This window comes from Aotus nancymaae, unplaced genomic scaffold, assembly GCF_030222135.1.
Source record: "Aotus nancymaae isolate 86718 unplaced genomic scaffold, 86718_ANA_hifiasm-v0.15.2.pri h1tg000077l, whole genome shotgun sequence".
Lineage (NCBI taxonomy): Eukaryota > Metazoa > Chordata > Mammalia > Primates > Aotidae > Aotus > Aotus nancymaae.
In genome coordinates, this window is record NW_026988492.1 from 978,230 (window position 1) to 1,477,680 (window position 499,451).

A 499,451-nucleotide genomic window follows, 5' to 3' on the forward strand; every position below is an offset into this window, starting at 1 on the left:
TAGAGGAGGAGGACACATCCAGGTGAAGAGGGGCAGAGCAGAGGCCCCACAGTGCATGAGCCTGGCTAGGCCGCAGACTCTGGAGAAGGCCAGGGAGGCCTGAGTCATCAGAGCTCTTCAGTTAATCACAAGCTGAGGTAGTGACGATGTCCTGGGTCAAGTGACAAATGCACAGGGTGGTGGACATGGGTGGGGAAAGAGCAGGGAGCTGGGAGATTTGGGAAGTGGGAGGGGCATCAGGAAAGCGAGTGAGACCAGATAATCCTGTAGAACACACTTGGCAAGCACTGGCCACCTGCAGCCTCTATCCCCACCTCTCCTTATACAACTAATGTCCCATCCTCCAAACCACCTTTCACTTCGGGACCATATGCCCATTTTTCTCATGAGGATATTGAAATTTAAAGAAAACAACTAACAACTACAGCCATACAGCTAGTAAGTATAATAGAAATCAGGGAAAAAATCCAGGGACTTAAGCCATTACTACATGTGGCTCTTACCGAGCGCCTGGCCTCCTAACTGCTTCCACCACTGAGTCATCAGTTTCCGGGGTCAAACGGATTTTTCAGCAATCACTCTAAATAGTTGAATAATTTATATTTTTAAACAGATCTAAAATAAAAGTTTAAAATAACAAAAATAGTCAGAAATCTAAGTGGTATTGGAAGTATCTTTATTACAGTGCCATAAACACTAATCCGTGATGAGACATATACACACTTCTTTAAAACACGTTATCACAACCAGTTTAAATCAGACTAAGCACATAATCACAGACGTGCCTAAGGATATAACACAGACATTTCCCCACAGCATTGTTTGCAATGGTCAACAAACGGAGAAGAACCCAAATGCCTAACAACATGGTCCTCGTTCAATAAATTACAGGGGACTTTGCAGAAATAAAATTATTTCCATGATATGGAAGAATACATAACAATGTGGGAAGATGGTCACCATATAGTAATCGGATATACCAGATTATAAAAAAAATAGGTGCTATGTAATCCAGTCTTTGTTAATGGCCGGTTAGATTCATGCACATGTACAGATATACGTGGATGGATGGCCAGGTGGCTGGGAGTCCAGCCTAAATGGAATAAAGGTTATCTCTGAGTGGCTAGATTATGGATGACTGTGGGGTGTGTGTGTGTGTGTGTGTGTGTGTAAATAAAGATATATATATATTTATATTTATCAACATTGTGTAATGTTATATATGAATGCTTATAAATATTCTATAAAGAATAGATATTTTAGTCTATAAGAATAAATAAAAATAAGCGTTCTAAAAATACATCATGATTTTACCCTAGATTACATATAAAGAAACAAAGCTCTTCGGAAGCTCAAAGCCTGCAAGTTTGAGGTTGCAGGGAGCCATGGTCGTGCCGCTGCACTCCAGCCTGGGCAACAGAGCGAGACCCAACCCGGAAAAAAAAGATACACAAAGTTACATAGCAACATGAGCAAAAGACATCAGGATTGAAATCTTTGGTATCAAAACCTCTAGTCGGACCCTTAGCCACAAATGCAAAGTGCGATACTCCTTAACTCTCTGGAAAATTAAAAATGGGTTGAGTCTGTGTAAACAGGATGAGCTGCACCGTCAGCAAAGACTCTTTCCCTCCCTCGTACGTAGTTAAGACAATTCACATGAAACAGAGAAAATGTTAAAAGCTTTTCTTACTGTCAGAGTAACACAAATGTACACAATGTAAAGAGCCCTCGGTTGGTTTAATCTAAACAACAAAAAAAATATTAAGCATTCAGCCTTGCTGTACTCTTTTTCCCAGAAGACAGACTCTTCATTAAACTTTTCACCTTTCTAAATTACTAACTCTGCATCCTGCACAGTGGGTGGTTTTCTTTCCAGACGTTCTGACGTGGATCCGTGTAGAACGCAGGCGTCCCTGAATGGAATTCACAGCTAAATTTCACCAGGCGTATTTTAATAAGATTAGCATATCTTTGTCTTTCAACACTAAGTACCTTACAATTAACTGAATTCAGGCAGCATATTGTTTCATCAGAAGTGAGATTTGAAGCCTTCATTTCCATATTTATTGATGTGGTATGTAAAAGGAGGTCTAAGTAAAAATTTCTGCATCTGGCCTGGGGAGATTTCAAGAACGAGGATGTGTTCACCTTTGCAGGAAGCTCCTGTAGACACAAAATCTCGCCTCCTCCACACTGACTTCTAGACAAAGTCACCATGGCTTCTGCCGGGGGAGGGGGATAGAAGAATTAATTGGTGAGGAAGGCCTCTGTGCTCAACTCTGGGTACTCCGTCCAGACAGCAGGAAACTCAAAGGGCTTGGGTGGTGTCATCACTTAGGGGCTGCTAAGACCAGTCCCTCCAGAAATGCCCATGAAAGACCATTTTCACAACCTCTGGTCTTCCTTGTTCCAATCAGGTGATGTCTATGAAAGACCATTTTCACAACCTCTGGTCTTCCTTGTTCCAATCAGGTGACCAGATGAACACTCTCAGAGCTAAACAAATCAAGACGTCGTGTTTTGGATGAATGCAAAATTAGCCAAAGATCTTAAAAAACGTTTCCATGATGTAACCACAAAAAAACGATTTTAAATAAACTACAAAAATCAGCCACAAGGGGTAGGAAAGAGGGCCCCTTTCCATCTTCAACTGTGTCCATCCTGGAAAGCATGTTTTAAAGAATCCAGTTAAGAGTCCATCTACACAGGCATTACCCACCGAGAGCTAACTTGAAGGGAAGAAAATTAACTTGGCAAATTGCTCAACTCCTCGCTAAAAGCTGTGAACTCGGCAGTTGGTCACGGAAGGGGCAGGCTGTGTTTACTGAAGGTAATGAGCAGAAGAGGAAGCTCTTCCCAGGTATGAGGACCATCTCTTCATGGGTCTGCAACCAAGGGGATATGGAGAAATCTCCCTCCCCAATCCCGGAAGCTAATTAACAGCAGCGCTGCATGTAAATAAACCCAGGAGGAGGTAAATAGAAGTGAGGGGAATTAGAGAAGCTGGACGTCATCACACACGAGTAGCTGTGTGTCAGTAATACGATATATATGTCGATATCGTATTATTGATGACATATATGACATATATTGTATATATTGATAACGAAAGGGGTTCCAAGAAGAAAAACAGGTCAATATTCCCTACCTGTACGAGGCATACTCTTTTAACACCATATTATTAGATAAAACAGGCTTTAAGTATAAAACCAGTGTCTCCCAAAATCAAGCAGATAATCATCTTTGCTGAATGAAAAACTGTGCCCTTTTGGAATAAATACTCTCTCAGAAACTAACATGTCACAATTAATTGAAACTTTGAGAGGTAGAGTTGACATAAACATTAAACCACATTCATTTATTTGGATTTAAAACGTGCCTATGGAATAATCTCATTCACTTTTAGGAAAATTGGGTGAACCCAAAGCTAAATATTTATAGAAGTCTCACTAGAACATCCAAATATTTAACAATAAATGAATTTGTTAATAAGAAGAGTTTTGTGTATGTATTAATGTTTCACTGACATATGGGAAACATTTTGACAAATTATACTGTCCTGATTTTACTTGCCCTGGATGGTTTCTGTCAGACCAGTTGTTTTGCTTTCAACTCCTGCCAGTAAGTAATAGTCATCTTGTAATTAATTTGTGAAATGCTTTAACAGTTTCTCTGACTTATAACAAGTTATTTTACCTGGTGTACTCTATTGCCCACTATGATGAAAAGTTTAAATGTTAACCAAAAAATATTTTGCACCTGCGTTTGTTACAGTATGATTTCACCCAGGTAGTACAGCAACACTCACGAAGGACATAAGATGTTCTAAAAATTATCATCTAAATAGGACCTCTCCCCAACACACACATCCCTGAATCAAGAAACGTTATGAAGATCACTCACGTGCCTGCAGCCATTACTTATGTAGTCCTATGTCAAGACTTAGTGATCTCAAAATTCATAGGTAAACCCATATCCAGTTACTACCATTGGTTCTGTAAGGCTAGTCGCCTCGCCGGGAGCTTGGACACCCCCTCCTTTTTTTCTCCAAGAGCTCGGACACGTCCACCCCCTCGCACAGCCTAGCCTTCCCTTAAAGAACCCCGCCAAGATGCAAACAAAGTCTTGTAACTCTAGCCAATAGCAGTCAAGTCTTGTATGCAAACGAAGTCTTGTAACTCTAGCCAATAGCAGTCGAGTCCTGTATGCAAACAGTCTTGTAACCCTACCGAATAGCAGTCTTGCCTTGCCCACACCCTGCTCTCCCACAACCAATCGAACGCCTCCACTCCCTATCGAACGCCTCCACTCCCTACAAAACCTCACGTCTGAGAGGAGTCTGTGCGACTTCTCCGGCCCCTCCTGTCGGACCGCAGAACCTCACCCAGGAGCCGAATAAATTCACGTTGGATCTTCTTGTGCTGGCCTCAGTTTCTTCTTTTTAAACTCAGCAAGAACCTAACAACCCTTACAGGTTCCATGATTTCAAACTAAAAAATTAAGAGGCGAACATTTCCTCAGAGAGGGGTAGTGCCTCCAAATAAATGTAAAATGATGATACAAGTATAAAAGCGCAGGGCACACCTGTCTCATCCTTGTGGGAAAGTGGTCCTCCTCCTTAGGAATTTGATTAATAATGGGGGGTGTGTGTGTGCGTGTGTGTGTGTGTGTGTTTGTGTGTGTGTTCTAGAGTAAAACTGTACATATATTAGACATGGTAAAAAAAAAACAGAGCAGACAAGGAGAAGAGCAAATTTCTAAAGTCTGCAAGTTGACAAACTTTCACAAAAAGCTACATTTTCATAAGTTTCAAAAGTTTTGTTTTTTTTTTGAGACAGCGTCTTGCTCTGGTGCCCAGGCCACAGTGCAGAGGTGCCATCATGGCTCACTGCAGTCTCAACCTCCTGGGCTCCAGGGATCCTCCTGTCTCAGTCTCCTGAGTAACTTGGACCACAGGAAGGCACCACCAGGCCCAACTAATTTGTTTTTTAATTATTTTTGGAAAGACAAGGTCTCACTGTCTCACTATGTTGCCCATGCAGGTCTCGAATTCCTGGGCTCAAATGATCCTCCTGCCTCAGCCTTCCCTAAGTGCTGAGACTGCAGGCATGAGCCACCACACCTAGCCCAGGTTTCAAAAGTTAAAACTTATTTTATCATGATCATTTTACATTTTCCCTTCCAAGAAACGAATCAATATTTTATTCAAGCATATTATCAGGCACAGCTATAAAGAGCTAATACGAGAAAATAGCATCACGTAATTATCACTAATATTCCGTGGTTTCTTAAATAACTAGTTTATAACTGTTACAAGTTGTTATCATTCTTATTTCTGTTTGTTTCTATTCTAATTGGTCAATAAAAAGAATCAGGTCTTGCTCTGCTTTCTGTAAGTTATGTGGGCATGCCAAAGAGATAACTTTGGTATTTGGTCTGGCATCATTCCTTTCCCACAGAACCACAAAACATTGGAATAGACAGAGAGACAACAATTAAATGGCCAGTCAGTCCCTGCAGACAGTGGACTAGCGTATATACCACACTGTAGAAACATCCAAAAGTTTACAAAGTAAAGATATTGACTAGAATAAACAGGAAAGGCAAAAATTTAATCTGCATTTGTGTCAGCCTCAAAATTACAATTCACTAGATTCTGAATGCCTCACGATAGAGCAATTACCAACTAACTTTAGACTATGTTGAAATTATTTAGGAAAAATGATACCATAACATTTTGCATGGTATTTGCAGAGAGACCTTGAAACTACACAAACAGGAATTAATGCCAGTTGGCCCTTTGGGCACCATAATGACTAGGATAAGTGTTGTATTTTCATGAGGATAGATTCCAGAAGTTTATCCTTACTTGGATCTAGTTTACTAGGCTTGAAACATTCCAACTAAGCGGCACACGTGACTGAGGAAGGAGCACAGCGAGAGAAGGTCTCAGTCACAAACACAATGCCACAAACGCAATGAATCAAAGGCAAGGACCCCAGTGCATGAGAATCATACCAAGTTCTTCCTTTTTGTCAGTTTCAAATTAAATGTCATTCATTTTGAAATAAACAATATATAAATGCACTCATTTTTCTTAAAAATATAAATGATGGGGCCGGGCGCAGAGGCTCACACCTGTAATTCCAGCACTTTGGGAAGCCGAGGCGGGTGGATCACGAGGTCAAGAGATCGAGACCATCCTGGTCAACATGGTGAAACCCCGTCTCCACTAAAAATACAAAAAATTAGCTGGGCATGGTGGCGCATGCCTGTAATCCCAGCTACTCGGGAGGCTGAGGCAGGAGAATTGCTTGAACCCAGGAGGCGGAGGTTGCGGTGAGCCGAGATTGTGCCATTGCACTCCAGCCTGGGTAACAAGAGCGAAACTCCGTCTCAAAAAATATAATATATATATAAATGATATCTCAAAATTGAAACAAAATCTCCTATTAACCATCACTCGATCACACTCCCTCTACATAGGTAACTGTTGCTATCAGTCTAGTGTGTATCCTTCTGAACATTTTGTTATGAACATGCATGACATAATTTACATGTATCTGTAGGAATTTAGTTTTCTCATGTGTACTGGAAGGTATAAGGTGTGTGTGGTTCAGTAATTGGCACATTTTTGCTGAAGACGTGTCTTTTTGGGACCATATACATGAATCTTCCATCTCTTTAACCGCCTTATGGCCTGCAACAGCACACATTTTTTTGTTACCTCTATCCAATTAATGTACACCACAGTGTGTTAGCCCATTTTCACTCTGCGATAAAACTACCTGAGACTGGGTAATTTATAAAGAAAAGAGGTTTAATTGGCTCACAGTTCCATAGGCTTTACAGGAAGCATGACTGTGAGGCTTCAGGAAACTTACAATCATGGCAGAAAGAGGAGAACAAGCACGTCTCCACAAGGCGACAGGAGAGAGACAGAGAGCGATGGGGAACTGCCACACACTTTTAAACCATCAGACCCTGTGGGAGTTCACTCACTATCACGAGAACGGCGTCGGGAAAATCTGCCCCCATCATCCGGTCACCTCCCACCAACCTACTCTCCCAACATGTGGGGATTACAATTTGAGATGATATTTGGGTGGAGACAGAGTCAAAACATGTCACATAGTTCCCAATTTTCTTCTATTGTAAAAAAACAAACCTGAAATAAACATCCTTGTATATGTCTAATATACAGTGTCACATGCACAAGAGACCCTCTAACACAGACATCAAAAAAAAAAAAGAAAACAGAATGTGGGAGATGACAATGGCCAAAAAATTGTCTCCATCTCTACGTGCACACTATTTGCAATGTGACTTTCATGTCCTCCCAACAAGAAATGTAGTCTTCTGCATTTGGCCATGTGACTTGCTTTGGCGCATGGGACATGAACAAACATACCACAAGCAGAAGCATCTTGCTGGTCTTTGGAAGGCTGAGATCACTGTGCAGAAGCCTGGGCTGGCCGGCTGGATGGTGAGAGCCACGTGGAGCAGAGCCAAGGCGTCCCAGCTGAGACTCACCCAAACCAACCAGCCTGCCAAGCTCCCAGACCAGTGAATGAAGCCGTCCTATACCATCCAGATTCAGTTATGCTAGCAAAGACCAGAAAGCATGCAAGAAGGTGTTCTGTCTTCTTTCTACATAATGATTGGCTATCTGCTCTTCCCCATCACCTTATCTTCTCCAGCCTAACTGAATCCACAAACGAGCAGCTTGGAGAAGTGCGTTGGCAGGCATATCAGCTACCCTGGGAGGTGACCACCCAGTGCCTACCATGCAGGTAACGTCTGATACCTCAGGTATGGATCTGCCAAAGGCTGGCAACCCTCACCAGGAGACTGCCGTCTAGAGTTTATTCCATTCACTCTAGGTCTGAGGTCTCATGCCTGAGCAATCACGTAACTATGGATTTCAAAGCCAAATAATAGAACAGGGGCTTAAAACCTGTATTTTGCAGAAAGCCAAGGTTTCATGAAACCAGAAGGTGGAAAAAAATAAACACACAAATTTCACTTTGTGGCCAGGTGTGGTGGCTCACACCTGTAATCCCAGCACTATGGGAGGCCGAGGCAAATGGATCACCTGAGGTCAAGAGTTCAAGGTCAGCCTGGCGAACGTGGTGAAACCCCATCTGTACTGAAAAATATAAAAATTAGCCAGCTGTGGTGGTGCATGCCTGTAATCCCAGCTACTCGGAAGGCTGAGCCAGGAGAACCACTTGAACCCAGAAGGCAGAGGTTGCAGTGAGCCGAAATTGCAACACTGCACTCCAGCCTGGGTGACAAGTGAGACTCTTCCTCAAAAAAAAAAAAAAAATTCACTTCTTTTTTTTTTTTTTTTTTGAGACGGAGTTTTGCTCTTGTTACCCAGTCTGGAGTGCAATGGCGCGATCTCGGCTCACCGCAACCTCCGCCTCCTGGGTTCAAGCAATTCTCCTGCCTCAGCCTCCTGAGTAGCTGGGATTACAGACGTGCGCCACCATGCCCAGCTAATTTTTTGTATTTTTGGTAGAGACGGGGTTTCACCGTGTTGACCAGGATGGTCTCGATCTCATGACCTGGTGATCCACCCACCTCGGCCTCCCAAAGTGCTGGGATTACAGGCGTGAGCCACCACGCCCGGCCAAAAATTCACTTCTTAATGTAGTCTTAACTATTTTAAATATACATTGTGAAAAGAAAAAAAAATGCAGTGTTCTCAGAAGATCCATAGAGAGACAGACTCAGCTGATGATGCAAAAACATTCCTGCCCCAAAACACCTAAAAATGCAAGATAAAAATGTAATGCAAACCTGAACTCAGAAGATAGAGAAATCCCCAACAGCAAGCAAGAGAGAGGGGCCCGACTGACAAGCAGAGGGTTGAACAGTGATGGACAAGGAAACGGGCCAGTTACACTGGTCAGGTGGGACTGACACGTGGAATTAAGCAGAACCATGGAGAGGCTTCGATCTCAGTGAACAGGGAATGAGAAAATCCCTGCCTCCTAACCTGATCAGGAAATAACAATAGTTAGCTTATTTTCAAAACCAAGGATATGGGCAGGTTTAGAACCTGATTTATGCTGCACGTTTGGTATCAGAAACCATGTAGCCTGCCCCCACCCCCCTCCTGCAAAACGTCTGTATCCATTGAAGCTATCATTTACGAGAGAGGGCATCACACAGGCATTTTCAGGCTAAAAGATGTATCTCAGGAAGAAGGGAAGTGAAAGTGAACTCAGAAGAATGAAGTGAAATATACAAAGCAAAGTTAAGAAAACATTCTTGGCCGGGCGCGGTGGCTCACGCCTGTAATCCCAGCACTTTGGGAGGCCGAGGCGGGTGGATCACGAGGTCAAGAGATCGAGACCATCCTGGTCAACATGGTGAAACCCCGTCTCTACTAAAAATACAAAAAATTAGCTGGGCATGGTGGCGCGTGACTGTAATCCCAGCTACTCAGGAGGCTGAGGCAGGAGAATTGCCTGAACCCAGGAGGCGGAGGTTGCGGTGAGCCGAGATTGCGCCATTGCACTCCAGCCTGGGTAACAAGAGCGAAACTCCGTCTCAAAAAAAAAAAAAAAGAAAGAAAGAAAGAACATTCTTGGACACATGGGTAAATCTGAGTAAGTATTGATCATAAAAGAATCCGAACAATAATAAGAATGATGACCAACTTGGATGATGAAAAACAAGTTGCAACTATGATATCAGAAAACAAAAATATGTAAGATGAGGAGGGAGTAGAGTCAAAAATCAATCTGGTGAATTATTAAAGAGGCCAATAGAGATATTGATTAGATTTGTCAAGTCAAATATGGAGGTTAAAAATGTAAAGGTCACTGAAAAAGGAATAAAAATAAAATGAGTAACTTCCGGTCTAGTCTCCAGTAAAGGAGACTAAAGAAAACTGAAAATCTACTTAAAGGCAGGAAAGGACAAAGAAATAGTGCAGAAAGAAGGTCTGTCCAAGGGAGAGCAGGAGAAGGCATAAAAATACCATTTTTTTTTTTTTACGTAAAGTATTATCATATTTCATCAATTCTGAGGTGTAAATTTGTTCACATCCTAACATTTCTGGAATCAGAATGTGTATTTCAATTGATGGTATATCAAAATTGCTGTTAGCGCTTGTGGAATGGATGTCAGGGACGATGTACATATGAACATCAAAAGCGCCAGCATCAGAACCTGTATAATGGGTGTTGGCATCTCAGAAGCAAATCCTGAAAACAATAGTTGGGCCGGGCGCGGTGGCTCACGCCTGTAATCCCAGCACTTTGGGAGGCCGAGGCGGGTGGATCACGAGGTCAAGAGATCGAGACCATCCTGGTCAACATGGTGAAACCCCGTCTCTACTAAAAATACAAAAAATTAGCTGGGCATTGTGGCACGTGCTGTAATCCCAGCTACTCAGGAGGCTGAGGCAGGAGAATTGCCTGAACCCAGGAGGCGGAGGTTGTGGTGAGCCGAGATCGCGCCATTGCACTCCAGCCTGGGTAACAAGAGCGAAACTCCGTCTCAGAAAAAAAAAAAAAAAAAAAAAAAACAATAGCTAAGCAGTATTTTAACTCTTAAGCGCCAAGCAGTGGTGGGAGGGAGGGAGGGAGAAAATGATGAATCAAACAGGTTTAACAACATTCCCAAAGCTGCACTCAAAAAGAGGTTTGTTCTGCATAATTTCAAAGCTGGCTTAAGAGCCAATTCTAATGGCTTTCAATTCTTTTGAGAAATGCTGCATTCCCAATGGTCTTGATAGTGCAGAAAGTGCTAGAGCCAGGAAAAGCACAAGCATTGGTGACCTTGAGTCAAAACCTAATTCAAAGAGTTAGACTCCAAATTTAACAGTTTTCAGTAATAACTTTGTTAATCTATTTCATGTATATGTATGCATGAGATCAACAGATGATTTTTCTACATTTGTAATTAATCCTGAAAGATCCCTTTTAAAAAGTTCAACGCAAGCATTATGTCACCCTTTAATTACAAATTATTTTCATTCTTAGTGGTACCTAAAATGATGCTGCATCTTAAAATCAATGATATCTAGATTTGATGAAATACAATATAAGGTAATCATAATCAATGTAAAGAAACTAGACTTCCCCAATAAAATACAGATACTTACAAACGGTATTTTGAAAATACAGCTTTGGTGCATGCCTGTAGTCCCAGCTGCTGAGGAGGCTGAGGAGAGATGATTGCTTGAGCCCAAGAGCTTGAGGCTGTAGTGAGCTATGGTCATGCCATTGCACTCCAGCCTGTGTAGCAAAGCAAGACCCCAACTCTAAAACAAAACAAAACGAACAAACAGAAAAAAAAAAAAAAAAAAAAAAAAAAAACAGAAAAAAGTTAAAAAGTGGCGGAAATATCTGAAAAATACTAACAATCACAACAGCAAAATTGAACATAAACATCTAACCACCAAGAACATTCACTTTAAGTGGTAAAAGGGAGGAATTATTAGGCACAAAAAGGGTTGTTGCCTATAATGAAAGGGACAATTCACCAGGAAGATAGAATAACTTTGAACCTTTATGCACCTAGCAACATAGCCTCAAAACAACAGCAACAACAAAGAGTTGGTTTACGGGAAAGAACCCAGAAATCCACAATTTTAGTAAGGATTTTAACTTACGTTTCTCAATCTCAATAATTGATTCAGTGGTCACACATACAACATACAGTAGTTAGAAATGTCGCATTCTATTTTTTTTTTTTTTTGAGATGGAGTTTCGCTCTTGTTGCCCAGGCTGGAGTGCAATGGCATGATCTAGGCTCACCGCAACCTCTGCCTCCCAGGTTCAAGAGAGTCTCCTGCCTCAGCCTCCCAAGTAGCTGGGATTACAGCTAATTTTGTATATTTAGTAGAGATGGGGTTTCTCCATGTTGGTCAGGCTGGTCTCAAGCATCGGACCTCAGGTGATCCGTCCACCTTAGCCTCCCAAAGTGCTGGGATTACAGGTGTGAGCCACTGCGCCCGGCCAGAAAAGTCATATTCTTTTCAATCACACATAGAACATGTACAAAATTCATAATGGGCAAAGCCACAGAACAAGTCTCAAAAACATCTACATCATACAGAACATGTTATCTGACCAAAATGTGATAAAAATTAGGATTCAAAAACACTTCTAAATAATCCATGGCTCAAAAAAGAAATTATAAAAATTGCAAAGATTCAACAAAACCCAAAAACATATTTCTTGAAAAGTCTAATAAAATGGACAGACTTCCAGCAAGATAACTGAAGAGAAATATTCAAATAGTACAAATTAGGAATAATGAGGAAACGAAGCCATACATACCACAGGGTTGTCACAGACCTTGTGACAAAGTGGTCCTCAAATTCCTGGAGGGGAAATGAATAAGAATAACCAAGATAGTTATTCTCGGAGGAAGAGGAAGATCAAGGTGTCCTAACTTATCAGAAACTAAGACTTATAAAATCTTAGTCATTAAAATATGTAGTATTAGTTCAGAAATAGCAAATAAATCCATGTATCTGAATGGAACCTGGGAATAAGCTACATGTAAGATCTTGGTATCTGCTGGAGGTGACGTAACAAATTAAGAGAAAGAATGAACTATTCAATGGCTGAGCTGCTATCTTAACTGGCAACACACATGGGACAAAATGAAATTAGATACCTGTTTCACACAATGACAAAAATAAATTCCATGTGGATTAAAACCTAAATATGACAAGGAAAGCCTCAAACTTTTAGAAAAAATAAATTTCAAAATTACTTTATAACACATTAAGAGAGAATTTCATAAACAAGACCAAAAAAAAAACTCACAAAGGAAAAGACTGATAAATCTGAGCAGATTAATAATTTAAAGATTTCTTACTAACAATATAATAAAATAAGAAGATAAGCCATAGACTAAAAGAAGACATTTCCTCTTTTTTTTTTTTTTTTTTTTTTTTTTTGAGACAGGATCTGTCATCTAGGCTGGAATGCAGTGTCACGAACGTGGCTCACTGCAACCTCCACCTCCCAGGTTCAAGTGATTCTCCTGCCTCAGCCTCTCGAGTAGCTGGGATTACAGGCCTGCACTGCCATCCTGCCTGGCTAATTTTTGTATTTTTAGTAGAGACAAGGTTTCAAGTTGTTGGCCGGGCTGGTCTTGAACTCCTAACCTCAGGTGATCCACCTGCCTCGGCCTCCCACAGTGCTGGGATTACAGCCATGAGCTACTGCGCCTGGCCGAGAGTCATTTCCAAAGCAAATGGATGAAAATCCAAGATATTTTTAGGACTTTCCCAAGTCGAAACAAAATAAGCAAAAGGAGAAAAAAAAATGGACAAAGGATAAGAACAGGTAACTGATGGAAAAGGTAACTCAGCTGTCAAAAATCATATAAAAACGTGGTCATTGTCATTAGTAATCAGAAACACAGATGAAAACACTACACTTCCTTCAATTACGCATCAGATCGGGAGAGTCTAATCTCCTGTTAGTGAGGATGTGATAAATCAGAAATCGCTGCACGTTTTCTGTGGACACGTAACTTGGTCAACCACTCTGAAGAGCAATTAGGAATAGTTAGTAAATTTGGAAGGTAAGTGTGCCCTAGGCATCACCATTCAATTTCTAGATATTAGGTTGGTACAAACCTAATTGCGGTTTTTGCCATTACTTTTAATTGCAAATACCACAGTTAGGTTTGCACCAATCTATATATACTTTCAAGAAACTCCTGAACATGTCTACGAGAGGATATAATAAAAATTATTCAGCACTGGGTATACTCCTGAAAATGTGGAACCTATCACACTATTCATCAGTAGTGGAGTAGATTATATAAAGTGTGGCTTATTCTTACAATGGAATACTATAATCAGTTAAAAATTTTCAACCAGATCAATATTAAGCAAACGTCTGAGTTTATAAAGCTATTTATAATCAGAACTTAGGCTGGGCGCAGTGGCTCACGCCTGTAATCCCAGCACTTTGGGAGGCCGAGGCAGGTGGATCACAAGGTCAGGAGATCGAGACCATCCTGACCGACATGGTTAAAATCCCGTCTGTCATAAAATACAAAAAATTAGCCAGGCGCGGTGGCACACGCCTGTAATCCCAGCTACTCGGGAGGCTGAGGCAGGAGAATCGCTTGAACCCAGGAGGCTGAGGTTGCAGTGAGCCAAGATAGCACCACTGCACTCCAGCCTGGCAACAGAGCAAGACTCTGTCTCAAAACAAACAAAAACAAAAAAACAAACAAAAATAATCAGAACTTAAACCCAGATATTTTATGTGCTTCTATGTTATAGTTTTATGCTAGACTTTGCTTGGAAGAGAGGGTTCCACTTTTCTACAATGTTGAAAAATTGCGATATAATAAGTGGTTGTGGAATGAGCTTCATCTATAAAACATGACCCTTAAAACATATCCTGCACATCTGTCGTAAGGCTTAGACACTGTAAATACATAGAGATGGAGACAGTTAGCGAGGTGGATGCACTGACACATCCACCTCGGGGCAGATTGTCGTGGTCCACCCAAATTCACCTCCGCTTCCCTTCTTTTCTTTTTTCTTTTATTTCTTTTATTTATTTATTTATTTTTAGATAAGGTGTTGCTCTGCTGCCCAGGCTGGAGTGCAATGGCACAATCACAACTCACTGCAGCCTTAAACTCCTGAACTCGGGGGATCCTCCTGCCTCAGCCTCCTGAGCAGCTGGGACTAGACATGCACCACCACGCCTGGCTAATTATTTTTACTTTTTGCAGAGAGAAGGTCTCATTATGTTGCCCAGGCTAGTCCCAAACTCTTGGCCTCAAGCGATCCTCCTGCTTCAGCCTCCCAAAGCACTAGGACTGCAGGGGTGAGTCACCACAACTGGCCCCTTTTTTATTTCTTATAACTCTTAATTCTATCCAGGTATTCACTCTCCTCCACATGGTCGAGTACTTCAGAGAAAGATGAACTAATTCCCAGCTCCAAGCCTGGTGTAACCTGACTTCTTTAAGCCCGTTGTGGTCATCCCATTCTTCTTGCCCGTGATTAGTTTAGGGATGAGAACAACGTGATTCCACCAATGAAACCTGCCAGGAGACTTCTGGGAAGAGGCCAAAATCCTGCCACTGTCTTGTGACTCTGAGGTCACCATGGGTGATGCCCCTGAGGGGAACAGAGCAGAGAAACAGAAGGAACCCGAATCGTTGATGACATTTTTGAAAATCTGTATCTACCAACCTGGAAAACTGCCTACTTTTGTATTCCTTGTTTTGTAAGATGACGATTTCCATTCTGCATGAGCCAGTTTGAGTCGGATGAACTGTTATTTGTTGCTGAAATACCCTAAATTACTTAAAAATAAAGAAAAAGAAAAGAAATGGGAGCAGGGGGCCAGCCCAGAGCCTAGCGCATGAAAGACCTGCTGTCTGTCCACGGCAGCTGAGATTATTATTCTATTCCACCTCACTCATCCAGGCTCCTCTCTCGCCATCCTCCAATACATGAACAATGGAACTCAGATCAAACTACTTTCCATCCTTATTCTGGTCACTCTTATTCTTAAGTAAAGCAACTATTCCCTATAGTTACCATTAGCATAAATCCTAACTTCATTTTTTCTAAGTACAGTTTTCATTGCTCACTTGGGGTATTTAGGAACAAGGCTGATATTCACCAGTCTGCAATTATGAATTATAGGTTAGGATTCACTCTGTTTAGTTATACCTACATTTTCTCCTCTAATCAAAAAAAAAAAAAATCAGGATGTTTAATTCCGATAGATTACCTTCCAGCAGAAACCTTGGGTATTTTGTTACCACAAGACAACCAAACTCCAATAGAATCCTAATAGAAATGAATCCTTTCCAATTTTTGACAGGTAAAACATCAGGTGAAGTTTTCTGTTCTGTTTATTTTCAGATTGGAGGACAAGTTCAAGGAGTTAACAAAATTAAGAGACAATGCCACAATCCATAGAGATAGACATCTTTTTCTGAAATAGGAATCCAGAGACCACATGGATCCCAATGGAAAACATAAAGAAGCCAGTGTAGAGGCTCACGCCTGTAATCCCAATATTTAAGAGGCCAAGGCGGGTGGATCACTTCAGGCTGAGAGTTCCAGAACAGCCTGGGCAACATAGCGAGACCCTGTCTCTAAAAAAAAAAAAAAAAAAAAACTAATTACTCGGGTTTGGTGGCATGTTACCTGTAGTCCCAGCTACTCAAGAGGCTAAAGTGGGAGGATCTCTGAGCCCAAAGTTTGAGGCTACAGTGAACTATGACTGCACTGCTGCACTTCAGCCTGAGCAACAGAGCAAGAACATGAAGAACCTGTCTATTAAAAAAAGATCCTTCACCATGAGCAATGCTGTTTGCTAAGGCAGAGACTCTCAAATGAAGGTGAAAGCCGGAGTGGACTTGTAGGGCTGGGCACCGTGGCTCATGCCCGTAATATCAGCACTTAGGGAGGCCGAAGTAGGCGGATCACCTGAGGTCAGGAGTTTGAGACCAGACTGGCCAACATGGCAAAACCCTGTCTCTACTAAATATACAAAAATTAGCCGGGAGTGGTGCCAGCTACTCGGGAGGCTGAGGCATGAGAATCACTTGAACCCAGGAAGCGAAGGTTGCAGTGAGCCGAGATCGCACCACTGCACTCCAGCCTGGGTGACAGAGCGAGACTCCATCTTGAAAATAAATAAATCAATAGCCACGTAGGTGAATCTGGTTCAGCTTGGGCAGCACAGGGGAATCCCCTGGTAGAAACTCCTGTAGTAACAAGTCCAGCAAGCACATTCTACTAAAAGCTTGCAGGGAAGATTTAGTAAGCCAAGGGCCTCCCGAACAAGCAACTACCAAAATAAAGACAATCACCATGATAAAACAGAAACCATGCTTGAAAAAAGGCTCCACATGCCACCAATATCTTCCTGAGAACACTGAATGATCCAAAAACAGAAAGTAGGATGGCTGACCAGGCACGGTGGCTCACGCCTGTAATCCCAGCACTTTGGGAGGCCGAGGCGGGTGGATCATGAGGTCAAGAGATCGAGACCATCCTGGTCAACATGGTGAAACCCCGTCTCTACTAAAAATACAAAAAATTAGCTGGGCATGGTGGCGCGTGCCTGTAATCCCAGCTACTCAGGAGGCTGAGGCAGGAGAGTTGCCTGAACCCAGGAGGCGGAGGTTGCGGTGAGCCGAGATCGCGCCATTGCACTCCAGCCTGGGTAATAAGAGCGAAACTCCGTCTAAGAAAAAAAAAAAAAAAAGAAAGAAAGTAGGATGGCTACATGCTAGAGGAAATATAAAGAACGAATAAACTGTAGCACTTTCATGAGGGCATAGTTCTTTAGAAACTGATTTGTTTAGGGGCATTAGCTGCAAAGAACTGGATATACCCCCAGACTGAAACACCACCTGGTCCTCCTGAATACTGTGTTCTCTGTAGGTTCTTAGAAGCTGTTATTCCTCAACCCTATGAGGTTCTGGAAAACACAGGTGAGAAATAAATTTTCATCTCTGTCAGTCCTTATGCTTCCTAGCTGTTTAGTAAGGTGTTCCTGCAAGTAATTACCCCACAGGGAGTTTGCGGAGAGACAGGGTCATAAGCAAACATACAAACCACCAGCTCTTTCTGCTAGATAGAGTCATTCTTCAGCATGGCCTCGCTTAGAGGCCCTGAAGGCAATTGGATTTCTTAAAGCAGGAAAGTACTCGTAAGCAAAGCAAGTTGCTCCAGTGAAATAAATAACTGGAATCTTATTAGCAGATCCCACCTGCATGAAATTTATTGGGAAAAGAGGAGGAGAAAGGACTTAGGTTTTGCTGTTAATTTATTAACACACGAAGAGCATATGAATCTGCTTCAACGACCACTAGGCTGTAAAGCATTTGACCTCGGACCACGGAAGTTAGACACAAAGAGATAGGGGCCTCTTGCCATGTGATGCCTCAGTCCCTAGGGTTTGGGACATACACCCTTGGTGATCTCTACAGAGCAAGTCCACTACCCATCTTCCTTACTAGCAAAACCCTGATTCTGTCCAAGTGACCCCTCACAGCCAGGTCAGGCTCAGTGATGTGACTTGTCACCCAATTCTGAACCATGAGAAATGAGAGAAAATCAGTTCGGGAAAGTCTTCTTGGCACTGAAAACGAGGCACAAGGAGAAGAATGTTCCTCTTTCTGCCTCTGAACGCTGGCATGTGAAGATGTGAGCTTCAGTCTGTAACCACTCTGTGATTATCAGGGCAACAAACCAACATACCAGGCTGATGGAGAAAAAGATGGAAAGAGCCCATCTTGACAATGTGTGGAGTCAGAGAATTAGCCAACTTTGAAGCCAGCCCACCTCCAGATCTCAGGGAACGTCAGGTAAATATCTTTTCAGGCTTCCTGTTACTCCAGGTTGAAGACTGTAATAGATACTGAGCTCTATAGACTCCAGATGTAACCTATATAAAGGTATGAACTATCTGACCAGATTGAATACAAATGAAAATATTTCTGTCTCAGAAATATTCTTGCTGTTGTATTAATAGCAAAGGCAGAGGTGATTTCTTGCCATTGTGATTTGTCAGTGCTTTCTCGTGTGCCTAGAATTCTGCTCCTCTTCTCAAATAAACTCCTGATCCTTCTTCAAAATTCCTGTGAAGTCCTTTCCCAGCTCTGTTAGTGACATTCACATGTCCCCTAATGCTATTTCTGTGTACTATGTAAATATCTACTGAACAGCATTGTACTTGTTCACCTGTGGCTCTCCCATGTGAATTTCCTATAAAAGACATAATGTCTGATTCAGCGTCACACCCTCACACTTAACACAGGGCCTGGGACTTAGTTGGTGGGGCAGTTTTTAAATATGACCCCCAAATATTTGGCATGTCTTCCATTTTACAGTAGGTCCACGTCCCTGCCATTATGTGCTCTACCATCAGAGTGGGGTGGAAGTGATGCTGTGTGATTCTGAGGAGATGTCATAAAAAGGGGCATGCAGTATTCAGCTGGTTCTCTTAGGATGCTCACTCTGGGGAGCCCACCGCCCCCTACCCTGCTGCCACGTAAGGAATCCAACTACTCTGAAGCTGCCATGCTGGAAAGGTCACGTGGGTCACTCCAGTGGAGAGTCCGCCATGCTGGAAAGGTCACGTGGGTCACTCCAGTGGAGAGTCGGCCATGCTGGAAAGGTCACGTGGGTCACTCCAGTGGCGAGTCAGCATCAACAGGCTGCCACGGGAGGTCTCAGCTTGGTTGTTTAGCCTCCTCAAGCCTTCAAATGACCCCAGTCCTGTGGACAATTGAGTTCAACTACAGAACAGGCACCGAGAAACACCTGCCGGCCAAGCCTTTCCTAAATTCCTGACCCTTAAAATTAGGAGCAAAATAAAATGGTTGCCTTAAGCCACCAAGTTCTGGGATCACTGCTGTACAGTAACGGGAACCAGAACAGTTGGTACTAAGTAAATATTTATTGACTTATTTTGAATGCATTCTAAATTAGAATTTTTCAAACTGTACCTCGACAGACAGTGTTTTAAGAAAGCAGGCCCAGAGTTCATTACACTGTGATATTATTTCAATAAGCTGAACATATTAATGCATCATTTTTTTCTTTTATCTATATGTTATTATTTTACTACAAATTATACTTCCGTATACTATAAAGGTAACCCCACAGAAGTACATTTGTTTCCAAGAGCAACCAAGACTCACACCAAAAAAATAATAATAAAATGCTGTCACCTCTAGGAAAAAAAAAAAATGCTGTTTACCTGGATCTAGTCAAAGACAGAAATAAAATAGAAAGAAATGTCATTGTCATCCCACCGTCTCCATGTTCTGAGTGCCCTAATAATTATTATTTGCATTACTGATGGCAAATCTATTAGTTTCAGACTACCCTTTAAAATGGATCATTGTTACCAGATATAAACTCTTGCCTGGAACAATTTTTTGATACAAAGTTTCCTGCACGTTCATAAGCAATTCAGAATTGGAATTCAAAAATTTTCCTTGTATTACATTTAATTTTGTTAATGCAAAAAAAAAAAGGTTATTCAGAGCATGATGTAGGTTTATTTTAAAAATAATAAAAATGAAAACAGGCCAGGCATGGTGGCTCACACCTGTAATCCCATCAATTTTGGAGGCCGAGGCACATAGATCACTTGAAGTCAGGAGCTCCAGACCAGCCTGGCCAACATGGTGAAACCCTGTCTCTACTAAAAATGCAAAAATTAGATGGCCATGGTGGTGGGCACCTGTAATCCCAGCTACTCGGGAGGCTGACACAGGAAAATTGCTTGAACCCAGGAGGTGAAGGTTGCAGTGAGCCAAGATCGCACCACTGCACTCCAGCCTGGGTGACAAAGTGAGACTCCGTCCAGAAAAAAAAAAAAAAAGTTACATGGATAGGCTTAAAAGAAACACAGAAACTAAAACTCCAGAATTGCATCAATTTTTTGGTTCATTTCTTTGTTTGTTTGTTTATTGGATTGTTTGTTTGTTTTTGAGACAGAGTCTCACTCTTGTCGCCCAGGCTCGAGAGCAATGGCGTGATCTCTGCTCACTGCAATCTCCACCTCCCAGGTTTAAGAGATTCTCCTACCTCAGCCTCCCATGTAGCTGTGATTACAGGCACCCACCACCATGCCCAGCTAATTTACTGATATGTTGAGATGTCCCTCTTGGCTAAGCCCCTTCTACTCAGGAGGTCTTTACTGGACCTGAAAGCTCCCAAACTCATGCGCAATGCATCCCATAATAAGAGCATAAAAATCTGGCAAATACTCCCATGTGAATGAGAAAAAAATCAATTATTGATTTTTTTTTTCTGGAAAGGGAGTCTAACTCTGTCGCTGGGCTAGAGTGCAATGGCGCAGTCTCGGCTCACTGCAACCTCCGCCTCCAGGGTTCAAGAGATGCTCCTGCCTCAGCCTCCCAAGTAGCTGGGACTACATGCGTTGCGCCACCATGTCCGGCTAATTTTTGTATTTTTAGTAGAGACAGGGTTTCACCATATTGGCCAGACTGGTCTCGATCTCTTGACCTCGTGATCCGCCCACCTAGGTCTCTCAAAGTGCTGGGATTACAGGCGTGAGCCACCGGGCCCAGCCCAATTATTGACTTTTAAAACAAATTTTAGAATAATTATCAAGTTGAATAATGGCAGTGCGGTCGCCGTATTCCAAAGCAGCAGCCGCATGTACGGTGAGCGTGGGCCTGCCCGCCAGCAGCACAGACCGGCCTGTTACCTCCTCTCACGCGCACCTTGGCCTGGTGACAGCAGACACAGCAAGGAGTATCTCCTTCCAACAGGATCTCTTTCCTGGCAGTGGAGAGGACAGACACAGCAGCACTTCAATCAAGTTTCATGTTCATAAGGAAGAATATAAAAATAATCTCACCCATTTAAATCTAGCAGAGATTGACGAGGCCAGTTCACCTCTACCTCGCCTTTTATTTATGGAGTGAGAGACTCGAGACATAACCCTTTGAAAGACGGATTTTTAAAACACCAAGATGCCCCAGTATTACCATTAGAGGGAAGTTTTTGTTGTGCGTTTTGTTTGTGTGTCTTTTTGTTGAGACGGGGTCTCATTCTGCCACCTAAGCTGGAGTGCAGGCATTATCACGGCTCATTACAGTCTCAAAGTCCTGGACTCAAGTGATCCTCCCACCTCAGCCCCTCGAGTAGCTGGGACTGCAGGTATATGCTACAGACCCAAGTAATTTTTTTTTTTTTTTGAGACAGAGTCTTGCTCTGTTGCCTAGGTTGGAGTGCAGTGGTGCAACCTCAGCTTACTGCAACCTCCGCCTCCCAGATTCAAGCGATTCTCCAGCCTCTCCCCAGTAGCTGGGATTACAGGTGCCCACCACCATGTCCAGCTAATTTTTGTATTTTTAATAGAGATAAGGATTCACCATGTTAGCCAAGCTGGTCTTGGACTCCTGACCTCTACTGATCAGCCCACCTCTCTTCCCAAAGTGCTGGGATTACAGGCGTTGAGCCACTGCACCCGGTCTTTTTGTAGCGTCGGGGTCTTGCTATGTTGCTCAGACTGCTCTCCAACTCTTGGCCTCAAGCAATCCTTCCACCTCGGCCTCCCAAAGCACTAGGACGAGTGAGAGCCACTGAGCCCAGCCAGTTGTAAGAGTTTTATATTCTCTAATAATAAACTACCTGTTTTCTTGAGCAAAAATAAGCTTTAAGAATAAATATTTGGCCTTTATTTATTTATTTAGAGACAAGATCTCACTCTGTTGCCCAGGCCAGAGTGCAGGGAGGCAATCACAGCTCACTGCAGCCCCAGCCTCCAAAACTCAAGTGATCCTCCCACCTCAGCCTCCGGGGTAGTGGGACTATAGGCACACACCACCACACCTGACTAATTTTTATATTTTCTGTAGAGAAAATACATGGTCTGTCCTCTCCACTTGCCATGTTGCCCAGGCTGGTCTCAAACTCCTAGGCTCAACTGCACCTGCCTCAGCCTCCCAAAGTGCTGGGATTACAGGCATGAGTCACCGTATCCGGCCAATATTTGGCATTTTATAACACCTGAGAAATTGTTATTAGTTACTAAAGAGTTCTTCATTTAATCTTTGGAACGTACCATTCTGTTAGTATCTCCTAGGCCCTCTTTTCCACCCATTTTCTTATATTGTATTTTTAGATGGTAAGCCACTGGAACATGATTTCCCCAAAGTTTCTTAAATTTGTTACAGACAGTATTGATAGTCTCCTATCTAACTTGGTAGCCAACATTTGTAAAACCTTCCGTCCTCTGAGGTAGATTCCTGATTCCAAATATTTATATTATTTGCTTGCAGGCCATTCAGTAACAAGACATGTGTTCAGAAATCCCTTTAGAAACTTCCCTACATTACTTATGTCACTACTAAAGCTATTTTCCGTCCCCTAAAAAGCAGCTGCTTTACATACAATGAAAACATCATTATTTAGCCATCGTAGTTGATTTATGTCCTGGTTTCTTCTAGGTAAAACCCATCATTGACTTTCACACACTAATTGGCTATGGAAGTCTTTCCCTTCTCCTCTAAAAGACTGTCAAGTAACTATTTAACTTAATAGTAATTGCAAAATGCTATTCTTATGTTCTCTCAATTAAAAGAACATTTGTCATGATTTTTATGTAACTGATTTTAACCTCACAAATCAGTAAGATCTCCCAAATAGCTGATATGATTTTTGAAAGTCTGAACTTCAGTCTGCTTTTCTCATGCAAACTTAATATACTTACCCCAAATTTCCACATTCCACATCATCAAATCTTTCATCTTGTCTCAAAAGAAAAAAGAAAAAAAAATTTAAAGCCAATTAAGAGCCAAAATCAACCATTTTCAGCCTCAATTTTGAAATGTCAGTTTGTTTTTACCCAATTCTAGCAAATTTATATAGTGTAATTCTAAACTTCACTATTTGACATTTCCCCGTGGAAGAAAAGCAACAGGAGCTTTTCACCATCTGTGTTGCTCTTGGAAACCAGCCCCTCCCATGTGCGGTGCGGGCAGTGCAGCAGCCTGGCTGGTCTTTGGGGCTCTGCCTGCTCCGCCGCGCTCTGCTCAGCACTGGAACTCCGGCAGTTACCTGCAGCTGAAGCGCTCTGGAGGCTCGAGTTCTGGAAACAAGGTGCCAACGGCAGAGATAGTGACTTTCTACATTCATCGTACAAGTGGGAATTCCGATTTCCAGGAGGTGGGAAAGGAAAAACAGATTTTTTAATCAAGTAAAGGTCGAGTCTGCATTTTTGAATAGCCCATTTTCTGCTGAATCAGCTAATATTTCTGAAGCCTTTGAATTCCAAATTCCTACGGACTTTGGTTTTTCCAAAACAAAAGTGGGAAGGAAGTGTTTTTCGGTATAGAGAGGTTCAACTAGACTAAAATTAAAAAAATAAAAAAGATACTGAGGTGTAAGTATCGCCTGGTGGATATGCCTAGGAGGGCGAAAACACAAAACTTGCCAAAAACGGGGCGCTGGGGGGTGCAGTCTGACAGTCTACTTGTAAATATGTTTCATAATGAGGTTGCTGAGCTACAGAGAGCAAGAGGAGGAAGACACAGATCCCATCAGCTCAAGGAATCTGCAAATACTGCTGGTTATTTTTGTTTCATGACAAGAGTTGTTTTTGAACGAACAACCACCAGCTACCACCACCAGCAGCAGCGCCCCGAAAACCGAAACTGGCCTCAACTGTACCTTTAATTCTTTTGCTCTGTCCCCACGCCCTCTGCAACTTTTGCCCTCCGGCTGTACTTGTTCCGGTATGAAACCTGGCAAATGGCAAAAATCTTGAAACAAGAAGAGTGAGAGAGAGCGGAGAGAAAAGGGGAGGAGGGAAGAGGGAGAGGACGGCGGAGAGAAAGAGGCGGGAGAGGTAAAGGGGGGGGGAGAGTAGAGAGGGAGAGAGGGAGAGGGAAAGGAGGGGGGAGAGAGGAGAGAGGGAGAGGGAAAGGAGGGGGGGAGAGGGAAAGGAGGGGGGAGAGAGGAGAGAGGGAGAGGGAAAGGAGGGGGGGAGAGGGAAAGGAGGGGGGAGAGAGGAGAGAGGGAAGAAGGACGATGAGAGGGAGGCAGGAAGAGGGAGAGAGGGAGAAGGAGATGGGAGGAGGAAGGAGAGGGAAAGAGAGCCTGAGAGCGAGAGCGGGGTGGGGGGCGGTGAGAGTGAGAGAGAGAGAGGACACATTCTGCCACCCTCCTGGCTAACTGAAATGCTTGTTCCCGAGATTACAGTAATTACAGCCCCAGCATGAGTTCCATACAAGCGCTAAATGAAACAGCACATCAATTAAAAAATAAACACTCCATTCCAGGAAAAAGACAGCCCCCTGGGACGCCCTAACAAGCGTAGATGAACCTGCCGGGCGCGGGCCCGGGCCGCCCGCAGCCCCCCTCCCGGCCCGTCTTAAGGTGGCCGCGGAGCCGGCGGGGGCAGCGTGGGCTGGCGGGGGCCCAAGCGGCTGCTAAAAGCAGCTCGGGTCCGGCTCCGGCCTCGTGCAGAGCGCGGATACGTGTCCCGGAGTCCGCGCCAGGGCGCAGCGCCGCCTCCCACCAAAGAAAAGGAGGCTCTGGCAAAAACATGTGAACTTGGGATGGATGAATAGACGTCCCGAGAGCCCAAGCGCAGGCAGGGAATCCAGCCCCGGAGTTTCCAGTCTGTCCTATTTATAAGTTTTAGGGTTTGTTTTGATTTTTAAAAAGAAATGGAATGATTTGTCCTAAGAAAGCACGGCGTCCCGGGGCTTTCTATATTTAATCTCACCTAATTATCAAAACCCTCTTGGAGATTGTTGCTACGATCACCCAACTCTCCAGGTGGGGAAACTGACGCTCCCCCGGGTCACGCAGCGGAGGCGGGAGGAGAGTCTCAGGCGGGCATTTGTCCCCTGCGCCCCCCGCGCCCCCAAGGCTGGGATCCCGGGCATCTTACCCGGGCCGTCCCTGGTCCAGCCCCAGTTTAGAATGACTCGACTCCCCCCACAACTCCAAGTCTCACAAACCATCGTTCTGAGAACCCCAAGGAGGACACCTTTCCCCAGGTCCTCTGCAGCGTCGAGCCCCTGCAGGGCCCCCAGCACTCGTCTGCTGCGGGACCTCTGCGCCGCCCCGAAGAGCGCGAGACCCCCGCCGCCCGCAGGTGACCCGCATTAGCGGAGGGTGCCAGCAGGGGCTTGGCTGGTTTGAAATGCGCCAGGGAGGCGCACGCTGCACCAAACCCCGTCCCTGTCCCCAAGGGCAGACTCGGGGAAAGGCGACCAAGACCTCAGACGCACTCAGCGCCGTGGGGACAGCCGTGGCCAACGCTCTGTCTCTGCGGTCAATCCCAAGGTTACCAAAACTGTCCATCCGCAGAGAGTGCGCACAGCGGTGCGGACACTCGGGGACTGCCTTAAGGAAGGCTGAGCCCTGGGAGCGCGTGGACTCCGCCCCGCTGCCCGGTGATTGGCGCGCGGGGCTGGAGGCGGAGACCGAGTCCGCGCTGTATAAATATTCATGAGCCGGCCGCGCGGCGCGAGCGGGGCCGGAGCCGGGAAGTTGGGCGAAGGGCGCTGCTCCCGCCGAGGAGGAGGCGGCGGCTGGGCGCGAGCCGCGCCACTCAGGTGTCCGCTCCGCCTTCCGGTCTGGATTTGCTCCTGTGTGTCCAGCAGGAAGGGGACTGCGTGCACCTCGCCCGACTGCGGCCCGAGCGCGGCGCGGACTTTTCCCGGCGGCGGGGGTCCGTCTGTCCCCGCGGCGGGCGGACGAAGGACGGACGCCAGAGAAAGAGGGCGGCGGCCTGGGCCGAGGCGGGTCCCCAACTCCGGCGGCGGCGGCGCGGCCTTGGGGGCGGGCATGAGCCCCTGGGGGCCGAGCGGGGGCCGCCAGGGCTGACCCGGCGCGGCGAGCGGCCCGGCCCAGCCATCTTGACTGCGCACCGCGGCCCGAGAGGAAACTTGCTGCGCCGCCGCCCTCTGTGCCCGGCGGAGTCACTGCCGCCCGGCGCGGCGCGGAGAAGCGGTCGGGCGGAGAGGAGGCGAGCGAGCGCGGGACGATGAGCCGAGGGCCGGCCGCTCTGCGCCGCGAAGACTGAGCGCGCCCCGGGGCGAGCAGAGCGGACCCTCTGGGACTGTGGCGCACGCCTACGGCCACCTCCAAACCCCCGGAGCGGCGGAAAGGAGTACGGAAGGGCCCTGCCCAGGCTGCGGACCGCGCCGCTGCGTTCGTGCCCCGAGAAGGGGCTAGATTATCGGCAGACCACCCCCCTCCCTGGCGAAGCAGAAGGGAGACCCCAGATCACCCGCTTTGCCTGTCTCCGGCTCTCTCGCGGGGCCCCTGGCACCAGTCTGCGCGCCGCCTGGAGGGCGAGGGCACCGGGCCGAGGCGCGCAGCATGGAGTGGGGTTACCTGTTGGAAGTGGCCTCCCTGCTGGCTGCCTTGGCGCTGCTGCAGCGCTCTAGCGGCGCTGCGGCCGCCTCGGCCAAGGAGCTGACGTGCCAAGAGATCACCGTGCCGCTGTGCAAGGGCATCGGCTACAACTACACCTACATGCCCAACCAGTTCAACCACGACACGCAGGACGAGGCGGGCCTGGAGGTGCACCAGTTCTGGCCGCTGGTGGAGATCCAGTGCTCGCCCGACCTCAAGTTCTTCCTGTGCAGCATGTACACGCCCATCTGCCTGGAGGACTACAAGAAGCCGCTGCCGCCCTGCCGCTCGGTGTGCGAGCGCGCCAAGGCCGGCTGCGCGCCGCTCATGCGCCAGTACGGCTTCGCCTGGCCCGACCGCATGCGCTGCGAGCGGCTGCCCGAGCAGGGCAACCCCGACACGCTGTGCATGGACTACAACCGCACCGACCTCACCACGGCCGCGCCCAGCCCGCCGCGCCGCCTGCCGCCGCCGCCGCCCGGCGAGCAGCCGCCCTCGGGCAGCGGCCACGGCCGCCCGCCGGGGGCCAGGCCCCCGCACCGCGGCGGCGGCAGGGGCGGTGGCGGCGGGGACGCGGCGGCGCCCCCAGCTCGCGGCGGCGGCGGCGGGAGGGTGCGGCCCCCTGGCGGCGGCGCGGCTCCCTGCGAGCCCGGGTGCCAGTGCCGCGCGCCCATGGTGAGCGTGTCCAGCGAGCGCCACCCGCTCTACAACCGCGTCAAGACAGGCCAGATCGCCAACTGCGCGCTGCCGTGCCACAACCCCTTTTTCAGCCAGGATGAGCGCGCCTTCACCGTCTTCTGGATCGGCCTGTGGTCGGTGCTCTGCTTCGTGTCCACCTTCGCCACCGTCTCCACCTTCCTCATCGACATGGAGCGCTTCAAGTACCCGGAGCGGCCCATCATCTTCCTCTCGGCCTGCTACCTGTTCGTGTCGGTGGGCTACCTGGTGCGCCTGGTGGCGGGCCACGAGAAGGTGGCGTGCAGCGGCGGCGCGCCGGGCGCGGGGGGCCCGGGGGGCGCGGGCGGCGCGGCGGCGGGAGCGGGCGCGGCGGGCGCGGGCGCGGGCGGCCCGGGCGGGCGCGGCGAGTACGAGGAGCTGGGCGCGGTGGAGCAGCACGTGCGCTACGAGACCACGGGCCCCGCGCTGTGCACCGTGGTCTTCCTGCTGGTCTACTTCTTCGGCATGGCCAGCTCCATCTGGTGGGTGATCCTGTCGCTCACGTGGTTCCTGGCGGCCGGCATGAAGTGGGGCAACGAAGCCATCGCCGGCTACTCGCAGTACTTCCACCTGGCCGCGTGGCTCGTGCCCAGCGTCAAGTCCATCGCGGTGCTGGCGCTCAGCTCGGTGGACGGCGACCCGGTGGCAGGCATCTGCTATGTGGGCAACCAGAGCCTGGACAACCTGCGCGGCTTCGTGCTGGCGCCGCTGGTCATCTACCTCTTCATCGGCACCATGTTCCTGCTGGCCGGCTTCGTGTCGCTCTTCCGTATCCGCTCGGTCATCAAGCAGCAGGACGGCCCCACCAAGACGCACAAGCTGGAGAAGCTAATGATCCGCCTGGGCCTGTTCACCGTGCTCTACACCGTGCCCGCCGCGGTGGTGGTCGCCTGCCTCTTCTACGAGCAGCACAACCGCCCGCGCTGGGAGGCCACGCACAACTGCCCGTGCCTGCGGGATCTGCAGCCCGACCAGGCGCGCAGGCCCGACTACGCCGTCTTCATGCTCAAGTACTTCATGTGCCTGGTGGTGGGCATCACCTCGGGCGTGTGGGTCTGGTCCGGCAAGACGCTGGAGTCCTGGCGCTCGCTGTGCACCCGCTGCTGCTGGGCCAGCAAGGGCGCCGCGGGGGGCGGGGGCGGGGGCGCGGGCGCCACGGCAGCGGGGGGCGGCGGCGGGCCGGGGGGGGGCGGCGGCGGCGGGGGTCCCGGCGGGGGCGGGGGCTCCCTCTACAGCGACGTCAGCACCGGCCTGACGTGGCGGTCTGGCACGGCCAGCTCCGTGTCTTATCCAAAGCAGATGCCATTGTCCCAGGTCTGAGCGGAGGGGTGGGGGCGCCCAGGAGGGGTGGGGAAGGGGGCGAGGAGACCAGTGCAGCGAAGGGACACTTGACGGGCTGAGGTTCCCACCCCTTCACAGTGTTGATTGCTATTAGCATGATAATGAACTCTTAATGGTATCCATTAGCTGGGACTTAAAAGACTCACTTAGAACAAAGTACCTGGCATTGAAGCCTCCCAGACCCAGCCCCTTTTCCTCATTGATGTGCGGGGAGCTCCTCCCGCCACGCGTTAATTTCTGTTGGCTGAGGAGGGTGGACTCTGCGGCGTTTCCAGAACCCGAGGCTTGGAGCCCTCCCTGGCTGCACTTGGCTGGGTTTGCAGTCAGATACACAGATTTCACCTGGGAGTACCTTTTTCTCCCTCGACTCTCCTACGTAAACCCCTAACTTACCTTGGAGGAGGGGTGACCGCGACCTGACGGGATTGCACGGTTTGGGTATTCTTAATGACCAGGCAGATGCCTTAAGTAAACAAACAAGAAATGTCTTAATTATACACCCCAAGTAAATACGGGTTTCTTACATTAGACGATGTATTTATATAATTATTTGTTAAATTGTACAAAATGTGTAAAATTTGTATATATCCAAAGATATACAGCGTGTACATTTTTTTGTAAAAAGTTTAGAGGCTTACCCCTGTAAGAACAGATATAAGTATTCTATTTTGTCAATAAAATGACTTTTGATAAATGATTTAACCATTGCCCTCTCCCCCGCCTCTTCTGAGCTGTCACCTTTAAAGTGCTTGCTAAGGACGCATGGGGAAAATGGACATTTTCTGGCTTGTCATTCTGTACATGACCTCAGGCATGGAGAAAATTACTTGTTAATCTCTAGTTCTTTAAGTTGTTAGCCAAGTAAATACCATTGTTGAACTGAAATCAAAATCGAGTTTTTGCACCTTCCCCAAAGACGGTGTTTTTCATGGGAGCGCTGTTCTGATCCACGGATAACAACTCTCACCTTAGTGGATGTAAATGGAACTTCTCCAAGGCAGTCATTCCCCTTAGGCCTTGTTATTTATCCTGTATGGTATCACTAAAGGTTTCAAAACCCTGCATTCATTTCTGGAGTCCGTGATTTTGAAGGCACCTGGTGTTCCAGAGACGGAACGCATGGCTGAGGTGTAGAGGTTAATGTTTTAAACCATAGCTCACCCTTTACAGTAGAAGTCACTTGACAATCTGGTAGGGGAGCAGGTGCTCTTTAATGGATTAAACTAACGGGTTAACATCTTAATAACCTCCAATGCTTGTGTATACCAAATGTGCTGCTTTTCCTAGAAAAAAAAAGCTATTGTTCCTCTGTCAAGACTAAGCTAATTTATTTGAGCAGAAGGCTGTTGAATTAGCAGAAGAATGCTCCAGCAATTGTTGAACTTTTTACCTGTCTGCCCAGTGGCTCAGCACATCATTCCTTTAAGAGGAGCTAAATGAATAGGGTTAATCTGTAGGGAACTTGGTCTTTTGAGTTTGAAAAACTTTGATCTTTTCTCCTCTGCAAATGTGCTGTATAGTCTGAAGTTTCTTTCCCTGCTGCCCATCTCCTCTTAGTGCAGACCAATTGGCCACCGCGGAGCCTTAAAGTTCTTCCATTAAAGGGATGTGGGACTTTTACTTTAAAAAGGAGAGAGAGCGCGGGAGAGGAAGACTTGTAACAGTTAGTGAAGACCGGAGGCACAAGTGCTCAGCCTTTTAAACAGCTTTTCCCGGCATTGTTAGCCAGCCTGCAGGCAGCTAGGCATGGGTTGAAGCTTTATAGAAAAGGGCTCTGAATGCCCCACAGGTGGTCTGCGCACATAATCCCCCAATTTAAAGCGTTTTCCTTTGCTGGACAATTGCATTACAAAACTCCCTTCTTTTTCGCTCCTAATTGAACCAATGAACTATTATAAACTACAAGTTTTTCTTTAAAAAAAAAAAAAATCGCCAGTGCCTAAATTCTATTGACTAAATTCTAGCAAGTTTTCCAAACTGAACCTTTTAAGGCACCGGAAGTAAAAGCTGCTTCATCAGACGTTATCTGTTTTGCGGATATTTTTATTCCTTATGCTTGTTATTTTCTGACAGATTAGCAATAATTTAAAAGTAATTGGTAAGGTTGTGTGTTAGTACTGAAAAGATAGCCCCAGGTCCCTTATTAAGCTGTCAATCAAGATAAGAAATGGGCAGCTACCCTGCTAATGATGGGGCATCAATCATTATGGGATGGGAGGGGCTTTGTTCTGCCCATCCTGCTAAAATGTTTGTTCTTACTTTACCTTGTAGGAATCATTAGTGGTTAAAAACATTTTTAATAGGCTAGACACTACTTCCTTGACCCATCTTACTCATGTAAGAGGCTTTGCAGAAGAGTTCCATGGAGGTAACATTGTGCAGATCCTTTTCAGAGTCAGTCTGGCTGTTAGATTAGATATGCAATTAGAACCCTGCTTCAGCTATGGTGCCCATCTTATTTTTTAAAGCCAGAGACATTGTAAAAATGTTCACCTCTCCAATAGTTTGGCTTATTAAAGAACTACTGTTTGTAACTTAGGTACCTCTCAGTGGCCTACATCTAACCTACTTGGTAACTCATGTACTGCTGTGTACATGCGCCAACTGTACACTTTAGATATTCAGTTACAAAGTGGAGTTTTCAGGGCAGGTCCCAAAGTCATTACCACATATGTAGGATGGGGAGAAAGCCACAAGTCACCAGTTAGCATGTTGGCTTTCTCGGGTAGCAGTATTCTCATGACTGACACATTTTCAACCGTATGACACAGCGGGAGAATGTCCAACTTTGAAGCTTTTTACCTTATTCTTTACGATATCATTATAAAATGCTATATTTGATAACTCAAGATGGCTCTCAGTGTGTTGAATCTAAGCGAGCTATTTGACGAACCCAATTTGAATTCGGAGGACAGTTTTCAGTGAAAAGACCTGCATCTATAATCACTAGACACTGATCTTAGAGAATGGTGTTAAGACATTAAGTGCTGGTTGTTTGCCTCTGAAGCTATAACTTGAGTTGCGTATTTGCCAATAGGGAAGAGAACCCCAAGATTGATTTTAAGGTGGAAGAAAGAAGAGTATATGGCTAATTGCTTTAAACCAATGAATACCCGTGTGTGCTACACAGGTGTGTCTTTAATAACTACATAAAACAAGTGTTCATTTTTGAAAATCTTGTCAAATTATTGGGAGTTGGGTTGAGGTGGTTGTGGTGTGGCTAAAAGGTCAAGGTCAAATCTAACATGATTAAAACCATTAGTAAAGCCAAAGCTTGTTAAAATTGCTTGTGGGAGAAGTTATGCGAAACACTTTCTTTTTGCTTTATAATAAATGCAATTGGAAAGCACCATGAAACAGAAGGGGAAAAAGTTTATAAGAAAAGTGTACGGAGCAAACGATGCCGCATGACAGTTCCTTCACCTGCGCTGACCTCATGGCAAGTGCTTGTGATTCTTCAGAGTTTGGGCAAAGGGAATGAGATTGTCTTGCCAAAAGAAAGCCAGGAGTTTGCAGAGCACACGATGCAATTTAAAGCGTAGGTGCAAACGTTCTGTTGAGATGGGCAAAAAGCAAATCAGTGCGTCAGTCGCTTTCCGTGTTTGATACTATACTGCCATCTCGTGGTAACACAGGGTCCCAGAACCAGGAAGCTAAGGAGGTTCCTTCATTCAATTCATTCGTTCAAAAATAGCACACAGTGCGCTAGCCCAGGCACGTGCACGGCCTCCGCCCAGAGGACCTGCAAACATTTTGTACTCATAAATTTGAATCTTTTCTCTGAAGCGCTCCAAAATTGCATCAGTGCGCACTGAAGTTTAAGAGCCCACAAGACATCCCACCACGCAGTAAGATTACTTTTATCAACTTCAATTGCATTAAGTCCTCCATAAAACTTTCATGGAAGAAAGAATGAATAATAAAGAGTATTTGAGGTGGGATGTGGTTGGCTTGCTTAATTAAATGCCGCTTTACAATTTCTCACGTAGATGTCAACCTCTGAGTCCAGGGGATGCTCGTGAGTACTGTACATGGGTGCTGTTAGGGTGAGCAAGACCAGGCTGTCCCTCATTTTACCTAGCCAGGTGTTCACGGAAACACACCAAGAAGAAAAAACTTCACTGGAAAACAAGGTCGGCCAGAGGGAGGAAAGGGGAGCATCTGCATTGGAACACTGGAGCCCTCGGGGAGGAAGATGACACAGCACTGAGGTGTGGAAGGAGCAGGCTCTTAAAGAAGGATGAGCGGGACACGGCGTGGTGGCTCACGCCTATAATCCCAGCACTTTGGGAGGCCGAAGCAGGCAGATCACCTGAGGTCAGGAGTTCGAGACCAGCCCGGCCAACATGGTGAAACCCTGTCTCTACTAAAAATACAAAAATTAGCCGTGCATGATGCCGGGCACCTGTAACCCAAGCTACTTGAGAGGCTGAGGCAGGAATTGCTGGAACCAGGAGGCAGAGGCTGCACTGAGCCAAGATCACGCCACTGCCCTCCAGCCTGGGTTACAGAGCAAAACTCTGCCTCAAAAAAAAAAAAAAAAAAAAAAAAAGGGTGAGGAGAGAAACAAGGTTTCTGAGGACCGGAATGTCTAGTGGGGGTGGGAGGGAAGGAGGATACCAGTGGTCAAGAACCACATGAGATCTTCGAGGACTTCTAGAGTTGAGAGACCCCAGGGGCAAGAATCTTGCTGCCCACGGACAGGGAGCAGAGGCAAAACCCTGTGGCGTTATGGAAATGTGGAATCTCAGGTCTCTCTTACTGAATCAGAAGCTGCATTTTAACAAGACCCCCAAGCTTCACATGCGCACTGAAGGGTAGGAAGGGCTAGCACACAGTCCCGCATTTCACTGGTTAGAAAACAAGCCCGTAACAACTGTGCTTACCAAACATCACACAGTCACGAGCACAGCTGGGCCTAGAAGCCACCAAGCCTACTTGTCACTCCTGTCTCTAGATCTTTCCTGGCTGTCCCGCTCTTTTGTGTAAACCTCTGAGGCCACCAAAAGGTACATTCAGGCTGGGCATGGTGGCTCACACCTGTAATACCAACACTCTGGGAGGCTGAGATAGGAGGACCACTGGAGGCCAGGAGTTGAAGACAAGCTTGGGTAATATAATGAAACTCCATCCCTATAAAAAATAAAAAGCCAGGTGTGGTGATGCATGCCTGTAGTCCCTCGGGAGGCTGAGGCAGGAGGATCACTTGAGCCCAAGAGTTCAAGGCTGCAGTAAGCTATGAATGTGCTACTGTACTCTAGCATAAGCAATAGAGGAAGAGCGTATCTCAAAATGTATTCATAGCTGATACAGCAAGTTACCAGGGCTGTGTTCAGCTGGTTACAGAATCATTGCAGAGTCTCCCCACGTTTGGTGGTCACGACACGGGTCATGTGAATGCCCAGCCTCAGAGGTGAGAGGAGCACTGTGGAAAGGCTTGCCTTTTGGGCCCCTGGCCAACTTAGGTCAGCTCACCTGCGTTTTGGTGTCTACGGCCACAGTACTCCAATAGATTCCATATTTAAGAGTCTGCGTTCTGGCTTAGTGAGAAGGCACAGTGACTGGGTTCTGTGTCCCACCCTAACCTGGTTTTGAATCGTAATCCCATGTCAAGGGAGGGACCCAGCGGGAGATGACTGGATCATGGGGGCGGATTTCCCCCTTGATGTTCCGACAGTGAGTGAGTTTTCAAGTGATCTTGTTTGAGAATGTCTGGCACTTTCCACCTCCCTCCCTCCCTCCCTCCTTCTCTCTCTGTCTCTCTCTATCTGTCTCTCTCTGTCTCTCTCTCTCTCTCTGTCTGTCTCTCTCTCTCTCTCTCTCGCCCTCCTGTGACCCTGTAAGACGTCCTGCTTCCCCTTCGCCTTCCACCATGGTTGTAAGTTTCCTGAGGTCTCCACAGCAGTGCAGAGCTGTGAGTCAATTACACCTCTTTCCTTTATCAATGACCCAGCCTCAGGGAGTATCTTTTTAGCAGTGTAAGAACAGACTAATAGAGGGAGGGAGGGGGGACGGGCTTCTGTTACTGATGGAGTTCACATGGGGATAGGAACCAGATGCGAAATGTGTTGACCCTGGCCGGCAGAGGCCTGAGGGCCCTTCAGGGAGAGCCTGGCCTGGGTCAGGGAGGAGGAGAAACAGCAGAACCACTATGCAGCGAAGGTCAGCGCAGGGATCAGGGAGAGTGAAGGGCTTAGAGAACGCAGGAGAGCATCCCAGAAATGTCGGCAATTGACGGAGCAACCAAGGAAGAGCTTGGCTGGCCCAGTGGACTCATGCCACAGGCTGTGCCCGGGAGGGGCTAAGAGCATGAGTGGCACCTGAAAACCTCAGTCAGTAGCCAGAGAAAGGCGGAAGGAAAGAATTGCCCAGGGCAAAGGGCAAAGTTAGGATCAACGTTAGCGAAACAACCCAATTTGGATGGCTTTCGAAGTCTGGGGCACAGTCATTCTTCACAGGGGACAAACACACACATTTATATCGCCACGTTTGTCACTCAGGTGAATCAGACACTGATTTAAATGAGAAAAGCAATTTCCAACATCTTCCCCTCCTGACAAGCCCGTTTTTAACTAACCAGCGCTCCAGCAGTGGTTCTCACTCCACTTGCATGTTAGAAGCACTTGGGGTGTTCTTTTTATCATTACCAATGCCCATGCTGCACCCCACACCAATAGAATCAGAATTTTGGGGGGTCCAGCTGAGAGTTCAAAGTTTTCTAAAACTCTCCCAGGCAATCCTCATGTGCAGCCAGAGTTGAAAACCAGTGGATGTAATTGAATGTGGTATTATCATCTAAAGTGAAATATAGATATAGATATTTTATAGATATATAGACAGACATATATCTATAAATGTATCTATATAGATATATATGTTTATATATCTGTGTCTTGATATATATATAGACATACATATCTATATAGATGTTTATATATCTATATCTACATTGATATGAAGATTATAGACAAATATATCTATATTTATATACAGATATATAGACATGTATAAACATATATCTCTATATAGATGCACGGAAATAGAAATTAGCTAAGCAAAGTAGCTGCTGTCATCTAACTTGACTACTCTAAACAAAAGCAGTGATTTTTTTCTTTTTGTCACCCTGAGAGGTATTTGAGAGATGACAGGAGTGCCCTCACCTGGTCCAGAGAAGGAACTTCTCACTACACAGTTTTCGATAAGTGCTTTTTCACCTATAAGGAAATAACAAAGAATTGTGTGCACATAGGGTATTATTCTATTAAATCAGAAATTAAACCTAACCTGTGAAGTTAGGAGGAACCAATCAGGTCAATGTGTTAGTAAAGATATTAAAATATTATCTTCCTGCCGGGCGCGGTGGCTCACGCCTGTAATCCCAGCACTTTGGAAGGCCGAGGCAGGTAGATCACGAGGTCAAGAGATCGAGACCATCCTGGTCAACAAGGTGAAACCCCGTCTCTACTAAAAATACAAAAAATTAGCTGGGCACGGTGGCACGTGCCTGTAATCCCAGATACTCAGGAGACTGAGGCAGGAGAATTGCCTGAACGCAGGAGGCGGAGGTTGCGGTAAGCCGAGATCGCACCATTGCACTCCAGCCTGGGTAACAAGAGCAAAACTCCGTCTCAAAAAAAAAAAAAAAAAAATTATCTTCCTACCAAAAAGGCACCTGCACTCACATGCGTATTGCAGTGCTCTTCACAATAGCAGAGACAGAGAATCAATGTAGGTGCCCATCAACAGTGGATTGGATTTTTAAAACGTGATTTGCTATACACCATGGAATACTATGCAGCCATAAAAAAGAAGTCCCTTGCAGCAACATGGATGCAGCCAGAGGCCATTATCCTAAGTGAATTAACACAAGAACAGAAAACCAAACACCAGGTGTTCTCACCTCTAAGGGGGAACTACACATTGGCTACACATGGACATAAAGGTGGGAATTACAGACACCGGGGACTCCAAAAGGTGGGAGGGAAAATGGAGGGCAAGGCGAAAAGCTTTCTACTGGGAATATGTTCACTATTTGGGTAATGGGTTCAGTAGAAGCTTAAACATCAGTATCACACAATATGTCCACGTAACAAGCCGGCACATGTATTCCCCGAATCTGAAAATTAAAATGAAACATTCTCTTTTTATTCAGTGGATGTTTACCCATTGAGACCAACTCAGCTGGAAATGAAAGCTCAGTCTGTAGTGACCAAAGACAGGCCTGACTTTCTTTTTTCTTTTTGAGACGGAGTTTCGCTCTTGTTACCCAGGCTGGAGTGCAATGGCGCAATCTCGGCTCACCGCAACTTCTGCCTTCTGGGTTCCAGCAATTCTCCTGCCTCAGCCTCCTGAGTAGCTGGGATTACAGGCATGTGCCACCGTGCCCAGCTAATTTTTTGTATTTTTAGTAGAGACGGGGTTTCACCATGTTGACCAGGATGGTCTCGATCTCTTGACCTCGTGATCCACCCGCCTCGGCCTCCCAAAGTGCTGGGATTACAGGCGTGAGCCACCGCACCCGGCCCATGCCTGACTTTCTAAGACTGGGCGCAGGGTCGTGTTGCAGCCCAGGAAGCAAGGGTCAAGCCGACAGTGGTTCAGGGGAATCCCGAACGCGTGTCCACACGTGCATCTTCACCTCACCTCTTCCAAAGAAACCTGATAGTGCCTTACCTCATGCTGGAACACTGTTCAAGTTGTAGAATTATAGGATGGCATTCATTTGGTCCAGAAACCCACTCTGTCTCTGGGCACCATGCAAGAAGTTGAGTCCTTAACAAAGCCCCAGAAAATGAGATCCAGTTTCCCAAGTAAGTGAATAGGTTTTCCTGATTCTGGGTGATGCGTATGATTTTAGAACGTCACCGCTACATTCATCATTATTCTGTGAGAAAAAGCCTAAGCTGAGGGTCACAGGTTAAACCCACAACAGGGATGCAAACTCCGTGCAATCCCACCAAAAAAGCACCTCTCGGCCATACTCAGTGTGAACCAAAAAGAAGCTAGGAACTTAATCATTCTGGAAAATATCTCTTCATAAGCACCATATTAACTTAATTAACTTAGAAAATCTCTAGCAAGTTGCAGAAAGCCAGTAAAAATGAGGGGTTAAGAGAGCAGACTCAGCCCCACTGCCTGGCTCCTTTAGTGAATGAGTTACTCAGCCTCTGTCTTCCTCAGTTTCCTCCTCTGTAAAATGGGAATAAGAACAGTAACTATTTTATAGGATTGTTGTAAGGATTAACTTCCGGTACAGATAGAATGCAAAGAACAGTGCCTGCCTGGATAAGTAAGTGCCGGGTGTGATCAATAAAGAGTTTGTTTTATTGGGCCAGGCACGGTGGCTCACGCTTGTAATCCCAGCACTTTGAAAGGTCAAGGCGGGTGGATCACTTAAGGCCAGGAGTTCAAGACCAGTCTGGCCAATATGGCGAAACCCTGTCTCCACTAAAAAAAAAAAAAAAAAAAAAAAATTAGCCAGGCGTGGTGGTGCATGCCTGTAATCCCACCTACTCGGGAAGGTGAGGCAGGAGAATTGCTTGAACCTGGGAGGCAGAGGTTTCAGTGAACTGAGATGGTGCCACTGCATTCCAGCCTGGGCAACAGAGTGAGACTCATCTCAAAAAAGAAAAAAATGTTTTATTGTATTAAGTAAAAATGTTTCCATGTGCGTTTTTGTTTTGTTTATTTAATTTTTATTGTGGTCAAAAAAAAAAACCTTACTATCTTACCCATTTGTAAGCATGTAGTTCTGTAGCACCAAGTGTACTGACACTGTGGTGAAACAGAGCACCAGAACGTTTTCATCTGGCAAAACTGAAACTCCATACCCATTAAACGACTCCCTTCCCCTCATCCCCCAACTCTTTTTTGTTTTGTTTTGTTGTTTGTTTGTTTGTTTGTTTGTTTGTTTGTTTGTTTGTTTTGAGACGGAGTTTCGCTCCTGTTACCCAGGCTGGAGTGCAATGGCGCGATCTCAGCTCACCGCAGCCTCCACCTCCTGGGTTCAGGCAATTCTCCTGCCTCAGCCTCCTGAGTAGCTGGGATTACAGGTGCGCGCCACCATGCTCAGCTAATTTTTTGTATTTTTAGTAGAGACGGGGCCTCACCATGTTGACCAAGATGGTCTGGATCTCTTGACCTCGTGATCCACCTGCCTCAGCCTCCCAAAGTGCATCCCCCAACTCTTGAAACCCCCATTCTGCTTCCTGTCTATGAATTTGACTATAGCAGATACCTCGTGTAAGTGGAATCAGACGGTTTTTGTCTTTTTGTGACCAGTTTATTTCACTTGGCATAATTTGCTCAAGGTTCATCTGTGCTGCAGCATGGGTCAGAACTTCCTTCCTTCTTAAGGCTGAGCGATGTTCCATTGTGTGTGCATACCGCATGTTACTCATCCTGTCATCACAGATGAACATTCGAGTTCTTTCCAGCTCTTGGCCATTGCAAATAGTGCTGCCGCAAACATGGCTGTGCAAATCTCTCTTCAAAGACCCTGCTTTCAATTCTTTTGGCTGTATACCCAGAAGTGGGATTGCTGGATCATAGGATAGTTTCATTTTTAACTTTTTGATGAATCTCCTGCTGCTAATTATCATGTGGGTCCATCCACCCATTGAGCCGTGCGTTCTTTACCCACTCATGCTCCCTAATTTCTATATTAATCAGAATAAGTTGGGTTTTGCTGCAATAACAAACAACCCCAAAATCTCAGAGGCTTAACACAACAAGAATAATTTATGACAACGCATGTCCAGCATGTGTCAATGAAGAGATTCTCTGCACCGTGGGCACTCAGAGATCCAATTTGACTGAAGTTTAATCTTGGCGTGTGTTTCCATACTCCTCGCATCAGTGGGGAAAGAATGTGTCAATTTGTGCACTGAATCTTAAAGCATCTGCCTGGAAAAGGCACGCGTCATACCTACGTGTGTCATTGGTCAAAACCCTACATATGTCATTGCCAAAGGAAGTCGGATAGGCATGTGGCACCCCCAGTGGCGCAGGAAGGTAATCCTACCACTTGCCCAGAAAAAGAAAAACTGTTTAAGTCTTTGTTAAGTGGCAATAATGGCTTCCATAGCTCTCCACACGAATACAGTCACGTGTCCCCCTCTCTCTGCCATAGCTACCTCCGCTTTCTACTGAAGGTAGTTAAGTAAAATATGAAAAGAACTAACAAGGGTCAGACTGCCGCGCTCTTGCCCTTGTGTTTTATAACCTGAAATCTTGTTAACTTTTCTTCGTCTGTGAAATGAGGCTAATAATTATTGGTCTGCCCTTCTCACGAATCTTCTAAGAAAAAAATAACACGATTGAAATAAAAATAGTACATTTTAAACCTCTAGTTATAGGCCAAGCATGATGGCTCACACCTGGAATCCCAGCACTTTGGGAAACTGAGGCGGGCGGATCACTTGAGCCCAGGAGTTTGACACCAGCCCAGGCAACATGGCAAAACCCAATCTCTAAAAAAAAAAAAAAAAAAAAAAAAATAGAAGAAGAAGAAGATTAGCTTGTCATCACGGTGCACGCCTTAGTCCCAACTACTTGGGAGGATGAGGTGGGAGGATCACCTGAGTCTGGGAGGTCAAGGAGCCGATATCACATCAGACTGCACTCCAGCCTCTGTGACAGAGCGAGATCCTGTCTCAAAAAATAAATAGATAAATCTCTAGTTACAAAAAAAAAAGGCAATTCAAAATACTATACTGTTCAATGAGATGTTTGTGACTTCCAAAGTAGTCAGAATGATTAAATATAAGTGCTTTAACCTACTCAAAAAAGAAAATTTGTACTGCCTTTAAATTTGCGCTGTTCAAAAACTCATCCATTAAATACATGTTTGTTGAGCAACTACTTTGCCCGAAGACCTGGGAATTACTTTCAGTGTCTCCAATGACTACCATAATGTGGGTGGGGGAACTTTAGGAGGACACTGCTCAGCTATAGACACTTTCTTTCTGTGAAACTAACTGATCCGTGGAGAAAATGAGCATACATAAAACTGAACGGTGAAAACAGAGAAACAAGAAAGAATAAAGAAAGATTATGAGAAGAAAACTTCAGGTCAGACACTGTGGGAGGCCAAGGCAGGAGGATTGCTTGAGCCCAGGAGTTTGAGACCAGCCTGGGCAACAAAGGGAGACCCCCATCTCTATAAAAAGAAATAAAAAAAATAATAGCCAGGTGTAGTGGTGGGTGCCTGTGGTCCCAGCTACTCAGGAGGCTGAGGTGGGAGGATTGCTTGAGCCCGAGAGGTGGAGGCTGCAGTGAGCTGAGATCGCACCACTGGAGTCAATCTGGGTCAAGAACAAGACCCTGTATCAAAGCAAAGAGAAACGTTCAGATGAAGTAAAAAATATTTTTTAAATCAGAATCACAACAAAATTCTGCAGCCACATTAGCAATATTTCATCCATACACAGCTTTCGTAGTTTAGGCTTGTAATTCCACATGCTGGAAAACTTCATACTTCATAATTTTTATGCTGGAAAGTTGGATTTCATATGAAGGGAATGACTAAATCTGAAGTACTCGAGATGTAAAATGACTCACGTATTCTTAAGATTAACAGAATCTTACACTGTGTTATGATTTTGTGTATTTGCATTTCAAAATTCCCAAAGGATTTAGCAGTCTGAGACCGAAGATTGGATTTTTTTCAAATCACACAGAAGCTTTTAAATCCAAGTTTAGTCTAATTAAAGGATGAATGTGGCGAATTCCGCTGAATTTTCCAACACCATCGTGTTGCGCCAACTCGAAGGGTCGGTGCACGACTCCCACAGATGTTTCCAACTTCAATAAAGGAAGGGTGGGTCTGAAGTGAGTCCGTAACTCAGTTTTCTAGGCCCCTAAAATTACCGATTGAACTTAAGCTGTTCATTAGCTTGTGCGAGAAGTGTCACGTTAATGACAAAAGGTGTTAATTCCATTTGGATTATCAGCGGTGTTATTTCTCTGGCACAATCAAGACTTTATCAAAATAATTGGATGCCATTCCACTCTGTATTTCAGATTTCCAGATCTAAATTTGGCCTCTAAATCTACCATAATTGCTTCTAAATCTACTCTTGGAGACAGCCTGCGGAACTTGGGCTGGGAACCGATTTGAGAAGCAGGTGAAGTATGTCACTGGAGAACCCCCAGGCTTCCTTCCGTGACCTCCTCTTAGGTGACTTCCGTATTTCTCTCTCAGGTGCTGAGCACTATTCTGTATCCTTTATTTACTAAGAAATGTGCTATTCATCTCTTTGCTAACCCATCTCATCAAGACTTCAAGAAAAGGGAAACAAGGAAACACATCCTGTCCACACCAGGATTCCTGTGAGGTATAAAAAATGATTTGTGATCAAACACTGCCTAATAAGTAAAAATTTATTAAGAAATGTTGGTGTTAGGCCGGGCAGCAGTGGCTCATGCCTGTAATCCCGAGGCAGGCGAATCACCTGAGGTCAGGAGTTCGAGACCAGCCTGGCCAACATGGTGAAACCTCCATCTCTACTAAAAATACAAAAATTAGCCGGACATTGTGGCACACACCTGTAATCCCAGCTACTCAGGAGGCAGAGGCAGGAGAACTGTTTGAACCTGGGAGGCGGTGAGCTGAGATCTAACCACTGCACTCCAGCCTCAGCCACAGAGTGACACTCGTCTTAAAACAAAAAGAAACGTTGGTGTTAGACAAATCAACAAGGAAGAAAAAAAATCCCACTGAAAACTGGGAAAATGACATGAACAGACATTTGTCAAATCAAGACATACAGGCAACCTACAAGCATGTGAAAAAACGTTCAACATCACTAATCATTAGGGAAATGTAAATCAAAGCCACAGTGAGATACCGTCTCATGCCAGTCCGAGTCACTATTTTTTTTTTATTTTTGAAGACGGAGTTTCGCTCTTGTTACCCAGGCTGGAGTGCAATGGCGTGATCTCGGCTCACTGCAACCTCCGCCTCCTGGGTTCAGGCAATTCTCCTGCCTCAGCCTCCTGAGTAGCTGGGATTACAGGCACGCGCCACCTTGCCCAGCTAATTTTTTGTATTTTTAGTAGAGACGGGGTTCCACCATGTTGACCAGGATGGTCTCGATCTCTTGACCTCGTGATCCCCCCGCCACAGCTTCCCCTGAATCACTATTATTAAAAAGTCAAAAAAAAAAAATAGATGCTGGCGAGGTTGCAGAGAAAAGAGAATGCTTCTACACTGCTGGTGGGGAGGTGAATGAGTTCAGCTGCTGTGGAAAGCAGTGTGGAGATTTCTTAAAGAACTTAATATAGAACCATACCATTTGACCCAGCAATCTCATTAATGAGATTTATCCAGAGGAAAAAAGTCATCCTACCATAAACACACAGGCACATGCATGTTCATTGCAGCACTAATCACAGTAGCAAAGACATGGAATCAACCTAGATGGCCATCAACAGTGGATGAGATAAAGAAATGTAGGCGGGGCACTTTGGGATGTAATCCCAGCACTCTGGGAGGCTGAGGCGGGTGAATCACAAGGTCAGGAGATTGAGACCATCCTGGCCAACATGGTGAAATCCCATTTCTACTAAAATACAAAAAATTCACTGAGCGTGGTGGCAGTCACCTGCAGTCCCAGCTACTCGGAAGGCTGAGCAGGAGAAACACTTGAACCCAGGAGGCAGAGGTTGCAGTGAGCCGAGATAGCGCCACCACACTCCAGCCTGGCGACAGAGCGAGACTCTATCTCAAAAAACAAAAAAAGGAAAAAAAACTGTAAGCGTACACACTACAAAATACTAAGCAGCCATCGAAAAGAAAGAAACTGTGTCCTTTGCAGTAACATGGTTAGAGCTGGAGACCATTAATAATACATAAACAGAAACCAAATTACACACGTTCTCACTTACAAGTGGGAGCTGAATACTGAGTTCACATGGACACAAAGAGAGAAATAAGACCCCAAAGTGCTGGGATTACAGGTATGAGCCACAGCACCCGTCTTTGGTGGGTAATTTCAAATACCAACTGTAGCAGGGTCCCACCCAACTAGAAAACGTTCCAAGAGTTACGGAAGTGTCATTTCACATCTCTGTCTGAATGGCTCGCTGGGGGAGGCTTCACTTTCGGTATTTAAGTTCTATAAAAAGACAATGATATAGTTTGGATGTTTGCCCCTGCCAAAACTCATGTTGAAATGGGGTCCCCAGTGTTGGAGGTGGGGCCTGGTGGGAGGTGTCTGGGTCATGGGGGTGGATCCTTCTTGAATGCCGTGGTGCCCATTCCATGGTAGTGAGTGAGTTCTCGCTCTGCTTGTTGGCGCTAAAGCTGGTTGTTTAAAGGACCCTGGCATCTCTTGCCCTCTCTCCTGCCATGTAATGCGCCTTGCACGTTCTGTCTTTCATCTTCCGCCAGGCATGGAAGCCTCCCGTCTTTCCCAAAAGCAAATGCTAGCACCATGCTTCCCATGCAGCTTGTAGAATCATGAGCCAAATAAACCTTTTCTCCTTATAAACTACCCAACTTCAAGTGTTCCTTTATGGTAACACAAATGAACTAATACATGTAATCAACAAGGTTTAGGTTACTGACGCCCAGAGCAGATTTGGGGCATGCTAGCCATCTGATAAAATGACAAAGTGCATACCAACTTCTACACACCTGAGAGGAGCACAGAAGCCCTGCATGCGTCATCAGCTTGCAAATCCTCTTCTGATTACCAAATCAGAAGCTGGCAAAGGTTAAGCCATAAGCATCCTCTCTCTGTTCTTGGATCAGAAAAAACGTGATAAAAACACCTTGGGTTGATTAAGATGTGGGAAGGGTTTCTCTCCTGTCATGAGCCAAAAGCTCGCAAGAGGCAGTGGCGTGTGGAGAAAGAACACAGGGGGTTTTTTGTTGTTTTTTTTGTTGGTGGTGGTGGTGATTTTTGGTTTTGTTTTACGATAGAGTCTCGCTCTGTCACCCAGGCTGGAGTGCAATGGAGCAATCTCAGCTCACTGCAACCTCCACCTCCCAGGTTCAAACGATTCTCCTGCCTCAGTCTCCCAGGTAGCTTGAATTACAGGCTCATACCACCACACCCAGCTAATTTTTGTATTTTTAGTGGAGACAGGGTTTCACCATGTTGCCCAGGCTGGTCTCAAACTCCTGACCTCAAGTGATCCACCTCCCTTGGCCTCTCAAAGCGCTGGGATGACAGGTGTGCGCCCCTGCGTCTGGCTGAGAACACAAGTTTTCAAAGTCAGAGCTGGATCCTGACCCCAGTTTCCTCCTATGTGTGGGCCTGAGAAAATTACCAACGAGCCTCAGTTTCCTCATCTGCAAAATAGAGCTCATGGGGCTAATGAGAGGATCAAATCGCCGGACCTGTGCTCTCAGCATGCTGCTCTCAGCATGCTGGAGACACTCAGTGAACACCCTCCTCCTCTAGCCACGGGAGACCAGGTGATTTTTTGCGTGTTCCTGGTCAGCTTCCCTCCCTGGTCCTTACAGCAGCTATTGGAATAGCTGAGCTGACTCTTTCCAAGCTGCCATTCTTGGTGTCTCAACCCTCTCCCCTACCACACTGGCTCCTAAAAGCCCCTCATCCTGCAACAAACATCCTCGTTTGCTCCCATCCTTTCCCCTTTCCTCTGGTCTGCAAAGGAGTCTTCTCCCTTCTGCTCAAAGCCAATCCCCGACCTGCGTTCTCCGTTGGACCCTCTGTTAACTCACATGACTGTTCTGTTATGGCTTCCGGCTTTATCTTACGCCTGCAAACCTTCCCTGCGTGCTCCCTCTGCCCCACAGGCTCTGCATTTCTCCTACATCAAAATTAATTCAGGCTGGGCATGATGTCTCACTCCCTTAGTGCCAACACTTTGGGAGGCCAGGGCAGGAGGATCACTTGAGGCCAGGAGTTCAAGACCAGCCTGGGCAACCTAGCAAGACTCTGTCTGTACAAAAGTTTTAAAATTTTTAAAAATTAGCTGGGCATGGTAGCGTGCACCTGTAGTCCCAGCTACTCAGGAGGTTGAGGTGGGAGGATCACCTCATTGTATTCCAGCCCGGGAGACAGAGCCAGACCCTGTCTCGAAAAAATAACAAAACAGAGATGCATTCTATCTGTCCCCTGAGCCCTCTGTTAATTTGCTAATGCTCCTAGAAAGCTTACATGTTAAGCTATTGTGAGCAGTAATCCCTTCTAACCAACGACCTTCAGGAAGGCAACTTGGAGCAATAGAATTCTAGAGCCAGAACCAGCTGGGGGTGAGAAGGTTTCGCCACCAGCTGTCCAGATTATTTTACGCAAGTTACATTGCCTTCCTGGACCTTCGTCTTTTCAGCTGTGAGATAAGCTAGTCAGAGTCAAGTCACCAACGTCCCTGGCAGGTCGAGGATGCCATGATGGGCTCAGAGGGTTCCTGAGGGGCACAGTCTGGATGAGGGGCCATGGTTACAGGCCGTGAGGGGGCAGCGCCTGAGGGAGGGGCATCCCAGGGAGTCGGGGTCACCGGAGGGTGTAGGAGGGTAACATCAAAGCCCAGCTTCTCCCATGCCCCTGCGGAGCGATGCAGGCAGCGCCCCCATTCCTTCACTTGATGCGAGAAGCTCTGCTGTCTGACTCAATGTTGGCTGACTATAAAAAATAAAAATTTGAATATTCAAGTCTGAGCCATGAAATTGCATTTTGTCTCATATGCTGCCTTCATTTAGTCCCCGTGTATTTCTTGGAAAGAGATCCTGAAATGTAAGCATGGTCTTTCCTCATCACTGTCTTGCCCCTCATCCCATGCCTTGCACAACCACCAGACGCATCAAAGATGCTCAGGAAATCCCCCGTGTGGACACTTATCTTCCTTCCAAAGGGGTAAAAAACCCCTTAACCCACATTCCGACAGGAAATATCATTTCATAGTTCTAGGTAGAAGGGATGAAATCCTTGTCTTATAGATGAGAAATAAAGGTACACAGAGAAAAGCTAATGAGATGATGGAAATATTTCCTTGTCCTTTGAGTGCAAGTCTTTTTTTTTTTTTTTTTTTTTTTTTTTCAGAGACAAGCTCTCACTCTGTCACCCAGGCTGGAATGCAGTGGCATAATCGTAACTCACTGCAGCCTCGAACTCCTGGGCTTGAGCAATCCTCATACCTCAGCCTCCTGTGTAGCTAGGACGTATTAATTTTGTTTTGTGTAGAGACAGGGTCTCGCTATGTTGCCCAGGTTGGTCCTGACCTCCTGGCCTCAGTTAAATCCCAAACTTCAGCTTCCCAAAGTTCCAAAGTGGTAGGATGACAGATGTGAGTCCAACACCCTGGCCCCATTGAGTGACGTCTTTTTTTTTTTTTTTTTTTCTGGAGACAGGGTATTACTCTGCACTCCAGAGTGCACTCCAGGCTGAAGTACAGTGATATAACCACGGCTCACTGCAGCCTCAACCTTCCTGGGCTCAGGTGATCCTCCCTCCTCAGCCTCCCGAGTAGCTGGGAACACAGGTGTGCATCGTCAGGCCCAGCTGCTTTTTGCAGTAATTTTTGTAGAGATGAGGTCTTACTATGTTGCCCAGACTGGTCCTGAACTCCTGACCTCAGGCACTCTTCCTGCCTCAGCCTCCCAAAGTGTTGCTCTGACAATTGTGAGCCGCCGCCCCCAGCCCCATTGAATGCACTTCTCGACCATTCTCTTCTCTCTGAAGAACCATTTTAGGCACACAGCAGAGTTTGATGAACTTGCTCTAGTGTAAGACTTTTAAAACTGTTCCTTAAAATGGCCAGTCCTACAAACTACATCTATAAATTACTGAATTTTCATTTCCAAAGGAAACAGCACTAGATATGCTTAGTTTAAATTTTAATAACACTTGAGGCTTTTTTTTCCAGATCAAATATCCCAGGTGAGGAAGACCAGTTGATAAACATTTAACTGCTTCTCAAATCTCATTTCTAAGATCAAAGGTGCTTTAACTTTCTTTTTTTTTGAGACAGAGTCACATTCTGTTGCCCAGGCTGGAGTCCAGTGGTGCAATCTCAGCTCACTGCAACCTGCACTTCCTGGGTTCAAGCGATTCTCCTGCCTCAGCCTCCGAAGTAGATGGGATTACAAGTGCCCACCACTACACCCAGCTAATTTTTATATTTTTAGTAGAGACGGGGTTTCACTATGTTGGCCGGGCTGGTCTCGAACTCCTGACCTCAGGTGATCCACCTGCCACAGCCTCCCAAAGAGCTGGGATTATAGCCGTGAGCCACCGCAGCCGGCCAAAAGCACTTGAACTTTCTAAAGCAACAAGAACGGGGGGGAATTTTCTTAAATGTAAAATAACACATCATTTCATAAGCCGAGGGGGAAAGCCATGTACACTTTACAGGGACTTTGTCTGACAAGTTACAGCCAAGAGGGAGTTTTTGTAGCTGTTCAGTAAACAGCTGGAAGGAGGAATCTGAAATGAGGAAGAGAGGATATTTGTGCTCTGTTGGCAGGCCTGCTAGTCAGCCTTCGGAGTAGTCACACCGGGCCGTGTACCAGATCTGCCATTGCCACCACTGCCTCTCCCAGCTGTCATCTTTTATGACAGATCCACGTCGCAAGCCGCCCGTTTGCAGCTTCCAGCCTGATCATATGCAAAGCCAGGGAAAAGGACAACCCAACACTTGTGGGCAAAAATAAAGAAAGGAATTCGAATTAAAGGGCTGCCTCTGAATCCCAAAAGGATAAATCATTGTCTCGTTCAATGAGCCCCTTCCCAGGAAGCCAGCTTGCCCGCAATTTCTCTGTTATCCCCAACTTTCTCACCCCCTCTGCTATTCAAAGTCACCTACTGAAATTCCCAGATCCACTGCTGAGAATTCTTAGATCCTGCTTTTTTTCTGGCCAGAGGAAAATAAGAATCAGCTCGTGAATGTGGTCAAGGGTACTACCAGAATTAATTCACATTTTATTTTGGAGCTTATAAATAGTGCATCTGAAATATGGTCCGAGAGAGGCCTCTGCTGGTAAGACAGGGTGCGGGAAGGAGGTTGGGGTGTCCTAGGTCTGCGAACATCCTTCTCCCCCAAGCAAGTGTTGAAGGTCACACATTCCCAGAGAGAATCATTTGCAGTGATGTCCAAGCATGGAGATTTTGCAGCCTAGAAAGCATCTACGGTGACACACGGCTATGTGCCTCTCAGGGGCTTCGACATCCACCATCTCATCTGAACCTCCCAGCCAGCCCCCGAAATAAGGCAGCTGTGATCTGCCCATCTCAGCACTGAGAAGATTCAGGTTCACAGGAGATGGGGCAGTCAGTCAGAACCAGAACGATGACCTCTTCCCACCACAGGTGGCTGGTCGCTCATGTGACGAGTCAATATTTTTTTCTTTTTTGAGACAGGGTCTCATTCTGTCACCCAGGCTGGAGTGTGGTGGCATGATTGTAGCTTCAGCCTCAAGCTAAGCTGCAGTGGTCCTGCTGCCTTAGCCTCGTGAGTAGCTGAGACCGCAGGTGTATGCCACCTAAGCCTGGCTAAGTGTTGTTTTGTTTTGTTTTGTTTGGAGATGGGTCCTGGCTGTGTTGCCAGGCTGGTCTTGATCTCCTGGGCTCAAGCAATCTCCCACCTCGGCCTCCCTAAGTGCTGGGATTATAGGCATGAGCCAGTGCGCCTGGCAGGTTGATTTTATTTTCAGCTTCATAGGAAAAAAAGAAGAAGAAGAAAAAGATTAACTTCTAGGTGCAGGGTCATGCCAGAGGGGCACACTCTTTAAAATGCCTTGATCTTTTAAACGTGTTATGCACTTCTCTCTTTCACCCACCTGGTGTGGGGAGGAAACTCTTTTTACCTAAATCTAGTTTTTCCATTGACTTTTAATTTCCTGGATTCTCCATGAAACACCTTCCATGCGGGTTCAGCTTATCAGAACATGTGGTCCCTTCTTTTGCCTCTGCGTCCGCCCCTCCCATCTGTCCCTCTCAGGTCGCAGAGATGGAGCTCACTAGAAACTTCCCCAAGAGGCTGGGTGCGGTGGCTCACACCTGAAACAAGAGAGAAACTTTGTCTCAAAAAGAAAGAAAGAAAGAGAGAAAGAAAGAAAGAAAGAGAAAGAAAAAGAGAGAGAGAAAGAGAGAAAGAAAGAAAGGGAAGGAAGGAAGGAAAGAAATTTCCCTGAGAAAGAGGTTTGCACGATGATGGACAGGAGGGAGCGAATAGGTCGATGCATGCATTTCAAATGGCGGCGGCGGGGGAAGCTGTCTGTTTCGTCTGTAGTAAACATTTGTCCCACAGCACAGCCAAAATACAGCTGGTGAGATTCACCAGACTCTGCTGCTGGGCCCACTCCTGGAGTTGGAGTGTTGGGGTCCACGGTGGGAGGTGTGTACATCGTAGGGGATCTTCAGCAAATCTGTGGCCGAGAAATCCAATGTTCCCTCTCCTCATCTACAAAGCAACCCCCTCCTCAGCATTTCTTACCTGAAACCAAAATTACACTCAGAAAATTCAAAATAGGTTCCTTCTGCAGATTGCAACACCCTACCAAAACAGTGTCCCGTCTGTTAATCCCATAAATGCTGTTCTCGGCTAAGCATAAACTGCTTATAAGCATGGTCTCACTGATCTTCATAATCTTTCATTTGTGTCTCTGCAGGTAGCCAGCTGCACGTGTCAAGTCAGAGTTTGAATTGCCTGTTAGAATCCACCTGCCGATGGCCCTGGGCGGAGATTTCGGAATTAAAGTCCCTGGGAAGTTAGATGCCGATTATCTCATGAGCCTTCTGTGCTGTGCAAAGACCAACGAGCGCAACTAAAACCCACACGTGCACACACTTAAACCAATTACGATCCCTTTTTATTTAAAATGATTGTGATTAAGAGGACAGTCCCTCAGTATGAGAGATTCGGGTTCTGTGCCTGATTCAGTCAGTCGTCTTCGTCCCTGTCATCTCCCTTCTATCCTCTCCACCACCATCTGAGGACCTGAGCCAATGGCCCTGCTTAGCTTTCCCGAGACACCAACCAATTCGTTGGTCACTAGGATTTTTTTTTTTTTTTTTTGAGACGGAGTTTCACTCTTGTTATCCAGGCTGGAGTGCAATGGCACGATCTCGGCTCACCGCAACCTCCGCCTCCTGGGTTCAGGCAATTCTCCTGCCTCAACCTCCTGAGTAGCTAGGATTACAGGCACACGCCACTATGCCCAGCTAATTTTTTGTATTTTTAGTAGAGACGAGGTTTCACCATGTTGACCAGGATGGTCTCGATCTCTTGACCTCGTGATCCACCCACCTCGACCTCCCAAAGTGCTGGGATTACAGGTTTGAGCCACCGCACCCAGCCTGGTCACTAGGATTTATTAAATGCCTCTTACGGGGCAGGTGTCCAGAAAATAGTTGCTGCCTTAGGCAAGCATTGGCTACCTGTTCACCCCAACTTTTCCTCCTTCTTTCTGGGTGCATAGCTAAGTCACCTTTCGTAGCTTCCCTCACACTGGGACTAAGTTCTGGTTAGATAACATGTCAGTGCCATCTAACTGGCGAGGCCTAGGGAGCCCCTCTTGTCCACCCCACAAGCAATCAGTGATGTGGGCAGGAGATGTTGGAGCCACAGGATGGAGGGGCCCCGAGTCACCACCTGGAGCAGAGCTGCTCACGTCAGGAACAGACACTTTGTACCTAATGAGGCTTCTTCTGCATTTAGTGGCTAAAATTGGGGGTTGCCTGTTACTGCAGCTGCAATTACGTTAACTTGCACACTGTCTCTGCCCGAGGCCATAGGATCCTCCTTAACCGTCCGTGGGAGGCATGCAGACCTGCGAGCCATCTTTCAGTCAGCCAGTGTGCCAGATGCAAAGATACAGATTGGAGTCTGGAAAGGAAGATGGAAGCCACATGATTTTCTACTTCTTTTCAACCTTTTGAATATAGTCTTAGATTTGCTTCCCTCTCCCTTTAAAGGACTGGAAAAGCATTTTTGTTTTTTTTGTTTTTTAAGATAGAGTCACACTCTGTGGCCCAGGCTGGAGTACAATGGCGCCATCTCAGCTCACTGCAACCTCTGCCTCTCAGGTTCAAGCAATTCTCCTGCCTCAGCCTTCTGAGTAGCTGGAATTACAGGCACCCATCACCACACCCAGCTAATTTTTGTATTTTTAGTAAAGATGGGGTTTCAGCATGTTGGCCAGGCTGGTCTCGAACCCCTGGCTTCAAGTGATCCGTCCTCCTGGCCTCCCAAAGTGATGAAATTACAGATGTGAGCCACCACACCCGGCCATGGACTGGAAAAACTCTTTAAGGCTTCACAACCTAAGTTACAAAACCAGGAGAGATCTTCAGAGCCCAGTGTGACAGCAAAGACAAGAGAAAGAGGGACGCCTGTATCGGCTCGTTCCACAATGAGTCACCGTCACACGAGCAAGGCCAACCCAGTTCTCGGACAGGCGATGCCTCTTCTGCCACCTTGCTCATCACAGGACAGGGTCCCATCAGATGTCCCCCATGGCCCCCAGCTCTGTCCACTCAGCTCAGCCATCACTCAGTAGAGTATGAAGCTGAGGACTTGGCCTTGGACCATCTGCCCCCACTTTGCACAGGCTCTGTCTCTCTTCCATATCAGCTGTTCTTTTTTTAAAATTTATTTTCATTGAGGTAAGACAGACATACGTAATCTACCATCTTTATCACTGTTACGTGTTGGCGGTAATAAGTGCATTTGTATTCTTTCTTTTTCCCTTCAGGTCCCCTCACCGTCCCCTTCTCTGGTGACCCCCATTCTCCTCTCTTCCTCCTCCACGAGACCCAGTTCTTCAGCCCCCACATAGGAGTGAGAATCTGTGACATTTGTCTTTCTGTGCCTGGCTCATTTCACATAAAATAATGTCCTCCAGGTCCGACCACGTTGCTGCCGACAACAAGATTTCATCCTTTTTATGTCTGGATAACACTCCGTTCTGCATCTAAACCACGTTTTCTTTAGCCGTTCATCCACCGATGGGCCCCGACGTTGCTTCCTGATCTTCGTTATTGTGACCGGTGTTGCAGCAAACGTGGTGTGCAGCTCTGTCTTTGAGACGCTGGCTTCTTTTCTCTGGGGTACATGCCCAGCAGTGGGATTGCTGGATCCTCTATCTCTATTTTCACTTTAGTTGTTTTGCTTTGTTTTGTTTCGGAGCTGGGTTCTGGCTGTGTTGCCCGGGCGGGTCTTGATCTCCTGGGCTCAAGCAATCCTCCATGCTGTTCTCCATAGTGGTTATACTAATTTACAGTCCCACCAAGAGTGCACGAGGGAGAACAAGGGTCCCCTTTTCTCCACATCCTCGCCATGGCAGCGCCCCTTAGGACACGCAGGTTCTTGCCATTTTCATCTGATCAAAACCTGCATGCAGGCAGGTAGCAGGACGGGCCTCATAAATGCTAAGATGACTGACAGCTGCACCTCTCACTGGCAGAGTCGGACCCCCACAGAGCACTGAGGAATCCCCTGGTCAGGGCCCCTTGTCGTGCAGAGGAGAAAACAAAGGCCTGGGGAGAGGGACCGACTTAGCAACCTGGCGAGCAATGGCGGGCATGAGGCCAGAGCCTGGACCTCTTCCCCTGGGCCCCTTACCCTCCCTTTCCCAGAGGGAGCTCATGCAGCGAACTATGGTCATGCCACTGCACTCCAGCCTGGGTGACAGAGCAAGTTCCTGCTTCAAACATAGAAGGAAGATCAGAAGAAAAGAAAGAGACAAACAGGAAAGAAAAGAAAGAGAGAGAGAGAGAGAGAGAGAAAGGAAGGAAGGAAGAAAGGAAGGAAGGAAGAAAAAGAAAGAACGAAAGAACGAAAGAAGAAAGGAAGGAAGGAAGAAAAGAAATCCTGTATCTCTATAAGGCTGTACTCAGCCTTGGGAAGTCCACCAGATTTTACACAACAAGGCACAAGATTTACCCCTAACTGTTTCAGGAATATCAGATGAAAAAAACCACACACACACACATTCCTTGAGCAGCCACTATGTGCCAGACATTGATCTAAATATTGAAGACAGGGGTCAGAGGCAGGGCTCACAGCTTTCAGTGGCTTAAGGAGCAAAAGTGAGAGAAAGGAGAGAGAGGAAGAGAGAGAATATATTAAAATAGGCACATTCATTCAAATAGCTTTATGCCAAAAACCAATTTGGGATTTTTGTTAAATGTTTGAACCAATTGCCTTGACATGCTGCAGATACATCAGGCAGGCTGGTGTTCTCCGTGCTTGAGGACACTTCATTGTCAAGGTCTTCTTTAGAACCGTCAAAGTGCCCATCGTTTTGATGAGGAACTGGTTCACCTTTTCTGTTGTTTGCTGGAGCGAAGGGTGGTGCCTCTTCCCGGCCCTTCCCTATCTGGAAACCAGGGGGTAGTCATCAGTTTTTTAACTACACCCAGGTGCCTCTTTCCCCTCTTGATGAGGGTGAGCCGGTTCATCCTGTCCCATAGCAAACTTCCGCTCTACTGTATCCTCCCACCTGCCCGTTTCCGGCCAACACTAACCTTGGATATCACACCTGAACTTGGGCATCACCTAGATGAAAGCCAGAATGATGCTGAGCGGTGCAGAAAGGCCTGGATCGGAAGCCCAGCCCCAGACCTGGGGGAGTTACCTGTTGCTACACAAAAATCCTAAACGTACACTGTGCATGCCGCAATGCCCGCAGGTTTTCTCACCTTCTCCACTGAAACGTGAAAATTCTCGGGGAAGTCTGAACTGTGTGGCTCTCCGAAGGGCACACACAAAGCCTCAACTAAAAAGCTTGTGACAAATCCTCCCTCTACACGGCGAGGACAGCCACCCAGCATACACACACGGGGACAACTCACCCTACATCTGTGCCCCTTACACCCACATACTGGAATACTGTGATGCCCCCGAAACCAACTGTTTATTAGCCGTATTTTCTGTATTTGTCATTTCCCCTCTAACACAGTGATGTATGAAGTGTGATATTATAATGCAATCAGCATTAATTTTTGCTGTGGTTTGGCTGTGTCTCCACCCAAATCTCATCTTGAATTATAGCTCCCATAATCGTGGGAGGGACTCAGTGGAGGTAATTGAATCACAGGGGCGGGTCTTTCCCGTGCTGCTCTTGTGATGGTGAGTAAGTCTCAGCAGATCTGATGGTTTTATAAAGGGCAGTTCCTCTGCACACACTCTTGCCTGCTGCCATGGAAGGCGTGCCTCTGCTCCTCCTTCACCTTCTGCCGTGATTGTGAGGCCTCCCCAGCCACGTGCAACTGTGAGTCCATTAAACCTTTATTTCTTTATAAATTACCCAGTCTCCGGTATTTCTCTATAGCAGTATGAAAATCAACTAATACAATTGTATTCAGGAGTTTGGAAAAGTTTAATGTCTGTCTATTTATGACATGCATAACAGATGTTTCTTGCATCTAAAGCAGAAAAACAAAACAAAAAACCTCATGATAATTCACTAGAAAATATTAAACATGAATAAACTAGACTAATGGAAGCAAACATGTCTTGCATGAAACACATGGCAAAGAATTTGGTACTAGAACTGGGGAGTGGAGCGGGCAGAGCCAGCTCACCATCATCAGAAAGCTGACTCCATCACTTTAGTTTTGCTGGGGCATTTGAATGTCATGTGCTTTTTTTAAAATAAAAAAGTGTTATCTAAATTAAATCTGTACTGAGAATATATCAGAGTCTCCTGTGAGGTCCATGTGCCCCCAGGCCAGCTTGTGCTTCTGCCTGAGGACCTTCATTGAGTGATGAGATTTTACAGGTGCCAAAGTGAATGTTCATAGGCACGGGCATTCCGTGTGTGAAGGACAGCAGGGCTCTCAGCTCTGCTTGGTGCTTTTTTTTTTTTTTTTTTTTTTTTTGAGACAGGGTCTCATGCTATTGCCCAGGCTCCAGTGCAGTAGGAAGATCTTGGCTCACTGCAGCCTCCACTTCCCAGGCTCAAATGGTCCTCCCGCCTCAGCCTCCCAAGTAGCTGGGACTATAGGCGGGAGCCACTGTGCCTAGCTAATGCTTAGTTATTTTGTAGAGACGAGGGGTTCACTATGTTGCCCAGGCTGGTCTCGAACTCGTGGACTCAAGCGATCCTCCTGCCTGGGCCTCCCAAAGTGTTGGGATTACAGGCGTGAGCCCCGGGGCACGGCCGGGTGCTGTTTATTTCACACCCACTCAGACTTCCTGGCTCTCAGGTGGGGAGCAGCGCCGGAGCCGGCAGGCGTGTCGGGGGACTGCAGGCTGCTGCAGGAGGGGTGCGCGGCCAGGCGGCTGGGGGCTGCTGCGGGCTGCTCCTCCGATCCTGAGCCCCTGGGGTCCTGGGCGGCCTCTCGGTGGGGCCTGCCCCGGGGCTCTCGGCCCAGCTTTTCGCTGGCGGAGGACGTCACCTCGCTCTCATCTTCATCCGGAATCCCCGTGCGCCCTGACCCCCTGGATGCACCCCTGGGGCCGCCCTCCCCTGCGGCGCGTGCACCCGGGCGCGCGGGCCCCCCGTCTTCCTCCCACCCACCCTCCTCCGCGTGGCCGGGGGCTCCGCTCTGCTTCCCGGGGGCGGCGCTCGGGGTCTCCCCGCGGGGCCCCGGCCTCCCGCGCATCCGCCGCCGCAGGCTGCACACCAGGTCCGCGAGGCCCAGCAGGAAGGACAGCGCGCTGACCGCCCAGAGGAACAGCATCAGCAGGGACTTCTCCGTGGGCCGCGACACGTAGCAGTCCACCACGCCGGAGCACGGGGGGCGCGTGCACGGGAAGCTCTCCGGGGCCCGGAATCCGAAGAGCAGGTAGTGCAGGGCCGCGAACGCGGCCTCCAGCAGCGTCCGCAGGAGGAGGTGCGCGATGTAGCCGGCCGAGAAGTCGGGCACCCGGAGCGCGCCGCGCTCCCTGCAGGCCCGGGGGCAGCGCCTCTGCCCGGGGGCCGGCGCCCCGGGTTCGGGGCCGCGGCGGGGGCCCAGCGCGGCGAGCGCGGCTCCTCGGTGCAGGACGTAGACGCTGAAGACGGCGGAGGGGAGCAGGACGCACACGGCCTGGATCAGCCAGAACCGCAGCGGGGACACGGGGGAGAACACGTCGTAGCAAACGTTGGCGCATCCCGGCTGCAGCGTGTTGCACACAAACCTCTCCTGCTCGTCCTGGAAGACGGGGCACCCCGCCAAGACGATCACCAGCATCCGCAGCAGCAGCGTGAGGACCAGCCAGAGCTTTCCTGGAAGAGAGGAAGCAGGCACGGCCTCGTCACCCCCAGTACACCGCCTTGAGCAACAGTTTTGGAGTTTCTATTGGGGCTGAGATTGCGGAACTGAGAAGCCAGTAAGCATGTCGCTAGTGTTCAGTTCGTTTGTGTTGTTGTTACACACAGCGTCGTGCTATGTTGCCCAGGCTGGCCTTGAACTCCTAACCTCAAGTGCTCCCGCCGCCTTGGCCTCCTGAGTAGCTGGGATTACAGGCATGAGCCGCCACACCTGGCAGCGTCTCTACTCACAGCAAGAGTATCAGGTAGGTAGTTCATCCGACAAATATTTATTGAGCACAGAACATTCTTGTTTGTAAGATGCTTCCAGATGGGCAGATTTTTAAATAGCATTATATTGAAAATGTTTTAATCTGACTGCTGATTCACACTTTTGGTAATGTCTCCTGGACTGACAGTTCCAGAGAGAAAGTTTGGCTGAGCAAATTAATAATTTAAATAAGATTTAAATTATCTTCTTTGGAGAATAAGCCTCTTAAAAGAGGCTGGCATATTCCTAAAACTGTGTGTAGCCAATTCGAGCTGCTGATTCCAGTAAATCCTCTTGACTTAGAACAACAGTCCAGGAATCTCTAGTTAATCACAGCGCTTGTATTTAATGTTAGTCTATGGCCCTTGAAATTGAATTTCTTTAAGAACGTTCCATTTTTCAGATTTTTCAACAATTCAGAATTTCTCTTCCCCTTTTCCAGTTACTAAGAATGAATGAGGCTGGTCTCTCTTCAGGTTTTCAGGAATGAGTGAGACCGAGCTAGAAAAACGAAAATAACTACCAAGCCCTATTTTCGTGCCGTGGGCCAGCTGTTTGGAAACGTTTAATACTCAGCTAAAATAACGTGAATATTCTGTTTTGTGATGAGATAGAGAAACATTGCGTGACGTCAGAAAAACAAAACTCTATTATAAATAAAGACAATCAGACAAAGAATAATATCATTATGTGATGAAGTCACTGAGTTGAACTTTTAACATCAAGTTGATTTTGTCTAAATCTACAAAATAAATGAGCAAGAATAGTATCAGCTGCATCTCTGGCCTCTGTTCAACCTTTTCTGACCCCCATACCTCTCTGAAAATGTGAGTCATCTGCATTAAACAAAAATCTATTCTTTTCTTTGTTTAAAAAACAACTAAACTTGGGATTTGATTTAAAGAGCACAAGAGAAATGGCTACTCCTTAAAAATTAAGCTGGCCGGGCGCGGTGGCTCAAGCCTGTAATCCCAGCATTTTGGGAGGCCGAGGCGGGCGGATCACAAGGTCAGGAGTTCGAGACCAGCCTGGCCAAGATGGTGAAACCCTGTCTCTACTAAAATACAAAAATTAGCTGGTCGTGGTGGCAGGCACCTACAATCCCAGCTACTCGGGAGGCTGAGGCAGGAGAATCGCTTGAACCCAGGAGGCGGAGGTTGCAGTGAGCCGAGATCGTGCCACTTCACTCCAGCCTGGGCTACAGAGCGCGACTCTGTCTCAAAGAAAAAAAAAATTAAGCTTCCAGTATAAAGCCTAAAGGCATCACTTTCTCATTACCATGTGCTATTCTGCCCCTTTTCCTGGTAACATAGCCATGCCAGGGTTGCACAGAAACCCCCCTCCATCTGCTTTAGTGTTCAGACTTAGCTCCCGGGTGTCAGCACAGGAGGCCTCTGAGAGAACAATGTCACACCCAAGGCTCCCTTTCGTGACGGAGGAACCACGGAATCATTCGAAGAAACTAGAAGCCTCAGCTCTCTTTCCTCCAGAAAGGCACAAGCCCTTTCTTTTGGGAGTGGGTGGACTTTCAGTTTGGTGCCTGCACACTGAAAATGAGGAAATACCTGGACCCTTTAAGAAGACTCAGTTTGACCGTGGCAAGGGAAACAGAAAGAGCAGGAGTTTGGAGACGGTCCCATACTCACCCACCACGGTCACGTTGCAGTTTAACGTGACGATGAGAAACCCTAGCACGTCCACGCCTTCCATGCTTCCAGAATGTCACAAGCTCGAGGCTGCAGGAGACGCTGGAGGACTGTGTTCTCCAAGGAGGTGGAACAATCCTTGCCCGGATAAATGTCCTTTAACTCCAAAGACTTCAAGGTGTGAGCTGCAGATGGAAAGCAAAGGTTTGAACCAGGAATAGCAGGTGGGTTTTTCTGTCTCCAAGCTGAGACGGCCCTCAGCCGTTTGCCTCTGAGGCAGAACATTCCTGACAACTGCGGTGACCAGCAGAGCAAACAGCAGTCATCTCTTATTATGGGCTATTCTTACCCCCCTGGGATATTCCAGGCCTGTGGCAGCGCTCATATGTCCCCACCAGGACAGCCAGACGCTTCAGGATATAATAGCAGCAACTACTTTTAACCCAAGAAAGAAACCTGCTAACTAGCCAAGTCAATTTCTCTATTAAAAAGGCATTTGCTCCTTGAAAACATTTCCACAACCACTTCACTTGTGCAAGAAGCCCTTACAGTGTCTATGCTTTGTCTTCTCAATCACGCATGAGTCACCATGCCACCGTCACACGAACCCATAGGATCTCGCGTTTATTCTGAATTCTGTCTGGTGTAGGCAGAAATCTGGATCTCAGCCAGGTGTCCCAACTTGAGACTGTGGCTTGATTATTCTCCTGCTGCTTCCTGTGCAGTGAGTGACAGCTCTTCATCTGGAGGCAAAAGCCTGTGTGCAAAGCCCGGGGCCGCCCCTGTTCACTGGGGAAGTCGCTGGGTTTTCCCAGACAGCCTCATCTTACGGTAAGGAGAATCATGCCATTCCACTTGGCATGTGTGGGAGGCTTCCGGGAAATGATGGCGTGAAATGAGAGCAGCTGGCATGAAGTAGGCACACAACAACCTGTATCTGTGGATCTCAATGCCTAACTGGCCTCTGCAACCTTCACGGATTACATCTTCCCATTGTATCTCCCTGCCCTATCTAGCCTGGAGCTGTTCCCATTGAATCTACTTAATAAACGTCTGTTAAATTTGTCATGAAATATCACGGTCTGGACCTGCTGACATCAATCACAGTTGCATCAAAATCCCGTCCCTGCAGCCACCTTCATATCTGGGAAGAACCCATCGTGCAGGGTTGGGGATGTATGATCAGGGTGGAAATTGGACACTTTAAAAGGAACGATTTCGATTTTCCATGAAAGCTCTTCTTTACATCCCCATCTTTTCTTCATTTCTGATCTATTCTTGACTTTAGTAATATCCCTAGAAAGATTCCCAGAAGAGTGCAACAAAGATACTTTCATCTTTACTCACATGACACGCTCCTGTCCACTGAAAACGATTTGACCCCCTTGAAAGGAACAGGCGTTTTGCTGTATTTTAGTCAGATGCTTCGACATGAGCAATAAAATTCGAGAAATTGTAGTTAAGCAAAAATACTGAAATAGTCATCGGGTGTAAGTGTAAAATAAAGGAGAATTTCTTTGTCTCCTAATAGACTGCTCATGGTATTGGCTTTAAAAAATGAAATATCAGGAAAGCAATAACTGAATCTTGCTGTGTGATGGAAATAGCCTGTCCCAAATGCGGAATAAGTTAGCACTGCCTGACCATAAGCAAATCACTGGAGCTTTTCATGCTTCGGTTTTCTCATCAGTGAAGCAGAAAAAAAGAATGTGTTCTTCACCCACGCACAGTGACTGTGACACGCACAATATGACGGGAGATGTGAAAATGCTTTTGAAATGTAAGGAATGACCCAGTGTCAGTGACACGCACATCTCAGGGCCGGCTCCTCTGGTCCCACCCTTCGGGGCATCTTCTGAGCAGCCCACACCTCCCCCTCGCCGCCCCCTCCCTTCCCATCCTGGCCACCTTTGCTCTTCCTCCTGGAAGTCTACCCCGTCCCCATTCCTTTTTTCTCTTTCTGGTTTTTTTTTTTTCTCTCTCTACTGCTAGGTGACATTTTGCTTTATTTGAAAATCCTAACTCCGGGCAGGCGCGGTGGCTCATGCCTGTAAATCCCAGCACTTTGGGAGGCCAAGGCAGGTGGATCACCTGAGGTCAGGAGTTCGAGACCAGCCTGGCCAACATGGTGAAACCCCGTCTCTACTAAAAATGCAAAAAATAGCCAGGCGTGGTGGCAGGCACCTATAGTCCCAGCTACTCGGGAAGCTGAGTTGGGAGAATCGCTTGAATCCGAGAGGCGGAGGTTGCCGTGAGCCCAGATGGCGCCACTGCACTCCAGCCTGGGTGACAGAGCAAGACTCCATCTCAAAAAAAAAAAAAAAAAAGAGAGAGAGGGAGAGAAAAGAAATCCTAACTCCAATGGCTACCTGAAGCTAGCTGGAGGTAAGGGAAGAAGAGAAGGTGGAGGTGTCTGGGCATCGGCTCCTGGCTGTCTGTAACCATCCCAACGCTGACGGGAAGTTTTCTGTAAGTGTCTGTAGAGTAGAGAGATGTGGAGACAACTGTGTTCATGGCCAAAGAAACCAGCTGGGAGTCAGGGGCTCAAATATACAAGATGCCAAACTGGGATAGTCCAGTAACCACAAGTGGTCAGCACCGGGCCTGTGGCTCACATCCGTAATCCCAGCACTTTGAGAGGCTGAGGACGGAGGATCACTTGAGGCCGGAAGTTCAACACCAGCCTGGGCAACACAGAGAGGCCTCATCTCTACAAAAGTCTGTTTAATTAGCCAGTAATGAGCCATGACCATGCCACTGCACTCCACCTTGGGCACTGTATCTAGAAAAAAGAAAAAAGAAAGCATTAGCAGAAAGGAAACAGAACAATGTGCCACGTGGCACTCAGTGGCACTCACCTCTCTCTAGTGTAGTGACTTCGGCAAATTATTTAGGACTCGGTTTTACCATCTATAAACTGGGGTAATGATACTAAACATACGGGGTTGAGAAGTGGGGTTCATTTAAATAAGGTTCTAGCACATTATCTGCCAGAGAAGAAGCTCTCAAACAAGGATGAGTTCAGTCAGTTCTCATTATTCATAGCAGTTATGTTTTACAGAGTTACCACCAACACCGTGATGGTGAATACTACGGTTTCCTTGGGGAAATGCATGGTTAGGTGACAACGCTTTCACCGGCCAGTTAGCACACTGCCTTACCTTGTGTGTTTCTGTTCAAATACACCTTATTTAATATATATTAATCCATTCAAATGAAATCATGGCCCACAACACTATCACTCACGTATGAATGAAACCCAGCTAACACAGGTACTTTCTCTGCAAGCCCTGGCACAGCCCTCCTGCACTGATGAGAACCAGCTAGCACTCGTGCTTGGGGCCATTTTATTTTATTATTAAAAAAAAAATGTTAGAGACAGGGTCTTGCTCTGTCACCCCAGCTGGAGTGCAGTGACATGATCATAGCTCACTGCAGCCTGGAACTACTCGGCTCAAGCCATCCTCCTGCCTCAGCCTCCCGAGTAGCTGGGACTGCAGGGTTGCATCACCCTGCCTGGCTAATTTTTTAGTTTTTGTACAGATGGGGGTCTTGCTACATTGCCCAGTCTGGCCTCAAACTCCTGGCCTCAGGCAATCCTCCTGCCTCAGCTTCCTAAAGTGCTGAGGCCACAGGTGTTTGCCACTAAACCCATTGGGGACCACTTTAAATGGCAAAATCACCAACCAAAACACAAAAATGCAAACAACATGGCACTAACAAGACGTTGGGAGAAAGCACTCACTGACCCTGTGACAGCAGAAACAAACGCAGGGCAGCCCCTGCTTCCCCCCAGCTGAGCACGCGTGTGTCGGCCACGGACACTTCCCACTGCTCTGCGTGTGTCCAGAATGGCGGAGAAAGCCCACTGAGTATTGGTTTGGGGATTTTGAATAAATTTTAGCAAGTAGATGAATTCGAAAATCTGTGACTATGAGGACTGACTGCACTTAATAGAAGGATCAACCAGCGAGAAGAGCAGCTGAATCCCAGGAAGGGCCACTTCAGAAGAGACACGGGTCCCCAGGCACCCAGGACTCAGAGTCACAAAAACTGAAGGAGGGTCCGACTCCTGCTTCGATGAGAACACCACTGCTGCTATCTGTGTTGTCTTTTATGCTTTGGCCAAGACTCCCCTTGGATAAAGGATTCTGCATCTAAAAAAGGAATGTTAGAAAAGAGATGGTCTCCATTAGAATTACTGTGGGAGGCAGCTTGATATCAAGGTGAAGGACACAGGCTCTGCAGTCGGCCCATCTGGATTAAAACTCCAGCTTCTTGACTGTGTGATTGTGGGGCAGTCACTTAACTCAGCATCTTCACTGTAAAATCACGGTTCCCTACCCCTAGAATGATGGCAAGGAATACATGGGAAGATGCCTAAAGCATAGAGAACGGTGCCCTCCAATAACGTGTACCCAGTCACTGGCTTTTCACTTTTTTTACCTGCCAAGAATGGTATACCAGGGAATATGCAGGAGGCTTGGAGCGGCTTGTTCTCGACGATGGGTGCTCCAGGGCTCTCATCTTCTAGCCCAGAAACCTGATGGGAAAACGGCTTCCAGGGAGATTGAGTTCACTTTTGGGAGGATTACGAAATGATGGCATCTGTTTTGTTTTGCTGTGTGTGTGTGTGTGTGTGTGTGTGTGTTTAAGGAATCATTTATCTGATTTGAGAAATGCATGTTTTGGTTGTTGTCAAGATGTAAATGACTTTTCCAGCACTAGACAGAAAGCAAATATTTAGCAGCTGCACCAACGAAGCAATTTAATCATGCCTATAGTTGCATCTCATCTGCATATGCAAATCAAACCAAAAATAGATTATACTGCGTTCCTGTCAGTCTAGTTTCCCACTGGCACAGGTCTGTAGGGTGAACCAGGTCAGTGCTGTTCCACCCCTAGCCTCACCCACAGACTCCCCTTCCCGCAAGATTTACAGCTAAAAAATCAAACACGGATACAAGGAGGAAATTGTCTATTTTCTTCAGCTGAGCCTTTCCTTGCTCTTTAAGTCCCCAAACTGTCATTCTTGGACTGCATTTTCTTTTTCTTTCTTTTTTGAGATGGAGTCTTGCTCTGTCACCAAGGCTGGAGTGCAGTGGTGCAATCTCGGCTCACTGCAACCTCTGCCTCCCAGATTCAAGCAATTCTCCTGCCTCAGCCTCCTGAGTAGCTGGGACTACAGGCACCTGCCACCACGCCCAGCTAGTTCTTGTATTTTTAGTGGAGATGGGGTTTTATCACGTTGGCCAGGATGGTCTCGATCTCTTGACCTCGTGATCTGCCCACCTTGTCCTCTCAAAGTGCTGGGGTTACAGTTGTGAGCCACTGCATCCGGCCTGGACTGCATTTTCAACTCCAGTCTAACTCAATTGTACAGCTTCCCAATGTCTTCTCTTGACCAGGACAGCATTCACGTGCCCCCTGGAACTTGTTTTTGAGGCAGTTAGGCCGAGTCTTCTATGCAGAGAGCTGTAGCTTCCCTCCCAAGGGAGGAAAAGAACTTCCAGGCACTGTTCCCACCTCTCATAGGTCTAGGGAAGATCTTCCAATAGACACTAAAGGAACACAGATTCGTCCTGTCAATCATACCAAAATGAGGCCTCTTCCCCAAGCCACAGAAGAGCATGCTGGCCAAAGACCCCAAAGGAAAGAGCTGAACTAAACAACAGCCTGTTGATGCAAGCTGGTCAGATGAGGCTGCGGGTTAACAGACATCTCACTTGTGAGGATCTTCATCAATGCACTAAATCACATTCCCCAAAGCAGCCAAGACGGGCCCGAGTGGGGAATGCACAGACCCCCAAAATTCCACTCTCTACAGACTCGCAGACCCAGGCATCTTTGGAAATAGAAGTCACCTTAAAATCTACTTCACCTTCCCAACTTTCAAGTGAATTTAAGATGTGGCCAAGACCATCCAGCCTTATTACAGCGCTTAAATATTTGTTATCCAGGTCTTTTGATCCGTAACACATCAAAAGCACAAAAAAAAAATTCAAATGTCCTGAATGTTAAGAAATACAAGTATCTGGATAGCCTAATGTTAGCCCTTCAAGTGTTTGAAATTGTACTATTTTAACTTTTCCGTGGAAATCTTTCTAAGGCACTCTTCAGAAACTCAGCAGAGGCTGGGTGCAGTGGCTCACGCCTGCAATCCCAGCACTTTGGGAAGCCGAGGTGGGTGGATTGCTTGAGCCCAGGAGTTCTAGACCAGCCTGGCCAACATGGAGAAACCGCGTCTCTACTAAAAATAGTAAAATTAGCCAGGCGTGGTGGTGTGCACCTGTAGTCCCAGCTACTTGGGAGGCTGGGGTGGGAGGATCGCTTGAGCCTGGGAGGCAGAGGTTGCATCAAGCTGAGATCACACCAGGCCACTGCAGTCTAGCCTGGGCCACAGAGCAAGAGAGAGAAAGGAAGGAAGGAAGGGAGGGAGGGAGGGAGAAAACTGAGCAGAAAAATCATACAGGCAGGAAGGGGAACAAGGCACCCAGCAGCCACTGGGAATTGAGTTTTCTTTGTGAAGAAAGCAAAGCTTTCTTTTCGCTCACAGGTCCTGAGCAATATGGCAGGACACCCTTCATGTGATATCAGCTGCAATCAAATCCAACGCATGTTCTCACCCTCCAAGCATCATCCTCTTCCTTGTCATGTTTCTACCGGTGCCCTTCGACGTACTGATGACTTTCAAGCCATTCCCGAGAGTATCATGTACACAGTTAACACCATAGATGTTCCCTGAGCACCTGCCGTGTCTTCCACACTGTTCTTGGCACTAGGGAAGTGGCAGAGAACGAAGCATACGAAGCATAAGCATTCCTGCCCTCACTGAACTTACACCCTAGAGAGAAGAACTGACAAAGAACAAATATCTTCAGCAAAATTGACTGTTGGACAGCAGTAAGTTCTAAGGAGCCCAGTGGATGCCAAGGTTGAATGGGTAGCCAGTGTCCTAAGAAGGACGCATTTGAGTAAAGACAGAAGCCAGTGAAGGGGCAGCCATGTGGATGTGATGTCCTCCCTGATGAATTCCTGCTCTCTTTTCTAATTCACTTGAACCTGTGGCTGCGTGGCACATTTTGAAAATTACTAAAATGTCTTAAAATTCTGGACAGTGTATGCACATGGACCAGTTTACCTCCTGCAGCCTCTCTAACTCCTGTCACCTGTCGCAGGCTGAAGTCACACTGCCTGGCAGGGACCTGGTGGAAGCATTCCCAGGCATTGTTTTCTCTCCAACACACAAGAGTCCAGCAGGGGTCGCTGCACGGGCCATAAACACACCAGTTCCTTTCACGGATGGGAATTTTCATTTTTAGAGTCAAATCAACAAAAAATTACTCATCAAGTGATCACTGGTAGTCAAATAAGTAATTAGAAGGAAAATAGCACAAAGTTCAAGGGTAGAGGACCTGGGTTCAGTTCTGGCTCCAATCGCTGACCAGTGTTTGGCCTTGAGCACATGTTAGGTTGGTACAAAAGTAATGGCGGTTTTTGCCATTAATCGTGATATTGCCCAGGCTGGTCTTGAACCTGTGGCCTCAAAGGATCCTCCTGCTTCAGTCTCCCAAAGCACTGAGATTCCAGGTGTGAGCCACCTCGCCCGGCCACAAGGTTCTCTCTCTAGGTGAGTGACACCAAGATCCATCTCACCCAAGCAGAAAATCGGTACTCAATCTGCTCGAAGCATATTTTAAAAGTTCACTGTTTAACGGTCTTCAGTGGTTCTCCACTGACAGTGCCCAGCAGAGCTCGTCCGGCTCTACAAGCCCACGCCGCTTGCCTCTCGGGCCTTCTCCTTCGCTCCCCGTGACCTTGCAACGGCACTGACCTTGCACGGCCTCTGATCTCGGCTGCCTCTGAGACCTGCTGCAGCCCTTTCCTCTCTCTGACGGGCTCCCAGGAATTTTTGTCTCCTTTGTCCAAGACTGGGATGTGACCTCCTCTTGCGGTGCTCATTATGACAGGAAGCACAAGCATTGTCAGAGCCATGCCTCCCTGTCCAGCCTCTCTGCCCTGCCACCCCCGACCCAAGACCACGTGAGGTCCTCCTCCCTGGCCGAGATCTGCCTTTACACTCACTGCCCCTCTGCTGGGAGCCAGCTCCGTTTCATCAGAGGAGAGAGAATACGCTGGGAAGACGCGGGGTCAGTCTCAGCGCCCCACGGATCCTGAGTCTTTTTCACTCCGTTGTGAAACAGGGATCATCAGAGCGCCTACTTCTCAGGGTTGGAAGAGAACGCAATGAACTGACAGGTGTAAACTGCCCGGCGCAGCAGAAATATCTGGCACACGGCAGGAAGACGGCGGTCCGCTTCCTGTCTTTGTCACTTCTTTCTCAGGGTCCGGTTTTTGCGTACAGGGCTGGCCTTCTTCGGCGTGGCCAACGGACTGCAATGGTTCTCCGCTCAGTGCATGAAGCAGTCACAGCACGCCAGGGGTTCTCTCCCACGTCTCAAGCCCTTCCTGACTCAACATTCCCTGGGACGGGACGTTCACAGTCAATCGTTCTGTCCCCACCTCTCTGTGACCACAGCCCCTTCCAAACCCTAGGGCTCCGGATGGCCAGACGTTTGTCCAAATCTTAATCATCTGCAAGAGTGAGAGTGTGTTGCACGATTTCTCTGATGGAACAGATCCCGTGACCACTGGGGCCTTCCGAGAGCACAGCTCCCCGGCGATCGTGGCAGCGCCCCTGAACGGCGGGGGCTTGTCCCGTGAGCGCTGACACCCGCAGCAGAGCACTGCCAGCCGGAGTTCGCCTGCGCTTCGCAACCAGCGCTTCACAAACGGCGGCGCTGCGCGCGCAGGGAGGTCCTCCGCTTGGAAGCGGCTCGGGCTTTGCTTTTGCGGACATTGTCGGTTACGTTTTTTTTCTCGCTTTGCTGTGTCCCATTACAGAAGTTAATCTTTTTAAATCGACACATGATAATTGTGCACAGTTATGGGTACAGTGTGATGTTCTAACGCACGTATAGACTGTAACGAGAGAATTGGGGTAATTAGCATATCCGTCATCTCAAATAGTTATCATTTTTTTGTGATGGGAACATTCAAAGTCCTCTCCTCTAGCTGTTTGGAAACATAGAACACATTATTGTTAACTATGTCACCCCTCATGCAACAGCGCACCAGGGCTTATTAAGAAAGCTTGTTTTTACACTATCTTTTTCTAAGTAATAAAAGTAGATGGAGGAGGCCGGGCGCAGTGGCTCACACCTGTAATCCCAGCACTTTGGGAGGCCGAGGCAGGTGGATCACCTGAGGTCAGGAGTTCGAGACCAGCCTGGCCAACATGGTGAAACCCCATCTCTACAAAAAATACAAAAATTAGCAGGGTGCGGTGGTGCATGCTTGTAATCCCAGCTACTCAGGAGGCTGAGGCAGGAGAATCTTCTGAACCTGGGAGGCAGAGGTTGCAGTGAGCCAAGATCGCACCACTGCACTCCAGCTTGGGTGACAGTGAGACTGTCTCAAAAAAAAGTAAATCATTGTTTTCTTTCCCTTCTGGATAACAGGCAGGCAGCTTAGGGCCCCTGGGTAGGACCTCCTGCCTCAACACACCTATAACTGAGGTCCTCTGGCTTTTAAGGATGATAAAAATGAAAATCTCTCTGGGAAAGGCAACTCACTATGGCTTATCAGTCATCTTCACTATAGTGAGTCAGAAACACCACTCCTGGGAGCAGGCCTTTCTGTGAAGGTAAGGGCCTCGGATGGGGAAGGGGCCAATGGGATGTCACAGACGCTTTCCCATACTTCAGGGCTCCAGCTGCCACTCAGAGCAAGGCCAAATTCAGGGTGAGTCAGTCCTCATATCACCTCCTGTTCAATTTTATGTTTTAGACACTAACTGAAAGAGGAAAGAAAGAGAAAAAGAGAAAGGAAGGGAAGAAGGGAAGGGAAGGGAGGGGAGGGGAGGGGAGGAGAAGGGGAAAGGGGGGGAGGGGAGGGGAGGGGGAGCAGGGGAGGGGGAGGAGGGAGGGGAGGGGGAGCAGGGGAGGGGGGGAGGACGGCGGGGAGGTGGGGAGGGAGGGGAGGGGAGGGAAAGGAAGGGAAGGGGGGGAAGGGAGGAGAGGGGAAGGGAGGGGAAGGGGAAGGGGAAGGGGGGAGGGGAGGGGAGGGAAAGGAAGGGAAGGGAGGGGAAGGGAGGAGAGGGAAGGGGAAGGGGAAGGGGAGGGGAGGGGAAGGGAAGGGAGGGGAGGGGAGGGGAGGGGAGGGGGTGGGGGGGAGGGGAGGGGGTGGGGGGGGAGGGAAGGGAAGGGAAGAGAAAGGAGAAGGAAACAGAAGAGAGGAAGAAAGAGAAGAGAGGAAGGGAGGGTGGGGACAGAGATACAGGCAGCTGTGATCGTGGTGACTTCAGCATTGGATGAATGAGTCTTGTTAAGACAGAGGAGCCAGTCCACGTTCTCCCTCTGTGCGTTCTCTTTGTTCTCTGCCATGAAATATTAGAAGAGGGAATGAAGGAATTCGATCTATTTTAAAACCCACAACTGTTAGATGCCAACCCTCCAAACAGTCACAGCCACTTTAATTAAGGACAAGTTTGTTCCAAATGCGGATATATTCAGGAGGGCCAGACAGGGGTGTCTTGAAACATAGGCGACAGCTAATTTCTCTCTGAGCTGATGTCCCACCCTATGGGACAAATTGTTTTGTTTTGCTTTTTAGAGACAGGGTCTTCCTCTGTCACCTACCATCACTCAGGCTGGAATGCAGTAGCCCCATCACAGCTCACTGCAGCCTCGAGCTCCCGGGCTGAAGCAATCTGCCTGCCTTAGCCTGAATAGCTGGGACCACAGGCACACACCACCATGCCCTGCTCATTTAGTTACTTATCTTTGTAGAAACGGGTGTGGTCTACGTTATCCAGGCTGGTCATGAACTCCTGGCCTCAAGCAATCCTCCTTTCTTGGCCTCCCACAGTGCTGGGATTACAGGCGTGAGTCACGGTGCCCCGCTGCACCAGGAATTTGAAGGACAGGTGATCCCGGGAGGTCTTTTTAATCCAAATTTGCTCCTACGGAACACAAATGCAAGGAAGGTAGGAAACGCTCCATTTTGTTTGTTGCAGTGCGGTGGCTACAGCCCGGATCTCCACAGAAACCAGCGATGCAATGACCAAGCTCCGTTTCCACTTGAAAGCAAAGCAACAAAGCAGGAAAATAAAGTATGAAAAAAATGGACAAGAAGCGCTTGCAATCGAGTGAGTGGCGGGGCAGAGGCGGGTCTGGGGGCATCACCTGTAGGGTCGCCTTCACAACCACGACTGTGGTCTGGGTCCCCCATGAGCCACAACACTGGTGGGTGCACACGCACTTCACTTCTGTATTCGAGGGGTCAAAGCCACCCAGCCGGTGACGGGGGAGCTGGGCCTGACATGGGCGCTCCTCCCCGCTGTGCCCCAGAAGCGTGACGGCCTCAGCCTAAGGCGGACCCGTTCCGGACGGAGCTACAGGAGAGAACGGAAGGAGCCCTTTGCTTCTGCTTTTTTATCGTTCTGGTTTTCAATTCCCTAAATAAGGGAAAGGAGAGTTTATGATTGTTTCTGAGACGGAGTGCGAGTGTCCTTCAACAATAACACACCGAGCATCTGCTGCGTGCCTGACGACGTGTCGGGACTGAGAACGGGTCAGACGCAGCGTTTGCCACGTGTGAAGGCGAGTCAGGGAAGTGTGAACGGAGACCAGCCTCCCAGGCCCCCAGAGCGGAAGACCTGGCGCGTAACAATAGTGAATAGTGGCCGGGCGCGGTGGCTCACGCCTGTAATCCCAGCACTTTGGGAGGCCGAGGCGGGTGGATCACGAGGTCAAGAGATCGAGACCATCCTGGTCAACATGGTGAAACCCCGTCTCTACTAAAAATACAAAAAATTAGCTGGGCATGGTGGCGCGTGCCTGTAATCCCAGCTACTCAGGAGGCTGAGGCAGGAGAATTGCCTGAACCCAGGAGGCGGAGGTTGCGGTGAGCCGAGATCGCGCCATTGCACTCCAGCCTGGGTAACAAGAGCGAAACTCCGTCTCAAAAATAAAAATAAACATAAATAAATGAAATAAAACAATAGTGAATAGTAAGATGTATGATCCAACACGATCACAACACAAGTGAACGTAAGGCGTATGATCCAGCATGGCCGTTTTCCATCTTGCAGTATCAGCACTCAGCCCCGCAGAGGCTGAGGGAACCGCCTGGTCACCCTGCTGGTCCCGGCGTCTACACGCCCCCGCGCCTAGGGTCCGCCAGAACCCGTGGACTCAGAAACCTAATGGAGACCCACTGTTAACATTACAGAACACAAGGGAACTAGAGATCCCCTTTGGGGTTCCAGTTAGCCTTGTCCTGCCGTGGCCACCCCGCTTTCTACCCCTTCTCCAAGCAAGGGGTGAGCTGCGAGCGCACTCACGCTATGAAGAAGGGTATTTGCATTACACACCCACACCCCTGTGTGAGGTAGGTTAGAGAGAAGTAAGTCTCTGTGAGGTTTCACAGCCGCCTACGACCACACAGACTGTATGCGACACAGCTGGGATTCTATCCCAACTGATTTCACTCTGACGTCCATATTTTTTCCATTTGACACAAAGGTGGAAGTCCCCGGGAGAACCAGCGAACGCTTCATGGAGAAGTTCTTATTGTCAGGCAAGACTAGAAGAGACATATGTTTGAGAAGATGCTCCTCCTTTCTGGAACAAGCTAAGATCTACAGCAGGTGTGCTGGCAAGCAGCTTCAGTCTTTCTTGGAAAGAGCTGGCATAAGAAAACTCAAAGGGGCCGGGCGCGGTGACTCACACCTGTAATCCCAGCACTTTGGGAAGCCGAGGCGTGTGGATCACAAGGTCAGGAGTTCGAGACCAGCCTGGCCAAGATGTTGAAAGTCCATCTCTACTAAAAATACAAAAATTAGCTGGTCGCGGTGGCAGGCACCTACAATCCCAGCTACTCAGGAGGCTGAGGCAGGAGAGTTGCTTGGACCTGGGAGGCGGAGGTTGCAGTGAGCCAAGATTGCACCATTGCACTCCAGCCTGGGTGACAGAGTGAGACTCTGTCTCAAAAAAAAAAAAAAGAAAGAAAGAAAACTCAAGGGGTGATTAAAAGGCAAAAGGCAACACAGAGCCCTTCTCGTTAGCTGAGCTTGCGTTTATGGAAAGGCTCTGTTGGGGTGATCCGTTCTAATCCCAATACTACCTCCAGGCAGTCTCCTTGGGAAATGGGACTGAATTTTAAGAGATTAAATGTGTGTATATAAAGCAGATAAATAAATGATTTTCCCAAGGGGTGGCTCCTGTCTCATCCTAAGTGGGGCTTTCCTGGCTTAATTCGCCATAATGAGTGTGAATCACCCCGAGCTGTAATCCTTTTCCTCTTTCACGATGTTTTCTTCACAGCGCGAGTGCACTCACAGCTCACTGCTTGCTTGAAGAACGGGTAGGAAGTGGGGTGGTAGCCGCGGTATAAGCCTAACTGGAACCCCCGAGGCGATCTCTGGCTCCATGTCTTCTGTAATGTTAATGATGAGTCTCCACCCGACTTCCGATCCTGTGGGCTCTAGCAGACCCTAGGACGGGGCGTCGTATAGACACGTGGACACAGCAGGATGACTAAGCCGCTCCCTCAGCCTTTGTAAGGCTGGTACTTCGAGAGAGAAAACAGCCAACAAGAGCTTAATTTATTGGATTCATAAACGGAGAGGCAAAGATTTAAGGAAAATGCAACATGACACGTATCTTTTTCTTTTATTATTTTACTTTAGGTTCTGGGGTACATGTGCAGGTCATGCGGGGTTGTTGCATAGGTGCGTACATAACCAGGTGGTTTGCTGCCTCTATTCCCCCTTCATCTATATCCGGCATTTCTCCCCACGTTATCCCTCCCCACCCTCCGCTGTCCCTCCCCTAGCCCCCCACAAAGGCCCCCACTGTGTGATGCTCCTCTCCCTGAGTCCACGTGTTCTCATCGTTCAACACCCGCCTATGAGTGAGAACATGCAGTGTTTGGTTTTCTGTTCTTGAACATGACACGTATCTTTTAATCTCTGTGTGTGTCTTCTGTATTTCAACCCTATTTGAGCTTCCTAAGACCAGTGTCAAATCTGTTAAAGTGTTTTCCTGTCACCTGGGTTAATGCCCAAGGATAGTGTACTTCATAAATCTATGTTGATAAAGATGACCTTGAAAATACCTGTGTCTTTTTTTTTTTTTTTTAATTCAAAACACCAGGTATAGCTATATACCTGATTGGCTGGTTTTATGTATTTTGAAGTTTTGTTTTCAGGTATGGACATATTAAAATGTGCATGTCTTCTTGATGAATTGCCCTTTTATCATTATGAAATGTCCCTCTTCATCTCTAGTAATATTTCTTATCCTGAAGTATATTTTTCTTATGTCAATGTAATGATTCTACTCATTATATTTGTTTTCTTTTAAATCCTTGACCATATTTACTGTAACTGGTCTAAAGGTCCTCATCTGTAAACTCCATCATCTGGACCTATTATTTCTGAATTTATTTATACTGATTGATTTCTTTCCTTATCATGGGTCACTTTTCTTGTTTCTTCATCAGTCTAGTTATTTCTGTTGGATGCTGGACATTATATGTGTTATGTTGTTGAATGTCTTGATTTTATCTTCCTTTAAACACTGTTAAATGTTGGTTTGGCAGGCAGTTAAGTTGTTCGTGTATTAGCTTGGTCTTTCTGAGGCTAATTTTACGCTTTGTTAAAATGGATCTAATTTAGCCCTACTACTAAGTAGGTTTTATAGTTCTTGAGTCTTGACTGAATTTCTCAGGTGTTTAACAAGATCTCCCAACTGTAGCTGGTCAGAACTTAAATGTCTCCTTCCCCTGTGTGAGACTTAGAAATTTGTTCAGCTTAAAGCTTCCCCGCAAAGCTGTTCATTTCCTGACCTTAGAAAGTTCCGTGCTTTGCATGCACAGTTTAATATTCAGCCCAAGACTCAGGAGGACTTCGATGTAGATTTCCGGAGTTCTGCAAAGCCTCCTCCCCTCTGTGCCTTGCCCCACACAGCTCACCTGTGCCAGCCTCCCTAATCTCTGGTCTCTGGCTTCTCAACTCAATGAAACCTCCATTCCCTACCTGGATGCTTCCTGGGTGCCATTCAAAAAGTGCCTTCAGATAAAACTCAAACTACCATAGGACTCGCTTTATTTCTTTCAATTCTGTCAGAGAACGTGGTCCTTTGCTGCCTGTTTTCAACAGATGAACATTATTGCTTCCCACATTTTGTCTAGTTTCTTATTTACAATGGGAGGTCTAGTCCAGTATTATGTATTCCGTCCTGGCCATGAGCAGAAACCTCTGCCTGATCATCTGCATCACTCTTAATCCGAATTTCCCTTTACCCTGGAGATGCAGAGAAAGAGAAAGATACTTCCTCTCATGAATCTGTAATCTGGCTTTGCTATATGAAGATGTTTGCTTGCCTGTCTGCAAGAAACCTGAAATATAATATTCTAATCAGGCCGTGAAAATCATAACGTCAACCTGGGCCTGATCGTGTATGGGGCAGACTGTGTACCCTTAGGAAAGAAACAAAAATAAAAAGCAAGAGAAAGGAAGAGCTGGAAAAGCAAGGAGAAGAGAATAAAGAAGAAAAAAAAATCACAAAAAGAAGAATGCCATGGTCTGAATGTTTATATGCTCCCCAAATTCATATGTTGAAATCCTAACCCCCAAGGTGATATGATATGAGAAGGGGGGAAGCTTTGGGAGGTGGTCAGGTCATAAGGGTGGGGCCCTTAGGAATGGGATTGGTGCCCTTATCAAAGAAGGCCTGGAGAGCTGCTCTGCCTCGTCTACCTCGTGAGCACACAGCAAGAAGGTGCTTGTCTACGAACCGTGAAGCACACTCACCAGTCTCCAACTCTGCTAACGCCGTGACCTTGGACTTCCCAGCCTCCAGAACTGTGAGAAGTAAACTTCTGCTGCTTACAAGTCACCCAGTTCCTGCTATTTATTTAATAGCAGCCTGAATGAACTACGACAAAGAACAGATGTGGAAAATGAACTAGAATTTTAACTCTCCATGACTTAAGTTTCACAAAAGAGTAAGACTCTGCTTCCAGCCCTGTAGCTCCCCAGAAATGCTGTGAGCATTGAGGCATGGATTAGAAAAAGAGACTAAAATATTTCTGTTTTCATTCATTGCGTTTTCTCCCATTTGCAAGGAACACCATGCTTGTGATAAGAAATCTTTATAAGACAGTTACTAGTAAGACTAAAATATTCTTTTCTCAGTGACAAAGGTGGTTTTATTTTATTATTTTTTTAACCTCACATGCCATACTGTTTATTACCTCCCATTATTCAATTATTTTTTTTTTTTTGAGACAGGGTCTTGCTCTGTCACCCAGGCTGGAGTGCCATGGCTAACCGTGGCTCACTGCAGCCCCAGTCTCTTGGGCTCAAGCAATCCTCTTGCCTCAGCCTCCTGAGTAGCTGGGGCCATAGGCATGTGCCACCATGCCTGGCTAATTTTTAAAATTTATGTAGAAATGGGGTCTTGCTATGTTGCCCAAGCTGGTCTCAAACTCCTGGGCTCAAGTAATCCTCCCGCCTCAGCCTCCCAAAGTGCTGGGATTACAGGCATGAGCCACCACACCCAGCCTGCCTTCTATTTTTCAATAAATAAACTATAAACTTGAGGCTCTCAACCTTTACAGGTGTGGAAACGTCTTGGTAATTCAACCCCTAATTCTCATTCTCCCCCGTATCTGAAATTCCTCTCACAATGCAGGCATTACACCCCTGCCTCTGAGAGATGCCAGGAGGCATAGAGGATGACACCCCTGGCCACGCCTCCATAACGATGGTAACGTATATCCATTTCTTTATAAAGAATCCCATCTTCTCAGATTGCAAATCAAAACTTGATGGCCTCCTGTGATTGTGAAAATATTTTAACTTAACAACTAAAACAAATGCAAACTTCTCAAAGGAAGCAGTGAATTTTGGCATTGGAGTGGAAGTCGGTGTACAGTGCTGGAGAGTCCAAAGGGTGGCCTGTTTCTAAAGCTGGGCCAGGCGCGGTGACTCATACCTTTAATCCCAATCCTTTGGGAGGCTGAGGCTGGAGGATCACTTGAGCCCAGGAGTTTGACACCAGCCTGCGCAACATGGCATAGCTTCATCTCTACAAAAAATACAAAATAAAAAAAATCAGCTGATAGGGTGGGACATGGTTGTCATCCCAGCTACTCAGGAGGCTGAGGTGGGAGGATCACTTGAGCCCAGGAGGTCGAGGCTGCAGTGAGCCAAGATAATATCATTGCATCCCAGCCTGGGTGACACAGCAAGACTGCCTCAAACAACAAACTAAAAACCAGAAAACAGCACCAACAACAGAAATAAAGTATTCAATCTGGGCTGATAACAGCTGCTGCAGTGTATCCCCGTTAGCTTCTGCAGCAAAATGCCCTCCTCTGTGCAGTTTATGACATCAACAAATAATTGATCATAAAAGCAACAGGTGTGGAGTTCTTCTATTTCTAACTTCTTACTTAGCTGTTAAAAAACAAAACCCACACTGTTGCCAGAGTGATCAAAAACAGAAGGTCTTCTTCTGACAAAAGACAGATGGGCTGAGATTAAATGCGCCTTTGTTTATGTCGGTTTGGTTTTGGCTCAGTCGGCTGGTTTTTTTTAAGCCCTTATTCGATAAAAACCTTAGCGATGAACTGAAACACAATGGAAATTGCAAGGATTTTCCACCATTTCTCAGGAATGACCAAACTCTAAAAGCAGTCATTTTGTGTTTCTCACTCTTTTCTGTTAAATTGGATACCACGGCAGACCAGGGGCTGAAGATCTCCAAAAGTCTCTCAATGTGGCCATTGGGAGCCATTATTTAAGGGACCAGGGACAGGATATGCCAGAGCTTCTGACAGTAGCTATGCAGATGTGCTTCCTCTCTTTGGAGCTGAGAGGAGAAAAGGACCATTTCGGGTCAGAATGCCTTTCAGTCCCCACAGGAGGTCAGTTTCTGTTCCTGGGTTTCCAGCTCCAGCCACCATTTTCCTTAGCGTAAGTGGGGGCAGCTCAGAAGGAGTTAACAGCAACTTGGGAAGCTGAAGCAGGAGGATCGCTGGAGCCTGGAGTTCAAAACCAGCCTGGGCAACAAGCAAGACCCCCATCTCTATGAAAACATAGAAAAACAAGTTACCCGGGTGTGGTGGCACATGCCTGTACTCCCAGCTACTCAGGAGGTGGAGGCAGGAGGATTGCTTGAGCCCACAGGTTCGAGGCTGCAGTGAGCGATGACCAAGCCACTGCACTCCAGTCTGGGCAACAGAGGGAGACCTCATCTCTTAAAAAAAAAAAAAAAGGAAAGAAAAAAGGTAGCACTTACTGATTCTGAGCTAAGGATGGGGCTGTTAGCAGATACAGGAGCCAGTTGAGACCTGCAGGGCGGGGTGTGTTTCCTGAGCCACGTGCTCACAGTGAGGATGCATCCAGAGCCAGGCTGGGCTGCTGCCTCCCATTGGGTGGAGCCCTAACTAGGGATGGTCCCTAACCAGGGAGCCCCGCACGCCGAGCCACAGTGTACTGTGCACCATCTCCTTCATGCGAGCCTTACCTTCCTTCCGCTCCCTGACTGCCACTCTGTGCAAACTAGAGAGAGGGACAACCCAGATGACCTTAGCTGTGACAACACCAGTAGCCGACAGTGATGGAGAGGGTGGGGCTTCTCTTCTGATGGAGAAAGGAAACCACATGGCTGGCTGGGCGCGGTGGCTCACGCTTGTAATCACAGCACTTTGGGAGGCCTAGGTAGGCAGATGACTTGAGGTCAGGAGTTTGAGACCAGCCTGGCCAACATGGTGAAACGCTGTCTCTACTAAAAATACAAAAAATTAGCTGGGTGTGGCAAGCACCTATAATCCCAGTTGCTCTGGAGGCTGGGGCAGGAGAATCGCTTGAACCCAGGAGGTAGACGTTGCGGTGAGCCGAGATCATGCCATTGTACTCCAGCCTGGGCGACAGAGCAAGACTCCGTTTCAAAAAAGAAAAAGAAAACCACATGGCCACAGCCACCTAAGTATTTGTAGTTGAGAGAGAAAGAGAGAGAGGACTCTCAGTACTGACTGATTCAGAAGGTACCTCAAAAATCACTGGCTCGACTCCTTCAGATATCAAGAGCAAAAATGAAGCTGAGAAAACTGCTGTGGGCTGAACATGTCACCCCAAAATTCGTCCGTTAACATCGTAACATCGTTTTCTGGTTTCTTTAAGCTGTTATTCAATGAAAAGCCTTCGCGATGGACTGAAACAAGATGGAAATTGCAGGGATTTTCTACCATTTCTCAGGAACAGCCAAACAATTTGGAGACAGGGCCTTTGAAGAAGTGATGAGTTAAAATGGGCCCATCAGGGTGAGCCCTAATGCAATGTGTCCTAAGAAGAAAAGATGAGGACCAGACAGTCCCCACAGGAGGTCGGTTTCTGTTCCTGGGTTTCCAGCTCAATCCATCATTTTCCTTAGCGTAAGTGGGGGCAGCTCAGAAGGAGTCAACAGCAACTTGGGAAGCTGAAGCAGGAGGATCGCTGGAGCCCGGAGTTCAAGACCAGCCTGGGCAACAGCAAGGTAAGGCGTGTGCACAGGGAAGACGCTGTGGGCACCAGGAGAAGCCGGCCCTCTGCAAGCCAAGGAAAGAGGCCTCCGGAGAGGCCCACTGCACCCACACTTTCGTCCCGGCTTTCTGGTCTCAGGACAGAGAGAGGGTGTATCTGCTGCAGAAGCCGCCCAGTCTCTGAGGGATTTTGTTCCTGCAGCCCTGGCAGAAAGTGAGGGAATTTGCCCAGGATCACAGAAGAATCTGGGCTCACAGCCGCCTCTTCCAGGACCGTGGTCTTTCCATTTAACCCAGAGCTGACCATACACACACACAGAATCACACACACATACACACTCTCTCACACACACATACACACACACATATACTCACACACACTCTCACGCACACACACAATCACACTCACAAACTCACACGCACACACACATACCCTCATATACACACATGTGTGCGCTCACACACGTGCGCACACACATACACACACACACTCTCTCACACACGTAGGCACAAGCAGGAGGCTCACACTTCCAGAGGGTGTTTTCTGTAGAGTCCCCTGAAGGCACAGAGGCCTCTGATGGGGGGAAATTGCGTGCAATTCAAGCAATATTTACGGTGGCCACGGAAACCTGACCCCGGACACTCAGATCAGAAGCAACTGGCAGTGCAGTGAACACCCTAATTCTCATCTCTTGGGGTACAGGCATTTTACGTAGGGGTGTTGGGGGGCATGTGTGACAGAGAGCGAGAGGGAGAGGGAGGGAGGGAGGGCGAGCACACAGCACGGGGAAGCTGAACCCACGGAGGCTGGGGTGAGCTGCAGGCTGTCACATCTCTGCCAGCTGTTTCCAGGCTGTTCTAGAGGGCAAGTGCCTTTGCTGTCACCACCCAACACGGCCAGGCTGAGAGCAAATGCTTGTGTGTTCCTGCCGTGCCTGAGAGCTTAGATCAAAGCTATTTTTGAAGCACTTTGCACAAAGGAAGAAGAAATAAGTCCAGCTTACCTCCAAGCTACTCGGAGGCCAACTCCCTGTCTTTGGGTGTTCATCCAATGCAGAACTTCCGCAGGGCGCGCACACCCTTCACCTTCGGTCCAGTTCTCCACACCCCACCCTTCCGTCTCTTTACGCAGCATCAGGTCCCAGATCAGCCTGCCATGAAGCATTTCCAGCCCAGTTTCTCAGGACCGTCATTTCCCTTGAAGTCAGGTTGGCTGATGTATTTCCACCTCTGGAAATTTACACAGTGGCTATTTACAGAGTGTTTCCACCCGCAAAGACCCACCTGTGTTCCCAGGGGGCGGGGCTGGGCGCTGGGCATTCCTGGAAACCACCTTCCGCTCAGCCACTTCCAATCTCTTGTGGCCACTTACTCGTGATCGAAGAGTCAAAATGCAACCTTTTTGAGGCGAGATGTCTTCACAGTATGTCTGCGACCAGAGCATGTGTGTGGGAAGTAAAAAGGTCCTCTCTAAAAGTTTCCTTTCTTGTTGAAGAATAAATCCTGTGTGCTAATAACTCCTTACTAAGCCCTATCCTATGTAGCTGTTAGACATGCCGTGCTTACAGGCACGTAGTGCATTTCTGTGTCCTTGTACTGTAACCAAAATATCTGTGCTGGATGCACGTCCCAGCTCTCCATCGCTTTTACCTACTTAGACAAGTTTTAAGTTGTTAACCAATCGGGTTTTAGTTTAGATTGTGAGGTCTGGCTCCAGCCAATGGAGATCAGACCCAGCAGTAAGGACAACCCCAAATGCGTAAGGAATAAATGTGCCTGCTTTCCTTTGTTCATTGTACTCTCACGGCAAGATGGCTACTGAGGGTACCCTTCCTGTGGTCCAGGAAGTAAAAATTGCGTTGCTGAGAGATCCTTTGTCTCAGTGCTGATTTTTCTTTGCGGCACCCAGCATCTGTTTCCAACAATGTGACATGTTCGCATGTTCAAATTTTATTAAGTTGCTAGTTTTAATTCAGTGAGTGGCATATGTGGGCATGGTGCTTGGCACCAGGGATATTACTACGGGGCCAAGCCTCTGCCCAGGGGTCACCACGTGGAGTGGGATGCGGGAAGGTACCTGCAGGTCAGTAGTGCAGCAGGGCACAGTGTCGGGTGGGGAGCAAGGTGAGGGTGGAAGCAGGGTCCTGTGTGGCCCTGGGACCACGTGCGTTCTACCCCATCAACAACGGAAAGTCACGGAAGGTCTCCAATAGAGGTCACACAATCAGATCTGCATTCGACGAAGATGGCATCACCCGCTACCCACTGTGAGGAGGAGTCAGAAGGCGGCAGCGGTGGAGGTGAGTGCCCCCCAGGCTGCCCGGGATGGAACCCGAGGGCTCTGAGGAGGCCAAGTCCAGTGCGGTGGGCGTGCGTGAGGGTAGAGAGAACCCGAGGGGAGGAAGCCTCCTGGCCCAGGCACCCGGGCAGATGGGGTGCCCCTCATTGAGAAGGGACAGGTGGGGCACACAGGGCTGGGGAGAGGGAAGAAGGGTGGCCTCCATCAAGTAGAGGTGTCTGTGATGGCGGAATGTGAGGAGGACCTGAGCTGGGGACAAAGAAATGCTGTTTAATGACCTGCCCACTGGAGGCATTTCGTGGTTCCTCAACGGCCAGCTTCCATCTCTACCACTCGTATCACAGGCTCGCACCAAACGCAACTTGCCTTCTTCCAGATGCACAGGGGACCCCGATTTCAGCACGAGGCGCCAGCCTGTTTCTGGAAGGTCCCGTTGAAGTGGAGACGTCCGCTCACCTAACCTACTGCAACATACCGTTCCCACACCCCACCTCGCCCCTCGATCCTCTTCCATCCTCTCCTCTCCAAATGCGGCTGCCCTGTTCGCACCCTCAGCTATTTAAGTCCTTTCCAAACGAGCAGGACGGCAGCCAGGCGGGCTGCTGCACCTGCTCTTGTAATCACGCCCTTTCTGCCAGCGCTGGCCACAGGAAGCTGGAGCGATCCAGTCTTCGGGCTGGGCCCTCCGGGGGTTGGGTGAAGAGCCGTGCTCGGTGGGTGGCAATGGTTTGCCTGGACTGGCCTCCTCCAGGAAAAGCCGGAGGGCTGGAATCGTTCAGACCTCCCGAATCCACAGCGAGTTGACCCTCACAAATCAGCACGCTCTTCTGGTAAAGCGCCCTCATCTGTGCCGTTCTACCATCTCCCTCAGCCCCCGAGGACCGTGGTCCTGAGCGCCCCGCCCGGGGCTTGGGCTCTAAACCATAAACTGCAGTGCTGGACAGTCCCGCGCTCTGCCCAGCTGCTCTGGTTATTTCAGGGCGTTTTCCCACTCACGGGCGGGCCTGGTTGCCAGAGCGCTTCCGTAGGGGTGCCCGGCTGTCCGTCGATTCAACTTGTTTACTGACAAGCTTCATATGCTGGGAGAATGTGGTTGGGAAAGACGTCCTCATGGCGTTTAATACTGGAACTCTTCTTATTTTTATAACAGTACACAGAGAGCAAGCTGCATAGGCATATGAATATATTATTCAAAAATCAGAGAGATTTCAGCAGGTAGAGGCATTCAGATTTCCCCGGGATTTGGTTCAAAGAGATTGATCGCTGACGTCCAGGGGAAGCTGCAGAAAGGCCATCCCCGATCGGGGAAAGAAGCACAATGAGTTTAGCGCTGCGCCGAGTGAGGCTGATTGGGTACCGTGGGTGTAAGTTTCCCGTGTGGCAAATCTGTGTTCTCTGTAAGGCAAAAAGAACAGGCCGGGGAGATGAAGATGGTGGGGGGAAGGATTTAGAGCCTGCCTTGCCTTGTTCACATAAATGCTTTTTCTATTGTAGCAAAGTCCTTGGAGCTTATATTTGTGACACAATTACAGCATTACAACAGTTTCAGGAAGGGATAAGTCACGCATTTTGCAAAAGTAAAGGTCCTGTAGCGGACGTAATAAAATGCAGGACTTGAGTATGCTTGCTTGTGAGCAATTTCTGCTGCTGCCTAGTGAGTGAAACGATAAAATGCTGTAATTGGATCTAAAAACTTCGAGCACCGGCCAGGCATGGTGGCTCATGTCTGCAATCCCAGCACTTTGGGAGGCCGAGGTGGGAGGATCGCTTGAGCTCAGGAGTTCAAGACCAGCCTCCGACATAGTAAGACCCTGTCTCTACTAAAATTCAAAAACATTAGCCAGGCGTGGTGGCGCAGGCCTGTAGTCCCAGCTATTTGGGTGGCTGGGGAGGGAGGATGGCTCCAGCCCGGGAAGTCAGGGCTGCAGTGAGCCCTGCTCTCCAGCCTGGGTGACAGAGAGAGACCCTGTCTCAACAAACAAACGTGACAACAAAACCCCTCAAGCACCCACAAATGTACAATTTCATGTGCCAGACGCCTCGTCCACTACCAACCGGTGGGCCTTTCAAAGTCCCCAGTTATCGGAGCATGATGTTAAGGATGAAGAAGGCACTGTGGATTAACAAACCGGACACCCAATGGGGCCATGGGTGGGAAAATCCTTTTATGCGTCCTCAGTTCCTTTCAAGCAATGAATTTGCACTCAAAAGATTTTTTTAAAGCAGTATTTTCTTTTCTTTTCTTTTCTTTTTTTTTGAGACAGAGTCACTCTGTCGCCCAGACCAGAGTGCAGTGGTGTGGTCTTGGCTCACTGCAACCTCTGCCTCCCGGGTTCAAGCCATTCTCCTGCCTCAGCCTCCCTGGTAGCTGGGATTACAGGTGCCCGCCACTGTGCCATGCTAACTTTTGTGTTTTCAGTAGAGACGGGGTTTCACCATGTTGGCCAGGCTGGTCTCGAACTCCTGACCTCAAGTGATCCGCCCACCTCAGCCTCCCGAAGTGCTGGGATTACAGGCGTGAGCCACCGTGCCCGGTCCATTAGGTTGTTTTATTCACTCATCCGGTATGGGGATTTCTCTAAGCTCACGTATGCAGGGATGAGTTAAGACAGAAGATCCTTGATTTAGCGGCGCGTATGCACTCTTGCAGAGCTCCAGGGATACGAAGCTTCTATTGTCCTAGGAAAGGCTGGTTGTTATTTGGCCACAGCAACAAGTGACCATCAGAACCAGTTTAAAACCCATTCGTCTTGCTCAACAAGGACTGCGCATCAGTAGCCAGGGCCAGGTAATCCGCAAGAAGTGACCACGCTGATGCAGGCAAATGCCAACCAACCCCTAAGTGCTCCGGGCACTGAAATCCCTGAACTTCGTGCTTTCTAAGGCCCTGTGGGAGATCACCTCTCGCTTTTGCTCAGAGATTGTCCCCTGCTTAGCAAGCAAGGAAGTCAGCGGTCTGTTCCAGATGGGGAAGGCTCTGCCTTTGACCAGAAGCACGCAACTTAGATTGTAAGGAAGAAGCAGGTACCACCAGAAAATGACATGCTGCCCAAGAAGTCCAATCAGGAGGGCTGACAGTGAGCGATGGCGTGAGGCAGAGGGACTGCTGCCGCCCAGAAAGGGCCACTGAAGACACAACTTTTGAGATAAGATACGAACAATGAGGAAATCCATACCGAGGCATTCAATCAAAGTCACGGGCTGGGCAGGTTTTGAGCTGGAAAAAGCACTTCGAACCTCAAAATGAGAAACTGTAAGCTCAGAAAAATGAAACTGCAGTCCAGCAGAACCACACCTGCTAAAGCAGGGCCACGGCCTCAGAGAGGGGACAGGTGGTGACTCTGCATGAAATCCCTGGGTTTCCAGATTCTCTAAAGCTCTTAAACCAAGACCTGATGGGAAGGGGACGTCACTTGGGGGCCAGGGAGCCATTCTGAAATAGTAACTCACAGATTTCTGCACAATGCCATTAACCAGCCAGACTTTCCATCTGTGCGGGTTCTATATCCAGCAGCCATAAAAATAACAGGATCCCCAGACAGCATTCTTGCTTATAGGTGCATTATTTGCTAAGTACTCTTTTAAGCTGAAAGGTTGCAGCTGTCTCTTCTCCAAAGACGACGGGCATGGAGATTCATGGGACAGGTGTGGCCTGCCACGCTCTGTGGGTTAGAGGCAGCTGGAGATTAACAGCAAGTCCTGCTTGGTAGCTGATGATGTGACCTTTGCCAAGTCACTTAGCCTTTCTGCACTTCAGCTCTATCTGAAAAGCGATGGGGATAGAACGTCTATGCTACCTACATCAGGGAGTTACAGACGAGATGAAGAAGAAAGCTTTGAAAATTGGAAGGACCTCAAAATATGAGATCAGTACTGTGTTTCCGGGAAAATGTTAGGTTTAAGGCACACATTTGGGGACTGAATGACACTGTTCACACTTCCTTCACTGACTGCCAGTGTCCCGTATTTGCGACTCACATCTCACTCAGCAATGCACGGGGTGCACTCCGGACTCTTGGTTCATGCGCTTTCTGCTGGAATTCCTTTCCTTTCTACGTATCCAGAATCCACAACACACCCAGCTCAAGCTCTGCGTCTTTCCTGAAGCCGCCTCATAGCTCGACTTCTCATTTGTAATTGACAAACAATTGTATATATTTACGGGGTATGATACGTTCTGATTCGTGTTTTACATTGTGGGATGATTACATCAAACTATTGAACAAATCCATCACTTCACATTTTGTTTTTGTGTGTGGTGGAAATCTGAAATGTACAATGTTGGAATATACAATGGAGTTATCATGGTAGCTGTTCGCGCAGTAGATCACTAGAGCTTTCTCTTCCTAACTGAAATTCTGTACCCTTTGTCCATCCTCCTCCTTTCCTATCCTCTGGTAATCATCACTCTACTCTCTACTCGAGTTCGGCTTTTTTTAGATTCCAGGTGTAAGTGAAATGATTGGCCATTTGTTTCTGTGCCTGGCTTATTTCACACAGTGATGGACGCCTAGGTTGCCTCCCTGTCTGGGCGACTGTGAACGGTGCTTTAATGATGTGGGAGTGCAGCTGTCTCTCCAGCACACTGACCTCGATTCCTCTGGATATACAGCCAGAAGTGGGGTTGCTGGACCATATGGCAGTTCAATGTGTAGTTTCAGGAGACTCCCTGTTGTCTTCCAGAATGGCTGTGATCATTCACCTTCGCGGCTGCAGTGCACCGGGACCCCCTTTGCTCCATGCCATTCTCACGGGTGTGATGCGTTCTGGCAGTGAATGGCTGTGATCATTCACCTTCGCGGCTGCAGTGCACTGGGACCCCCTTTGCTCCATGCCATTCTCACGGGTGTGATGCGTTCCGATAGTTTTCCAGTTGTTTCTCCTAGGTTTTCCTGGTAGCAATCGCACTAGCTTCAAGGTATAAAAAATGCTGAACACGAGATAAATGACTATAGAACCCATGAGTGCCTGCAGGAGGAAATGATGTTCAAGAGTCACTTCAGGCCGGGCACGGTGGCTCACGCCTGTAATCCCAGCACTTTGGGAGGCCGAGGCGGGTGGATCACGAGGTCAAGAGATCGAGACCATCCTGGTCAACATGGTGAAACCCCGTCTCTACTAAAAATACAAAAAATTAGCTGGGCACAGTGGTGCGTGCCTGTAATCCCAGCTACTCAGGAGGCTGAGGCAGGAGAATTGCCTGAACCCGGGAGGCAGAGGTTGCGGTGAGCCGAGATTGCGCCATTGCACTCCAGCCTGGGTAACAAGAGCGAAACTCCGTCTCAAAAAAAAAAAAAAGTCACTTTATCGACATTTCTACACACCTCCAGCTTTGCTCCAGATTTTTTGACCGTGGCTCGACTTCTGTCCTGATCTTCTGGACCTGTGTGTTACCCCTCCACTCACCCACTGCACAGGGCCTGGCATGTATTGAGTCCTGGGATTCGGCAGGGAACGAGTCATACAAGGCTCCTGCCTCCTGAGTCAGCGTCTAGGGGCTGGAGGGCTTGCACGCTCTGTGGTTCCGAGGGCAGCAGTAGGGTAACTGCAAATCCTGTTTGGTTGCTGACGATGCGACCTCGCCGAGTCACTTAGCCTTTCTGCACCTCAGCCCTACTGAAAAGCGATGGGAATGTAACATCTGTTCTACCTACATCAGGGAGTTGCAGAAGCAAGCTTTGAAAATTGGAAGCACCTCCAACTATGAGATCAGTGCTTTGTTCCTGGAAAAATGCCACACCCAACAATAATCAAGTGACAAGAAATACAGCAGACGGTGAGGAGGGGCAGGCGAGGCTTGCAGGTGGGCAATACAAGAGCAACAAGGAGGATCCCTTCCCCGGGGGAGGACGAGGCATTGAAGCAGATGTCTGAGTGAGAAGGGTGCGCAGTGCGGGTGTCCGGGGGGACGCAGGGCAGACAGAAACAGCAGCACAGAGACAGGTCCTGAATCGGGACGGAACTCGGTGTACTTAGAGAGCACACACGGACAAAAGGGAGAGTGGGAACGAGAGACGTGACGTGTTGGTCCTGCGACTTCCCACTCAGGAACACGGCACCGTCTCTTTCGTTCAGGTCTTCTGTGATGACTGCCGGCAAAGATTGGAATTTTATTCAGGAACTACACCTGTGTCGGTTCTCTAGGGCTGGAAATAGCAAATTTCCATACACCAGATGGCTCCCAACAACAGAAATTTACTGTCGCTGTTTTGGAGGCTGAAGTCTGAAATCAAGGTGCCAGCAGGGCCACACACTCTGGAAACTCCAGGGAAGGATTCTTCCTGGCCTCTTCCAGCTCCTGCTGGCGCTGGCCAACCTTGGCGTCCTTGGCTTGTGACCGCATCATTCCAATCTCTGCCTTCACCTGCACAGCGTGTCGTCCCTGTGTCTGCTCACTGCCCTCTCCTTATGGAGGACACCGATAGTGGGATTTAGGCCCACCCTAGTCCAATAAGACCTACTCTTTTTTTTTTTTTTTTTTTTTTTTTGAGACAGAGTTTCGCTCTTGTTACCCAGGCTGGAGTGCAATGGCGCGATCTCGGCTCACCGCAACCTCCGCCTCCTGGGTTCAGGCAATTCTCCTGCCTCAGCCTCATGAGTAGCTGGGATTACAGGCATGCACCACTGTGCCCAGCTAATTTTTTGTATTTTTAGTAGAGATGGGGTTTCACCATGTTGACCAGGATGGTCTCGATCTCTTGACCTCGTGATCCACCCGCCTCGGCCTCCCAAAGTGCTGGGATTATAGGCGTGAGCCACCGCGCCCGGCCAGGACCTACTGTTAACTAATTACGCCTGCAAAGACCTTATTTCCAAATAAGGTCATATCTGTACATTTCAGGTTGGCATGAATTTTCAGAGGACACTCCTCAATCCAGCATAGCATGTTTCTAGATGGGTTTCTCCCTAATCGGTGGCAGTGAAAGGCCACATAGCATAGTGATGACAAATACGTTCTGGGTGGGACAAGTGCAGGGGCTCACGCCTGTAATCCCAGGCTTTTGGGAGGCCGAGGCAGGAGGATCACTTGAGTCTAGGAGTTCAAGACCAGCCTGGGCAACATAGTGAGATCCTGCCTCTAAAAAACAAACAAACAAAACTCTGGAATCAGGCTTTCTGGCTCTATCGCTTACTGACCAGGTTTTCACCTCTCCAAGCCTAATAAGCGCCCTCATCCCAGAATAATAGCAGCTACCTCATGAAATCGTAATGGGGATTAAATGAATTAACAAATGCTGAGTTCTTAAACCATGCAGGACACACTATAAATGTTTGATAAATGTGTTCGTTCTTGGATATAATTTGTTGCTATTTTGTTGTTTTTTCCTAGGAGACAAGGTCTTGCTCTGTCACCCACGCTGGAGTGCAGTGACGCCATCACGGCTCTTTGCAGTCTCGAACTCCCGGGCTCAAGTGATCCTCCTGCCTCAGCCTCCCGAGTAGCTGAGACTACAGGCGTATGTGGCAAAATGCAACAATTTTTTGCTACTTTGAATGGCATCTTCTCTCTGTTATATTCGGTTACTGCTGGAGAATCGGAAAACTGTCCATTTTTGCGTACTGATCTTGGAACCATCATCTTACTGAATTCTCGTAATTTTCCAGGTGTTTCTCCTAGATTTTCTTGGTAGCACTCACATTAGCTTCAAGGCACTGAAAAAAAGATACTGAACACGAGATAAGTCACTATAGAACCCATGAGTGCCTGCAGGAGGAAATGATGTTCAAGAACCACTTTCTCTGTACTTTTATTACCAAAGACAGGTGCAGAGGTTCCACCGCACGCCCATGCTAGGATGACAACGTGTTTAGGATGAAAATGTGTCTGTGTTCATTGACCCAGCCCAAACACAGCTTTTGAGAGCAGCAGCCTGGGTTTTTCGTCTTGACTCAGTCCCGCGGCGTCTGAGGCAGGCAGATGGTGGGTACTCGGGGTTTGGACCAGCCTCAGGAACATTCATCTGTAACAACTTACCGATGGTTCACCCCAGAGGTGTGGCAGGAACTGTCTTGTGACAGTGCTGGTCTTTCTCTTCCTACGTGTAACCGATGAAGCGGACATAGCCCTTCTCTGCAGCTTGTGGCCGTCGAGGCGGGAACCGTGCTGCCTGTCACACCCTCTCGTCGAGCACCAGAACCGCGCCTGGCGCGGCGCAGTCTAACTAAACTCTGCGGCAGCTTCCCATTGGCCTTCAAATCTGTGTTTCTCACCAATGCCTGCGAGGCCTGGGCTAATCTCCAACCATCTGCCCTTCTCCCCATCTCTGCCACGGAGACGTCCAGTCAAAAGGTCACGTCCACCAAGCTGCCAGCTCCTAGTTACTATCATAACCACTCCGTTTCCCTCCTGACACTTTCCACGATCCTTTTTACATGCTAACTTGACCATCTGCTCCACCAGAGCATCCCCCAAGAAAGCCAAGATCTCGTCTATTTCCGCCGTCTCCATCCCCAACACAAAGCAGACAGTGTCCAGCTCAGTATTTGCTGAAGGAAGGAATTGCATCAGTACAAAACGAGTACACACGTTTTCTAGATAATATTCTAGAGCAGGAACTTTGTCTCGAGTTTTGCTGATGTGTAAGCGGCCACGGCTCAGCACAGGATGCTGCACAAGCAGGGGAGGAGCTACCTCACTCTCCATCTTTCTACATTCTGTATTTGTTGTTTTTCACAGATCGCAGGGGGGACTATGATTAGTCTCAAGGCTGCTCCTAGAAAACCCAGCGTAACCATAATGGAATATTAGGAGTGGAAAGGCTCTGGGGAGTCACACATTTCTTTTGTTTTAAAGATGAAGTAACTCAGGATCCAGCAAAGCCATGGGGCTTGCCAGACCACGTGCCCGCTGCATTGCACCACGGCCTGGCCCTGGGGGCGGGTGTCCCACCCCTGTAGAGTCATCATTGCCACGCGCTGTGCCCCAATGCTGCTGTCTGCACAGGAGGAGGTGCAAAATCCTTCTCTTCCAAGGTTGGCTTCCTGAGCTTCAGTCAGAAGGTCTAAGGAAGCATTGCTGGAGCTCACAGAGATGACGCGGCATCCTCTTCAGGACAGATGCACTTGGCGGTGAATTCACACACCTATCTCCACTGTTTGGATTTCCAGGATCCACCAGTGTGGACAAGAACTCACAAACCAAGTCCAGGAACGACCAAGCAGAGGCCACGCTGAGCGTTCAGCTGTATCGGGAAGAGGTGGGGAAGGAGGGACAGCAGCGGGAAACGGGCACCCCGCTTCTGAGACCTGCTGCTTCTACCCACCGCCACCCTTCTCTAGGAGAGCGCCTGGAAAACACAACCGACTTCCCCTGGTCCCGGGTGATCCGTCCCGTTACGCGTGCACTTGGCTTTTACTACGCCCAGCCTTGCGACATCTAGAGAAGCGTCCAACAATTGTGCCTGAATGGCTGAGCAGAGTGCTGAGAAACAAAGGGGATGAAAACAAGTCTCCCTCACAGCCAAGGTCACCGAGAGGCCCAGAGAGGTCATTTGTCCAAGGTCACAGAGCAAGATAATTTTTTGATCCGAGACTAAAATCCAAGGTTCCATGACCACACAGATCAATACCAATGTTAACACGTTATGCATAAATTCTCGTTACATTTAATATTTCTATCCCAAACTCTATTTTGTAATGCTGTTCTTTTATCGTGTATTTGAAATAACTTCTTCATATAAACAAAAATTCTTCAAAGGAAAGCCCCCGACTGAAAGCAAGTCACTTAAAGGCGACAGAGAAGTCTGTGGAGACCTGCAGAATCGGAACATCATGAAGTCAGATGTGATGTCTGAATTCGCTTCTTACTGTAACAGGTTCTGCAGAACTCTTTTTCACAGAGACCCAGGGAGGACAGATACAGTTGCCAGGACGTCCTCACCTGGGTGCTGTGTCCAGCCCGGACCTGCCACAGTGCACACGGACAGCAGCCACCAAAGAGTCTCTCATCTGACAGATCAAGAAGCTCATTTCGGGGTTATCACTGCTGAGGACAGTGACAGACAGGACCTTTAGCCCCTTCACATATGCAAACCTAGTAAGAAAAGCTAACAGGAAAACCAGGCAGGGAGCCCGCTGACTTAAGAGGCTCAAACTCCAGTTCCACCACGGCAACTGCAAACACTCCGGGGCAGTCCCCCAGCCCTGCTTGGGTGCAGCAGCTCTAGCAGACTTTGTTTGCTGTTTGCAGACCTTGCCTTGAAGCCCATGCAGCTCAGGACATAACACCCTGGGAGGGTGAGGCAAGAGAAGCGCTTGAAGCCAGGGGTTTGACCAGCGTGGGCAACGAAGCAAGACCCCCCTTTCTACAGAAAATTTAAAATTAGCTTGGCCAGGGCGGTGGCTCACACCTGTAATCCCAGCACTTTGGGAGGCAGAGGCAGGTGGATCGCTAGAGGTCAGGAGTTCGAGGCCAGCCTGGCCAACATGGTGAAACCTCATCTCTACTAAAAATACAAAAATGAGCCAGGTGTGGTGGCGGGGGCCTATAGTTCCAGCTACTCGGGAGGCTGAGGCAGGAGAATCACTTGAACCTGGGAGGTGGAGGTTGCAGTGAGCTGAGATTGCACCACTGCACTCCAGGCTGGGTGACAGAGCGAGACTTCATCTCAAAAAAAAAAATGAAAAATTAATTAGCTGGGCACGGTGGCACATGCCCATCATCCCAGGGAGGCTGAGGCAGGAGGATCACTTGAGCCCAGAGTTCGAGGCTACAGTGAGCTGGAATTGTGCCACCGCACATCAGGCAGGGTGACAAAGTGAGACTCTGTTTCAAAAAAAAAAAATCTAAAACCCAAGTTATGTATCGTTTTTCAGTCTCAGCGCAAGGGCAGGTATCTTGTTTCCTTCACTTTCTCAACAAGGGTGGGGCCTCATTATGGCTGACTTTTCAGATGATTAATGTCTTTCAGACCCACTCAAGACGCTGACGCCAATGACATCCAGGGAGAGAAAGTGATTTCAGACAAAATACAGCATCCATATGAAGGTGCCAAGCTCTACTGGGTCTCTACTGTGCAACCTCGCAATTGCTGGAGTAGGTCTCATACTTCCGTGAGTCGATCAAGAACACAGGGCCAGTATCACTTTCTGCCGCTGCCCTTGCAAAGAACTGGTTCAATGAGCATCCATAAACCTCTTGAATTTTATCTCAATATAATAACTCAAAAAATGCAGCAGGAAGGCAGGAACTATTTTGTTCTATATATGTATTTATTCAACATTTATTAAATGCCTACAATAACCAGGAATCATGTTTTATTTTTTAAAAATTTCAAATCTGGGCTGGGCATGGTGGCTCATACCTGCAATCCTAGTACTTTGGGAGGCTGAGGTGGGCAGATCACTTGAGGTCAAGTTCGACGCCAGCCTGGCCAATATGGTGAAATCCCATCTCTACTAAAACTGCAAAAATCAGCCAGGTGTGGTGGCAGGTGCCTGTAATCCCAGCTACTCGGGAGGCTGAGGCAGGAGAAGTGCTTGAACCCTGGAGGCGGAGGTTACAGTGAGCCCAGATCATGCTACTGCTCTCCAGCCTGGGCAACAGAGCGAGACTCTGTCTCAAAAATAAATAAATAATAAAAAAATTTCAAATCTGTAAAATATGGCCCCAGGTGAGAAGTTATCATAAGCAGCAGGACAAGTTAAAATCATTCACTCTCCAAATGCTGCTTTGCAGCTTAAAGGAAACCCAAGATGGAGATGCCCTGCCCAAGCCCGAGAGAAGGCAGGCAGAGAGCCAGCCCAGAAGAGGGGGCAGGATGGGTGCCAATGCCTCCGGCCTCACCTCGTGCATGAAGGCACATTCTGATCTTGACAGGATTTCTCATCTGCCCTCCAATTTGGTTTTAAACACCTGACTTCTTTCCCTTTTTCTAAGTTAAAAAAAAAAAAAAAGTAAAACAAACCAAGAAGATTCATCAGGATATTTAGTGTCCCAATGACTTTGTTGTTTAAATCAAATCTAAAATTAAAGCCAATAAACTGTGTGGTTTCCTTCATCCTTCATTAATGACAAAAACTCTCCATTCAAAAACTACACTAAGACAATGTGTTCCTCAATAGTAATCCAGCTTTAATGGTAGAGCATTAATTTGCCTTACAAACAAATTACAGTCACTATGATTTATCAATAGGTACTGTACTGGTTTTTTTTCTTTTGGCAAACTTTGCACAAATCAGAGAAGAAAACATAACTATTCATCATCATGTAGAAAAAGAAAAGAAAATGAACCTCAAGTATCTACCTGTCAAGTGATTCATCCTGCCAGTAAAACTAAAATCTACACTTACAGCAGAGTTTTAAACATCCCGAGTGCAAGAAACATAACCAATTCATACAGATCAATACTAATTAATGAATATGGAAAATTTTCCTATACAGAGGTAGAGTCCAGGGCACAGGCTAAAACAGTATTCAGTAGTCTAAACAAGACTGAGTCAGGTTTTATGGAATCCACTTTAAATTTTAGGTATCAGACTGTATGTACATACATACAATAAATAGACTATACAATTTTTAAAGTAGTTTAATAAACTCCACAAAATAATAGCAGATGCATTGAAATATTTACATAATTTGCTTTTCAAATCTCTCATTCAAATAAAAGGGATAAAAATAAAATTTCTGCTATTAAGGCAGCAGAACCTCTTTCCTGAAATGGATCGGTAAAATAAGAGACTTTACTTGAGAGGAACTAATTTATGTTTAAGAGGTATTCATATTCAGCTAAGAAAATACATCCCTTTTTCAGCTATATAGATTAGGGAATATAAAATGATATTTTCTACATTTTTAGACCTGTATTTAAAGTTCTAAATTCAACTCTGACTTGAAGAGAGAAGCTGATTTTGGTACCCATACGGAGTAGATCATCACAATTACAATGGAAAGATAATTAACATTTTATCTTCTGTTTGCTTGCTTTTGAAAGTTTGGGTCAGAAAGGCTGTGATAATAATTCTGGCCCAAACAGGTATGCTTGTACCTGACACAAATTTCACCAAAACCTGACACTTTGGCTTGGTGTTCTCGGGATTTTGACTTTCTGAGTCCCTTCCATTTCCAAATCGTGTTTCATTGAGAGCAGGCAATGTCTGGGTATCAGGTGTATGAATCAAGACTAATTAAGATGCCAAAGTTTTCCAAGCTCACATGGGAAGAAGGTGAAACACTGACCTGCTGCTGCCACTGGCCTCCCAGAGACTTGAAAAGGGAAACAACTCAGAAACCCATCACTGAGACCTAAGAAAATATGCAAAAACCCAAAGCATCATAGATGCAAGTGACTCACACTCTCAGACTTTAGATCAAATTCGCTATTTCATATTCTACCGTTACCTCTTTTTCTTTACATAAAAGATTCTTATTGAGCCCGTAAGGGAATCAGGGATCATCAGAAAATGAAAAAGAACGGTCATAATTAATGAAGCATTAACCTTCACAGTTTGAATTTTGTAGAACTTCTCTAAGCACCCACAATGAAAATGCAAGTTGAGTTTTTTTATTCAATCATTCTGTGAAAAATACTTCAGTAAATAGTAACATTTTTCCCTTCAATGATCTTCCCACTGGAATATCCAACCCATCCTCGTTTTTATTTTTTATTTTAGATTTTTAAAAAATTTTATACAAATAGACTAACTTCGATTTAAAGTAAACATATAAAAATTGAGAAGAATATTGCTTGCAACAATGGACTTGTAAGGAGAGGAATGAATCAGGCAGGGGTACAAAGAAATGGCTCCTACTCGGTAGCTTCGGGCCACGCCCAGCACTCTGGAGAAGGCTCCCGGGACACCCTCTGCTGCACAGCGTCCTTCAGCCCACAAAGTCTGACTGATTTTGTAATGACAACTTCAGGCCAGGAAAAATACAAATGCAAGAAAATCGGAAGGCACAAGCACCCATGTGATCTAGAATGTTCTTGGGGTGAGTAGTAAGGAGGGAACGGGGTACTTTTGGTTCAGCACTATAGTCAAGTTACTTTCGCCATTGTTGAAGAAAAACGGTATAAAATAAGGGTGTACAGAAATGGAACGAGCACAGCCCACTGGTGAGGAAGAAAGCTCAGAAGACAGCGCGCAGAAATAGTACGGAGAGAAATGACCAGGACTGTTTATTTGGAAGTCTGCGCCATGGTGGGTACAAACTACATACCCTGCTCTGTGGGACCAAAACCAAAACAGGGCAAAAACAAATGAACAAAAATCCCCCATCCCCAAAAAGCAGCAGCAGGAATGCAAGAAGTCTTACAGGACACACCGGCCCAGCCCCGGGTGCAGCCAGCTCTGCACCCACCGCGGCGCTCGCCAACTTCAACTACCGCCCCCACGGGGACGCCAGAGGGCCGGGCGCTCAACCATTTTCCCTGCCTCTCCACGACTTTGTCCTCCTCCAGGATTCGAGTCCGCTTCCTCCACGAGGGAAGCGCCGCTGCTGACAGTGGGGAGAGCGAGCCGGGATCTCCAGGGCACTGACGCTTCCTCCAAGCCTTGCTGCGCGGGCGCTCATCCAGGCAGCCGACGGAGCTATGCGTTAAAAAAGGAAAGAAAAAACAAAAAACAAACCCACCCCAAGTCTGTCTTTTCTCAAACTAAAGGAGAAAGTAAGGGATGGTGTGGCCTCCGGCGGGCCTCCACGGTTAGGAGATGATGGCCGGGGACCACCGGGGCAGAGTCAGGTTGTCCGCACTGGCTGAGCGCTTCCTCGCGGATCTTCTCAGGTCCTTGTACTTGTCCTCGCAGAGGCGAGAGATGGCCTGAGGGGCAAGAGAGACAGTGGGGGTCAGGACGGGCCACATCCGGACCCGTCGCTCACTCGTCCTGGACGCCGAGGGCCCTGCATGACGGACAGGCAGAGTCCCTGCCCCTGCGGAGCTCCGGTCCACAGCCCAGCTCTCTGCTGGCCGCAGGGAGATATGAGGGGAGTGTAGACTCCGCTCGTTTCCCAAGAGCTCCCAGGCTGAGAAAAGACTCTTCAGAATGCGAAATAACAGGACAGCGTCGCCCCACAGGCGGCCCGACTGGGGTCAACGCTCTCCCCACCTAGGGGTGTTGGACTGGCCCTGCCCACACGCTCGCTGTTTCCAGTCCTTGGCGTCCTCACCTACAAGCAGGGCAAGAACGGCAGGGCTGGCATGAAGCACAGGCGCTTGGAGCTGAGCCCCACAGGGAGGAGAGCTTGCCCCCGGCGCCGAGGGCAGCTGCAGACCACCAGCTAGAGACTCAGCAGAAAAGGATGGAGGACCTGAGTCACCTCTAGAGGTTGCCAAAAGAGGGACCCAGGGTGGATTGATCACAAAAACATAAGAGGTGGAGATAATGGACTTTGTTGATGAGGAGGCGGGGCGTGGTACCCTGGCGACAACTCTCCCAGAGCTGCCACTGGGTATGGCTAGAACTGGCTGATGGCAAAGGCTGAGCCCGCTTGTCCCTGGAGGGGATGGTCTGGGTCGTGGGAAGGTTTTGATTATTTGGAGAAGAGAAAGAGCAGCCTTGTCAGGACATGACTGGCCTTTTCTCCTGCCCTGGTGAACCCGTAGGGCCTGTGGCCCGGCAGCCCCAGAAGCAAGAGAGAGGGAACAGCAGGCACTGACTCCACCAACCTCGGCCTGTGCTCTCAGGGCAGCTGACCCAGAGCCTCAGATATTCTTCAGCAGAGAACACAGACCCACTTCCCTGCAGGGCTGCGTAGCTGCCAGGAGCTCTGGCTTGTGTCGCCGGCACTGGAGCAGCCGCTGGGGCCATAGCTGCACACAAAGGGGACCAGGGACTACAGCACAGGCTGAGGGGGGCTCACGCTCTCCGGGAAAGCCGGATTCTATCTCACAGCCGTGCTCACCAAGGTTTCGCCGTATTTGCCTTGCAGCAAATCCTGCACAGGGAGGGTTTTCCATTTGTCCTCTCGAATAGATGAGAACTGGGGGACGGGACGGGCTTTCCATTCTAAAGGCCAGCACGCAATCACAGAGGCATGGCCGAGTTCTGAAACTCTCACTGGATTCTTAGTTCTAATCCAGTGCTATGCATTCAGTCTTTTCTATGGTTTACTAAGTTTACTTCTGGGGATTAACATATTACTTTTAAAATTTTTATTTAATGTTTTTCTTTCGTAAGCATGTAATCCATAAGAGCTCTCTTCCCCCAGCTCTAGCCCACGGTGTGGCCAGGCCATCATGCTGCCACACCAACCCTGCACTGAGTGATGACATCCCATCTGGGAAGGACAGTGAGTGGGCGGCACAGGGACCTCTGTGTCTCATGAGCCGGGGACATTGTGCCTCCACTACTCAGAAAGGCTCTGTGGGATGAGACCAAGGCAGGATTGGGAGCAAGGTGCAGAGGGGAAAGGCTGGGGCACACTCTCTCTGGAGGAGGGGTCTCTCCCCAAGGATCCTGCTTAATTACCACCCCACCCCTTCTCCTGCCAAAAGCTCAGGTGGGAAGAGCCTGGTGAACATATGAGGAGGAAGAGCCACATACAAATATGCTGTGAGGAGACCCAAAATTACACAGCTCAACAATGACGGCCTGAAAACCAGACCAAGACCAGCCGGGCACGGTGGCTCATGCCTGTCATCCCAGCACCTTGGAAAGCCAAGGCTGGTGGATCATGAGGTCAGGAGTTCGAGACCAGTCTAGCCAACATAGTGAAACCACGTCTCAACTAAAAATACAAAAAATTAGCCAGGCGTGGTGGCATGCGCCTGTAATCCCAGCTACTCAGGAGGCTGAGGCAGGAGAATCATGTGAACCTGGGAGGCAAAGGCTGCAGTGAGCAAGAGTGTGCCACTGCACTCCAGCCCAGGTGACGGTAAAAGACTCCATCTTAAAAAAAAAAAAGAAGAAGAAGAAAACCAGACCAAGACCGATAGTGCTGCCCACAGCTCTAACTGGACGATGGAAAAAGTAGATTGAAAAAAAAAAAAAATCAAAAGCAGAATCAAACCTCTTTGGATTCCCGATTGTTAATATCATCTGGCAGCTTTTTCCTATAAAGGCATGTGCTGGGAAATACCTTTTTGTGGGGATTATATTGTGGAAAATGCTTTTTAGGGGGGCTTATGTTTTTTTTAAACCTATCTGTAAAGATAAGGGTCTTAAAAAATATTTAATTTCAAAACAGAACTGCAACGGTTCACACTGGTAATCCCAGCACTTTGGGAGGCTGAGGCGGGCAGATCATGAGGTCAGGAGTTCAAGACCAGCCTGGCCAACCACGATGAAACTCCATAAATACAAAAATTAGCTCGGCATGGTAGCATGCGCCTGTAGTCCCAGCTACTTGGGAGGCTGAGGCAGGAGAATCACTTGAACCTGGGAGGAGGAGGTTGTGGTGAGCTGAGATGGCGCCACTGCACTCCAGCCTGGCCAACAGAGCGAGACTCTGTCTAAAACTAATAAGAATCCATGCTTATTAAGTATAAAATGATATTAAAGGGGTTATTAAAAATATGAAGCGGTTGGCAGGGCATGGTGGCTCACGTCTGTAATCCCAGCACTTTGGGAGGCCAAGGCAGGTGGATCACCTGAGGTCAGGAGTTCGAGACCAGCCCGGTCAACATGGTGAAACCCTGTCGCTACTAAAAATACAAAATTAGCTGGGAGTGGTGGCACATGCCTGTAATCCCAGCTACTCAGGAGGTTGAAGCATAAGAATCACTTGAACCCGGGAGGCAGAGGCTGCAGTGAGCCGAGATTGTGCAACTGTACTCCAGCCTGGGTGACAGAGTGAGACTCTGCCTCAAAAAAAAAAGCAGAAAATACTATAATGAACTGCCCAGCTGTATGTCCTAGTTGCTCATCTTTATTTTACATCATGTCGTGGGGGAAATGATCAATATGACCATATGTCCCTGGCCCTCCGATGATGCATCTGCAACAGCACACCAAGAAACGCTGTTTTAAAGCATCTTACCTCAAGCTTGTGAGCCCTCTCCCTGCTCAGGGGCTCCAAGGGAAAGCTCAGGTTGTTTGCTTCTGCCAGAGAACGAAGATCGAAATAATACTTGGCATAGACACTGGAAGGAACATTGATGTTGAACTGCAGCAATTCAAGAAACTGTCGCTCTAGCTCGTTCCTGCAAAGCAAAGACAAAAATAGCCTGTGCTTAGCCACACACCAGGCCGCATGGCCTGCCAAGGCAAGTTGCTAGAGACCAGCCTCCAGAAAACTGCATCCTCCAGGGAGACTAGTGATCTAATCAAATGCCTGGTTGGACACCAGAGTTGCAGTCTAACCACCACATTGGGATTAAAAGCCGAATCCACTTGATCTGGTGCCCAGATGGATGAGGACTGATTAATTGGGATGATCACCAGGAAGGCTTCCAGGGTGAGTCACTTCGCTGAGATCTAACACACACAGCAGGTTCTGGCTGCACGCCTCCGAGAGAAAAGGCTGCTAACACAGGGCAGACGGAGCAGCCAAGAGCTGCCATGTGAGTCCAGTGAGGGCCCTAGTCAGGTGCCCAGAGCAAACACTCAGCCTCTGCAGACCTGGCTTCCTCGGTGGCCCCTCCCTGCCTCCAGGGAGAAAAGAGGGGAGGAACAGTGTAGGGGATTTCTTAGGCAAAAGGTAGGGATTGGGGGAGGAGGGTGTCTAGTCTCTGCCTCAGTCTCTTAAATAGAGAACTCACAAGCCGGGAAGAGTGGAAGCAGTAGTTCCCATCACCTGGTGGGCTTGTTAGAATAGACATGAGGATCCACCCTCACACTGTGGGGATCAGTAGGTCTGGGGTGGGGCCTGGGAATGTGCATTTCTAAGGAGCTCCCAGGTGATGGTGAGGCTGAGGCCGTTGCCCCAGCCCCATACTCTGAGAACCACTCGACTAAAAAGGTACGACAGGAGAGGAGGTGCTAAGATCCCCCCTGCCTTTGCCAGCCCGTCTACATGTTGATGGGTTGCTGGAAAAAACTTAAAAACTACTTTGAGAACTTGTCATGTCAGTTATCTTTCAAATTAGGTTTCTTTCTAGACAGTTCCTCTGGGTAGGGGGAACCTTCTCAGTGAGGGAACTATTTGTGGAGCACGGGTCCTAGGTCAGGCCCTCAGATTCAGCACACTGTCCCCAGGAAGCCCCACGGGTGCCCACCCACTGCACACTGTCCAGGCACCTCCTGTCCCTGCTCACACTGTGCAGCCTGGGCTGTTGGCCTCGGCCTCTCCGGCTGGTCTCCTCATAGCCGGGAACGGCAGCATCTGCTTTTCTGTTCCTAGCCCCCAGTATGGAACCTGTCAGAAGGCTTCCCACAGCAGTGAGAGCTGAACTGAGGTGAGGGAAGCATGGAGCTCTGGTGGAGAGGATCCAGGGCTGGGGAGCGGGTGTTTCCAGCAGAGTGGGTCCCCTCCAACCACGTGCACCTGCTGCAGGTGGCCAGGATACACCATCACCATTGCCTGTGAGTGAAGCTCAGGTCCTAGTGCAGGGCCTCCGCCCTCCCGACCCTGATCCCAGCCTTGGCATTCTGTGTTATGTCCCACCAACTCCGCTGAATGCTGAGGGTCTGGGTCTGGGCCCCACATGCAGGCACCATCCTGTCCCGAGTGGTGTCCCCAAGACCCCTATGGCTGTTCCCGGTGAATCACAGCACTCAGCTATGAGGGACTGAGGAGGGCTCCATGCCAGTTCACGCTGCTGTGACAAAGGACAGGAGCAGTAAGGAGGTGGGCAGGGAGGCTGGGGCTGAGCAAGGCCGGTGGATCTGGGGAGACAGAAGTTGCTGGGAAAGGAACACTGGGACCCGTGGGCAGGCGGCTAGGAGGGAGGCCCGAGGAGGGCCCGTTCTGGTCTTTTCATCAGATGGAGAGCGTCACTGCTTGTTTCCATACAGTCTTGTGAAAGGAGCTGTAACAAGCTCCAAATGTATCTACTGTACTACATTTTATAGTTTTTAAGAATTTAGGCCGGGCGTGATGGTTCACGCCTGTAATCCCAGCACTTTGGGAGGCTGAGATGGGTGGATCACCTGAGGTTAGGAGTTTGAAACCAGCATGGTCAACATCGTGAAACCTCATCTCTACTACAAATATGAAAATTAGCCAGGCGTGGTGGCAGGGGCCTGTAATCCCAGCTACTTGGGAGGCCGAGGCAGGAGAATCGCTTGAACCAGGAGGCGGAGGATGCAGTGACCCGAGGTCACCCCATTGCACTCCAGCCTGAGCAATAGAGCGAGACTCTGTCTCAAAAAAAAAAAAAAATGTTTCATTTAAATGAGATTTAATAAGAGATCATCCTGTGAAATACTGGAACCCAGGTAAGATTTCAATGAAACGAAAGTGTCAGAAGCACCGCTAAGGCCAGAAGTGCCAACATAAACCAAGGAGCAAATGCCAGGTGAACCTGGGAGCTATCTGCGGACACACCGCCGTCTGGTGGCCAACAGGCGTCACTGCAAAGCGTATTCTCTCAATGCTAAGAAGGGCTTACTATTCTAAGAGAACAGCCTGATAATCCTGCCCGAAATGATAAACAGACACCATGGTTCCAGATGGAGGCAGACACTATGAGCAAAGACAAGAGGAAGCTGCTTTTCAACGAGGTGGCATTTTCCCAGCGTTCCCTGGAAAACAGAACAACCTTTCTCCAAGCTTAAGTTTCTGGGTAAGTTTTCGGGAAATAAGAGATTTTAGAGCTGTTGTGTTTTCAAACAATAAAATTTTTTCTAAAAATTTTGAAAATAATTTTTTCTAAAGATTTAGAAAATAAAAATAATTTCCCAAACTTGAATTTCCAAACTGCAGCAGCATTATCTGTTACAGGGAGACTGACAGCTTGCTATGTGATAAATCATCATAAAACGAATGTGATGCCAAGAATGGGCCTTACGGATTCACGATCTGCATTTAGATAACTAGGAAGAAACAGTTTTGCTGTAAAACGTTGTAAGAAATATATTTAAGTCAATCAACAAAAAGCACATTTCAGAATTATTTGTTACACTAGATCAACAGTGTATTCAGCAACTTGAAAACAGAATTCTAAAATGTTATAAAAAGAGTTGTTTTAATCATCTAATATGCCGCCTACTTTTCTAGAAACTAGGGTCACTTCTCAAAAGAACTAGAAGCAGAGTCTTGAAGAGGTATCTTCACAGCCATGTTCACAGCCTCCATTCCTAGTAGCGTAATGTGGAAGCAACCCACGTGTCCATGGATGAATAAATGGATAAACAAAACAGGGCACATACCCCCAATGAAATATTACACAGCCCTAAAAAAAAAAGGAAATTGAGACACATGCTATACAACATGGACGAACACTGAGGACATTACGGCAAGTGAAACACGCCGGACACGGAAGGACACAGACTGTATGATCCCACTTGTGTCAGGTCCCTAGAGAAGTCAAGTTCACGGAGACAAAAAGTGAACAGTGATGACCACGAGCCGGAGGATGGAGGAATGGCAAGTTAGTGTTTAATGGGAGCAGAGTCTGAGTTTGCAAAAATGAAGGGTTCTAGAGATGGATGGTGGTAATGGTTGTGCAACAATATGAATGTACTTAATGCTACAGAAATGTACACTTAAAAATAGCTACAATATTTTTGTAGCTACAATATAAATGTAGCTACAATTTATGCTACATACATTTTACAACTTAAAAACAAAATAATGCCAGACACAGAGGAACTGAGGTTCTTTCTCTGGGACCTTCTGTGCCATGCAACACTTGGACAAGTCACTTGATTTCTCCTTATTCGGATTTGCCTACACATGAAAATGACGCAGGAACACGGCAAAACAAAAACAAGAAACAGACAAACCTCAAGGTGTAATTCTTTTTTACAGCATTTTTGCCTACAGAACTCTGCGCAGGGAAATTTCATTGTCCTTTCCCCATCCACAGCAGTTGCCACTTCTTGCTCTAAGCTGGCCTGTGATGCCATGACCACTGATTGCTGGCAAGAGGGGGAGCTCTGGCTGGCCCTCAGACTCATCTTCTCACACGAGGTCTGCCTGAAGCTAACGTCTGACTGGCGCTGGTGACTATCCACATGACCTGGTGCCCTGACTGTTCTGCCTGCAAGTCCCAGTGACACTCGTCGTATGGTGCTCTGCAGCCTCCACCCACAGACGCACAACCACACGGTCAGCTGCCTTCCAAGCCACAACCCTGCTGTCCAAAGGTACATGGGGGGACGCAAGTTCTCACTGCTGGATGATTCTCGAGCAGGACATTAGCCTATGGTCAAAAATACCAGGAAGGTCCCTTTAGGAAGCTGGGACACAGAGAAGGCAGGAAGAAGGGTACCTGGAAAAACAAGCACTTCCAAAAACCCCATTTGAAAAGCTCTCCATCTGAAACCTGTGAACCCTCTCCCTGCTCAGGAGCTCCAAGGGAAAGCTCGGTTGTTTGCCCCTGCCGGGAAACCGAGGGCTCTGCAAGGAAAGCAGAGGAGCACAGGGCGCCTGAGCCGCATCTCCCCAGGATCCGTTCTCCAGCCTGGCAGAGGGCAGTGGAACAAGGCGGCACTCTGGAGTTTCTTCAGGAGAACTATTTACGGTCAGACCTTTTAGAAACATAACGTCTTCCTGAATGCCTCCTTCCTCTGCCCAGTTCCAGGCATGTGGGACACTGATCAAATGCTGCATGAGTCGCTAAGGTTCAGCCAGTGGTTCAAATGCGGATGGGGTAGACTGGGCACCAGTGGCTTTCAAAAAAGACAAAAAACATGCTAAAAAATTATCAATTTTCTTTGGACAAAATATGGAACAGAATTTTAGCATCAATCCTATTTTACTAACCATAGTGCTGATTCTTTCCAATTCTTAATGAGTAAAGCAGCAGTTTCACTCAATATAGTAACTATTACTATTTTGCACTTGAAAAAAATCCAACCTTATTATAATTGCTTAAGGTACTGACTGCCCAACAAAAGAAGAGATATTAAGGCTATCATTATCGAAACAATTCTTGATAATAAGTTAATTTCAGCTGAATGAACCCTGGTCAATTGTTTTAACTTCTCTGTGTAGAAAAAGAGTTGACTTACAAAATAATAGGTTTTTTTAAAAGTAAGTATTAGATAAATGAAACAACTGTAGCTCCTACTGCTTAGAAGAGAAGAAACATACACTTTGACTGACTTACTAATCCAGTGATTGGGTGGGCATCTTACTTAATTCTCAGTGCCTCATTTTCATCTGTAAAAAGGGAATAATAATAGTACCGCCTCATCGATAAACGTGAGATGTGAATTAACACAGAAAAGTCTTCTTCTTTTTTTTTTTTTAGCTAGGAAGTACTCAATATATGATAGCTGCTGTTGTTGTTGTTACTGCGATTATAAATATTCCTGGTAATTGTCTGGTTTTTAATGACTTGAATTTAAACCTTCAATGAACAGAAACTGAGTACCTAGAAGTCCAAATTACCTGTTACTTTACCCTCCCACCTTTTTATTTAAGGAGAGTAGGAAAAATTAAAAATGAATGTTTCAGGCCCTTAGTTAAAACATCTCCCTAACTGAGGACCAGTAAACATCATTTCCATTTGACCACTGTCTAATGAATGGTCCCTGGGATCAAGAAAGGTGAGCCTTTCCTAATCAGGTGGGGATACACTTCCCCACTTGCTTACTGTGTTGCAGCATTACTTAACCTCTCTAGGTCTCAGTATCCAGATCTGTAACAGGGACATCAGTGCACATGTCACAGGGTTGCTGAGAGGATTCAACTGACACATGCATGATCTGGGCCATGTGTGTCTCCTGACAAATACTTTATAAACATTTCCTCAAAAGTTTTAAATTAAGGATTATCCGTAGAGCCTAAGTTTCCACGACAATTCAGTTTGCTAGCATTTTGGTTAATTAAACCTGGTGGGTTAAGCATAAAAGTACAAAAGGCATCTCCTCCACACCTCTGACGTTCTTCACTGGTCATTTTTCTGTTCTCTTTTATTTTCATGCTTCTGTGGTAATTTGCATTTGTCTCTCACTTCCTGTTGGAAATATAGCTAGGATATAAATAAAAATATTTAAGACTAAGTCTAATTTCATCAGGCATTCTGACTTTAACTGGGAACACCTAGTCATAGTGGGGGTCCTCTGTGCTCTCACAGAACCTGGGTACCACCTAACAGGAGGGGACAGCCAGAAAGTCATCACGTGACGTGTGCAGTTCAGTGTCAAACAATACCAAGGAGCTGAGGAAAGAATAATCCTTTTTTTTTTTTTTTTTTTTTTTTTTGAGGCGGAGTTTCGCTCGTTACCCAGGCTGGAGTGCAATGGCGCGATCACGGCTCACCACAACCTCCGCCTCCTGGGTTCAGGCAATTCTCCTGCCTCAGCCTCCTGAGTAGCTGGGATTACAGGCACGCGCCACCATGCCCAGCTAATTTTTTGTATTAGTAGAGACGGGGTTTCACCATGTTGACCAGAACGGTCTCGATCTCTTGACCTCGTGATCCACCCGTCTCGGCCTCCCAAAGTGCTGGGATTACAGGCTTGAGCCACCGCGCCCGGCCAAGAATAATCCTTAATAAAGCAAACAGGCCAGAATTTCTTATACCTTGCACCCAAATGTCCATCTCCTTTATGATCTGAATGACAACTATTTTAGTAGCTGTTTTCACCATGAAATATAATCAAGAATTTTATTTTTCTTACTATATAGTTCTGATTTTAAAAACATTCTTTATGCTTTTCTTACTTTATGTAATAAAGAACTACAAACACAGGATGAAATTTTATGGTCTGCAGCAGAAACAGGCTCTGCAACAAATGCCCTGACAACATAAGCAAGCACACTTCAAAGGGCACCACAACAATGGGTGCGCAGGGAGTCAGTAACCAGAGGCAAGGAGGGTCCTAGGCTGCTGTGGAATCTGGAACCCGCATGCCCACAAGTCTGCAGCCCAGAGATGCCCCTGCAGTGGTAGTTGTCACAGGCACTGAGAAGCTCCTGCATCCGAGGATTACTGGGTATAGGGGCATGAGTGTAGACTGGGACCAAGCCTCCTCGAGGAGGTTTGCCAAACAAAAAGTATGAGAAAAGTTTTAGCTACAATAATGTCAGAAGTGACTATAAACCATAAGGAACTGTAAGTCAAGTAGGGCTATCTGATTGCTTTCCACAGTTCCTTCTTCCCCAAGGGTTCTGAACTCAGTTCCTGGATTCCCAGTCCCTAGAGGCCCCCCAGACAATAAAATGCAAGTGTCCTACCAATAATTCTCACCTAAATTGAAGACTGGTCCATCTGAGAAACCTGTCACTGCCTGGAAAGCTAGGGGAGTGGACAGCTCTCAGTCCCCACAACCCCCACGGCCGATGCCCCTCCCCGAACCCTGCTCCTGCTGCACTTGGGAGCCCCAGGGACACAAGGCTGACCTGAAGCAACTGAACTTGCAAAACATGACAAAGCAGTGGATGTTTTCTCTGTCAAACTAAACAAAAACGTAAAATATTTTAGCTTTTGTGCTTTCTGGATTGGCTTATTGCCCACAAAGGACTGTATGGGGGCATTACCTCTTTGTGAACAGTCTGCAGTAAGATACGAAGCCCAAATACAGACCATCACAGGCTGCTACCTGTGCTCGGCCACACCTTTCTAATTAAAGTAAAGGAGTGTTTGCCTATACTACAGTTTCCGTAAACCAGTTTCACAAAACCAGGAGGTGTCACCAGTACCTGTTCATGATCCACATGATGAGAAATGCAGGTTTTCATATACAATATTGCACAACCATGCCCCTGTTGTTCCAACTCACAACAGACATTCAGTCAAATGCATTCATTCTGTACCATATGGATCATTAAAAATGCAGGCAGCTTTGTTCCCAAACAGTCTGGCTGAGACTCCCACAAGCCCCGCCACTCACATGTCCTCCACCGTGATGTCTTTCAGGATCTGGCAGTAATCCACATTCCATACAGCCTGGTCATCCCACACCTTGGAGGCCAGCAGGATCGCCCCCAGAACAATCCGCTTCCAGTTGGCCGGACAGATATCTATCTCTGCGTATGTTAAGAGTCTTTCAAGGTACACCTGGGAAGACAAGACAATGCCAGAGCTAAGTGATTTGTTTTCTCTTAAACACCAGCGTTCCTAAAAAAAATGCTAAAATCATGTACTACACCCACCTTTAAATGAGAATTTACTTTCCGATCATATATATTTTTAAAAGGCCAAAGGGCTCAATAGTCTAATGAAACACAGGCTAAAGGTCCCACTGCATCAGTGGACAGTGTGGGTGCAGCTGGATCTTGAACAGACTCTGCAGAGGAACCAATCCCAGGAGTCACAGGCGCACTTCTCAGTCTATCGACTGTGATATCTACACACACTAATGAATGCTCCAACAGAAAAGACAAAGAATGTAGAGAAAACACATTCTATATTACTTGGTTTTATTTTTCAATCATTTTAATGATTTTTAAATCACTGGAAAATAAAAACAAGTAATATAGGATTTCTAAATTGATAGAATTTAGTGTGAAGACAGAGATCAGAAATACCTACAACGCCCACTGTTTACGCTGGGCCATGAGGTAAGAATGACTTTTTTAGTTTCCCATAGTAAAACTCTGTTTATTATGAAAGTATGTCTTGCACTTCTCTGAACTATGAAATTATTACTACAGTTTTTATCAAATGCATTTGCAAAGTGAAAATGTATCAGAAAAAAACAAAATTAGACACCATCCATGCTTTTTTTAAGAACCTGCAGATAAAACTCATTAATTTGTTATAATTATTCATAGTATATAATGTCCATAAAGTCTTAAATATTACAAAATGCAAAAAAGGCATGTGTGGAAAATGTTTATACATAAAAAAAAATACAGATTCTTTTCAGTTAAATGATACCAACACTCCCAAATGGAATGGGAAAGGTTTTTTTAAAAAAAATAAATAAAAGGGAGAATTCACACCTGTTACCTCATTAGGGTATCTGTGAGGAGGAGGCTAAACTTTAAGAAGTTCTTGAGAAAAAGGGTAATTAACACTGATTGGGAGAGGTCTCTTTCAGGATGCCAATACACAAGGCCTGTGAAGGGGCCCCACAACCACGGAAGGTGGGCTGCTCTGGAAGACCCCCAGCTCCCCGCTTGCACAGCTAGGTAGGCGCTATTCTTCCTCCCCAGGGTACACTGGGGAGGAAGAGGTTGGTAAAAGATCACAGGTCTGACTCTGGACGCTGTCTTGAAATGTCTCAGAAGTTGCCACATAGCAGTGAACATGCAGGTCTGGAGCTCCAAGAAGACAGCACTGGGGAGCCACTTTGAGAGTCTGCGACAGGCCCACAAAGCAAAGCCAGGGGCACGGGACCTGGAGGAGGCGTAAGAATGGAGAAAAGGAGGGGCTGGGCCTGAGAGTGAAGGGCCCCTCCCATTTTAAGGGCTGGAGACAGGATGAAGAGGCAGCAAAGGAGAGGGAGTAAAATCTGGTATGCGGTGCTCTTGTAATAGTTTGGAAAAGAACTTCTAAGGCAAAGCTGTGTTTGCAAGTGCCTAAACTAGGCTTGCAATATCATACGGGGCACAGGAGAAGGAAAATGAAGTGGTCTCTTGCGCAATAGAAAATTAAACTGGAGCAGCAAGGACTCTTCAGGCAGTGACTATGCAGGTGGAGGGGCAGGAGAGGAAGCAGTCATGGGGGATTCAGGGGGGAGGAGGCCAGGGAGAGAAGGGCAGAGAGACAGACAGTGGGAGGGAAGACAGAGAGGGTGGGAGAGAGAGGGGGAGGAATAATCCTTAATGGAAGCAAAACTCTGGGCAGATTAAGGATCAAAAGACCATCAGTGAGCTGCACAGGGTCATGAGCAGGGTAGGGTCACAAGCAGCATAAGGTCACACGGCTTGCCCAGCTCCTCTGCAGAGCCCCCCACCCCTCATCCCTAAACCACAGACAGAGTGAGAGGGTCTAACGTTTCCTCAAAGCAACCAGAAGCTTCCTTGTGGCTTATTTTGCCAAGTGCAGTTGTGAAGACCCTGAGAAGTCGGTGGGGTGGGGAGAGGCAGGTCAGACTCTTCTCTGCCTCTTCGGGAGAAATGGTGGCTCTGCCATGATGAGTGGCAAGGGGGATGGCACCCAGCTGTCTGCTGAACAAAAACATCCATGACTAATGGTTCTCTTGCTTAAAAAGATTATTGTTCTGTTTTCAGTGCTTTACTAATGAAACAGCAGTGTTTTAAATCTTAAAAACTTGGACTTTTATGGCTTATTTGTCAGATGTTCTTTAGAATGGATCGGGGCACAGTACAGAAGACAAAGTGAAAATCCTTAAAAGAAAGTACGGTTGACCCCTCAACAACACAGGTTCGAGCTGTGTGGATCCAGTAATGTGCAGATTTTTTCGGTAACGGTTACACCGAATGCGCCTGCCTCTCCGGCCTCCCTTCTGCCTTCTCCAGCTCTTCTGCCTCCACCGCCCTGGAGGCAGCAAGACCGACCCCTCCCCTCCTCAATGCAAAAACGACCAGGATGATGACCTTTATGATGACCCACTTATACTTAATGAAAGGCAAATATATTTCTTGTTCTTATTAACATTTTCTTTTCTCTAGCTTACTTCATTGTAAGAATACAGCACAGCATACATACAATATGGAAAATAGATCGTAATCAAATATTTATGTTATAGGTAAGGCTTTCAGTCAACAGCAAGCTATTAGTTAAGTTTTGTAGGGTCAAAAGTTATACGCAGATTTTCAACTGTGCAGGGTTCTACGCCTCTAACCCTGGAGTTGTTCATGGGTCAGGTGGAGTAACGTGTTTCAAATCCCAAAGGCAAAACAGCCAATAAACTGCGATAAGAGGTTCTACGTGCACTGACGATAAAATGGAAAACCATTATAGAGAAAGTCCACCTTGACCTTCCTAAATTAGCTGGGGTGACCGTCGCCTTGCTCCCAGAGCTGCATTTATCTCAGTGCAGTGCAAGAGCCTCTTCCCTGTGTTTCCCCTAGGAAGCCTGGCTAAGGCCCTCATCTCATCCACAGTGTGCGTGACATCTAGCACAGGGGCCGGCAGAGCATGCTCTCTGAATGCTTAATGGATGCATGGTCCTGCAGGGTCGACAAGGGGCCGCATCCACGCAGGGCTCTGGCAGGCTCCTGAAAGAGCTATAGGAAGGGCAGATTTACAGCACAAGGGAAGTCGGTGGGACTACATACAGGAGAGTCCTCTAGTAAAACGACCACAAATAATGGCATTCAGGAAAGAGAACTGCATCGTGTCGACAAAGGTGTAGTGAATTAAGGGAAACTGAGTCCTTAGCTTGTGAGAAAGGTGCCGTAGTGAAAAATAAAGTTCAGAGGCGGCAGCTCCAGGCAGAAAGAGTCTACTCTGCTACGGGCACACAGGAAGCAGAGCGACCTTCACATAAGGCACAGAAGTCATGAAGCACAGCATTCTAACTGCACTGGAAGGGCCTTTGTTCCAAGTGTCCTTTACTGAACAATAATAGCAGTAATAGTTGTCACACTATTGGTGGAAAAAAGTAGGTCACTCAATAGAACTCAATAACCTTATCAATTTTTGGAGATTTTCATCTTTAATAGCATTTATTATATTAAGTTTGAAGAGAAAGAACAAGCTAATCTTTTAGATCTTAATTTTCCTCTGCGTGAACATCATAACTCTCCAGGTAAAGATCTAGGTGAGGCTCAGTGGAATTCCAGCTGGCACTGACCTCAGGGCCCCAGGCTGCACATTTTACAAAGGCTGACGACAAACTCCTCTCACTCTCCAACAAAGAGAACCAGAAAATGTGCAATACCACTGTGTTGAGAGCAGCAAACAGGGACTAGAAATAAGTAAACCTCCAGATCATTAAAGCAGCAGAAAAAGAAGACTGTAAAGCAATTTTCACCCAGATCCGGGACACTCCACTCCTGTACAGACATGTGCTGCTCAAATCTCCCACGCTCTCCACAGAGGTCGGTGCTCACTGGCTCAGTACTAAAGCTGACTACGTTTTCTTCTGACTTTGTAATTTATCTTAGTTGATGAATATTGGTAACTCATATTAGGTAATATTAAGGTAATACTTAATGTTTGGGGAAAAAACCAAACAGTCATGAACCAGGTTATGATATATTCCACTACGGCTAACTGAAGGAATCAGACAATAAGATACATCCTGTAACAGGGAGAGCAGTTGCTATACTGGGAGATAAGGCATTCACAGTAAGCTCGACTTAAAAGTACGTCATTTAGCAAAACTGGCCAATAAAACTATAGTCAAGGGTCAGCTGCAACTTCTTTTGTAAACTCCCACTTGGATATTTTAACTCTCTGCCAAGTAAAATAATACACAATTGGTTTTTCTAAACAATATCCCACGACCATTGCTAATAGGTCACTCTTGCTCAACTAAGCTTTCAGATTTAATTTACAAGAACGACTATCCTGAGAAGTCTCTCGAAACCACAGATTAATGAGCAACTACGGAGCTACAAAGAGGCATCAGCTGACTGCACATCACAAAGCTGTTCAGAGGCATTTGGAGGGGATGAAACCAAACTCGCAGAATTGAGGATAGACGCAAACGAGATCCCAATGATGCTGGAATTATTCCCATCCAATTTTAAAGAGTAATACTAGGCCAGTTAATTGTCTGAGTCTGTACCAGATATAATTTCCTTCTGGGTTTTAATTCTGCTGCCTTTCAGCTGTTTGGTTTGGATGATTAGAGCATGTTCCAATAAGGCTGAGGTCGAGACCATCCATACGGGCCAAGGCTTCATGAGGTGAGTCAGCAGCTTCACTCCATTCTCAACTACATTCTGATTCCAGAGTGCTGTCTCATAACTACACTATTTTGGGGGAATTGGGGTAGCTACCCAAACTCCCTGTATTCAGCAGTGCTCTATATACTGCCACTTTTGTGGCCAACAAAAATTATTTTAAAGTAATAATTATTATTATCTGTTTACAAAATTTCTGCCAGTTTCACATTTGGATTCTTTTTGTAACTGATGCTGTAAGATTTTCCAATAGCCTCAACTATACACTTATATTATGGATATAGGTTAATAAATTAATATAAAGTATAATCTTTACCCTAAACTACAGCCAAAACCTCCTTACTGGTATCCCTGGAGAGATCTTAATAAAATGCATGCATGATTCTGTGGGTATCCCGTGGATATGGGTGACACTGTGTCCCCTCTTCCAAAATGCATATGTTGAAGTCCTAACCCCCAGTGCCTCAGAATGGGCCGTATTTGGAGACAAGGCCTTACAGAGATAGTGGAGTTGAAGGAGGTCATTAGGGCAGGACCTAATATAAAATGACTGGGTCCCTTACATGAAGGGGAAACTTGGAGACAGTCATGCACACAGGAGAAGGCCACATGAGCATGAGGCTGGGCACCCACACACCGCAGAGACAGGCTGGAGCAGAACCTTCCCTCACGGCCTTGGAACCAACCTGGCCAGTGCCCTGATGGCCTCCAGAACTGGGTGACAATGAAGTTCTGGTGTTGAAGCCACCCAGTGTGTAGCACATTGTTTGGCAGCCCTAGGGAACTAACAGAATATCTGTCTAAAGACCATGATGGCTCACTCCCACCTGAAGCAAAGCTGGCTGTCCACAGGCTGGGGTAGCTCAGACAGGTTTTGCTTTACTTGGAGATTCTTTTAAAAATCCCAGCACAGGGAACATTAAAAAATATGTCTGGGTTTCTAGCTTCTCTTTGAACACTGGAAGGCCCCAGCCCCTCATTTCTACACGGCAAGGATTAGTCATGTTGATTCTCAAATGTTACTGAGTGACATGCATGCACACACATGAACACATGCTTATTCAGCATCTGCCATCAGTAACAACCCCCTCTGCCCTCTAAAAGGAGGCCTTTGCAACCCGGGAAATGATCCTGATCATCTACCTAAAAATGTATAAGCAGAAGAGAAAGAACAGAACAGCACAGTAAGCAGCCAACAATGAACAAAGCAAGCCTGAGACTGCCATGCTCAGAAAGGGCTGCTTCCAGGGCTGGCCTCAGCTGGCATCTGAGAGCGTCCATTTCAGGAGGGCTCCCAGCATTCCCAGGATATGTAAGAGCAGCTCACTATGCACACAAGGTGTACAAACAAGGTGGTGTATGCTGAGCCTGCTTTCCTTCTGGGACTCTGGAATTTTGGTATCTGCTAACAGAGGATGTGTGCATGACCAACACTCAATACAAACCTTGGGTGTTGAGTCTCTAATGGGCTTTGCTGACAACATCTTAGAAGTATGGTCATATGTCCTTTCACAATGGGTACATTCTGAAAAATGCTTTATTAGGCAATTCAGTCCTTGTGAGGATACCATAGAGTGCACTTGCACAAAAACAGGTGCTATAGCCTACTACACACACAGGCTGTGTGGTATGACCTATTGCTTCAAGGCTGCAAACCTGTACAGCATGTGACCACACTGAATACTGCAGGCAAATGGAACACAATGGTGAGTATTTGTGTATATAAATATATCTAAACAAAGAAAAAGTACCGTAAAAATATGGTATTGAAGATAAAAGCGGTACACCTGTATCGGGCACTTAGAGTAAATGGAGCTCGCAGGACTGGAAGTTGCTCTGGATAAGTCAGTGAGTGGTGAGTGAATGTGAAGACCTAGGGCATCACTGTACACTACTCTACTATGGACTTGATAAATGCTGTACATTTAGGCTATATTAAATTTATGAAAAAGATTTTATGTAGTAATAAATTAACCTTAGCTTACTATAACTTTATAAACTTTAAAAAATTTTTAAACTTTTGACTCCTGTAATAACACTTAGCTAAAAACACACATTATACAGCTGTTCAAAAATATTTTCTCTCTTTATATCCTTATTCTACATGCTATTTTATATTTCTTATTTTTTTACTTTTTGAACTTTGTTAAAAACTAAGACATAAACACACATTTGCCTAGACCTACACAGAGTGAGGATTATCAATACTGCTAATTTCCACCTCCATATCTGTCCCACTGCCAGGTTTTCAGGAGCAATAATACACAAAGCAGTGGTCTCTTGCCTGCTTCCGGAACACCTCCTGAAGGACCTGCCTGAGGCTGTTTCTCGGTTAACTTTTTTTTTAATAAGTAGAAGGAGTACATTCTAAAGTAACAATAAAAAGAATAGTAAACACATAAGCCAGCAACAGAGTTTTTATTATCATGTACCGTGCACAATGGCACGTGCTAGACTTTTACATGTCTGACAGCGCATCACCACCAACACCTAAGGCACAGGATGCACTAGGATGTTACTACGTCACTAGGCAATGGGAATTTCTGAACTCCACTATCATCTTCCAGACAGATGTCATCTATGTGGTCCATCGTTGACTGAAATGTCATTATGTGGCACATGACTGTACTGTAACAACTCACTGCTGGATCAAGTATGTCCTTTATGACTCCACTGGAGAGAAGAGGACTCTTGTTCTGCCAGACTTTGCCCCACGTGCCCTCCTCTCTTTGCTGATTTTGCATTATACCCTGACACTGTAATAAGTTATAGCTGTAGAACTGTATGCTGAGTCCTGTGAGTCCTCGTAGTGGCTAACTCAAACCTGGGGTGGTCTTGGGGACTCCCAACACACAGTATTTTACAAAGGGCAGGCTGCACCCGATTAGTGGGTTTTTAAACAAATATACAGGATCATGAACAGCATTCTTTTACTAAAATTTTAAAAAAATGAAACAGAAAAGAGTAGATATAGCAGGTTGAGGATTTTGTTTATGAAATCTTGGCAGTGGTGTGCACTAAGATGAACGTAATTTGTATTGCATTTGCCTTTAACTTTACTGAATTTGTATAAGCATGGCAACTCTTAGATGCCCTGCTACTAAGTTTAGATAACCAGTGACTTGACCACCACTGAATAGATGCCACCTGAATAACAGCTTTTGACTTCCTCAGAAACTATTAAAAGTGACCCATAAGGAAGTCTTTCAGGGTCAGACTCAATTGATTCTAGTCATTTGACCATCAGAGCACCAGACTCTGAGAAGGGGTTTAGAGGCTGCAGTTGAGGGCTTCAATGACAGGCACTGAGAGCCATGCAGCAATGAATGGGCCCTGCCAAGGCCTCCCCAGGCTGAGACCCAACCCCATTTGGCATGACCAGTGTTCCTGACAGACTGATTATGACAAGTACTCTTCTTAGAATGCATCACCTAGGGAGGTGGAGCACAACTGCCTTCTTAAGTGTGGGTTGCACAGAGTGACCTCATTCCAAGGATACACAGTACAGAAATGGAGAAAAAGAGTGACTACACAGCAGAGAAACCTAACAAACACAACCTCAGCCAGGGATACAGGTTATCATCAACAGTCGTAAGTCATGTTGACCACATGTACCTTTGATGTGATATGATAAAAATGGTGCTTTACCTTTCTTATTTTCCTCCAAAAAACACAGAATCCCAGTCTAATCATGAGAAAAACATCAAACAAATCTCAAGTTAGAATTCTACAAGAAAACTAGCCAGCTCTCCTCAAAACTGTCAGGATCATCAAAAACAAGGAAAGTCTGAGAAGCTATCACAACCAAGAGCTGCCTAGGGAGACACAACAACTAGATATAATACGGTGTCCTAGATGGGTCCTAGAGACAAAAAGGGATGCTGGGTAAAACTAAGTAAATCGGAGTTAAAAATGAACTTCAGTTAATAATAATATATGGGCAGGCATCACGGCTCACACCTGTAACCCTAGCACTCTGGGAGGTCAAGGAGGAAGAGTCACTTGAGGACAGGAGTTCAAGACCAGCCTGAGCAACAGAGCAAGACCCAGTCTCTACAAAACATTTTTAAAAATTAAGCAGGCATGGGGGTGCACGGCTGTGGTTCCAGCTACTCAGGAGGCTGCAGTGGCAGGACTGCTTGAGCACAGAAGTTTCAGACTGCAGTGAGCTATGAACAGTGCCAGTGCCCTCCAGCCAGGGTGACAGAATTAGATCCGTCTCAAAAATAATAGTTAGAATAATAATATACCAGCATCAGTTCATTAAGTGTAACAAACAGATCACACTAAGATATTAAATTATATACATTATATCATATAATTTTGTAATAGTATAGATGTTAAAAACAAATTGGATGTGGGGTTTATGGGAACTCTGCTTTCTTCACAATTTTTATGTAAATCTAAAACTATCTAAAACAATAAGTTTATTTAAAAAAATACATCTATGGAAATGAAAGCATAACCCAGCAAAACTTATTCAATGTAATGAAAGCTTCAAAATTCCTAACTGTAGATGCCTGTATTAAAAAAGTTATCAAATCAATAACCTAACTTTCCACATTAAGCAACTAGAAGAAGAGCAAACTGAAACTAAAGAAAGTAGAAGGAAATAATAGAGAAAGTAGAAAGAAATGAAATAGAAATATTAAAACGAATGAAAATCAGTAAAACCAAAAGTTGATTCCTTGGGAGGAAAAAAAAATGGAAAAACCGGAAGGCAGACCAACCAAGAAAAAGAGAGATGGCTCAAATGAGTAAAATCAGAAACAAAAGGGAGGACATTATAGACTTTACAGAAATAATAAGAATCATAAAGGAATACTGTGGGATGACTGCATGACAACAAATTGGGTAACTGATGAAATGGGACAAATTCCTAGAAAAACACAAACTACTCAAGAAATTGACTGAAGAAAAGATGACCTGAATAGACCTAAAGAAACTGAAATTGATTCAAGAAAAGATGGCCTGAACAGACCTATAAGAAACAAGCAAAGAGACTGAATTAGTAATGTAGAAACTTCCAATAAAGAAAAACCCTGGCCAACATGGCTTCAGTGATAAATTCTATCAAACATTTAAATAAGAATACCAACCCTTCACAAACTTAAAAAAAAAAGTAGAAGGAGTATTTCTCAATTCGTTCTATGAGGCTAGTATTACCTTGATACCAAAACCAAAGATATCACAAGAAAACCACAGACAAAATTCCTTACAAATATGTATGCAATTATCAATAAAGACTAGCAAACTGAGTCCAGCAACACATAAAAAGAATTATACACCGTGACCAGCTGGGAACTATCCCAGGAATGCGGAGTTGATTTAACATATTATAGAACAAAAGACAAAAACTACATGATCAATCACAATAGACACAAAAAAAGCATTAAACAGAATCTAATGCCCTTTCAAAATAAAAAACGCTACACAAATTAAGAACAGAAGGAAACTTCCTCAATCTGATACAGGACATCTATGAAAAACTCACAGCACAGAGCACATTTAATGGAGAAAAATGGAAAGCTTCACACCTCATATCAATAGCAAGACAAGGATGTGCACTCATGAGACTTCTATTCAACACTGTTCTAGAAGTACTAACTGTGGTAACTAGGCAAAAATAAATAAATAAAAGGCATCCATACTGAAAAGGAAGAAGTAAAACTATCTCTATCTGCAGACGATCTTTCCATGTTACTAGAATTCTAAAGAATCTACCAAAAAGATTATTAGAATAAATGAATTCAGCAATATGGCAGGATACAAGATCTACAAAAATCAACTGTGTTCCTATAGTCTAGCAATAAACCACCAAAAATGAAATTAAGGAAACAATTCAATTTATAACAGCATGAAAAAGAGTTAAATACCTAGGAATAAATTTAACAAAAGAAGTATAAGATGTGTATACTGAAAACTATAGAAAAGTGTTGACAAAATGAAAGAAAATCTAAATAAATAGAAAGACATTCCATGTTAGAAGAGATTCGAAGACTTATCGCTAAGACTGCAACACTCTCCAAACTTATCTATATATTCAATGCAATTCCTAATAAAATCTCACAACTTTTTGCGGGGAGAGAATGCTGACTGAAATTGATAAGCTAATTCTAATATTCACAGGGAAAAGCAAGGATCATGGATGGAATGGCCAAAACAACACTGAGAGAGAAAAACAAAGCTGGAGACTCATACTTTCTGATTTCAACTTCAAATCTATGGTAATCAAGACAGTGTAGTACTCATACAAGGATATACACAACTAAAAATCCAGAAATAAACCTTCATGTTTATGGTCAAGTGATTTTTGACAAGAGTGATACGGTAGTTCAATGGGGAAAGAATAATTTCATCAACAAATGGCACTGGGACAAATGGATATCCACACGCCCAAGAAGAAACGTGGACCCCTAACTCACAAAAATTAGCTCAGAATGAATGGTAGACCTAAACGAAGAGCTAAAATTAAAAAACTCCTAAAGGAAGATATAGGGGTAAATCATCATGACCGTGGATTATGCAACGATTCTTAGATAAGCACAAATGACAAAAGAAATAAACTGGGCTTCATGAAAATGAAAACCTAAGTTGCAAAATGATACCGTTAAAAAAAGAAATGACACAACAGAGACGAGAAAATGTCTGTGAAGCATATACCTGGACAAAGGACTTGTATCCAGAACATATAAAGAACTCTTGCAATTCAACAACCAAAAGGCAACCCATTTTTAAAATGGGCAAAGAATGTGAATAGATACTTCTCCAAAGAAAACATACAAATGGTCAGTAAACACATGGAAGATGCTCAACCATCTTTAATCCTCAAGGAAATGCAAATAAAAACAATGAGATAACCCTTCAAACCCACTAGAATGGCTAACATGAGAAAGACAGACACTAACTAGCATTGATGAAGATGTGATGTGGAGAAATTGAAAATCTCGTAATGTTGCCAAAGGAAATCTGAAATTGTGCAGTCACTTTGAAAAACAGTCAATCTGCTGTTCCTCAAAACAGAGTTACCATGTGACCCAGCAATTCCATTTCTAGATATATAGCAAGAGAAATGAAGACATATGCAAACTGTATCAGTCCATTTTCATGCTGCTGATAAAGACATATCCGAGACTGGGCAATCTACAAAAGAAAGGTTTAACTGAACTCACAGTTCCACGTGGCTGGGGAAGCCTCACAGTCATGGCAGAATGGAAGGAGGAGCGAGTCACATCTTACATGGATGGCAGCAGGCAAAGAGAGAATGAGAGCCAAGCAAAAGGGGTTTATCCTTATAAACCATCAGATCTCCTGAGACTTACTGACTACCACAAGAACAGTATGGGGAAACCAGTGCCATTATTCAATTATCTCCCACATCAATAGGAATTATGGGAGATACAATTCAAGATGAGATCTGGGTGAGGACACAGCCAAACTGTATCATTCCACACCTGACCCTCCCAAATCTCATGTCCTCACATTTCAAAACCAATCATGCCTTACCCCAAAGTCTTAACTCATTTCAGCATTAACTAAAAAATCCACAGTCCAAAGTCTCATCTGAGACAAGGCAAGTCCCTTCTACCTATGAGCCTGAAAAACCAAAAGCAAGCTAGTTCCTTCCTAGATACAATGGAGGAATAGGTATTGAGTAAACAGCTGTTCTAAAGGGAAGAAATTGGCCAAAATAAAGGGGTTGCAGGGCACATGCAAGCCCAAGATCCAGCAGTGCAGTCTGATTTTAAAGCTCTAAAATGATCTTTGACTCCAGGTCATGCTGATGTAAGAGATGGGTTCCCATGGTCTTGGCAGCTCCGCCCCTGTGGCTTTGCAAGGAATAGCCCCCCTCCTGGCTGCTTTCACAGGCTGGCATTGAGTGTCTGCGGCTTTTCCAGGCACACCGTGCAAGCTGCCAGTGGATCTGCCATTTCGGGGTCTGGAGGATGGTGTGTGGAGGCTCTGACCCCACATTTCCCTTCCACACTCTCCTAGCAGAGGTTCTTCATGAAGGCCCCGTCCCTGAAGCAAACTTTTGCCTGGGCATCCAGGCACTTCCACACATCCTCTAAAATCTATGCAGAGGTTCCTGAACCTCAATTCTTGACTTGTGGAGACTTGCAGGCTCAACACCACATGGAAGCTGCCAAGGCTTTAGGGCTTCCACCCTCTGAAGCCACAGCCCAACCTGTGGCTTGGTCCCTTTTGGTCATGACTGAAGTGGCTAGGATGCAGGGCACCAAGTACCTAGACTGTACACAGCACAGGAACCCTGGGCCCAGCCAACGAAACCATTTTCTCCTAGGCCTCCAGGCCTGTGATGGGAGGGGTTGCCAGGAAGACCTCTGACATGCCCTGGAGACATTTTCCCCATTGTGTTGAGGATTAACATTCTCTCCTGCAAATTTCTGCAGCTGGCTTGAATTTCTCCTCAGAAAATGGGTTTTTCTTTTCTATCAAATCGTCAGGCTGCAAATTTTTGAACTTTTATGCCCTGCTTTCCTTATAAAACTGAATGCTTTTAACAGCACCCAAGTCATATCTTGACCGTTTTGCTGCTTAGAAACTGTTTCCACCAGATACCCTAAATCATCTCTCTCAACTTCAAAGTTCCACAAATCTCTAGGGCAGGGGCAAAATGCCACCAGTTTCTTTGCTATAACATAACAAGAGTCACCTTTGCTCCAGTTCCCAACAAGTTCCTCATCTCAATCTGAGGCCACCTCAGCCTGGGCCTTATTGTCCATATCATTATCAGCATTTTGGACAAAGCCATTCAACAAGTCTCTACGAAGTTCCAAATTTCCCCACATTTTCCTGTGTTCTTCCAAGCCTTTCAAACTGTTCCAATCTCTGCCTGTTCCCCAGTTCTAACGTCGCTTCCATACCTTTGGGTATCTTTTCCGCAGCGCCGCACTCTACTAGTATCAATTTATTGTATTAGTCTGTTTTCACACTGATGATAAAGACATGCCTGACACTGGAAAGAAAAAGAGGTTTAATTGGAGTTACAGCTCCACATGGCTGGGGAGGCCTCAGAATCATGGCGGGAGGTGAAAGGCACTTCTTACATGGTGGCAGCAAGAAAAAACAAGGAGGATGCAAAAACAGAAACCCCTAATAAACGCATCAGGTCTCGTGATACTTATTCACTTCCACAAGAACAGTATGGGGGAAACCGCTGCCATGTTTCAATTATCTCCCACCAGGTCTCTCCCACAACAATGGGAGTTATGAGACATACAATTCAAGATGAGATTTGGGTGGGGACACAGCCAAATTACATCACAAACTTATACAAATCTTATCACAAAGTTAGGTTCACAGCAGCAGTATTCATAATAGCCAGAAAGTAGAAACAACTTAAATGTCCACCAACTCATGAATGGGTAAACAAAATGAAGTACAGCATCCCTCAATAACTGTGGAGATTGGCCTTAGAGCCCCCTGTGGATACTAAAATCTGAGGATGGAGAGTCCCTGATATAAAATGGCATAGTCAGTTTTGTATAACCTGTGCAGATCACCTTATATACTTACTTATAATACCTCATACAATGTAAATGCCATGTAAGTAGCTGTTATACTGTTTTGTTTAGGGAATAACAAGAAGAAGAAAAAGTCTGTACATGCTCAGCACAGAGGCAACCATCACAGGCCTAAGCACATTTTCAACTTGCAGTTGGTTGAATCTTCAGATGCAAAACCCTTATACAAGGAGGGACAACACTCACTCACTCTCTCTCATGTATGTATGTATGTATGTATGTATGTATCTACATTCAATGGAATATTATTTGCAATAAAAAAGAAAATATTACACATGCTACAATGTGGATGAACCCTGAAAACATATGCTAAGAAAAAGAAGCCAGTCATAAATGGTCATATATGATACTATTTATACGAAATGTTCAGAACAGGCAAATGAGACAGAAATTTGATTAGTGGTTTCCAGGACTGAGAATGAGGAGTGAATGCTAAAGGGTAAGGGGTTTCTCTATGGGATGATGGGAATATTCTGAAATTAGGTTTCAGTGATGGTTGTACAATGTACTAAAACCCACTGAAATGCTCACTTTAAATGGCTGAATTTTATGGTATATAAAATATGTCTCAATAAAGCTATTAAAAAATAGATAATAAAAAAGGGGACCACACCCCCTATTGACTGGTCAGCTGTACTTTGCCACCTCCATCTCCTCTTGGTCCCCTTCCTTTATGTCTGAATCCCTCCATCAATTACCAACTTCCTCTTTCTCCCTCTTCTATCTCTGCGGCTCTGCAGACAGAACCAACCTCACACAGAATGCTCAATCAAGGTTCAGCTGAGTAATGTCCCTGAAGTTGAAGAGTTTGCCACTGTCCCTTCAGAAAACGTAAGCAGGGCCAGGTGCAGTGACATACGCCTGTAATCCCAGCACTTTGGGAGGCAGAGGTGTGCAGATCACTTGAGGTCAGGAGTTCAAGACCAAGCTGGCCAATGTAATGAAACCCCATCTCTACTAAAAATACAAAAAAATTAGCAGGGCATGGTGGTGCATGCCTGTAATCCCAGCTACTTGGAAGGTTGAGGCAGGAGAATCATTTGAACCTGGGAGGTGGAGGGTGCAATGAGCCGAGATTGTGCCACTGCACTCCAGCCTGAGCAACAAAGTGAGACTCTGTCTCAAAAAAAAAAAATAAAAGCCTAAGCAATGAAATGACAGAATATGTGTCTGATGTTCTAAAACTAGTGGGACAGGGGAAGCTAATGAATAGGTATTAAATGCTTCTTACGTTTCAGGCACATCACCAGCACGTAGTTCAGCCAGTAGGCACTTACTACTGCTCACTACATGTTCAATGAATACTTATTGAGCATTTATTATGAGCTGGGCTGCGTTCCAGATGTTGGTCATATTGTAGTGAACCAAATAGACAAAAAGAGAAAACATCTCCTACTCATGGAGCTTACTGACAAAACAATAAAATTAATGACTTCGACCTAAAAAATGCTGACAGGTGTTAAGCATGCAGAGAAAAAGCAGGAAGTGATGAGCAGGGAGCATGGTGCAGGAGGGAGGCTGCAACTTCAGACATGGTGGCCAGTGCCCTTTGAGCAAAGATGAGGTGGAGGAGGGCAGGATGCATCTCAAGCACGCCCGCGACAGAGGGGCTGTGTGCAGAAGTCTTGGGGCAGGTGGCGGAGGCAGCTGGGCAGAGATGAAAGGAAGCTTCATCTTGCTGGGCCCCATCAGTCATGTCAGGGCTTTGGGTTTTCCTCTGAGGAAGATGGGGAACTACTACAGGTTCTGAACAGAGGAGAGGGCAAAGTGAGAATAATAACAGCGCAGGACCCAAGTCCCTTCAGCTCTGGGTCATGACTGATTTTTTTCTACAGATGAACATCTGACCCCAAAGGAACTGGGCCAGTCAAAACCTCCCCTCTCCAAAATCGAAAGAGGAGATGGGGTTAGAGAGTGTGGGGTCTTAAACGGAGAAGCGATGAAGACAGAGTGGAGAAAGCTATTAACAGTTCCCTGCCACCTCCCATCCAAAGCAAGAAAGCTGACCTGCATATTAAGGCCCTAGAGCCACAGGGGCACAAAGGCGACAGGCGGCAGCCCAAAGAGAAACCTGCGGTGGGCCTCATTCTACAGCCTGATGTCCTTCCACACCTACAGGAGAAGGGATATGTGGGACCTGCCTGGACCTTCCAATATATCCCCTTCTGCCTTGGCCTCTGGCTCTCTCATCCTTCCAACAGAAGATTCCAGTTCAGACAGGCGGTGAGCTTTCGGTGTTGTCAAAGTACCACATGGGACTAAAGTGGGTGCCGCGCATGGTTCTCAGGATCAGTCAGCTTAAGTAACTCCTGAGGGAAGGGCAGGGCCTTGTGGAGGCCTTTCCACCCACCTCACTGCAGGCCTGGCTTCCCCCAGCTGCTTCAGGAACACCACAAAGGCATCTACACAACTCAGCAAGGTGCAAATCAATTACCTCACTCCCTTTTGAATTTCCTCATGTGGTGGTATCTGCAGGAGAGCTTTCAGCATATTGCTAAAAAATATACTTAGTGATTCTAAGTTACTCTTTTTTAAAAAGTTCATTAAGCTGAGAAATATTTGCTTTGGGTGAGTAGGTTTGGGTGTTTGAAGGGCCTGCAGGCTCTGTCCATAGCAGGCTGCAGTCCTGCTCCGTGTGGGAAGCAGGGCCAGGGCTCACTGCTATTCCTCCCCCATTGCCTCCTGAGCAGCATACCAAGATGCCAAACACCTGTCCAGGAGGAAAGCAGGAGTTAATGAATGCACCTCTGTCAACTCTAGGCCAGACCTGTCCTGAATGACTGCTTCTAACTCTAGGGGACACAAGGAGGGAATAATAATCCTACAAGAGTCTCACTCGAAGCACGATCTCTATACCCTCTGCCCACAAGCATGCAGTTGGGCTGAGCCTCGGCAGGCAGCACTGACCAGAGGATGGGCTGCGGGCTACACCCACCATGAAGGCCTCCAAGCCTGCTCCTTTCCAGCTGCAAACAACCAAGACCCCCATGCAAACTGGTATCCTGCTCAACGCCAGTTTATTTCATAGGATGAATGAAGATTTCAACAGTTATAATTATTCACAAGAAAAGTGCCACTCCTACACTATTCCAAAGACATGAACTCATCAGTCCTGTCACCTTTGGTGAGTGACACAGAGGGCAGCGAGGGAGGCCTGTTAGATGTTCTCTCAAAGTAGACACTGGTGAGCTGTGGGGTTTAAATGCTGGCCCTGTCCTCCACAGGACACAAACCTCCTTCATGCTGAATAATAACCCTGAACAAGAAGGCTCTACCATTCATAACCAGGTCATATTTTTCTTAGGAATTAAAGGTGTAAAAACTCCCCACCACCTTCCATCTACGGCAGCTTCAAAATAAATCCTTCCTCATGGCATGTGTTTCAGTACTAACTTCATCTACGGTTTCCTCTGCTTTTCTTACTCTTCTTTTCCCTTCACCCAATTTCCCTACATAAAAATGTCAACCCTGTTGCCCTGTTGTGTGTTTATGTTAGAACTTGAAATCCCTTTGAGGAACAAAGCTGGGCAATACAAACATTTTTCAATTATGACTTAGGAACCTGTAATCATTCCAAATCATCTAATGATTACTTGACTGACTGTTCTATTATCCTTCAGGCTGCGAGTTCAATGAGAAGAAATGAACAAATGGATGAGCAGATGAATGAATGAGCAAACAAGCAAATAAGGATCCTGTTCAGTTAGCCTCAGAGCACACAGCTCTTCGTGTGGCAGAGACAAGAGTCCTTCGGTGCCGGTAAAGCTTCTACTAGACAATTGCCTCTTCTCAGAAACTACAGAGAATGGTATTCTGATCTCCAAGACAGCTCATGCACAGGCAAAGCTCATTTCTCATCTAAGTTACACACAATGTAAAAGGTCAGTGACAAAAAGGGTTCCACTGTTAAATCTATTTCCCAAGTGAGATTGGACCTAAATAGTGCATAACATTTTAAGAATCCAACTAAGAATTTTTTTCTTCTTTTCAGACAGGGTCTCCCTCTGCCCCTCAGGCTTGAGTGCAGTGGCATGATTATGGCTCACTGCAGCCTTGACCTCCTCGGCTTAAGTGATCCTTCCACCTCAGCCTCCCAAGTAGCTGGGACCACAGGCATGTGCCACCACGCCTGGCTGATTTCTTAATTTTGTAGAGTCAGGGGTTTCACCATGTTGTCCAGACTGGTCTCAAATTCCTGGGCTTAAGCGAATTTATCCTCCCGCCTTAGCCTCCCAAACTGCTGAAATTACTGGCATGAGCCATGGAGCCCAGCCATTAGAATAAATTTTTATTTATTTTTTCTTGAGTCTTAAAATATAAATTACTTCCCTACTATCTCTGAATATCCTGCAGACACATCTAGTCAAAAGTCACAAAACAGAAGCTAAGAATATACACACTCCTTCCTGGATAACTGTTCACACAAAAGTACTCATCATATCTTACTCATGTCACTGCAGTCTTTGTAGGGAACCAACAACAGGAAACCTGGATGTTTACAGGGAGTACCGTGGCCATTCTGACCACTCCCTTACCCCTACTGCTTTACTTACCTGCATTTTTAATTTCGGCATTTATTGAATTTGAACGTGATTTCACAAATGACTTTAGGTGGGGGCTGTGGAACAATCTTTACACCCTCTTCTAGGATATCTATCCTCTACTCTGCGAGGAGAACGGCAACACTGAAGCTTATGCCACAGTGTCCCCAGGTCACCTGGTGAGGACCCCCTGCTCGAAGTCCACTCCACTGATAGACAGGAACAAGCCCTGGACCACCCAGGCTGGGGATGGGTGTGGCCATCCTGACAACACTCACCAGGGTGACAATGGCACATTCAGCTGTCAGCTGAGCAGCACTGAACAGCGTCCGAACGAACCGGTAAATCTGCTTCTGCTCTGGGTTGTGTTTGTCATAGTCTGGTGGCACTTCGGATTTCTGAGGAGGAAAATATTTTCAGATGACTGTTCTCCCCAGAGGAGCAAAAAAGAAATAATTAAATCATCTCACGAAACACAAAGAGGAGATTACCGAAAGAGGGTGAAGGTTTTCATCAAAAATATCTAAGAGCATCCTTCCATCTGGATCCCTGGTAGGGAAAATAATAGAAAACGAAACTTACTTTCTGCAAGAATGTCATTCAAATAAAAATGACAAACAAAATACATTTTAATTCAATGACTCTTTTTTTTTTGATATGGAGTCTCACTCTGTTACCCAGGCTGGAGTGCAGCAGTGCCATCTCAGCTCACTGCAATCTCCACCTCCCAGGTTTAAGAGATTCTCCTGCCTCAGCCTTCTGAGTAGCTGGGATTACAGGCATGCGCCACCATGTCTGGCTAATTTTTTTATTTTTTATTTTTAGTAGAGACGAGGTTTTACCATGTTAGCCAGGCTGGTCTCAAATTCCTGACCTCAAGGGATCAACCTGCTTTGGCCTCCCAAAGTGCTGGGATTATAGGCGTGAGCCACAGCACCTAGCCAATTCTACTATTTCAAGAAACACAAGTCAGTGCCAAATGGTTATCCATGAATAATGATTTGTTTTTCTTGAGTACAATATTTAATCACTTTTGTTTGAATAGCCCAAGGAAATTAAGATTCTAAACCACACTTAGCTAAATTAAGTAAAAATTTAATTTTAATTTTCTGAGTTTTCAAATGAACCGAATCTAAGCAAATGACTTAAATTTGACATCTTATTTCCCAGCAAAGGTTGATGGATCTGCTTAAACATCACCATACTGTGGCTGACAGAAAAGAAGTGCCAGGGTAAGAATGAATACTCAATAAATCCTAGAGATCAGCCTGATTATTCACAACATGCAACGTCAGTACTTCATTAAGTTTCAAAATTTTATACTGAAAAACAAGCAATGACAGGTAAAAAGTCTTTAGTCAATAACCTGTAAGTGAATAGTTGGCTATTACCAGGCAGGTACATGCACAGAACCACTTAACGAGGTAGCTTTCACTGTGAACCCAGTGCTGTGGGCCACTGGGCTCCATGGGGACCCTCCATACCTCACCAGTGACAGCTCTACTTTCATCTGTTTTATGAAATTTGAGTTTTGCCTAAAAATTTTTCTTTAAACAACCAAACTTGGAAGCCATAGCTTTTGGCTAACTGCATGTAATTTCCATAGTCTGTGCTTCCGTGCCAGGCTTCAGAACTTCAGAAGGCTACAGACCTGTCCCTAATACATACTCATCATGGCGAACATTACAATTTCTGCTTTACAAATTTACCATCTGTGTAAAAAGAGAAAGAAAAAGCTTAACAGCTCAATTTTCCTTCCTGTATCTGCACAACAGCAATTATTTTTAAAGCTCTGAGCATTTACATCTCTGCTCACTTATGCTTGCCTGCATGATCACAGGCAGCAGAGACACAGATAAACCCAAGTGAAAGAAAGGTTCAACCCAGCAGGGAGTCTGTGAGCAGAAAGCAGCTTCTGGGTGTGCGTGGTTACACTCTGATACCGAACCTGGCTACAAAGAATCAGCGGATTCCCTCACCTTATTTACTGAGTTTTCAAATGAACCAAATCTTGAATCTCTGTGAAGCACTGTGCTGCATGAGAGATAGAGCCTGGCCATTCCTTGGTAGTTGAGCCCCATTCAATTTTCCTGAAGAACGAGAGCCCCACTCTAGAGAAACACTCACCTGAAGTAACTTTAAAAATGAGAACAGAGGCTAAAAATACAAATGAGGATTAAGAGCTGAAGCTAAGAAGACTCTGGAAAGGGGATTTTGGAGAATCCTCTGAGAAGCAGACTGTTTCCTTCCTTCCACTAAAAGCTGTGTGTCCCAGCTGAACAGCACCACACCACCTCTATCAAGCTAACAGGTCTATCATCAGCACCAAAAGCCAACTAGCATGACTCAGAGAGGAGAAGGTGTGCAGATGGGCATGCCTCCTCGAACCTAGAGACCTGCAGGTGGCAATCTGTACGTTAATCATGCTTGTTTACAAATGCTCAATTTTTCACTGGACTTTCTCTTCTTCCACTCACTCACTTTTGGCGCAATTCATCACCATTAATCAAGGAGAGCACTATGATTAAACATCTGGGTGGTAGACTGCATTCGTTTCCCAATTCCCCAGTTTACTAGTTGTATCATCTTAGTCAAATTAATCTCTCTGTGCCTCAATTTCTTTATCTGTAAAATGAAGACACCAGCATCATCTTAAGGAGTTGTTATTAAGCATGTAAAGAACTGACCAGAGCAGTCAGAGTAGGCACTTCACAAAGCTGACTCTTACTATTATGGCTCTGGCTGCATTCACTTCAGGGTCCATCACAGTCTAAGTACTGAGAAATATCTTAGAGATTCTAATGAAAAACTGTCTTGAAAGCACAATGAGTTTCATCGATGTGATTATACTGTTTTCTTAAGCCTTACAGATTTAAAAAGTTTAAACTAGTATAGAAACAGGCAACAAGACAAAATCTCCATTTTCACTGATATAATATTCTAATTCAAGATTTGGAGTTCCAAAGTTGTACTGTTTTGTAATTTCTTAAACCCAAAATTCTCAAGTGCCATAAAGAACCATGAATCACAATTACAGTATGGAAACAGGTGATCACAGAGAATCCCTTTCTAGGTGTCTGCTTCTGGTTATTCGTGTTTTCTCCAATACTGGCCATTAGAAGCTGTCATCCAACCTCCCCTGCACTAACCATGCTTTGTAAACACACACAGGTGTGGGACTCCCAGTGGCTGAGCTTGCATTTACCATGTGGTGGCTCTGCTTGTTCCCAAACTAGCTCACATCAGCTGTGCGTAGTAGACTCACAGAACATATATGAATGTCACATTATGCATGAAATATGACTACCATGAGAGTGGCTCTGTCCTCATGAAAACTAAGGAGGACGCTTTGGAAAGATTTGATAAAAGAAAATCACTAAAAATAAATTTGCTGTAGGTTAGGTGTGGTCAAAACTGGAAAGATTTTACACTCATCTGTTATGCAAATGTCCTCAAGCTTTCTCACTATTGAGAAAAAAACCAACTTGGAAAGGATGAATTAATTATAGCTGTGGCTTATGAAATATGTTTTGGTTCTCCAATCAATGTCCTGTGCTTGAAGCAAATGTCTTGAAGCTGCATTTAAAAAATTGGCAAATGAATGTATTCTTACATGTTTTACATTGAAATAAAATGGATAAGGTAGATTTTTTTTTCATTCCGTTTTAACTGACTTTTAAAATTAACCAACTATTGCCAGATACACTTACATCAGAGAGGGCTTCTACATTAAAATAGTTTATGCCTAACTTTGTAACAAAATTGCCTCTACTGAATTCAAACTATACATTAAATGTTTTTCATGTTAAAGCTGCACCCAGTAAACTTTTAAAATGACAGTTTACGAAAGACAGAATGTTTAAACAAATTTTACAGAAAATGAAGAAAAAGGAAGCCAAACATCATTGAGAAGCTTGGTCTTTTTGCTGGTTTCAACCATGTTCATTTGGTTTCCTCTGATTCGAAAGTAGTTCAGGACTTACCTGGGAAGTTTTAGTAAATTATTCTACCTTCAGAAATACTATGAAAATATGATTTAAGAACGTATAATTCAAAGGTTGAGGCAACTAGAATAGGAGAAAAATAGGAGCAACATAACAGAAGACAATGTATGATGTTTTTAGTACACAACCATCCACATACCTGTTTTTGATGTGATAATATATTGCAAGAGCGACACTGTAAAATAAAATGCAGAGGGATTCAGTGTCCATGAGCATACTCGAGACCTCACACGTTTCCTGGCCACAGTCTGAACGTAAATATTTAAACAGAAGTAAAAGCCTAACAATCCTTCTAAACAGTCCCATATTCAAAATACTGATCAGGAAAATGTCCTCTTCTGAGTAAATCAATCTGGTACCCATACCCAGGAATTATTAAATCTCTTCTAGAAACAAAAGAACTTCAAGTGATATTTAGAAACAAACTTGCTCTTTCTATTCAGAAATTTTCAGCTTTACTCGCTTAAAAAAAAAAAAGCAGGACTATGTAAAAAAATAGGTAGTGCAAAGAAAATACCTTCGGAAATCTCCAACTCATTCTCTGCTAGTTCAGAAAATTTGTGGTTTCTTTATAACTACCAGAAAAATGTGAGTATCACCCAAGAAGTTTGCTATTTTTTCTCTTAATAACCTCTTGGCAATCTGCCCAAGTTATTCATTCACTTGCTGAAATGGTACTCTTGTTTTATTTGTAGCACCATCTTAAAATTTTATTTTACATTTTAAAAGGTCTGAATTTAATGAACAATTACATTCCCTTTCCCTGAACTGTTTCTTTTCTAAAATAATTTTTTTCTGACCAGAAAATATATTCATTGCAGAAATTTTAGAGAATATATTTAGGAAGTATAAAGAAAAATCTTCTGCCCAAATATAACTATTAGCTTAAGATATATAGCTTTCTATAAATTATGTGTATAAGCAGACAGGTCTGTATCCTAGTTTTACCCCAATCATGTTAAAATTTTTTATCATTAAAAACACGATTTTAAATGGCTGACCATATTCCTTCATATGGTTGTCGAATAATTTACTTTTCTCCTACTACTGAATGTTTAGGTTGTTTCTAATATTTTGCAATTATAATTAACACCATAATGAACATACCAATATTAGTGCAATCTACGACTGTATTATTTCCATAAGGATACACCTTATAACTGGAATTACTTGACCTAAAGTCAGTAACAATGGCAAGGCTCTCAATACATACTGCCAAACATCTTTGCAGAAAGTCTACCCAGCGTCTCCCAGCGTCTGTATCAATTCACACTCACTGACACTGACCTCAATATTTCGACCAAGTGTTCTCCAACTGGACCAAAAAAAAAAAAGTGTGCCTTTTTCAATTTGAGCTTCTTTAGTCTCCTATCAAGTTGGCAGGGTTATTCATGTTCTGACCAATTTTTAAAAATCTTTCTCTGAAATTTCAAAAACTGTCTAGATACTTCCACTATGTTTGGTTTACATTAAAATTAATTGAGGCCAAAAATTATTTTTTAACCTTCTAAGAACATAGCTCACTGGCTGCAGCAGCCTGTGTTCTGATATTCTCAGGGTACCCACTCAGCCCAAACATTTCCGCTTACTCAGCCGCGTCAGCTTAGAGACAGGAGCATGCACCTTGGATTCCAAAGCACTCAGATGTTTCCCTGTGACTTCACATGACAGTAGCTAAACTCATTATCTTATATTCTTCCAAATCTCTCTCTTTCCAGAAATATTCATTCAAATGACTTCAGCCTAGTGTTGGAAGTACTCATGAGCAAGTAAGTGCTAATACATCCTTTTTCTCCTAATATCTTGAAAAGCATGTAAGCTTATGAAGAAATTATAACTGGAAGAACTGCAGAATTTATAAAAAGTAATAAGGTTTTCAAAGTGTTTTCACATACATTAACAGTCCTGTAAGAAAAAAAAATAGCAGATGTTACTGATTCTATTTTATAAATGGGAAAACTCGGGTTCAGGCGGTAGCTGCCAGGATTCCTGGCTTGTATAAGGCTGTGTGCCCTTCTGTTTGGCCTTATCGCCTCTGGGAAAGGGAGGAATTAGTTTCATTCATTTACTAGTCATGCAGTGATGACCGCTCTTCTAATCTAATGTCACATTTCAATGGAATGTTTCATGTGATTGGGGTTAGTGCCATGATTGCTATAATGTCTTTGAGAAAGATGTTCCTGCTTCCCCTGTGAGGGAGCATAAAGCAGCAGAAATATCACTAGACTGAAGTCACATCAACCTGGGTTCTGAACCGGGCTCCTTCCTCTTTATTAGTGCTAATTCACCTCTCGGAGCTTTTATTTCCTCAATTATAAAATTTATTTTCTCATTTTATAAAATTCCTTTTATTTCCTCATTTATAAAACAACACGACCCACATCATGGAGTTGTAATTATGATCAAACAAAACAAAATACATAAAAGCATAATCTCACAATATTAACTTTTAAAAGAAAAGTCCCTATTATTGTTATTCCCCTAATAAGAGGTCCTCTGACTTCTACAGACTGGGTGAAAATCTTCAGGGTCCCAAGGTCACTATCTCCCAAGCAAAAGGCAAGACTGGATATTATCATGGCCTAAGACCTCCAGGAAAAGTAGAGCCACTCTGTAGGCCAATTTCCACTCAAGGTTCTATCCCAGGAAGGGAGACTACCAGGCCGAGGATTCAGGCACAGTACAGCTCCGTGGACTAGCTCAGCAGTCGTCTTGAAGGAGGTGACTGCTGGGAAGGAAAGAGGCTGTCAGCTGACAACTGAATCAGGCCCAAGTTTGCAGCTTCACTCTACATACAGCCTCTCTTGTCCAACCTGAGGCTGGAATCCCCCCAAAAATGAATCTCTGCCCCAGTATGCCCCCTTTTAATTAGGCAGTACAATGGCCTGAGACAGTGGGGCAAGTAGAAATGAAGGTCCTTTCATATCCTAGGGGTTCTACAAAGGTCTGCGATATTTTAACTGTTTGCAGCTGTGTTTTGTCAAATACGGCTGTTGGAAAAACCAGCCTTACCCTAGACTATATCCAGGACTTTTATGGTGTGCCCTGGTTCTTGGACTTTCTGTTGGTTGACAACCCATCCTCTGGGAGTTGTAGGTATTTTAGAACGTTTTGGGTAGCCTTTTTAAAACGTCTCAGACCTGTGTAAGTCGGTGACATATTATCTACACAATGTTTTAGGTGATATGCAAGGCATTCACCCAAACAGCCAGGTCTCTGGCCATCAAGCCAGGACAGCGGTGGGGCTCTGTGAGCACTCCTGGAAGAGCACCTGAAGGGTCCACTGGGAGCCCCTCTGGTGAAGGCAAACATGTCCTGGGACTCTGGGTCTAAGGGTATGTTCAGGAAAGTTTTGTTATAGGACAGTCTATCATGTTCCTACACAACCAGTTAATCTTTTGGGACTAACATTTGGGACTGCAGCATCCAAGAGTCACCTTAGGTTTTGGTAATCAACCATCATCCTTCAGGTGCCGTTAGGTTTTGCATCGGCCACACAGAGCTGCTGTATGGGTTCTATGTAGGACGCATGATCCTCACCCTCTTTTTAGCCGCTGTTATCTTTCTGAGTCTTCCTGGGAGATGTGAATCTATAGAATCTGTCTTGGGTGGGGTCATATACTGGCTCTCATTTGACCCCCTCAAAGGCTCTTATTGCCCTTGCCCAGAGAGAGAATTTGTCTGGGTTACTCTAAAGGCAGCTCCCAGGAGAGTGTCTCTCCCCAAAATGTGTTTTGGGATTGGCGAGATGTAGACCCACAGTGGGGTGAGTGGAGAATGTCTACTTTGTAACAGGAAGCATGCTCACCTCAAACAGGGGGGCGGATGGCTCTCTGGATCCATATGGGTAAGTCAGGGGCCCAGAAACCATGAGGATCAGCAGGCAATGGGAGAACGCTCAGCCCTGGAGGCACCAGAGTCAAAACTCTTGGTTTTGCAGGAACCAATGAATGGTACCACACTGAGGAGAACTTTGCTTTCTTGTCAGTGTAGAGGTTGCGATGCTCACCACCTTCTGTCCTTGGGTTTTTTCCTAGAGGCAGTGCCCAGGGTTTAGGATTAACCCTAGTGGTGAACTGCTGCTATGGCTTTAGGGCTTTTTAAAGTCTAAGGAGAACTGTATTGGGCTGCCTATTTTGTTTTCAGATCTGTCCTTAGAAGATCTTGTCAAATTTGACTTTTGACACCCGTTTTGTTGGCTCTCCCCTTCTCTCTGGTCTCTTTTCAGGTTCCTCTGTTTTTGCAGTACTTCTCACCTAAGCTGTGCCAGTCATTGATTCTACTTCCCCTATTTCATCTACGAAGCCCCGTCCAAGGGACCGAAGGTAGGAAGCAGTGTCCTTCCATCCAGGTGGAGCAGCCTTGAGGGGCTTACTACGCATGTTGGCAATGAGCAGGGTGCCATCCAGTCCCTGGAAAGCAGGGGGACAGACAGCCAACCACAATGGCAATCTGTGCAACAAAGCCTGTGCCTTGTTTATAAGCTTCCAAGGTGAAGGACCCCAGGTATCTCCCCTTCACAGGGCCAGGATGATCCCGTCTCTCAGGGAACAGTCTGAGAGGAGTGCTGTGACATTGCTAATCTTTTCTGCCTCACCTCCAGAAAGAACCACCCATTGGTGTCTACCCTATAATCTTACCAGACAAGTACCTAAGGCCTCCTTTAGTTTCTGCCCAGAGTGGCTAACCAGATCAACTAACCCTGGCGAGCCACAGAGTTAACTGGCTCTTACCACCCTTACCTAACCCAAGTTTACCAGGCCAGAGAGTGGTAAAGGCACTCTGACTTTTGGTTAGGACACAGAAAGAACTCAGGGGACCTGGGGGTCCGGACCCTACACTCCAAGTGCCCAGCTTCAGAGGCTTGGCCAGCTCTGCCACGTCCTCAGAAAATGGTGTGGTTTTACCAAGGAAGGGCAGGAGCCTTACCAGAGAACAGAACATTTGGACAAAAGGGTTTGCTCAGTGGCTTTTGCCACATAGCTGGGGAAGAAGTAAATGCTATCTTCTTGCACAAGAAAACAAAATGGATTTGTGATTTTTGGCACTGCATTTGTCTTACTTCTTACCTACAGCTAAATTAGCAACGTATATGACAATCCTAAAACCTTCAAAGAGCAAGAGGGGTTGGGTTCCAGTAGTAGAGAGGGGCTGAGCCACAGACAAGGCTGTGATGGGCATTAGCTGTTTCCTGGTCCTGGAGGACAAGGACCCTGATGGTATGCCCCAGTGTGCAATGAGGCTCCCCACCACCCTCCGCTCTTTTCTTTGATCATCGTCTTCTACTTGTTAGAGGATTTTGTGGGGAGGGGTTGGCTGCAGAGGCACAAAGTGTGGTTGACAAACTCTAAATTCATACCACAGCTGCTGGCATTTAGGGGAAAAATGGGAAAATCAAGTTCTCAAAATAAAAAATTATGTCTACAGAAAGAGTGAGTACTGAATGAGTACCCAGCCTTTTATAGCTTTTCTTTCACTGTTAGATTAGCACTCAACCCTCTACCCCATCCCCAACTAGAATCTACAAATATGTTTATTTCTGGCAATCTCCAATTTACAGGGGAAATTGTCTTCCAAAAATCAGCTTGTAAATCGCTGTTTAGAACCTAGGGCATTCTCTCACAGTTACAACCTTGTAACTGGATTTCAGGGAGTAACTCTGGCCCACAAATGCTCACTTATGCCCACAATGAAGCTGAACTACAATATGAATGATTCTGTTATCAGTTCTAATGCCTGGAGTAGGGGGCAAGAGGACCTGGATTAATTGGAGGCAGAGAAAGCAAAGAAGAAAACAGGAGTTTCCTTTGACAGTAGTAGGGCAAGATTTAGGAAAATTTTTAGAATGGGACGGCATGTGGATTTCACAACTTCTTATCTTTTTCATTCTTCTTCCTTCTGAGTATCCCTTTCCTCTCCTATTGTCAACACCCCTGGCTGCAGAACTCAACTGGACCCGCTAATGTCTCTCAATGTGTTTGACTCTTTAGCTACACCAGGTATGAGATGCTGGTATTTCCAGGGAAGGAGTCTGATGGCACTGCTTCACTTGGGACCCACCCTGCCCAGCTCCTGGAGCACATTTTAAAAAGAGGGTATTTTTGGTTGAGCACAGTGGCTCATGCCTATAATCCCAGCACTTTGGGAGGCCAAGGTGAGTGGATTGCTTGAGCCCAGGAATTCAAAACCAGCCTGGACAACACGGTGAAACCCCATCTCTACAAAAAAAAAAAAATACAAAAATTGGCTGGGCATGGTAGTGTGTGCCTGTAATCCCAGCTACTCGGGAGGCTAGGGCGGGAGGATCTCTTGAGCCTGGGAGGTGGAGGTTACAGTGAGCTGTGATCACGCCACTGCACTCTAGCCTGGAGACAGAGATCCTGTCTCAAAAAAGAAAAAAAAAGAAAAGAAAAAGAAGATACTTGTAAAAGCAACCAAATTATAGACTGAAAGAGTTTCAAATGTGTAGTGCAGAGACCATGTCTTTGTGTCAGGGAAGCCCAGTATCTACACTGAAGTTGCAAGCTAGCTAGCTTGTTCCTGCTCTTCAGCTTCTCTGTTTTCTACATTCTAACCCACAGTTCACTTGAAAGTGGCAAGGGGACACTGGTGGGGGAGGGGAGGGCAGCTGTCCACTTCCATCTGGGGTCCTCAACCCTTGACTGCCTGTGAGACTCTCCTGGGGAGGTTTAAAAATCCAGATACCCAGAGTACACCTCAGCCAGATTCAATCAATCATGATCTGTTAAAAATCCAGATACCCACAGTACGCCTCAGCCAGATTCAATCAATCAACATCTGTTAAAACTCCAGATACCCACAGTACACCTCAGCCAGATTCAATCAATCAACATCTGTTAAAAATCCAGATACCCACAGTATCCCTCCACTAGATTCAATCAATCAGCCAGATTCAATCAATCAAGATCTGTTAAAAATCCAGATACCCACAGTACACCTCAGCCAGATGCAATCAATCAACATCTGCTAAAAATCCAGATACCCAAGTACACCTCAACCAGATTCAATCAATCAACATCTGTTAAAAATCCAGATACCCACAGTACACCTCGGCCAGGTTCAATCAATCAAGATCTGTTAAAAATCCAGATACCCACAGTACACCTTGGCCAGATTCAATCAATCAACATCTGTTAAAACTCCAGATACCCACAGTACACCTCAGTCAGATTTAATCAATCAAGATCTGGAGTCCCAGGTCTTGAACTAGAACACAGGATTCTCGTTTTATTTAGAAGGTAAAAAGTTAGCAGAGTTATGCCAGGATTGCTTCAATAAACAGTGCAAGCGTAGAAAGTATAAACAAAAATCCAAAATGCATTTTAAGTAATCTACATTTAAAATACTTTAAAATTCTGGTCTTTTAATGTAAATAGTAATATGTAAAAATAATTTGAATACCCCATATTTAACTACCAAAATCACTTTTAAAAAAGATTTCCTGAATTATCAGTGCTACCCCCACCCTAACTCACCCAATCTCACTACTTCCAGACCCCACAACCAACCAGCTTAGCCGTCAGGTTAAAGAACAGAAAAAGCATTCAGTTAAGTAAAAATAAATAAATAAATCCATATACCCACCATTTAATTGTATACTTGAGGTTTGGTTGACTGACTGTGCTATCATCTAGGAAAATGGTAGAGCAGGAGCTGTACTTCCTTGCTATTTGTCCTGGAGGATGCTAGAAGACAATAGCAACAAGATTACAACAATTACACAGGGTTCAGAATTCTCCCAAGAAACATCACCCCCTTAACTTGAGATAAGACCACAGAGGAAAAATGTCTTAGCAAGAAATGTCAACATTACCACCAAGAACAATACAAAAACTTTATTCATAAAATGAACTTCCTCGCTCTTTCATATATAAAAGTCACCACGACCACACCTAGTCCCTAACTTTCTGCAACAGGATTACAGCAAACTCTTGCAATCAAGCATCAAAAAGTATGTTTCAGAGTCCACAAAAATCACCTGCCCCACGGCTTGCGTTAAACGTGGGATTTACTGGCTCACTACACTAACAAAAGCCTGCAATTTAGGTGGTGGCCTGGTTTCATGCACTAAGATCAAGACAAGTGTCCACTGTACCCATTTTCCTTACTCTTGAAATACAGTTGATTTAGGGGCCATAGAAAATGCAGCCAACGTTAATTTAGAATCTCCTGGTTCATCTGCTTGAATTTCAGCAGGTAAAGTTATTAAAAAAAAAAAACTTATTCCCTTGTTAAGGACAAAATAACTTTTAAAGGGGAAGATTATCTGACACTTTTGAAAATACAACCAATGAATCACCTTTAAGTAGTTGCTTGTGTGCCCTTATGACTAGTTCTTTCATAACTGTACAAGTTTTGAGCTCTTTGGAGAACATTAGAATAGAATTACTTCTAGAAGGTACTGGCAAAGTAAACAGAATCTATATTACACACTGATGACAGCTAGTTGAACACTAAGTAGACTTCTGGCAACCCAGTAGGACAATACGATTAGTACACATCAATCTGGATAGCTCTTGATCAAAAGCAAACTAGAAAAAAAATTAAACTATGCAAATAAGCTTCCACTTACCTGATGCTATGCTGAATATCTAAGTGTCATTTTTCAGCAACAAAAAAACCAATCCCTTGGGGATTACAAAATCGTCTGCCTGACCTGCCTGCCTGCAACACACCCTGGGTATACACAGTTCACGAATTTAGTAAGGAAGCCTCAAGGTTAGAGACCAAATGCCCTGTTCAATATCTGACAACGTATTTCCCATTTAATAAGGTTTCCTCGTAATAAAGTAAGGAAAATGTGAAGCAGCCTGAGAAATATGTAAACAATGTTGTAAACAGAATCTCTTCTCAATACTAGATAACAAATGATACTAGTTACTTCTTTGGGGATCCAATTTGTATAATCACAGCTAGGGGACACTGTGCTGCTGAAGCATCCTGACCTCGGCGCCCTGATCTCACAACAGCAGCAGCACAAGGGGTCAGAAGGAAAGAACCACAACCAGGAAATCCAGTAGGTAAGGCCTTTCCCCAGAGGTCTCTCCTTAGGCTCACACTCTTAAGTGCCTGTGCGGGGACAGGACATAGAAAATGCTTGTGAAATTTAAGTCACAAGTCAAATGTCAGTTTTCGCATGGCATTTAACATCTATCAAATGAATCAAAACATTCCATTAAGACAATCCAGACATTAAAAATAAGTCTCTTCCCCTTTTTAAGCTCTTGTAGCAATCACATGTAAGTCATAAAAGACATACTAAGGCCTCAGACTCTGAGAAAAGCTATTACTATAGGTGGTAAACTAATAATGCTTAGGAAATTTTCCCTACAGATGTAAAATCTACAAACAAAAATCTACGTTTAAAACAGATCTTATATTTAACATTAAAAACCAGGAATTAATCAAATTTTTTCCAGTGTTAATTTTTAGAGCTATGGGATAACTTTAGAAATCCCAACAATGAAGGAAAAAGACAGTAATAGTTCATTTTTGTTTCTTGTGGGGTTTCAATTGTTTCCTCTGATGCAAACTCCTTCCAGATTAAAATGTAATGGGACTTGGAAAGAATAAATGGTTTCCCTGAGAAAATATAAGCCATGAAGTCAGAAAAAGAAGAGTGATGCACATGGGTGAGGATACAGACAATGTCCCCTCATAATCTAGGAAGTGACCTTTGTGAGCTGATGTGCCCGACATCCCTGTGTGTGCACCATCCCTAAGGCTCAGAGGGTTAACTCAAAGCCAGCTACAGGAAGGGACCCTGTCCTGGCCTGAGAACTGCCCCAGCTGCAGGTCTGAGCACCCCAGAACTAAGGGCTGATCTGCCAAAGCCCTCGATCCCAGGGGAATGCCAACTCAGCTTTCAAACTATTTAACAACTTTGAAACTGAATAAAAATCCCAAGTATCAAGTTACGAAGATTTTGGTTTCAGAGTATCTCAACATTCCACATACCATTTAGGCCCTAAGTCATCTGTTGACTGTCAGGACTACAAGACTCACAGAGTGTGAACTTCTCTTGATCTGAACCCCACATCTAAAAAGCTGAAATAACTGTAATCCTTCCACCAGAAACACTCTTGACCCCAGGGCTGTCTCTGTTTTTTGTTGTGAACTGGTCTTCTCAGGGTGTGGCGGAGGAAAGACGCAACACCTGCTGTGCGGCACCATCCAGCAATTGACTGATGCCAGGCCCCTGGAAGCAGCAGGGGAGCATCCCTCACAGAACAGAGCGTGCTAATTCGACGGTTTTAATAAGCACGTGTGTCAGATACTTCTCAGTGTTACTCAAAATGTCTCGTTAATGTATTGCTCCACGAGTCTGAAAAATTGGTATGCTTGTATGTGTGCATGCCTGCACACACACAGACCCTCCCACTTAGGTTCCCGTCTTTGCCAGTAAATGACACAGCAATGTGATGCGATGGAGAAACAGCAGGGCACGACTGGTAGTTAACCTGACTTGGACATGACTAGCTGTGTGGCCTGGGCAAGTTACCTGGTCTCCCTCTCTGCCCCTCAGTTTACTTAGCTGTAAAACAGAGATGAAAATGACAGCCCATCCCTCAAGGGGCCATCACAGGAGTGCCTGAGTTAGTATTTGTAAAGCACATTCAGCAGGGCGAGTGTGTGGGAAGCACCTGTAATAATCGTTCAGTAGAAACTGCATTAAACAGGTCAACAAAGCAATAGGGATGTTTTTTATGCCTAATGCCTACAACATTTTGGAAAAATATAAAAGGAAATGTCTAAGGCAATGTTTTACCTGCAAAGGATGGGCATCACCCTCTAGACAACTCAGAAAGATTGTCCCAAAAGTGTGTCGGTGAGAGCACAGATACTACAGAGTCAACCATGAACTGCTTAGAAGGGGAGCCTGATGAGTGAGAAGCCCAATTACAAATTATTCTAAAGAAATAAAATTTATATCTTTGAAATAACATGAACCTTACAGATTATGTTATGAATATGTAGAATAAAAGAATTTTAGAGCTCTACTGAAGCAAGGTCATTTAGTCCACCTACTCACAAAATGTCTGTAGTATAAAATATGATTCACATCAAGGTCCACTAATATACAAAAATTGTTGAATGATTTATGTAAGAAGACTTTACTCAAGAATTATCATGTGTCCCAAATAATGAGATTATCCACTTAGGTAATTCCAACACTGATGTCTGTCAGATACAAAGGTACATGGTACACACATGTACACGCACAAACACACGATCAAAGCGCAGGATGAGGACGAGGAGGAGGCAGGGTAACTTTCACTGGACCTTCCACAACGACCCCCAATTTTTCTCCCAACTATTTCAACTTTTCCCACTCACGACACCCCCTCAAATCTTCCACCCATGGTCATGCTGAGCTCCCCACAGGGAGTTCAAGTCACAGAACCCAGAGGTCACCGGGCAGCACCCCTTCACGTGAGCTTCTTGCTGCTGCTTCTTGGCAAATCTGTCGTACCTTCCCCTACCTGGAGTAGAAGCCTTAACTCTCTCAAGGCCAGAACTAATTAGTCCCTCTGCTTCTTCAAAATATCTTTCTGAATTGGCTCACCCTCCACACTTCCTCCCAATTCACAAAAACCTCTAAGCTCACTATGCAGATGGGTCCCCTGCAGTCCTCCTACTAATGTGATATTTGAATGGAAGCTTTTTCTTTCTGGGATTTCCTCCCAGCTTTCCCCCATCTTTCTGGCTACTCAGTCCCAGTCCCTTTGTGAACTCGGCTTCTCTGATTTTCACTGGATGTGACGGTCTTTTCTCCTTCATCTAAATACTTTCCAGGGGACCCTTACCCACTCTCACTAATTCAACTTCCTTCACTCTCTGATGAGTCCCAAATCCCTCCTCTCTGGCCCCAACATCTCCTGAGCTCACTACTGCCTGGTCGACCCCTCCATCTCCATGTTTTTCATGGGTACCTCAAATGCCAAACTAATTTGTTCCTCTAATCTGTAATGGCTTAAAACTAGAAATCCACAAAATATTCTTGAATCTTATTTTCCTTTCTGTTGATCTCCTTGTATCAAGTGCTATCGATCCTACTCCTAGTACATTTCCACATCTTCCTCCTCCCTGCACCCCTCTGGCCACTATCTGGCATATGAACACCACGTGGACTTTCACCTGTATCACTGCAGTAACCACCTTGCCTCCTCCAGGCTCGCTCCTCTTCAAACCATTCTTCTTCAAGTGCCACTGTCACCTTAATGCAAAGCAAATCAGATCATGTCACCTCTCTGCCTAAATGGTTCCAAGGTGCTCCACTGCGGAGAGGCACATGAGTCAACTCTCCACCCCTCCAGGTTCACTGTTCACTTCCTCCTTCCCCGCACACCACACTCAGACATAATTCAAAGATGAAATGAACAACGGCCACTTTTATTTAACGGCCATCAAGCATGAGCCCACAGTGTTCTCGGTTACTTTACATGTATTCATTTAGAGCTCACAAGCATTTAGAGCCCTGCAATGCAGGTAGAATTCCCATTTTACAGATAAGGAAATCAGAGAAACAAAGCAGCATTTCCAACACCAAATCTAAGACACCAGAGCTTAAAACCATGTTTGTCTGACTCCCAAGTCCGTGCCTTCCTCCCTGGGGTTCTGCAGCTCTTCCCTTGGGCTGTTCTCTCCTAACCCTTCTCGTACCTTAAAGGCCTTTTCCCTCCCTGACTCCACTCATCCTTGAGCACTCTGCTGACAGCGCTTCCTCTACATGCCGTCCCACCACCGGACCACGTGGGCTGGGAACCGCTCTGTGTGTTCTATGTCCATGCTTGCCCTCCACAGCACCAGTAACTCTCCACTGTCATTTCCAGCTCACTTGTCTATGCCGTCTCTAGGATCTATACTGCAGGTGTCTTGGAGGTAGAGACTGGATAATTACTTGAATCAGCAAATGAAGAACAGCTCCATCCTGGGACTAGAGTGCTCACCAACCCCAACTGTGGGAAGTCATCTGCCTCCGTGATGGCACAGGGTCCTCTGTGAGGGACACACAGCAGTTATGTTACGGCAGAAAGGGGCGCGCCGTGTGGTGATGAGCTGGCAGCAGGAGTCTGCGCCGTTAGGCAGTGAAATGCTGACATATGCAGACATATGAAGTGGGGCATGGCAGGAAGAACAAGGAGCCAAGTTCTCATGAATGAGATGCTCCAGACAGGTGGGGCAGGAGCACCGTGGAGTCAGAAAGCCCAGTGGTCTCCTGCAGCTCCACCACTGACGAGCTGTGTAAATGTGGCCAAGTTACCTACACAGGATAATCACACATCCTGGCTTGCTCAGCAAAGCCCAAGTTTGTCCCTGTTGTTCTAGAATAACCAATAACAGTACCCCTTTTCATAAACAATTAAAATGTATAAGCCTATCACCTTAGGCTTAGCCTCCCCAAGCTTCAAGGTCTTCATCTATAAAATTCAGATACAGAGCCTGTCCTTCGTTGTGGTGCCATGAGGACTATATGGAATAACACCTGTAAAATGCTTAGCACGTAGATGAGCTCAATAAATATTAAGTCACTTAACACTTGAGTCTCTAGGTTTTAACTTCCCATTTTCAATTACTGTCTTATTTCTTCTTAGAAAGGTTAGAATTTTAAAAAAGTAATAAATAATTTAAGGGCCAGACATGGTAGCTCCTGCCTATAAACCCAGCACTTTGGGAACCCAAAGCAGGAGAATCAATGGAGCCTAGGAGTTTAAGACCAATCTGAGCCACACAGCAAGACCTCATCTCTACAAAAAATAGAAATAAATTAGCCACGTGTGGTGACGTGTGCCTATGGTCCCAGCTATTCAGGAGGCTGAGGCAGGAGGATCTGTTGAGCCCAAGAAGTCAAGACTGCAGTAAGCCATGATTGTGCCACTACACTCTACCCTGAGTGACAGAGTGAAACCTTGTCTCATAAATAAAATGAGGTAATATTATTAGAGGAAAAGAAGTAGTAAAGGTTTGTGAAAGAAAGTGATATAAATGAAATCTCTAAATATGAAAGCTCCATAATTTTTTTTTTTAATCTTTGGAATGGCAAACTATGACCTTTGATAGAGGCGGCGGGTTTCTGTATGCAGCCTCCTCAGGCCACAGAGAAAGGACATTTGTACTGGCACTCCTTGACTAGGAATGAATGAAATGCCTGCTGGAGCGCAGAAGCAGAGGGGAGGCTGGGTTGTGCGATCACAGCTGCTGAATGCCCAGCTCACAGTCTCCACAAAACCATAAAGGACACTTACTTGCAGAAGTGTCTTTGCCTTATTCACACAGCTAATACAGGGTGGAGTGGTAGTCAGAAACTATGTGCGGAATTCTGAAGCCTGTGAAACCCAGAGCACTGATCAGCAAAAACAAGGGTGCTCACAGGTGGATGCTCACGTGTGGAAGCCAGGCTGGGAGAGAGGAGATTACCATCAGCACTTTTCCAAGACCACCCGGGGCCAAAGAGAGGCAAAGACAAAAAGCAAAACTAAGAAAAAATCTTCCTCTCTTACCTCAATGTGTTCACAAACTAATGTTCCATAGAAAGAAAAAGAAGGTGCAGGTTAGGCATGGTGGCTCATTCCCGTAATCCCAGCACTTTGGGAGGCTGAGGCGGATGGATCACCTGAGGTCAAGAGTTCGAGACCAGCCTGGCCAACATGGTGAAACCCATCTCTACTAAAAATACAAAAATTAGCCGGGCGTGGTAGTGCATGCCTGTAGTACCAGCTACTGGGGAGACTGAGGCAAGATAATCGCTTGAACCTGGGAGGAGGAGGTTGCAGTGAGCTGAGATCACACCACTGCACTCCAGCTTGGGTGACAGAGGAAGACTCTGTCTGTACCCGCCTTCCAAGAAAGGGTACAGCTTTCAGGAGGATCAATTTTTTTTTACAGCAAGACTAAAGTAGAAGGCAAACAGCCACCATGGAGTTAAGAACAAGGTGAACCAAATCATTCTCTATGAAAGCAGGAAAATAAACCAGCTATGGATCTCAGAACACACACAGGGAAAATGCCACCTTTATGGTAGAATTCTACTCTGTAGAATGTATTTGGCCATAAAAAGAAATGAAGCTCTGAGATACATGGTACAACATGGATGACCCTTAAGAACATTATGCTAAGTAAAATAAGCCACTCACAGAAGGCCATGTATTATATGATTACATTTATGTAAAATACCTAAAACAGACAAATCTATGGAGACAAAAAGTAGACTAGTAGGGAAGGGGAAGGAGTAGGAATGACTGCTAATGGGCACGGGGTTTCTTTTGGGGGTGATGAGTGTGTTCTAAAATTGACTGGGATGATGGTTGCACACCTCTGTGGTTATACGAAAAACCACTGAACTGTACGTTTAAAAAGCTGAATTTTACATGTGAATTGTATAGCAATAAAACTTACTTTAAAAAATAAGTTCTTCATTAGAAATTAAAAAGTCAAAGACCAAGGTCAAGAAAAAAAACCCATGGGATAGACTGGAATTGGAAACTTAAAGTAACAGTATGAATTCATGATTTCTGAAATGTCTGTTTCCTAACTACATCTGCTAACTGGGCCTAAAAGCAGTAACACCCCAGCAGCAACGAGCACACATGGTGTCCAGATCTCGGTTCTAATACTGTCTGCCATTAAAAGGAATCCGGACTCCCTGGCTATCCAGGACTGACGCAGAGGAGGTAGATGAGCCTGGAATATCTCATTGTGCCAAAGAAAAATGGAGTTCTCAAAACAAAACAAAACAAAACAAAAGGATAGGGCATATCACGAGAACACAAAACCAGTCTTAAAAGACTGCCACTACCCAAATCTAGGACAATGTGAGCATCAAAATATTTAAGCACAGTCATGAACTAGCTATCACTGAAAAAGCAGAAATCCAAGAGTCTGTACCAAAGATGGATAGATGGATGGACAGACAGATGGACAGATAGGAACAGAAGGCTCTGCCTTGAAGCAGAACACCTACTGACAAACGGAGAGGAAGTGTGGTAGAAAGTGTGGCTGGAAAACCACCATTTTGTAAACAAAATAACAAAGACTTGTTCAGGCAAGCCTGATCAACAGAGCTAAATCTGGGGGTGGGGATAAGCTGCAGGATATCTACATGGTCTTAAGGTGCCTGCCCATGGACTGCTTGTTAGTTGCACAAAGGGGAAGTGAGTAAACAGACAGTGGGGAATCCAGACAGCACCTTGCCAGGTGATCAAAATCAACACCACAACAAGAGTCAGGCAATGCCTGCCTCCGGATTCGATGCCCTGAAAAGGGCAAGGGAACATTCCACGTAGTACTCTGGCTGTAAATGCTTAACTGAGTCAGGCAAATGCAAAATGAGCAACATTATGTTGTTATTATAAAAAACAAACAAACAAACAGAACAAACTGGCCCTGTATTCTTCAACAGTGTCAATGTTCCGAAAGACTGAGAAAGGCTGAGGATCTGCTGCAGATTAAAGGGCATCGAGGATGCATGCCAACTAAATGCCATGTGTCAGCCTAGACTGAAACCCGTGCCACAGAAAAACACGCTGTAGCAGACATTACGGAGCCACTTAACAAAGCTGGAATAGAGTCAGTTAATTAGAAGAAACAAATCAATATTAAATTATTTATTTTGACAATATTGTGGTTACACAGAGAATAGCCTTGGTCTTAGGAAATACACAGCAGAGTACTGGGGGAAAAGGCAGAATGGAACAATCTATTTCCAAACAATTCAGAAAAAATAAAAGACAATGATCAAGGATATGAAGAACATGAGAGAACACTGTTTAAAACTGGTGAATCTGAGTAAAGGGTAGATGATAGTTTTCTGTATTATTATTACAATTATTCTGTAAGTTTGAAATAAAAGTTAAAATATATATAGGTATACACACATACATGCACATATACACACACACGCACATATATATAGGTATATATAAAGTCAAAGAACAGATTATAACACAAAGCTAAGGGAAACAGAATCTGCTTCTTCAAGGGCTTTTCTGACAAAGCCCCTGCTTCAAACAGAATGCTCCTTCACAGAGCTCACTTTATTCCTTTCTTCTCTCTACTCGAGAAGTCCCTGAGCAAGATGATGATGTTGAAAACTGAGGCGGTTAGGAGAGCAATGAAGTGACAAACAGAATGGTACAGTGAAGAGGCCCTCAGTCCCTGCCCAGCTAGCAGGACTGGCTATGCTTCCTCTACCCCTAAGAATGGCAGCAATGGACAAGAGTCAGTGACTGACTAAAAGGAGAACAGCTCCTTCCCCACACGCAGCAGCGTCTGAGCAATGTGAAAACCAGGCAGCTGTGGTCAAGAACTTGTGCTGGCTAGTTAAGGGATGAGATTTTAACACTATATACAAAAACTCAGGGCTTCTAACTACAACTTCCATGGAGAACACACAATTTCCTAGGTGAGTTCCTAGGATAAATCATAACATCAGCTCAGCGGCCCCTTCACCTGGGTGTCTTAACAAGGCATGGGAGCTTTCAAAGTGACCTTCCACAAAGGCACTAGGGAAGCAATTCCACTTGACAGCTGCCCTGTATTTGAACAGACCATTATACTTTAAAAGCGCCACTTCCTTTGTGCCTCATAACAAGAGTGCCAGGATGAAGGAGGGGAAGAAGGGGTGAAGAAGAAACAGAGGTAAGAAAAAAAGAACATCCTCCACAAACATAACCAACACATTCAAGGATGGCTTACACAAATTCTCAACAGTACCAGTATTTCCATGTGTGCAACATTATCATTTCTAGACATTCTGCAAAAAGAAGAAAAAACAAAGAAGAGAGAAAATAACAAAACATCTACCCCATTTCAACATCCATGGGTCAAGCAGAACAGGTGGTCTGAGAACCAGAGCATCTAAGGTTCCTTCAGTGACGTGAAAATCCTGTACTCTCCATTATTGCTGCTACTATTCTATAAATTTGAAAATACTTCCAAGTAAAATCTGGATTTCTTCAATCTTACTGGATTTTTAAATTTTTTACTGATATTAAAACTGAGTCTTCTTTCGCATCCTCCAAGCATATGGCATTGATGCTAACATAGCAGCTGCTCAATAAACTCTCATACTATTAAGAGCAAATCTTCCAGAGGCAAAAGCAAGATTCTGAATGTTTTAAATTTCAATTCCTAGATGTAGCTCACTGCATTACTTGACTTTTATGACTTACAGATGAAGCCTATAACCAGAATAGACACCATTTTACAAGAAATCCTATTCCTACCTCACTCAAAGCTAAAAGGCAGAAATCAATTTGGAACTGAACTACGTTAAGAGGAGCAAACTATTCAAATCAGTATTCCCAAAGGAGCCGAACAGAATATACTCCTCCCGGAAAATCCTGGTCTTAGTGATTATGAAAAAACTATATCCATACTCTAAACAGCAGCAAGACTTTCATTAGTTTTCATACTGAACCTGGAAAACTAAATCAAATTTACCTAAACTTCAATGGGCAATAATCATAATACAATATATGAATATGGTGTTATAATTAGGCTGCAAATCATTACCTCCTTTGAGTCAAGTAGGTCTGGAATTATGACTCATCCTAGGAGATAAGAGAACTGAGACTTCAAGATGTTTCCAAGATTGCCCAATTAACAGGTGGCAGAATGAGGGCTTGAACAAAGTTTCTTGTGGCTCTGATTTCTGCTAACGATGTGACTCTTGCTTCGCTGCAACTGTCCCTAGTTTCTTTACTTCCTCACAAAATTTCCTGAACTATCACCAGACTCAGTGTTGAGACAAATGCTTTGGATTTTTTGAGGATGACACTACACAGAAACCCCAGTCGTTTCAAAGTGCACCTATGGCAAACAAGACAAAGGAAGCTGGCTATTCAACTCCTTATTCATTCTGTTTTCATATCCTCTTTTAGCTTCTTAGAATAATCCATTATTCTATTATTATCACCAGGTGGCAGGAAGATACCATAGAAAAATTAGGCTAAGGTAAAAGGCCTGCATTCTCTCTGAGTTTCAGGAGTGATTTTTTTTTTCAGAGTGATTCTTAACTCCAGCCACCTACAACGTCACCCACAATCTACAATCAGAGATTTTTACACTTTAATTAAAAGATTCATTAAAATAGTTAACCTTTTTCCTTAAAAAAAGGCAAAGTCAAAACGTCAGAAAACTTTAAATAAAGTATAAACTTTAAATAAAGCCCTTTCACAGCCTTTTAAAAATACGTGTATCTTCCATATGTATTGAATTTTCCCAGCTGGGCGCAGTTGCTCATGCCTGTAATCCCAGCACTTTGGGAAGCTAAGGTGGGTGGATCACCTGAGGTCGGGAGTTCGAGACCAGCCTGGCCAACATGGTGAAACCCCATCTCTACTAAAAATACAAAAATTAGCTGGGTGTGGTGGTGCATGCTTGTAATCCCAGCTACTCAGGAGGCTGAGGCAGGAGAACTGCTTGAACCCAGGACAGGGAGGTTGAAGTGAGCCAAGATTGCCCTAATGCACTCCAGCCTGGGCGACAGAGTGAGACTCTGTCTCCAAACAAAAACAAAAAACAAACAAAAAAACCAAAAAACTTCCTCTAACTGTTCACTTTAATTACATCTAAAACATAGGCGCTGATTAGGATATTAATCTTTATAATATATTCACCCTGACTGAACTTGGTGTCAAAACATCCAAAGTAGTTTATTTTCAAATGGTTTCAAGCTTTAAAACCTGTAATAATTCCTTGAAATGTCATCTCTTTTCACTTAATCCTCTGAGTCTCTCTTGGCTGTTCTGAGCCAGTTAAAGGCCCCTCTCATTTTCCAGCCTGGGGTTCCATTCTCTACTGCCCCATTTCCTGAAGAATGTCCTGGGTCTAAGTCCACTTTTTTCACTTGCTCACGTGTGTTGTTTGCTGGAAGCCAGAAAAACCTTACTGTTCTCCACCTGCAGGAGGTTATTTCCCCTGCAGTTATCATGGTCCTGGGAGTAGAGGTGAACACCCCCCTTATCTTGGATGGCTTACCTACACATCTGCATTCATTTCTCTTAAATAGTAGCCTCTTTGTAGGTTATCTCAGCAACATGTACTAAGTGGGTTCTTCAGGAACTTGAAATAAATTAAAGAAACAACATCCCTCATAATAAAGCAGATAAAAAAATGAAATGGTATAATAAGGGCAAAGAATAACTGTCATTCTCGAGTTCGGAAACAGACTAAATGATGAATTTTAGTTGAGATCCATGTTCAGAAGTGAACCCTAGAGACTGTCCCATACAAATTTAATTATAAATGTTATCTCTAACTTCAGATAAGCAAGCTAAACCACCTCTGTCACGTGGGAACTAGTGTTATTATCTGAGGCGCACAGAGGGTTTGAGCTAAGTGGGGCACAGAAGCCAGACCACCTGGGACTCGACCCGGGCTCCACTGTCTACCTGGCTAACTTCCCTGTGCCTTGGTCTCCTCATCTGTAAAACAGTAATACTAAATTGTACCTACCTAGCATGGCCATTGTGCTAACTAAATAAGTCCATTAAACCAATTACAGCAGAGCTTGGCAAACACACTTTAAATCACTCAGCAGATGGTACTGATGATGATGATTATTATTGCTCGTCCTTTCTCCGCTGTTCTAACTTACTATTCCCAAGTTTCAAAACCTGAAAAGTACAGCTGCTTTATTAACCTAATTGAATCTGTAGGTAAATTCACTCAAATGATATTTCGGCTGGTTGGACTGGCACACTCCCACAGCTTTTCCCAGCATGGCAGGACTGATGACATTCATTTGCGGCAAGGTCTGTTCACAGTTTGGAGGGTCATGCTGCTTGTTACAGGGTCATATGTTACATAAGAAACTTAGCACCCAGATTTCTTTTCTATAGGAACCAGTGCATTTGCAGAGATCTCAACAACTGTGTGATTTCACTCTGTGTCAGCAGATGCAATTTTACAGAGGTTTGAAGGCTGGGCTGGGTTTCAGAAGATACTGTGAGAATGCATGGCCTCCCATTCTAATCCATGGGCTGGGTGCAGCACATGTGTACTCAAGTGTGTGGCAGGTGCCAGGACTGTGCAGGACACTAAATGGCAAGGTTAAGTGTGTGCCCGGCGCGGGGGGGGTAGGGGGGTGCTAAAGCAGGTATGCAGATTAGAACTGTGGGAGCATATCTCTGTATCATCAGTTACAATGAGAACAGAGCAGCACAGACAACCAAACTCCTAGCCTACTCTTTCTTCAACGCACCTTCCATGGAGCTGCAGTGAACAAGAAAGATGGCCTGGATGCTGTCCCAGTTCTTCTCTTTCCCTTGCAAGCTCCTTGGCAGACATGCTAATGAGTGTAATGAGTGGGAAAGCATTCAAGTGCACCCAGCAGGCAAAGAAATGGAAGCAAGGATTTAGAGAATTCATTCCAATCACTCGAATTTTTATATCCAGGTATATACTGCTTTCAGAAAGGAAAAAAAAAAGCATGGCAATTTTCACATTTTCCTCATGACACAGATTGCAATTTCACAGATGCTTTACACGAATGCTTTCAAATTTAAGAAGCGGTCATGGACTGCTTTAAGAGTCTGCTAAAAACTGTAAGCCCTCCGACCCCTAGAAAACTGTATATGCGCATATATATAAACACTACTACACAGAAGTCATCAGTCTCTAAGGCGCAGCATCATGTCCCTTGAGTGCATGGGCCCAGCTTATGAATTTCTTTCCAAATGCATTTTGTCCATATTTTCAAAGGGCAGATAATACAATATTATGGCTCAAGTCTCTTTAATACACAGCTTTAGGGTCACGTATTTCAAGATCTGCAAACACATATATGCAGACAGTCTAAAAATCCTGAGAAAGACCCTTGTGTGGTTCTGTTTTTAGAATGAGGACTTACAGCATACTTATTTTGATAATTTACACTTCTTTCATCATTCCATACCTCTTGGGGAGCTTTCTTTCCTAAAGGGGCATATTTCTTTCTTTCTTTTTTTTTTTTTGAGACAGAGTCTTGCTCTTGTTGCCCAGGCTGGAGTACAATGGCACGAACTCAGCTCGGCTCACCGCAACCTCCCTCTCCCAGGTTCAAGCAATTCTCCTGCCTCAGCCTCCCGAGTAGCTGGGATTACAGGCATGTGCCACCATGCCCAGCTAATTTTTGTATTTTTAGTAGAGACAGGGTCTCACCATGTTGGTCAGGCTGGTCTTGAACTCCTGACCTTAGGCGATCCACCTGCCTCAGCCTCCCAAGTGCTGGGATTACAGTCGTGAGCCACTGAGCCCAGCCTAAAGGGGCATATTTCTAAGGAGACAAAGGGGTGGTTAGGACTTACCCAGTCCATAGGGTGTGGGATAAGGGCTGGAGCCAGCCAGCTACACCTCTGCTCAAGGAAGAGGGATAAAGTATCAACAGGGCACCTGCATCTGGCCACCAGGGGAGGGAGACGTGGCTAAGAATGGCCAAAAGACTACAGCCAAATGTTTGAAAATCTTTTTTAGTGTTATCAAGTTTATGCTCCTTCTTGGAGCATCAGAAGAACATGCAGACTCTACTGGACCCACAAACAACCAATGGGAAAGTAGAGTGTGAAGACAGAGAGCCTCATGGAAAACAATTATGTGTTTATTCGAACGGAACTAAGCTACAAGAGAAAAAGAGTAATTTGGGGGTGAGCATAGAGGAAGATAAGGATTCAAAATTGAAATTAAGTGGCTTTCACTTGGACTTGCTGAGTGTTGTTCACACACATCATCCCATGAACAACAGTGGTCTAGGGCTTCTGGAAAAACATTTGGGACGGTGGACAAACACTGGGTGATGCTTGTCCAATTACACATCAAACTAAGCATAAGTACACTGCAGCATTCTTCCAAGTATCTACAAAGCACATGAGCCATTTTCATCCATTACAGACACAGTTATTTCAGCTCTTTACACTGTACAGTCATTATGAAAAACACAGGGAGACAGCTTCACTTACATGGTTAATGAAGAGACTCTTGCGTTTTTCTCTCACTGTGAAAACAAAAGATGCAACAGAAATGTTATATGCCTGCATGCCAACCCCTCACAGGTGGCTGAGGACTGGGCCTCTTTGTCATGGTCCCATCCTTCCACCAACCAACATACCCACTTGGCTCATTTATCAAACATAAAAATATGGGACGTGCACAAATGCAGATCTGAATGAACCTGGCTCACAGAGGGAAATATACATCCATTTAAACAATAACACCCTAACAAAATAAGTGCAGCTCAAATCGATTAAGGAGTAACACATTTCCATTAACTGAATAAAAAAGTAATTAGTAAATCTCATAAAACTCATATGCATCTATTAGTTTAACACAATTAACAAATAATAGAACTATTTGTTCCCAACCCTACCAGACCCATAAAGCTCCACAGTATATACGGGAAATATAAATAACAAGATCTAGAAAGCATCGACATCCAGGAAGATGATGTACATCAGCAGCGTTACTTATCATGGAAACCCATTACTCTCCATGCTTGCTGCTGGGGAATCCAGCTGGGTTTCTGTCTGGGAGGCCCCTAGAGCTCCTTGTGGCACCCACTCCCAACCCCATGAGGCTGACAGAGGGCGCCATAATCGATACTGCTCTAACAAGGTGGCTCTCACCCTGCTGTCTGTACGCATGGCCTGTGCTGAGCAGCTCAGCCTCCAGTGTTCCCAGACCTCAGTGTTTCTCAGAATGGGAGCCCGCAGCCCCAGGGAGGTAGAAAGGTCAGTGACAGAGAATGAGAAGAGCTTATAATAATCTAGTATCACTAAATTTTGCATTTTCTTTTCTGAAAGCTCATTTTGTGGGTACAGATGAATCCATCAACACAATTACTGGTTACTGCAAAAGACACGAAGAATAGGTTTCCTTCAAGGAGATAACATCCTAGGTCCCCAGGAATCAACAATGCTATTCTGTATCCTAAAACAACAGTGTTCAAAAGACAGAAGAAAGTTATCTCCTTACAGTCCATGCCCCCTGCAAAGCAGATTCACTACTGTTTTCAAAAGCCTTCTTGCTGATCGATTGGAGGGGCTAAGGAACTGTTTTTCTATCACTCATACACTGTTCTTAGACTCACAAAAAAAACACTTCTCTTTTCCTTAGAAGTTTTGTCCATTCTGGAATGAATGCTGCCCTCTACCCTCGATATCTCAAAGATGACAAAAGTAAAAATGCAAAAGCAAAAATTAGTCTGAGGATACTGCTGGGTATTTTAAAAAGAGAGACTGACACACAGAAGGTAGCTCCATCAAGCCATCAGATGGACCCATGTACAGGGTCCATCTGATCAGCCCCCTGCTGTCGTAGGAGAGGACAGGGCACCGTGGCAATGCCTGAGGCCAGACTAGCACACACAGAGCATGAGTGCACAGAGAGCAGTGACAAACTGGTCTGCTATGCACAGCATGGAGGCAGAGGGATTACTGTTTACCTGACTCCAAGGAAGCATCCACATGTGAACCATAGCAAAATAAACATGAGGGTCTGGCTGGAAGCTCTGGGTTTTAACTTCCTGGCACAGACAGACGAAAGAAAGAAAGAAAGAGAGAAAGAAAGAAAGAAAGAGAGAAAGAAAGAAAGAAAGAGAGAAAGAGAGAAAGAAAGAGAGAAAGAAAGAAAAGAAAGAAAGAAAAGAAAGAAGGAAAGAAGGAAGGAAAGAAGGAAAGAAAGAAAGAGAGAGAGAAAGAAAGAAAGAGAGAGAGAAAGAAAGAGTGCATGCACATGTGTGTGTTTCCTTTCATTCATACTAAACTATTATGCATGTAGCCAAGGGTGGGGTTATGACGGCAATTTCCCACTGACTGAAGGGATCTGGAAACCCTTTCTACTTGGGCCACAGAACTGACAGGGTTCCCACTATATTCCGAGGTGACACTCAGCCCTTCTCAGAGCATCCCAGAGATAGGTTTGTGCAAAAGAGACATGTGTCTCCCAACTGTGGGAACCACTGCCCATACTAAGGTCACCTCAACACCCTACATCAGCCCCTGCCTTCAGCAAATAAAAGAGACCCATGCTTCAGGAAATGCAAGCACTTCCTATATGGGTACTATTGAGACAATCAGGAATTATTCACACATAGAAGTCATGGCTGAGATGCATAGCCTTCAACAGTTCTGACTAAAAGTCTAACCAAGAAAGCTGATATGGTTTGGCTGTGTCCCCACTCAAATCTCATCTTGAATTCCCACATGTTGTGGGAGGGACCTGGTGCAAGGTAATTCAATCACAGGGGCAGGTGTTTCCCATGCTGTTCTCATGACAGTGAATAAGTCTCATGAGATCTGATGACCATAAAAAGGGGAGCTTCTCTGCCCGAGCCCTCTTCTCTTGTCTGCCACGATGTGAGATGTGCCTGAGATACGTTCCACCATGATAGTGAGGCCTCCCCAGAGACTTGGAACTGTAAGTCCACTAAACTCTTTCTTCCGTAAACTGCCCAGTCTGGGGTATGTCTTTATCAGCAGCATGAAAACAGATTAATATAAAAGCTTTCAAACAAACAAAAACTACAGCAGACACAGAAGAATATTATAAATATGTATGCCATTCTTGTCCACCACCTACAAGGATCAATCTCAGGGAGGAATCGGGCCGTTTTCAAGAACTCCAACTGGCTGCAATCAGAATGGTGAAGAAAAACAAAAGTTCACTGAGACTATTAGAGAACACCTAAGGATAAGCTATCTGAATCTATTACAGAATCTCTTAGGCATTCACTGCGTCTATGCACATGAACACCTACACACTACCCTATTTCCTCAGAGCAACCCAGGGCTCCTGGGGCCTCAGTCAGGCACCTCTTTCCTGTATGGCTTTGTAATGCTCCTCCCAAGAGGGCCTTTGCAAGATAAAGTCTGTACAGTTTCTGAGAGGATTTTCCACACACGCATCCCTATGGCTGACTTGCTTTTGGAGTGTCTTCTGAGCCCCCAAACAAACCATCTGTCCATAGGAAGATTTCCTGATATCCATGCTGGAACAGGTGACCCATTTCTCTGACCATCCTGCCTGGATCAGGGGGACACTCCACCCTCTCTGGGCTAACTCCTTCTCCTGGGAATCTGGAGTTGGGACATACTCGAAGGGCTCTGCTCAACCTTAACTGAAGGTATGGTGTGTAAACTTCAGACTGGGGTGGGGCTCATCTCCCACTGTGCAGGAAAGAGTGAAGCAGCAGATCTGACTACGGAAGGGTCTGTCTGCTTGCAAGGCTGGCCCTTGGCTGGTATCTGAGAACTTCGATTTGGGAGGGTTCCTTCCCATCATTACCTAACTGGTAAGAGTGGCTCACTGCGCCTAAGCTATCTGCACAAACAGCATGCTCTATGCCACACAAAGTATGGTTTATTTCCTTTTGAGAGTCTGGAATTTTGATATTTAACAAGCAGAGCCTTCTTACATGAGCAGTCCTCCATAAAAATGTGGGTGCTGGGTCTACCCAGGAGCTTCCCTGGCTGAAAACATTCCACGGTGTTTTCACAACTCATTTGTGAATGGTGGGGATGAAGCGCAACCGGTGCAGCCCCATGGGAGAAGACTCGCCCCACGCACCTCTTCCCTGTACTGAGTTGGCCTCATGTGCTTGCATTGTAATAAGTTACAGTCATGAGTGTGACTGTATTTTGCGTCTTATGAGTCCTGGACCTCCACACAGCTGCCATGCAGAGAAGCACGGTGGGGGCAGGGGGAGTGGAGATGGGTAGAAGGCAGGTGCTGCCTTAGTCCTAATGGCTTTTAGTACCCAGTTCCACTGATTCCTGAGCCTTCTGAGATACCCTCAGTGCCCTTAAAATTAACTGCTCCTTTTCACCTAAGCTGGCTGGAGCAGGACCAAGACAAGACCTTTTTTTGTTTTGTTTTGTTTTTGAGATGGAGTCTCGTTCTGTCATTCAGGCTGGAGGGCAGTGGTGCAATCTCAGCTCACTCCACCTCCTAGGTTCAAGCAATTCTCCTGCCTCAGCCTCCCAAGTAGCTGGGAGTACAGGCACGCACCACCACACTCAGCTCATTTTTTCTATTTAGTAGAGACAGGATTTAGCCATGTTGGCCAGGCTGGTCTCGAACTCCTGATCTCAGGTGATCCACCTGCCTCGGCCTCCCACAGTACTGCGATTACAGGTGTGGGCCTCCATGGCCAGCGATAAGCAGAATCTTTTATAGTAGTGTATCACCTGAAAAGATTGACAGAATTACCCAAATATAAATCTGTCTTCAAAATAAATAAATTTGAAACCACTGAGGCTAATGTGGGTACAGCTCTGAAATTCAAAATGCTTCAGCTATTGTGTTTTATGTAATGGTATAAGCAATATGCCAACTCATTCCTAATAGCTGGTTTCAGTCATCTTTAAAACTTCAGTATTTTTGGTTACTGTAACATATCAATCAAAATATCTGGAGTTTTCTGAGTTAATGTCTAACTGAATTAATATTCATGTTTTGCTTAAGGAAAACAGGCAATAAATTGATATGGATCATAAATTTCATCTTTCCTGGGAGAGGAATGACAGCCATCTCCTGTGACACAATCTATGATAGTTAAGAGGATTTTTAATTGGCTACAGTGACAGTCCATAACGACATCAACAGAGAATGTACCAGAGGCTTTAAAAATAAGCCATCTAAAATCAGCAAAAACATGACAGTTGGCATTAAAAGTCTTCTCCAGATAAAATGTGGACTGAAGAGAGTAAAAGGCACTGTTTGCAATCTGAGGGACCAACAAATTCCACTTAAATTGCTATGGGACACTCTCTTGCCACAATGTCACCAAAGTAAAGTTTCTTTTTTTTTTTTTTTGAGACGGAGTTTCGCTCTTGTTATCCAGGCTGGAGTGCAATGGCGCGATCTCGGCTCACCGCAACCTCCGCTTCCTGGGTTCAGGCAATTCTCCTGCCTCAGCCTTCTGGTAAAGTTTCTTTACTCTAAAATATAACTTTCAAACTAGTGCCTAATTATTAAATGAGGATTTTTTAACACTCTAAGTACAATTTCACCTGATTCCTGTCATAGGTAGGCATTTAAAAGATTATCTTGTTTTCTCCTCTTCCATTTCCAATTTTTTTTTTTATATATATATACAGATGAGATCTCAGTATGTTGCCCAGGCTGTTATTGAACTCCTGGGCTCAAGCAATCCTCCATCTCAGCCCCCACAAATTTCTGGGATTACAGGTGTAAGCCACCGCACGTGGCTCTCCTCTCCCATTTCTAAAATAGACCGACCTTCCAATGGCAAGTGTCAGTTACCACTAAGCCATAGGATGCCAGTACTAAAAAGGTTCCTAAGATACTTTTTCTTTGGAAAATGACAGAAGAGCCCAAGCAGGCCGAGGAAGGGAGGAACCAGGGCTCCTTCCTCTCTACACCCGCCCTCCAACAGCAGCATCACTGGTGTGCACGGGCACCCATGGCTTCTGCAAAAAACAAGTCCCATTTAAAAACAGAATGACAACCAGGCATGAACAGAGCTGTGCTATTCTAAAAGGAAAATTTACTTAACCAATTAACTACTCTGGATGGGAAGGACTGGCAGACCACACAAGAGGCAGGCTTCAACGACAACATAAAGAATGATAGAATTTTCTTTGGAGATATGAAGCTGATTGCTGAGAGCGCTCCAATGCAGATTACAAAGATCTGGTTAAAAAGAAAAGATTTCATTTCCCTTTCCTTTTTCCTGGGGGTAGCATAGATCAGGCTTTGAACAATAAAATTAAAATTTCACTATTAATTTTTCTTACAGTAAGTTTGAGATTACCACACAGTTCCTACAGTTTTCAATTCAATGAATTCACTCACTCACTCAATTCAAAACAACTGTTGAGCCCCTGTTTGGAGTACACATGGAGGCTCCCGCCCTGCTGAGCTCCTGACATGACAGGGAGGTAGTCAGGAACACAAACGTCCAGGACACAAAGTGCACTGTGGCAGGAACATGACTCACATTACAGAGCCCAGAACAAAGCATCCTGGTATGGCCATTTCCCCCCCAAGACACACCTCCTGTGCTGCAGGAAGGGAGCTTCCAATTAGACCTCTGGCCTGCTCTGAACTGTCCGGGACCTGCGCTTATTTCTAAATCTGGGCACAGAGGAATATGACATTCTGAGCATTCAAACTGAAATCTAAACAAACAAGGCAGATAAAACGAAAATTAAAAGACACGAAAACATTTCTAAGATGTTGAGGGCAGAGCCAGTCATCGAGAGGAGAAAATTCCAGGGAAGAGAATAATAGGAGGCAGATGAAGGAAGAACATAAGGAGAAAACTATTCAAAGAACAAATATCCATCTAAGCTGCCAACTCCCTTGAGAGGTTTTCTGTCTCCCATAGAGAATACCTAAGGCCAAAGGATTTCCTCAGAAGCACAGAAACTTCAACTAAGTGGCATCAGTTTAAAACCCTCTGCTAATTAGAAAAGAAATGCAAGCTTATTGCAGAAAATTTAGAAAATACAGAGGGGTATAAAGAAGAAAATGCAACTGCAAATAAAAATTAAACCTTGCTTGGAAAACGCAGAGACAGATAAAACATACACACACACAGACTGAGTATCCCTTATCACCCTTTATCTGAAAGGTGTGGGTCCAGAAGTATTGTGAATTTAGGATTTTATCAGATTTGAAAATTTTGCATTATTTGAGCATCTAAAAATCCAAAAATCTGAATCCAAAATGTTCCAATGAGTATTTTCCCTGAACATCAGGTTGGTGCTCAGTAAGTTACAGAAATTAATATATAAAGGCATTATTAATCCTTTCTCCTATATATTGTGATATTTCCATTATTGATGATTTCATTGTTAGGATGCATTTTGACATGAGTTTCCATTTTTAGGCAATTTCCTCCACTGTTTCTACAAACTTACAAGCCCCTTCTCCATTCTGACACTAAATATTCATGTATACTGTTTCTAGATGCTTATGACTGTGTTTGTTACATCTACCACTAGTCAATCCATCAGAATTCTATCCTGATACATGGTGGGGTGATGTTATTATTTTATTTTTTAAGTGAGACTCAAAGTGCTGTGTATTCTATTATATGGGCTGCTATCAAATGCTGGCTGATATCATTTTAGACCTGGCCTCTTCCTAGTTTGCTTCTAAAGTGTGTGGAAGCAACTTTTCTTTTTTTTCCTAGATATTTATTTTTTGTGGAAATGGGGGGGTCTCACTATGCTGCCCAGGCTAGTCTTGAACTCCTGGGCTCAAGTGATCCTCCGTCTTAGCCTCCCAAAGTGCTGGGATTACAGGACTGAGCCACTGTGCCTGGCTTGAAAGCAATTCTAAAATGTGGGGGTTCAAGAGCTATCTTTATCAAGGAAACACAGAAAAAGATGGGCCTGGGCACAGCAGTGCACAGAAGCCACCCTCCACTCTTGCCCTGGTATCCATCCCTTCTCCTCCTGGTCAGGTCCAGTGTTCTGATGCAAGGTGTCACAGTCAGCACACAGGAGCTGCCAGAACAGACAAGCTAGAAGATGGCACAGACCCAAGTCAGGGAAGAAACTCAATCCAACTGAGCAAATGAGAACGTACACTCCAGAGTAAGGATTATATTTATTGAGAACTTATGCTGTCTCATGTACAGGGCTCGGTGCTTTAATGGATTATGCATTTAATCCTCCTGACAACCTCACAAAGAGTTTGTATAAACTCCACTTTACAATGACAAAATTGAGGCTCAGGGAAATCATGTGGATGGATCATATGCACCAAGATTATGCAGAGAGTGCTGCATCTAAGCCTCCAGCTCAGGCAGTCTGATTCCAGAGGACCGCTATCTTCAGGCAATCATTCCAAGGCATTAACTATTTTTACCTGGTGACTACGTCAAATTGTCATGAAATCCAGCTGCCTCCCTAGATGTTACAGGGCAGCCAGCCAAAAACATAAACCACGTAAGGTAGGCTATAAACATGGTAAGCTATGAAAAGTACTTACAAGGTTATCAGTCTGTGCCAAATGAAGCGGAAATGCAGGTCTTCAGAGTTTTTAAAAAGAGAGTTGAAAAGTAAGAGTTTCAGGCGCTGTCTAACAGTAGGACAAAGCTGTGGTAGACAGGACATCAAACTACCCCAGCCTGGGGGAATTATCCCTGCTAACCTCTATTCTGGATCTGTGCTCACTGAGCAATGTTCTGACTGGGAACAGGGCAGGTCAGGAAAGAGGATATGGTAAAAGGCAAACTGAGAAAACTGACATTCTGGGTCTAAATGATTTCATCTGAGTTTGTACTAGGTAGGCAGCTTTCTCCATACTGGAAAGCCCAAGAGACAAAACACTGGAGTCGTGTGATACTCCCACGAAAAGTGAGCCACGGCACCCAAAGAGCGCCTCTCTGGTACATCTGACTTACTGGGTGGGGCCTGGCCAAGAGACCGGACACCTGCCCTCCCCTCCCCCATGCACCTCAAGAGACAACTGCAGAGGGGTAAGGAGGGGAGGCTGGCCTGAGGGTGGCACGGTCATGCTGAGCTCTGACCCGGAAGAGGAAAGCCCAAATACACCACCTGAGGCTAAAAACAGCTGCATCCTCCTACCCCTAAATAATGTATGTGCCATTTTCTAGCAAAGCTAGGGAAAGTAGGAGAAGGTAAGTTGCAACACAAAACAGAAAGCCACTAGTCAGGGAAGACTGCCACTGTTCCCAGGTAAGTCTGCCCAGGCTGGGTCAACGATGCCCGGCCTTCATTCCTTCATTCTCCCGTCTTTGTGTCTTCAATGTGCTAGCCGCTGCAGAGACTGCGGAATGTGGAAGGCACAGTTCCTATCCACAAGAAAGATGCAATCCAGCAGATAAACAGACACACTATTTCTTTATTTCTATACCATAAAAATAATCACCTCCACACAGAGGAATATGCAAACTGCACTGAACATAATGCCACTGATTTTCTGGTACACCATTATTCTATGTGTCACTAAGAAAGAAAAAAAAATGCTGCCAATTAAATTTTGGCAAGTCACTGACTGTCCTGATTTCAGAGGTGTTCCAGTAGACAATTTGTCTACTGGAATCAATGGAATGAAGGGAAATGGGAGCATCACCTATGAGGCAGCCACTGGGCTGGAGGGGACAGAGGACAAAGAATGCCACAGGTGATGGCCTCTCATGCCTGCAGGGAAGGGGACCCCCAGGAAGGGTGAAAAGGGCCGTGTGTGTGTCCTGGCGTCTCAGTGTCCCTGTGGTGAGGAGAAAGATGGCCAGGCAGGGAGGGGCCTAAGAGAAGCTCCACTTGCAGGCAGGTGGAGGAAAGGTGAGAAGGGACATGTTGGCAGCAGGAGGCTGAGAACGGGCCTCGCCACAGACCAGGAGGGGAGGGAGGAGAGGAGAGTCTGGGAAGAAAGGGGAAGATGGGAGAGATTCAGGGCACAGGTGCAGCTTAGACGCTGACTACGGGACTCTGGGGGTGTCTGTTAAGACCCAGACAAGCAATAGGTTTATTCTTAAAAACTAGGTAACAACTGGGAGAGGAAGCTGGCAGGAGAGGAAAGATGCTGACTCATGATTCGGACATACCAACCCCAAGAGTGTGGGCTATTTCCAGACAGGCTGTCTACCAGGTGGTAGGAAACGCCCCTGGAACACATGCTTACAGTGCCAGGGGTCCTGGAAGAGCTTCACTCAAGGGATCCCCAGTGAGGATCTCAAAGTACCTGTTACATCACAGGTAATCAGCAGACACTGCTGAGGGCTCGCTGTGTGCCCAGGACTCACCCCACTGCTTTAGGACAGCAAGCTTTGGAGGAGACAGGTGGGCCCACTGCCAATTTATAGGAAGTTATGACCCAAGAGATTAGGTGACAGTAAATCCAACTAATGGCAGACAAGGGGCTGAGGCAGAGCTGGATGCTAGAGCCCTGCCTAACTGGAGACCAGAGGCTGATTCCCTGCCACTGGGATGACCACAGGCTAGCGAGGGCAAGAGCCAGCACGCAGAAACAGACCTGTCTGCACTCTTGACTACTCATGGCTTTTGAGTACCCACCCTCCTCCACACACCCCAAACTAGAGGGAAAGACAGGTCAGGTGGTAGTTTGTGCAATTCTTTTATTGAAATGGTCTGTCACAAATAACTTAGGGCTGGACTAGAGCAAAGGTCCTCAAACCAAGTATCCAAAGAGACCCTTAAAAGGGCTGAGGTGTGACGCAGAAGCCCCCACCACCTTCCTCCTTCACAACTTCACAGAGGAAGGCAGGCACAAGCAAGCTAAGACCTGCACCGACCTGGCGTGCAAACCTCCAGGGGCTCCAGGGGAGCGGTGAGGGCAGCAGACCAGGAGAGCACAGGGTTGGGCAGGAAGGTGCAGCGGACCACAGGCTGCTGGCCAGGCGTGCACTTCCCTGCACCTGTCTGGCCATTTACGATCAGAAGCGCAATGGCAGCCACAGGCATGCACATTATCATGTTCCGTGAATTGGAAAAATAAAATCAGACCAAGACTGATTCTAAGAAACAGGTATGAGAGGCAAAAATAAAAATAAATAAATATGTAATTAAAAAGCAAGTAAGACTGATTTGACTGATTGGATTGACTATGATGCCTGGCTTTGCCAACAAAGTCCAGAGGAAAAGAACAGCTGGGGTTCCTCCATCCAACATATATTTGAGCTCCTTCTATGGGCCTGGCATTGTGAATGGCAGAGAGACATAAACGTGAAGACCTGGAATAAATCACGACACAGTGAAGATCTCTGCTGCAACAGAGGGTCAGGCAGACGGCAGTGGAGCAGCAGTCAGGGAAGGCAGTCTGAGATGAAGTCTAGATTTATTTTCCCAATGCTCCCGAGGGTATCAGGTTAAACTAGGTGCCACCAAATGTAAAAGAGTAGATTTAATTAAAAGTCACGTGTTACATTTGGTAAACCTTTTGTGATATACTTCCTAGAAACTACAAAAATGAGAGACTCCTCTGAGTAACTGTTTTGCAAATCAAATAGATTCCAATTCTCTACTGTCAGTAAAATTGAAGGGGAACAAAATTAAACTGCAGTCGATTATCAGGAATTATTTTGGTTGACAAATCCCTTGGATTTTTTTATATATGTCGACATATAAACTGCATGGAGTAGAAAGAATTCAGTGATATGGCTATAATAAAACTCCTTCTATTTCCATCTATTTATATAAACAAAGTTCCTCAGCACTTACATCTATAAAAACAAAGTCTTTGATGATAAATACTGCCTCATTTCAGTAATAAGTAATATGTAACCACAGAGGCATCTCACCAAGAAATGTTTTTCCAAAAAATATTTCCCTTTTCTGTTTACTAATTATCCATTAAAACGTAAATATATTTGTATTACTTTGATCAACAGAGGACTAATGGTAATAATGATTTCTCAATCAAGAGTTTATGTTTAGTATTTTGAGCCTTAGAGTTATCAGAAATAGAATTACATTTAGGTCATATTTTTACAGAAAAGAATATGACGGTGTGATAACTAACTTTCTGAAATCAAAATGTATTACACTAGTATAAAATCTTATGGAGAAAATAGAACGGAAATACAAATTCAAGATGATAAAGGAGTGACATGAAATTTCCAACTGTTAGGACCATGTTCATACATTTTAAAGGACTGATGGTGGGTATTTAAATCAAAAGAGAAACTGAAAACATTTGTTTTCATGTATTGTGGTATGAAAATTTCATCTGAAATATTTTTTAAAGAAGGACAGTTTATTTTAAAATATCAGTGTTTACAATACATCAGAAATTATATGCTTTGATAGGGTAAAAAAATTTTAAGGTTAACATAAAAATGCTTGAGGGAGTTCAGTTTTTCAAAATTCTTTTCCATGGTATGTAACCAAAGGAACACAGTATGAAAATCACTGGTATAAGCTTAGGTCTTCCCTATGGCACCTGACATGCCCTGGGGAGACTCACCGAGCAACTGACGGCAGCTAGAGAGAGGGGCACCTCAGCACCCAGCACACATGAAGGAGCTGAAGACAGCTGGGAATGCAAGTGAGGTGAGGACGGCAAGGCCACGGCAGCACGTGGAGGGAAGCGATCCGGAGGGGCAATGGGGAGCCGCTCCTAAATGCCAGGTAAGAGGAGGACAAGAAGGGCGGGCGTCTCACCACACAAAAGTTCAACTGCCCAGGACCAAAGCACAGCCCCAACGAGGACAGCCACTCAAGGGACGGATGGTTTTCATTCCTTTAATTATTTCAAGGGACTCCTCAGAAACACAGATCTCGCACACTTGGGGTTTTATTTTTCTTCAAATTCTGTGTTAAGACAATGAACCTCTAAAAATCATACTAATTAAAAGGAAGATGATGTGACTTGGCTGCTTTCTCATATTATTTAAGAATATTAAGCTCTCACATCTTTGAAAATGATGAACCAAAATAAGTACAGAAAAAGAAAGGACACCAGGAACTACAATTCCTCCCCACAAGTAACAACAGTAGCACGAAAAACCACGGCAGATCTCACAACCTAACTTCTCTCTGGCCTGGCAAACTTGTCTACCCCCATGAGGAGCTCTTGGTCCCTTCTTTGCTGAATGGCTCCTGCACAAAGTCTGCAATGCCATCCTCTTTGTGAGAAGAAAGAAAGCTGTCACTCTGGCTTTGGATAAAATACCCCTACCTTCAGCCTCTGGAGGGGCCTGATGAGCAGGCTACTTACTCAGTTTTGTTGGAGTTTCCAGTCTCCTGCTTGGAACAAGAAAAAAATTCCATGTCCAGCCTAAATCTCTTGGCTATCCAAAGGAAAAGGAATTCCGCAATCAAGGAACTCTGATGACACCATGCACGTACCATCTAAATCAGACTAGTGAACAGCTGGGAGGTGGGAGGCATGGCTGACAACTTGTTTGTCGGATCATAAAGTGCTGAGGGGGAAAGAGAATGTGGGGTCTGCAGAAACACAGAGCTGCAAAGACCCAGGAGCTGCAAGTCTGTGGGTCAAGCAGCAGGAAGCATGCCCTAACACGACTGCCACCATCCTAACCACAGCCTCCTAGCTACAAACCTAATCTAAACTACCTTCAAAGTACATCGACCTGAATGAAGGAAGGAGGAGAGATCACCAGACTCAGAACAAAGCACTCTAACACAAACTCTGCCTTACTGTCTCAGACTACATTTCTTCCAATCAGAACAAAATTAGGGTAGAAGACCCACAACTGTGGTCTTGTGATGGAAATATAAGTTTATCCAAGTGACGAATTATCACATCAAATCAATAATGTTTCCTGGTTTTCTTGTTTTCCTTCTTTCACCAGTCAGGCTGGCACAAAGAATACTGAATCTGGTGTCACATGATCCTTTTCTTCCAGGAGCTAGCGGGTGGCAAAAACAAAAAGGTCGTTTTAGATTCCACAGTATGGTTCAGACAATGAAGAAAGATCCACAGGCTACGACTACAGGAGCTCACCAAAGGCCCACTCAACCCAGCCTATGGGGTCAAGGAAACCCTCAAGAAGGAAGTGGCCGCAGGAGAAGCCTGGAGAACAGAAGAAGTCAGCTGTGTGAAAAAGGTGGCCGACTTGAGGAAGAGAGCGATTCAGTATGGCGGAAGCACAGAAGTACACGAGGAAGAGAGGAAGTTGGCTGGGAAGGAAGGCAGAGGCTGGATCATGATGAGCCTCGTATTCCATGCTAAGATGTTTGAAATTTAACTCTAAAGCAACTGGGAAGCCCTTGAGAAAGGTTAAGGAAGCCAGTGGCACAATCATATCTGATTCATGGGAAGTCCTGTCAGCTAGCAGAAGCAGCACAGACCTGGGACTAGAGAGGGATGAGGCCAAGGGCAGGGAGCCCAGTCTAGAGGCTGCTGCAGTAACACAGGTGGGGAACTCTGAGTCTGAACTAAAGCAGCAGCAACTGCAATGGGAAGGAGTGGTCAGGTTCAAGGCTGGGTAAGAGGGAAAAGTGAGTACACCTTGGAATGTCTGGATGTGATGGTGTGCTAGTAAATGTTTAACATTCATCTGTTTTTAAAATGCTCTGATTTGCAGCATTTGCCAATTTCCATGGTGTAAATACTCCCACTATGGCTATTTCAAGCTGCCAATATGATGTCACTGAACCTGAAGCTGGGAAGAAATGTTATCTCCAGCACCATTGCCCATCTGTGAGAAGAGGAAAGAGTCTAGGCAAATCCAAAGCCCTCCCTGGCTTAGGGACCTAGGCAGGGTAGAAAATGCAGAACATTAACTGGAATTCTTAAGTTCTGTCTGAGACATACTGAGTCAGGGGAACCCATAGCCTTCACTGGAAAGATGTCCAGCAGACAGCTGAATACATGAGCTTTGAATAGTACAGAGAAAAATATGGTAAGATATGAGAGTTGGCATAAATGCCCTGAGGAACTGTGTACAAACCAAGAAGATATGACGGTAAAGGAGACACCCTGAGAAATACTACACTGGAGCGACAAATAGAAGTTTATAAAGATGTCTGAGAAGGAGCTTTCAGAAGGGCAGGATTTCTCAGGACCAATTTGCCAAAAACCAATTCACCAAGTAGCCAATTCTCTGATTATCATTTCACCAAAGAATTAATTCATTAAAGTTACCAATCTATCTACTTTTTAAATTGATTTTTTTCTAAATATTTATAAAGCAATTGTTCATTAGAGGCACTTATTTTCAGCACATTGCTCGTTTGAAAATAGAAGGCCAAAGAGTTTTTGAAAAGCATGGAATTCTTGGTGACAGCAAGTGCCACATACAAGGGCAATAGCCCAAGAAGGGAAATCTCCTTAGGTCACTCTACTGTGATGCTCCTCAGAATGGCTGGGTAGGAGGAAGATCCCAATGGGAGAGCGAACAGGGAGAGAGGCAGAAATGCCGTAGAAGTTTTCTCCTGGAGAGAGGTATTGGTTATTTTCCCTTTTTCTATGAGACTCATATATGTTTACATGTTGAGTAGAATGATCTAGCATTCAAAGATAAACTGAAGCAATAAATGGAGGGGTCAGAGTAACTGATGCCATGATGTTCCAAAAGAGGAAAGGGAATGATATCTAGGGCAAAGATGAAGGGGAAGATAGAGTTCTCTAAGCTAACTCTGGAGCAACCCTGACTTGGGTCAAGTTTCCTTCTGCCAGGATAACCAAGGTATGGGAAATCCACTTAGAGGTTCTAACGCAATTTCATGAGAATCTTGTTATGACATCTTCTGAATGAAGTTGGGCTGCACTGAGTTCACAAGAAGCAAGAGGAAAACCTGAAAGTAAGTCAACTTTGTTTCTTGTTTTTATAGCACTATCAGTAAGTGTCTGTAAAACTTGGTTTTGACCCTCATTTTTCATGGTTCCAAATATCCATCTTGACTGCCACTCTCCTTTCCTTTGTATTATCTCACCCCTCCCAATGGCTTCCTGATTCACCAGGGGAAAAAAAATGTTTCTTTTGTATCTAGCACACTGAAAACTTACTTCAGTTTTGCCATTGCTTTTAATGGCAAAAACTGCAATTACTTTTGCACCAACCTAAATATTTGATGCCTATACTAATTTATTCTTGGAAACATTAACTTTTCATAAACACATCAAACTCTTTCAAATCAAGTCAGTGGCCTGCTTAACTAAAGATTCCCAATAATATTAAATCAGCACTATACCTTGCCAAAATTGTTACTTAATTGTTACTGAAGTGCTATCAATTCTCATAAATTAACTTACCATCTTAAACGTGTTTGGAGGTGGAAAGGCTAGGGGAGGGATAGCAGGGGGTGGGGGGATTGGGGAAGGATAACATTAGGATAAATAACTAATGTAGAAGACGGGGGAATGAATACAGTAAACCACCATGGCATGTGCATATCTATGTCACAATCTGCACATGTACTCCAGAACTAAAGTATAATAATATTTTTTTAAAAAAAGACGTGTTTCATTATTTTCTAGTCCATTTAGGATATTCTCTGAATTAAAGCTTAGCAATTGCCCAAAAAGTCAGGGATAGAATCATATAGGACTCCAGCATCTTAAAATAACATTCTAGTTATCATTTAAAAAGTCTCTTCTGCCATTCTTTTCTATAGGAATCCAATGAAGATGTGTGTTTGCTGTATTATGTAGATTTTATCTATCTCTCCTTTGCAGCCAAGGGCCAGGGAAGAGGCTGAAAAAAGAGAAAACCTCTAGCAGAAATCCCACACACACCTGGGATGAACCACAAAGATGGTGCAATCTATAAGAATAAAGTTAGATATGGTTATTATAGAGGTGGCAAAAAAAAGAAAACGTCTGCACTTAGTGTATGGGTTCCATTCAGCTCTCAACAAAGCCAGGCAGTGGTGCTTTTATTTAAGATTATATTTGGCTTTCTTTTACAAACTGTCTAAATTAACAAATACTTCTGATCTTATGAGAAGTTATGCAAATATCAATTCTAAAAGGAAAATTTCTGACTCTTAGGGTAGAAACTCCTACCACACAATGTATGTAAAAATAATACAGCTGCCTGACAAAATGAGGATATTTGCTTCAAATAGGAAATTCTAAAAACATAACACTGCAAAAGCCAAAAATCCCAAGAGAACTATCATTAAACAATATATGTGTGGGTCACTAAAGGGACTCTATTTCATCTTGAAAATTAAGTCTACTGGGAAACCAATACTAGGCGAATCACCAACATGAGCCTTTTTTAAAAAAAGAAACATAAATTAAGGACCTACCGTCTGTCTGAGATTTACTGAGGAATATTGTGCTGGCCCGAGGATGATCTGAAGGATTGAATTCCATGTTCAAATCTTTAAAGAAAGAAAAAGAAATTATATGAATAAACCATCTGATAACTAAGGGGAACCAAGATTGACTCAATTCTTTTTCAGCTTTGAATTGCTAATACATTCAAGGATTCTGGAAACCTATAGCTATTATGTTAATAGATTCCTTTGGTTCAATTCAGAACACTGCTATTTAGAAATCTGAAAATCATACATAAAAATTAGTTGGCTGGAGATCTATTGGCCTAAAAAAAAAAAAACCTCCACTTTCTTTGGAAAAAGTTCTGCTCTGCACCCAGTATACTACAAAATAGCAGAACAGCGTTACGGCATGCCTTTTTTTTTTTTTTTTTTTGAGACGGAGTTTCGCTCTTGATACCCAGGCTGGAGTGCAATGGCGCGATCTTGGCTCACCGCAACCTCCGCCTCCTGGGTTCAGGCAATTCTCCTGCCTCAGCCTCCTGAGTAGCTGGGATTACAGACACGAGCCACCGTGCCCAGCTAATTTTTTGTATTAGTAGAGACGGGGTTTCACCATGTTGACCAGATGGTCTCGATCTCTTGACCGCGTGATCCACCCGCCTCGGCCTCCCAAAGTGCTGGGATTACAGGCTTGAGCCACCGCGCCCGGCCGGCATGCCTTTAAAGAGAGTTATGTGCTACAACAGATTCATCAAAACCTTACAGTCAAGTACATGGTAGTTCCTTATTCAAGGTGATTAAAATAGGACTATCTCAACTCCTTAGGGCAAATCAGCATCCACATACTCTGCTTAATTAAGAACATTTTCTGAAAAGGCAAAACTTACCCCCCCTTAGAGCAAAAGCTGAAAATCAGCCACTGTGGGCCTAATCTGGGCCACAGACATGTTTTCTTTGATCCCTACTTTTTAAGAAACATTTAAGACAACATATAAAAATCAGGAGATTTCAAACACATAACACATACACACACTCCCCTATTTCCAGCTTCCCTTGAGAAGTCAGATCGTTTGGCAACACTGAGCCCTACCCAAATGGTGACAACAGGCTAAAGACAAGCAGCTGTGGCCCCTTCACAGTGGCTGTGCCCCTTATGGGACACAAGACTCCAGGCTCCCCAGTGACCACCCTCTCTCTGCTTTTCTGACACTCACTGGCAGGTCCTCACAAGCATTTGATTTTGCAATCTCAGAACAATCTCCAAGGGCTACGACTTGTCAGTATGGTATAAACGACTTAGAATGCCATCACAGAAGAGTTTTTCCAGTTTTTTAAAAAAACAATTCCATAGAAAATAAGCAAAACACAACAATTAAGTTAGGGGAGGAAAGAGAGATCAAAATTACTGGTAAGCCAGAATAGTCTTCAAATCAACTTAGAGCGTCAGAATAAAACTTTTTGGGTTCAATTATTTCAATAAATTTGCAGAGAAACCTAATCAACACTAATAAAAATAGATAGGACTATCCTAGCATCAACAGCTAATCAATCAAAAGATAAAGTAAAAGAAAGACAAGGATGGTCAAATAAATATGCACTGGAGGTAACATGTAATCACTTATCCACACGGAGATTTATCCTCAGCAAACTTCTGAAGTGTGGCGGTTTCTTCCTGTGTCAGCCAATGGCTAACTGGGCCAGTTTCTAACTTCTCCCTGGGTACTTGATTAAAGAAACATCTATTGAATCTTAAACAGATGCTACTTGAATTATCTGGTGCTTCTTGTGTTATATAACTTCTGTTAACATTATACAATAGTTTCACAGTTAAAGGTATTAAGGGGTTTTGATGGAAGGAGAAAGATGGGTGAAACAGACCCTGAATTTTTCAAACTTGTTTCAATTTGAACTACAGTTAGAGAAATTTCACGGTGAAAATGACTCTACAAGGAGGTTTCCTATTCAACTAGGATATAAAAGGGGTTAAATAGTAAATGTGCTACTCAATGTTTTGACGGCTTCTGCTATCAAAATGAGGGCAAATATAAAATCCTAACCATGGCTTTTAGCGTCCAAAAACCTTAACACATAGTTCCCTAGAAAAGCATCAGTGGAAGCATAACATGCATGCAGTTCCTGCATGCCAGCAAGGTGACACAAGAAAAGCAATCCTTGGCCTTAGAGAGCATCTGGACTAGAAATTTCTACCTTATTCCCTTAAAGCCTGAAACTCACCTACCAGACCAGTTTTCTTTAAGACCCATTTTTATTATTAAAATACATCAGCAGGGGTTTATGGAACACCATGATCAAAAAAATGTAAAGCTTTCCTGTTTGGAACCAAAATAACACAAGTCTGTCATTTCTCAGGGAATTGAGAACCTGTTCTTAAAGTTCAAGAATGTCCTGGAGGACAATCCCTGATTGCCTGAAGATTAGGGTTCTATACTGTTATGTTCACAGACCCTCAAAGTTGCAAAGTTGCTAAGGGATGTCACAGACTCTAAGGGACGGCTTCCAATAATGGCGCATTTTTATCTTTATTTTTATTTTTTATTTTGCGATGGATTCTTGCTCTGTCACCCAGGCTGGAGTGCAGTGGCATGATTTTGGCTCACTGCAACCTCCGCCTCCCGGGTTCAAGCAATTCTCCTGCCTCAGCCTCCCGAGTAGCTGGGATTACAAGCACGTGCCACCACACCGGCTAATTTTGTATTTTTAGTAGAGACAAGGTTTCTCCATGTTGGTCAGGCTGGTCTCGAACTCCTGACCTCAGGTGATCCACCCACCTCGGCCTCCTAAAGTACTGGGATTACAGGTGTGAGCCACCGCACCTGACCCTAATAAGGCATTTTTAATAGTAAATAATAGTACTATCATTTGTATGGTGAAATGCTATCATACCATCTAAAAATCACATGAAGAATATTTTATTGGCATGGAAACCAATGTACCATATGTCATTAGGAGATGAAAGCAGTATAATACCCTTTTGGGGGAAAATATGTGTAGGCAAAGAAAATATATTAAGAGAATATATATCAGTATTTGGTTATCATCTTTGAATAATTTGATTGTTTTCTGAGTTTTATGCATTGTAAACACTTGTTGGTTTGTTTTCGTTTTTGAGACATGATCTTGCTCTGTCACCCAGGCTGGAGTGCAGTAGTGCAAAGCATGGCTGACTGCAGCCTCAATTTCTTGGATGCAAGTGATCCTCCTACTTCAGCCTCCTGAAGAGGTGAGACTAAAGGCATGTAGCACAAGCCAGGCTAATTTTTTTATTTTTTTGTAGAGACAGAGTCTTAGTATTTTGCCCAGGCTGGTCTCAAACTCTGGGCTCAAGTGATCCTCCTCCTTCAGCCTCCCAAAGTGCTGGGGGATTACAGGCGTGTGCCACTGCACCTGGCCTATTGGTTTGCTTTTTTTAAACTTTTGTTAAAAAACTGCTTGTGAAAACTGATTTGGCCCTTTATTGCCCTCTGAGTGGTTGGACTGCCTCTCCAACACAAAGTGGTGTTCCCAGGAGATGCCCTGAAGCTCTCCCTGAAGTCAGAGGAGATTCACAGAGTCACCAAGATGAGTCTCCCCTCAACACAGTCCACTGTCACAGAAGCCCCGGGTGAAAACTGACTGGCTCAGAGGTACTCCTGAGCGAAGGCGCCCTCACCCTCCACCAGCAGCCCCTGTGCTCGCCACTCCTCCTCAAGAGGGCTACAGCGAGGAAAGGCGTAATGACCACTTGTTCTGTGGGGAAGCTGAGCAGCAGGTCTAACACTCTCCCTATGAAAGGTCAGCACCAAGTGGGAGGTGAAGAAAAGCCTATCATGTTTCCTTCACGGCCAAGATATAACTCTAAGTCTGATGAGAATGCTCCCTGGGCCAGAGGTGGTCCTTAATGGTGACAGACCAGGTGTCATCTCTCCCCAGTGTAGGGACACACAGCAAGTGACTTGCAGACTTCAGAGACTTCAAGACCAGTGTCTGACGTGAAATTCACAGACGAGGTGAGTACAGCCCAGATCTTGAAGAAAATTATGGTAATTACAGTATGTGTTCTGTCATGAGAACTCCACCTCTTTGGGAAACCAAAAAAAGGGAAAGCCACCTTTCTCACAAGCCAAGCAAAATGAACCTGCTTATCACCCTAACTTCACACCGAAGCCAAGCACGACAAACAGTGCAATTTTAGCCACAAAGGAAAAATCCCCTCACTGCAAAGAGTCAGGAAAAATGATATTCCCAATGTTTACAATGAGGGAGAACACATTTGGAAGAGCATAGTGGTTTCAGTTCACCTCTATGATGCTTTTCAGTGATAAAAGTTAAAAGGAAGAAATTCATGGAATACTAACAATTAGAGATTATAGATGAAATACGCCTCACTGCTAAAGTATGCTGACCACTTTGCTGAAGTCAGCTCTAACAGTTGATACTCAATTTTAGAGTAATAATCTAAACATTAATTGTTCACATGATCTTCCCTCAATCCACCCCCAAATTACATATCCTTCACCCCTCGCAAAGCCCCTCTTGGAAACTCACACAGCTGGGCCTCCCTTAGACCCGCCTTCCCAGCATGCAGAGAGCTCCACTCTTCCCACTTTCTCCTATCAAGCTCTTGAAGTACCTCATGTGCTAACTCGCCCAAAAGAAGAAAAACTTTAAAAATTTAAATAGCTACTCTACTGGGTGTCGTTTTAGCAGAAATCACTGCCTTACTGAAAGAGTGAAGCCCCACCAGAGCATTTCCATTCCTGAAAAAAGACAGTACCACACAGAAGCTGAGAGCTCTGCCCCAAGGCAGGTGGGCATGTGGCCGGCCTCTGGGAGAGGCAGAGATGTGTATGGCCTGGTCTATTCTACACGAACATAGAACAGATTCAGGGAGACAAGATGAAGTACACGACACATCAGAGTGTAGAACCAGCTAGTGAACAATGAAGAATAAAATATATGACCAAATCCTAGGAGATACAGAATAGCATGCTTACAACAGAATAGCTTAAACAAAGCACTGGACCATTAGAGTCAAAAATAAATATCGTGCTTTTTTTTTCCTAGCAAGGCTATTCAGTTGAATTCAGTTAAATGGACCAACATCCACTGAATTTCCACTATATGCTAGGTATTGTGTTCAATCCTGTTCATATCAAAACACTACTTTGGAGTAGTGACCACTTGTGTCATTAACTTTCCTATTCTACATGACCTATTTCATGGTTATAAGAAGGATTCTTGGTTTTCAAAGGGCTGCAGTCGATTAATGGTAAGACAAAACATGTATTTAGCTGACTTCAAAATGCATCATATGACATTTCTATCACCTTTACCTTCACAATTATACTGTGATAGGATAAATCAGCATTTCATTAGATGTCACGAGCAAATACTAAGAGGTTGTCAGGGCCCGTCCATTCTGTCATGGTTTTCATTAATTCATCCATTCATTCAACAAATAATCACTGGGCATCTACTAGGTGCTAGGTACTGCTGAGTTACAGGTACTGAGGATACAGAAGTAACGAAAGAGATCAAGTCCCAGCCCTACCAAGAGCATCCTTCTAAGCTGAAGTATAAAGTACTAGAGGAGAAAACAAAAAGAATGAAAAACCCATCAAGATTGACTCTACAACCCACATTAAGAAAGCTGAAATTAGACTCTCCAGGAGTTCTGGGAATCATTCATTCCCCAAAGAGAAGCTCAAACAGTAGAAAAAAGAATTACACATTTTATAATGTAAAAGATCCAGATTTGAATTCATTTTGCTAGCTCTATGGCCTTGGGCAAATTGTGATACTATTCTGATCTCATTTTCCTTATCTACAAAGTGGGCTAATAATACTTTGCTTCGAGGACTGCTGTGAAGATTAGGAGTATGTACTAGCACAATGGGCAAGATGTCTGCCAGCCACACAACAGGGGCTCCAGAAATAATGGGTATTAAAAACATTAAGCCACAACACTTAGATCAGGGCTAAAGAAAAAAAAAACCTCAATACATAAATGTTAGGCTTACAGACACTAAAGACTGTTAAATTTCATTATACAATTTCTGTCCTCTAAGGAGTGCTGGCTTGAAATTGATATTTAAAACTTTGGTGTTGCAGCCGGATGTGGTGGCTCACGCCAGCAATCCCAGCACTTTGGGAGGCCAAGGCAAGAGGATAGCCTGAGGTCAGGAGTTCAAGACCAGTGTGGTCAAGATGGTGAAACCCCGTCTCTACTAAAAAATGCAAAAATATTAGCCAGGTGTGGTGGCATGCACCTGTAATCCCAGCTACTTGGGACTGAGGCAGGGCAACTGCTTGAGCCACGGAGGTGGAGTTTGCAGTGAGCCGAGATCACGCCACTGCACTCCAGCCTGAGCAACAGAGCAAAACTCTGTCTCAAAAAAAAAAAGAAAAAGAAAAAGAAAAAAAACAACTTTGCTGTTGTATACTCCTGAGAATCTCCTACTTCCTAAAAGAATGGTAAGATAATCCATAAATTAACCTCTGAGGAAGCAATGCTTTAGAGAAGGCAATTTTAAGGTATGTCATGGGATCCCTTGAGTTGACTTCAATCTAACATTTAGGAAGCAGAGTTTTAGCCTATTTTTTCTTTATGATGTTGATACCTATTAAGACACACAGCTGCATTAAAATATTCATAGAATGGTTTTTCTAAGGGCCTCCTGCCAGACTTTTAAGTGACAACTGCATGTTCGGTCACACTGCTTTCAGTCCATGTTTCAGCTGAGCACTCAATAAAATACAATGCCTTTACTCAAAACTAAAGATAAATGAAACAGCATGTGGCACGGCTGAATTCCGCAGTATTCTCCTATGCCGGGCAACCTCATTTTCTTCAGCCTTTTCCACAGACAGCACGATAACAGTGATCCACAACTGCTCATCTCGCCTTTTAAACCAGCACCAGGTTTACTTTCCAGTGTTAAAAGGATCCAGGTAATAAGATAGCGGCTAAGAGAAGCAGGCGTCATTAGTTATCATCACCGATCTGAAAAACTAGTAAAAAGTGAAGTGGAAAAGCACAGCAAGGCCTAAACAGCACTGGATGGAGAGGAGGCACCACGGCAAGCCTGCCAAGTCAAACCGCCCCCCACCTTGCATCCCCCTTTCTCTGCATTTGCCATGCCCCAAACTGATAATCACTCCAATAAATCATCTCCAAAAGATGGGCTGTCCACTTAGGACCGGACAGTGTTAGTGAGCAGAGTCCAAAGGAGTCAAGAGTTCTGCGATTCCTTGATAGGTTCTGGAGCTTCAAGATACACAGAAAGTGAGCTTCAACTGGGAGGTCAGCTGTGGTACAGCCCTGCAGTTACCCTTCCAAGACATCACTAGTTCTATTTCCTGTCGTTCGAGCAGTATTTGATGTGGTTAAAATCTCAAACCCCTAATTTCAATTTCAGGTAGTCACATTTCCAGATCTGGCTATGATGTGGGTGGCAATTATGAAGTCAACAAAGTCTGTCAATTTTAAATCAGATTGTTTCTTTTGTTGTTACTACTGTCCCTGTCACTGCCTCAAAATTGGTGGTGATCTCCACTTGCTAGTGTCAAGGGCATGACATCAGGGGCTGACCTGGCTGGTTTGCTCCAGGAAGCTGTTGCCAGGCAAGCCTGAGCCCAGAAGCCTGCATCAGCATCCCATGACAGCAACCGCTGCTGCTGTGGCTGCCACGGCCAAGTGCTGCTACTGCAGTTCCGGTTAATTCTACCTAAAAAGCCATCTTTTCTACTTCCACTGACTTTAATAATTTTATTTTCTAATAAAATTAAATATAACACACTTAGATTCGGCTGTCTCCATTTTCACTCTCTTTTAGCTGCTGGTGTCCCTGTTGGTGATCTCCCTGCATATCTTTTCAAGTGTGTGTCTCTGTGTCCGCACATCTACACGTGTGGGCCTCCAGGTCAGTCTCTCCAGGAGTGGGTTGCTGTCTGAATGGATGTGACTCTGTGCAGCTCTCTGTGCACACACATCCAGCCCGCACTCATTTGCGCTGTTTGTCTGTCTGTCCCTCCAGCTCCCTGTCCATCTCTCCATCTCCCCGTCTCTCCATCTTCCCTCTTTCCAGCCCATCTCTCGGTCTCTCTTCCACTCCCTCTCTTTTCTTCCCTGTAACTGTTTCCTTTTCCTCTTCCTCTCTCCCCAGTTTTTCTCTGCTGTCCTATTTCTAATTTTCTATCTTAATGTATCTAATATTCTATCTCAAGATTAACCAAGGAGATAAAGATGCTAATGTTAAAAGTAAAGACAGATTATTCTTCCAACACACAGACCAAATAACCTAAAAGCTCTTATGCTACATGCACTTCAAAATGTGATTTAAAATATAATAAAGCCTTTTAAATGCCTATAAGAGTATGGCAAGAAAGCAAGGCAAATGGCCTAAGGCCGAATAGAGAGAATTGAAGTCTGCGGCAGGGCAGGGGCTATCCAGCTGTGTGAGCTGGTCTTGGGTTTTGACTAAGGTGACACACATGCTGGTTCACACCTGTGATCTGGCATAATTAAGAATTCTAACTCCCTTTACTCTCAGAAGTGTCTTGGTTTGAAGACACTATTATTTTAACGTTCCTGCAGGACAGGATATAACACAGGAGTTGGAACGGACACTTTTACATACAGCTAGAACCCTCAGAGAGCTATGATCTTAGCAAAAACCTGAATTAAGAAAAAGTATCTATGAACCCAAATGAAAAGGAGGCTGGGCTCTGCAGAGGGAAAGCTTTGCCCAATCTCCCAGCAACTGGTAACTATCAGTCTGTCTGTATCTTGAATGTGGTTTTTGACATTCTATTTTATACGCGCAGCCCAGGAAACTCCTAGAGAAAAAGTTCACACCAAACTGGCCAAATTATAAACCACTCTGAAGCAGGCTGTCTCCCAGAATTCCATCAGATCATGTCCTCTAATGACAGGCTCACATTCTAAAATGGCAAGACACAGGAGGAAGAAATGTCTCTTGCCTCTTGAGCAAGATTCAAGAAACTCAACAAATACCAAGGTCAGACCCTCGAAAACTTGAGACAATAAAACTAAATAAAGACCGTAAGGGGGAAAAGATACTCTGAAAAAATAAAAAGGAGTTTTAAAAAAGAACCATGTTTGTAGTATTCATATATAGACACACACATATATATACACACATCTATACACACATGCAAACACAATCACTACAGACCAAAATTCATATGCTAAATCCCAGTCCCCAGTGAGACAGCATTTGGAGGTGGGACCTCTGGGAGGGGCTTTGCCCTCATGAATAGGATTAGCACCCCTATGAAAGAGGCCCCAGAGAGCTTCCTTGCCCCTTCTGCCATGTGAGGTTACACCAAAAAGAAGATGGTCGTCTATGAACCAGGAAGCAGATCCTTACCAGATACCAAGTCTGCCAGCACCTTGATCTTGAACCTATCAGCTTCCTGAACTGTAAGGAATACATTTCTAAGGCTTATAAGCTACTCAGTCTATAATATTTTGTATATAGCAGCCCAAATGACTAAGCTGGTCAATGAAAGCTAAAATTCAATAGATGAGTTAAACTGCAGTTAGATATTCTTGAATATAGAATTGGTGACCTGAAAAACAGATCTGAGGAAATCACTTAGAATGGGGCACAGAGAAACAGAGTTACATTGTATAGAATGAACTAAGTCCAACTAACAGGGGATCTACATTCCATAACCACTCAGGATAAAAACTCTTAGCAAACCTCCTTAATCTGATAAAGGCTCTCTGCCAAAAACTTAAGCAATCTGCATACTTAACGGTGAAACATCAGACACATTCTCAAGTCAGGAATGAAACTGGGATCCACCTACCGTCAACATTGTACAGGGGGGCCCAGTCAATGCGACAGGACAAGAAAACATAACATACAAGGAATTTATTGAAATGGAAAGAAACAAAATTGTTATTTGCATATAATCCTCTACACAAAAAATATAAGTTGGTTTAAAAATCTATTGGTGCTAGACACAAACTGACATACAGAAATCAATTTCATTCCTTTATCTCAGCAATAGTGCTCAACTAAAGGAGCAATGCCATCCTCTTCACCCTAGGAGTGTTCAGCAATGTGTGGAGTTGTCACATGTCAAGTAGCTGCTACTTGTTCACACCACTGTCCCACACAATAGAAACTGTACCTCCCGAGGCCAACTGGGTATGCACTGAGAAACACTATGGCCCAGAGCAATTAAAAAAAAAAACAAAAACAAATGTATAATGACAACAAAAAATATTCCATTTACTAAGTAATACAAACAAAATGTCATTAAATTTAACAAAAGATGTGGAAAGACCTTATATAGAAAATTATAAAATTTTATAAATAGGCCAAAATATATCTATACATGTATAGAAATATATTCTACTCACATATATACTCATCTGTACATACAATTATTCACACCTATACATACCCTGCCCTGTGTCAAGCCATGGGCTGCATGCTGAACTAGCCACACAGCAGTGAACACAACAGGTATGGCCCCTGTTCACAGAATTATCAATCCTGTTGCAAAGTTTAAAGATTATCACTCTGTCTGGTCACAGTTCATATTACAAACTACTTGCCTTTATTTTAAAACTTAAAATTCTATTAGCAGGGTATGCTACTGCAGGCCTCTAGTCCCAGCTACTAGAGAGGCTGGGGCAGGAGGATCGCTTAAGCCCACGAGTTCAAGGCTGCAGTTGGCTATGACTGTGCCAGTACATTCCAGCCTGGGTGACAGAATGAGACCCTGTCTCTACTTAAAAAACACAACAAAATAAAACCTTAAAATTTAGGTGCAGCTTTGCCAGAAACCTCGCTTCACCCTAACACTGCTCCCTTTTGAGCATTTGACTGCTTACTGCCACATTTACCAGAGATCAGGTGAGGAAAACCATAAAGAGGGTTATGAAAAGTCCACGTGAGGGTAGGAGACAGCAGGAGCAACAGGATAAATGCTAATGCCTGTTCCCTTCTGTGTGAGGCTTGACAGAAGCATGGGCACAGGCGGACACACCCAAGCACTCTCTCTGACTCAGACTCACAAGCTCTCGCTAGTTTCCAAGCCTGATCATCACCCCTACAGAGCTAGCCTGCTCCTCCAGTCTGGCCTTGTTTCCCATATCTCTTAACTGCACCTTTCTACTCCAGCAACTTTGTCACCACACAATCTTCTTTCAGTTTTTCTCAGGCTTGATCAGGCCATCCCCTCTGCCCTGAATATCCTCTCTAGTGGGGGCCATCTGGTCTGCTCCTGCTCCCACCTCAAGTGTCAAGCAAACTCCTAAGCCCTGGAAGCCTTCCTGATCTTCCTAGGCTCACTCCCACCAAGCCTAGTACATGCCTGTGTACTTCCTATGTCCCTATAACCACTGGTTTGAATGAGTGTCCCCCACACCCCCAAAATGAGTGCTGACTACAGAAAGGAGCCAGTAAATTAGTTCAAATGTCTTCCATATATCACCAAGGAATGGAACTGAATGGACTGCAGAGAGATATTTCAGATCCAGTCCTCACTCTCAAGGAGCTTCTTTCCACAGCAAACACTCTCATTACCCTCTCTCTCCCTCTCTCTCCCTCTCTCTCCCCTCCCCGCCCCCACCCCCACCCCCACCCCCACCCCTGCCCAGCAAAGTCATCCTGAGGAAAGGCAGAATGCAGTAAGGATCACACAGACAGCAATGATGGGCAGTGCTGGCAGTGCTCCAAGTCTGACTGGTGGAGGAGAGATGACTGCACAGAACAGGCAAGAGAGATTTCAGCAGGCCTCACACAGAGCTGGATTTTTATTTCTATTTGGAGGACTGCTCAGAGAGAATGCATCTCAGCTAGAAGGAAGAGGACAGTCCAAGGCACATAACAGACAGAGAAAAGCTTATCAGCGGACAGCCAGTAGACATGCAAAGCGAGAGAGTCGAGGAAGAAATGCTGTGGGTAGGAAAGCAGGCAAGGGGGATTCAGGCCAGACTGTGGAAAGCCCTGGGTGTCAGAACAAGAAGTTGTACTTTTCCTGAGGACAGAGGGACAAGTCACTGATGACATTTCACCAGTTCAAAGTTTGACTGCTGGTGTTTATGTTTAGAAGGACATTCATTAAAAGAAAATGTGAAGGTGAAGTGACAAGTTTAAATTCAGAGAAAGGAGAAGAGAAAAATCATGTATCAGAGAAATAAACATGCCGACCTCACTGAGTCCTAGGAGGATCAGAGCGACAATACCAGTTAAAGCCAGCAGCATTTAGACTCCAAAAACAAAAGCCTGGGGCGGGGGGGGGCATCAGTCAGTGGAATCAGGACCACATTATGACACAGGCAGTACTGGCCCTACCATGCATAAAGTCCAAACGTTCAACAGTAATTAGCAAATAAGCTGAATAACAAAAGGAACATAAAATAATGATCAAATGAAATACTTCTCAACAATTTAAGGAGAGAGAAGGAAAAGCTGGCAAGGACCAACTATTAACTCAAATGCAGATGAACTCAGAGAAAGAATCTCCTAGCAACCAGCCTCTCCTGAAAGGCATGAATTAGTGCTATCATTGGAACAGGAAAAATACCACTTGGATTGCTGATATTTTAATACCCAGCAAATGACTAGGTCTTTTAACTATGGGGCAACATTGATGAAATCTGCTGTTAAAGACAGCTGAAAAGTATATGAAATGACACCCTGAAAGCTAGAAAAGAGGCAGTTGAGTCCACTATCATTACTCCATTAAACACTCAACAAATTATTTATGGAGAATCAACTTGGTTTAGGTGTTGCATGAGAAACAGGATAGTGAGGCCCTGTGGACCCCAGGGTTAAAGGCTCGGGGTGGGGGCATGAAACAGACAAGTCAGAGGCTTTTGCTCCGGGCAGGTACTTCCAGGAAGAATGGGTTAGTTACCCAGGCTAACAGGGAGCAAGGGAAGGATATGAGAGGCAGAGTATACCAAAGATACAACGGTTAATTTAAAAAAAAAAAAAAAAAAGCATAGAATCTGGATTTTATCCCCCAGGGAACCAGTTACTGAAGGAGTGGAGTGACCGGGCCAAATACACACTTTAAAAAGACCATTATGACCTCATGCTGGTGATAAAATGAGCCCAAGGAGGAAAAGTTGTCAGTTGGGAGCTGTGGCCATCAGCCAGGTGGGAAGGGGGTTGGAAAAAGTAGATGGATTTGAAGATCTAGAGAAGACAGGATGCACTTGGTAAGTAATGAAAGCTGGACCACGAGGACAAGGAAGCAGGCAGATGAGGGTGACAAGCAGTGGATGACAATGGGGCCATGCGCCAGGCTAAGGCACAGAGGAGGGAGCTGGGAAGACCCAGTTCGGGGGAGGATATGCTGCTGGGTTTAACCTGTCTGTGGGAAAACCACAGCCTGTCAATCCAGTTAAGCCCTACCCACTGACGGCTGTGCCAAACGCCTGACACTGCTCCTCTTTCCCATTTCCTAGAGCCTTTTCCTCCAGGCTCGAGGAAAAGGTAAAGACAGCCTGTTACCATCTCCAGCTCTAGAGGCAGCAGCTTCCTGTGCCTTCTCTGCCCACTGTTTACTCTGAAGCTTTAATGCTGGTGGCCAGGAAGGACTTTCCACAATGTAGCCCCCCTGTTGATGAGTAGGGAGGAGGTCAATGTCACAAACTTACTTCCCAAATCCAGTTAACAAGTGGTTACTTTCAAGCAAATGATGGTGTAAATTTCAAGCTCTGGAAGTATTTATCATTTGCCTACATCCATAAATTACTGTCAGAGCCTTTGATTCCTTTGCCTCTTCCTTTCTCTCCAAGTTGAGGATGTGCTGCCAAATTTAATGAGTTTTAAAACAATTTCCACAAATCTTTTTTTAAAGTTCTGCCTGACAGTTGTTTCCTGAGGTGTTGGTATATGATGTCATTTGTCATCAAGTTGTAATTTCCTAGCTTCATTAACTCTTTTTTCCTTTTAAACCTGGTGCTTCCAGGGTTTCCCTATTTATTACCTTCAACAAGCTTATGCTGCTTTAGAGTTCAGTCACCAAAACATCCTTGACTCTTCCTTCTGTAAGATTCAGTGACTTACATACCTATATGCACACACTCTGCAATCTCCATATACTCCTGATCACCCAAGTCAGCATATTTTATGTCCATTGTTACTGAGGCAACAGATGCTTTCTGAAAGTTAACTGTATGGGTAACCAAGAGCACAAGGAAGAAACTAATGTTTACTAAGCATCTACCATGCGCCAGGCATGAGACGTTTATTTAATCCTCACAGACACTCTCTGAAATAGACGTTACAAACCCTATTTTTCAGATGAATAAAGAGAACCAGATAACATAAATCATACAAAGTCAGATTCTAGCACATATGGTTCCACATTGATAATGTCTGATCTGCCAAAAGGCAGTGCGCCAAGGAGACACACCTTCACTTTCAGCGTACAGAACCCCCATTTACCGCAGGTTATACATTCCAAAAGTGCTGCTGCAATCATTACCCCAAATATCTCAAAGCCCTAATGCAGCTGCTACACAATACAATGCTGGGGATGCCCAGATGCCACTGTCCTCTGCTCTGCCTTTCTCATGGCACAGCACTGTGTTCTGCAGAGGTGCTCAATGGAAGGAGCCCTCCTGACAGGGGCAGCACCCACACCAAGATCTGGGACATGACTTTTGCAGGCTGCAGGTAGAGGGACGGCTGGTGTTTCTGACCTGGTGTGGTGGGCAGCTTTCCAATTCAGCACCAGCTCTTCTGCTCCAGAATGACCCCTCCACCCGCACACTCTGAGAAGCTGTCACAGAGAGCAGCTACAGCAGCAGTGAGTGCAAATAAGCCAGGTTGTGGCAGAGAGGACCTCGTCCTCTGTGTTTCTGAAAGTTCCTCTGCTTCCTGTTAGGTTCAGAGTCAGGCTCTTGGTTCCAGCCTCAGCATGGTCTCACCGTCTAGCTAGTTCACTGTGGTTTCCTGATTTTCAGAGAGGATCTTCTCAGATCATAATGGCGAAGCAATAGCAGAAGAATGAGATGAGGGTGGAGATGCAGAGATGCTAAGTGCTAGAAATCTCAAGGAGCAAAACACGGGAGACATGGAGCGGGCACACTGTCCAGTTGCGAGACTGGGGTCCTTCTGCCACTGGTGAGCCAGCACTCCTGCCAGTCCTAAAGAGGCATCAAAATGAGCTCCACCTAACTCGACTGCTTTGAAGAAACACTCTTTCTCTGGATGCAAAGGTGTCACAGTGTTATTTTAGTGAAAAACATCCATTTTATTACATTGTGGTAATATTCACATTTAATCATCAAAACTCCTATTTAATTCACTTCCAGAGGTTTATGGCTGAGATGTAAAGACTTGATTTTCTAGAGTTAGGATCAAACTTCAGTACTGAACTGAGTGCCTTAGAATGCGGCCACCACTGAAGCAAATGCCTGGAGATGGGGGGAGCCTGGAAGCCTGGAATGTAACTATACTAAGGGGAGGGGCAAAGAGTGGGATGTGCTGGGTAGGGAGAGAGACAGAAAATCCAGTCCACAGAAAATCCACAGAGATGTACCTACACACTTATGTATGCAGGCTGGATTGAATAACGTCAGGGACAAGAGAAGATGCTAACATTGGGATATCTCAGGAACAAATCAGACATTTCACTTTAAAACCACTCAGAGATCAAGCGTCCATACTTCGCCATGAATAATACACAGAGAAGCCATGAACACTAGAAAAAGGGCAGCAAAAGAGACCTAGGGTTCAAACTCTCATCAGGTGGTCCCAAGTACCCTGGAAAAAGATCCCCAAGATGCTGGGGGATAACTCTAAAGAAAGCCTTTGTTTAACCAAGCTTCAGTCAGGCTCTGAACCTTCTCCTGGACCCATCAATGCACTTCCTTATAAACTCCACTTTTAGCAAAGAACCCTGCTAAGTCAGATTAGCAAGAACCCCTGACCCTCAGCGTCTAATCAAGCTCCTTGTCCTCGACCACCCTCGACAGATGACCCTTCCGGCCCGCCTTCAGCAAGAATCCTGTCGAGTCGGTTTAGCCGGAATTCTCCTTACGCCTGATGTTTCCTCTTAGTAATTTTCCATTCACTGACCATATCCCTTGCTCCTTTGCTATAAATTCCCACTTGTCCATGCTGTATTCAGACTTGAACCTAATCTCTTTCCCCTATCACAAAACCCCATGGCTGCAGTCCTTCTACCCATCAAGATGGTCCTTAGTTAAGTTTGCCTTACTGTGCTTTAATGAAGAGTCATGGAATAATTTTTTCTTTAACACAACCAAGCCTCAGGCACAGGATATAGAAAGTGTTATCCTTCTGGTAGGCCTGGGAGCTGTCCACGCCATCGTCTCCTATTTCAGGCCGGCTCAGTCCCTCCCACTCCTGCCCACGGCTCCCCACTCCCCACATCCCTTCCTCAGTTTATGGTAAGTGGATGCCCGAGCCCAACCTCCAGGTACAAGTTCCTTTGATTACAAATACTTTATCCTGTTCATCTCAGACACAGTACAGTGCACGGCATGGAGCATCACTTATCATGCCTGCTCTATAAATAACTAACAAATAAAACAAGAGAATCTGAGCTAGTGCAAGGAAGAAATAACTGAGTGAGGAGTATTAAGATACTGTGCTATGTCCTAGGTACTGTGCTGCCACATTCAGGACACTTTAGAAAACCTTATGCAACAGAATGGATAACACATTAAATATGTTCCACAAACGTTTCATGCTGATTATTTCCTCCAAGCTCCTGCTAAATGTATTATCTTTTTTCTCTTCCATTTGTTCAAATCATATTTATAATAACAGTAGCTTGATGGTTACCAAGTGAATGTTAGGTGCCAGGCACTGTATCTAGGCATTTCACCTACATGAATTCCAATTTCCCACAAAACCTTGAAATTTCTAATAATTATCCTTAGTACGTGTGTGTGTGTGTGTGTGTGTGTGTGTACACATACAATTCTTCTTCTTCCAATGTGGCCCAGGGAAGCCAAAAGACTGGATACTCCTGGTGTAGATGAATGAAGTAATGCTTTGTCCTAGGTAAGATGACACTGTTTCAATAAGGTGGGACGCTGGGGGGCATGGGGCATGCAATGCCTACACTGAGTTGATTCTTAATAAACTATATTGATATATACTAGATAGACAAAGAGAGATATTTTTTAAGAGGCTCAGAAATATTGAAGAACATTCCTAAGTTCAAGTGGCAGGGAGACGCTAAGCCAGGGATATCAAGGAGCTATACCTGAAACAAAGGCTATTCTTTCCCATAACACAATGCTACCTCACCCAGGAAATCATCTCTGGCATCCACAGATGCTGTTAACATCCTTTGCTGTTCCACTGGCATGCAATGGAGGTCTTCATAGCTTTTGTATCTTATTTTCAGGCTGTCAGATGTTGTTTTAGGCCGCATTTATATCTACCTTGGCCAGTAATCCTTTTCTTTTCTTTTTTTTTTTCTTCCTTTTAATTAACCAGACTGGCAGACTGGAAGATCAATTAACTATACTTGTTAATCCTGGTGTAAAGTATTCCCTCCAAGTACCCAATACAAGGAGAGCACCAAGCAGGTGCTCATCCCATGCACATCTGATTAAGTAACAGGTATATTAATTATGTACCCATTCCTCAACCTCCAAGTAAGTCATGACGGTGTGATGAGAGCGTGCTCTATCGGGGCTGAGCTGGTGCAGGAGTTCTAGCCTGGGAGGAGTTCTGAGAAACTCTGCATCCTCTACCGTATTACTTCCTTTGCTTATACCCTTATAAAACAGGGTCCCACCTTGTCAAAACACGGTGCAGCCCTGTCAAAACAGTGTCATCACACCTGGAAAGAAGCGTCACTTCGTTCGTCTACATAAGGGGTATCCAACCTTTTGGTTTCTCTGGGCCACACTGGAAGAAAAAGAATTGTCTTGGACCACACATAAAATACAATAACACAAACAATAGTTGATAAGCAAAACAAAACAAAACAAAACAAAGACAAAAAACGCCAAAAAAGGTCGTAATGTTTTAAGAAGGTTTACAAATCTGTGTTGGGCTGCACTCTTGGGACACACGTGGCCCACAGGCTGCAGGTTGGACAAGCTTGGTCTACACCTGGAAGAGATTCCGTGGCTTCTCAGCAGCACTGCCCGGGAGCCTTCTGACTCTCAGCTCTGCCTCTCACGATGCATCTGCATCACTCCAGATTCAACTACGAAACTTCATCTGAACAGACTGCCATCTATTTTTACCCTCTTCTGAACTAAAACTTCATTTTAATAATTAGTTAGAATAAGCTTTTTTACAAAATATGACGGGTTTCCCTCCACGTGCTAAGCAGAATTTGTTTTCTGTGGCTGAGCCTTGAGGTCCTCAGGTTGATGGAAGTAGCTTCTGCTTCTCAGGTTTGGTCTTTCTGTCCCCTGCCTATCTGCCCCTCACTACTCTCCCTTCCATTTTCTGCTCTGAATCAACTAAGGGCAGAGAAAGGATGCTCTCTCGTTCTTTAGAAACAAATGCAAAGAGGAGCCTGAAGGATCCACCGCAGTAAAGAAAGAGCCTTGGTTCCCTGACGGGGGAAAGACTCGGTAAAAAAGACACATGGCCAGGCCTGGGAGCACTGGTCAAGAGTCGCAGTGCACACAATTAAGGACGGGCTTGGCTCACAACCTCACATGTCCCTGGCATTCTACACAGCTGAGGCTACAGACACAGAAGGTAAGATTACAGTACTTATTTTGCTTGTCTTCTGTCCCTTCCCTCCTCCCACACTGGAACGTAATTTCTGAAGAAAGGGATCATCTTTCTTGTTCACTGCAGAATCCTCAGTGCCTAAGAGAAAACCCTCGTCAGAAGCTAACCCAGAACAGGAATACTAAGGTGCTGCCCCAACCCCACAACTGGATTCTCAATAAATGTTTGCTGAATGAAGAATTAATGAATAACATCATTTCTAATTAAAATTCCTCTCCTATAAACATTATCCTCAGTTCAGAATCTTTACAAATTCTATATGGTCTGGAACAAATAAACTGAGAAAAGATAATTCCAACAAACTGCAAATGCAGGGAGAAAGCTGAGATTCTTCCCACCCTTTGAAGAGGGAAAGGGCCGTGTCATCATAGCAACACGCTACAGCTGTGCTGCCTTAGGGATCAGCACCTCTGAGGAGCGATGGGTGGTGGGGACACTGACATACCCGCAAAGCCCACTTCCTCTACAATGCTAAAGCACAAGCACGCAGAAACGGCCTTGTAGGAAAACACAAAACACCACTTTTTCCCCCATTAGGGAGGAAGATACTGCTTCCAATTTTCTTTTAAACCAAGAACTTACACATAGCTCCACATCTTCCCCAACTCAAAAACACAGAAAAAGAGAAACCAAAGAGAGGAATAGTTAAAACAGGAGTAAAAAAAATTAGAAAGAATCCAACTCATATTTCTGCATTCATGATTTCCCCATAAGAGAGTTTAAAAATACAAGTATGAATTTGGGTTACAGTAGAGTGTGCAGGATCCAACATGGAGATTAAATATACAGATCTGTTTTACAGTAAAATTACAACTAATTTCAAGCACGGTACAGCTTCTGTCCAGACACAGGAAACACGGGGGGCCAAGGCCTCCCTGGGCTGAGTTCTGCCCATCCAGCAAGAAAGAATGGGCAGGTGTATGCACGAGAGAGACATGTGGACAACATGACCACAAGTGAGAACGGCAGCACTAGGCTGAGACGGGACTGAAGCAAGGCAGCCATCTGCAGAGACTTTAATGAGGCCACCATCCTCACTACAGAGGGAGCTTTAGATTGAAAAGAATCAACACTGAAATCATGGCTACATAATCAGAAATTATCTCAGAGAGTATGACAAGGAGAAAGCACACAAAGAAACTAAGATTTTCAAAGGTTATACATCAAACATGAAAAAGAAAGAACATGTAATTCAGGACAAATACAGTGGAACCAATCTGTAAGAAAACCTTGACTGGATGGCTAAACCGAAACGTGAATACTAAGGTAGCTCCCCCCACATTTTCAGAGAAGAGCAAAGAACTGGTTCACTACTTGAATCACATTGCATAATATTAACAGGTGACAGAGAAGGTAGAACAAATTCAACCTCTTTTTACAGTCATGTACATCCCACTTACTCTAAGCGTTATTTTTTTGACCTGTGAATGCTGTTCTAGGCCATGTCTATGATTCCGGATGGCCAAGTTCACAGGCACATCTGCAAGTGAGATAATCACCTACAATATATTCCTCACTTACAGATCTGATATATATTTTAAGGGAGAAAAAAATCTAAAATGTATTTCCCACTTCATTCTATAACTACAGACTGCCTTTCAAACATTCTGGTTCTTGAGAAAGTAGAAAGGCAATACTGTGGCCTCTGAGAGTCACCCCAGACATAAGAAAATGTGCTGCATAGCTGATGATAAAACCTGAGATGCCACTATCAAGGCAGAGCAGTTCTGAATTTAATCAAGTCTGTTGAGCTTTGGAAGGATGGATAATGGGCAACCAGATGGACAAGATTTACATTCAGAAAAACTACCCTGGAAGATACAAATGAAGTGCCTCTAAATCCTGTGCAATCAATGATCTGCTGCCCAGCTTAATAAAACTTGAAATAAAACAATCACAAAACCAAAAATGTTTAAACAATCCATTTCACTTATACAGCTGAATCAATAATAAGGCAATTAGCCTAGCACAACAGAAGCTCCGTTCTCTTTCTTTTTTGTTCCATGTGAGTGCTCAAGAAGCACACCGCTGCCACATCCAGCTCTGGTCCCGGCTGCACTCAGGGAGACAGAGACGAAGATGCAGTGGGAGCAAGAAGACAGGAAGTGTCTCTCCGTAACACTGGTGAATGCAACTTAACCTTGAACACATGTGTGAGTGCAATTACACACACACTGGTACACACAACTGTCACTCCTCCACAAAACCTGAGCCATGGAGACATGGGGAAAAACATGAGCAGAAAAATACTGGGCTGTGATACTGCAGCAAGGTACTTAAAGTTGACCATTTTAAGTCATCATGACTATAAAAGAAAAATATGGGTGCGGTGGCGCACGCCTGTAATCCCAACACTCTGGGATGCTAAGGTGGGAAGACTGCTTGAGCCAAGGATTTCGAGGCTGCAGTGAGCTATGATTGTGCCATTACACTCCAGTTTGGGCAACACAGGGAGACCCTGTCTTTAAAAAAAAAAAAAAATAGCAGCCCTTGGGGCCATCATTGAGATTTCCTGGTCTGTTAACCTCGTAAATAGTGTACAATAAAATATGCCAAGAGCCATGAGCTTGGCACCACGGTCCTGGTTCATGTCCTCTCAAGACCTAGAGAGAAAAGGCAACAGGAAGGGAGGAGGAGCCAGTGAGCACCGAGCCTTACCATGTCAAGATCCTGAAGCTCTCAAGGCCCTACTGTGCACTTCAGGAAACTGAAACTCAGAGAGGGTCACTTGCCCCAGGTCCCAAGGCCATTGCAAAGGAGCTGGGATTCAGAACCACTGCCTCCCACCAAGCCAGTTCACCTGCTGAGCCTCCCTGTGCTGGCTCAGTTAACAGTGACCTCATGGAGAGCATTTTCTTCCCTCGTTTGATGGAAGTGGAGGCAGGGCCCTCTAGTAGATTCCCTGTGCTAGAGAACAGGAGGAGGAAAATCTACATTTATTCTGTTGTTTTCCTACTGTTTGTTGTTTGCCAAGTTTGGTAAAATTTGATTTTAAAGGCAGTATTTTTTTCAGCATTCAAAGAAATCCAAGATCAACAATATACTCTTACTATTTTTAAGCTCCAATCAATGTAAGTATGTTGGAAATGGGAAATGCTGCAATGACATAATGAACCTGCTCTTTGAGAACCGAGTGTTGCCTGCTATTAGCTTTGATTTCAGTGATGGTTTCACCTGGTGAGGGGAGGCAGTATTTTCTTCCATAATTAGAAATGTCCATGTGAGTTAATTAAGATGTCCCTTCAATGGTTATTGTATGGAATGGAAGGGTACACTGCATTCAGGCAAGGTTTTCAGGTCATCAGTCCTCTTGAAAACCCTCTAGGCAAAATCTCTTTCCATTTGGTATTTGCAGCTGGTCACATCATCCTTCTGAGAAGTCAGAGTGTGGCAAGTTTTGCTGGAAGTTACTGCCAGCTTCCTTCACAAGCACTCACTAGCCCTTCTCTAATTCTGGCAGAAGCATCTTGGTAAGGATGACAATTCCAGGAGGAAGGCTGCTGCCAGAGAGCACACCCGCCTCCAGGCATACGAGGGATGCTGTGCACACACCAGCTCCCCACACCCCTCATGCAGGGCCCCACTGGTGGGTTAAAGGCAAAGGGCAGGGAAGCAGCTGAGGATCGGACTGACACTTTTAACTGATCCTTCTAGCAGCTATGGAAGATTCTCCTCTGCTGATAGAAAACTTGCTTTCCACCCCAACTCTACCAGGCTCCAGGTTTTCAAGGGGCATATGTCAGAGTGCAAAGCCGAATTTCACCCTGGTGGACTTCCGCTTGTGCCACAGTTCTGTTCCATTCACGGGGGGTTCACGGTCCATTCCAGGTGAACAGTCTTTTGGTGAACCTGTGCTGAACCACTGGGATAGAGTCTTTCCTGTGGATCACGTGCCTCTCCTCCAGATGGCTTTGTGTCCTCCAGGACAACAGAAGCTGGAATGGCTTCTATGCTGCTGGGCTGTGAGACCCTGGATCTGGGGGCCACCCAGGAGTGGCCATATCCAAGCTTGACCACTGGTAGTTGCGTGCCGTTGGACAGGGTACTGAGCTTCCTTATGTCTCACTCAGGTACTGCCAGGATAAAGAGTACAAGATTCCCACCCACATGCAGGAAAAGTAAGGGCAGTCAGGGAAACAAGGCATGTGCTCCACTGAATTCACTGCCTGTCACAGTACAGTACAATGCTTTTAAAACTATGAGTTGGAACCTCTAGGAGATTATGAAATTAATTTAGAGGATCATGGCTCATCTTTTTAAAAAAAATGGAATGAAAAAGAAAAGTTCAGAATATAACAATATGGAATGCATAAAGACAAATATTATTTCATGTGTTATATCAATATGAAACAAATTTGGATTCAAATGCAAAAAACATTTTTACTATAGGTCTTAGTTTAAAAATTGGCAAATCACGTGGAGCAGCAAAACATCAGTATGGTTACTAAAAATATTGCCCAGCTATATAAATATACAAAGAGCCTTAAATATGCGCCAGATTTTCTTTCATCTACTGATTAAGATTCTTTAAAGTTTCTAATCACTTGAAAGAATTTAAAAGAATAAAAAATAAGCCTACCAAACGCTGCCCAACTCAGACATCCAATAAGCAGCTTTTGCTAATGCAAATATCAGTATCATCTATTAATACCTTGTCATACAGTAATTTTGTAGACTGCACCAAAAACTTTAGAGTCATTAGAATGCCTGCTGGGATTCTACCTTGCTGAGATGATCTGATGTGCAGAGAAGGGCTGAGGCACAAAGACGCCCATTACCATGTTGTTTATAAAGGAAAAAGAAAACAACAACCCGAATGTCTAGTAATGAAGGACTGAATAAGTGGCAACTTTCCCACATGAAAAATTATGGAGTGATCAAAAATAATAATGGCCTTTATAAATAGTTTAATACATTTGTAACTGGAGAAACACTTCTGTTTATCATGCTAAGTGAAAAAGAAGACATAAATTTTATATCGGGACTAGCCATAATGGCTCACACAAGACTAGCCATGATGACTCACACCTGTAATCCCAGCACTTTGGGAGACAGCGGTGGAAAGATTCCTTGAGCCCAAGAGTTTGAGACCAGCCTAGGCAACAAAGTGTGACCCTGTCTCCACGAAAAAATTAGTTGGACATTGTGGCTGAGGCAAGACAATTGCTTGAGCCCAAGAGTTTCAGATTACAGTGAACTATGATTGTGTCACTGCACTCCAGCCTGGGCAAAAGAGCAAGACTCCATCTCTAAAAATAAATAATATTTTAAAAAGAAATAAAATGTTATAGATGATGTCACCACAATTATATGTCATATAAATTTGGAGGGTTTGGGTTTTGTTGACAGTGGTTTTAGACAAACCCAGCTTTTAAAAACCACAAGAAATGAGACATGAAAGGTTCACAGTAGTTCCTTCTGTATGAGACAAGCACGATAACTTTCTTCTATTTTTCTTTACTTTTCTATAATTTCCAAATTCTTTAACAGGTAAATTTTACATCCAAAATGAAGAGAATGATATAAAAACCTTTCCTTTTAAGTATACTGACACATAGAGTTTTTCAATTTTATCATTAAATTTCCAAAGAATTTTACTCTGAAATAGTGAGAACTCCAGCAGTCACTCAGAGGGAAAGGAAAAGGGGCTAGTATGAACACCATGAAATGGTAAAACAAACATTAAAAATTACATGAGTAAAGGTTAAATCTATTTACCTCTGAATAGGAATACTGTTTCATTCTAAGATAAGCAGGATTATGCTTGATTTAAGAAAGACCAAACCCAGTATTATTACTGATCTGACAGGAACTAAGAAGCTGTTTTGACATCTGAGTAGGAGTAAAAAAGTCTGTAGTTCATTTCTCATTTCTGCAGCATTTAATGACCTGAAAGCATATGCAGAGACCAACAAACAGTCTTAGTCATACAACAAACTAGTAATTACAGAAATCAGTCCAATCACTGAGCCCCCAGTACAGAACGCAGTACAAACTGCTGTCTGAGGACATCTTCAACATCACAGCCAACAACTGCATCTTCAATACGTCAATCATTATTTACTGTCTGTTCTCTGGTACTCAACAGCACAAATGCCAGCACTTGCTCCCATATAAATTAATTCATGTAGGAACAAAAAGAAAATTATTAAGCTAGTAAAGAAAATATTAGTCTGACCTGAGCATACATTACAATTTAAACTGTTAAACAATAAAAAGGAATGACAGTGTCGTACTAAATACTTCACTATAACAGAGTTGAAATGAAATTATGAGTGAAGGAGACTGGCAGAGGACACTGCCAGGCCCGAAGTCACTGTCATTCAAGCCACCATGGAATGTGGGCAGGTGTGCTGGAGGGCACTGCCTGCGGCTGGCCTGGGTGACAGCAGCAGGACAGGTGTGCCCTGACCACTCTCCCTGCCCAGGCCATGCTGGGAGGGGAGGTGGCAATGACCTGCTGGGCCACACTGTAGTAGAAGGTAAAAGACATGAACCCCGAGCCTGCCCTGGTCAGCAGGCCCAGCCCGTGGGGCCCAGGCACTGTGGGGGACTGGCCTTGTGAGTGTCCGTTCTCCACCTGCCTAGTAACACTGTATTTCTCGAGCCTAACCAGCTCTGTCTAGTGCCATACAGAACTGGCCCTCACAAGAGCACCAACAAAAGAGGAAGCAAAGCAACCAAAACCTGCTCGGAAAAGTGCTCTGGGTTTCCCTCACTCAGCACAACCTTCGGGCCAAACTCAGGTGTCAAAATCAGTCTGTGTTCATCACCAACTTTGCAGTCATTATAAGATGACATGGAAAATGACCCACTCATTCTGGTCTGAGGCACCTGGTAACATTCACAACCACGCAAGTACACATGAAGAAAGCTACAGACGACACAGCAAGCTCTGCTCCCCAAGCAAAACTACACCCAGTAGCAGTCCATGATGGTCCAAATCCCATTTCTTCTTTCCTTCTCTGACTCCTAACTTATTTTTGTAAAAAAGGGGGAAGAGGTGGGAGAAGATTATTTCACAATTTTTATAAACACACATGGTAATTCTGGGTCTTTTTGAAGTCCTTATCAGTAGTCCCTTCTCTGATGGGAAACAAATTTATTCTGCCTCTTCGAAAAATACTAATTTACATGAAGGACAAAATGTATTTGGTTTAAAAGTACAATGAATAAAGTTTGAAAAACCAAAGAAGTCTTGAGCTCATAGGCACAAAAAAATGCTTCATAAACCAATAAAATACAGTTTAATTCTAAAGCCAAAGGATCTTAGAGCTGAGCCCCCCACTCCTTCTTTCAAACAGTCCCAGAGGAAGGAGCTGCTCCAAAGTCACAGGTGCTAGTGGCAAGAAGGCTCCCAGCCCACTGCTCCATCACAGTGTCATTATCCAAAACAGAAGACAGAGAGAAAGGGAAAAAATTATGTCAAAAATATCTCCTGCTGAATTTAAATAAACAGGCATTTCTTATTAAGAAATACTGATACACAAAATGTAAAAAAAAAAAAAAATCTCCTGGTAATACTGGCTTCCCCAAGTGCCCCATGTCTAACATTCAGAAATAGAGATGCAGCTCCACAATCATGAGTACCCACAAGGTACCCTTCCCAACGCGCCAGCAGCCTCAGGACCACAACCTTTCCATCAGAAGAAACTATCCCCACTCAGCTGTCAGCTCAAGAAGCTGACAACTCCCAGGCTGTCCCTTAGCATCCAAGCTCTCAGCCTGGAAAGCTCCAAACAGCCTCTAACGCCATCTCCCAACTTCCCTTGTGAGTCACCAAAAGGACTCCCTGCTGCTCTCAAAGTCGTGCCTCTCTGACCTTCATCTCCTACCTTCCCAACTTACTCCCTCTAATGTCCCAACCCCATCAATTCTTCCACCTACCAAGACCTCAGACCCTGATTTCTCCACCTCTCTACCGCCCTTCCCCTGCCACATACTCACTGCCTTCTCCACCCGACTCAGAGCCACGGCTCATAGTCATGTCAGCTCCCTGGTGCTCTCATGTGCCACCACACTCCTCTGCCCTCCTAAGAACTTTCTGGCAAATCCCAGAGCTGGTTAAATCTAACTCCCCACCCCCCCTGCCCCAAGCAGCTGTACACAGCTAGAAGAGATGCAGAATCCTGCTGACTGGTACCACTGTAAATTCTTGACAACACACTCAGGTGGGCCCTGGGTGGTGCCAGTTAGTATCACTGGAAAGGACCTTTTTGTCTCTCCCCAACCTCCAACACTCCCTGGCACTCTCAACTTACTGTCCATCCAGCTGAGAAGACAGAGGCCAGGAGAAGCACTACAGCCCTCTTGCCTTCACTCTGCCCACCCTGCCGTCTCTGCCGCCTGCACCTCTCTGCCCTGTGGTCCCTACAGACACCTCCCTGGAGTCAGCCCCCCTACTCGGCAATGGATCCGTGCCCCTCCCACCTCTCTCTCCTACATCATGCATTTCCCATCAGCACAGGCACACTTAGTAATTACCCTCATTCCAGAACCAAACTATAACTCTCAACCAGCCTCCCCTCTTTTGCCTCCCCTTTATTTCTCTGCTCCTATCCAGCCAGGCTCTGGCGTGTTCTAGTTCCTCCTCCCTGTTCTCTCTGGAACCCTGCCTAGTAGGACCACTGCTCCCACCCCCCACTTGGCCAGCTCTTACCAAGGCCACTGCTAACCCAATGGCCACATCCCAGTCCTTATCTTACTGGAGTTGCCCACTTCCTCCTCAAAATGTCTCTCTTGCTGACTCCCAAAACCATCTCTCTCTCTTTTTACCCCCCTCCTTTCTCCTATCTCTGCCCTCCCTAGCTCCTTCTCACACACACCTCTGCTGCTTCCCTGTCCTTCCCTCCCCCTGCTTGGTGACCTCAGCCACAAGACTGTAATTAATAACCTCAGCATGCTAATGGCTCCCATGCTATTATCTCCAGCACTGACTCCACTGCCCATTCAGCTCTCCCACTGTCTAATACATAAATCAAAATCATCAGGTTCAAGACCTGCTCCTTCCAGTCTACATCAGTCACATGAGAGCAACTCCACCTTTCAAGCCCTGCACTCATCCTCCACCCTTGCTATTCCCACCCAATCCAGCCCACCAGCAAATCCCCTGACCTTGCCCCTTGACACGCCCCAGGGCCTAACCCCTCTACTGCACCCCCTGAGGACTACTCCATTACCCATTCTCTCCACCACAGCCCAAAGAATCCTGCCAAAATTGCATTAGGAGCACATCTGCTCAAACTCCACAGTGATCCCCATTCCAGAGTGCAAAGTGGCCACTCACAGCGGCCGCAGGACTGGACATGCCCTGCCCTGCTGACTCTCTGACCTCTCCCCCCCATCCCCCACAGCTCCTCTGTCCCTCAAACCCACCAGGCACATTCCCACTCTGCTGGGAAGGCTCCTTCCCCAAGGATCCACACGGCTCAGCCCTCACATCCTTCAGGTCTCTGAAGGATGTCACCTTACACAAGAATAACACCATGACATCCCTTTATATAAGCACTGTTCTAATACCTAACACACAGCAGTTACATGGCAGCCACTGTTCTAAGAATTTTACATATGCCAATTTATTTATTACAACTCATGTAATCCATAATATTACCCTCATTTTACCTACTAGGAAACAGACATGGAGAAGTTAAAGGGCTTGCCAAAGTCACAGGGCCAGTAAGCAATGGAAATTTGCATTCCAACTCAGGCAGCCTGGCTCCAAATTTCTGCTACACCCACCCTACCCACGTCCCGACCCTTAACTTCCTGCTTTGTTTTCTCTCGTGTGCTTTATTCGTGACTGCCCTAGAGCCCCAGATGGTGTCCAACAGAGAGCGGGTATTTGGCCATTACTTGTTAAATTAAGTTAAGGAACAATTCACTCACACAGAGCCACCTGTTTCCCCTCCAAGGCTGTCGTCAATCTGCTGCTGTACAGGAGTCAGCAGATCACAATGAAAATGAGGGCCGCTGGTTCCCACAGTGAAGGTGCTCTCCTTCACCGGCTAGAGGATGGGACAGTGACCTGGTGCGAGCTGAGCCAAGGAGCACCAGAACAAGTGGCCTTTCTGAAAACGAATGAGCAGCTACGCCATGAACTGTGAAGCACAGTCTCAAACACCTTCATCACGGAAAATGCCAGGGGCAGGCCTACATTTTTTGGTTAAAAGTGTATCTTTTGTTTTCCTGCCAGCTATGCCTTTATCAAACTATCTGTGGTTTACAGTCACATGTTCCAAATTCCAGACCAAGCACAAACATACAACCTTTGCCAAAGAGAAAGAGCAAGCCAGAGAACAGAAATCACAGGAAGCCTAGAAACTCCCCCCAAGTGTCAGACATGCTCATTATTTCTGGCATTTCATGAGAAATGAGAGAAATGCTACCCTTGGGTTATTACTTAGAAATATTTCAAACTACTGCAATGACATTGCTACTAAACAAGACCTCAACCCTCTTGAAATCTTAGAAATTCAGATTGTATTTATATCATTTTGGAGTTTAGCGGATCTTTCTTAAGAAATGGAAATGTGTAGGTAAAATCCAGAAGTGTGAAAAAAGACAGAGACGATGGTGATGATGGCCATCATCATCCCACTGTCTGAAGACCACAGTGGTGTTTCCCATCACTGGCCCCTAAATATAAATAAAAATTGCTCTCTGGTTTACCACGTTATCACTAGTAAAGCTTCCCGTCTTTCCGAAACATGATTACATTTAAAAGCTCTGATTACAAAGCCATGTGTTATTTTAAACTATGATTTTTCTAGAATTCAAACTAAACCACCTTTCTTTAACGTAAGTGATAACTGTATGTTTTCCAAAATCTGTGTAATTAATGTATCTAAAAATTACATTAGAAACTAGGAGACACTACTTTTTAAATCTAGAACTTATCTCGACACGCAATTTTGAAGTTGTCAGGAATGAAGAGACAAACTGCTTATTACACTTCCGCTGGAGAACAATGAACAGCCCTGGCATGGTACCCAGAGGGCCATCAGCCCCACAGATCCTACGAGGAGCAGGAGGAACAACCCAGCACTGCCAGTCTCTCTCCCATCCAGGATCCAGCGAGCCAGTGACAAGGGAGGGTTGGTAACAAGAAGACCACCACTAACCACAAAGACCCTGGCAAAGAAGGGAAGCTGCTCATCAAACACAAACTAGACATGACAGCCTATTACAATTCCTGTCCATGAGTTCATGTCCAAATCTACACTATCCATGGCAAATCTACACTACCACACTTTTACTAAAAGCAGGGAAAGGACAAAGGAACAACTTCCTGCACACAAATGTGTCTTGGAGGTCAGCTAATTTAGAACAATTAAGTACTATTTAAATAAAAGAAAATCTGTATTTAGTTGGGGGGGAACCCCAGATTTTCCACTGAGCATGTTTGTCCAGTACCTTCATCAAGGAGAATATTTTAGGGGTTTGACATGTAAGTATTTTGAAGAGATTTTTGAACCTCACTGACCTGCTACCTTACTTCTCAGATGATAAAGTATTGTACTGCAGAATCAAACACTTAGTACTATTTTTTTAAAAGCTGAAATAGCCATCATTTCCTTCCACCTTTTCTGTTGATCGGCAAACAATCAACAGAGACGAAAATCTAAAAGAACAATATTTCAGAAGTCTCTAGTACAGTCCAGGTCCCAAATTTCCTGTTTAATCCTCCCGTGAGACAAATAACCACAAAATGTTTAAGGAGGCAGACGGAGTACTCTGGTCATTTTTAACAGATCTGCCCAACGACTATTCTTATGAGAGTAAAGCATGCTAAGCAAAGCCCAAAAACCATGAAATATTTAGAAGTAAAAGCACCTACTTACTGTCTGCAACTTATTCTCAAATGGTTCAGAAAAAAAAGGAGTAAGAAAGAAAAACGATAAAGCAAATGTGGCACCATGTTAACACTGGTGATTACAGGTCTACCCTAACTTTAAGTTTGAAATTGTTTCAAAACAAAATGTTAAAGAACACGTATCAGCAGGATTATTACATAAAAAGATTATTTAAGAGCTGAACTACTTCCTACACCTACACACATGTTCCACCCCTCCTTCCTTCTGGTTTCCAAACAACCTTCGTCATTTCCTAGTCAAGATCCTAGGAAAAGTAGTCTCTCACCTCCTACTCCTGGCTCCAAATAGCCTCAAAACATGGCTTCTGTCTCCCTTTCTCAATTGAAACTGTTCTTAACAGAGTCATCAATGACTTCCCACTTCCCAAATCCATCAGCACATTCCAGCTCAAGTCTTCACCCTTCCTGGCAGGAATATGGACTCCACTCAGTCTCTCCATGCAGTCTCTTCCTCTGATCCTTATATTTTGCTGCTGCATCTTAGATTTTGCCCCAGCTCCTGTCAGCTCTCCAGTGCACTGCCTTGAGAAGATTCTAAGGATCCCATAGGCTCAGTGAGAAACAGCAGTGATAGTTTGGTGATGTCTGCCTGGGTGGAGACTGGGAGGCAGGAGAGCAGAGCGGCAGCATGGCTCTCCCTGGAACCTGACTTCCTTCTCTAAACACTCTCCCCTTCAGTAAACTCATCTCCTCCTTTAATTCCAACTATTTCTAATACCCACCAAAATCTACCTCTTAAGGAACACTCCTCCGTTGACTTCCAGACCCACAGTGCCAGACCTACAGGCAGCTCCATTTACTGTTCCACAGACTTGAACTCTTCTGCCACCAAAACATATTCTTTTTTTCATAATCCCAAACTGAATTAATAGCATCACTGATCACCCTGAGGCCAAACCACAAATACTAAAACTTTCCCTGATCTCTACTGTTCCTCATCCCTTATATCCACATCTATCTGGAAGCTTCCTCTCACTTCCATCACTGCTTCCACCACCTTAAGTCCTTATCATCTGCTGCCCGGACTATTTAATATCCTAACATCGCTACCTTGAGCCTCCTCCACCCCCAAATCCATTCTCCATACTGCTTTATTAGGATTATCTTTTCAAAATACAAATCTAATTTCATTTGTAAAAACTTTTAAAACAAAAATACCATCATGCACTGTGTAACAACATTTTGGTCAACAACAGACTGCATCAATGACAGCAGTCCCTCAACCCTATGATGGAGCTGAAAAATTCCTACCACCCAGTGACATCATAACGGAGTACAATGCATCACTCCTGTGTTTGTGATCATGCTGGTGGAAACAAACCTACTGTGCTGCCAGTCATATAAACGTCTAGCACATACAATTATGCACAGTGCATAACACTTGACAATAAATGATTATTTTACTGGTTTGTGTATGCTTTTTATTGTTGAGTATACTACACACTTCTACTTATTAAAAAAACAGTTATAGCCAGGCGCGGTGGCTCTCGCCTGTAATCCTCGAACTTTGGGAAGCCAAGGTGGGTGGATCACTTGAGGTCAGGAGTTCGACACCAGTCTGACTAACATGATGAAACCCTGTATGTACTAAAAATACAAAAATTAGCTGGGCATGGTGGCGCATGCCTGTAATTCCAGCTACTTGGGAGGCTGAGGCAGGAGAATCGCTTGAACACAGAGGCAGGGAGCCGAGATCACACTGCACTCCAGCCTGGGCGGCCGAATGAGACTTCATCTCAAAAAATATATATTTTTTTTTTTAAAAAAACAGCCAAATATGAAACAGCCTCAGGCAGGGCCTGCAGGAGGTACTGGAAGAAGGCCTTGCTATCATCGGAGATGGCAGCTCCACATGTGCTGTTGCCTCCAAAGCCCTCAGAGTGGGACAGAGGTGCTGGTGGAAGACAATGATACTGATGACCCCGACCTGTGTAGGCCTTACTAATGTGTGTGTGTGTGTGTTGTGTCTTATTTGCAACAAAAAAGTTTAAAGAAAAAGACAATTAAATGTTTAAATAGAAAACAGCATACAGAATACAGATATAAAAAGAAAAAATATTTTGGTACAGCTATCCAATGTGGTTGTGTTACAAGTGTTATTTCAAAAGTCAAAAAGTCTTAAAAATTTAAAGTTTATAAGGTAAAAAAGTTACAGTAAGCTAATATTAAATTATTGAAGACAAATATTTTTCATCAATTTAGCGTGGCCTAGGTGTCCAGTGTTCACAAAGTCTCTGGTGTTTTGTTGGGAGTTTAGGGTGTTCTACCTATAGGACTTGATATACAGGAATGTTCTAGGCCTTCAGAGTCACTCTCCACTCACTTGTTAACTCACCCAGAGCAACTTCCAGTCCTATAAGCTCCACTCGTGGAGATGGCAAACAGGCGTACATTTTTTATCTTCTATACTGTATTTTTACTGTACCTTTTCCATGTTTAGGGATGTTTAGATATACAAGTACTTACCCACTGTGTTCAAACTGCCTACAGCATTCGGTCCAATCATATGCTGTACAAATTTGTAGCCTAGGAGCAATGGGCTAGCCTATGCAGCCTACATGTGTAGTAGGCTAGACCATCTAAGGTTTGCGTCTAGGTACACTCTCTCATGTTCACACAATGACGAAACTGTCTAATGAGACATTTTTCAGGACACATTGCTTAGAACGTATCCCTTTCATTAAGCGACACATGACTACATATGAAGTAAAAGGGGAAAACAGCACACACCACATCAATAGCCCATCCGTAGCCATCTGGTAGTTTCTTTACTCATACTCCCAAATTCATTACTCATACTCTATATGTTCCAAACATGACAATGTCTTCTACTCCCCAAATACATCATGACATTTCATAACTCTGCATTTCAAATAGTTTTCCCTTGACTAAAAAGTTCTTATCCTACAAACTCCTACTTGTTTTTAAAAACTATTTTTGAATATCAAGTCCTATAGGTAGACCACCCTACACCTCCAACAAAGCACCTCCTTATCCAGGCAGTTTGTATGAGTCTCTGGTCTCATTTTTATTTCACTACCTTTCAATTATAAAGCCATCTCTCCCACCACACCATGAGCCTGAGGTGCAGCAGATCGCTAATAAACTGTGAGTTAATTTTATGTCCTTTTAATGACTCACATTGCTTCTGCTTCAAAGTTCTAAGCTTAGCATTCAAGGGTACCTAATTTTCCCTCATTCAGTTCTCTTTCTCCAACCACCACCATAAGCCCTTGGAGGACAACCAGCCCTGCCTCAGAGATCTGCATCGCTCTAATGCAGGCGCATGGCCCTATACACCAAGAGTGATGGCAACACTCTGTGGGCCGTGCAGGCTAAGTGACACTTCTAGCCAGCCTATGTATTACAACTGGGTACAGTTTCACTACTGCTTTACTAGGACTTTTAAACTATTATTCAAAATGCAACAATGAATCCAAGTTCTTTAAAAGTATTGCCATTGTTTTAACTAAAACTATAAATAAGAAGTTTTCCTTTCGTACAGACTTCATAACAATGGGTATTCTCTTAAGTATGATCATTTTAAAACATACAACCAAATTTGTTTTCCAGAGAAACACATTTTTATTTTACAAGTAAATAGGTAATTAACTTAATTTACTGAAATGAACTTTATTAAAGACAACTACACCTTAAAACAAGATACACCAGCAGGAACTCTTATCAAGTTTATGCTAATAACCTACTGCTTTTTCTTTTCTTTTTCCATACAGGGTCTCACTCTGTCATCCAGGCTGGACTGCAGTGGCATGATCTCAGCTCATGCAACCTCTGTCTCCCAGGCTCAAGCAATCCTCCTACCTCAGCCGCCCAAGTAGGTAGGACTATAGCCACCATGCCTAGCTATTTCCTTTTTTTTTTTTTTAAGTTGAGACAAGGTTTCGCCCTGTTGCCCAGGCCAGTCTCGAACTCCTTAGCTCAAGTGATCCTCCTGCCTCAGCCTCCCAAAGTGCTAGGATTACAGGTGTGGGCCACCAAGCCCAGCCTCCTACTGCTTTTTCCATTTAAAAGCCCAATTGCTAAGCTAAAGCATCATAATAATAATGGGGCCCTAAAATTAAGAAAACAAGAAGCATATACAATGCGGATACACAGGCAACTCCGTACCACTCTCTAAGATCACAAACACTTAACATCTGGGAAAGCTCTTATTCATCTTGTCGCTGTTCCTTCCAAAGTGAAAGTCATTTCAAAGAAGACTGCTTCTGCTTCTTGCTAACAATAGTTTAAAGGCCAATTTGTTCTTGGCTTACAATGGCTCCATTCTGCAACATGGTAAAAACAAGGCGGTATTCAGAAGAAAGAGGCCAAAACACCTGTCAGTGCTGCAGACTCTCCCCCATCCTCACACCACATGGGGCCCCATTCTAGCTCCTTATAGGACTCTTCCTTTCTGTTCAGGCAAATAGGGTCTTACAAGCGGTGCTAATAATACAGAATGAATTCTGGATTGGCAATTGCAATCTTCTTTCATCTAGAGAAAAATCCAAAGCAATATAGAAGAAATAAGAGCATCCATCCTTAAACAACTTCACAGGAACACTTGTTAAAACAAAATGATGTGTGAAAAGAGGTGTCTCAAAATAGCAATGACACGTGACAATCTAGACATATTTCAGCTTAGTTTACGAGTTAAGACTACCTCTCTCGCAGCATGATTAACAAATGTGCGTAATGACTCTCAGAAGTAAAGATAAGCAGAGGCTGGAGTCCCACGTGTCCAATGACACTTCATTCTACTTTGGAAACTGCTCTAGGCTCCACCCTTTCTGCTGCCCAGAATCTCTCTTTCTAGGAGCTGACTGTGAAATTCTCTTCCACAGGTGATCACCACTACAGGGCTGTGCCCCGGACAGGGTCTACAACAGCAGAATACACTACACTCAAGAAAACGCGAAGCTTATTCTAAGAGTCAGCTCTAAGAGGGGTGGGAAGCAAGGGTCTACAGCGAGGTAGGCAGATCCAGGCCAGGCTGCTCTTATAAGCAAAGCTGAAATGGAGCAGCCCAGCCTGTCCTTTTACATCTCGTCTATGCTTGCTTCTGAGGTACAACAGCAGAGTTGAGCCGTTCAGACAGAGACCATTTGGCCCTTCCCAGAGAACTTCTGCCAACCTCTGCTCCAGAGTGGCCAGGGACACAAGGACAAGAGGAACAGCACAGGGGTGAGTTCTCTGAGTTTCCTTTTTGCCTCACATATCTCAAATGAAAGCTGAAGAAGAAGGCAATCTGCAAACATGAAGGGTGCAGATGAAAAGAACACCTGCTCTCTCTGTCTGAAGGAATAGAAAGGGGCCTGTCTGGCAAGACAGAACATTTTTAGATAACAACCACTTTACTCCAGACAGGTCCCCAAAAAACAGCTGTGGCTCCAGTCCCATCCACACCAGCAAGGCTGAGTGTGAGGCCTAAACTTTTGCCATTGTGAAGTGGTAACGAGATCCTCCAACACCTCTAGGTCCAAGGGTGGGGTCCAAGAAGGCCAAGTAGGGGGCCAGGACTTTCATCCTCCACTGGCAGTCATGACCAGACCCCGACAATACTGCACTATCAATGAAAACAACATGGAGGGGTGAGACTCCCACCAACTATAACAAAGAGCTCCAGCCACACCCCCTCAGTGCCAACAGTGGCTAAATAAAATCTGAACTTCTGTCTCCACCTGGCAGTAACAAGGCAGTGGCCCACCATCCCCTGCTAGAGCAATGCCATAAGTCAACTAAAATGGAAGGGTTAAATAAGATCCAAACTGTCCAGATTTCAATTAAAAAAGAAAATCACTCGTCCTACCAAGAAGCTAGATCTCAAGCTGCACAGCATGAAGAAAATACAGGCCAGCACTAACAGAACAGAGACGTTCAAGTCACCTGACAGATTTTAAAGCAGCCATAATAAAACTCTTCAATTAACAAGAGCACACACGCTTGAAACAAACAAGACAGAGAAAGAGGCAGAAAAGAAAAAAAAGCTCAGCTCAGGAAAGAAAAGCTACAGGAAGTAACAAATGGAAATTTTAGAACTGAAAAATATGACAACAGAAGTAAAAAGCTCAGTAGATGTGCTCAACAGCAGAAAAGAAGGAAGAAAGAATCAGTGAAATGAAAGGTGGAAGAAAAAAAATTACCCAAACTTAACAAGAGAGAGAAATCGAGAAACAGACCAGAATGAAAAAAAATTAATAGAGCCACAGGGACTTGTGAGACTGTGAAAAAAGAACTATCATTCTCATCATCAGAGTTCCAAGGAAGCAAAGACAGAGAGCAGGGCTTGGAAAGTACATGAAGAAATAATAGCTGAAAAGTTCTCAAATTTGACAAGAAACAGAAACCCAAGATTCAAAAAGCTAGTTAAACCTTGAAAAACTGAAGACAGAAAAATTTTTGAAAGCAGCCAAAGAAAGATGACATGACACCTACCTATAAGGAAAAAAACAATTTCAATGATAGCTGATTGTTCGTCGGAAAACACGAAAAGCCAGAAGAAAGTGGCACAATGCTTGTTAGAGGTTGAAAGAAAAGAAATGACAACCCAGAATCCTATGTCAGCAAAAATACCATTCAGGAATAAAGAGGAAATCAAGATATTTTCATGAAACTAAGAGAAACTGTCACCAGCAGACCTACCCTGAAAGAATGGCTACACGAAGTTCTCTAAATGAAGAGGAAATCAAACTAATCAACCTTGGAACATCAGGAAGGAAGAAAGAGGGTGTGTAAAAACATAAGTGCAAAAGGCTTTCCTCCTCTTGAATTTTCCAAATTACATTTGACAATTGAAGCAAACAGTGTAACAGTGTCTAATGTGGTTCTAAATGTATGTAGGAGAAATATTTAAGACATTTACATAGCTCCCACATGTGTCAAATAACCTATTATAAACAAAAATGTTCAATGAATAACAGTGAAAGATTATAAACAAATGTCCATTAAGAGAGGGCTGCTTAAGTAAATAATGATACAGCCATACAGCAGAGTATTATGCAACTATTAAAAAGACAGTTAGGCCAAGCACTGTGGCTCACACCTGTAACCCAAACACCTTGGAAGGCTGAAGCAGGAGGATCACTTGAGCCCAAGAGTTCAAAACTAGCCTGGGAAATGTAGTGACATCTCATCTCTAAAAAAAAAATTTTTTTTTAAATTAGTCAGCCATGGTGTTGTGCACCTGTAATCCCAGGTACTTTGGAGGCTGAGGTAGGAAGACAGCTTTAGCCCAGGAGGCTGAGGCTGCAATGAGTTGTGATTGTACCACTGCACTCCAGCCTGATCTTGTCCAGAACAAGACCTTGTCTCAAAAAAAAAAAAAAGGAACTCTGAAGATATGCTATTATGGACAGTAAGCAGGGCCACAGCAGTGTGTCCTGGATGCTATCATTTGTATGAAGATAAATACACGGGCAGAGACTCTCTCTCTGGAGAGACACACAGAAGCTGGTAAGAGTATTTGCTGCCAAGCAGAGAACTGGCATCTAGGGATCAGAGTAGGCTGTGGGGGGAAGGGACAAGTTTCCCTGTTTACTATTTTCATTCCTTTCCAGTGTATTGTCTATTTAGTATAATCTAATTTTAGAAACTTTTAAAAGAAAGTGAATAATTCCCAACCTGAAGGCAAGATTTAGAAGGATTCAGCTAAAGCTAAGGGGAAATGATAAAACAGTGCTTCCATGATGGCTAGGTGTTTACATGTATTTAAACATGACTACAGATTTTATGACATCCTGGAAAAAAAACCTATTCTCACTCTATTCATACTAGCTCCATCGAAAAGGAATTTTTTTTTTTTTTTTGAGACTTCAGAGTCTGGCTCTGTTGCCCAGGCTGGAGTGCTGGAGTATAGTTGTGTGATCTCGGCTCACTGCAACCTCTGCCTCCCCAGCTCAAGCAATCCTCCCAACTCAGCCTCCTGAGTAGCTGGGACTAAAGGCATGTGCCACTATGCCTGGTTAATTTTTGTATTTTTTGTAGAGACAGGTTTTTGCCATGTTGCCCAACTGATCTTGAACTCCTGGGCTTAAGTGATCCTCCCCGCTCCACCTCCCAAAGTGCTGGTATTACAGGTGTGAGCCACTGCACCCAGCCTGAAAAGGATACTTTTGACAGTCAAATAATAATTTACTGAAAAGTCTTCTATGAATGTTGATCCTAAGGCCACAGCTAGGGAACAATCTGATTTCAAATCATTAGGACTTTGCCTGAAGACACAGCAAACGTGACCTCAGACCCTCAAGAATCCTGGCATTGCAAACCCAGCTTGGTCAAGTGACATTGATATGGTCTGGCTCTGCATCCCCACCCAAATTTCACCTCGAACTGTAATAATCCTGGGTGTCACTGGCAGGGCCAGGTGGAGAAAACTGAATCATGGGGGTGGTTTCTCCCATACTGTTCTCATGGCAGTGAGTTCTCATAAGATCTGATGGTTTTATAAGAATCTGGCATTTCCCCTGCTGTCATTTCTTCTCTGGCCTGCTGCCATGTAAGACGTGTCTTCCGCCTTCCACCATTATTGTGAGGCCTCCCCAGCCATGTGGAAATGTGAGTCTATATAACCTCTTTTTCTTTATAAATTACCCAGTCTCAGGTATATCTTTATTAGCAGCATGAGAACAAACTAATACAGATGCCAAATATAAAACTTAAAACTGAATATTATAGATCATAAACCTGTAAATCAAATCACCAACAGAGAAGGGCGGGGGGGGGGGGGCAGGAAAAAATTAACTCATTTTAAGCTTTTTGAAGGTTTCACTTTCATCCAATGTACAGAAATCAAAGCCAGCATCAGTTGTAAAAAGATAACACAATTAAAGATCTCCAAGTCAAGGAGGAAAAGAGCAACATGTGGGTAAGAGCAACATGTGGGTAAGAGCAAGAACTTCCACGAAGTTCTGCCACGTGTCATGAGATCCACGACCCCAGAAACATCATGCCCTCCACAACAAGGCCCCTGGAGCAAGGCCCCAAGCTCAGGTGATACCAGCTCCTGCACAGTTACCCTCCAGAGACTAACTGGAAACCCTTCAACCAACTGCAGGGTAAAGCCAGCAGCAGCAGAAAACCCAACCCTGAGAGCCAGGAGCAAGAGCTTCTGACAAAGGGGAGGGTGGAGGTGACTTTATGCCCAAGATAATCTTCCTAGATACCTGCTGAGGGGTGGGGGAACCAAGAGGATCAGCACACCAGGAAACTGTTACCATGTGAACACTGCATCCCACCACCACACACACCTTTCTAAAGTCCTGCCTTTTCAAAAGCTGATGTCCAAATCCCTGCTTGGCACAAGTAACTCAGGGGCTTCCCTGCTGGCCCTGCCCAGTCCCCATGTCACACATCCCCATGGCCCAGCTGCTGCTGCTGCCTCACCCCCGCCTGCCTCTCCAGCTCCTGTATCTGGGCTTTCTCTCCATCTGAAACAGCCTCTTGTCCACTATCTAAATTTCATCCCTCTTTCATAACCAAATTTCCTTACTTTCTGGAACTTCTGCTGACCACCTCCCACCCAGAATTAACTTCCTCCTTCCAAACTACAGGAGGGACTATCCATCATCACTACTATCATCATAGTAGGAAGAGGAACTTAGTCATTATCTGTGCCAGATGTTCCCTCATTTAATTCTCACCAAAACCTAGCATTTGGTTCCTACAGGAGAGAGGAGAAACCTGAGGCCCAAAGAGATTTAAAACCTCTGACTGTACCAACAGCTCTCAAGGTTAGTGACTGAAATCGTCTAATAGACAAAAGTGTGTAAGTAAGTAACCCAGAAAGAGCACAGAGATGTAACGGCAGCTTGTCTGTGTCATGTTTTATCTTTAAAATAAAGGTTATTCTATTGTACAAGACAATGTGTATATGTGTGTGATTATTTTAGTATTGAAATCATCTTTCACATTACTTATCCTCAGGTAGAACCAGTCCTTCATGCAGATGGGCCACATGAGCCTATGAGACAGCCCAATATGACCCACTAGGCCACACTGCTCCCTACGGGTGTGGGGCAGCTTTATTCTACACATTGGACTTCATCCCTTACAAGGGGCCTTTATATCACATCATCCTATCTTCTTTCACCTTCACAATGGGCCTGTCCACTGGTAGAATGGATAGTTATTTCCATTATCTCACAGACCAGGAAACTGATTACCAGGGAAAGTAGAAGTGCCTTACCCTATAGCTACTGAAGGCCCTGGCAGAGATGGGCACCTGGAGCTTCTGACTCCTAGGCTTGTAATCCGTGTTTCCAACCATCCTCTTCTGTTTATCAGCCCTCAATAGACCCTGCTCCCGGCCATCTCTCAGACCCATGAAATCCAAATACTGATGTCTCAACTCATTGCCCCAGTCCAGGTGCAGCCTCTGCAAGGCAGGGGGGCTCTGGGTTTCCTCAGTTGCCTCTTCGGCCCCTGCCTGCTTCACCAGTCTATCATCCCACAGTGCTCCGCACAGATCATTCTGTTCACTGACATTCTCAAATAAAGTAACAAGGAGTTAAGAAGCAGAAGATACATTAAGTAGAAAGAAAGTGTAAGGGGCACAATGTGAGGAAAAGGGAAAAAACAGAAGCAATAAACAACTGAGAGAGCAGAAAAGAGTCTTATCCAAGCAGCAGCCCCAGCTGAGAAGGGCAAACGTGCCTAGACATGGATCAAAAAATAGTCATTCTCAGAACCGTGATACGAAGAAGGCAAACAGGAAAAGTCATTCTGAAAACACCTACTTATCGGTTTCATTCAAAGCACCCCTCTGAACAGACAATAATACTTCATAAGTGGAAAGGAGAGTTTTGCTCCTAAATGTTTTGCAAAAAGTGTTTAACAAAGGATCATGTTAAGGGCAAAGCATAAATATACCAAGAAAAACAGAGTTCAAAATTAAATCACTTCCAATTTGAAAACTTTTTAAAATACCATTTGTCAAACAGTACAAGTCTCTAAAATCGTTAAATCATATATGAGTAGGATTAGTCCCAAAAGTAAGAGCAGGACAAAACTTTCCCATCCACAGCCAGGCTCCATCCCTGAGGATGAGCCGCTCCACAGTGCGCTCAGCTGGGTACTCCCTCAGGGTCATAACTCGTGTTGGTGGAGAGATTACACAGACATCACTTTTCCCTGAATCCGTCACACCCAAATCCCCATTTCAGACAGAGGGAGACAACATAATAACTCATGGCAGTGGGCCAGTCTTATCCAGACTTATAGGCTTTCTGGGTAAAAACCAAGGCCACAATGAGAGTCCACATCAACATCACATTAGCAACGCAGGCCTCGCCCACCTTCATGCTACGTGTCACTGTTTTTTAATACCCTAAAGAGAATAAATTAATAGAAGATTATTTTCCAGCAAAGACAATTCACAGGCAGGCTCTTGCTCCCCTTCCCGCTCTGTCACTCACAAGTGTGTAAATACGACTGATGAAATTTGTAGCACTCAAGTCCACATACAAGGCAATACCACCAATACTAGTCAAATTCCTGTGGTAGCATGCACCACTTTTAGAAACAACTATTTCTTAGCTGGGTGAGGTGACTCATGCCTGTAATCCCAGCACTTTGGCGAGGCCAAGGCAGAAGGATCACCTGAGATCAGGAGTTCCAGATCAGCCTGGCCAATGTGGTGAAAGACCGTCTCTATTAAAAATACAAAAAATTAGCCAGGCGTGGTGGCATGTGTCTGTGGTCCTCACTACTGCGGAGGCTGAGGCAGGAGAATCTCTTGAACCCAGGAGGTGGAGGTTGCAGTGAGCTGAGATCGCACCACTGCACTCCAGCCTGGGTGATAAGAGTGAAACTTCATCTAAAAAAACGACTATTTCTTAAGATGGTAGAACCAAGACTAATATATGTATCATACACGGGAAAATCTGTGTTTTTATCTTTTTATCCATATAGCTAACATATCTGTTTAATTTTTCTACTTTGGAATACTGAACATCATTTTCCAGACCTTTTCTTTGACAACAGTTGTGTTATACTATTTGACAAGAACCTGTCAAATAATTATCCTGAGATCTTCTTATAGTACTGAAGGTATGAAAAGAAATACCAGAAAGAGGTTTTATTAAATAAATAAAAATAAAGCTGAAAAAAGTAAATTTAAAAGCTGAGAAGAGAGTGCAAAGGAAAAAAGTATTTTATTTCATTCAAAAGGTTTTACAATAGGAAGAGGGAGATAATCAAGAAAAAAACCCCACCTTAGTTTACAGGTAGTATCTTTTTATTATTTTTTTGTAGAGACAGGGGTCTCACTATGTTGCCCAGGCTGGTCTTAACTCTGGGTTCAAGGGATCCTCCCGCCTTAGCCTCCCAAAGTGCTGGGATTACAGGCATGAGCCACTGTGCCCAGCCTACGGGTAGTATCTTACAGATATGTTAACCTCACGTGCACATCAAGAATCTGAATATTCACTCAGCTGGTAAAAGCAAGGCGGTAACGCTAATAGCACGTTAGTCTAGTTCAAAATATTGTTTAGTATCTTAACCATATTCCAGACACCTTAAAGATCAAATAAAATGCTGGCAAAAAAGACCAAAGGAACACACTGAGCCTGGAGCACCTCTGCCCCCAGGACAGCACTCAAGTGAGACCCTAGAAGCATCTAGACTGGGCTCTGCCACTAACCAGCCATAACCTCTCTGAGCACCAGACTCCTCAGCTGTGAAGCTGCAGGGTTAAACTTGTCCTCTTAAGGCAACCTTCCCGCTTTAAAATTACACATGGTAAAGAAACTACTCACGAAGAGGAAGGAGATAAAATGTATTGGGGTGCCTGCCCATTCTTAGGCTGTATAATTAAAAGATTTGCTTTGTCTCTCACATTCTAATAATGGATTTTTCTTAGGGAGAACAGAAAAGTTACTTTTCAGAAAACATTTTAATTTCTAAACTTAATCATAATTAAATTTATGACACCCAAAATGTGAACTTGTTTTTGTTTTCATATTAAGGAAATTTTATCTGTGATCACAAGCTTTCAGTGAAAGGAATAGATTGCCTCTCTCAATAAGATGACTGGTGGATGGATATGTATGCTCTACCAGACAGCTTATTAGAAAGAAGTACTTGAATATTACAAAACACATAAAAGTATCATAGTCTTATGCCCAAAGCACACTGTCATCTGTTCAGTTGTTAAGTGTCACGAAAATTATATGAAGGTCTCACTAAAAAGTTCAGTTTGTCAAGGTAAGCAGTTTGACAGAAATATTGGTCATTTACTCACAAAACCTAGAGAATTCCCATTTATTAGGGCTTAGTGTATTAGCACTCTTAGGTTCTTTCATGTCATCTCATTTAATCATCTCAACAGTCCTCTGAGATAGCTATCATTCTTCTCATTTTACAGATCAGACACTGAAGCGGAGAGAAATTAAAATGCCTTCCCAAAACAGAACAGCAAATCATGGAGCCAAGATTCCAACACAGCACTTCCAACTCAAATCCAAGGATCCTTACCCTACCCTTAGACAATCTGGGTTAGCTTATACCAATAAAAATATGCCACATGTCTCAACTATTTAAGTTACTGATATATCAAGATGATTCTCACACTAACATTCTCGCCATAATATGACCTCCCTATCTGTGCTGGTGCCATTCCTTGACAAGAGAAAATGCACCATATTTTCTCAGACACAGCACTGAATACCTAATACACTTCCAAACCAACACAAATCCATGATGTCCTTATTTTACAGATGTAAAAACAGAGGATCACAATAGGAAGCTAATCCCTGGTGGTTCAGAGGCTAGGAGAAAAAACAACAAAAAACTAGGAGGCTAAGTAACCACCTAAGGCACACCCTGTAAGCAGTGGAACCGAGGTCTAACGTAGCCTCTGAGGCTCCAAGTCTGAGCCTGGGGCCTGACGCTTAAGGTGCTTCTTTTTCCTCAACAAAACCAGCATGGCTTTACTGGATTCTACAGGAAGAATGCATATCAAAACTCAAAGGAGTAACAGTTCAGCCAATGAAACTGAAATTTAAAATACAGTATTTGTTTCTAAAGCATTTGCCAGATCAGACAGAATTCAAAGGTTAGAGCAATGACTGCTTGTGCTACAACCTCAAGGATTGTTTCTCTCTCTCCCCCACTCCACCACAAACACACACACACACACACACACACACAGAGTGGTATGGGGAAGGGATGAGAGGAAGGGAGAGAGAGAAGGAAGGGATGAGAGGCAGGGAAGGGATGGAGGGAGGGAGGGAAGGGATATAAGGGATGAGAGGGAGGGAGAGGATGAGAGGTATGAGAGGGAGGGAGGGAGAGAGGAAATGAGAGGAAGGGAGGGAATGAGGGGGATGAGAGGGAGGGAGAGAATGAGAGGGAAGGAAGGAAAGAGGGAAGAAAGGATGCTTCCAAGTATGAGCAATTGCACTTCCAAGATCAAGCATGGCTAGAAAACATGTAAATAACAGTAACAGAGTAATTCAAATTATGCTCCTCTGCAATTAGCAGGCTTAGTTTATAAACACATTCACCAGAAAGGTTTATGACCAAAGATTAATGTATTAAATTTTTAAAAATTCTATACACATAACATTTTTTGAAATATCTCTACTATATAAAATTATGCCCACCTACATAGTTATGCTAGTGATACACAGGTAAGCAAAGAAATCCTTTTTCTTATTAAATTCTGTTAAATTTCAAATAACCATTATCCTCAATTCCAATGGACACTCAAATAACAGTTAAACTTCCAACCTCAATACTCTTTTGTTAAGTAGTGAATACTCTACACTACAGTTGCTATTACGTCTTTAATCTATTTCCAAAGTGAAAAATGCCTGTGAAATTCAAATGGTATCTCCTAATTTATCCATTTGATAACCTGACTGGGAGTCACAAGATAATTACATTCTCCCTGTTTCCTTTCCCACTCTTCCCTTCACCTATGTCTTTTAAAAAATTACCATGAAATTCACTATGGATGAATGTGAAAACTATGGCAGCAGTTCAACATCTCATCACTTCTGTTTTTTAAATGATGAAACAGAGATAAGGAGGGACTCAGGAACAGGACAAATGGGACAAATGGGCAAAGTCTTCTATGTTCCAAAGCTGTTCTTGCATTTTATGCTAAAACTGCTACTAACAAAGCCAGTCACTACTGATCTGCAAGTCAAGTAATCAAGGTTAGCTGCTGAATAATCAAAAATTATTTCAGATAATCAAACTCTCTAGAAATTTTCCAATTCACTTGTTTAAAAGGCTTTGATTAAATACCTGTTCTAGCAACAACAGAAATTTCTTTCATAATTCATGGCCACATACCTAGAACAGTTTGCAGTGTAGTTGAAATGACCCAATAATAACAACCACAAATGCAGCTACCAATTTACCAGTTACTACATACCAGGAACTGAACTGGTACATTACAGTACAGTACCTGCATACTCACAGCAACCCCATTTCTCCCTGTTTTACTGATATGTAAACTGAGGTTAAGAGTTTAAACAACTTGCCTACTATCACAAACCCTGGGATGAACTACATCAGCTATTCCAAACTCATTTGTCTCAGGATTTCTTTATAACTCAAAATTACTGAAGACCCCAAAAGGCTATGGTTTATATGGGTTCTATCTTTTGAAATTTATCAAATTGGAAATTAAAACTGAGAAATTTTAATTTTTCTTTATTCATTTTAAAATAGCAAAAGTTCATTTATGTTATAATAAAACCTACTTCTACAAAAATAACTTTCTCAAAACAAAAACTGATGAGATGATGCTGTTTTGCATTTTTGAAAACCTAATGTCTGGCTTAAGAGAAAACAACTAGGTTCCCGTATCTGCTTCAGCATTCAATCTGTTTCAATATGTTGCTTTGGCTGAAATGCAAGAATATGAAGAAAATCACAAAGTCAAAGAACACAATTCACTACCTAGACCCGTTAGACTGCTAGCACCTGGTAAGATTCTGGTAGAAGGTGACACATTATTTTTTAGCTCAAAATGAATTTTTAAAATACCCAACCAAAACAAATATAATAGGAAAAAATTATTACAACTAAATATAATGTGGTTGCTCCTTAAATTGTTTAGTTAGAATACTTGTGCCTTGCCCTGAGTAAGGGGCCCAAGGGCTTGCTGCCCTAGAGGGGGTTCAGGGTACTTTCCCAACTCGGTCTTCCTCCACTGCTTCCTGAAATGCATGCAACCGTCATCCCATTGCACAAACCAGAACACAGCACCCAACACATCTCTAAACCACGTCCTGTCAATGCCACCACTTAAATCTCTCTCAAACACATCCCTTCTCTTCACTTCCACCATCTTCCACCTAGAACACACCTCCTCCCCACATATCCAACCTCGGTCATTCTGATTCACTCTCTGGAGGAGCCTGCCAGCTCTGTCTCTCTCCCTCTCTCCCTCCACCCTTACCCCTTGCTTAAGCCCCTTCAATGGCTTCTTACTGCTCTTAGTAAAAACACCAGAATTATTACTATAGCCTACACAGTCATGTTTAGTCTGCTCCTGCCTACCTCTCAGGGCTCACTCACCCTCGTCACACACATGCACGTGCTCTCTCTCGTTTCAGCCAGACTAGCCTTCCTGCAGTTCCTGGATGGCAACAACACTCAGGCCTTCCTTCTACTCAAAACACCCCCTATCCCAACCACCCTTCAGGTCTCAGCTCAACCACAAGTGTCTTCAGCAAAACCTTTCCAAAGCCCCAGTTGGGATCAAGTTCTCTCTGTTTTAGGCTCTCAAGGAACGCACCTGCCACTCATCAGGTGGCTTGATCTGGGTTATGAATGTCCATTTCTCCCATAAGACTGTAAACAACACAAGAGCAGTGACGGCATCTGCTTTGTTCCACATTTTAACTCAAGGCCTGTAAATGAATAAATACGTAATATCCATGAAATGAATGAAAGGACAGCATAAATCTGACAGAATATACACACATATGCATAGAAAAGAACAAGTCAATTGAGATAGTCAGTCCAATTTACTTTCCTTCATCTTCACCACTAGGTAATAGCTGGTATTTAACAGAAGGAAGGGGAGGAGCGGGACGTCCTGGCTAAGTGGCACCTACCAAGAGCCACCGCCAGGCCCAGGTGGGGCTTGGATCAGAACAAAACCGGAGCAGCTAAGATCTTCTCAACCGCTGGCAACTGTCAGCACTTGTTTTGCTGCTCTTCCCTACGGGGATGGTTTAACTTCGCTCTGCTTTACCAAGAACTCTGACAGGCTCCAGCTGACATTGTACTTTATATTTTGGAAAATCTCTGAAGCTGGTTTCAACTTCCTTGTGACCTATGTTATTTACTTACATATATGACCCTGTGGGTCACAGTAAACTTTCCTTCTACTATATATAACATATAAGTATGTGTGTGTATCTTAATAAATATTATCACACTGAAATGCATACTCATTCACATTTATGGTGCACTTACATGCCACATGCATTCTTCCAGTTAATTCTTACAAGCTTTGACGAAACCGAGAGTTAGAGGGCATATGTAACTTAAGTGCCCAGGGCCACAAGCCAGCAGGTGGCAGAGCCACCACTCAACCTGGCTGCACATTAGACTCACCTAGGAAGCTTAACAAAATGGCAACGTCTGGGGGCTTCCAGAGGACTGGGATGGGCTCAGACAGGGCAGACTGTAAAGCCGCGAGGGGCATGGATCCCGTGGGTGCCGAACCCGGCCAAGCGGCATCTTCTCTAGCGCCTGCCCAGTTCTTCACTCCAACATTCTCCTGCCTCAGTCCATCCAGCTACCAACACTGCTCGACTGACAAGACTCAACTCTGTCCAAGCACTCCGGAGCAGCTGGTGCTGCAGCTGATGTGGCAGGTTTTTCAAAGATGTTTAATAAATTTGTGATAGGTTCTATGGCATTTAATTACTACTTTAAAGCCCCCAAATGTTAAAAGGATTTCATTTCTGCTCTGTATCAGACACAAATATACTTTTAAAAAGTGTACAAATGTGTCTTAGAAATTTTTTTCTGGAACAGTGGTTCCAACCCAGTGGGCCAAGACAGGGAGTCCAGAGGCACAATGGCTTCTCCTCATTATAATCCAATCTAATAACAATGAATGAACCACAAGGCCTACTGTGATATGCAGGCTGTGGAAATTTCACTCCTTCCTCAGAACAAAACCAAGAGGTCCTTTCTGTCAGTGTTTGCCCATACTAACTCAGAACACCGCACCAGCGGGGAAGGGTTTCTGAAACACTTCTGGCCTGAAGTTAGTATTTTGTGTTTTGGACAAAGGGTCCCAGGAATACAGATATTGGCTTTAAAGTCATCATTGGTTCAGCATCAGAGAATCTGCAGATAACTGCCACTTTAATGTACCACACTGTCAAAGCAATTTTAATAACATTTTTAAAATGTCTTACACACAATCCTGCTTTCCTAAACACAGCATTTTAAGCAGTATTTTGCTTCTTGTTGATGCCCACCCAAAGTCATTGTCCTAAACCCCAGGGACTGTATTGATGTGACGCAGCAGCTGCTGCCTGCAATGAACTATGTGCATCAACACTAAATGGAGTTGCAACTGTGGGGTTTTCTGGGGTGTCAGCTTATGTTCCTATAGTTTTTGTCTCCTTCTTCACTACCAGGCCTTCTTAATAACCTGTTGCCAGCTGGAAAACTGGACAACACAGCATGTTTGCAGAAAAGGTTTGAGAACAAAGACCTAATTGCCACTGTGTGTGTATGTGTCTCTTTGTGTATGAGAACGGGCATGTATGCCTGTGAGTGGATTGTGAGAATGAGTCATGTGCCTGTGTGTGAATGAGCATGTGCATGTGTGTGTGCGTGTGTGTGTGTGTGTGAATGAGAGCATGTGTGCATGTGTGTGTGAATGAGAGCCTGTGCGTGTGTGTGTGTGAATGAGCAGGTGTGTGAGCGTGTGTGTGAATATGCATGTGAATGAGTGTGCCTGTGTGTGCATGAGAACGTGTGTGCGTGTGAATGAGCATGTGTGAAACAGCATGTGTGTGTGTACGTGTGAATGAGAGCACATGTGTCCATGTGTGCGTATGAAAGTGTGTGTGCATGCACGTGTGTGAATGAGTGTGTGTGGGGGGGGGAGGGGAGAAGAGGAGCCAGGGTTTGATTTGGAAAAAAGCCCAGATGGCATAAGACCGAGTTGGCTCCTTGGTACTGCTGGCTATGGCCAGGGTTGAGTCTCCCCCAGGGTGAGCAGGAAGCTGCAGTCCTCTCCTGAAGCCTCTCAGCAGCATAAATATGGAGAAACTGCCCTCTCAGAAAAGAACTGGGGTCAGAGTTGGACACTAAGGGCACTGGATGACTCACTGACAAGGGTAAGTTTTTATTCTTTAGTTTGTAGTTTTTCTGATGGCAAAAGCAATACATGTAACTAAACATTTACACCACAGAGAGATGTAAAAGTTATAAAGTAAAAAGTCCTCCATAGCAAGCTTACACTCCCTCCACCAGGTTCACTCCTGCTCCCAACTATTACAAACACATTTTTCCAGATCAAATCATTCATTTCTCCCTCAGAGTTCCTGCACTACATATACTATAAACAAACACTGGTTCATTCTTACAATACTGTTCTTTCTTATATATTTTGCATACCTTTCCATATTTACATTTACAAAATTCATTTCAAGCCATATATAAAGTCCCACTCTATGAATGTACCAACACTCAACTAATCTTCTATTAAGGAGTTATAATAAACAATGCTATGATTAATCCCTACCTTTGCAAACACGTATGAGTATTCCTGGGATAAATTCTGTAAAGTAGAAATTCCTAAATCAAAGCACATGAATAAATTTAAACAGCTGCCTTCCAATCAGGAAGTATCAGTTTACAAGACCCAATTTTTTAATCTAATACAATTTCAATGCAATAATCTTCACACCTATCCAAGGCTCCTGATCAAAACAGAAGAAAACAACAAAGAGTAACTCAAATAAATGAATAGTTATCACAAAGTACTATGGGAAATGGAACTGCAAACCCGAAGCCAGTCCTGTTTGGAGCGCGGCGGCTCCCACATCAGCCTGGCAGTTTCTGGGGCAGAGGAACAGTGTGTGTCTCCTGCGCATCCAGGAGGTATGACTACACATGCACACAGCGCAAGTGGAATCTCCATGGCCACTCCTGGAAATGAAGCACACAGCAGCAGGACCTCTTCAGCACCAGAAGAAAACCCCAGCCATTGTACTGAGATGGGAGCAAGTTCTCAGAGGCAGAAACCATGGTTCTGTTTTTGTTTTTAAAACCAGTGCCACCCCTTACATCTTCACTTAGACTCCCCAGTCTGGTGTGGCTGGGGGACAGTGTGGATTAGGCATTTCCCTAACACAAACAGGTTCTTGGCAAAGACTTGAGGGACTTTCTAAAGAACATACTGTAACCAAGTTTTAAAGCACTGACTTTAAACCTTTATGTGCCTGCCTAGGCACATTTCGGAACATGCCTTGGTTCTCAGCTAGACTTAAGAGTTGCAAGATTAGACTCTGGTCATGCCACGTGAGAGCTGGGGAGACCCTGGCAAGCACTTAATAGTATCAGACACACCTACGCCCCTGAAAAGATTCTGTGATCATCAAATGAGATGAGTAAGAAAACACGGTAAGCCACGAGGCACTGCAGAAATGGTGAGAGGGCTGTTTACTACAATTATTAGGAAATAACATTTGAGAACTTATACGGGGCTGGGTGCTGTCTGAATGCTCTAAGGTATGCTGTGCTGATTCATTCAATCCTCACAACTACTCATTAGGAGCTATAATTACTAACTTCTCCCTCCTGACAGATGAGAAATGAGGCTCTGAGAGTCCACACAACTTAGTCAAGTCCCCGGAGCCCCAGGCAGTGTGGCCACAGAGCCAGGCTCTCACCCTCTCTGCTCTACCACCTTGTTACTGGCATGGAAATTACCTCCCCCAAACCCAGCCTAAGTTTCCTCATTTCCATGTTGAGGGGATCTTCTCAGATACCATCTGAAAAACTCTTCTCTAACCCCAATCTTCTTATAATTTCTTGTTTTTTTTTTTTTTTTTTGAGACGGAGTTTCGCTCTTGTTACCCAGGCTGGAGTGCAATGGCATGATCTCGGCTCACCACAACCTCCGCCTCCTGGGTTCAAGCAATTCTCCTGCCTCAGCTTCCCAAGTAGCTGGGACTACAGGCATGCACCACCATGCCCAGCTAATTTTTGTATTTTTTAGTAGAGATGGGGTTTCACCATGTTGACCAGGATGGTCTCAATCTCTTGACCTCGTGATCCACCTGCCTCAGCCTCCCAAAGTGCTGGGATTATAGGCGTGAGCCACCACGCCCGGCCTTATAATTTCAATTAGGTGAAAAGTAAGTGATCTTTGGATAATTGTAGGCTTACAGGAGTTCATAATAAGCAAATTTGAGAATTTTCAAAGGCTTATGTCTACAAAGAGTTCTGCTATATTTAATCACTTACCTAATCTGGTCGTGGCCAGCAACCCAGGACTAAAGAAGGTCAAAGTTCTTCTTGGACAAAAGGTTTCTTTGCATGGGTCTCCAAAGGATTCACTTATGGAAACCAAACTGAGACAGCCGCCACCATTCAGCAAACCCAGGAGGAAAAGTCCCTTAATAAAATGTACAGTGTACCAAAATAATCTGCTGCTTATAACAAACACCCTCAATGCACGTCTCCCCTCCACGCCAAAAAACCAAAAAACAAAAACAAACAAACAAACAAAAACCCTCTTTAAGTAGAATTTTTTTTTTTTTAAAGACAGGGTCTCCCTCTGTCGCCCAGGCTGGAGTGCATTGGCATAATCATGGTTCACTGTACCCTCAACCTCCCCAGGCTTGGATAATCCTAGGACCTCCGCCTCCCAAGCAGTTAAGACCACAAGTACGCGTCACCATGCCTGGTTGATTTTTCTATGTTTTGTAGAGATAGGGCTTTGCCATGTTGCCCAGCCTGGTCTCGGACACTTAGGTTCAAAGCAATCCAACTGCCTCAGCCTCTGAAGTGTTGACATTACAGGTGTGAGCTATGCCACCTGGCCGAAATTTTTTAAATAAATGAAAAAAGACTGTAAAAAGTGGAAATGAATTAAAGGCAAACATCACACAGACTAACACCACAAAAGGACAACCAGTCATTTTACTTTAGAAGACTGGGGGAGGTGGAGCGTTCGGCATACAGAACACTTAAAACAGATTCACAAATCAAGTGATTTTTCGGTCCTATTAACTAAAGTAGTAACTGTGCTGATTCAGTATCACCTAACAAAATGTAAAGTCAGTTACAAAGACAGCACTTAAATAAAAGCAAATACTATTGTTTTCAGAGAAAATTTTTATAAAGTCCTTTACTAGCTAGACAATTAAATGAGTCCATGTTTTTCAGACATAAAACAAAAAAATCGCTAAGGATAAACAGATAACATGTAACTAATGTTAAAAAGATTTCATTTGAATAGCAAAATTCTCTCTATTCCTTTAACTCTTAAATGACAAAAAATAAGCAAAATATAAATAATTCAATCCCTAACTGAATGCTGATTAAGAGACCTCTCTCTTCTTGGCCCCCATCAATTATAAACCAGAATTAACTGACTAAATGTAAACATAAAACAGCATATTTTGTAAGTTTATAACAACTTTCAACCTTTTAAATTACAAGCATAACTGCGTTTTCTGATTGCCTTTATGTGCCAAGTACCTTGCTACTTACTTACATTTAATCTTCTCAAATGCCCGAGTTAGCTCATACCACAAGACAGGGAAATGGAGGTCAGAGAGGTTACAGAGCTTAGACAAGGCCACACAATCAGTCATACATTGCAGCCAGGACCTCAGATCTAATGGTAAGTCCAATGCTTTTTTCAAAACACAACCGCCTATATAGAATTATAGCTGAATATCTTATGAAAAGGCTAATTCATCCTGGGAGCAAGGGAGGCCACATAGAAGATTCAGAGAGCAGAGGTGCCATGAACCAGTAAGAATATAGAATAGTGTTCTATTGACAACGGTAGGTTTTAAATTTAAATTTTTAAAAATGCTTAAGGAATAAAAGGTATAAAATTAAATGGGAAAAATGAGTCAAAAATATAGAACACAAAATAAGTCAAAAAATGTTTTTAAAAGAATATAGAATAGCATTTAAGAGTGCAGGCTCAGAAGCCAGGTTTTCTGAGTTCACTCTGACTCCCCCACTTTGCACCCTGATGACTGTGGGGCACTGACTTACCTTCTCTGTGCCTCAGTTTCCCCTCTGCTAAATGGCGATGAGTATCCACCTCATAAGATTGTTATAGAGATTGAATTAAAACTCACCCAAGACTGAGAACCATATCTTGCCCACAGAAATTACTGTATTTATGTTTACTGGCAAGAGAAACCTCTGAAGAGAATGCAGAATGACTTGATTCAGATCTAACAGGACTGGTTATAAGAGTAAGGGCAGAAAACAGGAAAGTAACTGAAAACAAGGAGGATGAGCTGTAGGGAACAGCATCCTAGAGGACAACAAGTGACTCAGCTCAAGAAAACCAGGAGTCCATCACAGACTCCAGTCAGCAGGACCAGCCAGGAGAGCACCGGGAAAAGTGGACAAAAGCCAGAGGGGCATGAAACTGTGTCCCTGACAAAAGCCACCTGACGCTTCTAAATACCAAGTGGAGGCAAAAGAAAATTAACTTGGCCTTAAACTGGAGGTGAAAAAATGAAGGCAGACCAGCAAGCTCTGTGTTCCCTGGGTTGGAGGTTCTAGAATAACACAGAAACAGAGCACCTGCACCAGACTAGAAGGCACTGGTCCAGTGAACCTGCGTCAAGCTGAGTATCAGGAGACTGGAGGTGGGATCCACACAATTAGAAAGAGAGTGGTGCCAAGCATCCATGATAAACCATGCCTCTGAACCACCTGCAGCACAGAAACAGGAGCTCGTGGGGAGGAGAAAAGTAACAAAAGGGCCCCGAAACCAGGAATGAATTTAACAAAGAAATTCCCTCTCCTTTTACACTTGTCCTAGAAAGGTGACCCAGGATGAACACCTGAGTGGGCTTCTCCAGAAGCGGCCTGTCCAACCAGTGTGGCCGTCCTCACCAGGTCCTTTGAACCTTTGTCCCTACCCAAGATCCAGCCCCAAAACAGAGCTGGCACTAGCACAGGGGCACATAGCCTGACTTCAAACAGGCCTATCCACTCAGTTGGCTGTGTAACTAAGAAATAAATGTAAGTATGAAAATTTACACTTGACTATGACTTGCTTAAATTTGGCTTAAAATACTGCAGGGCATGATTCTGAATCAGTAAACAACAATACATTTTTCACCTCAGTCAACCAAACAGAGTTCAAGTAAGATTTTGAAATTAGAATTCAGACTCATTTCCATCTAGGCTCTGAAACAACAGTTAAAAATTAGTCTTTTCAAGATCACAATGTGCTCCCCTTGGTAGGGCTGCTGGTTCACACCAGCAACTCTAACAAAAAAAAAAAGAAAAAAGAAAAAAATTAGTCTCCGTTTACATTCAGCTTAGGTTTGATGAGAAAAACTACCAAAAGAAAGCATCTGTTTTGCAGTTTGAAAGCATATTACTTTAAAAAAAAGTTTACTTCACATTCAGTCTCTATTTCTTTTTGTTTGTTTGTTTTTTTGAGACAGTCTCACTCTGTCACCAGGCTGGAGTGCAGCAATGCAATCTCGGCTCACGGCAACCTCCACCTCCCAAGTTCAAGCGATTCTCCTGCCTCAGCCTCCCGGGTAGCTGGGACTACAGGCGCCTGCCACCACATCCAGCTAATTTTTGTATTTTTAGTAGAGACGGGGTTTCACCATGCAGGCTGGTCTCAAACTCCTGACCTCAGGGGATCCGCCCACCGCAGCCTCCCAACACGCTGGGAATACAGGCGTGAGCCACTGTTTGTTTTCCAGTGAGATTCTGGAATAAGACAGCATTTCCTCATGAATCGGTCATCAAGAACTGGGTAAGGTGAACTCTCCAGAATCCCCATTAGATGCTGAGTTGCACAACAAGCATGTTCATGTCAAACTCAAGATATGCAGAAAGAGTAGTTGCAAAGTCACTGAAAAGCTACTGTGCCAAGTCAGAGGCCTCAAAATACCACAGCAGCTTCACATCTTCACAAGAAATGAGGAGACGAGTGAGAAAAAGCCAGGAAAACCCAGGTGGGCCTGGTTTGTAGGGCTCCCCGCTTTAGAGCCACTGGGGTCAGATCCACTCCACCTCCACTGCTCACCAAACCAAACAACATCAACTTCACCAAACATTCCTCTTGCCACAAAGCAAGACACGATTCCTTCAGTATCACTATATCCTCCTACATACAAAGGATGCAGCAAGATGCAGCTTTCTTTAGGAAATTAGCAGCTTAAGTGAAAAGTTCTTGCACTTACATACAAGGTGATTCTCCCACTATTTTACCTATAAAAGATAGTCACAGGAAAAATCAGGCAAGCATAGATACAGGACCTAAATTAAGAATAAAAAATTAAGAACAGAAGTCAGCAAGGCTTTTCATGTAGAGAAAAATAAAACTAGGTAAGAAAGAAACCATCTGCAGGACCAAAGGACACCATTTATTTTGAACTGTGCTAAAAAAAAAAAAAAAAAAAGTCACAGCCATAACTATTTCTTCTTTTAATTAGAAAGTTTGCCTAGAAATTATTAGTCTGTCAACCTATTTCTAATTTTAGCAGAGTAGACAGTCACACTGCTGTATGAATTACCTAAAAGTATGGAAACCTAAATTATATACACACACATACATACATACATACATAGGTGCGTGTGGAAAGATACATACACACACATACATAGGAGTATGTAGAGAGAGAGATATGTATCTCATACACACACACACACATATTTATGTAAATGTATATAAAGAAAGAGAAACAGGACATAAAGTAGTTAAGATCAATTTGTAGGACTAATTGATTTGTATATCAAATGAGTTGATATGCATCTAAATGAGCAGTATATCTAAGGAGGTTTAGTTCTGAATAATCTCCAGATTCTCTCTCCAATAATTCCCTCAAACCTGTAATTTAGCACCCTAAAAAAACTCCAAATTGCAAAAAAAAAAAAAGCAATGGTCTACTGCAACCCATCCTTCCCCTCACGGTCCATGGCCACCACCCTAGCACATGTGCCAGGTGGCACGCCCTGGACCATACCTGGATTACCTTCTGTCAGCCTTCCTATCACTTTCCTATTTCTACCTCAGATCCAACCTGTGCCATTCTGCCAGGGCTGCAATATTTCTAACACACTTCCTTCATACCATTTCTTTGCTTAAAATTTTTAATGCTCAAAGGATAAGTCCAAATTCCTTCATATCACACCACATTAGAGATGCTTCACAATCAACCTCAACCTACTTTTTAATTAACTGTTCAAGAATTCCCGACTAATAGTAATACAATTGAGCACTCACAGTATGTCAAAATAGTATCCTACTTCACATGCATTAATTCACAAGAATATTAGCACATAAATACTATTATATCCCTATTCTACAGATGAAGAAACTGAGCACAGCACAGTGAAAGAAGCCGCCTACGTCGTATCTCACATGAGCAAGAAACAGGGCCAGGGTTCTCGCCAAGCATTCAGGCTCCAGAGCCACACTGGGAACTGCTAGGCTGTGCTCTCTCTACCTCCACTGTCCCCACACAGCCCCCAAACTTGAGCGCCTTCTACTCTGAGCTCCTGCTTATCCCATTTGTTATCATTGTTATGGAGGATCATGACCACACCACCAGAGGGCACCACAGGGGCCCTGCGGACAAGAGGCCCCATGTCTAAATCTGTCCATAGGACATGGCTACCAGTGCTTCATAGATGAAAACTGACCAATTTCTCTGTAGGCTCAAGCAAGGGCATGTATTTTTCTATCTTGTTCTCTCCATCTTCTCTCTCCTAGTGGAAGAAAGCTTTGCAGCACCGTAGGTTTCCTTGAGAATGTGTGATGATCAAGCTGGGGGGGATAGGGGTTCCCCAACCTTTTCATTCCTTCACCCCAGGCTACAGGCAGACATAGCTACATATTTGGTGTAGAACAAGCTCATTAAACCTCCATCCAGGCCATGAAGAAAGTTTCCTATTTCCCTGCTCCGTGCTGTTGATGTTCACCAAGTCCTGATATAAAAGAGAGCACTTAGGCAGTTTTGTTACATAAACTCTAAGCCCTTCACTAAAATTGAAGCTAAATGATTCAGTTTCTACTTTGCAGCATAAACCCCATTTTATACTCAACAGTCTCAGCCTCAAGCTTTACTGATGATTTTTCCTAAAGGAGACATATTCCAAAAGGCCTGGGCTTAAAGTTTTTTTAGACTTACTGGAAATGGTACCAGCTGAATATCACACAGCATTTTGCTGAAGGCTTTTGGAAACAGCTGATGAAAAAAGAGAACAGATTGCTGGAGAGGTGAACTATTCCTGGCAGCTTCCTCTTCACTCTCCCAATTCTGTCAACCCAGAGACATGATTAGAGACCCCTAAAGAATGTAGTGAAATATCTTACAATTCTCTGGAGCACAGCAGATTTGGCTCTGATAGACGGCTTGTTCATTATTACTAGACTGAATATTAAAATAAATTAATGCCATTCAAAGACACAGGTCTGATTCCTTCAAACACCTAAAAGAAGCCACAAAAGGGAAACCCCCTAGAATTAAAACTACATGACCAAAAGCTCTACAAAGCTCTTGAGGAGTTTTGCTTTAACCTTCCCCTTTATTAACACAAAGAAAAACATGCTCAAACATTTTAGCTAAAACTGACCATCATCAACTTCTCTTTCCCTCATAGATAAAACTATGAAAGTCACAATCATTTCACATTTTTAACAGTCCTATTAGTGATCCCATTTTACAGATGGTGACATTAAGGCAGAAAGTTAAATGATCTGCTCAAAGTCACATGGTAAGTGGTGGGTCAAGAGCTCAGACTCAGATGCCAGAGCCCCTGCTCTGGGCCGCTCTGCTCCACAGCTAATGGGATCAGCTTGTCCTCTTACTCCCTGAAAGGCACTGTGGAATGAGAACACCTCTTTGCAATCCACAAAGATGACTGATTCTAAATACCTCCTTGACAGAAGAGCTGCCCTGAGAGCTCAAAGCAAAGACTGGCGTTCCATGTGGTTCCCTGCATTTCCTGGTCATCCCTGCAATCAGCTAGGGTCACAATGGAGCCTAAGAAGTAATGTGTCTCACTTCCACAGCAAGGCAGTAAGTATGCCTCTCCTGTCTCCCTGTTCCCGCTGAAGAAGGTAGCCACAGGATGGAGAAGGGTTAATCTGCATGGCTTTTTTTAAGCAAGAAATACACTTTTGTTGTTCGATGGGTTATGAAAGCTAGTATTAATGACTCTATACTTCAGTTTCTTTCCTGCTATACTCAGACTGGGCTTTTTCTTCCCTGGTTTCCTTTAGCCTAGAGTTTAGTCCCGCTGCCATCAGCGGAAGAGTTGAATTTGCTCCCAGAGGCCATCCACAGTAATGGCTAGAGTGATCTCCAGGGCAACGAGGCCATGTAAGCAGGTGGTCCGCAGCCCTCCTTCCAACTGGGCCCCATTCCAACCAACTGTTAAAGGCTGCCGGTGTTCAGAACCGGACACTAACAAGCAAATAAAGCATGCCACGTCGTTGCAGATAATTAAAAAAAAGCCCAGAAGGCAACAGGGAATCTTGCTTTTGTTCTGTGGTATCTTCACCACCATTTACTCAATTAAGTCCAACTTCGAAATTCAAGAGATAACTGAGTAACTACATGGCATGGTGCTTCCCCAAACTCATGACTTATTTTATGACCCTTTCCAAAATTAGATTCTAATTTCTCCCCAATCAAAAGGATTTCTCATTTTATTTTATTTTATTTTTAAAGATAGTGTCCCACTATGTTGCCCAGGCTGGTCTCAAACTCCTGGGTGCAAAGAATTCTCCTGTTTCAACCTCCCAAAGTGCAAGGATTACAGGCATAAGCCACCATGCCTGGCCCTCCATTTTAAATAAAGAGTGTTGCATACCTGGCTAAAGAGCACATCTGCAGAAACCCTCCAATGTCAGCATCATCAAAGTAACTGGTAGGTAGCCAAGGACAGAAGTAACACCTTGCAAGGCCACACACACACGTACCACAAGTTTCCCGGTCAGGTCACATGGCACTGAACAGCACCCCGTAGGTACCAGTGTCATAACCTGCCAAAAATGCCGGTTTTTTTCTTTGATCATTTTTGAAGATCAGCTGCCAAAAACACTGTATAAAGCTGGTCTTTCAAGAATGATGGGGAAAAAAGAGCAACTACTTCTTCCTGACATCCAGTATACCAATTCTATACTTTTTAGTATAGAAGAAAAGATGTCTTTTTAAAAATCACTGGTTTTTATGTATGAAACTCTCTGTCTTGATCTGTGTAGTCAGAGCAGGCACTGCCACCTGCTTCACCCACAAGATGGCTGAGCGCACATGTGAAAGGTACGGCAGGAAGGAGCTGGCCTACAGCCCAATACCTGAGTGGGGCCACACATTCCCAACTTCTCCCGAAACCTCAGCCCGACCCAGGCTTCTCAGCATGCGACAGAAGCTGGGAAACTGGTGTCAGCAGCTCTGACTTCTCTGCTCGCATCCTTTCTGCCTCCTGCCAACAGCACAGGAGGCAGATGTGAGCAACAAACACCTTCCCAAGCAGTCTCCGCTGGAGCCTGAGAAAAGGAGGCCAAAACTAATCACACTATTACCCAGGCTAAAAGCCCTTCTGCACTCAGGACCCGGCTCCTTCTCCTCTCAGAGCCCACAAAGCCCTTCTGCCTTCAGGTGGTTTCCATCTTCTCAAGGCCCAAAAAGCCTCTCTGCCCTGAGAATCCGGCTCCATCTCCCTGAGGGCCAACAAAGCCCTTCTACCCTCAGGGCTAGGCTCCATCTTCCCAAGGCCCACAAAGCCCATCTGCCCTCGGGACCAACCAGGCTCCATCTCCTCTGAGGAACACAGCCTTCCTGCCCTCAGAACAGGACTTCCACCTTCTCAAGGCCCCAAAAGTCTTTCTGCCCTGAGGACTGGGCTCCATCTCCTCTGAGGGCCAACAAAGCCCATCTGCCCTTAGGACCAGGCTCCATCTCCTCTAAGTGCATGGCCTGCCCCCATGCCACCCTCCTGGCTTTATTCTCCCTCCTGGCCTTTTACGTGCCTTAAAATCCATCCTCAGGAAACTACTCATCTTCCCCCCAAAATACATCAAGCTTTGCCAAGTTCCAGCATCTCTGCTCCTGCTGTTCCTTCCACCTAGAATGATCCACTTCATCCTGGGTCCTTGTCTCTTCTTTATGGACCTAAGTCTTTGCATCCTTCAGAGCAAGGTCACTCTCAAGGCACAGCTTGACGAGGCTTCAGCTCAATTGCTCGAGCTACCCCAAATATGCTGCATTTGTGATGCACCCCGCTTCCAACCAGACTGTTACCCTAACCTCCTTTTATGTGTGGCAATTCTGGAGCTCACTTCAAAAACCAGTTCACGTCTCACCTTCACTGTGAAAATCTCATCTGGCAGTGAAGCAAATCGCTCCCTTCCACCATGGCCCCCAAGGTGCTGAAGGCATGCTACAGAAGTCTCACAATTAGGAGATGTACCATGGAGTCCTACTCTGAGGCGGGCAGGTCTAAGATTCTCACCCACCCAATAATTCCTGCCTCCTGGTACTCATACTCTAATGTAATCCCCTCTTCTAAGTGCAGGTGGGGCCTGTGACTTGCTGATAATCAACGGAATAGCGCACAGGTGATGTCACCTCTGTGCTAAGCCAGCACGAGACAATGACTTCCCCTTGGATGTTGTCTCTCTCTGGCTGGCTTTGACCATGGTAGAAAAAGCCACATGACACAGAACTCAGGGCAGTCTCCAGCCAGCAGCCAGCAAGGAACTGTGACCCTCAGTCCCGTAACTTGAAAGAAACAGAATCCTTCCAACATGCAGGTTCTGTGAGGGAACCTGGAAGGGGATCCTCCCCAGGCAAGTCTTCAGATGAGACCCTAGCCACAGCAGTACCTTGACTGCAGCCTCGTCAGACTGGGAAGCACAGGACCCAGTCAAGCCATGCTCCGACTTATGCCCCACAGAAACTGTGATAGAGTCAATATGTGTCGTCTTAAGCTGCTACATTTCTGGTGATTTGTTACACAGCAAGGAAACTAACAGAGAAAAAATAGGCCTAGAAAACCTTGGGCTAAAAAACAGATCTTCATTTGCAAATCCAAACTCTCGATGGCAGCTCGACCACAGCAGGGAACTGGTGAAGTCCAGGTCAGCCTCCATGGCTTTGCTTCTCCTCCCTTTGTGAAGGAGGGTGAGAGCAACATGCCTGCTGCGTATCAGAACTCCTCTCTCTATCCTTTACTTCTCGGTCAAGTTCTGAAAAGGCAAGCCTCCGAGTCTCTACCACATTTCCCGCTTGAGTGCCACTGGAGCCTTTTTCTTCTCAGCTCCTGACATTCCCACGGCCACGGTGCTGGGCCCTCAGCTTGCCTGCCCTGCAGTTAGTGGCAGTCAGCCACTCTCCTGCTGAACGCTCTCCTCCAACAGGACATCACCTTCCCTGACTGTCCTCTCACTGTCAGAATACTCCCTCGACATCTTCAAACAGCTTCCACCCCTGCCCATTCCTACACTGTGTGTCCCAGAGCGTCTGTCCCACGCACTTCCAAGTTTTACACAGTCTTGCTCTGCAATTCCATCCCTTCTAATGATAAAGCTCAAATATGCATTCTTAGGGCAGAATCACATATATCCAGTGACTCACTGCACATCCTCACCTCCGTGTCTCACAGCAGCCTCAAACTCTAAACGTAACAAGATAAATCATCTTCTCTTTCGCAACTTTTGTTGTCTACTGTATTTCCAGCAGTGGTGATTTCAGTCACCAATACCCACTGACTCAACACCTAATTCACCCCACATTCCTTCCTCTTTAAACTCCCCATATCCAACCACCCCGAGTCCAACCAATTCCACCCCTAAATGTGTCTGAAATCTGTCTCACCTTTTCCTACCTTCCTTCGGACCTTCACCACTTCCCTCTTTCAACTCATCTCCCGATTCTAGTCTTCTCTTCTTCTAATCTAGCTCCCAAGTGTCCCATGAAAATGGCATACAAATTACCTCTTGGTGTCTTCCTTTCTTGGTTCCTTCCTTCTTATCCCTCCAACAAAATGCCAAGACTCAACCCACCATTCATTCCCCAGGCACTGTTCTGGACACTGGAGATACAGCAGCAAGCAAAACATGGTCCCCAGGAAGCAGCCAGTGTTTCCAGCCTCCAGCTGCAACTACACCATCCCCGACCCAGAGCCTGACCTCCATCCTCTTACTCACCATGCAAATTATTTTTTTTGAGATGGAGTCTCACTCTGTTGCCCAGAATGGAGTGCAGTGGTGTAATCTGGGCTCACTGCAAGCTCCACCTCCTGGGTTCAAGCAATTCTCCTGCCTTAGCCTCCCAAGTAGCTGGGACTACAGGCACATGTCACCACGCCCAGCTAATTTTTTGTGTGTGTTTTAGTCAAGACGGGATTTCACTGTGTTGCCTAGGCTGGTCTTGAACTCCTGAGCTCAGGCAATCCACCCGCCTCAGCCTTCCAAAGTGCTGAGACTACAGGTGTGAGCCACCGTGCCCGACCGCAAATTCTTAATTAAATCCTCAACACTTAGGCTGATGTCCCCTCCTCTGAGAATACTGCCTTCATACTTCCCTACCATCGACCCTTCCCTCCCTCTTCTCTGCAGCCTCTGGACTTGGGAATGCCATGATTTTTCTGTCAAGTGGTATAGCAATTTATTTGAATATATCTCCCTGTCCTTCTATACTCAGTTCCTCCAGGGTTTCTATTGATCTCTGAATCCTCCATGCCTTAGCACAATGCCTAATTTTTTGAGGGCAATCAATAACTGTTAAGGTAACTGAATCTCCATCTGCTGCAGATTGGATTACTGTTTCCAACTGCCCACTCCCTCCCTGTGATGAGGTTACAACTCCCCCACCACTACGCAGCCACAGGCTGTGCTCTTGCACGCAGTGGGAGATCACTTCTCTCCCTCCCTGACCGTGGCACCCTTAGCCAATGGGATGGAAGCAAACATGGCATCTTCCCCACCTTGCTCACCTGCCCTTTCCCATGAGAACAGCATGTCTCAGACCCAGACAGGAGCTGCTTCTTTGGTCTGGGTCCCGAAGGAAGACACTTGGAACCAAGCAAAGCCCTGCAGAGCCACACTTCACCTGCAAACTTCCCACGATATGAGCAAGAAATTAAGGCTTATTAGGGAAAGCCAGTGAGACAGTGGTGCTGTTATCACAGCAAGTCCATTCCAGATTTAAACACCTTGGTCTCTTCCTTCAATACGCTATCAAATTTTGTCAAAATCTTAAAATGTGGTCCTAGAACTGCACTAAATACAATAGATATGGCCTGACCATGGAAGAAATCTCTTAGTAGAATATAAAGCCGAGCGCAGTGGTGGGTGCCTGGAATCCCAGCTACTCAGGAGGCTGAGGCAGGAGAATCGCTTGAACCCGGGAGGCGGAGGTTGCAGTGAGCCGAGATCGGGCCGCTGCACTCCACCCCGGCAACAGAGTGAGACTCTGTCTCCAAAAAAAAAAAAAATTGTCTTGGATTCCTGTGTTCTTTCCCAGGTATGGGTGAGAAGCAGGTTGTCAGATGGAAGAGACAGTCTACCTTAACCTTGTCTCAAACAATACTGAGGTCAACCCAAATTCCTAGGCCTTTATACCAGAAGGTAATATAGAGCCTCCTGTAACTAACTACAGCCACTTTACATTTATCACTACTAAGTCTTTTTTTTTTTTTTGAGACAGAGTCTCGCTCTGTCCCCGCTGGTTGCAGTGCAGTGGCACGATCTCGGCTCACTGCAACCTCCGCCGTCTGGGTTCAAGCGATTCTCCTGCCTCAGGAGAATCCCCAAGTAGCTGGGATTACAGGCGCGCGCCACTACGCCTGGCTAATTTTTGTATTTTTAGTAGAGATGGGGTTTTGCCATGTAGGCCAGGCTGATCTCAAACTCCTGACCTCAGGTGATCCTCCTACCTTGGCCTACACCAAAGTGCTGGGATTACAGACATGAGCCACCATGCCCGGCCTATCACTGCTAAATCTAACACACCAAGATCATGTAAACCCTCAACCATTCAACATTATTAACCTTCCTAATCTTTCTGTTTCAGATTTAAGAAAACAGTCCTTTTTGTCATCTAAGTCCCTGATGAAATTACTTAACAGATGAGGGTCAAGGTCAGAGTATTCTGACAAAAGACTAAAGAAAACTGTCCAAGTTAAAATAATGACAATGAAGTTATGCATTGTTTAACCAGTCAGAAGCCCCCACCTTCATATACCACCATTAATATTCCCAAGTAATTTCTCAATATTCTACAAATGTTACAAGTCTTCCCCAAATCCAACAACACTAAATACACCAGCAGTTCTCTAGACCAGTGGCATCAGCGTCACCTGGAACTCTAGAAATGCAAATTCCTGCCCTACTCCAGACCTACTGTCTCACAGCCCAGCCCTCCGGTGACACTGACGCAACTATGGTTTGCGAAGCAGAGCTCTAGCGCATTTGCCTGCCCTTGGAGTAACCCTCTTAAAATTGAAGGTGGTAGGTGTGCACGGATTTCTTCTTCTTGCACTTGAGCTTGCTTTTAGTTAGCTATTATTTGTTTTCCAAATGTCTAGAAACTATTTAATCAACCTTTCTATCACCTTTGCCTGGAAGCAAAGTCAAGCCCACCAATCCACAGTGCACAGAAACTCTTTCCTCCCTTTTTGGAAAATCAGGGCCCTATTTGCCTTATCTTGGGACATTTCTTTCCCGTTGTTAACAATTTCTTAAAATGTATCTGCAGTGTTTCCGTGGTCACATGTGTTAGTTCTCTTAGCCTCTGGTACATCATAATTTTTAAAAGAAAGAAAATCTCTCTTAGAAAGTTCTCTCCTCATCTGGGTTTCACGCTGGCATGCCAACAGAGCAGGCACTGGGAAGAAGGCTGGAGAAAACCAAATTGTTCAGTTGATACCCTCTTCCACCTACTGAGCATGTCTCTTTCCTGGTCCTGTGTGAAATGTAAAACTCTTTCCTGTTTTGTGTTGTCTTCAGCATTTGCGTAAGGCTCAACTTATTCCAAGCTTTAACACTGTTCAAAGTCCATGCTTACTATGTGTCTGTCTCTGGTTCCCTCCTCCTAGGTGACAGGACAAGGTTGATATTTTTCCTTCCTGTGCTTTTCTGTACTGTCTACGTTGTATGGAACAATCATGGCATGATGGTTCATGCCTATAAATCCAGCACTTTGGGAGGCTGAGGTGGGAGGATCACTGGAGCCCAGAAGTTCAAGATCAGCTTGGACAACATAGCAAGACCCTGTCTCTACAAAAAATAAATTAGCCAAGCATAGTAAAACATGTCTGTGGTCCCAGCTACTCAAGGTGGGAGGACTGCTTGAGCCCAGGAGCTCATGTCTGCAGTAAGCCATGATAATGCTACCACATTCCAGCCTGGGAAACAAAGCAAGTTACTGTCTCAACAAAATAAAACGAAACAATCACAGATTACTTTTTCACATAGGGGCAGGAAATCTTTACATTTTTACTTATTTTTATTTTAATGGAAGCTCTTTGGAGTGTTTCCTATACTGTTTTCATACTTGGGAATTACTGTAAATCATGGTTTAAATTAAGATTTTTTTTTTTTTAATTTTAGAACTGTATCTTTCTTTTCCCTCTCTGTTCCTCAGCCTCTCATCACTATGGCGAGGCCTCCAGTCCTTTTTCTGTTCACAGCTGTTATTTCCCAGCTGCCTACAGTCACTTCACAATGACTCACACTTCTTGGAGGATGGGCCCTAATACAGATGCCAGACAGCAGCTGCAGTGGTAGCACACCCTCACCACAGCCAGCGCCCACGCCCGACTTAGTTTGAGAGACTCTCCCGAGAAGAGGATCTGAAAAAAGGCAGCGAAGGCTTTTAAGCTGTCATTGATCTGACCTGGGTGCACCCCAGCAAGCTCACTGGCATGCAACTTTATTCCAGTGGGATGACAGCTGCAGATGCGGGACCTGCCTGGCAAGGCAGCTGGCCACACTGTACCACAGCCCCCAGCCTGGATAGGATCAGGAGCTCGACAACTCCTGTGTGCAATACACAGCCTCACAGCCACTGGAAGAAAAAAAGGCCTACATTTCTTTGCCCAGTAATAAGCTATTTCATAGGGTAAATCTGATTTCTGCTTTTATCTCTGCATCTGGGTCAAGACAAAATAACTCTTTTTGTTTTTCTTCATGACTAGAATTAAAAAAAAGAATTAAACAGGGTAATGAAAGGAAAGAATAGCGGCATTTATGATAAAATAATATAATTTGCTTGAATCCATTTCGAGTCTAAACCTCTGCTTACCCCATCTTCAACATTCTCCAGTAAAACTAGAAACTTTTTTGTTCTTTTTCTCTTCTGACAAATTTCGTTCAACCCATCATATTACTATTGCCAATTTTGAGGGGGGAAAAATTTTTTTTTTCTCAAAGGAGAGGGAGAGGGAGAGAGAGAAGAGTTAAGTTATTTGGGAAATTTAGAACTGATCTTTCTCCTGGCAAAACAAATTTTTGTTCTAGTTGTTTGAGGAGGCGACTGGCAGATAATCAGAACTGGAAGACAAAGTGCCCTGTGATCCTCTTGCAGATTCCAGGGTTTCAGTATCGCCTCCAGCCATGCTGATTTAACCAGACAGACAGCACCATCACCAACAAGCACACTTGCAGCTTCCTTTCCTGGTAAGCAAACAGTCCTCTACACAGTCCTCTGCACTCATCTGTGCCCCTCTGCTCCCTATTCTATTCCTATTAAACCTGAGAAGGAACTACCGCAAGGCAGGAACTATCACCAAGAATTCTAAGCACACAGAGCTCAATATAAAATTCTGCAAAAAAACAGGAAATGCTGCTGCTGGACACGGCTGAAACCCAGCTGCCACCTGGGTCAGGATCGGCCAGTCGCTGGGCCTCCACCCTAGGTGCTGCTGCATGCCCTTCAGAGCACAGTTACTTCAGTAAACTATTCCACAAAGTGTACACTCGAAAGTCTCTTCTCTACCACCTTCTCCTTCTCTCAAAAAAATAAATAAATGAAGTGCAATTAAGATAACAGTTCAATGCCACAGTGTGCCTACTATTAAAAAACACACAACAGTCTGGAAAGTCATGCTAGAGTTTCCACAGCAACTGCACCATGGCTCCACTTGTACCAGCAACCATTCCATTCCAAAATGCTTTAAAAGACTCTACAAAGGAGAGAGAGATGTTACCATCCTGGGGGAGGAGAAAACACACCCTTGTTTTCATGTGCTTGAATTCTCCCCATCAAAAACACTGTTTAAAGTACATATTGCACCATTAATAAATATTCCTGCCCCTAATCATCTAACAAACAGTAGATAACTCTGGAAATAGCTACTGATATTTCTTTTAGTTGGGAAGTTGGAGAGGATGTTAGTCAGAAAAAACTATTAATATTTTAAAACAGAAATATGCTTTCTAAACTAAGCATATTCTTAAACCAAGCATAACAGGTAAGTTCAGGTAATCCCATCAAGTCAGCAATTACAAGGCTCCATTCCACATGTGAAACATCTTCTCCCTCTTTGAATTGGCTAACTCAAAGAGACCAACTTAAATGCCCTGGTCATTCATTCCCAAGGTGAGGGGATGGGGAAGACAGGGAGGGAAGCAACCCCACCCCACCACCCCCCACCACCCCTGCTACCCCCTGCACTGTGCCAGGGAGATTCTAAACAGAATGCCTTTTCATCAAACCACTAGAAAGCATTTTTTAGTACTTCACAAAGTCCAAAAGAATTCCTCTATACAACTGCCCACATCAAATAGATGGTGCTGGAAGAAAATCCAAATATAAACAACAGCTATCCACAGGGTCAAAATCAGACAGGGGAGATCTAGCATGGGAAGGGGGCAGGTGTCAGAAGGGACCCATGGCATGTCCCTTCTCTGAGACTCCAGTTCCACATATTTTCTGAGTCCCCATCTCAACTGGAGGACATACCTAGCCTTCCATGTCAACAGAACTTTACCTCTACTACCCATGTATCTTATTCCAAAAACAAAAGCACCAGTTTGGATGCTGATCCTGTGTTCAGCCAGAACATCTCCAATCTACAGAAGGAAGTCTTCTCAGGGTTCTCCACATAACAGAATTTTCTCCTCCACATGGCACTGAAGGGAGCATATTATTGGGATCTGCAAAGGGGGAATCCAGTTATGTATTTCCCTGTCAGTACTCAGCACATAAAAACAAAAGATCTATTGCAGAAGAGAGATGATCCCATTTCATTTATGTTTATTTTTGTAGAGATGTGGAGTCTCGCTATGTTGCCCAGGCTGTTCTTGAACTCCCAGACTCAAGCAAACCTCCCGCCTTGGCCTCTCAAGTGCTGGGATTAGCAGCATGAACCACCGCACCCATCCTGCTCCTTTTCAATTGAGGGAAACAGAATAGCCTGTGCCTCCTTTCACACCCTGAATTAAACAGTGTGCGTCCTGGGTCGGCCACCTGGCAGGCAGGCTGGTCTGTATGTAGGTCATGTCACTTCATCACTTCACACACTAGTATCCAAATTCTGTGGTGGAGTAAAAAAAACTTCCAGAAAAGCAGAGTAGACACCCAAGACACCAGTCCCCAAGAAGGACCCTCAAGCATGGATAAACATCCTGGCCATGGAGAAGGACCCCTGGGCAGTCAAGCCAAGAGTCAGCGGCCAGATGTTCAGTCCACAGTCTCCACGGCACAGCAGAAAGCTAGGACCTCACCATGCTCGAGAGGAATATCCAAACTGCCACCCTCACTTTCAAAGCACCTTCAGATGTCTTACCATCAAACACACACAGTTAAAAATCAGGAACTTTATAAAATGTGGAAAGAAAACATGTGAGAAACCCAGTCAGCTCACGATTTCTAGTGAGTTGGGTTCTCAAAGCTCATTTGTATAACATTTGCTTGGCACTTAAAATGCATTTCTGCGGAGAGTTTGCTACAAGCCTACGCTACGAAGGACTGAAGGACAAGGCTGAAAGACCAAGAACGCAAGCACAGGGTATGTCTGATTCTCCGCAGGGGCAGCTCCGTCGGGCAAGGCAGGCCTTACCCCTTCCCAGGCCTCACCAGTTCTCAGGCTAAAGCCCCTCACTGAATAGCCTGGGAATATCTTACCCTCAGAAACGTGGTCCAGTTACACGACACAATAAAAACTGAGCATATTTTCAGTGATATTAAAGGAAGACATTTACATGTAAGGGTATTTTATCTGCAAATGTACTTAACTGGTCCCTTTGTTTTGCTTTTTTAGACAAAAACGACTGTGCATTTTGTAAAATGCAAGGAGAGCCCCACTTCAAGAGCAGTTAGCAGAATTTATGGCCTCAGGAGTTTGAATTGCACAATGACATCTAGAGAGCCATATGGCAAATGATTTCTACCACTGGGAACTTGGCAATGCCCTCATCACACACAGCTGCTGGTCCCAGCAGTCAAAACACAGGAACTAACTGGATCAGCCAGACACATAAATGACTCCAAGTAGTGACCAAATCATGGGGCTCCACGGCCACAACAAAAGGACCCGAGAGGATGAGCACAGACTGCAATTCTGAATCTCCACCATGCAAAAGGACATGTGCTGGTAACTTCCAAGGAATACACCTTTATCTACATCATGTCCACCCAGGACCTTGCTGGCTTTTGAGCCACCTCTATTTCTCTGCAAAATGCATCAGTCCTCTGAAGGGATCACAATCACATCTGTCCCCGTACTCACTGCAGAGAATGGAGGGCCACCTCTGCCCCCAGCTGGGGCCCTGGACTCCAGGAGGTACTCTCATGCAGCAGAGGGGACCTCCACTGGTCTTCTGGTCATGTTCCTTGATCATGTGGCTTTGCTCTCAGCCTCCACAGGCCCCAGGAAGCCCAGCTTCTACCTTCTCTGCTGCCTCCACCCACACCCACTCCACATGGATGAGGGTGTTTCTCCCTCATGAGCACTGCTCAGAGAACAGAGTCTGGTCTCACTGCACCTCCCCTTCCCTCTGCCCTGGAAGCACGGACACCACCAGAGGGGGAAGTCCTGCCTACAATGCGCCATCACTCCTCTGGGAATCTTAACTCAAGGTTAGCAACTGGCAGTTTAAGGTCCTCTCTTTAACCCACATAAGGATCCAAATGAGAAGCTGGAAGGACAGCGGAGAGAAAGAACACACATGCATCCAGGCGGGAGGGACGGAGCAGCCCACACACAGCTGGGGCCATTTCTGATAGAGCTCCATAAATCCAGAATCTCCTGGGATAGTTCAGACATAACTCAAGCACTGCCAGCACTGCTGCTCCCGGCCCGAGTTCTCAATCTTTGGTCCTAGGGACAGGGCTCATTTGGTGCCCTGCATACAAGGCTGACCTGACCCTAGAAGAAGTGTTATTTCCTCCCACCACCAATGTTGTCTCTCCCCTATCCCCTAGAACGCCTCCTCCCCAGTCCAGGGCCAAAGAGGCAAATGGTGCCCCCATCAATGGCTAATTCTGCCTCCAAAATATCTGAGTACCTCTAAGTTAGGATCTGTGACAAGCTACCTCCCAGAGATAAGGGGGGAAGGAAGCAAGAGCTAGCTCCTCAGGATCCCAAAGGTACAACATTTCACCTGAATAATTATAAAGCTTAGGGAACTTAGTAGCAGGATTTCAGGGACTGCGCTAAATCCAATGACGTAGGGTAGGTAGATGTGAAGGGGGAACCACTGGAGACACCACTGCTGCCTGCACAGGGCCCACCGCCAGAACAACTTCCCAGACACTTACACTTTGTTTCCATTTTTCTTCTGAATACAAAGGTTTCCTACTAGCTCCAAGTTTGTCTTATGTGTGAGTTTCACACTAAAGCCCAAGCAGCAGTGGCAGAGGGACCCCAGCCCTGGGAAGGAACAGGACAGTGTGGTAAAGTGTGGGGTCCAAGGGGTACCTGGAGCATTACTGAGAACCTGCTCCCTCTGAGCCAGCCCCCAGAATTCTAACAGGCAGAAAAATTAATCTGACTCCAGTGCTAAGAATTTTCCTTACACAACTGGAAGTGGGATTACAGCCCTTTGTAACTAGAATCCTAGAAACTGAGAGCTTAGAGGAATCCTGCAAGCCAGAAGAGGCTGCCTGAACAGTCTGGGGGCTCCAGATCCTGCTGCGGGAGTCTCACAGGGAGAGCAGGAAGAGGACTGCAGGGGCACTGGGACACAGCACACAGCAACTCAAGCACCTCCAGTGACTGCTCCCATGCTGCAGGTTAGGAGTGCCCCGCCCAGCAGGAATCCTCTTGTCTCATGGGAAGTGTCCCTGGAGCCTAGGTGAAACTGTCTGGACCTCCTCCCCAGCCCCGGGGGCAAGGCTGGAGTGCTCTCTCCCCACCCTAGCCTTGCTAGATGCAAGGGAACTGCAATAGAGTAAATGGTTCATTTCAGGGTACATCAGGGCACCCTGGCCCATTAATAGTACCAGATGAGGCAGCATAACGTTCAATTACTCAGGGCCAAGAAGGAGGGTTCATTCTCCAATCTGCAGATACCCAGGCTGGCTGCTCCCCCACACTCCCGGTCCTCCCCCTTCACAGCACCTGCCTCTTACAACTCAGCTGCAGGGTGGGGAGCAGAGCAAATGGGGAAGTGAAACTCCAGTTGGCCTGTCTGGTGAGTGCTTTGGGAAGGTGTGAGAATGAAATGACCTGTTAAGAGAAAGCTTTTAAAATAATTATAGCTTTCCATATTCCAGGCTCTCTCCACTAGTTTCTATACTGTGATCCCCTGATTGCACCACCATGATTATAAAGAAGTGAACCCAATTTTCACAAACGACCTTCACTGCTTCACATGCGACATATATCAAGCACCTGCTATGTGCAAAATGCCGTGCTGGGGGCGAGAGGATGAAAGAGCCAGTCAGGATCCCAGCCCTCTGGAGCCCACCATTCACAAAGGCGAACAGAGGGAGCCATCGTAGCATAACACAGCAAAACACACACTGAGACAGACCCAAAGCCTCTCTCAGGGGCCCTATGCACCCCACAACACCCACACACTGGGCCGGCTGGGGGTACTGTAAAATTTCTGCAAAGGGTGAGTGCTGCCCTCATCCCCAGGAGCTACTGGAGAGGCCTGGCCCTAAACCCAGCCTTGGAGACACACCCAGGACAGCTGAACGTGAGGGTCTGTCCTTTCAACTAGTGCACAGGACCTAAAAATAACACACAACCAGGCGTTCACAGCGTCTCTCTCCGACCAAACTTTAGTCGCCCTGCTCCAAAGCCTCTTCCAAAATGGAACTCCACTTTTGGCCTTCCATATCCTTCATTGCCTGATTTTGCCTGACTCTGGCGAGAGCCCTACTAAGTCACTTTAGCCCAGACGCCACCTCCTCAACATGTGATGTTGAGGCTCTGAAATGAACCGTTTCCTCTATTGCAGTTCCGAATCTAGCAAGGCTAGGGTGGGGAGAGAGCACTCCAGCCTTGCCCCCAGGGCTGGTGAGGAGGTCCAGACAGTTTCACCTAGGCTCCAGGGACACTTCCCATGAGAAAAGAGGATTCCTGCTGGGCTGGGCGGGGCACTCCTACCCTACCCTCAATATCTGATGTGTTCCTCGTCCTCCACTGTCCCCCACCACTCCCCAGGTGACATCCGATTCTCCTGGCCTGTCCTCAACAAGAATCCTTGTTGGGTCATTTGAGCCAGAATCCCCCTGACCGCTGACGTTTCCTCTAGTAATTTCCATCCAATGGCCCCTGCTCTGCTTTTGGCTATGAATTCCCAGCGGCCCATGCTGCATGCACTTGGTATTGAGCCTGGTTTTATGTTGGGATCTGTCCTCCCTTCACCTGTCTGAATCACTTTTAGGGGAGCACACTAAACAGGAAAGTAAGGAGGATAAAACAGATTACTTTATTAAAGCAAACAAAGCTGCTTCACAGTACTTCTAGCTTTCTTCTTCAACACCAAATTCTTAATTTCTATCTGAGGGGCAGGAAGTACATGTGGAGAACGGATGTGAAGTTTCCAGAGAGAAGCCCTCAGTGAGTTTTACAATACTCCCGTTTAATTTCCCAAGGCACAGACTCACAGTGTTCAGAAGGAGAGGGCCCGGGATGGAACATTTTCTCCTCTGCTTTCAGCCACTGGGGTCTCCTAAACAGGAGAATACGGTGTGGTCACCAAGGCCCTTCAAAACTGAGGCTAAGTCAGGAATGAAAAACTTGCCCTAAAAACAAACAAAAATCCCAGACTAAGAGGCACAAGAGATCAGAGATACTTTAAATTTTAACAAATGTCTATGCAACAGCGTATCAAAAGACTGGTCTGGCTGACAACCAACTCAGTGTGAAAGCCATGAGGTACACCCTGCACCCCTGACCGGTCCAAACAATGCCCTGGGGCCCTGTGACCCACACACTTCAACTTCAGATTAGATCCTAAGCCAATCAACCTAACCCCCCGCCCCTCATCTTTTACATAAATGTGAGTCATTCAAGTCTGCAATCAAATGAACACTTTTATTAAACAATTTAAATCACAATTACTAGCTTTTCACAGCATGAAATTCTTTTAAAGACATACAAAAAATGCAAATGTTAATTGAATCAAGGCAGTTTGGGCAGTTCTTGTATTTCAGCATTCCCACCATTAACCTATCCTTTATAAGTCATCCCCACCAGGCCTCTCAAAGTGGAGGGAATTAACTAAAGCTTTAAGTTGGAGTGGAGAAATCAGAAAACTGATTTCCATCCAAGCAGAGGGTCTCTATGAGGAAGAGCTGGGCATTACCACAACCACGAGGCCATTTCCAGCCACAGCTCCATACCTTCCGGAGAAGCCTGTTTCCCAGCATTGGTTACAGGAGGGGAAACACAAGGTGCACGGAGCACTGGAGAGTGAAGAACAGGTCACTGAACCAAACATTGGCAAAGAAGGGCTCACCTCACTCCTGCTGTCCAGAGTCACACTCCTGTCTCTGGACAAACTGAATTCTTTTTTGTTGTTTCATTTTCTTTTTCTTTTATACAGACTAAAAGCCTAGCTTTGTAAACTTTTTTGTTTCTTTAGAGACAGGGTCTCACTATGTTGCCAGGTTGCTCTCGAACTCCTGGCTCCAAGCAATCAACTGGAGTGGCTGGAACTACAGGTGCACGCCACTGTGCCCACACACTGCTCTCTCTAACAGTCCACACAGACATCCGCCCTTTCCCTCCTGATGATACTCATCCAATGAAGCCTTCAAAAATGGCTTGTAAATCTACTGAATGCAAACAAGCTCTAAAGCCACAGCTCACCTGGTGAGTTGCCGCTTCACAGAGAATGGCTAGAAGCCAGAGAAGGGACAAGATGTTAGAAAAACAACACAAGGGAGGCAAAACGAGCTGCAGGAGGCCTTCAGCTCAACACCAGCCTTTACACAGTCTCCAGGAACAACCTGTGAGCAAGGCAGGTGTCCCTAGGACAGGGTACAGAGAAAGTGGAAGGTGAATTTAAAAAGGAAACGCAGGGGTACTAAACGCCACCAATTTGCACTGCTTCACAGACACGCCTCCCCAAATAGTAACCAGGCCACGATTTCTGAGTCAATAAAAGGCACGGGACACTACTCAGGACAATGCCAACAAAAAGCCCAGGCAGCAAGGTTTGAGAAAACACTGCTTTCTGATTGCCTAATCTTTCCTCCACAAGTCAATTCAATTCATCATATACTTACAGGAGCATCTCTTTACTACATCTGTGTAAAAGAAAAAAATTATTCTGACGCGTATTAAAATGGTGAGGAAGACTTTCCCAGGACTACTGTAATAGATGCCAAGACTATCCTAATAGGGGAAGGAGACGGAGTTCAACTCAGAAAACACAAGACAACTGGGGACTCCGCCAATGCGCAGAGTGAGTGGGGTCAGCGGATGGAAAACTACTCACGGGAGACAGCAGGGAAGGGGGATTCTTGCTGAAGGCAGGCCAGGGGAGGAGAGCTCAAGGGTGGGGGTTTGTAGCTAAACTGACTTAGCAGAGCTATGCAAGCTGAAGACAGGACCCAAGAAAGAGGCCTGGTCAAAAAGAGGACTCAGAGAAGCCTGAGTAGCATCTGGTCAAGGAGATAGTCATTGTCACCTGGGCTAGGCTCTGTAATGGCCACAACTACAGTCCTCCTGGCCGCTCTGTCTCAAACCTTCCCACAAGTACTGTCACCTGGTCATGTCAATTCTCCACTCCCAACTCTGCCGTGACTGTACAGCTCTGAGAACTGTCCTGGCATTCGAGGCCCAGCTCCCCAGGCAGCCCTCCTGTTTTTAGCCCGTGGAGTCACCTAAACACATCTGGCACTTCACTTCCCCACCACTAGAATGTTCTCAGTGCCATTTGGCCATCTGTCAAAATCCTTATTCCTGTCAAGATCTGGTTCTAATCCCAATGCCACTGAAGTTTTCTCGGATACCCCAGCAGGACTTGACCTCCTCATCCTTAATGAATCCACAGGACATTCTCTCTGTACCAGTAACTAGATTTTTTTTTTTTTAACAGCATTTAGTCCTATTTGAACTATGAGCACCAGAAGGACAGGAAACCTGGCCTGTGCTCTGGTCTTTATGTTCTCTCTTCATGGGAGGCATTTTTTCCTCCTTTGCCATAAAAACCAAAATTTCTTTCAGATGAGCAAATAAAACACCACAGACTTAAAATTAATAGTTTATCTATCAGAAATATTAAGTATGAAATGAGTGAGTCCCACGATATTTACACAGCAGGAAAAAAATATAAAAAAAGTTCCAATCTTAAAGATCTTGTATATTTTCTCCTAGGCTTATATATTTCTTCTAAGTTTTCTGCAATAAACAAATATTCCTTTTACAAACATACGTTCCTTTTATAATGACATAAAATGTCATTTTGAAAACATTTTAATGGAACAAATAATAAATGTTATAGGAATTTAGAGAAGGCTACAATTCCTAATGAGACAGTCATGGGAGAAGTGAGCCCAGAACTAGCCAGGCCATGAAGGGTGGCAGATAAAAACAAGAGGAAGAGGGGAGGAGAGGAGGAAGACGGGGAAGGGGGACAACAGAAAGAGGGAAGAGGGGCAGGGAGAAGAATCACAAAGCTACAGTTATGGCTACCACTGACTGAGAACCTGCCTGATCCCAGCCTCTTCCCAAGACAAGCTCGTCTATCCTTGCTGCCATCCAGTAAGGCAGTTACTATCATTCCCATGTTAAAGATGAGAAAACTAAAAACTAGGGTAACTTGCCCAAAGTCACACATCTCATCTATCTAGTAAGTGGTGGAGTCTGTGCTCTTTCCACTCTAAGAATATTTCGACTAGGGTCTGTGTTCCCAGAGGGATTCCTGGATACTTGACCTCAGATCCCAGCTCAGCAGGGCTCTGGGTTCCCATTCATCTTCAACCTCAGCAGTTCCGCTTTAATTCATTTTATGTATCTTGACTATTTGCATGTCATTAAAAGTAATGTTTTTTAATGGAGTTCCAGTACTTCCAAAACTAAACAACTGTTTGAAAACCACTGTTCTATGTCATATTGCCAACTACAAAGGCATACTTGGTGGTAGGTGTGCTGAACTGGGGGTTACTGAGGGAGGAAGACTCCTGCCCTGCACAGGCTGGGAAGCAGAGGGAAATGAGACTGAAACTCTAAGGCCTAGGAAGTTCAGAGGCACTGAAGTAAGTGAGAGGTAAGGGATCCCTTTTATTAGTTGACAACTGTCAGTCATTGGTTCACACCAAAACCAAACCTGTAGGCACATCCTCAAAGCAGCCAGTATTTAAATAAAAACTTAAGAAAATCTGTTGTTTTTCTAAGGGCTAACTTTGAGATAAAAAATTTCAAATACCAAAATAAACACAACAGATACGCAGCTCTATTTTAAAACCACCTGAATGTGTGCCAATCTTGCAAAAGAACATGGGTTTCCTCAGCATCCTGCTCCTGGGGTGGAGACACTGTCTGCTGGCACACCAAGCATCCTGGGCAGCTATTTGAGGGTGTTTTGTCGTCCTAAGTTTGCCTCCTACTAATTAATCATGGCAAGACATTTAGACAAGGTCAAAATTAATTGACAAGAATTTATCTATACTCAGCCACAAGTGCATGGGATAAAGCAAGATCAAATTTATGCTACTGTGCTGATTTAATTTGTATGCTATATTTTGTACAATCTGATAGTTCTCACATGATGAAAGTATAATCCTTAAAAGCAAGCCAATGAATGCTTGGTATGAGATTTTCCTCATTTTCCATTTACTAAACACTGGGCTGATTTATGACTAAGTGATATTCTGTTTAGAGGAGAGCAGTTTTCAGACACACAGGCAGTAATTCACTTTGTTCACTTTGTTCTCTGCTTATGACCAATATCAGATGATGTCTTTATGAGAGAAGGAAGGCAACAACAGCACATTCTTATTGCATTCCCAAGTTTTCTTCCAAGCACAGAAGAATTGAGCTTGGCATTTCACAGTTTTATGGAAGTCAAGATAAAAGGGGTTTTGAGTTCTCACTATTTTGCTTTAAGAGAGTCGCAATTCTCGGCCGAGTGCGGTGACTCACGCTTGTAATCCCAGCACTTTGTGGGGGCCAATGTGGGCGGGTCACAAGGTCAGGAGTTTGAGTCCAGCCTGGCCAACACAGTGAAACCCCGTCTCTACTAAAAATACAAAAATTAGCTGGGTGTAGTGGTAAGCGCCTGTAATCCCAGCTACTTGGGAGGCTGAGGCAGGAGAATTGCTTGAACCCGGGAGGTGGAGGTTTCAATGAGCTAAGATCATACCACTGTACTCCAGCCTGGGCAACAACAGCAAAACTCCATTTAAAAAAAAAAAAAATTCACAATTCTCTGTGTCTTAGTTTGCTCATAAGTAAAACCAGAAAGCTGAAAGATTCCCTTTAGCTCAGCAAACACTTGCTAAGCACCATGTACGTACACCAAGGGCTGTGACAATGCCAGGATTCAACGATGAAACGGACAGCGCCTGACCTTGAGAAGTCTGTAAAATGTAGTAGTAGTAGCAGCAGCAGTAGTAGTAAAATATATGTAAATAAGCAACTTCTAATAAAACGTGATACAGATGAGGGTTTAAGGAAACACAGAAAAAGAGCCAGTGGTAGGCAGAATAACGTCCCGAAAGATGTTCGTGTCCTAATCTCTGTAACCTGCAACCTTACATGGCAAAGGGGAATTAAGGTTGCAGACAGAATTAAAGTTGCTAATCCACTGAATTTAAAACAGATGTTCCTGGAATTATCTGAGTGAGCCTAATGTAATCCCCTTAAAAGTGGAAGCAGCAGCAGAAGAGAAAGGGATGTGCTGACTGAAGTACACACGGACGTGCTGGGCCACTGGCTTTGGAAACAGAGGGCCATGAACCAAGCACGCAGGCAACCTCTAGACACCGGAAAAGGCAAGGAAACAGATTCTCCCTGACAGCCTCCAGAGGAACTCAGCTCTAACAGCCCTTTGATTTTAGTCTAGTGACACCCAGTCAGACTTCTAAACTAGAGAAGTGTAAGATAACGTATTTGCATTGTTTTAAGCCAGAAAGTGTGTAGTAATTTGTTGTGGCAGCAACAGAAAATGAACACAGAGCCTTTCCATTGGAAAATGCAATTATTCATATGTCAAAAGAGAATACTCATTCCTAATGCTTCCATCAGCCACACCCAACAAGGAGAGGAAGCTCATTAAACCTAAAGCTTGGTGCAAAAATGCAAATGTCAAGCGGTATATACCCATCACGTGACACTAAGTCTCCAGTACCTGCTCCCAGAACATCTTTCGTAGACTTGCCAGCCAACAGAGCTGTGATGTGGGAGACAAACTACTCGCCAATACAAGGCCATAACTATTCGTACAGAAACTGCAGTGCCACCCAGCACTTTTGTGCCACATACACGAGTGTTCATCTGGGCTTTCTGAGATGTCTGCTCTCAGACAATCTATTTTGCTTCAGCCTTTGTCAACCAAGACTCTACAAATACAGCCTACTATGGAGCACAACATTTAAATGTGATACCAGGAAAAGCTGCAGAAGGCAGCCTACCCCTGGACTGGGGCCAGAGCATCTCATTCTCTACAATTGCTCTCCAGGAGTCAAAAATAGCCCCACAGTTACCGGTCAGGCCACATTCTGAAATGGTAAAGGAACATAAAAACACACAAAGGGGCTGCTTCCTCCTGGACACTGGCCCAGCATTTGTTCACTTTCTTGAGATGACTTCAGAGGAACACAGCCTCAGCAGGACTAAGGCCAGAGGGGAAGGACCACACCTAAGTTGGCTATTTTCAGGAAAGCTGTGCTTCATTGTGGAATCCTACAACTGTATTCAGAATCCAGCAATGATCTGTGACTTTATTCTTATGTGCATCCTGGCAGTGAGTTAACTTAGGAAGAAAATCCTTAATTCTACATGCTATATATTAACTACTAAACTTATTTACACAAAACCCAAACGTGTTAGAAAACTGCCCACAGTAAGTTTTTAAATAACAACCAAACTGTATGTGCATGAGCTCTTTTCAAAATACACGCACACCTGCACTTCCCTCCTCCCTTTTGTGGATTCCTTTCCTTTCTTTACCCACCTCTTCTCAGCACTATCCCCTGGCATCCTCCCTTACACATCTGATCAATCGACAGTTTGGAAGTCATTCTTCCCACCATCCTTCTCCCACGCAGAAGACGGAGCAGGTAGTCTGATGGCGGCCCAGAGCTCACTGGTGTCCAGCTGTGGAGCAGCCTCCTCTGCATTTCTATCGAGATGGGGCAGAACCCTCAAGCCTCAGAAACACCATCACCAGGCATTCCTACGGGAGCTCCCCCAACCCCTCAGCAAGCTACTTGGAGAAGGAACTCAGCATCCTGAGGAGAAAAAGGACTATCTCACTGACAGTAACTTTTTTAAAGCACTCAATCATAAGTTTGGTGTTTTCCTTTGTTCATAAGTTAATCAAAGAGGAGTGGGAGATTTTTTGTGTGTATTTTTTAAGTCAATCTCATTTCTCTCCCATAAAAGTTCAGAACAGATTTACCTCTAGAATAAAAGGACAGTGGAATTGCTCTCAGTAGCATAGCATGTTGGCAGCTCAGGGGGAGCATAAAACGGTATTAGCTATGTTTGGCCCAACAGCAGGAAATCACTGAAGAATGTGAACATATGCAAATGCAGCACTGCAGTTTGGGCCACTGCCAGCTTTTCACTCTCAACGTTTTCAGAGAACTACACACCCCCACCCTTCCATAAAAACCAAACAACAAACAAAAAAACAAGTTTTACTAAAGATGTTTGTTATTAAAAATCAATGGAGGGATCTTGACATATCTAAAGAATACATGTTCCACACAGAATCAATCCTACAAAAGTAACAATATACTCTAAATGCTTCATTTGAAGATTAGTTACTAAAAACCTCCAGGTTTCCTTCAACTCTGTCAATATTGAAAGGCTGTACATTGCAAGATGTGCTCAGGCAAGTCAGCACCACATCCACTGAAGTCATCGGTTTAGCAAGACCTGCATTCTCACGTTGTAAAGGTCAATAATAAAAAGTATTATATTTTTATGATGAAAACTGACACAATGGGATACTGCTTATATACAATAAACTTTAAAGCTCCAAACCATGAATACTCCCCTAGACTCAGTCACAACCAAAGAACAATCAAGTCTAACTTTGGACATCAGAGGTCCCTTCCTCACCTGTCATCTTCTAAGAACCAGGATGCATAGCTCTCTTAAGAGAGACCTGCAGGACGAGAAAAGCTGCCATGCTTTACCGGGAAATCCCTTTCCACTCCGGACCTGCCTTTTCTCTAGCACCAAGGTTAACGGGAGCTAGAGATAAAACAGGTTCCACAGACTCTGACATGATACAAAGATTTAAAAAAGATAAATTCACAGAATGTAGTGTGTGACTTCTCAACCAGCCAGCCACAAGTTAAGCATCCCCAGGTCACTAGCTCTCTTCTACAGGAATGTGACACAAATTTTGGGCTATATCTAATGGAATTACATATCCAGAGGTCCAAAGGCACACCCAATTCCTATCCCTGTTTCCCATTTCAATCAGATTGCTGGGAAAAAAAACCAGAAAGACAAAGGAGCAAGACACTTAAAAATCATGAGAAATGCTAGGATAGATAAGCAGTGACATTCAGAGCTCACATATGCTTATGGTAAATTCTGTGTTTGTGCTCAATGAAATCGGTAGGGTGATGCTGACCAGAGGCAGAGCAAAAGGCCAGTACCACTCTCTACCAAAATAACTAAACATCTCATTTGTGGAAGGGGAGACCACAAAGGTCTCATTTATGGAGGGCACCCCAAGACTGGACCATTCTGATGACGCGCACTGCAAAGTGCAACTGGGTTTTAAAACTTTCTTATCTATTATTAGGAAGATCACAGTGAAACTCATTTTCACGTTTTAAAGAAATAACAGGTATTGGTAAGAATATGGGGCAACTGGAATATTCTCACCTTTGCTACTGGGAGTATACACTGGCACAACCACTTTAGAAAACTGTGGACAAAAAATACCATGTGTAAACTAAAATTTGCAGGTGCCAAACAATATTATGCCTCAGGTTGTTGTAGTTTTTAATTTTAAACACAAGTAAAAACTAAAGCGGTCACACAGAATGACAGGATCACAATCACTGAGCTAACTTCATTTATCCGAATCACCCATTTCATACAGGAGTACCACAGGAGTTGGAAATACAAGGATGCACAAACAATCCTTGGGAAAAGGAGGGAGACCATTCCCGTCTCCGTGCTCTGAGCTAATCACTTTCTGCAAATTAGGGCTAAAAAGGATAAACAAGAAGAGCATGCTGATTTGAATTCACATATTGCTATACTTCAGATTTAATAGTATCAAACTATAATAACGGAAGATACAAGTAACCAGATTATGAGTCACTAAACAGTCAACAGCTGTTATGTACCTGGATCTCTGCTACTATTTTTCTGTCACAATCACTATAAAATGCAGATAAGCTCAATCTATATGGCGGGAACAAAGGCTATGGATCCAACATTGTGCATTAATCTCAGTGAGTTCCTAGAGATGACTGCCTTTAGCGGAAGTGGTGCCCTAAAGGAATTCATCAGTCATCTGAGCACCGCAGGAACTTCCTGAGACAAACATGGGTGTGGACCTATGGGAGAAATTAGATAACCCCACCAAGGCATCACTTGAGGAGCCAACAGAACTCGCAGAAGGCAGGCCTCCTGCCTCAGAAGCCCACAGAAGCACTTTTTGAGAAAAGCTCTTCCGGCAAACTTAAACTGAAAAGGTCCCTGGGGGAAGAGAACAGGCAAACCATGTGCCCAGGACTGGCCTGGAGTCATCTCCATACATGAGCGTGCAGACCCAGAGGCACTCACCCCATGTGAGTCGCGATCGCACCTACCCTGCTCCTCCACTGCAGGGCCACTGGAAAGCCAAGTCGCTGTGAAAGGAAAACAAAAACCCGGGACTCCAATTCGCTATGTCAAAAGTAAAAATATTAAGCTGAAAGATGAGTCACACAAGATGCTGCCTTTCCTTTTGTTCCTAAGCAGCTAGCTACAGATAAAAAGTCAAAAATCTCCACAGGTAGCCACTCTATGTTCACCCTATCTTATGTAGTGTTGATTTATTGAGCTCCAGAGGAATAGGTAATTGATTATTCCCCTAGCTGCTCCTTTTCTCTTGCAACATATGGATTCAGTAACACCCTACCCTCTTTCCCCCTCAGCCTGCTTTTCTCCTTCAAATACTGAAGCCCTCAAAATCACCTTTGAAGAAAAGTACAGACTATAAACTGTTTGTGGCGCCATGTATGGCGCATACAGTATCTTTTTTCTGTCTTCTTTTTTTTTTTTTTTGAGACCCAGTCTCACTCTGTCACCCAGGCTGGAGTGCAGTGGTGTGATCTCAACTCGCCGTAATCTCCGCCTCCTGTGTTCAAGCAATTCTCCTGTCTCAGTTGCCCCCAACCCTCCGCCCGAGTAGCTGGGATTACAGGTGCGCTCCACCACGTCTCGATAATTTTGTATTTTTCGCAGAGATAGATAGGTTTTCACCATGTTGGCTAGGCTGGTCTCAAACTCCTGACCTCAGGAGATCCGCCCGCCTCGGCCTCCCAAAGTGCTGGGATTACAGGTGTGAGCCAAGGCGCCCAGCCTACAGTATCTATTAAAGGCTAAGTACTCAAGAAGTACTCATTTGAAGCTTACATATATATTATTAAAACTCAATAAAGCAATTATTTAGAAGACATACCAACAAAAGATTTTGGGGAAAGAATATCACTGACAATGTTTAGAATTGCAGGCAAAATTCTACACATTTAGACTTTACAGGCAAACTTTGGATGCTTTAATTACTGTTATTAAATCATCCACAGACAATGCACCCCTCATCACCTGCACTGGAGCAGACCACTCCCACCACCCCAGCCTTGGGATGCCGCCGTCTGCATATCAGAGTTAAAATGGTACTCAGAAGCTTCAAGCTCAGAAAGTCAGTTGCAAAAGAATAAGAGAAAGAGAAAAGCCACAGAAATTCACGATGAAAGAAACGATGAAGGAGTGAGATCTCTTCGTTCCACTTCTAGGCTGACCTCAGCTGACCGTATATGTCAGGCAAACATTAAAACTTCTCCAGACAGTGCAGCAGAGAGGGTGAAGTCACAGGTTGTGAAGACTGGCTGTGAACTGGGTGACCCCAGGCAAAGTTCCCAATCTCTCTGGGCCTGTCAGTTTTCTTATCTTCAAGCGGGGAAATATATTTGTATCTACCCCAAGAGGCTGCTGGGAGGTGATAAAAGTAACGCATGTGAAGTGCTCTATATGTGACAGTTGTGCCTGGGCAGTATCTTAAAATTTTTAAATCTGGGTAACATATAGAGACTCATTGTACTATTTTCTTTAATTTCATATCGTTTTGAAACTTTTTGAAACAAATGTTTGAAGTTAGTTACTATCAGGTTCCTTAAACATAACACACAAGAGAAATAATCACCTCTAAGGTCTCTTTGGGCTCCAAAGTTCTCTTATATATTCCAGACTGGAAAGAGGAGATTCCCAGGGGGAGATCAGGAGTGGGAGAGAAAGGGAAAGACGTTACATTAATAAGCTATGACCATAAGTCACTTCCTCAAGTGATCACTACATAATCGATGTTTCATACATAAATGCTTCAATGATTGGACACTGAGCTGACTCCAAGCATTCATTACAAAATATGAACCAAAATGGGACCAGCATTTCTAGACCCAAGCCCTCAGGGATCTAAGACTGGTGCCTGGCAGCCTCCTTAACACAGTATCTGTTAGAGTTCAAGTCCTACTCGCTTCCAAAACATCTTCCAAGTGTAACCCAACCAACATCTGGGACAGTGTTACAAGTCCAAACGTTCCAGTCACAAAGCAGTCCTCCCATACAAACTAGTGACTCGTTCACATTTTTTCACTGCACTGTGTTGCCTGCTTCATATGACAGCCTGGGACTAATGAGAGCTAAAATTCCTGGAGAAGATGGTTCTATTTCTCCTCCTTCTGAAGCAAAATGGGATTTCAAAGTTTCCAACAGATAGCTCCATCATCTGTCGACCCAGCTAAGTTTCCTCCCAAGGACTCTCAGGGTAAAAGGAAAGAGGGGGTTGGGAGGGGCAGATAAAGGCAGCAGCAAGCAAGAGAGAATTCTCAGTAAATGAAACCAACATCCCTGCATTCAGGGCCTTCCTGCACCACGTCATCTTCTTTTCCCACAAGCTTCACTTTGTTCCCAATAGGCCAACATTCTAAATCAGCTGAAAAGCAACACTTGGTCGAGGAGGAAATGTGGAGTTTCAGGATATGCAGGGCTATGATCAAGCAGACTTTGGCTAAGTCTACAAGTTCTGCCAGTAGCTTACTCAATCACTCCCCTTGCTGGTTCTAAGTCTTGAACTTAGAATCAAATTGCTACTTGCTAAGTCCCTTGAGAAAAGATGTCATTTTCTGTAATACAGAATCTGGCTCCATTTCTGACATTTGACTGCTGGCAGTTTTCAGGCCCCACCACTTCCATCTGGGCAAGCTGGTAAGAAAGGCTGGGGCCCCCTCCTTTGGCACTTGCAGGAAGTTCAAACCACCCAAGTCCAGAGGCAGGGCAGGGAAGGAAGCCCTCAACCAGCCCCAGCCCCAACCCCTAATCACGTAAAAGCTAAACCAGTCTCCTTTCCCTGCTCTCTCAAGACACTTTTGGATACAAGACCTGCCTGCTCTCCCCCAAAAAGCTTCACTATGTGAATAAGTAGCCTTTTCTTACTCTCTGGGTGCATTGTGAGGTCTCATCAGGCTGACACGTGAACCAAACTCTGGGTGGGTTCATCCCACCTCTGTAGAGTGGCCACAGTACTTTCCGAAGTGAAAGATCCTGCAAACTCCTTTCAGCCTTCATCCAAAGATGCATCGGTGTATCAACCCCACCAATATCTCCCTTGACTCTGGCCAGGAGAAACCTCTGTCTCGCCTTCTCACCAATAAAAGCAAGCCTAGTGCAGTTGCAAACAACCCAGCATGAGATAGGAAGCAGAGGCTTAGGACAGGTGCCTGTTCCACCCCTGACTAACCAGATGACTCTAGACAATTCCACTGCTATTTCTGAGTCTCATTTTCCTCACCTATTAAAGAAGTGTAACAGTATATCCTGTGTCTAACTAGTAAGATCATGGTGAGGACTGAACGGGGTAGCATGTGGAACAGCACTCCGTAAGCCATCCTGACCCACACATGTTCTAACTTCCTCAACACATCCTGGGCTCCATCTCCCTCGCCCAACACTCAGCTCTGCTCTTCTACTATCCTCCTAGCTCCTTGCCCAAACAGAAAAATCCTCCTAGCTTTTCTCAATACCCATACACCCTATCCTAGCCAGAGGCAACCACAGAGGACTCTGGTAACCCCTTCTAGGAAGTCACTCATATAGACAACTTAGCACCTGCACTCTATTCTCACAAACTCTCCCAAAAAATCCTTTCTTCTTTTATATTGTAAAATATTCAAGATCACATCCACCCAAGCTAACCAGAAAGACACTGAGGCTTCCATCACACAGAAGTCAGAATTCTGGAAAACTTGTGTCTGCCACCATGAACTTGAAAGCTTCCCAACAATTAAGACTTTTCTAATGAGGTCAGGAATTATATTAGCAAATGTGATTTTAGACAGACTGAATAACGAAATTAGTCAATATTTGGAAGATGTGCATAAGTTGTTTGCAATTGCACTAGGCCTGCTTTACTGGTGAGAAGCTGAGACAGAGGTTTCTCCTGGCCTCAGAGTCAAGGGAGACATTGGTGGGGTTGATGCACCAGTGCATCTTTGGATGAAGGTTGAAAGGAGTTTGCAGGATCTTTCACTTCGGGAAATGCTGTGGCCACTCTACAGAGGTGGTCTCTGTGGCTACATGTGAACCCAGAGTTTGGTTCACATGTCAGCCTTATGAGACCTCACAATGCACCCAGAGTGTAAGAAAAGGCTAATTATTCATATAGTAAACCAATACTTTTCCAAATGATGAAGCATGAAGACACAAAATCTTGCATATGGTAAAAGATCCATTCAAAGTACAAGACAGATCAATAAACTTTAACATAAATGGTTTCAGATTCCACAGTGCAGCTAACCTTTAATAAACTACCATTTGTCACATTTTGAGGTACTGTCAAAAAATATACATATTATCTAAAAAGTCTATAAAACAATACTCTTTCCTTTCCCAATCACATCTGTGTAAGGCTGAATTTTCTTCATATACTTTCACAAAGCAATATAGCACAAAAGACTGACACAGAAGCACATATGAGGTTCTAGCTTCCTATTACCCAGATATTAAAGACATAATAAAAACACAAAGCAATGCTACTGCTCTCACTTAATTTTTTGTTTTGAAGATTTTTAAAAATAAAAATGTAGGCCAGGCGTGGTGGCTCACGCCTATAATCCCAGCACTTTGGAAGGCCGAGGCGGATGGATCACCAGTTCAAGAGATCGAGACTATCCTGGTCAACATAGTGAAACCCCATCTCTACAAAAATAAAAATAAAAATAAATAAATAAAAATGTATGTTAACATATAATGGTTATAATGTTATCTTAAAAATTAGTATGTTTTAATTATAAGTTTTAATTTCTAATATAAATATCTACAGATACAAAAAATCTTCTCTACAATTTCTGTTACTGAAATGTAATTCACACACCATAAAATTCACCACTTAAATAAGTATAGTCATACGTGTTCATACTTAAATAAGTATAGTCATACATACCTGTATGTTCTCAGAACATACAGGGATATGTTCTGAGAAAGGTATTGTTAATTTTGTTGCTATGCAAATGTCATAAAGAGTGTACTTAGATAGTCATAGCCTACTTCACACTTGGTTATATGGGACAGCCTGTTGTTCCTAGGCTACAAATCTGTACAACATGTTAATGATCTGAATATTCTAAACATAGAAGGGTACATTAAAAATATGGTATAAAAGATTAAAACCGGTATGCCTGCATAGGGTACCAATCGTGTACGGAGCTTCAGGACTGGAAGTTGCTCTGGGTCAGTCAGCGAGTGAGTGGTGAGTCAAGGTGAAGGCCGAGGACACCACTGCATACTACTATCAACTGCATAAACACTATACACTTAGGCTACAATAAATATGTGATGATACTATGACATTACGGTGGCACTCAGCGATAGAAAATTTTCAGTTCCATTATTATCTTATGGGATCACCATTGCATTGCAGTCAATCCTGACCAAAACATCATTTATGTGGTATCTAACTGTACAAGTTAGTGGTTTTTAGTACATTTACAAAGTTGTACAATCATCACTGCTATGTAATTCCAAAACATTTTCATTACCCAAAAAAGAAACCCCAAACCCTTTAGCAGTCACTCTCATCCTCTTCTCCCCCAATCCCTGGCAACCATTAACCTACTTCCTGTCCCTATTAGATTTCCCTGTTCTGGACATTTCATATAAGTGAAATCGTAATATACTTACCATAATGTTTTGAAGGTTCACCAATGTTGTATCAGCTATCACTACTTCTCTCCTTTTAATGGCTAAACATACAGGTTGATCATCCCTCATCTGAGATGCTTAGAACCAGAAGTGCTCTGGATTCAAAGTTTTTTTGGATTTGGGAACATGTGCAGTGTATGTTTATCAGCTGGCCATCACTAATACAAAAATCCAAAATCTGAAATGCTCTAATGAGCCTTTACTTTGAGCATCATGTTGGCAATCAAAAGTTTTAAATTTTGGAGCATTTCTGATTTTGGATTTTCAGGTTAGGAATGCTCAACCCCATATCCCATTGTACAAATACAGCACATTTTGTTTCTCCCTTCATCCACTGATGGGCATTTGAGCTATCTTCACCTTCTGGCTATCACAAATATTGCTGTGTACACTTGTGTATACATTTTTGTATGAACATGTTTTCAGTTATCTGTGGCATATACCAAGAAGTGGCACTGCTGGGTCATATGGTAACTTCATGGATAACATTTTGACAAACTATCAACTGTTTTCCTCAGTGGCTGCACCATTTTATATCAGCAATGTATGAGAGTTTCAGTAAATTTTAACACCATACATGGGGTCCTATGACCAAAATGTTTGATAACCTTGTGCCAGGCTGAGGGATACTGAGATAAAAGTGCCCCTTCCCTGTAAGGTCATCATGTGCTACAAGAGCTCAGGCTTAGAGACAGAAAATCTGAGCCACGAACCCTCAGAGCTTCCGAGGCACAGTATAGGGAGTGGTTTTCCAGCACCCAGCCCACCCTAGGTATGAGCAGTCCTCCTTTCAGGGTCTTCCACTGGTGCCTGGGGCTCTCAAGCCACAATGCCACCACTCTATTCTCACCCTCTTTAACTTTCCACCTCAGTGTGTCTTCTCTTCCTCTTGCTTCTGCTGAGCTCCTTTCCACACACCTGTCAGGTCATCACGCCTTCACCTCCTCTCCCTTCCTGATGCTAAGAACCTGCTTCATCTAGAGACACAATTTCTCTCAATTCCTGGCAGGTTTTGTGCTGCTCCAGAATCCCAGGGTAGACCCTCAGTAAGTGAGGTTGGCAATACTTATTACATCTGTGAAGCAGCAAAAACTAAGACTTGCCTATACTGAAAGCAAGCCTTAGATGACTCCCGGAAAGAATAGTTTCCCTGAACTTCAGTACCCTACAAAACTCAAACAAGATGACTCAATACTTAGAACATGTCCCCATAACCTGTGAATATGTTACCTCAAATAGCACATGGGAATTAGAGCTGCAGATGGAATTAAAGCTGCTAATCTGCTGGCTTCAAGGTAGAGAGATGAGCCCAGATTTCCCAGGTGAACCCAACATAATCACAGGGATCCTAAAAAGGAAGGCAGAAGAGCCAGAGACAGGAGATGTGAGAAGAACTCCATCTACCACTGCTGGCTTTAGAGAGGGAGGAAGGGCCTGAAGCCAAGGAATGTGAGCAACTTCTAGAAGTAAGGAAAAGGCAAGAAAACAGACTCTCCCTCAGAGCCTGTAACAGGACACTCAGTCTACTGAAAGCTTGATTTCTGCCCACTGAGTGCTGTGTCGGATCTCCAACCTACAGCACTATACAATAATAAATGTGTGTTGTTTAAGCCACTGACTCTGTGGTAATTTGTTAGGGCATCAATAGAAAATTAACACGGTATAAGTCCTTCTTTAAAAAAAAAAAATTTACTTTAAAGAATTGCCCCCTCCCCAGTCTCATACCCCAACTCATTTCATAAGATAGAGGCCCTGACCTGGCCACACCTTTTCCCCTTGAGATTGTCAACTTCCTTTCTTACAGTTTGAGAATCCTTACTCTTAAACCCTTTTTTCCATCAAATGACAAGCATCCGAGTACCTGCTTAGTATCACTGAGTGACCAGTGTTGACAATTTGCTTCTGTCTTCTCTGCACCCTTAACAATCCAAAATTCCTTCCATGACCAATTACTTCATTTTCCACCCCCTTTTTTTGCCACTATCTTTAATATATTTACCTACTTTTCAGAGATACATATATTAGAACCTCTAGTATGATATAAACATAAAATGATCCAGAGTTTATATTCATAAACATGGACACACCTGACAAACCAAGAAACAGTTCACAAAGATCACCTCACCATTCAATGGAATACATTTAACTGACTCAACGAGGAAACCACATCCCACCTGCAAAACATCTCCATACAATCTCCTAATTCAAAATGTCACTTGTCACTAGTCTCTACAACAAAAAAGACGTATTTTATAGCACTAAAAGTTAATATGCACTCATTTATCACAAAGATGGATGAGAGATAAAACCCCTGTGACTGGCCATGGCAATCAACAGGGCACTCTGGAAACATTTACACTGGTTTGTCAAGTTCTCCTAAAGCAAGCTTCTTTTCCTGTTTTCTATTAGGAGATATCTGTGTTCCAACTGAGAAACTGGAAGGATCAGCTACCTGGAAACAATGTCAAATGCATTAAAAATTAATTTAAAAAATTAACCCCATAGTATCATTCCATCTCTGGCTTCATAAACTTCATAATATGTACACTTCGCCCAACTGCTGTACTAAAACTTCTAGGCCTCACCATTTGTTCTACAAAGGAAAGAACCAAAAAATAAATAATTTAATATGTCCAGAGTTCTGTGGGCAAAAACGATGCAAAGGGGCTTTAATTGGGAAAACTAATGCTATACCCAGCACTTCTTGCTATAAATGTTACAAACATCTTATGTGTCATTTCCAAACAGTTGCCAATTTTTTAAAAACTGTACAAAATGATATTTCCTTCTATGCAATTAACATGAAAAAAAGTTATTTGCATAGGGCACTTTAGAAAACAAGTTAATACAGTTGACCTTTGAACAATGCAGGGGTTCGGAGAACCAACCCCTTCATGGAGGGGCTGAAAATCTGTGTATAATTTTTGACTCCCCCAAAAACATAACTAATAGCCTACTGTTGACTGCACGTCTTACCTATAACATAAACAGTAGATTAATACATATTTTGTGTATATATATATATATATATATACACACACACACACACACACACACACACACACACACACACTATATTTATACAACAAAGTAAGCTATTGAAAAGAAACTGTTGCTGGGTGCAATGGCTCACGCCCGTAATCCCAGCACTTTGGGAGGCTGAGGCGGGTGGATCACCCGAGGTCAGGAGTTTGAGACCAGTCTGGCCAACATGGTAAAACCCCATCTCTACTAAAAATACAAAAATTAGCCGGGTGTGGTGGCAGGCGCCTGTAATCCCAGCTACTTGGGAGGCTGAAGCAAAGAATTGCTTAACCTGGGAGGCAGAGGTTGCAGTGAGCAGAGATCATGCCACTGCACTCCAGCCTGGGCAACAGAACAAGACTCCATCTCAAAAAAAAAAAAAAGAAAGAAAGAAAAGAAATCGCTATTAAGGAAAATGATAAGGAAGGGAAAATAGCGAAAGTGGATCATCATAAAGGTCTTCATCCTCAAGTTGAAGGCAGGTGAGGAAGAGGAGGAGTTGGTTTTGCTGTCTCCGGAGGAGCAGAGACAGAAGAAAATCCATGTATAAGTGGACCCGCTTGTAAAAGGTATGCCGTTCCTCTTCACTAACTATATAGACTCATGTTAGAAATACAAAGTAAAATACACCATCCTTGCCCTCAACATAACTGGGGTGGGAAGTGAGCACACTCCTCCACCACTCACCATCCATCCAGGTGCTCAACCCAACACTGCTGGGTGGCAAGGAATCCATTGCTGACCGCTGCAGCAAGGTCTACTAAGCCCCTACGATGGTCCAGGCCTAGGCCAAATGCTTTACAGGATTCGTCTCATTTATTCTCCTAACAGCCCTAAGAAGGTTTCATTATCCCCACTCCATAAATTAAGTGAAAAAAGACACAGGATGCAATCACTCAAAACTGTACCCAGGAAGAAGCAGGGCCAGGATTCAATGTCAAGTCTGCCTGACTCAGGCTTGTCTTCTGATATTTTATGTAAGTTTTCTTACCACATTTTATTACATTTAAAATTATCCCTGGATTTTAAAATGCTTTCAGTTTACCATCTAGCAGAGGAAATAAGAGCATGAATAGAAATGACCACAACTGGCTGGGCACTGTGGCTCGTGCCTGTAATCCCAGCACTTTAGGAGGCCAAGGCAGGTGGATCACCCGAGGTCAGGAGTTTGAGACCAGCATGGCCAACATGGTGAAACCAAAATACAAAAATTAGGCAGGCGTGGTGGCAGGCGCCTGTAATCTCAAGTACTCAGGAGGCTAAGGCAGGAAAATTGCTTGAACCCAGAAGGCGGAGGTTGCAAAGAGCCAAGATCGCGCCACTGCACTCCATCCAGCCTGGGCAAGAGCAAAACTCCATCTCAAAAATAAATAAAAATGACCCCAACTGTAAGCAGTAGTTCTCTAGGAGCTGAGATACACAGTTAACTGACACAGGATGGACACAAAGGAGGAAGGTGGGGAAGGAAGGGCTGATGCCCAGCAAAAGCACAAGCCAGAGTGAGCAAAGGCACGTCATCGGCAAACAATCTAGGGAGTGCTCAGAGAGCAAGTGGAACAGAGCATCTGAGAGGGCCACGGTCTCAAGGCCAGAGCTGGCTGAGCCACACTTCAGGCATGACCTCCACATATCCTGGAAGGCCCTGCGCTGATCCCAGGGACTCAGAGTGAATCATCTAAGGCTTGTGAACACAGGACTAAGACCACACAAGACTGACTTTTGAAAAAGTAATCTTTGCAGAAACAATTCAGGCTGGCCCATGCACACTGCTAACACGTGGAATTCCTCTCCTAATTGAAAAAAATAAAGCCACCTGAATGCAGCCACTCCTCCCTGCTGTCCCCTCCTCTCCTTCCTCACTGTCAGGGTTAATGGAAGCCCTGGATTACCCCCATCCTTTCCTTCCTTCTCCAGGTGACTCCTTTCATTATTTTGAATCTCTCCCTCTAACCTAGTTCCATCCTCTGGGCCTTCAAAGCACACATGCACCTGCCAGTTGGGGGAAAATGTAAATATAAAACACAGTACCTGCCTTTTCACACCCCAGTCTCACACATAAGTGGTCTGCCCTCATTGCTGCACCCTTTGTAATCCTGAATGTCAGCAATTCAGCTTCTGTTCCCATTGAAATCTTTCAGAAACGCATCAGACTGCCATCAATCACTCATCAAATGCAATGAAACTTGCTCAGACTTCAAGGACTTGCCTGAGAACTCAGAATTGCTGATCATCCTCCTCATCTTGAAGTTCTTTCCTCTTCTGACTTCTGTGGCTGCTTCTCCTGGTTCCAGCCCTAGCTCTGACCACCCTTCTTGGTTTTCGCTTCTCCCCATGCCTCACAGACACAAGAGTCACATGGCCCACGCCCTCCAACCTTAGCTCCAGCTGTCCATGCCATGGGAACAGTTACAGCATCTTTACTGTGCCCCAGTCTTCCTCCCAAGCTGAGGCCTCAGGTTTCAAACTGTGGGGAGGATGAAAGCACCTGTCACCAACAGCCAGACTTGGTTGGAAAGGTCAGTATGAGAGAGTCCAAGTTAAATAACAAAGCAGCAGCAGCTGATACAATGTCCAGGTCACCTCTCCTCAGTCCGTCACTAAACAGGTATCAAGTTCCTTCTGTATGCTAGCACTGGGCTGAGTGGTGGTACCACCAACACGATCCATCTGCAGTCCCTGCTTTGAAGGGACACACAGGCCACCTGGAGAAGTCAGGAAAAGAAATCCAGTCCTTTTAAAACAATTTCATAGAACAGTAAGTAAAACAACCTAACAGACAACCAATAATCAACAGGTTGTAAGAGTTTTATCCAAGATCAGATAGTTAACTAAAGGAAGAAAAGTAGTGACAGGGAAAATATGAGGCACTTTACACTACCTGGCCCAGTCTCTGGAATAACTGGACACAATAAAAACAGAGCCAGAGAGGAGTCCTAGTCATTATCATCTAAGGTCTATAATTGGCTAAATTTATAATGACAATGTTCAATCAGGCTTCAAACCTCTCCTCTTTCCAGGCACAGCGCAAGTATACATAAGCACCAAAAGAATATGGATGAGGGATACATAGATATGTCTAAAAAACAGAATTTACTGCATATATATATGCTTGAAGGTACTCTCAAGCATATACCCTCACCGTGAAACTCTGGGGTTACGGTGAAGTCTGTATGAACTAAAGTAGTCAGTGATTCTCAAACTTTAGGGCTTACTAAAAAGTGCATGTCCTCCCATCTGATCCCTGAAAATTTAAATAGTCACCCAGGTAATTAATTCTGATGCAGACAATAAACAGGTCACCTTTGTAAATGTTCTTAAAAGTGATTTGCAAAATTTGGAGTTACATGAGTCTGCATTCAAATGCGCTTTATTATTTAGTCACCTGTAATAAAAATATTGATTAGAAATTAAAATTTATGAAGTTCAATTTAAAAAATACATATATTTAGAAAATGTGCAGAATAAGAAACATTAAGCAGCACATTGGTAGGCTTAATCTCAGAAATTTTTCAATTGCAAATTTATATGCATCTTCAGCTCACATAAGTGGTTGGCTCAGCACACTAATAAAAATCCTATGATAATCTCAGGCAAGATAAACTTAAATAGGGAACAGCCTCAATGGAGTAGTTTTCTCAAAAAGGATATATTAAGCCAAGAATGTATTATCTTAATTTATATTTTCATGACTCTTTCCCATAAAAAAATTGATTGGAATTTCTTCTCTGTCTTCTGAAAGCAAGAATCCAAGTTCTCAGGGATTAGAAAAACAGTTGTTTAAGTTTTCCCTGAGACCACAACTTCCCTATGCTGTGTGGATCTTTGCTAATATGATAACAAATCCATCTCTGAAACCAAACAATGTCCATGCCCTTAACAGTTTGGCAGATGCCTCTGGCAGGAGGAAGTATGGTCCGAGGTCACAGCAGGACCTCAAGCCTCACCGTCCTGCTCTGTTCTTGTCCCGCTGATGCCCACATTGGAGTGGAAATCAAGATGGACATGGTCACCAGCATGTCACATACTTGTAAGAAATGTTGTCCACAGTCCACTGCAAGGCCATTTCACCTGAATATTTATCAGTCCGTACTGCTTTTTGTTTGTTTGACCCTGGACTACTTCCACAGAGCAAGCAGGACAGATCTCCATGATGTAAATCACCAGGAAGATCCTCAGGGTACTAGGCAGTCCATGAGATGTGGGCCCATGTTATTTCACAAGAAATAACCTTTACCTAGCAATATTATTAATAACTAATATTTATTGAGCACATTTACTTTGTACCAAAGACCTTTATCTTGTTATATCATTTTATACCCAAAACCACTAATATGAGGTAGACATTTTTTTACTGTTCCATTTTACAGAGAAGGAAGACAGGCGCCAGGCCCACGGCTCCCAGCTAGTGCATGGTGGAACAGGGGTTCTAGCCCACCCTGGGACTGAAGAGATTCAGCCCTGATCCTTTTATTGGTAACTTGCACAAGGGTAACAACAGCCAACAACACTGGGAGGTGTCCCTATTTCCAGACAGAAATTCTGGTTTCCCTGCTTTTAGCCTCCCTTCTTCCCACATAGCCTACTCATTCGTACCCAATAAATCATCTTGAAACTCCAACTTCATCACATCACTGCCTTGCTGAGAAATCTTACTCCCCACCTCAAGAGTAAAGCTCAAATGCCCCAGCCACCATGTGGCCTCGGCCAATGTCTTCAGTCTTCTCTCTTCATCTGAGGCAAACCTTTCTCAGAGTCCTCTCTGTGCCTAAAAGGTACACCCTTTCCTTTTCATCAAAATTAATGAGGTTCCCAGGCTCAGCTTGAGTGCTGCCCCTCCCACCAATTCTGCCCATGGACGTGGGTCGAGCAACCTGCATCACTCCAGGACACTCTTCATGGCTGCCCAGACATACCTCTACCACCCTACTGAACTCAGCAATGCACACAGAGCACGGCACAGGGCCAGAACCCAACAGGTCCGCAATACATGTTAATCCATTTGCCTCTTCTGCCTTCTATCATTACAAAGATTTCTTGTTTTGTGACTTTTCATTGTACATCTTACTTCTCACATAAACTCTCTATTCCCTGCTAAGCAAGCACTGTTATTCCCATCTTCATAAGCTCTGCATTTTGCACATGTCCAGTACTTGTTGAAAGAGAAAATCTTTTCACCATCAATTCTAAAGCCTGGGGATTTTGTCTCCTTGCCAGTAGCCAGCCATACACTGCCCCAGATTAACATGTTGGTACAGATCTGTTCCCACAGTTTTAAAATTACTTTTTAAAAAATGCAAGCCACTTTTTCAAGAAACCTCTGAACTTGAAACCTTTCTCAAAACTAAGATAAGACAGCATCCTAACAAAAGTGTGAAAGAACAAAGGCCACCTTTGGTCCCAAATTTAAAATAAGCACCTATCTTCAAGGCCAGCCTGGAACTCGGCTTAATCCAGCAGGTCAGCCCAGCCTCACGAAAAATACACCACTGTGCTCAGACGGGGCTGTCACTATCCGAAAGGGCAGCAGCGCTGCCACACAGGTAGAAAACACAAGGGCCCCTCCCTCTTCTGTACTTGGTTTAGAGAGAGCTGAAAGGGCCCAGACCTACTATTCCAGGGACAGAGTTTCTCTGCTAAGCCACACAAAAGGCAGCATGAAGCAGAACTGCAGGCAGAGGGAGTGCTGGTGGGACCTCCCAGGAGCCCTGCCTGATAGGCCTCAACCCCACACATGCAGGCCCCTTCTGGACCACCACCAGCCCCTGCCAACCCAAAGAAGCTAAATATCAAATACACCACATTCAAAGCCACTTGATTTTTGCCCTGAACAGAGCAGAAAGGACAGACAGACAAGTGTGAGATGCTGCCTTAAAGCAGCCTTTGTGTGAACACACAACCCTTCAAGTGTTTCTCACTCTGATTAACAATCTGTCACAAACACCAATTTAGAGGGTAAAATGGTACAAACTGGTGGGGGAGGGTGCTTGGCAGCAGTGGGGCACTTTTGGAGTGTGCATTAAACAAACCACCACTACAAAACCCTAAATATATCCCTACCCTTTGACTTGGCTATTTGAGTCCTAGGAATTTCCTAAGTCACAAAACAAAGATATCTTCTTGAATTTGTAGGTAACATAAAAACTTTGAAAAAGGATAAATAGAGGATAAGTAAATGACTGCACATCAATAAAACAGAATACTACCAGTCATTAAAAACAAGACAGAAGCATGTTTACTGACATGAAAAAACTTATGTAAAAGAAAAGCAGGTTTTAAAGTGATACGCAAACAGTACCTCTCAGAAAAGGCAACCCAAAAGCAAGGAGTCAACAAAGTAACATCATTTCCACACCCATCAATTAAAACACTTATGAAGGGAATTTCATACGAGAACAGACAACTTAGTTATACTATAAATGTCTGTGTCCATTCTCTCCTTTCACACTTAAATTGGCATTCCAGGTAGCCCCTTCAAGGAATTAGCAATGGCAGCCCTCAATCCGTGCTGCCTAATACAGGAGCCTCTAGCCACATGTGGCAATCTAAATTTCTTCTTTAAAATTAAGTAAAGTTGTTCAGTCACACTAGCTATGTTTCAAGTGCCCGACAGCCACATGTGGCCAGTGACTGCTACATTGGACGGTGCAGACATACATTTCCATCAGCATAGAAAGCTCTAAAAACAGTGCTGCCCCAGTACAAGAAGAGTGGGTTCAAAGAGGGTAAAATGGGGTGGAACTAGTGAAGACTGGAAATGCAGCCCAATGTCCAGGTCAATGTCCACACTTAGCTAGAGCATGGGCCCAGGGAAAGCAACTGCTGAAAAACCTTGAAGTCTTCCATCTCTCTGTTAATACAGATGGCACTAATCACTTACAACAAACATAAATGAAGTACACAAATAAGTCATATCCTTTAAAGTTGAAATCCACAAATATTAGACTTAGTCCAGTGATGCAGGAACCACACAAAGATCTGTGCTATTCTTTGGAAATAAATTCAGAGCCAGTTCACTTATTTTTTTAAAAACTCATTTCTTAAATTTAGATTCAACTCAGTATTAAAAATTCTGATCGCTCAACTTACCCATGAAGCCCCAAATCACATGCTGGTGTTTCCAAAATAAAAGAATCTAATTTATTCTCAAAAGGCAAATGATTGCTGCCATCTCATCAAGAAAACAAATGTGTAACAAGTTAAAATGAAATTCTGTGATATTTTTAAAAAGCCAATCACCTCATTTAGAAGAACATACTGCATGTATACATGCAAATTGGTATCTGTCGTGTATTTATGCACATAGAGATGCATAATACAGAAAAAGAAGTCTGCATTTACTAAACATACTCTAACAGCATCTTCATCCTCGTAAGATACAGCATCAACTCCCAATTTTTCAGGTCAATGAAAATGAACAAGGATTTCAACCATCCAAATAGAAGAGAATCTGTCCATTCTCTACCACACAAATCACTTCTCTCTGGTTTTGCAATACATTAATAACTTTGTAGCTGTTGAGTTAGGCTAATCATTTTTTAGCTTATTTTGAAATAATTTTCAGATAACAGAAGAACTGTAGCAATAGTTCAGTTCCCCCATACCCTTTACCCAGCTTCCTATAAGGTTAATATCTTACATAGCCATAGTATAATTTTCTAAACTAAAAAATTAACATTGGTACAATACTATCAACTAAAGATTTTATTTATATTTCTAACCATTTTCTTTTCACCTAATATTATACTAAACTGGCAGTTTCTAAGCATACAAAGACTAAATAGAAGTAAAAGAGAAGTGGCAATCTCAAAATCCAGCAAAGTTAATCAAAAACATCCCAATTTGTACTAGGTAATCCAGTAGCAGGTAATCTTGACAATAACATGCAAATGAAGAAGAACTTTAGCTCTTACTGTTTATTTTTCTGCCATTTTTCATTTTTGATATTCTACAGAGACCAGCTCGGTCGTGGAGACCCCTACCCACGCAGTGCTGAAGGAATTAAGAAACAGACACACAGACAGAGTGCAAAGTGAGACTATCAGGGAACTAGCAGCCTTCCGAGCTGAGAGCCTCACTGTAACCCACGCAGTTCCTCTATCTGAACAGGTGATTATTATTAACAAACAGGCGTTCTGTGTTTTCTCATAGAGCCAAGATAAACTAGGCAGGCAGCTGATGCCTGCTTACCACTGATTAAACACAAACTAGCAAGCATTCTCCCGGAGGGAGCCATGGGGGAAGGATCACATATCCCATGTTTAAAGAATTAGTTTAACTGGTGTATGATATACATAAATTGTTTACTACTTTAGAATGCCCCAAGCAGTTTTCTGCTTGGGGGTCGGCTTGGTTTTCCTTGCCATCGTTCTCAGCAACAATATAATTTATCATACATGTTAGGAATTAACCCACAATATTTAACATTTATTTCAATTAGTAATAGGAAGCACAGAAATAAATGTCTCCTCATTTTGAACTTGGAAAACAAAGAAGAAATAAATGTAGGTATTCGCTTTAAGATATTAACACTGTAGCAAAAACAGCTTAGATTTTGGTTACTTAGATTTTTGGTTACTAGGTTTTTTCTTTTAATTTTTTTAAAAACTCATACATAAGAATATTTCGTTTGCATGTCTGTGAGGACATTTCCTTATTTCTAAAAGTCAATTTTTTGAGACAAAGATATGAAATTTTTGATACTTATTGAGAAGGCAGGAACTTAAAAACTAATGAATGTTATTTTTGGGGTATAAGTGGGTAACTTTTACTCACATACGCCCGAAAAGTTTTTTAAAAATCACTTTTTCAAAGACACAAAGCAAGTCTTTATATCATGAGGACAAATTAAATATAAATACATCTTCTCCTCTAGCTGAGTATCAAATTTATGTGACTCTTGCTTTCTCTCAATTTCAAAAGTCCTCCAGTGAAGATAACCAATGTCCTACAGAAAAGATAGCCTATCTCATTTATACTCCATAAACATCACCAGCTCAGTAAACATTACCAGATTAAATCTGGACAGGACTGACTGTGAAGTACGTAGCCCAGGGACAGAAGTCTTTCACCTGCATTTGGAATTTTCCACCTTCCAAAGTCCTAAGTCCAAATTCCAACACAATGCAAATACATTTATTTAAGCCTACTGATAGTTAAACATGCCCTAATTGGCTCATTTCAGAAGCATATATATGGCGAGCTTGGACTTAAACCAGCACTAGGAAAATGGACAATAGGAAATTTCCACATTGCGAGAAGGGCTCAATTCTCACTCAGAACCATTCCCCAATCAGATTTATACAGCTTTTGCTTTGGTGAAGACCTCAGTTTGTAAAACATGGTTTTTAAAATTGCAATAATTATAAGAATGAGCTACTAGGCTAATCCATAAATAACAAACTTCTGAAAAAACACTAAAAGAGTAGCTGGAAAAAATGAAGTATAAAAACACACAATTCACAAAAGTGAACTGTGTAATAAATATATTAATGTAGGTGATGTTCCTATTGAAGCTGGCTTTCACAGAAGGCTTCAAAACTCTTTAGAAATAACTACGTCATCTCAATATTTTACACTGCTATGAACATCCTCAAAGAGCATCCTACTGGCATATGTGCCCCACCACAACACTATTTTTAAATTAAACACGTAACATTATTTTAAACTAATTTAAAAACATACATCTGATAGTCAGCAGTCCTTCAATGTATCTAATGACAGGTGGGACAAACAGCATGTAAAATTCAGTTAACTTTCTGTTACTGGCGTTAATGTAGACCAACGCTACCTTGAAAAAGGTAAGAATAACCAAAAAGAAGCTTTTGTTAAATCTACACATTTGAATTCCAGTCCTGCATGCTCCTTCTATGGTTTAGATGGATGGTGAATAGAAGTGAAAGGGCTAAATGACCAGAAGTCACGTGAGAAATGAGACCTAAAGATCCCAAACCACCAAGAACTGCTGTAAATACACATTCTCATCAAGTAAAGTTAACTAGAAATCCAGATCCTTCCATCATCTCTTTGACATCACTTTGGAGATCAGAACACTCAGATCTTTTTGCATTACTGGAATTAGAAAATTATATTCTCAACAGTAATATATTAAAATAAAGTTTGTAAACACCAATATCCCTTACATAGAACAAGACTGTATAAAACCATTTAAACCCAAAATTCTTAACTTATCCCTCCTCAGAGCCAATCTTCCTCTTCTCTTCACCAATATCCATACACTAGAAAGCATGTTTATTCAGTCATCCTGCCTCCAAAGACTCAGCATCAACTCTGAATCCTCCCTCTCTGCACCTTCAGGCACAAAATTATATTGCTGGTTCACTCACTCTTTCAACAATGATTTCAGAGCTACTGGGTACCAGGTAGGCAGGGAATACAAAGAGCTTTAAAAGCTTTTCCTCTGACTGACAGTGTCAGCATGTTCAAAACCATCTCAGGGAGGTAGTGGGGTGGGGGTGACAGCACCAGACTTGCTTCTACAACTCCCGTTCCAATTCAATATGCCACACACAGAACCAACACAGCTGATCTCACAGACCCAGTCTGTTCCCACTCCCATTTAGTTCCAACATCTCCAACATATTAATCTTCCAGGGCCACTCTGATCAGGTGAGGCTACCACCACAAAATCTGCTACCCCCCAGCTTGGCATTCAGGTCCCTACACAACACAGACCCCTTAGGCTGCAACTGGCTCAAGCCTTGACTGGACTAGCCTCCCCGTCTTCTCTGAGCAAATTCATTTGCGAAGACCCAAATAAATCCTGTCCTTTTTCACCTCCAGGCCTTTCCCACTGCCTTCCCTACTGCCAGAAATGTTCTTCTATTTCAAGAACCACCCAACCAACAAACCCAGTCCCCAATATCTCTCTCCATCAAACTGTCCCAGCACCCAGGCCAAAGTCGCCTCTTCCACCTTGTACATTTTATTGCATACTCTTTTTTATTTGATTTCAGCAGCTAGTTCTGTAAAACTAACATAGTATGTATCACATGCTGCCTTAAATGATAATGCATATACGGGATGAGTGTCCTTTATCCAAAATGCTTGGTACCAGAAGTGTTTTGGATTTCGAATTTTCTTGAATTTTGGAAGATTTGCTCAGACACACACTTGGGGATGGGGCCCCAGTATAAAAACGAAATTCATTTATGTTTCACATACACCTTATGTAATTATTTTGTGCACGAAACAAATGTGTGTACAGTGAACCATCAGAAAGCAAAAGTGTCAGGTGTGGAATTTTCCACTTGTGGCATCATGTTGGCAGTCAAAAGGTTTCAGATTTTGGGTGCTGGCGTGTTTGTGTGTTGGGGGGCAAACATTTTTAAAAAGTTTCAGATTTTGGAGTATTTCTGATTTCAGATTTTCAGATCAGGGATGCTCAACCCATACTCCTCATTTTCAAAACCACAATTTAGCAACCCACAAATCAGAGGCCATGTCTTATATATCTTTGTAATATCTACATAATATAATATGGTTCTCAGTAGATGTTTAATATTTTCTTTTTTGTTTTCTTTGAGACGGAGTCTCGCACTGTCGCCCAGGCTGTAGTACAGTGGCTCGATCTCGGCTCACTGCCGTCTCTGCCTCCTAGGTTCGAGCAATTCTCCCATCCTCAGCCTCCCGAGTAGCTGGGACAACAGGCGTGCGCCACCACGCCCAGCTAATTTTTTTGTATTTTTAGTAGAGACGGGGTTTCACCATGTTGGCCAGGATGGTCTCGATCTCCTGACCTCGTGATCCGCCTGCCTCAGCCTGCCAAAGTGCTGGATTACAGGCGTGAGCCACCAAGCCAAGCCAATGCTTAACATTTTCCTAGAGATTTAGTGAAGACAGTGAGCAAGAATGCCAATTCTCAGACCCATATTAAAAGTTACTCACGTACACCAAAAAAATAACATTCAATAGTTTTAAATTCCTGCCTTCTCAATAAGTATCAAAAGCTTCATTTGTGTCAAAAAATTGACTTTTAGAAATAAGGAAATGCCCCCACAGACATGCAAACAAAATATTGTTATATATGGGTTAAAAAAAAATTAAAAGAAAAAAACTAAATAACCAAAATCTAAATCTAACCACTGAATTAATGCTAGTATAATTAGTACTGTCATGATTAAATAAATTGTGGAATTGATGTACCTTCTAAGTATTACCTGTGGTAACTAACAATCATGTCGTTTGGGGCAATACTTGTATAATAAGACAAAAAAATTATAAAGTCATATTTACAGCATGGTCCCAATTGTGAAAGAAATATACAACCACCTGTATATAAGTAAATACAGGTAACATATCTGAGAGAAAACGAAACAATAAGTAAATGGATGAATAAATACCTGCACTTTGTTAAACTCTCACCACAGAAGCTTGATTAATGTATCTGACCCAGAGACATATTTATTACCAAATTTTCTTTAAGTTATAAATTGTATATAATCATATACAGATAAACCATTAGAGTATTATTTATGTTCATTTAACATTACAATACTAATGTAAAATTTTAAAAACAAGCATTGCTCTGTGTGGTAGGATTACAGGTTATTTTTTCTATATACTTTTTTAAATTTTCCACAATGAACATATTGCTTCTATAATATGTTCATTGTAGAAAATAAACTTTTTTACTGTTATTTAAAAAAACTGCTTTTAAATAACAAAATTTAGGCTGACTGCAGTGGCTCACACCTGTAATCCCAGCACTTTGGGAGGCCAAGGCAGGAAGAGTGCTGGAGCCCAGGAGCTCAAGACCAGCCTGAGCAGCGTGGCAAGACCCCATAGCTACAAAAAAAAAAAAAAAAAAATTAGTTGGGCACAGTGGTGCAGGCCTGTAGTCCCAGCTACTCGGGAGGCTGAGACAGGAGGATCACTTGAGCCCAGGAGATTAAGGCTGCAGTGAGCCATAATCACACCACTACACTCCAGCTTGGGTGACAGAGTGAGACCCTATTTAAAAAACAAAGAAGAGGGGAAGGAAAGGGGAGGGGGAGAGGGGAAGGTGAGAAGGGGAAGGGGAAGGAAAGAGAAGGAAGATTTAATTTTAAAATTCCAATCATCCATTTGGCCTCATAAGGCCCATTAACATGGTAATCCAGCTATTAACATTAAGTAACAATACAAAAATCACCAAAAACTAAGATTTCAAAACACAGCAGTCCTTCCAGCAACTCCACTTCTGAGTACATACTCAAAAGAACTGAAAGCAAGAACTGAAATGTTTTCAACCCTCTTGCTCCTAGCAGCATTATTCACAATCGCCAAAAGGCAAAAGCAACCCAACCGTCCTTCAACAGATGAACAGGTAAACAAAACGTGACAAAGTCATACACTAACATTATTCAGCCTGAAAAAGGGAGGAAATTTTCATACATGCAACAACATGGATATACCTTGAGGACATTACCTTAAGTGAAATAAGCCAGTCACAAGAAGGCAAATATTGTAGAGTCCACTTATATGAGGTCCAAATTCAGGCACCAAAAGAATGGTGGGCACCAGGATCTGGGGGGATTGAGGAAGCAAGGACTTAGGGTTTTTAATAACTTAGCACAGAGTTTCAGTTTGGGAAGAAGAAGTTCTGGAGATGGATGGTGGTGATGGTTGCACAGCAGTGTGAATGTGCCTAATGCTACTGCGCTGTACACTTAGAAATGGCTAAAATGGGTGTGGTGGCTCACACCTGTAATCCCTGCACTTTAGGAGGCCGACGCAGGCAGACAGTTTCAGCTCAAAAGTTTAGGATCAGCCTGGGCAACATAGTAAAACCCCGTCTCTACAAAAAGTAAAATCATAAAAAAGAAAAAAATAGCTAAAATGGTAAATTTGACGTGTACATTATACCACAGATTTGTTTTTGTTTTTGATTTTTTTGAGATGGAGTCGCTCTGTCACCCAGGCTGGAGAACAGTGGTATGATCTAGGCTTACTGCAACCTCCGCCTCCTGAGTTCAAGAAATTCTCCTGCCTCAGCCTCCTGAGTAGCTGGGATTACAGGTGTGTGCCACCACGCCCAGCTAAAATTTGTATTTTCAATGGAAACGGGGTTTCACCACATTGGTCAGGCTGGTCTCAAACTCCTGACCTCGTGATCTGCCCACTTCGGCCTCCCAAAGTGCTGGGATTACAGGTGTGAGCCACTGCACCCAGCCCACAAACTTGTTTTTTAAAGAAACAAACAAAAAACACAGCCATCTACAAACAATGAGGGAGTATCTGCTGTAGTCCAGTGGCTCTAAATATGTACAGGGAGAGCCTGACCCAGGATTCTCAAACCAATGCCAGCCATGTTCACATGTCAGATACTAAGAGAAAGCAGACAGGAAACAGGCCCCAAGAACAGCCTGATTCACACAACGGCACCTGTCCACAGAGGGGGCAGGACAGGGGGAGGCAAAACAGCTGGGGAGTAGCACTGAGAGGTGTTGTGATTACCTGTATGTGGAGACATCAGTCACACTACAAGTCCAAAGAAGCACAGGGGAACAGCTCTGCCACAGTTCCCTGGCAGCCCCACACTTACCTAATAAGCCACGTAGGCAGAGCCTGAAGCGCAGCTGCTTTGTCTGTCTGGGAAGAACACCTTATGACCCTCCGGGAACACAAGAAGCAGGGGGATGCTATGTCAGCGCCCACTCACTTCCCTACTTTCCTGGTGGCTGTCGGGAGACAGGTCCTCATTGCCTCCTGGGCTCTGGTGAAGCATGGGGCCTTCTGGGCATCCCTCCATCTGGCCTCAAATAAGGGTCCAGAACATAAACCCACTTATCTGCCATCTGGATCTAGCTCCGCGGCAGCCGTAATCCTTTGACTCACAGTCAACAGTCTTCTGTCAGTGTCATTCTTGGTGTGCTGGACAAGGACTGCAGGAAGCTGCTATCTTTACTTCCTTCTCCTTTTCTCTGTCTGTATAAATAACTAACCACCTAAATCTCCAAGTGGCCTGTTGTATCTTTACAGGTCAGGTCTTCTTAGCCCTTGACTTGTCTCATGTGTGAGCTCGACAAGAAGTGATCACAAATGGCACAGAGTTTTCAAGACTAACTACTGCTACAGATTAAATGGTAATCTTTACGCATAAGCAGGATAAAGAAGACTGTTGATTGTGAAAATTAACTTTTCAACTTCCTTTGTTCCCATGTGCAGTACAGTCTTGTCTTTCTCCACTGAATACTGCCATCCTTGAGAGCAGAGACATGCTCTCTTCTGCTCTCTTTAGTGATTCTCTCCAGCTCCAGGTGGAATGCTTCATACACTGGCAGTATTCAATAAATACTGTGAACCATCTCACACAATGCTATTCTGTCCCTGAGCTACACAGACAAGCTGCTACTCTTTGATTTCACAGAAACAGCAAGATAAATCATGTGAGTTTAAAAATAAATAAACAAATAAATGAGACTTAAGGTCACATTTTTGGGTATAATGACTGACTACAGATGTTTCGGTGATGTTCTGTAAAGGGAAGTATTACATCCATACTTCTTGCTAGGGCGGGGGGAGGCAAAAAAGTGCTCTTTTTCCAAACAAAGAGAAAAATGATTTCTAAAAAGCAAATATCCTGCCAGAAATTAAGGAAGCACTCAAGTAATGATGAGGACACAGCAAAAGAACACAGCTTGAAGAGAAACCAATTTGAAGAGGCTCCCACCAGTCAAATTTTGGACAACTAAAGCAACAAAAATAATAAAATAATAGATTAAAACTCCCTGAATAAGAATCCATGACCCATACTGATCAATACATAAACGATGAGAAGGGAGAGCTTTTCCTTACAAGAGAATGCCTGCTAATAGATACAGAAGGACCTAAAAAACCATCCATGAATACTAAAACTTGTAAGTGAAAGTTTGATAAGAAATTGAGTATTTACAAAGTCTCAATCTCCCCACAAGTTACTTATTAATTACAAAGAGAAAAGCAGCAATAGCACACTGGAGAAACCTAGAATATACCACACATTCATAAAGTGATCAAAGTTCACATCCCCAACGCTGGGATAAACAGACATGTGCCTCCTGACCGAAGCACTGCTTCTGCCAAAAATGCGTCATCTGAATCTAACCCAGAGGAAACATCAGACAAAGTCAAATTGAGGGATATTTTACAGCTAACTGACCAGTGCTTTTTAAAAATGCCAAGATCTAGAAACACACACACACAAAATGTTTGCTATGTGTTAAATGAATGCAGCACTTCTATTCATTCGAGTATTTCCTGAGAACTACTATGTGCTAAGTTCTGTGTTAGGTGATGGAGACATCGTGGTGGGCAAGACATGTTCAATCCTCATGGAGTTTCTACTCTGGGAGTGGGGGAAACACAAGCAATAGGCAAATAAGATAATCTCAGACTGTGGTAAACATTACCTCATACAGGTAAAAGTGACTGAGCATAATGGGGCTGGGGCTGGGGCTGAGGCTGGGGCTGAGCTGGGGCAGGGGCAGGGGCAGGGGCTGAGGCAGGGGCAGGGGCAGGGGCAGGGGCAGGGGCAGGGGCAGGGGCTGCTCTCTCTGAATTGTGTTCTTAGGAAAACCCCTGCAGAGGTGATGCAGGATGCCTGGAAGCCAGCCAGGTGACGAGATTTGGGAAGAGCATGCGGGGCAGAAGGAAGAACACGTACACAGACACTGAGATAGACAAAGTGGGAAGCTTGAAAAACACCAGGAGGCCTTTGTGGCTGGAGTCACCACCAGAAAGGAGGTTTACGTGGCAGGGAGGGGACAGACACCAATGACTGTGAGCCACAGAGAGGAGTGTGTATTTTACTCTAACCACAACAGAAGCCACTCAGGGGTTGTGAGCAGGGCAGTTGGCATGATCAACTCCACATCTGTTAAGAAGAGAGAGAGATTATAAGAAAGAATAGTTTTAAGAGAATGGATCACAGGAAACAATAGTAAGATGCTAGAAAAACTTGCTGCATCTTCCCAGCAATGGCTGCAACTACAAAGCCCAGTCTTTTTTCCCTATTAGGTTCTGACTGTAAACAGCAGCACTACTGCCAAACCTAAACCCACAACAGCGGAGTATGAGTAAAACATGAAGCGGTTAAGGAGTGGGTGCAGATTTTTCTGAAGGAGCACCAACCAGCAAACGGTGCTAGGCTCTGTGGACCCTCCCCATCTGACACACGCTTCCCGCTGCCACATCCACCTCCCCAAACAGGCGCTACACCACCAGCTTCCCCAATGCAAGTCACGAGGAGTGGGGGGCTGGGACAGAGCTGTTTACCACGTGGTAATTCCCAAAACCACTGCACCAGTCTCAACTTTTAAAATCGGGTTTTGGCCAACAAAGCAACATCTTAAGGTGTACAAACCTAAGTATTTACCACACATTAGCATGCTTTAATTGCTGCTACTGCTGAACTGCTCAAATCCAACTCCAAGAACAAAAATGACACTACCCAACTATGCAACTGGTAGACTGTCTTTAGGTTTTACAGATCCTTCTGACTTACCTACAAAGCAGAAAGAAAAACACCTCCAGAAAAAGCTTTTGGTTTCTATCTTTGTGATACAAGATTTCTTGCAGCTAAGTCAGAGCGTGCATCATTTTAAAGTGCTGTGGAAGTGAACAAGCATACAAAAATGAAAATAAAAACCTTTTCTGCATCTTTGTAATTTATTGAAATCAACAACTGAAGCCAAACACACTAAATGGACAGTTTTAGAATAAAAGTGGTAATTTCATTCCAAGTTATATAAGCTGCTAAAAATAAATTTAACATAGGAAAGCTGACAGATGTTCACAGCATAAAAACATTTTTAAAAGTGGATAAACCTGGAATTTGTAAGGGGCAACTAAAGAGAGAGAGAGAGAACTAGTACTTATGATAATCGGTAAGTTTTCCAGGTTAATACTAGTCTCAGAGACATTTTTAAAATAATTAATATAGAAAACTTTGCTTTTCCACTAAGGTTCCTTTTTTTTGGGTGGGGGGGGGCGGACAGAGTCTCACTCTGTTGCCCAGGTTGGAGTACGATGGTATGATCTCAGTTCAGTGCAACCTTCACCTACCAGGTTCAAGTGATTCTCCTGCCTCAGCCTCCTGAGTAGCTGAGACTACAGGCATGTGCTACAATGCCCGGCTAATTTTTGTATTTTTGGTAGAGATAGGGTTTCACCACGTTGGCGAGGCTGGTCTTGAACTCCTGACCTCAGGTGATCCACTCACCTCTGCCTCCCAAAGTGCTGGGATTACAGGTGTGACACCGCACCTGGCAGGTTCCTCTTTCTAAAAGTGTTTCCTAATTTAGCCCTAACTTTACTTTTACCCAAATTAATTCGTTTTAGCTCTACTATACTTGGGAATCCCTGAGGAAAATATCAAATATGGAGTTTTAAAATATGTATTTGAGAAAATTATTCCCAAGTCCTAACCATTCACTAACCCCTCCGACTTCATCCCTCTCATCCATCCCCACAACACACAGGAGAGTAAGGCTCCTGCAGTCATGTTCGTACCCGCAACCTAAACCTTGACCCTGCCACTGCTCACTGGACACTTTCATAGCGGGAGCCACCGCACTGGCAGGGCGAGGTAAACTCAGTCCTCTCTCCTGGGACGCAGAGATGCTTCCCCTTAGTTGTTCACGGTCATAGAACTGGGTGGCCATTTTCCACCATGTGTAGACAAGAAAAATAGCTATTTTTATAAAGAATAAAGATTAAAAGAAAAGGAAATTCGAGACACGAGAAACCTAAGACTGACTGGGAAGGATAAGAGAATTTACTATTAAGTTACTGAAGAAGAAAGCAGCCTCAGTTCCTACAGACGGTCCACCTTCCAAGTCCAGTTCTTCATGAGACTCAGTTATGCTCCTCATCCTTGGTCTCCATGAAAAATCCTCATATCCTATAGTTACTCTCTCTCCCACTCCCTATCTGTTTTGCTGAAGTCAGTTTTAGTGGACTTCCGTTAAACACACCCAACAGAATCTTAACCCGTGTTTGTTGTGGGCAGCCTCCAAGATGGCCCCTAATGTATCTCCTGGTATTCACACCTTTGTATTAATATAATAGTATCTCTTTGACTTAATGACTTGATTCTATCAAACAGCAATGACGGAATGTCACTGGCTTCCAGCCAGGTGCAGTGGTTCATGCCTGTAATCCCAGCACGTTGGGAGTCCAAGGCAGGCAAATCACCGAGGTCAGGAGTTCAAGACCAGCCTGGCTGGCCAACATGCGAAATCCCATCTCTACCAAAAATACAAAAATTAGCCGGCTGTGGTGGTGGGTGCCTGTAATCCCAGCTACTCAGGAGGCTGAGGCAGGAGAATCTCTTGAACCCAGAAGATGGATGCTGCAGTGAACTGAGATCCCACCACTGCACTCCAGCTGGGCAACAGAGTGAGACTCCATCTCAAAACAAACAACAAACAGAAGACTATGATGGCTTCCATCCTGTGGGTCTCTCTTGCTCTCTCTCAGAACACTTGGTCCAGGGGAAGCCAGGTGCCCTATGGAGAAGCCAATGTGGCAGGAAACTGATGTATCCAGCCAACAGTCAGCGAGCACCTGATGTCTGCATTGGCCACGTAAGTGAGCCTGGAGGCAGTTTTCCTAGTAGAGCCTTGAAATGACTTCAGCCCCACCTGACAGCTCGACTGTAATACCATAAGATACCCTAAGGCAGACACTCTCAGCTAAGCTAAGAGAGTCCTGACTCACAAAAACTGAAAGGTAATAAATGTTGTTTTAAAGTTAGTAAATGTTGGGGTAATTTCTTGTACAGCTCAACAACTAAAACAATTCCCTAAAATGTAATTCTTACTCAGACTAACGTCACGTTAAAAAAAGAAAAACATTAAGATGGGTCAATGTCTTCTTGGGAAAGTTTTACCTTGCTGTAAGAACTGGTTTAAAAGAGATAGAGCGTGTTGCAGTGAAAGGGTCTAGCCCCGGCTATCAGACTGAGACCTGCCGTGGACCAGCTGTGGAGGGCCGAGGAACAGCTCCTCTTGGCAGCTCAACTGTCCTATCTGTAAAATGAGGATCTCTACAGTATGAGGTTCTTGAGGTCCTTGATGCTCTAAACAGCCCGTGATTCTGTGAAGGCATCTTCTTCTCATAATCAACAAAAATAGCTTATTCCTTTCCCAGTTCTAAAGACATCTATTCTGTCTTCTATATTAAAACTCTAAGTGATCATTCTCCAGAATCTAGAGTACATAAAAATATACAAGAAACTCCAGTAAACATCTATCATTGTGAAATCTCTTTTCCAACAAATGTCCTCTTAATGAGCACGATTCATTAAATGTTTGGGGACTAAGCCACCAACAAGTTCAACTAAACTACCTACTGACTTCAAAAGAACATATGTCCACCACGTGCAGTGGCTCATGACTGTAATCCCAGCACTGTGGGAGTCTGAAGCAGGACGATCACTTGAGCCCAGGAGTTCCAGATCAGCCTGAGCAACATGCCAAGACCCTGTATGCATAAAAAATTTAAAAATTTTGCCAGGCATGGTGGAGCACACCTGTGGTCCCAGCTATTTTGGGAGGCTGAAGTGGAAGGACAGCTGGAGACTGAGAGATCAAGGCTGCAGTGAGCCATGACTCCGCCACTGCACTCCAGCCCAGGTAACAGAGTGAGACCCTATCTCAAAAAAGAAAGAAAAAAGGAAGATATGCCCAGTCCAGCCTGGATCTTTCAGAAGCAAATTCCCCTGTGCCCACCTTGGTCATACCGGCCTCTGCCCCACCGCCCCATCGCCCCACCCCCTTCACCAGTCTTGCCCCTCACTAATCAGGCAGAGCCTATTTGCTAACTTTCCCTGACCACATGCTCCGCCATCCAGGGGACTCTGGTCTCCCTTCTTCCCCGACACTGTATCGTAATCCCTTATTTGCAGCTGTTTCACCCAACACATTATTATGTCCTTAAGAGCAAGGTCCAAAAATGTTGATCTTTGTATTCCCAGCACCCAGCAGGGAGGCTGGAGCGCAGAACTTGGACTGACCAATCAATGGTTGTTGACCTACTGAAGAACTGAACCTAGAACTCCCACAGGAGGCATCTAATTCTCACAGTCCTAGAAAATGGCCCCCTGCTCAGAGCTACCATATTTGTGGACCACCTACAATGGCTGTGGCTCTAAGCCTAGTCACTGCAGGCACTGGTAGAATTTCTATCAGCCAACTACTTACCTAGTGAACTCCATTTTCGCTCCAACACCTTCTCTGTGGATGAAGAGAACACATTCTACAAACATTTCAAGGAGATGCAGCCACTTGCTACAAATGTTAGCTTAACAGGAAAGGAAAGGAACTCCACTAACTTCTCAGCTTGCTTAGTTCCTTGCAGTACTAGCATTGTGTTTATATAACCTCTACTATAGCAAGAATGTCAAACTGAAGAACTGACACCACTCTTGAACTCTGAAAAAAATTTAAATATAGCTTTACAATCAGTTTTTCAGCCACTGTCACCCCATACAGTGACCCCACCATCAGCATTAACACTTCAATGGAATGAAACAAGTGAACTGAAGGCAAAAACATCATATGCCAGACATCTCAAAATACATGAAAACTAGGCAGATCACTTACACACTCAGAAGCAAACAAAACAATGTGGCTAACCCAACTTAGAGCTCAGTGACTGCTCCCACCAGAAAATGGTTAAATTCAACCACCAGACTGTATAATAAATGGCTCCCTACAATATTAGGCTGAAGACATTCAGCAGAGCACTGGTCTTTGCAAAGAGAATGTGATTTCAGGCTTCTTATAAATACTCTCCCTACATATACAACATCCTAATAATTAGCTAGATACCGTTTTACTGAAAGAGTTCCTGTAAGGGTATGTCATAAGAAGTAATGTTGTTCATCTTGTTTCAATGGTTTTATATACTTAAAATAAAAATTCTTAAGATATTCTGTAAGCAGCCAGGTGCGGTGGTTCATGCCTGTAATCCCAGCACTTTGAGAGGCCAAGGCGGGCAGATCATGAGGTAAGGAGTTTGAGACCAGCCTGGCCAATATGGTGAAACCCTGTCTCTGCTAAAAATACAAAAAAATTTGCTGGCTATGGTGGTGCACACCTGTAGTCCCAGCTACTCAGGAGGCTGAGGCAGAAGAATTGCTTGAACCCGGGAGGCAGAGGTTGCAGTGAGCCAAGATCACACCGCTGCACTCCAGCCTGGGCGACAGAGCGAGACTCCATCTCAAAAAAAAAAAAAAAAAAAAAAATTTGTAAGCATAATTTTCCTTGTTTCAGAAATATATCCCTGCTCTCCACAAACTAAGCACCCACTATGTAAGTTGTATAAAATACATTTTGCCATATTTTTATTTTGTGCAACAAACTTTCTACATGAGTTGCATCTGAAAAACAGCTGACAGGACTAAAGAACATATTTAACTTGGGTTCAGCCTGACCTTCCCTGAGAGGCCTCATATTTTAGGAAAGTAGGCATATACTGAGCTTGTTTAAACTTCAGAATCACTCTGAAAACGATACTTAAAGACATTTTAAAGGACCACAGAATACCTAAAGAACACAAAGAAAATAACCAAGGTTTGGTGGCTTCACCTAACTTGACCTGAAGAGTTCACACTTCCAGATGTGCCATATGAACAGAAGAGGTTCACTCTCACAACTCCAAATAATCTTTCTGCGTGTGCACACACTGACAGAAGCCCCGACAATCACAGTGCAGAGGCCTTTTTAATCCTGTGGAAATGGCTCAGGCAGTCCCCCGTGAGCTCTGTAACTGCACTGTTGAAAACCACCTCTTTTGAAAGCGCTTATTCATTAGAATAGCAATTCTCTTATAATGATAACTTTCCTTTTTTTTTTGAGTTAGAGTCTTGCTCTGTCACCAGATGCCAGGCTGGAGTGCAGTGGCGCAATCTTGGCTCACTGCAATTTCTGCCTCCTGGGTTCAAGCAATTCGCCTGCCTTAGCCTCCCGAGTAGCTGGGACTACAGGCGCACGCCACCACATCCAGCTAATTTTTTTGTATTTTTTAGTAGAGACGGGGTTTCACCGTGTTGGCCAGGATGGTCTCAATCTCTTGACCTTGTGATCCGCCCTCCTCGGCCTCCCAAAGTGCTGGGATTACAGGTGTGAGCCACCACGCCCGGCCTATAATGATAACTTTCCTAACAAAAGTTATGTGCTATACGGGCAGAGCAAGAGTTGAGTACATACTTTCAAACCTCAGACTTGGAAGACACCTTCAATTTCTCAAGAATAACTTCCATTTGTATATTTCTAAACATGCTTGCTTCTAAGGAACTGACATTTTTGGTCCAAATATTCTTAGAGACAATGTTTGTCAGGAATACTGTGTCACCACATTCTTTGGAGATTCCTTCACCTAGACAAGGTTTCAAGAAGCTCACACTGTCGCTTCCTCAATCAAGCAGCAGTGCACTTGGCTAATGGAAGTGACACCTGAGATCAAATAATGTAAATGCTGATCACCATTTTTCCTCAACGTGCAATAGAGATGAAAAAAAAAAGTGGGGGGGGTTTCTCCCCTTCAGAGTTTTCTACTAACTATGTCCTTGAATGCCAGACCCCTGAATCAAACGCCTATTCGGTTCACCACCTATGGGGTGGGGCAGGTCATCATGCTGCAGCTGAGATTTCAAACAGTCCACAAAGATACAAAACCAATTCAGCACCTGAACCAAGCCATTTTCTACACACTGTCAGAAAATGTAGTCAGATTAGAGCTTTACAGACTCTTAAGTGTCATTCCATTTACATATTCCTCATCAGAATAGACTCTCAAGAAAAAGTCCACTGTGAGTACTCATAAAATATGAAACACACACGTACAAAACTAGCTAATGTGAAAAATGAGTAAGAAATGAAATTGCTAGATAAGAGAAGAAAAATTTACTACCCTTTCAGTATGATATACAATGACAAAAAGGAAGGAAAAAAAGGCAAAAAATTAAGTGAATTATGAATCTGAGGTGAAATTACACAACTTCCAAGCACACAAAGAAAGCTACCCCACCAACTACTGTCAAAACTGTGGGCAATGTCTTTTCTGTCAACCATAACATTAGGAGTACCATCTTAGAACTTAATGTTAGTGTTAGTTCTAAGGGGTTAAAAGGAACAAGGCAGCCCTTTCCAAAGCTGGAGGAGGCCGCATAGGAAGCTCATTCACATCAAAGTCTGATGCTAATTGTAACCCTGGAGTCTGTGAAGTCCTCCCTGAGGCCATGATGTGTGCCAGTGACAGATGCAAAGAAAGCAGAACTACTGCAAATTACTCTACTAAATTTCTCTTTCACCTGGAATCCTAGAGCCTATAGGGCACTGATTTTCAGAGGGAGTAGAGGAGTTGCCCTCTCAGGGGAGGTTTCATTTGGCCACATCTGGAAACATTTTTTATTGTTATGGGGGGTGCCGTTGCTGCTGCTGGCATGGCATCTGGTGGGCAGAGGCGGGATGTCACTAAACATCCTGCAATGGACAGGGCTAAACATCCCGCTAACGTCAGCAGTGCTGGGAGGGCGAAACCCCGCTGTAGCTTCCTCATCAACTCCTGCTTTATTGAAGGTGCCCTTGGATTTCATACCAAGAAGCGAGACTGCAAATACACAGTCACATGTGAATATGACTAATCAAGAAAGAAATCCACTTATGAAAACGAGCTTGGGGAACAGAACACTAAGAAGTATATCGCCGACTTACACACTGTCCTTCCCTCGTGGGCATCAATATTGGAGTTTAACATCATGTTTCAAACTATGTTAAACCAGACAAAGAGGGCACGGAAATGCACTCGTTTGAGGCCTTGACCATCTACCCGCCACTTCCATAGTGAAAACACGGAAGCAGTCTGAGGTCGTGGGAGAGCGGGTAGCAAGAAGAGGCTCTGCTGTGTCCGCAAGCAGAGGGGAGGCAGCTGGCTTCTCCTAGCAGGCTGCTCACACATCTACACCATCCCTTCTCTGACTCACCTGGCTGAGCTCTCCTTCCAGAGATGCCCTTCATTCTTGCCTCTACAGCCACCCCTCAGTGTCTGAGGGGGACTGGTTCCAGGACCCCTGCAGATACCAAAACCCAAGCACGCTTAGGTCCCACAGTCCACCCTGTGGAACCTGATGATGTACAAAAAGGCGGCCCAATATTGACATCCCGAGAACATGGCATTTTCAACCTGGTTTAGTTGGAAAAACTTCACATGGAAATGCACCCTCACAGTTGAAGCTCATGTTGTTGAAGAGTCACTGGATTCTTGTCACAATGCTGCCTTACAAAATATCCCGGACAGAAGAGAAAGGTTCATATTCAAAAAAACCCAACTTAGGTTTCAACAAATGTTCCTCTCAGAATATCAGTTCCGTGAAAGAAGGAAACTGGGTCCACATTCAGACCATCCCTGACTGAGAATCACTGCCGTGCTAGCGGTCCAGCCCGAGACATTCTCCAGGGCACAGCACAGAGGGATCTAAACATTACCAAGAATAAAAGCACCCAAACTACTTCTGGCTGCCCGTTGCTGACCTCTCAGGACCCTGCCGGGCTTCCACAGCCCTTCTGTCTTGCAATGTGGTCCTCCCTGACTCTGGGTCCCACCCTGGAAGGGGGCTCCCTGCTCATCTCCTCTGCTCACATCTTCCACTTCCAACACCCAGAGGCTGCAGGCAGCTTCATACTTTGAGTGACGAAGTCGTATCCTTGTACTTCAGAAGAGCACTTGACCAACAGCCAAGTGCGCCTGCAGAGCACACATGGTAAAGATATGCGGCCTATCGGAACCACAAAGCAAGAGCATGTTCCAGCCCTCAAACAGACCCTCTGTAGTTACATGTAGCGTCATCCTTTCTGAACAGCAGGCTTGCTAGGCTTCCTCCAGACTCCCTACCCACCACCAAACAGGAGAAATGGCAAATCAGACATCAGACTTATCTTACAGAAAAGTGGGAATCGAACATTTGCTAATATTAAAGTGCATAACAACTCGTATCTCTTCAATAACATCAAGTTTGGCTTTCAGAAGATAGAAGGCAATCTCTAATGCTATGTAAACCGCTTACCATCACTTTGCAAGCAAAAGAGCAACAAGCACTACATGGTAAAATAACAGTCCGCAGCTTGAGGGAAAAAAGGCTATGGAAAAATAAGATTATCCCTATTAACTGACGAAAGTAACATTCACTGTAAATGAAAGGAATCCTTGATAAATGTGCGTGTCTGAAATTTTTGAAACTGGATTAAACACAGCATCATGACTTCTTTCTCCTCCAGGACTTTGGCAGGATACACAGACAAAGAGTCATAAAACCTGGACTTTTAAACAACTACACAAAGTCTACAAACCTATTGTAAGAACCAGAAATAATGTAAAGGATTGTTATCATTGCACTAACTGGAATAAGTATATCCAATAAAATCCTGAAAGTCAATTAAAATACTAAGATCCTGTAATCATTAATGGACAAAACTCTAAATTTGGAGTGAAGTCTTTTCTTGAGAAGCAAAAAACAGACCTCATCCTTCCCACCCATGCACTAATTCCTCTGATTCATGTTAAATTTGCAGTGTGAGACAAGGAGTTTATCAAATATAAACAAAATATCCTTAATAATTTCTCTTTTTCCTTATTGCCCACCGAGAACAGAAGCATCCACCCAAAGTAAAGAATTTGCTTAGAAAATGTTGTAAGTACTGCACTCACAGTTTTGAAACATATAGCTATATTACATAGGAACTCCCATGCAGAGTATTTCCTAGTCAGCCTTCACAGTCAGAAGGTCTATAATCAGAGGCGTCCAAAATAGAAATGACTTGCATTTCACAACCCAACTGGGATTTCTGCAAAGCTCACAAAGCAAACTGGCACGGATGTGATTGTAGCTGCTAACAATTCTCTTTACTGTGCCCAGCTGTACTTCTCTCGGTACCAGGAGCCAGCTGACATGTCTAAGCTGCTCGTACATCTCTGCTGAGCAAGCCAGTCACATACGCCACATCCAGTGAAGCCCCACTATACATCCCCGATGGGAGATAATGTGTCTGAAGCCCCACTATACATCCCCGATGGGAGATAATGTGTCTGAAGCCCCACTATACATCCCCGATGGGAGATAATGTGTCTGAAGCCCCACTATACATCCCCGATGGGAGATAATGTGTCTGAAGCCCCACTATACATCCCCGATGGGAGATAATGTGTCTGAAGCCCCACTATACATCCCCGATGGGAGATAATGTGTCTGAAGCCCCACTATACATCCCCGATGGGAGATAATGTGTCTGAAGCCCCACTATACATCCCCGATGGGAGATAATGTGTCTGAAGCCCCACTATACATCCCCGATGGGAGATAATGTGTCTGAAGCCCCACTATACATCCCCGATGGGAGATAATGTGTCTGAAGCCCCACTATACATCCCCGATGGGAGATAATGTGTCTGAAGCCCCACTATACATCCCCGATGGGAGATAATGTGTCTGAAGCCCCACTATACATCCCCGATGGGAGATAATGTGTCTGAAGCCCCACTATACATTCCCAATGGGGATGAACGTGTCTGAAACGGCACTGAGGTAATTTTTAATGAAAGTAGTATAACCATGGGAGATTAGACTCACCCCAGAGCTGTTACCATGGCCCAAAATATTTTAGAATTTCCTTTATGAAACTGCGTCTCAGATCAGTTTTTAAACCATACTAAAAAACAAAAATAAAAAACTTTCTTTACAAACTAATAGGGCCAGGCGTGGTGGCTCACACCTATAATCCCAGCACTTTGGGAGGCCAAGGCAGGCAGATGGCTTGAGCATCTGCTGGGCAACATGGCGAAACCCCATCTCTACAAAAAATATGAAAATTAGCCAGGCATGGTAGCATGTGCCTATAGTACCAGCTACTCGGGAGACTGAGGTGGGAGGATCACTTAAGCCTGGGAGGCAGAGGGTGCAGTGAGCTGAGATCACACCACTGCACTCCAGTCTGGGCAACAGAGCAAAACTGTCTTAAAAAAAAAAATAAAACCTAATGTATAGAATTTCCATCTTCTGACAAAGGTGAAAAAAAGAGATTTACAGCTTTTCCACTTATCTACTTGAAAATCAACCTTCCTGGCAAGGCAACAAAATAGCAGTCTGGAGTTGGCCAATCCCTGAAATGATCTCTCCTGCCAGTGATCAAGAGAATTTGCAGGCAAAATCTTGCTGATTTGTGGGACCCACCATTTTGAGCTGCAAGGCTGACATGCTCAATTTTAGCTTTAGCACACACACCCTTCTCTCCGAGCTGGCAGATAGCAAGGAAGCCCCTAGAAAAAGTAAAGGGAGACAGAGAGCCTAGCAACAGCTACCAGCAGCACACAGAGCCAAGAGCGGGAAAGGAAAGGTAGGAGGGGTATCTTCTGAGCTCCCTGCAACTGTGGGTCTGGACAGACTCCTTTCCTAAGAGAAATAAGAACAAACAGCCCCCAACAACCTGCTGAGCATTGCTCGACCTTATTATTTCAGGTCGCCAACTACCATTTATTAAAAGTAGTATTTTAATATAATAAAGCAGATTTATGCATACCTCCAAACCCTATTCTTTAAATGAATGAATGAGCAAGCAAGCCACTAAGTAAGTAAATAAATAAGCAAGCCAGCCAGCCCTGGCTCCAGCTTGCACCTAAGGGTAAATGCTGATATTCCTAGGAATGTGGTTCTGGGGACACGGCGGACAGCCTGGGTGGGCTCCATTACCCCCAGGAGTCAGGGAAAGCTTCTTCAAATACTCATCCCACTGCTCCTGTGTGGCACCACACTGTCTTCAGAAAGATGCAACTCAGAAGAGTAATGAATGTGAGAAACAGTACTTCTATTCCAAATTCTACAGCCAGCAAGCATCTCACTCAAAGGTCAGACAGCTCCATACAACCTCACCCTACCCAACTCTAAAATTACAGTTATGCTCTGGGACTGCCTTGAAGCCTGCTTTGACGTCTTTGTTAAGATGAGCCCTTTAGGCTTCCAGCTTCTCTCTGGCTATGGACAGTCCAAACACAATTAGGTGTAGATCTTGGAGCACACTGATGCAATACAAGAAAATCGATATGAGTGCCACATTCGTAATGACGTAAGTTCATCTAGTACTCTGTGGCTTATTAAGCATTTTAGCCTCATTTGGATCCTTACAGGACTACCTCAATGTGTAAGGCAAGACAGTAATTTTAAGCACATTTTTTAAGCAGAAGAGGAAGGTGAGGTTCAGCAGGACAGAGGCACCTCAGTAAAAGCGGAGCCACATCTGGAATGCAGGTCTTCCCATTATGAGGCCTCTTTTCTTTGCCCTCCCCTACACTTCCCAGAGCCGGGAGCACGTCCTATAAACCCCCTGAAAAGAGCCCTCTCTGATTTCATCCTCCTTGAGCCTCACCTTTCTTCAGGAAAGACAGGCTAGAATAATGCTGAGAATCAGAGAAGAAATGGTCTCCTGACCAAGTCTCCCAGCAACAAACTACTCAGCATCTTAAGATGACGAGAAATGCTGCAGGGAAAGTGAACTCTCCCCTTCTTCGAGCTACAACTGGAAATACTACTGAAAGGATGAGGGGCTTACATCAACTGTCATTGCTAGGGACTTACCCTCATGGCCCAGTGTGAAATCATGGAAGGATTCATACTTTGAAGCATGAGCAGTGATATTGTCAACAGCCCTCTTGTGAAAAATACCAAACACTGTCTCCTTAAAGTCAATCCGATGTGACACACTTGAAGCTAATTCTCTGACCCTATGTGATTAGAATAGAATTTCAAAGCCACTCACATATCCTGCTTCTTCCTATTTTTTGGTTCTGTCTCTTCCTGGATAGAAATAAATTTGATCCTTGCATTAGTTTCATCTAGCCAGAAATATAAAAGCAAGACCATCATGCCAGGCACAGTGGCTCACGCCTGTAATCCCAGCACTTTGGGAGGCAGAGGCAGGCAGATCACCTGAGGTCAGGAGTTCCAGATCAGCCTGGCCAACATAGCGAAATCCCATCTCTACTAAAAATGCAAAAATTAGCCAAGCATGGTGGTGCATGCCTGTAGTCACAGCTACTCAAGAGGCTGAGGCAGGAATATCGCGTGAACCCAGGAGGCGGAGGTTGCAGTGAGCCGAGATGGCACCACTGCACTCCAGCCTGGGCAATAAGAGCAAAACTCCACCTCGATTTAAATAAAAAATAAAATAAAGACCATCAGCTTTGTAGAGGAGGGTGAGAAGGTAAGAAAATCTACCACTTCACTGAATTATATAATTTTCATTCCTCTCAAAAAGCAGGCAGGAGGGGCCGGGCTTGGTGGCTCACACCTATAATCCCAGCATTGTGGGAGGCCAAGGCAAGTTGCTCATTTGATGTCAGGAGTTCAAGACCAGCCTGGCCAACATGGTGAAACCCCATCTCTAATAAAAATACAAAAATTGGCCTGGTGGTAGTGATGTGCACCTGTAATCCTAGATACTCTGGAGGCTAAGGCAGGAGAATCACTTGAGCCTGGGAGGTGGAGGTTGCAGGGAGTCGAAATCTTGCCACTGCACTCCAGCTTGGGCAAGAGAGTGAAACCTTAGCAGGAAGGAAAGTAAAAGTCCTAATCACAAAATATTGCTAGCCAAAAGCATACAGGCAGTAACTGTAAATCTCTTGAAACATAGTGGGCAGGGCCAGGCACCAGGAGGTTCAGAGTCTAGATATGCATCATTTTCTAATTAGCTGTCACAGGGCAGTTGAGATATGGAGGCAAACTGACAGCAGACGGAACCCCAGCTGCCACTAACAAAGTGAGGAACCTTCCACAAATGTCTTAACCTTTAAGGCTCTATTTCTTCACCTAGAAAAATGTGGAGAATGATAAGAAGACTAAGAAAGATAATACAAGTCAAGTAATTAACACTTCTTGGCCCAAAGTTAGCATCATCCATGATCTGGATAACCTGGGCAAGAAACTGTACCTGAGACTCAGTCTTCTCACCTGTAAAATGGGGGTGTGAGAGCAAAGGACTCCCTGATTCTAAGTGAAAGCAGAATATATGAAAAGTGAGTGAAGACAGGTCATGGAGCCACGGTCAGTGCTATAGAGAAGGACTCTCTTGACAAATCTTCAAACTGCACCTCTCCACACTGCTAACTAATACAAAGTCACTCCTTTTCTAAAAGAAATAAGAACAAGCAGCCCCTAATAACCTGCTGAGCATTGCTCGACCTTATTATTTCAGGTCACCAACTGCCCTTTATTAAAAGCAGTATTTTAATATAATAAAGCAGATATTGGTCAGAGTGTTTTCACACATCTTGCAGGCAGTGAGGCTGGTAAGTCTTAGCCCGGAGAGAAAGTCCACAGGTATGTTCTGCCCACCAGGGCTGGTAATGTTAATGTGGGACCAAGAGTCAAGAAAGAGTGCCGCAGAGGTGTGTTAAATAGACTGCAGACACTCGAGGAAGCCAAGAGCAATGCTGCAAGCTCATCCTACAGGAGGCACTGAGATTCTAAATTTCCCGTGTCCCCACCCTTCTAATGGCAAGTGTACTTTTGCTGGTTATCCCTCCACTGCTTGGGATGAGTCCCTGAGGCTTCTAGCTTCTCTGGCTATGGAGTCCAAACACTATGTGCCTATATCCTGTAAGACACTTCACATTTCAGACAAGAAAACCAATGTAAGTGACTATGTTCATCACCGCAGATGTTCATCTAGTACTTTTTGGTTAACTAAGCATTTGAGTCTCAACTTGATCCCTAAGGATGTAAGGCCACAGCTAAAGTTGTTCATTGAAAGAAACAAGTAAAAAAGATTAAACATAGCATATTATTAAACAGATTCCCATTAGCCAGGGTTTCCTGTCAGCCTAGATGTGTTTTCTCTTTCCTTTTGTTATGCTTTAAAACGTTTAAGTTTCATTTCAGGACTTCACCCTATCTGCTACCTCTCAGGTTAACCTACAAACAAAGCCAGAAAGTTTCATATCCATGCTACTTTCATTATTACAAGTCCTCTTCATTCTCTCCTTCCCTCCTGTTTCCCCTCACCCAATAAACACACATGATGATGTTCTCACTCACGTCCTTCAGTGGTTGGTTTCACCCAACAAATTCATTCAACAAATACTTACAGTGTTTTCAAGTAATCAGGTGCTACTCTAGGAACTTGGGTTACATCGGTGAACCAAACAATAAATGTTCTATTGGAACTTACATAGCAGGTGAAGGTAACTATTAGATATGTTTATACTCATACAGTATATCATGAGGTGACAGGGAATAAAGAAACAGGAGTCAGGGAATGTGCACTGGGATTGCCAGTGGGCAGCAGGAAGGATGTTTAAAGGGGGTGATGGGGAACGCCTCCCTGAAAAGGTGAGGCTTGAACCAAGGCTGCAGGCAATAAAAGGACTCAGCCAAGAGGGCACATGGAGAGCAGAGGAAGAGAACAGGGGTGGAAGTCGGTATCTGGTACGTTCCAGGAAGAGCAGGGAGGGAGGCCAATGTGGCTGGAATGAGCAAGCGACAGAGTGAGCTATCAGCAGGCAGATCACAAGGGGTCCTGGAAACCACTGTAAGGCTTTTACTTGTGCAATGAGAAGTCGCTGCCATTTTTGAGTGAAAGAATAAGAAGTTAGAGCTTTTTAAAGGATCTCAGCCATGGCTGTTGTATTGAGAACAGACTGGAGCAGGCGAGGGTGGAAGTAGGGAGACCAGGTGGGCTGGGAGAGACAGCAGCTGCTTAGATCTTCAGAAGAGCAGCAGCAGAGGTGTTGAGAGTGGTCAGCGACTGGATATATTCCGAGGACCCAGAGCCACACCTTCCTAGCAGATAGAATACAGGACGAGGGAGAAACTGAGTTGTCAAGGATAACAGGTAAGCCATAAGAATGAAAAGAATGAAGTTGCCATCAACCATTTTGAAGTAAAATCCTACCAGGACACTATGGCACGGCTGTTACAAGTGTCCTGATTTATCTGGTCCCCTCACATTTTAAATTCTCTTTAGACCCTCCCTCCCTTTTTCCTCCCACAGAAATAATCTAATCATGGAAGTCTGGACTGAATAACTGCTGCAGACAGAAGAATTTCTCTTTGAGAAAGTATGGATACGAAATGACAACAGACACCCTATCCCAGAAGGCAACCCCAGACTAGCGAATGTTTGATGGCTAACTCAAGCAACAATGGGAAGTTCCCATTTGCCACGTATTGGCTGTGTGACTCTGGACAAGTCATTTCTCCTCTCAATGCCTCATTTCTTTGTCTTAAAGTAAGGATAATATTACCCATAGGGTTACTGTGAGTTCTAAGTGAATGAACAGAATCCAAGTACTTAGAGTGGCAGCTGGTGGCAGCTGGTACAGAGTAAGTAATATATAGGTTGCAATTATTACTATCTTTTTTTTTTAAAGAATTATTCTGAAAATTACTATCATTATTGTTATGTATTATTATTTTTTCTCAATCTCTGCATGATTTTATAAGAAATAATACCTGGGGAGCATGAGTCTAATATCAATTTCAAAAACACGAATAACCTAAGACACACTGAGTACAAAGACACATTAACTTGCCAGTAAGCACCATAGACACCTAAGTATCCAGACACTAAAATTGCCACTGAAATTCTATAGGACAAATATTACCCCTTCGTGTGTCTGGTGGCAGAGGGGAGAAAACATGGATACATATGTTGTATCTCTGTGATTTAAAGACACTAACCTATTATAGAAGACCCATGAACTTCTCCAAACCTTTCTACATCAGCTGGTGGTATGTATTTCAGGACATACAGAAGATGGTACTTGTGTACTTCAGCTTTTGATATATACTAGAATCAATAATTCTTATAGTTTTAAAATGTTTACTAATAACCTAACAATCAATGCAACTCAGTTCAAATACATACAGATACAGATAGGCAAATACAGACATATAGATATGTGCATATGTCACATATATATGTCTCTATGTCTATATTTGCCTATCTGTATCTGTATTGTATATATACATATCTTTATGTCTATATTTGCCTGTCAGTATCTGTATGTGTGTGTGTATATATATATGTCCATATTTTCCTATCTGTATGTGTATACACACACACACACACACACACAATTTCGCTAAAATCTGTTCTCTTCTCTTAACCTCTAATAATGAATTTCTACCAAAAATGTCCCTGAACAGCAGGTAACACTTCCAAGATTTGCCCAGGTAACACTTCAAAGATTTGCCCAGCCAGCAATTCTCAGCCCTACCTGCATCTCAGAATCACCTTGGAGAGATTTAATTAAACATATTAACGGCAATGTCCAACATTAGATTTCTGGTTTAACTGAAACCAATGTCGAGAAGTGCCAGCTGGGTCAATGCTAGAAGTATTATTTATTGAATTTGAGAGACAGACAGTTAATTAGTATTTCGGGGTTTAAACTAGCATTATCATATGAACTGGGTGGGATCTGAGATGAGAGGGCACCCCGCGGCCTAGATTGGAAACCTGCCCTATAGTCTCTCAAACTATCCTGAATCTCCAAAACAGTCTTCCAAATATTCTCTCGAAAATACCTGATGACTGAAACTTAAGTTTTATTTGAAATGAAAGAACACACAATATTATTTCACTGTACTATGGCAAAATCATACTAAGCCTTAGTGCCAAATACCTGGTTACAATTATTTTTTCCACCTTGTGTCCTTACAATAGTTAAAATATCTGTATGCAGCCTGGCTCTAAAAAATGTGAATCTTCTTCTGGTTTTTTTTTTTTTTCTCCTTTTTTTTTCTGATCCATCATTCAAATTAATTTTTGAATTTTTTTATGCACAACATAAAAAAGAAATTTACTGCACAACATAAAGAAGAAATTATTTACAAATGTTTTCACCTGTCAACATTGTATAGGACTGAGTAATGGCTTTCTGTAATCAACTCACTCATTTACTCCTCCCTTTAAAGTGCAACATTTACTGAATGTTTATTATATGCTAGACTTTTTTTTCAGGTGCTAGAGGCTGTGAAAGTGATTGATATAGATGGGGCCTTCATCCTTCTAGATGCCTTTACATGCATAAATTTAAGAAGAAAGTATGGCTGTAGTTCAAAGCCATCTAAAGAGTATGTTAAAAATAATGGAAATCTAAAATAACAACACTAGAAATGTCATATGGAACCATAATTTACTAAGCGCGTACTAGAAACCGGACTATTAGTCCCTTTCTACATGACACTTATTTAATAAGGATGCTCTCCTAAAAAGATGAAATTACCATTTAGAAGAAATCACACGAAGACAAACAAGATATTTCCTTTAGCAGAGTTTAAATGTGGCCTTTCCACAGTACAGAGAACATTCCATCCTAAAGACGACAGGAAAGAACTACGAAGTTGTGTCCATTCATCGACACAAAAATTTTTCCGTATTAGTTCAACTAGATTAATTATGAGAAGACGTTTCGGTTAAAAAAAAATCACGTTGTCATAAAAAGATATTTCCAATCTCAAACCTTTTCAGCTGAAAATTCTATCAACGATATTTTAAGCTTGATGCTTAATGATGATATCCCTCTGTCGATATCACTGGGCCACAGTGCTAATAAATACGTTGCCAAACCAATAAAATAAAACATTACTGGGTGCAGTAATTAGTCCTAGCTTTTCTTTTTTGCAAACTCCAGTCCAACCAAAAGTGTGGACGAAGGCCCGGTTATGAATTCCCAAATAAATCAGAAATTCACAGGACTGCAATTCGAGTCCAAGCAAAAACCGTGTGACTTAACCCAAAGGTGTCTGACAATCTTTTAAAGAGCATTCTTGGGAGACGCGATTTGCCTCTAACCCTGGAACCGCCACCCCCCGACCAAAAAAAAAAAAAAAAAAAAAAAAACCTTTTTAAAAAAAAAACTTTTTAAGGAGAATGAACGGAGGTCAGTCAAGTGGCGTCCATTTGTAAAGGTTCCGGGGAACTGACTTAAGTCAACACGGTTCTCCAACTCCAGGTTGGAGACACCGGGATTCCAAAACGGGAATCCACTCCCACCGCTTTTGCAGGACAAACGCGTGCACAACTTGGCTTCGGGCTGCATTCAGGCAGTGCCTGGAACCCCGGGCTTCCGGGCCGCCCCCGCCCAGCGCTGGCCGCTCCACTGCGGACGAAGGCCGGCCCCTGTCACCCCGCGACCCACACGCACACACCAGCCCCCGGCCCGCCGCGCTCCGGTGCCGCGGGCCTGCAAAGTTTCCGCGGCCGCTCACTCGGGGATAACCAGCGCGGGGTACGCCCGGAGGCTGCGGGGCCCCCGGCGCCTTGGCTGAGCGGACGAAGCCCCGGTCGTGCACGGGTCGCCGAGACCGGCTGGGCCGGCAAGAGCAGGCGGGCCGCCCCGACGCTGGGTGCACAGGGCTCGGCGGGCCGCACTCACCGTCGATGTTCTCCCGGTCGCTGATGTGCTGCAGGTTGCAGCCCGTGTCCTCGCGGCTCAGGTCCGTGTCCGGCCGGTAGGACTCCAGCCGGGAGTGGGCATTCCTCCGGAGCTTGGGGCTGGACGACACGCAGCACGAGGTAGTGTTCCCCATCTTCGGCGGCCCCCGACTCCAGCTGCGGTCCTGTTCTCCCCGACCCCGGGAGCGGGGCGCGGGCGGGCGCGGGGCGCGGGCGGCGGGGGCGTAGGGGGAGTCCCGCCCGCTCGCCGCCGCGGGAGGGGGCGGAAGCCGCGGCCGGCCGCCGGGTCAGCAGCGGCGGCGGCGGCGGGGCCTCGCCATGGGCGGCGGCGGCGGCGGCGGCGACGAGCGGGCGGCGGCCCCGGCTCCCCCTCGGCCGGCCTATCCGCGGCGGAGGAGCGCTCGGGTCCGCGCGACTGCGGCCGCCGCGCCTACCTCACCCCGCCGCGGCCATGGCGGGCGGCGCCGCGCAGGCCGCCTCCCCCCGCGCTTCCCAGTCAGCGTCCGCTTCCCCGGCGGCGGCGGCGGCCTCGGCAAGAGGTTCCGGTTCAAGCCGGGGGCACGCGTGTCCGCGCCAGGCAGCGGGGCGAGCCGGCGAGTGGGCAGGCAGCAGGCGTGGGCGCGGCCGCTGGGCCCGCGCAGCGCAGCTCGGCGCGGCCCGGTAGGATGCTGGCGGCCCTCCCCACGGCAGCGCGCGGCCCCTCGCCGCATTCCCCGCCCCGCCCCGTCGCCGCCCCTTCCCTCTGCCCTGGAAGCAGATCGGCGGCCGCGGGGAGGGCCGGGGCGGCGCGGCCCTGTGCGGGTGAGGGGTCGCTCCCCGGGGCCGCGCCTGTAGCTGGCGCTGGGGTCGCGGGGATCGTCGTCGGGAGCTCGGCGTCTGGAGGCCCTTCCCCGCCCGGCCTCTGCCTCCTCCACTCCCCGGGGCCGGACGGGACGGGACCTAGCGCGGGATGCGAGGTGCGTCCCCGGGGCCCTCAGCGAGCGGGAGCGCAGCCGAGGCCGGGTGGAGAATCCGGGCCCTGAGCGCTGAGGCTGCGCCTGCCTCTCCGAGACCGGGCTGGCTCTTTTTTTCCTCTTCTTTTTCTAATTTATTTTTTTAGAGAGAGGATTTCGCTCTGTCGCCCAGGCTGGAGGGCAGTGGCGCGATCTGGGCTCACTGCAGCCTCGAACTCCTGGGCTGAGGTGATTCTCCCGCCTCAGCCTCCAAAGTAGCCGGGACTACAGGCTCGCACCACGCCCGGCTAAGGTAGGGGCGCGCGCGTGTGTGTGTGTGTGTGTGTGTGTGTGTGTGTCTCCACCCATGCCTGGCTATGGTAGGAGTGTGTGTGTGTGTGTGTGTGTCTCTCTCCACCCATGCCTGGCTATGGTAGGAGTGTGTGTGTGTGTGTGTGTGTGTGTGTCTCCACCCATGCCTGGCTAAGGTAGGAGTGTGTGTGTGTGTGTGTGTCTCCACCCATGCCTGGCTATGGTAGGAGTGTGTGTGTGTGTGTGTGTCTCCACCCATGCCTGGCTATGGTAGGAGTGTGTGTGTGTGTGTGTGTGTGTCTCTCTCCACCCATGCCTGGCTATGGTAGGAGAGTGTGTGTGTGTGTGTGTGTGTGTCTCCACCCACGCCTGGCTAAGGTAGGGTGTGTGTGTGTGTGTGTGTGTGTGTGGTGTGCGTGTGTGTCTCCAACCACGCCTGGTTAAGGTAAGGGGTGTGTGTGTGTGTCTGTCTGTCTCCAACCACGCCTGGCCATAAGGTAGGGGATGTGTGTGTGTGTCTCCAACCACGCCCAGCTAAGGTAGGGTGTGTGCGTGTGTGTGTGTCTCCACAGTAGCTAAGCAATTCTCCCTTGTGTGTGTGAAGGTAGGGTGTGTGTGTATGTGTCTCCGTGTGTCTCCAAAGTAACTAAGTGATTCTCCCTCCTCAGCCTCCAAAGTAGCTGGGACTACAGGCTCACGCCACCACACCAGGCTAAGGTAGGGGTGTGGGGGGGTGTGTGTGTGTATGTGTATGTGTGTCTCCAAAGTAGCTAAGGTAGGGGTGTGTGTGTGTGTGAACTTTTTGTAAGGAAGGCATCTCGTAGCCTAGACTGGTACCAAATTCCTGGCTTCAAGCAATCCTCCCGTCTCTGTCTCCCATGGGATTACAGGCATGGGCCAAGGCACCGGCCTTTTTTCTTTTATTTGTTTATTTATGTATTTGGTAAGCATTTAAAAGAAGCTGGGCCTTGATTTGGGAATTCTCTCTTCTTCTATATTTCGAGCTTTGCCGAGGACTTGATGATAATCTTGTTTTAAGCCCTGAAAGAAATCTTGGGGTCCTAGAGTTATTTTAATGTTGAATTCGCTGTGGAGTGTTTTGAGTTCCTTGGAAGTTAACCTGAGGTAGAGAACTAAGTAACACAGCTCATCAACTGCCTTTGTTTTACTTATCCAAGCACTTTGGAGGCCAAGGCGGGCGGATCACCTGAGGTCGGGAGTTCAAGACCAGCCTGACCAACATGGTGAAACTCCGTCTTTAAAAAAAAAAAAAAAAAATAGAATGCCGTTAGGTTTTGTCGCTTTGGAAACAAGTTAACTTAGGCCAGTTGACTAGGATCAAGGTATGTGAACAAGCCTGGCTCAGAGAAAAGTCCAGTAAATGTTGGTTCGAATTCCCTCCCAAAGCCCACAATGCCAGCCATCCCTGACTTTTCTTGCCTTTATTGAGAAGAATATAAGGTGCAGAAACAGCCTTCCCACCCTTTTTTCCAAATATGTACTAAAGGAGTCATGAGCAGAGGCTGGTGGGGGGCTGGGAATGTTTTTGAACTAGTTCTTGAAAAAAGAAAACTAGCACAACTATCTTAATTTTATATATGAGGAAACTGAGGCCCAGAGAGATGAAATCATGCCTTCTTCAGATCTCAGCACCTGTTAGTGACAAATCCAGGTACTAAAAGGGAAGAGAAAGAATAAGGGACTTGGTATTTATCTAGCATCAGCAATGTGTGGCCATCTTGTGAAAGGCTTTATAAACATTTCATTTAATTCTCTGCATCTAGCCATTTTTTAACCTGTGCTTTCCCTCCTTCTCACAGGACTGTTTGTACATTTATTAGTGGATATTTTTATTTTTTTTTATTTTTTTCTCTTAATTCCTTCAGCATAGTCCATATTTTTTAAAAGCTCCATCCTCTCAACTGTATTAATGCTATTTGTTAGGATAAGTGACAAATGTCCCTGGAAAATAAATGGCTGCAAAGTGGTCATGCCGACCAGATGAGAGAAGAAGTATAAAAGGGAAGTTCTGAAGAATGACAGCCCTGGAGAGGGTGGGTAGACAGCAACAGTATAAAATAGTGCCCTTCCCTGAGGCTGTGTGGGCCCTCCTGCTTCCTGGGAAAACTGATTGGGGCACATTTGCACTGGCATGTGTGTATTCAGATTTTCTGGGCTATGGAGGTTGGGTCGGATGGCTGAACCCTTGGGAGAGGAGTTCCCTTGTCTGTTCTGATTGCTGCTTTGTACTTTGGGCCATATATGAAAGTCAGCATCCAGTCAATGATCCATCGGAATGTGGTATATCTACTCGGGTGAATTAAGCAATTTTTATTTCATTATAAAATGTATAACATTTACATTCAAATTATGGTTTCTGAAGGGCTTAAGAGGAGAAAGAGACAATGACACTAAGGTGACAGCATGGCTGGCTGCATGCTTCCTGTCCAAGCAGGTCGCTGGGCAGTGTTAACTGGGGAGAGCATCTGAAGGACTAGAGATCAGTGTAGCCGCGTACCCTCAACAAAGCGTGGTACAGCCTCTGGTCTGCCAGGATTTCCACCCTCGACCGCCCCTACCTCCTCTGACATTTCCACCATATTCCCCTTAGGTATGTACCTGCACTTACTGAGGTCAGCAATCCTGGAGAGAAAAGATATGTACTAAAGCCTCGCTAGTGGTTTACCTGGGTGCCGACCCCCTCGATGCACCCCACGTGCACACTTCAAACTCCTCCAGGCAGATTCTCCCTCCGTGACACACAGTGACGCTTTGGGGAAAATTACAGAACAGTAACCAACTATGAGCAGAGAAATGTGATGTCAAAATGATACTAATGAGAGATGTCATTTCTTGAAAGCCTGCTAGCTGCCATGCACTGTACTATTTCTAACATCTAAATCTGATAAGTTGTACCCCATTTTATAAATAGACCACTTTAACTCTGGTAAGTAAACCTATGCAAGATCAAAATACTGAGAAATGTCCTAACTGGGGATTGAACCTGGTTCTAATTTCAAAGTCCAAGCTACATCCACCCAAACCTCCTACCTGCCATCTCCAGGACTTTGTGAATGGAAAAGCAAGTGTTACTTCTCTCCTCTTTTTCTGCCCTAAAGGAAGCTGGGAGCTGACTGCTTAGGACTGATACTAAACCTTAAGAGAGGGAAAAGGATGAGGGGAGCCTTGTTATTTCTGTGGGGCTCAGCCCTCCGACCAGAGTAAGAAGACAGGCAAAAACGTTGGGGAATAGCCATATGCAGAAACAACATGAGTATCTAGCCACGGCGTCTCTAACACTGTGTCACTCAGGAATCTGAATGCAGGGACGGTTCCTCAGTAGACTGTGGATCTAGTCCCGAGTGTGGACTAGGGGAGTGGGAAAGGGCAGAGGTATGCACCGAGCACTGTAACAAGGCCTGTCCTCCAGCCTGAGGAGGATTGGGAGGATGGCTTGAGTCTGGGAGTTGGAGGCTGCAGTGAGCTGTGATTGCACGCCAGCCCAGGTGACAGAGTGAGACCCTGTCTCTAAAAAAAAACCGACCTGGATCTACTCATACCCACCCTGCTCTTTGAGCAGAAAGAATCATTTGGGAATTATTTTGTCTCATCTTCCTCCATGATCACTGTTGAAGAATTTGGTCACTGTAAACAGGTAAACATAAACTCAGGTGAACTCTAGCTAAGTTGGTACTCTTCACACTTTTTTGGCAATAGTAGCTTTGTTTTTCACAGAAAAAACAAATTTTCTGTGGAACCACACTATTTAAAATATAAGCAGTATTAGTATCAACTTACATAATTCATAAAAGCAATCAAGAATAGGCCACCTTAATTGAATCAGGAGATAATTGCAGTCTTAACATCAGCCACACTCATATCCATGAAATATGAGTCAGTCATTTGCACAACTCCCTGAGTCACCTGGAACACAAAACACTGAGCCAAGTTAGCCCAGGACCTGAACCTGAACCTGAAGGAAAATGTGTATTGTCTCCTCCGGGCATGGCTGCCCTTTCACCTGGTAGTCAGTTTCTCATGTCAGTTACTCAAGCATTTCCAAGGCAGTTGTGGCGTAACCAAGACCTTCTGTGTTGTGCTACTGCAGTTCCTCCTGTCACCGACCTCTCCTTCAAATGAGGCCTGCCTTTTGAAGGGGAAGTATTTACAGCTACAGGGGAGGTATTTACTTTGATAGCACTTGACCTTGATTGAGGCAGGTGACTCATTTATGGATAACATTTTTGAGAATATACTGAGCCAGGCATCTTGAGGATACAAAAGTGGATAAGATACAGTTTCCATTCTGGAGAAACTCACAGTCCAGTAAGGTAAACAATCACGAGAACAAGTTGCCAGCAGTGAGAGTGATTGCAGCCACTGAGTGGTGAAATCTGAGGAATGCCAAGCCTGCTGCCTATAAATATCTACATTTATTGCTTGTGCATATACCTAAAATTCCACTATGAGAAATTTATTTCCATGAAATTAGCAACTACCCAGAAATCCTCTGTCCAAATAAAAATTCCCACAAGAAAGTAAGGATGGCTAATAGATTTAACTAGTAGTGCCAAGTCTTTTGGACCAGAGTAACTGCCAGGGACAGTGTGTTGAGGATTCTGAGGTCATGTTCCAGCTTAGCAGAGAAGGGTGCTGCCATGAGGGAAGGAGTGAGGGAGGCTAGCACTTGTGCCACATAGTTTTTCTTAAGTTAAACCTTTGCTAGTGGAATGCATGATGAAACAGGGACAACCAGGGTCTCTGGCATCTGGGAGAAAGCCCACTTGGAAACTGATTTATCTACCTCAGCACTGCAAGTTCACCATCTGTCCCCAGGCTAAATGGCCTTAGGAAGCCCAGTCCCTCCCTTGCCAAACTCTACCTTCTTTATCCTTCCATACTTTTCAAGAAGAGAAATGGTGTGTGTGGGGGGGGGGTATAGATATATATATATATATATATATATATATATATCCTATATATATGTACTATATATCATATATGTGAGATCCTTGAGAACTAGGATGTACCTGTGATCAGGCAGAGTCTTGCATGCAGCAGGGTCAGGCATAGGTTGAAGTGAGAGAGGAAGCTACTTTGCTCCCCAATGACTCTTCTCCCATCTCCCGTAGTTTCAAGGCTTGTTTCTTGAGGAACAGCAATATTCCCAGCTCAAAAATGACAGCTGGCCAAGGGACTAAGTCTGGGCAATAAGATGTGAGTGGACAATTCCAGAAAAGCTCTCTAAAAAGGCTACCTCTTCTCTGCTTCTTGGAGTGTGGTCAGGATAGCTGGAATTCTAGCATCCAGTTTTGAATGCCAGGTGACCTTGAAGATGGAAGCCATGAACTAGGAGAATGTCCCCGTGTAAGTTTCTTTTACATGAGATAAGTAAACTGTGTTGTGTAAACCACTGTTATTTGGCATTCTCAAGTTGTATGCAGGCAAACCTAATCCTTATCTAGCCAGGAATTGCTATTCATTGATAAGAGCTTCATGTATTCATGTTGGCAGTTTTCCTTGATTGGCCCCCAGACAATAGGAACTGTGACTAAGACCTGTGGGGCCACCATGTGTACTTGGCTCCCCACAGGAGAACCCAGGATGGCATGGAAGGATACGGTAGGCAGGCTCTGGAGCCAAGCTATGGTTTAGGTGGCAAAAGGAAGTCATTCACCCAAAAGGCAGATTAGGCCCATGAAAATTAGAAGGGTTGTCTGATTTACTACTTTAATACAGCACTCCAGTATTCCCAGAACTGTAGCTAACGGTTCCTGTGAACAGGAAGCTCCCTGAATATAGCCTGGCAAGAAATCTTTCTATCCAAGGCAAGTGGCGTTGGGAGGGGATTTATTGAGTGTCTTTCCCAAGCCAGGCACTTTCACATACCTTAATCTTAGTTAACTGGCTTCACTTCAGACCTCGTTCCCAACAGGACAAAACTCGACAGCATTTTAAAAGCAAAACAAGGATAGTTGATGAGTTCTATTAACATACTTGTCTCTGCCTCACATTAGTAACCTCCAGGGAACTCAAAACGCACTGCAGCTATAATTCAACATTAAAATAGCCTGGGCTCCCAAGGAGCCCCTACTGAAGCGGGGGTCCTGTCACTCCAGTGCTTAAGAATCTGTCAGTATCTTCTCACGTTTAGACTAAAGACCCAGCCTGCCTTACAGTCAAGTTGGCCTGTTCCCCAGGCTTTCTCCCTAGCCGCTCACACCTGCTCACAACTCCCTCTGTGTCTGCCACTCTTCCTCTCACTTTACTCCTGTGACCTCGTCCCTCTGAGTGCCATTCCCCTCCACCTCTGTGTGTTTTTAATCCAACTTAACCTTCAAGGCCTGGCACAAACAATGCTTTTCCTTTGTCCTTCATACCGGAGATCATAAACTCGTGTAGATTCTGTCTGAATAAATAAATATTTCCCATGCCAGTTAGCATTTTTCTTAAACTATAATTAATGACTTCAAAATACATTGTATTAGGGGTACTAATAGGTGGACATTTCATTTGTTTCTTTTTCAGGATGATAAAAACAGTTCAGGGATGAACATTTTTATATGCTGATCTTTGCGTCTGCTCATTTCCATAAAAGGAATCATTAGAATTGAAATTTTAGGTCATTTTGACAAAAAAGGAACATTTTTTTTTAAATTTTATCCCCAACCCGCTTTGCCAAAAAGGAACATTTTTATATCTCTTAATATTGCCATATGACATCTTAGAAAGTTTACGTCATTTTACACAAGTAATTGTTTCCTTATTGATAGTCCAAACCTAGAGAACTTGTGGTCATTCTGTGATCTGTGATTGGACAAATTTCCATTGCTCCTAGCAGCATTTTATAGACTTATCAAGATGTATTATGATTTATACACATTTCTCGAGATGTATTATGTTTTACTTGCACTTCTCCCAGTACGCAAGTACGCGCTGACGTGGAAAACAGAGCTTGTTTTACTCTTTGTAGCACAGTACTGAGAGCAGTAACACCTAACAGGCATCAAGGCCCCTTCAGGTAAATCTGCAGAAAGAGTAATTGTCTCAATCTCAGTTTCCCCGCGGTAGACCAAAATAAAGCTTTGCATACCTAACCTAGGGAAGCTGCATACAGTTGGAGAGCTGTATTCTCTACACCTGGCGCTGACAGCTCTTCAGCATGTTTTTTTCCCCCAAGTTCCACATTGCTTCACTAAGTCCTTTTAACATTCCTGTTTTTTATTTCATCCATCACACGAACTTGTAGCTGGTTGTGCCTGCAGTGTTTCTCCATGATACAGTATCACCTCATTATATACACTCAGGAGCCTGAGAAATGAGCGTCACAAATCACAGAGTATTCTTGTTGCTTAGTTATTATGCTGCCTTTCCTGGGGACTTTACCTTGGCAAAGTATATGATGCTACGTTTTAATGAACGTTAAATAGTCACTGTATGATAAATGCCAGGAAAAACAATGAATGATATAGAGAAAGAAGTGTGAATCCCGCTCTTCTGCCTGTATCCCAGCTCCATTTTCATGTCTTTTGGTATCAGCCCCCAGGATTTGGGGTCTTCTGTTTGAAAATGAGATCAGTTCCATAACATTGTATAGCTTTGCTTGCTAAGGTACTGGGCTGGAAAGAGTCAGGTTAGAGCAGGTGCCCTCCTCACCAGCGTGCCCTGAGGATGCAAAGGCCCTCTGCCTGGTGATAACACTTTCAGTGCCCAATAGGGGACCCAAAATTGCAAGTTGACTATCCCTTTGAGATAGAGGCCTTGAAATCTCATTTTGTCTTTGAGAAGTGGTATTTGGAATATTCACACATCAAAATGTTACCATTCTCTGCTAGCACAGTACCAGCTAATGTATCTTAGCCAGCTGGGTCACCTCTCAAGGCACTGAAGGAACGGAAAAACACAAGACAGTCTCTGTAAGCCTCATTCCTTCACTCGGCAACCTCTGAGAAGCTACAGAGAAAGGACCAGTGAGAGCCCAGGATCAGCTCTTGCTGGGAGTCAGCCAGGAGCCACCAAGGAGGGCCTGGAGCTCTCAGAGGAAAACATGGGGACGTCAAGTACACAGGAGATCAGGCGAAAAACAAAGCCAGCTTAGGAAAGACTCGTACCTCTCACCCCCACTGCCTCAACCTCCTCCCAAAGCGTAGACTGCACAACTTTTCCTTCGGAAGTGTGTGTGTAATAACAGTGCTCAGCAGAAGAGAGGAACAGGATTTAGGTTACTGTCTTCCACACCCTGAAAGTGAACATTGTAATATTGCAAATGTGGTAGAAAAAGAAAAGCATGTCTCAGGAAGTAAAAATGTCTACTGCTAGCATTTTTCCCCATTCACAAAATATTACTGATTTTTTTTTAAATTTGGAAACAATATTAATATTCATAGATGCCAGATTAGTTGGGCAAAATATGCTAAAAAGTGCCACTTAATTTATAATAGTGAAAAACTGAATGCAACCTAAATGCCCATGAATGATAACTAGTTACATACAGTAGACACAGTGAAATTCTATGAAGTCATAAAAATAAGGATGTACATCTGTATTTATTGTTATAGAAAGAAAGCCATGAAATGTTGTTGAGAGAGAAAGCAGATTGCAAAACTGAGTATGTATGCAAAGAGATGTTTTTAGGGATGTTCACTTAAACAGTGATTCACTTAGTTGACTTTTTTCCTCTGTTCTTTTCTTTTTTCTTTTTTACTCTAAATCTGTATCTTTTTTAAAAGCAGTAATTTCCTCCCTCAAAAAAAAGATAGCCTAGCAAAATCTTTTACTTCAAATGCTTGTCCCATTACTAATCTTTGTATAAACTATTGTGGTTTGCTAAAACAAGAAAGGATTATAGAGTAGAATCCATGCCCACGATAGAACAAAATCCAAACTGGAAGACACTTCATATGTGGTTATAAGACCAGGAGGACCGGGAGACAAAGGCAGGCAATGGTTTTTTGTTTGTTTGTTTGTTTTAAGAGAGAGAGTGTCGTTCTGTCACCCAGGCTGGAGTGCGGTGGCACTATCATAGCTCACTGCAGCCTCAAAGCCCTGGGCTCCAGCAATCCTCCCACCTAAGCCTCTCTAATATGTAGGACTACAGGCATGCACCACCACATCCAGCTAATTTTTAATTTTTTTTTTTTGAGACAGGTTCTTGCTACATTGCCCAGGCTGGTCTCAAACTCCTGGGCTCAAACATTCCTCCCCAAGCACTGGGTTTACAGGTACGAGCCACCACACCCGGCCTAGAAGAAATGGTTCTGATCCAGGAAAAGTGCAGCCTGGAAACTCAGCATTCTGTACAGAATCCTAGCTCTTAGACTAAAAGGCATCAACTGGTATAATTTCTTGCCTTTGGGCACTGAACGTGTTAGCTTCCATTTTATTTAACTTACTGTAAAATTATATTAGCTATGCTGCCACTTAAGCCAAGATGCTTTCTGTCTAGTCACTTACATTTTATCCTTTCAAGGGCCCTGCCATTTCATCGCCTCTCCTTTCCCGTTCCCCTCCCCGGGGCTGTACTTTGAGTAACTGTATGTGCATTCTCCTGTGTCTTTCATTATTATAACACTGTAAACGATAATGTCTCCAAAATGCAAACTATAATCTTGTCCATTGAAAAATATTTTCTAGGCCAGGCTCTTCACTGTGCCACTGCACTACAGCCTGGACGACAGAGTGAGACTCTATCTCAAAAACAACAACAACAACAAAAAACTCATTAAACTGTATAACTAAAATAAGCGCATTTTGTTTTATGTAAACTCTGTCTAGTAAAGTTTATTTTTATTATTTGTTGAGACAAAGTCTTGCTCTGTTGCCCAGATTAAAGTGCAGCAGCATAATCATGGCTCACTGCAGCCTTCACCTCCTGGGCTCAAGTGATCCTCCTATCTCAGCCTCCTCCCAAGTAGTTGGGACCACGGGCATGTGCCACCATGCCCAGCTAATTTTTTTTTTAAGAGATGGGGGGTGTCTCACTACATTGCCCAGGCTGGTCTCGAACTTCTGACCACAAGAGAGCCTCCTGTCTTGGCTTCCCAAAGTTCTGGGATTATAGGCTATATGCCTAACCCAAGTTGATTTTAAAAAATGAAAAGGGACTGGGTGTGGTGGCTCACGCCGGTAATCCCAGCACTTTGGGAGGCCCAGGTGGGCTGATCACCTGCGCCTGTAATCCCAGCTACTCAGGAGGCTGAGGCAGGAGAATCGCTTGAACCCAGGAGGCAGAGATTGCAGTGAGCCAAGATCACATCACTGCATTCCAGTCTGGGCAGCAAGAGCGAAACTTAGTCTCAGAAGAAAAAAAAAAGTTTAAATTTTTTAGTTAAAATCAAATTTGGACTGAACTGGGATTGCCAAAAATGTCCTTAACTTGATATCTCCAAATAAAACTTTTGCAGTTAATTTATGTTGTTTATACAGCTAGCTAATTCTCTATATTTTTATAGTATGTTGACACTTAAAATTTCAATCTCTTCTAGTGGTTCTGTGAGTGGGACTGAGGGGGTGATGGGTGTTCTCATTATAGCCTTCAGAAGGCTGCCTATATATAAGTGCACAAATAACTATTATTCAGAGAATTAGAATCATCACAAAGTATCTTTTGTGAAGGATAAATATAGGCTAATGTATCCGTTACGGCTGTGAAATATAGCCTTATGTTTCTTGTATTCTTCAAACCCATTTCTCAACTTTATAGAAAAAAATGTATGCATAAAAGCAGCACTCTATAATTTAAAAAATACTCATTATTGGTCTTTTGGATTTTGGTTCTGCATAAATATGAGTTTCTCATCAGGCCTCTCTAGACTACTAAAGCCTAAAGTGACGTGTCCCCACTCTCAGCTCTTAGAGAAATTACTGGGTGTCTTGTTTATTTGCCAATAACTATTCCATGCTTACAAACTCTCTTTTCAATGAGATCTTCATCTCCTTGAGACCACAGTAGATACCTAAGTATTTGTCAGTGTCATTTTGTTGTTTCGATTTGCTGAATTCAAAGGGTTTATGCAAATATTTTGTTTACAGAGTTTCATGACAAATAGAAATAAGCTTGTATGCTTCATAATTCCAAAAATGTTTTAGGTATTCAGATTAGCATTGCTCATTCATGCCATTTAATTTACAGAGCTCAGCTGCAGTAATTTTCTCCAGTGGATGATGTGAGGAAGGCATTGGCAGAGGAGCAGGAGACTTGGCTTCAGAGTGGGCAGTAACGGGGCTGAATCTGGTTTTACAGAGCAGGTACTGTAAAGCTCTCATTGCCTCTCTGAGGATAAGGCTTTGAGCTCTGAGTGCCGGGGTTCTCTTGCTAAGTGGAGGCTTCTTAAAGGAATTGAGCCTCGTTTCCTGGGCTTGAGGTTTATTTTTCACATTCCTTTTGTACACCAAATATATTTAATATTTATTATCTTTTAAGTTTAGACCTTTGGAAAAAGTATATATATTTTTTGAGACAAAGTGTCACTCTGTCACCCAGGCTGGAGTGCAGTGGTGTGCTCTCGGCTCACCGCAACCTCCACCTCCCAAGTTCAAGTGATTCTCCTGCCTCAGCCTCCCAGGTAGCTGGGACTACAGGCACGTGCCTACCACACTCAGCTAATTTTTGTATTTTTAGTAAAAACAGGGTTTTGCCATGTTGGTCAGGGTGGTCTCAAACTCCTGACCTCAGGTGATCTGCCTGCCTCAGCCTCCTAAAGTGCTGGGATTACAGGCATGAGCCACCGCTCCCGGCCACAGTTTAACGAGTTTTGAGAAAGTAATGTACGCATGTAACCACATTGCCACAATCAAGATCTATAACATTTCCATCACCCCAAAATCCCCTGGTACTTGTCCCTGGTCCCAGGCAAGCCCTGATCTGTTTTCTGTCACTATGGATCAGATTTGTCTTTTCTAGAGTCTCATAAAAACATGATCTTAGAATACATATATACTCTTGTGTGTAAGGTTTCTTTTGCTCAGCATAATGTTCTTAAACTCTTCTATGTTGTTGCGTGAATGAGTGGTTCGTTTCTGTTTATCACTGAGTATTCTTCCAGTGTATGTATATACCACAATTTGTTTATATAACACAATGTTGATGGACATTTAGGCTTTGTCCAGTTTTGTCTATTATAAACAAAGCCATTATGAACTTCCATGTATAGGGTTTTGTGTGGACATCTTCTCTTGGGTAAATATCTACGAGTAAGACTACTGGGTTGTATGCTAACTGTATGTTTAATTTTAGCAGCTGGGTGCAGTAGCTTATGCCTATAATCCCAGCACTTTGGGAGGCCAGGGAGGGTGGATCAACTGAGGTCAGGAGTTTCAGACCAGCCTGGCCAACGTGACAAAACCCCATCTCTACTAAAAATACAAAAAAATTACCCGGGTGTGGTGGCGCACCTGTAATCCCAGCTACTTGGGATGCTGAGGCAGGAGAATCACTTGAACCCAGGAAGCAGAGGTTGTAGTGAGCCAAGCTTGCACCACTGCACTCCAGCCTGAGCAACAGAGCAAGACTCCATCTCAGAAAAATAAAACAGGCCAAACTGTGTTCTAAAGTACTGGTACCATCTTATATCCCACCAGTAAAGTTATGAGAGTTGTAGCTGGCCTACATTCTCACCAGTACTTGCTATATCCATCTTTTTAATTTTCACCATTCTAATGGGTATGTAGTGGTATCTCACTGTGGTTTTACTTTGCATTTCCCTGATGATTAATGATGTTGACATATTTTCGTGTGCATGTTGGATATTCATATATCCTTGTAAAGTGCCTATTCAGTATCTTTTCCAATTTAATTGGGTGGATTGTCTTCTTAATCAGTCATAATAGTTCTTCATATATTCTAGATACAATACCTTTGACAGATACATGTTTTGTGACTATTTTCTCCCAGTCTGTGACTTGTCTTCATTTTGTTAGCATTGTCTTTTGAAGAGCAGAAGTCTTTAACTTTGTAAAAGTCCAATTTTTTGCTATCTTCTTTTATAGCTCGTTTTTTTGTGTGTCTTTTGGTTTTTCTGTCTTCAATTACCTAAGAAATCTTTGACTCCGTCCAGATCATGTAGATGTTTTCCTGTGTTTTCTTTTAGAAATTTTAAGTTTTACCTTTTAAACTTAGGTACATGATCCAATTTGAGGTGAATTTTGTGTATGAGTAAATTAATAATCAATGTTCATTTTTTACCATATGGATGGGAAATTTTGTGTATGAATTTTGAGGTGAATTTTGTATATAAGTAAGTTAATCCACGTTCTTTTTTTCCCGTATGGATATCCAGTTGTACCTGCACCATTTGTTGAAAAGACTGTCTTTCCCCTGTTGAATTACTATGGCCACTTTGTCAAAAATTATTTGGCATATATATGCGGGTTCATTTATTTTTGTTCCATTGATCCAAATGTTGATCCTTTAATAATGTAGCTTTATAGTCGATCTCAAAGTCTGATAGTTTGAATGTTCCAACTTTGTTGTTCTTTTTCAAAATTGTTTTGTTTTGTTTCGGCTTTTTTTTTTTTTTTTTGAGACAGGGTCTCACTCTGTCACTCAGGCTGAAGTGCAGTACGTGATCACAGGTCATTGGAGCCTCAACCACCCAGACTCAAGCAGTGTTCCCATCTCAGCCTTCCAAGTAACTGGGACCACAGGTGCACACCACCATACCTGGCTGTTTTGCTGCTGTTTGTTTTTGTAGAGATGGGGTTTCACCACATTTCCCAGGCTGGTCTTGAATTCCTGGGCTCAAGTAGTCTTCCCATCTCAGCCTCCAAAAGTGCTAGGATCATAGGTGTGTCCCACCCACCGTGTCCTACCCCTGCTGGGATTTCAGTTAAGATTACATTGTTATCTATGGAGCAATTTGGGGAAAATTGTCACCATAGTAAATGGGGTGTGTGTGTGTGTGTACACAATTGTGTGTGTGTATATATATACACAATTTTGAAAAAGAACAACAAAGTTGGAACATTCAGACTATCATATTTCAAGACCAACTGTAAAGCCACATTATTATAGGATCAACATTTGGATCAATGGAACAAAATGGAGTGCAGTGGTGCAATCATAGCTCACTACAGCCTTGACCTTCTGAGCTCAAGCAGTCCTCTTGCCTTAGCCTCCCAAGTAGCTGGGATGACAGCATATACTACCACGCCCAGCTAATTTTGTTTTTTTTAGTAGAGACAAGTTCTAGCTGTGTTGCCCAGGCTGGTCTCAAACTCCTGGACTCAAGTGATCTTCCCTTCTCAGCCTCCCAAAGTATTGGGATTACAGGTATTAGCCACCGTGCTCAGCCAGAGGTATTGTTTTTGATACTATATATACTAAATGGTATTATTTTATTTAAATTTCCAGTTGGTCATTGCTAATATACAGAAAATATTTTTTGTATTAACCTACGCTAAAGTCACTTATTTTGGTTTGCCTTTTTTATAGATTCCTTCAGTGTTTCTATATACACAATCATGTCATCGTAGATAGACAGTTTTATTTCTTCCTTTCAATCTGTATGGTTTTCTTTGCCTTTTTCTTGCCTATTGTACTGGCTAGGATTTCCAATGTGATGTTTAATAGAAATCCTGGGACTGGACATCCTTGCATTATTTTCAGTTTGAGGAGAAAGCATTTGGTTGTTCATCGTTAATGGATGATGTTAGCTGAAGCCTCTTCAGAGACTGTGTACTCTTATCAGGATGAAGAAGGTCCCTTCTCTTTCCAATTTGCTAAGAGATTTAAAATTGTGAATGGGTGGTGAATTTTGTTAAATATTTTTCTGCATCTAATAAGAGGATCATATATGGTTTTTCTCCTTTATCCTGTTAATGTGGTAGTTCTATTGCTTTTTTTAGTGTTAAAGCTTGCATTCTTGGGATAAACCCCACTTAGTCATGATGCATGATTCTTTTTATATATCGCTGAAGTCAATTTGCCAAAAATTTAATTAAAGATTTTTGCATCTATTCAGTGAGGTATACTGGTCTCTAGGGTTCTTTTCCTTTCAATGTCATTGTCTGGGCTCAAAAAAGAAATGACTATAGAGACGTGATCTTTATTTTTAGAATGAGTTTGTGTGTAATTGGTATTATTTTTCCTTAAATGTTTGATAGAATTTACTGCTGAAGCCACCTCAGTCTGTAGTTTCTTAATAATAAAATTTTCTTACCACTCAGATTTTCTATAGTTTCTTGAATCACTCCGGTTAATCTGTGGCATTCAACCAATTTGTCCATTTCATCTATGCCATTGAATTTATTTACATAATTACAATTTTTTTTTATTTCAATGTCTGCAAGATCTATGGTGATGTCATCTCTTTTGTTCCTAATGTTGGTAATTTTTTTCTTTTCTCCTTGCTCTTGTATTTGTTTATTTTGAGACAGGTTCTCATTCTGTCACCCAGATCAGGCTGGAATGTAGTAGCAATCATAACTCACTGCAGCCTCAAACTCCTGGTTTCAGGCAGTCCTCCTGCCTCAGCCTCTAAAATTGTTGGGATTAGAGGCATGAGCCACTGTGTTCAGCCTCTTTTAATTGCTATTTGTATTAGCCAGTTGAGGTGGCCCGCTTGAACTCAAGCATTCTGGGCAACACAGCAAGCCCTCATCTCTACAAATAATTTTAAAAATTAGCTGGGGCATGGTGGCGCACACCTGTAGTCTCAGCTACTCGAGAGGCTGAGACAGGAGGATCACTTAAGCCCAGGCAGTCAAGGCTGCAGCGAGCCATGATCGTGCCACTGCATTCCAGCCAGGGTGACGGAGTGAGACCACATCTCAAAAAAAGAAACGAAAAGAAAATTCTTACATTTATTATTTCCTTCCTTTTACATTGGTTTAATTCGATCTTCTTTTACAACCTTTTTTTTTTCTTTCCCGAGACGGGGTCTTACTCTGTCACTCAGGCTGGAGTGCAGTGGCATGATTATAGAACCTCCACCTCCCAGACTCAAGTGATCCTCCCACCTCGGATTCCCCAGTAGTGGGGACCACAGGTGCATGCCACAACACACAGCTAATTATTTTCTTTTATTTTTAGTAGAGACAGGGTTTCAGTATGTTGCCCAGGCTGGTCTGAAACTCCTGAGCTCAAGTGATCCTCCTGCCTCAGCCTCCCAAAGCGCTGGGATTATAGGCACACCCAGCCTCTCTAGCTTCTTAATGTGGATTCTTATACTGATTTGACCACGTTCTAATTTTATAAGCATTTAGAGATATACATTTTCCTCTACAAACTCTTTAACAGTATTCTCCAAATTTTGAAATATATTTTCATTTAGGTCAGAATATTTTCTAATTCCCTAGTGATTTCCTTTCCTACCCATGGTTTATTTAATTTAAATTGTTCATTTGCTTTTTCTATTAAATTTCAAAATATTTTAGATTTCATAGATAATGTCTAGTAATTATTGTTTTCACAAAATGTAATCCATAATTATTTCAATCCTTTTAAATAAGATGAAGCATATTGTATGGTGCAGCATATGGGTCTATCTTGATAAATGATTTACATGCACTTGAAAAAAAATGGGTTTACTGCTGTTGGGTGAGGCATTCAATAAATGTGGATTAGGTCCAGTTGTTCAATAGGGTTATTCAAATCATTCTTGTGGTTACTGATTTTCTGTCTACTTTTTCTGTCATTTACTAAGAGAGGGATATTGAAATCTCCAGTTGTAAATAAGAAGTTGTCTATTTCCCTTTGCAGTTTTATTAGTCTTTCCTTCATATATTTTGAGGCTCTATTTTTAGATACATACATATTTAAGATTGTTAGGTCTTCTTGATGAATTGATCACTTTATCAATATTTAGTATACCTCTGTATTCCTGGTGATATTCCCTATTCTGAAGTCTCTCTGTCTGATATTAATGTAGATATTCCATCCTTCTCGAAATTACTATTTGTATATAATATTCTCTTCCCTTTTTTTACTTTTAACCTTTCTGTATTTTATACTTAAAGTGAGTTTCTTGTAGACAGCCCATAGTCTAGTCTTGCTTTTTTTATCAGTCTGACAATCTGTCTTTTAATTCAAAGTTTTTGGATGATTTATATTTGGTGTGATTATCTGTTATGGACTTAATGTTTGTATTAATTCATATGTTGAAGCCCTAACCCTGAAACGTTATGGTGTTTAGAAGTGGGGCCTTGGAAGGTAGGTAGGTTCAGATAACATCAGAAGGGTGGGGCCTTCATGATGGGATTAGTGCCCTTTTAAGAAGAGAAAGAGGGACCCAATCCCCCCTTCTCTCGCTCTGCTATGTGATGACATCATGAGAAGGCAGCTGTCTCCAAGCCAGTTAGTCTCAGTTTCATATATGTGAATATTGTCTACCTACCTAGTTTATTAACTCCTCTATGCAGAAACCATTTTTTAATATTTCTTTCTACCACCCATCCTCTACACCATTCCACTCTCCCCAGCCTCGCAGAAAACAGACAGGTGAATATTTTGCAACACCTACTTCAGTAGTTGATTAACCTAAACAGTCAGTGAATTAGCAAACATAATTCTCAATTGCTCAGTTAAATGGGAATTTACTGAATCATCATTAATCTAGCACTCGAATCACTGCATGTCTGCTGCTAAATGACCAACAGATCAACAGATCCTTGCATAGAAACAAAAAAAAACCCATGCGTTTCAGTATTACCAAAGGGAAACGTGTAGTCAGAACTGCAAGAAAATTCCCTTGTGATCCGCCTTCTGTCACATTATAGTCTACAATACAGGAGCATATAGTAGCTACTCAACTGCCTCAAAAATAAATTACTTTTCTGTATATAACCTAATTAAAACCATGTCAGATCCAGCAAAACTGATTTCCATCTCTCTTCAATAGATATAGGAGTATATATTAATATTTCTACTTCATGACTAGGTAGAAGACTAAATTAAACTTTGCTACTCAGCTCTCAGTTGGTAAGGCCCACAGTTCCACATGGGTAGGTATTAGGAAGCCTTGGTGGTCACAACTCTGTTTTCTCCCCCTTCTCCTTAACATGGAGCTATTTAATCGTTTTTTTTTTTTTTTTAAACTGTAACTCTGAGGCATTTTATTATACAAAGTTAATACTCATATACATAATATGTACTTAATATTCATGATACATTTACTTCATTTTTTAGCTTGACCTTCTAGTAGATCTTTAGCTTCATTGATTTTGGCTGCTATATAAGGAGATCCTCCTTTGTCAGGATGATTTAAAAGCATAATTCGTCGATGAGCATCTCTTATTTTCCCTTTATTGGCAGTAGGGCTTACACCCAGTATTAACGCTGCTTCCCGTTTTGTCATTTTGGGTTCAAACCCACCTCTGTAATAGCCACCACTGAAGGCAGATTTTGGTAGACTTTGAAAAACTTGTTTTACTTGAGGCTCCATATGCTTCATGGCTTGCAAAACATAACGGCCTGCAAATCCTGCAGCTGCAATGGTCAGTCCAACTGCTACCATTGTACTGGCCATGGCTGCTGCGACTGGGTTCCCTTGCTTCCACCCGGAGCCCGGCTCATCCCAGCACAGAGATCGCGGCCGACACCCGCACGCCTGGAGCACAGGGAGCTATTTAATCTTATTTATTTATTTAGAAACAGGATCTGGCTGTGTCACCTTGGTTGGAGTGCAGTGGCACAAACATGGCTCACTGCAGTCTGGAACTCCTGGGCTCAAGTGATCTTCCCACCTTAGCCTCCCAAGTAGCTGGAACTATAGGCACACACAACCTTGCTCTCCCAATTTTTAAATTTTTTGTAGAAACAAGGTCTCTCTGTGTTGCCCAGGCTGGTCTTGAACTCCTGGCCTCAGGTGATCCTCCCACCTTAGCCTCCCAAAGTGCTAGAATTACAGGCAAGAGCCACTGCACCGAGCTAGAACTATGTAAGACAGCACTTAGTCCTACATACAGTGTTAATAACAGTGATTGTATAGATCACTCCTCCAAATGGGAAGTCTCTCTAGATGAGTCTTGCCCCAGTTAAGCGGTAGCTTCCTCCAAATGGTGCTCACCTATCCACTGACTGGGACATTTGAAGACAAAGTGAGTCGTCACTCACCATCACCATTCTCCACATCCCCTTTCCCTGGGAGCCCACACACTCAGGAGGGCAGTGCTGCTTCCTCCACAGCAGTGACAGCCAGCCAGGATCTGTGAAATGGCTCTCAAAGAAATATGCTCTCCTCCATGCTGAGAGACACCACGTGGTCATGGCGCAATCTTCATGCAGTTGTAGCTTAGACTTCCAGATTCAAAGGTCAGAAACCAGCCTGGAATTTTCCTAGTCCTAATGCAAGCCTGGCATAAGTCAAGGCTTAAATCCAGCTGGTTCTACAGGAAATTAGATTAAACACGTGGTGCTGGCTCATGCAAGGACCCTGGAGTAGAGAAGTAGGTATCGGCATCTTGGTCATGAAAGCCACATCTGCTGTAAGAGGACAGGCACTTGGTTCTGCTCACTGCTGTGCCCTCTCCTGGAATAGGACCTGGTGCAGACTGTGATCAGAAAATGTGTTGAATGCCAGGTACAGTGGCTCATGCCTATATTCATTTGCTAGGGCCGCCATACAAAGTACCACAGACTGGATGGTTGAAGCAACAGAAATGTACATGAGTGGCCCATATAACACATTGGAAGACTGAGGTGGGAGGATCTCTTGGGCCCAGGAGCTTAAGACCAACCTGGGTGACACAGAGAGACCCTATCTCTACAAAAAGTAAACTTAAAAAGAAAAACTGGCCAGGCACAGTGGCATGTGCCTGTAGTCCCAGCTACTTGGGAGGCTGAGTCAGGAGTATCATTTGAACCTGGGAGACTGAGGTTGCAGTGAGCCTTGATAGAACCTCTGCAGTCCAGCCTGTGAACAGAGTGAGACCCTGTCTCAAAAACAAAAAGAAGAAAGGAAAAGTCAGTATTTGTTGAATGAATAGAATGATATTTCCTAGTCTCTGAATTCCTGTCACCCACAGCCCTTGCATTAATATATGCTGCATTCCATTTTCTACTCGCTTATGCATTCCATAAGTAACAGAACAAATTGCGCTGGAAAGGTGCAGCTGTTCCAGCTAGTAATTGCATTTGAAGTATTCATGAAACAAGCATGACGTGAAACAGATGTGGGAGGAAAGTACCTTTATAGAAAGCACTTTGATAATTGGAGGGTGGAAGCTATATTAATAAGATGCTTTACACGGAAGAGATCAGATTATTAACAATGTGATATATTCATTTGCTGGGGCTGCCATAACAAAGTACCATAGACCGGATGGTTGAAGCAACAGAAATTTACATGGGTGGCCCATGCCTGTAATCCCAGCACTTTGGGAGGCCGAGGCGGGTGGATCACAAGGTCAGGAGTTCGAGACCAGCCTGGCCAATATGGTGAAACCCCATCTCTATTAAAAATACAAAAATTAGCCGGGCGTGATCATGGGCACCTATAGTCCCATACTCGGGGGGCTGAGGCAGAAGAATCTCTTGAACCTGGGAGGCGAAAGTTACAGTGAGCTGAGATCACACCACTGCACTCCAGCCTGGGCAACAGAGCAAGACTCCGTCTCAAAAAAAAAAAAAAAAAAGGCGGGGGAAAAGAAAAGAAAAAAGAAATGTATTTCCTCATAATTCTGGAGGATGGAAGGCCAACATCACAGTGTTGGCTGGGTTGGTGTCCTCGGAGGGCCTCTCGTTGGCTTATAGATGGCCATCTTCTTGTGGTGTCTTTATAGAGTCTCCCCTCTATGTCTGTCTGGGTCCTAATCCCTTGTTCTTATGAAGACACAAGTCATACTGGACTAGGGTCTGCCCATATGATCTGATTTTCCTTTAATTACCTCCTTAATGGTCCTGTCTCCTAATACACACTGAGGTACTGGAGGTTAAGACTCTAGCATATGAATTTGAGGACCAGAAGGAACAGAATTCAGCCCATAACGTGTGGGAAGATGGGAAAGATAATAGTGCAATATATAAGATACACATTTTCCAGTGTTAACAGATATTGAGTCACTAGAGTACCTTGGCAAGCTAGAGTTGCTGACTCTATATGTCAGTCCTCACTGCACCTGTGATACTGGATGCTAATAATATGTTCAGATTTTAGCACCCAGATGGAGGGCTGACATACAGGGATCAAGTCCTATTCAAACATCAAAGCGCTGTTTCCCTAAATTTAGGAGCTGCCTCATAATCTATTACAAAAGAATTAGGTAGTTGGCACTATCTTCAGAAATTTACCTGGGTACAAAACCATAAATTTTCCTTATTCATATTTCATAAATTTTTCATTTTTAAATATTAAAAAATCTCAGAATTCAATACTGTTTAATTCATCCATGTAACAAAAAAACCACTTGTACCTCAAAGCTATTGAAACAAAAATGTACATAAATAGGGGCCAGGCACAGTGGCTCACACCTGTAATCCCAGCCCCTGAGGTCAAGAGTTCAAAACCAGCCTGCCAACATGGTGAAACCCCATCTCTACTAAAAATACAAAAATTAGCCGGGTGTGGTGGCAGGTGCCTGTAATCCCAGCTACTTGGGAGGCTGATTCGCTTGAGGTTGCAGTGAGCCGAGATTGCACCACTGCACTCCAGCCTGGGTGACAGAGCGAGACTTGGTCTACACACTTTGTAATAGAAAACATTGTCTACCAGTACCCCAGTCAGTGAATTCTTGCTTTACTGACACATCCTAGTATTCAGTTGTGATCGTAATACGCTATTTTGGTACTTTCTGCTTTCATTTATTGTTGCTGTGACTATTGCCTTAAACAGAAACAAAAAAACTAAAACAATTTTACAACCATCCAAAAGAGGCTTGGAAACTTTTCTTTTTTTGGCTAAATATCCATAGCACAATTTAATTCAGTAAACATAAACCGTTAAAATTATTCCAGTACAAAACTATGTTTTAAAGAAGAGACTACACCCAATTTTGGCAATAACACCCAGGAAATAAGCATTCTTTTACATTTGGTTCAAACTTTCTGAATGGCAGTTGTGCAACACTTGTTGTGAAAAGCTTTAGAATATTATAAACCTGTTAATCCCATATTTCCATTTCTATGAATTCATCTCCAAAAGAAATAACCATGGATGTGGGCAGAGACATCACTGTGTGGAATGTACACTGCAGTGTTGAACATGTGGCCCAGCTCTGCCATCAAGAAGAAGGTGAGAAGACGGGGGCCTTGTGCCCAGGTTAAACACCTGCTCCGTATCTCTAGCTTCTGACTCCTACTCCGGCCAGCTTTGTTACTCTAGTACACTGCTAAGCAGGCAGAGCATGGCCAAAGTATTTACAATAGTGAATCACTAAATTAACTGGGATCCAAACAATGGAATATACAAATGCATCGTTAAAAATCACATTGTAAAAGAAGATTGAATAGCAGAAAAAATGCACTGTACATATTTTTATAATGTTACTTATGCCAATCACAAAAAAGATATACTGTAGGATTCTACTTACATGGGATAGAGTAGTCAAAACTACAGAGGCAGAAGGTAGAATTGGGTCTGGGTGGAACTTGGAATGAGATGTTCTTAGCGTTTCAGGTTTACAAGATGAAAAGTGATAGAGACAGATGGTGGTGATAGTGGCACAACATTATGAATGTATTGAATACCATTGAGCTGCACACTTAAAAATGGGTAAGATGGCACAATGAGATACCCATCTCACACCAGTCAAAATGGCTATTACTAAAAAGTCAAAAAAAATAACAGATGCTGGGGAGCTTGTAGAGAAGAGGGAATGCTTACACACTGCTGGTGGCAGTATAAATTAGTCCAGCCACTGTGACAGTTCCTGAAAGAACTTAGAGCTATCATTTGACCCAGCAATCCCACTACTGGGTATATACCCAAAGAAATATAAATCATTCTATCTTAAAGACACATGCATGCAATTGTTCATTGCAGCACTCTTCATAATAGCCAAGACATGGAATCAACCCAGTAGACTGGATTAAAAAAAAATATGGTTCAGCCGGGCGCGGTGGTTCACAAGGTCAGGAGATCGACACCATCCTGGCTAACACGGTGAAACCCGTCTCTACTAAAAATACAAAAAAATTAGCTGGGTGTGGTGGCATGCACCTGTAGTCCCAGCTACTTGGGAGGCTGAGGCAGGAGAATTGCTTGAATCTGGGAGGCGGAGCTTGCAGTTAGTCGAGATTGCACCACTGCACTCCAGCTTGGGCAACAGAACGAGACTCCATCTCAAAAAAAAAATGTGGTTCATATACACCATGGAATACTCTGCAGCCATAAAAAGGAACAAGATTATGACCTTTGCAGGAAGATGAATGGAGCTGGAGGCCGTCATCCTTAGTAAACTAACACAGGAGCAGAAACCCAAATACCACATGTTCTCACTTATAAGTGGGAGCTAAATCATGAGAACACATAGACACAAAGAGGGGAACAACAGACGCTGAGGCCTCCTTGAGAGAGGAGGGTGAGAGGAAAGAGAAGATCAGAAAAGATAACTACCGGGTACTATGCTTAGTAACCTGGGTGACAAAATAATCAGTACACCCAATCCCGTGACACGAGTTTACCTGTGTAACAAAACTGCACCTGTACCCCTGAAACTAAAAGGTTTTTTTTGAGTTATTTCATATTAATGGGACAATACTCATTGCAAGAATCGGACTTCAGTTGCTAGCATAAGTAAATGAGGAGCAGGAGAAATTTTAAATATTGAAAATGCAATTTTACAGACATTCAAGGAGAGGACACAGGACATTTCTGTGTCATAAATACTATGGAAAATAAAAATGGGAATAAAATACAAAAAAGATTATGATGATAGATTTCATATTATCACAATAAAAATTTTAATAAATTATAAATGGTGTGGTATGGTTTGGCTGTGTCCCACCCAAATTTCATCTTGAATTGTAGCTCCCACAATTGCCCCGTGCTGTGGGAGGGACCTGGTGGTAAGTAGTGGGCTCATGGGGGCAGTTTCCCCCATACTGTTCTCTTGATAACGAGTAAGTCTCGCGGGATCTGGTGGTTTAATAAGGGGTTTCCCCTTTTGCTTGGCTCTCATTCTGTCTTGACTGCCATCATGATTGTGAGGCCTCCCCAGCCACGTGGAACTGTGAGTCCATTAAACCTCTTTTTCTTTAGAAATTACCCAGTGTCTGCACAAAACACCATAAAATGAAGCAACAAAAGGAGGAAAAAAATAAAATAAAAAAGTTAAAAAAAAAAAAAATTACCCAGTCTCGAGTATTTCTTTATCAGCAGCAAGAGAACAGACTAATACAAGTGTAATCTAATTACCATAAAGGGAGAATAAGAACTATTGACACCAAAATATGAGATTGGGATTACAGCTCATTTTTATTTTATTTTTCTTTCCAGTTTATCTTATCAGCTTTTTATGATGAATGTTTCATAATCAGAAAAAAAAAATGTTTCCAGCCCCACAAAAAATAACCAGTTTTTTACTTTTTTTTTTCTGAGGTGAAGACGCACTTTATCTCCCAGGCTAGAGTGCAGTGGCACAGTCACGACTCACTGCAACCTCCGCCTCCCAGGCTGAAGAGACCTCCCACCTCAGCTGCTGAGTAGCTGGGACTACAGGAACGCACCAGCATGCCTGGCTAGATTTTTTTATTGTTTTTGGTAGAGACGGTGTTATACCATGTTGCCCAGGCTGGTCTCAAAACTCCTGGATTCAAGCGATTCACCTGCCCCAGGCATGAGCCACCGTGCCCGGCATTTACTTTTCATCTTAGTAATTTATGCGGAACCAGTTGCGTGGTGTTGTGGTCTCCCCCCACTGAGTTGACTGGATGGTTGTATAGATTGAGTTTGAGCACACTGGGTGGAGCCCAGAGCACGGCGAACCACCCGGAGGCTCCTGGGCCTCAAACCAGCAGCAGACGCAGGCACGGGACTTTGTTGACAGTGAGTGAAAAAATGCTTGTTGCAGAGAGCCTGAAAGAGACGCAGACTTGGGGAAGTGACAGTTAACATGGGCAAAGAGACCTGCAGGAATTGGTAAGTATCACCAGCTGACAAGTGACAGAGCTCTACCTGTACATCCTACTTCAGTGCCTTAATCTAAAGAAAGCACATACTTCACAATCAAATGATTTGCTGCAATGTAAAGAAATTTGTGAAGATGGCGTACTATGTGGAATCTGTATGTTCCCAGAGATGAGACTGGAAAGGCATTTATCAGAAAACCAGTCTTTGGCCTTTGGCAGTTTCCGGTTTTTGCCAGAGTTTCACACACGAGTCCACATGAGTTGGCTGCAGCCATTTCAGGATGGTGTGAGAGGGATTCTCATCCCTGGACTCTAGGAAATTGAGGTGTGGGGAAGGTAAAGGAACTGGCCCTAGGGTGCTGTGTGCAAGTTGGAAGCAGACCCAGGCACTTCTAATGACCTATAATGCCTAGAAGGAAAGGTGGTAAGAAATCACAAGAAAAAGCCTAAGAGCTAAGCTAAAGGAAAGAGGCTGGGGGCACTGGCTCATGCCTGTAATCCTGGCATTTTGGGAGGCAATGCAGGAGGATGGCTTGAGCCTAGGAGTTTGAGGCTATAGAGCCTTGATCACACCACTGAACTCCAGCATGGGCAACAGAAAAAGACCCCAACTCAAAAAAAAAAAAAAAAAAGAGTAAAGAGGAATACTCTATTGGAATAACGATAAGGGTAATTCTCTCATTTCCTCAGTATAGCGCCCTCTAAAGGTGTGCTCTATAAGAAGATGGGCAGAGGCACATGTCCCAGGATGAGACAGTTTACTAGGAGATAAAATAAAATCTTCTATTGTTCATTTTGTAGCAAAAGAGGTAGAATGGCCTGGCACCCTCACATCGTCCCATGTTAGACAGCCGGGTCAGGAATGACCTATGTGGTGCCCTGAATTGGGTGTGAGGGCTCCACAGAGAGAAGGATGTGGGGTCCACATGCATTAGTTTGCACAGACGGGATTGCAAGTAACCTAACCAATATGGGTTATCTTACATAGCTTTACTAAACAAACCCTTAGTCAAGGGCAAGGTAAACATAATGGCAATATAATTGATTCCAACAAGAAGGAACCAAACAAAAAAAATATTTTTGCAATAGTCTTGCTCTGTTGCCCAGGCTGGAGTGCAGTGGCACAATCACAGCTCACTGCGGCCACAAACTCCTCAGCTCAAGCCATCCTCCCACCTCAACCTCTCAAGTAGCTGAGACCACAGGCACACACCACCATGCTTGGCTAATTTTTAAATTTTTTGTAGACGGGGGGCTCCCTACCTTGCCCAGACTGGTCTTGAACTTGTGTGCTTAAGCAGTCCTCCCCCTTAGCCTCCCAAAGTGCTGGGATTACAAGTGTGAGCCACCATATCCAGCCAAAAACTTTTTTTTTTTTTAAACAGGGTCTCCCTCTGTTGCCCAGGCTGGAGTGCAATGGCACAATCTTGTTCACTGCAGCCTCGACCTCCCCAGGCTCAAGTGATCCTCCCACTTTAGCCTCCCAAGTACCTGGGACTAAAGGCACATGCCACTATGCCTGGCTAATTTTTGTATTTTTTGTAGAGACACAGTCTGGCCATGTTGGCCACACTGGTCTTGAACTCTCGGGCACAGGTGATCCACCTGCCTCAGCCTCCCAAAGTGCTAGGATTACAAGTATAGGCCACTGCGCCCAGCCGAAAATAATGTTTTAATTATCAAGAACAACATTTGAAATGTTATATCCTCTTTTTTGTTTGTTTTGTTAATTGAGACAGCGTCTTGCTCTGTGGCCCAGGCTGGAGTGCAGTGGTGCAATCATAGCTCACTGCAGCCTCGAACTCCTGGGCTCAAAGGATCCTCCTGCCTCTGCCCCTCGAGAAGCTGAGACTACAGGAATGTACTACCATGTCTAGCTAATTTTAATTATTTTGCTTTTGTAGAGATGGGATCTGGCTATGTTGACCAGCCTGGTTTCCAACTCCTGGCCTCAAGCAGTCCTTCTGCCTCAGCCTCCCAAAGTGTTGGGATGACAGGCATGAGCCACTGCGCCTGCCAATCCTCTTTTGTTCTGTTTGTAGAGACAGGGTTTCACCATGTTGCCCAGGCTGGTCTCGAACTCCTGGACTCAAGCCGTCCTCCCACCTCGGCCTCCCAAAGTGATAGGATTATAGGCGTGAGCCACCATTCCTGGCCAATCCTCTGTTTTTAATAGTGAACTCACCCTGGTGAATAATAAACCTTGAGATATTAGCTAATCATAGCAGTGTGTATGTATAATTTAAAACTATACCTATATTAAGACAGTGCTCAAAAAGCAATCACACTACAAAGGCTAAGCAATCAAAAAAGCCTGAAGGAGACACACAAATGACCAACAGGTGTGTGAAAAATGCTCAGCATCACTAATCATCAGGGAAATGCAAAGCTAAACCACGATGAGATATTGCACCCAGTTACAATGGCTATTGTCAAAAAGACAAAAAATAACAAATCCTGGTAAGGATACAGAGAAAAAGGATATACACTGTTGATGGGAATGTGAATGAGTATAGCCATGGGAAACTATATGAAGGTTCCTCAGAAAACTACAAATCAGAACAACCTTTGATCTAGCAAGCCCACTGCTAGGTGCATATTCAAAAGAAATCAGCATATCAAAGAGGTACCTGCACTCGTATGTTTATTGGAGCACACGTCACAACAGCCAAAGTATCAACCCGAGTGCCTATCAGCAAATGAATGGATAAAGAAGATGTATATACGACGGACTATTATTCAGCCATAAGAAAGGATGAAATCCTGTCATTTGCAGCAACATGGATAGACCTGGAGGACATATGAAGTGAAGTAAGTCAGACATAAAAGACAAATATCACATGATCTCTCTAATATGTGGGGAACTAAAAGTTGATCTCACGGAGGTAGAGAAAAGAATGGTGATTCCCAGAAGCTGGGAAGGGTAGAGGAAAGGGGGATGATGAGAGGCTAATGGGTATAAAAATAGAATAAGTTCTAGTGTTTGCTAGTACAGTAGGATGACCACAGTTAACAGTAGTTTACTGTATATTTCAAAATAGGAGATTTGAAATGTGCCTAGCACAAAGCAATGATAAATGTTTGAGGTGACAGATGTCCTAAAACCCTGATTTAATCATTTCACATTATATGCATCTATCTAAATGTCACATGTGGCCTGTTAGCTCCGTTGGTTAGAGCATGGTGCTAATAATACTAAGGTTGCAGGTTCAGTCCCTATGCTGGTCACTGGATGAGATGTTTGGGGCTTCATTTACCTGAATGAAGAGCTTTTAATTCAAGCGGTCTGAATCCAAAATTCCCTTATTGGCTCGGTGCTGTGGCTCACAACTCTAATTCCAGCACTTTGGGAGGCCAAGGCAGGCGGATCACCTGAGGTCAGGAGTTTGAGACCAGCCTGGCCAACATAGTGAAACCCCGTCTCTACTGAAAATACAAAAATTAGCTGGGTGTGGAGATCACACCATTGCACTGCAGCCTGGGTGACACAGTAAAACTCCGTCTCATAAATAAATAAATACCACATGTGCTCCAGAAACATGTATAACTAACATTATCAATAAAAAATTAGTGTTTTTTTTAATTTATAAAGGAAAGAGATTTAATGAACTCAGTTTTACATGACTGGGGCCTCAGAATCATGGCAGAAGGCAAAGGAGAAACAAAGGCACATTTTACATGGTGGCAGGGAGAGAGCTTGCACAGGGGAACCTGCATTTATAAAACTATCAGATCTTGTGAAACTTATTGACTATTAGGAGAAAACTATGGGGAAACCACCTCCATGATTTAATTATCTCCACCTGGTCTTGACCACGCTGTGATTTAATTATCTCCACCTGGTCTTGACCATGCTGTGATTTAATTATCTCCACCTGGCCCCACCCTTGACATGTGTGGATTACTACAATTTAAGGTGAGATATGGGTGGAGACACAGCCAAACCATGTCAATTACTTTCGTAAAGAAATAATCTAATAAGGAAAACTACTGTACTAGCTCATCTTCCTACCACAAGATATTGTTGAGAAATTACACTTTGCATATTTTAATAACGCATCATTATTATTCTGGTATAACATATCTAAAGCCATCAGTCAAATATGCTCTGAATATTTTTCGTTGACAGTATCACTTAATGGTTGGTTGGAGGTTGGGTGCAGTGGCTCGTGCCTGCAATCTCACCACTCTGGGAGGTCGAGACAGGAGAATCACTTGATCCAAGGCGTTCAAGACCAGCCTAAGCAACATAGTGAGACCTCATCTCTACAGAAAATTCAAAAATTAGCTGGGCATGGTAGTATGTGCCTGCAGTCCCAGCTACTTGGGAGAGTGAGGCAGAATTATCTTGAGCCCAGGAGTTTGAGGCTGCAGAAAGCTTTGATGGTGCCACTGACTCCAGCCTAGGTGACATCAAAATGCGTTCTCTATGGAAAAAAAAAAAAAAAAAAACCCAATGCTCTTTCTCTCCGCCTGTCATCTCCAAGTCTCCCAGGTAGTTCTCCATCACCCCAGAGGCAGGTGGGGATTCCACCACCCTCACAGTCCACTGGGTCTGAGTCGGCTTCCTCACAGGACCTGAGTGATTGACTTCTGCCCTATCTCATGTGGAGGGCCATTCTTCCGTGACACTGTGTTTTCCTGATTTTCCTGTAACCATCCAAACCAATCACTCTTTTCCCTTTGTGGCCATTTGTCCTTACTCTGGCCCTGAATCACTGCTTTGGAGATGTAGCCTTTCCCTCTGAATGGCTGATTCTCAAATCTCTGTCTCCAGGCTTGTAGACATGCCCCATCTCCATCTGTCCAAATGTTTACAGGATTCCCACATGTTCCACCAAGCTTAATGTGTGTAAAACAGAACAGCTCCTTTCCCACCCAGTTTCCCTGTTTTCCCAGCCTGGTCAAAGATCACTATTTTCAGGACTGCTGGGGCAACGACTCTGAGATCACTCTCATCCTCCCTTTTTCATTGACCGTCCTCATCCAGATAGTCACAGACACCTCTCAATATTGCCTTCAAGGGGTCCCCTAGACTTCACAGTTTTCTCTTTGTTCTTTTTGCCCCCAACTCTGAGTCCTCGCTAAGTCACATCTGCCTGGTTCCTATTTCCTTTTGCCTGGCTGCCTTCTCTCAAGCTGAAATTAGCTCTTATCTGCCAGTAGCCCATTAGTCTTAAGCCACATTATATATGTCACTCAGGCTCCCCCACAGATGCCCTGTTCCCAATAGAATATTGGCCTCATTGGGTCCCTGCCCTCCACACCTCTTCCAGTCTCCCTCTTTGCCCAGACTCTCACACCCGACACGCTCCTCTTCCCTGCAGTGGCATGATCGTAGCTCACTGCAACCTCAAACTCTCAGGCTTAAGCGATCCTCCCACCCAAGTAGCCAGGACTACAGGTGTACATCACCATCGGCTATTTTTTTACTTTTAGTTGAGATGGAGTCTCACTGTGTTACTCAAGCTGGTCTTGAATTTCTGGGCTCAAGGGATCCTTCCACCTTGGCCTCCCAAGTGCTGGGATAACAGGCATGAGCCACTGCACCCAGCCTCCCACATCCTCTTTTTTCATGCTCTGCCATCAGGCAATCTGTGATCCTGCTTCATTCTAAGCTCTGCCGTGTGTTAGTGCTTTGATCTTAGACAAACTAACAGCTCCAAAACCTCCGTTTCTTTGTCCATAAAATTATTACTACCTTTGCTGGGCACGGTGGCTCATGCCTGTAATCCCAGCACTTTGGGAAGCCAAAGCAGGTGGATCACTTGAGGTCAGGAGTTCCAGCCCACCCTGGTCAACATGGTGAAACCCTGTCTCTACTAAAATATAAAAATTAGCCGGACCTGGTGGTGGTCACCTGTAATCCCAGCTACTCAGGAGGCTGAGGCAGAAGAATCACTTGAACCAGGGGGGCAGAAGTTGCAGTGAGCCAAGATCATGCCATTGCACTCCAGCCTGGGCAACAGAGCAAGACTCCATCTCAAAAAATAAAATTATGGCCAGGTGCGGTGACTCACACCTGTAATCCCAGCATTTTGGGAGGCCAAGGCAGGCAGATCACGAGGTCAAGAGATCGAGACCATCCTGGCCAACATGGTGAAACCTTGTCTCTACTAAAAATACAAAAATTAGCTGGGCGTGGTGGCGTGCGCCCATAATCCCAGCTACTCAGGAGGCTGAGGCAGGAGAATTGCTTGAACCCGGGAGGCGGAGGTTGCAGTGAGCCGAGATCGCGCCACTGCACTCCAGACTGGCGCCTGGCGACAGAACAAGACTCTGTCAAAAATAAATAAATAAATAATAAAATAAAATAATTACTACCTCATTCCAAGGGGGTTGTTGAAAGGATGAAATAAAGCATCATGCATGGAAGGTTATGTAGCCCGGTACCTAGCACAAAGATCCTAACTGCGCCTCGTTTTAGGATTAGCAAAACGTGATTGGCAAAATCAGTGTCATACGGCGAACAGTTGGGTGAGTGAGTCACAGGAGTAGGTGCTTAATGTATGTTGGCTTAACAACGTGCAGGCCCTAACATAATCTCCCTCCTCTGCTGACATCACCTGACCGCTCAGACGCTGAAACATCTCATTCTTCAAACTCCGTGGCGTTTTTGCGCACAAGCCACTACACCGGACAGACTCTTTTTTGTAATTCTTTCACGTGTGTTGTTCCATCTGTCTAACTACTTTGCAAGTTCCTTGAGGACTGGGATAATGATATTGGTATAGCTGACACTTCTTGAGTGTGGACTGTGAGCTAGCATTTTAAATTTATAAACTCACTTAACCCGCACCGCAGCTGGATGAGGGAGCTTGCTGCCATCACCCCTGAGTTACGAATCAGGAAGCAGAGGCCTGGGATGCCAGCGTGTTACCCGAGGGCACAGGGTAACGAGCAGCAGCACTGAGGCACTGCGGCCCGGCCCAGCAGTGAGGTGTGTTGCCGTTGACTGCTTCCTAGGTGCGGGACCGCACGCACTCCGGTGGGTAGGAGAAAACTTACTCATTGATTCTCTGACTGATGGAAACCCTCATCTTTTGTAGCTACCCATGCTTTTCTAGCAGATGCCTGGGCTTCTGGACATACTGCTCTAAGGCTGTTTGAGACGGCACTCCTTCTGGCCCCTAAGATAAAACTCTCTTTAAAGAGCATCCTAAAAAGAACCAGATTTACACACAAAAGCCAGGATGACTCCTAGCAGACGCTTTGCTACCTGAAAGTTGTTATGGCACGTTGAAAATGAAGAAGGAAAGAAAGAAAAAGAAAAGAAGGGGAAGGGGGCAGAGGGCATGTGAAAGAAGGGGTGAGGACAGTGAACAGACCGGGGCGCACCAGAGAGACTGGATCTTCCCAAACAGTTACTGCCGTGACACTTGCTTCAGGCTAAATGACCAACAGCCTTCCTTTATGTGTGGGTCTGCCCTTGTGCCTTCTTGGTCCCCCAAACAGGGACAGAGTTCTGCTTGGAGAAGCTGGAATGGACTGAAAGCCAGGAGAGGGGCTGGTGGAAGTCAAGGCAGGCCTCTCCTCGAGTGGCACCATCCCAGGAGATGGAAATATTGCACAAGGAAGCAAGATGCTGGGCGCCAGCTTCCATGCTGTGCTGAATGACAAATCCAAGATGATCGGGTAGGCGCGATGGCTCACACCTGTAATCCCAGCACTTTGGGAGGCCGAGACAGGTGGATCGCTTGAGGTCAGGAGTTTGAGACCAGCCTGGCTGACACGGTGAAACCCCATCTCTACTAAAAATACAAAAATTAGCTGGGTGTGGTGGCATGTACCTGTAATCTCAGCTACTCAGGAGACTGAGGCAGGAGAATCACTTGAACCTGGGAGGCAGAGGCTGCAGTGAGCCGAGATTGCGCCACTGCACTCTAGCCTGGGCAACAGACACTCTGTCTCAAAACAATAAATAAATAAAACGGTGCCAAATAAAACATGAATTTAAAGTACAAAATTACACAGGATGTGTTACTATACTGGAAACTAACTTTGGAAAATAGGAGTAGATTTCCTGCACCCTGTATCAACTCCTTCTGCAATAGAAATGAAACCCACTCTAAATGATCCCAAGCACATCTGTGAAGTCATATAAGGGGCCAGACTGGCACCACCATCCACAGGGACATTACCTCTAAGGATCATGTATCAAGAGCCAGATGCCATCAGGAAATTTCTTTCACCATTGTCAGCATAAAGGGCACTGAGCAAGCATCTTTTCCAAACGGACATCTACCCGGAAGTATCCCCAGATTCCAGTCATCAATACTCAGAAACAGAAAGCTATTAGAACTGTTCTTTCTTTCTTGCAGGGGTGAAAATAAGGAGGATTAGGAAAATGAAGCCAAGGCAATGAGCCATAAGTAGCAAAAACCTCACCTAATCTTTGTCTTATTTAACTGGGTAAACAGCAGCGCTGACACAATTATATGCCCCCAGGTGCTGCTGTGACATTACTAGGTTACAGTGAACTCGGTATCAGCTGATGCCACTGGAATAGACATGTACAGATTTCCATAACCAAAGTGTTCCTGTCTCCTCAAGCCTGTCTTGAAGCTGATTTCATGTAACATCCTCTAGACTTTAAGGAACATCTCTCCACATTTCAAAGAGTAACAGATTGTATTTTTACAGTTTACTCCTTAGCAGGGGGGAATTAGAGCATTAACTATAGGAAAATTTTCTCTTGTACAATAAACCAAAAGCTTTGTAAACATAAAATGACAATTTTCATTAACAGGCACGTTTACTTCTGGTATTGCCGGTTATGTAAGGGATAAACGTCTTTGGGCAGAAGGGCACCCGGCCATAACCTCTTCCTGTCAACTCCGCTCCAGTTTTCTCCAAGCAGTGTCAGCTTTTATATTTTTCCAAAAGAAACAAATGGGAATGCCTCATGAATTGTTCCTGTGGATCTGTAGTTCAATACTACATGACGCTTGTGTATTAGGCTCCTAAATATTGTGTAACACAGCAACGGTGATGGGAGTCACTGCTCTTAGATCACACTTGCATTAGTGTCTCTTCCATCCACCCACTTTTTTTGGCTCTTCTTCCTCTGATCTCCCCTGCCTCCAGGCTCAGCACTCCCTCTAACACCCTAGCGGTTCTCGGCCAGGGCAGTTTTGCCCCCAGGAGACATTCATGGTTGTTGCAACTAGGAGATGCCACTGGCATTAGTGGGTAGAGGCCAGCGATTCTGCTAAACATCCTGCAAGGCACCGGGCAGCCCCCACAACAAAAATGATCCAGCTCCACATGCCAGTAGTACTGAGGCTGAGAAACCCTGCACTGCACTAACCAAACCACTTTTAATTAAAAGAAGAAAAAAGCCTTTTCAAGAACCTATAACGGCTCTTATTAGATTACAAATTGTAACCTCCTCAGCAACACCCTTCCAATCCATTTCTAACCTACCTGTCACCTGAACTGAGCAAATCCATGCTGAGCTCCCCCAGGTGCAGGAGCTTCGAAGGTAATGAAAGAGGAAGAGGGATTGGTGCCTTCAAGAAGCCCACCCACTGGTGCAGGAGACAGAGAAGCTGGAGCACGTGGCTAGCCCCCAGCAGGTGTCAGGAATGGACTTGCCTTTCTTCCTAATTAGCTCTAATTCCAGGCTGACTGTGATGGCTGGGTAAAGAGTGGTGGAACCTAGTCTCTTCCCCACATCATAATCTGTGCTCTTGTCTGTCTTTTAATCTATTAGGAAAATTTGAACAACTAGGGGTTTTTTCTATTTGACATATATCTACCTCTTTCTCTTTTCTTTCTCTCTCTCTCCTTTCTTTCTCTCCTTCCTTCCTTTCTGTTTTCTCTTTCTTTCTCTCCTTCCTGTCTTCCTTTTCTTTCTTTCCTCTCTTTTTCTCTTTCTTTCTCTCCTTCCTTCCTTTCTTTCCATCTTTCTTTCATTTTCTTTTTAAGAAACAAGGTCTTGCTCTGTCACCCATGCTGGAGCGCAGTGGTGCAGTCAGGGCTCACTGCAGCCTAAATTCCTGAGCTCAAATGATCCTTCTGCCTCAGCCTCCCAAGTAGCTAGGACTACAGGTGTGTGCCACCACACCCAGGTAATTATTTTTTGTAGAGACAGGATCTCACTATGTTTCCCAAGCTGGTCTCAAACTCCTGACCTCAAGCAATCCTCCTGCCTCGGCTTTTCAAAGTGCTGGGATTACAGGCATAAGCCACTGTGCCCAGCCTCCTTGCCTTCATAATTTCTAATAAATATTGTTTTGGTTATACTGAATAAGTATACCGTGCTTACAAGAAGCTTTTATGCTAGCACATCTCAAAATGTTTTAGCAATTTTGTACTCAGCCTTATGTGTTCATGATCTCTCTGTCTTGCTGCTATCAATGGCTATAATGTAGATTGAATTGTTCAGCCACATAGTGTAGTCCCAGCTACTCGGGAGGCTGAGGCAGGAGAATCGCTTGAACCCGGGAGGCGGAGGTTGTAGTGAGTCGCGATCACACCACTGCACTCCAGCCTGGGTGAAGAGTGCCTCCTCCTCACTCCTCTGTCTCAAAATATGGAGTGAGGCTCCTTCTCAAAACAAATAAATAAATTATGAATGGGTACAATAATAGGTCCTGTCTCATGCGGTTGTGGTGGGTTCGAAGTTAATACTGTAAAACACTGAGAATCAGCTGGCACAATGCTAGCTGTTGTCACGGGCAATATTCATTTTTTATCATCTCTTTGTTTTCAAAATGAAAAAACTGTCCTGATTATATTTGCTACACATACTAATTGTAAAAAGTAAAAAAAAAAAACAAAAAACAGAAAATTCACATGAATAAAAAAGAAAATAAAAGTCCCCTCTAACCCTACCCCTTAAAAATAGCTGCTGTTTAAAGCTTGATCTAGATCTTTCCAGGCATTTATTTAAACTGGAATTATACACATCAACTGGTCAGACTCAAAGTCCTCTGGAAGAAAGAAAACAGCAGATATGTAAATCCAATCTGCATTTGTTACACAGAAGCATGACTCTAGTTATTTCCCAGGACAGGAAACGGGGCTGGAAAACATCTCTCCAATTCCTAAGTCACTCCAAGAGTTTAATTTTTCCATTCTTTTAAATCATATTGTTATCTGATGACTGACTTAAATGAAATTATATATACTGTATGCTAATTAATAATAAAAATGTAGTGGGCCTTAATCTTAGCACTTAAGAAGGCGAAGGTGGGCGGATCACCTGAGGGCAAGAATTCGAGACCAGCTTGGCCAACAAGGCTAAACCCCGTTTCTACTAAAAATACAAAATTAGCCGGGCATGGTGGCGGGTGCCTGTAATCAGCTACTCAGGAGGCTGAGACAGGAGAAACGCTTGAAGCCGGGAGGCGGAGGTTGCAGTGAGCTGAGATCGCGCCACTGCACTCCATCCTGGTTGACGAGAGCAAAACTCTGTCTCAAAACATAATAATAATGTATTGAATATTAGAATACTAACGAATAAATTATAGAGCTTACATTAGAAGTCTTAAAACACAGCATATTCACTTTGAAAATGCTCTAAGCAGTATGTCTGCAAGCACATTTAACCCACTGAGTAAAGGAGTTGTTAAGCAGAAAATAAACAGAGATTTTTAAAGAACCATATGGCAACGATAAATAAAAAACAAATTGTATAAGCGAATGCAAAAATAAAGGTCTAAGAAAAACAAATATAACAAAGAGAAGACTACTGCTTCTGGGCACGAAGGAGTAACTGGTACAGGACTTGCCCTACTGCAATAAACAGCAGGACACTAGAGAAGATACATGGAACAATTGTTTTCAGACACCGAACAACAGACAAAGCCGAACTGTAACCCCCAAGAGAAGTGAAACAAGGCAAGACCTGTGCTCACCCCAGCTTTCTTTCTGAAGCTGCTTTGCAGATTGTGATATAGGAGGGAAACTCAGGCAGGGCATGGCAGTCTGGCTGCATTGAGGAGACAGAAGTAGGGAGGGTGGGGCAGCTGGAATTTCCAGGGATGAAATTTCTTTGGCTCATGCACAAAGTAAAACTCTATGAGGCCAAGCAAAGAACATCTACTAGGAAACTGTAAGACGAGCAATCCCCAGAGATCTGAGAGATATTGGGGTTCTGAACAGACAAATAAGCTGGAAGACCTCGAAAGTATACTGTTCTGGGCTGGGCATGGTGGCTCACGCCTGTAATCCCAGCACTTTGGGAGGCCAAGACAGGAGGATCACCTGAGGTCAGGAGTTCAAGACCAGCCTGACCAACATGGTGAAATCCTATCTTTACTAAAAATACAAAAATTAGCCAGGCGTGGTGGCGTACACCTGTAATCCCAGCTACTCAGGAGGCTGAGGCAGGAGAAACACTTGAACCCGGGAGGTGAAGGTTGCAGTGAGCCAAGTTGGTGCCACTGCACTCCAGGCTGGGCAACAGAGCGAGACGCTGTCTCAAAAAAAAGAAAGAAAGTATACTGTTCTGAAAACTTACGTTATGTAGAAGTGGCATCATATTATTTGAAGGTACACTGATAAACTGAAGATGTATTCCATAAACCTTACAGCAACCATTGACAGAATTGAAAGGGAAAAAAGACAAATCCATAATTGAGTTACGCATTTCACCACTCTTCTCTTCATGATAGAAAGAGCAGATAGAAAATTGGTACGAATACAGAAGACTTGAACGCGCTATCAGCTAACTGGATCCGATTAACTTTTACAGAACGTTCCACCCTCCAGTGGCAGACTAAACAGTGTTTCCAGTGCAGATGGAATGTTCATCATACGCTGCGCCATGAAACTAGTCTCAATCAATCCCAGCAGGATTGAAATCACATACTGGGCTTCTCCCACAAATTGCAGTTTAATTAGGAATCAGTAGCTGAGACTGGAACTCTTTTACACTGCTGGTAAGCATGGGAAATGTTACAGTCACTTTGAAAACAGTTGTCAGTTTTTTTTAATGAAGTCAAACATAAAAACAATTGTATTTATTGGCATTTACACAAGAAGACTGAAAACATATGTTTATACAAAACATACGTATAAATGTTTAAATCATCTTTATAATTTTCAAAAACTGGAAACAACCAACCCAAATATTCATCAATAGATAGCTAGATAAACTACAGTTAAAAAAAAAATTAGGCCAGATACAACGGCTTACACCTGTAATCCCAGCACTTTGAGAGGCCGAGGCGGGAGGATCACCTGAGGTCATAAGTTTGAAACCAGCCTGGTCAACATGGTGAAACCCTGTCTCTATTAAAAATACAAAAATTAGCCAGGCACAGTGGTGGGCGCCTGTAATCCCAGCTACTCGGAGGCTGAGGCAGAAGAATCACTTGAACCTGGGAAGTGGAGGTTGCAGTGAGCTGAGATCATGCCATTTCACTCCAACCTGGGCAACAGAGCAAGACTCTGTCTCCAAAAAAAAAAAGTTTAAGTATGTATATCATAATATCTAGAGTTACCACTAAATAAATAAAAAGAAAAAAAAACGTATGGAGAGATATCATCAAAAAGAAATCATAAACTAAATAGGAATAGTAGAAAATATTCACATAATCCCGAAGAAGTCAGAATAGAGGAAACAAACATAGACCAGCGGGAACATAGAAAACAAGTAATAACATGTTAAAACTAAATCCAGCCACATCCATATTTTTTTTAAATGCAAACGATTTAAACACAGCTAGCTGAAGTCAGAGCTTATTGGCCAGGCGTGGTGGCTCACGCCCCTGATCCCACCACTTTGGGAGGATCACTTGAGCCTAGGAGCTCAACACCAGCCTGAGTAATGTAATGAGACCCTGTCTCTACAAATAATAAGAACGATAATAATAATGGTGATAAAGAAATAAAATTAGCCAGGTATGCTGGCTCACATCTGAGTAGTCCCAGCTACTCAGGGAGGTGGAAGGATCACTTGGGTACAGGAGGTCAAGGCTGCAGTGAGCTGTGATCACACCACCACACTCCAGTCTGGACGGCAGAGCAAGACCCTGTCAACATATACAAATAAATAAAGATTATCAAAATGGATGTTAAATGAACCAAATACATGCTGTCTACAAGAAACTCAGTTCAAACATGATATAAGTGGGTTAAAAGTAAAAGGCTGTGTGGCTCACGCCTGTAATCTCAGCACTTAAGGAGGCAGAGGTAGGCAGATCACTTGAGGTCAGGAGTTTGAGACCAGCCTGGCCAACATGATGAAACCCCATCTCTACAAAAAATATAAAAAATTAAGTGGGCACTCTTATTCAGTTCCAGGTTAGTTTCATTATGTTAAAGACCATACTTTGTATGATTTCAATTCTTCTAAGTTTGTTACACTTTGTTTTATTTGTTTATTTTTTCGAAAAAGAGTCTCGCTTTGTCGCCCAGGCTGGAGTGCAGTGGTGCAATCTCAGCTCACAGCAACCTTCGCCTCCCAGGTTCAAGTGATTCTCCTGCCTCAGCCTCCCAAGTGGCTGGGACTACAGGCATGTGCCATCACGCCTGGCTAATTTTTGTAGTTTTAGTAGAGACAGGGTTTCAACATGTTGGCCAGGCTGGTCTCGAACTCCTGACCTCAAATGATCCACCCACCTCAGCCTCCCAACGTGCTGGGAATACAGGCCCGAGTCACTTCACCCAGCCCAATTAAGCTATTTTTTAGAAAAACCGTTATGACGCAGTACACTATTCCTTGGAGGTGGTTAGAGTGTTCGTTACCTGCCGTCAAAACTGTCCTGACCCCTGCACAATAAGCTTTTATTATTCTTCCACTATTGACTTTCTCAAGTCACAGTATGTCCCTAATATTTCTAGTGTGTGCAATGAAATATTGATATTTTTATCCACTTATATCTCATCTTCTACACACTGAATTATAAAACCATAAGATTTTAGTATCTCCTGCTGCTCGATTCACTTAAGTAGAGGAGGGAATAGTTTTTATCACCTGGTGTCATCAATGGTAGTACACTAAATTATTCAGAAGTATGTTCACCAGCAGTGTTCCTAAAAATACTTGAATCAAAAGCTAGTTGGGCCTCAGGGAGCATCCACTGCCTTCATTAATGCTACAGACTACAGACCTGTACCCTCAACGATCCCAGTGGGATGGTGAAACCCAGGTGAAGTTCACTCAATGTGCAGCACACCTCAGTAATCAAAGGAATACAGCCGTGGAACACGTTAGAGCATGAATTACAAGCTGGAACTCTCTCGGGCGCACTGAGCTTCAGCATCGTAGGATGGATCTCTTTGCTGTCATTTCTTGTTCAGCAGTGACGTACAATTTGTGTGTCCTGACAGCCTGGCAATAGGCTCTTCTGCATTGCGAGTACAGAACAAAATCAGAACAAAATACACCAGCCAACTCCACTACAGCCCCATCAACCCCACTTTCTTTTCTTTTTTTTTTTTTAATTGTTGTTGTTGTTGTTTTGAGAAAGTCTTGCTTTGTCTTCCAGGTTAGAGGGCGGTGGTGCGATCTCAGCTCACTGTAACCTCCATCACCTGGGTTCAAGCGATTCTCCTGCCTCGGCCTCCCGAGTAGCTGGGATTACAGGTGCCTGCCACCACACCGGACTGATTTTTGTATTTTTAGTAGAGATGGGGGTCTCACTACGTTGGCCAGGCTGGTCTCAAACTCCTGAGCTAGGGCGATCTGCCCACCTCAGCCTCCTAAAGTACTGGGATTACAGGCACGAGCCACAGCCTTATCTTCAATGAGCAGCAAGCGCTTGACGTCAGGAGCTAACAGATAGAAAGCAGGCACAGAGTGCACCTTCTCGGGGTGGGAGCTGTGATGCCCTCCTCGTTTCTTCATTTCCGTGTTTGCAGCTTCCTCCTCCTGCCCTCCCCTCCTAGTTTGCTATTTCTCCATTACCTTCTTCTCTTATTTCATCCCGTTACTAAGTCATTTCCATCATGCTCTCCCATCTCTTTTTATTCCTTTTTAAAATGGAAATATGAACACCAAGCCTTTTTTTTTTTTTTTTTTTTTTTTTTTTTTTTTTTGAGATGGGGTTTCATTCTTGTAGCCCAGGCTGGAGTGCAATGGCGTGACTCAGCTCACTGCAAACCTCTGCCTCCTGGGTTCAAGTGCTTCTCCTGCTTCAGCCTCCCAAGTAACTGGGATTACAAGAATGCACCACCACACCCAGCTAATTTTTGTATTTTTAGTAAAGACCGGGTTTCACTGTGTTGGCCAGGCTGGCCTCGAACTCCTGACCTCAGGTGATCTGCCCGCCTCAGCCTCCCAAAGTGCTGGGTTATAGGTGTGAGCCTTGGTGCCGAGCCTGTTCAGATTTTTAAACAGGCTGGGCATGGTGGCTCACACCTGTAATCCCAGCACTTTGGGATTCTAAGCTGGGAGGATCTCACGAGCTGAGGAGTTCAAGACCAACCTGGGCAACATAGCAAGAACCCATCACTATAAAACAATTTTTCTGAAATAGCCAGGCGTGGTGGTGCATGCCTGTGGTCCTGGTTAGTTGGGAGGCTGAGGTGGGAGGACTGCTTGAGGCCAGCAGTTTGAGGCTGCAGTGAGCTACGATTGCACCACTCTATTCTAGCCTGGGAGACAGAGTGAGCAACTCTGTCTCAAACAACAAAAAAAATTGCAGATAAGGAAGATTCAACAAAACATAGCAGTGAGGATTCTAACCTTCCAAAGGGATGGAGACTGAGTAGCAGCACCTCATCATTAGAATCAAGGGCGGTGCAACTATCTCAATGAACACAAGGTTGGAATGGCAGATGGAGGAGTCTCTCGCACAGAGAACAAGGAAGAGGGCTCGTAGGGCATAATTCATAAAACTCAAAGATGGTTACGAGGTCAAAGATAGCCACCGCAGTAAAAGTCACGATCCCTCGTTTGTTTCTGAACCTGAGCCTGTTTTCAGATCCAGAACTTGCTGAATGGGAAGTCTGTGTCTGCAGAAACATGGCAAATGCATTTAGTAGTGATTCCTCAGACCTTCTGCAAATCACTATGGCTGTTACCTGGGTAACCGTGCCTTGGCGAAAGGGGAATGCCTAGACTTTTTGAGGATGATCAGATAGAGTCTGGATTGACACTGAAACCTGGGATTCGAAGTATCACCATGCCTTCCCTGCTAAACTGGAGGTGGCTGGGGCTGTGTGGTCCATGGGGTCCCGACCTGCGTCCAGCTCACAGATCTGCCCAGTGGTCATTCCTCCAATCCTGTTTGTACAATAAGACTGGACACACTCTTTAGCTGGCAAAATCCCCACCTGCAAAGTGAGAATTATTGCATCAGGAAGGTCAAGTGGAAACCTCTGAACTCCTTTCTCCCGCAGGAATGACAGTGAATTGGCCAGGCATGGTGGTTCATGCCTGTAATCCCAGCACTTGGGAGGCCAATGCAGGAGAATCAGTTGAGGTCAGGAGTTCAAAACCAGCCTGGCCAGCAGGGTGAAACCCCATCTCTACTAAAAATACCAAAAAAAAATAGCCAAGCGTGGTGGCAGGTGCCTGTAATCCCAGCTACTTGGGAGGCTGAGGCAGGAGAATTGCTTGAACCCAGGAGGTGGAGGTTGCAGTGAGCCGAGATCGTGCCAATATACTCCAGCCTGGGTGACAGAGTGAGACTCCATCTCAAAAAAAAAAGGAATGACAGTGAATCAAAAACAATACCCAGAAAGCAATGCCACCCTCAGATCCTTAAAGAATGAAGGGCTAGTGGTCTCCGTCATATCCCCATTTCTTCCACCAGCCTGGCCCCTGCGGAAGCCAGGGAGATCACAGCAGGTGATGGGAGACTGCAGCAGAATTAACTACGGAGCAGCCCCAGCGGCAGCTGCCGTGCCCGTGTGGCGGCTTCGCGAGAGCGCATTAGCACCACCTCTGGCACAAGGCATCTGACCGTCCAGCTGGCAAATGTGTGTTCTTTCCCATCCCTCTCAAAATAAGAAGGATTAGAAGCAGTTACTATTCACATGGGACACGAAACAGTATACATTTCAGTCTTCCCTCAGGACTATGTTAGCTCCCTGCCTTCTGTCACATTACACTTGAAAGAGACCCGGACCATCTGGACATCCCACGGTATAAGACGTTGGTCCTTTGCATTGAAGACCTGGTGCTGATTGGACCTGAGGAGGAAGAGATGGCAAGATCCTGGAGGCCTTGATAAAACATACACCATTTGCAGGGTGACCGGTGAGCCCTGTGCAGGTTTAGGAGCCTGTGACATCAGGGAAATGCTTGGGGGTCCAGAGGGCTGAAGTATGTGGGGACATCTACCCGCTAAGAAGATGCATAGCACATGGTGATATGGTTTGGCTGTGTCTCCATCCAAATCTCATCTTGAATTGTAGCTCCCATAATCCGTTGTGGGAGGGACCCAGTGGGAGATAACTGAATCATGGGGTGGTTTCCCCCGTACTGTTCTCATGGTAGTGAACAAGTCTCACAAGATCTGACGGTTTTAAAGGGGTTTCTTTCCCCTCTCGCTTGGTTCTCATTATCCCTTGCCTGCTACCATGTAAGAAGTGCCTTTGCTCTTCCTTCGCCTTCTGCCATGATTGTGAGGCCTCCCCAGCCATGTGAAACTAAGTCAATCGAGCCACTTTTTCCTTACAAATTACCCAGTCTTGGGTATGTCTTTATTACAAGCACCATGAGAACAGACTAATACACATGGCAAGTCCTTCCAGGTTCTGGAGCAGCAAATTCCACACATGGGAATGCTGCTGCAGCCCACTTACTGGGTGACATGGAAGGCTGCCAGATGGGACCCAGAGCAGGAAGGACCCTGCCGCAGGTCCTGACTGCCGTGCAAGCAGTCAGACTGCTTGGACCCTGTCCCCTAGCAGACCTTATATACTAGAGGGACCTGTGGTGGAAACAGATGCTGTGGGGAGTGTGCGGTAAGCCCAGTAGGAGACTCACAATGTAGCCTCCTCTGGTTTGGGAACAAGGCTAGGCAGCATTTCACATAAAGCAGCTCCCATCGCACAAGTGGTCCAGGAGAGTTGATGTGTCTGGCCACAGGACATCAAGTAACCCCATGGACGGAGCCGCTCATCATGACCTGCATTGGCCAAATCCACTAGGCCACAGTTTGGGGGTCTATCCTCCCTAAGGGGGCTCTGGCAATCCCATCCTAGATTGGACCTATGCCAGGCCAGAGAGTACAAGTAAACTTCATGAACTGATAAGAATGAGGAGGACGGCCAGGCGCGGTGGCTCATGCCTGTAATCCCAGCACTTTCGGAGGCTGAGACAGGCAGATCACTTGAAGTCAGGAGTTCAAGACCAGCCTGGCCAACATGATGAAACCCCCATCTCCACTAAAAATACAAAATAATTAGCCAGGCATGGTGGTGCGTGCCTGTAATCCCAGCTACTCAGAAGGCTGAGGCAGGAGAATCGCTTGACGTTGCAGTGAATCAAGATCATGCCATTGCACTCAGGTCTAGGCGACAGACCGAGACTCCATCTCGAAAAAAAAGTTAATTAAGCATGAGAACAAGGAGGTTTTGGAGATGTGAGCACACAGGATTAAGGAGAAATGTGCATTTAGGAGGATGGAAGGGAGAATGGATTAGGGAATGTAGAACCTCCAGGCAGGCAGCGCGAGAGCACACTTGAAGTTTATAGCAATTTGTAACAAGCAAGTGAAAAAAAGCTCAACATCACTGATCATTAGAGAAAGGCAAATCAAAACCACAGTGAGATACCATCTCACACCAGTCAGAGTGACGATTATTTAAAAATCAAAAAATAGGCCCGGTGCGGTGGCTCACGCCTGTAATCCCAGCACTTTGGGAGGCCAAGATGGGCAGATCACCTGAGGTGGGGAGTTCGAGACCAGCCCGACCAACATGGAGAAACCCCGTCTCTACTAAAAATACAAAATTAGCCAGATGTAGTGGCACATACCTTATTCCCAGCTACTCGGGAGAAAGAAAGAGGAGCATGTGAGTTGAGGGTGTAAGCCAGAGGGTAATTATCACAAGGCACTGTGGAACCCAAGAGGGCTGCAGAGGGGAGCAGCGGGCAAAGAGCAAAGGAAATGGATTGCAAGCCCCAGTTGGGCTGGAGGGCCCCTGGCATCAGGGTGAAGGAGGAAGTGAGCTGCAAAGACAGATGGTGGAGGTGGAGAGTGGAAGCTCAGATTTCTCCTGTCAGAGGACAGCAGTCAGGCTGCACTTTAGCCTGGGTGACAGTGTGAGACCCTGTCTTTCAAAAAAGCCTAGCAGGTTAGGCTCTGGTAAAATAGTTTCTCCTGAGGGCTGACGTTATTGAGAACAAATGCTCTGGGGATTTCAGAATGGTGACTTTTCCTTCCCGCTGCCAGAAGCACAGGGGATTTTTCTTCATTCATTGTGAGGACCTGGGAGAGCTCTGGGAGGTAAAATTCAAAGGAGTGTGTGGGGGTGTCTTCTGAATGGCTCCCCCTGAAGTTTTTAACTCTCAGGCTTGTCCATGCTGAACCTCCGGCAATCCAGCCATCACAGTTCAGGTTTTCCTGTCCTGGAGCTGATTCCTGTGGAGGTTTTGTTGGCGGGTTTCTGCTCTATTAAGTTGTGATTTTCCATCACTGTCTGTCTGTCTCTCCAATTTTGGGGACAGTGGTTTTCCCTGTGACTTCACTTCTCTGACAGATCTAAAAAGAGCTGTTGATTTTTCAGTTTGTTCAGCTTTTTACTTGTTATGACTGAGCGTGACTTCTTATCTCCTTACATGGCAGGCCGGAAACTGCCAGAAACTTCCAGAAAGTTTAACTCAATAAAAACATACCCAGAAGAATTGAGTGTGTCTAAGAATTGTAGAAAGGGGTAAAGATTCAGCTACACACTGAGCTTAGAGCAACAAAAAAGGGACGGCATGACTGGCAGGTGTTGTGGACTCTGGGCAAATTGGAGCACTCACACTTCCGGCACATGCACCGATTCAGGCAAAAAAAAAAACAAAAATATGTTTAGTATGGCCTTGTTATTTTAAAATTGTAATTTTTGCGTAGTGAGAACAAAATCTGAAAATGTCCCTGCAATGTGTTTATTAACTCTGAAACAAGGAAGTGACACGTCTGATGTCAGTTGATGTGAGTCACAGAGGACTCTCATAAAAATTACATTGGTTTAAATGAAAGTTGCCAGGAGATTTATTTTAAAAAGAAAACAAAATTACAATGGTAATCCCCCTTCTTCTATTTTTCTCTTTGTGCTAGGTTTGAATGTTTTTGTCCCTCCAAAATTCATTGAACTAAAGTGGATTTTAGTCTCCTATGCCGCAGCATTAAGAGGTGCAGCCTTTAGGAGGGGACTGTGTCATGCCAGCGAGCCCCCATGAATGGGATTGGGTGCCCCTAACCAAAGGCTCTGTTGGAGGGAGTTTACTCTTTTGTTCACCTCTTTCATCTTTTCCACCACATGAAGACAGACTTCCTCCTCTCCAGAATGGAAGCAGAGAGTAGCCCTCGCCAGACCCCAATTCTGCCAGCACCTTGATCTTGGACTTCCCAGCCTCCAGAACTGTGAGCAGTAAATCTTCATTGTTTGTAAGTTACCCAGTAGGTGTTATTTTTTTATACCAGCACAAACAGGCTGAGACCGATATTGGCACTGAGAAGTGGGGGGATTGCCACCAGCACACAACACCAGCCTGGGGCAGCCCCAGGAACAACAGAATCCCATAAGGGCTGTGGTATGGACTGTGCTCAGCAAAGCCACCCAATCACACCCATGTGGACATGAGTCAAAGAAGGTGATATTCAAGCTTTAAGATTTAATGTTTGCCCTTGTTGGGTTTTGGACTTAATTGGGGCAGTTACCCCTTTTTTCTTGCCTGTTTTTCCCTTTTGGAATGGGAATGTCTATCCTATGCCTGTCTCAACATTGTATTTTGGAAGTAAAAATACAATGTTTGGGAAAACTTGTTTGATTTCACAGGCTTACAGCTAGAGGGGAATTTGCATCAAGATCAATGGTACTAATAGAGAACGGCTGGGCTCCTGGCTAAAACCCACCCTTAAGCTTGGAACTGCGGCCCTAAAAACAGCTGACCCGGTTTTTCCACCCAAATGTTGCTTTTTTGGCCTGCCATGCCCCTATTCTGTGCCCATAAAGACTTCAGCAGGCAGAGCAACACAAGCGGCTGAGTGCTGGGGATATGAGCAGCTGAGTGTCAGAGACTACAGATAAACGCAGCTAACTTCAGATGGTGCAGCTCAGCGGGGAGCCTGGCCAGGGACGGCTGGGCTTCAGGAAAAGACCTCCTGCACCATCCCCTTTCCAACTCCCCTTCCACCAAGAGCCACTTCCATTGTTCAATAAAGTCTTCCACATTCATCATCTTTGAAACAGTGTGTGACCTGATTCTTCCTGGATGCCGGACAAGAACCCAGGTGCCGAGAGGGCAGGTGCTTGGACGCTGCTGTGGGGCCCGCACTGAGCCCGCTCCTGCCAGAGAAGAGCGACCGGCCCGTTCCAGCGTTTGTTCCCTCTGGTTCCTGCACTTGCTTCCTCAAATGTTCCCTCTCACAAGGAGTGACCATCTCAGTACCTTCAGTCTCACCTATATCTGATCTACATGAGATTCTAGACTTTTTTTTTTTTTGACACAAAGTCTCATGCTGTTGCCCAGGCTGGAGTGCATTGGCATAATCTCGGCTCACTGCAGACTCCACCTTCTAGGTCCAAGTGATCCTCCTACCTCAGCCTCCCAAGTACCTGGAATTACAGGTGTGTACCTCCACACCTGACCAATTTTTCTCTTTTTAGTAGAGATGGGGTTTCGCCATATTACCATGTCAGCCAGGCTAGTCTCGAACTCCTGACCTCAACCAATCCACCTGCCTCAGCCTCCCAAAGTGCTGGGATTACTAAAAATACAAAAGTTAGCCAGGCATGGTGGCACAGGCCTGTAATCCCAGCTACTCAGGGAAAAAAAATATTTTAGAGACAGAGTCTTGCTATGTTGTTCTGACTGGTCTCAAACTCCTGACCTCAAGTGATCTTCCTGCCTCAGTCTCCCAAAGCTATTCAGTTTTTGTTTGTTTGTTTGTTTGCTTTTTGAGATGGAGTCTTGCTCTGTCGCCAGGCTGGAGTGCAGTGGTGAGATCTCGGCTCACTGCAACCTCAGCCTCCCGAGTAGCTGGGACTACAGGCATGCACCACCACGCCCAGCTAATGTTTAGTATTTTTAGTAGAGACGGGTTTCACCATGTTGGCCAGGATGGTCTCAATCTCTTGACCTCGTGATCCGCCTGCCTCAGCCTACCCAAAGTGCTTGGATTACAGGCGTGAGCCACCGCGCCCGGCCTTGTTTTTAATGTTTGTTTTTTTAAGACAGACTATTGCTCTGTCACCTAGGCTGGACTGCAGTAGCACAGTCACTGCTCATAGCAGCCTCAACTTCCTGGGCTCAAGTCATCCTCCCACTTCAGCCTCCCAAATAGCCAGGACCACAGGTGTGCACCACCATACCCAGCTAATTGTTTTATTTTTTGTAGAAACAGGGTCTCACAATGTTGCCCTGGCTAGGTTTGAACTTCTGGCTTCTACCAATCTTCCTGCCAAAGTTTTGGGATTATAGATTTGAGCCACAGAACCCGGCCCACTATTCACACACTTAACACACCAAGCCTTGGAGGAACCGCCAAGATCTTTAAACGGAACTATCAGCTTCTGATGTGACTCAAGGATCCCAAAAGTGCCTTTGATTAAGCCTAGGTCAGGACCTGGATGTAGAGAAGAGAAATTATGTCCTGGTGGCAGGCCCTGCCTGGCAATGTTAACGGGGCAGTTATTCTAAACCACATCAGATGATCTGATTGATCTCAGGTGGGCACAGGCACTTACATTCTCCCAAAGCTTCCCAGGCAGTTTTCATGCACAGCCAGCATTTAAAACTCTTAGGGTGAAACCCGATGCTTTCTCAACTTCCCAGACCCCTGATCTGGGTCCTAGATTTGACATATTACTGCAATCCTGGGAGGGAGGGGAGTGGTGGGAGTGATGGGAATGATGGTGTCAGTCCCTGACAGGGGATGGTGTCGGTCCCTGGCAGGATGGGGCTAATAGTGGCAGCAGGGGCAGCCTTGCAGGAGGTAGGCTTCACATACAGCATTAGGTCTGTGCTTTCACCCAAATGCAAGTCCACATTCAAGAGTCTTTTTTCCCTGTGGTCCTGTCTGACTCAGACTCGGAGAAGAGCCGGCAGGAATGAGTTCATCAAATGCCTTGGTCATGATAGGAAGGATGAGGTAGCATGTACCACAAGAGGCACCAGGGAGAGGAGCACCAGAAAAGAAGAGAAGAAGGCACTGAACGTGGAATTAGACAAAGCACGAACAGGATCAAATTCGCAGTCCCTACGTAGAGATTGCTGTGCTTTCTCTGACCCTGGTAGTTTTGGTTTCTTTCTGGGACGTTAGTATAATAGAAAATGGCTGGAGGATTTAGAAGAGCAAATGATTTTCTGAGACAATGGGATGTCTCAGGGTCCCCCCTTTTGTTTAAGTATGTTATTTGATTATGCATAAAATTTCTTTGAGAAGAGCCCACATTTTCTTTTCTAGATAAAAAAAAAAAAAACAAACTAGGACTGGGGCTGGGTGCAGTGGCTCAAGACTGTAATGCCAGCACTTTGGAAGGTCGAGGCGGGTGAATCACTTGAGGCCAGGAGTTCAAGACCAGCCTGGCCAACATGGCCAAACCCCATCTCTACTAAAAAAAAAAAAAAATTACAAAAAATTACCCAGGTGTGGTGGCACGCGTCTGTAATCCCAGCTACTTAGAAGGCTGAGGCAGGAGAATTGCTTGAACCCAGGATGTGGAGGTTGCAGTGAGCCAAGATCATGCCACTGCACTCCAGTCTGGGTGATAGAGCAAGAATCTGCCTAAAAAAAGAAAAAAAAAAACCCTAGGACTGGGTGTGGTTGCTTGTGCTGATAATCCCAGCACTTTGTGAAGCTTGAGCCCAGGAGTTCAAGACCAGCTTGGACAACGTAGTGAAATCCTATCTCTAAAATTAAAAAAATTTAAAAACCAGCCAAGCATGGTGGTGCACTCCTGTAGTCCTAGCTACTCAAGAGGCTGAGGTGGGAGGATCATTTGAACCCAGTAAGTCAAGGCCACAGTGAATAAATAAGGCTGAAAATAAAACCCCACCCAAGGAAACTTAACAAGATTTGAAGCCATAATTTCAAACAAACGCCTGGACAAAGGAGTCTGACAAGATGATCAAGTAGGAAGCACCAAGAATTGGCCTCCCTATCTAGACAGCAATCGCCAGGCAGAATCTCTTTGCCGTAACTATTTTAGAACTCTGGAATCTATTGAAGACTTGCCACTTTCAGCGGAAGACTCTGATGGTAAATTGTGGTTAATTTTGGTCAACTTCAGCTCTTGGTGCAATAGCAGCTACCCTTTTCCTCACCACCTTTCCCACAGCAGGCAGCGGCACGTGTGTTTCTTTTTTTCTGAGATGGAGTCTTTCACTGTTGCCCAGGCTGGAGTGCAATGGTGCGGTTTTGGCTCCCTGCAACCTCCACCTCCTGAGTTCAAGCGATTCTCCTGCCTCAGCCTCCCGAGTAGCTGGGACTACAGGCACCCACCACAACGCCCGGATAAGCTTTGTATTTTTAGTAGAGACGGGGTTTAACTATGTTGTCCAGGCTGGGGTCGAACTCCTGACCTCACGAGCCGCCCGCTTCGGACTCCCAAAGCGCTGGGATTACAGGCGTGAGCCACTGCACCTGGCCCCATGTTATTAGATATGAATGCCCAGCTCTCAACAACAAGGCATAAAAAAAAAAAAAGACAGCAATGACTGGACCATTGAAAGGAAAAAAACAAGAGACTGAGACTTAATGTTTAAAGACTTTAAAACTACTGTCTTAAAGATACTCAAAGAACTAAAGGAAGGTATAACAATGTATGAACAAATTAGAACTATCAATGATGAAACAGAAAATCTAAGCCAGGAGCAGTGGCTCGCATCTGTAATCCCAGCACTTTGAGAGGCCAAGGTGAGTGAATTGCATTAGCCCAGGAATTTGACACCAGTGTGGGAGCATGGCAAAATGCTGTCTCTACAAAAAATTTAAAAATTAGTCAGGCATGGTGGCACATGCCAGTACTCCCAGCTACTAAGGAGGCTGGGACAGGAGGTCAACAGTTTGCTTGAGCCTGAGAGGCTGAGGCTACAGTGAGCCATAATCGTGCCACTGCACTCCAACCTGGGCAACAGAGTGAGACCCTGTCAAAGATGAACAGATGGCAGGCAGGCAGGAAGGAAGGAAGGAAGGAAGGGAAGGAGAGAGGGAGGGAGGGAGGGAGGGAGGAAATATCTAAACAAAAACTTCTGGAGCTGAAAAGCACAATAAAATGAAAAATTCGGCCAGGCATGGTGGCTCAGGCCTGTAATCCCAGCACTTTGGGAGGCTGAGATGGCTGTATAACAAAGTCAAGAGTTCGAGACCATCCTGGCCAACATGGTGAAACCCCATGTCTACTAAAAATACAAAAATTAGCTGGGCATGGTGGTGCCTGCCTATAATCCCAGCTACTCGGGAGGCTGAGGCAGGAGAATCTCTTGAACACAGGAGGCAGAGGTTGCAGTGAGCTGAGATCGTGCCACTTAACTCCACCCTGGGCCACAAAGTAAGACTCCATCTCAAAAAAAAAAAATTGTGGTAAAATGAAAAATTGACTAGAGGAATTCAAAGACAGATTTGAGCAGGCAGAAGAAAGAGTCAATGGAAATTACTGAGTCTAAGGAACAGAAGGAAAGAAGATGGAAGAAAAGTAAACAGAATCTCAGGGACTTGTGGGACATCAAGTGGACCAACATACGTATTGTCAAAGTCTAATAAACTCCAAGTAAGATAAACTCAAAGACCCACATCAAGACACATTATAATCAGACTTTTGAAAGACAAAGAGAAAACCTTTTTTTTTTTTTTTTTTGAGACGGAGTTTCGCTCTTGTTACCCAGGCTGGAGTGCAATGGCGTGATCTCGGCGCACCGCAACCTCCGCCTCCTGGGTTCAGGCAATTCTCCTGCCTCAGCCTCCTGACTAGCTGGGATTACAGGCATGTGCCACCATACCCAGCTAATTTTTGTATTTTTAGTAGAGACGGGGTTTCACCATGTTGACCAGGATGGTCTCGATCTCTTGACCTCGTGATCCACCCGCCTCGGCCTCCCAAAGTGCTGGGATTATAGGCGTGAGCCACCGCACCCGGCCAGAGAAAATCTTGAGAGCAGCAAGAGGGAAGTGGTTCATTACATACAAGGGTCTCTCAATAAGACTGTCAGCACATTTCTCCCAGAAACTCTGCAGGCCAGAAGACAGTGGGCCAATGTATTCAAAGTGCTAAAAGAAAAACCAACAACAAGAATCCTGTATTTGGCATAATAGTTCTTCACAAGTGAGGGAGAAATTAAGATATTCCCAGATAAAAAATGAGGGAGAGCCGGGTGTGCTGGTGTGTGCCTGTGATCCTGGTTGCTCAGGAGACTGAGGTAAGAGGATCACTTGAGCCCAGGAGTCTGAAACCAGCCTCAGAAACATAGTGAGAGCCTGTCTAAAAAAAAAAAAAGAAAAGAAAGAGAGAGAGAAAGCAAGAAAACAAGAAAGAAGAGAGAATTACCACTGACCTGCCCTGCAATAAATGCTTGAGAGAGTCATACAATGTGAAATGAAAGGACGCTAGACAGTAACTGGAATGCATATGGTGAAACAAAGATTTCAATAAAGGTAAATACGTGGGCCATTACAAAAGGTGGTATTTGTAAGGGTTGTTAGGTTCTTGCCGAGTTTAAAATGAAGAAACTGAGGCCAGCATGAGAAGATCCAATGCAAAGAATTTATTCGGCTCCTGGACGAGGTTCTGAGGTCCGACGGTAGGGGGGGCCAGAGAAGTCACACAGACTCCTCTCAGACGTCGGGTTTCATAGGGAGTGGAGGAGTTTGATTGGTTGTGGGAGAGCAGGGTGTGGGCAAAGCAAGCAGGGTTTGAATGCTATTGGGTAGTTTTACAAGACTCGACTGCTATTAGGTAGATTTACAAGACTCGACTGCTATTGGGTTGATACAAGACTCGACTGCTATTGGGTAGATTTACAAGACTCAACTGCTATCGGGTAGAGTTACAAGACCTCGTTTGCATACAAGACTTGACTGCTATTGGGTAGAGCTACAAGACCTCGTTTGCATACAAGACTCAACTGCTATTGGGTAGAGCTACAAGACCTCATTTGCATACAAGACTCAACTGCTATTGGGTAGAGCTACAAGACTTCATTTGCATACAAGACTTGACTGCTATTGGGTAGAGTTACAAGACTTAGTTTGCATTTTGGCAGGGTTCTTTAAGGGAGGGCTAGGCTGTGCGAGGGGAGGTGGACGTGTCCAAGTTCCCGGGGAGGGGAGGTGTCTGAGCTCCCAGCGAGGCGACCGGCCTTACAGTATTGTTGTAACAAGGGTTTTTAACTTCACTTTTTGTTTTCTATGTGATAGACTATCTGATAGTCTCTTAAGAGACTAATACATTTTTTTAAAATTAGTCAAAAAGTTAGTATTATTATAATTTTGGGTTGTAATTCCACATTTTGTTTTTTTACTTTTAATTTAAGACACAAATGCGCTTAAAATAATTATTAGTTTATGGCTTGGGGCAGCACACTATAAACGTAATTTTGTGACATCAACAATCAAGCTAGGGTACAGAGCTATAAAGGAGCGGAATTTTTGTATGTTATTTAAGTTAAAGTGGTATAAAACCAAATTAGAATTTTATAACTTTAGGAAGTTAAATGTGATCTCCATGGTAACCACAGAAAAAACAGCTGTAGATATACACACGACAAAATGAGAAATTAACTTAAATGTTCCACTATAAAAAATCAAGTAAACACAAAAGATAGTAAGGCAGGAAGCATGGAACAAAAAAGTTATAAGGCATATCGAAAAAAATAGCGAAATGACAGAAAACCCATCTTATCAGTAATCTCTTTAAATGTAAATGAATTGAACTCTCCAATCAAAGACCGGAAATTAGCAGAACAGATAAAGCACCTGACCCACTTATCTGCTACCTTCAGGTGATTTTTATTAGATCTAAAGACACAATTCATTGGAAGTGAAAAATGGAAAAAGATATTCCATGCAAATGGCAATTAAAATAGGCCAGGAATGGCTATACTAATATTAGACAAAATAGACTTTAAAGTTTTAAAAGTTACAGTTGACAAAGAAAGACATTATAGATTAATAAAAAGGTTCGATACAGCAAGAAGATATAATAATTATATGGCTGGGGGCAGTGGCTTACGCCTGTAATTCCAGTATTTTGGGAGGCTGAGGTGGGCAAATCACTTGAGCCCAGTAGTTCAAGACCAGCCTGGGCAACATGGCAAAATCCCATCTCTACAAAAAAATTTTTAAATTAGCTAGGCATGGTGGCACGTGCATGTGGTCCCACCTACTCAGGAGGCTGAGGTGGAAAGATCACTTGAGCCCAGGAGATTGAAGCCACAGTGAGCCGTAATCATGCCACTTTACTCCAGCCTGGGCAACAGAGAGAGAACTTGTCTCAAAATTATAAACATTTGCTGGGCACAGTGGCTCATGCCTGTAATCACAGCACTTTGGGAGGCCGAGGCACGTGGATCACCTGAGGTCAGGAGTTCAAGACCAGCCTGACCAATATGGCAAAACCCTGTCTCTACTAAAACAATACAAAAATTAGCCAGGCATGGTGGTGCACACCTGTAGTCCCAGCTACTCGGGAGGCTGAGACAGGAGAATCACTTGAACCTGGGAGGCAGAGGTTGCAGAGAGCTGAGATCATGCCACTTCACTCCAACGTGGGTGACAGAGCAGTACTCTGTCTCAAAAAAAAAAAAAGTATATATATATATATAAATATCTATGCACTTCACAGACCATCAAAATATGTAAAGCACAAACTAATAGAATTGAAGGGAGAAATAAACAGTTCTATAATAACAGCTGTAGACTTCAGTGCCCCACTGTCAATATTGGATAGAGCAATCGGACAGAAGGTAAGTAAGGAAATAGACGATTTAACAAAATAAAGCAACTCTATGTCTATTAGACACACACACACAGAACACTCTACCCAACAACAGGATATGCATTCTTAAGTGTACAGGGAACATTTTCCAGGGTAGACCCTATGTTAGACCACAACCCAACCGAAGACTTTTTAAAATAGTCATACAGTGTATGTTCTCTGACCGCAACAGAATAAAGGTAGAAATCAATAACAGAAGCAAAACTGGAAAATTCACAGAAATCAAACAACATATCTTTTTGTTTGTCTGTTTGTTTTGAGACAAGGTCTTTCGCCCAGGCTAGAGCGCAGTGGCACAATCACGGCTCATCGCAGCCTTACCCTCCCTCGGGGCTCAGGTGATCCTCCCACCTGTAGCTCGGACCACAGGCACAGGCCACCATGTCTGGCTAATTTTTGAATTTATTTTTGTAGAGACAGAGTCTTGCCTTGTTGTCCAGGTTGGTCTTGAACTCCTGGGCTCAAGCAATCCACTGGCCTCCCAAGTGCTGAGACTACGGGCATGAGTCACCGCACCCAGCCTAATTTTTTTTTTTTTTGAGACGGAGTTTCGCTCTTGTTACCCAGGCTGGAGTGCAATGGCGTGATCTCGGCTCACCGCAACCTCCATCTCCTGGGTTCAAGCAATTCTCCTGCCTCAGCCTCCCGAGTAGCTGGGACTACAGACGTGCGCCACCATGCCCAGCTAATTTTTGTATTTTTCAGTAGAGATGGGGTTTCACCTTGTTGACCAGGATGGTCTCGATCTCTTGACCTCGTGATCCACCCACCTCGGCCTCCCAAAGTGCTGGGATTACAGGCATGAGCCACCGCGCCCGGCCCCCAGCCTAATTATTTTATCATCAAATTAGAGACAATGAATTATATGCTAAAGAAAAAAAAATAACATAGAGTAGGTCAGCATTACCAGACTAAGCATTCTTCACAATACTCTCAACTCACAGGAAGGCAACCGGTCAGAAAAATTAGGAAATTTCAGAAAGAATATCTCATGACAGCATAATTTTTTTTCACTAAAACAGAAAATTAAAACGAAGCTGCAACCCAAATAAATTTCAAATGGCTCATTTGTTAGGCAAACAAACACATTTACTGATGGTGAGTTAATTAAATCATATTTAATTCCAGCAGCCAAAGAAATGTGTTCAGAGAAAATAAACTGGTTTGACTATTCACTTTTGGGTAAAAACAGTTGCTCAAACAGTTGAGGATATTGAGAGCAACATCAATAGCCAATTTTAAAACAAGGCAAATGATTTTGAGTGATTTTCTTCGGCTTTTAATGACTCAACAGATATTTCCAACACTATTCAGGTGTTATTTATTCAAGCAGTCAACGCCTGGTCTGAAGTCACTGAGTGTTAGCCTCTATGAATGGTCTGCATGGAACAAATCTGAGAATATTTTCAGGGAACTCGAGAAAACACCAAGTCAGTACAACCTCAAGTGGAATCCACTAACGTGCTGAAATGGATAGTGATAAAAATGTATCCAGACGCCAGGTGTGGTGGCTCATGCCTGTAATCCCAATGCTTTAGGAGGCTGAGGTAGGAGGATCGCTTAAAGTCAGGAGTTCAAGACCAGCCTAGGCAACATAGAGTCCCCCGGCATCTCTACAAAAAATACAAAAATCAGCCAGCATGCTGGCACATGCCTGTAGTCACAGCTACACAGGAGGCTTAGGGTGGGAGGCTCGCTTGAGCCCAGGAGTTGGATACTGCAGTGAGCTGTGATAGCACACCTGCACTCCAACCTAGATGACAGAGTGAGACCTCACCCCCAATAAAGTACATGGAGAAGACAAAGGCTTAGTTCAACAAACCTACAAAAAAATTTTTTTTTAATTCAAGATGTTTCTGCAAGTTCTCACTCATAGGCGAGCATTGAACAATGAGAACACATGGGCACAGGGAGGGGAACATCACACACTGGGTTCTGTTGGGGGGTAGGGGCTTAGGGGAGGGACAGTGGGGGGCGGGGAGGTTGGGGAGGGATAACACTGGGAGAAATGCCTGATGTAGGTGACGGGGGATGGACGCAGCAAACCACATGGCATGTGTGTACCTATGCAACAATCCTGCACGATCTCCACATGCACCCCAGACCTTAAAGTACCAAAAAAAAAAAAAAAAAGCCACATTGAAAAAAAAAATTCAAGGTGTTTAAAGACTTCTTTGTATTCACTGTACTAGTCATCAGCAGGTACATATGTGAAAAATATTTGACTCTATGACGTGTTATTCAACCAATGTGTCAACAGCGAGCTTCATTTGTTCTCGTGGACTTACTAATGTTCAGTCCTGTGAATTTTTGTCATAAAAAGAAGCAAGTCTCCTCATTTGCCCTATCACACAGCAGTTCAATGGTTTTGCAGTGGTAAAATTGCATGTAGGGCTTTTTTTTTTTTTTTGAGACGGAGTTTCGCTCTTGTTACCCAGGCTGGAGTGCAACGGCGCGATCTCGGCTCACCACAACCCCTACCTCCCAGGTTCAGGCAATTCTCCTGCCTCAGCCTCCTGAGTAGCTGGGATTACAGGCACGCGCCACCATGCCCAGCTAATTTTTTGTATTTTTAGTAGAGACGGAGTTTCACTGTGTTGGCCAGGATGGTCTCGATTTCTTGACCTCGTGATCCACCCGCCTCGGCCTCCCAAAGTGCTGGGATTACAGGCGTGAGCCACCGCACCCGGCCCGTACGTAGGGCTTTTTAAAGCTGATAGTTAAGATTCAAATTTTTCTAAATGAGGACTTTCTGTTACCACTACAACTCTGAATGGCTTTGGGAATTAGCTTCTGCTGCAGACTTGATAATGTTTCTTGATGAATTAAGCCTAAAACTACAAGATGAAACAGAGCTTGTATAGGAAACTTCTATTCAGTAAAGCCCTTTGGATGACAACGATGTTGTTGGAATCATAAGCAATATCAAGCTACTTTTTCCACTCCTTCTGCTGTCAAAAATTAAAACAAGAAGCAAGATCTCCATCCTGTACAAATTTGCAGAGAATATCTTTTTCAATGCTGTTCCAGCAATATTTGTCATACTTCAATGCAAGTACAAAGGATATTCTCATATTTCAAAGCCCATTTTACTGTGCTGTTGAGAAGTTTCTACAGAACCTTCGAGGGGAAGTAATTAATGTGCAGTGCAGTAATACGCTAAAAGGCAAATACCAAAGAAAGAATATAATAAAATTCTGTAAATGCCCTCAAGCGATGAATATAGACAATTAAAATCTTATGCTTTGGATGTCGGTGTTCAGTAGTATCCTATTTGTGTGAAAGCAACATTTCCTTGTTTTGTAAGTCCCTATATAATACCTCAGTTGTCCTGTTAGCCTACAAAACCCATGAATATTCATCATCTTGTTTGCAGAAAATAGAAAAGCCCCTCATCTAGAGGGCCGTAGGTGTCTGAAAGTTGCAGAGAAATGTCATTAAAAGTGGCGTTAAAGGCTGGGCACAGTGGCTCACGCCTGTAATCCTGGCACTTTGGGAAGGTGAAGCAGGTGGGTCACTTGCACCCAGAGGTTCGAGACCAGCCTGTGCAACATAACCAAACTCTATCTCTACGAAAAATGCAAAAATTAACCGGGAGTGGTGGCTCGTGCCTGTAGTCCCAGCTACTTGGAAGGCTGAGGTGGGAGGATCTCTTAAGCCCATGAGATCAAGGCCACAGTGAGCTGTGATTGCACCACTGTCTTTCAGCACACATGACAGAGCAAGAGCTGTCTCAAAAAAAAAAAAAAAAAGGCCGGGCGAGGTGGCTCATGCCTGTAATCCCAGAACTTTGGGAGGCTGAGGTGGGTAGATCACCTGAGGTCAGGAGTTCAAGACCAGCCTGGCCAACAGGGTGAACCCCTGTCTCTAAAAAAAAAAAGTGACATTGAAGGATTCTTGCTAGGGAAAGTCTGGTTAAGTATGCAATCTAATTATTCCAATTTAGAAAACAAAACCTTATCTGCAGCCATGTTACTTTAATAAAAAATAGAAGTGGACCTGAATCTACTTCTTTCTACTACTATAAACCTAACATGAGCAATTTAGTTTCAGCAAACAACACCATCTGTCTCTCATCAGCACTGCCAATTTTAATTTTTATTAGTTTTATAGTTTTGTTTGTATTTCATTTGTACATCTTGTATTGGATTCAGACACCAATAACACTAAGGATTTAATATTATATTTGCTCATATATATGAGCAAATTATACTAAAATAAAAATTATAATTATATAATATAATTATATTATATTATATATAATGAATATATTATATATGAATGAATATATTATATTATATATTATATATAATGAAATATATATAATTATATAATTATAATTTCATTATAATATAATTCCATTACATTATATTAAAAATAGTCTTTATATTCAGCCAGGTGCAGTGGCTCACGCCTGTAATATCAGCACTTTGGGAAGCCAAGGAGGGCAGATCACGAGGTCAGGAGTTTGAGATCAGCCAGACTAAAGGGGTGAACTTTAGTTCTACTAAACCGGTTCTAGAACCGGTTTCTACTAAAAATACAAAAATTAGCCGAGTGTGGTGGCACGCATCTGTAATCCCAGCTACTCAGGAGGCTGAGGCAGGAGAATCATTTGAACTCAGGAGGCGGAGGTTGCAGTGAGCCGAGATCACGCCACTGCACTCCAGCCTGGGTGACAGAGGGAGACTTCATCTCAAAAAAAAATAGTCTTTATCTATTTTTGTCAGGATGAGGTCTCACTATATTGCCTGGGCTGGTCTCAAATTCCCCAGCTAAAGCAACCCTCCTGCCTCCACCTCCCAAAATGCTGGGATTTCAGGTGTGAGTTACCGCACCTGGTCAAAAAATAGTCTCAAGTCACCACCCTAAGGTGGACATTTATTTTTCTTTATAAGGGTCCAGTTAAATACTCGAATTTGAATTGGAATGATACAGAGAAGATTAGCATGGCCCTGGACAAGGATGACATGCAAATTCATGAAGAGTTCCATGTTTTAATAAAATCTTGAGCGGCTGTTCACCTCAAAAATCCATCCATCGATCAATCAATACTGGATTTTGATAAAACATTGCCTGAAGTTGAACATCCCCCAAGATCAGAGCAATTGTCTCAATCGGGTGTTGGATGTGAAAATGGATGCGAAGCCCCAAATCTTCCAGATGTATTTGCATTTACTGAAAAGGAACCTTATGAATACACATAAATCTGTTACTTCAAGAAGTGTGAAAGAGCTAAGTGCAGTACTTCTCAAGTGGTCACGGAAATGACGGAGTGTCTGGAAGAGGCTCTATTAGGCAGAATTGACCTGGACAGTGCTCTGGGCTTACCTCTTCAGATGCAGCAGTTCTCAGACTGAACGTGCACAGAATTACCTGGAGAGCTTGTTTAACAGAGATTCTCAAACTTCTTTTCCAAAGATTTTCACCCAGCAGTTCTAGAATGAGACCCAGGGGTGTGTGTTTATAGCAAACATCTCAGAAGATTCTGACACTGAGGATACATGGAGCACCATATTTTGAGAAAAAATGCTTTCATGACTCCTGATTTTCATGGCTCCATTCTGTCACTGATTGATTGATTGAGATGGAGTCTTGCTCCGTTCCCAGGCTGGAGTGCAGTGGTGCGATCTTGGCTCACTACAACCTCCGCCTTCTGGGTTTAAGCGATTCTCCTGCCTCAATTGAGTAGGTGGGATTACAGGCACCCACCACCATGCCCGGCTAATTTTTGTATTTTTGTAGAGACTATGTTAGCCAAGCTGATCTTGAACTCCTGACCCTAGGTGATCCACCCGCCTCAGCCTCCCAAAGTGCTGAGATTACAGGTGTGAGCCACCCCACCTGGGCTGTCCTTCACTTTAGATCCCAGATCTTTTTCTTTTTCTTTTTTTTTTTGAGATGGAGTCTCACCCTATCACCCAGGCTGGAGTGCAATGGCACAATCTCAGCTCACTGCAACCTCCACCCCTGGGTTCAAGCAATTCTCCTGCCTCTCAGCTCCTGAGTAGCTGGGATTACAGGCACGTGCCACCACACCCAGCTGATTTTTTTTTTTTTTTTTGTATCTTTAGTAGAGATGGGGTTTCACCATGTTGGCCAGGCTGGTCTCAAACTACTGACTTTGTGATCTACCTGCCTCGGCCTTCCAAAGTGCTGGGATTACAGGCATGAACCACCACACCCAGCCGATCTCAGATCTTTTTCCAAGCTGCAAGGTTGTTTTTTCTGCAAGGATTCCCTACTGCACCAGTTTAGAAGATATCAGTGCCTTGGGCTATTTTGTTTGTAACTACCTAGAAGTCATTTTCTTGCTTTCAGGTTTAAAGATTCAAATACCAAATAAGTCAAGTTTCAGTTGAAAACTAAAATGTGACTAAGACTCATACTCTAGCATTCTCGTTATTTTTTTAAAGTCTTAAACAACATAAACAATCTACACGGTCTTACATTTAGCAATTTTCTGAAATCTCCACTGAAGTTTCAGACATACACAGAAAGCCCTTGCTTCATTGCTTGAAAAACAGATGCATACCATCATTGTTGGCCAAAATTATTACTACAGCCCACGCTTAATGGTTAATATTGATATAAAACCTCTACCCCTCAATATTAGTTCCAATGTAAGGCATCAAAAACCTAGTGTCAGCCGTGCCTCACACCTGTAACCCCAGCCCTTTGGGAGGCCGAGGCAGGAGGATCGCTTGAGCTCAGGAGTTCGAGACCAGCCTGGGCAACGTGATAAGCCCCTGCCATCTCTACTAAAAATCAAAAAAAATTAGGCAGGAGTGGTGGCCTACGCCTGTTGGGGCTGAAGTGGGAGAACCACTTGAGCCTGGGAGGCGGAGTTTGCAGTGAGCCAATATCATGCCACTGCACTCCAGCCTGGAAAACAGAGTGAGACCCTGTCATCAGCCCAAACAAAACAAACCTAGTGTCACTAAAAAAGACTTTAAATAAGTGTAAAATTCAGGCCACTTCCTAAGCAAACATTGCTGAGGAAACCAAAGTGTTAACCTAATTTTCTTTTTCTTTTTTTTTGAGACAGAGTTTCACTCTTGTTGCCTAGGTTGGAATGCAATGGTGTGATCTCAGCTCACTGCAGCCTCCACCTCTCAGATTCAAGTGATTCTTCTGCCTCGGCCTCCCAAGTAGCTGGGATTACAGGCATGCACCACCACGCCCAGCTAAATTTTTTTGCATTTTAAGTAGAGATGGGGTTTCGCCATGTTAGCCAGGCTGGTTTTGAACTTCTGACCTCAGGTAACCTGCCCACCTCGGCCTCCCAAAGGGCTGGGATTACAGGCGTGAGCCACTGTGCCCGACTCCTAGTCTGATTTTCAAAGGGTATGTTCCTCCACTGCCGGTCCCCACAACCCACTGCCTGGTAAAACAGAAAGCATTTATTAGAAACAAAAAGTCTTTCTAAGATGGAAAATAATTTTTAGCACTGGGAAACCACAGGGTCAAAGCTCACCTGGTAGCAGAAAGCTCTGGGCGGTGACTTCTAGCCTCAGTTCAGCTCCTGATGTTGGTGTGACTGGAGGACACGTGGGTTCACTGCCCGGTTTCCTTGCTGTGAGCCTAGAAGAGCAAGCACCTTGCTTTACCAAGGAACCCGGAGTGTGGCACGTAAGTGATGGTGAGGTAACAGCCTTGCTGTTTGTGACACTTCCTGCACCCTTCTGATGGCCCTGCCATTTGGATTATTCACCACGTGTTTATTCTCAATCCTTCCATCCCTCCCTCTCCCTCTCCCCCTCCTTCCCTCCCTCCCTCCCTCCTTCCCTCCTTCCCTCCTTCCCTCCTTCCCTCCTTCCCTCCTTCCCTCCTTCCTTTCTTCCTTTCTTTTCTTTTCTTTTTTTGAGACAGGGTCTCACTCTGTCTGGCACCCAGGCTGGAGTGCAGTGGTGCAATCCTAGCTGACTGCAGCCTCAAACTCCTGGGCTCAAGTGATCCTCCCGCCTCAGCCTTCCCAGCTAGCTGGGACTACAGGTGTGCGCCACATGTCTGGCTAACTTTCAAATATTTTGTAGACACAGGGTCTCACTATGTTGGTCTTGAACTGCTGGGCTCCAGCGATCCTCCCACCTTGGCCTTCCAGAGTGCTGGGATTACACACATGAGCCACTGTGCCTGGCCCTATTCTCAATTTCAACACCTTCTCTCAATCGAGTCCTGTTCCCTGACCTCCCAAGTCTCTGCTAGTGCACCCCCCCGCCAACCCCCCTGCCAACCCCCCCGCTGTTCCCAAACGTGACTCCTAACTCCCAGCCTCCCTCCTCCCCTAGTGTTCTCAGGCCTGGCTCCTGTCGCACAGAACTCACCTTCATCCCTCTGCCTGTGCTGTCCCTGGACAAGCCCCCCAGCCAGGCAGCTCTCAACCCGTGGGCCTCAGTGTGGTCTTCCCGGTACGAGGCTCACATCTCCCCTGACTCCCACCCACCCCTCCTTCCCTCCCAGGTGCACATGCACACACTGTAATAATGCCCCTTCTGTGTCATCACGAGGTCATGGCCTCCCCTAACTTCCCTCGGGCTCCTGGTGCTCTCTGCAGGGTGCACCGTCTCCTCGCTCTCCACCCCCATGGTACTTAGAGGTTAGACTTGGCATTCTTCAATGGTTTGGTCTGTCAATTTGGGTGGAAGAAAGATGAGTTGAATGGAGAAAGGACACAACTTCAGAAAACCTAGAATACCCTGAAAATCCTGACTTTTATCCTCACCCTCAAGGATCCTATTTCATAGATGTCTAAAGATCAACCCAAGGTTTTTCCTTGCTAAATAGATTCCTTCTTTTCTTTTTTCTACTTGCAATGGCATTTCGCTCTGTCACCCAGGCTGGAGTGCAGTGGTGCGATCTCAGCTCACGGCAACCTCCACTTCCCAGGTTCAAGTGATTTTCCTGCCTCAGCCTCAAGAGTAGCTGGGATGACAGGCATGTGCCACCACGCCCGGCTAATTTTTGCATTTGCTGAGTAGTGATTTACTTCCAATTATGTGGTCAATTTTACAGTAGGTGCAGTGCGGTGCTGAGAAGAATGTATATTCTGTGGATTTGGGGTGGAGACCTCTGTAGATGTCTATTAGGTCTGCTTGGTCCAGATCTGAGTTCAAGTCCTGGATATCCTTGTTAATTTTCTGTCTTGTTCTGACAGTGGAGTGTTAAAGTCTCCCACTATTACTGTGTGGGAGTCTAAGTCTCTCTGTAGGTCGTTAAGAACTTGCCTTATGTATCTGGGTGCTCCTGTATTGGGTGTGTATATATTTAGGATCATTAGCTCTTCTTGATGCATTGATCCTGTTACCATTATGTAATGCCCTTCTTTGTCTCTTTTGATTTTTGTTGGTTTAAAGTCCATTTTATCAGAGACTAGGATTGCATCTCCTGCTTTTTTTTTTTTTTTTTTTTTTTGCTCTTCATTTGCTTGATAAATCTTCCTCTATCCCTTTATTTTGAGCCTATGTGTGTCCTTGCATGTGAGATGGGTTTCCTGAATACAGCACACCAATGGGTTTTGACTTTTTATCCAATTTGCCAGTCTGTGTCTTTTGATTGGGACATTTAGTCCATTAACATTTAAGGTTAACATTGTTATGTGTGAATTTGATGCTGCCATTTTGATGCTAGCTGGATGTTTTGCCCGTTAGTTAATGCATTTTCTTCATTATGTTGCTGGTCTTTACCATTTGGTACATTTTTGGAGTGGCTGGTACTGGTTGTTCCTTTCCTTGTTTAGTGCTTCCTTCAGGAGTTCTTGTAAGGCAGGCCTGGTGGTGACGAAATCTCTCAGCAATTGCTTGTCCATAAAGGATTTTCTTCCTCCTTTGCTTATAAGGCTTAGTTTGGCTGGATATGAAATTCTAGGTTGAAAGTTCTTTTCTTTAAGGATGTTGAATATTGGCCCCCACTCTCTTCTGGCTTGTAGGGTTTCTGCAGAGAGATCCGCTGTGAGTCTGATGGGCTTCCCTTTGTGGGTAACCCGACCTTTCTCTCTGGCTGCCCTTAGCATTTTTTCCTCCATTTCAACCCTGGTGAATCTGACGATTATGTGCCTTGGGGTTGCTCTTCTCGAGGAATATCTTTGTGGTGTTCTCTGTATTTCCTGGACTTGTATGGTGGCCTGCCTTGCTAGGTTGGGGAAGTTCTCCTGAATAACATCCTGAAGAGTGTTTTCCAGCTTGGATTCATTCTCTCTGTCACATTCAGGTACACCTATCAAACATAGATTAGGTCTTTTCACATAATCCCATATTTCTTGGAGGCTTTGTTCATTTCTTTTCACTCTTTCTTCTCTATTCTTGCCTTCTCATTTTATTTCATTGAGTTGATCTTCAATCTCTGATATCCTTTCTTCTGCTTGGTCAATTCGGCTGTTGAAGCTTGTGTATGCTTTGCGAAGTTCTCATGCTGTGTTTTTCAGCTCCATCAAGTCGTTTATATTCTTCTGTAAGCTGTTTATTCTAGTTAGCGTCTCATCTAACCTTTTTTCTAGGTTCTTAGTTTTTTTGCATTGGGTTAGCACATGTTCTTTTAGCTCTGAGAAGTTTGATATTACCCACCTTCTGAAGCCTGTTTCAGTCAATTCATCTGATTTGTTCTCCATCCATCTTTGATCCCTAGCTAGTGAGGAGTTGTGATCCCTTGGAGGAGGAGAGGCATTCTGGTTTTTGGTGTTTTCATCCTTTTTGTGCTGGTTTCTTCCCATCTTAGTGGATTTATCTACCTGTGGTGTTTGTAGTTGGTGACTTTTGGATGGGGTCTTTGAATGGATGTCCTTTTTGTTAATGTTGAAGCTAGTTCTTTCTGTTTCTTAGTTTTCCGTCTAACAGGCCCCTCTGCTGCAGGACTTCTGGAGGTCCACTCCAGACCCTGCTTGCCAGGGGATCACCTGCGGGGGCTGCAGAACAGTAAGGGTTCCTGCCATTTTCTTCTTCTGTTATCTTTGTCCCAGAAGAGCACTCACCAGATGTCAGCCTGAGCTCTCCTTTATGAAGTGTCTCTTTGGGTATATGGGGGTTGGGGAGCTGCTTGAGGAGACAGTCTGTCCCTTATAGGAGCTCAAGTGCTGTGCTGGGAGCTCCGTCTTTCCCAGAGCTGCTGGGCAGGTACTTTTTTTTTTTTTGAGACAGGCTCTTGCTCTGTCGCCAGGCACCAGGCTGGAGTGCAGTGGCACGATCCTGGCTCACTGCAACCTCCACCTCCAGGGTTTAAGCAATTCTCCTGCCTCAGCCTCTGGAGTAGCTGGGACTATAGGCACGTGCCACCACGCCCAGCTAATTTTTGTATTTTAGTAGAGACGGGGTTTCACCATGTTGGCCAGGATGGTCTCGATCTCTTGACTTCGTGATCCGCCCACCTCGGCCTCCCCAAGTGCTGGGATTACAGGCGTGAGCCACCATGCCCAGCTGCTGAGCAGGTACTTGTAAGTCTGCTGCAGCTGAACTCATATCCACCTCTTTTCCCAGGTGCTCTGTCCTAGGAAGGTCGGCTTTGTTTGTAAGTTCTTGTCGTGCTGCCGCCTCTTTTCATAGATGCCCTGCCCCCGGCACGGAGTAGTCTAGTTGGTCTGCCAGCAGAGGCGTTGCTGAGCTGCCTGTGAACTGCCTGGGTCCTGGGGGGTGCCCTTCCCCGCACTGAGCTGGGCCGTCCTGGGTTCAGCTGCGCCTGCTGCAAAACTCTCAATCCAGAGCGTTTCAGATTGCTTGTCTTGTGGGGGTGGTACCCGCCGATCCAGATCACCTGGCTCCCTGTCTCTGCCCCTCCCTTTCTGTCTCCCAGGCGTTCCAGGCGCCAGTCAAAACGGCCGCCCAGACTTGTGTGAGTTTTCTGTGCACCGACCCGGCATCGGCTGAAACCGCCGCGCTAAAAACTCCTGGCGCTTTTGGCCCGGGAACCTCCTGGTCTGTGGGCAGTGAAAACCTGTTTGGAAACGCGGTGTGCACTCACCCTCTGCTGTTCTCACTGGGAACTGCACTCCGGAGCTGTTCCTATTTGGCCATCTTGGATCCTCCACCTAATGGCATCGTTTTTAAGCAATGGGTGATCTTTTGAAAAAAAAAATTAAAGGATAACAGAAATGTACTTTAAAGCAGAGTGCAAGGGAGCTCCTGGAAGCAGAAGGGAAAACAGGAAGAGCTTTTCCCTTCCGGGTCAGGGCAGGGAACGCTTCTCCTCTAGTCAAACAATGCTGGGTGGGGAGGATGCCCCATGGGGAGATGTCTGAGGGGTCAAGAGGGGCCGGGCGTGGTGGCTCACGCCTGTAATCCAAGCACTTTGGAGGCCAAGGCAGGCGGATCACCTGAGGTTGGGAGTTCAAGACCAGCCGGACCAACATGGTGAAACCCCGTCTAAAAAAAAAAAGAGAGAGAGAGGGGTTCAAGAGGACACATTCTGGAGATTTCCTACAACTTGCCTGGTGTTTTTCTCAAAGACTCAGTAGCCACCTTAAGAATTACATTTTTGTTTATATTTAAGTTCAATGCATTACATAATCAGTCTCAGAATTCCTTATCAGGTGGCTCCTGTGAGCCTGCACCCGACTCTTATTCCTACCCCATCTGGGTTCCCCGGCACGTGGAAAGGTTTAACGCAAAGGATTCTTTCTTTGAAGAATACGCATTGTTACTTTTTAAAAAGCATTAAGGCCCAGCGAGGTGGCTCACGCCTGTAATTCCAACACTTCGGGAGGCCAAAGCCGGTGGATCACAAGGTCAGGAGTTTGAGACTAGCCTGGCCAACATGGTGAAACCCTGTGTCTACTAAAAATACAAGAAAAAAAAATTAGCCAGGCGTGGGGGCACGCACCTGTAATCCCAGCTACTCGGGAGGCTAAGGAAGGAGAATCTCTTGAACCCCGGGAAGGCAGAAGTTGCAGTGAGCCGAGATCGCACCACTGCACTCCAGCCAGGGCAACAAAAGCAAGACTCCGTCTCAAAAAAAAAAAAAAAGCATTAAATATGTTATGCTATTTTTAGGAAGTAAAAAAAATCTATTTTAGGTAAGTGATTACATCTTACATAGGGCTCATTTTGAAATCATGATTTAAGGCAAATCCAGGCTGGGTGTGGTGGCTCACACCTGTAATCCCAGCACTTTGGAATGCGGAAGAAGGCGGATTCCTTGAGATCAGGAGTTCAAGACCAGCCTGGCCAACATGGCGAAACCCCATGCCTACTAAAAACATTAGAAGTCTCTAAAGTCTCTTTAGTAAACCCCATGTCTACTAAAATATTAGAAAAAATTAGCCAGGGGTGTTGGCGTGCGCCTGTAATCCCAGCTACTCGGGAGGCTGAGACAGGAGAAGCACTTGAAACCAGGAGGTGGAGATTGCAGTGAGCCAAGATTGCGCCATTGCACTCCAGCCTGGGCGACAGAGCAAGGCTCTAACAAAAAAAGAAAGAAAGAAAGAGAGAGAGAGAAAGAGAAAGAAAGAAAGAGAGGGAGGGAAGGAAGGAAGAAGGAAGGAGGGAGGGAGGGAGGGAGGGAGGGAAGGAGAAACCCATTGGATTTAGGATGTCATTTCGGTTTCTTTATCAATTTGTCTCCCCCTAGAGGTCAGTTAGCAAATTTTAGGCAGTGCCACTTAAACACATTGGGCCTCTTTTAAAACAGTAATTTCTCCTGGGAAGGTTTTGGGAGAAATGATTGAAATTGATTAATAAAGTCTATGTTTTAGCAAATATTACATTTAATTTTTTGTTTAAAATGACTAAGCTTGCCAGGTTTAGCAAAAAAAAAAAAAAATTACAGGGCACTCAGTAATATTTAAATTTCATATTTAAAAAATAATTTTTTAACCTAAGAATGTCCCAAATGCATTAAGCTGGCAATTGTGTGTATCTGTATATGGAGACATACACTATATATACAGTGTTTTATTCCTCATTTGCTAAATGAGGATTCTGAGGATCCAAACATCCAACTCCAGCCTCTCATTTCTCCACATTCCCACGGCCTGTTCTTGTTTTTTCATTCTAAGATCACAGATCTGGTCAGATAACTTGATTTTAAGCTCCAAAGACCCTGAGATATTGAAGGACACCAAAATATTTCATCCCAAAATAGACTTTGTTGGCATATTTTGCGACAGCTCTTCAGAGAGCCAAGCAGCCTTGCAAAGCTGTCTTTTGCGTGGAGCTTTGGATCTGTAGAGTAAATCTGCACCCCTGCAGTCAGGCTCTCTGAGATCATCCCTGGTCCAGACCCAGGAAAGATGAACTGAGAGTCTGACATCTCTCAAGGAAGGAACATTTCCCACCTCTTCTCTCTGAGGGCTGCTACCTGTGAGATTTCAGCTGCACAATAAGACCTCCTTTGCTAGCCAGGCACCCACTTCTCTCGTGGTGGTGGACACCTGTAGTCCCAGCTTCTTGGGAGGCTGAGGCAAGAGAATCGCTTGAACCCAAGAGGTGGAGGTTGCAGTGAGCCAGGGTCACACCACTGCACTCCAGCCTGGGTGACAGAGCAAGACTCCGAATTAAAAATTAAAAAAATAATAATAATAAGGCAGAAAAGCTTCTGTGCTCCATTGGGAAGCTGGGGCAATCACTCTATGATTTTCCTCTGTGCATGTTGATAGATTTGCATGCTTTGTCTCTTAATGATCCCAGCCACTCGGGAGGCTGAGGTAGGAGAATCACTTGAACCTGGGAGGCAGAGGCTGCAGTGAGCCGAGATTGCACCACTGTATTCCAGCCTGAGCAACAGAGCAAGATCTTGTCTCCAAAAAAAAATTTTTTTTAATTAAAAAAAAAAAAAAGGAACAGAGGTGAGTTGGGGGGGCGTGGAATTCCTTAAGTATCACCCTGATATACCCAACAAGAAAGAGGCGGGTCAAACATATAGGAATGCAAGGATGAGTTTTGCACAAGAACAGAAATCACAGCCGTCCACTTGCCATTTTGTTCCCTCCCGGCTGGGAGGAAAGCTGGAGAAAGCGGTTCCAGTGTTTTGGCATCTATGGAGACAATCGCATTTTTCCTTCTTAACAAATGAATATGAGTTACATTAATAGATTTCTCAACATTTTTGCATTTACATTTTTTAATTTTTGTGTTCCTGAGATGAACCTCACTTAGGTGATCTATGTTACTATTTAAATGTGTTTTTAAATTATCTTGATGAATATTTGATTCAGAATTTTGGCTCTCACATTTAGAAATGAAATTGATCTGTAATACTTTCCCACTGTCCAGCACCTGGGTCCATTGGTTTGGCAGCCATAGTGAGAAGGAACTTCCGGCTACGTCCCAGGGTCATTGATCTCTGAGGCTGTCAGGAGGAGCCCCAAAATGGAATCAAGACACTGGGGGCAGCCAGGCCCCTTGATTCTGCCACTGCTCCTACTGCCTCTACTTTGCCCTAAGTTTGTGCCATGAGAGTTGGCGCGCACACGCACACATGCTTACATTCACACTTTGTGAGCTGTGACCACGTAGGGAGCCAGGGAGGCCTTTACCACACAGCCAATCCCCGCCTCAGACTTCCACCTCCCACAGAATGGAACCCTGGGGTTACAAAATCCCCTCCTCTGTAATGCACGGGAGTTTTCAATTTCCCCAAACCTGGGGGTGGACAATACCCAGGCTCTAGGGAAGCAGCTTCCACCCCAAGCACACAAATGGATTTTCCCAACAGAAACAGGGTTTTTTTCCTCTCAAAAGTATTCCGATGCCAGCTATAAAGAAAATATAAACCTTCCCACCTTATAATAGTAGCTATAGAATAACTGTATGGTTTTCAATGATTTTTAAGTAGATACTGTATTAATATTTGGGTATATTTTATCCACAGAGTATTGTACTCAGTGTTGTCAACCCTTTACTTAATAATTTTTCTTTCTTCTTTTTTTTTTTTTTTGAGATGGACTCTCACTCTGTTGCCCAGGTTGGAGTGCAATGGCTCGATCTCAGCTCACTGCAACCTCCACCTCCTGAATGCAAGCAATTCTCTTGCCTCAGCGAGTACTGGGACTACAGGTGCATGCCACTACGCCCGGCTAATTTTTTGTATTTTTAGTAGAGACAGGGTTTCACCGTGTTAGCCAGGATGGTCTTGAATTCCTGACCTTGTGATCTGTCCGCCTTGGCCTCCCAAAGTGCTGGGATTAGAGGCATGAGCCACTGGGCCTGGCCCAATAATTTTTTAAAAACTACAGATAGGCTGGGTGTTACAAGGCTGTTTCTGCCTCTCCATCCTCGGGGTGTGACCTGTCATCAAGGTCACCTTATGGTTTAGAACAGCCTGTATCCTCCTCAGCCATCATGCTTGCAAGCTAGGCAGCAGAGAGCGCAAAAGCGAGCAGAACTGGCTTTTTTTTTTGAGACAGTCTCACTCCGTCCTTCGCCCAGGCTGGAGTGCAGTGATGTGGTCTTGGTTCACTGCAGCGTCTAACTCCTGAGCTCAAGGGCTCCTCCTACCTCAGCCTCGGGAGTAGCTGGGACCACAGGGGTGCGCCACACACCCGGCTGATTTTTGTATTTTTAGTAGAAACAGGGTTTTGCCATGTGCCCAGGCTGGTCTCGAACTCCTGGCCTCAAGCAGTCCACAAGCCTCAGCCTCCCGAAGTGCTGGGATCGCAGGCATAAGCCACCTCGCCCAGCTCTACAGTTTTTTCTTATGGGACACATGGTCCAACATTGTTCCTGTGGATCCACGTAGCTATAATTCATGCATTCCAACTGCTGAATAGCATTCCTTTGTATGAGTAAGCCACAGTTAGCACTTCCTTACTGAAAGACACAGGTTGTTTCCAAAATTTTCTTTTATTTTTTTCTTTTTGAGACGGAGTTTCACTCTTGTCATTCTAGCTGGAGTGCAGTGGTGAAATCTCAGCTCACTGTAGCCTCCGCCTCCCGGGTTCAAGCGATTCTCCAGCCTTGCCACCTGAGTAGCTGGGATTACAGGCATGCGCCACCACACCCACATAATTTTGTATTTTTAGTGGCCAGGCTGGTCTTGAACTCCTGATCTCAGGTGATCCACCCACCTCATCCTCCCAAAGTGTTTGGATTACAGGCGTGAGCCACTGCGCCCGGCTAAAATATTCTATTATAAACATTGTTGCAATAAACAGTCTCCTTGTAGCTGCATGCCACAAGATGAACCACGGGATCCTGTGTTCCTGGGCCACTCTCCCACCTCCCTTGCTGTAACGTGGGTCCCAGGCCTGATGCGAAGTTATGAGGTATCCCAGGCCGGTGGATGAAACCTTCCGTCTCTGTCTCTTCCAAGGTGGAAGAGGGTCCCTGTGGTTGACTTGCCACCTAGTGGCTGGTTCTTCTCCTCTGGGGATGGTGCCAGTGAAGGGACACAGTACTGGACTCTGTTGTTGGCAGACTGGGTATTCAGTTTTATAAGCTGCTAGATTAGCTTGGCAAGTAGGTGTATCCGCTCCCTATTGCTACGTGACCATCCCCAAACTTACAGGCTTAACACAGCATTTATCTCACAGTTTCTGTAAAGCAGGAATCCAGCCCTGGCTGAACTGGGTCCTCTAACTAAGGGTCTTTCACAGGCTACAATCAAGATAGTGGCCAGGGGCTGGATACAGTGGCTCGCACCTGTAATCCTAGCACTTTGGGAGGCCAAGGTGGGAGAATTGCTTGAGGCCAGGAGTTTGAGAACAGCCTGGGCATTATTTTTATTTAAAAATTTAAAAATTGACCGAGCGCGGTGGCTCACGCCTATAATCCCAGCACTTTGGGAGGCCGAGGCGGGTGGATCACGAGGTCAAGAGATCGAGACCATTCTGGTCAACAAGGTGAAACCCCGTCTCTACTAAACATACAAAAATTAGCTGGGCACGGTGGTGCGTGCCTGTAATCCCAGCTACTCAGGAGGCTGAGGCAGAATTGCCTGAACCAGGAGGCGGAGGTTGCGGTGAGCCGAGATTGCGCCATTGCACTCCAGTCTGGGTAACAAGAGCGAAACTCCGCCTCAAAAAAAAAAAAAAAAAAAAAAAATTTAAAAATTAGCCAGGTATCGTGATGGATACCTATAGTGCCAGCGGGGCTGAGGTGGGAGGATCACTTGATTCCAGGAATTTGAGGCTGTAATGAGTCATGATTGCACCACTGTACTCCTGCCTGGGCAGCAGAGTGATATCCGGTCTCTAAAAGAAAAACAATCATAATAATAAACAAAACCAAATCATTGGTTAACTATAGATGGGAATGAATGATCTTACTGGGGTCACATTGTGCTGATGATCACACAACTTGGTACGTTTGTTAAAAATCATTGAATCGTACAGTTCAAATGGGTGAATTTTATGGTGTGAAAGTTATACCTCAGTTAAATTACACATACGTACCACATCAACTGTAATGCTCTGTACAACCACAGCATGTCAGCAAAGACAGCCACGAAGGTTTTTTTTCATAAACCAAATTTTCCAATGAAAATGCCGTCAACCGCTAGATGTAGCTGCATTTTCACGACAGGAATGCCTTTGTTCTGGGTCTCAGGGACTTGAAGTTACCGAACCTCAGGAATAAGGAAATATTTTCAAATATCAGCTTATTTAAACCGATCATGACTGAGCCTATCAAATCATTTTATCCTTGGGTACAATGCATATTCCTGGGGTGACAGGTGCACTAAATCTCCAAACTTCACCACTACACAATTCATTCATGTAACCAAAACCACTTATACTCCAAGAGTATAAGAAATAAAAAATACATATTAAAAATCACTTTACCTATTGTATATACAATTTTAAAACGCACACCATAATTTTTAATAAGCAAACTAGAAATGCATTCCTATAAAAAATATTAAAACTGTTTTAAACTAGCCTTATACTGGTTACAAATTTGTTTTGTTTTGTTTTGAGATGGAGTCTTGCTCTGTCACCCAGGCTGGAGCACAAGGGTGCCATCTCAGCTTCCTGCAACCTCTGCCTCCCAGGTTTAAGCAATTCCTTTGCCTCAGCTTCCCAAGTAGCTGGGCCTACAGGCGCGCACCACAATGCCCAGCTAATTTTTTGTATTTTTAGTAAAGACAGGGTTTCACAATGTTGGCCAGACTGGTCTTGAACTCCTGACCTCAATTGATCTGCCCACCCCAGCCTCCCAAAGTGCTGGGATTACAGATGTGAGCCACCTCACCCGTCCTAGTTATACATTTTGGTAAACATGTTTTATAAACTTTAATTTTTATGACATATTTCACATCTGTGTTTTATATTATTTATTTCCCCTCAGCTTTATTAAAGGGTAATCGAAAATATTTTAAAATGTACATTTTTAAGTACCATTTTAAATTTTTTCAATTTAATTGCTTTTCTGCTAAGAACAAAAAGTGTCAATAAAACTTTTCAAATAACATGGCAAAATCTTCTAAAGAAAATACAGCCTCTCCCTTCATTACTTCAGTTCTTTCAAGAATATTAAAATAATAAACTGGGTAATGGGACAGGAACCTTCCTAATGCACTCTGAAAACCACAACCTTTTCTGAGCCAGTGATAATTTCTGTTAACCTGGTGCAGGCCTGTTAGGTTGAGAAGGTCAGAGGAAACTCTTGTGGTGGAAAATTTCCAGTCAGTCACAGTTTTGGTGCATTTATGAATAATAAAGTAAAACAACATTTGCCCAAGTAAAGTCTTCATGTGTCAAAGTCTTAATCTCGGTTACCAGAATCCAAGCAGACATCCCTGACGTCCCTGCCTTCATCACAGGCCAGTTTCCGTCTAAGGCTTGTTTCTCTTCAATGCTGGGCAATCCTCAGAATGGATTATTACAAATGCTGATGTTGAAGACATTCTGAAAGACAATTTTATGGGTTCATGATCTGAGTTCTAAGAATCTAGAAGCTGCATTCACAGGGATGAGGGAAAAAATAAGATCTGATGAACTCTTCTCTGAAATTTGCATTTCACTGTGAATTTCATCACAGTGTCCCAAATGTCAAGCCCAATGGAGAAAACAGAGGTTCCCAATCAAACAGAGGTCAAGTGACCTGGCCAAAGTGACACTGGAGTTTTTGTTTGTTTTTAAGACAGTGTCTGGCTCTGTCGTCCAGGCTGGAGTGCGGTGGTGCAATCTCAGTTCACGGCAACCTCCGCCTCCCAGGTTCTAGGAATTCTCCTGCCTCAGCCTCCTGAGTAGCTGGGACTACAGGCATGAGTCATCACATCCAGCTAATTTTTGTATTTTTAGTAGAGACAGGGTATCACCATGTTGGTCAGGCTGGTCTCAAACTCCTGACTTTGTGATCTGCCCACCTCGGCTTCCCAAAGTGCTGGGGTTACAGATGTGAGCCACTGAGCCCGGCCCGACACAGGAGTTTTAACAGAAAAGCTGGGACCAGAACCCAAGTTTGGTGGCTGTCAGCCATGGTTCCTCAAGCCAAGTACACACTACTGTTCATTCTCCTCTTCACAGCGCCTGTAGCTTTGGGCTTTTGGTGTTTTGCTGTAGTTCTTTTTATCCAGGGTAAATTTTTTATTTTTTTTTTGAGACGGAGTCTCGCTCTATCACCCAGGCTGAAGTGCAATGATGAGATCTTGGCTCACTGCAGCTTCCACCTCCCGGGTTCAACCGATTCTCCTGCTTCAGCCTCCTGAGTAGCTGGGATTACAGGCACGTGCCACTACGTCTGGCTAATTTTTGCATTTTTAGTAGAGACGGGGTTTCACCATGTTGGTCAGGCTGGTCTCAAACTCCTGATCTCGTGATCCGCCTGCCTTGGCCTCCCAAAGTGCTGGGATTACAGGCGTGAGCCATTGCCCCTGACTAGGATGGATTTTTAAGAAAATAGATAATCACTGCCTGACTCATTTTGAAATCAAAGTCATGAAACAGGGGTGTTTGGGATACTAAATGCTCTGGACGTATTCAAGTAATTGATTTAGTGAAAAATCCCTAAGAAACCACAGCGAATCTCAATGGGCTTCGGTGGGTGAAATCCATACCAGCTGGGGAAGAGTTCCCGTACATTTTCCGCTAAGTCCCTCCAGCAACGGTCTTCTTCTCTCCTGTGACATGGGGTGTTCCCTGTTGTGAAACACTCTGCTGGTACTCCGACTTCCCCCACTGCCCCCGAAACTGCCACGGTCCTGTATTACTGAAGCAACAGCAACCCAGCATTTAATGATGCTAAGTCAGGTTACTTGACTAGAAAGACTAATAGGTTAGGCACGTCATACCCTTCAAAAAGAAGATTTGGCTTCCACCCTTCTAGGTCTAAACTCCAATGAAATCCAGCTGGGTTACATCAATTCAGATATCTGAATAGAAGGATGAATGAAACCATGTACATAAGACAGAACGATGCATGCCAGGAAAGAAAATTATACCACCTAAAAGCTCCATCCTTCATAGCATCAAATCTGTTTTAACACTGGCTGGTTATGTGAGGAAAAGGCTAATTTAAAAAAAAATCCTGGCTGACCAAAGAAGTATACATGTATGTGTTTTTATTTTTAAACAAACTAATATTGAGATGGATTAATCTTCTAAAATTTGGAATTTCTAACATTATCTTATTCAAAATTTCATATATCCAAAGTCTCTGAATCAAAATTGTTCAAAGGCATATAATCTAATTTTCGTTACCATGTCACCAACCTCTAAGCAATTGCTAAATGCCATCAGCACCTTCATCTCCAATTACATCTTGTGATATTTCAAGCTACAATCACAAAACAGATGCTGATCTCGGCATTACTAAGCAACACAACATGTAAACTTTTCAGAATACAAAAATATCACTGCTCTCCCACAGTCAGTGATACTTATTTTCCAAGAACTGTCAAAAACTTCTAGTGATATGGTTCTGCTCATCCAGTTCCCGTGAGGCCAACACTGTGATAACAGGTTACGATAAGAAATAAAATGCCACCCACAGGCGTGACTGAGTGATATGCAAAACTCTTCGACTCTTTTCCACTATGTTCTTTTTTTTTTTTTTTTGACAGAGTCTCACTCTGTTGCCCAGGCTGGAGTGCAGCGGTGTGATCTCCTGCCTCAGCCTCCCCAGTAGCTGGGACTACAGGTGCGTGCCACCACACCCAGCTAATTTTGTATTTTTAGTATAGATGGGGTTTCCCCATGTTGGCCAGGCTGGTCTTGAACTCCTGACCTCAAGTGATCCACCCAGCTCGGCTTCCCAAAGCGCTGGGATCATGGGCTGAGCCACCAAGCCTGGCCTCATTTTCCACTATGTTCTAACCACCTGAAGTAACCCATCATATGCACTTAAAGCAAAACTGGTAATTTTACTGAGAAAAGATGGATTTATTTTAAAGTCACTTACTTGCTAAAATTATGTGGCCTGGAAGTAATGTGTAAGGTTCTTATGTCAAATAATTCTTTCTATTTGCAAGTAACTGTGTACTCTTAGAGACAAATCTATAAGGATTCCCAAACCTTGTCAAATGATTGCCCCTCCCCCACAATTTACCCAAGACTCCCCAGAGTTACTCTGAATATAATTCACTAAACTAGATCAGATGAAACAGCCCTTACTCCCTTACCCCCATAGGGCTTGGCGTACACTTGGAGAGTCCATGGCAGAAAAGAATACCACCCATGAGAAGCGTTCATAGACGAATAACGTTTCCAAGAAAATAAGCTGGTTGGAAGTCACACATACACTAGGTGGCGCTGTGGCTGTGACATTAAACACAGTCTAAGTGCCGGATAAATGCTGAGTGAGAGCACCCATGACTTAAAGGGAAACTGAAGTTCTGTGTTCTCCAACACTAGAGTGCTTCAGAAACATGCCAGGAACTTGACGTGGTGGTGGCACATGCCCGTAATCCTAGTTACTCTGGAGGCTGAGGCAGGAGGATTGCTTCAGCCCAGGACGTGGAGGCTGAGGTGATCTGTGATTGTGCCACTGCACTCCAGCCTGGGCAACAGACCCTGTCTCAAAAAGAAGCAAACAAACAAATATGCAAGGAACTGGTGAAAAATACAAATACCCAGACCTCCTGAATGAAAATTCCAGAGGTATGGAATGCAAAACGGAAGACACAGACGGGCACACTCATGCCATCCTCTCCCGGAACAGACGCTTTGATTCAGAGCCTCCTTATTTGGGCTTTTCACCTCCTCCAAAGTCTATCAGTAGTGGCCGGGCACAGTGGCTCAGGCCTGTAATCCCAGCACTTTGGGAGGCCGAGGTGAGTGGATCACATGAGGTCAGGAGTTCAAGACCAGCCTGGCCAACATGGTGAAACCCCATCTCTACTGAAAATACAAAAATTAGCTGGGCGTGGTGGTGCACGCCCTGTAGTCCCAGCTACTCAGGAGGCTGAGGCAGGAGAATCACTTAAACCCAAGAGGTGGAGGTTGCAGTGAGCCGAGATCACACCACTGCACTCCAGACTGGGTGACAGAGCGAGACTGTGTCACCAAAAAAAAAAAAAAAGTGTATCAGTAGTGAACTGTGTTTTAAAAGGTAAGAATTTCCAAGTGCATTCCTAAGTCAAGCCTGATGCTGGTCTGCTACAAATTGGTGCTTCTGAAAGCTCCACAAACACTGAAAAGCAAGAACTCTTGTACACCTTGTTAACAGCCGTTTGTCCTAGAAAATGACTGACCCACAGGTCAGACAGCCTTCATAAAGTGAGGTGGCTGAGATAGATCTGGCAGAGTCCCTGTGTCCTCCAGCTGTCACAGAGACCAGCTGGACTTTGGCATAGTAAGTGACAGGTTTTTCCTTCCAGCTTCTGTCCATTCAAACCACAGGAACAAATCCTTCTTCAGAAAGCTATGCTGCACAAAAGCTGGTTGAAAATCCAATTTATAGAAAAATAGAGGCATCGTAGAAATATAAAGATTATCACACTAGTTCAGAGATCTGAGTATTTCTAGTCTATTGTCAATAGCTGGATATATTTAAGTAAATCAATTTGAAATTTGGTTTTCTTTTCTATAAGATGAAAGGAAATTACACCTGTTGGTCAGGCTCGGTGGCTCATGCCTGTAATCCCAGTCCTTTGGGAGGCTGAGGCAGGTGGATCACTTGAGCCTAGGAACTTAAAGACCAGCCTGGGCAACATGGCGAAGTCCTGTCTCCACACACACACAAAAAAAATCCCACAAAAATTAGTCAAGTGTAGTGGTGCATGTCTGTAGTTCCAGCTCCTTGGGAGGCTGAGGTGGGAGAATCACTTAAGCCTGGGAGGCAGAGATTGCAGTGAGCCGAGATTGTACCACTACACTTCAGCCTGGGTGATAGAGTGTGAGACCCTGTCTCAAAAAAAAAAAAAAAAAAATTACACCAGCGAGACCTGTTTTAGCTGTAAGATTCTGTTTCAGTGAGCACAGCTGTGACTTTGATGTTCCAATAGCTAGCTAGTCCTTAAACGTAGAGTCCTTTTTTTCCCGATCAGCATCAGGGATTTGAAAAGCCAGAGAGAAGCAAGAATGTGTTTTTGTGCAGTTGAACAGGAAGGTCTGGGTGTTCCCACACATAGCCACTCAGGCCACAGAACTCTCTCTTCAGCCACCACCCACTTGAGTCATTGCCAGCAGGTGCTTCTTGTCACTTTCCTGCCTTTGGGTCCAGACTGGATGAGATCCGCAGGACAGAGGCTCCCTGTCCCAGTTCTGCGCTTGGTCCTGAGCCATGTGACCTTTGGCAAGCTACTGAACTTCTCCAAGCTTGCTTTCTTGTCTGCAAAATGAGGATAATGGTAACAGCATGAACACTTGCCGGGCTGTGAGGAGAATTAAATGTGGAAGCCCCTAGGCACAGGGTGAGCGCTCCGTAAATGGTAGCTGTTATCCTTGACTGGCGTGATTGCATGGCTGTAGCATCCGGGGAACTCCACAGCTGGAAGAAAGCAAGCCCAGGACAGTGCTGGTAATGTCAGCGCTGCCACAGCCCCAGGTCCCACAACTCCCCTCTCTGCTTCTGGACTTCTTACAAATGCAGCCTCACTTGTTGACTTGAAGGAATGAATGAACATGCTGACTCCCATGTCTCTTTGTGGAAACTCCATATCACATAGCTCTGAAGATGGGACAGTTTAAGGAAACAGGACATGATCAATGAATCATGTATCTATTGTAGCTGGGACTATAGGTGCACACCACCATGCCTGGCTAATCTGCTTAATTTCTTTTTTTTTGTAGACACAGAGTCCCACTATGTTGCCTAGGCTGGTCTTTATTTTTATTTGTCTGCAACAGTGTGGAGTCTCACACTATTGCCCAGGCTGGAGTGCAGTGGCACAATCTTGGCTCACTGTAACCTCCACCTCCTGGAAGTGCAATTCTCCTGCCTCAGCCTCCCAAGTAGCTGGGATTACAGGCACACACCACCACATCCAGGTAATTTTTTGTATTTTTAGTAGAGATGGGGTTTCACTATGGTGGTTAGACTGGTCTCGAACTCCTGGCCTTGTGATCTGCCCACCTCAGCCTCCCAAAGAGCTGGGATTACAGACGTGAGCCACCATGTCCAGCCAAGAAAATGGGTGTATATAGAAAAAAACCTACCCACGAAGCATAAAGATTAAAACATACCATGCTTGAGTAGTTCAGAATCAAGTCTACGTCTTTAAGACGACCTTAGAAAAGATGAAGCATGACCGGGTGGGGTGGCTCACGCTTGTAATCCCAGCACTTTGGGAGGCTGAGGTGGGCAGATCACCTGAGGTCAGGAGTTTGAGACCAGCCTGGCCAACATGGCGAAACCCTGTCTCTACTAAAAATACAAAAATTAGCCAGGCATGGTGGCACACACCTGTAGTCCCAGCTACTCGGGAGGCTGAGGCAGAAGAATCACTTGAACCCGGGAGGCAGAGGTTGCAGTGAGACGAGATTGTGCTACTGCACTCCAGCCTGAGTGACAGAGTGGCACTCGCGGTAAACACCACACAACAGTCATTGCATTATCGCCGGCGAACTGGCAACAGCTCTGCCTACCTCACATGTCAAAGCAGCCTAATTATTTTTGGTGTAGACTAGATAATCAAGTTGGTTTCACAAGTCATTATATTTCTTAAAGGTGTCCTGTTCGGGACATGGGAAACAGCATGTTCTGGACATAAGCATATATGAAGAAAACTGTCAAGTGTGGTTCAACAAGGAATGGGGGGACATCAGGCGCTCAAACAGCCGCCATTCACGCGCAGTGCATTGCTCATGTCCACGTTCTCGGTTTCAGGCACGCCTTGTGCTCACACACGTTTAAATACTACCAGGAGTTCAATTCCTTAATTTTCCCATTTCACATGACTTAGCGTTGTGAAGTACCCGGTTACACTTGACAGAGAAGGTAGTGCCGTCTCCTAATCCTGGAGCAGTAATTTAATTTCTACACACAGCAGTCCAGATTCTGAAACTTTTAGGATTAAAAGAAAGGCGCATGCAGTGAGAGCTCCAGATTCCGCGCGCACGGGTGCGCGGGGGGCTCCCGATTCCGCACGCACGGGGGCGCGGGGGGCTCCCGATTCCGCACGCACGGGGGCGCGGGGGGCTCCCGATTCCGCACGCACGGGTGCGCGGGGGGCTCCCGATTCCGCACGCACGGGTGCGCGGGGGGCTCCGGATTCCGCACGCACGGGGGCGCGGGGGGCTCCGGATTCCGCACGCACGGGGGCGCGGGGGGCTCCGGATTCCGCACGCACGGGGGCGCGGGGGGCTCCGGATTCCGCACGCACGGGGGCGCGGGGGGCTCCGGATTCCGCACGCACGGGGGCGCGGGGGGCTCCGGATTCCGCACGCACGGGTGCGCGGGGGGGCTCCCGATTCCGGCGCACGGGTGCGCGGGGGGCTCCGGATTCCGCACGCACGGGTGCGCGGGGGGCTCCGGATTCCGCACGCACGGGGGCGCGGGGGGCTCCGGATTCCGGCGCACGGTGTGCGACATGCACAAGGTTCCTGCCTGCAAAGCTTCCCCCCACTGCTGGTTCTGCTGCGGGAAAGGTCCTAGGCAGAATCTGCTGTAAGGCTGAAAGCACTGTCAAATTGCGCTATTTTGGTAGCAGAAGCTTGGTTTCAGGGATCCATTTCACGAGCAAGAACAAGAGTTCCCGTGCCTGCCTGGGAGCGTGGCTCAAGCCCCAGCCCCCCACAAGCTGTTCCTCACTTCCGGTACAGGGTAAGCGCTCACTCAGTCCCGCGCCAGGCGTCCCCAGGTGTCGACACGCCGTTCTTCCAGAAGCCCAGTTTTATTCGATATTGATGGCCAGATGCTTCCCCAGAGCGTGGAAGCTCCCAACCCTAAGGGCGGAATCCTCCGGAGCAACCCAGGGCCTTTCAGCCCAGGCTTTGGGCGGGCAGGTGGAGGGTGCAGTGAGCCGAGATCGCACCACTGCACTCCAGCCTGGGCGACAGAGTGAGGCTCCGACTCTAAAAAATAAAACCACGGCACCTCCCCCGACCCCGCCAAAAAAAAAGGTGCTGTTTTTCCAGTTCTGGTGCCTGGGACTGTGGCAGCAATATTAAGGTCCGGGTCAGCAGCGGGTAGAGGGAAAGAATGAGGAAGGATGGCCGTGATGCCATTGCTGTCACTAAATTAGCAAGCCCGGGATTTCTTACCACAGGACTTCTTGTTCTGCAAGGTGGTATATTTTCTTCTTGTTTAAACCACTGGGTTTGGGAAGGGGGAACTTGTGTTGCTTGTGGTCCCAAGTAATTGGATAGAATCCCTTTCCTCTGAAATAACAGAACCTATTTTATAAGCTAGAGTACACACATGCATGCGTACACATTCATTGTCTTCCCCACTTTTTAAATGAAGCTGACTCTTGGGTGAGCGCTACCGTGGCCTCCCTCCGTCCTCCAGACCCCAGCTCCTTGGAACGGTGTGGGAGCGCTGTAATCCCTAAGTACTCACTCCACGCCCCAGCACTGTCAATCATTTCAAGGCCCAGTTCAAAATCCACTTCGCACATGAAGTTTCCTATTTAATCCCCACCTGCATCTTTCTAGAATTCTAACATGGAGCAAGCATCACCTGCAACTTCGTATATCTTGTCTGCTGATCCTGTGTCCCCTCTGTGTGTCCACCCACCCCAGCCACACCGCTGACGCACAGCGACTGACAGAGTGGACGAGTGAGTGCAAGGCGCTCCTGCCCTGCACCTGAAACCTGGAGTTTTCCTTTCCTTTTTCTTCCTCATCTTCTTTCCCCATCTTCTCTGTAGAATAGATGACAAAAATTGAGATAAAAGAAATTCAGGCCAGGGGAGGCGGCTCATGCCTGTAATCCTAGCACTTTTGGAGGCCGAGGTGGGTGGATCACTTGAGGCCAGGAGTTTGAGCCCAGCCTAGCCAACATGGTGAAACCTCGTCTCTACTAAAAATAGAAAAATTAGCTGGGTGTAGTGGCACATGCCTATACTCCCAGCTACTCAGAAGGCTGAGGCAGGAACATCTCTTGAACCTGGGAGGCGGAGGCTGCAGTGGAGTGAGTTGAGATCATACCACTGCACTCCAGCCTGGATTAGAAACCGACACTCTAAAAAAAAGAAAGAAAGAAATTCAGAGCTCCAACTCTGAAGGAAGAATAAATATTTTTAAAGAAAGCCAACAATGACATGCCCTCCTTGCTGGGAATGACAGATAAGGGACAGAATTCCAACGGAACGGGGGAAGCGGTGGCTAGATGGATGTGCCACAAACCATCTCCCATTTTTCTCTCTCTCACCACACACTGACCAGATACGCTCTAGAAACTGGGGGGTGGGGTGGGGAACATCCTTAAAGCAGAGGTCACAGTAGGAAATACAGCAGAGTCCAGCATGCCGCAGACAGTCGAGACATGTCAGGGAGTGAGAGGGGACAGAGCATCCTGTGGTGAGGGCTTTGGGCTTGTTCCCTGAAGTTTTTTATTAGAAAAACAAGATGGAACATAGATCACATCGCGGTCTTGATTGTAATGAACCTCAGCTAAATGTGCCGACAGCAGGGTATCTGATCTAATGTGGACTTTGAGGCATTTTGAAACAAAAAATAAAATCCAGGGATATTTTTGTTTTTAAAATTCCTTTGGTTGTTTGCTAAACCGCAAAATAGGGGGCCACCAGCCAGACACTCCAGACCACCTACAGAAAGAAAGTCTCAGGTATCACGAAGGCGAATCGCTAACAGTCGCTCTTTTCTTCTGGGTGCACAGCTCTGCGGCCATCCCCTGCCGTGAGACGGCAGAAGGATCAGCACCCCGTGTCCCCGAAGGTATGCAATGCAATCCCAGCAGGCTCTTGACTCATTCCTGATATTAAAAATAGGTCATCACTTTCATGAGGTAATATTAAACCAACACTAAAAACTTCTGCAAGACCTTTTATATTACATAATAGAGTTAAAAACTGTAGTAAATGTTCAGATATTTAAATGAGCACCAAACACTACAAAATGCAACCAACATGGTTCTATTAAAAACTCTCTTCGACTGTGGCATTCAAGGACAGAATACAATCTTTTTTTTTTTTTAATAAAGCAACTAATATAAAAATCTGCAAATGCCATCAATTTGTATCTAGACTATTCTTCTCATACAGGCATGTCATTAGATAGACTTTCTTTCGATTATTTCCTGAGGTATTTTTTGTGGTTTCTTTTCATTGTACTGCTGGATGCATTATTTTTGATCATCCTTTCCTAAAATGATTTAAAGACCTGCAAATAATTTTACTGCATAGGACACTATTCATGACACAGAAAATGGGAACTGCACGTATGTGGCACTGGATCAAGTCTTACAAATATTGCATTCTAAGAATCTGTTACATACATTTTTTACAGTTCGTCTCTTTTAAAAAATCTGAAGTTAGAGCTATGACTTAACTACGTACAGTGAAGCATTTTAGGAATGTTAAGAGATTCGAGAAGATGAATGATACAAAGAAAAAAAAGCCACCGTTCTTGCCAGCTATATATTGTATTCCTTCAAAAGCAACTGTACATGCTGTCCTCAGTTCATAGTTAAATATTTCTACTAATCTGTTTTGAGAGAACAAATGTTTTTCAAGGTTTCAAGCTCCTCTATAAGCTTCCTGTTCTGGACTTCCAGCACTGCGACCCGGCTCTCCAGACATTTTACGTATTCTTTCTTTCGACGTCGACATTCTTTGGCAGCTTCCCTGAAAAAAGCAGAAGCAAAGGGCAAACAAAGCATTTTTTGCATGCTACTGACAAACAGATCAAAGTAAGCTCGGTAGGCAAGTGTGATCACGGCTGCATTCCACATCCGGGAGCAACATTTGCAATTCAATTTCAAACACTAATCCAAACTGGATTCACAAGTGTCCTTTCCACACGTCCACAGTGCAGTAAGTAGAACTGCTGCATGTCCTGCCTTGATTAAAGTTCACAGTAAACAAGGTCCAAGTCAAAGACAGTTACTCTGCTTTATGGCAATAAAGATCTTTGAGGGCCTTGAGTTCCTCAATGAGAGTCTTGTTTTGGTTTTCAAGCACAGCCACACGATTTTCAAGACATTTGACATATTCTTTCTTCTTCCTGCGACACTCCCGGGCAGCTTCCCTGGAACCAACACAAGGCAAATGACTACAGGAATAGCCTTCCAACACAGTCCACAGTGGCTCAGTGCACTTCTGCCCCCCGAACTCAACAGCCAACCGATCCTAGGCAAGGACTGTACAAACCCACGTAACAAACATAACCAGGCACGTGTTTTTTGTAAGATAACCGTAAGCCAACAAGAAGGACTGGAGAACACAATTCGCCCAGCGTTCATCACAAATGGTGTTTTCTTAGGGCACACATTCCACTGGTAACAGCACCCGGAACTGTTTTCAGTAAACTACAATGGGACCACATCCCCGAGTGGAATTTCTACAAAAACACTTATAGACCCTTTCAATTATCTTATTTTTGTCTGCGAAAAGGCACATATTCCAACATAATGAGTAAATTTTATTTGATCAAAAATGATTATAAGAATCCTTAAAAACCTTAAATGTCAACACTGGAGATTCTTAGTCTTCAGACTAAATCTCAGTAAAACAAGATCAATCGTGACTCAAAGACACAGTTTATCGGCTAGAAAACACAACATGGCTAAATCGTAACAATGAACGAAAGATGTGCATTTTTATAAACCAAAACGAATGGACGGTGCTTCTGAAAATTCAAGAACAAGGCGGCTGCAAAGACAACACTCAACAACCCAGGCAATTTAAACCCACAAACGTGAGACCACCACAATTATAATGAAGAAGCTACTGAGTTCCTCTGCGGCACATTTCAAGACTGTTTTCCAATCACATGCATTTAATATCCAATATATTGAATTTTAAAGCACTATAAGCCCAAACTGGAAGAACAGACCAGTAGCCAAAGCAAAAACAAATAGATGAGTTGAGTTCCTCATTTTCATGCGTGACCCCATAAAACGATAAAGATAGCCAACGCTTCTCTTTGTCTTTCTTTCAGGGTGGGAGGGATGGGAACTACTTCCCTTAACTCCTCTATAGAAGATACCCTTTGGCCTCATTTTGGAGGATTCAGTTCCAGAATAACTGCCTTTGAGGTAGATCACCCTTCATATCAAAAAAGCCTACACTGAAACAGATATCATCATTCACATATGTTAACAAAAGCAGTGCCGAATGTCTAAACACCAGTTTCTGTAATGCCAATTAGCATCCTGATCCACATGTGATATATACATGTTTTTTTTTTTTTTTTGATAACTGACTCGCACTGACTGGATATCTGTGTTTTCACTGCGGAAGCATGAGTCAGCAAAGAAGAACCTTGAAATCCAAATGAACTGCAGGAAAAGATCAACCCTTGCTTCCTAGCCAGTAACAACGGACTCACCCTGTGAACTCACAAAGTTCTCAGACTTCTCAGCTGGTTAACAAAAAAATTAAAAATATAGAATTGAATGTTATAGTGACTAATTTAATTTAAATGATGCACATGGAACAGTTAAGAATATTATAAATCCACACACACATTTGCCACTTTGGAAACATAATTCAACTCTTTTCCATAAAGAAACTGAAATTCTTATGAATACCAAGGTTTTCATGGTTAAACTGTATTAAATTCTAGACCTAGAAGGAAGATAGTCATTTTACAAAACAGTTACCGTTAAATGAAAAACGTAAAGACCTAATAGCAGCGCTGTGGGTGTTTAATCTTTAAAATTTTATTTACCAAGCTATTATAAATATCCATACTTCATATTTCACGTGTGTGTGTGTGTGTGTGTGTGTGTGTGTGCACGTGCACACGTTATGAGAGTCAAAATGTCCCAGGCACAAAGCTTTTCATAATCATATCAGTAGACGGTACATTCCTAAGTATTCCTCAGCCATGGAAAACACCTGTTTCTTCTATTAATAGTGAGCTCGGTTTTCAGGCTTGCATGTTTCTGGGTATATCCTTAGCATAGAGAGGAAATGCAAGGCAAGGAGGAAACTCTGACAAGGATGGAAAGAAATAAAGACTGTGGCTGGATTGGCAGAAATATGATATAATGGAAGATGGATTATAGACGCCAACCAAAGAATAAAAAGAGAATATGTAAGGGATCTTTCTGTGAATTACTAACGCCTACATACTTGCCCATGAAGTGAAATCCGCAGGTTATAACGGGGTATTTTCGAGGTGCCAGATGCTAGAATAGAGGATAGTCTCTGGAATAAAGACTGCCTGGTTGCCCATCCTGGTTCTGCCCAGTTCGGGCCACGTGATCTTGACCAACTTATTCCTTAACCTCTCTGAACCTCTGGTCCTCCTGAGTAAACTGGGGATAATAATGACCTATTCTCATGTAAGCATTAAAGACACAGTAGAAATAAAGCATTTAAAACCTGCTAAACAGATAATGAGCAACCTAACAGCCATGTATCATCTGCTTTTCTCTTGTCCTGCTCCGAAACAGGTTTAGAAAGCGAAAATAAGCCTTTCTCAGAATCCTTTACAGCTAGAGACTAAAGACCTATTTCTAACCAATGACAGGTAGGTGAAAGTTGCCGGGTCTTCCAGGAAAGGTTTGCAGCTGGGCTAGACCTCAGCCAGCCCCAGTTTTTGGCTCTAGCCCTTCCTCCTTCTTCCTGTCTGAGGCAGTGCCTGGACGTTCAGCCGACGGGCTGCGATCATAAGAATGAATGGCACATGCTGAAATGACACAGCAGGGAGTGGGGCGGTCAATGACACTGCCGAGCCTCTGTCCTGGCTGCACACAGTGAGGACATTATTTGACACTTAGGGATAAGGTGACAAGACTACTGGGAAACTCCAAGACAATTCTGTTCCTTCTGAAAATCGGATTAATTGGCACCATAATCCATGATAAAAAACTAAACCAAGAAATAATATACAAGGTAGATAAAATAAAATTGTATTTCTGTTTAAATTTTTTTAACAGTTTGGAAAATAGCATTTTCTACTATGTTGTTTAAAAAATAAAATTACAGAGATACGGAGCAAGAAAAAGTGAGAGAAAATGAGAGCAGACTGGAAGTACTTATCCTACAACAGGAGGTGTCATTATGTGGTTAGAGCCATGGGTGATTTTAATTCTTTTTGTTATTTTATATTGCACTTGACTAGAATTTATCAGATTAAATACGTATTGCAGTGTAATAGAGGGAAAAAAGTTACAAAATAGATAAAAGGAAACTACATGCAGAAAATGTAGAAAACAAATGCTTAACTTACACTTCATAGAGAAGCTAAAAAATTATATTCATCACCTACTTCACAAAGTAAATACAAAATACAAAATAGCCCTTTATAATGAAGTCCTTTCATCATTAATTTTAAAACTTACTGTATCTTTTGACTATTACCCTTACAACATAGGGATGTAACTTCTGCTGATGAAATTGCTGAATGGCCAGGAACTCTGACTGGAAGACAATCTAATAACACACACACAGAGCACAAGCCTACATGAAATGCCACTTTACGTGAGAAAGGAGAAACACTTTTTATGAACAGTTACAGTTTATGAAAACTGTCATTTTTAAAAAGTGTCCTAGAAGTTACCAATTGCCTTTGAAACGTCTCACCTGTTTTTCATTAGCCTCAGCTCTCGTTTGCGTGTTGCTTCTTCTGCCAGCTGCTGGGGACTGTGCAAACTTCCGGGCGACGCAGCCATCACCACTCCCTGCGGCAAACCAGTAGTAGGAGCTCGGATCTGGTAAGTTGGCATGTCACCAGTGGCAGCTGCGGTGAAACAAAGTATTTCAAGCTTACATAAAGAATTCATAATTTGCCATCTTACATAAAACTGACCTGGAAATGGTATACTTTTGACATGCAGTAAGAGGCAATCTTGTAATGTTTACGATAATTATTCTGAGCATTATAGAAATCTCAAGTATTAAAGACCTTCCTCAGCACTTAGAACAAGGTATTCAGCATGCTCTAAACATTTAAGGTAGAAAAGTGTCCTAATGCATTTTAGACAGGTTTTTATCAAAGGCAAAAGCTCACTGCCTTTTCCATAGATAGCTCATTTAGCCTGAAATCAGTGGTGTGCTGATAAACATCTACAGTCCTCAGGGAAAAACAATTAAAAAGCCCTGATGTGTAGTGTTTGATAATTCTCATGATGTAAATACTTCCACTATGACCAGTTTTCAAGCTACCCACGTGACTTGACTGAGCACAGAGTTGGAAAGAGACACGTAGCAAATAGACAAAACAGATGCCCGTACCCACATAGCACAGAATACTTGGACATTATGAATTTTGAGTACGAATGTTTTTAATGTGTAAATATATTGTGTATGTATGTGTATATATGCATATATATGCATGTGCATATATATATAGATGCATGTATATATATACACATATATACACACACAATTTTTAATAATAGCTGTTTTATAACCAGCTCACAAAGATACTGAATTATTATTTTTTTTTTTTTAGGCAGAATCTCACTCAGTAGCCCCATGCTGGAGTGCAGTGCCGCAATCTCGGCTCACTGTAACTTCTGCCTCCCCAGTTCAAGCGATTCTTGTACCTCAGCCTCCCAAGTAGCTGGGATTACAGGCATGCACCACCATGCCTGGCTAATTTTATATTTTTAGTAGACGTGGGGTTTCGCCACGGTGGCCAGGCTGGTCTCGAACTCCTGACCTCAAGTAATCCACCTGCCTCAGCCTCCCAAAGTGTTGGGATTACAGGCATGAGCCACCATGCCCAGCCTAAAAATTTAATAGGCTCTAGCAAGCCAGCAGGAGCTGACTGCAGCACACCACTGCAAAAATTTCCAGTAAGCAGAATAGCTCCATCCTCTGAATGTTTCAGTTTAGAGATTTTCCTATACCCCGTATCATGCCTGAAACAGTCACTGAATGTCTTTAAGTGCAATTCTCATTACTAGACAATGATTGAAGCACTGGAAGGAACTGAGCTCACTGCAGTTTCAGTAAAGAAACAAACAAACAACAAAAAAAACAGCAACAACCCAGCAAAGCTCTGCTTAAACCCAGTTTCTCTGGGGAAAGATAATTTTTATCTTTCTTAGGTTTCCTAGCAAAATAATACTTTTGTGAATATTCATTTAAAAATACTGTCTAAGCACAGTATTATCACACAGTTAAAAGACAGCATTTAATATTTACTTAGTGTTCAGGTCGAATACTAAAAGTAAGTTCTCAAAGTTTCCTAATTTATATTCAAAATTTGCCTATCTACAGCAAGAAATATAGCTTCCTAGAAAAGACAGATGGATTTGAGTGATAAAACGTTTCTCCCACCAACGCTTCAACATTGAGAACGTATGGTCCAGAGTTAGTTTGTCACTCTGACGAGACATTACAAAATACATACTCTCTCAAAGCTAAGTGCAAGAAAAAGATTTCTTAAAGTTATCAAATCCTATAAAAATTGTCTGAACTAAATTCCAATCAAAAGAGGAAAATACAGCACTTCTATATTTCATGAAAATGTATCATACCCATTGAATAAGAAGTGAAATTTTACCCATGGAGACAAAAACTTTGTTAGTTAAATAGGATATTATCACTGAAAATGGCCAAGCAGTTTTAAAAAGTTAAACAAAGATTAACTGATCTATGTGCTTCTATTTGGGTATATGCCAGAATTTTCCCTCTTAAGGCTTGAGAATTAGGTGAAAAAATACAACAAAAACATGGCTTTCGCCGGGCACGGTGGCTCACACCTGTAATCCCAGCACTTTGGGAGGCCGAGTTGGGCAGATCACCTGAGGTCGGGAGTTTGAGATCAGCCTGACCAACACAGAAAAAACCCCATCTCTGCTAAAAATACAAAATTAGCCAGGCGTGGTGGCGCATGTCTGTAATCCCAGCTACTTGGGAGGCTGAGGCAGGAGAACTGCTTGAACCCAGGAGGTAGAGATTGCGGTGAGCCGAGATCGCGCCACTGCACTCCAGCCTGGGCAGCAAGAGTGCAACTCTGTTTCAAGACAAAACAAAACAAAACAAAATAAAAAACATGGCTTTCAAGGAAGCTCCCTTAAAGATTTTTGAAGAACAAAAATATTTATAAGGTTGTACTACCTTTTCCTTCTACATGTAATTTTAAAACATTGGTGATAGGTAATCATTGTGATTAGTAATCAGCATATGAATAAACTTGGGAAAACTCCTATTTTTGTGACTATTCAAAATAATGTATACACAGACAACTCAGTATGAGTCATACAAAACTGTGGAGCTTTGAGATAGTTAAGAAGGTCATGTTAAGCCTGTTATACACTAACTTAATCAACTGTTTAAAATATCTTCTTCATCGTATCGTCAGAGGAGGCGGAGTGGAGCAGAGAATAACATGGCTCTCCTCTCTTTTCTCCTCACCCACATGCAGGGAAGAAGGTTGTGGTGTAAGAAAGGCTGGAACAACGGAACAGCTGGAGGCACCTGGGCCTTCTAAAATTGTAACAATAGTCAGTGACAGATGAGAAGTTTACATGACACCAGGTTGACACGTGCAGGCAGCACGGATGCTAGGATCATTCTTTCCAAACACTGCCCACACAGCTATGCAACAAAATTAACAGGTAGAGAGGGGCTCATTACAGTCTAGTTCTGTAGACATTCGCTATTTTCTGTAACATAAAGTTAGAGCAGGATGCTTCCATGATATACAAAAGCCAGTTTTTTAAAAAAAAAAAACTTTTTTTTTAAAGGGGTGAGTGGAAATAGTCACAGATGAAAAATGAAGTTCAAGGCCAGACATGGTGGCTCATGCCTGTAATTCCAGCATTTGGGAAGGCCAAGGTGGGAGGTTCACTGGAACCCAGGAGTTCAAGACCAGCCTGGGCAACATGGTGAAACCTGGTCTCTACAATAAATTAAAAAATTAGCCAGGTATGGTGGTGCGCGTCTGTGGTTCCAGCGTCTGAGGTGGGAAGATCATGTGAGCCCAGGAGGTTGAGGCCGCAGTGAGCCATGATCATGCTACTGCATTCCAGCCTGAGGGGCAGAGTAAGACCCTGTCTCGGGGGAAAAAAGGCGGAAAAAGAAAAGAAAGAAGAAGTTCACTAATTGGCCTTGTATTTATCAGAAATGGTTCTAAACAACTCTTGACTGTTTCTAGAAGCAACAACCACCCTCAAGGAACCAAATTTGGCACCATGCAGAACAATGGCAATTCCAAAATAAGCATTCTTAAAAACATTTTGAGCAATAGCTCAGAAAAAATACCACTTTAAAACAACTTGGAAGGGGATGATATATTCAGATGTATTCGTTCTGAGATGTTTGGTGACTGGGTTTTATTATAATTTTTCAGAGGTATCATATATTAATTTTATTTCCCTCAATAAAATAAAAATGACAGCACATTAATTCAAACCATAAACAGGAATTAGTATAAATTAGTAGGAATTTGTATAAATTTCTATTATATCCCAAAGGATCTACAAGGTGGTATACTTCTAATGGTCAGTGGACAAACCCCATATACTCGAATATAATCTTATTTGCAAAGTACATTTAAAAATATACAGGCCTTTGGGAGGCCGAGGCGGGTGGATCACGAGGTCAAGAGATCGAGACCATCCTGGTCAACATGGTGAAACCCCGTCTCTACTAAAAATACAAAAAATTAGCTGGGCATGGTGGCGCACGCCTGTAATCCCAGCTACTCAGGAGGCTGAGGCAGAATTGCCTGAACCCGGGAGGCGGAGGTTGCGGTGAGCCGAGATTGCGCCATTGCACTCCAGCCTGGGTAACAAAAGCGAAACTCCGTCTCAAAAAAAGAAAATATATACAGGCAAAGATAGCTATGCACAGTGGCTCATGCCTGTAATCCCAGCTTCTTCGGAGGCTGAGGCAGCCCAGGAGTTCACTTGAGCCCAGGAGTTCACTTGAGCCCAGGAGTTTAAGTCCAGCCTGGGCAACATAGTAAGATACTGTCTCTTAAAAAAATAAAGATACAAAGATAATCTCTTGTTTTGAGAAAATCTAAATGTCACCAAGTTTTATTTTTAAAACAAGTTATAGGCCGGGTGCGGTGGCTCACGCCTGTAATCCCAGCACTTTGGGAGGCCAAGGCGGGTGGATCACCTGAGGTCAGAGGTTCGAGACCAGCCTAGCCAACATCATGAAACCCCATCTCTACTAAAAATACAAAAAAAATTAGCTGGGCGTGGTGATGCATGTCTGTAGTCCCAGCTACTCGGGAGGCTGAGGCAGGGGAATACTTTGAACCCAGGAGGCAGAGGTTGCAGCGAGCCAAGATCCCACCACTGCACTCCAGCCTGGGTGACAGAGAGAGACTCCATCTCAAAACAAAACAAACAAAAAAACAAGTTATAAAAAAAAAAGTATTTATCTTAGTCAGCTTCAAATTTCCTGTATTATGAATTCCGTGGAAATTTAAAGTAGATAAGATGCCAAGGATCGCAGTTCTAAAAATCTATTATTCTCTGATGACACACTGCTATTCCTGTACTCTGATAAAGGCCAATTCCTGTCCCATTTAACTACTGAAGGTGTCCAATTACTTTTTATTCCAGAATTTTCATATTCTGAAAATATATGGGTGATCAGTGGGGAATTAAAAATCGTGATTGAAAAAAGATTGTAAGATGTTTGCACACTAACTTTATTCTCAGGAAAGCAGAAACTTTAGGACAAATCAGGGTTAGTATATTTTTTACCCCAGAATCTAGCACAGTACTTGGCACGTAACGGGTGCTTCACGAGCTTATGTGTGCTGTAGGAAGTACCATTTGCACTTCCGAGGGTTCTGCACAAGCCTGATATCATCTGGAATGTTTCAAATAAGCAGTCTTTCTTACAAACTTACATTACAGCAGCTAAACCTTTACCTTTAAGATGGAAAGCCCTACACGATGCGGTACATCTCTTCAAAGTGGCCTTTCCTGATAAAAGGCATTATTTCTTAAATCTTCCTTAGATGCGCTTTAGACAAGTCTAACATAGCATTTTAAAGGTAAAGGCATTCCCATTATATGTTTCCATCTAGCTCCGGACATGAAAGCATTTTCTTTTTAGGTTCAGTATCAAATATTTCATGGGAAAAGAAAATTCCTAGAATTCTCAATTTTGGTCATTAACTTCATACCTCTCTTTGCAAGCTTTAAACACGGTACAGCAGAAAAAGCATGGGGTTTGGAGTCTGGGTTCTAGTCCAGCTCTGCCACTTACCAGCCATGTGACTTGGGGCAAATTCAGTTTCCTCATCTGTAAAATGATACAGTATCTCATTTAATACTCACAGTAAACCCTGTAATGTATGTCAAAGTGTCTAGCACAGCACCTGACAGATGGCAGGCACTCTGCAAATGTTACTTCCCTTCCTCTTCCCCTCCTTAAGTTCCGAAAGACAACATCCCAAATTATGCTTACACTGCATATTAGTTAAAAGGCATATAACATCCATAAATATATTCCCCCCTGGAATTTCCCTTCTAACAAACCCAAAGAATTAAAAGGCATGGCTCTTATTATTTTGTTAAAAAAATCTATTAAAAACTTCTAAACTTATATATTGTTATATCCCTTTAGAGAATACATTATTAAAGATAATGTAAGATGTCCTTTTCAATGTATGCAATCATTTATAACAGAACCTCCAACGGCCCAAGATATACTCTTGTCAGACTGGTAAGAAGAAAACTGAAAAAAACCCACAAGTCAGAGTAGGAAGCAAAGACACAAACAAGAAACCCAGCCAAGTACCTAGGCTGGTAACTTCCACAGTGAAACGACTTCTCAACACCCTAAATGATGGTGATTTTATTCAACTGCTTATTTATTAAGATATCTGTAGTCCTAAGCACACAGACTGAATTTAACAAAACATTTTTATATAGAGAGTTCCTGCTTTCGTATGCCATTTCACAGCACGGCACTAATCCTAAATACACCTTTAAGTAAGCAGCAGAGGTTAAGTTAGACGTCACGCTTCTAAGTAGGGGGCTTCTATCCCTAACTCGCGTAACTGCTGACATCACCATCACTGGTGTGGTTCTCTTCCTCCCTACCCCGACCCGCTCCTCGTAACCAGATCCTACATCTCTATGCCTGGTGTCCCAGCCTACCAAAAACGTTCCCTTCTCCATGAAAATTAAATCCTACATGAAAGTGGCTATTTAAGCAGTGATCACTTTCAAATTTGCTACAATCACCATGACACAAAGACCACATAGAACAAACCCACCAAAATCTTCTCAGCTTTATTGAGGTATAATTGAGAAAGCTGTATACACTCAAAGTGTACAATGTGATGCTTTCACATATGTATACATTATGAAATTATTACCACAATCCAGCTAAGTAAGTTACCTATAAGAGACCTTTTAAAGTTGTTTAGCATGTGCAAATCTATGAGTCAGTCTATATAAAAGATGGGAAATTACGAACACCGAAATTTAGTGTTCTATATAATAGCAAATATCTGCTCTCCTGTCCTATGAGAGTAATAATAATCTAAAAAAAATTCAATTTTAAGTTGGGCGTGGTGGCTCACACCAGTAATCCAGCACTTTTGGGAGGCTGAGGCAGGCAGATTGCTTGAGGTCAGGAGTTCAAGACCAGCCTGACCAACATGGTGAAACCCCGTCTCTACTAAAAATACAAAATTAGCCGAGTGTGGTGGTGAGTGCTTGTAATCCCAGCTACTTGGGAGGCTGAGGCAGGAGAAACACTTGAACCTGGGAGACAGAGGTTGCAGTGAGCCAAGATTGCGCCACTGCACTCCAGCCTGGGGAGCAAGAGCGAAACTCTATCTGAAAAAAACAAAATTCCATTTTAATGACTTAAAATGATGCCAACCTCATTTTATATGTTTTATAAGCAGTGTGTACTCACATGACACTGTATTCGTGTGTCAATGTCAGGAGTTCTGAGGAGTCACATAATATGCTACGAACAGAACCCGAGGATTCTGAAGACTTGAATGGGTTCACTGCTTGCTAGCTTTGTAAACTTGGAAGTCATTTACCCCGTCTGACCTGGATGTAGATGGACGTGTATCAGTGAGAATGCCTGTAAACTGCCTTTTTTGGCATTTAAACACGGTTTCCTAGTGAGGCCTACCTGATCCCTTCACCTGCTTCTGTCACTCACAATCGGACAGTTTCTTTGACAGCACTTTCTACAGTTTGTATTCATGTTTATTTGTAACATTAAGTGATTTTTTAATTTGAAAGTTTATATAAATGCAAAGTATAATTACTTTGTTAGCATATAAATGAATATATTTGCCTAATATATTCATATAGGCAAATAAAACAGGGCAAAGTAAAACAAATATCTCAAATTACATTTCATTATACATTTTTCAAAAATTGTAGGAAAATAGCGTAGGAATAATTTCCAACTTCACTCTGCAGATTTGGTTTACTGAATCTTAAGATAGACAGAAGACTTGTCATTTTCACTTCCAAAATGATAATAACTTGTTCAGCTACCAACTTCAAGAAGATGTTACAACCTAAATGAAATTATTCTTTTATGTAAAAATTTCTAAGCAACAATCACAAAGATGATATATATCCTTATTCTCATGCATCAAATACAAAGATACTAGTTTTCCAAATCTGTTGGAAAGTTCGTTTTTAACAATTCAGAAATCTAGCCAGAAGACAACTTCAGACTCAGAGTCTAAAAGATACGAAATTATGCTCCTAACAGAATCAGCTTATGAATAATACAAAAAGCAATTTCTAGTAAAAATGTAAATTATGCCCCACAAAATCAATAATATATAATCTCATAAACCATAATCATCTATTTTTTTTTTGAGATGGAGTCTTGCTCTGTCACCCAGACTGGAGTCCAGTGGCATGATCTCGGCTCACTGTAACCTCCACCTCCTGGGTTCAAGCGATTCTCCTGCCTCAGCCTCCTGAGTAGCTGGGATTACAGGCGCGTGCCACAACGCCTGGCTAATTTTTGTATTTTTAGTAGAGATGGGGTTTCACCATGTTGGTCAGGCTGGTCTCAAACTTCTGACCTCGTGATCCACCTGCCTCGGCTGCCCAAAGTGCTGGGATTACAGGCGTGAGTCACCATGGCCGGCCAGTCATTTACTTTCTATATTTCACTTCATGATCCTCTAAGTAAATGCTGCTAAAATCTTCTCCAGTCCAGCCATTAGTGCTAGGAGCCTGATTTCGATCTAGATCAGCGTTTTTCAAACTGTAAGCTATAGACCATTAATGGGTCATAAAGTAAATTTCATGGGTCAAGGGTAGCATTTTTTAAAAAAGGACAGAAAAAGAATTATGGGTACATCACATAAGGGAAAGAGTTACATCTGAAACTTGTTTTATATAAATGTAGGGTACACACACACACACGAGTCCACTACGTCATGATGTAATGTGGGTCATGGTTGAAAAGTTTGCAAGCCACTAACCTAGATCAATCTACTTGGTCTGCTGATCCCACAGGGTTACCCCAGAACCGAGAGCCCAGAGGTCTGGTTCCTAAATCTACTCTACTACACATTCAAAAAAGTTCCTTAACCCTGTGCTCTTCTGACTTTAAAAAATAAAGTAAAATGAAATGAAATTTAGTATTCATTTTCAGACAGCACTGTTTCTGTAAGAACTGACCAGGTTTTTAAAAACATGATTTCCAAAGGCAAAATCAGGTCTTGTGAAAAAGTGCTCTACGTTGGTTGACATTTTAAAATTTCAGCATTTTTACAAGTTTAAATTGACAAGGGAAAATAAATCATGGGTAGCATTACTGGTAGAGCTGTGGACAAGACTCTTCAAGGATGTTTTGTTCATTCTGTAAAAACAAAGGTGAAAAATGTTCACTTATTTCTATGTAGTGGTTAAAAATATACAGTCTTTTCACAGCATTTTATTTATCTTGTGTTGAGTCTTATGCTTAGACAAGTCAAAGGGGGAATAGGAATGAAAGGCTTGGTAAAGAAAGAAATAAACCAATAATTTTTAGAAAATGAATATATGTACAAAAATGCCTTTTTGTTCTAAGAATCATATGACATGCAGTGTTTGAGATAATTTTAAGTTAATCTATATTTTATCAGAAATTCATCATTTGAGTTCTGCAATCTATTGCATCTCTAGAACTTCACAAAACTTCTTTGGGGAAGAAAATAACACAGTCTTAAAAACCATGTAATATAGGTTTTACTTGCTCAAGACAATCCAGTGTTCCTACGCAGAAACAGGGCTGAGACCACTAACTGTGAAGAGCTACATTGCAGTAAAGCTGTTAAAACCACCCACTCTTTCTTAATTCAACTGCAAATTCAGTATTGGGTTACAAACAAGACCACTGAATAAACAACGTTGCAAGCACACAAAGGTTATTAGTAACTAAGTCTTTCAAAATCACTGTTACTGAGAAAAGCAAACCGAGCGAAAAATTACCGATTACAAATTTAAATACCAGAGGCTGGGAGAACAAGACAAGCACTTCCCTGAATGAACACTAGAGAGCGCTCTGAATCGCAAGTTCCTATAGATGGAGTTAGAGTAAAGAACCCACCAGCCTATACATACATAGTCCATTTCTCACCAGGCACGTGCAGGGACGGCCTCAGTAGGAGGCTCGATCTTACCACTAAGCTGGCCAGACAACTCCTGAGTTCTGTTCATGCATTACAGTTTCGTGAAGTGTTCCCCTCTTCAAGCAGATACCCACCGCAAAAGAAATGTTAAAGTAAGGCTAACAAGAAAAGCTATTCAGTCTAAGAGGGAGCTTGGAGGCAGAGGCAGTGGTGAGCTAGTTAACTCCAAATCTGTCAGCAGCACTTGACGAAGCAGAAAGGAACTGACTAAATCACAACATGACTCGGAGCTGACGTCAATGTGCAGCTCGCCTGGAGTTTAACTTTTCCACTTCCCCTGCTGAAACACGATTCCAGGAAATGTAATGACATCAGCCCTTTGAACTCAATTAGCTGAGGAACAGACCATTTTAAATACAGGAGGAAAGAAACAAGTAGGCACACAAACATCCATAGCACGCAGGTTCTTCCTATTTTGTTCGGAGCTGCATTTGTCCACAGTAATGAAATCAGAACGTGAACAGTATATACTGTATGTTTAATCTGGAGCTAGATTGAATTTGCAACAGGTTGCAGATGAAGTAATAGCTTATTTTAGCAGGGCGGAATGGTATGCACATGAAAGAGAGACAGAGAGGGAGGGAGGGAGGTGAGGAAGGGGGGGAGAAGGGGAGGAGGGGAGGGAAGGAGGGAAGGGAGGATAGAGGGAAGAAGAGAGGATTAATGTCTTAGTCAAGCAAGCAGTATAATACTGAGCAAAGAAACAATCACACGAAGATGCCCTAGCGAAGTGAGCTGAATATATAGATCTATATTTTTAGAAAGTCTTACTCCTAAGTGACTAGGAGAGTAACACTTTCTGAAACACTCAGATGTTCCTAAATACTTCCTAAACTTCCAAACAATCTGCAGAATTAACCGAAACCCTCTTTAACATTCTTACCTGTGTCATCTCCAGTTACAGCCATGATGGGCTTCTGCAGACAGAAATGTCCTGTTTCCTCTGCCACAGTTCAACATAAAGTGTTCCAAATTAGCAAGCATGTGCAGGGTAAGCAAGAGTACTGACATCACAATGACATCACTAGCCTATCACTGCCATCAATTTGCTTTGTCACAGAGGAGCTCACTGAAACCAAAGCCCTATAAAAACTCTTCCTGTAATAAACCATCTTAATGCTCTTGTTTCTGATTTTTACATAGAAATCTGTTTGAGGTGGGCTCTGGCAAAAAAAAAAAAAAGTCTCTTAGCATTAAAAGTTACATGGTTGTATCTTACAGGGCTACTTCTTTATTATTGTGGTGTCCAAGGCTTCTAGGTAAACGTAGGGGGAATAACTGTGTATATTTTCCTAACTCACAGGAGAGAAAAAACACTTGGAGATTTAAACTTTGGACATTAAACACACACACACACAAACACACACATTGACTATCAGCACGGAAATACCATATTTCATAGTCACTTCTAAACTGACCAAGTAAGGAATACCCAGACACTTGTGTGCACCTAACATTTTTATTTGTTGGGCCATTTGCTGCACCATCAACAATCCAGCTCTTCCTAAGGTGGTACAGAATTTGCTAATTTCACTTGATGGGAGTAGATATTAAAGTTTTAAAAGTTCACCTGTGCCAATGGAGCAAGTATTATGTAGTATTCTCCCACAGCCACTAGGTTGAATCACATGGACTTGCTGATAGTTGACCTTTCTGGCCCACAAAAATAGCAGTTTCATGCAATTCAATCTAATGCATTATTTTATCAGATTAAATGCCCCTGAAAAGACTTTTATGATTTTTAAAATTCAAAAATAAATCAAAATTATTATTTGTACATTTAAAAAAAAAATGTCAAATTTTATTTGGATCACTTAATGAAGGCTCAGCACGTAAGAGAGCCGGATCACTATAGAAAATTCAGCGATTATAAGGTTAGATGCAAAAATGGGTGAATGTTCGACCACAGAACAGACCATAGCCTGGAAAAAAATGATTGGCATTTCCACTGCAGAAAAGTAAGTGACATGCCACTGAGACCTTTCGTCTTTATCAGTGAGTTGTACAAAGCCCATTCCCTGGAATGATTAGAATTCAACCTGACCTCTGTCAATGAAAGGACATCCCACCGCAGTTTTGCTGTGTCTAATTTAATCATTTTCCAGTAAAGGCAAGGACCTTACACTCAGATGCTCAGGAGGTAAAGTTTCGGGGGTATCCATTTTTCTAGTAATTCTCCAGGATACCTGAGAGGGGGGCTGGGGTTTCAATTCAGCTGAAGATATCCCGGCTGAGTAAGAAAGCCTGATGGTCACCTAGACATCAACCCCAATCTGGGGCTCCAGCAGGGACTCTTTACTGTCCCAGGCCACACCTGGGGGTTTTAGACTGCTTTTAGTGTATTAGTACATTTTATTTCAAATTTCAGAAAATCAATCAGAAATTTATTTTTATGTCAGTATTTCTTTAAATTGGCACATAGATGCTCAAAAAACATTGGTGTCAAAAAGTTAAGGAAGGAAAGAAGGGAAATGGGTTGTTGAGTTGATTACTGCTCTTAGTAAAGTTGTTGTTGTTTTTTTTTTTGAGACCAAGTCTCGCTCTATCGCCCAGACTGGAGTGCAGTGGTGCAATCTCGGCTCACTGCAACCTCTGTCTCCCGGGTTCAAGTAATTCTCTGCCTCGGTCTCCGGAGTAGCTGGGACTACAGGTGCCTGCCACCACACACAGCTAATTTTTGTATTTTTAGTAGAGACAGGGTTTCACCATGTTGACCAGGCTGGTCTTGAGCTCCTGACCTGGTGATCTACCCACCTCAGCCTCCCAAAGTGCTGGGATTACAGATGTGAACCACCGCGCCCAGCCTTAAGTTTTAATATCTTCCCTGAACCAATTAATCTCCAGTCAATCAGCACATGGAATAAATAACATTTTCACAGAGGAACAATATTTCACTTTCATTTCGTAAATGCTCACAACATTTTTCACATGCCAGGGTCTGTGCTGGGTACTCATCCATATAGAACTTACCATCTAGCAAGATATAGACAGACATCCACAATACAACATGATGTGTGTCTAAGGAAGTATAGTAGGAATTCACAGGGGGTTGCCTAAGCCAGATGTGGAGGATGGAGAAGGCTTCCTGGAGGAAGCATCATCTAAGATGAAAGATGAAACATGAGTAACACATACAATTGGGGAAAATAGTCTTATCAGGCAATTGGTATGTGTGAAGAAGGCCCTGGAGGGAGAGAAGGCATGGCCTATCCCAGGAAATGAAAGAAAGAGCTGTATTATAAAAGAGGGAGAAGTGGAGAGGTAGGCGGCTATTAAAGAATGCAGGGCTTGGATCAAGCAAAGATCTGGGCCACATGAAGGATTTGGGGCTTTGTTTAACAGCTCACAGACATTGATGGATGGTTTGGAGTGGATGCTAATGCTGGAACCCCTGCCCAATTTCCTCTGTTGAAATCCTAACCCCCAATGCAATAATATTTGGAGGTGGGACCTCTGGGAGGTGATGAGGTCATGAGGGTGGTACCCTTGTGAATGCGATTAGTGCCCTTATAAAAAAAAGACCCCAGAGGCCAAGCACAGTGGCTCATGCCTGTAATCTTAGCACTTTGGGAGGCCGAGGTGGGCAGGTTACCTGAGGTCAGAAGTTCCAAGACCAGCCTGGCCAACATGGTGAACACCGTCTCTACTAAAAATACAAAAATTAGCTGGGCATGGTACATGCCTGGAATCCCAATTACTCAGGAAGCTGAGGCAGGAGAATTGCTTGAGCCCTGGAGATGGAGGTTGCAGTAAGCCGAGATCACACCACTGTACTCCAGCCTGGCCAACAGAGTGAGATTCTGTCTCAGAAAAAAAACAAAAACAAAAACCCAGAGGTCGAGTGCAGTGGCTCACGCCTACAATCCCAGAACTGTGGGAGGCCAAGGAGGGCAGATCACCTGAGGTCAGGAGTTCAAGACCAGCCTGGCCAATGTGGTGAAACCCTGTCTCTACTAAAAACACAAAAAAAATTTAGCTGGGCATGGTGGCGGACACCTGTAATTCCAGCTACTCAGGATGCTGAGGCAGGAAAATGGCTTGAGCCCGGGAGGCGGAGGTTGCAGTGAGCTGAAATTGCGCCACGGCACTCCAGCCTGGGCGACTGAGTGGGACTCTGTCTCAAAAGCAACGACAACCACAAAAGACCCCAGAGAGCTCCCTGCTCCTTCTGCCACAAGAGGATACAGTGAGAACACGCCTGTGAACCGGGAAGCAGCCCTCACAGACACAGAATCTACTGATGCCTTGGTCGACTTTTAGCCTCCAGAACTCTAAGAGATAAAGGTTTGCTGTGAAAGCCACCTAGGCTATGGTATCTTGTTATAGCGGCCTATACAGATTAGATTCAAATTTTAGAAACACTACTCAGAACTGAAGAAAAGACAGTGCGATGCATTTAAGAGACTTCTGTTTTTAAGAACCTCCCAGAATCACTGTGGGGAAGGAAGAAAGAGTCTAGCTGAACTTTCAGGAACAATTCCCAAAAAACTGAGCCAAGAAGGGAGCTGCTGCCTCTGGCGTGATTGGGAGGATCAGGAAGCTGTTCCACAACCGGCGGGCGTCCAGACAGGTGGCTGCTGAAGACTGCAGCCCGCAGGGTAGCCCGGGTCAGAGGGACAGCAGCCAGGACAGTGGGGTGTGGAGGGGCAGAGCATGAATGGCTCAGCCAGGGGGAAGAATCTACAAAGTGACTTTGGGTGGAGATGTGGGAAGAGTAAGGGACGACACCCAGGTTTCTGGCATCAAGCACCAGGTGGGACAGTAGTGGCCGATCATGAAGACAGGAACAGTGGATTTCAGGAGTCAGAGGTATGTGTGGGCCATCTAAGGCACCAGCTGGAGTCAGGGCATAGTCACAGTGAACTGAAGCCAGGGTGGGAGGGAGTCCTCCAAGGAGGGAGCTCAGCAGGAAGAGGGGTAGGGGAGCAAGCCCGAGGATCACGGAAACACTCAGGACAGGGGCAGAAGCTTAGACCAGCAACGAGACCGGCAGAGAGAGAAGACCAAGGAGAACGCAGTCTCAGGAAATGGAGGAAAGAGAAGTCGACAGTGTGAATTACTGTTGAGGGATCAGCCAAGACAGGCACTGACAATTCATAAAGAAGCTGACAGGGCCCTGCAGTGAGAGGAGAGGGAAGGCGGGCAGGGAACACTGCCGCTGAGCTCAGGAAGACAAACTGCCCAAGGGCCTTGCTTCGTTTAAACTGGAGCTCCTGGCCATGACTGTTCAAGGAAAAGAAAAAAAGAGGGAGAGAGGAAAAAAAAAGAGGAATAAACATTGGAAGGAAGGAAATAAAACATCACTATTTGTATAAACATTCACATAGGTCACAGACTGATTCACAAAGCATCAGCAAATTATTAGAAGTAATTAGAGGTTAGCAAAGTTAATAGATAAAAGATCGACTTAAAAGAATCCGTATTTCTCTATGCCGGCAACAACTAGAAAATACGACAGAAACATAAGGTTCCATTGTAATGGCAACAAAAACTATAAAGTATTTAGGAACCAACTGAGGAAAGAATATGCAAGACACCTCCATGGAGAAAAAGGTTCAACTGTTAAAAGAAGTAAAATGAGAGCTGAACAAACAAGACATCCTATGGTTTGGGATGGGTCAATCTAACACAAAGGCTTTAAGTCTCCCTAAATTAAATGCAGTCTCATCACTGGTTTTATTATTATTACTACTTAGAAACCGAAACTTATTCCAAATGCATGTGAAAGAATCATGGTGCACAAATAGCTAACTCTGCATTAAACTGAGAAAAAAGACAAGAGGAACTTGTTCTGGGAGGTAACAAACCTGTATGGCAGTGGCATTCAGAAAAGGACGGATGGGACAGAAGACGGGACAAATCCAAGTGCACAAGCAAACCTACCGTCTAATGAAGGCTGCGCCATACACCAATGAGGAGACGACAAAGCCTTGGTGGTGGTTCCATACAAGGAGGAAAAAGTTAAAAATAAATTTCCACCAAATACTAGATATACAAGTGAAGCCCAGATACGTTAAAGACCTAAACGTGAAAGGTAAAACCATAAAGCAAATAGAAGAAAATGTGGGAAAAATATCTTTCTGACTTGTGGAAGAAAAAGAATTCTTAAATGAAGACCTCAAGGCACAAACTTACATATGTAATGTGTAAAACATTAAAAATTATCAAGACTCTGTTGTTTGCAGTAGATTCTTCCAGGTAACAAAGATAAAATGAGAAGAAATAACCATTCTTTTTTTTTAAAAAAAAGAAAAAAAATTACTTTTTAAAAACGGGGTTTTGCCATGTTGGCCAGGCTAGTCTCGAACTGCTGACCTCGGGTGATCCACCTGCCTCGGCCTCCCAAAGTGCTGGGATTACACGCACGAGCCACCACGCCTGGCCAAGAAATAACTATTCCTTAAGATTATTCACTTAGACATAAATATGGTCCATGCGTACGAGGAAATCACAGTGGCTTTAATTTTACATTTCAAGAAAACGTTAAAGTCCCGGGTTCGTTCTATGCATTTTTTACTCCATAAATGCCACCACTTCAGTTCTTCACACACTTTTATCAAAGTACACATTAACCTCTCAAATACCTGAAAGTATAGCTAATTATCAAGAGACTCATCAATTATAATATGCTTATAATACTTGCAAGAATTTCTAACTAAAAGAAATGATTTTACTTTCCTTAAAATTAGTGCTATATCCTGAATCCTAAGTGAATGGGTCAAGAGGGATAGAATTAAATTAAAACACAGGAGTTTCAAAAGGTGTATTAAATACATCTATTATAGTTATCATAAGGACAACTGAATGAAATTAAAATAACGTATAACACAAATCCAGTTAAAATCTCAAATAACTCTAAAAGCTTAGGGCTACATCTCAACTTTTATGTCACTACTGACAGCTTCCGTAAGAGCTAGAATGGATACCTCAGAATTCAAACAACTAAGAACAGTCTTAAAAAAAAAAATCAGCATTTGTTCTGAAATGAGTTGCCTCAAAATTAGACTTGAAAGTAATAGCTGGGGAAATACCCAAATTTGGGGCATCATAGCCTGAATACTTAAATTGTCACAGATTTAGTAATAGAAATCTATTAGGTACAGCATTTGCAACCCCCAAATGAAGGATATTTACTTAATTTAAAAATTCATTCATGTTTCTAGTTCTCTTTTTCTACCATGGACTCTGAATTTGGCCCTTCTCCAGAGCCAGTAAAACCTGCTAAAAAGGCTGGGCACAGCGGCTCACACTTGTAATCCCAGCACTTTGGGAGGCCGAAGTGAGCAGATCGTGAGGTCAGGAGTTCGAGACCAGTCTGGCCAACGCAGTGAAACCCTGCCTCTACTAAAAATACAAAAATTAGCTGGGCATGATGGCGGTCACCTGTAATCTCAGCTACTCAGGAGGCTGAGGAGGAGAATTGCTTGAACTCAGGAGGCAGAGGTTGCAGTGAGCCGAGATCATGCCACTGCATTCCAGCCTGGGCGACAGAGCTAGATTCCGTCTCAAAAAAAAAAAACCTGCTAAAAAGCGAAAAATAACATAACTTATTTAATATGCTATTTAATGTATTCAAATATTTCTTCTGTAAGCCTTTTTAAGTGCCTCCCAACCCCCACCATCTACCTTTGATATATTTCAGAAAACTCAACGGTACGATATAGTAATCCATAGGTATTCTAAATGTATTAGATTAATAAAAAATACCTTGAATAACAACCTGGCTGCCTGGGACAAAGAAATGCTGTGTGCCATCAGCTGACTGTGCTGCATACCGTACAATTGTGGCACCTGGTGGAGGAGCTCCTGAATTTGTCATTGTTAATGCCTGCAGGCCCTGAACACCGTCACATCCTGGGTTAGAAATCTGGATTGTTCCACTTTGAGCTATAGCAACTTAACAGAAAAAGAAAAGAAATATTAGAATTTCAAGATTTATTTTTAATAATCCCATATTGGAAGAATATACTCTGGGTCTATTTATTGCCATTGCTTTTTTCTCAGGTCACCCTTATTTTCTATGCTGTACTGGGAAGGAAGAACAGCTTCTTCATGGGATAATACTCTAGAAAAAGCGTATAAACACTTGAAAACAGTTTATATTCAGAACTACTTGAGATTCATGGAGCCCATGGAGTGTTTCTCCTCCTTAGCATGCAGCTAACTACATACTAAAGAGGAGTGGAGAAGCACACAGGGAAAGTCCCGCTTCCTGGTTTTTTCCATTCTCTCAGATGTTTTTCCTTATAAACACCATTCTTATACCACTTAAAATTTCCATTTAAGGCCAGGTGTGGTGGCTCATGCCTGTGATCCCAGCACTTTGGGAGGCCAAGGCAGGAGAATCACCTGAGTCCAGGAGTTCAAGGCCAGCCTGGGCAACATAGGGAGACCCTGTCTCTTAAAAAAAAAGAAGAAGAAAGAAAAGAAAGAAATTCCCATCTAATATTGCAATTAAAATGAATTTGTACCTTCATTCAGCTAACTACTTTTCTAATTTATCATCAAAAGAAAGTAGTTTTTAAGAAATATGTAGGCTGGGCACAGTGGCTCACGCCTGTCATCCCAGCACTTTGGGAGGCTGAGGTGCATAGATCACCTGAGGTCAGGAGTTCGAGACCAGCCTGACCAATATGGTGAAACCCTGTCTCTACTAAAAACACAAAAATTAGCTGGGTGTGGTGGCGGGCACCCATAGTCCCAGTTACTTCAGAGGCTGAGACAAGAGAACCCAGGAGGCGGAGGCTGCAGTGAGCCAAGATCACGCCACTGCACTCCAGCCTGGGCAACCAAGAGAGACTCTGTCTCTCTCTCTCTCTCTCTCTCTCTATATATATATATATATATTTCTTTATATATATACACACACACACACACACATATATATGTAACATATTTTGGTTATAAAGCCCAAGCCTAGAAAACTATAACCTTTGTCATTTTGTCTATGTCAGGAGAATCCTGAAATATAAAAAGTTAAGTTGGAAAGGTCCTTAAAAAGTAACTGTAGTAATATGTGCTACAGTATTTACCTCTACCAAGTGCCTCAAATAACTACAGCTAATGGCAACAAATACGAGGTAGATTTCCTTTATAATACTAAGATTTGCCAGTCATGTTTAATGGTTAACATATTAATTGACTTAAATCTTCCAAAGAATAACTGATCAAATGTTTCGTTTCAGAATTTCACTCTAATAGACAAATAAGCACTGTTTAAAACATCTGAAAGGTCTGCATATTTTAACATGAAGATTCCAACTGCATGCTTTAAACAGTAGATATTAAATGGTACCAGAGGCTATGCTTTAAAAAAAAAAACGCACATATAAACTAGCTAACTAGACTTTACAATGAAGATTTTAAAAACATCAGCAAAATAACATGACATCTATACATCAATGTAAATAACTTACAATAGCATAATAGCAGTGTTAAAATATACTCTGAATATTTTCAAGTCATTTCCAAATGGTTCTAATGGCATCTAGGCAAAAAGGTACTTAAGTGATAACCTGATAGAACAAACCTATCAGAACTATGGAACGAGTAACAAATTTTCACTTCTTTGACCTAAAGTGCCAGTGTCTACAGAGGAAGACAGACTGACATTTTTAAAAAGATTTCCACACACTGCATTCTTAGCGTTTTAGTTCACTGACAGGCCAGTGTGGCTGGCAGAAACTGAAGAGTCAGTTACAGAATGTCAACAGAGCTGAAGCTGAGACACCCTGATGTAACAGCACTTTATCTGGCTCATCTGGAGCAGTATTTTCTGTACACACTTTAAAAACAGGGTACTTTAAAACCAAGGCTTTCCAAAGATTTCATAGGTCTCAGGATTCAGCCCTCATCTAACTAACCTCTTAAAAATATGAAAATGTCAAGAGACACTGATTTCTTGGCCCTTCGTGGCTAGACATGAGTAAATTTTGTATGTTGTCATATATTTGAGTGTGTATTTTTCAGTTGATAATTAGTTTGATGTCATAGAAATAGTGCTTGAGAAAGAACAGCCTAAGGTAGGGCAGCCACAATGTGTTAGAAGTACAAAGCCTAGAAAAGAGCAGCCGTTCAATAATGAATGAATGAATGAATGAATGAATGAATGAAAGGCTATCATTTCCTCATGACAGATGATATCATAAACAACTTAAGCCACCTGTGAATCTAGGAGACTTAAATGAGGTATGGTTTCAAATTCCAATCATAGAATCTAATTTTTCAACACCAATAAAATTATCAAGCTTTTAAATAACGACTGAGTTAATCTGAGGTGAGAGTAGCTGTCTCTAAAGGTAAGAACCCCTAAATAGGTAGATAACAAAGATCTTTACTTTCTTTTTTCTCCTCTTTCTTTTCACTTTTCTCATTTCCTTTTTTCTTTTCAGTAATGTTTCCCCATAGTTCTGATCAACACAACTTTGTTTTCACACTGTGAACAGCTGACACATCAAGAATCTGTTTCTCTCATTTTATTTTCTGGTGATGTCATTATATAATTAGATGTGGAAAACAAAAGCTAAACAAACACACACACACACCCCTCACACATTGGCGCTAGGGAGAAAACATTTCTACTGGTTAATCAGGCACATTAGCCTCATTTTCATTTTTTATACCAAAGGTGCTCTTGATTTTGTTAGCAAATGACAGAGGACATTCCCACTGCAAATCTTCTCTCTCATTTGAAAATAAACAAGATTTCCCAGTGCCTCAGGATCCTGGAAATAGGTTTTATGTGGGCCTGTTTGTATTCAGAGATTTGAGGAGAAAACTGTTTAGATTTCAAAATAATCAAGGATAGCATAACATGTGCTTTCAGTAAACATAAATCAATAGTGAGAAAAAATAAGATGAAATTAACTGAATGTAGACACAACTTCTATTTTAGCTAATTATGTTTTTTTTTTTTGAACGTATAGAAATTTTAAAGCAAACACAAAAGTAGAATTTTTTGTCATCCATTTACCCTGCCCACTCACTCCGCCCCCACCCCCAGCCTTTTAAAAAAATTATCTGGAAGCTGGACGTGGTGGCACGTGCCTGTGGTCTCAGGTCCTTGGGAGGGTAAGGTGGGAGGATCACTTAAACCCTGGAGTCTGAGGCTATAGTAGGTTGTGATTACACCACTGTACTCCAGCTTAGGAGACAGAGCCAGACCCTGTCTCAATTAAAAAAAAAGTGTATATATATATATACATCTGTAGTATTTCAGAACAAATCCCAGACATCAAGTCTGGCTGATCATTTTTAAAAAATGATCCTGTGTAATGGATAAAGACAAGAAAGATGAATTTTTAAGGGCAGAAAGGGCCTGGCCTGGTGGCTCATGCCTGTAATCCCAGCACTTTGAAAGGCCAAGGCAGGAGGATTGCTCGAGTCCGGGAGTTCAAGACCAGCCTTAGCAACATGGCAAGACCTCTGTCTCTACAAAAAAATACAAAAATAAAGTTTAAAAGTTATATACAAAATAAATTAAAAAATAAATGTAAAAGGTGGAAAATGGAAAAAAAAAGAGTCCACAACAATGTGGAAATAGAAATTATACAAAATTTCATCTGAACTCTCTTTTCACTTGATGCTTTTACTTATGTATTTAAGAGATGGGGTCTTGCTATGTTGCCCAGGCTAGTCTTAAACTGCTAGGCTCAGGCAATCCTTCTGCTTCAGACGCCTCAGTAGCTGGGACTACAGGCACAAACCACCAAGCCTGGCGATGTTGTATACTTCTTATTTATTTATTTAGAGACGGAGTTTCACTCTTCTCACCCAGACTGAAGTGCAATGGTGTGATCTCGGCTCAATGCAACCTCCACCTGCTGGGTTCAAGTGATTCTCCTGCCTCAGCCTCCTGAGTAGCTGGGATTACAAGCATGTACCACCACACCCAGCTAATTTTGTATTTTTAGTAGAGACGGGGTTTCACCATGTCGGCCAGGCTGGTGTCAAACTCCTGACCTCAGGTGATCCACTGCCTCGGCCTTCCAAAGTGCTGGGATTACAGGTGTGAGCCATCACACCCAGCCAATGTTATATACTTCTAATCCTAAACTTATACCCATGAGCTAATTAAAATACATAAACATGTAAATGTTTGTATTTAAAACCACTCTTGTTCCAAATTGCAATCCAAAGATTCATAAATAAAATCTCACTGCGTTAACTTTAAAAACAACAGCAGACAGACCTTTGTTCCAATGAATTCTCAGGTTTAAATTCAGAGTGACCGTAAGAGAGTACCTATGAGTACCTGTACCTTAAAAGTCAAGAGGTGCACACAGCAGAAGGAAGACTAAATCACGCTATAAAAAGAATAGCAACACCGAAGTTTAAAAGCCAGAGTTACATTTAGTGCCTTAAACCATTTTGAAACAGTTACCTCAGAGAAACGTAAACAACATCACTATTAAGAGAAAGAACTGCAACTGGATGAACTCCCGAATGTGTAAGCCTATCATGTTCCAATTCCCTTTATGAAGAAGTGGAATTGGTGCTTATCCGTGAGCCTCCTGAGAATTCTGAATTCTTACAAGCAGTTGACAAAGTTCACATTTTTCTTTTCATAATGATGCGTTTAGGCTTGACCACTTACCTTTCATGTATAAGAATTCCAGAAAGATGAGTTAATAGAGACTCTAGTAAGATTCCAAGTAAAACACAGTAGGAACAAGCAGAGACAAGAGACATTTAGGGAAAAAAACTGAAGTCTTAGGTGATAGTCTTTAATTGGTACAGGAAGAGGTTGGGTATAGTAGAATGGGAGATTTAAGAAACCTTTGTTTCAAGAGAAAACTTAATGAATTATGAAATTGCAATCATTTTAATTTCCTCAGTTGCTTTTACAAATTCACTCATTTAATGCATATCTTAACTGTCTTATGCAGCAAGTAACATTCTTTCTTAATTATTTATTATTATTATTTTTGAGACGGAGTCTTGCTCTGTCACCAGGCTGGAGTGCAGTGGCACAATCTCGGCTCACTGCAACCTCCGCCTCCCAAGTTCAAGCGATTCCCCTGCCTCAGCCTCTCAAGTAGCTGGGACTACAGGCACGCGCCACCACGCCTGGCTAGTTTTTTGTATTTTAGTAGAGACAGGGTTTCACCATGTTGGCCAGGATGGTCTCGATCTCCTGACCTTGTGATCCACTGCCTCAGCCTCCCAAAGTGCTGGGATTACAGGCGCGTGGCCCAGCCACTCTTCGTTAATTCTAGGGCTGTCTCTCTCCTGCTATCTCTTGGATATATGCTCCTGAAATAAAAAACTTTCTTTGCCCAGCGTCGCTCAACGGTTACGCAGCACACCTACCACTAAGATCTGTACTTGCAGTGAGGATTATGGAGGTACAGCTCACTTACTTGGTGTTGTAACGGTGAAATCCTATTTTACGTTATTTTGCCTATTCCCCAGGGAGTAGCTGATTCCAACTTTCAGTCCTTAGTTTTTGTGATAATAGTAAGTTAAAATAATAAGGCCAACTTCTGCCAAATATCTTTCAACTACTAAAAATGTAACTGCTTGTATATGGGAAAATTTCAATATATCTTATTTCTTCAACTTTGATACACATTTAGTTCTTTTTTAATACCAGTTAACTCATTATGCCAAATTAAAAATACTAATCTTTGAAAAAGAGAAATAAAAGCAAAGTTTGGGAGAAAGCCATTCATGGATAAAAACTGAAGAATTAAACCTATAAAAATTTGTTATAATAAAAGGTTGTAAAAGAGTATTTAAAAAAACAATTTACAGCTGAAAGGGAAGAAAACAATACAAAAATCTCCAGAAATTCTAGTACAATAAATCCTTCTATTCTAAAACCCAAAGGACGCTGGCAGTTGTTTGCATTTCTAGGTATTCTGGTACGACACTAAAGCACTCATATCTGCTAGGTTCGTTCTATAAGAAATAAGATCAATAAAAATGGATCTTGTGTGCATAAGTTTATGTTTACCCTCTAATTAAATGTCTTCCAAAAAGTTTAAATGTTGTTAGTATTCACTTCTCAAATGAAAGAATTATCTACATAAATATCACTAAATGTCCCCAAAATGCATTTTTAACAAAAGAAGTTCACTTTGTGTGAACCAATAAACGGCAATTTTTACCTGCAGACTGTACATACAGAACTATAACTTCTCATTAAAATAATTTCTAAGATCACACTGTATAGGCTCAAATTAAGAAACCAAAGTAAGAAATAGTCCATGACTTCCTATGTGGCAAATAGACAGATGTGTGTGTGTGTGTGTGTGTGTGTGTTTGAGTCAGGGTCTCATTCTGTCGCCCAGGCTGGAGTGCAGTGGTGCAATCATAACTCACTGCAGTCTCAAACTCCTGGGCTCAGGCAATCCTCCTGCCTCAGCCTCCTGAGTAGCTGGGATGAGCACATGCCACCACACCCTGCTAATTTTTAAAATTCTTTTGTAGAGAAGGGTCTCACTCTATTTCCCAGACTGGTTTCAAACTCCTGGCCTCTAGCAACCCTCATGCCTAGACCTCTCAAAGTACTGGGATTACAGGTGGGAGCCATCATCCTTGGCCGAATATCTAATTTTTTTTTTTTTTTGAGACGGAGTTTCGCTATTGTTACCCAGGCTGGAGTGCAACGGCACGATCTCGGCTCACCGCAACCTCCGCCTCCTGGGTTCAGGCAATTCTCCTGCCTCAGCCTCCTGAGTAGCTGGGATTACAGGCACGCACCACCATGCCCAGCTAATTTTTTGTATTTTTAGTAGAGATGGGGTTTCACCATGTTGACCAGGATGGTCTCGATCTCTTGATCTCGTGATCCACCCGCCTCGGCCTCCCAAAGTGCTGGGATTACAGGCGTGAGCCACCGTGCCCGGCCCCGAATATCTAATTTCTAAAGATGCAGTTTTCTAGTTCTCAACCAGAACTCTTGCCTCCGCTCCTCCCATCACCCCACAGACACAGAGTGAGGTTTAATGACAGCCCCCTGCTGTGAGCAGGCAGCAAGGACACAGGGAATGAAGGCACTGGGGCTGGCTGGAGGGAAAGTTCAATGAACATGAATGAGACTCTGCTACAGCAACTTAATTTCTCTGTTTCATGCCAATAGTAATGTCTTTTTCCCCCTACTTTTACCTGTTATCTCCTCTGTATTCACAGGAACCTCAGAATTTAGCAATTTAGTATTATTCCCACTTCAAAGACCAAAACCTGAGATGTGAATTTAATAAAGCTTCTTGCTCTGATCACTGAGTTTACAAATGGCACAAAGATGGTTCCTTCCCCACATCCTCTCCAGCTTCACCCCATATGTCTTCACAATTTCAAATCTTCAGCTAATAATCTAGACAAGTTAACCCTATAGCATCTGCTTCCCTATTTATGTGTAAAGGAATCACTGCTCCCATCAGAAGTCCTAAGTAGCATTAGGACATGCCAGAGAAATGTTAAGATGACAGCATCTTAGTGGTGGCCAGCACTTTGAGAAGACTTAGCATCATTTCAGCAGTCACTTCCAACGTTTTCCCTGTCATGACACAAGCAGAACATGATGATATGTGTACAGCCCACTGGGGTGAGTGATTGGAGCTGCTCAAGGCCAGGGCTGACCAGCCAGGAGGCCCCAGCAGCCCCTGCCCAGCCCCTCTGGGGGCGGAGGGGTGAGGTGCTCGGCCTTCTCCTAACCTGCCCGCTGTGCTGCAGGCTCATCAGCTGGCATACTCAGATTTAAAATCCATCAGAGATTCCCAGTGTGCCAGACAAAAGAGCATGCAGACGAGAGAAGTAATTTTAAAAAATGACAATGTAAACCTCAAGGTCTATTTCTTACAGATGGGGGGAGTTTTCTTTTCCTAACACTGACTTTAGACAAATCTACTGGGTGCCCAGTAGAAGCCGTGAATACAGTATGCCCCAGATCTGCTAGGTATCATGGTAGGAGTTCCCCACAATTACCAACAGAGAATGTCTTTAATAGTTTACTGCTGCAAATCTAACACTGTTTCAAGAAAAACTCTAAAAAGCTCCAAAAACATCATGACTATTTAAGGTCTTCCCATATATTAAAGATTATAGCTTTAATCTTTAACTTAGTAGCCAGGTCTTAAATTAAGACTTGAGATTTTTTTCTTGGTATTGGACTCTTTAAAGGAAAAACAAAGAATATATCTAAAATCTTAATACCTTATTTGGATAAACACATTATTTAATATCACATACAGTCCAGTACCTAAGTAGCTCTTTTTAAAGTCAGAAAACTAAAATCATGAATCTCTTCAACAACATGACTGCTGTCAATATATTCAGTCATTTACTTCGGGAGCCTAGGGTAGCAGAGTTTACAAAACTCACTTTACTTCATATTATAATTACATGGGAAATTGATGTGGACAATTTCCATGGACAATTTATGCTTCAGAAAAGACAGGAATATCACATTATTCCAGTAACTAAGCAGCTAGCTTAGGATATGTGATATCCCTAACCTTTCTCCTCCTTTTTCTTTTATTTCTAGCTCTTGTTTTCTACTATTTTTATGTATCAAACGATCTTGATTTAGGACAAGAACTAGTGCTTTAATCAGAGCAAAAAGCACAGAATTAATAGTCCATTAAAATGCACAAGACTGAATGTAAATGTATCTGTTTATTTAGAGCTTTTGGTGCGTAAAATTTCAAATAAAATTATCTAACCAATTGCTACAGTTTAAAAAATTAAATCATTTTTCCATTCTCTTTTAGGAAAAACTGTAGCATAAATTGTTAATAGAGTAGAGAGTAGTGAAAACAGAATTACATTGAAAACATCCTTTAGAAAACTCTTAGATTAGTAAGTAAAATATGTAATTGTTGGTAACAAAAGCCAACAAGAATGAAATACAGACATTTATGTTTGTATGCATCATAAAGACAACAAAAACAATGTTCTACTAGAGTTACTATAAACACGTAAAAAGGAAAAAATTCGGCCTTTATTTTTACCCCAAAATTTCTATATTCAGGAGTTAAAATTTTTACTTTTCAAAATTATATGACAACGGTCAATACAAATATCTCACTTTTAAACATATACTTTCATCCTATGATACAGTTTAGGTGTTAATGATGCATTTTAAAATGGAACAGTTTAATGCCAAAACCTGAGTTGCTTCAATATAACTAGAGAAGACTTAAAGCTAGCACTGTATCATATTGAATTGCAGCATACATACTGTATTGCCCCATGCTAGTCTGATATATGCTAGTTGGTACTGCCATGGTAGCAATGTTAGGTGGTGTTCCTTCTTCCTCTGATATTTCTTCTTCAATCTTGGGAACACAAGGCACATCAGAGGACAGTTCATTCAGTATTTTTCTAAAATGTAATTTAACAACATAAGTCACTAAGATACATGCATGAGTCTTAAAACAGAAAAGCTATAAAGGAAGAATTTATTTGATGTATAATTATTCTACCGTTTTGGAAAAAGTATCTTTACAGTAGGAAACTTGGTTAACTTACCTGTAAGAGGGTCTTCGTGAAAGGATTTCTCTACGTTTATAAGAATCAATTACACCTTCTGATTCTGCAGATTCATCTGTCTCTGCAATTGTTGCTACCTATAATACAAGATTTTCTGAAATGCATCATAAAATATATGCTCTTTTCCCTCATTCAAAAACTGGAGGCTAAGAGTCTGCATGTGCAGCACTGAGCCAGGCACTGTGGAAGCAACCGAGCGATAGAACCCAGTGAATCTGCACTAACGGAGACCACAGTCTGGCTCAAGAAAGGAAGCACAGACACACATTTCAGTTATAAAACAAATAAGTGCGGAAAGGAATGATACAGGTAATACATGCTATACAAATACAAGGGAAAGAGTGGTTGGGATATCAAATGAGGCACTGCGGAAAAGAACAAAATGTAAAATACCCAAGACCTAAACTCCTCAACCTTAAAGTGCTCCTACGGATCCAGCAGGAGCCAGCGAGGGGCAAAGGTCTCTCCTGGATCACACGGCTCTCCCCACACTCTCACAGCTGGCGCTGGTGTGAGCTGGGTCCTCCCATCAGCCATCAGGCCCAAAGGCAGAATACTTAAGTAGAGAAGCAAGTCAGTAAGCAAGTCTGGGTCAAGTTAGCATTTCTATTACAAGCGGTAAGTTAGGGCTTGGTGGCAGCAGGTCTTAAAGATCCAAATAAAGAATTTCTCCTTAAGAGAAAGACAGAGTTTTAAGCATGATTTCATTTTTCAACTCAAGTAATAACACAGAGATTTGATTATTAAAGAAGTCAGAACACTAAAATAATGAATCTCTTCAAGAACGTGACTGCTTTCGATATATTCAGTCAATTATAAAATACTTTGAGGGCCTAGGTAGCAGAGTTTACCAAGCTCACTTGACTTCATATTGTAATTATATGGGAAATCGATTTGGACAAAATCAAAAGAGCTTATTAAAATATCAACAATGCAAGCAAGAATATATACTTCTCAAAGCACATGGAGGTATATATATATTCACCTCCACATATGACCGCGTCTTTGCTCATGAACACCCCACACGTGAACACACATACCCAGTCAACAGAACTTACTAACAAAAAATGTTGTTGCCTCAGATAATCATATATCACCACCAAATATTTATGACTTTACAGCGGGCTCTCACACATCTGTCATAGAATCGTAACAACTCCCTTAGGTGAGGTACGCTATTAATTTACCTATTTTAGAAAGGTGAAAATGAAAGCTCATACAGAGACATTAAGTGGCTCGACCATGGTCCAACAGTAAGTATTCTAGGACCAAGATCCACTAGCACCTCTCTCCACAAGACAATTAAATCATTCACTTAACAAAACCCAAACAAAGTCTCCTGAATATAAGATAATACTTTCTTTCAGCCGAGTGCTGTGGCTCACACCTGTAATCCCAGCACTTTGGAAGACTGAGGCAAGAGGATCACTTGAGGCCAGGGGTTTAAGACCAACCTGGGCAACATACTGAGAATTCTGTCTCTATTAAATAATAATAATAATAGTAAATAATAACAGACAATACTTTCTCCAATACCAGCCAAGCTGAAACTACGTAGGAATATGTGTACCCCAATAAAAGTCATAAAACAAAGACGAGGCTGGAAAGACTTTCTTGTTTTATAATTAGTATCAGACAGAGTTAGAAACTCTCGGAATCAAGGGTCCTCATAGGAAAAAAGAGACAACGATGAGAATTATTCTGACACTTTTGGGCAACACAGGAGAAGACACCCATGCCACAAAGATAATCAAGCTTTTAACGTATGTGAATGTCACGTCAGGAATCCTGTTGCAACGCTCATCCTTCTTCTGTGATAAACGACTTGAACACACAGGAAAAGAACTACACTATGTATGTGTGTCTCCATTTTCCTCACAGATTTTTTTTTGTCATCAATTAGTTTCAAATAATTTAAGCATTTAAAGGATAATAAACTGACCTTAAAAAGGAACAGAAATAAATTCAGTAATTAAGATAAGTATGCTTTAAAAAATACATACTTAATAATTTACATCTATTGATGGAAAAAATGTTTTACCTTCAAGACATGTTTAGGGTAAAATACATCTCTGGATCACGACAACAATAATAATCATATCTACAATGCCAAAGTTTAATCTCAGAGGGATACATCAATAATATCGCCAAAGTTTAATCTCAGAGGGATACATCGATAATATCATCTTACTAAGAATTATGTATACTGAATTTAAAATAAATTTCTATCGACCTACTAAGGTGACTATTCATGAAAACAGCATCAGCACTATAATCTTTTTCTTTCTTTTTTTTTTTTTAATAGAGATGAGGTTTTGCCATGTTAGGCAGGCTGGTCTTGAATTCCTGACCTCATGATCCACCCGCCTCAGCCTCCCAAAGTGCTGGGATTACAGGCATGAGCCACCATGCCCGGCCAGCACTATAATGTTTATTACTGTGTTTATCGACATCTTCTCTGAGGAACCCTCAAAATATTTTTAAGCACCTTTGGGGAGCATTGCTAAATAAATCTGACTCTGAACACAGAACAGCAATGTAAAGAAGACATGAACTGCTCATCTGGCAATTACTCAGTCTCCAAATTAAGAGCTGTCAACAAAGCTGCAGCTCTGAAGTGAAACGTACATACCTAGCAGGACACAGAGCACCTTACACAAGGAAAAGAGATTCCTCCAAATATCTAACCAAAAGATTTGAGCATAAAAGCTCAAAGAAAAATGATAAATTAATTAGTGAAAGAGGAAAAAAAGGCTCAAAAAAGTCAAAGATAAATCACCCAGGAAGGAAGCTAACCTGAACAGTGTGTATTTGTGGTGACTGAATAACCGATGGCTGTGGTGTCTGAATTACTCCCTGGACATGTACAGTTTCGCCCGAAGGTAACTGCACTAGAGTTACAGGTGGAGAGCCTCTTCCGGTGCCTGATCCAGCTACAGAAACCTGCAAAAATGATCATCATTGAGGATTAAAGCTGGACCTTTTTGTTATTGTTTTTGCTTATTTTTAAGCAATACCATTCACTATTATGGCTGGCCTACTTTTCTTTTTCCTGTTCCTGAGAAATGACAAACCAGCTGGGGTACTTACCATTGGGAGGCGGTTACTGTCCTGGAACAGTCATTTTCTGATGTGACAGATTATTAAAGAACACATGCTCCTTATCACTTTTGGTGCCCATACTTGGGTGGCTAAGAATGTTCCAACCACAAAGTTCTAAAGCAGTTAAACTACCTCACTATGACCTCACGCCTACTAACAGTGAAGCCTGTCTTATGCCAGAGTATAAACTACCCTCTCTAACTTCTTCAGAGAAATTGGAGACAGAACTTAAAATATGCTGAATGATTTTTATTAAATGTGTGACATATGATATTCTAGTATTATTATAGATGTGAGCTGATGCTTTGTCTCTAGACTGATAAAAATCAGTCACTGGTATGCCCTCATAATCACTAAAAAGGCACAGGCCAAAGAAATTCCAGGACCTTTCAATTCCTTGGTGTCTCTGACCCAGAGAAAGCTCATGCCTTGAAGGCTGGTGAGGCCTCTGGACACTTTTCCTCTCCCAGCTCAAGCATCCAAAGAGGCCAGAACTATCACTTAGCTCTGGGCAGAGATCAGCGACAACAGCCATCTCCTCACTACTTCCCTGAGTTCCTTCAACAGAGATCCCTACCACAAAACACGATACCACCACTCCTCTGGACTCAAAACCTGCCAGGTTTTCGAATTAGTAAACAACTCTGTCCTATAGGCCAGCACAATTTCAGAAACTTTGCCTCATTTTACTAAGATTCACTATTCATTATAACTTACTCAAGAGCCAAAGACCTTGGAAATGAATTAAGTCACTAGTTTCTATCATAAGTGGGAGTAGAACCACAGGATCTAGAACAATTTTTCAAGGAAGCCTTTGTATGTGACTTCACTTTAAGGAACACCAATGATTTCCAACTTATATTAAAACCTGAAAAGAATTATTAAAAACTAGATTTATAACAAATAACTAAGATTTATTTATATCATCATTCCCTTGGAAAACTTCTCTGGCAATCCAAAAGTTAAAACATGCTTTATCCATGTAAGAGACCCTAGATGTTGAGCATTGTACTAGGTACACTAGTAGAAAGTAGAATTAATAAAGTTAGCACCTAAGAAACAATGGCACACCAAATAGTATAGAACTGATTGCTCCATTTTAGAGGCAGTGAGTACCACAGGAATACAGAATAGAAAGATCAGAATGGGCCCAAACAGTAAGTCGGTGAAGGCTTTGTGTAGATGCCAGAGCTTGAGTGAGGCCTTGATCTAAACCTAGATAACAGCTGGACAGATAGTGAGAAAGCAGGGCAGAGGCAACCAATATGTAGCCCACGGGGAAAATTCAGCTTGCCTACTCCCAGACTATTATCATCCACTTTAGATTCCAGGGAAAAGAAAAACATTATCCCATGATGGAACCAGTAGATTTAACAACTACAAATTTTAAAACATTGGATTTATTCTACAAATGTTTCCAGCACAAAAGGCAACTCTGTATGAATTATAAAAAGGCAACCACCTCTGTGGTGACTAATTTCTAAAAGATAACTCTTTCTCCACACAACTAATTCTTAAATAGTTTAGTCTCAGGGCAACTTTGCACTCTTAAAAATTACTGATGACCTCAAAGAGCTTTTGTTTCTGTGATTTACATTCAGCAGAGGCTGTTAAACACTTAATAACTAGATCTTACGAAGGAGGAACCCTGACTTGTAGCGTTTGCTGATTTCTGTAATATAAATACTCCTACTGTGGCTGATTTCAAGCTGCCAATGGATGACACTGAACACAAAGCTGGATAAAGGTTATACAACTGGCTTTCACTGGTACAAGCCAGCTGTGCATATCACCGGTTATATCTGTTGATATTTAACATATTGGAAATTAAAACAAATTTTAAAAATACTTTGTAACTCATTTTAAAATAATAAATTATATGCTAACATAAATAACATTATATGAAAAATGATTATATTTTCAAAAACAATGAGAAGACCGGCACTGTTTTATATTTTTACAAATTATTTTAATGTCTGGTTTAATGAAAACAGCTAGATTCTCATATCTACTTCTACACTGAATCTGTTGCAATATGTTGTTTTAGTTGGTATGTGAAGAAAACATGGGCCTCACACAGACTCATGATTTAAAAACCGAGGAATATTATAATAGCTTCTTTAGAAAATCATGGATATTCTTCATTGATACTACACCAAAACTTGACAAGTGGTTGTCTCTTAAGGGTTAACTGCAATGTACAATCTGAGACTGTATCAGCTACATTAAAATAGACTGATCTGTCTTGTACTTTGGATGAATCTTTTACCCATGCAACATTTTATAAAATGTTGGCTCACTAAGTTCAGCAGATCTTCCAAATGTGAACACATTTCATCACACACTATCATAAATCACATTTCATTAAAGCATAACCAGCTTCATCAGAAAACTATGAATACTGTGAAACTCACAATGGCAGACACAGATTTTCCAAAATTCAAAATTTTGGCTTAAAAGTTTGTGACGATAAACACCATGAGTTGGTTCCCTTGAACTGACAAGCTCACTTCATTTGTTTTGGAGAAAATGTCTTCAAGTTTGAATAGCCATCATTTGGCAATTAGTCATTCTTCTGAAGAAAACGATGTTCTGTGGAAAAACAGGCAGCTAATTCATCTTGGCACTCAAATAACACAAGTGCTTTTCCTCCAGGACTCCACGGGCCTTCAGTACGCAACAGGGGTGCTTTCTGCAACTGTCCCACTTCAGGAGACTGAATATCAAAACAGCATGGACTCAGAGTCAAGATTTAATGCGCCTGGTAATTTTTACTGCTTCATCAAAGATATTCTTAAGTAAAACTGACTTTAAAAAACTGCAAGTGGATGGCAGTGAAGAATACAATGAACACCAGTACAGTTTGTGTCACTCACTTGAGTTAAGATACCAACAGTTTGCCACGCCCCCACCACCACTGTTTTTGCACCATCACTACAAATATCAAAACAGAGAAAAAGAAAAGTAACATCTTAACACTACTGTAAAAATGGTTTTGACCTAGCAAGCCTCCTGAAAGTGTCTCAGAGTCACCCCCAGGGTTCTGCATAGCACACTTTGAAAACAGCTGCTCCACACTAATCTAGCCCCTATAACTTGGCTTTCAGCTTAAAGAACTGCTCAGACAGGCTGAGATTTCAGTTCCAATAGAGCAGTAGAGACAAAATAAACACATCCAGTAACCCTGACAGAGTCCATATGTCAGAGATTGGCAAAATAGAAATGACACTTTATAACTACATAAAGCAAAAGAAAAAAAATTAACACAAAGAGAAGATTTCATTGACCAGCTTCTATCTCATCAGCTCAGGAACTGGGACATGATCTTTATAGCCAGATTCCAGGCTGAGCGCTCTGGAGGACACAGCATTCCACTACCACTTCTGCCACCCACCACTATGTGCAGGGACGATTCACAGGTAAGTACGGAGGGAAGAGTTGATTTTCCCCTCTGTTCCTTTCCTTTTTTGAAAATGCAGTCACATGGCTGGGTGGTGGGAATTTTTGAAGTTACTGCATTTTCTCAAATCAAAATAATTTTCTGTTTAGAATTAAGGAGCTCTGAAAGATACCTTGTCAGATACCCAGTGGCTCTCAATGTTTTACTCTTTTTTCTAAAGACGCAGAATAAGGTATCTGAAAACAATGAACTTGAAGCTGTAGGGGGGAAACCCAGGAGTCCTACAAATTCACAAACTAGACCTACGGGTTGAGATGGCAGGTGGTGCCCACATTCACTTTTTGTGGGGAAATGCCCCAGCTTCAAAGAAATCTGATTATTCTGGAGAACAGAAAAACAATTCAACAAAGATTCATGGGCATCTGATAGGCATAAATCATGCTGTATGTTGCTTTAACCATCTTTCAAATACAGTTCTCGAAATTTTAATCAGACAATAGCTCTATCAAAAATGCCTAAATCCTTATGACTGTAATCCCAGCACTTCGGGAGGCCAAGGCAGGTGAATCACCTGAGGTCAGGAGTTCGAGACTAGCCTGGCCAATATGGTGAAATCCTGTCTCTACTAAAAATATAAAAATTAGCCAGGCATGGTGGTGCACACCTGTAATCCCAGTTACTCAGGAGGCTGAGGCATAAGAATTTCTTGAACCCAGGAGGTGGAGGTTGCAGTGAGTTGAGATCACACCATCACACTCCACCAGCCTGGATGACAAAGTAAGACTCTGTCTCCAAAAAAAAAAAAAAAAAAAAAGCTTAGTCAAGAATAGCTGCTGCAGAGAAACAACTTGTACCCACTAACACAAACCATATCCCTACAATTCTGGAGATGACTTATACAGATTCTGTAACTACAAGGAAACTTCTGTATGTCCAAACTCTGAGCAGGGCAAAAGCTGATGAGACAACTTTTTCATTAAACTGCTAAAATAAAGACTGAGAACCTGCAAAAATGACAACCTAGAGGTAGAATTCCAATGTCTCCTTTTAAAAAGAAAACCCTTAGATCTGGAGAACTACCATTCTATATTCTCAGTTTGGCCAAAACTTTTTTTCTGCAATGCACTTGCCAACAAAGGTCTGTAGTTTGGCCAAAACTTATAAGCAAGAGCATCAAGCTTATAATTATACTGGTAGAGTTAACAGGGTAACCTCCATCATTATTATTATTTTTTAAAAATTCACATGGCTTCCTACCTAAGTGCTAACATCTTAGCACTATTATTATACTGAGTGTGTGGGGCTACAGCTGAGGACATGGCTGCCTGTGAAGTAGGGTATGGTACACAGATGGCACAGAGGGAACAAGGGCAAGGAATGATCCAATAACATGCACAGTATCCTGAAAGACAAAACAGGTAAATAAAGAGGCATCTTTTTTGATTTGTGCAAGGTGACAAATTCAGTTTTAGGCAGGCCAGACCTAAAGAATGGCAGGGCAACAGCAGGACAACCAGGTGGAAATGTTTTAATAGGCAAGAATTAGGGGACTGGTTATTGGATTAAAGCCCAGATAAGAAATAAAGATCTGAGGCCGGGCGTGGTGGCTTACTCCTGTAATCCTAGCATTTTGGGAGGCCAGGGCAGGCAGATAGCTTGAGGTCAGGAGTTTGAGACCAGCCTGGCCAACATGGTGAAGCCCTATCTCTACTAAAACCACAAAAATTGGCCAGGTGTGGGAGCACATGCCTGTAATCTCAGCAACTGGGGAGGCTGAGGCAGGAGAATCACTTGAACCTGGAAGGCGGAGGCTGCAGTGAACTGAGATCATACCACTGCATTTCAGCCTCAGTGACAGAGTAAGACTCTGTCTCAAAAAAAAAAAAAAAAAAAAAAAGAGGCTGGGCACTGTGGCTCACACCTGTAATCCTAGCACTTTGGGAGGCTGAGGTAGGCGGACGACTTGAGGTAAGGAGTTCAAGACCAGCTTGGCCAATATGGTAAAACCCCGTCTCTACTAAAAATACAAAAATTAGTCAGATGTGGTGGCACATGCCTGTAATCCCAGCTATTCAGGAGGCTGAGGCAGGAGGATCGCCTGAACCCAGGAACAGAGGTTGCAGTGTGCCAAGATTGTGCCATTGCACTCCAGCCTGGGCAACAGAGTAAGACTCTATCTCAAAAAAGAAAGAAAAAAAGGGAAAAAAGATCTGAGTAATATTAAAAAGGAAGAATCTACAAAATATTACAATAACTTTATTCATAATACATAAGTAGGATTCTAAAGCAGCTCTGGAAACAGAAAGGAATTAGTTAAAAAGTCTTTCCTAACAGACACACAAGGAGACAAGCCAAAGTTCACTTGAACTAAAATCTGCATACCGCTGGTAGAAACAGATATATCTTTCTTATAAACATCAAATGTTCATTCTAAGATATTTTTATAAGCAAAAATTTCACCAAAACACACCGTATTTATGAACTAATTCTGATATTTGCTGAACAAATATTCACTGGGAGCTTGTTGTGGACTATTCTAGAAAGGGGAATACAGCAGTGAATGAGAAAAGTTGCCGCTCTCCCAGATCAGAAGACAGAAATAGATGAAGAAAGGCATACATAATTTGGGTGGTGCTCCATTCTTAAAAGAACAGTAAAGCAGAATAAGGGATTTGAGAGTGACGAAGCAGGGCCTGGGGGTGGTGTGGAAAGAGGTTATTTGTTGCAGAAAATTTCTCAGAGGAGGGAATATTTGCACAAAAAGCCTAAATGAAGAGAAGGAAAAAGTGATAACAAGATTCCAGTAACCAAGTAGGCAACTGCTCAAAAAACTAAAACATAAAATGGATGTATTTTATATTTCATAATTTTTATACCTCTTTTCATGAGGCTTTAAAAGCGTGTAGAAGGTAGCAGATATGATTTACCTTTTCTTCCAGATCCCCTGAAGAATAATCCTCTTCTATAGGATGCCTGAAACATAGATTATGCTGATGCCACCACATCCACGAAAAACCCCACTATAGACAGTACTTAATCTGAAGAAATGAGGTAAGATGATGCAATTGACAGCCTTACTTGGCTTCGCAGTTAAACGAAAGCCCTACTAATGACACTTATGACTGGGAAAACCTCCCAGCGTTGTAACACAGCATTCGATTAGCACCTAGTGAACTACCTCCAACCCATAGCTAGGATCGCTCATGATGGGGTTTATGATGTCATAGTAAGGCTGCATATGTCACAGAGCCACCAGGCCTGCATTCAAGACAGTTAATAAAAGGTTTTATTAACTGCTCTATCAACTCTGCTCCTGAAAAATCAAATCTCTATACCACCTAGTTTAACTTTAAGGACCACAATAAAAATAAACTAACAAGCTAAGCAAGAAGTTGAAAACTATCTTGACGTCTATTAAGACAGGATTCTCAAGAGTCTGTTTGTTCTATGGGGGAAAAAAAGCATTTAAAAGAATATTTCAAATATGTTAAAGCTAAAAATAATATTATAAATTGAATACCTGAATAAATGTGTAAAATAGTCCACTTTAATTTTTTTTCCTCCGAGACGGAGTCTTGCTCTGTCACCCAGGCTGAAGTGCAATGGCGCCATCTTGGCTCACTGCAACCTCCGCCTCCCGGGTTCAAGCAGTTCTCCTGCTTCACCCTCCTGAGTAGCTGGGATTACATGCACCACGCCTGGCTGATTTTTGTATTTTTAGTAGAGACAGGGTTTCACCATCTTGGCCAGGGGTCTCAAACTCCTGACCTCAGGTGATCCACCCACCTCAGCCTCCCAAAGTGCTGGCATTACAGGCATGAGCCACCATGCCCAGCCCACTTTAATTTTTAAAAGTCACATTTGATTGTGCCAAGTGAAGACAGATACAAAATGAAAAATGTAGTTGGTCTTCATTTCGGTATCTTGAGTGACTTCCCTCCCATTTAGGTATTTTTTGTTGTTGTTTCTGTTTTTTATTTTGAGACAGAGTCTAGCTCTGTTGCCCACTGAGGTACAGTGGACACAATCTTAACTCACTGCACTCTCCACCTCCTGAGTTTAAGCAATCCTCTTGCCTCACCCTCCCGAGTGGCTGGGATTACAGGTGCCCACCACCACCCCTGACTCATTTTTTTTTTTAATATACAGAGTCTTGTTCTGTTGCCCAGACTGGAATGCAGTGGCGCAATCTGGGCTCGCTGCAACCTCCACCTCCTGGGTTCAAGAAATTCTCCTGCCTCAGCCTCCCAAGTAGCTGGGATTACAGGTACCTGACACTATACCCAGCTAATTTTTGTATTTTTAGTAGAGACAGGGGAGTTTCACTGTGTTGTTCAGGCTGGTCTCAAACTCCTGACCTCAGGTAATCCACCCACCTTGGCCTCCCAAAGTGCTGGGATTACTGGTATGAACCATCGCGCCCAGCCACAATTTTTTTTGAGACGGAGTTTCGCTCTTGTTACCCAGGCTGGAGTGCAATGGCGCGATCTCGGCTCACTGCAACCTCCGCCTCCTGGGTTCAGGCAATTCTCCTGCCTCAGCCTCCTGAGTAGCTGGGATTACAGGCACGCGCCACCATGCCCAGCTAATTTTTGTATTTTTAGTAGAGACGGGGTTTCACCATGTTGACCAGGATGGTCTTGATCTCTTGACCTCATGATCCACCCGCCTCGGCCTCCCAAAGTGCTGGGATTACAGGCGTGAGCTTTTTTTTGTATTTTTAGTAGAAACAGGGTTTCCCCATGTTGACCAGGCTGGTCTCAAACTCCTGACCTCAAATGATCCAGCCAGCCTCCCAAAGTGCTCAGATTACAGGCATAAGCCACTGCGCCTGGCCCAGATTTTTTTTCTTTAAGATAGTGTAAAATCAAAGTAGTTAAATTTTACCTTAAGAATATCCTTTGGGCCAGGCGCAGTGGCTCATGCCTGTAATCCCAACACTTTGGGAGGCCTCGGCAGGCAGATCATGAGGTCAGGAGATTGAGACCATCCTGGCTAACGTGGTGAAACCCCATCTCTACTAAAAATACAAAAATTAGCAGGCTGTGGTGACACACGCCTATAGTCCCAGTGACTTGGAAGGCTGAGGCAGGAGAATCACTTGAATCCTGGAGGCGGAGGTTGCAGTGAGCCGAGATTGCGCCACTGCACTCCAGCCTGGGCAACAGGGCCAGACTCCATCTCGAAAAAAAAAAAGAAAGAAAGAAAGAAAGAATATCTGTTGAATGTATTTGTTAAAAAGAGATTAGCCAAGTACAATTATTATATTTACTATCTATCATCTTCTAAAGAAACGTTGTTGCCTCAAAAATCCTTTTTTTGTGTATAGAGAGCATAAGCTGAAATCCATAATCTGAATTAAAAAGTGGGAATCATTGTTTCTGATACTGTAAATGTAAATGGTCAAATTCTGTGGGTTTTTTTTTTTTTTCCTCAGCTGGAAAAATTTTGTGTTTTTAAAAAATTCACCTCTTGAAATCAAAGCAAGTATTGGAATTCAGTCATTCTTAATTATTCAGAAGAGTTTAAAGAACCTATTTTGATAATACTTCCAGTAAGCAGTTAAATTAAAATTAGGGTTCTTTATCCCTTGAAAACAATGCTCTAGCTAATCTTGTCTTTTTTCTAGCTAATCCTTATGGTATCTTGGATTTCCTATTTATAATACTTGGGGCATCATTTTATATTCTAAACAATGTATGTTTCACTTATTATAACATGTATTTTAAAGTACTATAAAAATTAACATGATTTTTATAGAAGTCAAAATCATTTAGCTCTGGAAGCAATTTTTGAAAGTCAATCTTGTATTTGGTTTCAGTAAGACTGAAACTAATCATAATTTACTAGCCAAATGTATTTCAAAATAATAAATACTCATAAAGAAGTTAAAGTGAGATCCTAAGCCAAAAAAGGCTTTTTATGCAACAGACCTCACATAAGGGCAAACAGTATTAAAACTGCTCTTAACAGTAATACAGATCATTTCTAATAACGAACAGGAAATGTTCATGCGAAAAGCTAGAAGCCAGAGAATGAATGTCTACAAACCACTTATCCAAACTTTCATGTTAAACTTTATTTCTAACATAAATCAACTCTTTATTGCAATATCTATGAAATAAAGTGTAATTCATATGAATTATTCTGATTATCAGATTTCTTCTACGAATCACTTGGTATAAGTCTAACAAGTACTGACTTGACAAAAACCACCTTAGAAAAACAGTAATGATAAGCAAAATGTGGTACAGTGTAATACAATGAAATATTATTCAGCCTAAAAAAGTCTTGTCACATGCTACAAAATGAATGAATGTTGAGGACATTATGCTAAACATGTCAGTCACTAAAAGACAAAATACTGCATGATTCCACCTATAGTAGGTATCTAGTCAAATTCAGAGAAACAGAAAATAGAATGGTGGTTGCTAGTGGCTGAGGGGAAGGAGAGAGAGTTGTTTAATGGGTGTTGAGTTCCAGATCTGCAAGATAAAAAAAGTTCTGGAGATCTGTTTCGTAAAAATGTGAATATACTTAACATCAGTGAACTGTGCATTTAAAAACTGCTAACATGGTAAATTCTGTTAGATATTTTTCCCAGAATAAAAAAAATTGTAATAACTATGGCCCCAAATTCGATGAATATAATTAACTGGCTTTTTGCCAAGAAAACACTGATTAAATTGATTTTACTAAATTGCAATGAGATTGATGCTCATCATCTTAAAAGATAATTCTAAAACTCTGGATTCTCGAACTCCTGCCCCAAGAGTGAGAGTACAAATACAATGGCTGTGGGGGCAATGGTATTTGTACCCTAATTCTCGGGGCAGGAGTGCAAACAATTCCTAATGCATCAAAATGAGTAAAATTTAAATTTTCTATGACTTCACACATCCAGGGTCAGAAGCTGAATTGGGATCTAAATTTGAAACTATCTTCTCTGCCACTGAATAATGGAGTAACAGAATAATATATATATATCTGTAGTGCATATAAACACACACATAAATTGCTATACAGTAGCTATATATAGAGACAGAGAGCATATATTTATTATTACTCTTAATGAACTACGGCTTTTTCTAGGTAATGTTCTCTGAAATTGTCTGGTTCAACACTGAGTGCCTGTGCATTACAGGTGATGATAAATGGTGGAGTGGTCAATGGACTCTAAACCCACATTGCCTGGGTTCAAATCTTGGCTCTGCCTTTTCTAGCTGTGTGATCTGAAGCAAGTGACTCCGATTCTCTGTGCCTTTCTTTCCTCAACTGCAAATGGGAATGAAAACAATACCTTTCTATAGGTACTGTTCTAGTCAGTGAAGATTTAGTCAGTGTATAAGGCACTTAGAACATAGTCTGGCAGTCAGGCACGGTGGCTCATGCCTGTATTCTCAGCACTTTAGGATGCCAAGGTGGGTGGATCAGCCTGAACAACATGGTGAAACCTGCCATGTTGGCCTCCTGCCGAGGAGTTTGAAATCAGCCTGGCCAACATGGTGAAACCCCGCCTCTACAAAAAATAGAAAAATTAGCTGGGCGTGGTAGCACATGCCTGTAATCCCAGCTACTCTGGAGGCTGAGGCAGGAGAATTGCTTGAACCTGGGAGGCGGAGGTTGCAGTCAGCTGGGGTGGCGCCATTGCACTCCAACCTGGGCAACAAGAGTGAAACTCTGTCTCAAAAAAAGAAAAAGAAAAAAGAAAAAAGAAACAGTCTCTGGCACATACCGAATATTCAACAAAAGCTCACTTTTGTTAATTTTATTATTGCTATATTTTATTCAAATAATTTGGTAAACAGAGTACAGCTTGCATAGCGTACCTGTATATTAAATCCTTTGATTTGGAAGGATTAAAAAATTTTTTTACATCTTCCCCAAAATGGAGTCAAGGAAAGAAGAAAGATTTACATAAAAGCAGATGTCAAAATCAGAATCATTTTGACAAAACATGTGATATAGTTTGGATGCTTGTCCCCTACAATCTCATGTTGAAATGCAATCCTCGATGTTGGAGGTGGGGCCTGGTGGAAGGTGTTTGGGTCATGGGGGAGATCCCTCATGAATGGCTTGGAGCTGCCCCATGGTCATGAGTGAGTTCTCGCTCTGGTAGTCCCGAGAGCTGGTTGTTGAAGAGTGTGGCACCTCCCCTCTCTCTTGCTCCCTCTCTCTCCATGTGATACCTTGGCTCCCCCTTCTCCTGCTGCCATGATTTGAAGCTTACGGAGGCCTCCCCAGAAGCAGATCCTGGTGGCACGCTTCTTGTGCAGCCTGCAGAACTGTGAGCCCAAACAAACTTCTTTTTCTTTTTTAATTGTATTTTAGGTTTTGGGGTATATGTGAAGAACATGCAAGATTGTTGCATAGGTACACACGTGGCAGTGTGATTTGCTGCCTTCCTCCCCTTCACCTATATCTGGCATTTTTCTCCATGATATCTCTCCCCAACTCCCCACGCCCCCAAACTTCCTTTCTTTATACATTATCCAGCCTCAGGTATTTCTTTTTTTTTTTTTTGAGATAGAGCCTCGCTCTGCTACCCAAGCTGCAGTGCAGTGGTGCAACCTCCACCTTCTGGGTTCAAGTGATTCTCTTGCCTTAGCCTCCGGAGTAGCTGGGATTACAGGCATGTGTCACCACCTCCAGATAATTTTTGTATTTTTTGTAGAGACAGGGTTTTACCATGTTGGCCAGGCTGGTTTCAAACTCCTGAGCTAAAATAATCCCCCCCACCTTAGCCTCCCAAAGTGTTGGGATTACTGGCAGGAAGCACCGCCCCAGCCAGGTATTTCTTCATAGCAATGCAAAACAGACTAATACAACACAGCCAGGCCAAACTGCATCTTTGTTTTCAGTTCCAGTCCAATGGTCAGAGTACATAAAGTATAGGAGTTTAGCTCCTTCAAGAAACTATAATGCAGTTTGGCCTTACCATGAAATCTGTAATACAGTTATAAATTATATTTTAGATTTTTCTACCCAAAGTGGCCTGGAATGTTCTAAAATATCTAGGAGAAATCTAAAGTAGCTAAATTAAGAAGCATAAAACATAATTTTAAGCAAGCTCCTGACATATCGGAATTTTGCTTATAAAACAACTATTAAAAATTAGCCTTTCTCCTCTATACCCTCTGGAGGCCTATTAAGCATAGTAGATTTATGTTACTTTACAAAGGATTCCGAATACAACATATTTTTAAACCAGCATAAACCACTTCATCTTAAAGCCTAATTGCTAAGATCAAGGCAGGTCACTATGATGATAAAAGCAAGAGTAGCATTTATTGTACACTGACCACATGTGCTTGTGCTTCACGCAAATCATCTCATTTAATGAAATCAGTATTTTTCATTTTTTTAGGTAAAGAAAGCAAATATCAAATGATTAGTCTTAAAACTGCACAAAATATCAACTTTAATCTAGTATTAAAATATAGTATGAAAAATACCTCCCACCACTACTTTTAAGTAAACAAGCTAAATTTAATTCAAACTGAGTACACATGCATAAATTAGGGCTTTTTTTTTTTTTTTTTTTTTTTTGAGATAGGCTCTGCTATGTTACCCAGGCTAAAGTGCAGTACCATAATCTCGGCTCACATAACTGGCCTCAATCTCCCAGGCTAAAGCGGTCCTCCCACCTCAGCCTCCTGAGTAACTAGAACTGTGTGTGCCACCACACTCAACTAATTTTTTTTTTTTTTTTTTGGAGACAGAGTTTCACTCTAGTAGCCCAGGCTGGAGTGCAATGGTGCAATCTTGGCTCACTGCAACCTCCGCCTCCCAGGTTCAAGTGATTCTTCTGGCTCAGCCTCCTAAGTAGCTATAACAAGCACCCGCCACCACACCCGGCTAATTTTTTTTGTATTTTTAGTAGAGATGGGGTTTCACCATGTTGTTGGCCTGGCTGATCTCAAACTCCTGACCTTAGGTGTTCTGAGCACTTCGGCCTTCCAAAGTGCTCAGATTACAGGCATGAGCCACTGCGCCCGGCATAAATTTTTAATTTTTTGTAGAGACAAGGTCTCTCTGTTGTCCAGGCTGGTCTCAAATTCCTGTGCTCAATCCCCTCATCTCAGCTTCCCAAAGTGTGGGGATTACAGGCATGAGCCATCACACTTGGCCTCTCTTTCTTTTATGAAGCAGTAAACAATTCCTTGGAGACAAAATGAGAAAGCTCTAAGAATAAAAGATACGGGAGACGAACTTAAAATGCCAGTACTTACCATGGTATATTACCATAGCCAACAGTAAATATGCACATCTTTATTATTTTTGTTCTCTATTTTTAAAATTTATTTGTTTTTTGTTGTTTGGGACAGGGTCTTGCTTGATCACTCAGGCTGGAGTGCGGTGGCACGATCATGAGTCACTGATGCTTCAATCAACTTCCAGGGCTCAAGAAATCCTCCCACCTTAGCCTCCTGAGTAGATAGTACTACAGGCAAGTTCCACCATGCCTGGCTAATTTTTTTTTGTAGAGATGGAGTCTTACTTTGTTGCCCACGCTGGTGGTGAACTTCTGGGCTTAAGCAATCCCCCTGACTTAGCCTCCCAAACTGCTGGGATTACAGGCATGAGCCACCGTGCCCAGCCATACATTTTTTCATATGGTCATGCACTGCATAACATTTCAGTCAATTATAGACCACATATATGTCCATGGTCTCAGGAGGTTATAATGGAGCTGAAAAATTCTTATTGCCTATTGACATCTTAATCATCATTGTGTAATGGATTATGTATCTGTGGTGATACTTACATAAACAAACCTACTGCACTTGTCAGTTACATAAAAGCATAGCATAGGGCCAGGCGCGGTAGCTCACACCTGTAATCCCAGCACTTTGGGAGGCCAAGGCTTGTGGATCACCTGGGGTCAGGAGTTTGAGACCAGCCTGGCCAACATGGGTGAAACCCCCATCTACTAAAAATACAAAAATTAGGCAGGTGTGGTGGTGCACGCCTGTAATCCCATACTCGGGAAGCTGAGGCACGGGAATAGCTTGAACTCAGGAAGAGAGGTTGCAGTAAGCCAAAATCACATCACCACACACCAGCCTGGGCAACAGAGGGAGACCCAGTCTCATAAATGATTAATTCGATAAAAGCATAGCACATGCAATTAAGTACAGTACATATGCTTAATAGTAACAAATGACTGTTACTGGTTTACATATTTACTAAACTATACTTTTTATTATTTTACTTCAAGTTATCAAAATAGTTAACTGTAAAACAGCCTCAGGCAGGTCTTTCAGGAAGCATCCAGAAGAAGGCACTGTTATCATAAGAGATGACAGCTCCATAAGTGTTCTTTCCCTGAACACCTTCCAACGGGACAGGATGTGAAGGTGGAAGTCAGGAAAATGGATGATCCTATGATCCTGACACTATACAGGCCTGGGCCAATGTGTGTTCGTGTCTCAGTTTTTAACAACAAAGTTTAAAAATAAAAAATAAAAAATTTCAAACAGAAAAGGTTTATAGAATAAGCATAAAAAGAAAACATTTTTATGCAGCTGTATGTGTTTATGTTTAAAGCTAAGTGTTATTACAAAAGTCAAAAAGCAAAAGATTTACAGTAAACTACAGTTCATTTATTATTGAAGTAATTATGTTTTAGGAATTTAGTGTAACCTAAGTGTACAGTGTTTATCAAAAGTCTACAACAATACAAATAAAATAAATTAGCCACACATGGTGGTACACCCGCTAGTCCCGGTTACTTGAGAGGCTGAGGCAGGGCGATGACTTGAGTCCAGGAGTTCGAAGCTTCAGTGAACTATGATTATGTCACTGTACTCCAGCCTGGGCAAAAGAGCAAAGCTCCATTAAAAAAAGATAGTCTACAGTAGCGTACAATAATGTCCTAAGCCTTCATGTTCCCTCACTGCCCACTCACTGGCACACCCAGGACAACATCCAGGCCTGCAAGCTTCACTATGGTTACGTGCCCTATACCGATGTGCCGTTTTTATCTTTGATATATTTTTACTGTACCTTTCCTATGTTTAGATGTGTTTAGATACACAAATAATTATTACTTTGCTCCAATTGCCTATAGTATTCAGTACAATCGCATGCTGTACGGGTTTGCAGCCCAGAAATAAGCTGTACTATATAGCTTAGGTATGTAGTGAGCTACACCATCTAGGTTTGTGTAAGTACATTCTAGACGTTTGCATAAAGATGAAATCACCATACCATTGGTTCTGTTGGATCATAAGGGGAAAAAAAGATGAAATCACCTAACGACACATTTCTCAGAATGTATGCCTGTTGTTCAGTGATGAATGACTGTACTTGTTGGCCATTTTTATGTCTTATTTTGAGAAAAGTCTACTCAGGTCTTTTGTACCTTTTTAAAACATGAGATTGTTTTCTTACTATTGAGTTGTTGGAGTCCTGTGTTTTGGATATTAACCCTTTATCAGATGTATAGATTGCAAATATTTTCTCCCATTCTGTAGGTTGCCTCTTCACTCTGTTCAATGTTTCCTCTGCTGTAAGGAAGCTTTATAGTTTGAGGTAATACTGTTTGTCCATTTTTGCTTTTGTTGCCTGTGCTTTTGAGGTCATATCAAAAAACTCATGGGCCAGACTTATGTCAAGGAGTTTCCTGTTTCCTTGTAGTAGTTTCAGAGTTTTCGCCTTATATTTAATCCATTTTGAGTTTATTTTTGTTTATAGTGAGAGACAAGAGCCTAATTTCATTCTTCTGCATGTGAATATCCACTTTTCCTAACATCATTTATTAAAGAAACTGCCCTTTCCCCATTGTGTGGTTCTACCATCTTTGTTGAATGTAAGTTGGCTTTAAGTAAATGCATGGTTTTATTTCTGGACTTTCTATTCTGTTCCATTTATCTATGTGTCTGTTTTTATCCTGGTACCATGCAGTTTTAATTACTATGGCTTTATAACAAATTTTGAAGTCAGGTAGTATGATGCCTCTAGCTTTGTTCTTTTTTGCTTCTGCATGACAAAGAGTCTTGACTTTCAAATGATTATCAGTACACCAAGTAATAATAAATAACAAGTTCTTAAGTTCTATCATCTAGTAAATATGATTAAGAGCAACTAAAAGCGGCCCAAACAATTATACCAATATTGTTATTCTAATAATTAGCAGGAATAGATTAAGGCTGATTGTTGCTTCACACAAATTACTACTACTTTTTCATAGATAAAGTCCCTGACAAATTCAAGAATGCATTGGGGGAAAAAATATTTCATTCCTTTCTTTCTTCAAAAAAATTGATTTTGTTTAATTAGATCTAAGAAAGAAAATGTCAGCACTGATATAAGTTGCTTGAGTCAAAAGGCATAGGAAAATAGACATCATATACCAATTAAGTTTCTAAGAAACATGAAATCTTTAGATAAGTTCTGAGTCTGTAAAAACAAACTGTATTTGCTACTCTCCAAAAAGTGGAGGGACCTATTACATAACATACAGAAATAATTTAATGCCTTTCCATAAGAATATAACTCGAGGTATGTTGAAGGTTAATATTCCATTAGAGAGCATCCAAAATGACAATTCATAGAACAGGTGCTACTTTCTTCTCCTACCCATTTATGCAGTGGTTTTTACAGATGCTGGCTGATGTTGCAGACAAAGGCCAAGAGGTTATCCAAGACTTTATCCCTGTTCTGCGAGAAGTAGGTCTGGAGGATCATCATCTTTTCTCCTGGGCCTCCTTCTCCACTTCAGTGCTGCAGCTTCCTTGGCCTTAAACTCTTTTTTTCCCCCCACTGCAGGCAGCACTGTTCATTTTCAGCCTGAGCTACTTCTTTGGCCTGCCTCAGCCTCTAGTTCATCTGCCTGTAGGCCCCGAAAACCTTCTGGACAGCCCGCTTCTCAGTCTGTAGCAGCTGCAGGATACCCTGCAACAAACTGGCCATGGCAGTGGTTCCAGCTTTGTTCTTTTGGTTCAAGATTGCTTTGGCTATTTGTGGTCTTTTGTGGTTCAGTATAAATCTGGGAATTGTTTTTCCCTATCTTTGTGAAGAATGTCATTGATATTTCTGATAGGGATTGCATTGAATCTGTAGAACACTTTGGGTAGTATGGACATTTTAACAATATTAGTTCCTCTAACCCATGAACATTTATTTGTGTCTCCTTCAATTTCTCTCATCAGTGTTTTCTACAGTTTTCAACGTAGAGATCCTTCATCTCCTTGCTTATATTTATTTCTAAGTATTTTTATAGCTATTGTAAACAGTTCTTTTCTTGATTTTTTTCCAGATAGTTCACTTATGAGTATATAAAAAAACACTGATTTTTGTAAGTTGATTTCATATCCTGCAACTTTACTGAATTCATTTATTAGATATAGCAGCGTTTTTCTGGTGGCATCTTTAAGGTTTTCTACTTTTTTGTTCCTTTTTCTTACAGTTTTCTATATGTAAGATCATGTCATCTATGAACAGGGACAAATTGACTTCTTCCTTCTCAATTCTGTTGCCTTTTCTTTCGCCTAATTGCTCTGGCTAGGACTTTCAGTACAATGCTGAATAGAAGTGGCAAAAATGGGCATCCATGTCTCTTTTTGAGACAGGGTCTGGCTCTGCCACCCAGGCTGGAGTGCAAGGGTGTGATCTTGGCTCACTGCAACCTGTGCCTCCCAGGCTCAAACCATCCTCCCACCTAAGGCTCCCAAGTAGCTGGGACTTACAGGTATGTTCCCCCACACCCAGCGAATGTTTGTATATTTTCTGGTAGAGTCAGGGTTTCACTGTGTTGCCCAGGCTGGTCTCAAGTGATCCACCTGCTCAGCCTCTGAAAGTCCTGGGATTACAGGTGTGAGCCACCATACCTGGCCTGCTATACTTATCTTATTCCAGATCTTAGAGAAAAAGCTTTCAACCTTTCCCTATTCAGCATGATGTTAGTTGTGGGTGTGTCATATATGGCCTTTGGTGCATTGAGGTTCATCCCTTCTATATGTAATTTCTTGAGAGTTTTTAATTGAAGAAATGTGGAATTTTTCAAATGCTTTTTATGCATGTATTGAGATGATTATATGGTCTTTTGCCTTCATTCTGTTGATGTGATTTATCAGGTTTACTGATTTGCATATATTGAACCATCCTTGCATCCCTGGGATGAACTGTACTTGGTCACTGTTAATAATCTTTTTTAAATGTTGTTGAATTTGGTTTGCTAGTATTTTGTTAAGGATTTTTATAACTATGTTCATCAGGGATATTGACCTGTAGTTTTTGTTGTTGTTGTTGCATCTTTACATACATTGTTTTAAAGGAGAATAATTACTATCTGCCAAAATAGAGGTCTACTTCTGAATGAAACCTGTTTAAAGACAAGTGTTTTTCCTGAACTATGCCTGTCTTCTTCATCTAATGTCTCTACCTAATACATTCAATACCATAACCAGGTTTTTCTCCCCTACACCTTTTAAGAAAACCACTATAGTTTTATCTCTGACAGGGCTACAAAAATCCTCTTCGTGGAGAGCACTATGAAGATGCTGTCACAACTATTCAATGAAGGAGAAATTTTCTAAAGCCTCTGTTTTCCAAATATAATTCTTAATAGTCTGGGATTTACAAAGGTTATAATAACAGTAAAAAAAGGGAAAGAAAATAATCTCTGGCTGAACATAAGTGTCTCACACCTGTAATGCCAATGCTCTGGGAGGCTGAGGAGGGAGGATCACTTGAAGCCAGGAATTCGAGACCAGCCTGAGTGAGACAGTGAGACCCCATTTCTACAAAAAATTTAAAAGTCAGCCAGGTGTGTTGGTACACACCTGTAGTCCTAGCTACTCCAGGAGACTGAGGCAGCAGTGAGCCACGATCATGCCACTGCACTCCAGCATGGGTGACAGAGTGAGACTCTATTTCTTAAAAAAAAAAAAAAAAAAAGAATCCCTAAGTCTTACTCAAAAACAAACTATAAAATTAATGTTTCTTTTTTCAAATTTCAATGTCTAGACTATTTTTTTGTTATTCATTATCTTTTATTGTGCTAAAAGACACATAAAATTCACCATTTAAGTGTAGTTTGTAGTGTTAAGTACATTCATTCACATTACTGTTAATCAGATCTCCAGAACTTTTTCATCTTGTAAATCTGAAACTCTATACCCATTAAACAATGACTCCCCATTTTTCTGTCCTCTCAGCTTACTCTTTTACTAAAGAAAATAAGAAGTGGGGCGTGGTGGCTCACGCCTGTAATCCCAGCACTTTGGGAGGCAGAGGCGGGTGGATCACAAGGTCAAGAGATCAAGACCATCCTGGTCAACATGGTGAAACCCCGTCTCTACTAAAAATACAAAAATTAGGTGGGCATGGTGGCGCGCGCCTGTAATCCCAGCTACTCGGGAGGCTGAGGCAGGAGAATTGCCTGAACCCAGGAGGTGGAGGTTGAGGTGAGCCGAGATCGCGCCATTGCACTCCAGCCTGGGTAACAAGAGCGAAACTCCATCTCAAAAAAAAAAAAAAAAAGAAAGTAAGAGAGAAAAAGGCAAAAGGAATAACTGTGTTTATACTGTTATCTTTTTCATTACTGCTAGTGACAAACTATCCATTACTAAGAAGGGGAACCTGAACATTTTCTGTGAGTATCCAAACCTCATATAAAATCATTATAAATTACAGAAAAATATGTAACAATCTCTCAAACACTGAAATAAATTTGTATGAATTTTTATTGCAAGTTTAAACAAAATCTTTTTCTGCAATTTAACTCTGACTGCTTTATACTTCCTGAAATTAACTCTGAAACATCAAAATTTATTTAAAGCAAAATAGTGTTACCTTTAATACACTGACTGTGATTAAAACATAAAAGTGTATTCTAAAGCCAAAAACTAACCTTTAAAGAAATATACTATTACACACAAAATTATCAAAATATGAGTACAGATATATAACAAATTCTTGTTGAAATTGAAAAAAGTTGGTTACTAATATTAACAGTTCATCAGTTGCTTTTTCTTTTGGACTCTGGAACCTTGAATTACCTTCAACAATGAGTTACATTTCAAAGCAGTGGGTTTTTCTGAATTGGTTGACTAAACAACATTATATAATAAAGATTTAGCATTTACTGAAAAAAAATTCACTCTTACTTTTTCTTCCAAACTTTGTTCATTTTTATAGATAATTCTAACAGAATACAAATGTTTTGTATAAAAGATAAAATATGAACAATGAAAAACAGCCAGGGGACAAAATACATAAAAATAAGGAGCAACAGAGGGAAAAAAACAGAAATATTTATTTCAAAATCTTAACAGGAACATTCTTCTGCTTCAGTGAGAGTCCCTCAGCTAAGGGAATTAATATATTGAAGCTAAAAAAACAAGATTCAACAAAAGACTGACCTTAAACTAGATCTACTTAGCTGAAATTATATAAAATCAACCTAACATAATGCAGATCATCTCTAATACATAAATATGAGGTTGCTGACATATTAACAAGAGAAAATACTGCTTGAGGTTTTCTATTAGTTCATTTTTTGTCTGTTTTCTGATTGCCATCTACATCCTTCCTAGGCCTATCTGGGACCAAGAAGATGGATTTTTGACATAGCTAGCCAAAATGATGAGAAATGCCATTCCAATTTTCCACCAGATTAAAAAAGAAAATTTACAACTGATACATAACAACACTTCCAAGTATACCTTGTTAAATTATTCCTACTTCAACCTCCCACTGCATGCCAGAGCTGCTTTATTCTGAGGGACTCCTTACACAGGGTACATTTAGAATGGAAAGGATGAGAAAGGAGATCAGGAGAGTATAATCTCTGAACAACATTCCCTAGTGGCTTTCTCTGCCTCCCTAGCATCTCCTTGTTTCCAAAAATACAGAGGTCCTTGGAGAGGTTAAGTTTTATATGAAAACTAATTCTCTCGAGGCAGTATGCTGACCTTGACAATCTCCAGAGTTTCCTTCCACCCCTTTGACTCCTGTGATGCTGCTCCTTTCATCTTTCCCTTCTATCTTTGCTGAAACCTTGAGAAGTGGTCATTTATAAAGAAGAGTTATTTAGTTTGCAGAGTCGAGGCCTCCAGGCTTCATCAGCAGCTATGGGGAATTACGCTTCAGAAAGTCAGTTTTAAGGTACATCTTTTCTATTAGTTGAATGACCTCACCCACCTAGATTTCATGGCAGTGTTACCAATTCCCAAGAGTCTGGGAACAAGAAAAGTTCAAGGTATCCACTCTGTTGCCTTCAGAGTAGATCATACATTTGTGAAATGAATATGGACTGCATATTAATTATACTTGACTTAACTAGGTATAATGACATTTTGTTATATAAGAAAATGTCCATAATTTTTTAAGAGTTGCATACCCAGAAGTAAGTAGGAGTAAAATGACATGATGTCTAAGATCTGCAGGGCTGCTTAAAATACTTCAGCGACAACAAGAAGAAAAGAAGACAGATGAGACAAGTGCTACAGAATCTTTTTTTTTTTTAAACAGGGTCTCGCTATGTTATCAGGGGCTATTCATAGGCATGATCATAGTGCACTGCAGCCTTGAACTCCTGGGCTCAAGCAATCCACTGACCTCAGTCTCCTAAGCAGCTGTGACTACAAGCGCATGCCACCACACCTGGCAAAATATTTTTGGTATTAATTTATTTTTTATTATAGAGACAGGATCTCACTATATTGCCCACAGTGGTCTTGAACTCCTGGGCTCAAGCAATCCTCTTCATCAACCTCTCCTAAAGTGCTGGGATTAATGGTGTGAGCCACATGCCTGGCCTAATAAAATCTTAATAATTATTAACTTTATATATATGTGGAATGATTATTCTACTCATATATATTTGAAGTTTTTCACAACAAAAATAGGTTTAACTTCCCATTACCCATTTAAAAACCATATTATTTCTAGATGATGTAAGTGTCACTATTTTAAAACTACTTGTATTATACATACAGTATTTTTGCTTTTTGCCATTTTGATTTCTGGAAAAGATCTCCCCCTGGCCAGGTTATTTAAAATAGACTTCCATTTATTATCAACAGTTTTACCAGGATTTGGTGGATCTAGTCCTGTATATCAACACACATACTTAATAAATAAGATGCCAGCTTCCATTAAAAATAAATCAGCACAAAAATAATTTAGACAAGAAACCCAAGACAACATTTAACCTCCAATTATTTGCCATACCAGGATTTGTTAATGGCAACTCCTGCTTCCAACTTTTTGACATTACACCACCATGATTTTATTTTCAAAGAGAAGAGAAAGCCTCCATTTATTGCTAAAAAGTTATAAAATAGAAAAGCAAAACTCCAGTCTCCCCTGAATACCTGCACCTCCCCTCAATCTATCAGCAGAACAGGGGCCTGACAGCCAAGACCAAGCTCAACAGTTGTTATGTCTCTGATGATTTTCAGAGTATATTCTTGATTAGCAGATGCACTAGAAAGGCCAGGGCAGTCAAAACAACTAGTATCAAATGACATTAGATGCAGAAAATCAAACCCGCTAAATGTTTTGCTCACGCCTTTTGTTCCCACGCTGTTTACTGATAATCTGATCATATAACAAGGAAGGTGAGTGTCATAAATTCCTCTTTATACACAACTAAATTTAAATGTAAAACATATGGAAATTTATAATCCTCAAGTTTAAAGAAAAATGAGACAAGCGGCAAGTAAATATGAAGCCATCAGGAATTCAGAAGTCAGTCACTTTCGGCATACATCACAGGGTTAACAGAGTTCAGCTTGATTTCCTACTCCTTGTAAGATATTTAATACTGTACGATGGTAACACGTACTCATAAACGAACAGCTTCTGGTATCACAAGGACTTAAATGAGTAATTATGTTCAGAAATTCTGTCTGCTAAGGATTGTGTTGTAATTCTTCAAAACTTCATGATCCACGAATGGCATGGAGGATAATCCTTAGTTAACTAAAATAATCCATGAGTCAGCATACAGATTACTTCTTAATCGCTCTGCATTTCTAGCATGTGAAAGATAAAAACCATAGTTTACTGTTTGCTCATATACTTTGAACAGGCCAGGTACGGTGGCTCACGCCTGTAATTTCAGCACTTTGGGAGACCAAGGAGTTCAAAACCAGCCTGACCAACATGGCATAACCCTGTCTCTACTCAAAACACAAAAATCAGTTGGGTGTGGTGGCAGATGCCTGTAATCCCAGCTACTCAGGAGACTGAGGCATGAGAATTGCTTGAACCCAGGAGGTGAAGGTTGCAGTGAGCGGAGGTTGCACCACTGCACTCCAGCCTGGGTGACAGAGTAAGACTCAGTCTCAGACAAACAAACAAAACAAAACAAATACCTCAAACATATAGAAAATAGAAAAATAGCAAAACACCATGAATCTACTATACAGGTTAAATAACTATCAATATTAGCATAGAACATTAACATACAACATTATTTGAGATTTTTAAAGAAGCATTACAAACATAAACTATAGGCGTTTCTAGTTCCTTGATTCAGCCTTCTCACAAGTCTCTATCTTCCCCTTCCATTTTATTCAAAACATTCCCAAATTTCCCACATCCCAGTTCTCACCCCTTTGTCTCATAAACCTATCTTTCTCTATTATTTCAAGACAAATTTCTTAAGAGTCTATACTCTTCCCCTCCTGTTTAGTCTCTAACCTACTAAAACCTAATTTCCGCTTGCTGGACTCCTATTCAATTCCAAGCCCTCAGAAACCTAAAGCTACTTTTCAGACTCCGTATTACTTGACCTGTTGGCAACTTCTTTGAGAGAGGGTGTCTCTGTCACCCAGGCTGGAGGCCACCTGCTGGTAATTTCTGACTGAGGCTCACAGAGCTGGCTGTCACCTAGCCTGAAGCTCCTCAAAATTGCAAATTATCATATTTACATAATGGGGATCTATTGCTTTGACTGCAACCCCAGAATTCTGAGGCAAAAGGCATCTGTAGAAGTTAGTGAGCCAGGACCTAACTAGAGGGATGTGGAGGCAGGAAGAAGAACTTTCAGGCTGGACGCAAGCAGCTCACACCTGTAATCCCAGCACTTTGGGAGGCTGAGGTGCAAGGAGGGCTTGAGCACAGGAGTTTGAGACCAGCCTGGGCAATATAGTGAGATCTTGTCTTTACAAAAATAACAAATGCTTTCAACTACAACTTCAGCAAAGAAGGGCAGAATTACTGACCAGAAACCACAGCTCTAAAAATTCTGGAAAATCCCAAAATCATGAAAAAAAAGTATATGCTTTCTATTCTATTCACACAGACAAAAAGACTAAAGGAGCTATACCAAAATGTTAACAATGATTAAATCTATGGATAGTTTTTGTATTCTTCCTTTTAATATTTATCATCTACAATGAACATGCATTTTTTTAAACGTGTGTGTGTGTGTGTGTGTGTGTGTGTGTGTGTATGTGTTTAAGCAAAAGGCCTGCAGGCCTGTCTTCCAGCGTAACAAAAGGTATTGCTAGGGAGATGCAGCACCACAGAATACTTGCAGAAAACCTCCAGGGAACGAGTGGGTGTTGGCAGCTTTACAGAGGAAAGAAAAGCAGGCTGGGTGCATGAGAAAGGAGAGCTCTCACACCAGTCTGGCCTAATACAACCCAAGGAGTGCCTCGTGTTTCCCCTAAGCCTTCCAGTCAGCCACCAGGTCCTTTTCATTCTCCCTTTAAGGTACCACAAAGGTCTCGCCACTGCTCTGTATCCCACACTATCTTGATGTCACCAGGCACCCTGATGGTGTCTTCACTCCCAACTCACTGACTTCCAATCCCACGTCCACATGGCTACTAGTGCTGAAACACGGTGGGCACCTGAAAATATTTCAGGACTATTTAGAATACATTTCTAAACCCTGAAGTGTATACAGTCCTCTGCTCACCTTTACCAGCTGCACTGACCAGCCCAGACACTTGGCTCCAATTAAACTCAATACCTGTAGTTCCCTGAACATCCCATGATCTGGCTTTGTGCCTCTGTGCACACTCTTCCCTCTGCCTGGAATATGCTTCCCCACCTTATCAACCTGGCAGACTCCTACTCATCCTTTGTGTCTAGACCTGTAAAGCACTCCTAGTCAGCTGGCTACTCCCTCTTCTGTAGGCCTCATTCATTTTGTGCGTAGTATTTTACAGCACTTCTTACCGTACTCTGGAATTACTGCTAAAATATCTTTCTACCCCACTAAACCATGAGATATTTAAGGCCAGAAACCACATATCCCCATGCATCTGGAATAATTAGACACAGCAGACATTCAGTGAATAGTTGATGAATTAACAAATACGTGTTGGTGTTTGTTTTTACTACGTATTTTTTTATAGATATCTCAGAAATAAATTTTGGGATCTGGAAATAGGTACTAACTGATACTGGTGCTCTCTGAATGAAACCAATTCAAAGTTCGAGACCTAACTGAAAAGAAAGTACTGATCAAGCCAAATATATACTGGGCAAATGGTAAGATTTCTGTCATCTTAACAGCTAAGGACATCAGAACTGTATCGATTTGGAATTAGCAACCCTCTCAAATCATACTTTGAGGATTACATATTCAGGAAGGGTTTTTGTTTCTTTTTCCATAGTGGTGGTGGCAATGGACATGGGGTACTGCCGAATACCTGTTAAAATACAGGGCTGATTAGAAGACATATCTTTTCTTCACAATCAAATCAGCAAGAATGGCTGATAACCAGGGAACATGGAAAATTTAAGATCAATGGCAAGAAAACAGAATCTGCACCTACTTCTCATTTCCATATATTTTAACTTTCAACAGTTGCCTGCCTATTGCCTACCTGAGCTAAAGCAGGGATTGAATTTTGGCCAGTCTGAGTCTGCATATGAACAGACTTTCTCTTTGTCAAAGAGGCTGTTACACTTCCATCATGCTGGGATTCAACTGTTTCCATGGTCATTTGTCTGAAAAGACAATAAAAAGGAAGACAAATTAAGCCCTATCTTAACTTAAGTATTTGGAAATACAAGTTGAACATCCCTAATCCAAAAATCCAAAATCTGGAATGCTCCAAATTCTGAAACTTTCTGAGCATTTACATGATGCCACAAATGGAAAATTCTACATGTGACCTCATGTTATGGGTCAAAACTTTGTATCCTGCACAAAATCTTTAAAATTACTGTATAAAATTACCTTCATACTATGCATATAAGGTGCATGTGAAACATAAATGAATCTCATTTATAGACCTGGGTCTCATCCCCAAGGTACCTCATATGTATATGGAAATATTCCAAAACCCCAAAAAAATCCAAATTCTGAAACACTTCTGGTCCCAAGCATTTCAGATAAGGGATACTCAACCTGTACTGTTTTTACCCAGCTTTCTAATAACCACTTCTGACATCCAATTATACTGTTTTCTTCTTCAAGAAACAGGTTCAATAGTAGAGTCCTAGCTCTCTAAACTTATCTTTTCTGCTCACTGTATAGGAACATTACCAAGGGAACACTGCAAAATGTCTTGTGAGAACTAGCTTATTTTAAAACTTAAAAAAACTTATAATAATAAAGTCTTCCTGATAATTACCTTAAGCTTGCTATTTAGCATGAATGACTGGTAAAATTAGGTTTTCTATTTTACATGAAAAGTATAAATATTCTATGATTCTTAAGGCCTAATAAACCTGCTTTATATTATGAAGTAGTGTGAAAGAACTTGCCCGGTCTAAATTAAATGTATAATAATATAAAAATGTGTCTTTCTTTGTTAGCCCTAAGTTGTTTCTGATGTTTATCAGAAAGCCCCAATTATTGAAAGAAGGGGACCTAATTTTTCCAGGAAAAACTTCTGATGTGATTTGAAGTTTGTGTATGAATTCAATTTAAGTTCGTGATTTCTGTATGGACTCTTTCTAGAAGGCAAACTATAATAAATATTATCCTGTTAAAGAGAAAATATAAAATTTAAACAAAATTAACAAAATTAAAATTTAAAAACTTACTTATAGGAACCACTCCATTATACATCTTCTCAGCTGTCAATAATACAATGTGTTTTTTCACCTTGGTCTAACTATATATCCGAAAAGTATACAGTCCACTTAGATCTTTGAATTAAAACATCCAAATTGTTCTCACAGATTTAATTAGTTACCAGATCCCACAGAGCCTTCATCTGCTGTCTTTGACTTCATACTGCCTTTTGCATTCGAGTAGCCATTACCTGAATCCAATCTTTCATGCTCAAACTGTCTGCTATTGTCTCTACCACAGGTAGTTTAATACTTATAACTGACCAGGACGATTTAGAGCAATTATATCAAAATACAAACGTAGAGCCTACCATAGAAAAATGTCTTTCCCTTAATATTGCCTACTAATCCTTTATCTCTTTTCTTACAACTTCCCAGAGTGGCCTCTCTAATTCTAGGTAAGTATAGGTCATCATCACACATAAAGTGTTAATTCCTACTGTCTTACTTTTGGTTATGAGAGCAGTTTCCAAAGAAAATACCTCAGGACATTAGTTCTACAGGTTCTAAAAAGGCACTATCTGGGGAAAAAGGATAGGGAAAATGCTTAGTCAAAACATTTTAAATATCCAAGATTAAAAGACTTTCTTTCCTGAAGAACATCTCAGAAGCTTCAATCTGCTAGTGTGTCTTGAGAAGGGTGAAGGGCGCAGATCCAACAGACAGCTTCTGAAGGTGTCTGACCACCAAACAAACCCTTTCCCACAAAGCATGCCCCAGCAGGAATATTTTGGAAACCACCTGGGAAATGTTGTCTTGCTATTTTTTATACCTTTGAAAGATAAAAGCTTTCTTAAGGTTCTGTAACAACTTGAGTCTCAACTCAAAAATTACATGCCAAAGGCCTTCCTGGGTAAACTCTATTTCATTCTGGAAACATTCATTTAGCATCATCTACATGGTAAGCTCTAAAAATACAGAAGTGGATTAGTCATGGCCTTGCCCTCAAGGAATCCATTAACTAAATGGCCGTGGGTTTCTCAAACTATGGTCCTTGGACAACTCACATCAGAATGAAGGAAAAGTATTTGTTGTAAAAAATGCAGAAGCTTAGGCTCCACCCCGAACATACTGAATCAAACTTTCTCGAGCATTTAACTTCTTATATCCAAACAATTCCAATGTGTACTAAAATTTGAGAAACACAGCTTATTGGAAGGTCAGTAATGAACACAAGTAAAGCAACTTCTTGTTTTTTTTTTTTTTTTTGAGGCAAGAGTCTTGCTTTGTCACCCAGGCTGGAGTGCAGCAGCATGATCTTGGCTCACAGTAACCTCTGCCTCCCAGGTTCCAGAGGTTCTCTGGCCTCAGCCTCCCAAGTAGCTGGGATTACGGGTGTGTGCCACCATACCTGGCTAATTTTTGGATTTTTAACAAAAACATGTGGTTTCACCATGTTGGCCAAGCTGGTCTCGAACTCCTGACCTCAGGTGATCTGCCCATCTTGGCCTCTCAAAGTGCTGGGATTACTAGGTGTGACCACCTCAATTGGCCGTAATTTCTTAAATCATGTGACATATGTGATTCATGAAATGCTCTGGAAAACATAAGAGAATGATTAAGTCTGCCAGAGGATATGGTCATATGAGTTGTATATTGAAGGCTGAGTAGGATTTCACCAGGTAGAAAGGACAGGTCGACTATGAGAGGAAAGAAAGTACAGAGGATGTCTGGGAAACAGAATGATTGGAGTAGAAAATTTGGGTGAGGGATAGGGGGAGCCTAATTAGATTTAGTGGGGAGGAGACAGAGTAGGACTGGTATAAATAGCCTGGAAGGGTTGCATGGAATTATATTAGGATAATAGCCTTTTTTTTTTTTTTGAAACAGAGTCTTGCTCTGTCACCCGGGCTGGAGTGCAGTGCGATCTAGAGTCACTGCAACCTCTGCCTCCCGGGTTCAAGTGATTCTCCTGCCTCAGCCTCTCAAGTAGCTGGGATTACAGGCACACACCAACACACCAGGCTAATTTTTTATATTTTTAGTAGATATGGGGTTTTACCATGTTGGCCAGGCTGGTCTCCAACTCCTGACCTCCAGTGATCAGCCCACTTCAGCCTCCCAAAGTGCTAGGATTACAGGCATGAGCCACCATGCCTAGCCTGTGAGTTATAACTCACAGGCATGGTTATATATATCAGTTATAAATAACAACTATCCTGAGTCATCAAAAAAAGGCTAATTATGTTCAGTATACTTTAAGGACAGAGGGGTACACCCTATAGAATCCAAGAAGTCTCCCATCAAAAAAAAAAGTTTTAATGATTAAGAAGATAAACTGGGGCTGGGCGCAGTGTCTCACACCTGTATTCCCAGCACTCTGGGAGGCCAAAGTGGGTGGATCACAAGGTCAGGAGATGGAGACCATCCTGGCTAACATGGTGAAACCCTGTCTCTACTAGAAATACAAAAAATTAGCCAGGCGTTGTGGTGCGCACCTGTAGTTCCAGCTACTCAGGAGGCTGAGGTAGGAGAATCGCTTGAACCCAGGAGGCGGAGGTTGCAGTGAGCCAAGATTGCGCCACTGCACTCCAGCCTGGGCGACAGAGCGAGACTCCAATTCAAAAAAAAAACTATTCAGGACTCTATTTTGAGATATGATAAAAGACTTTATAAGCTATCAAACAGATTTCAAATGTTTTATACGAGCAAGTGTCTTGATATATATCATCTCATGCAATCATCTTAATTGGCCCTTTTTCTCTGGGAGCATTTCCCAGAGAGTTGAGTCCTTTGCCCTTTTCCTTTTGCCAATACCACATAATTTTTCAATACTATGAATACTAGGGTTTCTTCAATCCTATATGCAGATGGCTCCCAAATCTGTATTTACACACACCTCCCTCCTACTGAGCATCTCAACCTGGGGTTTTCATGGACACCTGTCCCTTCTTTCCCTTTCATTTCTTCTTTTAGTAAAGAGTATCATCATCCAGTCAGGCTCCAAAGCTAGAATCGTGTGTCTATATTAATCAGTCAGAACCAGATCAACCACAAAAAGCAACCCTACAAAGCTAAACATCAGTGAGGATGCCATGAGGCCTTGAGCCTTAGAGAGAAAGGCAGAGATGGAAGGTCAGCAGCCACCCCGACTCCTCCTCCTTGCCAGACTTTAGCACTGGGCACTGTCCACTGTAACCTCCCATGGCCTCACTGGACCAAGCAGTTGAGCTCCTGTTCCACACAGTTGCTACCATCCACTCTGAAGACCGTAAATCACAGACAATGGGCCTCTTCCTAAGCACAACTGCACTGCAATGCCCCTACACCCATGCTAGAATCACACTCAAATCACTGTCCAAAATATAAGCTCCTTCCATATTTCATCTTCACGCTCATAACTAGTGCTTCCTTTACCTCCATAATACAACCCTTCACTCCTGTTCTCCTTCCAAACACCAGCAATGTGCCATCTGGAACTCCCAAAGCCTCACTACTGTCCTCTCGAGAAGGCACTGCTCATCTTCCCACACCCCATCCAGGTCAGGATACTGACTGGCCATCTGCTTCGTCCCCCACCATCTTCTTCCCACCTGTTCCTCCGTTACTCCCTCGTAAAAACCCTTGTTCCACTGAGGCTCAAGGTCATCAGTTGTACCAACCTAAACCCATCCAAAAGATAATCACCATCTACTCACCACCAGGATGTAAACTGAAGACTCTGGCCCCTGATGTAAAAGCCTTCCTCTTCACCATTCTATGTTCAACACTCAAAAGAAGACCCATCCCTCATCCAGGTGCCTCAGATCAATGACTTACTTTATGCCACTTCAGCCATCTAGTCAAGTGGCTGGCCACACACTGGACCTTGCCAATGTGCAACGGGTCCAGCTCTGAAATAATTAATTCCAACGTTCCAGTCTGCCTCCAACATCCTATTCTCCCAGCCTACCCTTTCCCTTGACCACTCTGATCACACTTCTTATTCCAACACGCAGAGATCTCCACACCACTTTCTCTCTGGCCATCCGCCTCCCACTTTCTTCACTTCCCACCCTATTCAGCTAATGTGGCTTCTCATTTTAATTACTGTTTCCCAGCTGGGCCTGGTGGCTCACACCTGTAATCTCAGCACTTAGGGAGGCCAAGGAGGACAGATCATGAGGTCAGGAGTTCAAGACCAGCCTGACCAACATGGTGAAAACCCGTCTCCACTAAAAATACAAAAACTAGCCAGGTGTGGTGGTAGGCACCTACAATCCCAGCTACTCAAGAGGGATTGGAGAGCTGAGCTAGGAGAATTGCTTGAACCCGGGAGGCAGAGGCTGCAGTGAGCAGAGGTTGCAGTGATCAGAGATCATGCCACTGCACTCCAGCCTGGGTGACAGAGCAAGACTCTATCTTGGAAAAAAAAAATTAATTGTTTCCCAATACCCTAAATTCTCTTGTCTTCTTTCCTTTTGTTGCATATTCCTAGTAAATACCAATCTTAGATAAAACCAACTTTTGATCCCTCTATGCTTGCACCAAGGCAGATGAACAATATTGAATGCAATTATAAAACAGAATATTATTAAAGCTATTGAGACCAAGCACAGTGGCTCATGCCTGCTGGAATCCCAACACTCTGAGGGGCCAAGGCAGAAGGATCACATGAGCCTAGAAGTGTTCGTGACCAGACTGGGCAACATAGTAAGACCCCATCTCTGAAAAAAAAAGAAAAAATTAGCTGGGTGTAGTGGCAGGCACCTGTAGTCCCAGCTACTCAGGAGGGAGGTGGAAGGATCGTTTTAGCTCAGGAGGTCAAGACTGCAGTGAGCCATGATCGTGCCATTCACTGCATTCCAGCCTGGGCAACAGAGCAAGACCTCATCTCTAAAAAAATAAAATAAATACAGCTATTGAATTCATGGTTTTCAACCTCAAATGGGCAGCAAACTGATGGAGTTTCCCTATTTGGCTTACTCTCCCATTCTCCACAGCTGTTTGAAATGTTCTCCCTCTTCTCAATCCCTGTGTTTCCATGCTGACTACACCCATTGAAAGCCCTTGCCTCCTGTCTAATGAGAACTCCCTCAACTTCCCACCACCAAATCAACAAAGCCACTGACATCCACATTCGCCATGTTCCCTTGTCTCCGGCCTCCTCCCACTCTTAAAATTCCTGTATCTGTTGTTTGGAGTCCATGCCCTTTCGGGGGATTATACCATCAATTATTCTTTCTCTCCTCTTTAACACTTTTTTGCCATGAAGACTTAAACACCTTCACATCTCTCCCATCTCACAACTTACACACATAGCCACAAATCCACTGGACCGGAAATCTCTCTCGAGTTATTCCCTCAAACCTCTCTTCTCCTTCTCATTGCTAAACTACTTGAAAGAACTGTCGACACTATTTCCATTACTTCACATCCCACATACTCCTGGACACCCCCAAGTTTACAGAGGTGTCTGCCTCTAAAACATCTCTGGAAATGGTAACTAATCTCTGTCACTAAATCCAACGTATGTTTTCAGTTTTATCTTTTGTTTGATCTCTCAGCAGCGTTCAAACTGCTGACATCTTCCTTCTTGAACTCTGTCTCAGTGTCCTGATACTACATTTTCCTGTTCTCATCCAATTTGCTGACAATTCCTCCACAAGTTCCTTTGCCAATTCCTTCCCTTCCTCAATACTGACCTTCAACCTAGATTTAAGCCCACGATTCTAGGCCAGACGTCTCTCCTGAATTCCAAATCCAATATCCAAATACCTGTTTAACATCTCCAAACACATGTCCTGCAAGAACCTCAAAATCAATGGGTCCAGAACTAAATTCTTCTTCTTCCTCCACAAACGTTCTACCCTTCTGAGTTTCCTGTCTCAGAAAATGGAACCCCACCATCCAACCAACTGTTCAAGCCAGAAACCCCTGAAACTCCCTCTCTGTCACTCCATACAGCATCATCACCAGGTATGATGGCTCTACCTTCTAAAGAACAATTAAGTCTTCTTCTCTGCATTTCCTCGGCCACCACTCTATCTCCTGGCTCCAATCCATGCCAACAGTTATGTTTCTAAAACATATATTTCTGCTTAAAATACTTCTTTGCTTAAAAAGCTTCAGTAGCTCCCTGTTGACTATAGGATAAAATCCAAACTTCTAATTCTCGTAACCATAACCACCATTTATTGAGCGTTTACCATGTGGTAAATGCCTGGAAGTTTTGGTTAACAACTCTGTAAGGTCACTATAATCAGGTGTTCTTCCAGCCTGGGCAACAGAGTGCAACTGTCTCAGAAAATAAAAAATGATTAGTTCTTCTTTTAGAAATAAGGAAAAGGAGACTCAGGGGGGTTAAGAATCTGATCTTACCACAAAGGTATTAAGTGGCATAGCCAGGTTTTGAACCAACATCTTTTTCCTAAGTCCATATTCTCCATTACCAAACCACACTGCCATTCGATCTCTTTCACAATGGGACCCATTTGAGTTCTACAGCCTAATCTCCAGTCCCTCTACTCTTTCCAGCATGCTGCATGCCGGCCATTTGTCCAAGTACATACCTTACTCTCCCGGTTTTAATCTTTTACATCTATTCTCCCCTCTTCCTGAAATGCCCTTTACCCCTTCTTTATCCAACTGGCAAATTCCAACTAGCTTGTCAAGGCCTGGTTCAAGGACACCATCTTTCAAAAGTCTATTCCTATAGCCACGGGCAGAATTCTCTCTTTTGAGTTCCCAAAGCATTTTACAAGTCCGTTATAACACTTGCCTAGCATATAATACGTGTATTCACACAACAGCATGAGCAACTCAGGGACAGGGATCACATCGTATAGATTACCATGCATTCCCAGTACCTAGTACAGTATATGCTAAATAAACCAACTATTCAGTTATTCTGAGAGACCGTGCAACTGTCAGATGTTATTACGATAAAAACAACGTTCAGGGCTGGGCGCAGTGGTTCACGCCTGTAATCCCAGCACTTTGGGAGGCCAAGTTGGGCAGATCACCTGAGGTTGGGAGTTGAGACCAGCCTAACCAACAAGGAAAATCCTACTCTACTAAAAATACAAAATTAGCCTGGTGTGGTGCATGCATGCCTGTAATCCCAGCTACTCAGGAGGCTACGGTAGGAGAAACGCTTGAACCCGGGAGGTGGAGGTTGTGGTGAGCAGAGATTGTGCCATTGCACTCCAGCCTGGGCAACAAGAGTGAAACTATCTCAAAAAAAAGAAAAAAACAAAAAAGTTCAGAGAGATTAGGGGACTTTTACAGGCAACATAATAGGTAGCATCACAAGGGATGAAAAAGAGGTCTTGTGACTATGACTCCAGGGTCCCTTCCACAGCCAGTGCCCTGCATATTCCAGTTTGGGCAACATTTAACGGTGATATATCATTGTTTGGAGTATGTTGCAATGGTTGTCACATCTCACTCACATACGCTTTCTCTTTCACACCAAACTTATGGATTGTAATTTTATTCCATTTGTATTCTGCTAGAGCACCTAGCACAGTGTTCAGTTCACGCCATTCAGTAAAAGTTTGATACCAAAATTATTATTATTTTTTTTTGGGTAAAAATCATCTACAAAAAAGTAAGGTTAACACTAATAACTTAAAATAGAGATGCTATCATTTTCAAGCCAGGTCATTCTGCAGATCTATATCCAACTGCTCTCCAGTACATCCTCCTAAGCCCACTAAAACCCAACTCCTATGCAGGACTCAGTGCAGAAGATTCAACCAACATTTCAGTGCTCACCATGGGTCAAGCACTGTACCAGGCATTTTTCAAGCACTATCTCAGCAGAAAATGCAGGACCCCAAACTCAGCTGTAAATGACGTACACACAACATTAACATCTATAAATCAGCCACAGCTGCTCCATAGAATTTATAAAGACTCCATTATAATCTTACATTATTCACTATATAATCTATAGCTAAATATGTTAAAAATGAAGAGAGGTCTCATAGAACATATTTCCCCAAATCTCACTTTCTGTATTAAGCATAGTTATGCTAATATTCAGTAAACATAGCTGTACTAAAACTAATAGTCTTTAATTAACTATGTAGTATTTTTTTTTAATCTTAAACAATAATCCTTTTTAGAGAGAAAAGAACCAACTGGCAATTATGGATTACAGAATATTTAAAAATAAAAACAAGGAAGGATAAAACAATAAAAACTAAAACAAAAACGTCCAGTAAGCACTGTAAATTAACAACAAGCAAAATACCGGCAAATATTTGGTTCCACAATTCTAAAAAACAGGTAAAAATTTGCTAAAATGGGCGCTGGGCATGGTGACTCATGCCTGTAATCCCAGTATTTTGGAAGGCCTAGGTGGGTGAATCATCTGAGGTCAGGAGTTCAGAGACCAGCCTGGTCAACATGGTAAAACTCTATCTTTACTAATAATACAAAAATTAGCCAGGCATGGTAGCACACGGCTATAATCCCAGCTACTCGAGAGGCTGAAGCACAAGAATCGCTTGAACCTGGGAGACAGAGGTTGCAGTGAGCCGAGATTGTGCCACTGCACTCCAGCCTGGGCAACAGCATGAAACTGTGTCTGAAAAAAAAATTTTTTTTCTAAAATGGGGATATTTAAACTTACAAACAACTAATAATAGCAGCAACACTATTTTCTTTTGAAGTTAAATGTTTCTTCTGAAATCTCCTTTACAGTATTTATCAAACATTTCTCTCCTTTGATAGAAAAGCAAACATTATCCCAACCTGTTTTGAATATATTGGGATCCAAATTAATAAAATATTAATCTAGCTATTTTTTTTTTTTAAAATGGGACCCTCCATTAAAAACATTTTTTTTTTTCCTGAGAGATAGGATCTTGCTATATTGCCCAGGCTGGTCTTCTCTTCTCTTGTCTTTTTTCCTTTTCCCCAGGCTGGTCTTTAACACCTGGCCTCAAGCAATTCTCCTACCTTGGCCTCCCAAAGTGCTGGAATTACAGGCTTGAGCCACCACACCCAGCCTAAAAAGAATTTTTTTAAATAAAAAATTATTTTAATACACAATACAAAAAATTAGCTGGGCATAGTGGCACACACCTGTAATCCCAGCTACTTGGGTGGCTGAGGCAGGAGAATCCCTTGAATCTGGGAGGCAGAGGTTGCAGTGAGCTGAAATCATGCCACTGCACTCCAGCCTGGGTAACAGAGAGACTCTTTCTCAAAAAAAAAAAAAAAAAAAAATCTAAAATTTTAGTTGCATCCAATTTTCTAAGACAAATCATACTGCAGAGCAACTGTATTACCCTTGAAAAATTGTTTCACCTCTTCTAAAAATAGAATCCAATTGGGAAAGGAAAAGTTATTAAAGTTGTTTCTATTCTTTTAAGTAACTTTACAAAAAGTATCTTAGAAAATCAATTTTCTCTTTAGCAGTACATCCAACTGATGAAACAGAATGTCTCTGAAAGTAATCAAAAGAAAACTTGAAAAATTCTATTTGGATATCTGTAAAATGTTGGTAGAGACTTTCTTCTGTTTTACAACGTTAGGTACAAATATAGCCAAAAGGCCAGGAGGAAGAATAAAACCCTGGAGACTCTCTGAATTCTACAATTCCACTGAACTATCCACATCCTCATATACGGTCTACTTTCTAACTGAAAAGACTAGTTCTTAGCATAAGCCAACTGTAAATGCCCACACATTCCCTGCAGTGCCTAACATGGTACACAGGTAGACGGCGCCTTAAGTGAATGGCTGAATAATCTGACTATACATTATAATATAAATACATACATGCATATATGTGTACATCTATGTATCGATTTATTCATCTTTAACTTTAAGCTAAGTAGAATTTTCAAAAGAACAGAAAAACGTACATCTACCTACCTTAGATTTGTCTTAATATATTTTTTCTTTGCACATTTGCTCATTGCTAAGACATTTGTAATCAATGCTTTCCTCCTTCCCCGTTTTCTTTATTTATCCTGCAGTAAAATTACAATGTTGAATTGGGAGATCATAACATTTTACTTCAAAAAACTCTCAAATTAAATTTTACTTAAAGTAAAATTTACCTCTCAAAATGAGGCCAGGAAGAATATTCTAATTTCTATAAAACTAAAAATACAAACTGCACCCCCTCCCCGCAAAAAACAAAAATACTAGAAAGCTGAAAACAGCCCTGTACTGCTTTTTGTCGATCTTACTTCTACTGTATTTTCTTATCTTCCTAGGGAGAAAAATTGACAAAACTTAAATGATGCACTATTTTTCTGATTATTTTCTACTGAAGAGAAAGCAGTGCTATCTAAATCATCTAACACTAAGTATCGCTTATACATATCAGCTTTATTTTTAAGAAGTAACGATCATTTAATAAACTTAATGAATTTATTATTTCCTTAAATTTTTTCACTCCAATGCAACAAAATTTTCATTTACCTTAAATTCCAACTTGAGTTTTTGTCAAAAAATTAAACCCCAAACGAAGTAAGTTTATTCAAAACATCCTTCTGATAGTCTTTAATCCATAAAAATCCTAGTTTAGACACTGTAGCAATTAAATATCCTTTATTTTTTACTAATATCTTTAAAAATATCTATTTGACATGTGGAATGAAGTAAAACTGGCAAAGAAAAAGACAAAAGAACATTTGAGGCAGACCTGGTGGCTCACACCTGTAATCCTGGCACTGTGGGAGGCTGAGGCAGCAGGTTTGCTTGAACTCAGGAGTTTGAGACAAGCCTGGGCACATGGAGAGACTTTGTCTCTACAAAAAAACTGACCAGGTCTGGTGGTACAGGCCTGTAGTCCCAGCTACTTAAGAGGCTGAGGAGGAAGAATCACTTTAGCTAGGGAGGTTGAGGCTGCAGTGTGCCGGATTCGCACCAGTGGATTCCAGCCTAGGTGACAGAGCAAGACCATTCATTCACAGACCTAAACTCCTTTGAGACATACTCTCAAAAAAAAAAAAAAAAATCTGAGCGTCCTTAATTTATTTTAGAGCTGGAGAAAACAATCGTGCTCTTCCGTAAGTAACCTCTAGATGCCTCTGCCAGCAACAGCGGTGCTTAGACCGACACGCTGCTTTCAGAGTTCCCTCCTAAGGGTCCCTCTAAAATGATGTCATACAATCCCAGTCAATTTTGGAACTGCAGGTAGCAGGCAGGTTTATCACACCTCACACTAAGGGCACTAAGGCAATGGTTACTACTGCTACCATCTGCCCCCAGCATAGGGATAAGAGACAGTAGGGCACTTAAACGGGCTCCTCACAACAGGAACAAAAGGCAGCACTGATGCCACTCTGAGAATAAACCTTACTCTGTTATACTACACTAGCATTTTACATAGGGACATCTTACGCTCCTTAAAAATTGTATAACCCATTAGATGCCACATCCTTACACTAATGGGTGCTTACCAAGAGTTAGCTGTGTTTGCCACCAAACCTCATTATGCCAGCCTTGTTGCAACTTTGTAATTTTGTTAAATAGTACATTAGATAAAATGACTAAGTAGATTAAATGATTCAAAAAGAGAACTGTTTCTCTGAAAACTAAGTTAAACACTTTGGAAAGACAATAAAGACAGTTTTGCTTTTTCCCCCGATTAAAAAAATCTGCTTTTGGCTGGGCGCCGTGGCTCACACCTGTAATCCCAGCACTTTGGGAGGCCAAGGCGGGTGGATCACATGAGGTCACAAGCTGGAGACCAGCCTGGTCAACATGGTGAAACCCCATCTCCGCAAAAAATACAAAAATGAGCCAGGCACGGTGGCGGGCGCCTGTAATGCCAGCTGTTTGGGAGGCTGAGCAGGAGAATCATGAATCGTTTGAACCCTGGAGGCAGAAGTTGCAGTAAGATGAGAACACACCATTGCACTCCAGCCTGGGCAACAGAGTGAGACTCTTGTCTCAAAAAAAAAAAAAAAAAATCTGCTTTTGGACTAGGTATTACAATTGGAGATAACTATGAAATACTGAAAATATTAAGAATTCTTTATAAGACACTTGCCAAACAATCTAAGTTCTTACTCCACTTTCAAAAACCCAAAAATATAAACTGAAAATTATGCATTATTGAGATGGTTTCTGAAAGGCTAAAAAAAAGAAAAAGAAGAAAAACTGAAAGCACTGCAATTAGCATACCCAAAAGAAAAAGAAATGAATGTGGAATAAAAGGCATCGCACCTTTCACAAAAACAGGAAGAGAAAGAGAACACAGAGAAAGATAATCTGTTTCTTTGGTTCTGTCATGAAGCATGGTTTTAGTTCTTTGCAAAAGTAGATATCCATAGGTTAACTGTCGTTTAAGTAGCAATAGCAAAGTTTGAAACAAAATGAAGCTCATATTGTAAAGTTGGTCCTTATGAACCAAGTTGATTAAAAAATTGGGAGAAGGAGGGTCTAGTTATAAGAGAGAAATAATTCTAAACAGCCATATAGCTGAAATTGACAGGGATGAGGCTATGGTTATGCATTTTAGAGGAAGGAGATGCATGAAAAATAAAGTGAGAAAGCAGCAACATGAAATTACACTATTAGTCTTACGCTGTTTGTGAAGCAAAGTTACAGTAACTTTCAAAAAACAATCATTACACTTTCATGTAAAAACAAAATAGCCAAGAGCGATAGTCATAAATATCCCAAACACTTGTAAATGTCTTTAATATTTCAAACATGAATTATACATAAATTCAGGAGGCTCTCTCAAACGGATTCAAGGCTACTCCAATTTAATTGCTTGAGATACCTGTTACTAAGAAATCTTAACTCTTTACTAAAATCACTAAAAGATTAACTATTCAATAAGTGTCTCTTTTTCAATTCATTCCCCACCTGCTGCCTGCTTTTGGCTATTTCATAGTCAATGAACTAAAAAATCAGCTGCTGAGGAGGAAATTAAAAATGAAATTCAAATATCATGGCCTATCTCCATCCTTTCAAATATCTCCCTCCCCCACTACCACCACTTGATGGGAAACCAAATTTTAAAACTTTTAGGGGAGTTACTTACTTGACTAGGTTCACTGTAAGGTTTTTCTTTTCAACAGTCTGCTCTTTACTGCACATTAAGTACATTTCAAAAACACTTATCTACATATTAAGGATAAATGCATTAACTACTAGAGAGTAAATCAGAGAGAGTAAACTACCTGAATTAGCTTAAGATCAGAGAAAAGAATTTTACCATTATTTTGCTTACACAGATTGGTACTATCTTACACATCTGAACAAAATCTGTATCTTTCTAAGTGTAGAAGCATGCCTAATTTAACTCCTCCAGAAATTTTAAGAGTAAAAACATTCCAAGCATCCATATTCAGTAATGTGAGTCTTTATGTATAATATAGTTGCCATAATTCCAAAGGTAAACACTTCCACCATACTCAGTGCAAAGATATACATTCCAGTTAAAAACATTTCTAAGCCAAAAAAAAAAAAATTTTTTTTGTGCTATCAGTGAAAAAGATTGAGGTTAAGAATATAAACTATCTGCTATTTTGCTATACTAAGTTAGATTATTTAAATCTGCTATGTTAAAAAAAAAAAAAAACCTTTATCAAGATAACTTTGAAAACATTGAGTTTATTTTGTGAAATTTTCAAGGAAAATATTAGCATCACATTGGCTCCACTCTTAAAAGTTCACAGGATTTTATTAATATCTTGACATTTAATTGGCCTGGTTATACTACTGTTTAGAAAACATGCACGAAGATGCTTCCCATTTGTGGAGAACTGAGAGGCTTCAAAGAAAAAAAAAGCCTGACAAGAGGATGAGTTGCTAGTTAGGGTTTTTGAGAGGTAAGCATCCTTCCTGACCAATGAGATAGTTATTTAATTAGTCTTAAAGCAAAACTACCACATAATTTTACAGTCTATGCATTTCCTCTACTTATAACAACTGTTTCACATACATACTGCCAGTAATTTCCTCTATCACTCCTAGGAAGGCTTGTCATGAAATGTGCAAATAGATATCATTTACTTTGTAAACCTTGCTGTAACTGAATTACAGTTATGCTTCACTTATAACGGGGATACCTTCTTAGAAATGTTAGGCAACCTCATTCTGCCAACGTTATAAAGTGCTCTTAAACAAACCTAGATGGTGTAACCGACTACACACCTAGGCCAATCCTAAGTTACAAACCCGTACAACATGTTACTCTATTATATACTGTAGGCGATTAGAACACAGCGGAAAGCATTTGTATGTCTAAACACACCTAAACACAGAAAGGTAATACGCTGCCCTATGACATTAGGACAGCTAGGACATCACTAGGTGACAGGAATTCTTCAGCTCCATTATAATCTTATGTGACATACATGCAGTCCATCATTGACCAAAACGTCATTATTCAATGCAATAAGACTTAAGGCATTTTCATAAGCAATATCAAGAAAAATTTCCACTAATGATATCCTTAGGTTTTCTTCTTTGTTCTTGCTTATTCTTTACTGGATATACAGTATCAAAAAATGAAAACCTATAAGTAAAAGCATTTGTTCTTAAGACCAGCACAGTCTTTATTGTGGAGTTCCCATTGCAAAAGGTGTTTAAAATGTATTCTCTAAAAGGAGATTATTAACATAATTATTTAAAATGTTCATTTCTACCTATTATGTAATGAGATTCATTTTTCCTAAAATCTGTATTTTTTAAGTTCCTGTAATACCGAAACTGTGTTCAATGTACAATAATTCTTTTCAAAGCTGACTTTTATGTATAGAATCCATCAGTTAAACGAGGTAGAAACAATAAAATACCGACATTTCAGGCTTATTTCCTTATCAACCAATGTTTTTTGTTTTCTTTTTTGAGACGGAGTCTCGCTCTGTTGTCCACGCTGGAGTGCAGTGGCTCTATCTCGCTTCCCCACAGCCTCCACCTCCCGGGTTCCAGCAATTCTCCTGCCTCAGCCTCCTAAGTAGCTGGGACTAAAGGCGCACGCCACCACCCCTAGGCTAATTTTTTTTTTTTTTTTTTTTTTTTAGTAGACAGGGTTTCACCATGTTGGCCAGGATGGTCTCGATCTCCTGACCTCGTGATCCGCCCGCCTGGGCCTCATCTGCCCGACAAATTAAGCAGAAAAGGAAACTTAGTCACATAGGTAAGCCACACTGTTAAAGGGGATCTTTTCAGCTCCGTGACACTTTGAGACTGGCACTGTAAGTCACGATTTCTTAAAATCTCATTACAAACTGACAGCTGCTTCGCTGAGCAGCCTGCAGGAAACCCTTAAGTGATTTCAATCCCAGTAATTTTCTGGGATTACAGGCGTGAGCGCCTGGTCCTTATCAACCAATGTTGATAAGGAAATATAAAAATATCAATGGTTCTAAAACTGCTCTTAAAAAAAAAGTCTCTCAATGGCTCAACTATTAAGTGTTTGCACTGTTCAGTTTTAAGAAGTGTCTGAAAGGAACCGGACATTTGAGAGCTTTTCAGTAGGACTATCCCCTTCAACAATAAACCTAGCTAAATCTTCTGGCCCAATACTTAATTTTCAGGGAATTCAACTTAGGAAAAAAAGGATCAGAAATATATGTCTACGTTGGTAAACCTTCAGTCAGGATTCCTGATGTATGCTAATAAACGAAACTTTTTCCTACTTTTCATGAAATGGTCATAACCCTAAAAAAGATTCTGTATTTTGATTAGGCAGTAACTCACCTGCGTAGGAAACTGGAATATAGCCTATGGATTCCAGAGTTTGTTAAAATTCATCGGTAGAAGCAAATTTCATTAACTTTCAGGGACAATGCAAAAACAAAAAGACTAAAAATGTCCTCTGTATCTATGCATTCAGTAAAAATTTATTCATACACTGTCACCAAAATATATACACATCACTGCAATTACAACTTAACATTCACCAAAATGACTCCATATCCATCACCAAGTCACTGGGAAAGTATGTGTTATATTGATCTATTTACAGATTCGCCAAAGTTGTGTGAATATTGACAATGCTTTAAGTGTTTACTCATTCAGGATCAAAACCATTTTAATGTATTTTATAAAGCTGTGTTGGGATCAATACGTAGTTCTTTAAACATTAGTTTTAATACTTAGCATTTGCTGGCCAAAACATATTGTGTGCAATTTGCCTTCCTTTAGGAAAAAACTTACTTCAGATTCAAAGACTTTTAAGACTACTACGACTTAGGAAGGGAAAGTTTGTTATCCACAAAGAGAATCAAGACTAGGAAAAAAATGTGGTGCTCAAAGCAAAACAAAACAAAACAAAAAAACAGCGTGGACTATTAATGTAATCTCACACAACGTTCATAGCGGAACTCTCACTGTGCATCTAGGTTTTCGTTTCAAGGGAAAGGTGCGCTCTCATCTGCCCGGCAAATTAAGCAGAAAAGGAAACTTCGTCACGTAGGTGAGCCACACTGTTAAAGGGGCTCTTTTCAGTTTCCGTGACACTGAGACCGGCACTGTAAGTCACAAACTCTTAAAATCTGATTACAAACTGACAACTGCTTCTCTGAGCAGCGTGCAGGAAACCCCTAAGTGATTTCAAACTCAGATACGTGATACACAAATAAGACGCAACAGGATCAAGAAGCATGTTGAATAATGTGTTTATTCCCCAAATTCAGCAGGCTCTGGGACCCTCACGAGATGGCCCTAAAAAGGCAACACTCAGAGGCAGAAGGGAAACTGCGCCTTCCGAGAGCGGTCGCGGCGCTGCCCTGCCCATCTCCTGGGACCGCCCGCGCCCGGGACCGAATGACTCAACTGCGAGGCCCTCGGGCCCGGGTTTCGCGGAAAACGGGCTGCGTCCGCTCACATCTAAACTGCGCTCGCGAAGTGGCGCAGAGGCGCCGCGGGCACTGAAACCCCGAGGTCCTTACTTCTGGCTTCCTTTTCCTTTTCAGAATTAAACCGCTCCCCCGAGCCGCAGGGCTCGCTCAGGGAGGATTTTTCAACTCGTCCCAAGTTCGCGAGGAGGCAGGCGGGTGCCGGGACGGCGGAGCGGCCGAGGCGGGCGTGGGCCGGGAAGGCGGCGGCTTCGGGGGCGCCGGGCGAGGGGCCGCGTCAGGGGAACTCGCGGCTGCCCCGCTGCCCTCGGCTCGTCCCCGGGGTCCCGGCCCCTGGCCCCGTCCCGCCACCCCCGGCTCCGCTCCGCCACCCCCGGCTCCGCTCCGCCACCCCCGGCTCCGCTCCGCCACCCCCGGCTCCGCTCCGCCACCCCCGGCTCCGCTCCGCCTCCTGCCTCCGCCTCCTGCGCCGCGTCGCCGACTGCTGGGTCTCGGGGCCGGGGCCGGCGCGCCACTTACCCGCCGCGAAGGGATTTACGTAGCGGACCTCGTCACTGATTACGGACGCGAGGAGGTGGAGACGCCGAGCCCGACCGCCGCTCAGCAGCGGCGCCACCGCCCAGCAATCCGGCGCCGGTGGCGGCCCCACGTCGTCCCCACGTCAGCTCTGATGCGGTAGCCGCGGCCTCCCCGCCGAGCCCGGACCAAAAGTAACGCCGCAGCCGACGGAATCGCGTCCTCGCTCCCCGCCCTACCCTCCCCCACTCCCCACGCCGGGACTACCTCCCGGAGGACGCCCCGCGGAAAAAAAATCCAGGCTCGAACTCCGCCCCCTGCCGGCCGCCAGCGGGAGTGCGGCGCCACAATCCAACAATGCAATGGAACGGGGGAGGGGCGGCGGGCAGGAGCTGGTCAGGGGGCGGGGCCTAGGAGTGAGGAGAAGAAAGGCCAGGGGGCGGGGCCAAGAGGTGGGGCGGAAGGCAGGGGCCGAGGCGAGGCTGGAAACCGGAAGCTGTCCTTGCCACGCCGCGCGTGCGCTAGAAATCCAATGACTTGTCACCCAGGCTAACGGTCGTCGTCGGGGCCTCAGGGTTTCGAGGCTGCTTTCTTTCTAAAGCCGCCAACCCCAAGCCAAGGTCCGCGAGCGTCTCGCCTCGGTCCCGGTTGGAGGCGCGTTTTGCGGACTCCTGGGCCTGCAGGAGCGTCCGGACCTCCACGCCCTGGCCGGCGCCCCGCCCTGGGGCCCGGGTTCCCCGCTGGGCGCGAGCCCCTGCGCGATAATAGTGTGCAGCCCTGGGTCCCAGCCGGTCGTCGCCTCCCGCGACCTTGTCCATGCGTCAGTGTTGAGGAGCGACAGCGGCAGTGGCTACGTAGAGATGAGACCGAGGCGAGGAACGAGCAAAGCCCTTGCGGATAAGGGAGGAGCGTTTTCATCCAACTGGAAGCGGTGGCGTTCCCAGGCCGAGCGTGCCCGGCCTGTAAAGCAGTCATCTGCCCTAGCCGTGGTGAGGCGGAGTAGGCATTCAAAAAGGAAGGGCTTTTAGCCTAAAATGGAGCCTCCTTACATTCTGGAAAAACGAGGAGCTAAAACTCAACCTTAGGGTACTCAGGAATGTGTCACTTTGGAAACTTCTGCCCCCAAGAGCACTACTTGAAAAGTTGCTGAGAAAAAATAAAAGCGTGTGTCAACATAGTGCAGGCAGGGAAGGTTGCTTTGTGAAATGCTAGAATCCCTGTAGGGTGAGAAAATCCCGAACTGGATTGTGGCCAAACGAAACACTTCCGGCTATGATGCACACTGGCGGAGGTTAGAAGAAAATCCTGGCAAGTTCATTGTCCCGTTTTTGACATAGGCAGAATTCTAAAGTTTCTCATTCCAGTGTAAAAGACATGGCCTGTCTTTTTTTGTGTGAAGGCGGGTAATAAGTTACTCAATAGCTGGTTGAGTACTTCTCCAAAAGAAGCTTGAGCTCCTGAGACAATTCACCTGCTTCTTAGGGTCATTTCGTGCAGTTCATCCGAGTATTTGATTGGAAATGCTCCGCAGGCCAGGCACGCTGGCTCAGGCATGTAATCCCAACACTTTGGGAGACCAAGGTGGGAGGTTCGCTTGACCAACCCAGGAAACATGGTGAGACCCATCTCCTCAAACAAACAAAAAACTCAGCACCATAGAAAGGTTATTTTTATATTTTTTATTTTTTTTAAGATTAAAAATGTAGGCCAGGTGCGATGGCTCACGCCTGTAATCCCAGCATTTTGGGAGGACGAGGCAGTCAGATCACTGAGGTCAGGAGTTCGCGGCCAGCCTGGCCAACATGGTAAAACCCCGTCTCTACTAAAATACAAAAATTAGCCAGGCGTGGTGGCAGGCGCTTGTAATCCCAGCTGTTCGGGAGGCTAAGGCAGGAGAATCACTTGAACCTGGGAGAGGGAGGCTCCAGTGAGCCGAGGTTTCACCACTGCATTCCAGCCTGGCAACAGAGTAATACTCTGTCTCAAAAAAAAGAAAAAAATAGAAATGTCACAAACTGATTTTTTCAGTTTCTCATGCTTATACCTACTATAAAGATTGTTAAAAATATTTTGACCAGGCACGGTGGCTCACGCCTGTAACCCCAGCACTTTGGGAGGCCATGGTGGGTGGATCACCTGAGGTCAGGAGTTCCAGACCAGCCTGGCCAACATGATGAAACCCTGTCTCAATTAAAAATACAAAAATTAGCTGGGAGTGGTGGTGGATGCCTGTAGTCCCAGCTACTTGGGAAACTGAGGCAGGAGAATGGCTTGAACCTGGGATGTCAAGGCTGCAGTGAGCCGAGATCACGCCCACTGCTTCTGTGCTCCAGCTTCAGTAACAGGTCAAGACTCTGTCTCAAAAAAAAAAAAAAAAAATTAATGAGGTATCAGGATAAAGAATAGCAGCATGGTTATAGAGTAACGATAGATCCTTAGAAACCGTGGCTTTAGATCAAGCAACTTACAGCAGGTCCACAAAAAAAATTTCAGTGTTGTCTTCATTTCATTATAATATTGATGACAGCTGGGCACGGTGGCTCACGCCTGTAATCCTAGCATTTTGGGAGGCTGAGGTGGGTGGATCACCTGAGGTCAGGAGTTCAAGACCAGCCTGGCCAAAGTGGTGAAACCCCATCTTTTGCAAACATAACGAAATAAAATAAAATAAAATAATAATATTGATGACAAAAAAATTGGTTTCATTGTACATTGTTTCACTGAAAACCACAGTTTCTAAGAAGTTATTGACAATGTTAAGTGAGGATTTACTGTATTCTTTCATATCAGTTACTGTAGTGTCAGTGTTTTTATAATTTTCAGTGAGCAGGGCCTAATCTAAATCCAATCTGAACCTTTGTTCAAATCTAAGTTTTATAGATCAAGGGGAATTGTATCCACAATTGTCTCTGTAACAGAATAGATCATAAGAGACCAAAAGAGGCTGGGCGCGGTGGCTCAAGCCTGTAATCCCAGCACTTTGGGAGGCCGAGGCGGGTGGATCACGAGGTCAAGAGATCGAGACCATCCTGGTCAACATGGTGAAACCCCGTCTCTACTAATACAAAAAATTAGCTGGGCATGGTGACGTGTGCCTGTAATCCCAGCTACTCAGGAGGCTGAGGCAGGAGAATTGCCTGAACCCAGGAGGCGGAGGTTGCAGTGAGCCGAGATCACGCCATTGCACTCCAGCCTGGGTAACAAGAGCAAAACTCCGTCTCAAAAAAAAAAAAAAAAAAAAAAAAAAAAGACCAAAAGAATTAAAGCAATGGCAATTTCTTATTTGAAAAGTATTTTCTCTACTGTTTCCTTTTTTTCCAATATTTTACTCCCATATGTATGTAGTCTTAATTATAAAGTCCAGAAAGCACAAACCATATTTTTTGTTCATTTGTTTTTTTACAAAGATCAATGCTGGAGGTGAGATACACATACCTGCAAGCCCATCAGTTCATGGCCTCTGCTATCCCCTTGCTGTAAGGTATAATATACTTTAAAATCATGCAGTTAGATCTGGGTTTAAATGTAGGCTTGTTTGCTCTGGGCAAGTTTCATATCCTCTTAAGGGAAGCATAAGTTTTTAAAATGAGAAGAAGGAATAGTACCTACCTCTTGGGGTTATAACATAGTTTAAAAAAATATTTGCCATAAGTACTTAAAAAGTTAGCCATGTTTATGTCAGTCCAGTGTCTAGCTTTTGGGGCTTCTCACCTAGGTGATAATTCTCTGTTGAGGAGGGACAACTAGGTCACCTACTTTTCTGAAAATACAGGCTGTTAGTCACACCCTTATCCTCCTTCCTCTAAACTTTCCCTCCCTTTCTAGGTCAGGAGAAGTGCCTCTTTTCCTCTCCAAATCCAACTGTAAGCTAGATGTTGTTTCTTTCCCATATCAGATCTTGCTCAGTTGTCGAGTCTTGTACCTGCAGTCTTTTTCATCCTCTTGGCTCCTTCTTTCCCTGCAACTGTGTTAGTAGCTCAGCTCTTGGAGACTGTTGGCACTGCTAGCCCCGTAAGGAAGGCCACAGAGTTGCCAATTCCAGGTTGCACATTTACATTTTTTTGCCCATTTGCTTACTGTTCTATCCCTTGCCATCCCCTCACCATCAGATTTCTCAAGAGAGGAGGGCAAGGCAGGGGCTGTGTTCACTTCCTCACCACCCACTCGTTGGTTATTTCCTGCCTAATTTTTGCCCTCTTCCTTCTCCTTTTTTAAAATTTTATTTTGATTTTTATATGTAGACATGGGGTCTCACTCTTGCCCAGGCTAGTCTGGAACTCCTGGGTTTAAGCAATCCTTCTACCTTGGCCTCTGAAAGTGCTGGGATTATAGGCATGAGCCATTGCACTTTAAATGATTACTAAATCTGACCACTTTTTCTCATTTTTGATTCGACTTGACCTCTTTTCCTCATCTGATACTACCAATGACTGCTACCTTCTTTTTTAAATTTATTTACTTAGAGGTAGAGTCTCGCTCTGTCACCTAGGATAGAGTGCAGTGGTACAATCATAGCTCATTCAGCTTCAGATTCCTGGTCTAAAGCAATTCTCCCACCTCGGGTTCCCAAAGTGTTGGGATTACGGGCATAAGCCTGCCACCTTCTTAATATAGTTTTCCTCCTGCATTTTCATGATACTTGGCTTTCCTGATTTCACTCATCTTTTTTTCCCTAATGTAGATAGCTATTAATTTTCTGTCCTTGGACATCATCTTCTATACTGTCCTCAAATAGTATTTTCCTTAGTGATCTAATCATTCCCATTTTTTTGAAGGAAAATTCTAAAATTTATACCCAAAGCTTCGAACTTCATTCATTACCACTGGATCACGTTTCCAAACACCTGACAGTTTCCACTTCCATGGCCCATGAGCATTTCCAGCTCACAGGTTCAAAACTACGTGCCTTGTCTTCTTCCCCTTTCATACCTGAACCTTAATTTTTTTCTTGTTGTTTTAACAATGTTAGTGGCACTTTTCAGCTCCTTGTCATCCAGCCTCTAAATCTTGAAATCACTTTAGTCATTCTTCTATTCTTGTCATTCAGGAGCTACATAGACAATATTTTGAAGTACCTGCTCTGCTCTAGGCCCTGTGCTAAATGCTAAGTCCTGTTGCTTTTGCCTATAGAAACTTACACACATCCCTTCCTTTTTATTCCCACTGTTACCTGTCTGGTAGTTCCAGTATAGAAGCATTTCTATCTGATTCATTTTCCTTAGATACTAAGCGTTTCTGTCTGATTCATTTTCCTTAGATAGAGCTCTGGTGATGTGATTTCTGTTCTTAAAAATCTACAGTGACTAGGAGGGTCTGAAACTTAAGGAACAGAAGTGAAAGGAGACTGATTTATCTTTGGTGGCCTCCTGAATTGTGTACTGCAAGGATCCTTTACGTATTTTTAAAATAAATGAAATTTGAATTATAGTAAAAACACCAGAGAGATGTTATTAGCTAACAGAGTGCAACTATGTTTGGCATGAAGTCCTTTGTTTTGTTTTGTTTTTTGTATATTCTGTTTGTTTGTAGATAGGATCTCATTCTGACACCCAAGCTAGAGTGCAGTGGTGCAGTCACAGCTCACTGCAGTCTCGACCTCCTAGGCTCAAGCAATCCTCTCACCTCAGCCTCCTGAGTAGCTAGGACTACAGGTGTGCACCACCATGCCTGGCTAATTTTTTAAATTTTTTGTAGAGATGGGGTCTCTAAAATGGGAATATTGGCCAGGCATCGTGGCTCACGCCTGTAATTCCAGCACATTGGGAGGCTAAGGTGAACAGATCACTTAATGCCAGGAGTTTGAGACCAGCCTGGCCAATATGGCAAAATCTCATCTCTACTGAAAATATAGAAATTAGCTGGGCATGGTGGCGCATACCTGTAATTACAGCTACTTGGGAGGCCGAGGCACGAGAACCACTTGAACCCAGAGGGCAGAGGTTACAGTGAGCCAAGATTGCGCCACTGCACTCCAAGATTTGGTAGTGGCTCAAAAAAAATAAAATAAAATAAAATAAAATGGGGATATTATTACTACCTGCCTCACAAGCTACACTAAATAAATTAATCCATGTAAAGTATATAGAACTTTGTGCCTGGCACAAAGTGAGCACTAAATAAATGTAGGCTATAATTATTATTTTATGACTTGGCCAGTTTTCTTTGTTGACTTGTGTGAAATCTGAGAACTTAGAAATAAAAATAAACCCCTTGGTTTTATAAATTAGAAAGTATAGGCTGAGAGGTTTCAAGACATCCTTTAGCTAGTAGATAGTAATATTAGGACTAGAACCTCGAACTTGTGACTTTTAACCCTGTACTCTTTCCACTAGACCACAGATCTCAAGATTTAGCATTTTTCAAATGACTGTCCTATTTTATTTTACTAATTTAATACAGAGAAAAACTAGAAAATGGATTCACCGCCCGGGCGCGGTGGCTCACGTCTGTAATCCCAGCACTTTGGGAGGCCGAGGCGGGGATCACAAGGTCAAGAGATCGAGACCATCCTGGTCAACATGGTGAAACCCCGTCTCTACTAAAAATACAAAAATTCGGCCGGACGCGGTGGCTCATGCCTGTAATCCCAGCACTTTAGGAGGCCGAGGCGGGTGGATCACGAGGTCAAGAGATCGAGACCATCCTGGTCAACATGGTGAAACCCCGTCTCTACTAAAAATACAAAAAATTAGCTGGGCATGGTGGTGCATGCCTGTAATCCCAGCTACTCAGGAGGCTGAGGCAGGAAGAATTGCCTGAACCCAGGAGGCGGAGGTTGCGGTGAGCCGAGATCGTGCCATTGCACTCCAGCCTGGGTAACAAGAGCGAAACTCCATCTCAAAACAAAAAAAAAAAAAAAAGAAAGAAAATGGATTCACCTTAAAAGCATTTATACACAGGCCCTTTCTATTCAAACGTTAGGATTTGAGACTCTTACAAAGATAGTGTGCCCAATTTAAATATTTGAGAAAAGTAAAACAAGTTAGCATAATATGTGCTTGATTTATGATGTCTTTGATTTGCCATTTGGCAAAAAATGCTTCATTCTTTGGAGAGTTAACAGTTCTATATCCCAACATGGGAAATACCATTTTGTATATGTGTTTATGTGCTTTTGGTTTTTAAGTTTGGCAAACTTAAACCTCTAAATCTGATGTATTCTGTACTCAGGAAACTGCTTACAACTATTGTTAAGGATATTATAATAAAAACCTAGGCAACTGAATTTTTAAAACTATGAGATTGCAGTAGTTAAACTCTCATGTCTAATTTTTATTTTATTTTTTTTGAGACAGGGTTTTGCTCTGTCGCCTAGGCTGGAGCGCAGTGGTGCGATCATGGTTCACTGCATTAAGTAGCTCCCAACACAGTCATGTGCTCACATTAGATTTTAAAATAACTGATTTTCCTTGATTTAGTTTAATACTATGTGTTGGAGATGCTTAATAACTGTTTTCTCCACTTCCTGGGCTCAAGCAGTCCTCCCACCTCATCTGGCCAAGTATCTGGGACTACAGGCGTGTGCCACTGTGCCTCACTAAGGGAGAAGAAAGGCATGAGGAAAAGAGGAAGATTGTCATTATCAATATATCTCATATTGGAAAAAGGCTCCATGCCACATTTTTGTTCTGTGGCCTTAGCCCCTCTCCCAGCCTAGTTTTCTTTAGCTGTAGAACAGCGATCCTAGTACTGACTTCATGAAGTGTTTGTGAAGAAGAATATATTAGCTAATAACAAAGGTTTTAATGTGGTGCATATCATACAGCCTAGCCAACATGGCAAAACCCCATCTCTACTAAAAATACAAAAAATCAGCTGGGCGGGGTGGTATGCCTATGGTCCTTGCTACTCAAGAGGCTGAGGCAGGAGAATCAATTGAGCCTGGGAAGCAGAAGTTGCAGTGAGCCAGGATCGCCCCACAGCACTCCAGCCTGGGCGACAGAGTGACTGAGACTCCCATCTCAAAAATTAATGAATAAATAAAGCCCATCTTCCTGCCAGAATATAAACTCCATGGATGGCATCTGTCTCATTTAATACTGTTTCTCTAGTAGCTCCTGAATTGCCCCCTAGAATTGCTTATAGGAAGACATGACATTATGGAGAATGCATTAAGTAGCTCCCAACATAGTTCATATGCTCACATTAGATTTTAAAATAACTGCTTTTCTTTGACTTAGTTCAATACTATGTGTTGGAGATGCTTAGTAACTGTTTTCTAAAAAGATGAGGACTAAGATGCTGTTATTAAATAAATCACGGAAAAATGAACTTGGAAAGGGATGTGAAGGATTAGCCAGTAGGTCTCTGTAAAACATAAGGAAATTATATCCATATTACGTTGTATATAAATGCCTTATTTTTCAACATTTTTTTTTGAGACTGAGTCTTGCTATATCGCCTAAGCTGGGGTGCAATGGCATGATCTTGGCTCACTGCAGCCTCTGCCTCCTGGGTTTAAGTGATTCTCCTGCCTCAGACTCCTGAGTAGCTGGGATTACAGGTGTCTGCCACCACGCCCAGCTAATTTTTTTGTATCCCTAGTAGAGACAGGGTTTCACCATGTTGTCTAGCCTGGTCTTGAATGCCTGACTTTGTGATCCGCCCACGTTGGCCTCCCAAAGTGCTGAGATTACAGACATGAGCCACCGCGCCCGGCCAGCATTCTTTTTTTTGTTGTTTTTCTTGAGACAGGATCTCTTGCTCTATGGCTCAGGCTGGAGTGCAGTGGCATGATCTTGGCTCGCTGCAGCCTCAACTATCTGGGCTCAAGTAATCCTTGCACATCAGCCTCCCAGGTAACTGGGACTACAGGGGCGTGTCACCGTGGCAGGCTTTTATATTTTTCATAGGAGTTTCCACCATGTCACCTAGGCTGGTCTCGAACTCCTGGGTTCAAGTGATCTGCTTGTCTTGGCCTCTCAAAGTGCTAAGATTCACAGGCATGAGCCCAGCCATTTTTTTAGCACATTCTTTTGGCAATTTCTTTTCAGCATTTTAGAGTAAAAAGTACTCTAGAATTTGCCAAGTTCTCGCTCTTCATAAATTGGCAACCTCTTATTTTGTGGGTTATAGTGCCATCATGTGGATATTTTGTTTTCCTCAAATAAAATAACATTTTTATAATAGAAACTAGAAAATTCAGCCATCCCACACCCAGGCATGACAATTTATATTTTATGTTATTTATTTATTAAGACATCTCGGTTCACTGCAACCTCCGCCTCCAAGGCTCAAGCAATCTTCCCAACTCAGCCTCCTTAGTAGCTGGGATCATAGGCATCAGCTACTGAACCCAGCCCAGCATGATAATTAATTTAATATTGATGTGTAAGCCTTTCTGTGTACACATTCGCTCAAGGGTTTGTGTACAGATTCACTCAAGGACTTCTACATCCGAGTTTTTAGTATACAAAATTTGGAAGTAGTCATTTAGATGATAAAACAAATTTGAATACCATAGCTTGATGATACATACAGTCCCTACAGATGATCAGTTTTCTTTATTTATTTATTTCTGGATACTAGGCTGTGCAAAGAAATTGGGGCCAAAGGGTTTTTTTTTTTTTTTTTTTTTGCCATATTCTGAAAAGATAAGAATAAAAATTAAATATTAATGTATGGAGCCAAAAAAGTAACCTCAGACTGGCTTAGGAGAGCAATATAGTCTAAGGAAAAGAGTTTAAAAAAAAAAAAGGCTGGGCACAGTGGATTATACTTGTAATCCCAGCACTTTGGGAGGCTGAGGCAGGCGGATCATGAGATCAGGGGATCGAGACTATCCTGACCAACATGGTGAAACCTCGTCTCTACTAAAAGTACAAAAATTAACTGGGCATAGTGGCACACACCTGTATTCTCAGCTACTCGGGAAGTGGAAGAAGGAGAATCGCTTGGACCTGGGAGGCAGAGGTTGCAGTGAGCCAAGATCATGCCACTGCACTCCAGCCTGGCGACAGAGTGAGACTCCAACTCAAATAAATAAAAAAATCACCTTGGACTGGGCAAGGTGGCCTGTGTCTGTAATCTCAACACAGGTTGAGGTAGGAGGCCAAAGTGGGAGGATCACTTGAAGCCAGGAGTTCAAGATCACCCTGGGCAACATAGCGAGATCCCATCTTTACCAAAACAAAATTGAAAAATGAGCCAGATGTGGTGGCGTGCCTGTAGTCCCAGGTAGTCAGGAGGCTGAAGCAGGAGAATCCGTTCGGCCTAGGAGTTTGCACCACTCACTGTAGGCTGAATAACAGAGTAAGACTCTATCTCTAAATAAATACATAAAATTAATTTTAAAACTTTCCTAAAAATTCTAGTATGCCTAGATATATGAACACCAAAATATTTGTGTTAAAATCTGGGTGTGTTGATTTTCATGGAGAGCTAACAATTAGTCCATAACCCACTTAGTATTAACTGACATCCACCAGAGACTAAATATGGTAAAATCATATGGCTCAACAACTCCACAGTGCAAATGGAGATCCACAGAAATGGAGAGTTGGAAGAACCTTTAAAATTCTTTTTCTGTTTCTTTTTGAGACGGAGTCTCGCTCTGTCGCCCAGGCTGGAGTGCAGTGGTATGATCTTGGCTCACTACAACCTCCGCCTCCTGGATTCAAGCAATTCTCCTGTCTCAGCCTCCCGAGTAGCCTTGCACCACCACACTGGCTAATTTTTGTATTTTTAGTAGAGACGGGGTTTCACCATGATGGCCAAGATGGTCTCCATCTCCTGACCTCATGATCCACCCACCTCAACCTCCCAAAGTGCTGGGATTACAGGCGGGAGCCACCACACCCGCCCTAGAATTCTTTTTCTTCCTTTTAGTATTTACCTCCTTTTTAAGATAAAATAACTAAACCAATAAAAACAGGTACTTTAAAGCTGAAACTGAGTCTTGCCTCCTCCAAGATTCAGCATATGGTTTAAAATGTCTCTTGAATTTCCCAATTACACAATTATTTAACAAACTTTGAATGTTACTTGTTCAGATGCTATGTATAAGCAAAGAAAACATGAGCCAGAGAGACTCCATCCAGTGTTAGAGAAAAGGAATGTGCAAGGCACATTGGAAAACCTTTAAGGAGTAGGTCAGAAAAAAGAATTCGCCAAGACATTTGGAAGGGTGGCGTGTCAGTGTGGATTGGCTAGCCTGTGCCTGGGGGCTCTATTATCTCCTTGTTCTTTCCTTTTACTTCTGTGTCAGTAGCAGTGACTGGAGTAAAGGAATTGTGAAATGATCTGGACATGCCTGAAATGGGAAAACAGGGAATGCTTGAACTGGATCATTATCCTGGAAGCTCTTCAACATGAGAGATACATTTTCCCAAGTCCTAAACTCCAGTGGAGCAGCACAAACCAACAGTGAGGCTTTTCTCCTCTTCCTTCAGGTAGACATGATAGCCAAGGCAGCTGATTGTCCCAGCGAATAAGTATGAGCACAGGGGGAAAATCATGAAACATCTGAGGACCAAGAGAACTACTAAAGCATTACATAGAACTAGCTATATCAGAGAAAGTCAAGCGAATGGATCAGACAATAAGAATTGAAAATAAGCTTAACAAAAAACTTCAGAGACAGAAGGGAGAATGTTGGAAACACAAAGCACAAACAAGCATTTGTGAATTGGATGTTGACAAATATTAATGAAATAGCTCAATGGATGGGTTGACTATATAGCTGGAGAGCATTCACGAACCAGAAGGGTAAAGCAAGAAAGGAACTAAGAAATGGAAAGCATGAGAAGAGAGTTAAGAAATGTGGAAGGTAGGCTGAGCACGGTGGCTCACGCCTGTAACCCCAGCACTCTGGGAGGCTAAGGCGGGCAGATCACGAGGTCAGGAATTCAACAGCAGCCTGACCAACATGGTGAAACCCCGTCTCTACTAAAAATACAAAAATTAGCCGGACATGGTGGCGCATGCCTGTAATCCCAGCTACTCAGGAGGCTGAGGCAGGAGAATCGCTTGAACCAGGAGGCAGAGGTTGTGGTGAGCCGAGATCGTGCCATTGCACTGCAGCCTGGGTGACAGAGTGAGACTCCATCTCAAAAAAAGAAAAAGAAATGTGGAAGGTAGAAGCATGCATATTTTTTAATAGAAATTTCAGAAGAAAAAATAACAAGTGAAAGAATTATTGCTGAGAATTGAAGACATACTTCAGAATGATAAAGGCCGACTCTAACTTTTTGGGATTTCTGGCTTTGGAGAAAAGAAAATTTAGAATGACAAAGGGAAGCACACAGCATTTTTAGGGTAATGAAACTATTCTGTGTGATTCTATAATGGTGGATGCATGCTATTACACATTTGTTAAAACCCATTGAGTGTACACCACCGAGAATGAACCTTCATGTATGCACTTTGGATGAAAATTATGTGTCAATGTAGGTTAATCCGTTCTAACCAATAATACATGCTGGTGCAGGATGTTGATAGGGAGGCTGTGCACATATGAGGGAGGGGATGATAGGAACTCTGTACTTTCTGCTCGATTTTGCTGTGGATCTAAAATTTTTCTGAAAAAAATCAAGTCTATTAAGAAACAAACACAGCTTTTTAAAGTATAAGAGCATACTTGTTATAAAAATACACATAATGCAGTGTAATTTTAGAATTCAAGGTCACATATTTCTGTAACACTCTTTTTTCTTCCATGCCTACAACTTTCATGGAGTGGTCCACTCAATAGGTCCCACATAATAATAGGAACCTCCAGTAATATACCACTTCACATGCAGCGGAAGGACTTTATAGCAGTATGTTCCCAACTCTTCCCTTCTACTCATTGTGCTATTGTTGCCATACGTTTCACTTTTACAAATGCCGTAAACATACAATACTCGTGCTATTTTTGCTTTTGACAGTTGTCTTTTAGACCAATTAAAGAAAGAGAAAGAAGCCAGGTGCAATGGTTCGTGCGTGTAATTCCAACACTTTATGAGGCTGAGGCAGGAGAATTGCTTGATCCCAGGATTTTAAGACGAGCCTGGGCAATATAGTGAGACCTCGTCTCTTCAAAAAATAAAGTGCCAGTCGTGGTGGCACACATCTGTAGTCCCAGTACTGAGAGCTGAGGTGGGAGGATCACTTGAGCCTGGGAGATAGAGGTTACAGTGAGCCAAGATCATGCCACTGCACTCCAGCCTGGGCAAGAGTTGAGTGTTCTGCCAGTCCACACCAGCCTTCATGAATTCTTCAATTCTTCCAGCTAAACGGATCTAACCAATATCTGGTTGTGGCTGTCCCAAGTAAGCTAGTGCCCTTCTCTTCCTGCAAGCATCTGTTGCTTCTTAGATTTTGGATCAGTTTTTCGTTCTGGGAACTCAGTTCTTTGATAAGTTCAAAAATACTTGGTAATGTGAAGTTACTTTACTTTTTTTTATTGTAAGGTGGAAGAAATATCCCTTCTGGATCTTTACATCCAAAACGAGCTAGAAGTCAGCCCTGGCTAAGTTTTTGTTTTGTTTTGTTTTTGATAGAGTCTTGCTCTGTTGCCCAGGCTGGAGTGCAGTGGTGCGATCTTGGCTCACTGCAACCTCTGCCTCCCAGGTTCAAGCAATCTCATGCCTCAGCCTCCGGAGTAGCTGAGTCATGCCTGACTAATTTTTGTATTTTTGGTGGAAACAGCGTTTCACTATGTTGTCCAGGCTGGTCTCAAACTCCTGACTTGAAGTGATCCATCTGCCTTGGCCCTTCAAAGTGCTGGGATTACAGGCATGAGCCACCATGTCCAGTCAACTTTTAAATATATAGATGTCTGGCCTCAATGAAAGGACAGTATCTGTGAATGAATACCAGGAATTAGTAGTTCTGAACTCCTCAGATGACTTTAATGATCTGGCCTTCCAGGTCTGTGACAGGATGGATCCTTTGCCACAGTCCATCTTCATCCTGTTTGATTTACTTGTTGGAACAGAAAGCATTGAAGTTACAGATGTGGTGAATCCTAGCCCATATATTAATTTATGTGACCCTAGCCATTTTGCTCTGCTCTGAATGTTTCTGTTTCTCCCCAATAGCACATTGTGGTTGAAATATATACATACTTTTTTGAGATGGAGTCTCTATTGCCCAGGCTGGAGTGCAGTGGCACGGTCTCGGCTCACTGCAATCTCTACCTTCCAGGTTCAAGCGATTCTCCTGTCTCAGTCTCCCGAGTAGCTGGAACCACAAGCATGCACCATCACACCCAGCCAATTTTTTTTTATTTTTAGTAGAGACAGGTTTTCACCATGTTGACCAGGCCGGTCTTGAACTCCTGACCTCAAGTGATCCGCCAGCCTCAGCCTCCCAAAATGCTGGGATTACAGGCATGAGCCACCACACTTACCCTGTGATTGAAATCTTAACCCACAATATGATGGTGTTGGGAGGTGGAGCCTTTGGGGGAGATTAGATAATGAGGGTGGAGGCCTCAAGAATGGGATTAGTGACATTCTTTAAATGTTCAGTTAAGTTTGAGAACCACTGTGTTGTGTAGGAGAATGAACTTGAGGTGAGAAACATTTAAAACCCGAGTATATAGAGGATAGTGGTGACTTGGCTTTGAATGATGTCATTGGAAATGAAGATACATAGATTGGTCAAAGTCAACTTTATGATTGATGGATTGGCAGAGCAAAGCTAGATGGAAATCTGAGGATAATTGTTAGATTTCTAACAAGTGTGAGGTTACATCAAACAGTGGCGATTTATGGGACAATTTTATTTCAGAGTAAGAACAGAAGTTAATTTTTCTTTTCTTTTCTTTTCTTTTTCAGAGATATGGTCTCACCATGTTGCCCAGGCTGGTCTTGAACTCCTGATCTTAGGTGATCTGCCCTACTCAGCCTCTCAAAGTGCTAGGATTACAGGGGCAAGCCACTGTGCCCAGCTTGTAATACTTTTTTATCCTTTAATGTCTGTCCGATCTGTAGTGATATCATCTTTCAAGCCAAATCTTGATAATTTGTATCTTTTCTTGTTTCCCTATTTCAATTTTTACCCATTTTATTGCTCTCTTCAAAGAATCAACATTTATTTATTTATTATTTTATATTTTTTGAGACCAGGTCTCACTTTGTTAGGCTGGAGTGCAGTGGTGCAATCTTGGCTCACTATAGCCTCAACCTCCTAGGTTCAAGTGATCCTCCTGACTCAGTCCCCCAAGTAGCTAGGACTACAAATGTGTGCCATGCCCAGCTAGGTTTTGTATTTTTTTGTAGTGACAGAGATCTCACTGTGTTGCCCAGGCAGGTCTCAGACTCCTAGGCTCAAGTGATCCTCCTGCCTCGGCCTCCCAAAGTGCTGGGATTACAGGTGTGAGCCACCACACCCAGCCAGAACCAACATTTAGATTAATTAATTAATCTCCCTTCTTTAATGTTTTCTTTTGAGATGGAGTCTCGCTCTGTCTCCTAGGCTGGAGTGAAGTGGCACTATCTCAGCTCACTACAACCTCCACTTCCCAGGTTCAAGCAATTCTCCTGCCTCAGCCTCCCAAGTAGCTGGGACTATAGCTGTGCACCACCATGCCTAGCGAATTTTGTGTTTTTAGTAGAGATGGGATTTCCTCCATGTTGGTCAGGCTGGTTTCAAACTCCTAACCTCAAGTAATCCGCCCGCCTTAGCCTGCCAAAGTGCTGGGGTTACAGGCATGAGCCACAGCACCTGGCCTGTTTAATGTTTTCTATTTCATTAAATTTTGCCCTTGTTTTTATTATTTCTTTTACTTTTTTTTTTTTTTTTGAGATGGAGTCTCCCTTTGTCACCTAGGCTCAAGTGCAGTAGCGTGATCTCTGCTCACTGGAACTTCTACTTCCTGGGCTGAAGTGATTCTTCTACCTCAGCGTCCTAAGTAACTGGGATTACAAGCGTGTGCCACCACTGCCCGTCTGGTTTTTGATTTTTTGTTTTTTGTTTTGTGTTTTTAGTAAAGACGGGGTTTTTCCATGTTGGCCAAGCTGGTCTCGAACTCCTGACCTCACGTGATCTGCCCGCCTTGGCCTCTCAGAGGGCTGGGATTACAGGTGTGAGCCACTGTGCCAGGCCTATTGTTTCTGTTCTTCTGCTTACATTGAGTGTAATTTGCCCTTCTTTTTCTAACTTTTTATGGTGGAAGCTTAGATCATTGGTCTGAGACTTTCTACTGAAAGGATTATTCTATAAATTGTCCTCTACACAGTGCTTCAGCTGCATCTTACAAACTTTTTTATAAATTTTTATATATTGCATTTTTATTTTTATTCAATTCAAGATATTTCCTAATTTTTCTTGTGTTTTCTTCTTTGCCCATGGGTTATATAAAAATGTGTCATTTGTGTTGCTGAGGAATTCTGTCAGCTTTATCTTTTCTGAGAAAGTCTTTATTTTGCCTTCATTTTTGAAATGTTTTTGCTGGATAAGGAATTCTAGATTGAATTTTGTTTCCTTTCAAACTTCAAAGAACTTCTCCTTTTTTCTGCTGACTTTCATAGTTTCTATGAGAAGTCTGCTTTAATTTTTAGTTTTTTTCCTCTCTGTGTGATTTGTTCTTTTTCTCTGGTTGTTTTAAGAGCTGTTTATTACAAATTTCAGCAATTTGGTTATGATGTGCCTTGTCATGGCTTTCTTTATATTCTGCTTGTGATTCTTTGGGTTTCTTGAGTATATTTCGTTTTTATCACATTTGGAAAATACTTGGTTATTATTTTGTCAAAATCTTAGCTGCCTTCCTGCTTCAAGACACCAGTTGCATGTATGTTGTACCAGTTGTGTGTCATGTTGTTTTATGGGGTAACTAATGCAATTTTCATTTTGTTTTCTCTTTGTGCTCCATTTCATCTTATTTTTATTTTTATTTTATTTTTTAGACAGAATCTTGCTCTGTTGCCCAGGCTGGCATGCAGTGGCATGACCTTGCATTACTGTAACCTCTGCCTCCTTGGTTGAAGCAATTCTCCTGCCTCAGCTTCCTGAGTAGCTGGGATTACAGGCGCATGCCACCATACCCAGCTAATTTTTATATTTTCAGTATAGATGGGGTTTCACCATGTTGGCCAGGCTGGTCTCGAACTCCTGACCTCAGATGATCTGCCCGCCTCGGCCTCCCACAGTTTTGGGATTACAGGCATGAGCCACCTCACCCAGCCTCTTTGTGCTCCATTTTAGATAGTTTCTATATCTGTTTCTTCCGATTCATTGATGTTTTCTTCTGCAGCATCTGATCTTCTTTAAATTCCATTCAATGTATTTTTTAATTTCAGACATTGCGTTTTCGTTTTTAGAAGTTCTATTTGGAATTTTAAAAATATTTTCTCTCTCCTCACCATGGTCATGTTTTCCTCTACTTTTGTGAACATATAGTGTATATTTATAAAATCTATTTTTAAAAACTTGTCTGCAGCCGGGTGCAGTGGCTCATGCCTGTAATCCAAGCACTTTGGGAGGCTGAGGTTGGGGGATCACTTGAGGCCAGGAGTTTGAGACTAGCCTGGCCAACATGGTGAAAACCTGTTTCTACTAAAAAAATAAATAAATAGCTGGATGTGGTGGACGCCTGTAATCCCAGCTTCCTGGGAGCCTGAGGCAGGAGAATCACTTGAACTTGGGTGACAGAGGTTGCAGTGAACCGAGATCATGTCACTGCAGTCCAGCCTGGGTGACAGAGTGAAACTCCATCTGAAGAAAATAAACAAACAAACAAAAAAACTTGTCTGCTAGATTAATCATAGCTGTTATTTCTGAGTTTGTTCCTATTGATTGATTTTACTTTTTTTACCCTGACTATGAATCATATTTTGTTGCATCTTTGCATTCCTGGCAATCTTTGGTCGGATGCCATACATTGTGAACTTCACATTGGTAGTTACTGGATCTTGCTGAATTTTTTTTTTTGAGGCGGAGTCTCACTCTTGTCACCCAGGCTGAAGTGCAGCGGTGTGATCTTGATTCACTACAACCTCTGCCTCCTAGGTTCAAGTGATTCTCCTGCCTCAGTCTCCCAAGAAGCTGAGATTACAGGCATGCACCACCACGGCCGGCTAATTTTTTTGTATTTTTAGTAGAGATGAGGTTTCACCATGTTGGCCAGGCTGGTCTCAAACTCGTGACTCCACCTGCCTTGGCTTACCAAAGTGCTGGGATTACAGGTGTGAGCCACCACACCAGGCCACTGAATTCTTTTATATAGTATGCAGTTAAATACTTGAAATCAGTTAGATCTTTTTGAAATTTTAAGATTATTGGTGTAAGTGAAGAACAGTCTTTAATCTTGATCTATTTTGATTTCACAATTCAGGCAACAACCTTTTGAAGATTCTGCCTAATGCCCTGTATAGTACTGTGACTTGTGAGAATGTGAATAATTTATTTCCAGTCCTGTGTGAGGTCTAGGAATTTTTCTGTCTACTCCTTTCCAGAGATGATTTCTCTGGCCCCAGTCATGTTCTTCTTGTACATGCACAGCCCAAAACTCAGCCATAGACTTGAGGACACTCCTTTCCAGGTCTCTGGACCTCTCTCTGTAGAGCACTGTCTTCTCTAGTAGTCTGTCCAACAAATTCTAGTGGCCTCTCTGAACTCTAGTATTTATTTCCTCAACTTAGCCAGAGAGCCATGCTGTGTCTGGGTTCCCTTTATCTGCACTAGAGCCTGAAAACTGCCTCCAGACAGTAAGCTGGCTCAATTGTAGGACTCACCTTGTGTTTTCCCTTTGCTCAGGGATCACAGTCCTGCACTGCCCATTATCCGCCATCTGAAAACCATTGTTTCATGTACTCTCTCTGGTTATCTAGTTGTTTCAGGCAGCAGGATAAATCCAGCTCTGTCTTTCCATCTTCACTGAAAGCAGAGTTCCAGCAGATGAGATTTCAACACATTTTTGTAGGACTGAAGCAATGATAGTTAATAGTAGACATAAGGTACAGAAGGGAAGACCAGTGAGAAGCAATTTGATTTACTTTGAAGAACTTAAGTGTCCTAGGGAAAGTAGGTACCAGGTACTTCAGAAAATAGGGGCTGAAATAGGATTTGGTTGTGAGTTTGTACAAGGAGTAATGAGGCCTTCCTCTATGCACGTAGATCCTTGTACAGTTGGGCAATGACTCCTCTTCTACCACACTCCCAGTCTCTGCACAGTAGGCTATGAGTTTTTGCTCTGCAGGAGTTGAATCAGAGACCATGAAAAGTTTTTTGGAAATTCGTAGCAAGATAACTGAAACACTGATGATTCCCAAATCAGTTGATATATCCTTGTTCTTCCTGGGCTTCGGATGAATGTGTATAGCTTTCTATTGAACATCTCTATTTGAATGTCTAATTTATTTTATTTTAATGTATTTTATTTATTTTATTTTATTTTAGAGTCTCACTCTGTTGCCCAGGTTGGGGTGCAATGGTGCAATCTCAGGTCACTGCAACCTCTGCCTCCTGGGTTCAAGCAATTCTCCTGCCTCAGCCTCCTGAGTAGCTGGGATTGTGGGTCCATGCCACACCATGTCCAGCTAATTTTTATATTTTTGGTAGAGGTCGGGTTACACCATGTTGGCCGGGTTGGTCTTGAATTCCTTGAACACTTGAACTCTTCAAGTGATCCACCTGCCTCAGCATCTCAAAGTGTTGGGATTACAAGCGTGAGCCACTGCGCCTGGCCTCAATGTCTAATGTATTTTAGATATAACATTTTCAAAATAGAATTCTTGGCTGGGAGCAATGGCTCACACCTGTAATCCCAGCACTTTGGGAGACCAAGGCAGAGGATTGCTTGAGGCTAGGATTTTGAAACCAGCCTGGGCAACATAGTAAGACCCATCTCTATAAAAAATATTACTAGAAAAACTTAGCTAGGCATGGTGGTGTACACCTATAGTCCCAAATAATGGGAAACTGGGACAGGAGACTCTCTTGAGCCCAGGAGTTTGGGGCTGCAGTGAGCCACAGTCATACCACTGCACTTCAGCAGTTGAGCAACAGAGACAGACACTGACTCAAAAAAAAAAAAAAAGGAATCTTCTCATAAGAGAAGAATGATTCTTAAAGAATCATTTAATCTCATAATTCTTGTTCTCCCTATAAACTTGCTTCTTCTCCATTTCTTTTTATCAGTTAGAAGTAGCAAACCCATGCATGCTACTTTAAAAATAATTATCTAATCCAACCACTCCTGTGCCTCCTTTGCTAAAAACCCTAATCCAAGCCACTGGCATCTCTTACTGAGACACTGCAATGGTAACCTAACTGATTTTGCTGCTTCCATTCTTGACTTCTGTTCTGGGCTGAACTGTGTCTCTCCCAAATTCACTTGTTTAAGTCTCAACCTCTAGTACCTCAGAATGTAACCATATCCAAAGATTAGGTCGTGAAAGAGAAGATTAAGTTAAAATGAGGCCATTGGGCAGGACCTTAATCCCATATGACTGGTGCAATTATAAGAGGGGGATACCAGGGATCCATGCGCGCAGAGACAAATATGTGAAGAGGCAGCAACAAGAGGTGGCCATCTGCAAGCCAAGGAGAGAGGCTTGGAATAGACTCCTCCCTTATGTCCCTGAGAGGAAACCAGCCCTACTGGCACATTGATCTTGGAATCCCAGCCTTCAAAACTGACAAAATTAATTTCGGGGTTTTGTTTTTGTTTTTGTTTTTGAGACAGAGTCTCACCCAGGCTGGAATGTAGTGGCATGATCTTAGCTTACTGCAACCTCCACCTCCTAGGTACAATCAATTCTCTCATCTCAACCTCCAGAGTAGCTGGGACTATAGGCATGCGCCACCACACCCTGCTAATTTTTGTATTTTTTGGTAGTGACAGGGTTTCACCATGTTGGCCAGGCCTGTCTTGAGCTCCTGACCTCAAGTGATTTGCCTGCCTTGGCCTCCTGAAGTGCTGGGAGGCATAAGCCACCTCACCTGGATATATTTCTGTTCTTTAATCTACCCAGTCTGTGTTACAGCAGCCCTACAGACAATTATACCTCCCCCTTCCTATAGCGGTGTGGATATTTTATTTGTTGTTTTGTTTTGTTTCCGAGACAGAATCTTGGTATGTTGCAATGGCACAATCATGGCTTACTTCAGCCTTGACCTCCCAGGCTCAAGCGATCCTCCCAACTCAGCCTCCCGAGTAGCTGAGACCTCAGGTGTGTACCACCACACCCAGCTGATTTGTCAATTATTTTGTAGAGGTGGGGTCGCTGTTTTGCCCAGGCTGCTCTTGAACTCCTGGCCTAAAGCAATCCTGCCTCAGCCTTCCAAAGTTCTGGGATTACAGGTGTGAGTCACCATGCCTGGCCCACTATGGATATTTTAATTATGGCAAACCAGATAAAATCATTATTCATGCTTAAAAACCTCCAGTGACTTCCATGTGGTTAAAATAAAACCTAACTTCTCTACCAAAGCTTATGAAGTCCTACAAGATTTGGTCTTTGTATTCTTTTCACTATGCACTGATCACACTGGCTTTCTTTTCATTCCACAAACACACTTAACTCATCCATTCTTCAGTCTTTTTCACTTGCTGCTTCCACTGTCTGGAAATCTCGTTCTGCAGATGTTTGTGGGGCAGCCTCTCGTTGCCATGTAAATGCAAATGTCACCTCCTCAGAAAATCCTTGCCTAATGCCTTAGCTAATGTAGTATCCCCCATCACTTTATTCAATTATACTGTGTTTCTCTTTACAGTATTAATTACTAGACCAAATTATCTTTGTCATTCATTTACTTTATTTTTGTCTCTGCTCACTAAAATGTAAGTTTATTGAGAAAAGGACCCTGCAAATATTGTGCCCCAGCACCTAGAACGTTGCATGGCACATAATATATATGAAATAATGATGTAATCAATCAGTAAGGAAAGATTGATAGATGAATAAATGTATAGTTCTGCCTGGTTGAAATGATGGCCAGGTTTTTTGTTTTGTTTTGTTTTTGAGACAGGGTCTCACTCTGTCACCCAGGTGAAACATTTAAAAAAATTTTTAAAAACCTAATCATTTCTGCCAGGTGCAAACATGGCTCACTGGAGCCTTGACCTCCAGGCTCAAGCAATCCTCTTACCTCAGCTTCCCAAGTAGCTGGAACTATAGGCATGCACCACCGCACCTGGCTAACTTTTGTATTTTTTGTAGAGTTGGAGTTTTGCCATGCTGCCCAGGCTACTCTCCAACTCCTGAGCGCAGGTGATCCACCTACTTCGCACTTCCAAAGTGGTGGGGTTACAGGCATGAGCCACTGTGTCTAGCAGAAATGGCTAGGTTTTTAAAATACAGTAATTGAATAAACATCGGATTTCTGTGTGACAGCTAATAATTTATAAGAAGACCCAGGAGGTCCCATGGAGAGATCCACAGGGACTACATGGAACTGAGGTCTCCTGCCAACAGTAATGTGAGTGGATTTGGTAGCAGGATCCTCCAGCCAGTCAAACCCTTCAGATATCTGTAGCCCATGCCAATACCTTGACTGAAATCTCATGAGAAACCCTGAAAAATAACTATTCAGCTAAGCCACTCCCAAATCCTTGACCCAAAGAATCCATGCGCACCAATAGATAGCTGATACATTACCAGATCTGGAAACTAGGTGTCATCCTTGATAATGTTCTCCTACTTCAATTCCAATATCAAAGACATTTAAATATCTTCCAGTTCTTTCATTTCTCCCTGTCTTTCCTGCGACTATTCTAATCCAAACAACAGTCTTTTTATTTATTTATTTACTTTTATTCTGGGTCTAACTCTGTTGCCCAGGTTGTACAGTGGTATGATCTTGGCTTACTGCAGCCTCAACCTCTTGGGCTCAGGTGATACTCCCACCTTAGCCTCCCAAGTAATTGGGACTACAGGCACGCACCACCACACCCAGCTAATTTTTTCTGTTTTTTGAAGAGACAGGTTTTCATCATGTTTTCCAGATTAGTCTGGAATTCCTGGGCTCAAGCAGTCCTCCCACCTTAGCCCAAAGTGCGGGGATTACAGGCACGAGCCACCTCACCCAGCCCAAACCACTGTTACTTCTCCCTTAGGCAGGTGCAATAACCTCTTAACTGATCAGCCTGCATCCATTCTGGCCTCTTGTTAATTCAGTCTCCATTCACAAAAGGCTAAAATGTTCTTTTTCCAACATACAAATCTCACAAACTCTTCACTTGCCCTAAATAATTGCAATGAATTCTGGTAAGTGCCACATTAGCTATAACCCCAGAGAGTACAAGTAAGCAGAAAAGGAGCAATGAACTTAGGAAGAGTAGGAACCAGGTTTTCTACTTTTAAAATTAATAAGTGTTAAATTGATGATACATAAACATGGCACAAAATTCCCATGAAATATCGAGGACACATTTCTGTGTCCCTACTTCTCCAGTTCTCTCCAGAGGCAACAGTAGGCATTTTAAAATGTTTTAAAGGTGTTTTAAAACTTAAGCAGTTTTAAAATGTATCATTTTGGAGGTATTTTATGCATATTTATTGACAAATATGAAAAATACTTGAAGTAAACTGCCCTTTTCTCTAAAATCGGCCTTCAGCCTACTTTCAAAGCCATTGCTTACAATCCTTTTTCAGATCATAACCACTCTGCTTTCAAAACCAGCTAAGGGCAATGCAGACGTAATTTATCCTTTTTCTTTATTGCTAACAGGAGTTATAATGATAACATCAGACACACTGTCATAAACTGCCCCTTTCTCTAAAATCCTGACCTTCCGCCTACTTTCAAAGTCATCACCTGTAATCCTTTTTCAGATCATAACCATTCTGCTTTCAAAACCAGGTAAGGGCAATGCAGACATAATTTTTTTTTGAGACTCTTGTCCAGGCTGGAGTGCAGTGGCGTGATCTTGGCTTACTGCAATCTCTGCCTCCCAAGTTCAAGCGATTCTCATGCCTCAGTCTCCACAGTAGCTAGGATTATACACGCGCACCACCACGCCTGGCTAATTTTTGCATTTTTATTAGAGACGGGGTTTCACCGTGTTGGCCAGGGTGTTCTCTAACTGCTGACCTCCAGTGATCTGCCTGCCTCGGCCTCCCAAAGTGCTGAGATTACAGGCATGAGCCACTGTGCCTGGCCAATGCAGATGTAATTTATCCTTTTTCTTCATTGCTAACAGGCGTTATAATGATGACATCATGCATACTATCATAAAGTAAACTTCCCTTTTCTCTAAAATCTTGGCCTTCAGCCTGCTTTCAAAGCCACTACCTATAAGCCTTCTTCAAATCATAACTACTCTGCTTTCAAAATCAGGTAAGGGCAATGCAGACATAATTTATCCTTTTTCTAACAGGAGTTATAATAATAACATCAGACCCACTATCATTCCATTTGGGTTGTCATAACAAAATGCCATAGACTGGGTGGCTTACAAACAACAAACATTTATTATTTATAGGAGGCTAAGTCCAAGATCAAGATGCTGGCAGATGTGGTGTCTGGTGAAGGCCCCTCTGTGCATCATACGTGGTCGTCCTCTTGCAGTGTCCTCACATGACCAAAGGAGTGAGGGAGCTCTCCGGGAACTCTTTTGTAAAAGCACTAATCCCATTCACAAGGGCTCCACCCTCATGACATAGCACCTCCCAAAGCCCTGTACTACAAAAAAAAGCATCATACTGGGGATTAGGTTTCAACATACGAATTTTGGGAGATGCAATCAGATTTTCTATAGCACCTATACGTTTTTGTTTAATCCCCAACCCTCTAAATTTTTAATCTGTTACTTGAGTGATTGTTGGGAATATATGCGGTTCTCATCCTTAGGTATCTGTGTGTAAAGTACATTGTCCCACACCAATATGTCGTTTGGTGAGTGCTTTTCTCCTAAAGTTTGTTGATATTTCTTGACTTTTTTTTTTTTTCAGGAGATTGCCTCTTTCAGGAGCCAGGTTCGTGGCTTTTAGTAAAGCTTCTGTCAAACATTAATTGTATTCCCTTTATTGTATGTAATTATTTAGTTTTTTGAAACCTAAATCCAAGCCATCACATTCAATCCCTGTTAAATGTCATGTTGTTTGTTTCAACCCATTTCTTAAGCCTGAATATACCTTTAAGAGTCTTTGATTTTTTCCTTTAGTACAACTGTTCATGTAAAAGAAGAAAGAAAGGAAGGAAGGAAGGTAGAAGGAAAGAAAGAAAAAGAAAGAAAGAAAGAAAGAAAGAAAGAAAGGAAAATTTTTTTAAAAAAGCTTGGATTCCATGGTTACTTATACATTGAATTTGCCATTGATTTATTGAGTGCCTATATTTGCACATTACTATGGTTTCCTAAAATTTTCCCTGTTCTTAACAGCACAAAAAATTGGAAAAGAAGCCCAGCAATTCCACCTACTTCCCCACACCAAGGTAGGCAATCAAAATAAATGGAGGGGAGGAGAGAAAAGGGAATGAGACCAGGAAGTCAAAGGGCTAACCTCAATGAGAAGAGTAATGTCTGGGACCATCTTCCCAGGCTAGAGTGCAATGACAAGATCTCAGCTCACTGCAGCCTTGAACTCCTGGGCTCAAGCAAATCCTCCCACCTCAGCCTCAATAGTAACTAAGACTACAAGTGTGTGACACCACACCTGGCTAATTTTTGTATTTTTGTAGAGACAGCGTTTCTCCATGTCACCCAGGCTGGTCTCTAGCTCCTGAGCTCAAGTGATCCACCTGTATCCCTAAGTGCTGGGACTACAGGTGTGAGCCACTATGCCCAGGGTCTGGTGCCATCTTATGGACCCTGTGTGTATGTGTGAATACATGTGTGTGTGCATGTGGGTATGTTTATCTCTGTTTTTGTACAGCTAATAGACTATATTTAAAGTCTTCCAGATGTTGGAGATAGAAATGAGTTACTGTAAAGCTAAAGAAGCTTACATTTTCTTCCCAAGGCACTAGCATTTTTTATTTGCATATATATATATATATATATATATATATATATATATATATATATATATATATATAAAGTGGACCCCCTCAATTCCAAGATCCATCCTTTGGCAAGGTTATATTTTATTGTAAACCTTTAGATTTAAATGTAGAGGGGAAATAATAAATGAGAGGCAGAGTATGAGAATAGTATTACTTCATACTGGCTGGGGAAAATCCTGCATTGATGAAACATTTTGAGCAGTATGGTGGCCCATGCCTGTAATCCCAGCACTTTGGGAGGCTGAGGCAGGCAGACCACTTGAGATCAGGTGTTCGAGACCAGCCTGGGCAACATGCTTAAACCTCATTTCTGTGAAAAATACAAAAAATTAGCTTGTCTTGGTGGCACACGCTTGTTGTCCCAGCTACTCAGGAGGCTGAAGTGGGAGGATGTTTTGAGCCTGGGAGTTCGAAGCTCCAATGAGCTATGATCACACCACTGCACTGCAGTCTGGGTAACAGAGCGAGACCCTGTCTCAAAAACAAAAAAATATTTTTTTGAGCCAAGTAGATTTGGGATGGAAGTATCTTGAAAGTACATAGGTTTCTGGATTAGATAGTTTAGATAGTTTACAAATATCTAATAGATTGGACATAATGAAAACATTAAATTAGAGAGCTCTTCATACTAATGTTACAACTAGCTCTTCCCTTAATAGACAGGCAGCATTGTTCAACTTCGATTTTAATAATTGGAGTATTGTGGCTGGAACTAACATTGTGACCAGAACTAACATTGTGACCTAGTTTCTTTTTAAATTTATATTATTTATTTATTATTATTATTATTTTGAGACAGAGTCTGGCTCTGTTGCCCAGTCTGGAGTGCAGTGGCACAATCTCAGCTTACTGCAACATCTGCCTCCCAGGTTCCAGTGATTTTCATGCCTCAGCCTCCCAAGTAGCTGGAATTACAATCATGTGCTACCACGCCCAGCTAATTTTTGTATTTTTAGTAGAGACCGGATTTCGCTATGTTGGCCAGGCAGTCTCGAACTCCTGGCCTCAAATGATCCACCCACTTTGACTTCCCAAAGTGCTGGGACTGCAGGTGTGAGCCACTATGCCCAGCTTGTTTCTTATTTACTTTTATTATATTATTATTATTATTTTTTGAGATGGAGTCTTGCTCTGTCGCTCAGGCTGGGGTACAGTGGTGTGGTCTCAGCTCACTGCAATATCTGCCTCCTGGGTTCAAGCGATTCTCCTGCCTCAGCCTCCTGAGTAGCTGGGATTACAAGCATGTTCCACCATGCCTGGCTAATTTTTATATTTTTGATAGAGATGGAGTTTCACCTTACTGGCCAGGCTGGACTCCAGGTGATCCACCCGCCTCGCAATGGCTCACACCTATAATCCCAGCGCTTTGGAAGGCTGTTTCTTATTTTATTAGTCAAGTGCAGACACTAAATAACTCAGATTGTATCACAGCTACAACACAGATATCTTGTTTTTCATGCTCTGTTAGTTCTACTCCCTCTAATTAGAAACCGTTCCCCTTTGGTGCACTAGAATTAGAGCAGGGAGCTGAGCACAAGCTGTACTGCTACAAATGTCGATAGCAACTGCTCTAGTTCTGGGTAAAACACATTTCTCAACTATGCTTTTGTCATTGGAGTAGAACTGAATGATGTAAAAGATTAGTTTGGAGCTGAAGAGTTACAGGAGTTGATTCAGAGGAAACGAGTACTTACGTGTGTGGTGACTCAGCTGTGAGAGGACCGGGCATGCCATTTGTAAGGGATTGAAATCTTGGTCTCAGGGGTTCTACAGCAGGAATTAGTAGGCATGAATCTGTTGTATTGACACTTCTGTCACTTACAGTCTTCATTGTAGCTTCCTGGAAAACAGGAACAATAATGGGCCCTAAAAATCAAAACAGCTGTTTTGATGTGAGTTAATCTGGTGATATTGAAGCAGATTCCTGCGTATGGCTCGATGTTGATAGTAACGAGGTCGAAGTGTGGTCTGCCTTTAGACCAGCTGTCTCCATGCTGAAAGCAACTGGTTCTGTAGCTTTGAACTGTCCCACAATTATAAGCCACTATTGACAGTGACATCAGATGAATGTCTGTTGATGGCTCAATACCTCTCACCTTTATTAGAGATTTTTAGTTAGGCTAAATTAAATGCCCAACTGGCTATGAGACTCTTCCAGATAGAAGGCTGGAAACTTCATGATCTGAATAAGGTCCTGTATTCCCACAACCCAGAAGCCCTCTCCTTTAATTCCCTCTCTCTCTTCTCACTCCTAGGATAGAGGCACTCTCCATTCCTGATTCATTCCTAGGCTCAAGTTGTCAGAAATGACTAGGAAGAAGGGAGAAAAACTCAGGCGGCAAAGGGCATGGACGAAAACCCATGGCGACATGGAAAGAAAACCCTGTGATGTATGGAGGAAGAGCACAAGAGAACTTATTGGGAGAATGGAAGTCTTCTGTATCCTGATTGCAGTGATGGCCTCCCATGGTTGTAAATGGGTTGAAATGGACAGAAGATACACCCCTCCCCCAGTCAATTTTTACTGTAGGATCTTTTTTTTTTTTGAGATGACTTTCTCTCTCTCCCAGGCTGCAGTGTAGTGGTGCTCTCTCGACTCACTGCAAACTCTGACTCCTGGGTTCAAGCGATTCTCCTGCCTCAGCCTCCCAAGTAGTTGGGATTACAGGTGCTCACCACCATGCCCAGCTAATTTTAGTGTTTTTAGTAGAGGCGGTGTTTCTCCATGTTGTTGGCCAGGCTGGTCTCGAACTCCTGACCTCAAGTGATCTGCCCACCTCAGCCTCCCAAAGTGCTGGGATCACAGGCATGAGCCATCACTCCTGGCCCGGGTTATTTAAAAATAAAAAGAAAAGGCCAGATATGGTGGCTCATGACTGTAATCTCAGCATTTTGGGAGGCCAGGGAGAGTGGATCACCTGAGGTCAGGAGTTCGAAACCAGCCTGGCCAACATGGCGAAACCCCGTCTCTACTAAAAATACAAAAATTAGCTGGGCACGGTGGTGGGCACCTGTAATCCCAGCTACTTGGGAGGCTGAGGCAGGAGAATCGCTTGAATCCAGGAGGTGGAGGTTGCAGTGAGCTGAGATTGCGCCATTGCACTCCAGCCTGGCGACAGAGCAAGACTCTGTCTCAAAAATAAATAAATAAAAATAATAAATAAAAAATAAAAGAAAGAGAAAAAATACAAAATAAAAATAAAATAAGAAAAGATGGGATGCATGGGCCCCATGCAATAGGACCCATGCCCCCCATCTTCTCTACTAAGGGAAATGTGATGAGGATATAGGCTTCCAGTGAGTTGCACGTAGGACAGGTTACAAAAGACCCAGCAGATTTATCCACCCCCACCTTTTTTTAAATTCTTTAAAATAAATAAAAAAAATTTCCTGGCAACTTTTGTTTAAAAATTTATCCCTTGTTATTTCTAGCGGAGTGTTTGGTGTATACTCTGATCTAAGAGTTCATATTGTCAATGTTTTTTCTTTGTTTTCTTTTTTTAATAGCAAAAGATGTCTTTTTGGAAGCAAGATGTTGCTAACTTTTTTTTTAGATTGGTGTTATACCAGAATATTTTTTTTATTTTATAGGATGTTTTAGGCTGGGCGCAGTGGCTCATGCCTGTAATCCTAGCACTTTGGGAGGCCGGGACAGGTGGATCACCTGAGGTCGGGAGTTCAAGGCCAACCTGACCAAAATGGAGAAAACTTGTCTCTACTAAAAATACAAAATTAGCCAGGCGTGGTGGTGCGTGCCTGTAATCTCAGCTACTTGGGAGGCTGAGGCAGGAGAATCGCTTAAACCCAGGAGGCGGAGGTTGCAGAGAGCCGAGATTGTGCCATTGTACTCCAGCCTGGGCAACAAGAGTGAAACTCCATCTAAAAAAAAAAAATGAATGTTTTATTAAATATTAAACAACTGTACAGGCACAATGGCTCATGCCTATAATTCCAGCACTTTGGGAGGCCGAGGCAGGAGGATTGCTTGAGACCAGGAGTTTCAGACCAGCCCGGGCAACATAGCAAGACTCTGTCTCTAGAAAAAAACAACAAAAAACAAAAATGAAAACAAAAAACCCCACTGTACAATACTTAGTATATTAGTCTTATTTACTTGCCCACAGAGATCTAGTCAAGTAAATCACAGGCTAGTAAAAGTCCACTTTTTTTTCTCTTTTTCTTTGGCTTACTTGACACATATTTTATTTATTGGAAAAGGCATTGATACTTACCTAAGATTCTTAACCTTGCCATACCTAAGTATGCTATTTTATGTTTTTATTTTATTTTAGCTGGAGTGCAGTGGCACAATCTTGTATCACTGCAACCTTAGCCTCCCAGGTTCAAGCAATTCTCATGCCTCAGCTTCCCAAGTAGCTGGGATCACAGGCATGCACCACTACACCCAGCTAATTTTGTTTTTTGTATTTTTAGTAGAGACAGGGTTTCACCATGTCACCAGGTTGAGCAAGCTAGTCTTGAACTCATGATGTCAGGTGGTCTGCCTGCCTTAGTCTCCTAAAGTCTAAGTATGCTATTTTAGAAATCTGGTTGTGTTTTAGAAATCGTGGGTAGTTTCTACTTCTAACACTGATGTTGAACATACCCGGTACTCAGGACCCACTTGGTACAAGTTAATATTATTGATCAACCATCTTCCTACCATCCTTGGCCCAGAAACTATGTCTTTTTTATTTTTAATTTTTCTTTTTGAGATGGAGTGTTTTACTCTTGTTGCCCAGGCTGGAGTGCAAGGATGGTGCAATCTCAGCTCGCCACAACCTCTTCCTCCTGGGTTCAAGCAATTCTCCTGTCTCACCCTGCCAAATAGCTGAGATTACAGGCATGCACCACCATGCCCTGCTAATTTCGTATTTTTAGTAGAGACAGGGTTTCTCCATGTTGGTCAGGCTGGTCTTGAACTCCTGACCTCAGGTAATCCGCCCACCTTGGCCTTCCAAAGTGCTGGGATTACAGGTGTGAGCCACTGTGTCTGGCTGAAACTATATCTTTTAGTTCATTTGCCCTTTCTGTGAATTAGCTTCCCTCCAGATTTGCCACATTTGATCTGTTCTACTTTCTTTGCTATCTTCTGAAATGAGATGGCCTATATTACTTATTTTATTTATTTATTTATTATTTTTTTAAAAGACATTTATTCAGCATCACAATCAGACTATTAAATTTAGCAATCAACAGCATGGGTGCAAAAAAAACAAAAGAAAAAGAAAAAGAAAAAAAATCTACATTAAAACCCTTTGTTGGAATGCTTTACAGTTTCCACAGAACAGAAACTAAAATAACCTGTTATACATTTAGTCATAAATACAGTCCTCGAGTTTTTTGCCCATACACATGAGTATTTGTCTAAATCATGTCTTCTTTGTAGCAGCTAGGCCCTGCCACCACTGTGCTTGGCTGAGTTCACAAATCTGTTATAACCTGTAGCTTCCCTGTCACTTCTCTGGCTCTCCTCTCCTGCTAAGCTTTGCTTCCTTATTAAAATCTTCTGCCACTGCCATAGCTACTGCTGCTACTGGAACCGCCATAGATGCCTTGGTTTTTGGTTTGGCAAAGTATTGGCCACCACCACCACCATAGGGGCCAGAGCTTGTGCCTCCAAAGTTTCCTCCCTTCATGGGTCCAAAATTTGAAGACTGATGTAACTGCCAAAATCATTGTAGCTTCCACCACCTCCAAAATTGCCTCCATCATTAACAAATCCATTATAGCCATCCCCACTGCCATCATATCCACCACCACCACGGCTGCCACAAAGCCACCACGACCACTGAAGTTTCCTCCACGACCAGTTGTCATTCCCACCGAAACTACCTCCACGACCACCACCAACGTTTGCAGAACCACTTGGACCTCTTTGGCTGGATGAAGCACTGGCCATCTCTTGTTTTGACAGGGCTTTCCTAACTTCACAGCTGTGGCCATTCACAGTATGGTATTTCTGAATGACAGTCTTATCCACAGAGTCATGGTCGTCAAAAGTGACAAAGGCAAAGCCCATTTTCTTGCCACTGCCTCTGTCAGTCATGATTTCAATCACTTTAATTTTTCCATACTGTTCAAAATAATCTCTTAGGTGATGTTCTTCAGTGTCTTCTTTAATGCCACTAACGAATATTTTTTTCACAGTTAAGTGGGCACCTGGTCTTTGAGAATCTTCTCTTGAGACAGCTCTCTTTGGTTCCACAACTCTTCCATCCACTTTGTGTGGCCTTGCATTCATGGCTGCATCCACCTCGTCCACAGTTGCATACGTGACGAACCCAAAGCCCCTGGATCGCTTGGTGTTTGGATCTCTCATTACCACACAGTCCGTGAGCGTTCCCTGTTGCTCAAAATGGTTCCTCAGGCTCTCATCGGTTGTTTCAAAGCTCAACCCTCCAATGAAGAGCTTCCTCAGCTGTTCTGGCTCTTTAGGAGACTCTGACTTAGACATGATCGCAGGGAGAAGAGAGACTTTAACGATGCTTCTTCGGCGGCATCCACAAGCAGAAAGCTATTTTATTTATTTATTTAGAGACAGAGTCTCGCTTTCTTGCCCAAGCTGGATTGCAGTGTTGCGATCTTGCCTCACTGCAACCTGCGCCTCCTGGGTTCAAGCAATTCTCCTGCCTCAGCCTCCCAAGTAGCTAGGATTACAGGTGCCCACAACCATGCCCAGCTAATTTTTTGTATTTTTAGTAAAGAAGGGGTTTCACTATATTGGCCAGGCTGGTCTTGAACTCCTGATCTCAGGTGATCCACCTGCCTCAGCCCCCCCAAAGTGCTGGGATTACAGGCGTGAGCCACTGTGCCTGGCCTACTTGTTTTTATTAAGTTGCAAGTTCTTCCATCTTCTTTATCATCATCCTTATCTGGGCGAGTCACAATTCATATTTTGCACTTGGTAACACACATTTTGTTTTTCGTGGTAGAAACAGGTTTTGTCTTTAATTCCTGACCTCCAGCAATTCTCTTGGCTTAGCCTCCTGAAGTGCTGGGATTACAGGTGTAAGCCACCGTGCCTGGGGCATTTTTAATATGATGTCACAGTTCAGAAAACGTCATCTCCCCTTCTTTCCCATATCATATATAAGTCTTTGCAATCTGTTACCCAGAGTCACTCTGTATTCCCGATTTTGAGAAACCATAAATGCATTATCTCAAATAGTGGGTTTTTCTTCAAAATGACTTCCTCTTCAAGGCAGCTTTTACCTTATTGAATTACCTGTCTAAAAGTGACAGCAAAGAAATATAAAGGATCCACAGGTAATTTCTTTTTATTAAAAAAGAATACTTTTTATATTTCCTTTTTAAATAGCTTTCAACCAGAATTGTCTAGGAGAGGCAAAGATATAACCTGTTTGTCTGGTACCACCATCACCCAAAGCATATGATATGAGTTCTGAGCTTTTCTGATTTAGAGACCTTGTACTTTTTCTCATTTATTTTATTTTATTTTTTGAGTCAGAGTCTCACTCTGTTGCCCAGGGTGGAGTGCAGTGATGTGACTTTGGCTCACTGCAACCTCTGCATCCTGGGCTCAAGTGATTCTCATGTCTCAGCCTCCCCAGTAGCTGGGACTATAGGTGTGCACCACCACGCCTGGCTAATTTTTGTATTTTCAGTAGAGATGGGGTCTCGCTGTGTTCCCCAGGCTGGTCTCAAACTTCTGACCTCAAGTGATCTGCCCGCCACAGCCTCCTAAAGTGCCAGGATTGCAGGCATGAGCCACTGCACCCAGCTGGAATTTGTCTAATATTCTTCTCCTGATAGACTGGGCTTAGGGGCTTGGGGATGATGATCACAGAGGTAAACTGCCATTCTCATCATATCATGCTGGAGTACATTGCTAAATACTGAGCCTGATCACTTGGCTGAGGGGTACTCGTCAAATTGTGCCACTCTAAGTTATTTTATTTATTTATTTTTTTTGAGAACGGGGGTCTTGCTCTATTGCCCAAGCTGGAGGGCAATGACCTGATCACAGGTCATTGCAACCTCAATATCCTGAGCTCAAGCAATCCTTCCACTTCAGCCTCCCAAGTAGCTGGGAAAGCAGGTGTGCCCACCATGCCTGGCTACTTTTTTTTATTTTTTGTAGAGAAAGGGTTTCACTATGTTGCTCAGGCTGGTCTTGCACTCCTGGCCTCAAGCAATCCTCTTTCCTTGAGGGAGGGAGGAATTACAGGGGTAAGCCACTGCACCACAGCCACGTTACTCTTATTAAATTCCCTTTCTACACTGTACTTTTTAGAAGTCACAATTCATAGTTTACAACCAAAATGAGTGACTGAGGCAAATGTCCCAATCAATTAGGGTGTACTGAGCCAGCTTAAGGGTACAGCTAGGGAAAATTCAAGGCACAGATGCATCTGGCTGCTTTTTCCAAAGAGGTCTCAGGAGGTTTGGTGTTTATACATTTTTCTTAAATCAAGGTGGTGGCAGTAAGGCAAATAGTTACCTACTTGTGAGACTTCAGTTAGCGCTCAGCAAATCTGCATTTTACATAAGATAAGGCGAACCTTTGAAGAAAAGGGGCATGAGAGGGCCGGGCGTGGTGGCTCACGCCTGCAATCCCAGCACCTTGGGAGGTTGAGGTGGACAGATCACTTGCAGTCAGGAGTTCGAGACCAGCCTGGCCGACATGGTGAAACCCCATCTCTACTAAAAATAAAAAAATTAGCCGAGTATGCTGAAAGGCGCCTGTAATCCCAGCTACTCCAGAGGCTGAGGCAGGAGAATCACTTGAACCGGGGAGGTGGAGGTTGCAGTGACCTGAGATCATACCACTGTACTCCAGCCTGGGCAACAGTTAGACTCTAACCTCTGCCTTCGGGGTTCAAGCAATTCCCCTGCCTCAGGCTCCTGAGTAGCTGGGACTACAGGCACATGCCACCATGCCCAGCTAACTTTTTGTACTTTAGTAGAGACGGGGTTTCACCATGTTGGCCGGGATGGTCTCAACCTCCTGACCTCGTCATCTGCCCGCCTCGGCCTCTCAAAGTGCTAGGATTACAGGCATGAGCTACCATGCCTGGCCACATCTTTCTACTACTAAAAAACTAATACGAGCAATTTAGTTTCAGCAAACACTACCATCTGTCTCTTAGTTGGCTCCTGTACCCCTTTGAAATCCTCTTACGGAAGTAGATTTTGTTTTGTTTTGTTTTTGAGCATTTACTTACTTTCTTAACCTATACAGTTTTGTTTGTTTGTTTGTTTTAAGATAGAGTCTGGTTTTGTCACCCAGGCTTTAGTGCCGTGTCACAATCATGGCTCACTGCAACCATGACCTCCTGGGCTCAAGTGATCCTCCCACTTCAGCCTCCAAAGTAGCTGGGACTACAGGCATGCACCACCATACCCAGCTGATATTTTGTTGTATTGATTTTTCACGGAGACAGGGTTTTGCTCTGTTGCCCAGGCTGGTTCTTGAACTCCTGGCCTCAAGTGACCCTTCTACCTCCGCCTTCCAAAGTGTTGGGATTGCAGACATCAGCCACTGCACCCGGCCATCACATCAGCCACTTCTTTAAGGAGACTCACACTTTTATAAGCTCAAAATAGCTCTTTTTTTTCTTTTTTAAGACAGAGTTGCTCGTGCTAGAGAGGCGTGATGTCAACTTGCTGTAATCTCCACCTCCCAGGTTCAAGTGATCCTCCTGTCTCAGCCTTCTGAGTAGCTGGGATTATAGGCATGCACCACCGGGTGGCGGGGGGTGTGGGTGGGGAGCGGCGCTCATTTTTGTATTTTTAGTAGAGATGGGGTCTCACCATTTTGGCCAGGCTGGTCTCAAGCTCCTGGCCTCAAGCAATCCACCCACCTCGGACTCCCAAAATGCTGGAATTACAGGCTGAGCCACTACACCCAGCCTCAAAATAGCTTCTTAATGAGCCACTCCAAACATTAAAACTGTTGTAGTCTCTGCTTTTTTAGTTTCCCAAAATAAAAGGTAGAAAAATATTTCATACATGATATAACGGGCTGGGCTTGGTGGCTCACACCTGTAATCTCAACTCTTTGGGAGGCTGAATCAGGTGGATCACTTGAGGTCAGGAGTTCAAGACCAGCCTGGCCAACATGGTGAAACCCTGTCTCTACTAAAAATACAAAAATTCACCAGGTGTGTTGGCATGTGCCTATAGTTGTTCCGGCTACTTGGGAGGCTGAGCATGAGAATGATTTGAACTGGGGAGGCAGAGGTTGCAGTGAGCCAAGATCATGCCATTGTACTCCATCCTGGGCAACAGAGGGTGGCTCTGTCTCAAAACACACACACACACACACACACACACACACACACACACACACTAATTATTTGCATTTTCATAAAGATCAAAATCAGACAAGTACAAATAGCTGACCACAAAATAGCATATATATGTTCTGTATGTATAAAATATATTTAATCATATTCATAGAAATAAAT

General features: G+C 43.7%; 5 protein-coding genes, 2 long non-coding RNA genes and 1 pseudogene across 51 annotated transcripts; 3 read left to right on the forward strand and 5 right to left on the reverse strand.

Annotated features, from left to right (window-relative positions):
* Positions 1 to 659: 659 nt before the first annotated feature.
* Positions 660 to 24,418, reverse strand: LOC105712569 (uncharacterized). 4 transcript variants are annotated; one of them, XR_001106356.2, is made up of 7 exons: positions 24,194 to 24,418; positions 23,582 to 23,649; positions 23,235 to 23,271; positions 21,241 to 21,298; positions 12,306 to 12,349; positions 11,126 to 11,284; positions 660 to 2,664 (listed from the first exon to the last, which is right to left on the reverse strand). It is a non-coding gene; the product is annotated as an uncharacterized LOC105712569 (long non-coding RNA). The 4 variants fall into 4 exon arrangements; XR_001106355.2 differs by having other exon boundaries at positions 23,235 to 23,276; XR_001106354.2 differs by having other exon boundaries at positions 23,582 to 24,418.
* A 1,584-nt stretch (positions 24,419 to 26,002) lies between these two features.
* Positions 26,003 to 30,016, forward strand: FZD8 (frizzled class receptor 8). Its single transcript, XM_064368435.1, has one exon. The coding sequence runs from the start codon at positions 26,861 to 26,863 to the stop codon at positions 28,931 to 28,933; it is 2,073 nt and encodes a 690-aa protein (XP_064224505.1). The 5' UTR covers positions 26,003 to 26,860; the 3' UTR covers positions 28,934 to 30,016.
* A 25,738-nt stretch (positions 30,017 to 55,754) lies between these two features.
* GJD4 (gap junction protein delta 4) lies at positions 55,755 to 59,396 on the reverse strand. 2 transcript variants are annotated; one of them, XM_012445595.2, is made up of 3 exons: positions 59,374 to 59,396; positions 59,025 to 59,209; positions 56,050 to 57,083 (listed from the first exon to the last, which is right to left on the reverse strand). In XM_012445595.2, the coding sequence occupies exons 2-3, from the start codon at positions 59,086 to 59,088 to the stop codon at positions 56,050 to 56,052; spliced, it is 1,098 nt and encodes a 365-aa protein (XP_012301018.2). In that variant the 5' UTR covers positions 59,089 to 59,209; positions 59,374 to 59,396. The 2 variants fall into 2 exon arrangements, with proteins under 2 accessions (XP_064224511.1, XP_012301018.2); XM_064368441.1 differs by lacking the exon at positions 59,374 to 59,396 and having other exon boundaries at positions 55,755 to 57,083; positions 59,025 to 59,329.
* A 33,575-nt stretch (positions 59,397 to 92,971) lies between these two features.
* CCNY (cyclin Y) lies at positions 92,972 to 361,536 on the reverse strand. 5 transcript variants are annotated; one of them, XM_064368452.1, is made up of 11 exons: positions 361,429 to 361,536; positions 359,283 to 359,389; positions 169,384 to 169,458; positions 152,668 to 152,702; positions 137,315 to 137,415; positions 129,849 to 129,884; positions 126,197 to 126,254; positions 125,984 to 126,103; positions 106,744 to 106,910; positions 98,837 to 98,999; positions 92,972 to 95,678 (listed from the first exon to the last, which is right to left on the reverse strand). In XM_064368452.1, exons 3-11 carry the CDS (start codon positions 169,448 to 169,450, stop codon positions 95,562 to 95,564), a joined length of 864 nt encoding a protein of 287 aa, XP_064224522.1. In that variant the 5' UTR covers positions 169,451 to 169,458; positions 359,283 to 359,389; positions 361,429 to 361,536; the 3' UTR covers positions 92,972 to 95,561. The 5 variants fall into 5 exon arrangements, with proteins under 5 accessions (XP_064224522.1, XP_012301045.1, XP_012301047.1 ...); XM_012445622.3 differs by lacking the exons at positions 359,283 to 359,389; positions 361,429 to 361,536 and adding an exon at positions 297,631 to 298,317; XM_012445624.2 differs by lacking the exons at positions 359,283 to 359,389; positions 361,429 to 361,536 and adding an exon at positions 243,201 to 243,266.
* Positions 316,933 to 317,441, reverse strand: LOC135271396 (mitochondrial import inner membrane translocase subunit TIM14-like). The gene has a single exon (XM_064368450.1). The coding sequence runs from the start codon at positions 317,356 to 317,358 to the stop codon at positions 317,008 to 317,010; it is 351 nt and encodes a 116-aa protein (XP_064224520.1). The 5' UTR covers positions 317,359 to 317,441; the 3' UTR covers positions 316,933 to 317,007.
* On the forward strand, positions 358,858 to 358,951 carry LOC135271420 (U6 spliceosomal RNA; annotated as a pseudogene).
* Positions 361,537 to 383,278: 21,742 nt separating the features above from the next.
* CREM (cAMP responsive element modulator) lies at positions 383,279 to 463,505 on the reverse strand. Of its 37 annotated transcripts, none has more exons than XM_012445668.3 (9): positions 455,732 to 456,269; positions 444,724 to 444,847; positions 418,219 to 418,365; positions 415,402 to 415,499; positions 415,112 to 415,254; positions 405,634 to 405,822; positions 393,519 to 393,554; positions 387,915 to 388,071; positions 383,279 to 384,005 (listed from the first exon to the last, which is right to left on the reverse strand). In XM_012445668.3, exons 1-9 carry the CDS (start codon positions 455,773 to 455,775, stop codon positions 383,861 to 383,863), a joined length of 1,083 nt encoding a protein of 360 aa, XP_012301091.1. In that variant the 5' UTR covers positions 455,776 to 456,269; the 3' UTR covers positions 383,279 to 383,860. The 37 variants fall into 37 exon arrangements, with proteins under 37 accessions (XP_012301091.1, XP_012301094.1, XP_064224524.1 ...); XM_021665171.2 differs by lacking the exon at positions 455,732 to 456,269 and adding an exon at positions 463,150 to 463,252 and having other exon boundaries at positions 383,912 to 384,408; XM_012445667.3 differs by having other exon boundaries at positions 383,912 to 384,408; positions 455,732 to 456,264.
* Positions 421,113 to 425,686, forward strand: LOC135271397 (uncharacterized). Its single transcript, XR_010339518.1, has 3 exons — positions 421,113 to 421,288; positions 421,830 to 421,943; positions 424,864 to 425,686. It is a non-coding gene; the product is annotated as an uncharacterized LOC135271397 (long non-coding RNA).
* Positions 463,506 to 499,451: the final 35,946 nt, after the last annotated feature.

What these genes read in the sequence shown, in the direction of transcription:
- LOC135271396 (XM_064368450.1), bottom strand. Translation starts at nt 317,358, where the DNA reads ATGGCCAGTACAATGGTAGCAGTTGGACTGACCATTGCAGCTGCAGGA.
- GJD4 (XM_064368441.1), bottom strand. Translation starts at nt 59,088, where the DNA reads ATGGAAGGCGTGGACGTGCTAGGGTTTCTCATCGTCACGTTAAACTGC. An exon ending in CTGCAACGTGACCGTGGTGG is followed by an intron (nt 57,084 to 59,024) that starts GTGAGTATGGGA and finishes CCTCTCTTCCAG; the next exon opens with GAAAGCTCTGGCTGGTCCTC.
- CCNY (XM_012445622.3), bottom strand. Translation starts at nt 297,784, where the DNA reads ATGGGGAACACTACCTCGTGCTGCGTGTCGTCCAGCCCCAAGCTCCGG. An exon ending in CAGTAAATCTCAGACAGACG is followed by an intron (nt 152,703 to 169,383) that starts GTAGGTCCTTAA and finishes TTGTTTTCACAG; the next exon opens with TGAGAGAAAAACGCAAGAGT. An exon ending in AATGTGCCATTGTCACCCTG is followed by an intron (nt 106,911 to 125,983) that starts GTGAGTGTTGTC and finishes TTGTCTTCCCAG; the next exon opens with GTGTACCTTGAAAGACTCTT.
- CREM (XM_012445668.3), bottom strand. Translation starts at nt 455,775, where the DNA reads ATGAGCAAATGTGCAAAGAAAAAATATATTAAGACAAATCTAAG. An exon ending in TCACGAAGACCCTCTTACAG is followed by an intron (nt 415,255 to 415,401) that starts GTAAGTTAACCA and finishes ATTACATTTTAG; the next exon opens with AAAAATACTGAATGAACTGT. An exon ending in TGCCCCAAGTCACATGGCTG is followed by an intron (nt 388,072 to 393,518) that starts GTAAGTGGCAGA and finishes GTTTCACCGCAG; the next exon opens with CTGCCACTGGTGACATGCCA.
- FZD8 (XM_064368435.1), top strand. Translation starts at nt 26,861, where the DNA reads ATGGAGTGGGGTTACCTGTTGGAAGTGGCCTCCCTGCTGGCTGCCTTG.